This window comes from Anthonomus grandis, chromosome 3, assembly GCF_022605725.1.
Source record: "Anthonomus grandis grandis chromosome 3, icAntGran1.3, whole genome shotgun sequence".
NCBI lineage: Eukaryota > Metazoa > Arthropoda > Insecta > Coleoptera > Curculionidae > Anthonomus > Anthonomus grandis.
In genome coordinates this window covers 6,954,498-7,529,109 of record NC_065548.1, presented here as the reverse complement: position 1 = coordinate 7,529,109, position 574,612 = coordinate 6,954,498, and the positions used below count along the sequence as shown (strand labels likewise).

At 32.5% G+C, this 574,612-nt stretch overlaps 33 protein-coding genes and 4 long non-coding RNA genes across 59 annotated transcripts; 17 read left to right on the top strand and 20 right to left on the bottom strand.

Moving 5' to 3' along the window:
• Nucleotides 1–14,917: 14,917 nt before the first annotated feature.
• LOC126734032 (phosphatidylinositol 3-kinase catalytic subunit type 3) lies at nucleotides 14,918–50,879 on the bottom strand. 4 transcript variants are annotated; one of them, XM_050437545.1, is made up of 13 exons: nucleotides 50,659–50,879; nucleotides 50,386–50,574; nucleotides 50,175–50,331; nucleotides 49,701–50,084; nucleotides 36,994–37,166; nucleotides 32,512–32,792; nucleotides 32,247–32,455; nucleotides 31,992–32,195; nucleotides 31,673–31,942; nucleotides 20,880–21,177; nucleotides 20,625–20,820; nucleotides 15,840–15,983; nucleotides 14,918–15,783 (listed from the first exon to the last, which is right to left on the bottom strand). In XM_050437545.1, the coding sequence occupies exons 1-13, from the start codon at nucleotides 50,727–50,729 to the stop codon at nucleotides 15,552–15,554; spliced, it is 2,808 nt and encodes a 935-aa protein (XP_050293502.1). In that variant the 5' UTR covers nucleotides 50,730–50,879; the 3' UTR covers nucleotides 14,918–15,551. The 4 variants fall into 4 exon arrangements, with proteins under 4 accessions (XP_050293502.1, XP_050293505.1, XP_050293504.1 ...); XM_050437548.1 differs by lacking the exons at nucleotides 49,701–50,084; nucleotides 50,175–50,331; nucleotides 50,386–50,574; nucleotides 50,659–50,879 and adding exons at nucleotides 45,485–45,962; nucleotides 49,328–49,344; XM_050437547.1 differs by lacking the exons at nucleotides 49,701–50,084; nucleotides 50,175–50,331; nucleotides 50,386–50,574; nucleotides 50,659–50,879 and adding exons at nucleotides 45,485–45,962; nucleotides 49,035–49,191.
• On the bottom strand, nucleotides 24,677–25,461 carry LOC126734045 (uncharacterized). Its single transcript, XR_007659933.1, has 3 exons — nucleotides 25,308–25,461; nucleotides 25,048–25,108; nucleotides 24,677–24,992 (listed from the first exon to the last, which is right to left on the bottom strand). It is a non-coding gene; the product is annotated as an uncharacterized LOC126734045 (long non-coding RNA).
• Nucleotides 50,880–51,357: 478 nt separating the features above from the next.
• LOC126734036 (putative methyltransferase C9orf114) lies at nucleotides 51,358–57,704 on the top strand. The gene is made up of 4 exons (XM_050437554.1): nucleotides 51,358–51,932; nucleotides 53,895–54,424; nucleotides 57,216–57,408; nucleotides 57,466–57,704. Exons 1-4 carry the CDS (start codon nucleotides 51,642–51,644, stop codon nucleotides 57,667–57,669), a joined length of 1,218 nt encoding a protein of 405 aa, XP_050293511.1. The 5' UTR covers nucleotides 51,358–51,641; the 3' UTR covers nucleotides 57,670–57,704.
• A 7,713-nt stretch (nucleotides 57,705–65,417) lies between these two features.
• On the bottom strand, nucleotides 65,418–68,604 carry LOC126734042 (ribulose-phosphate 3-epimerase). Its single transcript, XM_050437561.1, has 4 exons — nucleotides 68,298–68,604; nucleotides 66,406–66,610; nucleotides 65,681–65,808; nucleotides 65,418–65,577 (listed from the first exon to the last, which is right to left on the bottom strand). The coding sequence occupies exons 1-4, from the start codon at nucleotides 68,535–68,537 to the stop codon at nucleotides 65,461–65,463; spliced, it is 690 nt and encodes a 229-aa protein (XP_050293518.1). The 5' UTR covers nucleotides 68,538–68,604; the 3' UTR covers nucleotides 65,418–65,460.
• Nucleotides 68,605–68,643: 39 nt separating this feature from the next.
• On the top strand, nucleotides 68,644–73,765 carry LOC126734037 (vacuolar protein sorting-associated protein 72 homolog). Its single transcript, XM_050437555.1, has 6 exons — nucleotides 68,644–68,921; nucleotides 68,984–69,113; nucleotides 72,679–72,775; nucleotides 72,836–73,151; nucleotides 73,205–73,363; nucleotides 73,416–73,765. The coding sequence occupies exons 1-6, from the start codon at nucleotides 68,788–68,790 to the stop codon at nucleotides 73,630–73,632; spliced, it is 1,053 nt and encodes a 350-aa protein (XP_050293512.1). The 5' UTR covers nucleotides 68,644–68,787; the 3' UTR covers nucleotides 73,633–73,765.
• A 20,010-nt stretch (nucleotides 73,766–93,775) lies between these two features.
• LOC126734038 (follistatin) lies at nucleotides 93,776–141,718 on the top strand. 2 transcript variants are annotated; one of them, XM_050437556.1, is made up of 7 exons: nucleotides 93,776–94,022; nucleotides 109,016–109,189; nucleotides 133,795–133,992; nucleotides 135,200–135,424; nucleotides 135,485–135,709; nucleotides 141,113–141,351; nucleotides 141,410–141,718. In XM_050437556.1, the coding sequence occupies exons 2-7, from the start codon at nucleotides 109,120–109,122 to the stop codon at nucleotides 141,431–141,433; spliced, it is 981 nt and encodes a 326-aa protein (XP_050293513.1). In that variant the 5' UTR covers nucleotides 93,776–94,022; nucleotides 109,016–109,119; the 3' UTR covers nucleotides 141,434–141,718. The 2 variants fall into 2 exon arrangements, with proteins under 2 accessions (XP_050293513.1, XP_050293514.1); XM_050437557.1 differs by having other exon boundaries at nucleotides 93,778–94,022; nucleotides 141,113–141,355.
• LOC126734031 (tetratricopeptide repeat protein 37) lies at nucleotides 141,627–231,239 on the top strand. Of its 2 annotated transcripts, none has more exons than XM_050437544.1 (20): nucleotides 141,627–141,638; nucleotides 145,863–145,975; nucleotides 146,033–146,265; nucleotides 146,319–146,511; nucleotides 146,572–146,914; nucleotides 146,969–147,204; nucleotides 147,264–147,539; nucleotides 154,040–154,216; nucleotides 154,268–154,428; nucleotides 154,486–154,621; nucleotides 154,677–154,861; nucleotides 154,926–155,108; nucleotides 155,162–155,373; nucleotides 159,515–159,702; nucleotides 159,761–159,974; nucleotides 171,657–171,914; nucleotides 183,627–183,780; nucleotides 184,107–184,305; nucleotides 184,728–184,916; nucleotides 230,493–231,239. In XM_050437544.1, exons 2-20 carry the CDS (start codon nucleotides 145,895–145,897, stop codon nucleotides 230,505–230,507), a joined length of 3,633 nt encoding a protein of 1,210 aa, XP_050293501.1. In that variant the 5' UTR covers nucleotides 141,627–141,638; nucleotides 145,863–145,894; the 3' UTR covers nucleotides 230,508–231,239. The 2 variants fall into 2 exon arrangements, with proteins under 2 accessions (XP_050293501.1, XP_050293500.1); XM_050437543.1 differs by lacking the exon at nucleotides 230,493–231,239 and adding an exon at nucleotides 192,735–192,996.
• LOC126734039 (DNA-binding protein RFXANK) lies at nucleotides 141,904–145,492 on the bottom strand. Its single transcript, XM_050437558.1, has 3 exons — nucleotides 145,184–145,492; nucleotides 144,767–145,089; nucleotides 141,904–142,232 (listed from the first exon to the last, which is right to left on the bottom strand). Exons 1-3 carry the CDS (start codon nucleotides 145,392–145,394, stop codon nucleotides 141,996–141,998), a joined length of 771 nt encoding a protein of 256 aa, XP_050293515.1. The 5' UTR covers nucleotides 145,395–145,492; the 3' UTR covers nucleotides 141,904–141,995.
• Nucleotides 165,751–170,440, bottom strand: LOC126734040 (uncharacterized). Of its 2 annotated transcripts, none has more exons than XM_050437559.1 (6): nucleotides 170,322–170,440; nucleotides 166,527–166,664; nucleotides 166,344–166,469; nucleotides 166,155–166,287; nucleotides 165,962–166,093; nucleotides 165,751–165,906 (listed from the first exon to the last, which is right to left on the bottom strand). In XM_050437559.1, exons 1-6 carry the CDS (start codon nucleotides 170,422–170,424, stop codon nucleotides 165,819–165,821), a joined length of 720 nt encoding a protein of 239 aa, XP_050293516.1. In that variant the 5' UTR covers nucleotides 170,425–170,440; the 3' UTR covers nucleotides 165,751–165,818. The 2 variants fall into 2 exon arrangements, with proteins under 2 accessions (XP_050293516.1, XP_050293517.1); XM_050437560.1 differs by lacking the exon at nucleotides 170,322–170,440 and adding an exon at nucleotides 169,750–169,789.
• Nucleotides 199,997–200,523, top strand: LOC126734044 (uncharacterized). Its single transcript, XR_007659931.1, has 3 exons — nucleotides 199,997–200,240; nucleotides 200,296–200,353; nucleotides 200,433–200,523. It is a non-coding gene; the product is annotated as an uncharacterized LOC126734044 (long non-coding RNA).
• LOC126734030 (murinoglobulin-1-like) lies at nucleotides 200,387–253,513 on the bottom strand. The gene is made up of 27 exons (XM_050437542.1): nucleotides 253,349–253,513; nucleotides 250,114–250,298; nucleotides 249,812–250,059; nucleotides 249,637–249,753; nucleotides 249,349–249,579; nucleotides 242,492–242,650; nucleotides 242,182–242,433; nucleotides 241,935–242,126; nucleotides 234,725–234,994; nucleotides 234,439–234,673; nucleotides 234,275–234,387; nucleotides 234,163–234,220; nucleotides 234,079–234,105; nucleotides 233,911–234,016; nucleotides 229,143–229,365; nucleotides 228,888–229,090; nucleotides 228,640–228,838; nucleotides 228,433–228,583; nucleotides 228,026–228,258; nucleotides 227,706–227,973; nucleotides 227,487–227,644; nucleotides 220,853–221,068; nucleotides 220,572–220,803; nucleotides 212,927–213,136; nucleotides 212,723–212,869; nucleotides 212,592–212,666; nucleotides 200,387–200,573 (listed from the first exon to the last, which is right to left on the bottom strand). Exons 1-27 carry the CDS (start codon nucleotides 253,423–253,425, stop codon nucleotides 200,515–200,517), a joined length of 4,644 nt encoding a protein of 1,547 aa, XP_050293499.1. The 5' UTR covers nucleotides 253,426–253,513; the 3' UTR covers nucleotides 200,387–200,514.
• Nucleotides 253,514–255,073: 1,560 nt separating this feature from the next.
• LOC126734729 (GPI ethanolamine phosphate transferase 3) lies at nucleotides 255,074–272,801 on the bottom strand. Its single transcript, XM_050438447.1, has 6 exons — nucleotides 272,055–272,801; nucleotides 271,719–271,999; nucleotides 267,026–267,096; nucleotides 265,273–266,973; nucleotides 259,576–259,970; nucleotides 255,074–255,372 (listed from the first exon to the last, which is right to left on the bottom strand). The coding sequence occupies exons 1-6, from the start codon at nucleotides 272,544–272,546 to the stop codon at nucleotides 255,178–255,180; spliced, it is 3,135 nt and encodes a 1,044-aa protein (XP_050294404.1). The 5' UTR covers nucleotides 272,547–272,801; the 3' UTR covers nucleotides 255,074–255,177.
• A 620-nt stretch (nucleotides 272,802–273,421) lies between these two features.
• Nucleotides 273,422–280,789, top strand: LOC126734731 (DNA methyltransferase 1-associated protein 1). Its single transcript, XM_050438453.1, has 8 exons — nucleotides 273,422–273,777; nucleotides 273,829–273,995; nucleotides 274,047–274,265; nucleotides 274,316–274,411; nucleotides 274,517–274,714; nucleotides 274,864–275,017; nucleotides 275,072–275,226; nucleotides 280,457–280,789. The coding sequence occupies exons 1-8, from the start codon at nucleotides 273,570–273,572 to the stop codon at nucleotides 280,565–280,567; spliced, it is 1,308 nt and encodes a 435-aa protein (XP_050294410.1). The 5' UTR covers nucleotides 273,422–273,569; the 3' UTR covers nucleotides 280,568–280,789.
• On the bottom strand, nucleotides 280,718–314,476 carry LOC126734730 (optineurin-like). 5 transcript variants are annotated; one of them, XM_050438451.1, is made up of 10 exons: nucleotides 312,876–313,024; nucleotides 306,732–306,919; nucleotides 303,964–304,256; nucleotides 303,668–303,907; nucleotides 300,988–301,275; nucleotides 297,923–298,207; nucleotides 287,149–287,448; nucleotides 284,082–284,282; nucleotides 281,115–281,266; nucleotides 280,718–281,003 (listed from the first exon to the last, which is right to left on the bottom strand). In XM_050438451.1, exons 2-9 carry the CDS (start codon nucleotides 306,904–306,906, stop codon nucleotides 281,159–281,161), a joined length of 1,890 nt encoding a protein of 629 aa, XP_050294408.1. In that variant the 5' UTR covers nucleotides 306,907–306,919; nucleotides 312,876–313,024; the 3' UTR covers nucleotides 280,718–281,003; nucleotides 281,115–281,158. The 5 variants fall into 5 exon arrangements, with proteins under 5 accessions (XP_050294408.1, XP_050294409.1, XP_050294406.1 ...); XM_050438452.1 differs by having other exon boundaries at nucleotides 281,163–281,266; XM_050438449.1 differs by lacking the exons at nucleotides 281,115–281,266; nucleotides 312,876–313,024 and adding an exon at nucleotides 314,311–314,476.
• Nucleotides 309,254–314,296, top strand: LOC126734733 (adenosine kinase-like). Of its 3 annotated transcripts, none has more exons than XM_050438456.1 (4): nucleotides 309,254–309,315; nucleotides 312,601–312,822; nucleotides 312,889–313,053; nucleotides 313,569–314,296. In XM_050438456.1, the coding sequence occupies exons 2-4, from the start codon at nucleotides 312,656–312,658 to the stop codon at nucleotides 314,257–314,259; spliced, it is 1,023 nt and encodes a 340-aa protein (XP_050294413.1). In that variant the 5' UTR covers nucleotides 309,254–309,315; nucleotides 312,601–312,655; the 3' UTR covers nucleotides 314,260–314,296. The 3 variants fall into 3 exon arrangements, with proteins under 3 accessions (XP_050294413.1, XP_050294412.1, XP_050294411.1); XM_050438455.1 differs by lacking the exon at nucleotides 309,254–309,315 and adding an exon at nucleotides 311,373–311,434; XM_050438454.1 differs by lacking the exon at nucleotides 309,254–309,315 and adding an exon at nucleotides 312,465–312,538.
• A 10,046-nt stretch (nucleotides 314,477–324,522) lies between the features above and the next one.
• Nucleotides 324,523–343,634, bottom strand: LOC126734260 (WD repeat and HMG-box DNA-binding protein 1). Its single transcript, XM_050437801.1, has 13 exons — nucleotides 343,459–343,634; nucleotides 343,160–343,403; nucleotides 342,862–343,108; nucleotides 342,244–342,804; nucleotides 341,863–342,148; nucleotides 333,399–333,688; nucleotides 333,169–333,341; nucleotides 330,141–330,398; nucleotides 325,333–325,542; nucleotides 325,194–325,274; nucleotides 325,067–325,132; nucleotides 324,794–325,009; nucleotides 324,523–324,732 (listed from the first exon to the last, which is right to left on the bottom strand). Exons 1-13 carry the CDS (start codon nucleotides 343,533–343,535, stop codon nucleotides 324,640–324,642), a joined length of 2,802 nt encoding a protein of 933 aa, XP_050293758.1. The 5' UTR covers nucleotides 343,536–343,634; the 3' UTR covers nucleotides 324,523–324,639.
• Nucleotides 340,877–341,834, top strand: LOC126734261 (putative hydroxypyruvate isomerase). The gene has a single exon (XM_050437802.1). It carries the CDS (start codon nucleotides 340,926–340,928, stop codon nucleotides 341,793–341,795), a length of 870 nt encoding a protein of 289 aa, XP_050293759.1. The 5' UTR covers nucleotides 340,877–340,925; the 3' UTR covers nucleotides 341,796–341,834.
• A 713-nt stretch (nucleotides 343,635–344,347) lies between the features above and the next one.
• LOC126734068 (maspardin-like) lies at nucleotides 344,348–345,749 on the top strand. Its single transcript, XM_050437576.1, has 5 exons — nucleotides 344,348–344,639; nucleotides 344,723–344,892; nucleotides 344,958–345,261; nucleotides 345,313–345,561; nucleotides 345,611–345,749. The coding sequence occupies exons 1-5, from the start codon at nucleotides 344,541–344,543 to the stop codon at nucleotides 345,689–345,691; spliced, it is 903 nt and encodes a 300-aa protein (XP_050293533.1). The 5' UTR covers nucleotides 344,348–344,540; the 3' UTR covers nucleotides 345,692–345,749.
• Nucleotides 345,750–350,056: 4,307 nt separating this feature from the next.
• On the bottom strand, nucleotides 350,057–356,600 carry LOC126734066 (coiled-coil domain-containing protein 112-like). The gene is made up of 8 exons (XM_050437574.1): nucleotides 356,186–356,600; nucleotides 356,022–356,125; nucleotides 355,735–355,964; nucleotides 355,528–355,675; nucleotides 354,965–355,173; nucleotides 350,614–350,816; nucleotides 350,317–350,556; nucleotides 350,057–350,259 (listed from the first exon to the last, which is right to left on the bottom strand). The coding sequence occupies exons 1-8, from the start codon at nucleotides 356,338–356,340 to the stop codon at nucleotides 350,226–350,228; spliced, it is 1,323 nt and encodes a 440-aa protein (XP_050293531.1). The 5' UTR covers nucleotides 356,341–356,600; the 3' UTR covers nucleotides 350,057–350,225.
• A 36-nt stretch (nucleotides 356,601–356,636) lies between these two features.
• On the top strand, nucleotides 356,637–361,449 carry LOC126734067 (stomatin-like protein 2, mitochondrial). Its single transcript, XM_050437575.1, has 7 exons — nucleotides 356,637–356,794; nucleotides 356,851–356,946; nucleotides 360,239–360,496; nucleotides 360,552–360,737; nucleotides 360,792–360,989; nucleotides 361,041–361,196; nucleotides 361,255–361,449. Exons 1-7 carry the CDS (start codon nucleotides 356,759–356,761, stop codon nucleotides 361,432–361,434), a joined length of 1,110 nt encoding a protein of 369 aa, XP_050293532.1. The 5' UTR covers nucleotides 356,637–356,758; the 3' UTR covers nucleotides 361,435–361,449.
• Nucleotides 361,450–363,686: 2,237 nt separating this feature from the next.
• LOC126733879 (peroxiredoxin-4) lies at nucleotides 363,687–364,981 on the bottom strand. Its single transcript, XM_050437309.1, has 5 exons — nucleotides 364,680–364,981; nucleotides 364,492–364,609; nucleotides 364,202–364,441; nucleotides 363,988–364,153; nucleotides 363,687–363,928 (listed from the first exon to the last, which is right to left on the bottom strand). Exons 1-5 carry the CDS (start codon nucleotides 364,837–364,839, stop codon nucleotides 363,881–363,883), a joined length of 732 nt encoding a protein of 243 aa, XP_050293266.1. The 5' UTR covers nucleotides 364,840–364,981; the 3' UTR covers nucleotides 363,687–363,880.
• A 652-nt stretch (nucleotides 364,982–365,633) lies between these two features.
• On the top strand, nucleotides 365,634–372,231 carry LOC126733824 (GPI mannosyltransferase 3). Its single transcript, XM_050437230.1, has 8 exons — nucleotides 365,634–366,096; nucleotides 366,158–366,368; nucleotides 366,427–366,577; nucleotides 366,809–367,090; nucleotides 367,142–367,243; nucleotides 367,294–367,479; nucleotides 367,542–367,748; nucleotides 371,927–372,231. Exons 1-8 carry the CDS (start codon nucleotides 365,836–365,838, stop codon nucleotides 372,036–372,038), a joined length of 1,512 nt encoding a protein of 503 aa, XP_050293187.1. The 5' UTR covers nucleotides 365,634–365,835; the 3' UTR covers nucleotides 372,039–372,231.
• A 415-nt stretch (nucleotides 372,232–372,646) lies between these two features.
• Nucleotides 372,647–432,996, top strand: LOC126733826 (antichymotrypsin-2-like). Of its 9 annotated transcripts, none has more exons than XM_050437239.1 (10): nucleotides 372,647–372,809; nucleotides 378,768–378,926; nucleotides 411,881–412,041; nucleotides 412,103–412,259; nucleotides 412,309–412,441; nucleotides 412,500–412,605; nucleotides 412,661–412,889; nucleotides 412,942–413,080; nucleotides 419,676–419,818; nucleotides 422,802–423,002. In XM_050437239.1, exons 2-9 carry the CDS (start codon nucleotides 378,777–378,779, stop codon nucleotides 419,792–419,794), a joined length of 1,194 nt encoding a protein of 397 aa, XP_050293196.1. In that variant the 5' UTR covers nucleotides 372,647–372,809; nucleotides 378,768–378,776; the 3' UTR covers nucleotides 419,795–419,818; nucleotides 422,802–423,002. The 9 variants fall into 9 exon arrangements, with proteins under 9 accessions (XP_050293196.1, XP_050293195.1, XP_050293197.1 ...); XM_050437238.1 differs by lacking the exon at nucleotides 419,676–419,818 and adding an exon at nucleotides 419,297–419,425; XM_050437240.1 differs by lacking the exons at nucleotides 419,676–419,818; nucleotides 422,802–423,002 and adding exons at nucleotides 416,077–416,093; nucleotides 416,124–416,327.
• On the bottom strand, nucleotides 383,448–399,045 carry LOC126733825 (protein yellow-like). The gene is made up of 8 exons (XM_050437231.1): nucleotides 398,893–399,045; nucleotides 391,861–392,094; nucleotides 391,668–391,810; nucleotides 386,918–387,033; nucleotides 386,322–386,515; nucleotides 384,175–384,384; nucleotides 383,952–384,121; nucleotides 383,448–383,888 (listed from the first exon to the last, which is right to left on the bottom strand). The coding sequence occupies exons 2-8, from the start codon at nucleotides 392,087–392,089 to the stop codon at nucleotides 383,565–383,567; spliced, it is 1,386 nt and encodes a 461-aa protein (XP_050293188.1). The 5' UTR covers nucleotides 392,090–392,094; nucleotides 398,893–399,045; the 3' UTR covers nucleotides 383,448–383,564.
• LOC126733828 (uncharacterized) lies at nucleotides 432,955–439,150 on the bottom strand. Its single transcript, XM_050437241.1, has 4 exons — nucleotides 438,904–439,150; nucleotides 437,910–438,059; nucleotides 437,741–437,861; nucleotides 432,955–433,196 (listed from the first exon to the last, which is right to left on the bottom strand). The coding sequence occupies exons 1-4, from the start codon at nucleotides 438,970–438,972 to the stop codon at nucleotides 433,105–433,107; spliced, it is 432 nt and encodes a 143-aa protein (XP_050293198.1). The 5' UTR covers nucleotides 438,973–439,150; the 3' UTR covers nucleotides 432,955–433,104.
• A 7,243-nt stretch (nucleotides 439,151–446,393) lies between these two features.
• LOC126734213 (beta-galactosidase-1-like protein 2) lies at nucleotides 446,394–450,101 on the top strand. Its single transcript, XM_050437748.1, has 11 exons — nucleotides 446,394–446,722; nucleotides 446,774–446,914; nucleotides 446,967–447,181; nucleotides 447,234–447,420; nucleotides 447,475–447,673; nucleotides 447,723–447,873; nucleotides 447,927–448,032; nucleotides 449,209–449,371; nucleotides 449,430–449,560; nucleotides 449,612–449,754; nucleotides 449,809–450,101. Exons 1-11 carry the CDS (start codon nucleotides 446,413–446,415, stop codon nucleotides 450,061–450,063), a joined length of 2,001 nt encoding a protein of 666 aa, XP_050293705.1. The 5' UTR covers nucleotides 446,394–446,412; the 3' UTR covers nucleotides 450,064–450,101.
• A 3,039-nt stretch (nucleotides 450,102–453,140) lies between these two features.
• Nucleotides 453,141–459,597, bottom strand: LOC126734077 (beta-galactosidase-1-like protein 2). Its single transcript, XM_050437586.1, has 11 exons — nucleotides 459,219–459,597; nucleotides 459,027–459,167; nucleotides 455,896–456,110; nucleotides 455,640–455,829; nucleotides 455,383–455,587; nucleotides 455,180–455,330; nucleotides 454,079–454,187; nucleotides 453,862–454,024; nucleotides 453,683–453,813; nucleotides 453,483–453,625; nucleotides 453,141–453,425 (listed from the first exon to the last, which is right to left on the bottom strand). Exons 1-11 carry the CDS (start codon nucleotides 459,499–459,501, stop codon nucleotides 453,168–453,170), a joined length of 1,989 nt encoding a protein of 662 aa, XP_050293543.1. The 5' UTR covers nucleotides 459,502–459,597; the 3' UTR covers nucleotides 453,141–453,167.
• Nucleotides 459,598–459,793: 196 nt separating this feature from the next.
• Nucleotides 459,794–470,476, top strand: LOC126734079 (leucine-rich repeat and guanylate kinase domain-containing protein-like). 2 transcript variants are annotated; one of them, XM_050437588.1, is made up of 5 exons: nucleotides 459,794–459,932; nucleotides 469,365–469,585; nucleotides 469,641–469,785; nucleotides 469,838–470,098; nucleotides 470,171–470,476. In XM_050437588.1, exons 2-5 carry the CDS (start codon nucleotides 469,450–469,452, stop codon nucleotides 470,397–470,399), a joined length of 771 nt encoding a protein of 256 aa, XP_050293545.1. In that variant the 5' UTR covers nucleotides 459,794–459,932; nucleotides 469,365–469,449; the 3' UTR covers nucleotides 470,400–470,476. The 2 variants fall into 2 exon arrangements, with proteins under 2 accessions (XP_050293545.1, XP_050293544.1); XM_050437587.1 differs by lacking the exon at nucleotides 459,794–459,932 and adding an exon at nucleotides 460,093–460,265.
• LOC126734080 (uncharacterized) lies at nucleotides 470,451–472,205 on the bottom strand. The gene is made up of 4 exons (XM_050437589.1): nucleotides 472,038–472,205; nucleotides 470,894–471,016; nucleotides 470,768–470,838; nucleotides 470,451–470,575 (listed from the first exon to the last, which is right to left on the bottom strand). Exons 1-4 carry the CDS (start codon nucleotides 472,114–472,116, stop codon nucleotides 470,531–470,533), a joined length of 318 nt encoding a protein of 105 aa, XP_050293546.1. The 5' UTR covers nucleotides 472,117–472,205; the 3' UTR covers nucleotides 470,451–470,530.
• A 9,665-nt stretch (nucleotides 472,206–481,870) lies between these two features.
• LOC126734218 (piggyBac transposable element-derived protein 4-like) lies at nucleotides 481,871–482,878 on the bottom strand. Its single transcript, XM_050437754.1, has one exon. The coding sequence runs from the start codon at nucleotides 482,876–482,878 to the stop codon at nucleotides 481,871–481,873; it is 1,008 nt and encodes a 335-aa protein (XP_050293711.1).
• Nucleotides 482,879–487,616: 4,738 nt separating this feature from the next.
• Nucleotides 487,617–488,296, top strand: LOC126734012 (uncharacterized). Its single transcript, XM_050437522.1, has 2 exons — nucleotides 487,617–487,960; nucleotides 488,045–488,296. The coding sequence occupies exons 1-2, from the start codon at nucleotides 487,719–487,721 to the stop codon at nucleotides 488,193–488,195; spliced, it is 393 nt and encodes a 130-aa protein (XP_050293479.1). The 5' UTR covers nucleotides 487,617–487,718; the 3' UTR covers nucleotides 488,196–488,296.
• A 976-nt stretch (nucleotides 488,297–489,272) lies between these two features.
• On the top strand, nucleotides 489,273–504,037 carry LOC126734185 (chromatin assembly factor 1 subunit B). Its single transcript, XM_050437726.1, has 7 exons — nucleotides 489,273–489,534; nucleotides 489,635–489,821; nucleotides 489,882–490,075; nucleotides 490,131–490,254; nucleotides 490,311–490,503; nucleotides 495,964–496,640; nucleotides 503,605–504,037. Exons 1-7 carry the CDS (start codon nucleotides 489,412–489,414, stop codon nucleotides 503,814–503,816), a joined length of 1,710 nt encoding a protein of 569 aa, XP_050293683.1. The 5' UTR covers nucleotides 489,273–489,411; the 3' UTR covers nucleotides 503,817–504,037.
• LOC126734186 (uncharacterized) lies at nucleotides 499,009–501,905 on the bottom strand. Its single transcript, XR_007660005.1, has 2 exons — nucleotides 501,359–501,905; nucleotides 499,009–501,293 (listed from the first exon to the last, which is right to left on the bottom strand). It is a non-coding gene; the product is annotated as an uncharacterized LOC126734186 (long non-coding RNA).
• A 4,089-nt stretch (nucleotides 504,038–508,126) lies between the features above and the next one.
• Nucleotides 508,127–510,121, bottom strand: LOC126733943 (nucleoporin NDC1). The gene has a single exon (XM_050437432.1). It carries the CDS (start codon nucleotides 509,925–509,927, stop codon nucleotides 508,221–508,223), a length of 1,707 nt encoding a protein of 568 aa, XP_050293389.1. The 5' UTR covers nucleotides 509,928–510,121; the 3' UTR covers nucleotides 508,127–508,220.
• A 925-nt stretch (nucleotides 510,122–511,046) lies between these two features.
• On the top strand, nucleotides 511,047–558,424 carry LOC126733751 (zinc finger matrin-type protein CG9776-like). 2 transcript variants are annotated; one of them, XM_050437138.1, is made up of 16 exons: nucleotides 511,047–511,167; nucleotides 511,379–511,441; nucleotides 511,494–511,574; nucleotides 511,634–511,757; nucleotides 512,781–512,962; nucleotides 515,556–515,818; nucleotides 519,986–520,203; nucleotides 523,920–524,038; nucleotides 526,743–526,897; nucleotides 532,593–532,758; nucleotides 533,113–533,300; nucleotides 533,360–533,560; nucleotides 545,771–545,908; nucleotides 545,984–546,202; nucleotides 552,878–553,115; nucleotides 558,072–558,424. In XM_050437138.1, the coding sequence occupies exons 2-16, from the start codon at nucleotides 511,430–511,432 to the stop codon at nucleotides 558,249–558,251; spliced, it is 2,484 nt and encodes an 827-aa protein (XP_050293095.1). In that variant the 5' UTR covers nucleotides 511,047–511,167; nucleotides 511,379–511,429; the 3' UTR covers nucleotides 558,252–558,424. The 2 variants fall into 2 exon arrangements, with proteins under 2 accessions (XP_050293095.1, XP_050293096.1); XM_050437139.1 differs by lacking the exons at nucleotides 511,047–511,167; nucleotides 511,379–511,441; nucleotides 511,494–511,574 and adding an exon at nucleotides 512,621–512,722.
• On the bottom strand, nucleotides 523,083–523,822 carry LOC126733753 (uncharacterized). The gene is made up of 2 exons (XR_007659852.1): nucleotides 523,451–523,822; nucleotides 523,083–523,241 (listed from the first exon to the last, which is right to left on the bottom strand). It is a non-coding gene; the product is annotated as an uncharacterized LOC126733753 (long non-coding RNA).
• LOC126733752 (uncharacterized) lies at nucleotides 558,403–573,241 on the bottom strand. The gene is made up of 8 exons (XM_050437140.1): nucleotides 573,075–573,241; nucleotides 568,068–568,272; nucleotides 567,752–568,012; nucleotides 567,509–567,697; nucleotides 567,341–567,451; nucleotides 566,853–567,144; nucleotides 566,605–566,792; nucleotides 558,403–558,757 (listed from the first exon to the last, which is right to left on the bottom strand). Exons 2-8 carry the CDS (start codon nucleotides 568,264–568,266, stop codon nucleotides 558,498–558,500), a joined length of 1,500 nt encoding a protein of 499 aa, XP_050293097.1. The 5' UTR covers nucleotides 568,267–568,272; nucleotides 573,075–573,241; the 3' UTR covers nucleotides 558,403–558,497.
• Between the last annotated feature and the right edge of the window lie 1,371 nt (nucleotides 573,242–574,612).

Here is a 574,612-nt window from a genome sequence, read left to right as displayed (position 1 = left end):
CAAACATGCAGCTCTCAGCTAGTTTTTCATAAAAACTACCCAAAACTCACCACGTGGATGAATGGTGCAACATGGAGGTGGCTGCATCTCGAGTTCCACCCTACCCTCCCAACCTTAGAATAAATTTTTTCTGTTCTAGAACTGCTAAGAATTGTTTTTTAGTATCAAATTGCGGCAATATTTGTCTTGATTCAATACGAGCTCTAATAAATCCGTCTCGTGCTTCAGGGTCATAAACCGCCATAGAGGCTTCAGTAACTAATTTAACTGCTTGTTCAACTGCCTGTGAATGACAAGGGAATTTTAATAACCCTATTTCATCAGGAACCAAAGAAGTCATGTTAGTTAGTTCTTCGTTCGAAATTTCCATTGTTAATGGGGGCTCGCTTATAACAACATTTTGCCAGTCAATTAAGTCGACATAATCTTGACAATCAAAATTCAATTTATTCACGCGAAATATTCTAACGCATCCTCGGTTTTTGCGGTTGATCTGCATTTTAAAATCCTTCTTAAAGCTAACTCTCGAATATGTTTTCTATCATCTCCTAACATGGCTAATAAAATATTTTCTGGGTGCGCAAAAAATGAATTTCTCTCAATTACGGGATCAATACCTTTTTTATTTCTTCAGGGAGGTAACGAGATTTATTCATAATGCTAAACAAGTGCCTAGCACCATCCTTACGAGACCAATGGCATTTAATTTGAAACCAGCATACGGCATACGCTTTTACTATAAACTCTGTTAACATTTTAAGGTTTTGAGAGGGCTCATTGGTAGCAACGTATAACCTTATGACTCTATTGGCTGTGGTAAGCCATCTAGAGTGTGACATTTTCCCTGGCGCTTTTAGAGCCCAATCGTCTTTTAAAACTCCAGTAGAGATTCCTTGACACATCTCATATAAATACTTTGCATCGCTACTTACGGTTTCTAGATCAACTAATGGTAAAATTGTTTCAATTTTCTCAAACTGTACGACTGGTAAATTTTCACACGATTCAAGGGTCTTACCAATGGCTTCCTCTGATAATTAAAGATAGATGGGATTCTATCTTTAATTATCGAAATTTTGAGAAGGTTTCGGCAGCCGAAGATATTGTTTTTGGACGTTTAGTTTTTTTTGGCTCACTTGAGAGTACAATAGGCATCTTTTAAACATACAGGGTGGTTAAATTTTAAGAAATAAAAAATTCGCTAAATTACTAAAAAACATAATAATTTCCGAAATTTTAAGGCACTTTCGGCAGCCGAAGAAGTTTTCTGACGTTAAGTTTTTTTTGGCTTACTAACGACTACAATAGGCACCTATTAAGCATACAGGGTAATTAAAATTCCAGAAATCGAAAATTCGCTTCACCCTAGTTTATATATGTCTATAAGGAAATTAGTTCTAATTTCTAATTTAGGCAGTTTAAATCCATTTAAGTAAGGCTGTGGTACCTCAGAATTAGGTGTTTACTTAATAGGATCGTCATGTTATTTTATGCTGCTATATTTGGCTGAACATGTTCCAACTGTAAATTTGCCAGTGATTTTCCAATTTCATTATTTTTTCAGACATATTCTTACATATTTGCCTTATTTTTTTTTATTAAAAAAGAAGGGAAATCTAAGTTAATATTATTGATTTTTTTTTAATTGATAATTTTTTCATTCAGGTAAGTAATTGGTCCCAAGCTATGTGGGAAGTAATATGAATGAATGACTTTTTTTAATAAAAAATATAATTACAATAACTGTACAATAAAGCCTACAATATACCCCAAGTTTAAGCATAGTCAAACTAATGGGGAAAAAAATTATTTATTTTCTTAATAAGTTACCAAAAATCTAACACTACCTAATTATAAAATATTAAGTAATAAATTGACTGTGAGATATTGTGTTTAGTAAAATAGGGATAAAATATTGTGACCTAATTGATAACATATACGTTTAAAAAGAATTGTTTTGTAAAATAGCGTTTTAGAAGTAATAAATTAATTACAAAACATTGTACTTAGTAAAATAGAGGCAAAATATTGTAATTATTGATGACCTAAGCATTAATTTTTTTTTGTATAAAACGCTAAGACTAACACATAAATGGGAATAAGTATAATTAGTAGTAGCTCTTCTAGGGTAGGGCTTAGTTTGCAGGCTATGTACCCCAGTCAAAATGATATATAGACTTATGTGAAGCAATATTCTTATTAGAGAGCAGACTGTTTATTTCATCTGGTAAGCAATTAAAAAGTCACAACTTCATTTTTGTATCCTGAATATGGATTGGTAAATTCAAATTCAAATAGTTTATTGTCCAACAGGAAAATTCCCAATTACAAGACAATCGAAATAATTAAAATTAAAACAGTACAAGTTATAAGCACCTTAAATAAGTAGTACAAAAAAAATAATATAAAAAAATAATATAAGATCCAATATAGAGTGATAACAAAATTTAAAATTTAAAACAATAGCATAATTGTAAGAATATAAGACACACTAACCAAATGATAACAATCACAGAAAAATAATCAGGTATCATTCAAATTAAGAGAGGAACACATCCTTTTTTTAAAAACATATTCAGTGCTGCTAAAGATGTCGACATCTATAGCATTCATCTGATTATACCATGTACAAGCACGGCACAGTGGAGCTTTGCTGGACAGATTTGTTAAGTTAAGAGAGGGATAAAATATATGGTGCCTCCTTGTATTGGCAGGAGGAACAAATAGAGGTAGCCTCTCTAAGAGCTCAGAACATTCAATTTTATTATTGCAAAGTTTATATAAAAATATCTGACTAGAGAGAATAGTATTTTGCTTTAGTGACAAATAGTTGAATCTATTCAGCAGGTACGCCTGTTCCACACCTCTTACTGGATATACTCCATCCAACTTAACAGAAAGTAACTTTAAGAATCTGCGCTGTACATACTCCAGTCTGTTAACATGAACATCATAGATGGGGAACCACAACATAGAGCCATACATTAATTTAGACTTTACTAATGAATTGTACAATACAGTCAAGCTGGATATATTCCTAAATTGAGAAGTGGACCTTACTATAAACCCGAGGGATTTTAAGGCTGAACCAGTGACCTGTGCTACATGCTGGTTGAATGTGAGCCTCTTATCTACTTCAATGCCCAAATCCTTCACTGAAGAACAGTCTAGCAACTGAGAACCACTCAATATATATGGGTAGAAAATCTCTTCATGAAGAATGGAAATTGTCATTTTTTTACATTTGTCACAGTTTAGGGGTAGTTTATTTCTTTCACACCATTCAAAGACCCTATTCATGTCCTCTTGCAGCTTCAGGCAGTCCAGCACAGTACGAATGATACGAAACAACTTCAGATCATCAGCGAATAAAAGACAGAAACTCTCCATACAATCAACTAAATCATTAATAAATAGATCGAACAGCATTGGGGGTGAGGTTACTGCCTTGGGGCGCACCACTCGAAGCCACGTAATACTCAGACCCAAAACCATTAAATTCAACATACAGAAGCCTGCCAGTCAGATATGAGATGAAGAATTCCACCAGACAAGGATGAAATCCAGCCAAAGCCAGCTTCCGTGATCCAGCCGATCAAAAGCCTTCGAGCAATCCAACTGGCTTTTCTGATTTATAGCTAGATATGCTGTTTCCAAAAAACAAGCCATATTAGTGACAGTAGATCTTTTCTGAAAGAAACCATGCTGCTTTTCTGTAATTATGTGCGTAAATAAAATCGTTGAACCATAATGTTAAAGAAATAGAGTCTAGTCAAATCAATACTTGCCTCTGCTATAATTCGTCTAAAAATGCCAACTCTTTACAACAAAGAGTTTGTCTAAATTCTTTGCAAGCAATATAAACTGGAATTTTTTTAAATTGTGAGAGTTTCTCAACTGAAGAAAGGACGAAGTTGTTCATATATTTTCTGCAAAACGGTATGAATGCTTCCTTTCCTGTTGTTGAAATTAAAAATAATACCAGTTTAAACCTTCATTGGTTGCGTTTGGTAGTTTTATTTAGTACCTAATTGCTGTATTTTCCCTTTTAATTGGTTTATTTTATTATATAGTTGCTGGATAACTTTCACTATTGCAATACTTACTTTCTTTCTTTTTGGCACGAATATGTAAATAAATAAAAACAGCAGCAAACAGATTTTTTCTTTAAACACTATTTATGTACATGTTAAATTTCTGGCATGAAACACACTAGCGAAGATTAGTAATAATCTATAATATACAGGATGATTGATGAGGCTTAAAATTAAAAAAAAAGTGCATTAAAATTTCAAACAAATTGGTTTTATTAGTCCATATTTATAAAAAAAAGTTTTACCTTTTGCTTTCAAAAAAATAAGCAATTCCTTCAAAGTATATGCATACAATAAAAGCGAAGGAAAAGGTTGAAGAAAACCACCTATTTTTAAATTATATGCGTAGTATTTTATATTCGTTTGGATTTGGGATTCAGCATGTCGTGTCGCCTTTTGTCGAAAATTTTTTTTTTAATTTTTTTGATTGTATAACGACAGCCCTATTCATGCGCCGAGGGTTGTTTGTGTTAGCATTTCTGGGCGTTGCTTTCCGGAGATGTTTTCGGTCGCGCGACTAGGGAACGGCAGAAAGTAAAACCCAGCCATCGAAGGTACTACTTAAAAAAAAATTATTGAATCGTATTTAATTTGTGTTGAAGTAGTTTTCTGAAGATTTTCTATAGGTTAGTAAATTTAAAACTTATTAGTTTGTTTTTTTTATTGGCAATGTGTATATATATATTTTTATTAATGTTTATAAATTTAATATTTTGCGTGAATAGGAGGAAATAACTTATGCATGTATTTATCTAAAATTGTTTCATGCTGAAGAGAAAATTAATATTTAAAGTGATCAACTGAGATAATTTATTTACTGAATTTTAGGTATATTTTCGAAATTAGTTTTTTTTTAAAATTATTTGTGTGTTTCAAAAGTAAGCTAGAGCCTTGTTGAATCTAACTAACATTTCGACCCTGACTGGGTGAATATTCAGACGTAAATCATATCACAGATAAATAAAAATATGTTTCGCGAATTTGTCCGTTTATCTGTGATAATACCTAGAATATTGACTCAACTATTCAACTCATAGCTGGGTAGCCTCCCGTATGGGACCTCAGTACCTTCTAGTGATGGCTGGATAACTAACCCAACTCTCTTCAGTTTTAAATGGATAGTATGTATGAGGAATTAGAAAGGAACAGTAAATAAATTATCTTTATTTTTTTTTGTTGTAACCGAAGGAAGAGCTTATTACTCAGCATGATTCGATTTTTAGGGAATTGAGATCGAGGGTTTCTCTGCCGTGCTCTTTCCCCTCGTGAATTCCAGGCTGAGTAGGGCATTATTTTTTTTACGTAAATAAACTAAGTAGGTGTATTATCAAGACTGCATTTTCTTTAATACCATCCTAATAATTCAAATTTCCCTAATTTTGTCTTGTCAAGCGCATCCGAGATAAGTAAAAGAGAGAGTGATTCTGTTACAAAACACAACGTAGGGAGGGTATTGGTTTCTTATTTATTTATTTTTTTCTCGTTCGATCTTTTTCTTATTTATTAAAAAAAAAACTTATCTCATCCATTCTTTATGGACGAACCTGGGTTTGTTATACTACAAGGTCTCGCTTCTGCAAAGTAAAAGGTGTTAACTTTTTATTTTCTTATTTATAAAAAGAAGCATTTGCTTAAAAACTAAAGGATTTGCTTCTAAAAAAAGGTAAAATCTAGGTTACAGCAACTTTTCTCATTTTATCATTAGTTGTCCCGGCATCTTAGAGCCTGCATCTTAAAATTTGTGCATTTCATTTAATAAAATCTATTTGTAAGGGCTTGTTTAGGTGATCTTTGGTTGATTAGTCGCAGTATTGTGTTAGTTATGGCTAATGTGGTGCATTTACGTTCAAGAAAATCTACAAACCAAGACGTACGCCTCGTGAGTCAGATTTCAAGACGTTGTTTAGATTTGAGGAGGAAAATGTGGTGTGGTTGGCAAATTACTTTCTTGGCGTGGATTTCGAATCTCGTGGAGCAGCCCAGTCACTGTGCAGAAAATGGAAATATTTCTGCGGTATTGTGCGAACCCTGGATTTCAGAGCGGAATAGCTAAAGAATTGGGATGTTCGCAACCCACAGTGTCCAGAATATTTCATGACGTGCTAGAGCGAATTGTACAACAAGCAAATTTATCAGGTTTGATGGAAAAGCAGTCCAATTTGGAGACGAATATGTAAATCGAAAAGGTTTTGCCAGTATTAATGTACAGGTTACATGCGACCAGAATTCTGTTATAACTAGTATAGATGCAAGTTGGCCTGGATCAGTCCATGATGCTCGTATATGAAAAAATTCGGCAGTGTGTGAAATCATGAAAAAGTCAAGACAACACTATTCTTCTGGGAGACAGTGGGTATGGTATAATGTCATGTCTTATGACTCCTTACACCGACCCCCACGAGGAATATCAGAGAGTCTTTAACAGGCTGCTTACATCAGAGCGAGTTGTGATTGAGCATACATTTGGGCAAGTAAAGCGGCGATTTCCTATCCTGATGTATGGATGCAGATTAAAACTGACCAGTATTCCAAAAGTTATATTTGCGTGTGCTGTGTTGCACAATATAGCTAAGCAATTAAGAGATGAAGATTTTCAAGAAAATTACGAAGAAGAACAGGATTTGCCATTTATAGAGAATGAAAATGTAGATGCTATTCGCGCACAAGGACAAAGGCGGCGAGAGCAATTAGCTCGTCTTATTACCAATAACAATATAGCTGTATAATTAGGATTAAAACTATCATGTAATGCTATGTATATGTTGTTTACTTCAAACGTACAAATATGTATTTACTTAAACTAAAAATAAACTTACACGTTTTAACTGGAAAAAAACGTTTTTTTTTTGTTATAAATGATACATATTACATATACGTCTATTTTTACAAGTTTTGGTAAATATTATCTCCAACAACAAAAACATACTCTTGCGGGGCTTTTTCGTTTGATGCTTCGTTTAAATTTTTTAGCTTGACAGAGTAATATTGTTGTTGGAGACGAGCAACTTTCAGTTGTTCAACTAAAACTAATCGTTGAAGCTGGGTTGTCGTTAACTGCCTCGTCTCGTCAGACTCTTGTTTGCCCGAAGCAAAGGTAGGCTTCGGAGGATTTTTTTTTGCAGCAACTTCTTCAACCGATGTGTAGGATCGCTTTTTGTTAGCTACTACTTGAGGCATAATCATCTGATGAGCATCGTTTTCCACCATAATGTCATCCTTTGAAGTAGGTAAAGAAGGTTGATTTGCCACGCCAATTGCAAGAGCTCCTAATAAAAATATACATGCATGATAAGTATTTACAAGGTAATAATAAAGACCTGAATCTATTTCTCACCTGGTACCCGACTTAGTACAGGATTTATGTCCGCATCCATAGCATTTAACATAACTTTCTCCCAGGACAAAAGACGAATGGGCTTGTTCCCTGTTTTATTTTTGTCAGTTTTATTTTTCAGTCGCGTTTTCATATTGTTCACTTTTTTCATAAAAGCTTTAATATCCATCTCCTTGCCAAATAAAGTAACGTATTCCTTAACGATATCAGTTAATGCAGCAGTTTTCTTTTTTTTCATCGCTGGAACTTAAGATTTCTCGAGAATCTCCGGAAATGCTTGGACTTTTTCAGCGATAAACAGCTACTCGTTAGGAGCATCTTCGGTAACTTCCTGTTCACTATCGGTGTCAGACATTTTAAATATTTTATTCACTTTAAAATAGCTGCACAAATAAGTTAGATGGATCTTCTTTACATCAATTTGACGTGCGAACTGCTTTTGATTATGAAACAAATAAGATCAACCCCATCAGTTACAGACCACATACGCGTTGACTGCACGCTGCAAGTCATGTCTTGTCGAAATCGATAATCTCTGTACCTTTTACTTTATTTTCCCGAAGCCCGAAGCATTTGCTTGCAAGGAAGAGGTAGAGATTATGAATACGAATTAGAGCAAAACCTTTTACTTCTACCTTTTGCTTGTACCTTTTACTTCAGAGTAAATGCTTCAGTTTTATAAATACGGGCTATTGAATAAATATGAAATATTTTTTTAATAAATAATAATATTATTTGTGTCGAAAATAAGATAGTAGAATATGTTTTATTTTAACATGGAAACTCAATACTTAACCTAAAACAGTCTTAAATCTTAATAAACTAGAATATTTATTACTACATAGGGTCGCCACGTTTTTTTATAGTAGGACTGTACTAGGTTATAGAAAAACAAAAAAGTCTATATAAATTATAGAAAGGGTGACGATTCCTCCCAAAATAAGTTACCCTTGTTCGTGACGATAGAGATCACCTCTCCTTGATTGACCTTGACGTCAATTTTGTTCAGGATGAATCGAGGGGGTCAGAAGCCAAGGGGTCCAAGTCGAGTTTTTTTTCAATATCGAGTTAAGTGCAGAAATCAAAACTTAATATATACATTTACTTAGTGGCAAAGAGATCCAAGCATAAAACAAGTCTTAATGGCTCCATCTATCAATAAGAAAATGTACTACTTACCATATCTTAACAGTTGTTTAGAGCTAAACGGGTCCAAGTATACTTGGATCCATTTGCAGCCAAGGAAACTGTTATATTCTGTTGATAACTAACGATTTTGTCAGTGTCAGTTGTCGTACTAAAATCGTGAAAAATAGTGATCGAAGTGCATTTTTAATTTCAAAATGCTTACATCAGACGATGAAAGAGGTAAGCAGTTATTATAGCAAGAAAAAATTCTATTTAAAATAAAAATTAAGGTACATATTTTATGATTTCAATTTTTTAAGGTTATGGTAATACAAATCGAGTTTTCTTTTCATTATAGCGTAACAAATTCATATAGAAATAAGAACATAATCATAATAATTGCATTTTTTTCGTTATTATTTAAATACCTACAACAGATTTTAATAAAATGACTCTTTTTCATTCTCCGACAACTCTGATATAGATGGAGATATGTTCCAAGTAGCAGTGGTGGCGATGATGCTGAAGTGCAAAACTTGAATGAAGCTGGGAATGGAAGTCCGGAAAAAGGGTTCGTAAAACTACGACATGGAAAAGAAATTGTTCAAAAATTCGAAGAAACAGTGGCCAGGAATACGTTGGTCGCAAGGGTGAACTACATCATGCAAAATCTGTTAAGGCTTATGACCATACATGCAGATACGCAGAAACACAATTTTTACTGATTATTGGAATCTTGGAAACAAAACTAATGGATGGGATCTACAGAGCACCTTTATTGCATCATGCATACAAAATAATGCTCCAAAAATGCACCGTCTAAAAATCACCAGACAAAAGAGTATTAGCACTGTGATAAAACTTCAAAATAAACGTGTATGCAAAGAGTTTTTTCTGAGAACTCTAGATATTAGCCGCAAACGGTTTTATAACGTCCCAAAGAAAAAGAAGGAGTCTGGAGTCGTCCAAACGGATCAAAGGGGAAGACATGTCCCTAGCAATAAAATAGACGATGAGTCTTTAAACTTAGCAAAACAGCATATAAACTCAATCCCAAAATTTGTGAGTCATTATACTAGAAAAGACAATCCGAATCGCAAGTATTTGTCTCCCGAGTTAAATGTAACAAAAATGTACAAGCTATACAAAGAATTTTGTCACGAAAAAGAAGCCCGACCATTAAAGCTGAGCAAATACCGCGACATTTTTAATACCCATTTCAAGTTAGCTTTTCACCGACCATATTCAGACACATGTACAAAGTGTGACACGTTCATTACTCAGAAAAATTCTTGTGATCCAGAATCTGAAGAGGGCTCCCGCGTTGCCAGAGAACATGATCGTCATCTACGTCAAGCTGAAGCAGCCAAAAATTTAAAAAACGCCGCCAAGGAATCAGCAAGACAGTGTCCAGAAAAACGTGCTATTTGTTTTGATCTACAAAAAAACCTTACCCACTCCGCATTTGACATGCAGCAAAAAAAAAAGGTTTGTTTTTATACGGAACCAACTTTTTTTGATATCCCGAAATAAGCTAATAAATTTAATAGATCAAAAACGAAAATTATTATCTCATCGTCCTGGGAATCTATTCAAATAGGAGTGATTTCGAGGGTAATTTATAATTTTATATTAAATTTTTTATTTAGAAAAATAGCTGAAAATTACATATCTTAAGTTTAATTTATCGATAGATATGTAAAAAAGTTATAAAACTTACCTATATTTTTTAACAAAGAAAAATATACATGTTATTGGGTCTATCAAAATAAAAAATGTTTTTGTTTTATTTTTAAAGTAAAATCAAAAAAAATAAAAAAATAAAGTTTTTTTTTTGAGGTAGTATTTTTTAAATCCAAGCAATATAGTTTTTTTTTTAGATAATAAATAAATTTAATACAGTACCATACCCTAAAAAAAGTATTAATGGGTTTAAAGGTTTCTTAAAAACGGTAGTCGAATGTAGTATAGATTGGCGATATTTTGAATTTTAAATTTAATATCTGACTCACTACTGCACCAGTTGAGGATTAAGGGGAGTGGCCCTATTAAAAAATGTTTATTAAAATAATATTTAGTCCAAAACGCACCGTGAGCCAACCCACTACCTATTTACCGCATTATTTGTATCCATCTAGTATATTTTTATATCTGTATTATTATTATTGTATTTATTATTATACTTGTGAATGGGTTTTTTATGCCAAATTTAAGCTTTACCTCGTTAATTATATTTATTCGATTTAGTAATATGATACATATCTATATGCATTTTACGATATTAGACTGAGCATTGACATAAGTGAGCTTTGACATAGGTAATTTACGAAAAAGAAGAGAAGAATTCTATCGCCTGCTATTATTATAATTTAAAATAATTTTGTCTCTTCGCGCCGGTTGTTATTTTTAAATATGAAGGTTTTATAAAAGTCATAGCAAACATTTTAATCTGAAATATTTTCACTTTGAAAACTTTGTCAATATTTTCGCTTTATTTGCTTTTCACCATATATTAAAAAAAGTTGTCATAGAAATATATTTTGACGTAACGCTCTGAATGTAAAATTATATTATTGTTAAGAGACGCTGTTATTGCTTTTTTAGTACCTACTTTATTAACTTATTGTTAATAATAAAATATTTACTGCTATTTTTTATCTATACCTATACATATAGGCCACCCCTTTGCTAAACTGTTGTCACTAAACTAATAGTATAATAGATATCTATTTAATTAATTAATACTAATTACTGCATTTGCTTTTAAACAGGTCAAACAAGTTAGACGCTGCATCCAACGTCAAGAAGCAGAAGGGCATGTAGAAACCAGACAACATCCTGGAAGGAAACCTGTATTAACCGAAAATATGAGAGAAGCTATTGTTACCCAAGTAAGAAATAACCCTTTCACAAATAGCCGGGTGGTCAAAGAAACCATGAACTTGGATGTTAGTATGCAAACAATTAGGAATACTCTTCGTTCAGCTGGAATAAATTGAAGACGACCAGCCAAAAAGGCCAAATTAACGGTCGACAACGCAGAGCGAAGGCTTAGGTTTGCTCAAGAAAATATTGACCGAGACTGGTCAAATGTGGTATTTACCGAAAAAACGTTTTCTTCGGACATAAGGTCCCATCAATTAGTGTGGAGACCTACAAGTACCAGATATGATTCCCATTATGTCCAAGAAACTGAAAAAAGCGGGAGAATAACATTGACATTGTCGGGTCGATTGACCCAAAATGGACCCGGAATGCTGGGAACCACGCCACCCCAAATGAATTCCGCGGACTACGTGGACATTTTCAACAAATTCTTTTCTGCCTTCATACAGAATATTATATCCGGCTGGACCAATATCCTTTATGCACGATAATTGTACAATTCATACCTCCCGTATGGCGAGAACATGGTTTGAGGAATATCCGGAATTTAATTTAATTCCATGGCCATCCAGAAGCCCCGACTTAAACCCTATCGAAAATTTGTGGGCTGAAATAGTGAATTCTTGGGATACTTTTAATCAAGGCCAAATTAGATCGAAGGAAACGTTACTAGCCCACGCTCAAAGAATTTGGGAATCTTTCAGAGGGAGACCCGATTTTAGTAATTAGGCGGGATTAATGCGGAAAAGGCTGCAACAATGCATTAACGCAAATGGTTTTTATACCAAATATTAATTAAGAAGCCATACCAATACCAAATGCACCCTGTGATATTAAATAATTATTATTTTAAAAAAAGGTGTAAGTTTCGAAAAAAACACAATACGTAGGCTATTTAAAAGTTTAAATAAAAAAGTATTTTTATTGTAGATTTAAATTGTAATTATACTTACTAAAGCTTGTTAGGAGTAGTGTTGAATGTTATTAATTGTTATTAAGATGTTATACTTTATAAGTATAACATACTTATTAAATTATACTTATTAAAAGAACTGTCATTTGTCATTAAATAGGAAATAAAATTTTCGCTTTGAAACTGACCTTTGATCCATTACTTATACGTTTTATAAGGTTTAAAAAAAAGTAAATAAAAAAAGATACGGGACTACTAGAAATAAAGTTTAGTAATTAAAGTTAACTTCGCTTCAATAAAAAAATATAAAAAATAGTTTTTTATTTAAGAAGAAATCACGAGAGTGCCTTATTTACAAACGGAAATATTACTTTATTCATCACTTCAGTAAAAAATTGTGCTTTACTCATGAGAACCACATAGATTTTTTTCTACCTCTTACCAAAATATAGACATAAACAATTTAAAATATGGATTTGCCGAACAACATTTTGGGTTAATCGAACAAGTGGGGACAATTTTGAACAGTTTTTGTAAAAACAATGTCCACTTAACTTGATAATGAGTAAAAAAAATTTCAATAACGCAAACTAATTTTCTTAATATGCAACTTTTACTATACGACTATAGGCAATTTTTGGTATATCAACCAACTTTTTTTGACGAGTTCTACACCCTGTATTTTTATATTGGTATACTTATAAATAAAATGTGAGGAAAAAGAAACAAAAATCTTAATTTTTTTTCCTATATTATGGTAGTACTTAGTACAAGTACATAGTTTTACAGCGCTAGACGTTTGGGTAGTATCTCAGCTCGTATTACGTTATTAATGCTAGGAGGCGGGCTAACCATAGCGCGCTATTTTTTATGAAACCTTTAATGCCTTAAACAGGTTTGAGTTCGCGTTTTTCATTTCCTAGACACAGGATGAAAGAGAAAAATCTCAACATATACCTATCGTTTCTGCTGTAGCACTTAAAGTTTCTATTATTATAATGTTTCCTTTTTTTATGATTACCTATATTTTGGTTTACACTTACTGGTTGCTGCCAATTAAAAAAACTATTATTTTATCATAGAATTACATCTGTTTGTTTACTTATTTTTAAATACACACCATATATTTAAAAATAAAAAAAACAAATAGGTATTTTTTTTAATTATATTATTTTATACAATAATGCACACTTTAAAAGTAAAAACAATTTAAAATTTGGATTGGTATTTTTATTTAAGTTGCATTTTATTTTTCAAATGTTGGGTGAGTAATATAAAGTAATACTTTGATAAAAAAAATTCAAAGAAAACATCGATTAGGATTTTTATGTAATGCATAAAAAAGTAAAAACGATTTTTTTCTATTTATTTTGACAACAAGCAGCATTTGACAACAAAAATATAGGTTGTGAAAGATCAGGCAAAAAAATAATAATTTGGAGTTGAGAAATATAGTGTCCCAATAAAAAAATAACTGAAGGTAATTTCTCAAAAATGATGAACCAAACAGAATTTTGAAGAGCGCATTTAGCCAACGTATAAAACACTATAGCGCATTGTCCTAAAAACTTTACATAAGGAAGAAAAACAAACTGATTGATTTTTTTTAATATCAGCTTGCACAACCACAAAAATATTCGAAACGTCCCATTGCAAAAACCCCATCTACTGAAAAATGAGTTCCGTCACCCCTGCCTATTTATACACGACTAAACTCGATCGATACTCTACACCCTAGCGCCCGCCGTACGCTACCCCTTTCAGTCAAAAGCCATGTTGCCAAATTGTAAGGCAACAAAGTCCGAGAGCAGATCCGCGAGGGACATTTTCAAATTTGCCGACTGTACATGTGGCATGAAGGTGAAGGGTCGAAAGGTTCTCAAGAAGTCATGTCATGTTTGCTGAAGTATATTGAAAGTTTGCCAAAAACAGTGACCCACATCGATGCATTCAGTGATAACTGTGGTGGTCAAAACAAGAACAAGAACATAATAAAATTTTGGATGTATATTGTGCAATTTACACATATCGAAAGTGTTGACCAACGTTTTTTGGTTTCGGGACATTCCTTTATGGAATGCGATCAAGATTTTGCCATTATTGAAAAAGCAAAGAGACGGCTAACTCACGTTTTTACTCCCGATGATTAAGTTAATTTTATAGCAGGAGTCAGTAGAAAATTTATTGTAGTAAAAATGCAGCCTGAGGATTTAAAATCTATATCTCCCATGGACAACATCATGAAATCAAATCTTACAGGAATAAGTAAAATGCAATGGCTACATTTTAAAAAAAAGTATCCAATGAAACTTTTTTATAAAGAAGTTTATAATAGTGATTTTCCTTTTGAAGAAATTGATCTAAAAAAACTGCCTTGCGTGGTAGACCTTCAAAAATTCTTGCAGCTTCTACCATATGTACCACCAATACACCATGATTTCTATAAGTCGTTAAATCCAGGACAGACGTTGAATGCAGGCCATCAAACAAACGGGCGAAACGATGAAGGTTATACTCTCGGTGACATGGTTGAATCGGATGATGATTAATATTTATACAAAACCTTCTGTAACAATTTTTTATTAAAGTCTATTCTATTATTTGAGAATTTTTATTACCTATCTACAAAAATAAATGATTATGTGGCATTTTTTCAAAATTGTTACAACACCCGTGTACCATAGTACGGCCCTGTGAATAAAATAAAGCCCAAACATTTTCAAAATCCATCCTAAATTATAAGTATAAGCAAAATAAAAAATTTGCAATACATAACTCATGCATTTTAGGGTTCTAGATTTTTTAATAAGTAAAAATATTTAAAATTGAAATTTCTCAATATTTACGTTTTGGTACTTGGACCCCTTGGCTTCTGACCCCCTCAATTAATCCTTGACCTATGCATAAACTTGACATTTGAGAACTGTATCAATGTAAAGTGTACTTATATTAGTACTAAAAATATCTCGAAAATCTAAAGGAATTGCCTCTTAGGCACTTCTCTAGAACTTGTCAAGGTCGCCAGAAAAAACACCAATTTTACACAGGTAAAATTTTCCACTACTTCTAATAACCTTGCCCTTCGAAATTGATTCCAAGACCGTCATGAACAACTCGAGCCCCAACATGCATCCTTAAAATAGTCCAGCTATAAAAAAATGTGGCCACAGCCTGAATTATTATTATTATCACAATGTTATTTCCTCATATACTGAGTGATCTTATGCAACTGTTCGACTATGGCGGCCATGACGGCCGTCACAGAGGCGTCAATTAAATTCTGAATGTAATGCACCGCCTCCTCCTCTCCCAAATCCAACATTAGTTTATCTTGAACCTTTTTCACCGCCTTGTCTGGCTCCAGAGCGATATCCGGTACACTGGCGTCGACCATAAGAGAAAATAGATTGAGCATTAAGTTGGCGTGTCTAAAAAAAGCCATAAGTTGATTTTCACGGTTTTTGACAGATTTATTGGAGCCGACCTTCTTAAGTGCAAGAATGCCGTATAGCAGAGTTTCCTAAACTCTTGATAATGTTCCGAGTTTACTCCTCCCATTGCCTCGACCATTTCTTTCGTCAGTTTCATTGGAGGAGGTAAGGGTTTAGGGTCTCTGCCTAAAATGTATCTGAAAATTTTTGGATGGATATATTTGTTTATTAATGGAATACATTTATGAGAATCATAATAATATATATTCAGCAGTTTATACATTATAACATTACAAAATAACAACTGCTTAACCGCTAAGAATACCCAATGCACAATGGTATTTTAAAAATACTGTGTGTGCATTTCCTGTCTATCCAAATTAATTAATTAAAATAAAAACAATTTTTAAGAAAATAATATATAAACAAAAGTGATTCAAAAAATAAAATTAAATTAAATTAGGAGAAAGAAAGGGGAAAATAAACATGTGTATCATACTAACCAAGTGACGTTATCATCTTATATCCAGTAGTGGATTCTACTTTTAATTTTGGTATAGGGTTTATTTCTGAGTTCTACGGGAAGTTGATTATAGATTTTTGCTGAGGTATATGTTGAAGTTTTTTGACATTTAGTTTTTGTGATCTTTGGGATAGTTACATTCTTATTTAAAGCTTGTCTAGTGTTCTGATTGTGAGATATGAAATGCAAGTAGTATGGATTCTTACACAGAAGCCTAACCACTGCTTTCAAGTAAATTTGATTTACTTGCAACAATCTAGCTGCTCTAAATAAAATATCCGAGGAATACAATCCGAGGAATACCAAACTTAATACGCTAAAATAAGGGAATACGGAACGAAAACTTCCGCCCGTATTAATCTACGGAGAATACTTTTCCCCTAGGTTAATATTTTGTGAATAATAGCGTTGATTGAGAATATGATATAAATATTCAATCAACCACCCAACCAACCAAATATTCAATCGACGTTAATAGTTTTCTAAGGCGCGCCTAATATAGGCGATCGCAAAAAGGGGTAGTGGAGTGGGAGTGGGTGACATCGATAGAGCAGCGACAGTGGGCAATCCGGCAATCCGCAATAACATTTATCGCGTGCATCGTGCATTGTTTAAGTATATGTTATTTTCATAATTAATGCGTGAATTTTGACGTATTATTTGAGATTCAAGTTTAAAGAGTTTGATAGTGAACTTTTTGGCGGCATTTTTCCTCAAGGTAAGTAGTACCAATGCTTTAAACTAAGAGGAGTGCTTAATCAGCTTTAATAAGCCTGTCAATATTTTTTTTTCTGTATTTTCGGCTTCCTTGCATGGGCATAATACAGAGCTTTTAGTAGTTTTTATTTAGTCAAAATTTACACAATTAAAATGTTCTGTAACTTGAACAGGCAGCGGCCGCGGCCGTCATCAAGTATCTATATTATACGGCCGCCTTGACTTTGGAAGTTAATAAGGTGCTATTTACAACAATGCATAAGAGTCAAATTGATGTTTTTTTTATATTACAACGGTACAAGACTGACTTTGATAGCATTCTAAATTCTAATATAGTCAGTTATTATTGTAGGATTATAATTTAGAAAATCAAAAAATTTAATATTAAGGTCAGGTCAGGGGCTTCCTAAGGGATATTTTTTGCGCTTGTGCGGCTTGTGCTGCCTTGGACCAACTTATTTATTTTTTTTTTCAGAAACTGATAATGAGTAAACGGAAGCCCAGTGACTGGGAGTATCACATACGGCGACTAGAACAAGAAGCGAAGAATTCGAAACTCCCCAAAATTAGTCATTATTTTAAACCTGCGCCAGTAATTGTTGAAAAAATTTCTTCATTACCGTTATCAACGTCTGAACAACTTCAATCTTCCAGTAATTCCTCAATTGCTCCAGTTTCTGCAGAGTTCTTGGCGCCTAGCGTATCTGGCGTATACCATACATTATCAAATAACGAACAAAGTGGTGAATCTCAAACTTCTTTACAAAGCCAACCTTCTGCTGCTTTAAAAATTTATACCCATTCTTGTTTTGACTTCCCTTCATTTGGCTTTACATCAACCTTTACCAATGTTTCACAAGAAAATAACAGAGCACAACTCCTTTACTTAGAACTTCTAGAAACTATTCCCGAAGACAGTAGTGTAAATAACGTGTTAAAAAATGTTTTGGGAAAAACATATCCTACCGATATTGCATATTATTCAAAAATCTATGGCATAGGTCAGCCCCCAAGTTTCATTAAAAAAATTATTATTAAATACGGATCTTGTAAACCAACTGAATCTTTTCCTCGAAATGACGGGGGTAGGTGTTTTTCGGCAACTTATTATTTCTCGAAATTAAAAAGTGGGTTGGAAGTGCCTAGGCAGTGGTTGTGCTATTCCTTGGAACAAAACGTTTGTTACTGTGATCCTTGTTGGTTATTTGGTGATAGATCAAAACCATATTTCAAAATTAACTGGGTACAAGGAATATCCAATTGGAACATGTTAACCAGAAAAATTAATAAGCATGAAAATGCCAATTTTCATATCGAATCATGTGTTATTTATGATGCCTGGAAGGCAAATAAATGTATAGATTCTCAGATGGAAGAATTCTCCGAAAGAAAGCCAATTTTTGGAGGCAAGTTTTACGTCGAATTGTAGATGTCACATTAACTCTGGCAATACGCAATCTCCCATTTAGAGAACACCGGGTTTCAAAACATGAAGTTGAAGGGACTCTAGTAGGTGGAAATTTTTTATCAATTATAAATTTACTAGCAAGATACGACCCAATTCTACAACAATTACTAGAGAAACCAAGTGGATCAGTTAGATATTTAAGTCCTACGGTACAGAATGAGCTTATCAATCTAGTGGCGGGACAGCTAGAAACTGAGTTATTTATTGAAATCAGAGATGCATTGTTAAAATTATCAAGGACGAAAACAGTCAAATGCCAAAAGATATTCAGATTAAGGAGATTTTTACAGGATTTTTTGCTGTTACTGATCATACTGCCACAGGATTATTACAGTTTGTGAACGATGTGTTTACGAAGAAAGATATCGAGATTTCCAAATGTCGTGGTCAGGGGTATCATGGCGCTAGTGTCATGAGTGGATGCTACAATGGTTTGCAAGCGAAAATAATTGATATGGAAAAACATGCTCACTATGTGCATTGCGCAGCCCATAATTTAAATTTGGTTATCAATGATGCTGTTAACGGAATATCCGAAGTTTCTAATTTCTTCGATCATGTGGGTGCTTTGTATGTATTTTTTTCAAGCAGTGTAAAAAGGTGGAACTTGTTAAAACAGTCTCCTGTTAGAAGCATCACATTAAAAAAACCAGGTCCTACTCGTTGGGCTTCGAGGTACGATGCTTTGGTTGCCTTAAGGGCTAATTACAAAGAAGTTTTGCATGCTTTGACAGATATAATTTTAAGAAGTAAACCGAATGAAAGAAGCGAAGCAGCAGGTCTAAAAAAATATATCGAAAAGATGATTTTATTTTACTTATTGTGCTATTTTCGAAAATATTGCAAAGTCTAAATATTGCCTCACAATACTTACAATCCAAAGATTGTGATATGATGGAGGCTACAGCTTATTTAGAAAGTGCCTATACAGCAATGATAAACTGTTGAGAAAATTTTGATGAACTTAAAAGTGAAGAAATAATTTTAGCAGATAGCTGGGGCGTAAACACTGAGTTTTTAGAAAAACGAGCAAAAACAGTTAAAAAGTATTTTGAAGAACTTCTGAGTGATTATATGTTTTCCGATGTCGAAAAGAAGTTTAAAATCTTAGTATTTAATGCTACTCTAGATATTGTAATCAACCAGTTAAAAAATCGATTATCAGGTTTTCACAATGTTTCTTCAAAATTTAACTTTTTATTCCCAAAATTTCTTATTGAGTTAAGTGATGATGAACTTAGGAAAAGGGCGGTATTGTTATTTGAACAATATAATGATGATTTACAATATGAAATTGGGGTCAAAACACTAAACTTTAGGTCTACTTTTCGAACTGAAATTGTTAAATGTAGTAATGAGAAAGATGTCGCCAAACTTTTGATATGTGATCAACTTACTGCCACGGCTAGTTTTAAAAATTTATATGCAGCGTTTTTATTATTTTTAACAATTCCAGTGACTACTGCTTCTGCAGAGAGATCTTTTTCGAAATTAAAAAGAATAAAAAATTATTTAAGAAGTACTATGGAGACTTAGAAACTTGGCTCTTTTGAGCATCGAAAATGAAAGAGCTCAAGGTTTGAATCTTGAGTGTTTAGTAGATCTCTTTGCAGAAAGCAAATGTCGAAAAAAAGAGTTTTCATAATGGGTAGACGGCAGAAAGGTTTATAATAATATAATATTTTGTTAAAAAAATTATCGAGTTTTTATTTTTTTGCCCCCCTCCCCCTCTTCAGAAATGGCATGAGCGCGACTGGGCTCTGATGCCCGGCGCCACTAAACGAAACTACGCCACTGGTGAAATTCATAAATAATTCAAAATCTTGTCCCTTCAGGCTTTAACTATGTGGATGTTGTTTACTGACCACATTGTTTAGATAGTTCCTGGGCTCTATTTCCAGTGATATACTTGCTGAAAGCAAGAAAATTGAACAAAGACATTATTTTTGCCCCTCAGGTAATTTCTAATTCTCCGAAATTTTCTTGCTCTATTGGAGAAATTATTAATTCTGTTTTGTTATTTTGTTTTTTTCTAAACCTATGTTTATACCTATTAATGTACTGTCATTACCTATGTGCTGGTTTGAAAAACTTTAATTTTATAATTTTTTAAGGAATTTAAATACTTACCCAAAGTCAATGTGAAACAACCTTCCGTCCTCTGTGAGCAACAAATTGTCTAAATGCCGATCGCCCACACCCAATAAATAAGTTATGACGCAATAACCGGCGCAAGAGCGCACATAAGCGTCCATTATATCCGGCTGGATGCCGTAAGGGGCGTTCTCTTGAGGATGGTGCTTTTTAAAGTAGTTCTGTATGCTCCCTAAAAAGACAAATATAAAAACGCGTTATTTTAATTAACGTTAATGTTTGACATTAAACCTTCTAGGGCGAGCACTTCTGCAATAGTGGTACTCTCGATAAATTGCACGAACCCATGTTTCGTACTGGTAGCCAAAACTCTATAAGGGGTCAATTTTAAATCCAAATTTTCTTTGTTTAGTAATTTATCCATTAAAGTGATCATTTGTAATATAAGCTGGTCCTGTCTGAGATCGTCTCCCAGTTTAAATATGGCGACGTATTCTTCACCCTCTGCGGTCAGAAAATTCAATTTGGCCGGCATCATTGCCGATTTAAAGAGCATCGCTTTGTCTGGCAGGATTCCCGTTATGATTATCTGCAAGTATTAATTATTATATCGCTTACATATGTTTTGAATTCACTATTAAGTTCCAAGAAAGTAATTGTATACCATATAATATTGTAATGTACAATGCGAGTCTGTAACTTGGAATAAATTCGATAATAAATAAATGGAAGCATGTTCGGAAAAACGTTTGGACATGTCACTTGGATTGTAAGTTGCGCATTTTTTACAATAATTTTTTTTATACAGGATGTGCCATGTAGGCAAGGCTAATACCAACTTTCTTATTTTAAATAGGACACCCTATATGTTATTAAATTTTTGGATTCTGCATAAAATTCCAAACATTTTGATGTATCACATGCCATACCTTATTATTCATCTGTTTTTAAGCTTAGATTTTTTATTTTAACAATGTTTTAAATTCAAAAAATTAATATACGTTTCAGTAAACAGTTTTTTTCTTAATGTATTTTATGAATGTCCTATAAAAATATGGCGTTCTTATAATTTTGACATTGCTACAAGACGTGTCTTTACTGTCGGATAATCAGATTTAAGTTTTTTACGAAATGGGCTATTTAAGTAAAAAGCACAAGATTGAAATCTTAATGATGATTGGGTACGGAGATACGAAGTTTTGCATTTATTTAGACAGAAGTATCCTGATTTACCAACGATACAGTTAAAAAAGTTTATAAACAACCGGTGACATCAACAGGCGGCAAAATCCGCGCATCTCGTTATTCTATCGATCGGGTCAGATGACTATGTCGAGGTCTGAAGACAGTGGAGGCGGCACACTTGTTGAAATTATTAATATTTATTTGTACCAGAGTTTAAATAGCCCTAGATTTTTAGTAGGTATAGCTAGCGATATTATAAGTGCGTTTGATTTAGTTGAAATACCAACTAAGAATGCATATATTTGAATTTAATTGCTCCGAGATTCGTTTAAAAAAATGTAGATAAATTAAAATTATATTTTTTAGCATTGTGATGTGCCCATAAAAAATCTAATAAAAAATTGTTTTACTTACAGGAGGATGCAGTTCGCTAATTATTTTTAAAACAGGACTTATATATTTATCCACTCATCATTCGAAATTTCCGCAAATTTCTGCCTTGTCAAAGTTTCGACATCCGCCAATTTAAAAGTGGAATTTCTGTTTGCTACCCAATTCTAACCAGTTGCCCAAATTTTTTCTATCGGATTAAGCTCTGGGTGGTATAAGGAGGCAAACGTAACACAATATGTCCATGCTTTTCCATTAGGTCGTCCAACTTGGTTTTTACAGTACAGTTACATACTTTTTTTATTTTCAGACACTATTTCATATAACTCTGTCTTGGTAAGTTTTGCATCAAATGTAAAATTACGTTCCTTGAGCCAGTCAACTATTTCCTGCTTTTTACTTCCAGATGTAACATTCTTGACTACAGGCACATTGTGATAAGTTGCATTGTCTAATACTAGGACGGAATTAGGTAGTAAATTTGGAACTAACTGAAATAATCTCTCTCCCTTGGCTGTGAATTATTTGTCCCTGTTTGCCTACTTTCTTAGGTGACATCTAAAATAAAATTAGAAAGTAAAAAAATTACACGGAAAAGCACACTCTAGGCTGTACATATATACCTACAAGTTAAATACCTATTATTTTGTCACTTAAAATCAAAGTATATTTTAAATAATATAATTTTTAACAGTAATTAATTTTCATTTATTTTTTTAAATTATTAGACAATTGAATAATTTAAACCAATTTTACTTACCTTTTACAATAAAAATCGGATAGTCTAACAAAAAAAAACTATAGTCTATTTCACTATTATACTTTAAAAAAAATACACAACAGATTTTAAATGCCTTATAACACGATTAACTCACTTTCCGTACGAGACGACACTGAGTAGGCCTTCAGGCTACGTCATAGGCTTTAAATTCCCGGCAGGTACAAAGAAACGAAGTACGGCGGCTGCTTTGTTCTTGCGGTTTCTTTAATAAGAAGCGAGAGAAAATATATTGCGGTCGTATTTTCTCTCTGCCACCGGATTTTCTATCGATTTTGTGTTGAAAAATGCGTTTGTGCGCATATTGAGCAGCCGGTTCTTTATAAACTTTTCTACCTGTATCTTAAAGTACTATAAGCAAGATTGAAAAACGGGAAAATGGTCACGTAAGAACAATAACTAGTTCTCGTCGATCTGCGCTTAATAAAGACACCAAAATTAATGTGTTATTAGCCATTGAAGAAAATCCTAATATTCCCACTAGGCAGGTAGCGCGCGAATTGGAGGTGAGCGAGTCTTCAGTAGTAAGGAAGGAAAGAAGCAAAAAAATTTCATCCCTATAAACTAACATTTCTCCAGAAACCCAATGAGGAGGATGAAGATAGAAGAATTGAATTTTGTGAACAATTTAGGGAATTAATGCAGAATAATAATCTTATTACAGAAAACATTCTCTTTTCCGATGTGTCGACATTTATGCTGAACCGAGAAGTAAATCGTTAAAATTGTCGTTATTGGGCACAAGAAAATCTTTTAATAATAAAATGACCACAGTTCTCCTATAAAAACGTTAATATTGATAACTGATTAGTGTTATAATAGTGTTAAAAGTAATTAGTGATTGAAGTGGAGGTTACTTTGAAAATAAACATGCAGTTCGAATGTGATGACAGTGAAAATTTTTTACAACGGTTAAAAAAAATTCCGTTTGGCTCCAGTTCATTTAATAACAAGCACGACATTATAACATATACGCACGACATATAACAATAAGTTTTAGGAAAATGGCTTACAGGTTGCAAACATATTAATAAGTTGTTTTGTTGGGCATGTCTATTATTTTCAAAAGAAAAGAATGTGTACACTGAAAAAAATATTTTGTGAATTTACAATAAATCTACTGCTTTTAGTGTGACCATTATATTTGTTGTAAAATCGCAAAATATTTGTAATCAATAATTATTCACAAAATATTTGTAATTTGGATTTCCCTTTTAATTGTGAATTTACTTAATCTTTGTGACTAAGAAATACATATTTTTGTGAAATTACAATTTAATATTTTAAATTTTTATTAATTTTTATTTGTGAAATAAATTTTTTTTTGTAATACCACGTTGTAAATGTAAAAAATGCTCTGGTAAAATTACATTGGAATAATTGTATTTTTTTACTACCTACAGTTTTTTGTTTAGTATTTTAGATAAATTAAATAAAAGACTAAAGTGGCAACTTAAAAAAATACAAAGGATTTATTTTTTTTAAACTTAATGGAAATTCAATAAACTCAGTAGGAACATAAGAAAACTACATGGTAAGTTTTCAAAAAAAAAAAGGAAAATAAAAAGTATATTTGAAACTTAAACTCTTCAATATACAAACAAACATAAACTCTTAAAACTCTTGAAGTAGCCAACAACTTTGACATAGTCTATATACATTTTGGGGCCCAATATAATATCAAATATGTTAATATAAGTACCTACTTACAAGCTAAATCTCACAAAAAAAACCCTTTAAGGTTGGAACAAATTCATTTAACATTTATGGGCTCAAAAAAAGAAATAATATAATAATTTATAAATAATTATTTAATAAAATAATAACTTTTCTTTTCGAAAGATTTTGTTTTTTCGATTTGGTTCCTGCTTCGGGGTGTATATTTGAAATATATCTTTGAAGGAACTCCAAAATGCAGGATGCTTCTTTGGGATATTCCAAATTAAAGACAAAATAAAGAGCAATTAAGCAATGCAATGCCCCTCCAAATGAGTCACATTTTTCCGTAACAGGTTCTTGTTCTAGGTATATTTTTATAGTATTGTTAAAGCCTACAAATAAAAAAAATACTTATAATCTTTTTTCAAAAAAAAAAATTTTACTTACCACCACATAATACAATGCATGGTTCCATACCAAGCTCAAGAGAAGATTCATCGGTAATGTCCTGGAATAAAATAAGTACATATAATATTTAACCTTATGACAAAAGTTTATTTATATTATTTAGTTTATTTTTTGTTATTAAAATTATAGTTATTTTGCTCCAAATGGCATTAAAAATAATTCCGTTTAAGAAGCTTATTATATAAAATGAATATTGGTAAATATAAATATAAATCATTAACATTATTAGTTTATATAACCTTTACTTGCTGAAAATCTATACTAAATGAATACTAATAGGTAATAAAACATTTTCATAAAGGACCACGCACAGATTATATGGAAATTGGCAACCTGACCAGTCAGGCAATTTGACAAGTAATCATTGTTAACAGGTATTAATGTAAATATTTAACTTACCTGATACTTATAGGCATGAAGAAACAGTAAAGATAAACAGAAGGACTAGCACAAAATTCTTTATTACCTGTCGTAAGTCGAAAATAATAACTGAGTCGTCATTTACGTTGAAAATTTCGGAATCGCTTGGGGACGCGTAAACACGCACTCGCATTGGCCGCGGTTTACATAGCCAAGGTAAATTTAAGAATTAAGGTATAAATTTACAAAAAACTTGTAATTTTACATTATAATAGTAAAAATAATTACAAATATTATGTGATTTTATAATATGAATGTGATTTTGCAACTTTCTTCGGTAATTTTACAAATCTAATGTAATATTGCTTATAAGTTTCACAAAGTGATTTAAATTTACACAAGTTTTTTAGAAATTTTAGTAAATACTTGGTTTATTATAAAATATTTTAATTTTACTGAATAATTATTGTAACACTACTGAAATTTCTGTAAACTTAAAAAGTAAATTTACAATCATTTTTTCAGTGTAGACTAATGCCGGTTACGCAGACCTGAATAATTTCTCAAATGCTGCAAAAAGACATGATCAATCCGAAAATCATCTAAAATCTGCCTTTTGTTTATGTAACTTTGGACAAAATAGGATAGAAGTGAGCCTTTCTCGTCAATTTAAAGAAGAAATAGAGCGGCATAATTCTAAAGTGGATAGAAATCGTAACCTAATGCGTAGACTTATTGACATAACTTGCTTTTTGGGAAAGCAGGAACTGCCATTCCGCGGACATACAGAAAATACTGAATCGTCCAACAGGGGCAACTTTATAGAATGCATACAACTTCTAGCTAAATATGATGGATTCTTGAAGATCATTTACATGCATGCAATGAAAGTGAAAAGAGAAATGTTTTTTCAGGATTTTCTAATCGAATACAAAACGATTTAATCTCTTCAATAGCTTTTGTACTCAAGGAAAAAATACGACATGAGTTGAACCAAACAGAGGTCGTGACTATTATGATTGATGAGACACCAGATAGGCAAAGAACAACTTTGTGTAATTTTTAGATATTTTACAGACTCAAATGACATAATTGATTGATTTATGGGATTTATCGACGTAAGTGAAAATCGAACTGCAGAAGCGCTAACCAAAATAATTACGGATATCTTGAATGACTATAAATGTACTGATAAACTAGTAGCTCAAACTTACGATGGAGCCGCTGTTTTATCGTCTAGTAAAAATGGGGTTCAGCAAAAAGTGCGGGAAATTTGTCCTGACGCGATATACGTATGGTGCAGTGCTCATATTTTAAATTTAGTTTTGTCGAAATCCTGCGAGAAAGTAGTGAAAACCAAACACTTTTTTGGAACAATTAAAAATGTGGGCACATTTTTCCACACGAGTACCAAACGTTTTAATTTTTATAATTGATTTTGTTCTAAAAAATTACCACGTTTAGTACAGAGTCGATGGGCCTATAATTCCAGAACTGTAAACGTAATTTTCGGTGAACTTTTTAATTTGAAAAACCTATTTAATGATATGCTTGAAAATCAATCAAACTGGGATGGAGAGAATCTTTCGGCAGCTAGAATGTGTTTATTTACACTAGAAGATTTTGAATTCAATTATTTTTTGGAAATTTTCAATGAAATATTTGTTCAGACGGATGTACTGTATAATACAATACAGTCGAAACTATCTGATATTGGCTTTTGTATTAAAAAAATTGAGAGTTGCAAAGCATTTTTGGAAAATTCCTTCATAGAATTCGAAAAAATATATAGTAAATGTACGAATGCTTATGGCGAACCTCGAAGAAAACGAAATATGGATGGTGAAAACGCATTACAGGCGAATTTTCAGCGAAATAGTTGACAACATCAAAAGCGAAATTGATGGTCGCTACAGGGAAATTAGACTATTAGATTTTTTCCGTCTTTTGGATTCTGATTGTTTCGAAACTTGTAGAAATAAATTTCCAGATGAAATATTCAATGGATTAAAATTGAAATACGGACAAAAGTTTGATTTTGAGAGATTGAAAAATGAGCTTAATTGTTTGTATTCATCATCAGAATTCAAAGACATGAATGCTTATGAAGTCATACGTTTTTGCCAGGAAAAAAAAATGTGCGAAGTGTTCCCTCAAATAATCAAATTAGCAAAATTAATCGTAATAATACCCGCTAGCTCGGCATCTACAGAATGTTCAGTCTCTGGATTAAAACGCATCCACACGTATTTACCAGTGGCGGCTCGTGGTTAGATTCATAGGGAGGTCAAAAAAATTGAGTCGGCAGTTTTTTTATAAAGCTTTTGAAAGTAGCATACGCTCTTTTAAAATATGAAAATTAAGCCTTTCTAATAGAAGTAATAGACATACGTTTATTTTATTATACAGTTTTATATTTTAAATCAATCCTTCGGTCTTTAACATTGGCAAAATGGTTTATTACACGTTCATTAAAATTATTAATACTATTTATAAATGATTTTTCTATGCTTAACATGGCTAAGACTGATAGCCGTTCTTGTCCCATAGTATTACGTAAAAATGTCTTTACTCTTTTTAACGTTGAAAAACATCGCTCGCTTTCTACAGTTGTCATTGGTAACGTACACAGTATCAACAATAATTTAACTGTTTCCGAAAAAGTTGCTCTGAGATTGTTATTTATAAATAATTGAAGCATTGGTACAGCCCCAGAACAATTACCAAAATCATCCCGTTCATAAATAACTTTCAGTTCAGTTTTAAGTTTTAAATAATTTACAGTCGGAAAATTTTGTTTTACCAATTTTAACATATCTTCGGGAAAGTTACTTGCATACTGCTTAAATTGGTCACTGAAAAATAATTGTGCAATTACTAAATGGTCACTAAAACTAAACCGGTGTTTAATTTCAGAAGTTATAATATCACAAACTTCTAAAGCTGCTTGCCGATTACAATCTTCATTTCTTCTTGGTCTTTTGGCACTTGGGCCACTAGGCGTGGAAGATTCATTTTGCATTTCATTTATTATTTTATCTCGTACATTTTGAATAGAAGTTTTAAATGAGTCTATGTAACTTTTTACTAATATAACATCAATACCGCGTTTTTGGAGTTGATTAAATAGAATTTCACAATGCGGCATTATTAAGTGAAAAAAGTTTAACCAATACAGAAAATTTACACTTTGCAAAAATGTCTTTAATCCAATTGCCTGATTTATTGTATTATAATCTTGTTCAATCTCAATTATCTTCTCTAGGGCATCCAGAATATCAACCTGGTATAAAAATACCGTTTCCACATAACGCGTGTTAAAATACCACCCTGTCGGCACCGCTCTAGGTAAACGAACTTTAACAAATTCGTCAAGAACTGCTGTACGCTTCGGGGATCGACTAAAAAACGTGGAAAACCCTTGTAAATTAGCAAAAAAGATTTTAACATTTTTATTCTGACTAGAAGCTTTTTGCAATATTAAGTTTAGTTGGTGGGCATAGCAATGAATAAAATTAGCAGCAGGATAACGTTCTTTTATTTTTTTCTGCACGCCACCCAATGGTCCACTCATAGTAGATGCTCCGTCGTAACTTTGTGCAATTAATTTTTCCGGTGTTTTATTTATTTCTAAAGTTTCTAACTCTTTAAAAATTACCTCTGCCAAATGTTCAGCTGTGGTTCCTGGAGGCACAATAAATTTTAAAAACCTTTCGTGAACAACGCCAGATAATATATAACGCAATATAAAAGTCATTTGCGTTTTATTGGAGCTATCAGTGGTTTCATCCACTTGAACTGCAATATATTTAGCTGACCGAATTTCCATTTTAATTTGTTCTTGAGCCACCGATAACATTGAATCAAGTAATTCATTTTGCACAGTCTTAGATGTACCTTTAAAAACCGTCGCCTTGTCTACGTATTCTTTAAATATAGGATCCAGCTCTGATACGAAGTTTATTAGTCCACGAAATATTCCTGGATTATCAGACGATTCTGTCTCGTCGTGTCCTCTTAAAGCCAGCTCAAATGCCCCACAAAACTTGACACAGTCTATTATTTTATTTAAAATATATCGATTTTTTGATACATTTTCGTTAAAAACTCTTACGGATTGTCGGTAAGCACTGTCTAACTGAGACCGAATATCAACACTACCGATTGTAGCATAATCTACGGCACTTTTCATGTGGTCTGCGGATAAAACATGTTTTTTAATTTTCTCTTTTAGATGCTTTAAGTCTTGAACACCGTTTTTACACCATAAAAAGTCATTCGAAAAAATAAGGCATACAAAACAGTAAAATGCATTACTTATTTCGCACCCACAAATCCAGTCAGCCAAATCATACATAGACCGGCGAAAATTGCGATGAACCTCTTTATCTTTATCCTTGCTAGTCTGCTTAATTTTTAGATCTGGTAATGGGCGACCCATTTCTTTTAACTCTAAACGTTTGTCGAAATTTAGTTCATTTTTAATTTTAAGTTCTTTAATTCTTTGCACCGCGGACATACTGCCTCACTTGGTAAAAAATAATTAAAATTAAACTCAAAAAAAACACTGTCAAAACAAAAAATACACGATAAAAACAAACAAAAAGAAAAATTACTAAATAATACTCTTAAATTGCGAAAATATTGCACAAATTGAACCGTCAATATCGCCGTTAAACGATTAATAAACCGAGCTCCGCGGCTTGGCTGTTGACCCAGCGCGTGAGATCTTCGGCCGACTTCGGGCTACACTTGCCGGCATGGCCCGAGTTCAGCTGAAACGTATGCATTTAACATATTGGGGTCATCGATGGGCATCAGCCCGATTTGGAATTTAGCGTTGCAGGTCCGCGGTGAGTATTTGGGCGTCGCGCGAGGTGCGTTTACTCGGCACGCATAAAAAGGTTAAAAGCACGCTTAATAAATGATTGTAAGACGTGCAATTATGTGAGTTCTAATTTAATTTTAATTGTTTTATTTTTTTTATTTTCTTTATTTTTTTATTTTTTATTGGGGGGGTCATTGACCCAATGACCTAACGGAGCAGCCGCCACTGGTATTTACGTAATACTCAATGACAAGAACGGCTTAGCAGTTTATTAATAATTTCCTTGGAGAAACAACTCTTGCTAGATTTAAAACGTAAGTCGACTTTTTATGGTGATGTTATCAATGCATTTTTGGTGAAAAATCATCGTATTGAACTAATTTATACAAAATTATTGTTTCTGTTTCTCAGTTAGTCAGACATTTTTAAATAAATTTGTGTAAATAAAGACAATGTTCCACTTCATCAAGAAAACGATTCTTCTCGACGATTTTCTAATGGTAAGTACATTAAAAAAAATTATGCTACCTTATTGCCTAGTGTCTACCCTACTCTTAATGCCACTGCACGCCACTGGTCATAGGCCCAATTTTTTTTTAAGAAAATTTAAATGGAGCAAGGTACTTACAGTTTTTACAAGAAGAACTAGTTCCAAATCTAGCTGCTCTATTCCCTGATCCAATAGATGCTGATATGACCTGTTCGAAACTATCTAGATACTATTTTTCCAGGCAGATGGATTGGCAGGAGAGGACCTTTTGGTGGCCACTAAGCCACCAAGATCGCCCGATTTGACTCCGCTGGATTTTTTCCTATGGGGATATTTGAAATCCAAAGTTTATGTGACCAAGCCGGCAAATAAAAGAGGAGTTGAAAACTAGAATGAGGCAATAGTGTCGAAACATTTCTCCAGAATGCATAAGAAACATGCAAAATGATTTTGTGGTACGTTTAGGGCGTTGCCAAATAGGAAACGGTTTACATTTTGAACACTTGTTAGAGAAAAAGATTTGAAAGAACCCTCTTTAAGTTTATGAAATACGTTTTCTTTAACGCCCTGTATCTTAAAAACAACCGAATAAAGGTATGGCATGTGATACATCAAAATGTTTTGAATTTTGTGGAGAATCCAAAAATATAATAACATATAGGGTGTCTCATTTAAAATAAGAAAGTTGGTATTAGCCCCGCCTACATGGCACACCCTGTATAAAAACTTTTTATTGTAAAAAAACCGCAACTTACAATCTCAATTGACATGTCCGAGCGTTTTTCCGAACACGCCCCCATTTATTTATTATCGAATTTATTCCAAGTTACAGACTCGCACTGTATAATTTGAAATAACATTAAATTGTGATGAACCTCTGATCTTGTAGTTTACATACATATTATAATTAGTAAAAAGATGCCTACCTCTGGATCCAAGGGAAACGGTATCGGTTCAAACTTGGCAAAATTATATTTAAAAGCATCCGGATCCGAGAGTAACTCTTTTAACTTTTGAACCTTTTTGACCCTGTAAGCGTTCTCCTTGGATACCGCTTTTATTAGCTGCACCAGTTTAGCGATGAATTTTTCCTGTTTGCTTAAAATCGTCCGTTTTTTCTGCATGGAATCTGTACCCTTTGCTAAAGCTTGTAAAAACGTTCGCATTACTGTCAGGTACATATTTCTTACTTCTTCCTAAAAAAAAACCGTTAAGGACAAATATAATAAACAATCCTACACTTACATCTTGTTTTATTGTTCCTTCTTGGTCCTCACACTCCAGCAAGAGATACCAGTAAAAATAATTGGCCAAAGTGAAATTCTTACAGGCCCTGTAAATGAGAAAAGAGGCCAAATCGCTTATTTCCTCCTCCTCACACATATTACTCTGTAAAGTATCGGTATTACCAGATTCTGTACATTGGGTAAGAGCCGGCAAACTAGAAGGCTAAAAAGAGCGATAAACAAAAACAAAAATGCTCGAATAAACGAAACAAACCTGTGAACCCCTCGTATCCACCTCAACGACACTATTTACAATCGAAGAAGCCAAATGGTCGGCCTGGTTATAACTGGACGACCTTTGCAGTGGCGATTCGCAAGTTATAGTGGAGTTACTATCTTTAGAGTCTTTCTTTTCCAAAAAGTGGCCGGTGGTATCTTCCATCAGAGGAAAAACCTCGTGACCCGAAATCAATCGTTCATAAGCTACAAAAAACGACGGGTTTAAACTAGTCATTCTTCTACTGTAACTTCCTCTATACCTTCTTGAATCGCGGAAAAATTCTCATATTTCAACGCTTGCACCAACTGCAAAAGGTACAGTAGAATTTCATCGTCTGGCGCCTGTTGTAGTCTTATTATCGCATATCTACGCACTGCCGGGTGATTGAAATTTGGACTCAGAAGCTCCAAGGCATCTTCCACGTCCATGGGCACCCAAATGTCCATCAGGTGTAAAGCCTGACGCACCTCATTGTGGTGTTTCCAGTTAACACACTTTAAAAATTTCGTTAAGGCTTTCTTTTGGGTACTCAAGTAAAACCTGAAAGTATATTTGAGTTTTCTGGATCGGTGAATACAGTTTAAGAGCTTGGTCTGTTTATGTGGATAGATATATTATGGCCTAAATTGAATATGGGTAATTGGAAACTATAGGAGATTATTAGGACAACTTTTTAACAACAATGCATCCCTGCATTCCGTTTTTATTTTTGACGTTTTGATTGTGAGATACTATGATCATCTTTTTTTCTTATGTTGGCCCTTTGAAATGAGGTATGAGACTTTATAAAAATATTTTATTTTTATGTCAAAAAATGGGAAAGTGCATTTTTCGCTGAGTTGGCCATGACTACGAATGCTAACCATTACATAATGCTATAACGTCATTTTGCTGATATATATGCAAAATATTAATATACAGGGTGTCCAAGATAAGAATCCTAAGCATGGGGATCTCGGTACCTGTTGGAGATACAGCTTCGGTTAAATTAGGAAAAAGTTGTGCACTTTGAAGCGTATTTACATGCCGTTGAGAAACTTCAAAAATTTCAATGGTCTGCTGAGATATTTGGAAAAAACGGAAATTTGCCAATATCGATTTTATTTTTTCCTGGCTTTATTTTAAAAGATATCAAAAAACTATTGACACTTTCTCATTGACATTTTTGAAGTAGTACGTGATGGCGCTTTTAAATTTTATATCCGACGTTTCGTCAGAGAAAAACAAACCACCGAGAAGCGACAAAACCCGCATTTACCGTTGATTTTCTGGGGTCCAATTTTGGTGCCCTTGAGCGGGCTTAAATGACTAGCGCTACATATAAAGTAACGGAGAAAAATCGTTTTGGCAATTTAATAGTTCCGTACACGGAGAGAAATACGACAATTAATAGATTAAAAATTTTATTGGGAATTTGAAATGAAAACTATTACATTATTTTACTGTTGGTATAGTGAAGTTACCTAAACTATACCGGGTGACACAGGAAAAAGGGAACACGCAACAACTTTTTTATTTTTCAAGATAAACAAATGTATGAAAAAATATACTGGGTGTCCCATTTAAAATAAGAAAGTTCTTGTCATTTTCGGTTCAACCGGAAGTGATAAAAAAACAATTGAATACGTCAAAATATGCCTTTATAACCATTCTATTAACATACCAAATTTCATTTGTTTATCTTGAAAAATAAAAAAGTTATTGCGTGTTCCCTTTTTCCTGTGTCACCCGGTATAGTGCCAACTATAAAAATTACTAAATAACAAAAAATCTTCTAAAAAAACTTTCATTTTTTGAGGAAATAATATTGGCTCATTGTATAATGAAACACAAAAATACATTGGCAATAATTAAATTAAACCTAGGTACATTTATACATTCCGCAAAATTTTTAGTTTTCAAACATTTTTATCTTTATTTGTTTTTAAGACCCTATTATTATATTTAATGGTGTAAAATATTTTCAATATTTTCAACCTATTTTCAACCATAAAAAATTTTAAGATAAAGGTTTTTGGAAAATGTGCACAAAGGTATTCATAATTAATAGTTTTCATTATGTTAAATAAATTGTTAGTTATTCCCTGGTTTATGCACATTTTCTCAAAATTACAATTGAATATTTCCTTTAATTTAAATATATATTATGAAATAAACCCTTCTGGCGGAGATTGTAAGCCACCAAAATTACATATACTGGAATTATAAGCCTTAAAATGAAGAAATAATCTATTTATATCAATTTCATCACACATTTTGCCGAAATTGGTGCAGGTATCACAGTTAATATGAACTTCAAGTGCTCTTTTCATAATATAGCCACAAACATACCGAAAGGCATTTTCTGTGGGAATATGGTCGGCCTTATAACCAGAGAAAAACAAACCACCTGAACCACCAAAAAAAACCACCACACGTGGTTTGTTTTTCTCTGGTTTCGTTTCCGTGGTTTCTCCATCAACTTTATTTTTTTATATGGCGCGAAAAGAAAGTACACCCTGTATCCGATTCCATTTTTTATTACAAATTCAACGATGTATTATTACATGTCACATTTTTTTTGTTAGTTAAAAGGAAAAATATAATTTTTCTTTTTTTTTAAACATATTATTAAGTAGGCTTTGGAAACAAATGCTTTGACACTTTGACGTAAATACCTTTTACCCTGTCACATATTTTTTATTAAATATTAATTGCCGTTGTTGTTACCGTGATTGTCGAGGTGTTGTTTGTTGAGTAATTATTGTTATTATTATTTACTGTTGTCGTTATTATTGCTAAAATTGAGTTATTATCTTCAAATATGCCTGGTGATCATTATAGTCATGAAGAGAAGTTTGACATGCTGTCGTGCTACATTTTGTGCGACAAAAATACTGTAAATACAGCAGCAAAGTATCTTAATAAATTTCCAGATAGAAAGCAACCATGTAAATCCATTTTCTTAGAGTTGGCTCGAAATTTAAAAGAATATGGTTCGTTTAAAAAGCCTGTTTTATGTCGAAAAAAGGAATCTCTTGAAGAAACTCAAAATAATGTTTTACAAGCAGTTATTGAAAACCCCGAGATATCAACCAGGCAAATTGAAAAAAATGTAGGAGTGGCCAAATCTACAGCTCAGTTTATTTTACGTAAAAACAGATATCACCCCTACAAATTTAGAATTTGCCAAGGACTTAAACCTGGGGATTTCGAACAACGTCGGCATTTTTGTGAGTGGTATACACGTGCCTGTGAAGAGGATTTTAATTTTCCATCAAAAATAATATGGTCCGACCAAAGTATGGTCACTAATAATGGTATCTTTAACCGCCAATAGTCATTACTGGGTCCAACAAAATCCGCGTGTTAAGAAAATATCTAGACATCAACAACGTTTTGGGTTTAATATGCGGTGTATAATTTTAGGAACCAAAATACTAGGTCCATTTATTTACTATTATTCATTAACAGCAGAAAGATATCTTAATTTATTGCAAAATGATTTAGAAGACTGCTTAGATGATTTACCTCTGGCACAAGTCAATAGCTGTTGGTTTCAACAAGACGGGGCTCCTGCACATAATTCTGGGCAAGTTCGACAGTACCTTTCGCAGCGTTTTCCTGAAAAGTGGATTGGAACCTCCAGTGAAGTGTCTTGGCCAGCGCGATCTCCGGACTTAACCCCTTTGGACTTCTTCCTTTGGGGATTTATTAAAAACCGAGTATCAACATTCTTTTGGAACTGAGCAGGAGTTACGAGAATGTGTGACGGCCGCTTTTCAAAGTATTACGCCAGAGATATTGCGTGATGTTTTAACAGCTACTGTAAGAAGATCATACTTATGTCTAAAAAATAACGGAAACCTGTTTGAACACCTGTTTTAAATTAAATTTATAAAATGCGTTAATTTATTTGCTTTTTTCGTTATTTTTAAAATGTATTCATTATTTGTTGCATATCGTTAGAAAAATCATAAAACATTTGTCTATTACTGGTTACATTTTTTTATTTATAAGTAGTACAATGTACAATGCAAATCAATGCTTCATTTAGCTTCATCACTCTCTAAATAGATATTAAGAAAAATGTGACAGACTCGGTAACAGGTATTTACATACGTCAAAGCATTTGTTTCCAAAACTTACTTAAAAAATATGCTAAAAAAATAGAAAATTTGCATTTTTCCTTTCAACTAACAAAAAAAATGTGACATGTGATACATCATTGAATTTATAATAGAAAATGGAATCAGATACAGGGTGTACTTTCTTTTCGCGCCACATAAAAAAATAAAGTTGATGATGGTTTCTCGAAAACGAAACGTCGGATATAAAATTTAAAAGCGCCATCACGTACTACATCAAAAGTGTCAATGAGAAAGTGTAAAAAAATAGTTTTTTGATATCTTTTAAAATAAAGCTAGGAAAAAATAAAATCGATATTGGCAAATTTCCGTTTTTTCCAAATATCTCAGCAGGCCATGGAGATTTTTGAAGTTTCTCAACGGCATGTAAATACGCTTCAAAGTGCACAACTTTTTCCTAATTTAACCGAAGCTGTATCTCCAACAGGTACCGAGATCCCCATGCTTAGGATCCTTATCTTGGACACCCTGTATACATATGATTTTACTTTTTATCTTGTTATGATATTTAGTAGTTATTGTTTGTAATTAGTAGTTTTTCTTAAGCAGTATCAGTTACATATAAATACTTGAAAAGATTAATATAGGGATAAAACACTCTATTAAATTCTTACCTAAATTTCCACACGTAATCCTGTTCTTCGTTCGACAATTGTTGGGTGGGCGGGTAAGAAACGATCTTATTTAAAATGTCCCGTACGGCAGCGTTCGGTTTGGCATCCTTGTCGTTATGTCCGCTCCGCAACGATCTGGCCAGCATATGATGTTTCCGCTCCACCAGATTTTCCTGAGGTAAAGTAGGACGTGAGAAACGTCGCGTTTATAAAAGAAAATAAGTTGCAAAAGCACATTTTTTTGGAATAGTTTGTACACCCTTAACTCTTTACAGAAGGGTTTGTTATGATCTATAAGGTGCAAGAGGGATGCGAGAAGCCGTAGCTGTGTAAGTAGATTATTGGATTTGGCTGTGAGAGCCTTGAATAACGTTATTGGATGATTATTGCTTAAGGTAATCTAGTTTTAATTTGAATGTTACAGATATTTGGTGGTTTATTGTACTAAAAGAGGAATTTTTTATGGCAATTTTTCCCTATTAAAATCTTCATATAAAACGGCTCTAATTATCCAAATCCTTTACCCAGAATTACGTTTGTACTGATACAGATTTATTTATAGTAATAAAATTTAGAAGAATTCCTGTCACCACGTCAATAAATGTTAAAGTAGATACCAAGCCTAGAATATTCAAATTCAAAATTCAAATTCAAAAGACTTTTATTACCACTTAAACATTGTACATAGAAAATTACATTTTTTTATTACAAGAATTTACACAATGCTAAGAGTAATGCGGACTGAACTGCGATTATAAAAACAACCGATAACACATACACGAGCTAGCGCGCATGTGCTGCTCAGACCGTTAAAACATACTAACCTAATTACAACTAAAAGAAGAATAAAGACTTTCCCAATTATAATTATTAAGAAAATAAGTCATTAAACCCTAAAAACATATAAAAGCTAAAAACAAAAAAAAATATAGTGTAATAATTTACTATATCATATACATTAATATAGGTACCATCTGTGCAATAGACAGAGAGGAGGAAGGGCGGCAAAAAACAAGAGCCGAGGCTGGAAAACCAGGGCAACACGACGCAAAAATGAATAGATATTCCAAAATGAACCATTTAAAATTTTATTTTTATGCCTGCAAGATCAACAAGACCAGTGTTGATTTAAAAAGTAAGAACTCAAAAATAATATGGTTGCAATTAAATAAAAATAATTAAATTATATTTTTAATAAAAATTTGGTGGTGTGAATTTGTTAAAATGCCTATGTTAGTTGAGAATTAAGAAGGATTTCTTTAACATATGCAATAAATTTCTTTGGTGAACTATTTTTAATGTAATCCGGTAACTTGTTCCACATATGAATGCCTACATACTGGAATGATTTTTTAAAACCTGATGTTCGATGAAATGGAATTCTAATTAAGTTTGGATTTCTTATATTGTGTATATAATCATGGTGAAAAAATAAGTCTCTTAAATATGGCGGCTGACCTGATTTAATTATTTTGTAAATTAAATTATACATATGACACTTTCTTCTATTTCTCATATTTAATATAAAATGTGAATTTAGATAAGGAGTAATGTGGTCTCTATACGATATATTAAAGGAAAAACGCATACAACTATTTTGCAGTTTCTGCACCGTCCTTGACAGAGATACGGTCAGTGAGTCGCCATACACAATGTCCGCATAATCCACCAAAGACAGTACAAGCGAATTGCAAAGCAAATATTTGGTGTTTGATGGTAACTGATTTTTGTATTGATATAAGTTTTTTAAACGACCGTAAGCAATTTTAATTTTGTTCTTAATGTGGGAGGCAAAGCTGAGATTTGAATCGAATATAACCCCTAGATTACGTTTTTCCGCAACGGTTGGTATAGCTGTTCCATTAATATTAATTTTAAAATTTTCCATGCAATCTAGAAGATGACTTTTATTATGTGAAAAAAACATTGCACATGACTTTGAAGCATTTATTTTGAGGCTATGGTTTTCAGCAAACAAAGCAATCTGATTTAAGTCGGCGTTAGTTTTATTCTGTGCCACCTGAACGTCTGATATTTTAAAAGAATTATAAATTTGGGAGTCGTCAGCAAATTGGTGCAGCTTAGAATTTTCGATGCACTGATTCATATCAGCAACATATAAAGAGAAAAGTAAGGGGCCTAATATGGAACCCTGAGGCACTCCTTTTTTAAATGACAAAAATCTTGAAAATTTAAATTCACCATCATTCACCGTTCGGACACAATGTAACCGATCTTTAAGATAAGAGCTAAAAAAATTTATGGCATTTGCCGAAAAACCATAATAGTGCAGTTTTGCCAAAAGCATTTGGTGATCTATGGTATCGAATGCTTTACTTAGATCTAAAAGAGTTAGGCAAGTTATTTCCTTTGAATCCTCTTTAAACCTGATATCATTAACAATACTGATAAGACTTGTTATAGTACTATAAGATTTACGAAATCCTGACTGGCAATCAGGAATAATTTTTAAATTATAAACATAGTCAGCTATTTCGTTATATACGTGACGTTCTAAGATTTTTGAAATGACAGGCAGAATACTTATTGGCCTAATGTCTTTGTAATCTGTTGGACAAGGTATTTTTGGTAAGGGAATGAGTATCGCTTTTTTCCAATCATCGGGGAATTGGTTTTCTAAGATGCAGGAATTTAAAATATTGACCAATGGCTTAAGACAAAAAGGAAGACATAGTTTAAGATCTCTAATGGAAATTCCATCACCATCTATTGCATTTGACCCTATTTTATTTATAATATCGACAGTTTTATTTTCAGTTATAAGACTTATATTAAATTCCGTCTCAAAGTGACTAAATGTATTTGAATTATAAAAGTTAAGTTTTTCTATTGATGTTGAATTAGTAGGGCCCACGGTGTTCGAAAAAAAATTATTTAAGTCCTCGGGTAAATTGAGATTTTCAGGAATAGGGTCAATCTTTTTTTTTTAGTAAAATTAAGTTTTTTTGCTTTGTTCCAAAATTCTTTACCCTTTTCTATAGACATTTGCTTGAAAAAAGTAATTTTTTCGCGATTAATTGCGTGTTTAGTATAATTCTTTAATTGCCTGTAATATGACAAATTCACGAGAGTTTTTTGTCGAGTATATTTTTTCCGAGCTTTGTCTCTTAATTTAATTAGATGTTTAATATTACTCGTGATCCACGGCGTAAATGGTCTATCCTTATATAGTCTTGTTTTAAACGGAGCGTATTTATTTATTAAATAGGAAATATTATTGCTAAGTAATGACACTTTTTGATTAATGTCACAAATATAATAAATATTATGCCACTGTAGCTGCTGGGCCTCCTCCCCAAATGAAGTCATGTTAATACTATTGTAGTCCCTGGACCTAACAACTTTTTTACATAATTTAGATTTTGGTAAGTTTAAAATCGCTTGAACTAGATTATGATCAGATATGGACTCCGATATACAGGTAGATTGAGAGCTAAGACACTCGATGTTACTGCTAGCTACAATGACGTCAATAAGGGTATTAGACCGATTGTTGATTCTAGTAGGGTTATTAATCAGTTGCCGAAGATCGAATACTTCCAAAAGATACTTAAAGTTTTGAGTTGCTGCAGTTGGTCTAAGTAAATCTATATTTAAGTCCCCCATAAAAATTATACTATCATAGCATGGAACAGATATAGTAAAAATTTCTTCAACAAGTTCAAGAAATGTAGGCATGCTCGAAGAGGGTGGCCTATACATATTTACTAATAAAATATTTCTTTTATTTGCAATAAACCTTATACTTAAATACTCAAACTCATCAGTTATATGGGGAAATGTTACTAAAGAGAACTTAATGACTTTCTTTGCATAAATACCAACCCCGCCACCCCGCCCATTCCGATATTTCCTTATAAAATTATAATTAGGTATGTTAAAAATCAAGCTATCATCATCTGGTGTAAGCCAAGTCTCTGTAACTCCCAAAATATCAAAGTCATATTCACTGGCATAATTTAGAAATTCATCGAAACCGGTTTTTATGGAGCGAAGATTTAAATGAGCAACACTGAATTTGGCCTCAGATTGCCGATCCTGCAGGATTTCATTAGAATATAAATGTAAAAATAGAGATGCAAAACATACAGTTAAACACTACACACAATACAGTTAAAGGAAGATTGAGTCGACATTACAGTGCCACACCTCTACCATAATTTTAAAAACTATTAGCACAGGTATTCTTTAAAACTATAGAAAGTATTTATCAATAAATATTTTTTATACAGTTGCCAAATGGGTTTTTCACTCATATCTCTCGCTTTACTAAGTAGTTTATTAAAAAATTTTGGTTTACATTGATACAAAATGGTTTACGTTGATACATGACCTGTTTAATCTTACATAGCTTAACCTGATGTCATTTTAAAGTCAAGTGTTATAATTATGATATTCACTTTAAGTATGGTATTGATTCAAGTTTATATGTGTATATAATCTATTAAACACCGTAATATATAAAGTGAAAGCAGTGTCAGTATATTGAGACCCATAAAAATCAGCCCTAAAATGTAGACCCGTTAAGGGGTTTTAAAATTCTTCTTGCTTGAGGAATATGTCCCCAAGCAAGTATTGAAGAGTCACAATGCGAAACAGTCAACAAGAAGCTCTAATCACATAATACTCCTTAAGAAGTATATGGTATTTGGTCCAAATATACATCAAATACTAATGTTCTTATTAAAATACACCACCAAAAGTCCTGCAGACTATGCACTGAACTCACTTGCTCCATATTCCACATTAATCTCTTTTAAACTAAAACCATTTTCTCAGTTTTACTTATTTATCTTTATTTTTCTAACAGGCCAGAGCCCGATTATAGGAAAATGGAAAATACTAAAAAATAACAAAAAAAAAATAAAACTAAACTCTATATTAAATTATTTAAGAGGGCCAGAGTTGAAACCAAATTACAAAATGTAACACAAAGTAAAATAAAATTCGGAGCAATATTTTTAAAAAAAGGAACATACAAAACAGAAGGAGATAAGTGGAAGCAAACTTGTTGTTTTTGTACATGATAAAAATAGGATCTTGATCTTTAATGTTAGTTTTGGGACGATCAAGAGCAAAATTAACGTTTGTTCTGGAGAAAGGGCGCGGTACCTGTAAAGAAATGTGACCAGGAAGAGTTGGAGAGTCTATATGACCGTTGAACAATTTCCACAAGAATGCTACAGAGTGAGTCTCTCTCCTCAAAACTAGAGCTTCTAGATTGAACCGGGAGAACGGATGATTGTGATTAGAATCTCTGAATGGATAAGCACCACGCTCTCTAAAAATAAGATATTTCAAAAAGCGCCTTTGAGTGTATTTAAGGGAGCATTCATAAGATGGATACCAAACCAGAGGACCCATATTCGAGCTAGGATCGAACCAAAGAAAAATAGAGCATTATCAAAGAAAATGAATTGCCTAAAACCCTGCAGTTCCGAATAATAAACCCCAATAGTCTTAAGGAAACGGCCACTATATGAGGGACGAATGTAAGCCTATCGTCAAAAAGTTTTACTAGTATTCAAACCCAATTTAATCATGTTGAACCACAAGTAAATTTGAGACAATTCATCAATTCGTTAGCTAGAAATGTCAACCCCAATGGAACCCCATGTTTGACTGTTAACAGCATAGATTTATTGCCTCCAGAGAAAGTTTGTTGAGCCCCTTAAATCTAGAGTACCTTAACTGAAAGTAAAATTTGACGGGATATAAAATCGAAGGCCTTGGAGAGGTCACACAGGATTGTACCTATAAAGTCACCATCTAAAGTCACATCATCAAGTGCTGTAACTCTCCATTTTCAGGAACTTCTAATTCCCAATATAAAGAAAATGTTAATATATATCGAGGTAGAAATCGGTTGTCTAGTCTTCTTACTTCTTTACAAAATATGAATTATTAAACTTTGCACCTAACATAAAAGTCATATCTTATGCAAATATCTGGATTGAAGGTAAGCACTTGGAGACAATTGTAGCATTGACTGAAACAGTGTATAATAGCATAATTTTATGGTCTGAAAAAAACAAGTTATTCCTCAATAAGGATAAAACTCGTTTTATTGCTTTTTCAGGAAGTAGGCAGGCAGTAAATTCTGTTATTTCATTTAAAGATACACAAACGGAGTTACTTTCATCAAGCAGTTCTAAACTATTGGGCATTACTTTTGACCATGATCTACAATGGAATTCTCACGTAGATATTCTTTGCAATAAATTAAAAACCTGTTGGTATGCATGCATTAAAATTTCTTTCACAGCATTGTGGTATAAAGCAGCTCTTTTAACTTTATATTATGCCAATTTCCATTCCTTCATGCGATATGGGATTCTGAACTGGGGACTGAGTCCTCTAGGTTCAAGGGTATTTCTTATTCAGATATGCCATCAGGATCCTTAGAAATATTAAATTTAGAGATTCATGCAGGGCGGACTTTAAAGAGAATAAAATCCTTACATTGATTGGAGTTAACATTGTTGAAATAAGTACATATGTATATAAAAATAAACCAATTTTTTAAGCAAATAGATCTGTCCAGGTGACTTTTTAAGGATGTTACTTGGACTCTTGTAAGAACGAAACTCATAAATGGCATGAGGAAGGTAAAGATCTGGTTTAACAAGTATAAATTGTCCCTAAATATCTAACAGATGCAAATCGGCCAAATTTTAAGGAAATAGTTATTGATGAACAACAAAACTTTATTATAAAAGAAGTAGAAAACACTAAACATCTAGGTATAATAATAGACAAAAAATTAAAATGGACACCACACATTCAAAACTTAACATCTAAACTCAAAATCTTAATTCATAAATTTTTCCTTATTAGAAATATATTGGATAAAAAAACTTTAATAATGTTGTACCAATCATTTGTGGAATCTCTGATATGCTATGGTTTAGTGACCTGGGGTGGACTCTACAATAATGCTCTTGAATCCTTAAAAACTGCTCAAAATTATATTATCAAAATAATCTATAAAAAAGACAGGTTGTACCCCACCTCGCTCTTGTATGATACCAAAATACTTAATATCAGATCCTTATATCTATACTCCAGTTGTGTATTCTGGTATAAAATTAAAGATAAAAACTACATAAGTCACTAACATGAAACCAGACAACTAACTGAAAGACATCTTAATGTACCATTTCGCAGATTCGATGGAAGCCAAAGATGTAATTCTGTAATAGGACCAAAAATTTTCAATAAGTTACCACGGACAATTTGGGAGATTACAAATTTTCAGAACTTTGTAAAAGATTTATCTATGAAAATTATGATGCCTTACTTGACCTTCTATAAATAACTATTAACGTTTTCCTCTTCTTCTGAAATTTTTAATATTTGTGTCTTATAGTTATTTTACCTGTATTTTAAATGCACTACCCTCAGGTTTATGTAAATTAGTGGTATGGGGCCCCTAGTAAATATAATTATGTTGAATAGTAATATAATTAATTTTAAGTTATACACATACAGGTGCTTGCACCTAGGTGTACTTTATTGTATTGGTACTACAGATTAATTTTGTTTACATCTATCCTGTATTAAGCATGTATTTCTTATGTTGAATAAATAAATAAATAAAAAAATATATAATACTCGGAGGCCAGACCTTTTATTGCCAGATGTTCACCAAACAGCATTTTATCAGAAAAATATTATTTACAATGCCTGTAAGATTTATAATTACTTGCATCATAAAGAGAGAAAAGCTTCTACTCTCTCGATGAGTTTTTTGACTAAAATTTTCAGCAGCAAATGTTTGTAAAGTGGAAAGTCTAAATAATTTATATAATCAACAAAAATGCCCAAAAATTTAGTGTCTGGTTTACTTATGGCTTCTCCACTTAGTGACATATTGCTTCTCACGATATATTGCTACTGAAACTTAAACTTAACAATGTGGATTTGAAGATATAAGTCAGGAGTTTATTTACAGTTATTTATCAGGTATAGAATGCAACAAACTTTCTCAAAGCATGCCTGGTGTCTTAAACATAAAACATGGAATTCCCCAGGGATCGATCCAGGACCTCTCCTTTTTCTAATTTATCATCTATTGACTTGTGCTTTTTACTGATTACATAACAGCCCTTTTAAAATCTCAATAATTTGTGTTTAAGTATTTAAGTTAATAGCATAATAAGTGAGAAGTGTAAGGATGATTCTTTTGTAAAAACACATGACTATTTTTATTAGTTTTCATATTAGATTTTCACATTTTCTTCAGTTGAGGAACTGTATTTTTGTATGTGTAATTTGTACTGAGGAAATATAAGAATTATTATTATTTTATTTTAAATTGCTCTTTAAGTTATACTAAAAAAAAAGTCTCCCTTGGACCTCGGTTGATAAAACTAACTCTAACTCTCAAAGTTTCTAAGTTACAAGAGTCGTTCTTATACGAAATCATTGGAAATTTAACAAACACCCTCGCCTAAAACCCTCAACTTACATCACCGCTCATAAACTGTTCAATTTTCTCCCTTTGCAAACAGTTCACCAAATCCTGCTCGCTAATCAGTTTAGTCAAAACGGCCACCTGCTGCTTTAAACTCTCGTTCTCCCGTTTGACTAAACTCAATTCGAACTTCGCGGGACACAAGTTGGCACAGTCCCTGCACTGCCAATTATTATCGCTCACCCCGAATAACATACACGCCCGTTCCAAACACTTTTTATGCAAATACCGGTGACAGTTCGAACATTTGATCGCGCTCGCTTTAATCGCGTGCTCGCACAACTGACAGGTCTTCGGTTTGGTCAGTTCTTTGGTTTTTTGCGAGGCCAGTTTCATGGTCACTGTGTCCCATAAAGAGGTTTTGGACATGGCAAGTCTTATGCTCTTTAATTTTGATAAAACAGTAAAGAAACTCGGAAAGTTAAGTACATTTAGTCAGCTTTTGTGAGATAAACAGAGCACCAACCCCTAGCTATGGATTAGAGAGAATTTATTAGATAAAATTGCCTGAATGCACTTAAGCAACTTTCAGGGGGTGTACGGAGAAAAAGATTCTATATTGCCTGGGAGTAAGTTTTTAGTTAATCTAGGAAGTTAAGTAGATCTGACCAGGTTTTATGGTATAAACAGAGCATCTGTTTCCAACCCAACTGTCTGGAGAAAAGTCACTAGTTCTTCCAAGTAGTTTAGTGCACTTAAGCAGCTTTCGGACAAACAGGCTCTACCTCAACTGCCTGGAAGTAATTTTTTATTTATTCTAGGAAGTTAAGTATATCTGACCAGCTTTTATAGGATAAGCAAAGCATCTGTCTCCAATCCAATTGCCTGGAAGACAGTCACTAATTTTTCCAAGCAGTTTAGTGCACTTAAGCAGGTTTCGGAGGGTGTTCGCACAAACAGGCTCTACCTCAATTGCCTGGAAGTAATTTTTGGAAAGTAACATTTGACCAACTTTTATAGGATAGACACACCTCCAGTACACAGTTCCTAATATAGTCAGGGAGGCCTTACTTTGTAGTTATGATTAGGTTAACTTAAAGTATTAGAATAGCTTAAAGTAGTCCCAATAATTATTGAATGGACACTTAAATTTATTAATTTTAATGAAGTTGAAATATTGGGCATTACTTTACCTAGTTTTAAGAGGCAAATTAAAAGTTTAACCTAATTTCAGCAGTGGCGTATCCAGGATTCATTCCTGGGGGGGGGGGGCAACATGGTTTATCACCATTTAATATACAATATACTTATGTATGTATGTGTATGTTAGTTAATTTTTTTGGCCTATTATCGGAGATATGGTATTATTCATCAGGAAGGGAGAAATAATTACCATGTTTTTGAAATGCTTTTATTAATTTAAAAGCTACAAAAATAAAGAAAAATAAAAGATACTAATATAATATATGGATAGTAAAACAGGCACAAAGGGAGGGTAAAGGGACAGGTAAAGTACAAAAAATCTTTAACAGTATAAATATATTCGAAAATATATCCTGATCACACATTACTAGGGCATCGAGAGCGGAGCTCGGATATTTTTCTGGTGCACAGGCTTCAAATTTTCTATACCAAAGTTTGAGTTCCGCAGAAACCATAGTAAATGAACAATTTTATCATTTGCATTGAAATCATTTTTATAAAAATTTACCAAATACTTAAGACTTTGAAGTTGATTATCAAGTTTCTTATTTACTGATGGAATCAGATAGTTAAATGATTGTAATATATCTTTATGTTTAACAAATCTCTCTTCTAATTGTAATAAGACGTAATCTAAAAACGGAATAAATATTGATATTCTGAAATATTCTTCAGTTGTGTTAGTTTCAACATTTGCCCTATTTTTTTGTCTGCGTGGTTTTGTTATTTCTAAACCAAATAATTTGTTTATATTTTTTTTTGCCTCTGCAAAAATAGTTGCAAAACTATTACCTGCGTTATAACGTAAATCTTTAAGCTGTTTTAAGCAATCTTCAGCCAGTAATATTGCTTTGCCTAAATCAATATTAACTGATTGCAGCAACTTTAATAACGGAGTGGTAAATGCAAAAACATGTTCAATTACATAAAGAGTAATAAGGAATTCTGATGTAAGGTGTTTAGTAACAACTTGCTACAAGTAGACGTTTCTTTGTCTGGCCACTCAGCTATTTCTTCTAAAGCCAATACCACAGAATTTAAAAGCTCTCTCATTACGCTTACTGAATCTTGTCTTTGAACCCATCTAGTAGCACAAAGTTGTTTTAATGTCTCGTCTTGATCTCTCATTATCCGGCATTTCATTTACTTTTTTAGTTAAAATATTTTGACGTTTGGGAGTATTAAAAAAATTGTAAGCATTTTCAATAACACCATGTAATTTCGTACAGCCTGGACAGAACATGCATCGGATATAGCAAGGTTAAGGGAGTGTGAGACGCAATGAACATATAAAGCTGTAGGATATTCCTTTTTTATAATAGCCTGTACCCCAGAAAACTGACCACTCATTGCTGCTGCCCCATCGTAACCCTGGCCTTTAAAATTATTTAAATCTAAACCCCAGTTTGTCAAATTTTCGATAATTGTTTTTGCTAAATTATGCCCAGTGGTTGAAGTTACCGGAATAAATTAAAGAAAGGACTCTTCAATAGATAAATTATCGCATACGTACCGAACGCAAAGAACAAACTGCTCTATTTTGGCAATATCAGTTGTCTCATCTGCCAAGATTGCTATTTTGCAGATTTTACTTCTGCTATTATTTTTCGTAAAATATTTGTGTTACATGCATTTATTATTTCGTTTTGTATTGTACTACTTAAATATGTTGCGTTATTAGCAGAACTCAATATATGTTTTTTCTCCCTAGCTTTTCTGGGGGGGGCAATTGCCCCTTTGCCTCCCCCCCCCCTGGATACGCCACTGAATTTCAGTGTTCAAAGATCTATTAGTGTCATCGGGTAATATTATTATTATTATTATTACTATTTTTTTGTTATTTCCATAACCTGGTTGTTATAATGTGGATTAGTGAATTGCTATTGATTAATTAATGTTGGATCTTAATTAAGTAAATGATTTGATATATTTTTATTTATTGTTAATTTTATTCAAATATTGGGCTAATATGGATTGTTATTTGATATTGTTTTAATAGCTTATATTACCTGTTGGAATGTAGCAACATATCATATTGACTGTATTATTTTTGTTATGGAATGTTAAATTGGGTGTTAGGCTAAAATATTATTTTGTATTTGAATTTCTTTGTTGTATTGTAATGGGGTTAATCCCGTAAATAAAGAATTTATAGTGCCCAATTACAGGAAATTGATATACAGTATATAATATTACAGAACATAGAGAAAAAATAAAATTATGATAGATAACATATTATTTATTTAATGGGAGGGTTGTGAACACTAGAAACAACTGTTCACAAGGAAATTGGGTACTTTGAAATAAACTGTTTAAACTATACCATAAAAAGCCAACTGAAGCGAAAAGAAGAAGAGAAGTTATGCAAGTTCTTGAAACAGAAACAAATTTTGTAACCAACAATAAAAAAAATCCATGCCCAGCTGTAGAAAATATATAAAAACTGTTCTGTATCACAAAAGAATCACAACACTGACACCTATCACATAACAACACATTCTGAAAATATTATCAAAACCAGTCACTTAAAAAAATTAATTATAACTTCCACCGAAATCCTCCTTATCATAATGATAAACCAACAAATGACACTTATCTTGAAATTTCAATATGATTTACACAAGAGTAAATAAACCTAAATGATGCTGGGCTACCACTGTATTAGAACAGTTGTTCTGTTTTTTTTTATATAACCTTCAATATTGCACATTGTTGATTGTAAACTTAAAAACTCATTGTTGACCCAGTTTAAAAGAATGTTTTAGTTATTTTGCTCACTACATTTCGTTTATATTATGTTGCCATCTGTTCACTTTAATGCTATTACATCATTAATTTTAGAAGGGAAATGACATAACCATAGTGAGAGAAATTCTATTTATGCAGATTTAGTTGTTATGGATCTTTTATAGAACCTTGGTTAGTTGTTTGTTTATAATATATGAGGATTTGTAATTTTAGTTAAAAAATTTATATAAGTATATAATTATGTATGAGTATTATAGTTTTTTTCACAAAAATAATTTCTTGTCAAGAAAATCCACCCAAATAAATAGAAAATTCTTACCTTGGATATTTCAGAATCAGGAACAAATACCAAATCTGCATTACTCTTAAAGGTATGAATCTCCTCTCCATTTTGTTCAAAGTAAACCACATGGTAAGGAGTAGAAAACATATCGGAAAAGACTTTTTGGAATTCTACAGTTAGATACATGTAGTTTGAGGACCTTTTTTCTTTTTCATTAATAACTTCTAGTTCCCGAAAGGTTAATCTATCCAACCAATCAACTTTTGGTATATGTCCATTTCTATGTTTCTTCGCTAATTTAGCCAACTTCCACATCTGATCTGTGGAATTTTGTTTCCCGTCATGGCCTTTACCTGGAGTCGATGTTGGCCTCTTTCCATCTGCTACTACATTAGGCCAAACTCTCAAGTCTAACATACCCTACAATTTAAAATTCACTCACTCATAAGCCTCTAATAAATTATATCATTACATAAACATCAACAATTAAAAACAAAACATTAAACATACCTCCCTAAAGACTCCATGTTTACTAAACAGAGATACAGTGGTGCCCCCCACTGGCATTAATTTGTTAGGACCCGCACAATCATAAATAGTGATTGCAAGCTGAGCTGACCGGGGCAGATCACAAAATTCTAAAGGCATATGAAGCCATTCATTCCAACTGAAATAAATAGGAACTTACTATCAATATGTCTTAAATTGCTTGCTTACAGACTTCCATCTATTAGTGAATGCCTTATATTCAGTGCCGACTGGTAGGCACAAAGGCTCATTGTTGTCCCAAATCTGACATTCCACCATTAGGTCTGAACAACCGTCTTGACATAATCCTGAAAATTTGAGATGAGGGTCTTTTAGCAGCTCTTCATACGTTGGTTTTATTCGTTTTCCTTCTAGTGTGCCACTGAAATGGTTATTAAAAGTTAAGAAAGGGGGCTGTAGATGTAAATATTGAAAGAATACTGAAAGTTGAAGGGCAACTGTTTACATTTTAATCTGGATTCTTGCTGGAACATCTGAACTATATAAATAGTGAAATTTGTCACTCAATTCATCCATTATGTTGAATTTCTAACAGGATCTATGCGTTATGTCTCTGGCAAAACAAAAATATAAGATGTTTTCATTTATTTACTGTTTTTATTTTGAGAAATGCCATTTACTAAGATTACACGTGACGTTAATGCGAATTGGAGCAAAAACGCTTTGACAAGTGTTGACACAATAGTTTTAACGCTGTTTTTTGTTGCCAACCTAAATAATTTATTAATAAATTACTTAGGCTGAGGAGTAAAAATATACCTAATAAATGAATATATAATTAGATAGATAAGGCAGACCACAACAAAATCAAAGAGACAATTTTTTCTCACTGTCTCGTTTTCAAATTTTTGTTAGTTGGCAGCACTGAAAATTACTGAATTTGGATCTTCTCCCGTATACACGAACCTTAATGCGAATTACAGTGAGATCATTTACATATTTAAAACGTTTTAAAATAATAAGGATTAGGAAGGCTAAAACGGTTTACGGATGTACACGTGCGTTTTATCTTAATTCGCATTAGCAGTTTCATGTATCCATCGTAATTGACAGCTGTCAGATTTGACACCAGTGTCAAGGCTTACATTCACAGCCGCTAAGAGATGGCGCCCTTTGTTAAAAAAAATTAATCTTTTGAACTTTTGGGTGTTTTAATCCATTGTCATGTAAACATTAGCAAAAATTGTTATTGCTATTATTAATTATATAAAAACTAAAGAAGAATTTATTAAAACTGGTTGACCCAATGGACAACGCTAGCGTTTAGTCAAGCACTGACAGCTATCTATTTGTGTTCTGTGACTGACAGGTTCCCATGCCATAACCTTAAAATGCAACTAGTTTATGTTTATTTCCTCACGTTTTAATTTTACGATAATTTTTCTCCGTAATTTCTCCTCTTAAAGTTCCTAACAATTTAAATGATAAATGGAAGTCCAAAAAGCCGATCAAACTAAAAAGCGTACGTGGAGCGAGGTGAATAAAGCCAAGAAAGATGAACGAAGGAAATGGAAGGAGATCAACCTAGAGAAAAAGCTCCAGAAAAAGAAACTTAAGACGGAAATAGCGTCTAATGATGTCGAAGCCTCTGCCTTGACCCCACAGCCTGTTTCTACCTTATCTATAGCAGTGCCAGGCTCGATATTGGAGAACGCACAAACACCCGAGTTAAGGAGTTATTTGGCAGGACAAATTGCTCGTGCTGCTTGTATTTTTCAGGTAGAGAGAATCATTTTTTAGTTTCAATTTTTCTAACATGACAGATGCAATATGAAGGTAGTTTATCTTTGAATAATAATAATAAACTTCTTTGGAACTGTAATTGCAAAGACCTAGATGTCTAGTGTCATGTTGTAAAAAAGGCTTAGTAATAATATACAGTACAATAGTGTAGTAATAATAATACCCAGCAAACCTTAAACATTGCTGTACCTCAGGGTTTAGTTCTTGACCCAATTTTATTTTGTTTTATGAGTCTAAAAACTTCGGGGATGTTTACTTTGTTCACAGATGATGCTGTGGAGTAATATGGATGAGCACATCCTGGTAAAAAGTGTTAATGACCTGCCTCTAATTAAAACTCTAATAAAAATGAACTTTGTTGTAATATCTCAAAAACCAACATTATCTCATTTAAATGTGACTTGGGATCAGTTTACCCAAAACCAATTATTAAGCACTACATCAGATACTAAATGCTTAGGGATTCAAATAGATAATAAATTAAAATTTCAAAATCATATTAAACAACTGGGTAAAAAACTTGCATTAAACTGCTTTACAATTAGGATAATCTTAATATCCAATGAGTTAGATAAAGGTATGACTAAACAGGCATATTTTGCATTAATTGAATCCCATTTATGTTTGGGTTTCTATGTTTTTGGGCTTCTTGTTCTAAACACTTAATGCATACATTACTTGTGTTCCAAAAAAGGGCAATTAGGTACATGAATAAAGCCAAAGCTACAGATTCATGTAAGACTCTCTTTGTTGTGGACAAAATTTTAACATTGCCCTGTATCTTTATTAGTGAAACAGTATCTTTAATACACCAGAAATATGGTGGCAGTTTGAGTCAGGATTTGTCTTTTTTACTCCACAAGGCTATAATTATTCTTCCTTCCTTTCTATAATTATTCCATTGATTTTCTTGACATTTAAAAACTCTTTAAAGTTTGTTTATAAAACCATGGAGTTGGTGAGCTGTACCATTGGTTAATTATAATATAAAAATTAAAAAAAAAAAACCTTAAAACATTGAAAGGCCTTTCAATGTTCTAAGAAAAAAACACAATGAAACCTTTTTTCACAGCTTTTGTTTTCAGAGAAATATTGAGTTTGATAAACTATCAATAAACATATCAATGTGCTTGTTAAATCTTAAGTTCGGATCAAAATATATTCCCAAGAAGTTTCATTCAGTTGTACTAAACCATTTCCATAAGATATTCATACTAAAACCAGAGCCTATTAAGATTCTCTTAAATACAATCTCTGCAAGTGATGAATGGTAGGTATTGTCATTATCAAATAATCAAAGTTTATGTCAATAAATATCATAAATCTCTAAGTCAACTCTGTTTCATCAAAGGTTATTTTATTAAAAGTAGTCAACTGCTTTTGGTCTTATGAAGTAACTGCTGATCAACTGCACTCCTGCCTCCCTAATTTCAAAAGCCCCTTAAGGAGAATTTAGTGGTACAGACAAAGAGGGTGATTCACAGATTGGCCCTGTTGCATTTAATAGTCGTCAACTTTTTAATCATTTGCCTATCAGAAAAAGACAGATTTCTCAGGGTCATAGATTTTAAAAAAGAACTCAGGAAATTGCTTGTTGTAAGACCCTATTATGATATAGAAGAATATTATAATGATATCTTTTAATGTATTTAGTTCCTACTGGTATAAGTTTGATCATGTTTTTTTAGCTTTAGGTTTTATCAGCACTTCATGTAATTTTAATTTCATTTGTGTATATATTTCATTTTTTTTTTGTTGTTTGTTCTCACCTACTTTTTTTTTTGTTTTATACAACTTTGTTTACAACAACAAATGTTTAGCATATTTTGAAATAGAAAAAGTATTAAAAATATACCTTTGTTATTTAATACAAACATGTTAATTTTACATCTATGGCAAGGAGCATCAATATACCAAACCTTTCTTATTCTATTTTAGGCAAATGAAGTAATTGTATTTGATGATTACTGTGACGAAGTAAATGCAAAAAAAGGCACCTTGCTGGATGGCACCAATGAAGAAAAAGTCTCCAGACAAAGTTGTATACAACTAGGCCGAATTCTACAGTACCTTGAGTGCCCCCAGTACCTCCGTAAGAGCTTTTTCCCCATTCACAACGATTTAAAATACTGTGGGCTGTTAAATCCACTTAATGCTCCACACCATTTGGGGCTATATGATGACTTTTTGTTTAGGGAAGGGGTGGTTCTAAACACCCCGGTTAAGCCTGGCAAGGGTTCAATAGTGAATGTGGGGCTTTTAAAGCAGGTGCAAGTGGATAAGGTGCTGCTGCCAGGTATTCGATGTACTGTGAAGCTGAGACCTCAAGAGCCTCACGTAAAGAAGCTGAAAGGGATCGTGGTTTCTCCTAAGTTGCCTAGGAGTGAAACGGGGGTTTATTGGGGCTATAGTGTACGAATTGCTAACTCCCTATCCAAGGTTTTTTCACAATGTCCTTATAAAAATGGGTAAGTTAATCAGTGGTGGTAATATTTATTTATTTATTCCATAGACATAAAAATACATGTATTGGAATTGTCAATATGAGTAAAGTAATTTGAAAATAATTATTAGTGAAAAAAACCGGTATACTAACGTAATTATAAAACAGTACAATCAAAAAACTCACCAAGAGAATAAAATGGATTCATAGCCAGTACAATCTTCAGTTTTATCACAAAAAAGTTTGACATTTTGGATATCCTAAGTTGGAGGGCAAATGGTTAAAATTTTTTAAAGATCTTATACTAGGTCCTTCTTGAGCTGGTGTTAACCTGGCTGCTGGTATGTATATATTATTATTGTCTGATGTTCTTGTTGAGTATTTATTTACACACCACACTTTCCAACTTTATTCAAATTTTTAAAAACAGGCACAGTATGATATATAGAGATGTACAACTGTCTTTCAGAGCTAAAAATATTACGGCAATTTTCCCCAAAAGACAAAGAAAACATTGTCCTGAGAATTCTTTTTGGCATACAAGAACTGCACCGATATTATTGAAGTTTCCCTAAGCCAATAATCCATATGTTAATAGTGTAATTTTAATGTTTCCTTATCAACATATTGCCGCCTAAGGTACAATGGCAAAATTTCTACTACTCAATTTAGAGCATACACTTTGAATGTGGTTGTTCCAAGATAAGTGCTGATCAATTGTAATTCCCAAGAATTTGGTAGAATCTTGTTGTTTAACGCTTGTTTGTTTATCCTTAGGAAGTAAGCTAAAATCCTGCACAATTCTAATTGGTCTAAAAACTTAAAAGTTGGTTTTTGTGCTATTGAGAGAAGACCATTTCTATTACACCAATCACCTATATCCCTCACACACTGATTTGCCTATGTACACAGTAATCCATAATCATGCTCCCTTACAATAGTAGAGGTATCATCAGCAAAAAGTGTTATATAATTTCTGCTTGTAGTCAGGGGTAAATTATTTATACAAAATAAAAAAAGAATAGGCCCAAACACACTACCTTGTAAATGTTCAGTCTGAAAAAGTAATACCATTGCTACCAGTTATTTTCATAGCCAGGAACCTCCCAGCTAAATAACTCTTTAACCATTCATAGGCCAAACCACAAATTCCATAGTAGTGGGCAAGTTTGATGATTTATTGTATCGAAAGCCTTTGAAAGGTCAAAAATTATACCCAGTGGTTGCAATTTTTTGTTAAAGCTTTCAAGAATATGTAGATAAAAGGATATTATGCCATGTTCAGTTCATTCTAAATCCAAATTGTCTATCAGTTAAAATTTTATTAAGTTCTAGAAAATTAATCAGTTTTTCGGAATGATCTCTCAAATATCTTAAACTGACTCTTAAGAGAAAACTGACAATAAGGACCTTTGGTTTTCAATAAGGCTTGAATTCCCTTTTTTGTGTAAAAGTTCAGTTGGAAAATATCCATGTTCCAATTACAGTTTATCAAGTAGGTAAGTGGAGTGAGCACCTCATCAACTCCACAAGACCTCTTGCTAGTTACTGATTTCAAAATATTAATTTTGAATCCAGTAATTTAGTGAATAAGTTTAGTGTTGCAGCAAATACTTATAAAGAAACCTCTCTCTGAGCTATGAGAGTGACACTATAATGGAGGTGGATAATTTTAATGTGATTTAATACTCATTGAAAGGCAGTGTAAAAGTTCTAATTTTTTTTTGGACTAAATTGAGGGGTAAAACAAATTACACTTCTTTCGTGGCCACTTTTTCAACTTTTTGCACTGATGAATTGAAATTAATGATACGTTTAGCGTCCATCCAATAAAAAAATCCTTTAAATCCTATTTGCAAATGTTTTTATAAATCATATGGATGGATCGGGACTTAAATTTTAAAGGTCATGCACTTGAGGTCATTACGAAGATTTTATATAAAGTTTATTATTTATCTAGATGTTCACCTTACTTAAGCTTATGGACAAAAAAAACTATTTAATTACTTATCCTGCCTCACTTTAATTATTGTTCTAGTGTATTATTTTTATTAAAACAAAATGAGTTGTCCCGACTTCAAAAGTTGCAAAATAGGGCCATGCGCATAATACTAGGTAAACCAAGATTGACCCCAATAAAAGACATGTTACAGGCTTTAGAATGGTTACCAGTCAGAGAGCATCTTCTACTCAATAAACTGGCATGTGTCCATAAGATTAAAATTGGTCATTCTTCACAGTATCTGTTGAGTAAAGTCACCTTCTCTGCCGAAATAGATGATCATAACACGCGATCGAGAAGTAATTTTTATGTACCTAGTTTCTCAAGAACGTGCTCAAAATGCATTATTTTGTAATAGTCTAAACAAATACAGTATGTTGCAAATAGAAATCAAAACAATCGAAATTATAAAGTTTTTTAAAAGGGCTTGTAAACATCATTCAATCATAAATTTAGTATAATAAACCACTTATTTCTAAAATATTGTCATGTTCGTTTGTCTGGTTTGTGTCTCGTTTTTGTTTGTATAATATATATATATGTTTGTGGTAATTGTATAGTATTTATTAGTTATTCAATTTTTTTTCTAAAATGTAATATGGTAATTATTGAGTAACCTCGTTGTATTAGTTTTTGACTAAATAAACGATATGTTCTGTCTTTCTCATGGGGTACTTTTATAAGGCATCAATGAAAAGGAGAAAGATGAATAGAGAATTTACATTCCCTTGTATGAGTAGGAAGTTCTATAGACATTAGTTTTTATTTCTCATTTCTTGCATTAGGTACCTAGATCTCTGAAATTCGATTTTAGGTATGATTTAACCATAGGAACCTCAGACAAGGGCACCTCAGTTGACGATTTTGAATGTCCCAAATTCAAACATTTACTGATAATGTTTGGGGGTGTAAAAGGTCTCGAGGCAGCCCTGGAAAATGATGGTGTCCTAGACGCGGACGATCCCAGTTTGTTATTCGATAGCTATTTAAATACTTTACCTGAACAGGTACTTAAAATTTAATATACCTCAAATAATGTCTAAATAAAATATATTTTTCTTTAGGGTTCAAAAACCATCAGGACTGAAGAAGCAATTTTAATCAGTTTAGCAGCCCTAAGGCCGAAATTAAACCCGGAATATCGCAGTAGAAATTTCGACGAGAACAATCCTGATTTTCAGCTAAAGTTAGACTTCAAAGGCGGCAAAAAAGTAAACGCAAAAGAGAGTGGTAGTGACAAGGACGTGGATAGGTTCGATTCGGATTAATAGTTGTTAAATAAATAAAAAGCGATTTTAAAGTATGACCTTCCTTATATTTATTATTGCAAATATATTAAAATTTAAGTTAACCACGTAACAAATCTAAAAACCAACATATAAAAATAGAATGTAGAAGAGTATAGTCAACATAACATCTGAAAACCTTGTATAAATTCAGTATAAGTTGATAACACATCGTCTATTTTCTCCTAGTCCCCCTTTTGTGACTTAAAACTTAATAGGAATAATTATATTCGCTTCTTTAAAACTGAACCTACTTCCGGCATACAATATACATATAATCGATATAAGTTAAAAAATAAATGCGTAATGAACACATTTCCAAATATGTAGACGATAATGAAAGAGAATTTTTTACAAATTTTCTACCTAATAGTTAAAAGAGTTTGCAACACCATGTCGCCCCCACAGTTGATATATTTGTACAGAGGATAAAAAGCCGTTAAAAAACAATCACCCTGTATTATAATAATTACGTTTTGTGTTCTTATAATATGTTTCAACCGTAGATGCGACACCCACAACCGGTTAATTATTTTTTTGTTTATCTTGTCCTTTTTTTTAATGCAAAAAAAGTTTTCTTTAGGTTACCCTGTACTAGTAAAAGTGGGAGCCCTCCGATTACCAGCGAGCATTAAGGTTAATGTATAGGATATTTTGTATTAGTTCAGTAAAATCATCAATTTCCAGACCTAAATTGAACACTTTCACCTATGGGCTTTTGCTATTAGACCAATTAACCCGCGGTCTTAATTGGGTTATTATTGAAGCTCAGATAACGCCGAAAACCCCCCAAAAAAATTTGCCACTGTCCTTTTAAAATAAATCTTCTACAGCACAACTTGGGGTTAGTCACTAGTTCAGATCGGGAATGTATTTTTAGTTATCTGCATTGACGTTTTTCTGATCGACTGTTAATTCGTAAACAAATGTTTGTTTTTGAGTTTGTGCCAAAATGCAAAGAAATAAGAACTGGTACAGGTAGGGTTGCCAAGTGCCCTCCTTTCGGGGGGACAGTCCTCCTTTCTTGCTGTGAGCTCTCCTTTCTCCTTTTCTACCCAAATGTCCTCCTTTTGAACTGCTTTTACACTAAATCCTGCTTTTAATTTTTAAGTCAATTTAGCGGCTATTTAGCGACTATCTTTATTTTACTATATTTATCGCTATTATTTTCTTTTATTTAAGAGTTTCTTACGCTAACATTTCATATAGCAGTCGATAGATGTCTCGCCCTTCGCCCGTATAGTTGTTTTATTTTTGTAGCGTAGGTACCGTACGGCGGACGGCGGTATTTTGTAACCAATAACCATAGACGTATAAACAAGGATATGTCCTTGGTTATACGTCTATGTTTGTAACAGACGGCGGCGGCGGTGTAGGTCCGGCTGATTTTTTTGGTGATTTTAGATTTTAGTGTTGTCTTGTCTCTGTTTTAATAATATCTATCAGCAGTGTGGCCAGATTGAGCGATTTATCGCAATTTAAGCTACTACAGGCCCTATATATTGAATTATGGATCAATCATTATATTCGACTCCAAAAAGTAAGAAAGTGAAGCGTTCCAGCTATTTCAATGACGCCTGGCTTAAAGAGTTTTCCTGGGTGAACAAATATCCTTTTAATATAGAAGAAAATAAAAAAACAACTCAGGCATATTGTGTAATATGTAGATCGCATTTTAGTGTAGAATATAAGGGATATACAGCTCTTTCTAACCACGAAAAAACTGCCAGTCATCGTTCAATGAGTGAAGCTGCTTCAACGAGCAAATCAATAACAAATTTTTATGTTAAATCAAACACTGATGAGGAATTAACAGTCATTGCTGTAGAAGTTGCCAATATTTACCATTGTGTGAAACATAGCATGTCATACAATTTAATGGACTGCGGTTTAAAACTAGACTCAGAAACGTTTTCAGATTCTAAAATAGCAAAAAAAATATCTTGTGGAAGAACAAAAGCTACTGCTATAGTTCAAAATGTTTTATACTCTATTTCATAAGTGTATAGAGCAATAAACTGGGGAATTCCGTTCTGTTTGGCTACATTTCGTGGTAGTTCATAGGCGCAGGTACTTATAATATTTATGAATTTAATTTTCACGGATTAAATGCCTTTATTTTGAAAGAGATTAAATACTAAATAAATACTTTTAATCCTTTTGTATAGGTACCTATCTTTTAACGCTTTGTACCTATCTTTTAACGCTTTGTAGCAAAAATGGGGTCAGGTAATATATACAGACTATAAATACTTTTAAATCATATTTTAAACGTTAGTAGTCACTGCTACGCTGTAGTGTAATCACAATATTATTATCCCAATATTTAAAAAATGGAAGTATTCAGTCCAACGAAAAGATGTACTAAAAATTCTCCACTATCGCTGAGTGAAAAAGTTATTATTTTAAATGTACATGATTGCATAAAACACGATTACCCTAGTTTTACTGTGCAAGAAATTGTTGAAAAATGTTCTCGAATGAGTGGAATTGGAAAGTCCACCATTTTCAAATTGTTGCGGGAAAGAAAAGTAGCAGGTCAAGTGGAATCTCCCAAGCAAAAGCCAGGACGACCTACAAAAGTCCTTGATGAAAATGCTAAATGTATAATTCGAAGAAAAGTTCACTCTTTTTATTTTAAAAAGGAAATACCCACCCTAGACAAAATTTTAATGGAGCTTGGCCGAGATGACAGTATTCCGTTGATAAGTAGAAAACTTTTATGGAAAACTTTAAAAAATATGGATTTTGCCTGGGAAAAGCATAACCGCAAAGCACTTTTACTGGAGAGCGACGAAATTGTTTGTTGGAGACGACAATACTTGAGAAGTATCAAGCAGTACCGCAGGGAGCAAAAGAAAGTTTTTTATCTTGATGAGACGTGGATTAACGAAGGTTATATAGTCCAAAAAATGTGGCAAGACAAAAATATAACCAGTGCTCGCCAAGCTTTCATAGAAGGCCTGTCTACGGGTATTAAAGTACCTTCGGGAAAAGGAAAAAGACTTATAATCACACATATTGGAAGCGAAGAGGGATTTTTAAAAGAAGGTCTGCTAACCTTTGAGTCGACTCGCACAGGAGATTACCATGAAGACATGAACTCAGACGTTTTCGAGGACTATTTTGGTGAAATGATAAAATTTCTTCCAGCTAATTCGGTGGTGGTTATGGATAACGCAAGCTATCATTCACGGCGAATAGAGAAGACGCCAACTTCAAGTTGGAGAAAGCAAGAAATTATCGATTGGCTGACTGCAAAAGGTATTGCGTTTGAAGCAAATTTGATAAAAAAAGAACTGCTGGCAATAGCAAACTTACACAAAACTCGTTTCATGAAATACGCCGTGGAAGATATAGCCGAAAAATATAATATAACTGTACTGCGCTTACCGCCATATCATTGCGAACTAAATCCTATAGAACTGATATGGGCGCAGGTAAAAGGATTTGTAGCAAGACAAAACACGACTTTTAAAATGAAAGATGTTAAGCTACTGTTTGATCAAGCCATTACGGAAGCGACACCAGAGAATTGGCGAAAAGCAGTCCAGCATGTAATTAAGCAAGAGGACAAAATGTGGGATCTTGACAACCTCATCGATCAGACAGTCGATCCTTTAATTATAATGATGACAGTTCGTCAGATGACGAAGAAGACTACAATCTATTATAATTTAAAATTGTTATACACTGTTCAAAAAGTGCAGATCCAAAAGTGACATTTTCAACTGTTTTACTCTACATATTATGTTCAATAAATTTGTGAAAAAAATATATTATTCCATTTAAACAAAAGTAACTTTCTAAAATAAAATAGCATTTAATTACATTAATTATAAGGTAAAAAACAAGTCCCAGTTGCACGCCTTTGGCGAACCGTTTTCAATGTTTATCAGTGGGTAACAATGGGCAAAACTCATAAATTGACCCAAAACCGGGTGGCACTACCTGCAATCAACGAAAAGAAAGAATTTTACATTGAAACTAATACCCAACTAAGGTAGTGGCATAAAATATTGGTGGATCATCAGGTACCACTTTTGCATACCTAATGAGGTTTTATTGCTCTACACACTTCTGAAATAGAGTATAGCACCTTTTATTTTGGAAAATATTGTTTCTAATTTAAAGTCACAAGATATTTTTTTTTGCTATACAGACCGACGCATCAAATAAAAAAAATAGAAAGTTTTTTCCAATTTGTATACAATATTTTGATAAAAGCGGTATTCAAAACGTAGTTCTAGATTTTGTTGAGAATAATGATGAAAGTAGCGAGAGTATGTTTAAAATGCTAGAAACCTCATTAAAAAAACTACTCTTAGATTTTACCCATATTACAGCCTTTAACGCGGATAATACAAATTCCAACTATGGAAAACACAATTCTTTATACAAATTAATATGTGACAAAAATAAGAATGTTTTTAAAGCTAACTGTCATGCTCATTTAATCCATAACAGTTTAAAAAAATCTTTGGGAAATTTAAATCTAGATGTGGAGAATATCATTCTAAAAATGTATGCTCACTTTTCCAACACGGCAAAAAGAAGAGATAAATTCAGTGAATTTTGCGATTTTACTGATACAGAATTTAAAGAAATTTTACGTCATGTAACAACCCGATGGCTATCAATGGCACCGGCTATTGATAGAGTTGTGTTGTTATGGGATGCTCTAAAATCTTATTTTCTATCGGCAGAAGATTTACCAAAGGTAGTTAAATCAGCCTTGTTAATCTCTACTGATAATGAAATTCCAGACAAGGTTTTAATATATTTAAACTTTTTATCCTACATTCTAAAAATTTTTCAAGACACGGTATTAAAACTAGAATCAAATGACACAACAGTTTTAAACATCTTTCAAATAATAGAGACATTTTTAACTAAATTATCTGATAGGGTCAATAAGAAATTTTTTGGATTTAAGGTTATGGAGCTTTTGAAAAAAATACCTGAAAGCGAAAAGAAAAGTATTGAGGCAGATTTTGCTTCATTTCTAGAGATTGCCATAAAATATTGTAAAGATAGATGTGAACTGGACCAAAATTCAACTTCACATTTATTAAGCAAAATATCACTAAGTGAAAAATGCTTTAATTATGATGACATTATTAATGTTATTACGCGGTTGCGTTTGCAGGACATAATAGGATTAGACTGTAATAAATTATTTGACGAGTGCCAGGTATTTAAAAAGGTAGGTAGGTAAGGTAGTTTTTGATAGGCTGAAAACAGTAGATCCTAATTTTATAAATTGTGATACGGTAGCCAAATATGTAAACATTTTTAATGCAATCGAAATTCCCAATATTATTAATATTTTTAGAGTGATATCATATATTTTAAGCATGCCAGCTAGTTCCGCTTTTCCCGAAAGGGTTTTCTCTGTTATGAACACGAAGTGGCGAGATGAAAGAAACAAAGCTTCAAAAGAGCTAATTAAAAGCGAAATTATAATTTTTTTTAATCAGCCCGAAAAGTGAGTTGATTTTTACAAAAAAATAAAATCAAATAATTCTTTATTATCTGCCGCAAAATCTGAGCAGAAATATAAATTTTTGTTTCCCTAAGAGCTGATAATTATTATTGTATGTCGTTTTATCAGTATCTGTTTAATTTCTGTCAAGTTTTTCTTAAGTTTCGTTTTTTATTTGTATTGCCACAATAGGCACTTCTTTTAGACTGATTCGTTTTGCGTTATTAGATTAAGTTTGCATATAATATTTTCCTTTTTTTTTGTGTTGTTAATTTTTATTATTTGTTCGTTAGAATTTATTTATTTTCGTTACAAAATTTATTTACGTTATGTTTGCAAATTGCAATATAAGAAATATAATTTATGTTTGCATGGAATTATACATTTATTAAATTTTATTACATCATGCTTCCCGCCCTACGAAAACCTCTCGTTCTTCCATGCAGGCATGCACACCCCCTCCCCCCCTCTTTCCAGAAAAGTCCTCCTTTGGCTTGTGGAAAACTTGGCAACCCTAGGTACAGGTAAGTTGTATGATAAAGTAATTCTATATAATATTCTGGGTGTTCCTGAGAAGTCCAAATCTCAATACCTGAGGAAACATTTTTCTGGCCACTACAGTCAATTTTGGAAGTGTAAGACAGATAGATGTAAGTTTCACACTGTAAATTATTGTACTCTTAACAGGTCTACAGCGTATTGGCAAATTGATATTAAACATTACAAAAGGAAGTATACTCAACTCACGAACTTACGAAACCCAAAAATGGCCACTGCCTGGTGGTCGCCATTTTTATAGTGGTTGTGTCCTTTTAATGTTGGTCACTCTGAACATTTTCAGTGTTGCCAACAAAAAATATATTAAATAACGGTAATGAAGTTGACGACGCTGACATGTTTTTAAACTTGAGGACTGTGACTTTCTGATTTCTAAATGGGAAAGACTGGGCGACTTTGATGTGACTGATTATACCACCTATTTTGAGAACGGTTCTCTGGTATAAAATAAGCACTCTTACCCAACATCTTCAATACCTTTGATTTTATGTAATAGAACGGATTTAATAAGGGTGAATTTAATTTAATTTAAAAAATGTGCGAATCTATAAGCGAGTTCTATGAAACATATCGATCTTAAAAAAAAAACAGGAAAAGGTAAAATAGAAAAATCTTTACTATTTGACAAATTCACGAAATTTTGGGAGCGAAACGTGAATATAGTCAATCCACTGATATTAATTGACAGCTTTAACAATGAGAATGTTGTAGCAAATAATCACGAACTGACACCTGAAAAAAATTAATTTTGAAAGTGTAGTGAAAAGTAAATATTGTAATCAGTAAAACCAAGTATTGAGTCCGATGATAATCACACTCGAAAGAAGATTTCTCTTGCTCTGCAATTGTGTTTTACCTGTAAAGTATAAATTTAATTAAAATGAATAAATATTTAGCTATCGGCAGGTATCACTTTTAAAATGACAGTGGCAATATCTGGGTTAATACGTCGGTCTTATTAAGGAAAATCTTTTATACCTACTTTATAAAATCGTAATTTTACTGAACTATATACATTGGGCGAGATGATCAGCAGAGCTGTCATTAATCTTTTTGGCAAGCGTCCCATTTTAAATAAAAAATCTATGTAACACCAGTGATACATAATTATTTTACTGTGTAATAAGTAAATTACACCCAGTACTTTTTGCACTCAGATTGGATACTTCAAGCACTGGACAGTACGTACGTAAAGTGAGAACTTTAGACACAGTAGTAAAGAAAAAATCTATTTCAACAATCAGAAAAATCTTAACATAACTTTTTGTATATGTTGTTCCTAAAATTTGAATTTGTTTCTCGAAAAGTGACAGCTCTGGGAGATATTGACAAACTGTTTTTAGGCGTTGGTGCTCGTGGGCTCCAAAATTGAACCGTTTATTTTCGTTTTTCAGTATACATATCGACAAAACCCAAAAGTGTAAATAACAATGTCTAACTCGTTTAATATATTCTTAATATGATTGTTAACAATTTTTTTTTACCTAAGTTTCGATAGGATTTGTTTTTTTTATACGTACGTGGTGTAGTACATTTAACTGTGTCGAGTTAACAATTTTTATACGTTTTTTTTTTAAAGAAATTGACAGAACGGGTATTTCTTAAGACATCGAATGTTCCTCAACGCTTATATTGAACCGGACAAAAGAGTTCACTCTGTCAGTTTCTCATAAAAAAAAAACTTAAGTGTTTCCCTATTTTTATTTGTATTATCACATATGCGTACAGACTTAAACATTGCATTTATGAATTGAGCTTTCTACTGTCTCTCGCAAACTCGCGATCACCGATCGTTGATCGCAGGCGCCGATTACCGCGGTACCCGCTACGATCATGTTAGCACCAGCCTGAAAAAATCAGTTTTTCCTTCACACTTTTGTAATTATTCCCTTCCAACACCCAGTATACTATTAAATTATTTTATAGTATTAAAATATTAAAAGGTCTTACCTCAGCACAGGCATTAATGGTATTTAATCCTACACCACCGTCAACTTCGATATCTAGTAAAGGATAGTTGTGTCGCAACCATTGCACCTTAGGCATCATGTCTGACATAAATTTTTGTCCCCCAAAACCTGCAGGAAGAATTCGAGGTTTACATTTTTATTTATTAATGAGTATCAGAAGTGGGGTGCAAATGAAAATTGGTTAGAAAAAGTTGGTTTGGGAATTATAGACTGAAGAGTTAAGTTGGCAGAAAAATTTAGATTGTTTTACCATGCAAATTTCCGATCTACTTAAATAGAGATTTGCATAAAATTTTTCTAATTAATTATTAAGCTTAGGTTGACTGAGCAACAATATGATGGCTGATGAAATGTTCAATCAACAGCTGCATTATGGCATGCATCTTATGAAGTGAACCAAATATATATGTCTGTTGGTTTTATCCTAATAACCAAAGATTATTGCATGAGAATTTCCACATGCTCTTTTTAAATTTATCAGTTACAAGGCATTTGTGCCCTTATGTACACATGCAAAACACAGAAAAAGATGTTGAATAGCCAAACGGGATAGAGTTGATTGTGTTCACATAAAACAACCTTTAAGAAGTACAGAAATATAGTCATTACCTACTCTTCCCAAGTTCTTATTCCTATTTTGTAGTAATCCGACTGAGGCATAAATAATCAATTAAGATATTAATAGAAAAGCCTTATTTAACCTACCTGGTTCAACTGTCATAATTAAAATCATATCAGCGTGATCGATGTATTGTCTAACAGCTTCTATTCCAGTACCGGGTTTCAATGCTAGCCCCACTTTCATTCCAGCCTCTCTCACCTTACGACATATTGGAAGCACATCTTTTATCACTGGTTCTATATGGAATGTGTATTGGCTTACACCCGCGTCTGACATAGGCTCGATCCACTATAGACATTTATACCATTAACTGAATTGTATAAATGATATTAATTTAACTGTTAGATAAGTGAATTTTATGTCCACAAAGATGAAATGACAAAATCTACTAAAGTTATATATAAGTGTTTTGTAGTATAATTTAATAATTTGCTGTCATTATAATTTACACGAGGACAGCATGGAGAGGGTCCAACTAAAAATGTTTAGGTGCATACAATGCAAGGAAACCAATTCATATTAAACATGACACACAAGCACATTTTAGGAAACATATACATCTAAATAGTAGCAGTTGGAAGGTTTCTCTTTCCAATGTTAAATAGTAATGAAATAAACTCAGGTCACAGGTCTCAAATATATTAAATTAAAGTCAGAGGATTACATGTGTTTCGCCCATACTAGGCATCATCAAATCCACTTGTGTTATGACTAATAAAAAGAACAAAAAAAAGTAGAGAACAACACTACATGATACAAATCAAGGTTAGAAATTAAGTTCAAATTGGTAAAATCAGATAGAGACTAGTTACTCTTTCCAATGTGTTGAAAATATGAACAATTCCCTATTCTTATCAATCTTCAATAATTCTCTAATCAATTCTTCTATCAGCAAAAAGTCTTTTTTTATAAACATAAATGCAATTTAAAAATTGTGAACAAATATTTTACGAAAATCACACAACAGATTGACTTTTGGGTATGAGAATAAAATAAATAGTCTTCGTTAGTGGTTTTATGATTTTTTTGTAACAAATTTCCTTTACTGGTACCGAGGATATATACTAATCATGGTGTGTAACTTTAACCAAACTAAAATGTGATATAATATATAAGAAAAAGTAAAACCACTTAAATCTTCACATTCACGATTTAAGTAAGCTTGATAAGCTGGATTATGTAAACCTACATTAGTCCTAATATTTTTATTCCAGTAGATGTCCTCTTGAGTCTTCAGAGAGAGCTGAGTATAATGTTCATGAATATTTTCAGAGAGACCACTCTTATATCCACAACGTTCATAGGTATAATCAATTTTAAGTAATACCTTCAATAACATATTGTGCAACATCTGCATTTTATTTAAATAAACTTTTTTAGATACATGCATTATGTGTTCTTTCCAATTCAAGTTTTCATCTATAATAAGCTCCAAATATTTAGTGTGCTACTTTTTCAATATTGAAAATTTATTTTTTGTTTAAAAAATAAGAAAGTTTTTTTAAAATATGAATTTTTAGTTCGTGCAATGAACTACTAAGTAACCATTTAGATTACCTTTCAACATTTGTATTAACAACACACTCCAGGCTCTCAAGCTCACTATACACTAAAACTATGTCATCTGCAAATACAGAATATCAACAAGTCAAACTAGAGCACATAAAGTGAGTACAATAGTGGCCCAAGAACCCTATGAAACTCCACACTTGCTCACCTCAATGCTACTGATTATTTGAGTGTCACACCAAAAGTTCCAAACATAGGACTAAGAATATTATTGTTTTTAAGCTGTTTCCTACATGAGTATATTATGTATCTAATAATAAAGTATAATCTAATGGCATACTTTAGAATGATAAACATCCAAATTGTGGTTGCTATAACCTTAACCCTTGCCCTATGACTTCACTATCTAAAAAACCCTTATAAATTATATCAGCCCATAAAACGACTATTAGTATATAAAGGGTACCTTTTGGGGTTCCTGTACCATCATGTGGGTCTCAAAAAAGGTGTTGGGAATCTTTTTCCTAAGGCATTTGACTACGGGGTGGCCGAAGGTGAGGTTAGGAACAAAATGACCGTCCATAACATCCAAATGGAGGTAATCCGCCCCATTGTCAAGTAACCGCCTTGATTCCGCGTAGAGCTGCGATAAGTCCGCGTTCAGTACCGAGGGTCCTATCCTGCATTTCACTGTGTTATTTTGCATTATTTTGCTAAATAAACGAAAAAAGGCGAACCTAAAACTAACCTATATTTGACATTGACATTTCGGAGTTTGGACGGGGCGGGATTATTGCCACGTTGCCGAATTGTCCGATGACACGGCAACGCTGTTGAAGTCGCATTGTTGAGGTTAGGTACTAGGTTTTTATTTTTAAATAATTTTATCAACAAAAGCTGGGAAATTTGAATAGGGTCCAGAAAGCATCAATTAATCCCTATTTTTGAACGATAAAATGGAAAGGGAGCGACGTTCTAACGCGGGCAACCGCATGGCCAAACTGCTGGACGAGGAGGAAGAGTGCCAAGACGATTTTTACAAACAAAATTATGGTGGTTTTGAAGAAACTGAATCAGACAATGAATATCAGTAAGAAACCAGCAAGACACATCCCTTATATCATATATTAAAGCACTTAACTTATGTTGCAGGGCAGAGAAGGAGGAAGAGGATATTGTGGATTCAGATTTTAGCATTGACGAGAACGATGAACCTGTGTCAGACACTGAAGATGGAGAAAGTCAAAAGAAGAAAAGGAGACTTGTGACGAAAGCCTATAAAGTGAGTCCAATTGTCTTTAGGCTATGAGTTATTAATTTGAATGCATTGCATGGTCATATATTGTAAGCTTCAGGCATTTGCTGATGATACGCAAATTTATTATTGTTTTGATTACAGCGACTATAAAGAGGCCGAATCACTCATAAATGAAGACCTGCAAGCACTAGGCTTAAACTCAAAAAATCACAATTTAAAATTAAATCCTAATAAGTCCCAGCTTATGATATTTGGTAACAAAAATCAAAGAGAGTTTTTAAAATCTAATATAAATATTAATTTCGATAATACAAGATTGGAATTTGTAAACAACGGTAAAAACTTGGGGGTTATTTTGGATGAACAATTAAGATTTAAGGAACACCTTAAAAAATTTTTCAAAGAACTTTTATGTCCCTGAAAACATTGTATAATAACCGCTATATGTTAAATGTAAAGTTAAGAAAACAATTATGTGAACCCTTGTACTGTCTCATTTTAATTATGCTGACGTAGTTTATGGGTTTTGTCTAGATTTGGAAAGTCGGGTAAGAATTCAAAGGGTCCAAAATGCTTGCGTTCGATTTGTTTATGGACTCCGAAAATTTGACCATGTATCTTATTTATAGAGATATTAGATGGCTTAAAATGGATATGCGCAGGATATTACATTTTGCAGTGTTTTTATTGAAAATAATTAATGACACATCTTTCCCTGTCTCCCTTAAAGAAAGACTAATTTTTCGGGACACTGTTCATGGTTTAAATATAAGGTTTTCTAAAAGAATTACGGTTCCACTTCATCATAGTGCCATGTTTCAGAGGTCATATTCTAATAATGCAGCAAATATTTTTAATAAAGTACCAACAAACCTAATTAATTTATCAATTCAATCTTTTAAAATAAAATTCAAGGAACATCTATTTAATTTGCAAACCAATGGAGATTTTTTTTAGTGGCTTTTGTTATTTGTGCAATTTTTCTGGCAAATTTAATGTTTGTTATGCAAGTTTCTTCTAGTTTCTTCTAATTGTAATATTTAATTAATAATTTATTGTAATTTACTAATTAATTTGCCTAAGATAATTTTTTTTTTAACTACCTAATTTATTTACTGATGGTAAAGTATAGCTTCTGGTTCAGTAGAGTAGCTCTTTAAAGCTAGACTGCGCCAGTGGTTTATGCTACTTTTTTTTTAATAATGTTTTTTTTTTCAGCTTTTTAATAATGTTTTTTTTTTCTCAGCCATGTTTATGTAATTTTAAAAATAAAAGGCATATTTATTTATTTATTTATTTATTTATATCTTATGATATATGGTAATATCATATATTGCATGGATGTGGTGACGCTATCAAATTTATATAATTCTTTTATAATTCCCTTCCATCCTATGTGCTAGGCTAGTTGTTGAGCTTTGTGTAATCCTTGTTTAATCAGTTTTTTTTATCTACTTAATGATTTGGCAATCTTTGACTAGGTGTTTTTTTTTTCTTTAATTTTGCTTTCAATTATCAGTTTTTCCATTGTAGTAACTGTCAATATGTTGAAAATACCACAAATATCTCTGTTGTTTTTATTTAAACAGTAATTTTTAGTTGTTGAAGTATTGATGCATTTCTGCAATGTTCAACCCAGGATATTCTTAACAGGCTCACCCACATCTCTTAATGTCTATTTTAATTTTATTTGCTTTCTTCACAGTGCATATTTTATATGCATCTATGGCTATGGGAAAAAATTAGTGCTTTTACCAGCCTTAATTGTGTATGTTGTGTTTTATTCAAATTTTGCCAAATTATTAACTGTTTTATCATAGTTGTTCTTGTAATAATAGAAGACTGACTAAGTCTTCTACATACCCGAGAGTATTTAAATGTATATCACAATAATTATTTATAAAAACTACATGCTTTACAGACTTCAGAAATATTGAAAAATTTTAGTTGTATGTATATAGCCGAGTATTTGCATCCTAGAACACTGAAAGAACCTTTTGAGATTTGCATTTCTTAACATTTGTAAAATAGGATTATTTTTATAATAATTTGTGAAATGATTGTATAAGGAATATAAAAAAATTATATTTTTATGCCGCTTCTTGTATATGATTTAAAAGATCGAGTGTCAACATTGAGTAATGATCTTACAACCAATAAATATTAAAAACTTGTCTCAAACATGGTCTGGTGCATCAATATTAGTTATATAATCAAAGTTCCAGATATTTAGAATACTCTGAACAAGTGCACAATACAGTTTTTTATGAGAAAATCGAAAAGTATTTTGTAGATCTAATTAGGAAACCAAATATCTTAAGAGAGTGAGAAATAATATTTGACACATGTCCTTTGAATGACAAGTTATTATCCAAGGCAATACCAAGGACTCTAATTTTACTAACAACTTTCAAATCAATTTGATCAATGAAGTAATTGAAGAAAATTGAGTACTAGGACAATCACTGGTCAATTTTTCAGTAAAGAGAGATTTATTTTCAGATTTAAATATAAGCTTAATATGGCTTTCTTTTCAGAACAATTCCCAATTACATAGACTAATTAAATTTATCATATTTGGAAGAATAGCTAAAGTGTAGGTATACACAATAATTGTTGAAAATTACATCTGGTCCATACCTAAGTTTAAAAGAAGTTAAATTTACATCTTCAATAATTTTCATAACATGAAACTGGTTAAATAATTCACATAAACAATAATTGGTATAATCATCCTTTAAACGTTCTTTATATGCATTTGAAAAAAACTCTGAAAACAAATTTATCAACTCTTGATTGTTACTAGCGTTACTGCTACTAGTATATACGTACCATTAAATTCAACCACTTGGGGCATAATAAATTTCCGTTTTTTTTTTGTTAACAAATGCCCAAATTATATATTTATATATATATAGACTGGATTATTTGTTAGTAAGTCATTTAGGGCTATTTTCATCATTATATTACAATAAATTGTCTGGTTCACTAGTAATTGTTAAATTTTATTGTTCTTTTCTATTACTATTATAACTTTGTTCAGCAACAGTATTTATGTTCTTGTTAGAATGTCAGAACTTTGTACTTGTTAAAATTTTTCCTATATTTATATGTTTTTTGTTTGTATTTAATTTTAAATTTGTGTAATGACTGGTGGTATGAAATTTTTTTTTCTTTTTAGCCTCTCAAATAATATTGAACTGTATTTTTAGCTTCTACATACACTGTTTTTCTTGGTTTTAATTTTATGACTTGTGTAAGACTGTAAGGTTAATAGCATCAATAAACTACTACTACTAGTCATATGCAGTTATATGGAAGCAAACGTATAGAAAGCTGTTCTATCCAAATATTTTATCTGACGATTAAACACAATTTCCATGTACATCTATCAAATATAAAAATCTCATCCATTATTCTCAAAGGGACACATTGACGAAAACAAAGAAAACCCAAAGTCACAATCTCACAAAACATAATCACATGTTTCGCTCTAGCAAGAGTATCATCAGGTCTTTAAAAGTCATACACAAACTTCATACAGTGAAGGTTGTGTATGGGTGTGAAGTTATAATTTTCCACATTTTAGGAACCAGTAGTTACACCCAAAGACAAACCAAAAACCAAGCCAAAATCCGCTTTTCCGAAAGTGAAATCTTTCCATGACAGCTCCATTGATTTATCTGGTAAGAGTATGACGTGTCAACTAAAACCTTCACTCCCTGTAACAAAAGGTGCCCTTTCAGAGAGGAAATCGAAAAGGAAATCGACTGCGGCAAAAAGTGCCGAGACTGCACATAGAATAAAAGTCAGAGATGAAGAATTAAAGAATAAACCGAAAAAAAGTAAGGAGGAGGAGTGGGTGCCCACTCAAGAAGAACTGTTGGAGGAAGCAAAAATAACCGAAGAAGAAAACTTAAAATCGCTGGAGAGATATCAAAAGTTGGAGAGTGAAAAAAAGACTAAGAGAATAACCAAGAAGGCTTATTCGGGGCCTTTGATTCGGTACACCTCCACTAGGATGCCTTTAATAGAGGAAATTCCTGATGAGAAAGATAACTGGTAATAAGAATACAATTTTTCCCGATTTATATATTAAAAAAACCATTTTTCAGTAAGGACATAAAAGCAGAACCAGACAAAGAAAAGCCCAATTTCTACGAGAGAACTTTCATAACAATATTAAACGACCCTCACGACGTAGTGTTTAAGAAAGTGTTCAATATAAAACCTACCCCAGTACCCCCAAAGAAACTTAAGTGTGCAGTCACCGGGTAAGAATTTACGATTAAAAATGAAAACTTTCCTTGAACATTTGGTTTTTAGCCTTCCAGCTTTATATGTTGATCCGGTCACGTGGGTTCCATATAGAAATAGCACATGCCTAAAAATCATAAGGCAATCGTACTATCAAGAATTGGAAAAACACGGAGACAAGTCGAACCCCATGGTCGCCGATTTCGTTAAGTGGTTCACAAAGAATAAGGACAGACTAAGACGAGAAATGGTTTTACACGCCCAGAAAATTAGTATTACTTCTTGATAGTTTATTTTTTTAAATTGTGAATTATTAGTTAATTATTTAATTACTGTATATGCATGAGGCATGGATTTGTAAAAGAACAATTGTTCAGTTATAAAGGTAATATAACAATTTTTTTTTAATTACAAATGAATCATAGACTTTTTTTATAGGGTGTTTTCTAAAAATTTAAACATAATTAACACCTTACACCTGAAATCAAGTCTGCCCTATTGCCCAAGCAACACACGATAGTTAAATAAATGTTTATTTTTGGTTTACACGTACATGTACATTTTTGGTTGAACTTCAACTACAAATAATATAGTTGAGTTAAGATAAAATCTCCGCGTGATATATTTTATTCACGTTTATTATAATGTTAATAATGTACAATGATTATTTCATAAAAGTTAAATCTTTAGGTACGGTATATTATATATTATTTAAAGACGTTTAATGAAATGAGATTTTTTTTTCAAATAACTTTACTACCAAAGTAGATAATTTTTTTTTATTTGCAGATGTGTTTTATGCATCAGGAGGCATTTTTCGACGTACAAAGAGTTAGTTTTAGTTTTGAATTTTTTTTATTTGGTATAATTATTGTTTCATCCACGTTAATGTATTTCCAATTTTTTTCTAGATTTATTTGTGTATGATGTTCCGCATTTACACTATAAGATATATACGTGTATGAAAAGTATATCGTTCCCTACACAGAGGCATATACGTGATATCGCGGTTATTTGATCAGATATTTGAGGTGTAGTGATCGAGTATATAGACTATCTATGTAAATCCCGAGTCGATTTTATGATGTACGTATATTCTACAGTTTAATAAATATTCCTCGACCATATACGGTTCATAAATATACCAATAGTTTTAATTTAAAAACTGTGTTTTTGAACCTAGATAATGAAAAGTTGTCTAGAACTGTTAATTGAATATTTCAATTCAATATCTGGAAAATTGTGCAGCTGTAGTGAGATCTGTATGTAAGGGGTTTTGAGTGAGGATGTTAATAGAAATAGAAAATAGGCCACATCTTAAGTTTTAAGAGACACAGGCATATTCTCAATTACCATTTGTTACAACTATACTTAAGACTATAAAAAGATAGGTACCTAGTAACAACAAAAAAAAACAAACATTTTGTGTAAAGACCCCGCGTCACGGTTTTATCAATAGAGGTGGTATAATTAAAGAAAAGTTGAGCAATATAGTTTCCTTTTATAATAAAATCCAAATACTTCCTAAATTTTGCGAAAAACTGAAATTTGGGAAAATCATTTTAATTTTTTTCTGGCGTTATTAAAAAATATAAAACAAAAGTATTTATTAAATGAATAAATTATTGTGACCAGTTTTTCTCGCCTATACGATGACACCTTTAAATTTAAAATACGACGTTCTGTCTTTAAAGAGCCATCATCAACTTTGTTTTTCTTTTTCGGCGCTATATTGACCATTTGCAGTTTTGAATAGCCCTTTTAATTACCTTTTTAATGAGGTATCTTGTATTTTGAATGAGGATTTAGGCTCACCCCTATAATATTATATAACTATCTCTTTATCGCTGTTTAAAGTTTTAAAATAAAGAGCTGTTTCATAAGAAATCATTCAAAAGCCCATAAGAAAAACCAACCATTATAACGGAAAATGTATACAGGGTGACCCCTTTGGACAGGCATATACATACATTCCTGGACAAAATTATCGCACCACTGAATATTACACTAAGGTTAAGATTTATCAGACTTTCTCATAATAGATATAGTGTCAACTATCAGGTGCCACTTTTTTTTCAGTAAAATACCTAGAAATATTTAAATGCTTGACTTGAAAAGATGTGTCCAGGTAATTAAATCTGTCCTATGCAAGAGTGGAATCTATAGGATGGAATTTTTTTTAAATGGATCTATGGTTATCCAATATACTTAATTTTGATTATTACTGGAGATTAAAATTGTATACAACCTATATCCTTTAAATTTAATTGACTTGTATAATCAAATGTACTTTGTATTAACACGTAATGTATAACCATATTTTTTGTTTCTCAACTAGTTGGATGAAGCGGAGTATACTAGCGTGTACCCTTATCCTTTTACTATAACTAGCCGCAAATCGCATTACCCAAGTCAGCGATGCAGCCGAGTCATGGCTATCGGAGTGGGACTAGTTTTCACTCCATTTAAAAAAAATAGGTCATCTTCTGATAGTCATATTTTTTGTTTCTCAACTAGTTGGATGAAGCCGAGTATACTGGCGTGTACCATTATCCTTTCACTATAACTAGCCGCAAACCGCATTGCCCAAGTCAGCGATGCAGCTGAGTTATGGCTATCAGAGTGGGACTACTTTTCACCATTTTTTCAAAGCTACAAAAATAGTTCAACTTCTGATAGCCATATTTCTGGTTTCTCAACTAGTTGGATGAATAAAATGTTGCTTAAGGCCGTGTTCATAAAATACAATTTTGTTAGATCAATATTTGTCAATTTTTGAAGTGCAGTAGAGGCCTTGGGTCCTTGAAGTGCTATAAGCGCCTTCTCATGTGGATTGAAAAACTGTATATATATTTCTGCATTGGGATTAGTAAGTTTCTTGTATCTCTCCAAGCCACAAACTATAATTTTTTGGTCTTGTTCCCTCATGGCAGCATTAGAGACAATATGGAGATGTTCATTATTTATTTTCGTAACGATTAAATCATCTAAGAGTCTTCCATTATTGTCAGTAAAAATAGTTAAGCTAGAACTATTGTCTTTAAGTCCCTTTATATCAGCGGTACAGAGCGATTCAAAAAAGTCCACACAATTCTTGCTAGGTCTTACTTGTGAATTTTGTCGACGGAAGTTCTAGTTTTAGTTTTTTTTTTCTAGTTTTAAGTTGGATGAAGCCGAGTATACTAGCGTGTACCCTTATCCTTTCACTATAACTAGCCGCAAATCGCATTGCCGAAGTCAGCGATGCAGCTGAGTTATGGCTATCAGAGTGGGACTAATTTTCACCATTTTTTCAAAGCTACAAAAATAGGTCATCTTCTGATTGCCATATTTTTTGTTTCTCAACTAGCTGGATGAAGCCAAGTGTACTGGCGTGTACCCTTATCCTTTCACTATAACTAGCCGCAAACCACATTGCCGAAGTCAGCGATGCAGCTAAGTTATGGCTATCAGAGTGGGACTAGTTTTAACCATTTAAAAAAAAAAAGTTGTGACTAAGGTCAAAAAAATTTTTTTTTCATTTGATAGGCCCATTCTTTTTGCCATTAAGGCTTACTGGGGAAGTTTATCGTCATTTCCTCGAACACGAATTGCCCATACTTTTGGAGAATGTTTTATTGCAATTAAAATTGCAAATAATGTACTTCATGCACGATGGAGCCCCACCTCATTCGTTGAATTCAAATTCAAGGAATGAGGTCAAAAAAAAATATAAGATAATTTTTTTGGAAAAAATGAATAGCATTGTCGTAATGTACGGGTCGAAATCTATAAGAAAACAAATTTTCAAAAAAATTTGATAGATTTTTTTTTCTTCCAACTTTGAAAAATTAGATTTTTCAAAAAAAATTTTTTTTTTTTATATCTTTTTGAAAATTTGTTTTCTTATAGATTTCGACCCGTACATTACGAATATGCTATTCGTTTTTTCCAAAAAAAATTATCTTATTTTTTTTTACCTCAAAGTTTCAAAGTTACAAAAATAGGTCAATTTTTGATAGCCATATTTTTTGTTTCTCAACTAGTTGGATGAAGTCAAGTATACTGGCGTGTACATTTGTCCTTTTACTATAACTAGCCGTAAACCGCATTGCCCAAGTCAGCGATGTAGTTGAGTTATAAGGCTATCAGAGTGGGACTAGTTTTCACCATTTAAAAAAAAAATGTGACTTTGAGGTCAACAAATATTTTTTTTTTCATTTGATAGACCCATTCTTTTTTGCCATTGAGGCTTACTGAAGAAGTTTATCGTCATTTCCTCGAACATGAATGGCCCATACTTTTGGGAGAATGTTCCATTGCAGATAAGATTGCAAATAATGTACTTCATGCCTCACCTCATTTCAGTTTAGTTGCACGTGAATATTTGAACACAGTGTATCCGAATCGTTGGAAAGGCCGAGGAGGAACTGAACCTTGGCCTCCCGGATCTCCAGACCTTAATTCCTTGGACCTTTTCCTCTGGGGTCACCTTAAACATTTGGTTTATACGACCCCAGTAGATACTGTGGAAGAATTACGAAATCGCATTATCGCATCCTGTGAAACGATTAAACACACACCCGGAATATTTGAACGAGTTCGCCAATCGATGCGTCGTAGAATAGAGGCCTGGATTGCACTTAGGGGTTCACATTTTTGAACAACTGTTATAACTTATGTTCCACCAAGTGGCTTTTTTAAAAGTAGATATTTGTCGTAAGCACTTAACTTGAAATATTTAAAAAAATAAAAACTGAAGTTATCCAAATGAATTGAGGCAATTTTCAACGAATTTGGATCATTTTTGAGGGAAATATGAAGGTTTTTATATTGGGTGTCCCAAAAATTGGAAAGATTTTTACCATCAACTTTGACAACCTGTAAAAAAATATTTATTAGGCATATTGATTTCGAATTTTATTGCAGTTAAAATTGCAAATAATGAACTTCATGCACGATGGAGCCCCACCTCATTTCAGTTTAGTTGCACGTGAATATTTGAACACAGTGTATCCGAATCGTTGGAGAGGCCGAGGAGGAACTGAACCTTGGCCTCCCAGATCTCCAGACCTTAATTCCTTAGACTTTTTCCTCTGGGGTCACCTTAAACATTTGGTTTATACGACCCCAGTAGAAATTGCATTATCGCATGCTGTGAAACAATTAAACACACACCCGGAGTATTTGAACGAGTTCGCCGCCAATCAATGCGTCGTAGAATAGAGGCCTGGGTTGCAGTTAGGGGTTTACATTTTTGAACAACTGTTATAACTTATGTTCCACCAAGGATCCTCAGGACACTAATGAATTTGAGAAGTATAAAATGGGATGATCATAGGAAAGCTGTGTTATGCCACTATTAACGTAAAAAAGGACGCACCTATTAACTGTCCATTTAATTTTTTTATTATTCAATGCATTATAAAATCATTTTGTAATTTTTTTCTAGCGTTATTTACAGAAATACATGAGAACTATGAACCCTCCTACAACTTGTCAAATTTAAAATGCGACGTTTCGTCCTTCAGGAACCATCATCCACTTTATTTTTAAATTTCTGTTACCTCTTGGAGCACTAAACATCGTAATAGAGAAAAACAACTTTTCTCAAACTCTTGTACTTAGTAATGGTTTGAACGTAATATGAACTTTTCGCCTTAAAATCAGTTTTTCTCTAACCTATAGAGTCCTATATAGTACAAAAAACGTGGACACTCTATGCTTGAATCCTAAAAAGCATTAAATCAAAATTCAAATTTCGCGGGCAGTTTCTGTCAAAATGCCTCCAGCGCCATCTGCGTTCATCTCTCATGGCGGCAAAAAGTATAAATAATAATTTACTATTGCCTTGCGCGTCTCGTCAAATGTCTCTCTCCATAACCTAAAATACTTAATAAAAAAAGACGTGCAAATAAACAGGACAGGACTAAAATAAGTGACCATAACTTTATCTCCTCTGTCAGAATCATTGTTGTTAGAATAAGTGCGATTGGTAACTCAAGTTTAATTGTGTATGTAATTTTAAAGAATGTTGAACACATTTTCTATACCAAATACATACAATATTACGGGAGTTATGAAGATTCAAGGATTCTCTGGTCCGGCACCTTCAGCACCACCTCGCCTATTAGTAGCTTTCGACTTTTAAAATTCTTTCGCTAATGTATAATAGTTTAATATATGTATATAGAATATGGATATAATATACCAACAGCAGGGCAAAATGTGCCGAATATATTAGAAAAGCATACTGAGTGTGTCATATACCAAGTTGTAACCTCTCAACTTCAGGATGATTAAAAGCGCTTTGCAGATTTCTACTTTATGTATCTGCTCAGTCAACCAATTTGACAGCTGACATAGGTACTGTGATAATTGTCAATAATAGTCCAGAAATAATTAAATTTACAGGAAGAAATCTCAATGAATTTTAATATTTAATTTATTCTTCATCCTGTATACGCAGACGAAACAAAACAATTTTTTTCTTTTATTCCTCGTTGATTTTTATAGGCGTCCCGGTCGTACGACCGTAACGAAACAACATATTCGGGCGGTAATAAAAAACCGTGTTTATTTTATCAATCTCCCGGGCCCAGACCGACGTTGCGTTGCCGCAATTTACCGGGGCAATAAAAACATTTTATTCCTCTTCTTCTTCTACTTCTTCGTCTTCGGATGATACGATTGGTCAATTACGGTCGCATCTGGTCCCATCTTCGACACTGCGTCTCCTTACGCCCTTATAAAAATTTATAAGGTACATAAAAGGTACCTAGTACCCACTTGCTACTTTTATATTATGTAAATTTATATTATAAGAATATACGGTTTCTTATTTATTTTTAGATTGGTATAAATGATGTTTGTCTATCTAATTTTTTTTTTATTAACATATACAGGGTGAGTTTTTTAAAGTGTTACAATGCGATATGTCAAAAACGGTTGCAAATTTTTTTTTGACATTTTGGTGACATTTCAAGTATACCGGGGGGCACTTTTTGTGATATTTTTGACATTTGTCCCTTCACCCCCTTAAGAGGGGGGGAGGGTCACTTCCTTATTTTAAATGGAATGACGTGTTTTTTATTCTTAAATACGAATCTACATAAAATATGAAGTCTGTTTACAAAAAATTTTTTAAATTGCTCTACTGGTTACGGAATTATGATCAAAAATGTTTTGATTAAATTTAAAAATAATTTGAATATTCTACTACAATAAAAACAAATTATTTCCTACTTTTTAACTATTTATCGTCTATGTATTATGCCTAAGGAGCTGTTCGAAGTGACCGCCTTCGACTTCCAAACACTTTCTTATCCTTTCTTGACATGAGTTTCGTACCCGCTGTAACATTGCTGGTGTCACTAATGAACAAGCAAAACGAATCCTGTTCTTCATGTCCTCTGAAGTTGTAGGTGCACTAGCCATTACTTTGTCTTTTATAAATCCCCATAAAAAAAAGTCAAGGGGGGTCAAATCTGGCGAACGAGCAGGCCAGTTGACAGGACCACCTCGACCAATCCACCTGTTTTCAAAAATCTCATTTAAATAAGTACGGGCCTGTATGGCATAATGGGGTGGAGCTCCGTCCTGCTGAAACCATACGTTAGAATTTAAATTTTGGTTTAGTAGACGAGGTAACTGATTTCTTAAAAAATCTGTGTAGACCTGTCCATTTAAATGACCTTGGAAAAAATGCGGACCAATAACTCTATCCTCGAAAATACCACACCATACGTTCACAGACCAGGGATGTTGATTTGGTACAGTTCTCATCCAGTGAGGATTATTTGCTGCCCAGTAATGCATGTTGTGCCTGTTTACCTTTTAGAAAAACAAACAACCAAAACTTGAATATGTTCTAATTTAAATAAGTTAAATCTTACCTGCCCGCAATTATTAAAAGAAGCCTCATCAGAAAAAATAACGTTTCTCAAAAAATGGTTATTTTCACGCATTTTTGTTGAAATCCAAGTGCAAAAATTAATGCGATTCTTAAAATCATGTCCGTAAAGCTCTTGATGAAGTGTAATGTGGTAAGGATGAAACTTGTACCGGTGCAGAATTGTTATAATTGATGATTGACTAATTCCAGCATCTAAAGCAAGCCGCCTGGTACTGATTTGAGGATCAATAACTATTGCTCCTAATACAGCAACTGCCTTATTTTCATCTGTTTGCGTTTTAATCCGGTTTCGTCGTTTACTTTTTAGACTACCAGTCATACGACTTCTGGTCTCCAGTCTCTTAAAGGCCATATGAGATTTTGGAATATCCGGAAACGCCCACACTACTGCAGCCTCCCTATAATTTTTTCTGCACTCCCCCAAAATTAACAACATATCTACTTCTACACTGAAATTCGCTTCCATTTTTTTCTTTTTAAACACAATTTACTTGTTAATAACACGTCAAAATGTTTATGTGACACTGCTTGTTATGTTGCCATGGAAATCCTACTGTTACTAGGATTTTCATTTCCATCCATACTAGTAAAATAAACAGTAGGATTTCCATGGCAACCGGCTGTTATTATGGTAAAATATTCGAATTATTTTTAAATTTAATCAAAACATTTTTGATCATAATTCCGTAACCAGCAGAGCAATTTTAAAAATTTTTTGTAAACAGACTTCATATTTTATGTAGATTCGTATTTAAGAATAAAAAACACGTCATTCCATTTAAAATAAGGAAGTGACCCTCCCCCCCTCTTAGGGGGGTGAAGGGACAAATGTCAAAAATATCACAAAAAGTGCCCCCCGGTGCCCATACTTGAAATGTCACCAAAATGTCAAAAAAAATTTGCAGCCGTTTTTAACATATTGCATTGTAACACTTTAAAAAACTCACCCTGTATGCTTTAGGTGCGTATGAAAAAGACTTTAGGAACGTTGGTTATGGCTGTCACTGTCAGTTGACAAGTTTGACAGTTGACATTTTTGAAAATGTGATTTATGTCAAATGTATATGTTATTCTACTGTATATTACAGTATATTACGCGCAAAATTATATTTTAAATTAAGAACGTTAGAGTAAATATAAATACAATAAATGTAAAATATGTCATTGTCAAAATGTTGACAGTTGATGCGAAAGAAAATTAAGCGGGCCATAATAAAATTTATATTCATATTGCGACGTGGCTAAGCCACCTATAAATTGTAATGTATCTTAATAATGTATATTAGGTTAATGTTATTGACATAATTTATGTGTCTTTCATTAAAATACGATAAATGATCTTCTAACAGGCACTTTTTTTATTTAATGCGCTTATTTTTTGCAAATAAATAAATTTGACAACTCTGACAGCTGTCACTGAAGTATTGAGGTTATGTTAAGAATTTTTAAAAATGTCTAATTTAGAATTTTTATGATTTGTTCTTGCATAATATGATTCCTGAAGGCGGAATGAGTGTCCCGCTATCAGCTTTCTTTCATGGAAGAGCAGCCGAGATGCCTACTACATGTTATTCAAATTACAGAAACCATTTAAAGTGAGGCCCCATAAAGTTGCACAACGTTAATCCGAACAGAAATTTTTCAGAAAACCAACTAGCGAGAGAGAGAGATGGAGGTTTTCCAGGCAGGTGTAACGGTCGGTAAAATTTCTCGCTTGCCGCACACCATTTACTTTTCATATAAATTTATTAATGAGTCTTAAAATCCGCCTCATTTCCTTGCCAAAACTTAGTAAAATACATAGTTGCCCTTTTTAATCGGTTTTTATTGCTATTTTTAGATGAATTTTAACGCGAGCTATTCCGAATATGCACCATGCCCAAAGTTGGACATTCTATAAACCGTTTCACGAGTGTGGGCCAAAATAATTTTAATGGTTCTACTACGCACTCGGACTTCTTGGAACACATTTTTTAGTCATGCATATTTCACTATTGTTTTTACAATACTTTCTACAAACCATCAATTTTTAGATGGCACTTAACCATATTTCAGCGTTTCATTGATCAATTTGCTATTTTTGTGAATGGTTTCTATGAATGGACGCGTGGTTTTTTTTTTAATTCTATAAATATTCATTTGTTTTATGAATGATTACGCAATAAGGTATTTTCGGACGCTTACTATATTCTGCACTATGCATGCATGTATAACGAAGCTTTTATTTTTTGTTAGTAACCAAATTACCAAGGTTAAATTGTAAAGGAATAATATGCAGAGTTGTCAAATTTATACCGCAAATAGATAAATTTTATTCGAGTTGGCAACATTGTCAGTAGTTATCGAGCGCGAATTAAAAATGGCGCTGTAAAACAGGCTCTTTTATTTTATAAAACAGCTGACGTTTTTAATTTATGTAAAACTGAAATTAATATTTAATTCAGTTGAAAATTCTGTTTCCTATTCGGCCTGAATAACGGCAACAAAACTTCTTATTTTTAGCTCCTACATATTTGTAGAATTGTATTTTAATAAAATGAAATAATACATGCAAAAGCTTTTTTTAATTGTTCAAATAAGCAGAAATTTGCCAGTTCATAATAATATGTTTAATTAATATTTTCCTAAAAAAAATGCAGGAAAAGGGCTTAATTTTGGTAGCCACTACATTATTTCACAGATATTTTGTAATTATAACCTATTAAGATAACAGCTAACTTACCTGTGTATAGTACATTTTTCCCTATGTGAAACACTATACACTTCTTTACCATTTTCCAGCAAATAGTTCCCTTAGGATGCGATTATGGTCTAACCGGTCATGGCTATTATAAACCAATTTCTTCTAACTTAACTTTTTTCGAGTTTAAGGTAAAGTTGTCTTTATTTTCTTGTGAATAAAGAAATAATTAATTAGGCATTTATCTTTAGAATTATATTAATAAAGTTTTATTGTTTCATTATCATCACAGGCTTTGATTGAGATTTGGTCTATAGTCGCGTATATTCGTTATGGTTTTCACCTAGAAATTATGAAATGAATATTTTGCTACTGGAATTAGGTTAATGTATCCGGTTATTCATACTACATATCTGAGTCAAACTCGAAATGCTTTTACTTTTTTTTTCAGAAAACTGCTCAGCTTTTTTTAATATTCTCCTGAAGATGCTAACTTCCTTAGCAAAACACATGTCGAGTATAAATTCTAGTGTCATGCCAAATGTTCCAACAATAGGGCTATTCACTGGTAAAAAACGATAGATTCATTGATGAATTCCGAATGATTATAAGTATAATTTCACTCAAATCAGCTGAATTGTGAAGAATTCTTATATATATCATGGATGTGTTGGAATATTTAGCTCTGTTCAAAGGCCTAAATCAATAGTCAGAAATTCAAACTCAAAAATGCTTTATTTTCAATATAAACATAGAAGTTGTAGACAAAGCCAATAGACTGTACATTAAAGGAATAAAAACAAGAAACTAATTTAAATTAAAATAAAATTATATAAAACTTTGAAAAATACTTAAATGCTAATCATTAAAAAATTCACTTAAACTATAGTACGCTTTACTAGCAAGAAATATTTTCGTCCTTGTACGTACGCTTTTTTCAGTCTGTTGTCTGATTCTAGTGGAAGTTTATTAAACAGCTTTCTACCTCCATATATGATAGAGCTACGGACAAGTTCAAAATGAGGAACGGGTAGCCTCAACAAATAATTTGGTCGCTTATTATAGTGGCTTCCTAAGTGGAGTTCCTGTTTATATTTTCTAAAAAGTAAGCAAACTGTTTCCAAAATAAAGATACAACACAGGGTTAAAATATTATGACTTACAAAAAGCGGGCGACATGAGTCACGAGGCTTGGCCCCACACAGATATCTAATGGCCCTTTTCTGGAGTACAAACACTGAACTAAAAAGTGAATTTGAACATGAACCCCAAAAGCAAATTCCATATCGAAGGTGCGACTCGATAATCGCGAAGTATGCAGATCTGGCGATGGAGAAATTATAAGACTGGTGGCAATAACCCTTAGGGCGTAGCAGCCTGATGAGACATTTCTACATACATTCACAATATGGTCCTCAAATTTAAGGAACTTGTCTATGGAAAGACCCAAAAACTTACTGAACGGTGGCATGGTGATGGCTTCATTATTTAAACATATATCATTTGTATTACATTTAAATAATATTAAATATATTAAGATTAAGGATATTTATTTTGGAAACATTAAATGTCAAAAAATTTGAATCACACCAGTCTTTTATTTTTAACAAATCTGCACGTATATTGGCCTCCATTTGAGAAACATCAGAGTCGTGCCAGAGGATGGTGGTATCATCGGCAAACAATGTAAATTTCCCAGTTACCTGCAGTTGTGGCAGATCGTTCACATAAATGAGAAAAAGTAAAGGACCAAGTACTGATCCTTGCGGAACACCCACATTTATATTAAGTTCCTTAGAGATACCACCATTAAATTTGACAGCCTGGACACGATTTGATAAGTAGGAACGAAACAAGTCAAGAATTGGACAAGTCACAGAATATCGCTGCTGCAACTTCACCAACATTCAGTCGGTTGTACAGGTGCTCTAGAAAGCTAAAGATAGCATCATTTGTGCTCACAAACTCACGAAAGCCAAACTGCTGAAGACTCAATAGGCCAAACCTATTTAAAAATGAAACCATCCTCACCTTAACGAGCCGTTCCACTATCTTGGCTAAAGTAGACAACATAACGCTATAGGTCTAAAGTTAAAAGGACAGTCGCGATCGCCACCCTTGTAAAGAGGAACAATCATTGCTCTTTTTAAGCACTCTGGGAAAACTCCAGACATAAATGAAAAGTTAATTGACTCGGCCAAGACTTGCAAAGCAACAAGAGGTAAAGCAGAGAATATTTGAAGAGAAAGCCCATCCCAACCTGATGAACTCTTATTCTTAATATTAACCATTAACTGTTTAAGCTCTTCTACACTTGTGGGGGCAAAAAAGAAAGATTCGGCTACTACCACATTGCTGAGATAGCTCCTGGGATCTATTTTTTGTGAGAGATTGGCTGCAAGGTTACTAGCAATATTACAGTAGAAGGAATTGAGGACATTGGAATCTAAGGTACTTGGAATAACCAAGACATTATTTTTGCCCCTTAGCTCATTTAAAATCTTCCAAGACTCTTTTGCTCGGTTGGAGGAATTATTTATCCTCTTTTGAAAGTAGGTCCACTTAGCCATTTTGATTGAGTTTCTGTAAATCTTGCGGTATCTGTTATAATAATTTAAAAATGTTGCATTGTTCATAGCGTATTTTCTAATGTAAAAAAGAGAGCGCATATTTTTCCCAGATACTCGTAAACCCTTAGTATACCAAGGTTTTCTATTTCGTTTCTTGACAACAGGAAAAGCAGTGTTAAAATTGTTTAATACTATTTGATGAAAGCTATGCAGTGGGTTAACAGTAGTCAATACATTATTCCAACTTGACATATTGCAAAGCAAGGAGAATTTGCGGAAATTAGCTCTAGTATAAAGCCTATCGCGTGCAAACTTATTCTCATCAGCTGCACTATTAAGCTTTACTAATCCCACTATTGCCTCATGGTCAGACAAACCGGCATTGACTGTTGTACACTGATTTTCGTGTTGGTTAAAATTCGTACAGAAGTAATCAGTGAGGAAGAAAATGCTGAAATCCGGGTTGGCTGATCCACGTGCTTCTTAAAATTAAATAAGTTTAAGAGATTAAAAAGCATTCGATTTGATCCATTAGATTTGTCTAAAAAATTTACATTAAGATCGCCAGTCAGAATCAACATCGCATTAACCGAAATTTCACTTAAGAGGATCTCCAACTTTTTCTAAAAACAAATCTAAATTACCAGATGGAGATCGATACAATCCTAAAATATACAAATTTAACTTACTGCAAAATATAATAGAAAACTCGCACACCTTTTCAATCAATAGATGATCAAATCTGTCAATAGTAATAAACACAAATTTAGTTAAAAAGGCTATCTCTAACAAGTACTAAGATAATAAGAGTACCACCATGTGTATATTGCTTGCGTGAAAATTTGGAAATTAGTACATAACCAGGGATATCAATAGGCTCGTCAGACCTCAACCAGTGTTTCTATTAAAAAAGAAGATCCAATAGCAAGGGTGTCTATAGATTGGTCTAGTTGAGGCGTAATCGAAGACCTATCTTCGATCAAGGGTGTATTGCTGATTATCCCACTATTGCTAATACCTAAAGATTCTAATACTAATTGGGATGACAGAAAAGTATTTTTAACATATAAAGATAAAAGTTTGCACATAGATTTGGCAAAGTGACGGTACCTAAAATTTTGCCTGACATCAGTAATTATTCTCACAAAAAAGTTACGGTTACAGATGAAAGAATTCATAAAATGAATTGTATTGTAATATCTGCTTTTTGAGCACTTAAATAAATGATTGATTATGATGATAATTATTAATTATGATAAATGATGATTAAAATCGCATTTAATACAAACAATTACATTAGTTATCCTGCCCATTGATAGCAAGGATTTTATTTGGGAAAAAGATGGCAATGTACAAGAAAAATCAAGACAAACAACAACAACACCATTCTTCGTATAGTTAACAATTAGCGCAAACGCATAATTACATAAGCTCTGGGCTGTAACATTACTAAACACATAACCACAGGTATTGTATGACGAGCTCAGAATACCTGAGAGAAGAGAATTAAAGATTAAGTACTCTTGGGACCAAAATGTGAAATCACTTATACACAAGACACATCATGGATCACTGCAATTTTATTGAAAGTTCCAAAAACCCAATGAAGTATCGTTGTCTCATGAATTTCATATTCTGGAGCAAGTTGTAAAGCGAAAATACATTCTGAGGTGATGATTATGAACCAGAAGTTCACATAAGGATCCTGATGAATTTCTAAACCATTACCCAAAGTAATCAGAGACCAAAGAACTTGGAAATGCCATTAAGTCATCTTGGTTTTACGCCTTGGAGTAGATCTAAAGACCTTGAGCTTGTCTCATCGTTCTCTGAATTAAATAAAGAGTTTTCTTACAGGATATTCAAACTTCTCGAAGGAAATCCTAAGTGTTGTCTCCGCCAAGGAATCCTATAGGTCTAGAACACTTACTCAAATTGTATTCCTTAATTCCACAAAAAATAAAATATGAACTTATATTGAATTTTTTTTTATTTAAAATTTTTGTTCTACAATGAATTACATACAGATGCACACTTATCCCATACGTACATCATAAACGTACGTCATAAACTTGGTGGCAAAATTTCATGAAACAGGATCAAATCCAATTCTAACAGAATCTGAAGAAGTTGTCCTCAACTTCATTACCGTTACTTAATATATTTTTTGTTGGCAACACTGAAAATGTTCAGAGTGACCAACATCAAAAGGACACAACCACTATAAAAATGGCGGCCACCAGGCAGTGGTCATTTTCGGGTATAGGAGCCATAATATGCATTAGCAGTCCAGGTATATTTATTAAGTTCGTGGTCTCAGCCTTTATAGTATGATTTCCTATATTGGGTTGCGTGTCAAATGTCAATAATTTGACAGGTAATTAGAAACATCAATGTTCGTAAATTAAAGGAGGCAATTTGGTAAACAATTTAAAAAAAGTCTTGTGTTTTTATTCGTTGTTTTTTTTTTATTTAATTTAGAAATAAAGTAAAAATATTTTAGATCAATATAAAAGTGATTATAAAAGTGAGCTTATAGGAAAATCGTGGTTCATATACAACATAAATTTTCGTTTTTTTTGTTAAAGAGTGGCTTTTCCAAAAATTTTTTCTTTTAACTTAATGGATTTAAGGTAAACTTCCTAAACAAACTAAAAAAAATTTAAAAACCGTAAATTACTCAATCGTACGTTTTTCTTATACGAAGAACTTTTTCCTTGAAATAAAACGATAGCGGCAACAGTTGCGGGATCTATCAAACGACCGCTGCATACAATGTAAACTTTATGTAATGAACAAATTATAGAACAGTCGTGGATAAAAAGGATTTTATGCTTCATCATCGTGATGTTCATCTTCAGATGCGTCCGACAGGTACACTACCGCTCAAAAGTATTTGCCCACCGTGTATTCTTTTTAATATTTTAAATTAGATACTAATACCTATATTTAGATTGTATCTCTTTTGTAAATTGCATATATGCTTAAACAGCATACCTAGCAACTATGGTTCGTTGAAAAACACTGAGTATTTAAAAATAGTCTTGCAAATAACAAACAATGTGGTGAAAATATGCACTTCTTCTAAAAAACTAATCTGTTTACAGCTAGTTTCCGATAACATTTAAATGTGTTTAGTCTTCAAGAATTGATTTTGTGAACATTAGTAAATAATTTCGCTTGCTTATTGACGATTGTCACCGTTTCTTTGCTGGTTTTTCAACATTCTTTAAAATGGCTAAAACAAAAGAGTTATCGGTAGAAACAAAAGGTATTATCATTGGACTTCATAAGGCTGGAAAGACTAACCGTCAAATTTCGACGGATTTGGGAATTCCAAGGCGGACTGTCGATTATAATGTTAGGAAATTCACCAGAGAGGGGACCCAAGTAACAATTTAGGTTCTAAAAAGGTTATAAATAACTCCTAGAACCTGTTTAAGAAAAATTATTGATTATGCCATTAAGCACAAACAACGTTATTTATTAGCCCGCATAACCTCCTGTAGTAAAAAAAGACCCAGTCCTAAAGAGGTTGTCGTTGCCAATAGGCCCTGGCCAATTTGAAACCAGATCGCATATCACAGAACCTATATAGCTAATAGAAATAACCTTTATCGAACCCGAAGATGCCTAAAAGTAACCTGTGTAGAACCTGAAAGCTTTTACGCCTACCTGTTTACAACCCTTTAGCAAAGTCCTTTTAGACTTTTAGGTGGTTATATAGTTTGGCCTGTTCGCCGGCTTTTGGCATTTCAGATACATATTGAAGTATTAAAATTTTGCCATTTAGTTTTAAATATGGTATTTCAGAGATACCAAAGTATAAAAATCTGACCTTTTAGTTTTAAATATGATACAGCCAGGGTAAAAATAAGACAACGCCAAAATAAAAAGCAATGGCGGCCTTTTTGAGTAAGTATGACTTTATTTTAGAAAAAAATATATTATACTGGAATAGATGACCGATTTTCATTGCGCACACCAGTTTCTTGAAAAAGTTGGGTGTAATTTAACTGTAAAACACGCGCGCCTTTGATATCTTACAAATTAAACATTATTCAGTGCCAATAAAAAAATAAAAAATTAATATATTTTTATTTCTGAGATGCTTTAGTGATAATATGTACTTAAATGCTCCAGTGTCTTATATTAGTCCATATATTATCTAAATTGTTTACATATTACATTATTTTTGCCTGTATTTGAATAGCTTATAAAAATGGAAGAATTACATTTTTTCTTCAAAATGGACGCCTAGCAGGATATGCTTTTAAGCTGCTATAATAACTTAAGTAAGTATCAAAAGCTATGTCGTAGGACAAAAGGCTTAAAAAAATGCCAGTGGGTTTTAAAAAAAGCTAAAACAGTGCTAACTAGCATCTTCCAGGACTTATAGGCCACTTTTAATAACCAATTAGCTGGCAAAGTCTGGGCGAATTTCAATAAATGGGTTTTAGGCATTTAGTAGTATCTATTGGCATTATTTATTACTACGCGGGATTTCTTGAGTCTTCTTTATTGCAATTCAGTTTGCGTTTGGTTTTGGTGGTTCCAGTTACTGTGAAAATAAAAGTGTGTTTTTTTATCGTTCAAATTGCATACAGGGCTGTATTTAGGTACATAAAAAGGTAAGTTCATTTTAGTTCATATAATAAAGATAGGCAAAGCGATTTTGATAAAGATAAATACAGATTGTTGCAATTTTAGAGGTTATGAGTACCAAATCATTTTTCTTTTAACACACTCATGCAATATTTCAATTCAAAGTATATTAGCACCACAAAAAAATTGAAGAAATTTAATCATTGTAAGATTGTATGTATTTCCAATAAATTAATACGATGTGAATCCCCGAAAATCAACACCTTGTTGTTAAAGGAACGTTTATACTTAATATTAACGCTAACGCTATGGGATCGTTTAAATTTTTGAGTAACGTTCGGATTCATGCTTATTCGTGCTGTTGAGGATAAACGTCACGAATAAGTCGTGAATATTCACAACACTAGTCATAACAAATTACATTTTTTATTTAATTTTACTTTTTTTTAATAGGTTTTGACTTTTTAAAGTTAAAAAAAAAAGCTTCAACAATAAAGGTAATTGATTCACCGATTTTCAGGATCTGGTTTTTGGACATTCTGGTTTTCAGTCTGGATTTTGGAGACTTCATATTTTTGTTTTTCTGTTAAGCCACTGGTACTGGCATCGTGAATATCTGATTCTAGAGGATTAGGTTCAATGCCAAGACCACCATCAGTTAAATTACGAGAATTATCTTCTTCCGGTGTATCTATTGCAAACTAAATTTTTTTTGGTACGGTATAATCTACCAAAGTTGTCAATATTTTATTTGTCATATTTACCTGACCAGTTGTAATTCGTTGGAAATTTCGCTTCACTTTTCTTTTAAAATTACCACTTCTTACAATTTTGTGCCAAGACATCCCTGTATTCTAAGAATAAATGACGTAGGATTTAATAGTCGCGACCGTCCACAAACTGTGTTTTATTGTGACTAGTTGGTTAAACCTTATCCCATAAAGTTATCTTATTATCCATATGACTTTTAGCAAGTCCTTTAGGTGTTAAAAAATGCTATATTTTCCGGAATAGGCCGTATAAAGTGCCAAATAGTTGGGCAATTGATTCAAGACCATATGGTTCTGAATAGGTAATTTTAATGCTAAAATCGTTCTATATTGGAATTTTGATTGCCAAATTAATGCTGAATTATAACCTCTCCAAAACCTTATTATCTAAAAACCATCAAGCCCTCGTTTATGGCCATAACAACGTTATTGTTGACACTTGACTAGAACTAATTAGATTTTTAATTTACCTAAGGTTCCTAGTTCCTATTAGCACAAAATTTAACCTAAATAGTTCCATCAAGCAAGCCAATAACTATTGCAGAACCTTGGTGCGGCTAAAAGGCAACTTTAAAAACCAACTGCTTGAGAAAATGTTACTTGGGGACTATTAGCAACAAACCTCGATCGGGAAGGCCAAAGGCAACAACTTCAAAGGAGGATTTAAATATTATAATTACAAGCAAACGCAATAGACGCCTTACCGCCCCTGAAATCACAGCAAAAATCAACAAGGAGCGTAAAAAAGCGGTCAGTGTTGCGACAGTTAAACGACGACTCTATACTGCTGGTCTTAAAGGACGTTTAGCTGTATCAAAACCGCTACTGAAGGATGTAAATAAGAAGAAAAGACTTGAGTGGGCCCAATCACACAAAGAATGGACCATTGATGACTGGAAGAAAGTTCTCTGGAGTGATGAGTCGAAATTCGAGGTTTTTGGAACGAAGAGGCGAGTTTTTGTTCGCCGTTATCCCAATGAAGGGGTCGCTGAGAACTGTACGGTGGCCTCAGTTAAACACGGTGGTGGTTCGGTGATGGTGTGGGATGGTTTCGGAGGACCTGCAGTGGGCGATCTAATTAGAATAGAGGGAATTCTTCTAAAAGAGGGTTACAAAACAATTTTAAGTGTCAATGTACTTCCTTCTGGTACTCGAATAATTGGGGAAAACTTCATCTTTCAACATGACAATGACCCCATGCACACGTCGAAATTGTGCAAGCAATATTTAGGTCAATTACAAAAGCAACATCGTGAAAGTTATGGTATGGCCCCCACAATCACCAGACCTCAATACTATCGAATTACTGTGGGATGAACTGGATAGACAAGTGCGCCACATTAAAAGAAGACTTGTGGAGGATCATATAAGAAGAGTGGCACAAGATACCTCAGAAAACTTTGGACAAATTGAAACTCTGTGAAGCTGTTATTAAAAATCGAGGCGGACATGTAGATGAATCCAAAATTTGATTTTCTTAAATTTAATTAATTGAAATATGTATTGTTTATATTATTCATTTTGTTATAAATAAACCGTTTCATAAGAATAGCTGATGGGTTTATTCTTTTTAGTTATAACTTTTAAACTGTCATATTATGTGGGCAAATACTTTTGAGCGGTAGTGTACGTCGCGACGCCCCAGAACATCCGGCTGCGGACGTGGGGCGTCGAGTCGCAGGTGCACTCACCTGTTGTCGATGATGGTTCTCCTCCTGCTGCCGCCGCTGCGCGACTCGCGCCGCATGTGCATGTGCCCCGCCATAGTCGGATTTTATTTAATTTTATGCTTTTTTTTCTTTTTTATTTTTTTTTTCTGGTAGTTTTTTTTTCCGGTGTGGTTTGTAGAGGAACCACCGTGTGCCACTCGGGAGCGCACTCACTCAGTGCCGCTCGAAAATCCGTTCTTTTGAGAGTTACGACGCTGACGACGACGACGACGACGACGCTGCTGACGGCAGCGCGGCCTCCTGCTGCAACAAGTGTGCGATTGTAAATTTGTATTTATTCGCGGTTTCGCTTCTTCCGGAGGCACGCGACTGTCGTTGGATACTCGCGTGTATACATCATAGTGGGTCTTTTTTTTCCCGATTGTTTTTTTTTTCATTTTTTTCTGGTGGCTCCATCTCGGTCGGTTTGGAAAAATTTGATTGCCAGGTAAATTTTTATTATTTTTTTTTTGAAATTATGTTTTTTTTTATGTGTGTTAGGGGTTCGATTTTCGATACTTTATCCACAAACTGTAGGTTCAATTTTGTCGACAAATAAACCATACAGGGTGTTACAAAATTCGGTGCAAATATTTTAAGAGCGTTGGAGTTAAAATAAGACTTTTTTTCCTATAAACATATACCCTAAAATGCACCCCCCTCAGAGCTACACAGCCCGCGCAAATTGCTCGAAGAAAATAGATTTTTTGGAATCGTAGCTACAATTATGCATCAATTCTTCTGAAAATATACATCTCTCCATTTTTTGGGAGCTCTTTTTATTTTCCGTCCCAAAAATGGTGTAAATCCTATTTTAGAGGAGGATTTAGGCGGGCCCACCCTTCTGATGGCCCGTATCTTAAGTTTCCTACTAGAAAAAATTAAAAATCTAACAACACCATCTAGTTGGCCATGTAAAAATATAGAATTTTTGTCTCTTGCATTTTTTCGGGAAAATCGCTGATAAACGAAAAGGGAGAGATTAATTTCTTAAATTAGAAAAAACGAAGTGCACTGTGACTGTTTTATTTTTTGTCAAATCAAATAAATTTTATCCCAGAAAGCAAAAAACGATAATTTTAGATTTCTTCATGGATAATTAGATGGTGTTCTACGTTTTCAAATTTCTTATTGGAAAGCCGTCAAAAGGGTAAGCTCACTGAATCCTTTTATAAGATTGGGTTTATACCATTTTTGGGACGGAAAATGTCAAGAGGACCCAAAACAATTAGGACTTGCAAATTTTCAAAAGATTTTACGTATAACTGTAATCAGTGTTCCAAATAATCGATTTTCTTCAAGCAATTTGCGCGGGCTGTAGCTCTGAGGGGGTGCATTTTAGGACACATGTTTATAGGAAAAAAAAAGTCGTATTTTAATTCCAATAATACTCTCTTAAAATATTTGCACCGAATTTTGTAACACCCTGTATAGTTTAGATACTTTTAATCGCGTTTTGGAAATACCGGGCTCAAAACTTTATAAAAATAATATATTGAAAATCTTGGTAGGGGTTGCATTGTTATTGTTTGACATTTACAAGAAAACAAATAATTCTATTAATATTTAATGTTTTTAAAGTTTCGAGCCTGATATTTCCAAAATGGTTTAAATAAAAGTAGTTAAACCATATACCGCGTGACTGTATACTGTATTTAATAACTTTTTTACTTTTCAAGATAAACAGATGAAATTTATATACAGGGTGTCCCATTAGTGCGATAACGAACGATAGCTCCTTATTCAGTGATACAAAAAAACAAATTTTTATACAAAGTTACTTTACTGTCTAAGGTGCATAACATAAAAATATTTTTGGATATACAGGGTGATTTATAAATGTGATATGATACACTCAAAATCACTAAAGCGAAACATTTTTGCATTAAAAATGAATTTTTCGAAAGAGGATATGGTGAAAATGATTTACTGTTTCAACTGTTTGGATGCAATTGAGGTAACTTTACTGTTTATTGGCAAGCACAGTAATATAATTCAAAAATCCACTGTTAACAGAATCACATGTTTTTATGTAGGTACCTACAGATTATGCAAGAATTATCTGATAAAGATTTTGCTAATCGTTTGAAAACTTTAAAAATAGTAAATGGAACGGATTGAAAAGCATTTTTAAATTTGGCATTTTATTAAATTACAACAAATTTAATGATACCAAAATCTACAGAAAAGAAATTTTGTTTAAAATTTACCAAATAATAAAATCTTAAAACTAATCGAAAAATCAACAAAAAAATATTCCTTAAATAAAAAAAATTAAAATTGTGAACAATAACAACAACAAATGACTAAACCAAAAAGGTATGTACATTAAACTATAAATAATGTTCTACAGGTCCACCCTGGTGTTGATCACACAAACGAATTCGTTTAACAAAAGAACTGCTTACTTTCTGTAACATTTCTCTAGTTACTTCTTGAAAAACATTCCGAATTCTTTGCTTCATGTCGTTTTTGGTGGTAACGCAGGCTTTTGATAAACCCGATTTTTCACAAACCCCCACAAGAAAAAATCGAGTTTTGTGAGGTCAGGAGATCTGGCCGGCCAAGCAACTGGTCCTCTCCTGCCAATCCATTTATTTCGAAAATGGTCATTTAGATGGGCCCTCACAACACGGCTAAAATGAGGAGGCGCTCCATCTAATCGTAGCCACATTCGTCTTACTGTTTGTAACGGTAAATCATCCAGCTCTTCTTCGAATTCATTTTGCAAAAAATGTAGAAAGTTCTGACCGTTCACTGCCCCATCAAAGAAATATGGTCCAAGAAGCTTTGTCCCAATGATACCAGCCCATACAATAAGTGACCATCTATGTTGATGATCCAGTGGTATCACATGCCTTGGATTTACATCGTTGTAATAATGGAAGTTGTGTCGGTTTACAAATTCATTTTTATGGAATGTCGCTTTATCAGTGAACAATACAAAGTCAAAAAGGTCCTGTTGCAGTTGGATTTGATGCAAAGCCCAGCGGCAAAAGTTTCGGCGATTAGCAAAACCTTGATCGCTTAATTCTTGTACAAGCTGTACGTGATATGGATGAAATTTATGTTTCCGGGTGATTCTATTAACAGTCGATTTTTTAATGTCCAACTGCCTTTCAATTTGCCTACAAGAGACATGCGGATTTTCTACTAGGGCTTGCATAACAAGCATTTCATTTTGTGGATTTGCCCCTGTTTTTTGTCTTTGTGACATTTCATAATTTAAATTTCCAGTTTTTTCAAATCTCTCCTTTAGTCTTTCAAATGCCAATCGATTTGGATGTCGTTCCGCATCCGGATATCTCTGTGCATAAACTCTACTTGCCAGTAAACAATTTTTCTCACTTGCACCCAAACAGTAAATCATTTTCACCATATCCTCTTTCGAAAAATTCATTTTTAATGCAAAAATGTTTCGCTTTAGTGATAAACTGACAACACTAAATCTTCTGTCAAAGTAATAAAGCTTGATTTTTGTGTAATTGTTATTTCCAGGGCCAACTAAGCAAACTTCTTTTAAATTAAAACGCGACTATTGTGAATTTTAAGGGTGAAATTAGGAAAAAGTGTAAAAAACTCGATAACTATTACAGATAGGTATAGGACATGCTTAACAAAAAAGAAAGCTTATCATATTGTGAACATTTTAAGATAAAAAAATATGGGTCATTCCATTTGAAAAAAATAAGATATGGTTGTTTACATTTTTTGGTTTTGGATAGAGTATTGCGAACACCCTGTAGAATATTATCAAATTCTCGATCAAAGTATGCACTAACAACCTACAAAAGATTTGGCTTGTAGGATCCCAAATGAGTGAATTATTTTTGTTTTTGTGGAGACGTGCAAACGTCGATTTTTTTATAAAATATTAAATATCTCACAAACGGGTAAGTTTTGGTATAGACGATGCTTGATAAAAGGTATGCAGAATTTTTAAAGCAATCCAAAAATGCAATAAAATATAGGGTGTTCCATTTAAATTAAAAACGTTGTGTATCATATCACATTTATGAATCACCCTGTATATCCAAAAATATTTTCATGTTATGCACCTTAGACAGTAAAGTAACTTTGTATAAAAAATGTTTTTTTTGTATCACTGTATAAGGAGCTATCGTCCGTTATCGCACTAATTGGACACCCTGTATATCGATAGAATAGTCATAAGAGCAACTTTTGACATATTTTATTATTTTTGCTTACTTCCGATTTAACATGTACTGTACAGTGAAAAAAACTGTACAGTGATTGTCGTGGTATACTTAATAGTGAGCAACATGGTTTCATAAAAAATAGATCTACCAATACAAGTCTTTTAATGTACATAAATTTTATTTTAAGCAATATGGAGCAAGGGTGCCAAGTCGACTCTGTTTATACTGACTTTTCCAAGGCCTTTGATAGAGGGGACCATAATTTCTTGGTTGCAAAGTTAAGGGCCTTGGGAATTAGCGGTAGGGTAGCTGATTGGTTAAATAGTTTTCTAACTGATAGAATGAAGAGAGTCAAATATGGTAGTTCGGTGTCTAGACCTATAATTGTTTCATCAGGGGTACCTCAAGGATCACACTGCGGTCTCCTTCTGTTCAATTTGTTCCTATTAGATTTACCTCAAAATATAAAAAATAGCTCGGTACTAATGTTTGCAGATGATGTAAAGATATTTCGGCCTATTAGAACAATGACTGATGTTAAGCTTCTTCAAGGTGTCAAGGGTGTCAAGCAAATCATATGGACCTTAACGTAAAAAAATGCTATCAAATATCATTTTCAAGAGTAAAAAGTCCTATTTCTTACAATTATTCCATCAACCATACTAACTTAAAGGTTACCGATGAAATGAAGGATCTTGGTGTTGTATTGGACAGCAAATTATCATTTGATATTCATATATATGGGGTATTATCTCTCGGGCTCATAGAATGTTAGGTTTCATCATACGGTCTAGTAAGGACTTTTCAATTTTTACGATAAAGAAACTATATTGCTCGCTAGTTAGAAGTGTTCTGGAGTATTGCTCACCTATCTGGAACCCTTGTTATGTAACACATGTAACTGCAATTGAGCGAGTGCAGAATAAGTTTGTTCGTTATATTGGTTACAGGTGTGGTTATATCAGAGATGATTATTCTTATAGTGAATTAAGATCGCTACTTAATATTAATACTTTGGAAGGGAGGAGACTAAATCTTGAAATTCGTTTACTTCACAAGATTATTAATGGTGTAATTGATTGTCCAGATCTTTTAAATCTTGTATGTCTGAATGTACCTATAAGAAGGAATCGGCATACTAATGTTTTTTATGTTCCTTACCATTCTACAAATTATGGCAAAAATAACCCTATTACAAGAATGTTAAATAATGCAAACTCTATGCAACAATCTGTAGATTTTTTTGGAACTTCAGAGGCAAGATTTAGAGGATCTTTAAGGCATATATTGTGATATATACTTTCATTTTTTTTTGTATAGCAATGTATATCTATACTGTATTTAGTAATTAGTTCTATTTATTGTAAAATGGCAAGTCCGTAAATAAATAAATAAATAAATAAATAAAAAACATGAAGTAACACTAACTTTTTTGTTTTAAATGGGACAATTGGTATATTATTACGTATTTTGACAGAAAATAATATTCTGAGAATAATGATACCGTATTTGCTACTTTTTATTTTATACTCAATACAATTTTTTAAATTTTGAAATAACGTGCCGTAAGTGCATTGAAAATTAAAGTAATCACGGAAAAATAATATTCATTGTTATTACCTAAATCAGTTTTTCAGTTATACAGTCAGTAAACATATCAAATATTAGTAAACATAAAAATACTTTCAAAAAACTGCGGCAAATTTATTTGAGTAATAATTGAACTTGACAAGATGTCATGTATTATGTCAATTAAAAAATAATTCAAGAACGCGTCAAAACGCAGCCTCCTAGTTAAGATATCAAGGCCTATCATAAGCCTTCTATGCTATTTCTATTAATTCAATGCGTCTACCATATTTATCCACCGAATTAAAAAATAATCATACCAAATTATTGGGAAAAAAACACCTTATTTCAAAAGTGGTTGTTCCTAATAACATGCTATTTAAAGAAATTAAATTATTTTAATACTAAAAAAATATGTACTTCAATGAAGTGATTTTTGAAAAATTCTTACAGATAATACGCATAAAGAGGCTTTTCAAATTTTTAAAAAATTGGACAAGTTTTGTGTGAAATTGTACCTGATATCATCACCATTTTCATTATCACAAATTACTTTAGAATAATTCTTAGTTTTGCGAGATTCTTAATAACATTTTTAATGTTAATTGTACTGTATTATGTACATACGTACTGGACCCAGTTAATAAGACAGTTGACAAGATTGTGCAACCATGGCCGCCATCTTGGAAAATGTTCACAATTTTATATGCGTCGGCCAATTTGACTTTTACGCTCGTTTTCTACAAGTATAATAACCATAATATTATATTTATAGAATAATTTATTTCCTTGAAATGTTGGTTTATAGCACCTCTATAAAACTTAAAAAAAAAAAATGTTTATGTCCAGTCGTAACGTTCACCCCACACTCATTTACACATTTAATAAATTATATTAACTCGACAAAAGTCCATACGAAGACACTGAAGACGTCGATGTGCCAAAATACACACAATAAAAATCATTCAAACGAGAGAAACGCCAAAAAAAAAACGTGAAATAAAACAAACCCAAATTCGGTTATTTCCATCAATTAGCGCCGTCGCTGCAGGTATATTATGAAGATTTTTATGTTTTTCAGTCGCGCCGGATAACGAATCACCTGCCGCGAGTCCATTTTTACTCAAATCGGGCTTCTAAACCGATTTTTCGTTGGTTATATGTACGTTATTAATGGACCCTAGACGAGAATATAACAACGACGCTGAAAGAACAAAAAAACGAACTTTTTCTCCTCTCTAATCTCTTCTTGGCGCAGATTAAAATTGCTTTCGCTAATGTCCGTTTGGCGTGCCGTAAAATGTCGGTTCTGTTCTTCTTTTTATAGTTATTTAGACAGTGATAGAAGACTTATATAACTGGTTCATTGTTTAAATCTATACAAGGCAAATGTATTAATTGTCTTTTATCAGGACATATCTCTATTTTCAAGATGGCGACAATCGGCCAGGGTTATACAATTAGCCATTACGCGAGTCTATATTGTCACTGTGACGTCTGTCAAAATTTTTTTTTGTCGTTTTCTTAACGTTGGTTATTGGCGCCATCTTCTTTTCCACATTTTGGCAATCACTCTTACTGTTGCTACGCCCAAAAGAACAATTTAAACCGCACTATAAATCCCGTTACGCAAAAGAAAAAATTGATATTTCAATCGCTAATTCAGCTTGTCTACATACAAAGCAGCGGAGCGTATTGTAATTATAAAAACCGACGTCCCATTCTAACAAAAAAATAATAAAAAAAAAAAAAACAAAGAAATAATTAGCCTAACCTATTTCAGTCAAATTATAAAGCTTTTAAAGGTAATTTAGTTTTAACTGTAGTCGTAAAATCTCTTTAAACTACGCTTTGCATCGTATACAGTTACTGAATACCTCGGATTATGCAACTTGAATGCATTCAACAGTATCAATATTTAGATTGAATGGGTATTGGTGCAAATTGGGTTGATCAATAGGTTTAACGCTAGAGCGGTTAGTTATGCGCAACCCATATGGGTCTGTTAATTTTTATCAATTACTACGTTTACCCGAGTAACACGCATATTTGTTTAAAATACAGAATTTTGAACATCTATTTTGAAACGTCAATAACGTCATTTATGAAGGCTCTGTCATAGTAACGAAAATTTAGCGGTCCGTTCTTACGCCTGTCAGTTGTCATCCGTGTATATCAGTCAAACGTCAAAAAAATTATGGCTCGACCCAAAAAAATTATTGCAATTAATAAAGAAAATTACATGAATTAATTTCTGATTACAGTTATTCTCCTTAAACCCCTCATGGTTTTTTTTTTTTTAGGGTCGGTGGAGAAATTCTTTATAAACACTGGTTAGGCGGCGCCGCCTCCAGTAGTTTGGGACTCAGTGTCGAGTCTGTTTCGTCCTGTACCCACTAAAACTCCACCGCTGGGTGGTGCCTTGTGGCTTCCTACACTGCGGTCTGCTAAGAAGCAGTCCTATTGTGTCCCATATGTTTAGTCCCACAGGTTCAATTCTGTAGCTTCAAGGAAGTCCAGGATTGTGCCCAGTGGTAGATTTCTTATACCCTCTGGTGAGGGTTTCTCTTCCCCCAGGAATGTTGCCCTGGTTTGATTAAATGCTTCACAGAAGCACAGTATGTGAAGAGTTGTTTCGTCCTCCTCATTGCATCCCCTACATAGCGAGGCAACTGATTTCCCTAGCGTATGCAGGTGTTTCCTGCTGAGCGCATGGCCTGTAAATAGCCCCGCGACCCTTCGCAGTTGTTGTCTGGAGAGGCAGTTATGTTCTCACCCTTCTTGAAGGGTGGGCTGCCTATAAGTTGTTTGGATTATTCCATCTTTGGCAGCTGTTCCCAGTAGGATTTGTTCTGGTTTGTTAGCCAGTTGCCGATTTCCCTCTTCCAGGTCTTATCGTTGACACAACATGTTGGTTCAGGGCCTACCAGGCTGTTGCTGGCTCCCTGAGTTGCAAGTTGGATAGCCCTTCTTGCAGCCTTATTGTTGCCCATATTCTCTGCTAGGATTATCTCTGGCCTATTTTGCGCTTTGGCGAGGTTCCTGAGATCCTCCCAGCAGCTTTGCACAGTCCTTGACTTAGTCTCGAACTGTTGTAGTGCAAGTATTGCAGCCTGGTCTCCTGTGAAAATTGCGAAGGTTTTGCCTCTTGGCAGCCCTTCTTTCATCAGTTGGATCATCAGATCATTATGCTTGCCTGTAAATTTGTTGTTTCCAGGCCCAGGTTTAGCATGAGTTGTCTACCCTGTTGTTCGTCCTCCACCATGCCCAGAGCTACCTCGATCTTGGATCGTTTGGTTGCCGTGTTCCATACTGAGTAACCTCTTTGCCTGAGCCTGTCCGCTTCTGCGTCCAGTGGTCCCCTTTTCTCTTTGATGACAAAAGGTTTGTCTAGGTATGTGACCTTGGTTCTGTCTGTTCTTAGGGCCAGACGCCCAAGGTCCTGTATCTTGTCAAATAAGGCATTGTGCCCATCTTTCGATAGGATTGTTGCGCCATTTGACAGCAGTCTTTTCGCCCCCGATATAGCTTCAGCCCGTACCACTAAGTGTAGCGGGCTTAGTCCTATCAGGTTCTCAAGGGCAGCAGTCGGCGTTGTTGACATCGCTTCTGTTATGCCCAGACATGCTATTCGTTGTGTTTTGTTGAGTATCTGTATTACAGTCCTCTTTTCTGCCGCATGCCACCATATAGGTGCTGCGTATGTAATGATACGCAGCATGGTTACTTACATGTTTATTAAAAAGAAATTGTTTTAATATCATCCAAAACTGGCAACACCGTAATAGATTTGTAAATTTAGCGGTTTGTCAACTGACATCGTTGGACGTCTGTTAAATGTCAAATAATATGAGGGGGGAAGGGTGAAAATATTGATAAACGTCAAACTTGAACACGACCTAGGCGGCGTAGTCCTGCTCATTTGCCGCTTTTCCGACGTCTAATCCGCTCTCGTGATTGGTCACTTTTAGCATCTTAGAAAAGTACTTAAAAAAACCGTCAGAATGTTACGGTAAATCTGAGCGGAATCGAATAAGAAACACTTTGACCAATTTTCAACTCATTCTGATGTGAGATTTTTTTTTTAAGTACTTTTCTAAGATGCTAAAAGTGACCAATCACGAGAGCGGATTAGACGTCGGAAAAGCAGCAAATGAGCAGGACTACGCCGCCTTAGTTAAGCTCATATAGAGGGAAAATTGGGTGTGTGTGTGGTAATGGCCGGTGATTGTCAACAACGAAATAAAGAAAAATCTTTGGCATAACATAGGCTCGACATAAAAAAGATTACAGGGGCGACAAAGAAGACAATAAAAATGTAGGACATAGTATGTTCGATTGCCGTAGCCAATGAGAGTCGGCGGGGATCAGGTGACGTCACTTGATCAGGCCATTGGGCAGAAATGTCATTTGTCATACGGCAACTCTGACGTCAAAAGCTTCATTCTGACTAGGCGCGGATTTTTGACAGAATGTTTCAAATCCAGATTTAAAAATATGCGCGGCGGGAAATTTTAGCTTTTCTGCGATGTGGATATAAAAAGATTATTTAGTGATGAATGCTCATTTTACTACAATTATTATTTACGAAAATATTATCATGTATTTTTTAAATTAATATGTTTCATAAAAACCGTGGATCTGGAGTCTCATCCTCAGTCTGCTGTACCTGAAAATGTTGGCCCAGGAAGCTAATTTTCACCATTTTGTTACAAATGTTACAATAAATCTACAAAACAGCAGAAATTATTATTTATGGCCTTCATAATGTACTTTATGTTACTGGGTTATCAGCATCTAGGTCTTCGTATTCCATTATTGATTATTGTTCCTGTACCTTGTTATTTACGTCATAATATAACAAGAAAAAAACTGACAATTAATGACAGCTGACAGAAAAAATTCGCAAAATAGTTGAAATCCTTTTGACTTTTTTGCGAATATCCGCTTTTTCGCGTAGACGAATTTTGCTTTTATGTGTATAGGTTAAATATGCGCATGTGCGAGATGAAAAATTGCCTGTCTAAAATCAGCGAAATTCGCCCTACTCAGAATGAAGCTTTAGGGGTTAAATTGTAAATTGAGTGACAACTGACAGTTGGTTTACTACACAAGTGTCATCTATCAGTTTTTTCTTTAGCTTTTAAGGGCTTGAAATTGCGTTAAATTGCACGAGCGGGATAATAAATATAAAAAATAAATTTAAAAAAAAATTACGTTATACTGTAATGACTCTCCCACGTAAACGAACGGTTCATCCCAATTACTTTACGTAACTGTGTTTGACATCGTCCGGACATAAACCCAATCTTCGAATGCTATTTTTAAACAATTACAATTTCTACATTCCTACAAAATAATATGTTTATACGAAAGCCGGATTTTGTTTAGGAGATCCGCCTAATGGCCCAGGTTTAAGTATCCTCGAGTGCATACATCGAACAATTCAATTATAGACCAGTCTGGAAAAGTTTTGTTTATTTGAACTGGTCACCGTATAGAAATAGAATTAGTTTTTGCCATTTACATGACTGTCGAGCACATATTGTACATTATTACATTAAAAAACCCACATGGTGACAACCCTGGGCTGTCACCACCTTCTTCTTCTTCTTACTTATCTGGCTACTCAGGTCCGAGCTGCTAACGCTATTTATTCTAGATGGCCATTTCCTTAAAATGACAGCTATCAATTGTTCTAATAAAAACTGTAAAGGACGCACACCATTTAACCCGTCACAAAGTTAATTACTAGTTACTTAAAAGCCGATTATTACGTCACAGGTTGTTTTATTACCGACTGTAATTTAAAACACAAATGTCAGGTTGCAACAAAGTAACTGCCGGGCTCGCATGCGGCAATTATATCTGCTCCTTTACTATAAAGTTGCAAATTATTATTAATGTTTGAATGTATAATATAATAAATAAAACATCAGGTTAGAAGCGAAAAGCGAAAAAAAAACCCGAGGACGACTTCATTTATTTGTATACAAGTCTTAATTAGAATGCCCATTTGAAATATTAGTGCAGCAAATGGCTTTAATGTACATTAATTTGTTTTATTTATTTTTTTAAGATATGTTCTTAAGATGAGCGCATAAAATTTACTTAATAAAAAGGATATTATGCGGATTTAATATGTATACTGTCACTGTCAGTTGACGAGTGGCGTCACACTGGTGCCCAAGAGAAAAACAAGATGGCGTCTTCATGCTTCAAATAAACCCCCTACTTAAATTAAAGGTTTTTATTACGCTTAAGAAAGGAAAATAGTGCCTCGGCGGGAACTATTATTTTTGTTAATAAAATAGCCGCGCAGTTTGTAATATGCGCCAATCAACTCCATTCATTAAACGATAAAAGATTGTTTGTTCTCTTTGAACTGACCTCACCTAATACGACATGCGTTAGAGAAACGCGCGGGATCTCTTGATAATATTTCGGTCCTTCGAGCCTGATATGTAACATCGCGATTAAGCAGAACGGTTAAAATACGTATATATATATATATTGCTTATGGGATTTCCTCTTAAATCTTCGCGTTACGGTTACGACCTTGTTTACCAAACCAAAATCAGATAATAAAAATACTTCGCAGGCAACATTCCTTAGCCGTTGTATATCAATCCGATGAATAATAGTAGAAATGTGTATTTTTAAGATGTTTTTCTGTGAAATGAATGGAATAAATACTATTTTTATTTGGCAGTGTTAAAGGGATTGTTACGTCACCGAGATGGCGGATGTGTAGTCTATAGCATCCATGCCATAAAAGGGGTTGTTTGTATGCAGCCTGTTGAACCCCGGGGTTGTCAAATGTGCAAAAATTCGTTAATGAGGTCAACAACCATAACACTCGTTTATTAAGACATCAAATTTATTATATGATGGTCGTTTGGCGCCGGGTCCAAAATGTCACGGGCCCGGTAATTATCGAGATTTCTAAGTATTTTTAACGGTTTTCGCTCGTGACACATTAAGACTCCTCGAGGATCACCAACAGGCGCCATCTATACAATCTCTTTGAACAATAATTATAAAAGTTGGGCAGTTTGTCCATAAATATATATCCAAATAGGGACTAAAAAAAAAAAAATTATTTCAGGCTTCTAATTAAATACTTTATAGTATAGGCTTTTAATTCCGAGTAGATAAAATTACCACTTAAAAGGATGGGTGCATTTTGTCCCCCTCAGAATAACTGTTTTTTTTTGTTAACGGGATTGGTGCAGTTGATCCATAAGGCCGGCCTTATAGTATAGAGCGAGCCGAACCAATTTTATTGGCTTATTGTGCTTGGGACTCTTAATTCGAAATTGTTTTTTGGGAGATCAACGTTCCCGTCGACATTTTCCAAATTCAAAAATCTATTTTTAATAAAAAAAATATATAAATATATTTTGTTGATTATGTATTAGAGAGAGAGGCGTTTGCATGTCGACTGGAAAAACAGTTTATAATAGAGTTTCGCGATTGGTGCAGTTTTTTGATGCGGTTTGAGGTTAGTTTCAAGTTTTTTTTTCATAGAATTTAAATATGTTATGGTGTTTCATTTCAATTAGCCAAGATCTACTTCCAACATTGTAAATTTTTAACGGAATCCCGCTGTATATTTTACATTGAATATATACGTCATATATGTATTATAGACCACGAACTAAATAAATATACCTGGACTGCCAATCCATTGAAAAATAAATGACCATTATTAGGTGGCCGCCATTTTGTGTGATTGTGTCTTTTCGATGTTGGTCACTCTGACAAATTTCAGTGGTGCCAGTTATAAGGAAACAAAACAATTAAAGTTTTTTGAGAGTTTATGTTTGCAAAAACGAAATAGAAAGTTGCATTTCATTAAGAATTTATGATAGTTGCAGTAGTTCTGATATTTTTCTGGTACTTGTTTCAATTAACTTAGGATAGATGCATGCACTTTAAAATATGTGTTTTATTTAAATTTTTGAAATTAAATCAAAGGTTATTGAAACCTTATATTTTGGTTTTTATTATACCCATTTTAACAACTCTAATCTCTGGCACATAATTTGTTTTAAGTTAGAATATAGCTTAAAAACAATGTCCATGAAAATGATCAGAACGACATAAAATGATGTAACTAAAAAGTATGTACATACTTTATTACGAACTTAATAAATATAACTGGACTGCCAATCCATTGAGAAATAAATGACCACTATTAGGTGGCCGCCATTTTGCGTGGTTGTGTCTTTTCGATGTTGGTCACTCTGGCAAATTTCAGTGGTGCCAATTGTAGGGAAAAAAAGCAGTTAAAGTTTTTGGTAGGTTATGTTTACAACAACGAAATAGAAAGTTGCATTTAGTTAAGAATTTACGATAGTTGCTGTTGCATTATTCAATTAATTTGGGATAGATGCCATGCACTTTAAAATATGTGTTTTATTGTTCTCATAACTTTGAATCGTTCGAATCCAAGAATCCTAATGCCATGAAAGTGACAGTCTTCAATTTTTGAAATTAAAAACAAAGAGGTTATTGAAATCCTATGATTTGGTCTTTATTGCCCATCAAAAAATTCTAGTCTCTAAAAAAATGGCTATTAAATGTCATCTGATGACATTTGACAAGTGATATTTCAATTATTTCAAGAAATAGGCTCCATGATTATATTTAAAGAAGTTCATTTATGAATCAAAGAGGTCCGATCAATGAATTTTATACCACCATTGTATGGTCCTCCGAGAAGTCCATCGTTCGATTACTATTACTAAGATAAGAAATTTAAATAATAACTAATTAAAGAAATATAATTTTATTTCATTTGTCACTTCTGAGCAGAACTGTCACTTGTCATTTAAATTCAAGGAGCTTATTGTCAAAGTGTGATCTGTGACAGTGACCATGATAATAAAAAACGTGATTAAACGTAATGTTCCAAGCATTCTTGAAAAATATAATAACTATTTTAACCTATAGTCATTTAATCACTTACTAGATTCAAATACTCCCAAAAAGAAAAGGGTAAGAAGTTGACACAAAATGTCACTTCTTATTTAGTGTTTACAGTGTTGCCAATTTTGTTTTTTCTTACTCCCTTGGCTGACTCAACAACATTCCGTCCAAATTTGGTGTATTTTTATGGGGAATATAAGCCCACGACGATATACGATTAACATACGCAAATGTAAAGAAACGTTAATAAAAGTGCAATTTAATATGCATCGCGAGAAAATTACCGCGAAGAATAAGCAGATACTATTATCAGGGGTCCGGTATGTGGGACGCACGGTTAACCGGGGTCCGGAATAAAATTATATACACCGATAATGCACGTGCCATTTCTGTCAGACTTAATGTTGTTAACTGCCACGATAAAACCGTCTCCGGGGCCAGCGAAAAAAATGCCAACTTGGGCCAATACCGATTTTGTGTTTTTTTCTTTCTTTTTTAATGCATTTTTATGGGGCGAGGTGGTAAGTATACCTTTTAACAGGTTATATACCCAAACAGACTGACCTCAGATAACACTTAAGATATTAAAATTATCGTTTTTGCAAAACCCACACTAAATTTAATAGGGCAAGCTGAATCATTCGCCCAAAAGATGGCGCCGTTTGATAAACCGTACTGTCAACTGTCAATAATATGTCACTGCTGAGTCGGAGGAGTGATACTATGACGTCACATACGCCATGTTGTTTATGATTGTGAAATGTAATTTTTTTTTCAGAAATGCCGTTAATCCATTACCAGCGCCCCAAGGCATGTGACGTCCAGGGTTAAGGGTGGGGCGCAGGCCCGTTGGAAATTTACATTAAAAGTTTCCTCACCGCAATGAATGCTGTTCTCCCGATAATTTGGCTCGTTGTGTTTTATCTGGGTTTATTTGTTAGTTTTTCCTCAGGTAAGTCATTTACGAGAAAATGTAGGTGATAATAATTGTACAAAACGGTTGGGAGTTCAGTACAATAAGTGCGATTGTTTTTGTAACAACCCTGAAAATATACGAGCGTAACGAGAAGAAGAGTGGAATAACCTCAAAAGGCCGTCGAGACTGCATAGAGCGGGTCAGACACGGAGTTATATAAGAATAAGAAGAAGCAATGCATGGTGGATTATTATGGTGGTCGCTCTGTGGTTTAATGCAATAATAAAAGGGTTTGTTGACTTTTCGAAATTATTGAAGTCAATCTTTCCGGATTTGTTCTCCTTTATCTTACACATTATTATTGACATATCTCCCACTTTTTCTAGCACGTTATCTTGTCACATTTTGGATTGTTCATATTTACGAGCGTCAAGTTGGTTTAAACCACCGTAAATGGGTACTGGGTACTTGAGTGCCATATTGTCCATACTAAATATAAGACAAAAAGGCGTAAAATGGTACTTCAGCCGGGCATTATTTGAATAGTAAACACTCCAAACGATTTCTGTGTATTAGCCACCTGTGCCATTGGTAAAAATGATTCTTTTTACAGTAAAAATGCCATAACATTTAATTATTTAGGATAAAAGTTGTTGAGTGAATTTAGTAAAGTCCAGTTCAGAGATCTATTAGAATCTTTGATGTGTCTCAGATGCCGCACTAACTAGTCCGTGCGTCTAAGTCGTATTTATTGTCGCATGATAACTTAATAAAACTAAACCGAAAAATCCCCAATAATAAAGTTTTAAATACAAATAAATTTTAAGGCCGGACCTGTGCAACTTTTCACGCTTGAGTGACTGTGATTGAGGTCAGACGTCTAACAAAATAGTACGTGGGCGCATGTAGTCAAATTTTAGGAATCAAATGTATAAATTCTTTAAAAAATGCTTAAAACATTTATTTATTTAATGGAATAATTAAATATCGCTTAGAATATTACTTTATGACTCTTTCCACATGAAATTTTGCGATTTAAACATGCATGTCATGTGACAATTCAAGCAACTCCGGCACACGGACTATTCACGGCACATCAAAGATTCTAATAGATCTTTGAACTGAACTATAACACTTAATAGCATTATGTGGGAGACAAGGAAAGCAGTATTCAGTTACAGATATAACAAACATTTTGTACAACCCTTTTTTCTGTTACGTCTGTCTTCTTCTGACTGATCACAAAGTAAAATATTGGTGTTCCCATCTCTGTCTAACACATAATCTTCAGTCATAGCAAAAAAAAACGCGGTAAAGAAGCATTCAAATATCAATGTGCAATTACAAATGCCAGATAGAGATTAATTGATTAACATTTTAATTTGCTAGAGAAAGACAGTGACCTGTAAGATATACCCGACATACTTGATATTTCATTTTGATTTCATTTATAAAAAAGGTTATAAAGTTTCATAAACATTCATAAAGTGGTATATGTCAGTATTTTTAATTTTTGAGTTATACCATTAATTATGTTTCTACTGGTCTAATATATTCAGTCGAAAACTGGTATAAGTTAAAATTTTAACTTAGCTAAGATAAGAGCTTCCTACCGTTATTCCTCTCAACATAATGGATTCGTTCGCTGGAATAGTGGTAAAAGTCAAGGCACCACGCTGTTCCGATGTCGCGCCAGGTCCTATTAAACTCGCTTTTTCTTGTTTAGTCAGGTTTTTTTAGTGTTATGGTACGTAGTGTGTAGATCAGTTACTGTAGCTAAGAAAAAATATTTGATAGAGCTTCTTCAGTGGATTCCCCCGATTCAGCATCAGTTTTTCCTGGACTTACTGACAAAAGAAGATGCTGTTGACAGTGGTCCATTATCCGATTCATGATGAAGATTAATTTGTTTAATAACTTGTTCTTACTCTCCTTACTGTAAGTTTAGTATGTAAGATAAGTAGTAGTAATGTTTTGCTCTTCAAGCTCTATATTTTTTGAACACTTTTATCAGTAATAGATATCATAGTAAACATACTACAGCTATTATTTTTCTTTGGTTTAACAGTTTTGTGAAATGTGGTTAACTTTTACGAGGAAAAGTGATATAACTCTCCAAGTTATACCACTTTTCCGCTATGTTTTTGAAAAAAACTAACTGGAAGAATGACATTGGGCGGCAAAACAACTGCCTACAATTATGATGACTCGGCTATGAACCAGGCAAAAAAAACTATGGGAGACAATCCAACCCAACCCAACCCAACCCTTTTTTTTTTTTTTGAGAGGTTTAGGAAATCTGTACGCAGACCCCCCATTGGTGTTCGGTCGCCTGGGGGAGTGTGGAGATAGGGTGGCCAATCACGGCGTAGCCCCGACCCACTAAAACCCTTTCCTCTGTTCATCCCTGATCCATCTGGAGCCGCGCAAGCATTACTTCAGATGGGGGAGAGTTTTATCTAGCCTTCTTCCGTTTCTCTCTCTTCAGTATTCTTTTGGTGTAATATTTCATACAACATGTTACTTATTTGGTCCCATTTTTCTTCTCTTTCTAGCATTTCGGTGATAATATTTTCTGCAGTAAGTCTTTTCCTGAGATTGTTGTACACTGCCTCTCTCTCTTCTCTCCATCTGGGACAGTAGAAAACCGTGTGTTCGGCTGTATCTTTTTCGCCACAGTATAGGCATTCGTCATCATCTGTTTTTCCTATCATTCTCGTAAAAACCCTGAAGCTTCCATGGTCGGTTAGAAATTGCGTCATATAAAAATTTACCTCTCCATGCTTTCGGTTTATCCATGGTTCTATCAGGGGTATTAGTCTTTTGGTCCATCTGCATGCGTCAGTATCGTTGTCATTCCATTTGTCTTGCCATTTTTGAAGTGTTTGTTCTCTAGCTTCTCTCTTCTTCTGTTTTCTTTCATTCTTATTGGTGTTATATAAGGCGTTTTTTTCTTCCACCAGAAGCTCTATAGAATGTTGGTCTGCTATTATTAGTAAGGCTTCTGTTGGAGCAGTTCGATAGGCACTGCAAATCCGTACCGCGCCTTGCCTCTGTACTCTTCTAAGGATTTCTCTATTTTTTTTATATTTTATGGCATCGCTGAGGGTATCAGCTGCGTACAGCATTATAGAGTTAGCAACGCTAGCTAGGACTTTTCGGTTGCTGGGTCGAGGGCCTCCTATATTTGGCATGAGTTTGCTTAAGGCCATGGACGTTTGACTTGCCCTGGAAGCTATCTTTTCGATATGTGTTCCAAAACTCAGTTTCCGATCTATCCATACTCCAAGGTATTTGACCGCATGTTTTGATACTATTTTTGCGTTGCAAATGTTTAATGAGGCGTCGATTTTTCGCTTCTTCTTTGTCACTATTACAAGTTCTGTTTTCTCTGTTGCAAGCTCTAATTTGTTTTTTCTTAGCCATTCATTAGTGGCTGTGAGCGCTACGTCTATTTTTGCTTGGATTTCCTCTAGGTGTCGTCCTGTGATTATACCGCAGCGACATCGTCAGCATAACCCACTAAAGTGACTCCTTCTGGAACGGGTAGTTCGAGTAGACCATCATATATTATGTTCCAAAGGGTGGGTCCCAGAACGGATCCCTGAGGGACACCGCAAGTCATCTCTATTTCCCTCGTCTGTTCTTCCGCTTCAAGAAATTGTTTTGTTAGTGAAATAGCTCTTGATTAGTTGGATTAGGTAGGGTGACAGCTTTCGACTTCTGAGTTCATTCACGACTTTGTCCCACGGTGCCGACCCAAAAGCATTTTTGATGTCAAGCGTTATTAGTGCTCCGATTTTTCGATGTCTATAGCTCTTTTTTTGGATTGCTAGTTTGAGTATCTCTATAACTGTTTTTATTGCATCTGATGTAGATCTCTCTGTTCTGAATCCGTATTGGCGCTCTGAAAGGGTTTCTTGTAGGTTTAGGTCTGTACAGATTCTATTAAGAATCAAGTGCTCCAGTAGTTTTCCAAAGGTGTTTAGAAGGCAAATAGGTCTGTACTTTGTTTGGTCCGCAGGGTTTTATGTAACTCTCCAAGTTATACCACTTTTCCGCTATGTTTTTGAAAAAAAACTTACTGGAAGAATGACATTGGGCGGCAAAAATGTAATTAATGGGCGCAATCAGTAAAAATGTTTACCATATGAAATTTTAGTACAGGGTTATTATAAATATGTACAAAAAAGTAAAGAATATGTTACTGTGATTTTTTAATTCATCCAGATGCAAAATATCAATTTTCTAAATTTCTACTTTAAGGGAGTTAGACCACTTTTCCGCTGAACGGCTCATATATAAATATATTACTAAAGAAATACGTCAATCTTTACAACGTTTGGATTCCAGTTCTTTCTCAAAGTTCTTTAAATGAATAATTTAAGTAGTCAAAGAATACACTACATATACGTCGACTTATATTTTTTGAGTAATAAAATTACTCTAATAATGGCCTATTAAAATTTTCACGAATATAATTTTTGACCTTCCGATTGAACACTTGATGTGTTATATGCTTAATATCAAAGGGGATTAAGTTATAAAATTTTGCTCCTAAATAATCTATAAAATGAAGGTTAATTTACTTATAATTCTGTGGCAAAATAAGATTGTTATGCATATTACTCCTGGTACCTTATAGGAATGCGTGATTTGCTTTTTTGAAAATATACTTTTTCTATATAAAGATGATTTATATCGCTAATATTAGAGTTGTATAGTAACTCAGTTAAGTAAAGTCTATTTTTCTTACAAATTACTTTAAGAATGTAATTCTGGACAACTTTTAACGGTTGAAGATTAGACTTGTAAGTACCACCCCATACTTTTATGCAATAAAAGAGGAGAGGCTTCACTAAAGATTTATAAACAAGTAAACACAATTTACTGCCCATTATTTCTCGAAGAACGTAAAATTTTTGAATTAGGTTTCGGACTTTACCACAAAGATAATAGATACGATCATTCCATTTTAAGTATTATAATTCCAAGATATTTGGTTTTGTTTGTTCTGTGATTACTTCCTTTCTTGTAGTGTTGAGAATGATGCTAGTAAATGTGATCTGCTCTTATTACATAAGGCAAAAGCTATATAATTTGTTTTTTCCCATATTAATCGTGAGTTTCTGGGTACATAACCAATCTCTTACCTGCCCAAAGCCCACACGCAAGGTATTTTTTACTTTTTCCCATGTATTGCCTCTAAATATTAAGGTCATGTCATCTGCAAAGCTAACTATTTAGCTAGATATTCTTAATTTAAGCAAAGAGTTTATATATATGACAAACATAATTGGTTCCAATGCTATACCTTGTGGCACACCTATGTTTATTATCTCTGGATCGCTGAGGGTATCATTTAGTTTGAGGTATTGTTCTCTCTCTTCAAAGTAAGTTTTTTGCTAGACCTCTAACCCCATAGTGCTCTAACGTATCTAAAAGGATCGGTATATCCTTACGCATTTTTATGGGCATGATCTCTCTTGACGCATTATATCTTAACGAAATAAAAGTTACTGTTATTTTTGCCAAACTGGTGAACGAAATCTGGCAATTAATTTATTCCCGGGACCCAAATACCTGGAAAATGTCTAATTTTAAAACCATTTATTTTCCCGAATCATATTTACGCGGCGTTCAGGACTTCCGCTGAAAATAGTGCGTGACATAATTTAATTTGTTCGATATTTTGTGTCATCGCCTCCTCCGTTTTTAATGCGGATCAAAGTGCCGCCGTCACCCACATTTTACGGGTTTTTTTTTTAATAAAGAATTATTGATTCCTTTAGTAATATTAAGCAATAATTATATTTTTGGTTTAACGTTTTTGTTACTAGTAGTCTTTTGATGTCAATGATATGAATAACATTCGAAGTAGTGACCATAATTGTTGTGTCAATGCAGTAGTCGTGATCTGAAGAAGCCTACTAGGTTTAAGGAGTCAGAAAAATACGAAAAAACGATGGAGGCAACCAGGTGTTGTGGTGAAATAGCCTAAGTATGTAAGATGCCTAAAAAGTGTAATCCTTTTTTAGTAGTAATTAAAGTATTTTAAGCGGCGTCTTATGTGTTTAATTAAGACGCCAGTTTTCCAATAAATCTCTACATCTTTTCCACTGAATCTGAGTATGTAGCTCTTGTTACCGCTGAGCAGAAGCTTGTCAATTAATAAAAATAATATGCGATTTTTCTTTTATTTTAAATCAATCATTAAGGATAACCGGTCAGCTATTATCAAATAATTATAAAAATCATTGGCGAATAAAACACTTAGACATTAAACACTACAACTGCAAAATTCAAATCTAAATGACCCATTAGATCCCACGGTACCTTTTAGTCAAAAAAATAAAAAAAATACACGTCATTGTCATAATATCTATATTCTTAACAAAACGATATATAAAACCTATATTCTAATTCTAAAGATAACTTAGATATAGATATGTACTCAAATGAGTACAATAGTAACTTGGCAGACAAAACAACTTTTTTATTTTACAAAAGAAAACTTATTTTAATGAGAGTGATACGTTATAAAACAGGTTCGTTCCAAACAAAGTGTTGCTTAAAATTTTATGCAAGCCCATCTAGCTCTTTGATGACACACAGTGTACCTTAACTGCTTTTCCAGTTTGCGTGGGAAGTGACCACCTTCGTGTTGTCTAATCGTTTGAAGAACTTGAGCAGCAGGTCTCTGTTTCACAAACCGTGATTTGCCAAAGCAATTCAAGTAATGCAACACAATTTGTCTTTGGAATCCAAGCAAATCCATTTTCTCTGCTGAGGCTAATTAATGTAATCTCCATGAATTTACAACTGACATATTCACCATAAATGGGTAAACAGGCACCACCCCACCTTTTTACCGCGAATATTGATTCGGTAATTGCTGACTGCTTGGTCGTGTAGCTCGACGCCTCCCATATGTTGGTTGTAAGTTTGAAATAAAAATGGCTGAGGAACATCAATTTTTTCTTTTGCAGTAGTTGACCAACGTTTGACTCTTGACAAAGATTCAAATTTGCCATAACTTGTTGCTAAAGTTACAACGCTATTATCCTTCCACCTTACAAATAAAACATGAGAATCACTATCATACCTATATTCATAAGAACCACGTTCCTTTTTCTGAAATAGTTTGTGGTTCGTCAGTGGACATTTTTTGGTCCTATTTTCCCTAACAGTGCCTCTAAGTGTTTTTGGAAGGTCAAAACTAGTAAAGTAGTTGTCAAAGAACACAGTATGGTCCGAAGGAACTGCAATGTTTTCTAAGAGGTCTAATACTACCGTTGATCCTAAGGGTAATTTTGAAGCTTAAGCGGGATTTGACGATTTGGCACCGCAATACGTATCAAAGGAATAACAATATCCTGTGGAGGTGGTCAACCAAAAAGGGGTAGGCTTGCCTTTTATAAATTGTTTTGAGGGATGGTGCCCAAAATATTTCACCATAGCTTCATCTATTGAGAGCTCCTCGTGAAAGATGCCCCATTGCAAAAAATTTCGATTTAGAAGATCTACCAAAGGGCGCAATTTTGCTAGTTTGTCATTCCCGTCCAAATTATTATTATTGGCCAAATGAATATATCTTGAAAACGATTTCTAGACATGGAATTTGCTATAAAGGGCACGCCAACGTCTTCATCAAGGCTCCAATAGAGACGCTCACGGGAAAGCTTGTGATATCCAGTAAATAACAAAATTGCAAGGAACAATTTTATGTCGGCTCTAGAAACGAAAAAGCCATGATTATTTTTTTGAGAGGAATATAAGTTTGTTTCATGTACAATATGGTTTACAATCTTGTCATCACATATTTCTTCAATTGGAGTACAATCCTGTAAGTCGCTTTTGACTATTTCTAACCGATCAGCGGCCTCAGGCGTTGATAGTAAAGATATATCAATAATATTTTCAGTCCATCTGGGTTCACTGGATTTTTCTTTTTTTCGCAACGATTGACCAGCATCTTCTAGTTTGATAGCTGCAGAGCCTTTTAGTAGATTTTGGCGCAAAACAGATAACGGCATATCCATTTCTTCATCACTAGTATCTTCATTCTCATCCACATAGTGTACCTCAATTTGACCTGGGATATCCCTAGGAAACTGGCTTACTTCATTCTCTTCAATCAAATCATCATCTATATCCTCTTCGTCAGTCTGACTGTCAGGATCAGGTGGTTTTATAATGATATCAGCTGGAACGTTCTTATTTGTGGAACAGATATCTTCTAGGGTAGCTCCAAGCCTTTGATACCTTTTACCATAAAAATTTTAGGTGGGAATTGGCACATAGGCGTCGTCATCAAAATCCATTTTTTGTTATCAGTTCTTTATAAAAATTAGGACCCAAAACATAGACACTGAGTGCCCACTGTACTCAAATAAGTACAGTAAGGTTCGGGGGGGCCATTTTGTGACAACAGAATTGTAATATTACTGGCTTACAAAAACAAATGCGTTTTATGATCCCCTAAGACCATTATAATCAACAATGAAACCTAGTGATTTATCAAATGGTAACAAAAAACAATAACTTACGTTGGGCAGTCACAGGATTTTAACACTAGTTGGACACTGACTGTCGAAATCAACAACAACAAAATTCTGCATCGCGATAACCACATTTTTAAACGTCTACATGAAATTATACTTGTTTACAGATCCCTATTTCAAAATTCAAAAATAGATGTCAGCACTAGGTCTTTTTGTTCACTGTTTCATATGAGTAGAATGGGAACGAATGGGTTAATTTAAAGGTTGTATTATTTCGTGGGGAGATATTTGTAGTTACAAAAATGTTTTTTACAGTTTTTTAAAAGTATTTTAGTAATTCAACCTTTAAATCGTATCTAAAGTGTTTTCCATAAGCCCTAAATATCACACTGCGCAGTACTTCAAATTTGTACCTCTAAGGATAACAGCGTCGGAATATTTTGTGATCTTGACGGTTGTGACAGTCACTATTGTCATTTCAGTGCATTAATTGCCTGTCCAAGCGTTAGTATGGTAAGGACCAACGGTTACTGTCAAAAATGTCAAATGACGTCACGGTTAAGGCTATCGCTAGATGTTTCAATATTGCGGTTGATCGGTTATTTGTTTACATGCATATTCTGTGGCGCTGTATTGTGTATATGGATTTATTCTTAAAAGTACATTATTCTTTTAGATTGAGTTTGAAAAAAACCCACTTGTGGTTTTACAGTTCTTAAAAAATATTGGACCTAATACATTTTTGTATATTTTGGCTAATATATATAATATTATAGTAGTTTTTGTTTGTTTATACGAATCCGTTTTCGAATTTTTTTATTTGTCAGCTGTCAACAGCTAAAACTTTCCTCCTAAGCAGGGTTACTTTTGGTCTTAACCACCCCTCGCTTGGACAGGCTATAAAAGTGAGGTTAAGCGGTTACAAGTACAATTCTGTCACCCACGTATCGACGCGAAGCCTAATAGATGGCGCTGCCTTAAAATCGTTTTTTTTTACCGTAAAAGACGATGATTTCACTCAATTTGTTGCCATCCTTGTGGAATCATCAGTTTGCTCTTGCAGAACGTAGAAATGGAATAAACAGAACGTAAAATGAGTTATATATATATGTAAAAGAAGCAGACAGGAAGAATTGAATAAATCACGGTGATCATTAGTTGGTGGCGACAGACGGCAGACAAACTGCCGCCCGTCGGTTGTACAGGATCAACCGGATAAGCAGCGATCCGCTTAAATCGTTTAATTGTACTAATGTTTGTACATTTTGAATGAACGTGCAGATGAACAAGAAACAAACAACAAGTTTCATTTCTAACAATAACAGTTTTAATTGTCAAAGAAGCTGTCAATTGTTTGGATTTCTGGGACCCGAATAAACCCTACTGTCTATAAATTAAATATTGACGTCCGCGGCGGTTTTTTTTTTTTTTTAATTATGCCATTCATCGCCTTGATAAATCACCATTAGCATTTTCGCTGTTTCGCAGGTCATCCATCATTTTACTATTATAATAAATTATTAATTATTGGCAAGAGCGGCCTTGCCGAATATACAACAATTTAAAATGTAATCATCGCTCAAGAATCTTAAACTGTCTAGACGAGCAACATTTTCTAATGTGGGCAGTACCGCCGTCGTACCTGTTAATGCGACTGTGCATTATTTAATAAATTATTTTATTATTATTACTAATTAATTAATAAACCCATACATTTTTTGCGCGTGTGTTTTTTTTTTACGCAATAAGATGTCTAAAATACGAGCGGGATTCTAAATCTCCTGGTTCTTAAGTACTGTTAACATATTATAATTTCTTTTTTTTTTCGAACCCGGCTTCCGTCTGGTCTCCGTAACGTTCTACGCATTATAATTACCGCCATTTCTCGTAAGAACTGTTAAATAGAGACTGCTAATGACTGTTGTAATTATGAAGATATTAAAAGCAATTTTCCTTTATGTCCTGGAATATTAATTCAACAGTAATCATGTGATCGAAACAACGTATAAAAAAACCGCAAATAAAACGAGCTTTAATATGCGTTACGTGAGGACGCTCTTTAATAGACTTTGACAGCTGACGCGAATATTAACAACAGTGTTAGGCTGGGGAAATATCTTGGGGGTTAACCTTGGGGGTTTAAAGGCAAAAGTGAATGACAGATAAATTTCCTTCAATGGCAGCTATAAAACGTCAGTTTAGCCTTTGACAGTTAAGTTAAACAAATAAGCAGTGTTGCCAACCCGGTGTATTGTTCACCAAAAACGGAGAGGTTTAGTGTTCCAAGGACAATTCTAAGATGAATATGAGAAGTATCTCTTAGTTGGTGTAAATTTGATTTTATTTGGAGAAAATCTAGTTAAATTAAATATTTGCCTCTTTCTCCTGAACTAAGAGAGCGATCAATTATCAAGCAAGGTTCATTTAATAAATATTTGTTTTTATTAAGTCGTTTTGTATCAATTTATCTTTGTTTCTTTACTAAAAACAAACTTTGTTTTAATTAGGCAATCCAAAATCCGTTGAGCACCTATGTAGAGCAGATCCATCTCCTTAATATCGAACAAAACCAAAAAATAACGACCACATCTGTAGAAATCAAATTTCAGAGTAATATTTGGTGTTACTGAGAGCTGGCTGTCTGGTGATGTTCTTGATTATGTAGTTTATATTAAAGGATATCAATTGTTAGCTTTGTTTTGGTTCCGATTTTGGGATGATTCTAGAACTGCGCAGAACTCGTTGCGCCGTAAAGTAAAATCCGAAATCGCTCCCGTTTCAATTCTGCATGGTATGGAACCCAAACGCTTGACGCGCTGACAGTAAACAGCTGATTCTGAGTGTTTATTTACTAAACACAACTTGTTTTGAAATTTTGAATATTGCTTATTGCTTTGGTTTTAGACCTTTATATTTTTTTGAAACATTAGGACTGGAATAAAAATTTCAATAGATTAAAAAAAAATCAATAGATAATTCTTAGGTTAAGTGAAATCTATCTACAAGAAAAACAATAAACATTAACAAGCATAAAAAATAACTTATTTACTTCTTCTTCTTTTTCTTCTCAAATTTGGTGAAGTCGAGTAAAATTGTAAGGATATATTTTTTGCGCATGTGCGAAATGCCTGATTCTGAATTGATCCCTATTCTCGAGCAGGGATTTTTGGACGATTCTAGGACAATTCTGAACCGGTCCAAAAAAAAACCAAAACACCAAACTTTCAATTCGGAATCAATTCTAATTGAACCAAAACGCATAAAACAATCTGCGCATGTGCAAAACAATTCTAGGACGATTCTAACAGGAACCAAAACAAAGCTGTTGAGACTTGATAGACAGACACGGGGAGGCGGAGTAGCTCTTTATATTAAAAATGGGCCTTCATTTTTCGGTCTGTAAAAGCGAGAGTCTAGGATATATTGAACACCTATGGATTAGCCTGCCTATTAATGACCCCTCTTATCTTGGGTGTAATTTATAGGCCTCCTAATACTAATTGTAATGAATTTTTATCCTGCTTTGAAGACGCTTTGTTGCACTTTTACACAACTTATAATAAACTATTGTGCCTGGGTGATTTTAATATTAATTTTTTAAATGAATACTCTACTAATACTGTGGCCTTTAATAACATCTTGGAAACACTTAATCTTACTCAGTATATCTCTAGAATTAGTGTTGAGGTGAAAGATATTAGTATTTCTGATCATTATCTTACAACATGTACATTGCTTGATCAGGATCTGATTACAACAGACAGTATTAATGTAACTTTTAGAAATTTCAAAAGGATTAATATGAATCAATTTCAGCAGGACCTGGAAGCAATTGAGTGGAATGCTATTTATATTTTGGATACAGTGGATGAAAAAGTTAATTTTATTTCCACTAAATTAACGACCTTAATTAATAAACATGCACCTCTTAAAATAATAAAACAAGTTGGTTCTAAACCATACTGTCCGTGGTTTACTGATAATCTAAAATTACTAAAGACTAAGAAATGATGCACTAAATCGATTTCGCCTTACACGTTTGCCTCAACATTGGGAATATTACAAACAGCTTCGTAATACTTAAGTTGTGACTCTAGACAAAAGTGGGCTGAATTAAAAAAAATTAATGTTGTGAATAGAAAAATAAATTCACTTCCGACTCATTTAAAAAAACCTAAAACGAGATCAATTCACATTTTGTTAGCACAACAAATTCAAACTTTGCTCCTAACAAAGACCTTTTAGAATTTTAAAAGAATAATAAAAAAGTCAATCAGGAATTCTGTTTCACTGAGGTAACAGAGGATACAATTTCCAATTTGTGCTTGGGATGAAATTTAAGGCTTCTGGAAGCGATGATATTAACAGTACTATTTTAATATTGTGCTGCCCCTTTATCATTCCTTATATTAAACATTTAATTAATTATTGTTTACGATTATCAACATTTCCGAGTGCTTGGAAGTCGGCCATTGCTATTCCTTTTTTAAAAGTAAATCAGCCCAATGACTATGGACAGCTAAGATCTATTTCTATCCTACCAGCTATGTCCAAAATTTTAGAGAAAGTTATGGCAATGCAAATTTCTGTCTTTATTTCAAGTAATAATATTTTGCCAGAAAAGCAGTCAGGATTTCGACGTGGACATAGTTGTACAACTGCGTTGGCTGAGATTACAGACCGTATTAATGGGGAATTGGATAACAGCAAAGCTAGCGTTCTGGTACTTCTAGACTATTCACGAGCTTTTGACTTATTAAATCATGATGTTTTGTTGAGTATTTTGGTTTATATTGGTTTTCAGTTTAATGCCCAATCTATGATTCAATCTTTTCTAAGTAACAAGACGCAGAGGGTATTAGTTGATGGGAAGTACTCTGAGGTAATGACTTTACGCTCAGGTGTCCCACAGGGAAGTGTCTTGGGCCCCCTTCTTTTTACAATTTACACGTCTAATTTTATTAACTCTATTCGCCATTGTGATTATCATTTATATGCCGACGGAACTCAAATTTTATACTCTTTTAAGTCAGAAAATGCGACAGAGGCTAACCTTAGAATAAATATGGATCTTCGGGCGCTTTGTGAGGTGTCCGAGGGTCACATGCTGAGGTTGAAGCCCTTGAAATCGGTGGCTTTATTATTTTGTAATGATAAACTACGTGAAAATATCTTGAGTCAGTTGGATCTAAGTATCGGAAACGCTAATATTTCTTTTAAAAATTCCACTAAAAAGCTGGGTTTAATTTGTGACACTAAACTTAAATTTACCGAACACATAACAGCTTGTTTTAAAAAATCTTACTGCGGCCTTAAATCTCTTTTTCCTCATAGGCATTACTTAGAAAAGAAAACCAAAATTGAACTATGTGACGCTCTCGTACTATCACACTTTAACTTCGCGGATAGTGTTTATGGTCCTTTTCTGGATACAAGACAGGCCTGGAGAGTGCAGAAGGTTCAAAACTCATGCATAGGTTTTATATGTGGCATAAGACGTGGACAACACGTATCACGTAAGCTTAAAGAACTTGGCTGGTTGTCAATGTTCAATAGGCGTGTACTACACTCGGCTTGTCTGTTTTATAACATCATTAAATTTCAGTGTCCTATCTATCTCAGTAGGAAAATTGTTTACAGAACTGATGTTCATAATATAAATATACGTAGAAAGTACTTTTTAAAAGAGGATTCTCTTATAACATAGCGTCAACCGTAAATAAATTCCAAGTTACTCATTTTAACACATTTTTATCCTGTTTCAAAAGAAGGATCAGACAGCGGCTTCTCAGTGAATGAGTTTTTATGGGCGTTTCAGAGAAAATAAGATATTATATACATACAATTTTCTTTTATTTTTTTCTGACCAGAGCTTAATAGTTTTCCCATGTACTATCTCTGTACCGCTTAACAAAATGGACCGAGTCATCTAACTTCATTAATGTATTGGGTTTTATTAGGCTTAGGTTAGGTAACTAAATGTAAGTACGGCTTAAAATTTTTCTACGGCTTTAACAGCCTCTCCTTTTGGAGAGAAGCTGACTATCAAGGCCATTTGTTTCATTTATATATTTGTTTTGTATTTGCAAAATTGTTATAATTAATTGGAACAATAAAATAAATCATTATTATTATGATTTATTTATTATAAATAGAATTCCAAAGCTGATCCAGAGGAAGTTATTAAATTATGTCGCAGTTGTTATTTTATGAATTGCTTTACGATTATTTTGATCTCCTTATTAGTCATGTAGGTGCAAAACAATTTTAAAGTCGCACCTTAATAGACATTGACAGCTGACGCAAATGTTGCCAACAGTGTTAGGCTGGGGAAATATCAGTCACTTGTCAAACATTTCTGGAAGCTTTTTATGAAAGGTGTGATTCAGTAAATTTAACTTAGTTGAAAAGTTTAAAGGCCAAAGTGAATGTCAGATAAATTTGATTATATGGCAGCTATTAAACGTCACTTTAGCCTTTGACAGTTAAGTTAAACAAATAAGCAGTGTTGCCAATCCGGTTTATTTTTCACCAAGGGGTTTAGTGTTCCAAGGAGAATTTTAAGATGAATTGGAGAGTTTAAGTGACTCTAAGCTGGTGTATATTTGATCTTAACTGGAAAATATCTAATGAGATTAAATATTTGCCTCTCTCTTTATCTGAACAAAGTGAGAGCGATCAATATATCAAAAAAGATTCAATATAAAAAAACTGTATAAAAAATCCGTTGATAAAACGTGCGTCCTTAATCTGCGTTATATGAGGACACACCTTAATAGCTGACACGAATATTACCAACAGTATTAGTCTGGGAAACTATCACTCATTTGTCACCAAATTCTGGTGCCTTTTTATGAAGGGTATGATTCAGTAAATTTAACTTAGTTGAAAAGTGAATGACAGATAAATTTCATTATATGACAGCTATGAAACGTTTGTTTAACCTTTGACAGTTGATTAAAGAAAAAAGCAGTGTTTCCGACTCGGTATATTTTTCTTTACAAGTCTTTAATTTATTCAATTAGTCAATTTATACAAGTCTGCTTTGTTTTTTACAAAATTATCTTGTAGGAACAGTTTCTTCGAATCCGATCTACAATAATGGGAAGGCAACTTCGGTAGTTGCTCTAACCAGGCCTCCAAAAATTTTTTTCTCTCACTTATCTTAGGAACTCTGTTTTCATTCCGCTTTGAAAGAACTTCTTCTCTTGCTTTGACCATTTCATGATTCCCTAATCTACACCATTCTCTTACGCTCCACTCTCCAATACATAATGTATTTAGGAACATTTTTTTGAACACGCGGTATTTTTTATTTTCAAATCAAAGAAAATAAAAAATGGTTTGTGACTTCTGCGTTTCTTTATTTTCCGTTTTCCTTCTTTTTGGCTCGGTCTTTTCGATGTTATTAATTATACATATTTTCTTCTGGTCCCACGATAAGTTTTTCCAGAATTTGTTGAAAATCTGCATTCTCTCATCTTCTGTGATTTTGTCACATTCATAGATTTTACTCTTACCATGTTTTCCGGTACACCTTTTTTTAACCTGTCTTTTATCGCGCATTTTATCATTTTTGCAATTCTTATTTTTCCTTGTAATTCCTAAGTAATTTTCCCCCTTCATGCGTTTGATTTTATTCTTGTTTCGTTTCAACTCATTTCGATCTACACATTTTCTTTTAGACCTCGTCCTTTTCTCATTATGTTCTTCATGCAAATTGACTTCTATAACTTAACTCTTTTTTAACAGGAAATTCATCCATATTTTCTTTCTATTCTGCATCCATACTTTGTTCCTCCTCTTCATCCATGATTTCTTTCTCTTCTTCATCCATATTTTCTTCATCCTCTTCTGCAGTTTCTTCACTTTCAACTTGGAAATTTGGGTCGCGAGGCTCTAACCTAAATCTAATATCTTACTTAATTGAATTTAGGGACGTGAAAAAATATCAATTGGATAAATGGAGGTAATATTTAATACTAAAAATTTATGGCAATACCTCATAGGTAACTCAGAACAATGTGACTAAACTTGTTTTGAGAGTTGCAATAACACGTATGTACAATGTAATTTAAACATGACATTTTATTTAAAAAAAAAACAGAAAAACGATAATTTACTTATTGATTTTATCTCCAGGTACCTACTAGATATAAATGAACTAAAATTCCACAAAAAAATAATAAACTTACCTTGATTTTAGCTTGAAAGACGGCACACAAACTGAATTACCGGCACTATGTACGAATTCTTATCTAAAAATGTACTTACGAGTTATTGCACGTAACATTTGCGCGTTTTGATATTGCCACGCTTCCGGCCCGGGGTTTCTATTGGGTCTGATCCGTTCAAGATCTACCCAATAACGCAGAAGTATTAAAAAAGCGATATGGCGCGAAAACCTCGATTTTTAAAAATAAAATAAAAATTTGTTACTTACGAGGTATTGCACCTAGGCCATCGATATGACGAATTGTCCTCTAATTGTTTCACTTTTGACAGCTGTCAATAAGAGAAGCGGATACCATTTTGAAAAAAATCACCAACAAAGACACTTTGTCTCGGTAATTGTTTATATGAAGCCATTTTGTCACGGTAATTGCTAATGAGGAGCGCGTAATTCATCAAAAAAATTCTTTATATTCAATTTAAAAAAATACTTTATAAAACCGCGACAAAATAACAACCGAATGATTGACTTTCGACAGCTGTCAATAAGAGAAAAATGGACGCCAACAAAAGACATCCTGTTAGTTTGACAGCAATGGCTGCAGCGGCGTCCATTTAATTTTCTAGCACCCCAGGTATAACATGCATGCATCATCTTGGACGGTGCATTACATAATGGACCATTAACGGAGAGTCAAAGCAGTAAACTTGAACGACCTTGCCAAGTGCACCTGCGGCTCATATAAAATACAATTTGCATCGTGCAACAATGCCAATATAATAATTACTATATCCCCATTAAAATGTATACTTTTTGCACGTGGATATTCCGATTAGTTTTTTTTTCGTCGTTTCATTCTCCTCTTGATTTTATTTCCATTCATTATGACGCCGTAGTGGGACTTTTTCATTAAGAAAACATCCATTGGTGCAGCCCGTCCGCTCCACAAACCCTCATTAGAACAATCTTATCATTATGGCAGATCCTCGTCGACGATAAGCGTATGCAACGAAATATGGTAAAATGTTGCAGGAGTGGCACATAATAAAACTCTAAATTATTTATGTATGTGATCGTTTATAAGCATAAAACGTTTCACCAAAACTGGCCATAATAAATGCAATTTGTTATGTGGGAACCGTCATTATTTCGTATGTAGTAGTTGCATCAGGATTATTTAGAGAGGGTCTAAAAGGTTAACGAGGATCTTTAGGATAAGGAGTGAATGTCACGGATTATGGGAATTTATGAACAATAACATTCCTACACGTGAGTATACATAAATATTGCAACATAAGAAATCCATATAAACGCGGATTATATAGTTACGGTTGTAACCACTCTGGATTCGCTAAGTTAATAGGCGAAAATGCGCTTTTGATGGACAACCTATTAGTCCAACACCAGTGGCAATCCGATCAATTCAACTACACGAATCTGGATTAAAACAACGTTTTTAAACCGTTCCTTGGTAACTTCCGCGTATTATAATACATACACCTTGTGACCCATTTCTCGGGACCATTAAAGAACTGCACGTGAGCCGCCATAGTTGACTAATAGTCCCATAAACTTCTCTAGACGTATCCGTTTTAATATTACAAAGATAAATGAAGCGAAGAACTTTAACTGCGGCTCCACGCTTTTTACGGTCCTTTTATTATGGTAATCAAGATCTAGACATTAATGGACGAATAATGAGGTTGTAATTATCCCCCACCCGGATTGCTGCTGCAAGAATGCTCGTATCGCCCGCAAATCGTCTTACATAAGATTTTTTATAAACATTTTTAAAATGCTAATTTAATCGGGCTATAAACATTTCTAAATAAAAATAAATAAATACTAATAATAATTATTGTGTAGTAGGAAACGTATTAAATAGACGTGTGCAAGGTTATTGCGTAAAGGCAGAAATTATAAAGCGGAATATGTCTTTTGCGAATCGAGACGAAAAAATCCGTGTAAAGGTAGCAACGGTTGTAGTAATTAAATCATTTAATGTATAAAGTGAATGGACGTATTAAAAATTTAACATTTATCACTTTGTAGAGAATTTTACAAAAATCCTCGTATGATATCAGTAGTGTTCGTTGTTCGTGCGCAATTTTTAATTGAATTTTCTTGTTAAAAAATGGTACGCTAATGCTTTTTCCGAAAAATAAAGTTATTTATCAAATCCTCATTTAGTTTGGAGCAAATTTTATTTCCTACGGTTTATTGCGGACAATGCAAGGCTTTCGAGTAAATAAGAACCATGTCCTGTAAGTTCTATGTCAGTTTACATGAAAATTCTTTTCTTGCAGAAAATTCACACATTTCATTATGCGATTTTGATTTGGTATTTTGCTGATGCTCAATATAGTTTTTATTATTTTGTTTATAGGTATAGCAACATCATGTTATAATATATATTGCTCTTACATTTAGAACATCATCTGTAAATAATAAATGGGTTGGATAACGTTTGTTCTTTTTTTTTTGAGTTTTCTTGAGATATCCCAATGAATATTAATATAATTCTACTGAAGCACACCGAATTCGAATTAAGGGAGTCAGTTATAAACTATCTACTGATAACTAACAATATATGTGCAACTTTAAGTGGGTATAGTGTGAAAACTTATTAACTGCTGATTGGACTCCTATTTCAGACTATAATGACATTGCAGCGACAATATTAGCGGTATTGGATTGTACTATTAACGAAAATGTCGTGCAAAATAATGAACATGCTATAAATGAAATACAGGTAACAGCAGGTGGTTTACTAAGAGGATGAACTAGTAAGGCAGGAGACTACGATAAGACCACCTAAACTAGAATTACTTAAATATTACTGGAAGTTATATAATAACACTATAACGATCCAAAGTCATTTTAGTCTTTAGGAATATCGTCAGATAAAAATGGATTGATGGATTTATTTTAGCGTCTTGATTTTAATAAACATATTTTAGAAAAAAAACAGACACGTCAATGCCTCTATATCAACCAAGCATTCTAACGATCCTGATATTTCGTATATTGATCATATTACCCCAAACTCTTTAATTTTTTGAAAGTGGAAATAGAATCTGTAGAGCAGGTTCAAAATATTGCTTGAAATACTACCAATAGGCTAAAAAATATAAAAGTATTAAAAAGTTAAATAGCAGCAGGTTTATTTATCTCAGTAGAAGAAAAATGTCTAATAAATCTAGTAGATAAATTTCGACACGGACCAATACAAACTCTGGCAACAATAACGTATAACGCAAATGAAATAAATGAAAATTCTACGTCAACAACTCTATTAGCCAATGAAATATTAGGGTAGTATAAGTAACATTTATTTGCCGATTGCAACGGCATTTATTGTTAGTGCTAATAAGGACTAGTAAGAATAATTTTAGATAGTTGCAGTCAAATAACACTATAGTTGCTAAAAATTTAGATTTGGAAATAATAGGACCCTCGTGGTACCAACCAAGTCTTGTATAGACATAATAGATGCGTATCCTTTTATGTTAAATATTTATTTTATGTTAGAATTTCTTGAGGTAAGTTTTGATTCCCTTTACCCTCCACGTATCCAACTATTACAAATTTTGTCGGGAATTTTAAGATGGCAGATACTAACAATTTTCAAAACAAAATCCGACTAATTACAAGGTATTTGCGACATTTTAAGGCAATCGTTTTACATGGATGAGTTGGTTTTATCATGCAACTCAATACAACAAGCGAATCAAATATATATCCATTCACGTGATACAATGTGAAAATATGGATGAATGAAGAAATGAATCTAAGAAAATGGTATAGCAACAATAATAGAAAATTATTTAATAATGAAAATTATTTATTAGTTAGAATGAAAAAAATATTGGGAATTCAGTGGTTGAGAATAACCGATGAATTATCTATTGATATTCAACCTCTTTTATTTGATTTATCAAATAAACCATTAACTAACTAAGCGCAGGGTGCTGAGCTGTATGTCTACAATTTATGATCCACTTTCTATGTTCGGATATTTGGGTCCCTTTATGGTGAGGTCAGAACTGCTATTGCAGTGTATATGGAAGGACAAACCAATAACACCTCTACAAACTGTCTTTGAGTGGGTGTTGGACAAACTCGACTAGAACAAAATGGACCTAAGAATTGCCACTTCTTTCGGAATTCAAGTTCAATTTCAACAAGTATACTAAAATATAGTTACGACGAATTCTAACTGCATATATTTGGTCATGCTAGTACTAAGTATAACTTATTCAAAAATAGCATAAAATTGGATACGTGAAAAAACCTTCCAGATGGAGTGGCGGTACTGCCCTGAAAATGATAATCCCGCGGATTTTTTCAATATCACAAAAACATGATTGGCGTCTAACTTATAAAAAACAAGGTTTAAATGAAATAAAACTTTATAGAACCGTTTATTGAAAATTGAAGATAATAAGTAGTCTTGAACGACTAATGACTAGAAATCCGAGCTATAGAAAATAATAGTCCTGTTCATACAACTTAAAAAATATTGGCCCTGGTACCGCATCTAGACTGTGATGGAATCTTAAAAGTTGGACGTGTTTGCACATCGCGTCCGTCAGTAGCCTTAAATCAGCATTATCAAATTACCAGACATCCAGTATTACTACTTGAAAAAAAAGCCACTTTACAGATTTGATAATAGGAAATTGCCATGCTTCTACAGCGCATTCTGGTGTGGTAACATTACGATGTTTAAAATAGAACAAAGAAAGGAATATATGCAAAAAACTGAAGAGAAAAGTAGGAAGACAGCAATTCATATTAACGTGGCAAATCCATTTAAAGTTACTTGTGGTAAGCAACAAGAGTAGCAAAAGTATATGTATATAATGTTTTGTATATGTGCAGTTGTTCAAACAGTACATTTGGAACTACTAGCAGATCTATCACCTGTATTCGAGCATTAAGAAGATTTTTTTGCCAGACGAGGACTTCCCAATATTACCCAGAAAATGCAAAATCATTTAAACGTGCTCAAGGAACTTCAAACTCCTTCTACTTTTCTATGTAGTTATTTCGACTTTCAATACTATGGTTGCATGCTTATTGGCATAATCCTGTGACTTCCGATAACCCCACAACCACAAGTCTAAAGGCGTTAAATCAAAAAAGCGTGGAGGCTAATTCTGGTCACCAAATCGAGAAATGATACGACCACGAGCAAATTGGTGCAAGATCGTCAATGTTTCACGGGTGATATGATATATGGCACCGTCCTGCTAAAACCACATATCCTTAAGATCAATAGCTTCTAAATGAGGCTCAAAAAACTGTGATATCGTTGCACGAAAACGTTTTACATTCACCGTTACTGTATTACCTTCTTCGTTGAAGAAAAATGGTTCAATAACTCCTCCAAGCCATACAGTGGCATGTTGTGGATGCATTGCATTCTGATGAATTATTTGTAGATTATCTAAGTCTCAAACGAAGCTATCGAGGTAAAAATGGGCCTCTTTACTGAAAATCACTTTGTTTGCCAAATCAGCAGGTTGCTGAAGGATCCATTAGCGAATTCTCTTCGCTGTTTATAGTCTGCTGAAAGAAGCTGTTGAGTCAGATGGATTTTTCAAGCATGCAGCTGCCGTGATGTTTTGTTCTAAACGACCTGTATGAGATCGTATCGTGTATCATAATTAACCACTACTTTCGATTTTTTGATTATTCTTTTCACAGTAAATGAATTGAGGATATTATTTCGACCGAACTTGGACGCACTTTACGAAAAGTGGTTTAAATTAGACAATCAAGACGCGTTGCTCTACCGTGTGTACTAACTCTTATCTGTCAACTCTCGATCTGTCACGTCATATGACATTTATGTGACATTAGGACTTTCAAGCAAGGCTAATAATTCAAATCTTGCGTTCTTATTGAAACACCTTTTATGCAAGTGTAATGTTCACCGTATATTACCACTAGCTTAAAAATTTAAATTTAGTTTATTGTACAAATGTCCCTCGTATATATGACAACAAACTGATGAGGCGACCATTGTTGCCATGGTAACAGCCATACCAACAGACCTCCTTTAATGTTAAAGTCGCATTGTTTTTTCAAGATGGCGCCTAAGCTCTTTGACATTTAACAGTCACTTTTACGTCAAAAAATATGACAGTCACAAAAAGTCGGCGGGAAGGCTAATAGCGTCATCACTGCATACAGAGATTCCAATTTTATGGCATAATTTTATCGAGATATTAAATAAAACTATAATTGGCATAGCGATGCGACGATGACTGCGGGATCCCGTTATATCAAATTATTTATATTTATAAATAACCGTAAGTTTTCGCCAAACTATCGACAGGTTTAACATATGAATATATACATATATATATGCGGCACTAAAAATAACCCGTAGCTATTTTTAGCCGCCATGTTAAGTGCATTTATATCGGCGGCCGTTTTTACCGTAAAATCGCAAATTTAAGTTGCGGCGACAAACTCCATATTACACGCGACGGGCGGGCGGCGATTCGCATTTAAATGTAACCACCTCTTCATCCTTTTACGTTTCAAGCGGACCTGCTTAATTATTATAGTCATTTGTCGACACCCGTCATGCCTCTCCGATTTTGTAGAAAGTAAAATAAGAAGAGGAGTTAACCAGATGGAATCAGGTTTAGGACGCGACTACAGCGCACCCTTTGGAACTATTTTGAAAATGAATTTGAATAATCGATATTGCAGGTAGCTACAGCACCGACTGAGTGGTGTTAAGAAAAACGCGGGATTTTCGAATTTAGTATAAGGGGAAGATTTAAATTTCAGGCGTGCAGGTAGTCATAGAGATTTTAATATATAAATTTTATAAAAAAGAAAACAAAAACCAAACTGTCTGCAGCTGATTAAATGAAATGATTGTGGGAAAAACTCAATAAAAATTACCGATTTATTTCGAAATATAGTTGATAAAGTCTATAAATAATGTACATAAATATTTAAGATGTACTTACCTGGAGATTTTTTAAAGAACCCAAAACTAGACAAACAACATTGACAATCGGTTAATATCAGTTGGTAATATCAAGTGCCAGTGCCTGAAACTACTAACTGTCAAGTGTCAAAAATAAGGTGTCGTGAAAAAGAAACGTGCATTTGACGTCTCTCTTTTTTTATTTTCTTTATGTCATATGTCTAATAATTACCCCCTTAAGTAGTATCGACCATAATAAAATCACGTGTCTTTTATGCGAAACAACGTTCTCTGATTGGATGCTACGGGCGCCATGTTGCTTAGAATTCCACATAGTTACAGAGGACATTTAAAAATATAATTAACCGTATTTTTTAAATAATTCCCGGCTGCGTTTAATTCATGCCGATGAAAAATAGTTCCATCTAAAATATATTCATTAAAAAGACACATGTTTCGCACTCTTACACAGCATCCTCACATTTATATAAAACATCTTAAAACAGCCACTAACACAACCGGAAACAGGTATGCACATTATATCAAACATTTACAGCAAAAAATAATTCATACTTAAATTAAGCATCTTTAAGTATTATGGACGATTTGTGTAAATGAAAACTATTTAAATAACCCCTGTAGATGAATTATAATAAGATCACATGACATGTGTGTGGAACAATGCCCTCTGATTGGTTGCTATACGCGCCATCTTGCTTTAGACTTCTTGTAGTTACAAGGGACGTTCGTAAATAACTAAAAATCTGTGGGCATTGGCATAAAGAGTATTAAAATTTATAATTAAACTTTCCACGGCTCTTTCAAGACAATTCCCGGTCGCATCAAGTGAAACTAAAATGCATTATTTACGGACGGTAAACTCGCTTATACGGCCGATTCTAATTCATTCTAATGGGGTTTTAATGAGCGCCCGTTAAGATTTCACCATTTAAGGTCTATGAACCTTTAGGAAAAATTAAAAGCGACGGTTTCTTATTATACATTTCAGGCGGTACGTGTTGGTCCACAATGGTAAAAAAGAAGAACGGAAGATGCACCGAATTGCTTCACGAGAAAATAACGAAGGAGGAGTGTTGCGCGAGCAGCAACTCGGTGTCGACCGCCTGGTCGCCGGAGGAACACGATCCTAGCACCTTGTTTTTCTGGAGAATGTTGGGCGGAGGTGTCCAGTGCCAATCGTGTAGAGGTAAATGGAAAAATTATCTTTTTATTGCAGTTTAATTTATTAAAATCGGTCAAGCGGTTTAGGAATTATTTGAAATGTTAATGCAAAATAATTTTCACACTACTTCCGTAACCATGTGACCGTTGAAAAAGCAAATGCTTGAAGCCACCATTAAACTTACCTCATTTGACATTTTTGACAGTAACCGTTTGTTCTTACCAGACTAACGCATGATAGACGGGCCACAAGTTACCCTTATGCAAGAAAATGTCAGTTTTATAAACGTCCCATTTCTTCTTCTTCGTCTTTGAGACGTTATTAGGACCATGTTCTGAAGATTAATTTTTCGTGTTTTTATTTTGACTTGACTTGGCCGTAGATACTATTAGAAAGAAAGCCTCTACAAGCTAAAGTAATATGAAAAATGGCGACATTTTATAGATACTAATGATCCTATAGATTTATTAGATCCTAAACCATTAAACTCGTTTACTACCCTTATTAAATAGAGGCTAAATTTGTTGAAGTTGCAGGTTTACTTTGTCTTTTATTTCTAAGGTTAAGAGTAATTTATTTCTGTGAAATTTTTTAATTTTTGTTTCATGAATAATGTCACTTATTTAAAAAATAAACAAAAGAGCAATAGTCAGCTGTATTTTGTACGTACCAAGTTTAAATGGTAGTAGTTCAGGATTCTGGTTGAGGTTGTGAAAGCGGTTGTTAGTTCCGCAGCAAAAATTTCCATTTGATAGCTTAGCCAAGCCTCTCCTATTGTGTATTCTTAGAACCTTAGGGTATAAATGTTTTCAGTGATCGGTGCTGGATGGTAGTTGCTGGAGTTCGGATCGTTGCATGTACTCTTTGATGGTTCTTTACTAAGGTTTCTGCAGATCTATTTTTCAGCTTTCAAGGATTGTAGCGGTCTTCAAACCGTAGAAACCACTCCAAAATGGTGATTCTTGTCCTTATTTAAACACCAAACTACCGACTGCAACAGTTAACTGGTAACTCCGGGCATTTGCTTTTTAAAAAAATAAATTAATTTAGGAACGGTTACAATTATTAACCTAACTTAACTAAAGTCTTAAAAAATAATAAAATGTATAAGGTATATTTGCTGACAAAGGCTTATGATACAATATTCAGGGGCGGCATCCGTGCCATCACTGAAAGGCGTTTAAAGAACTGTGATTTACAAGGCCGGTAAAAAAGTACTCTTTCATTTCAGATTCTTGTACAAATGTAGAGTGTGAGACTGATAAAAGTTGCGTATTAAGAAAAGGAATTCCGAAATGCGTGTGCTCGTCAATATGCAAAGACGGCAAGAAGAAACCCAAAGGGCCGCTGTGCGGTACCGACGGACGCACCTACCGGAACTGGTGCCGTATGCGCAAGAAATCGTGCAAACAAAAATTGCGCAACTTGTCCGTCGCTTATTATGGCGTATGCCAAAGTAAGCCACGCTCGTTTACCTTTAAAACTGTACTTGTTAACCCCCTTGTTTTGCATTTAGGTTCCTGTGATAAAATCCGATGTGCGGACAATAAAACTTGCCTGCTTGATCAAAACTTGAGCCCGCACTGTGTCCACTGTGCGAAGAAGAAATGCCCGGCCATGACGAAGCATCGGCAAGTGTGCGGCACCAACGGGCACACCTATAAGAGTACCTGTCATTTGAGAAATGCCGCATGCGCAGCCGGAAGGGCCGTACCGATAGCTTATAGGGGACCCTGCAAAGGTAGGTAAGCAATTTCTTTCGGTTTTTACCATTAGATACCCTTGCATCCATTTCTCTCCTTATTCTTTCTCATAGCAAAGCAATCTACCCAAGCAATTTACCCAATCTCTCTTTTTCTGTCGAATGTGTATTCTACCCTCTATAATATGTCTTTCTTAGTTACTTTTTCTCTTCTATATCTCTTTCACTGCTGTGTAACAGTTTACCTTTTATTCACGTTTTTTGTCTACTTTTAACTTAATTTACTAGTTGAGCACCTTAGGCAATTTTCAGCGTGGAATAATTCTTACCTCTTGTAAGTACTTAGCAATGCGCTTTTGCGATTTAAAAGCAAGTGAGGGAAATGTGACCTCACGGGTTGGCTGAAAAAACTTATTAACATGAAACATCAATTAGCTTCAAACTATTAAGGGGAAGACGTGGTAGTTGAGCTTGAGGACCTGAAAACTCCTATAAAAGCACAACATTTTTTTCGGAAAAAAAGAGTACCTAACTCAAGCTCTAGAAAATCCAAATATTCGACATCATTTTCTAGTAAAACAGAAGAAAAAAACAACATCAACTCTTTAATTTTTAATAACCAATCCATTCCAGCGACTGTTTGCTTAGATCATAATTTTTAAGTAAGAGAAGAATACGTCATACTTACTTGTCAAAGTTGTCAAGCAAAAGAGTAACCGCGACCAATTTTAATAGTTTATTATTAATGCAATCATGTTTGGACTACTTTGCACCATTCATCGGAATTTCTTTTACATTCTAATAATATTATATGCCTTAAATTACCCCACCTCCACGAGAACAGTTTGGGTTTACGTTTATACCGAGTATGTGTTGAGGAGTCAAATAATGTCTCATGGTTCTCTCTTTTATGGCAGCATTTATGTAATGCTTGCCTTTGTTATCTTCTATGTCACTTTCCACATTTTCCAGTGTCTCTTCTCTTAGGTATTATATCCTGTTTGTTTTAATTTATTGTATTTGGTTTATATTATCTGATGGTTCTATAGGAATCTATATGATAGATTCAATCAAACAATGCCTTTCTGGTACACAAACGAAATTATAAAAAATTTCTGATTTCTTTAAGAATGTTTACGAGGATTCGTCACATCTAGCTCCTACACATCTTGGCCTAGACTCCTACTCCCTTAACACATTTATAAGCCCTTTAACTGAAAATAAAGTTAAAACTAATATGATCATGATCATAAAACTAATATATGATGAAATAGTTAATATGATCTCTTCTCTCGGACGCAATGTAGCCAAGAATTACTATAAAATAAATTTTTTGATACCTTGTTGAATAAATTGCAATAGAAAAATACAATTTTAGAATGATACCGAATATATTGAAGTACTGAGACAGTCATATATCCGAAAAAGGCGAGATTTTGGCTCTCTTAAGACCTACATCTTCGTGACCGTTCACAATATTTTACAGCTCCTCTGCTTCTCATATTTAATCTTGCTATAAGTACTTCCAGTTTTCCAGATATTTGGAAAATTATAGGTGCCGTGCAACAAAAAATATTCTAAATTATAGATCTATCTCACCTGGTGCTTTTTCCTTGGTGATTTTATGCACTCGAAAGCAACTCCAAACTCCTCATTTTATCCTGTTTTTATTTGCCTTGCTTAATGGACGTTTTTGGGCTGTGTTGATTATTCGATCAATGTGTTTGTTAACCTTTATAGATTTCTCGTAATAATAACCCTCTAGACCTTTCTACTCTCCCAGCCACGGTATTGCCTGTCCATTATAGTATATTTTATCTCTAGGATATACTTGTTTTCTACGTGTAAAATATAGAGCTGCCGATTTGTCTTTGTCACATTCTAAGTTGAACTGTTTAGTCTCAACTGACAATGACAGTTCACTCATGGAGCTTATAAAGAGCACAATGTATAGTTCAGTTCAGAGGTCTATTAGAATCTTTGATGTGCCGCGAATAGTCCGTGTGCCGGTGTTGCTTGTATTGTCACATGACATGCATGTTTAAATCGCAAAATTTTATGTGGAAACGGTCATAAAGTAATATTCTAAGCGATATTTAATCATTCCATTAAATAAATAAATGTTTTAAGCATTTTTTAAAGAATTTATACATTTGATTCGTAAAATTTGACTACATGCGCCCACGTACTATTTTGTTAGACGTCTGACCTCAATCACAACCACTCAAGCGTGAAAAGTTGCACAGGTCCGGCCTTAAAATTTATTTGTATTTAAAACTTTATTATTCGGGATTTTTGGGTTTAGTATTATTAAGTTAGAAATTCAGGATAGTTGATAGCAAGATAATATTTAATTTAAATATGAGATTTAAGTACGTAAAATGAGTTTAACCAAAAATTTTAATTTAATAAGTTTAGTTTTTAGTGCCATCAGTGGGGTGTTCATAACAAGTGATGAGAGAATAGGTGGTACGAATTACTTAGGCCCCATTTATTCTGTGGATTAAGGCATTAAATATTTACTTTTTGACACAAAAGGGTACAACGTTTTGGTTTGTTTTCAAATTTTATATATATATTTTATATTATAGGTATTGAGACTTATTTTTACTTGGTGGTGATTATTAATGGGGATTTTGGCTGTTTTTTGCAAACCACTAAAATCATTTGTGAACTGAGGATCATTCCTTAGATTGTTATAGACATTTAGATAAATTTGTTTGGCGTCTGTACCTAAACAATTACGGGTTAAAACTGCTTGACTTTCCCCTGTAGGTTCTACTTCCCTTGCTTCTTTTTGCTTCCTCAACACTAGAACATGAACTATCAGAACTATGTAAGTCTATATCACTGTCCAGATCACTCTTATTGTTTTCATTACAAATGTTATTGTCTTTCTTGTGCACCCACGGTCTTCATAAGCCCGCATAAACACTTTCCTCTTCATTTGCCATATTTTCCCAGGGTCGATACATTTTAAGGTCTTTACCAGGTATAATACCAAAACAAATCCACAAACACAAATAAAAAAAAAACACACTTCCTCACAGTTAAAACTGCAAAAAATTTAGACGAATGCAGGCCAAATTCTAAATTCACCACTTTCATAAAGGTGTAAAAAGCAAAACCGGCAAAACCTATCAAATTATCAAATAATAATCACCTCACATAGCTCCCCTCCAACTATTAAAGGTGATAGACCCATCCAACGACTATTTTAAAGGCGATAGACCCATCCTTAAAGATCTCTTAAAAAACACGTTGAAAGTAATACAAAAACAGCCCAAAAATTTATTTGGGTACAGTCCCGTAATTCTCAAAATCAGATAGAGAGAGATACACAATAACTTGCACAGCTTAAAGTAGGAATCGTCAGGACGCAGGTGTTTTATCTTTGTTTAATAGACTGGCTAAAAAGAGGTGACAAGTCTGTGAGTGCTGGCAGTGTTTAAAATATTTTGTAAGATGCTTGGATTTTAGTCCGCGGTCAATTTTTTCATATTATTTTCTTTCTAAAAATTGACATTTTCGAAAGAAAAATAAAAAATAATATAAGACATGGAGTTTTACGTATATCTAAAATGATTTCATAGATAAACAATATAAAATTTTGCCATTTAAACATGTATATCGTGCGACAATAAATACGACATAGGCGCACGGACTAGTTAATGCGGCATCTGCGACACATCAAAGATTCTAATAGATCTCTGAACTGGACTTTACACTGAAATCTTTCGTTAGTGCTTTTGCACATGTACACCTTTCAAATTAACTATTATAAAGGTGTTAAAGCTGAAGCTTGTTGATTGAATCCACCGTGTACACGTAGATAAACAGTAGACAATAATAAAATGCGAGAAGAGATTTGTATAACGTGTATATATTTTTCATGCACTAGTAAAGCGCTTTCGGCTAACAAATAGTCACCATCAGTGGCTCCCTAAAGGGTGTAAAGAATATAACTTCAGAACTTCATATATTACTTTATTTATTTACCATCATTTCCTATAGATTAAGAAAAACAACAATTTCAAATAATGAATACCATTCATATTATAAGAGCAATAAATAAAATCATATTTTTTACTGGAATTCTGAAATTACTGAAAATTAATTAAAACGTTACTCTTGATATTGAAAGAGACTTTTTCAATATCATAATACAAACCCAAACAGCGAACGCTTAAGACATATGAGGATGTTGCATCAGTCAATGTCAAAGTCATTTCTATCACCTTCAAAATTGTCGGTGGTCGCCATTTTGCGTAATTGTGTCCTTTCAATGTTGGTCACTCTTTCAGTTGTGCCAATTGTAGGGAAACAAAACTATTAAAGTTTTTGGGAGCTTTGTTTACAAAAACAAAATAGAAACTTACATTTAGTTAAGAATATAAGATAGTTGCGTTAGATCTGAGATTTTTCTTGTACTTGTTTAAGAATTTCGTTAAAATTTATGAAAGAAAGTAATCTTCACCTAAAATGAGACAAAGTTTCAATTAACTTCGGATAGATGCATGCACTTTAAAATATGTGTTTTATAATTCTCATAAACATGAATCTTATAAATCATAATACGATGAAAATTATGATCTTCATTTAAATTTTTGCTTGTGTTTACTTAACAAATTTACTTAAAAACAAAGGTTATTGAAACCTTATCATTTGGTTTTTATTATACCCATTCCAACAATTTAATGAAAATAAATTTAGTTCATGACAGATCACACGTCAAACGTCAGCGTCGTCAATTTCATTACCGTTATTTAACATATTTTTTGTTGGCAACACTGAAAATGTCCACTGTGACCAACATCAAAAAAACACAACCACTAAAAAATGGCGGCCACCAGGCATTTTTGGTTATGGTGGCCAGATATATTTATTAAATTTGTGATTTATTCTAATACTGACAATGACAGATGACTCATGAAGCTTATTATAAAGAGCACAGAAATCTTTCATTAGCGCTTGTGATTTTCACCGCCGGAGGTCGTCCTCATCATTTTTGCAATCCCACTATAAAAGCTCCATTGCGGCTGTCCCCTTGTCCCCTTAATATCGCCACCGTAACAACAAAATATGAATTTTAAAATATGTATATCCCCGAAATGGCAAAATGAAAGCTTGTCTAGTCTAGACATAGTCGAATTAAATTTTATATGCGCATCTATCAGACTATAAGGGATTAACGAGCGCGGCCGGGCTTTTAGTTTTCACCGCGGCGAGAGAAAAGAGGATTTTGAAATATTAACATACAAAAAGGATTTTTAATTGATGGATTAATATTTGCGTCCCGCGGTAAAAGTTTTTTCTACTTTATTAAACGGAAGCCAATTATATCTGGTAATTCATAAACGGCCCCCGTACATGCAATCAGAGCGTTGCAAAACAAGATGGCGGACGAGCTGGGTTTGTTAATTAGTTTTTGTTTTCTCGTAGCCAACGCGACGTGTAGCAACGTCCAATGCCACGAGCGGCAACATTGTCTCATCGACCATATGGCAACGCCGGGCGCGAGCAAACCCCGATGCGTGACATGCGCATTGACTTGCATACCGAAGTACTTAAAAGGACCAATTTGTGGATCGAACAACAACACTTACCCCACGTGGTGTCACATGATGAAGGATTCTTGTAATAAGGGTTACGTCATCGATACCAAATATTCGGGAAAATGTGTAGGTTTGTTAAAACGCCAGCTGTCATTTGTCAAGGTTTTTCAATATTCATTTTCAGGTGGAATCAATTAAGGAATCTTGAATGCCCTTAACGAAACCTGCTTGTAAAAAAATCAATTTAAACCAAAGAAGTGACGTAAGCATGATGATACTCTCCACTAATTTTAATTAACGATTCCATATAAATGTTAACGACCCGTAGGCAAATTTTACTTAACTAGAATTAACTGAATGTGTTATAAATATGATTCTAATATATAAATTATGTGTATGTAATTTAATATTAATTATTTATATGTGTATGTATGTGTGTATCAAAAAAAAATTATAATAATGATTAATGTATTTAATAAAACGTTACGACACGTCCAAGAACTTTTTATTTACCCCCGGTAATTCAGGCTTAGGAGCGCATAACCATAGCAACCAATCAAACAATGCATTTAAATTTCAAGCATTCCTTGCATTTGGGAGGTACCAGGGCAGATCAAAAGGTAAGAAAAATTAATCTTTCTGGCCTTGCCATACATTGCCTCTAAAAAAAATCATAAAGCTAATTTAGAACTTTATTAGAAAAAACAACATAATTACAATTAAAAACCTAATTTAGATCACAGATATGCTTAATTAAAGCCCTTTAACCGCTACAACCCATAATTCACACTTTCCTTCTCTTCTTTCTTAGTGTGGCTCTCCATAAAAGAAATTATATAATTCTCTATAACGACTTGTGCGGCCGTACTATTATTTTCTGTAGCGATAGTCAGGGCTGTGTCATCCTCGAGATTAACCAAGCCAAAGTTAGCACCCTGAAGTAACAACTCGAGACAAGTATGGGGATGATTTCCTTTGGCCGCATACATTAATGCAGTGTTGCACAACTAAAAAGGAAATCGTTACACTATTTAGCAGACACATAAGGACACATATGAATGTTCTTTTAAGCTTTCTGTACCAGTTAGTAAGAGAACAGAAACTATGGCTAAGTGGAATCATCATTAACCATTTCCTGAATTTGTAGTCATACCTATCAGCTCTAGGCGTGACCACATACAGTTTCTCACAGAAAATATCTCTTTCAGTGGTGACTAATTTGTTCTGTTTGTTGATTGGTAATGTTCAGTGTCTTATATTTTTATTAAGCTTAGTTAAAAAAAAAATTTACATGTTAAGAAGTGCAAACTGCTTAGTATATTTTAACTTTTTTTAGTATTAAATGCTTAATTGTATATATTAAGGACAGTAGCTGACTGATCTTTTTCTTTTGACTTGCGTAAACTTTTTTGGTATCCAACATAAATAAATGATTTGATTTTGAATTGTTCTTGTTTTTGTTGCATTTGAATGTACATATATATTGGCGTCTATAATTGGCCCCCAGGCTGTTAATACTTAATAAATAAATAAAATTGTGTGTCACTGAGCATATTAAGAGGATATCTTAAAATAAAAAATAAAATAAAATAAATTTTATTGTATGACATAAAATAAGAATACCATACAAAGGTGGAAAGTACCGCTACGCGTATTTTAATAACCACCGTGCTTAAATATCTAAACCTAAAACTAAGACTGCTAATATTCCTACCTATTTATTCATACATATGTATATATTCAGTAAGATAATTATGTGTCACAATAAATTATTTGATATATTGCTCTCCCTTATATAGTCCTTAACTTTATGCTTAAAAGTAGTGTGACTTACTTCCTTAAAACTCACAGGCAAGATATTATAAGTATAGATCCCTGTGTAGGCAAAACAAGATTTAAAAATGAAACAAATTAAAAAATTCAGTGCGATGCTGAGGAATAGAAAAAATATTTTTATGGCGAATATCTACTGAATGAGCATCTCCACGGCCCATCAAAAACTCCGACAAATAAGCAGGCTCTTTGGGATTTTTTACTTTATATACTAGACTCCTAAGATTTGCAAATCTTCTCTCTGCCATATTTAAAGTATAAATTTCTGAAATATGCTGACTAACATGATCCCTGCGTGAAAGATCTTTAGTAAACCGCACACATGAAATTTGTATTTTTTGAATTTTATATTTGTTAATTTCAGTTAGGAATGGACCGTATACAATATTAAGGTAGGCAGGTATACTAAGTACTAGGCTTTCAGTAAGAATTTTTTTACTAATTAGGGGTAAGACATTTTTGAATTCATACAGAATTTTGAGTTTGTGATATGATTTTTGACAAACATGAGTTACATGAGCATGAAATTGCAACCTGCAATCCATGTGCAAACCAAGGTTTTTTACTTGATTAGTCCAATTAATTTCAGAATCGTTAATTTTAAGTTTTACAGCTGTGGCAGTTTCTAAGTTTATCTCATTTTTAGAAAACAATATAGCCTGTGTTTTTTTAGAATTAATAAATAAGGAGTTTTGACTAGCCCAAAGGGAGATATGCTCCAAGTCATCATTAATGAAGGTTAAAGCAGTGGACAACTCATTAGCCGGGGTTGAACTATAGATTTGTAAATTGTCTGCATACATATGGTATTTACAGTGTTTTATGTGTTGAATCAAATCTGATGTAAAAAGCGTAAATAAAAGTGGCCCCAGGATAGAGCCCTGAGGCACACCCCTGCCCACAACCCTCCAGCTTGAGATGCTCACTGCTCCCTCAGCATCTGTAATTCTTACTGCCTGTTCCCTATTTCCCAGATAGCTACCAAACCATCCATTAGCCTTTAGGTTATAATGATTTAATTTAGCTACTAAAAGATCAGTGTTTAAAGTATAAAAAGCTTTGGTCATGTCAATGAGCACTGTTGGGCAACAGTGACCATTATCAAAGGACCTTACGATATCACTAGTTATTTTCAACAAGGCCGTGGCACAACTGTGGTTAGCCCTAAATCCCGACTGATATTTAGGTATTATACATTTAGGAAGAAGATAATCTAGTATTTGGGTTTTTACAATTTTTTCCATTATTTCGGATGGAGTTGGCAGTATACTATTGGCCGTAATTCACCCACAGAAGTTGGGCTGGATACTTTCGGAACAGGCATTATGAGAGCCCTTTTCCAGAACCGAAAGAGGTTCCAGAACCCTTTTTCTTGGCCTTTTTCACTTTAGATTTTCATATGCTATTCTTGCATGGGGCATTCTACACAATCAGAAAGAATTTTCAGGCTTCAGAGAAAGGTAGTCAGCATGATTTGTTTGCCCTATTGTCATATTAAACCATGTCATTAAAAAAATTATAAATTACTGACAAAAAATTCATTACATAAATTTTTATACAAATATGGAAGAAGTTTTATTGTAAATAATTGTATTGTCTAAGTGAATTTCCTTGTGTTTTTATTTTATACATGACCTGTATAAACACAATTAATTGTGTATTAACATTAATAAAAATATTTACTAAATTAAATAAAAAACAAACTTACATGATCCTCATGATTGACGTTGGCTCCATTACTAAGCAATAATTTGATGACCTCATGATGACCCCCGTTGGCAGCTAAAATAAGAGGAGTCTCTTCATCGGGTCCCAACTTATTTACGTCAGCGCCACACTTGAGCAGCATCTCAACTGCATTCAACTGGCCATAAGCGGAGCCCCAGTGCAAGGCTGTGAGCCCATTGGAGTCCAAGATATCAACATTGGGTTCTTTAAGGATGTCCTCTCCGTTTAGTTCACCTTGGCCAGCTTTCATGTGAAAAGTTAGTTTTTCTGCTTGCGGTGTAAAGGTTTCCGCTTGGGTGTTGCCTGGGGGGATACATTAGTATTCATTTACTAAAACATCAGTCTCAAACATTAATTTTTGTTCTAATTCTTTTTTAATGTGTCAAGTTGCCTATACCTCTCTGTAAGTTAGTGAGCACCGTTGTAGAGGTGGGACACTGTTTGTAAGGCTGGAAAGCGCTCTTTCTATTTTTATCAGTCAAAGACTCCGGAGACCATTTGGGGCCATTAGATAAGACCAAAGATTGAATTTCGTGTTGGGGCAACGTAACGTCACTAGAGTTTGAAACGGCTTCGTTACTCGAGTCTAGGGATATTTCTACGTCCATGGCGCCCAAATATTTTAGATAATTATGGTTTTCTTTTATGATATACGTAAAATTGAATTTTCAAAAACTAAACAAAAAATATTAGGTTAGGTCACAGGTGTCAGATGAACACACATGTTGCCAGGTGATAAATATTAATTTCTTTAGACGTCAAAATTTCTAAAGGCTCAGATTTTTTCCAAGGACATTTTTTTTTGGTAATAGCAACCTGTTAATTTAAAATTTAAAAATTTATATAAGGATAAACATAATATTTAGAAATACTTTTTATTTTAGAGCCTTTTACCCAATCCTTAAAAAAAAATCTCGAATCTAGAGACATTTTTCTAGATCCGGCAACGCTGAACCAATTTAGGCATTGTTCATAACTGTCAGTAACGTCATTTCTGTCAACTGTCAAACAGCTGTTTTTTGTTTATGTTTGACTTGCCTCTATTAAAAACACAAAATTTTTAATAGAGTCTTTTTGAGTCTTTTTGTGTTTTTTATATTAATCCAAGATGGATATAAAGACCCTCTTAAAAGACGCACGGGCTGCGATAAAAAATAAAGACTTTCAAACAGCCATGAAACTTTCTAAGGTAATATGTCCCCACAGGAAACTTCACCTATTAACTATTTTTTATTTACCCTTCTAGTCTATAATAAAACAAGACAAAAACAATTATATGGCCTTAGTACTGCTAGGAATGTCTCTTCAAGAGATTGGCCCCATTGAACATACACCCAAAGCGTTCCAGAAGGCTATAGACTTAAATCAAGAGAATCCGTTGGCCTGGCAAGGCCTGATCAGTTATTATGAGAAAGTTGATAATGATGAGCTTAAAGGCGAGCTTGTGAAGGCCTATTTGGCCTATTTAAAATTGGAGGTGTAAGTGCTGCCTATTAACACTTTTAAAAATTATATGTGCAAGATGTTTTTAGTCAGGAGCATAAACTCGTTGACTATTCAAAAAAACTTGTTAAACTGAATGGTTATGGTGACTTAAGAGAAATATATGATACATTAATGGCTGTGGAAAAAAAATGTGTTGAGAATAGTAGCAAAAGTGAAATATTGAGTTTATTAAGAGAGACTTTAGAATTGTTTCCTGAGGACAGGACATCTTTGGATTTAGTAAGTTATATAAAAAAAAAATGGTTATTCAAATTTGACATGTTTCTGTATTTTTTTCAGTATGAATCATTTTATGAGTTATTTCCAGAAAATTTTCCAGAGAAAGCTTACTCAACTTATTTAAACCTTTTAAATAAATCAGGGCAAATAAGTGAAGTGCTAAAACATGCTTTAAAAATGCATGAATTATATCCCTCTAACCCCCTAGCATTAGGGTGGATCTGCAAGGCTTATAACCAAAAAGAAATTGATGAAAATCTCAACATTTCCATTGATAATATCTCTGAATATGTGGATAAATGTTTGAAAATTGACCCTAAAAATGCTATGGCCCTTGTTTCTAAGGCCATACTTTTATGTGAGCAGGGACAAATCAGTTCTGCTAAGGATATACTTAAAGAAGGTAAGTAAGGGGATCATTATACAGTTAGAAGTAAAAAAAAAATGGATTTTTAAGTGACTACCCAAAGGCCTGCTCTTGTGTATGCCTGGATAATATTAACTGACATCTTAACCGAGCTGAATTCCTTTAAAGAAGCTTTAATTTCACTAAATAAAAGTCAAAAATTGGTAAAAGCTTTGAGCAATCCTGAACCGTTTATTGCCAAAGTGAACATTCAAGAAATTGGGGTTTTAGTACTGTCTGAATGTCATGAGGACTGGAAAAGAGCTCTAGAATTATATGTGGATTTGGTATAGCTCCAAAGAAATTTAAATTTGTGCAATTTTTCTTGTAAACTGTTATATTTTAGGGAGCAGGCAAGTCAAAATGCCTTACAACTATTTTAAACTTGCACTTAAAGCAAGGAAACTATTTTGAAGTAGAATCAAATATTTCTAAGCTGAATGACCCCAATTTGGCTCTAGTGTATAAACTTCGATTGTATAAATGCCAAAAGAAGTACTTGGAAGCTGAAAAAATTATAGCCGAAGCCAATTTAAGTGGTTTCATGGATTGGTGGATTGAAGTCGGGTTGGTTTATTGGGAAATGGGACAGTACAAGAAGTCCCTTGAGCCATATTTAAAGGTTTGCAATTTAGTTAACCCTTAATCGGGCAAGTTTTTATTTTTAATTAAAAAAATATGTTCGCATATGAAGACCACAGGGAAAAAACGTGCAAAGTCACTATTAATTGAATTTGAGAAAATAAAATTTTAAATACGCTATAAATTTTTTTAAAATTTTGATTTTGGAAACAATTATTATACCGTATACTAGCTTTTTAAATTATGTAATGAAATTAAAAAATATCAATTAGTTTTTTAAATTTTATTACAAAACCAACCAAAGTACAAAAAAAAACAGGAAAAAAACGTGCAAAGTCACTTTGTTTTAAATGTTACCGTATTTACTATATTGGTGTTTAGCGCTTATTTTTTGTTGTTTTAACGGGCTTTTCTCTTCTGTTCATTTTAGGGATTTTCTTTGCGGGTAGTACAGGAAGATTGTCGTAAAAGGAAATCGTGCTCTCGTCACAAAATTTTTTCAGTTGCTGTAGATCTTTGTATTTTTCTCTTGAAATAGGAATTTTACCTAAAAAAATATTTTATTAACAAAAACACTATTATTTAAAGGAATTACAAAACAAACTTACCATTATAAGCTCGTGGTGGATAGTGAAACTCCTTTTCAGATAAAGGTGGGCCTCGTATGAGTTTGGAGACTGGTTTAGTTATGATGGAAGTAGTCCAAGATCCATTATAGGTTTCACGATGAAGAATCATTCTTGGATGATTCACAGTGACTTCCAACTCTCTTATTGGTCGACTCAAAAACGGACACTTCTTTACATACAAAGGAGACAAAAATGCACTCCAGTCTCTTATAAGGCTGTCGTTAACTTCTTCTATTTTATAAGGTGTTGGTTTAACTCTAGCTTCCTTGAAAACCCGAACCCAGTCTGAAGGTAGTTCGGTCTTGGATTTGCAGTTAATTATACCCATATTCTTGTCACACTCCATAAATGAGTGGCCCCTAATCGGAAATACAACTTTGATAGTTTGAAACCTCTTTTTTTGGTGGACCAGGTAGTGCAAATAGCGAACCACTGTAAAGTTCTTATTTTGTCCTCCACAAGAGTCGCAAAAAATTATTAAAATCTTAACGCTACTAGGAAGATTATGAGTAACATAATCTTCTAAAAAAGAACATACCTCATTAGAACCCTTCTTAGCTACTTCTTCTGAATAGGTATAAAATACTGAATCAGCATCCGAAAGTCTATGGATGTTAAAAGAATAAAAAGATAATTGACGCTTATAATAGACGTCATTAGTCGTTATGTTCGGGACTGGTAAGTTTTTTTGGTAGTCCATGGCCACCGCTTCTATCTCTATTGATTTCCTACTTTGAAGTCGAGCTTGTCTCTTCCTAGCATAAAAGGCTTCTGTTTTTTTCTTATGAAGTTCTTTCTCTAATGTAAGCTTTCTTATTTTGCGATTTAGGAACTCTTTTATTTCCAAAGTGATGTTTTGGGTAAGCCTTAAATTTAGCGACTTTAATCTAGCATTGAATTCATCGCACTTGGAACAGGTGTCAGAGCGGGGATATCCAAAACTGATATTAAAATCAGTCGAAAAAATAGTTCTGTAAGTTTCGTAAGACACAGATTTATCTGGATGTTTTAATTTATACATTGAGTGCATTTTGCGAATGTTCAAATCTTCAGGTAAGTAAATTTTCTTTGACTTTTTATTGCTATAATGACTAGACCTACCCTTAAACGAACGAATATGAGAAATAACACAGTTTTTTATATCTTCTTTAAGTGCACGATGTTTATAGGATTGTTTCCCCCTGTTGTCCTTAGGAGCAACTCCTTTGACTAGAAGTGAAGTGTGAATAGTCTGAACTCTTCTTCGTGTAATTCCATGAAGTGAACAAAATGCTTTAAGGCATACTGGAACGTCGACTGTTCCTTCATTACGTAGCACTCTTACCTTATAAAAGTAACTAGCCTGCCGGAAGTGACTTTCTTCTTCTGGGCGACGATTTCTTCGTTGGAAAACAGGACTTAGAAGAATAAGGCCACACAGATAGGCACTTTGTTCGTCCCAAGAACCTAACTCATTAAAATGTTTAATAATTTTAGCCCGTTCATTAGGTAAAACTTTTTCAAAGCACTGAAATCCCTTACAATGACAGACTGGCCCTACTTCATGACTCTGTAAGCGTATTTTTTTTGAAACATCGGACATACGACCAGTTATTTTACGTTTTTTAGATAGTCCACATATTTTTTTATCTAATTCGTCACCACTAGTGTCACTCGCCATGTTCACTCAGTTAAAATAATCGGCAGACTGACCTACGAGCTTAAAAAAACAATATAATTTTCTCAACCCAACACGTTTTTTCCTGACTTAACACGTTTTTATCTAGTATCGCGATGACATTGCACGTTCTTTCCCTGCATAGTTATTTAAAAACTGCAAATATCCAGCGACACAGTGCGTTTCTTGCCGGTATTAATTGCTTATATGAAAATATTCTTTGAAAGGAAACACATAAACGTATTATCTTAATTTTTATAAAATACTGACTTTGCACGTTTTTTCCCTGTACTCTTCATATTTTTTCTCTATTTATATCATAAAGGCTTCAAAAAATTCAATTTTTTTAAATTTTTCATGCCTAGGTACAGAGAAAAATTATGTATCCTATAGGACACATTGACCCCTCCAATATCTTTAACATGATATATTAAAAAACAATTGCGCGGATTCTTTCCTTGCACAAAACATAATCTTAGACTACACTTTTGACAGAAAACCGTGGTTTGTCCATTGGTACATAGTCTGCATCTTCTTTTCTGTGTAAAATTTCCAATTTGGTCATATCGGATATCGACAGTTGGTCTTGCAGTTACTGGACTTTGATCTTTTTTGATGGCTGATCATTTGCAAAATCAGCTTTTTGAAATTTCATCTTCTGCTCGGATTTTACTAGCGATAAAGCCAAACTTACTCGGAATTCTTTCAAATGGTCATATGTCAAACGTCCAAGAGCTTCACTGTCTCTTTTATGCAACAACCAAGTATTATTTACACAAATGTTATTTATTTTATTTATTTATTTATTTATTTATTCATGCCAAAAAGTATAAAGTTTTTACACAAGTCAGTCAAAACTATAACTCCAAATAAAAGTATTAAACTGTAAAATTCATTTTACCTAAGAACAAAAATAAAACACATATAAGCCTAAAAAGTAATGCTTAAAAACACTTAACACTAAAAGTCAAGAGACCCAGCCTATGCAATAGCACTGAAATTTGAGCTCAGGAATTCCTCAAATGAATAAAAAGCATTGGTGACTAAAAAATGTTTTACCTTTGTCTTATAAGCATTAAGAGGCAAATCCTTAACGGAGACCGGCAGGACATTAAAGAACTTAATTCCATAATAAGACACGCCATTACGGGTACGCTCGAGTCTCCTAAATGGTGCCACCAAGGAGCCGCTATTTCTGGTGTCATGACTGTGAGTGCTAGCATGAGTCGCAAACCTGGGTAGGTTTTCCCTAATGAATACAAGGCACAGAAGTATGAAGGCGCTTGGTAAGGTGAGAACTCTCAAAAGCCTGAAGTGGACCCTACAACAATCCCTGTATCCAATCTGCGCAATCACTCGCAGACATCGACGTTGCAATGCAAAAATCCTGGGCATATGCGCTGAATGACCCCAGTTTAGTAAGTTATACGTCATTAGAGAGTGAAAATATCCAAAGTAAGCTGTCCTGAGAGTACCTGCGGAGACAGACCCAGACAAATTGCGAATCAGGAAAGCACACCTTGATAATTTGGTTGACAATTCATCTATGTGACCTTGCCACGTCAAACCACTATCCAATCTAACACCCAGAAAATCCACAGACACACCTAAAGATTGTTGCTGGGAATCAACGTCCCGAAGGGAAAAAATTATATTTTGAGTTTTGGACTCATTTAAGCACAATCTATTGGAAACGGCCCAGTCTCTAAACTAAGAACAAGATTCTTGAGCCTTGAGCGAAATGTTTGCGCAACTCCTATTAGTACTACTACAACTCCTAGTAGATGTAGTATCATCAGCATACAAATAGAAAGTGCAATCAGGGTGACAAGTTGGTAGGTCATTAACAAATATAAGAAACAGGATAGGCCCAAGAACGGATCCCTGAGGCACTCCATGCTCAATCGACAAACTCTGAGACCTACATCTCCCAAAACAAACAAACTGACTTCGGTCACTCAAGTAGGACTGTAGCAGTGACAGACTTCTCGAACAAAATTTGTAGTGGTTGAGCTTTTGAAGAAGAATATTATGCTCCACACAATCAAAAGCCCTAGAAAAATCGTAAAATGAGGCTTGGGAGTACAGAGCACTTTCAAATCCGTCAAGCACCACGTCACACAGGTTCTGGACCGCACCAGTGGTGGAGTGTTTCTTTCTAAACCCATGTTGGTTCACATAAAATAAAGAGTTTTGTTCAAAATACTCCTCTATTTGAGTCTTGAGTAAAAACTCAAAAATCTTTCCAATGATAGGCACCAGAGAAATGGGACGGTAGTTTTCAACATCCACTTTTGAACCCTTTTTTGTGAATAGGAATGACCTTAGCAACTTTAAGACAGGATGGAAATGTGCCCTCAAAGATAGCCAGGTTGATTAGTTTGGTCAGGGGAACAATAATTAAATTCTTAATAGTCTTTATGAGTCTGATATTCAAATCATATGGATCATTGCTTGCACTATTCTTCATGCCATCAATCACCTGACGGACCTGGATGAAAGTAACTTCGGCAAAGGAAAAGCCGGGTCCGCAAGGGCCAGTCAAATAAGCTAAAGGATTTTTGGGAGGCAGAGGAAGAGTCTCTTTTAGTTTGGCAGGAACATTCACGAAAGATTCATTAAAATGGCTGGCATTAATATCACTCAGCTCCGATTCCTTTACGCTAGGGTTCGGAGCTGTAATTACCCTCCACATTGCCCGGACAGGGTTACTTGACTGGCTAATGAAGTTGTCATTGACCTTTCTCCTCCTTGTCTGAATTTCAAGCCGGTATTTGATACGGTAGGTGCGGATAGTATCACTTGATATCAAATTGGGGTATTGTTGACTAGCCCGTCTTAAGAAACAGAGCCGTTCTCTCATCTCCCTGAGAGACTCATCAAACCACTTAGAAGCAGCTGAGCGGTATTCGCTGATTTTGACTTCAGTGGAAAACACATTAAATAAGCCTCGCTCAGAGATTTAACAAAAGAATTAAAAGAGAAATCAACATCACTAGTATTGCCTATGAAGTCCCAATCAAAGTTCTCCACCGCATTATAAAAATTTAACAACCCCCAATCTGTTATAGGGCGGTAACATATACGAACAGCGTCACCTCGAACGGAGATGCTCTGTTTAAATTGAAACACAATTCATTAAAATTGGAACTGGAGACAGTTGTAAAAATATTATCCAGACAATTCGAACCCCTCGTAGCACCTCTAGCAACTGGATAAAGCCCAAAGCAAGAAAACAAATCAACAACCCTCCTAGACTGTGTCTGGTTTAGATTAAACTTAACATTAAAGTCACCAGTGATGACATATTTTTTGTTAATTGTTAATAAGTTTTTCCGAATATCCCAAGGTACTAACGCCGAGACTTATAAGGTGTTTTATAAGGAGTCAGCTATTAGCATGTCAGCTAAGTCTACACCACCCATGTTGGAATTGTATTGTTTTATAATTTGTGGACATTCCACGTCAAATTTCTTTTTCTTCTCTTTGCTGTATCGTTTTATTTGAAAAGTAGGAGTCTGTGATACATACAAGCTGGCCAAGGTAACGCACTTTGCCTCAGCCCATTTTACAACGGCAATGCCTGCATTATTATTGACTTTATAATCAGAAACATAACAGTCTTTGAGTGGTATTAGCATAACATATTCCACTTCCCTGTTTCTTTGGTTATTGAGACTGCTCAAAAACTGAAAAAAATTAATCTTGTAAATGTATTACCTCTTTTTACTAAACAGCATCTGTAAAAGACTTTGCCAATAATGAGATTATAAGATCAGCGCACCCTCAAACTACACGAATAAATAAAAAAATAACTAACATTATTTGTGTTCGCGAAAGACTTAGGTACCTCTAATGGGCAATGTATATTTTCAGATACAAATAAACAAACCTAAGGTCAAAATTGAAAAAAAAATAGATATTTCGCAATAAAAGATCACAGTTAGCTTCTGGAAGCATTAACTTTATATCGCAAGATACAGAACAATAAAAAATTCAATATTAACGAAGTTTCAAAAAAAAATCACCTCGTCAACATCTTTTCCGGCCGCCATTGCACAAGACGCTGAAATGTTACACGTTGTGCTCCAATCGTTTCCACCACCGGATTTGCTTTAGATGCTTTTGTATCTTTCAGTACACACTGCCCGTTTTCACGATATTATTACGATGATTTTTAAAAAACGTTTCAAAGGTTCTGTGTCTTGGGAGATTCATTAGTCGGACCCCAAAATAAATAAATAAATATTTCAGGCGGCCAAATGTGAACCAAACAATTATAAACCGTTCGTCCATTTAGGGCATTATTACTCTAGAGATGGTCAGTTGGACAAGGCGAGGCGCTGTTATGAAAAAGCCTTTAAAATCAACTCTTCATGCTCAGTAGCTGGAAGTGAATTAAGTAAAATATATAGAAAGCAAAAGAATTGGGTAAAATTACTTTATAAGCCTTAAATTAGTTAAAAAAATTGCCAATTTTAGGAGTCAAACTTATCATTACTAACCAGTTTGACTCAAGGTTACGCGGATAAATCGACAATCTGGGCCTGGCTTCAGTTAGGTTTGACTTATTTGGAACAAGGCGACCCGGTAAAAGCCCTGGAATATTTAAGGATGGTGTTGAGAATTGAGCCGGAAAACGTGTAAGAATTTTTTTTTTTATTAATAAACGATTACGGGAGTTCTACAATTTTTTATAGCCACTGTTGGGAATCTTTAGCTGACGCGTATTTCGCCAAAGGAGCCTTTACGTCCGCGCTAAAATGCTACCAAAAATCTACGGATTTGTCGCAATACTCTCTCTATGCGGCCCTACAGGTGGCCTACATAAAAAAGGTGCTTTTCAGGTGAAATTATCTTTAAAATTCGTTTAATTTATACATTTTTAAAGATATTAGGTGAATACCCGGATGCCCAAAAAGACTTTGAAAATATTTTAACAGAACATCCGAATTATGTTCCTGCCCTAAAAGGGTTGAGCGAGACGAGTTTGTGTCAAGCCAAGGACTGTTTGAGGGACCAAAGACTGGGCACTGCAAGGGATTATGCTCAGTCTGCTGTGAATAAAGTTACTCAGTAAGCATCCTGAGTTACATCTTAAAGTTTCAAGAAAAAATATGGTGTTTTTTGATTGTTTTAGGGCAGTCTTGCAACGTAGCGAACTCTCCTGTCTGTGGAAACTATTGGCGGACAGCATCCTCCTAGTTGCCAAGTTGCCGGAAAAATACTCATTCTTACGGATATCGCGGTCCTTACTTACCCCAGACCTCTCGACCGGTGACGTCATTTTAGAACAAGAGGAATTATTCGAGTTCGTTGTAAAGTAAGTGCATTATGATTCACCTTAATTCTATTAAATTATTTGTGTTTTCATAGGTGCTATTGTAAATCTGTGAGTCTGAACAAGGAAAATTCCTATTTGTGGCACGACTTGGCAACGTGCTACTTACAGTTTGGCGTACACATAAAGAAAAACGATAAGAGTCGATTGTTAGAGTGTGCCCTGTCTGCTGCTCACCACTGTACCACTCTAAATCCGGAAAATTGGCTACACTGGAATCTTTTGGGCAACGTTGCCATGTTAAAAGGTTAGCTAGAAAATTCTCTTATGCACACATTTTTAAGGAAATAATTGGAATATTTTTAAAAGGGTTTTTGTCCAAGAAAGAGCTTTTCTTTCCCAATAATTTTATGTAAGAACCTTAGTTGTACCTTAAAAACTTTCTGAGTTAGAGGCCGGTTTGTCAGTCAGGATTCCAGAGCCACCAATTTGATAAATTTTTGGTTTATGGTACAAATAAATTAATTACAGTATAATTCCTCTTAACCGGCTTCGCATTAACCGGTCGACGGATTAACCGGCCTGTTTACAACAGCCGAACGCAACGCAATATTTTCCAAGAAATTCACCGGCGAGGCGATTCGGCTGGGATTTCCCCGTTATTACGGGGAGACAGTGGCGGCTCCTGACAGTTCAGGGAGGTAGGGCCAAACCTTGATCTAATTTTATCATGACCGAACGAGTGATCGAAATTATTACATTTTATTATCAAAATTATAACGCAATAAGTTTTCTATTTTTTTTTGTAGATAAAAATATACATTTTAAAAATTTTGAAATTTAACGAAATGAACTTACAAAAACTACGTGGAAATGTCAATACTTCAGGTCACAGGCAACATACAGTTTTCCATATTTACAGTAAGGTACACAAATAAGTAATTTTATTGTTTTTAATAACTCAAAAAAAATTTTCTATATTTAAATCGGGCAACGGTCGCCCTAACTCCTTTATTTCTACTTTTTGTTCCAATGATAAAGTGGAAAATGGATTTGCTTTTAAAAAACTAATTTTATTCATTGTTTTTAATATTCAATAAAAATAAAAAACGCCAACAAAGCCGAAAACGCCAGCCAAATAAAATAAAACATCTCTACGGAATCGCGAACGCCCGATGAATAATCAAAACAAACAATATCACGCACGTTTTGCTAGAAAAGATTCTATTGGTTTAGAGCCCGGCCCAAAATTATTTAATTTGCCGTAGCTTTACCACATTGTTTCAAGGACATTTGCTGTGATTATTCGATGTAACACGCATCGATATGGGGCCTGGCGCGACAACTACGTCTTCGATTTCGCATTAGCGAAATTTGCGGAATCTTGCACTGGCTGCGTTCCAGTGTTTTAATTGTATAATTGGTATTAAATATTAATATACAGATATTTTTTTGGACTGAAGTAAAATTTAAAAAATAAATAATTTTTTTTATTTTCAACGTTTATTAGGTAGAGCCATGGCACTGTGGCTCTACCCCAAAAGCCGCCACTGCGGGGGAGATCCCTGTGAACTGAACTATAAACGATGTTGGATAGGATTATTTTGTCGTGTTGATCAGTTTGATTTGTTCTTGCTATGGGTACGTACAAAACATAACTATTTCCTTATTCCTTAATAATGAGTGTAAAGCGCAAAAGAATTGTGGTTTCGATGGATACACGTTTAAAAGTGCTAAAGCGGATTGATAATGGTAAATCTGTGGCGAAAATCTGTGCAGAATTTAATGTTGGAAAAGCACTGTAAATGACTGGCGAAGAGATAGGCATTCGATTGAGGAGTTTTGTTCGAAAATGGAATCTGAAAAGAATCTGGGCAGCCGTTGTACGAGAAAAAAACCGATTTGCGAGGTCGTCGATGAAGCTTTGTGGATCTGGTTTCTTCAGGAACGTCGAAGAGGTACACCGATTGGCGGCCCAATTTTGAAAGAAAAAGCTCTGGCTGTCTGGCTATGGAGGCGAATTTGTGGCAAGTGATGGTTGGCTTAATCGATGGAAAAAGCGACACGGCATTCATTTCGCACATGTAAGTGGAGAAAAACTGTCTGCTGATACTTCAGGTGCGACAGAATTGAAGACTAAGTTTGGTGAAATGGTTAAAACAGAGGAATTATCTCCAGAACAAGTTTATAGTATGGACGAGATCGGACTAAACATTAAAATGTTACCAGAAAAAACTTTTCTAGGCAGTCATGAACAGTCTGCCTCTGACTTTAAAAATAACAAAGAACGTATTACAGTAGCTGTTTGTTCGAATTCAGAGGGAACTCATAAAATTCCTCTTTTCGTTATTGACAAGTCTGTTAAACCACGGGCATTCAAAAACTTGAATCCATCGTCCCTTCCGGTCTATTATAAGTCACAAAAATCAGCGTGGATGAAGAGTGGTTTAATTTAGAGTTTGTTCCAAGAGTTAAAAAACATTTAAAAAGTGTTAACTTGCCTATCAAAGCAGTTCTAGTGTTAGATAATGCTCTAACCCATCCTCATGACTGCGATGTAGATGACATAAAATTAGTTTATCTTCCTCCTAATGTGACAAGCTTAGTGCAACCAATGGGCCAAGGAGTGATCGAAAGCTTAAAAAGACGATACAGGCGTAACTTGTTTCTGAAATTCTGCAACACTTGGAGAGTGAAGACAAAGGTCTTTTAGAAGTCATCAAAAAGATCAATATCAAGGACGTAATCTATATGTTAGCTACAGCATTTCAAGAAATGCCCTCTTCAACGTTTATTAAATCTTGGAGAAAACTTTGGCCAGATGTTGAGAATCTAATTGCGATCTCGAATATTGCAGGGACTGAAGAAGAAGAAAACAAATCCACTTTACAAGACCTTCAAAAGTTAACGGGTAACGAAGCATTGCAACCAGAAGATGTGGAAAATTGGATGATAAGTTGTGACGATCACCTTGAAAATTAATTTTTGAATGATGAAGAAATCATAGATTTAGCAACCAAAGAACCAGAGGAATATGATGAGAGTAGTGACATTGAGAGGAAAAAACGATTTCTCGTAAAGAAGCCAAAAATGTAATGGAACTTGCATTAAAATACCTTGAGCAGCAACATGAGTCAACAGCATTAGACGTTTTGGTGATTAGAAAATGGAGGGATATCGCATTCAGAAATTCACTGAAGGTTAAAAAACAGAAGAAAAAATGTAATTTATAACGGCATAATAATTTTGCTACATTTTGACTACTTTGGATCACTGCTTTATTTCACAAATTGTAGTACATATGAACCAAAAATAAATATGTTAAAATCTTTAAATTGGCTGGATATAGAACAAAGTTTTATATATCAACTTCTTTTATTTATTTATGAAATAGGGCGTAGTCTTCTCTCCGTATTTGTAGGATTTCATGAAAAGAAATAATGAGATTCATAGTTCTCAGACAAGGCAATAGCACAACTTTTTTGTAAACACTATAAGAATGTCTTCAACCCTTTTTGGTCTATTCGACAAGGGTCTGTCGTTGTACAACTTGCTGCCAAATAACTTAAAATAAGGATCTTTTAAAAAACAACAAACACGCTCATTTACAATTCAAATCTATATGGATTTTTGATGGTGCTATGATGATTAAGATTCTGTAGTTCCTGTGTGTAGTTTATTATTACCTATTAAAATTAACTCAAACTTTTTATGATCTAAAATTGATATTCTTTTAAATCCTTACTGTATAACAATTCATCTAGCCCTTATTATATTAAAATTAAAATTGATTTGGGGTAGTAACCTTTAGGTATTTTCTTGTAAATGACTTAAACTTAAGATTTTTCTTGTCATCACACTCTGTATGAATATTATTTTTTCAGTAATAACTATTACAGTGATACAAAAGGCTTCCTGAGGATGCATTTGAGAGTAAAAACGTAATTTTGTGTTACGAGCTTGGGTATTTATGACAGTTTTGGTTGTGCGCTTATTTTCTCAGTAAGTTTTTACTACTTACTATTAGAATATTCACTCTCACAAAATAATAGGAATAGACCTTCTAAGTTAGAGGCAATTTTGTCAGGCAAGGTCCAAGAGGCCAAAATGCAAATTGCCACATCAAGATTTCTATTTATCATCAGCTGACATTTTTGGCCATAACTTATAGGACCCAACTAAAATATTTTCATATTTCTTTTACATAAATATAGAAGTGTTCCTAAGAATGGATTTAAGAGCAAAAAATTGGGACCGAGTTAAGCATTCTTATTACTAAGGCCAGTTTATGTTATGATACTTTTTAAGTTTAAAATCAACAAAGAAATGGTTCCAGGATTGCTTTTCTTCACCAAAAATTCTTATACTATTTACAGACATTCGGTACATGTTCCTCCTAAAATATATTAATCTATTCAGGTGTTTTACGAAACATTTTTCAATTTTAGACCCTCCAAACTACGCTTTGGCCCAGCACAGTTTCATAAAAGCGGTTATAGCGGAGAGTAACAGTGCAATAGCGTGGACTAACTTGGGCGTTCTTTACTTACTAAAGGATGATTTAATATTGGCCAATAAGGCGTTCGGTGAGGGACAAAGGGCCGATCCTAACTACGTCAACAGCTGGATAGGACAGGTTTATAACATGGTTTCTTATACAATATACAATAAATTAATTATTAATTGATTTGTAGGCTTTAATAGCTGAACTAATGGACCACTCTGATGCCATGGATTTATTTAGGCACAGCACCCAATTGGGGCAGCACCAGCAGGGCAGTATTGGCTACGCCCATTGGGTGTGTCACACGTTAATCAATTGCCCTTTGAACAATGAAAATGTTAAGTATAACATTTATAATATGCATGCTGTGCCTGTTGCTTACGACGCCATCACTTGGTATACAGGTAAGCACGGTTCTTTGAATTTAAATTCTAATATCTCTAAAAGTTTAGCTTAAATCCATTTATGTTTTACCTATCTATTATTGATTTATAATACCTTAGAAACGGAATATGTTATGGTAGCAATAATACCTGCTATCACACCTAGTGCATTATAAGCGGGCATTATGATAATGCCCGGAAATTTTATTGCTTATCCAATTTTATTTCTCTCATAATAAAGAATAAACATCCATTTTATACAAAAATAATTTTAATGGACAATTTACAAACTATACAAAATAGCGTTAGTGCTGCCACCTTTACCATCACAAAAAACACCGACCATTCTATAGTGGAATCAGCTACATTTTCCGGGACATTTCAAAATTGTAATTTTTATTTTGGAAATAAAGTTTTTTATTAAATTTAAAGCGCCTAAATCTTCTTTAATGATAGTAAAACGTTTTGAAGTTGAAGTTTTAGTTTCTGGTACCTTTATAACCAAGACCGTTCCTCTATCTTCAATATCATCAATGGTCATTTTGACCAACTCATCTCGTCTTACACCTCCAAAAACACCCATTACCAATATGACTTTGTGTACCAAGTAGATATCATCAGGAGCCTTCTTAATACATTTTATTTGTTCTCCTTCCAAAACTTCGGGACATATCCTTTCGACTTATCTTTTAAAAAAGATATGAGACGATGGTATTGCGAGATGTCTATATTTTTATAGACCATTAACGTAGACCTTAGGGTAGAATACTTGGTCCAGAGAGAGTTCGAACTGTATTTTTCCGACTAAAAATATTAAAATTTGTGAAACATATGTACCTATTAAAATAAAATCAATAACTTACCAGTTCCTGAAAATATGCCATTAGAACGGTTTCGGTTATTTGAAAAATTGCGTTGGCATCTTTCCAAATACCAAATATTCCATACCCCCGATCATACTGTTGCCTTAACTGGCAAAAGATTTTCGGTCGCTTTTATGGCATTTTTTCTTATATTTGGTGGAATTTCTTCCATTTTAAGCAAATATTTAAACAAAAAATGCCAACTGACTAACTGACAGAAACATCAAAGTCAAACTTAAATAATCACTGCAAGTCACTTGATAAATTTCTGTAGGTAGGTATGTACGTATACCTACCTGTACAGGTAGACCCTATTTTTTAATTAATATTAAAATTATTTTCGTTCATAAAAATCAATTTTTAAAACATAAAGCATTGTATGCACCACAGACATTGTTAGACTCTAATGCCCATCAGGCGGGAACCTAGCCCTCGGGCTACTATTTCCACCTTCCGGGAATTATCGTCCTTACAATGCCCTTGATACATAAATAGCTATTCGATCCAGCACAATATTCGTAAAGAATACTATTTTAAATATTACGCTTTTTGTTTCACTAAACTACCTCCCATAGTTTTTGAGATATTCGGTCTTAAAGTGTGTGGTCACATTAGCAGTCATGAATCCCGGTTATTACTGGACAAAAAGCTGGATAGTTCGAAAACCGTACCTTGTCCAGAAAAAGACCCAAGAGCTAAGGTGTAATTTTCTATTATTTAATGGTATTTTTCCATTAGAGGTGAATTTTTAGAATATTATAGGTCTGGGCGCATTAAGTTAATTCGCAGCCAGTAATTTTTTTTAAAACACATTGTCTATCAAAACCTAAAGATTATCTTGATTGAAATTGAAGTGTAAAAAGCGTCTGTTTACGAGGTTTATACAGATATGATCATTCTAACTTCGCCTATAGGAATTATATATCGCGGTAGGTCTGGCAACGTTGTGACATCATATTCGAAGCAGCGGACCCCGCCGAAGCCCGAAACCTTTCAGATTAGGGATGTGCGATACTGAGGAAAGTACCGGTATTTCGGATCGTATCGTATCGTTTTAAAAGTACCGGTTGGTTACAATATCGACAAGTTCAGTACCGATATTCCAAGTACCGGTACGATGGATTTAACTAAATATATATATATTTTTTTAAATGTTAAATTAGCGCGGACTAATATGGTCAATACTGATAATTTTAGTATTATTTATTAAAATATTATTTATTAACAGCATTTATTTCGAAATAACTACAAGTGAAAATTTGACATTTGTCGTCACTTAAATTAAAACCGAACAATAGAAAACATTAAAACGTAAGACAAAAATAATTATTCTAGAAATTGAAAAATAATTACAAATTCCAGTAACTTAATTCTAACGAATTTAAAAATAATAGCCTTGACAGTCTATCTCCAAGAAGTCTGTTACGGCATTCATCCATTATCCAGTGGCGAAGCGTACGAGTAGACAAGGTAGACACTGTCTACCCAAAATTATCCAGTTATTTTTCACTAATTTATTACGTAATTATTTCATGTAATTGTTGAATTAAAATTAAAAAAAAATTAACACAGGAGGTAGTCGCTCTCCTTACTATTATTATATAGTATCTAAACATGATTAATCCGAAGGCGCGCCCCGCCTGCCGCACCGATGAAAGTAAAAATGCAGGGCTGACACTAAATTAATGTATACGAGTCCCAGGAAGACACATTGATATTTGTCTTTCGAAATTCGGAGTATCTAATCGAACCAAAAACGCATCAAGCAGGCGACAGAGGTCCGGCCGCATCAGATTCGGCCTATTACGTCTGCGAAATTTACTCGCGGGAAAGACATTCGAGCTTTTGTCTATCGAAGTCGACCAGCTATTTTATTATGCTATTAAAAGTTATTGTTTACGGACACGCTTAATCTGGTCGGCTACAATACATCTTCAGTTTTGTTTTGTTGAATCTGAAATGAAAAATTTTGATGAAACTGAATTTTGATGAATGCCAAATGCAGCATTTGGTGGGGGCGCGTACTATTATAATTTAATAATAAGTAGTATTTTTATTTTTGGGTGTATAGAAATTTAGAAAAGAGTTTTTTTAGTGGATATTTTAGTGGTTATTATATGAACGACTGTTCGATATTAGCAATTGTATTTTAGTTGTGTATTTTGTAAGTAGTATTTTTATGCTATCTATTATTATTTTTTTTTTCTTTTTTATAGCACTGCATAATTTTTTTCTCTGAATTAATATTTCATGCGCTTTCTTTCCCTATTTCATTAAAGTGAATAATATTAAATAAACAATTTTTTCTAATTAACGATTTTTATTGTTTGTCTTCCCGAAAAAAAAATTCACGCTTCGCCACTGCCATTATCGCATCAGCCTTTGAAACTAGGCGTTTAGAAAATGGGTTGCATCTGCCAACACTACGGATAAACAGAAAGACAGAAGGAAACAGGAGTAAATCCGTGCTTCACTGCTTCATTCATATTAATTTATGTGGTATCTTTTTGATTAAATTAAATTTATTTCATAGCATTCTTCGATACGGGATACGATAGGTACTGCACAAAACTCAAACGGATCGGACCGTATCGTACGTTAAAGTACCGGTACAAAATATCGAGTATCGGAAGAAAAAATACCGGTACTCGAGAAAATCGTATCGTATCGCACATCCTTATTTCAGATTCAGTATTCTTAAGGCGTTCAAGCGGGGATGCACTGCTCTGTGGCAAATAAAAAAAAAAAAAATTGTTTCGTTTGAATCTTTGCTGCTGCCTGTCCTAACAGCAAAAAATAAACTAAAAACTGACTGCAATAATGTGTAATATAAATTAAAATCAGGGTCAAAAAGGCCACCCTGTTTAGCAGTGCAGTACGTCAATCGATCATAAAACGACCTTCTCGTGTTCGACAACATTTCAATGGAGATACTATTAAATGCTTGCCTAATTTTAACACAAAGCTCTTCTAAATTAGTAGCCCGTTCATTATCGTGCCTATAAATTTGTTTTTTTAGGTATCCCCAAAGAAAAAAATCATTGGGGGCTAAATCGGGGCTTCTGGTGGGCCATTTAATAGTACCGTTTCCACTGATTGTTCGATCAGGGAAAGACGTTTCGAGAAATTGACGTACCACTAATGTGTTATGAGCGGGACAACCATCCTGTTGAAACCAAACTTGTTCTAAATTGATATTGAGCCCTCGAATAGCAGGAAGAACGTTCAACACTCAAAAGATTAAGGTATTTGTTGGCATTAAGGTTTCCATCGATAAAAAAAGGGCCCATAATTGAATCACCTAAAATGCCAGCCGATACATTAACCTTTTGAGGGTATTGTTGTACGTGTTGGTATGCTTATGTGCTTATTTTCTTTCGAATAACCCACTGTAATGGACGGATTATGTTTACCACAAATAGAGAAAGAGGACTCATCTGAAAACAATCGTCCCGATTTGCCCTTTCCAATACTTCATGGCAAAATTCCATCCGTCTCTCATGGTCCTGTGGGAAAATTTCTTGGGTTTTTTGCAACTTATAGCACTTGTACTTATTTCTTTTTAAAATTCTTCTAACCCTTAAAGGCTCAATACCCGTTTCTTTGGCAATGGTTGTACTATTGCAAGGAAAGTTCATTTCAGCAACAGCACAAACATTAACCTCTCGAAGCTCCCTTTCTTTGTCTAGCGATCTAACAACAGGTAGTTGCTCATTTGCGTAGCATTGTCTGCAATTTTGCAAGCACCCAAAGGTCTCAAACCTATGGATAATTTGAAAAATTTTGCTGCGTACGGGAATGGGCCGACTTTCGAATGTGACTGCAATTCTGCCTGATATTTCATCGACGGAGCTGCCGGCATAATACCACTTAATCATTTGCTTTTTTTCCTCAAGAGAACACATTTTAACCAGAAAATAGCAAGCGATTTTAAATTTAATCTTTGCTGTTTAAGCAGGAAGCTAGGAATAAAAATAACGTTAAACGTTTAAAATGCAATTTCATATTGGCGGTGCAGTGTGGTGGGGATAAGAATTGTCTCGTTTTTCGATGAACGAGCGGAGAGCCGTGCGGCAGAAATATCAATGTTGCCAAACGTATTAATTTGTAGCGTATTGGAAACGGCATGTATTGTGCTCTCTGTCTGTCTCATGCGGACTCCATATGTCCCCTCTCGCTTACGCTCAGACTATTTCCTATAGGCGAGGTTTGAATGATTATATCTGTATACACATTTACTAACGGTTTTAATTCACAGTTTCTTCGTTGTGCTCATACTGAATGTAACTTTGTTTTAGTATTTTTTTTCCTAAAATTCTATCTTGACCTTGCAAATAATAAAGAACTTAATAACGATTTAATATTTTTTTATTAAGGGAAGAGAAGTATATTAAGGGGTTATATAAAGGTGAGATCCAAGGGCAGATTTTGGAGCTAAAATATTTAAAATAAAAAGTATCTCTTTAAGGGGCTTAATTATGCGTTTATTAACGGTTTTCCTCCCAAGTTCTCATGCGTTTCTTTAATTTCTTTATTGTCTTTATACTGTATTTAGTTACATATTTTTAGCTGCATTAATAGAAAATGAGAAAAATAAATCAAAATGTCAGTTTTTCCTCAAAGGTTTCAGAATTTTAAATGTATTTTTTTTACATAACCTTTGACTACATAGAAACATTAACCTTGTTTTCTGTATTGAGAATAAGCTGATTCCTAGAATATCATTACATGTATCTTACTGTAATTAATTAAATTATTTTGAAAGAAAAAAGTAGCCAAAAGAAATGCTCCAATTAAAACTACCTAAAATCACGTTTCTAGCTTCGTATACATCCTCGGGACATAGACATAGTATATTGAAAATAAAAAAAAATCTCTTTTATAAGATACGCCCAATAAAATGGCCGATCGTACTGGGAAAAAAAATCTGTTGCTTAGGACACAATTTTTTATTTACTAAAATAAATAAATAATTTATAAATAACATAACAAAAGCAGTCTTTTAAGTGGCACACTTAGGATACAAGGAATTACAGTCGTCTTCAGACCTTACCGGAGCTTGCGCTTTATATTTTCCATAAGAATCATCCCTAAAAAACAAACTTAATTAGTTTTCTAAATTCATTAAATTTCGAATTTAATTACCTGAGTATATCGAATCCGATGCGAAGCACGACATCTTTAGCCGCATTTAAATCCGCCTTGCAGACGAACTTCCTTCTGCATTCCTCCTCCGGAATGCCCATCTCTTTAAAAGCCATATCAGTGATGTTCATCCTAGAATTTATTTAAAAAAAAATTAGTGATTTAAAGTAGTGAAAGTCTCGGTTTTATTTACTGTCTGAGTCGCTTTGCAATGCCCATGAATTCTCCATAAAACCCGGTACTGCTCCTGCCTGAACTAGGGGCAGGACCTCCTCCGTACGGCTCTGTATCGTGGTAGTCTACTGGGGGATGATCAGCTGAAAAATCTTTTAAAAAAAATTAGAAGATTCTCACCATGTAATTTATTATCTTATAACTTTACCTGGGGGGTAAGATCCATAGGCTTTACTGCTAATATAATCCGAAGGCCCGGGGTAACCCCCAAAATCGTGATGGTGTTCATAAGGGTTTGAGTACACGATTTTCTCTTCGTGGAGATGGTGTTGATCTAAAAAAGATGAATTAGCGTTTTTTTTTTTAAATAACGCTTTAAAATCCAACTTACGTTTCATGTATTCGGTCAATTTGATAATACCGATAATTTTGGCGGCCACCAGGCTTATAGTGAATATTGTCCCCAAAAAGAACACAATTTTCAGTTTAACCGCCAGGAATGTTAGGTAGGACAAGAAGTGGAGGTGATCTAAAAAAAGTTAATCTTCTCACTATATTAAGTACATGATATACAGGGTGTTTCAAATTCGACACTCAACATGGAGATCTCGGAATTAGATCAACAGATGGTTAAATTGGGGCAAAGATGAGTATTTTTGGGCTTAACAGGATGTAATTTAAAAAAATTCCGAATGGTTCCGCAGATATTTGAAAAAATTCGAAACTTTGAAAAATCGATTTTATTTTACAGTGTGAATGTGTGCTTGGCTTTAAAAGGCCTGATGAAGCTCTAGCTATAAAGAGCGAAACACGTGTAGCCTTTAATTATATATTGTGAGACCGTGACTTTGTGTTTTCTTTGTTTTCGTCAATTATTTTTTTCTGAGTTTATTTCTTATCCGATTTTAAAATAATTTGCACATCTGCGTTGTCACTTTTCTCGTGCTACATGATGGTGTTTTTAGATTTTCAATACGACGTTGCGTCTTTTGCCAACCATCATCAACTTTGTTTTTTCTTATAGGCGCTATAGGTTTTTGCATTTTTAAAATTTTTCCAAGATTTCTTCTTAATGATGTATCACAATTGATATTTTTTATTTTTAAAAACTTGAATTTTTGAAAAAAACTAAATTTGTTGCAGTAGGCTTTGCTTAAACTGACAAGATAATATTTAAACTGTCAGTAAATATTACATGTTAGACAAAAATACTAGCAATGCAATACTGTAGTAGTGCAGACACATTACCCTTATTATTTGAAGTCATTTTCCATTTTATTTTACAGAATGACATTAAATACCTGAAAGACAGAAAATTAAGCAAAATTCTTGGAAAATATAAAAAAATGATGAAGATGAAAATTAATTCAGTTTTCTAAAAAACTTATAGAATTATGGTCTGGAAGTCATCAGAAATCACTCCAAGCCTCTGGAAAATAGAGAAATTGGTTCTAAAAGCCTGAAATACAATAAAACTTTAATTTAAATGCCTGAAATAATTGAAAAATTACTCTATTAAACTGGAAAACTAGAAGAAAATCCAACATGCCAATTTCCCAAATTGTAAAGACACAATAGCGTTAAATTAAATAAAAACATTAAATTGCAATATTATACATATCTGCAAGATATGGAAAAATTAGCTCAAAATCTTGGAATAAAACAAAATATGATTACAAATTAATGCTTGAAGTATTTAATACAAATACTCAAAAGCTCTGGAAACTTTTAAAAGTTATTTCAAAAATTCTGAAATTACAAATCGAAAACCAAAACTTATTTTAAAATATTAAAATTAAAAGAAAAGTGATTTGAAATACCTGCAAGACGTGGAAAATGATTCCAATGGGCTGGAATAAAACTAGATTTTATTTCAAATGCCTGGAATATCATAAAAATACTCAAAAAATCTGGAAAATGTTTAAACTTCCAAAAATTGCAAAATTTAAAAGAAAAAATTATTTTAGAAGATTAAAATTAAAAGCTAAATTATTTGAAATACTTGGAAGACGTGGAAAATAACCCTAAGATCTAGGAATAAAATTACATTTTAATCCAAATGCCTGGAATATTGTAAGGATGTTCGAAAAAAATATGTAAAATTCCGAAAAAAAAAATTAATTTCAAAATTTGTGGAATTAGAAATTGGAAACAAAAACCTATTTTAAAATATTAAAATTAAAAGAAAAATGATTTGAAATACCTGCAAGACGTGGAAAATGATTCCAATGGGCTGGAATAAAACTAGATTTTATTTCAAATGCCTGGAATATCATAAAAATACTCAAAAAATCTGGAAAATGTTTAAACTTCCAAAAATTGCAAAATTTAAAAGAAAAAATTATTTTAGAAGATTAAAATTAAAAGCTAAATTATTTGAAATACTTGGAAGACGTGGAAAATAACCCTAAGATCTAGGAATAAAATTACATTTTAATCCAAATGCCTGGAATATTGTAAGGATGTTCGAAAAAAATATGTAAAATTCCGAAAAAAAAAATTAATTTCAAAATTTGTGGAATTAGAAATTGGAAACAAAAACCTATTTTAAAATATTAAAATTAAAAGAAAAATGATTTGAAATACCTGCAAGACGTGGAAAATAATTCCAATGGGCTGGAATAAAACTAGATTTTATTCCAAATGCCTGGAATATCATAAAAATACTCAAAAAATCTGGAAAATGTTTAAAGTTCCAAATTAAAAATTGAAAGCAAAAAATGATTTTAGAAGATTAAAATTAAAAGATAAATGATTTAAAATACTTGGAAGACGTGGAAAATAACGCTAAGGTTTAGGAATAAAATTATATTTTAATCTAAATGCCTGGAATATTGTAAGGATGTTCGAAAAAAATATGGAAAATTCCGAGAAAAAAAATTAATTTCAAAATTTGTGGAATTAGAAATTGGAAACAAAACCCTATTTTAAAATATTAAAATTAAAAGAAAAATGATTTGAAATACCTGCAAGACGTGGAAAAGTGATTCCAATGTCCTGGAATAAAATTATATTTTAATCCAAATGCGTGGAATATTGTAAAAATATTCGAAAAAAATCTGGAAAATTCCGAAAAAAAAATTTAAATTTTAAAATTTGTGGGATTAAAAATTGGAAACAAAAACGTATCCTAAAACCTAAAAATTAAAAGAAAAATTATTTGAAATACTTGAAACACGTCGAAAATTACCCTAAAGTCCAGGAATAAAAAACTTAAAAAGACTTTATTCCAAATGCCTGAAATCATATAAGAATGCTCGAAATATCCGGAAAATGTTTATTTATTATATTAGATATGTTTGTGTATGATATATGTATTATATTTGTTTATTTATTAATTTTTTTAAAACATTAAAATTAAAATATCAATTTTTCGAAATAATAACAATAATAATTTCCCGAAACTGTCGGGGATTATTTTGACTCCAAATGCGTTTATTATTTCTATTAAAAAAGTCACATTTGTAAATGTACATTCATTGGTCCATATTACATTTAGTAAATGTAATATGGACATAATAAATTTTAATCATATCTTGCTTTTCTTCATTCGTAAAACCATAATTGCTTAAATTATTAGTAAAATAACTATCAGCTTGTACTAGAATACTTATAAAACATACAAACATTTAAAACTTGTGATATTTATGACTTTTCTTGACTTGTGATTTTTATCACAGCCAACTGTGGCAAATTTAGTTTTTTTCCAAAAATTCGGGTCCTACAAAAAATAAATAGAACGTGTGATAACGTTGCACAGATTTTAAAACTGTAAAAATCCAAAATAGCGTTCTAACGTTCTAAGAAAAAACAGAGTTGATGCTGATTGGCAAAAGGTAAAACGACGTATTAAAATTTAAAAACACCATCATGTATAGGACGAAAAAGTGGAAATGCAAGAGTGCAAATTATTTTAAAATCGCATAAGAATCGCATAAGCTCAGAAAAAAATAAAATCAATTTTATTAAAAATTATAATTCTCAACTTTGTCGCACTTTAACCATCTTCGTATCTTTTATAAATTCCGAGATTTCTGTGTTGAGGGTCGAATTTGAAACACCTTGTATCTAAGGAAAGATGTTTCACCAGTTTATCAGATAAGAAAATACTTTTTGATTTAAAATTGTGAAAATGGCTAAATATACAGAGTGTGTTCGTTAGACTAACAAATATTTTAATGCTTACGTAATCCATGGTGGTGATGCTTCTTCTTGTATTTCTTAACATGTTGCGCCTGACACAAGGCAATAAGGGCCAAAATAATTATCACGGTTCTCAACAGGCCCATTTTATTACTTTCTCTATAAATTCTTTTGAATAATAGTGATTCACTATTGAAAATCATCCATTTATAGTCTATTTTGCACTCTTGTTTACCGTTGAACTTAGCGAGGTGGCTTTGTTAATTGGAGGACCGGAAAGTGAGAGCGAACTATTGACTTTTTACTTTCGTCGGTGTGAAATTGTTAATAGAAAGTGAAATTTTCAGTTTTAGAAAAGCGTTGGTGGTTATCGGAAAAAGACGTAAAAAAGGATAATTTTAACACGTAATTTTAGGTGAGAGCAGGATTTTTGTCTCCATGTCACTAAATAGAAAAATACTTCAATTTTGGTTTGAGTGTAAGATGTTTTGTTTAGGTGCCAACTACTATTGACGCTCTTTTACATTTTATGTAAAATACACATTTCTTCGTCGATCACACACCCCCTCAGTCTTGACTGAGCCGTTTACAAAATATTGGATGCGTTGAACCCTTGGTGACAAAAATTGCCTCTAATTGAGACAGTTTTTGAGGTACCAACATTGTTCCGACATAAAACTAATGAGACATAAACGCTCATTTTTGCACTAAAGGATATTCTTACTAATTCTTGAAAACATTCTCAAGAATAGTGATCAATCTCTGTAATATTTGGAGCTTTATTATTATTATTCTTATTTCCCAAGAAAATTAGCCCAAAAAATGCCGTAACCAATACAGTCCCAACTGCCTTAATTCTTGACCCAAAATCACGTTTCTATACACAAATCAATCCTATACTCTTGGACTTTCATAGGCAAAATTGGCTTCCAGTTAGAAACATTTCCTGAAAATTGTGGAATATTTATTTCAGATAATTTAACATTTTGAGTTATCGGTGTCGTTAATTAATGTTCTTGAACAGGTTTGGAACATTGTTTAATTTCTGCTAGGGCTTCAAAATATTTATCTTCAAATTCGAGTCTATTTTCTGTTTCAATTTTTCAGCAACACCTAATTGTTCTATTTTATCTTGACTCCTTGAGTAGAAATTAAAAATCTTGTATAAAAGTTCCTCCCTAGCCTTAAATAAATTAATATCAGATACACAGTCGTGATTTTTTGATAACCAAGTCAAAGCTGCCTTAGCAGTCTTTCGAGAAGCTTTTAATTCTTTCCCAGATTGTTTATGAGTTAAAAAAATCATTAATATATAAATCTGTTGGGAAAGAATTGCCCTTTATTGATATAAAATTTTTCATGAGATGGTTATTTTCAGAAAAAAACCCAGACAATAGCTGCGCCTGGAACATGCTAGGAATCCTCTCCGAAAGAATGGGACTACTGAAAACGTCAAAAAACGCCTTTAAACAGGCCTTTGCACTATCGGCCAAAAGCCATAAAGACATCGCGAGAGTTAACTACGGTAGACTGTTGTACCGCACCGAAAACTACCGAGAGGCGATCGAGATGTTCGGTGGGGTCCAAGAAGCGACTTTTAGCAGCGGGGCTGGGTTAGCTTTAGCATTATTCCGCAGTAAGTTAATTTATATTAAAAAAAAGCTGTTCAAAAGTCGTAGCTTTTCGATAGCCGAGATATGGCATTTTTGGCCTCAAAAACGGACGTCGAAAACGACTTTTTCACGATTTTCAAAGGGCTCTCATTCCCTTAGTTCTGCTCGGATTCTGTTATAACCCGGTGTTTTCGTAATCTAGGTGACCCAAATAAGACGCTGGTATACTTAGTTTGATTTCGAAAAAAATCAATTTTTGGTGAAAAAATTCGATACGGGGGGTATACCCGAAAAATGAAAAATTCCAAACTTTGAAGGTCGACATCTCGACTTCTATTGGAGCTATCGGGAAAATTCCAACGGTTTTGTCTTAGTTTCGTCGTTCCGAATCCAACGAGACCATCCGCAAGGTCGTAGCTCTTCTAATAGCTGAGATATGGCATTTTTGATGCCTATTTTTGGCCTCAAAAACGGACGTCGAAAACGATTTTTTCAGGATTTTCAAAGTGCTCTCATTCCCTTAGTTCTGCTCGGATCCTGTTATAACCCGGTGTTTTCGTAATCTAGGTGACCCAAATAAGACGCTGGCATACTTAGTTTGATTTCGAAAAAAATCAATTTTTGTTGAAAAAATTCGATACGGGGGGGTATACCCGAAAAATCAAAAATTCCAAACTTTGAAGGTCGATATCTCGACTTCTATTGGAGGTATCGGGAAAATTCCAACGGTTTTGTCTTAGTTTCGTCGTTCCGAATCCAACGAGACCATCCGCAAAGTCGTAGCTTTTACGATAGCTGAGATATGGCATTTTTGATGCCCATTTTTGGCCTCAAAAACGGACGTCGAAAACGACTTGTTCACGATTTTCAAAGTGCTCTCATTCCCTTAGTTCTGCTCGGATCCTGTTATAACCCGGTGTTTTCGTAATCTAGGTGACCCAAATAAGACGCTGGTATACTTAGTTTGATTTCGAAAAAAATCAATTTTTGGTGAAAAAATTCGATACGGGGGGGTATACCCGAAAAATGAAAAATTCCAAACTTTGAAGGTCGATATCTCGGCTTCTATGGGAGCTATCGGGAAAATTCCAACGGTTTTGTCTTAGTTTCATCGTTCTGAATCCAACGAGACCATCCGCAAAGTCGTAGCTTTTACGATAGCCGAAATATGGCATTTTTGATGCCCATTTTTGGCCTCAAAAACGGACGTCGTAAACGACTTTTTCAGGATTTTCAAAGTGCTCTCATTCCCTTAGTTCTGCTCGGATCCTGTTATAACCTGGTGTTTTCGTAATCTAGGTGACCCAAATAAGACGCTGGTATACTTAGTTTGATTTCGAAAAAAATCAATTTTTGGTGAAAAAATTCGATACGGGGGGGTATACCCGAAAAATGAAAAATTCCAAACTTTGAAGGTCGATATCTCGGCTTCTATGGGAGCTATTGGAAAAATTGCAACGGTTTTGTCTTAGTTTCGTCGTTCTGAATCCAACGAGACCATCCGCAAGGTCGTAGCTCTTCTAATAGCTGAGATATGGCATTTTTGATGCCCATTTTTGGCCTCAAAAACGGACGTCGAAAACGACTTTTTCAGGATTTTCAAAGTGCTCTCATTCCCTTAGTTCTGCTCGGATCCTGTCATAACCCGGTGTTTTCGTAATCTAGGTGACCCAAATAAGACGCTGGTATACTTAGTTTGATTTCGAAAAAAATCAATTTTTGGTGAAAAAATTCGATACGGGAGGGTATACCCGAAAAATGAAATATTCCAAACTTTGAAGATCGATATCTCGGCTTCTATTGGAGCTATCGGGGAAATTCCAACGGTTTTGTCTTAGTTTCGTCGTTCTGAATCCAACGAGACCATCCGCAAGGTCGTAGCTCTTCTAATAGCTGAGATATGGCATTTTTGATGCCCATTTTTGGCCTCAAAAACGGACGTCGAAAACGACTTTTTCACGATTTTCAAAGTGCTCTCGTTCCCTTAGTTCTGCTCAGATCCTGTTATAACCCGGTGTTTTCGTAATCTAGGTGACCCAAATAAGACGCTGGTATACTTAGTTTGATTTCGAAAAAAATCAATTTTTGGTGAAAAAATTCGATACGGGGGGGTATACCCGAAAAATGAAAAATTCCAAACTTTGAAGGTCGATATCTCGGCTTCTATTGGAGCTATCGGGGAAATTCCAACGGTTTTGTCTTAGTTTCGTCGTTCTGAATCCAACGAGACCATCCGCAAGGTCGTATCTCTTCTAATAGCCGAGATATGGCATTTTTGATGCCCATTTTTGGCCTCAAAAACGGACGTCGAAAACAACTTTTTCAGGATTTTCAAAGTGCTCTCATTCCCTTAGTTCTGCTCGGATCCTGTTATAACCCGGTGTTTTCGTAATCTAGGTGACCCAAATAAGACGCTGGTATACTTACTTGGTTTCGAAAAAAATCAATTTTTGGTGAAAAAATTCAATACGGGGGGTATACCCGAAAAATGAAAAAATTCCAAACTTTGAAGGTCGATATCTCGGCTTCTATTGGAGCTATCGGAAAAATTGCAACGGTTTTGTCTTAGTTTCGTCGTTCTGAATCCAACGAGATCATCCGCAAGGTCGTAGCTCCTCTAATAGCTGAGATATGGCATTTTTGATGCCCATTTTTGGCCTCAAAAACGGACGTCGAAAACGACTTTTTCAGGATTTTCAATGTGCTCTCATTCCCTTAGTTCTGCTCGGATCCTGTTATAACCCGGTGTTTTCGTAATCTAGGTGACCCAAATAAGACGCTGGTACACTTAGTTTAATTTCGAAAAAAATCAATTTTTGGTGAAAAAATTCGATACGGAGGGGTATACCCGAAAAATGAAAAATTCCAAACTTTGAAGGTCGATATCTCGGCTTCTATTGGAGCTATCGGGGAAATTCCAACGGTTTTGTCTTAGTTTCGTCGTTCTGAATCCAACGAGACCATCCGCAAGGTCGTATCTCTTCTAATAGCCGAGATATGGCATTTTTGATGCCCATTTTTGGCCTCAAAAACGGACGTCGAAAACAACTTTTTCAGGATTTTCAAAGTGCTCTCATTCCCTTAGTTCTGCTCGGATCCTGTTATAACCCGGTGTTTTCGTAATCTAGGTGACCCAAATAAGACGCTGGTATACTTACTTGGTTTCGAAAAAAATCAATTTTTGGTGAAAAAATTCAATACGGGGGGTATACCCGAAAAATGAAAAATTCCAAACTTTGAAGGTCGATATCTCGGCTTCTATTGGAGCTATCGGAAAAATTGCAACGGTTTTGTCTTAGTTTCGTCGTTCTGAATCCAACGAGATCATCCGCAAGGTCGTAGCTCCTCTAATAGCTGAGATATGGCATTTTTGATGCCCATTTTTGGCCTCAAAAACGGACGTCGAAAACGACTTTTTCAGGATTTTCAATGTGCTCTCATTCCCTTAGTTCTGCTCGGATCCTGTTATAACCCGGTGTTTTCGTAATCTAGGTGACCCAAATAAGACGCTGGTATACTTAGTTTGATTTCGAAAAAAATCAATTTTTGGTGAAAAAATTCGATACGGAGGGGTATACCCGAAAAATGAAAAATTCCAAACTTTGAAGGTCGATATCTCTGCTTCTATTGGAGCTATCGGGGAAATTCCAACGGTTTTGTCTTAGTTTCGTCGTTCTGAATCCAACGAGACCATCCGCAAGGCCGTAGCTCCTCTAATAGCTGAGATATGGCATTTTTGATGCCCATTTTTGGCCTCAAAAACGGACGTCGAAAACGATTTTTTTACGATTTTCAAAGTCCTCTCATTCCCTTAGTTCTGCTCGGATCCTGTTATAACCCGGTGTTTTCGTAATCTAGGTGACCCAAAAGGGACGCTGGTATACTTAGTTTGATTTCGAAAAAAATCAATTTTTGGTGAAAAAATTCGATACGGGGGGTATACCCGAAAAATGAAAAATTCCAAACTTTGAAGGTCGATATCTCGGCTTCTATTGGAGCTATCGGGAAAATTCCACCGGTTTTGTCTTAGTTTTGTCGCTCTGAATCCAACGAGACCATCCGCAAGGTCGTAGCTCTTCTAATAGCTGAGATATGCCATTTTTGATGCCCATTTTTGGCCTCAAAAACGGACGTCGAAAGCGACTTTTTCACGATTTTCAAAGTGCTCTCGTTCCCTTAGTTCTGCTCGGATCCTGTTATAACCCGGTGTTCTCGTAATCTAGGTGACCCAAATAAGACGCTGGTATACTTAGTTTGATTTCGAAAAAAATCAATTTTTGGTGAAAAAATTCGATACGGGGGGGTATACCCGCAAAATGAAAAATTCTAAACTTTGAAGGTCGATATCTCGGCTTCTATGGGAGATATCGGAAAAGTTGCAACGGTTTTGTCTTAGTTTCGTCGTTCTGAAGCCAACGAGACCATCCGCAAGGTCGTAGCTCTTCTAATAGCTGAGATATGGCATTTTTGATGCCCATTTTTGGCCTCAAAAACAGACGTCAAAAACGACTTTTTCAGGATTTTCAAAGTGCTCTCGTTCCCTTAGTTCTGCTCGGATCATGTTATAACCCGGTGTTTTCGTAATCTAGGTGACCCAAATAAGGCGCTGGTATACTTAGTTTGATTTCGAAAAAAATCAATTTTTGGTGAAAAAATTCGATACGGGGGGGTATACCCGAAAAATTAAAAATTCTAAACTTTGAAGGTCGATATCTCGGCTTCTATAGGAGATATCGGAAAAGTTGCAACGGTTTTGTCTTAGTTTCGTCGTTCTGAAGCCAAAGGGAGCATCCGCAAGGTCGTAGCTCTTCTAATAGCTGAGATACGGCATTTTTGATGCCCATTGTTGGTCTCAAAAACGGACGTCGAAAACGACTTTTTCACGATTTTCAAAGTGCTCTCATTCCCTTAGTTCTGCTCGGATCCTGTTATAACCCGGTGTTTTCGTAATCTAGGTGACCCAAATAAGACGCTGGTATACTTAGTTTGATTTCGAAAAAAATCAATTTTTGGTGAAAAAATTCGATACGGGGGGGTATACCCGAAAAATTAAAAATTCTAAACTTTGAAGGTCGATATCTCGGCTTCTATGGGAGATATCGGAAAAGTTGCAACGGTTTTGTCTTAGTTTCGTCGTTCTGAAGCCAACGAGACCATCCGCAAGGTCGTAGCTCTTCTAATAGCTGAGATATGGCGTTTTTGATGCCCATTTTTGGCCTCAAAAACGGACGTCGAAAACGACTTTTTCACGATTTTCAAAGTGCTCTCGTTCCCTTAGTTCTGCTCGGATCCTGTTATAACCCGGTGTTCTCGTAATCTAGGTGACCCAAATAAGACGCTGGTATACTTAGTTTGATTTCGAAAAAAATCAATTTTTGGTGAAAAAATTCGATACGGGGGGGGTATACCCGCAAAATGAAAAATTCTAAACTTTGAAGGTCGATATCTCGGCTTCTATGGGAGATATCGGAAAAGTTGCAACGGTTTTGTCTTAGTTTCGTCGTTCTGAAGCCAACGAGACCATCCGCAAGGTCGTAGCTCTTCTAATAGCTGAGATATGGCATTTTTGATGCCCATTTTTGGCCTCAAAAACAGACGTCAAAAACGACTTTTTCAGGATTTTCAAAGTGCTCTCGTTCCCTTAGTTCTGCTCGGATCATGTTATAACCCGGTGTTTTCGTAATCTAGGTGACCCAAATAAGGCGCTGGTATACTTAGTTTGATTTCGAAAAAAATCAATTTTTGGTGAAAAAATTCGATACGGGGGGGTATACCCGAAAAATTAAAAATTCTAAACTTTGAAGGTCGATATCTCGGCTTCTATAGGAGATATCGGAAAAGTTGCAACGGTTTTGTCTTAGTTTCGTCGTTCTGAAGCCAAAGGGAGCATCCGCAAGGTCGTAGCTCTTCTAATAGCTGAGATACGGCATTTTTGATGCCCATTGTTGGTCTCAAAAACGGACGTCGAAAACGACTTTTTCACGATTTTCAAAGTGCTCTCATTCCCTTAGTTCTGCTCGGATCCTGTTATAACCCGGTGTTTTCGTAATCTAGGTGACCCAAATAAGACGCTGGTATACTTAGTTTGATTTCGAAAAAAATCAATTTTTGGTGAAAAAATTCGATACGGGGGGGTATACCCGAAAAATTAAAAATTCTAAACTTTGAAGGTCGATATCTCGGCTTCTATGGGAGATATCGGAAAAGTTGCAACGGTTTTGTCTTAGTTTCGTCGTTCTGAAGCCAACGAGACCATCCGCAAGGTCGTAGCTCTTCTAATAGCTGAGATATGGCGTTTTTGATGCCCATTTTTGGCCTCAAAAACGGGCGTCGAAAACGACTTTTTCACGATTTTCAAAGTGCTCTTATTCCCTTAGTTCTGCTCGGATCCTGTTATAACCCGGTGTTTTCGTAATCTAAGTGACCCAAATAAGACGCTGGTATACTTAGTTTGATTTCGAAAAAAATCAATTTTTGGTGAAAAAATTCGATACGGGGGTTTCATTCAGCCCTGTTCGGGTTGTTGTTAAGTAAAGTTATAAAAGTGCAGCTCAAATTTTATTATTGTTTTTTAATAGTATACTGTGAGTTGAAATTCTCAACTTTTGTGGTGAAGTTAAGGCTCAGTTTCCCGGGCGCATATTTGTAAATGACGGACGCGTCCGCTGAAAGATGTACCCCGAACTAAATTTGTATGTAACAGACGAGTCGGCCCTACGCGTCTGCTGTTTATCAGGCATTTTACTATAATTTATATAAATTTTGAAGATTTGCAATGGTGTAAAATTTTAGAATAAGAGAGTTTTATCTTAAAAATTCTATTGATTTAGGCAAAAAAAACCATTTTTAAACATTACGTATATTTACTTTAATAGGTAGTAGTATAGCAAAAAATATAAGTAATAACGTAAAGTTTATTAGGTAATAAAAATATATATGAGATATTGTTCAAAATTTAACATTTACATAACCTAAAAGTATATTTATTTTTTAAATTTATTTGCGCCTAGTGCAATATTTTGACTAACGCAGAGTTCCAATGAATGAGGTGCTTTTTGCCGTTTTTTGACATCAGCTGGTAACTTCCCCGACTTAGCCTTTTTGCTGCCACATGAAACTCTTCTACGTCTCACCGATGTTGGTTGTACAGGAATATTTTTTCTCCTGCGGCGACATTTATTGATGTTTCCTTTTACGTTGCTTTTCCTTGCAATTCCTTTATATTTAAAGGCTGTATGAAGCCCAGACAGAAGAGATGTTTTGGAAGAAGCAAATTTTTTAATTATACTCAAATATGTTTCTATGGCTGAGCAGAAATTTTCAGGGTCTTCCTCAATATTTTTGATAATAAAATTAGTATAGTGCTCTGTCCACTTTGTTTTCATAATTTCGGTCGAATATTGCTTTTTTCAATACTTGTATCAGACTCCAATAGTTCTGACTGTTTTAAGCTATGTTCTTCCTTACAAATTTTTACTCACAATTTCGTCTTTTTCTTTTTGTAGAGGTAAGAAAATATCTTTATTCGCTTCTTTTCCTGTTGCGACTTTATATAGTTGTGGTAATTTAGTGGCATAGGAAAGTGTATTTATTGCGCTTAAAAATTTGTATTTTTCCAAAATGGCACTATCAGAGTGCCAATGTTGCAATGTTTACCATTAAAACCAATTGGGCATGTACACATACAAGTTTGAAGATCTACAAAATAAGTTACATTATTATTATTTTTGCTTGTCACTGAAAATTCCAACGAATCCACGCTAATAGGCTCAACAACCATTGCACCATCAGTCACTCTACGCTGCCGGTAATAATTTTCAAAACTTGTAATAATATAGTCAAATTGAGTTAAGTTAAATGCCTTGGCTCTCTCTAAAGGAATGTCTTTTTACGACCTAAACTTGACCTCAGTGTAATTGTTTGTATCACTTCCCCTTAACTTTAACTCTCTTCTATATAACAAGCACCAAATTTCTTGACGAGTCAACAGGTTACTTATATACTTCTTAAGATTTTCATTCATAACGTTTTGCATCATTTAGCTCATTTTCTGTTTTAGAGTGTAAAATGTTCTTAAATAATTTATAATGCTGTTGAGCTAAATCCCGTGATACCTCATTCTTTGCCATTAAAATCCATGTCCAAACTGCTTTTTTTACATGAAATATGCACAATAGTAGTTTGGCTTCTGGCCAGTGTTTCTTTAGCACTTTCCTTTCGCCTAAATCGTCATCTGTCAAGATAACTGTCGGACGAATTTTTGTAGGCATTATGTCAAGCAGTCCTTTAACTGCTACATCAAATAAGTCCGTTTTTTGACAATTAGCTAAAACGCATCCAACTGGTAATCCTCCGGTCGCACTTTGTATCACAAAAAATATATTTTGTGATCATAAACATCCCAATTACCGGATGCATCAACAAACATTACCTCATTTGTTTGTGGTATCTCTATCGCACATTGCATAAGAGATGTACAAATAGCTACAGCATAATTATCTTGTAGGGTTATTATTTCATGACATAGTCCAGTTTTATCTTTATGACAAGACAATATGTCCTCTAATTTAAGCAGCATATTAGAACCAGTACGATCACAAAAGTCTTCTTTAAATTTCTTTTTCCACAAATTAGATACATCCGTTTTTGTTGGCATATGGTATCTGTCGTATAAAACATGATCATACCCTTCCCCCAGTTCTTCCATTTTATCCATACAATAAGTATGGTAAGCTGTGGCTGCAGAATGTCCCCTGTTAAAAAGATTGAATATCTTTTGTTTGGCCTCTGATCCTAAACGTCTCTTACGAAGCGGTTCAATAACATTCAACCTATGACTATGTGTAGATCTAAATTCTATCAAACAAGGCCATTCTTCTGAAGTCAAAAATGTTTTCACTGATTTAGGTATTTAAAAAAATGTCTTTATAGTTATGAAAAGTTTCGCTGAGCAATTAATATTTTTTGATTTTCTTTGTTTTGTGCCAGTCGATTTAACTTTGGTAGCTGTATTCAAATGGCATTTATAAATGCGTTTAAAAATATTTCTTGGTGCTGTGGTCGGAACTTTAAATGTTTTCTCGATTGTCCAGGTTTCTCTAGTTACTGCTTCAAGGTTAGATACCCATCTCTATAAGGAAAAAGTTTGAATTACTTCAAAAAATCAAAAAAGAAAAAAATATTAGTTGCCACCGAATCTAATTTTAATTTTTAGTTTTTTTTTATCAATCAGTCACGTTGAGAACATAAGACCGACGGACAAAAGTTGTTATTTTTTGTTAGTTAAATTAATTTTCAGTACTACCTATATATGTATATAGAATGTTTCATCGGGAACTGCATTGATCGATTATGGGAAACTATCCATAAGAAAATTTGGAAAATTTGGCAACGTGGCAGACTAAACATTTACTTCCGGTATAACCGGAAATGTGACAGCTGTCAAATTTTCAAAATTTTCGTTTGGTTAGTTTTCTCATAATCGATCGATGCAGTCCTCGGTGAAACACCCGGTAAACCTTTTATACAATAAAGTAAGTTTCCTGTTTAGAAAGATATGTACATACAAATCTCAGAGGTTTAATATCCACACAGGTTTAATAATTATTGTTTTTATAATTGAACCTTTAGCATTCAATTCAACACCTTATATATTAAATTCTCAAAAAATATATTTGTTATTTTTAAAGAGCATGAAAGGGTCATTCCATTCATGTTTTACAAAAATGCCACAATTACAATCGAATCTTAAAAAAACATGAGTGTTGATTTATAAATCTGTCGGAAAATACTTTAAACAAGCAATATCTAAAATAAAGAAAATTGGTAGTCTATTCAAATTGTTCATTTTGGCTAGAAATATATAATATCTACTACTTATTGAATGAAAATGATATAGGTCATTGATATGATAAAGCATCAACAAAATGATTTACCCCCTGTGTATGCTGAACTCAAACAAAAGCAGCCTAAGTTTATTCTAAAGTATTCAATGTTCTAAGTCGATATTTATTAACTTTACTCTTTAAAATCATAAAATCCTTCACAGTATTCCCTAATTTTAGGTTTTTTTTTTCATAAAAATAAACAAACAATGAGGTTATGTAAGTTATGTTACAGTTTTTTTAGTCGTGTTCGTAATATAGATAGAAATATCTACTTACCTCTTACCTCTACATATTCTTTATTTGCTAGTTTGGAAAGAAACATGTTAGTTTCTTTAGTTTTTTTATATTCATAATTTTCTGGTAATTCCCGCATTTTGTTCACCTCGAAAGACAAACGATGTAAACGATGTTACCAACAATCAATCGTCACATGTGAATATAAAATAAAAAAATACTACTTGCAATACTTCTACTATAGCCCTGATTGTAAATAGCAGACGTATTAGGCAGATACGTCTCCTATTTAAAAATGATTTTGCCGAAGGTTTCCGAAGAATTCTTCAATTAAATATTGGCATATTTCATGGCAATTTAAGACATAATAGTAGACCTCACATCATATTTTGAAATAGTTTTACGCATCCAACAAACCTTTTTCATGATTTTGCAAAAAAAATATGATTTCCAAATCCTTCCAAGTGCATTTTTAATTACCAAAGATCCGGCAGATAATTTCACTCTTTACTATAACTTGTAATTAATAACGTACCGTTTTAGTATGAGAGTTTTCAGGGCGTATTTTATTTTCTTCAAATGAAGCATTTTGGTGAGGTCGAAGAATTTCAATTTAAATATAAAATTACTGTTTAACAAAAATAATTTTTCGTATGATTATAAGGCATTTTACTAATGCGTATTTGAGCGGCGTTCTTTTAATTTCAAAATACATTATAGTTATTTCGTAATTTTGTATTGACCTACTCGTATATTTATAGTCTTAGTTTATTTTTCCATTAATGAAGTTGTGAACTTAATAGCAAAGATATGGCTAAAGTGTGAAGTGGCATAGCAGCGTTTACACATTACTTATTTTTCTAATGTAGCGAAGGTTTTAGACCAGTATTTTATTTAATTTAAATAATGCACTTTTTAGTTGAATTTCTTAAGTAGAAATATGTATAACAATACCACTGAAATCAGGCATGAAGTGTATTTAGCAGAAAAAGTTCATATATTCAAGTGCTCTGGCAGATATGTTTTAGAATTTTTTAATTTATTTTTGTTTGATTTAATTCTTCTTAGTGCCTATATATTTTGATGTTGTCTATTTAAGTAACTGTCTAAGTAAATATCTATTTAACATAACTAAAATATATTAAAAACATAATAAAAGAAAATATGTTAATCATAACGAATAAATTTATGTTAAGGTAAAATGAAAAACATGCAGTTTCCCTCCACTTGTCCAACATGTTTCGGACAAAGCAGTGTCCGTCATAAGAGAGAAACTAGACTCCATATGAAGCCATGTTAGTTCTAGAAAATCTTATTCAACGTTTTTTCATGTGTTTAATATTATTATAGGTAAATTAACATAGATTGGGTTGTTCATGATCAAGATTTTTCAATGTGTCTATGGATTGAAGAAATCCGAAAATGGCATTTAAAAATAATTTTTTCCTGTGCTTAAATATTGCAATACTATAATGTAGAGATTGTGTAAAGATTAGACTATTGTAAAGAGACTATGTACAAATAGAATTCTGATACGAGGTATACCGATTTTTCCAAAACTATATATTAATTAGAACTAATAAACGTCTAATATTAAAAAACTGTCGATTTCAGATGGGGATTATGAGAACTCTTATGCGGCCTACGAACAGGCCTTACATTGGCTTACGGACGAACAAACTTCCCAATCCGATCTTCTGGTCGCGTTGGCTTCTATGGCTTATAAGTTTCAAGGACCTGATGCAGCTAAAACTCTTTTGTTTCAAAGGTGAATAATATATTCTATACTATAGTAATAATAATATATTAACCATAAATTGTTGAAAAGAAAGGGGTGCGTAAGATTGGATATGAGAGCTCGGGCATTTTTCTCGGAGCCTTCCTTCACTTATATGTACTTAAATTAAGTATCCGACGTATTTCGACTCTTTGTATGTTCATATTCAGCGGTTTAAAAAGAACTTAGTAGTAGATATACTACATACTAAGTAATTAAACATGAAATGTTGGATTCTACTAGTTCCAAATAGAACAAAAGTGCCATTATCTAAAGAGTCGATCTTCTTAAAAATTTCAACGTAATTATTTTTTCAGTATCAATTTAAAACCGCCTTCGCCCTGGAGCCTTTACGCCACCTTCTCGTTATCGTTGCTGCATAACGATATGAAACTGGCCCAACTGGTACTGAAGGAACTGGTGAGCTACGAGAACCACGTGAAACTAAGCGAGGAGGATTTTACGGAATATATTTATCATTATTCCACCCTTCTGGCTTATGTTTACCTTTTACAGGTAAATTGACTAAATAACTAAATAATCCAGCTTTATTTAGAATCCTAAAAATTTGAACTCTTTTTTCACCATTTTCTCAAAAGTCTGTATAACTTGTAATTTTCTGGATGAAATATTCTGGACCCGGACATCAATTGTAAAGTGACTTTTAATTAATAAATATTTTTTTTGTTTTGTGCACTTAAGTTTCTTCAGTGCTTCTTATAAATAAAGCGCTTTTAATCCTTTTTGGTGTGAAATATCAAAATATTCATAATAATCCATCTTCAAGGCATTTTTCCATTACTATTCCAGTCTGATTAACCCTAATATCATCATATTTTCTCCTGAAGATGATTTAATATAACTGGGACGTCCACACATAACTAAACACGTTACGACTTCATTTTTTTAACTCCAACCAACTTTACGTTTATTTTTAGGACAACAAAAGGGATGCAGTGTGTGACTTAAGTAAACTCCTCCATAAACACCCGAATATCGGTTCGGTTTGGATAGTGCTGTCCCGTTTGATGCTCAGGATGGAGAAGGACAAAAACCGGTTGCAAGCCGGTGCGAAATGTGCCCGTAGCGGCTTGAAGTTGGGACAGAAAAATATGAACGTGTCGAAGGTATGAACTTTATATGTGGATGTATAGTTCAGTCAAAGATATACCGTTGACTTCTATTACCATAAATCAATTGGAGCATTAATTATTTTTAAAGGGGAGGTGATAAAGGGAACAGAGTCGACTTAAAATTAATAATTCTAAATGAAACTTACCAATTACAAAAAAATACACAAATTTATACATTATTATTTTAATAATATTACTTATTTTCTTCTCTAAGGTAAGGCAAAACTGCTGAAACGATATAGTTAAATAATATTTATTTATAAAAATATATAAGAGTAATTAATAATAAAATAGGAGCATAATACAGAATACAAAATACAACTATTTCTTACAAATTAAAACAGTTTCTTACTATTCTACCTTACTCTAAATTGAATTCTGCTGCACTGTCAGTATCATTCTCTAAACTTATTGTTCAATGCTGAACTTTGGTATTTATCCGCACATAAGAATTTTCTACCTTTAAAACATGTTGTATGGAGTTTTTCCAACTATCGGTTGTAATACTAGCTACTACACTTCTGATTAATTCCACTACAGAAGCATTTAATGTTGGGGACTTATTATTTCTTTGAATATTCAATTTTAATTGATGCTTCAATGGGACTAAAAACACAATAATATGGAGGTGGACTCAACACTGTATGCCCTTTTTTCATTGAGAGTTTATCGCACACACACTCTTTATTTATTTTAAAAGTTGTGAATACTTATAAAAGTTCTCGTTTTTTATACGTCTCTTCAAAATATATGAAGACTACAGGCGAAAAAGGATGAGGGTCACAAATCCAAAGTTTTGTGCAAAACAGATTTTAAATTTAAAAACCTTGTATTTTCTTATAGCTTAACTGTTTTTGGAAGATTTTTTTTTAAAAGATAGGCTTATGTATATGTTTTTACTAAAAGAGTTTAAAACTACTAATTTTTTAACATAAGCATCTAGAAAAAAATTTCATTATGTTTATGTACATAAAATCAGGAAAAAAAAGATGAAGGTCCAAAAATTTTGTATTCAGTTACATTTAAATTTTCAAAGTAAAGTTGAGCTTCGACACTACAAAAACGTTTTAAATCCTGCAGGTTTTGGTATTTCTTGGCATTGATGGGAATCCTGTTTTCATATTTGAAATTTGGAAGTTCAAATTGTCCTGAAGGTAGATCTTATATACCAACTATATTGTCTGCATTGTTTAATTTGCCTTTGGCTGCTTTTCCTTTTTTGGTAATTCCCAGTTTTTTTTTTGTAGGCACTACGACGCTTGAAATAAAGCCTCCATTGTACGAATCACGATGATCGATCATTCTGAGCTCTTCTTTTTTTATGAGCGGGTTCCAAGGGGACATTTTGTTACATAATAGTTTGTTAAATGATCAGTCCAGCTTCGAAAAATCTCTTGATCTTCACAGCTAACTACTTTAAAGGGACTTGGTTTAACGCGGGCATTTCAAATGTGATCATTCCAACCGAAAGGAAGTTCGACAAAAGCTTTGGAATTGATTAAGCCCATATTACGATCACATTCCATGTAGCTATGTCCTCTAATTGGAAAAACCATTTTTATACACTGAAGTCGGCCTACTTTTATGTACAATATAATGAAGCATTCGAAACAAAGTATAATTTTTATTCTGTCCACAACACGAATCACAAAAAATCACAAGTTCTTAAACTTCGGGATTCAAGTAATTGAGTATGCAATTAAACAGCATAGAAGCAACTTCGTCTCCTCCTTTTTTTGCGGCGGTTTCTGTGTACCTATAAAAAAATGCCTCACCACTGACTAAAACGTGAATATTAAATAAGTAGACCGATAACTGTCGTTTGTAGTATACGTCATTAGTGCGAATGTTTGGCAGTGGCAAGTTTTTTTGATAATCCATAGCAATAGCTTCAATATGGCGGTGTTGTTGAGCTCTTTTGCGGTCGGATTGTTTTCTTTGATAAAAAGCCTCTGCCTTCTTAAGGTGAAGTTGATTTGTCACATGTAATGTAGCAAGGTTTGAAGCCTGTCAAGGATCTGCAATTTTTGCTTTATATTCATCGCAACTGCTGCATGTGTCACTGCGCGGGTAACCGAAACTAATATTAAATTTGTTTACAAAGATAGAACGATATGACTCATATGAAATTGATCTAGTCGGATGTAATTCCTTAAACATTTGGAACATTTTCTTAACGTTTAACTTCTCTGGTAGGTAGGTTTTTTTCGACTTGTGAAGGGTATAGTGTGACTGTCTACCTTTAAATGATCGAATATGAGCAAAGACAGCATTAGTGGTTTCTTGGTGTAACTTGTTTGATCGATTGGACTGTCGCCCACGACCATCTTCACCAACATGTCCGTTTTTAACAAGCTTTAGCTGGATGTTTTAAATGCGCTTCGCTGATATTCCATGTAACGACAGCATTGCCTTGTAGCAAACAGGAATCTCTTTGGCTCCATTATCTCGCATTACTGGAACCTTGAAAGAAATTACTGTAAAACAAGTAATGAGCTAGAACAATAATACAACTTACCTTATATTTGTAGGAGAATGAGTGATAAACTACATCTTCATCGTTTAGCTTTTCTTTGGCGCCGTCTTTTAACTGGCTCATGCGAAATGAGACCTGCCAAGTATAAGGTCTGCTCATTATAGGATTTTATTTCATTAAAGTTTTTAATAATCGCCAAACGGTCTTGATCACCAATTACTTCAAAACATTTTAACCTTGAACAATTACAACTGCTACCAGTTTCATGTGTTTGCAATCTTAGTTTTTTTGACGAGTCAAAAACGCGACCTAATTTTGGCCTTTTTTTAGTAACGCTTGAAGATTCACACTCAGTCATCTTAAAAATTCCGTGAAAAACACGTGAAGCAGACAAAAACTCGCGAGTCACATTACCGCACTTAAAAGCAAAAGCAAACTGCTTCCTGTTGACGCGCGAAAATTTTTGGACTCTCATCCGTTTTGTATAAATCGAGTGGACCATCATCTTTTTTCCCCTGTATGGCATATACCAAAACGCACTTTATATGGTCATCTCATTTGTTTTCCTCGGTACGGTATAATAGACGTAAAATACTTGATTTTTTCCGCGATTTGGCGTGTCTATCTCAATTTTTCGTTTTTTGGAGCCTCATCCTTTTTCCCCTGTGGTCTTCATATGTTTTTGTCTATCATAAAATTTTGAATTTCTACTTTAGTATTAGTAGAACAACATAATTTGACTACTTAACGACTGTGGTGACTGACATTAACTATAACAATAACACTATTTTTTTGAATATTTTTAAAAAGCCGATATGCACACTAATTTTCAAAAAGTTGAGTCTTAGAGTGAATCCAGGGAAGAATCTGCATGTATTATTGTTATCCTCTTCCCTTTATTTGAGGGTGCTTTGGTATTACATTAACAGTAGGTATAATAATTACAGACCTAACATCGCAAGTTTTAATTCCAATATTTACATTTTTTGCCATTAGTCGTACCTAAGGTAGAGGGGAGTAAAATGATCCCTGCGGGTTGAAATGATCCCGCAATTTAAAAGTTCCAATTTTATGCAAAATAAGCGTAATATTGGCAACAATGTTCTAGGCGAAGAGGTTATAAATAGACCATTGCGATTCAGTTCGAATCCAACAATTGCTACGTGAACTTGTGTTTTTTACGTTTATAATATAAGGTAAGGTATTTGTTTTGTTTTATTTATTTTTTTAACAATGTGACTGATACATCTTCTTCTTACGTTGTTTTGTTGAGGAAGGGATGCTGAGTTGATTTGTGGTTTTTGTTTTCAATTAATATATGTCAATTAATTTTCATTTAACAAATGGTACTGCATGTCACTTTGGGGTAAAACGATCCTCTAAGCGTGGGGCAAAACGATCCCGCTTTAAAAAGGGGATCATTTTACCCCCTAGCTCTTACCAAATTGTTGTAAATCGTAATTTTTATTTACAAACTCATTTTACGTCGTATTGTTACAGGATGCCACGAACATATAAGCGAATAACCAATAGGCAAACTTGGGATGCTGAGCACATGAAAAATGCCATAGCAGAAGTTAAGCAAGGAATGCCTGTGAAAACCGCTGCCCGACGTACCAAGAATGTCGCTTAAACGGCGTGTAATGGACAAAAATAAGGTAGCAAAGCTAGAGATCAAGTCACTTGGGAGCTGCCACCCTGTATTTTCGCCGGAACAAGAGCAAGAGTTAGTAACTCATATCCTAGATTTTGAAAGCAGGATGTATGGACTCACAACTCGTGATTTGCGACAACTTGCTGAAAAGAACAAAATTCCCCACAAGTTTTCTCAGGTAGAAAAAGCTGCTGGTAAAGATTGGTTAAGCGGTTTTAGAAGAAGACATCCAGAGATTTCCTTGAGGTGTCCTGAAGCGACGTCAGCTGCTAGGGCAAGAGCCTTTAATAAACCAGTTGTGACAAAGTTCTTCAATTTGTTGAAAGAGATTTACTCTAGAAATACTAATAATTATGCGCCTCACCGAATTTTTAACGTAGGCGAGACTTCGATTTCTACTGTTCCTGGGCGAAACTCAAGAATATTGGTACGAAAAGGTTCCAAACAAGTGGCAAGGGTAAAATCAGCGGAGCGTGGGGTTTCGACAACCAGGGCCGTATCTGGACCAAAATTTTGGGGGGGGGTTAGGCCAGTGACATTTGAGATATTAGGGATAAAAAAAACTTTAATTTATAAATAGGTTTTACTAAAAGAAGATACCAGTTTAAACTAAAAAACACATTTAACAGCGTTAAAATTTTAAAAATAGTAATTATAATAACAACTGAATATTTCTTTGCTTTTCCCTCGCAAAACGATTTAAGACCTCTGCGGTATCAATTATAATATTTCTATGCACGCTTAAAAGGGCAAGTCCTGTTAGCCGCTCCTCGACCAGTTGAATTACGCAAATAGTCTTTTAAACGCCTTAGCGATGAAAATGATCGTTCTGATGAGGCTGTAGATACAGGTAACGTAGCCAGAATTTGCAACAGAGTATGAATATTGGGAAACAAAGATGGATTACATGCTGATAATGCATCAAGAGCATTTTTTGGCCTTTCTGCTTGAGGCAGCTTAATCCATTTTTGTTTCCACAACTGTAGTTCTGCAGATAACGTATCTAGGTCCAAAAATTCCTCATATGGTAACAAGTCTTCCATTTTTACTATGTGTGCTTCGCACATATTTGGTACTAGAAAATATTACAATGAAAGTGATTTTTCGTGATTTGCAAATCTTGCAGATTTTCATCAGTTCTTTTATAAATTGATCAAAAAAAGGAATTGCAACTGTGATTCGAAAATACTCCTCTGCAGTAGCTACCATGGCATTAGAACGATTCTGCTGTCGTGAAACTATTCTAGGTATTTTTATGCATTCTTCATCATCTATAGACTTTATAATAGCTTCAGATTTTTTACAAATATTTTTGAATTCTTGATCTATATTCAGTCTCATATTCCTGACCTGACTAATAACAGTATTCACATGCTCAACAGCGCTAAATAGATCAAAATCCACAGTCTGGAGAATTCTGCATAACGGTAGAGTAAAAGCAAATAAAGTGGACTTACATGTGGATTAACATACTGATAATAAACTCACTGGTCATAGGTCGAAGGAACTGCAAGGCTTTTGAAGAAGTTTCGATGTCTCTTACTTGTTTTAGTTCTTCTAATGTTTCAATAATGGGTTTAAAAACTTCAGTAAACCTAATTAGTCCATCATGATTTTCCACCCACCGAGTTTCACACATGGATGTTAACTTACTCCATTTACTATTTGGAACATGTTCTTTAATTTTATTTTTTAATATCTCAGTGTGCATAGCTGATTTTTATAAAATTTGCAATAGATTTTATTGTTCCAATACAATTTCTGATATTCTGAACCTTACAGGAATGGGCAAGAGCTAAATTTAAAGAATGAGCACTACAGTGCACATATATTGCTGCTGGATATTTTTCTCTAATTATAGCCTGGACACCTTTAAAACTTTAAAAAGTAAATTAAAAAAAAAAGAGTTATAGTTACCAGTCGTTTCAATGTTATTTTACGTTATAAGATTTTCGGGGAGGGTTTGAACCCCCAAAACCCCCCCTAGATACGGCCCTGTCGACAACAGCGGTGGTTTGTGTATCAGCTGCTGGAAGTTTTGTCCCACCGATGCTTATTTTTAGTAGAAAGCGAATGAAGGCCGAACTAACAGATGGAGCTCCTCCGGGTACCATTTTTGCGTGTAATGAAAGTGGTTGGATGCGTACGGATGTTTTTAAGCAGTGGTTTACTCACTTCGTATCTTTCGTCAATCCGAGTAAGGATGCGCCAGTGTTACTTATATTAGATGGACATTTATCGCACACAAGAAATCTCGATGTTATTTTAAGTGCCAGAGAAAACTTTGTAACCATCTTGTGTTTACCTCCACACTGTACTCACAAGCTGCAGCCGTTGGACGTTGCTGTTACGGGTCCCCTTAGTGTTTATTTAGACCAAGCATTGGAAAAATGTTTAAACCATCATCCTGGTAGAACCGTGACGGTGTTTCAAATAAGTCAAATATTTTGCGAAGGCTACTTAAAGGCTTGCATACCATCAAATGAGATAAACGGGTTTCGTAAAACTGGCATATTTCCATTTGACTCGGAGGTTTTTTCAGATGTTGACTTTTTGGCCGCTGAAGTAACCGATCAAATACCTAGTGAGACTGATGAAACTGTAGAAGATGTGGCATCAGGTTCCAATCCACCCATTGACAGATATTATATCCAATATAGCTTCTGATAATGATGCTAGTGATTCAAACGATCCGTACTTGAATCCTGAGCCTGGGCCCAGCTCAAAACGAGATGAACAAATAAATTCATCTTTTTCAGTGACACCACAAGAATGTCAACCATTTCCAAAAATTCAAGGCAAGAGAAACACAAGAAAGAGAACGTCTTGTGGAAGTGCAGTCTTGACCAGCACGCCATACAAAACTGCGCTTGAAGAAAGTATCAAGAAAAAGGAAGTAAAAGAAAACACAATTAAAAGAAAAAAGAGAAATGACAAGAAGACACTAAAGCAGAAGACGCCGAAAAATGGAAATAAAATAAAAGAAAGCCTTTCCAACTCTTCGGATTCGGAAGACGAGACAAATCCAACTTGTCTTTACTGCTGTGAAGAATATTTTACATCAGTTGATGGTTGGATTCAATGCAAAAAGTGTTTAGAATGGGCTCACGAATTGTGTGCGGGTGTTGAAGAAGATGAGGATGAATTTATTTGCGAACATTGCTCCGATGTTCCTTTAGCACTAGCAAAAGTTCAGAGAAAGCTTAGGTTTTAAATACAGTTTATCTCGGTATTATACTGTCAGAGTATTTTTTTTTAAGTTTTCTGTAGAAGGGATCGTTTTACCCCCAATACGCGGGTAAAATGATCCCTTTGCGACTTTTATGATTTTGTTAAATTTTTAAAAAGTAAATAATTTTTTTTTGTTAAAAGTGTGGTTTTATTAAGAGAAATTACTCTTTTATAGGCCTATTCTATCAAACTGAAGTTTAAAGAAAATATTTTCCCATTTTAAAGTATTTTTTTCTTAGGGGGATCATTTTACCCCCCTCTCCCCTACTTAATATTTTGCAAAGGTTTAAAAAAATTATAAATATAAATTTTTTAATCCGGTTTCGTCCACAAATGTGATAACTTTGGGTCTTCTTATAACCCAACAGATAATTAGAGGCTTTATTGCGGTCAAAAAATCAACGATATATCTTTGAGTGAACTATCCATTTTTAAAAAAAAAATATTTTAGGTTATGTGTTTGGCGGCGTTGGCCACCCAAAGGGCGGGAGATTTAAAACAAGCCGCGAAGTTTGCCCAAAAGGCCATTCATTACTCTCCTCACTTATCTGATGGTTGGGTTACGTTAATACCTCTGCTGATTGACTGCGAAAGGGTCCCAAGTGATTTCGTTAAAGGTCTTTTAGGTTATTTTGTTAAGATTAATTGTCCGGCAAGTGTTTTAAGTTGGGCAAAGAGTATCATAGGAGCATAATTAAAAAGCTGTGAAGAGAGTTAAACATTTATTTTTTCCCTATTTCCTTTATCCCATTCATAACCAAGAGGATAGAAATATGATAAGAAATGTATAGAATGGATATCTCAAATGCAGGTCTGCCCTCTTGGTGGTGAATGGACTGAAAAGCCAAGACTGCCTCTCATTATCGTGTGAAAGAAGTTACATGTAACTTAGTTGAAAACAAGGCTTGTTTAAGTTTTTATTTTATGGTTCAAAACGTAGATACTAACTCGCTTATTTACATATTAGTTTTAAGCACATGAATGCTTAACAACTACCTTCCAAGTCAACTGAAAGGGAGTTTAAATGCCTGGAAGTTGTGTTTAATAAACTTAAGAGATTTAGATGTTACTTCCAGCTACTTTAATATTTAAAAATTGCCTCTGCCAATTGTTGCCAAAAAAAGTTGCCATTGTGAAATTACTTAAGTGCCTCACTGTCTTAAACACCTGAAAGCAGTTTTGCAGTTTTCCAAAAAGATTGTTTGAATGCTTCTGAGTAGTCTTTAACTAACTTAAGAGCTACATTGCCTTAAATGCAAGAAACATTTTTTTCTGGCTTAAGCATTTTTTATAGATTGTCTTTGGTGTAAAGTTGTTAAAATTAATGCAAGCATTTTGAAAGTAATCGCTTATTCCAGGATTTTGAGGTAATTTATATTACTTCCAGATTCCACAAACTTAATTGCTTAGAAATAGCCCCTCAGGTCACTTAAGCAATAACTGTCTCATTATCTTAAACACCTAAAAGACTTCAATATCTTGTATTTGATTAACTTATGAGCCAGGCACTCAAATGCTTAAAAACTGCTCTTCAAATTACTTAGGATCCAGGAATAAGTAAGTAATAGCAGATATCAGAAACTCGCTAAGGTGTTTTTTTTGTGTAGTAAATTAGTTATTTTTAACTCGAGTATGAAATTTCTTAATTGTTTGGCCAAACGGATTGCTTGACAGGCTCGAATTTCATAATATTTTCGCTAAATAAGAAAAATTGTTAAATATTCCACATAAGGTGCCAAAACGCCATTGGCGGCTCGTATGCATTCAATCAATTTTATTGACTCTATGACTGAGCTATGAATTGATATTTAGAAAATGATCACTAAACATTCGTTCAGGAAGTCAGGTTTCGGAATCCTTGTTTGTTTTCCAACTACTCGGAATCATTTATAATCTTCCATGGGCTTTATTCAAAATACTGTAAAAATTATTCAAAGTACTCGATGTCATTTTTCCAAGCGTTGAAAGTCATGTGGTTACCAGGAAATCGGAATAAAATTTTCATTTTATTGTTTGTTTTTTGGGTATATTAGTCTTTTATGTTTTCCAGCTTACAGGAACATTAAATGAGTTGTTCAATTTATTTAAGTTTTTTTTTGAATAATTTGTTATATTTTTCAGACTTTTGAAGTAGTTTTTTGTTTTCCAGGCATTGGTGGACATTTTAATTTCTTGTTTAGGATTTCGACAAATTTTCCATTTTAATCCAGATATTCGACATTATTTTGTTTGTGTTCCAGGTATTTAGATATGAGCTTTTTGTCCCAAAAATAATGTTCAACTTCCAAGGCAAATTTCTTAATTTTTTATATTTTTTTTAGGATAATAGGTATTCAATGATTTTACTTTAGATCAAAAGAATCTATGATTCAATTTTCAAGTCTCGTATCTCTCTTGGTTGTCGAGATATGAGCCTTTTGTCCATAAGATATCCATCTTTTTGGGCAAAAAGCAAAGGTCAAATTCCAAGGCAAATTTTTTTCATCCTTAATTTTTTTCCGAAAAAATCCTGATATAGGTATTCAATGATTTTACGAGAAGAATCTGTGTTGCGTTTTCCAAGTCTCTATCTTTCTTGATTGCTGAAATATGAGCATTTTGTCCCTAAAATATCGATCTTTTTTTAAAAAGATTGCTCAACTTCCAAGGCAAATTTCTTAACTTTTTGTTTTTTTTTTAATAATCCTAAAATAGGTATTCAATGATTTTACGAGAAGAATCTATGGTTCAATTTTTAAGTTTTTATCTCTCTTGGTTGCAAGGATATGAGCATTTGGTCCCTAAGATCTCAATTTTTTTCCAAAAAAAAAAATGCTCAACTTCCAAGGCAAATTTTTAATTTTTTTTTTTGGGAAAATACTAAAATATGTATTCAATGATTTTACTTTAAATCAGAAGAATCTATGATTCAATTTTCAAGTCTCTATCTTTCTTGGTGGCTGAAATATGAGCATTTTGTCTCTAAAATATCGATCTTTAAAAAACAAAAATACACAACTTCGGAGGCAAATTTCTTCATTTTCATTTTTTTTTCCGAAAAAATCCTGAAATAGGTATCCAATAATTTTACGAGAAGAAGCTATGGTCCAATTTTCGAGTCTCCATCTATCATATCTGCAAGGATATGAGCATTTTGTCCCAAAGAACTCAAATTTAAAAAAAAACTTCCAAGATAAATTTCTTCAATTTTTATTTTCTTTTGGAAAAATCCTAAAATAGGTAACCACTGATTTTACGAGAAGAACCTATAGTTCAATTTTCAAGTCTCTGTCTCTCTTAATTGGCGAAATATGAGCATTTTGTCTTTAGGTTATTGATCTTTTTCGATGAAAAATGATCAACTTCCAAGGCAAATTTCTTAATTTTTAATTTTTTTTCGGAAAAATCCTAAAATAGGTATCCAATAATTTTACGAGAAGAACCTATAGTTCAATTTTCAAGTCTCTGTCTCTCTTAGTTTCCGAGATATGAGCATTTTGTCCTTAAGATATCGATCTTTTTCGAAAAAAAAAATGCTCAACTTTGCAGGCAAATTTCTTTATTTTCAAGTTTTTTTCTGCAGAAATCCTGAAATAGGTATCCAATGGTTTTACAAGAAGAATCTATGGTTCATTTTTCAAGTCTCTGTCTCTCTTGGTTGCCGAGATATGAGCATTTTGCCCCTAAGATATCGATCTCTTTCGAAAAAAAAATTATCAACTTCCAAGGCAAATTTCGTCATTTTCATTTTATTTTCTGAAAAAATCCTGAATCAGGTAGGGGAGACCGAGGATACATGGGGACAAATTTGATTAAATGATCTCTAACTTTTTTTCGAAGAAATCTCTATCCATAAGGTTTTATTAATGTAATAAACAAACTTTTGTCATAATATATTACTACATAGCCTTATCCAAATAAATTTAAAAATATTTTTAAACCGGGATCAAAAATTTTTGGTCATTTGTCCAATGTATCCCCTGCTTTGGGGTAATAATGGACGTGATATGGGGATATTTTGGACATTCATTTACTAATAAAGACAAAAAGTCTTAGAGTAAATATTTATTTAGGAAGCAACAAATTTTCAACTTTTATTTAAGTTAAACTAAATTCTGTCAAATCTGCGTTGAAATAAATCGAATCTTTGAAACGAGGACGCCTGTCTTCAATACCTTTTGGAAGCACAGCTATTACTTCTCCGAATGTTACAAAAGAAGATTCTTCTTCTGTAATTTTGAAGCGATTTGATGGAATCATTCTTTTAAAAAATCGAACCTGAAATCCGTCGAAAAGTTTTCGTTCTACCCGAGCAACATAATTTCTGCCAGAAAATGGAGTTTTTCCCGGAACTTTGACAACAATGAAACCGCCTTTTTCTACATCGTGGGTATCCTGAACTGTCTCTTCTTCTTCCTCCCACTCTGAGGAGGAATTTTTTTGTTAGTTCTTCATTTATCTCTTCATCACTACAGTCACTTTCTACTAGAACTTTTCTCTTAATCTCCTTAACCTTTTTTGGAGGAGGCTTCTTTCTTGCCAATAATTCTTCTTTTTCTGGAGTGTCAGTAACTATCATACATTTTTCTCGTTTTCTTCCTTTTCTCATAGGTTTTCGGGGTTTCGCCTCTGGATAAGGACTTATTTTGTCTGGTGTAATAAAGTTAGATATATTTAAAGGACTTTTAGCAGTCCCAGAAACGCTAGTGCTAGGAATTGAGGTTTCATCGGCAGCGCGATTTCCGTCAGTGGCTGGAATTAGGTTTTCTGTTTCGGCGAAAATACAGCTTCTACCAGATTGATTGGTAATGACATCTGGAGCAGGTCGATCTGAAACTGACGAACACAAAAACTCGTGTTCTTGAAATATGTCCCGATCAAAAGGAAAAATTCCACTTTTACGAAAACCAGACTTTATATTTTCTGGTGTAGCAGCACGATTCCAGGCCTTTGAGCATAGCTCCGCAAGTGAGTAAATAGAAAGAGTTTCATTTGGATGAGTCATCATCCAAGAATTGGCAGCTTCGGAAAAATATGTCTTGAAAGTATCTTTAAAATGGGATTCATGGTCATCCAATATCAGTAACACGGGGTTATTTTTACTACATCTGATATTTCGTTGGAAAAACTGAAGAACTTTAATAACATTATCTGTTGTCATCCAGCCAGATTTATTCACAAGACCCATAGATCCTTGCATAGCTCCAGACATCATGCGGTGCTCGTCAAAACGTATTCTGGGAAAAATCCATACTGGTGGTAATGCATTTCCATTTGCACAAATTATTCCAACTTGGGTTACTAGCTCACCGCGTTCTCTAGATTTTACTTGCCCTATTTGCTTTTCTCCCTTTTTTCCTACAATTTTTTCAACAGGCGGTACTGTAGTAACCCCTGTTTCGTCTAAATTAAAAATTTGGCTTGCCTCATAGTTAGGCCGGCTGTAAACAGTTTTGAGCTTGCCAAAGAATTCCCCAACAACTGTTTTGTTAAACGCCGTCATACGAGCAAGAGATGTTGCTTCCTGTTTTCGAATTGAGAGTTCTGGATTTCTCCTCAAAAAACCGGCAATCCACTCCTCGCCAGCCATTGCTTGTGTTGCCCAAGAATCCGGGATTAAAAGCTTATTTCGAGACGCAAACTGAAATGCTAGTTGTCTAGTTTTTTTTGGAGTTAATCCATAGAACATAGATGAACATTTGAGTAAATATTCAGCTAATGCTTGTTCGATTTCTGGAGAAAAAATTTGACGATGTTTAAAATTTGGTTTTAAAGATATATTTTCTATCCCCTGTTCTCTAGGCCTTTTCACATAAATAGCTAAACGAGACTTAGTAACATTATACCTCTCCGAAACTTTTCGCAAGCTACCAATATTATTTAAGACATCCTCTACAGCTCTTCTTAGATCTCCTTCAGGGTATTCCCTGTCGGTTTTTTTTTATATTCTCTCACCATCTGAAATAAAAAAAAAATAAAAAAAATAAAAACATTCTGGGGATACAATGGACAATAGGGGATACTATGGACATCCGTCCATTGTATCCCCCATTGACCCTATAGTAAAATTATTCTTTTTCCTAGAAAACTAAACAAGCAATTTCAATTATTTATTTCTTATAACCATATTCTATAATGCACATCACCACTAAAATAATTAGATATTAAAAAGTGTTGCATAGAAAATAATAAATGGTTACATTACTTACCGTAAAAGTTACAAACAGACTGGCTGAAACAGGAAAATATCGATAAAAATAACCACACTCAATGCTTGCTACCTTGCGAATGCCAAACGATTGTTCGGTAGTTATTGCATTAATTTACCATATGAGGGCGCTTCAAATACATATTAAGCGGGAGTTTTAAACATGTCCATTCTATCCTGGTGTCCATTGTATCCTCGGTCTCCCCTACCTATCCAATGAATTTAGGAGAAGAGCCTATGGTTCAATTTTCAAGTCTCTGTCTCGCTTGGTTGCCGAGATATGAGCATTCTGCCCCTAAGATATCGATCTCTTTTGAAAAAAACAATTATCAACTTCCAAGGCAAATTTCTTTATTATTATTTTTTTTTTGAAAAATCTTGAAATAGGTATTCAATGATTTTCCGGAATGAACCTATGGTTTAATTTTTGAACCTTTTTTTTTTGGTTGTAGAGATATGAGCATTTTGTGAATTAATGAATGCATGCTCAACTTCCAAGGCAAATTTCTTCATTTTGAATTTTTTTTTGGTCAAATCCTGAAATAGGTATCCAATGATTTTACGAGAAAAATCTATGATTCAATTTTTATATCTCGATCTCTCTTGCTTGCATAGATATGAGCATTTCATCTTCCAGGAATTCCAAATAATTTTTCACAACCAATTTTATTTAATTCCAGTTAATACCATTAATTCCATTTAATACCATTCCAGGTTTCTGAAATAAATCTTTCTTCTAGAATTTTAAATAATTTTTCTTTTATTCCGGATATTCTAAGTTATATTTCGTGTTCTTCAGGGATTTATAAAAAAATATTAATTCCCGATATTCGACGTCTTTTTTATGTCTTCATATTTGAAATAATTTTTTGTACTTTCCAGGGTTTTCAAATAATTTTCTATTTTATTCCATATATTCGAAGTCATTTTGTAGGTCTTCCAGGCATCTGGAATATTCTTTTACTTTATGCTAAGATTTCGGAACAATTATTTACCTTACAGTAAATAATGTTTTATGATTCCAGGCCCTTGGAATATTCTCTTGTCTTTTAGCCAATTGACGGAATTTTTAATGTTTTTTAGGAATTTCAAAAAAAAAATTATTCCAGGATTTTAAGGTCAATATATTTCTGCCAGAAACTTCAACAAAGCTCCTTTCATTTCACGCAATCTGCGTTCTTTTTCATGTTCTCTGAAGATTTAAAAAAAAATTATTTCGGTTAGTTGGACGCCTTTTTTATGTCTTTCAATATTTTCAAATGATTTTCCATTTTATTTCAGATATTCGGAGCCATTTTGTACGTTCCTTGACATAATTTAATTAGCCATTTCAGGTTTTTGGAATAAATCTACTTAAAAAAAAGGATTGATTTCCTTAAAAAAAAAACATGTAAATTCATCAAAAAGTGAAAAATTTACGTAAGAATTTCTTGAATTCAAATAACGCATTTCGGCTGGTTAGACACCATCAGGTTCAAAGATCCAAAAAACGATGAAGAATTTCAAATGGAATATGGTGCGCCTATGGGTAGGCAGGCGTTTATCCAAGTTAACTTTTGTCGTGTGACTGTTATATACTTAAAATAAACAAAAACTAAAAACTTTATTAGTATCGCGACGACTTAAGTCAATACACTTAACATTCAAGGTCCGTCAGTCCTCTAAAGTATTCGCCCGGTGAAAACAATGTTATTTAAACTATTAATAAACAGTTTATTAATATTTTCTTCTTTTGTGGCGTCGCAGGATTGTATTACCTACGGATTAACAGTAACTAAATAAATAAATAATTCAATTTTGTTTTTGTTAAATATCAATTTTCTAGTGTTCCCTTGAAATTCCCTGCTGCGGTGGCTGTTGCCTCAACGGACGATGCAAGGACAGTAAGTAATTCTTCACGAAATCAAACTCGGATCTTCGCATAAACAAGAATTTATTTGTTGCAATTTAAATACATTTCAGCTTATCTGGATTGCAAACAGCCGCTGGCGGAAGACCCCTGTAGGAACCGATTTTGCCCCCAGGGTCAGGTGTGCGCATCCTATCAACCCCCGGGTTGTAAGGGGTGCGGCCCCCTAACTGAATGCCGTGCCCTCTCGGTGCCTGAGGAGTTAAAAAAGAACGAAACTTTCACGCACGTGCATTTGTTTAGCTCGTCTGGGGATCGGGTTACGGTAGGGTGGTTTTTGGTAGGTGTTGGGTTGGTATGGGGTGTTATGAATAGAGTTTAGGATCTTAAATTGAATATAAACATATTATTTAAAAAAAAATATGTTTTACTTATTAAAACTAGGCAAGTTGGATATTTATAATTCTAGGCGGCTGAACATTTTTTGTGAATTTTAGGCAGTTGGGTGCTTTTAATATTTTCTAGGCACTAACTCTTTATATTTTTTCAACAAATTCCTGTCAATTTCGTGTTTTATGATAATTGGCAACTGAAAATTTATTTATAGGCAGAGAACAAAAATACAAAACGTAAATCATGCCCATTTATTTAAAATTTTCGTAACTTAATTGTTAAAATTTAATATATCGACACAAATTATGTAAAAAGGTTTGTCATGTTCAAGTTATATATAAAAAATATTCATAAAGTCCAGTTCAGAGATCTATTTAGGCCAGTAAAACTAAGGTGTTTACATGGGGTAACCCGGAACAAATTTGAGACAAGCTGAAACTTTCAGGATATCTTCTTTAGATGGTCGACAGTGTTTCCTTAAAAATCGCACTAAATCGCATGGGTCGTACTCGCCCAATCGGACTTTAAACTAAAAAATCGTATTTTTTTTAATTTCTTTGAAAATATCTCAAAAATTATAAACTATTTAAAAATTTTATGAGAGAGGAAATTTGTTGCCAATAAGAATAGCTACAAAACCGCTTTTTGTTTTTCAAAATCGCCTTAAAAACAAAGAACTTATGGGCCTTTAAATATTAGGCCATTACGGCTTGAGCTGCAATTATATCTAAAAATTATAGTATGAACTCTCTCATTATCCTAGCAGTATTTTTGACGAGGTTTCTATGAGGAAAAATACCAAATCTTCACTAAATTCCTATTTTGAGAGCAAAGCCAATCCAATTACTAAATTTCAGAGGGGCAAAAGATCTTTGTTATTGACGGTGGATTTTTACTAAGAAAAGTTATCTGGGATTCGAATGTATTGTACAAGGACATTTTGGACCAATATGTCAAATACGTTAAGTACCATTATACATGTGAGGGTAAAAATAGATGTATAATATTATTAGATGGATATTCTAGTGATCCTCTAAACACTAAATATACTGAACATCAGCGCAGATCTAAAAATATCGGACACGAAATTATGTTTAATCCTGAAAATACGGTAAACACAAGTCAGGCAAATTTCTTAGCTGTATCGTCAAATAAGGAAAAACTTGTAAATTATTTAAAACTTCTATTTGCAAACAATCAGAATCAGATGCAAATTATATGATTGCCGTGATCGCAGCAACACAGGCCGAGCAAAGTCAATCTAATGTTTTTGTTGTTGGACAAGACACAGATTTATTTGTCTTGCTCATGGAACATTGCAAAACACAAAGTCTGTATTTTTTTAGACCAGGTTTTGCAGGCAAAATGGACAAAATAACAAATATACATACTTACATTAAAATCGAATTTAGATCCTGCAATAGTTAAAAACATATTATTTGTTCATGCAATGTCGGGTTGCGATACCACATCGGCATTCTTTAAAAAGGGCAAAAAAAGTGCTTTAATTGTTTTGTCTAAAAATAAAAAACTTTCCGAAGATTTACTTCAATTTAAAGGGGTATTCAGTGATATTGCCACTTTATTAAAATTAGGTGAAAATTTTATTCTAAAATGGTACGGCAGTAGGAGAAGCCAAAATTTAAACTCATTTAGGTATGTAAAATACAATCAGGTAATTGCACGCCAAAAACTGTGTAGTAACTTTGAGCTAGCTTCTTTACCCCCGACAACTGAAGCTGTTCAATTACATCTTAAAAGGGTTTACCTTCAGGTGCAGTCATGGTTGGGAAATAATTTAGATCCAAGAGAGTGGGGTTGGGTGGAAAAGGACGGTTACTTAGACCCACAAAGAAACAGTAAGGACATCGCTCCCGATTTTATTATAAAATTATTATTTTGTGGATGCAAGTCAGTATGCTCCAAAACGTGTACCTGCAAAAAGGTAGGAATTAAATGTTCATCAAGCTGTACAATTTGCATTGGACCGTATTGTGACAATGCAACAAATGTGTCTTTTGTTAAAAATTATGAATGTATAGAATAATTTCTTTTTCTTTTATTAAAATTTGTTTTAATAAAGTAAGTATACTTTTTGTTTATGACTGTATGACACGATTACTGTGTTTGGTATCAAATTTAATAATAAATACAACTGGCCTAACTCTTTAAAAAGTATCATTTAGGTACCATGCCATACAGACTTTAGTTTTATAGTATGTTTCTGTTTTTTTTTAAATATTATTTGAGATTATTATTAAACAAGTAAGTAGCAGCACATTTTAGCATAGTATTATCAAAGTTTACTGAATAAAATACTTTACTATTTTATTCAGTAAACTTTGGTATTATTTACATATTTTTGCGTTTAACGCTTTACCTAAAATATTAAATCATACCTAGTGATTTGTATACAATTTTCCACACTGGTTTTTTATGACAACTACCATATTTTTGTTATAAAAAACATCCAATTAATTTGCGTCAGCGTTAATAAAGTCGAATTTACCAAAAGCAGTTTAATAGAATCCAAGCCCAATCGGCCCAATTTTTATAAGCCCATAACTTTTTTGTTTTTAGGTCAATTTTAAAAAACAAAAAAACCATTTTGTAGGTATCTTTATTGGCAATAATTTTGTTTTCTTGTAGATTTTTAAAAAAGATAATAGTTTTTTAGATATTTTTGAAAAATAATAAAAAAGCACGTTTTTTAAGTTTAAAGCCTTATTGGGCGAGTACGGCCCATGCGATTTAGTGCGATTTCTCAGGAAACATTGCCGACAACCTACAGAAGGTATCCTGACAACTTCAGCTTGTCCCAAATTTGTTCCGGGTTGGACCCATAGTTTTACTGGCCTATAAAATATGTTGGTATTCTCCGATTTTAAATTTTATTTGTCAGTGCTAAGCAGGTCATCTCGTGAGAGTTATTACTAATTTATAAGGTAATTTTAACTAATTTTAAACTTTGATTTTGTTTTAGTGTAGGGTTTTATTATAATTACGTGTATTTTTCCGTTTATTGTAGGTCTGAATATATCCTTAATTCCAAGCAGTTGAATAATAATTGGTTTTTAATTTTAGACCCTTGGAGGCTTTTAATACTTTCTATTCGGTAACTTTACCTATCTTTTAACAATTGCAGTTACGTGTTTCATCATAATTGCCAATGACTAAAAAAACTGTATTTATCACAAGAGAATAAAAAATATGTTAATCATGTCCATTTAAATTATGCCCATATATTTAAATTATCCTTTTGTAGGGCATTTTGGGTAAATCTCTCAGACAATTAAAACACTATGAACTATAGTGAAATACAGAGAACAACTAAACTCAATCTTTCCAATTAAAACGGTCGAGACGGTCTTCTCTCAAAGCTCAGCCGGGATGTTGACGCCTTGGCATTTTCCGCGAACACCGATAAGCACATAACCATAACTCTAAGAAAAACATTCAGACTTCATAATTTAAATCGTTATGTTGCCAAATTGCCTACACTTTATATATTTTACATAATAATTTATAACATATTCCTCATTATAACCCTTACGCTATCCGATGTCACAATTGTGATTTATTTATAAGTGTTATAAAGATCAAAAAATGTTTAATCTGGGTGGAGAACCGTGCGACATGATTGTGAATAGTGCATTTTATAGGTGTGCACGCGCAAATCGTTTATTTTGCCGGGATTACATTCTTGTCATAACCTGAAAAGTTTCAGATTATCAACAATGGCTCGTGCAGGTAAGTTATTATTTATTTATAGAATTTAGGGGAAAATAAAAGTGCTTAATATTAAATAGGTATAATAAACTTCAATTAAGTGTATTGTTTTTAGAGATTGAAAATATCTTTAAAATTGTTGATTCCAAGAATGGTTTTGTTATGTATATCACAATTGTGAGCCACGGGAGTTAACGTGGTTTGGTTTTAGTTTTTTTATTTCCAGACTCTCCAGTGGAAGCATGGAAACTTTAGAAGCAAGGATTTTCCTGTAAAAGAGGACTATACTCCATCCATCGTAAAAACTCCAAACGAATATTTTGCTAAATATTTGAATGAACATTTTTTTGAGTCAGCCGCAAATTTCACTTCCCATTATTTCTTGCAACAAAATGCAAAAGAAAACAACCTTACCTCTCAAGAAATAAAAAAAAATTTCGGAATGAATGCTTTGATGGGATGTATTCATCTTCCAAGGATACATATGTATTGGAATAGAAAATATAAGTTCCCATTAATTAATAGGGGTACCCTACATGACCCGACAAAGGTTTTACATGATACGTGTAAATTTACATGTCGTTGACAATCTTAGCGTATCAGAAGAGGAACAAAAAAAGAATAGATTGTGGAGAATACAGCCGTTAATTAATTTGGTTCGCAATAGATGTAAAGCCATTGAAAGAAAAGACAGCTTTTTCTATTGACGAACAAATGATTCCTTTTTTTGGGAAGATGTCCAGTTCGACGATTTGTTAAAAATAAACCAAGACCAGTGGGACTGAAGAATTTCGTTCTTACGACATCCGACGGACTGGTATTGGATTTTGAATTACTTCTACCAGGGCAATACTACCCCACTAAAAGATAGGGATCTAGGCTTGGGACCCTCAATAATATTGCGTCTAGCAGAAACATTACCTCAAAATAGTTACCTGTATTTTGACAGATACTCTTCAACTATTGCTTTGATGAACAAATTGACGAGTTTGAATATAGATGCAACTGCTACAATTATGTCCAACAGAGTGAAAGGGTTTGATTTTAAAAAAGACAGTTTAATGAATAGGGGAGAGTCAGAAGAAGTTGCATGAACCGATAATAAACTTTGCATTACAAAGTGGAAAGATAATAAATCTGTTTTAATGATATCCATAGCTTTTGGAAGACAGCCGGAAACTGAGGTGCAAAGATGGAATAAAACAGAAAAAAAACGTTCAGGCATAGCATGCCCAGCTGTTGTTAAATCATACAACGAAAACATGGGTGGTGTAGATGTTTGCGACCAAATGATGGAATACTATCGATCTTTCTTTCGAACCCGGAAATGGACTCTTAAAGCCATCCTACATTTGTTCGACTTAGCAATAGTAAACAGCTGGATGGAGTATCGAAGGGATTGTTATAGTCAAAACCTTCGAAGCAAAGATATTATGGATCTTTTGGAATTTAGACTTAATCTTGGGGAATGCCTTCCAGTTTGCCCTGTGCAGACAAACGCTTTGATGGTTTTGAACACTGGCCAAAGAATGAAGAAATAAAGAACCCAGTTAAATGCAGGTTAGAAGGGTGCAAAAGTCGGTCCAGAATGCGTTGCCTAAAATGTAATGTTTTTCTTTGTTTAACCAAAGATAAAAACTGTTTTATTTCATTCCATACAAAGTAATAATTTTTGTTTCACAATTGTGCTTTTCTAATGCTGGCTCCCTAGACACACAATTGTGTACTCCCTAAAACCCTCCCTTAACCCTTTCGAATATTTTTTAAAATAATTTTCCGTACCTTTTGACCCAACTTTATCGGCGTAAAATAAATATAAACCCCAAACTCAATTTTTTTTATCTCGGTACTGTAAGGGATAATATATCCTTAATTCCAGGCAGTTGAATAATAATTGTTTTTTAATTTTAGACCCTTAGAGGCTTTTAACACTTTCTATTCGGTAATTTTACCTATTTTTTAACAATTGCAGTTACGTGCTTCATCATAATTGCCTAAGACTAAAAAAAAATTATTTATCATAAGAGAACAAATATTTAAATCATGTTCATTTAAATTAAGCCCATCGATTTAAAATTTTCGTAACTTAATTGTTAAAATTGCTAAACTTTATTATATTAACACAAATTATGTAAAAATGTTTGTCGTGTTTATTTAAATTATACTTATATATAAAAAATATTGATCATAGTATTTAAAAACCAATTTTTTAACCAATAAGACTGTAGAATTTGGATTTTTTTCATTCCAGGCAGTTGAGGAATCATTTTGTGTTTTAGAATAACGGGAAATGACTAAAAATGAATTCTCCTAAAAAAATAAAAATAATGATTGTGTCTATTTAACTTATGCCTATATATTCAAATTATCCTTTATATATTTTACATTATAATTTATAAAATATTCTTAATTATAATATATCCTTAATTCCAGGCAGTTAAATAATAATCGTTTTTTTAATTTTAGACCATTGGAGGCTTTTAATATTTTTTATTCGGTAGCATTACCTAATTTTTAACAGTATCACGCAGTTACGTGTTTCATCATAATTGCCAATGACAATGATGAAAAAAAAAATGAATTTATCCCAAGACAATAAAAAAAACATGTGAATCATGTCCATTTGAGTTATGCCCATAGATTCAAAGTATCGGTAATATAATTGCGAAATTTAATTTTAATGACCCAAGTTATATAAAAATCTCCATCGTGTTTATATAATTTATTCTCATATTTACAAAATATTCATAATATACTTTAGAAAAAAATAGCAATTAAAACTATAGGAAATGTGTATCTTTTGATTCCAGAGAGTTGGGTGTTTTTAATATTTTCCAGGCGTTAACTCTACTTATTTCTTCCAAGCAATTAGGTACTTTATGATAATTGACAATAATGATTATGTCCATATATTCAAAATATGATTCTCCTTCAGGGTGATACCTATGGTTCTAGCCCGTCACTATTGTTTTTGCAAGGGTACAGAATTGGTTAATTGAAAGCATATTGACAATTAATATGGATAAAAAAAGCTTAAATATTTTGGTATTCTCGGCTCTCATTAATACCAAGGTAATAAAATTAAAATATACTTAAATCAATGTCTACCGAACCAGGCAATATGTGGATGTGCCCATTGTCTTAGTAAAGTGGATCATATCAAATATTTGGGCGATTTGTTTGATCAGAATATCAACTGGAATAAACGAAAGCAGAAATGTGAACCTTTGTAAACTCATCTATAAGTTTTATTAAATTAGCAACAGTTTGCCAACTGATAAATGAACTAAAAATGCGGTATATCTCACTAGCTAAATCTATAATTAGATATGGCCTGTCAACTTAGAACATTGAAAGGCCTTTCAATGTTCTAAGCCTGTCAATATGAAGGGGAACATTTAAGACAACATTGAATATTTTCAATAATAATAATAATTGAATATCTTCTTAAAGTAATTTTTAAAAAAGAACCTATGCAGGACTTAACGCTGCAACAATTGTATGTAAAATCGCTATTACTAATGGCTTATAAAAGCTGTCCAAATTAAAATAACTTCTTGATACTCTTTAGCAAACATATTGACTTAATGTGAATAAATCAAAAGAGAGAGATTTGAGCTATTTATTCTAGTTACTATTATAATAATAGTTTTATTTTCTTTAGATCTATTTGTTTTTGTTCCAGATTCTAATATGCTAGTAGGTTCGTTTGGTATTTGATTATTGTACATAATTTGGTTTTTTGTAGGCATTTAAAGTCTCTTCCAGGTATTTTCTGTACCAGGCTGCTGAGGTCATTTTTTTTTAAAAAGAGTTTTAATCCAAGAATAGTTTTTTTCTCAATTATTTTGAAATCAGAACTTTTTATCCCATACTTTTGGAATATTTTTCTTTATTTTTCAGACTTTTGGACTAATTGTCGGTTTTAGTCTAGGCATTTAAACTAATATTTGTTCAAAATAATCATCCATTACTCTCAAAGAGAGTTAAGTATATGAACAAAGGAGGGAGAAAGTAAACTCAAAGTCCAAGTCTCATAAATTTTAGGTTACGCTTTTCGCCGTATTAGGGCATCATCAGACCTAAATAAAATTATTAAAATTGAATGATACCGGCAGAACGGCAATTAACAGAAAAGACATACCTATCTAAATACAAAAGCCACACACTAACATCAATAAATCATTTTATTTTATATTTTTTTATTGATGTTAGTGTGATGTTAGTGTGTGGCTTTTGTATTTAGATAGGTATGTCTTTTCTGTTAATTGGCGTTCTGTCCTGTATCATTTTATTTAGGTCTGATGATGCTCTAATACGGCGAAACGCGTAACCTAAAATAGATGCTTGATTTATGAGACTTAGACTTTGAGTTTACTTTCTCCTTACTTTGTTAATATTTGTTCTATTAGACTTCTAGAGAAAATTATTATTTTATTCCAGGCATTCGAAATATTTTTGTAGGTTTTTCGGTGATTTGATTTTTTTGAATTTTTTAAAATTCCTCAAGTATTTGACATATTTTATGGTATTCAAAAAATAGTTTACCATACATTGGCCATAATTTCTCACTTGATTTCAGGCTTTTTGGACTAATTCTCAAATTTAATTCAGGCATTTGAAGTCTCTTCCACTTACTTAAATTAATTTTTCTTCCCTTTTCATTTTATTTATTCCATTTTATACAATATTCACTTTATTTCAGGCTTTTTGACACAACTTTCAGTTTTAAAGACATTTAAAAGTCTCTTCCAGGTGTTTTTTGTACCAGGCTTCTGAGGTCACTTTTTTTAATATCTTTCAGGAATTTAAATAATTGAAATATTTTTAAAAGGGTTTTAGTCCAGGAATTTGAAGGAAGAACATTGTATCCCATATTTTTGGAATATTTTTCAGACTTTTGGACTAATTGTCAGTTTTAGTCCAGGCATTTAAACTAATATTTGTTCCATTAGACTTCTAGAGAAAATTATTATTTTATTACAGGCATTCGAAATATTTTTGTAGGTTTTTCGGTGATTTGATTTTTTTGAATTTTTTAAAATTCCTCAAGTATTTGACATATTTTATGGTATTCAAAAAATAGTTTACCATACATTGGCCATAATTTCTCACTTGATTTCAGGCTTTTTGGACTAATTCTCAAATTTAATTCAGGCATTTGAAGTCTCTTCCACTTACTTAAATTAATTTTTCTTCCCTTTTCATTTTATTTATTCCATTTTATACAATATTCACTTTATTTCAGGCTTTTTGACACAACTTTCAGTTTTAAAGACATTTAAAAGTCTCTTCCAGGTGTTTTTTGTACCAGGCTTCTGAGGTCACTTTTTTTAATATCTTTCAGGAATTTAAATAATTGAAATATTTTTAAAAGGGTTTTAGTCCAGGAATTTGAAGGAAGAACATTGTATCCCATATTTTTGGAATATTTTTCAGACTTTTGGACTAATTGTCAGTTTTAGTCCAGGCATTTAAACTAATATTTGTTCCATTAGACTTCTAGAGAAAATTATTATTTTATTACAGGCATTCGAAATATTTTTGTAGGTTTTTCGGTGATTTGATTTTTTTGAATTTTTTAAAATTCCTCAAGTATTTGACATATTTTATGGTATTCAAAAAATAGTTTACCATACATTGGCCATAATTTCTCACTTGATTTCAGGCTTTTTGGACTAATTCTCAAATTTAATTCAGGCATTTGAAGTCTCTTCCACTTACTTAAATTAATTTTTCTTCCCTTTTCATTTTATTTATTCCATTTTATACAATATTCACTTTATTTCAGGCTTTTTGACACAACTTTCAGTTTTAAAGACATTTAAAAGTCTCTTCCAGGTGTTTTTTGTACCAGGCTTCTGAGGTCACTTTTTTTAATATCTTTCAGGAATTTAAATAATTGAAATATTTTTAAAAGGGTTTTAGTCCAGGAATTTGAAGGAAGAACATTGTATCCCATATTTTTGGAATATTTTTCAGACTTTTGGACTAATTGTCAGTTTTAGTCCAGGCATTTAAACTAATATTTGTTCCATTAGACTTCTAGAGAAAATTATTATTTTATTACAGGCATTCGAAATATTTTTGTAGGTTTTTCGGTGATTTGATTTTTTTGAATTTTTTAAAATTCCTCAAGTATTTGACATATTTTATGGTATTCAAAAAATAGTTTACCATACATTGGCCATAATTTCTCACTTGATTTCAGGCTTTTTGGACTAATTCTCAAATTTAATTCAGGCATTTGAAGTCTCTTCCACTTACTTAAATTAATTTTTCTTCCCTTTTCATTTTATTTATTCCATTTTATACAATATTCACTTTATTTCAGGCTTTTTGACACAACTTTCAGTTTTAAAGACATTTAAAAGTCTCTTCCAGGTGTTTTTTGTACCAGGCTTCTGAGGTCACTTTTTTTAATATCTTTCAGGAATTTAAATAATTGAAATATTTTTAAAAGGGTTTTAGTCCAGGAATTTGAAGGAAGAACATTGTATCCCATATTTTTGGAATATTTTTCAGACTTTTGGACTAATTGTCAGTTTTAGTCCAGGCATTTAAACTAATATTTGTTCCATTAGACTTCTAGAGAAAATTATTATTTTATTACAGGCATTCGAAATATTTTTGTAGGTTTTTCGGTGATTTGATTTTTTTGAATTTTTTAAAATTCCTCAAGTATTTGACATATTTTATGGTATTCAAAAAATAGTTTACCATACATTGGCCATAATTTCTCACTTGATTTCAGGCTTTTTGGACTAATTCTCAAATTTAATTCAGGCATTTGAAGTCTCTTCCACTTACTTAAATTAATTTTTCTTCCCTTTTCATTTTATTTATTCCATTTTATACAATATTCACTTTATTTCAGGCTTTTTGACACAACTTTCAGTTTTAAAGACATTTAAAAGTCTCTTCCAGGTGTTTTTTGTACCAGGCTTCTGAGGTCACTTTTTTTAATATCTTTCAGGAATTTAAATAATTGAAATATTTTTAAAAGGGTTTTAGTCCAGGAATTTGAAGGAAGAACATTGTATCCCATATTTTTGGAATATTTTTCAGACTTTTGGACTAATTGTCAGTTTTAGTCCAGGCATTTAAACTAATATTTGTTCCATTAGACTTCTAGAGAAAATTATTATTTTATTACAGGCATTCGAAATATTTTTATAAGTTTTCCGAAGATTTGATTAAATTATTTTAATTATTTTTAAAATTATTTAATTTTTTAAAATTCCCCAAGTATTTGACTTATTTTATGGTATTCAGAAAATAGTTTACCACACATTTGCTATAATGTCTCATTTTATTTCAGGCTTTGGACTAACTCTCAGTTTTAGTCCAGGCATTCGAAGTCTCTTCCACTTAAATTAATTTTGGTTCCATGTTTTTAGAGACAATCTTTGTTTTATTCCATGATATCCAAAATATTTATAGTTTTTTTAAACTTTTAGAGTCATTTATTCCACATATTTCATACAATCGTTCGCTTTATTCAAGGCTTTTTGAAGCAATTTTCACTTTTAATCCAGGTATTTAAAGTCTCTTGCAAGCATTTAAATAAATGTTTGTTCCAGACTTCTAAAGACAATTTTTGTTTTATTCCAGTAATTCAAATTAATTTTGTAGGTGTTTTTTATGTTCCCTATTTGAAATAATTTTTTTGTTTTATTCCAGGCATTTGATATAATTTTTCGCTTTATTCCAGGCTTTGAGACTAGTTTTTAGTTTTCGTTCAGGCATTTTAAGTTTCTTCCAGACATTTAAACTAATTTTTGTTACATCGGGATTCTGGAGAGGGTATTTATGTTATTCCAGGCATTCGAAATGATTTTGCAGGTTTTTCAGACTTTTGGCATAATTTTTTATGTCTTTCGGGTATATTAAGTCATTTTATTCTACATATTTGGACTAATTTCCATTTTATTAATACATCAAAAAATAATTTTTCTATCTCAGGATTTTTAACTAGTTTGCAATTTTAGTCCAGGTATTTCAAGTCGTTTTTCATTTTATTTCAGGAACTCGAAATAATTTTGCAGGTTTTCTACGGATTTGACGTAATTTTTTATGTATTCCAAACTATTTCCCCTATGTGAAGGTTCATAATTGGTATATAATATTCATGAATTAACATATTTTACCTGTGGCAAATTGTATAGATTGGTTTTTCTCTTGCTCCATTACTGGTGGCAGTACATAAAAAGGTACATAACTACCTAAAGTGTAAAGAAAAAGTGTTAAAATTGCAATATTGAAAAAAAAATTAACTTACAATAAGGAGATTCCATATCAACATCTAAATCGACAAAATCCTTATTTAAATTGTCGTTTGTAGAGTTTATTTTGGTACGCCGACACCCTCCGCTCCTTCTCGAACGATTTAATGTTCTTTCGGGTTTAATTTGATGAAAAAGGTGACCTAAAATCGACCGAATCACCTTAAAATTGTCCTTGGATCAAATTCAAAATAGTTTACCATCGTCCGTGCTACAGTTATTAATGATTTTATAAAACTGCAGTAGGCTCCTTTCCGGTCTGTAGTAGTCGTACAGTTTCACTAGGCTGTCCCTCCTGTCTTCTATAGGTAAGTTTTCATAAACATTAAACGAGAAACAGAGTTGGTTCGCTCCCAAGTTGGTGAAATAAAAGTTCACCTGGGTGTCCTTTTCCTCGAATTTTTTTATATCTGAAAAAACCCATGAAGGAATTATATTATAATTACAGGCACTTTAGTGCCATATTGCTAAAGTTTTGTTTAAAATTAAATTTGAATGTTTTGCATTAACATCTAAATTTTTATTCCCAGATAGCACCCTATATCCGTGGAATATGCCATCTATATCTCATTTGAGAACACATATTGCAATATGCCTGGCATATCTCACAAATATGCCAAATTTAGTATATATAAAAGCACCTACATAATATGTTTAAAAGATATGCAGAGAATATTCAATTTCCACATGGTAGTATCTACATTTTCTCGAATATATCTTTACTTAATATGCGATTTAAAAATGTTGGATGACTTCACCCCTTGATAATAATATGTTTTCAGTTTTCCCAACCTCTTTGACTAGGTATTATTCCGTACCACATTTTTCCAACTGATCAAAGACTTTGCTCATATTTTGCATGATATTCACATTGAAATGGATTCTCGGTATAAATAATTAGGTATGTCAGGATGTATTTTAAAAAATGAAAAAAAAATTGCAGACATAGGAATTAAGTGAAATGGAATATTAATATATTAATTAGATATCCTGGGGATATCTATTCAATGTGTTGCAAATGTAATTTTAAACTTCTGGAGAATTTAACAAAATAATGTCAAATATGAGCAAAAATATCCAAAATTACCTAAAGTTCCTTAAAGTAAAAAAAACAAATGCTTGGAATAAAAATATTATTTTTTAAATTGTCTGAACAACATGGATTTATTTTAGTTTACTTTATTTCTAGTTGGATTTTGATTTGATTTAATTGAAAGCGTTATATTTTGCTTTAATACAGTCGCACTTAACCTATGGACTTAGTGGATGGGGTGGGATAAGAATGAGGGATCATATGTGTCCCCTTGAAGTTGTCCAGAACTGGATAATAAAAATTATATATGGTAAAAATACACGTTTTCCTTCTAATCAGTTTTTTACTATTACTGGCAAATTTGATTTGCGGTAATTATATGGGCAGAAATTTCTAATGAATATGCAGCATATGCATAAAGTAGTCATCTCTGATGAAATTGTAGGTCATTCCTATGCAATTCGAGCTCAGCATCAGAATGCCTTAGTACCCCAAAGTACACAAATATTAGAGATAAATTAAATAATAACAATTTTAAAATGTATGTTGGAAATTATATACAGCAGATGGGCAGATAAATATAATTTAATAAATCATACATAAACTAAGGTTGACTAAACTAAAGAATTGTAGATTCCAAAAAGTAATTTATTAATAAAAACAAATTAATAACAAAAAATAGTGAACAGAATATGATCTACATTCCGAAAAGAGACATTAAATACTGAATTCTTCAAAATCTGAATTATCTGTAGACGACTCAAGCAAGAAAAAAACAATTGTTATTATTATTGTGTATTTTTATCTACGTTTATTATTATTATTATTATGTATAGGCATAAGTTAATTATCACATACAAATAGTATACTACTTCTGTGGTTATTATTTATTTACTGGTAAATGAATTAATCATTTTGTAATATTTTTCCATTCTTGTAAATAAACTGATTTATTATTATTATTTTTCCTGGTAATTTTGGATTTTTGGAAACTCTAGAAAGTGCAAAATCTTTTTTTTCTTCCAGGAATTATTATTTATTCTAGTCATATCAAGAAATATGCCTAGCATAAGCCAAGAAGCTATAAGATATTCTTGGGCGATATAAATGTGCTTATTAGATATCCGGAGCATATGCATGCAATGTGTTCTGAGCATAATTTAGCAGCCACTTAAATATATTTTTAAAATTTTTCTACACTAATATAGAGGGATTCCTGAGGATTGATTTGAGAGCAGAAAATATGATTTTAGGTAAAGAATTTGGAGAGTTACGGTTGTTTTGGTTGGGTTAATTGTTTTTTCTAATTTTCTAAAGCAAATTCTCCCTATTTTTGAGAATATTTGTACGAAATAATCGGCATATTCTTAAAAGGTTTTCGGCCCAACGTAGAGCATTTTTGTCCCAATAATTTAATATGAAAACATATCTTATACATCAAAAACTCCTGAGTTAGACTCAATTTTGTCTAGGAAGATCCAAGAGCCACCAAATTTGAGGCCCATATCAAGATTCTTATACCTTAGCGGACTTTTTGGGGCATAACTTAGAAACCACTCAAAATATTTTCATAATTCTTTCACATCAAAATAGAGAGATTCCTAGTGGTGGATTTGGTGCCAAAAACGTGTTTCTACATTAAGGATGCGGATATTTGAGGGATTGTGAGATTTTTGAGCCATGACATCCTTTATATGCCAATTAATTTTGACAACTGACTTAAAAAAAGGAAATAGGCTCGACGTATCTGTCAAATCTGAAGATCTGACAGATATGTCGTGGTATTCGGGGTTAAAAATAAATTTCTACTTAAAGAACTACCTGAAAGAGAGAGAGAGATGATATGGTAGTTCCGCTTCAACTGCCTGGACTAGATTATATTTTTGCTTTGAATTGCTTTACAACATTTCTTCTAAAAAAAATAGAAAAATAATCAACTGTCTGGAAAACACGTAAAGCATTCTTTATATGTAAACGTCGACCATTTTTGATAAATGATGAAACATCAATAATGAGAAATGCCAAACTAGGCTGTCAAGCGATTTGGAATTAAGAACAAATGTCAGACGGAAAGGGAACAATTAATTATTTAAAAAAAAACTCCTTGGGAGAGAATCAAATGATTTGAATTTAGTTCAACTGCCTGGAATACGCAAATTGTTGACTTCCAGGCAGTTGAGATAATCGCTTTTTAGCCAGTTTTTGTGGAAAAATAGATCCTGGTGAAAACGAGACTCTCAGTTAAATATTTGGATAGTTAGGGCAGTTTTGGTTGGAGTCACGATTATAGTAGAGTATTTCTTTTCCAATCATTTCATGTAAGAGTGCTTCTTGTACCGCAAAACCTTCCCCATTTAGAGGCAATTTTGTGAAAAATTGAGGTCCAAGAGCAGACATTCTTGGACATATCTCAAGACCGGCATAAAACATTGTAATACGTTTTAATACCCAAAGAGAGTGAGAATTCTTGAGAATCAATTTGAGATTAAAAACGTGGTTCTGCCTAAAAACAATAGCTTTAAAACGTATGCCTAAAAAACAAAAGCTAGAAAACAAAGCTACAAAAATAATCGAATAATTTAATTTTTGTTGTTCCTGGGGATGAGGCCTACAATAAATTTTCAAAGTGTTCACTACGAGCTCTTATTATGCAAGTTCTGCATCTTTTTACAAAATGTCTTTTTAATCGACGCGGAGTTCCTACTCGATTAATTTCTGATGCCGCCTCAAATATTCTTTCTCTTAGTTCCTTTCTTGTATTAACCGGTCTTAAATAAAAAATCTGTTTTAACCAACCCAATAAAAAAAAAATCCAAAGGATTCAAATCTGGGGAACGTGATGGCCAAAGAATAGGACCTAAGCGCCCTATCCATCTTTTAGGGAACGTATTATCCAAATGTTGTCGAACCAATGCAGCATAATGAGCAGGACAACCGTCATTCTGAAACCACATTCGCCCTCTCACCTTTAAAGGTACATCCTCTAGCAGAAATCGCAGTTGACCTTTAAGGATACTATTTGTTTTGCTCTTACAGTATACTTAATTAATAAATTAAATTAAGTGAAAATCCTGGTACTCCCTGTATTATTTCCACTATAAAGAAGAACTTTGAAAAAGTGATCACTGTCCTAAGGCACTTCATGGTTGGACAAAATTGTAAAGTTATTAAAGTTAGACAGATTGGCGTAGTTTAGATTTTTTGAAAAAATTTGGTCAGAACCTTTGAAATTGACATATTTCGATAGCCGATAGGAAGGCCTAACTCCAGCTAAACGGTTTTACAAGTTCAACGGGAAACCCTGTATATGCAATGTGCTTGTGTTGTCATACAGCATAATTTAGCAGCCACTTAAAACATTTTTAAATTGTTTCTACATTAATGTAGAGGGATTCCTGAAGATTGATTTGAGAGCAAAAAATGTGAGTTTAGGTAAAGCATTTGGAGAGTTACGGTAGTTTTGGTTGAGGTAATTGTTTTTGCTAATTTTCTTCTTCCCATTTTTGAGAATATTTTCACGAAATAATAGGCATATTCTTAAAAGGTTTTTGGTCCAACGTAGAGCATTTTTGTCCCAATAATTTAATATGAAAACCTCTCTTATACATCAAAAACTGTTGAGACTCAATTTTGTCTAGGAAGATCCAAGAGCAACCAAATTTGAGACCCATATCAAGATTTTTATACTTAAGCGGACATTTTGGGGCATAACTTAGGAACCACTCAGAATATTTTCATAATTCTTTCACATCAAAATAAAGGGATTCCTAGTGGTGGATTTGGTGCCAAAAACGTGTTTCTCTATTAAGGATTTGGATATTTGAGGGATTGTAAGATTTTTGAGCCATGACATCCTTTATATGCCAATTAATTTTGACAACTGACTTAAAAATAGGAAATAGGCTCGACGTATCTGTCAAATCTGAAGATCTGACAGATATGTCGTGGTATTCGGGGTTAAAAATAAATGTCTACTTAAAGAACTACCTGAAAGAGAGAGAGAGATGACATGGTAGTTCCGCTTCAACTGCCTGGACTAAATAATTTTTTTGCTTTGAATCGCTTTACAAAATTTCTTCTAAAAAAATAGAAAAATAATCAACTGTCTGGAAATAACACGTAAAGCATTCTTTATATGTAAACGTCGACCATTTTTGATAAATGATGAAACATCAATAATGAGAAATGCCAAACTAGGCTGTCAAGCGATTTGGAATTAAGAACAAATGTCAGACGGAAAGGGAACAATTAATTATTAAAAAAAAAACTCCTTGGGAGAGAATCAAATGATTTGAATTTAGTTCAACTGCCTGGAATACGCAAATTGTTGACTTCCAGGCAGTTGAGATAATCGCTTTTTAGCCAGTTTTTGTGGAAAAATAGTTCCTGGTGAAAACGAGACTCTCAGTTAAATATTTGGATAGTTAGGGCAGTTTTGGTTGGAGTCACGATTATAGTAGAGTATTTCTTTTCCAATCATTTCATGTAAGAGTGCTTCTTGTACCGCAAAACCTTCCCCATTTAGAGGCAATTTTGTGAAAAATTGAGGTCCAAGAGCAGACATTCTTGAACATATCTCAAGACCGGCATAAAACATTGTAATACGTTTTAATACCCAAAGAGAGTGAGAATTCTTGAGAATCAATTTGAGATTAAAAACGTGGTTCTGCCTAAAAACAATAGCTTTAAAACGTATGCCTAAAAAACAAAAGCTAGAAAACAAAGCTACAAAAATAACCGAATAATTTAATTTTTGTTGTTCCTGGGGATGAGGCCTACAATAAATTTTCAAAGTGTTCACTACGAGCTCTTATTATGCAAGTTCTGCATCTTTTTACAAAATGTCTTTTTAATCGACGCGGAGTTCCTACTTGATTAATTTCTGATGCCGCCTCAAGTATTCTTTCTCTTAGTTCCTTTCTTATATTAACCGGTCTTAAATAAAAAATCTGTTTTAACCAACCCCAATAAAAAAAATCCAAAGGATTCAAATCTGGGGAACGTGGTGGCCAAAGAATAGGACCTAAGCGCCCTCTTTTAGGGAACGTATTATCCAAATGTTGTCGAACCAATGCAGCATAATGAGCAGGACAACCGTCATTCTGGAACCACATTCGCCCTCTCACCTCTAAAGGTACATCTTCTAGCAGAAATCGCAGTTGACCTTTAAGGATACTATTTGTTTTGCTCTGTGATTAAGTGAAAATCCTGGTACTCCCTGTATTATTTCCACAATAAAGAACAACTTTGAAAAAGTGATCACTGTCCTAAGGCATTTCATGATTGGATAATATTATAAAGTTATTAAAGTTAGACAGATTAGAAAACCGTAAACATTTGACTAAGGTAATATTGACATATTTCGATAGTCCATAGGAAACCCTATCCCCAGTTAAACGGTTTTACAAGTTCAACGGGAAACCCTGTATATGCAATGTGCTTGTGTTGTCACACAGCATAATTTAGCAGCCACTTAAAACTTTTTTTAAATTTTTTCTACATTAATATAGAGGGATTCCTGAAGATTGATTTGAGAGCAAAAAATTTGATTTTAGGTAAAGAATTTGAAGAGTTACGGTTGTTTTGGTTGAAGTCATTGTTTTTGCTAATTTCCTTAAGCAAATACTTTCCATTTTTGAGAATATTTTCACGAAATAATAGGCATATTGTTAAAAGGTTTTCGGTCCAACGTATGTTGTCTCAATAATTTAATATGAAAACCTCTCCTATACATCATCCTGAGTTAGACTCAATTTTGTATTTTGGAAGATCCAAGAACCACCAAATTTGAGACCCATATCAAGATTTTTATTTGACATTTTGGGGCATAACTTAGGAACCACTCAGAATATTTTCATAATTCTTTCACATCAAAATAAATGGATTCCTAGTGGTGGATTTGGTGCCAAAAACGTGTTTCTATATTAAGGATTTGGATATTTGAGGGATTGTGAGATTTTTGAGACATGACATCCTTTATATACCAACTAATTTTGACAGCTGACCTAAAAATAGGAAATAGACTCGACAACTAATCTTCAGATTTGACAGATACGTCGTGGCATTCGGGGTTAAAAATAAATTTCTACTTAAAGAACTACCTGAAAGAGAGAGAGAGATGACATGGTAGTTCCGCTTCAACTGCCTGGACTAAATAATTTTTTTGCTTTGAAGCGCTTTACAAAATTTCTTCTAAAAAAATAGAAAAAGAATTAACTGCCTGGAAATAAAACTTCTTAAAACATTCTTTATATGTCAACGTCGACCATTTTTGATAAATGATGAAAAATCAATAATGAGAAATGCCAAACTAGGCTGGGATCAAGGGATTTGGAATTAAGAACAAATGTCAGATGGAAAAGGAATAATGAAATTATTTAAGTAACTGTCTGGGAGAGGTTAAAAGAACTCGAATTTGGTACTAACTACCTGCAACATGCAAATTTTTGACTTCCAGACCCGGTGAAAACGTGGTTCTAAGTTAAATATTTGGTTAGTTAGAGCAGTTTGGATTAGAGTAATTTTTTTTAAATTTCCTAGCAAATGTTCGCTTTTTTGACAATATTTTCACGCAATACTTCGAATATTCTTAAAAGGAATATAGTCAATTTCTTTCCCATTAATTTCATATCAGATATCTGCTTGTACCTTAAAATTTTTCCCAGTTAAGGGTAATTTTGTGAACCAAGATCCAAAAGCAGACATACTTGGATATAACTCAAGACCACCATAATTTTGAATCGAATTTGAGATAAAAACGTAGTCCTAAGTTAAGAATTTATTATACCGAATATTTAATGGCATTTTCTTACTTTCCATCGATTCAACCAACTGATACAGAGAAGCCCTATCAGCCCTAAACCCAGATGGAATCTCCACTTCCATAACGGCCATATTAGAAAACTTATCCGAACCCTTGTACGCTATACATGGTGATATGCTTTTGATAGAGCAAGTGTCCACGTTGGACACTGGCGACACCTCCAGTGCCAATCTGAAAGCTTCACTCTCCGGAATATTGGTGGTGTAGTAAGATGTCGTTGACTAAAAAAGGAAATTAATTTTTTTATAGATCAGGAAAGTGTTTACTCACCTGAATAAAAGCACATCCGCTACCCGATAAATGGACTTTTAACTCGTTACTATCCAGGCTACTAAGTGGAATTTGCCTCGCCATCAGTCTGTCCCTGTCGCTCAAAGAAAACTCGTGAGTTTCTGTGTGAGTTTGCAAATGCACGTGCAAGTTTACATTTGACGTTTTAATGTAGTTTGCGTATTTTGTTAAGGCGTCCAGTGCGACTACTGTATCCTAAAACATTTTATGAAAAAATAACACTTAGGTATTATATTGAATTTGTCTATGCAGTGGATCAAAGATGGTTTAATTATTGCTTATAGTTTTGTTGTAAAGTTAGTACTGTGATGGTAAAATTTCCCTGTTAAACTGTTATATCGATGGATCAAACCAATGACAATTCAAAAAACTCTTGACGTTTTGAAAACTAGACAAAGCTTGCCTGTAATCGCTAAAGCTTCTATTTTCCGTTTTAAATTTAGTAAGTATATCGATAGTTTTTGGATAGTAAAGTAACTTACTTAACCTCTTAACGGGTAGAGGGTGCTTTTTCAATATTTTTTACAGCAGTATTTATGGAATTTTGTAAGACTGATGACTTACATGATTTGACTTACTTTGATGACTCTTAAGCATACATTTTTTAAAATTGTCCTCTAGAACTTCATTACGTCGATGGAACAAATCAATGGGAATAGAGTAATTGTCATTGATTTATTTCCTCGATATTCTGAAAGATAAACAATGACTGCCTGTGATTGCTGAAACTAGTTTTCATATTTTAACGTTAGTTCATCGATGGTTTCTAAGTGTAAAGAGAGCGATGGTTACTCGATGGATGATATTTTGATGATGCTTTTCGAAAAGATTTAGAGCCAACCATCGACATACTGAAAAATAAAGAACTACTTACTTTATCGATGTTTTCTGGGTATTAATATAATCATCATCAATTTCTTAACATCTAAAGTATACTTTTTCAATATTAAGTCATTACAATTTTTTGAGGCATTTTCTTAAAGAAATTGACTGTTTGAATTTTTGTAAAATTGCTCTCTAGAAACTCTTACATCGATGAATCAAACTAATGACAATTGAGAAAATCCTCGATGTTCTGAAAACTGGATAAAGTTTGCCTGTGATGTGATTGCTGAAACTTTTATTATATGTTAAAGTTAGTACATCGACGGTTTCTAAGTAGTAACCATCGATCTCTTGACATATAGAGTGTGCATTCTCAATGTATTTTAAGGCCCTTTCTAATAGTTATTACATCGATGATCGTTTTCAAAAATTTTAGGGCCAACTGTCATCTGAACATTTAAAATATAGACAACGGCTGACGAGCAATCAATTATCATACTTTTTTTGAAATTATCCTCTATATGTCGATTGAATAACTGTCTATTAATTCGTATAACTAACTATTAATATAAATAACGTATAAATAATAACTAACTATTATGTCGATTGAATAACTGTCTGATTGCAAATGCTACTTTATATCAGTTCTAAAATCTAAAAACGTCGGTCGATGGTATTAGTGTAGAAAAAATAACCATCGATGTCTTAACGTGTAGAGTGTGCATTTTTAATATTTTTTATAAACTTTTACAGAGATTTGCTATGTGAATGATTCTTTTCAAAAATATTTAGAGCCAACCATCGACATTCTGAAAATAAAGAACCACTTACTTTATCGATGGTTTCTGGGTATTAATGTAATCAACAATTTCTTAACATCTAAAGTATACTTTTTCAATATTATTATTAAGTCTTTTTTCAGTTTTTTGAGGCATTTTCTTAAGGATTGACTGTTTGAATTTTTGTAAAATTGCCCTCTAGAAATTCTTACATCGATGGATCAAACTAATGACAACTGAGAAAATCCTCGATTCTGAAAACTGAATAAAGTTTGCCTGGGATGTGATTGCTGAAACTTTTTTTATATATGTTAAAGTTAGTACATTGATGGTTTCTAAGTAGTAACCATCGATCTCTTTACATATAGTGTGTGCATTCTCAATGTATTTTAAGGCCCTTTCTAATAGTTATTACATCGATGATCGTGTTCAAAAATTTTAGGGCCAACTGTCATCTGAACATTTAAAACGTAGACTGACTGAATGGCTGACAACCAATCAATTATCATACTTTTTTGAAATTATCGTCTAGAAACTATTATCTCGATGGAATAACTGTCTGATTGCAAATGCTGCTTTATATCAGTTCTAAAGTCTAAAAACGTCGGTCGAGGTTTTAGTGTAGAAAAACTAACCATCGATGTTTTAACGTGTAGAGTGTACATTTTTAATATTTTTTATAAACTTTTACGGGGATTTACTATGTTGATGATCTTTTTTAAAAATATTTAGAGTAAAACTATCGACATTCTGAAAAATAGACAACTACTGTGCATGATTGCTAAAAATCCTTTTTTCACTTTTAAAATTCGATGTTATCGATGGTTCTTGGGTATTAAGGTCAATTTCTTAAAATTATGGGTATACTTTTAAGGTGATTTTCTTTCAATATTTTTATAAACCTTTAGAAAGTTATTTAAAGCACTTAAAAGACTGTTAAGCAAGTAACTATTGTTTTATAAATTTCTGAAAGATCCCGTGAATACCGTTTTGCCCTATGTTGAGTAGTTTCCGCTAGTGAACGGAAACCTCTGAAAGTGAACAAAAACACGATGTCTAATAAATTTAATTCTGCAATCCCCATGCAAATTTTGAAAAATTTTACTGTTTTGGTTATCGAGTTACGACCATGTTGAGTGGATTTCCTTGGAGAAAAAATTTGCCAAAAAAACTTTGGTTTGGCCAACTGCCTATAATAATAAATATTTTTTTATTTGCAAAAATACAATACATAAAATATCTATAAGTGAAAGTAAAAGGCCGACAAGTTCAAATTTCTGCAGTGCAGATTGTGGTCTTCAACACTATGACCCGAAAAAAAAGGAACATTTATAAAATATATAGTTCAACAAGAATAATATTTAAAACTAACGACCTGAGTACTAACACCCATATACTAAAAATAATTTAAAGCCAAAACATGCCAGAGCCACACACAATGATAAAATAAAATCGATACATAAAATATTACTATACCTAAAATAAATATTCTATGGAGCTGATGGAATATCATCAAAATTACTACTCCTTTTGCCTGACTCAACATTGAGTGCCTTAGCTTCTGCCATAAACAATTCTTTTCATAATGGCATCTTTCCAGCATGTTTGAAAGAGGCAGTGGTTATCCCTCTTTATAAAGGTGGAGATTTGAGTGAGCCTTGTAATTTCCGTCCAAGATAGTTGAAAAACTTGCAAAAATCAGAATTTTGTCTTTTTTGCAACATAATTGCATTTTATCTGCAAATCAGTTTGAATTTCAAACGGGAACGGGTCATGAGTCCCTTGACCCTGTTTTCGGCTTTTTGGAGAGTGTCTATGTGTCCTTAAATTCTGGAGAGTCCGCGGCGGCAGGTTTATCCAAGGCATTTGATTGCGTAGATCATGGAATACTGCTGTCTAATGCTGCTCAATAATTATGGCTTTAGAGGTGAAGCATTGCAATGGCTGGAATCCTATCTGTCTAATCGTACCCAAAGAGTTACAGTATCTGGATGTTTATCCGATTCCAGATCCCTTAAAACTGGAATACCTCAGTGTTCAGTGTTAGGACCACTATTATTTTTGCTGTATGTAAATGATTTGGGTTCATTAAAACTGCAGGGCAAAGTGGTTCAGTTTGCTGATGATACCACCATTTTATGGAATCATAGAGATTCTGATAATGTTAGAGCCCAGGTTTTTAAGGATCTTAAGATTTTATCGGAGTGGTGTGCTGCAAACAGGCTTGTATTTAATGTGGGCAAAACCTTTATTATGGGATTTAAGTGTGACGTTCAGGGCGTTATGTTTAGTGAAAACTCCCCCTTGCAATACAAAGAAAGCTTTGATGGTCGCCTTCGCTTCGAAGATCATATCCTAAATCTTGCATCAAAATTATCCTCTGGATGCTTTGCAATAAGAATGGCGGGGCATGAGCTGGGAAGGGTAGTTGCACGTTCAGTGTACTTTTCTCTTATTGAGTCCCATCTTCGTTATGGCTTGCCTTTTTGGGGTTTAAGCAACAAGGAATTATTAAACATAATTTTTGTGATTCAAAAAAAGGCAGTTAGATACCTATGTTTCGCTGGGTTAAGAGATTCTTCTAAACCTCTCTTTATATCTCAAAAAATCCTAACTCTTTTTTCTCTTAGAAACAGCTACTCTTATTCATAAATGTCCTAAACCTCCCTCTAACACTGGTCATATGACTCGCCAGGTTAACGATTTTCCCTTACCAATCCCTACATCCTCCCTCACCAAGAACTCACTTATATACCTTAGCAAAAAAAATTACAACCATGTTCCTCTATGTATCAGACAAATTTTAGAAGTTAAGAACTTCAAAAAGAAATTAAAATCACTTTTATTATCCAGGGCATATTAGAGCCTTGACGATTTTTTTAATGATACCTTTTGACCTGTGCTCTGACATAATTTTAGTGTTTTAGTTTTGTTTCCTATTAAATATTTTAATTTACTTCCTCTAAATTCTGTTTTATTGACAGCTTTACTTATTTTTTTAATCAAATTTATCAAAAAGATGTTTTTTTTAGTTTTTTCAATCTGTTTTGTTATAATTAGTTTTGGTAATGTGTGTAAATTTTATGGTAAAATGTTTTAGATGTTATGTTTGTTTGAAATTTGAAATTTAAAGTGAATTTGGAGTTTTTTAGTTTTTAGGATGCTTGTACACAAGTTTTGTTTTGTCTTATGTAATATAGCACATTTTCTTTCTTTCTCTATGACTCATTAGAATTGACGTCATTCTTTCAAGACAAATAAAGTCCTAAAGTTTTTGTACTCTATTTTTATCATTGCAATCCAAATATAAACCATAAACTGTATCACGTTAATTACATTGTGAAAGCACCAATAAGATCTCACACAGTAGTTTTTTTTTAATCTTGGGGTAGACAAAGCCTGTGTAGATATATTAATTTAAGAGCAAAATATGCTTTCTTAAGAACATTAGACAGGTAGCACCTGAAACGCATCTCAATATCAATAAACAGACTCAAACTCTTGCATTGACCCACAACAGGAATGTTGGACATGTCCTATTTTGATTATCTTTTAAATTTCTCATGTTCCTAAATTACACAACGTTAAAATATGTTCAATAAATATTATACAAAGAATCATTATTTATTTTAGTCTTTGCAGTTTTAAACTGTTCAGGGAAGAAAGAAAAATACAACTGGGTGTCATCTGCATATAGATGATAAAGGCAATTTTATTTTAATTTTATGGTGAAAAATAATGGACACAATACACTAACCTGAGGCACGCAATTTTGATTTATTAAAAGATCAGAAATTCTAGTATCTGTTTTAACGCGGTGTGAGAGATTATTTAAGTAGGAGTTAATTAAATCAATGGTAGCATTAGAAAACCATACAAACTGAAAAATTGACTTAAAAATCCAACAAGCGAATGTCGTAATTCTATTGTTATCAGGCGCTCTTAAAATGTCATCAATTACATCAGAAATTGCAGAGACACAACAACTATAATTCGTTCTAAACCTTGATTGTTAGGGTAGTAAAATTATTAATCATTCTTATTGAGAAATTTTCGTATTTGAGAGTCAAAAATACGTACAAGAATTTTGAAAAGGTTGGCAAAATCTAGTACATAAATAAACTCTCCAAAACTACAACTTGTAATTGGATTTTCAAATTTAGGTAACGGCAGCACAAGTGCTTCCTTCCAATTTTTAGGGAAATAGTTTTTAGTTATGCACTAATTAACTATATGCTAAATATAAGTTATATAAGGACAACACAGATTAACTAAGTTATATGAAGATTATCTTACCCCAAAAGCCTTTGATCTAATATTTAATAGAATTTTGGAAATATCGCTATAATTAACAGTATTAAAAGAAAATGTATTTAATATAGGTAGAGGAGGATTATTATTATAAAAACTAATTATTTATTTTGAAACGACTTTACTATAAATATTTAACCCATCAACATTCTTTAAGGCTTCTAGTGTTTATTTTGCTTGGAATTTCTCATTTTGCCTTGCATGTACATTTTTCAAATTTATTCCTGTAAAAAGGCTCTGTTTCTGCTCTACTTACCACAGTACTATAGTTTCTTAATTGCTTATAATATATTTATCAAAAAAAAAAAAAAACAAAACAGCCGTCCAATCAATTTAATTTAGCAATTTAAGACGATTTTTTTAAATACAAAAATGCACTTTTATCAACTCCTGAAAGATCACTATACATTTTTTGAAACACCAATCAATAATTGAATAAACCATCGACATTCTGCATTGCTTTATATCAGCTTTAAAATTAGTGGGTCGATGGGAATTTTCCAAAATGCTAAAAAATTGACTATTTTAAAATTCATTTCTAAAACAAACCAGTGACGTTCTTAAAAAGAACTAACGTCGACGTCATTGCCAAAAATTCATTTTGTGTTTAGTAAATCGAATTTTCAGGGTGGTAAAGACTAACTATCAACCTTTTAAAATATGTTTCAATAAATACTTTTTAATGAAAACCTACTCACCTGGGTGGATTTAAACGCGCCAGTAGGCCCGATTTTCGAAACCAACCAGTGCACTATAGAATGCGCATAAGCCATATATTCCGCCGAAGGTTCCTCCATCAAAGCCAACAAGGCGTAACTGGTTATCTCGATGTCAGAGGCGTAGGACTCTTCTGAACCTAAAAACCCGAATATCTCCCATATAAACCTACGAATATAAACTTAAAATCCGGGTCTTACTTGTGACACTCCACCACATTAAATTATCCTCGATATTGGCCACCGCAATCGTTTTTTGCAAAAACCGTTTTGCCTCGTCCAACCAACGGATCTTAAATAGGGCGTAGCTGCTAATAACCAGCGAATATTTATCGGGATTCCTTTGGGCCCTTATACAGAATTTTGTATTCTGTTGCACCCCCTCCGGTATATTCAATTTGGCATCGAAAAGACTCGCGATAACATAAGACGTCAATCCCGCGGTGCTGTTCTCGATGTTGGTACCGCCCTGTGAAGTGGAATTTAATAACCAGACCCACGGAAACCATACGATTGATTACCATATCTTGGAACACGTGGTGCATGGTGTCGAAACAGCCGTTTTCCAGTTGATGGGCGAAAATCCAATCCAGAGCGCGATCCAGCACCCTCTGGTCCACATAAATGAATTCGCGGGATTCTTGCAGGATTTTCACCACGAATGCGGTTAGAAATGTCGAACCTGACGGGTCGTAATAGCCGAAGGCCGAGAACGAACCGTCTGGGTGTAAATAGTTTAGGATTTTTTGGTAACCTGTAAAGCAAATCATGATTCAACCATCTTCAATTATAATAAAAATTACTTCAAATGCTTGACAAAGATGAGTATCTATAACGTCGATAACAGCGAAACTAATACCTTAAGCCAATCATCGACGTTCTGAAAATTAGACAACGATTGCCGGCGATTTCTTCACCGTTTACTTACCAATTTTTAAATTTCGAATAATTTGTTGCTTTCTTGCCGCAGTTAAAAGTCCATTAGCCTGAAGATATCGTAGCACATAAAGGTTTGGAGCCATAGAAGCGATTATTTGCTCCCCACAGCCGGTAGGGATCGTTATCAAGTGATCGAGGTTCTAAAATCGACAATAAATTGTACTTTGAACATAAACAGGCAACTTTTAATGGTTACCTCGATAGTTTGCCCCAATAAATCTCCATTAATAGAAACGACAACTTTATCAGTCCCAGGGACAATGTCCCTCGGGACGCTCAGGTTCCAAGAGACCGTATTGATAAAATGTCCATGAGAGGCGCACAATAAGGCCGATCTGGTGGTCGAAATAAAATCACCTTCGGGGATCACTTTGAAGCTTTTGGCCACCACATCTCTGGAATTTATTTTAAATAAAAATGCTCAATTTTATTTCGGTTTATTACCGTTTTGAAACGATAATTTCCGGTCCGCAACTGAACGGATACTGACTCTCGTTTTCCACCAAAACCGTCACGTTAGCAACCCCAATGTCGACCCCCCTGATCGGGTAATTGTGAGTTTGTGTACTATTAGGTTTCAGGCAATAGGTGGCGCTCATTTTATGGGTTAGTTCGATATTGTTCGACATTCTTATAGATATTCTTATCTGTAAATGCAAAGTAATTATTGAGAACTTTAGATTAACGCTTACCTCTTACTGGAAATGAATAATTGACGTAATTGGAGACGTGCACCAGCAAATGGAAACTTTCGCCCTTCTTAATCGAGTACGGAGTTAAAACTTCCATAAAAAACGATTGGAAACTGATCAGTTCGAGTTCTCTTGCAAAACCGACGCCTTGGCTCTCAGAAACACAGAAAACGTTCGTAATCCAGGTCGTTATCGAGTGGGGCACTGTCCGTTGGAATTGGATGTGATTGCTAAAATTCAGTTTTAAGGTTAGTAAGTCGACGGTCATTGGGATTTGGGGGTGTAAGCAATGTATTTGGGATAGTTGCATTCCTCTTGTATCTGGAATCCAAAATTTCACAGTTGCGCAATGGCGAGCGGGCAGTAAATAAGTCGTATGTCAAAAGCTTGGTTGATCGCTTTCTTCAATATATTATTTCGCTTTCCCAAATATATTATTTCTTGACCTTATAGTTATGTGTTCTTAACAATTTAATATATTTTTGCTTTGATTTTTGAAAATGTAGGAATACTTCATACAAAAAATGGCTACACGTTTAATACGAATACGCAAAGGATTTCTCAATTCGTTGTTACTTAAGAACTTATGTTAAACACTTGGGTTTTATACATGTTATATTTTTAAAACTTTTAGATACTTAGTCTTGAAAATCTCAGATAGGACATTAAAAAGCATCCTGATGTTATTCTAGTACCTATGCATGGATGTTTTCTATAACTCTATACTTTTATTTAAAAGAAAAGTTATTTTCACTAATTAAACAATTTAGAAGATCTAGCACCAGTAGAAAGGAAAATTTATAAATTTAATGGGTGTGAACCATAATGTCGAATATAGAAGCAATTTGTGAAACATTATTGCCAAATTATTCAAATATTCTTTATAAAAGGGCTTCAACAGATACTATTATTATTATTATTATTAACTATAAACAAAATCATTGCTTGGAAATTAGTTAGGAAACTTAAAATATTTGATTCATTTGATTTATTTTTTAATTCTATTAGATTATTATTTTTTGTAATCTATATATTAGTCTATGATAATCAGTGAATGTCAAAGCTTAAAAAGCAACTAATTATTTATAATTTCGAATAATTGAATTTAGTAGTAATTTCCAAATTTTATTTCCTCATGAGTTATTGTATCATACATACATATTTGTATTTAATTTATTTTTATAAACATATTTTATCTCTAAGTTATTAGAATATTATAATATAATAGTTATGTATACCATATTACTTAAAAATGCGTAAAGTTGGTACATCATACATACCTTTTTTTGAAAGGTTACTTAATTCTCATTATTATTATTATGAAATTCTTATTGTAATTAATATTTATTTATTTCAGATTTTCGAAACCTGAAAAGGAAGCCAAAAGTCTTGCTTAAATTGTGCAAGTTACGGGTGCTAAATTAAAAGTTGTAGTCCAGCTAAAATGATGTTTTTCAAAAACGGTAAATCTGAAATGCAGTTTTACAAAATTCATGTTGGTCATAGCCAGGAGAGATCTTGGACATCTGTGTTTAATTAAGAGATAAAGAATAAGTATTTGCTTCAAAGATGGGTATAATATATAGCAAAAATACCCTTGCAGTTTATCGATTATTTGTAGAGATAAGATACTGAGTTTCCAATTTATTGACAAAGAAAGACTTACATCAAACATCATAAATTTATTTAATTTAAAAGGCTCCCCTGTATGATATCCAAATGACGTGTAGAGGTATTGGCTTAATAAGCTGAGAGATAGTGCCTCTTTTTATAAGCCCTAGCATAGACTTAATTTTGAGGATTTTTTATTAATACTTATGATACAGGCCAAGAAGATTTGATTGAAGTGATTTTGAGGAAGACTAACATAATGTATGAACGGTACACATGGTAGAAATTGTCAAAGTTGTCTATTTTCCTAATTTGGTTATATGTAATTTAAAATAGGCACATTCAAGTGTTTTTACATCACAAAAATTTACAATAGTCAGTATGATAAATTTGTGGTAATTTTTTGTAATATTTCATGTGCCAATTGTCATTCACCTGAGGAGTATTGTAGTCATTATATCTGGTGATGTAAAATAAAAAAGTTGGATTATTACTATAGTTACAATATTAATTTGTATTTTGGTAATAGGTATTGGGATATTTTATGAGGTGTAAGAAAGTAACCTTTTCAGAATGTTCTGCCCAGAAGTTTGGTGTAATTTTTATAAAGTTCTGTTTTTTAAATATTACTTTGGTGATGAGAAAATTTAATTATAATTTTAAACCATCCTCCTACAAACAGCATTATAAAAGAAAGCAACTACTTATTTTAAAAATGGTTTATGGCTGCTTAGAGGCATTTGCATAAAGTTAACATAATTTGTCTTTAATTCTGAGTGTGATTAGGATGATTAAAAATCAATAAAACAAAACCCTATGAAGAACAAGTACAATGGAAGTTATAATAGAAGCAGCGCCGTAGCTACAATGGTTCCACGGGTTCGGTGGAACCAGGCCCGCCACTCTCAAGGGCCCGTAGCCAGCTAATAAACATAATAATAAATAAATAAATAAACAAAAAATGTAAATTTAAACTAAAACTAAATAATATATTGTGAACTTATATAATCTAACAAACCACATAAAAATCAGCTAAACAACTCAGCTAAAATTCTTACATCGATGTGTCTATCCGCAGCCGAAGCAAATCTTTTCTAGCCTTTAGCACATATTTAAATGCATCAAAACTTTTACAAAATGAGCAGCAAGATATACAAAGATCGGGTAAACTCCTAAAAAACGTTACAAATTACATATCTAATCTTCGAAATGAGTTTCTAAATGTAAAAGAAGAAGCTCAAGCCACGGCGAGTAAATGGGGTATAAGTCCAGAGTTTGGCCAAAAACGAATTTCTAAACGTAGACGTTTTTTTGATGAATTTGCAAATGACTTTGTTTTTCAAACTGCGGAAGATATCTTTAGAGTTGAAGTTTTTTATAAAACGCTGGACATTATTATTAGTCAGTTACAATGTAGAACAGTTAGTTTACAACAAATATCTACTAACTTCAATATTTTGGATACAGAGGTTCTATTAAATTCTAGTGACACAGTAACATACCAAATAGCTGAAAATATTCGTGAAATATATCAAGATGATATATCAGATATACTTTATAATCAATTATTAGCATTTCGAACATGTTTTTCTGAAGAATGATCGTTCTCAAAATTAAAAACATATCAAAATCGATTATCTTCTTTGGCAATGCTGTCCATTGAAAATAAAGTTGCTCGCTCTATAGATTTAAAGGAAATTATTAAATCATTTGCGACTGCTAAATCTCGAAAAGTAACTTTTTAATGGGTGTATTTCTTCTATATTAACTTTGTATTTGTATCCTTTTGTAAATGTTTTTTATAATTATGTACATATGTTTTTAATATTGTTATATTTTTCCGTAATTAGTATTATAATACTAATAACGTAAATATCCTGTTATTAGTATTTTTGTCTTAATATTAATTTCATAAAAGTTTAGTTAACATGTAATAGCCTTTTAATTTTTTCTTTCCTTAAGCCGTCGACTTAGGGAGAGACGAAGGTTAGTATCTCTTTAGGGGCCCGCGGATACAGTCTCGAACCTAGGCCCGTTATGTTGTTGCTACGGCGCTGAATAGAAGCTCTAACTAGATAGACTTGTGTTGGATCTTTTTTATTTATTTATTCAGTCTTAAAACAGAAAATCACTTGTAATTACACTAAAATATTGCTTACCAATACAACATTAACCTAACATCTAGCCGTGTCTAGTACATAATGTTTAAAAGTTAATTTAGTCTATATATATCACATTATTCTTTCGCAAAATTATAATCTTTTAATATTTTGTTTATTTATTAACAATCAGTTTTCTTCGTGAAAAATAAGTCATACCTTAGGAACAAGTTTTTCAAGCAAACCAGTCTCCCATAAAGAATCTTGCTGTATATAAGATGAATCTTTTGGTTGCCTAAGAACAGGATCACTAAGTAGACGCAATTTAAACCGATGGTTCAAAGGCCTTTGACAGGGTCAATTTTAACATTCTCCTCCTAGCTAAAATGAGCATTTTTGGTTATTGCAGAGAGCCATCTGGTTTGGTTAGAGAACTTTCTTATCGATAGGATTCTCTATGGATCTGAATTGTCGTTTTATTAGCTTTTATCGCAGTAAACAAAGAATACCTTCTCGATACATCTCGATTGTTATTAAACTGGACAATTATGGATAAAAATAGTCCATTTGTTGAGTTTGTACCGCATTTCACTCTCCACTTATATATTAGATCACCTTAAAACTTAATTTTCTTATGAAATTCTGATCATTATATACGACGATCATCATTTTATAGTAATCGTTGACGATCGATGATACTCAGAGGAAGATTTATGACGAAAAATGTATGACATATTAGAGTTTCAATCGCGGTTCACTCCTCACTGTCCTTTTTTTAAGAGATTAAAATGACAAAATCAGTTCTCGATAATGTTCTTTAAAAAAAAATAATTTCTTTAAAAATGTCAGTTATACGTCGATGGTTTCTGGGTGTATACAGATATACGAGTATTTTAAAATTCATTTTAGGAGCTACTAATTGGATTATCGTGCTAATTTGAAATAGTTCTCTAGAAGTTGCTACCATCGATGTAATAGAAAACAGAGCAAATAATTGCCTATAAATGCCGTTACTTTACGAACATTGATGTTCTAACAATAGATTTACATACTTTCTGCACTTACCCGACTGGAATCAACTCCCATAACCAGTTTTCTGGAAAAAAGGAACGTATGGTGACTGATGATGTGTCCTCTTGCGAAACGTCGTAATGGTCAGTCAGTGATTGCACTAAAATGCTGATAATTAGAATGAGACTAGCGGGAAACGGTAAAGTTGTTTGTGTTTCTTACCTTGGTTGGGTTCAGTGATCAATGGGCCTAAAATAACAGAAGAAAAATGAGATTACAGGACTGGATTTTTTCTTTAAAACTTACCGTTGTAACAAGGCTTTGTTACAATTTGCAGGTTTGTAATGGTTACAACACCGAACCTCTAAAAGAAGAAAAATTGTATGTTATTTTAGGTTTAAAATGTTAATACTCTTACTGAGAAGACATCGTAGGCGTCAAAATCTTCAGAAAATGAGTACACGTGTCGCTTCCTCCTGCTAGTCGCCAAATGCTCGGTAAAATTCAGCATATTTTCAGCTTTTGAAGGCCCTTCAAAACACAATCATTCACAAAAAAGCACTTTAAAGCCCAAAATGGTACCTAAACTCTTCTTATTGCTGCCAATACAACTGTTCCGGCCAGACTTCGGTGGCTCCCTCTCGGAGGAAAACACTTTAATCACATGATCCAGAGACAAACTAAAATGGTTTGCTGACATAAACTTGCTGGCCTTATCCGTAGCTGAGACAGCGCATAGTGCTGGGGTAGCTGACTTTATGTTTAAAGTCGCTATGCTTCCTGGAAGGAGCTGATTTTCTTTCCAATAAGAGCTGATCTAAAATGTATGTTTCTAATAAATAACTTTAACGTGGAATATTATGAGTACCTGTAAGGAACATGGTTCTATATCACTAGTAATGGTGGCGGCAACAGTTTCACCCTCTCTGTTTACGGTGTAAACTAGCAGTTCATATTTGGAAATAAATCGTTTCGTTATCTCGAAATTTAAAGTGAATCTGTCGATGTTTGTGCCCATTTTGACGAACTTATGCTCGTTTCCTAAATAGAGGTTTTTATCTTCTGCTGGTACGGAGGATAATTTTTGCACCTGGTGCACGTAGCTGCCTGTTTGGAAGATTTCTGTTGCAGACTTCACCTGTAAGATATTAGTGCTTTAAGACCAAAATATTCTAGTGATAGTGTAACATGGGAATAAGAATATTAAAGAAGAAAATCAAGAAAGTTTAATGATTTTTTTTCAAAAAGAACAATGAATCTAAAAATATTGCGAGCTAGTTGACACATTGAATGGAATTTAATTTTTTCTAACTTTTACGATTCGTATATTAAACGTGCTTTAGGTTTTAGCACTAATCCTCCTGACTATGAATTAGTGAAGTCTACGGACCGAAGTTGACTTTATCTGAGCTTGTAGATAGGATTGACTTTCTGACAAATACACCATAATTTATTGAGTCTCTTACTTAAAGAATATACGTCGATGGTTTCTGGATATATTCAATACATTTTTTTGAAATTTACTATACTATAATTTTGGTTTTTAGTAGTAATTATTATCGATCTGACTATCCAAAGTAAACAGGTCCTAAAGTTAATATACCTTTGGTGTCTGATTGTTTTAATAGCTTTATTTTAACTTAATAATACTTTTAATAATAGGATGCGTTAACTTAATGCTGTTGAAAAATAATCAACTTTTTTTTAAAGTTAGTACGTCGAAGGTTTCTTGTTGATTCACTAGGAATTGAGTTTCTTTCTTAATGGTGTTTTTTTAGGTTTTTAGGTTAGTGCGTCGATAGTGATTAAAATGTGGGTAGCAATCATCCATTACCAAAGAAATGTTATTTTAATATATTTTTTTTTAACTTAGTACAATGGCTACTGGATAATAAAGCAATTATGATGATATTTGAACTTATTTCTTAAGTAAATACTTCTATGACTTATAATATCGATAATACCCCTTAAAAAATATCAAGCATCGACGTTCTAAAAAATAGACAACACATAGACCATTGTATAAAAATCCTTTCCGCTTAAAAGCATTTTGCACGTTTAATACGTTGATGGAAAAGCTATAATTATCGACATTCTACAAAATAGACAGAGATTTCTGAGCAACCAACCAATTAAATACCACGTAAAGTTCTAATCATGTAAAATGACAACAATCTAAAGATATTGGGAGCCGGTCATACCCGTCAATGTTGTTTGAATAGTGTTGGGTTCTTTATAAATTTGAATTTTTAATCTTAAACAATGGCTTTAATCAGTCTAATATTACATGTTACTTGTTAGTAATTAGTCTGTTTTCCGTGAAAAACTTGCGAAAATTTTAAGAAAACAATGTACAGGTAAGTACGTCTTAAATGTTTGTAAACACATGTTTATTAATTTTAGATTTTTAAGTTTATTACCTGTAAAAAACAAAGAAAACTATTTCAAGAGACAAAAGTAATTTTTTAATGAGTTTATTTTTTTTTATAATAATAATTAAATGTTTTGGGTTGACATGCAAAATCATTGCCAAAAAGAAATATATTAGACATTATGGCAAAACCAGGAATTATTAACTGTTACCAAGTTTATAGGAGCAATTAAACTACTTTAGCGCGTTTAGAGATAATTAAGGAAGGGAGTCCACCCTAAGATTAAACAGCTATGCCAACCTGGGATTTTAAAAAAATTGGTTGAGTTGACTAGTTAGTTTATTACTTGAAACAAGTGAGAATAAAATGATTTGGCAGAAAAATTAACATCTGACCTAAAAATATCTGTTTATTTATTTTTTTTAAGCATTTGCACATTTGTGTTGGTAGTACTGGGAGTTAAATCGGTTGAGTGGTGACAGGTGTATACACGGTAGTTTAAAGCCGGATCATCAACTTATTTAAAACCATATTCACTTTTTTTATTCTGTCTGTTTGAGTGTATCGAAAAAAGTTATTTGAAAAAAATGTATATTTTACCGAGTTCTATACACAGTTAAAAAAAAGTATCAACTTAAAAATCACCCTTTATAAAGGATGTTTTGAGACCGACACTTGGAGTTTTTATTTATTTTTTCTCTACTTGCGTAGGTCTCTTTGAGTTATTGGACAAGTTCTTTCAATAGGATAAACGTGACTATGTTTTCGGTTTTTCTTAGTACGTCTGTGGTTTCTAGGTGTATATTCCTCATGTATTTTCTAATTATTTACAGACCATTTTTGTAAAAATATCTATTTTTCTATAGGTTTGTAAGTAGGTTTTAAAGTTAGTGCGTCGATAGTGGTTAGAATGTGGGCAGCAATCATCGATTACGAAAGAAATTTGATTTTAATATTCATTTTTTTTTTAAATTTAGTACATCAATGGCTTTTCTATGTAATACAGTAATTATTCACTTATTTCAATATTCTAGGAAATAGTTTGGGAGTTCTCCTAAAAATATCAACTATCGACGTTGTAAAAAATAGACAATGCACAGACCATTGTATAAAAAACCCTCTCCGCTTAAAAACTTTACTCACGTTGATGGAAAAGCTATAATTATTGACATTCTACAAAATAGACAGAGATTTCTGAGCATCCAATTAAATACCACGTAGTTGTCGTTAAGATTTGTATAAATTATTAAAAGTCCCTCCGGGAACTTTTACATTAAAACAAGAACCAACCATCGAGGTTCTAATAAATAGACAGCGATTTGTGACCAACTAATATAAACTTTATCAAAGAATTGCTGATTAAAACAATGTTCTAGCTTCTTTCTTGGATATTATTAAATCAGCACTATTGACATTTTAGAATATAGAAAAAGCTTATTGAAATTTAGTTAAAAGTTAAGTTAAAGTTAGACAACTGGAAACTTTTTAATTCCAAAGATCTTATTGCAAGTCTCAAAAGGGAGAATCAGCAATTTGTAAATTAACCATTGACGTTCTGAACAATAGAACGCGAATCCAAAATCTACAAATTATTTGGAAGAGAATCTTGTGCAATTGAGATTGAGAACCCCCGATATTCTGACACATTTTTAATTAGTCTGAGGGACCATTAAGAAGCTAAGAAACAGCTATTGTTCGAAATTCTAACTTCTTTCTTGGGTAATATTAAAGCGGCATTCTAAAATGTCGACATTCTAAAATGTAGAAAACATTTTTTGAAATTAATCAGTCAAGAGTTCTATCCAACATCTTAAAACATCGACATTCTGAAAAATAGACTGGCATTTCTAAGATTGCTAACTAAATTGAGGAACTATCGACGTTCTGAACCTTGGACAACACTTTTAGAAAGTCTACTAAAAGCACGTTTTTACTCAAAAAATCTATTGAATAAATTCGAGAAACAATAATTTATAAAATAAACGTCGACATTCCGGAAAATAGATAGCGAACGAAAAATCTACAAATTATTTGAAAGAAACTTTTCTGAAATAGGTTCGTTCAGTTAAATTTCCATAAACAAGTTTATTCACCTTTTTATGAAGTATTACCTACACATACCACATAAAAAAAATTTCAGCTTGATTGAATAAAAATTAAAAAAGTTTCACGTTTTTAAATATCAAAATATTTCCCGCGTCGGAAATTTACCGCTGTGACGTCATAGCATCTCTCGAGTTGAGACTGGCCAAGCAGCGCAGAGGCAGGCATGCATACGTTTAGATTCATAATAATTTTATCTGCAGCATTGCGTAAATTAGTGTAGTAAATTAGTGCTGTGCCGTTTTGTGTTATTTTATAGAGTAGAATTTTCTTTTATAATTAAATGTGGAAAAATTTCGGCCAAGCTTCCCTACAGTATAATGTATTAAATATAGCATTATACATTTTATAATGTAATATTAAATTTCTGTTGATCGTGTCCAGGTTATTTCCTTCTATTTTTAAAATGTAATAAAATAAACGCAAATCTTATTATATTCGATGGATTTTTCTTTTAGTTTTTTTATAAGATTCTGGAAGAAATTTTTAAGGAGTTAATAATATAATTATTCTATGCGAGTGTAGTTTTAATAAGGTTTATTTTATGCATGCCTATTACTAAAATTAAAATAAAAAATACAACATTTTCCCCATTTGCATAGTCTTTTGTATTGTTTTAGGTCTGCCCGTCAACATTATAGAGACAATGCTGTGGGTTATGTTCAACTTAAACGTACTAATAATAAATGCTATTTAAAAGCCAAGGTTACCCCAGAACATAAAATAAAGGCGAAAAACTATAATGTATCTTGTGTAATCGATGAATTGCAAAAAACAGTTGTTGAGGTAAATTGTCATGATTGTCCGGCATCGGAGGGAGGTTTCAAACATGCAGTGGCATTTTTAATGTGTGTACACCGTAGGAGTGAAGAGCAGGCTCCAACTGACAAAGTTTTTTATTGGAAGAGATCAATTTTAGCTGCAACTTCAAGTACAAAAAAATTTATAACCACCGAAGAGTTTGGCGCCAAAAAATCTAAATCTTCAAATAATAATTTTTTAAACGATTACATTCTTTAAGCAAAAAAAAGGAAAATTGAAAATAGCACTATAAGGTACCATCTGTCTCAAAGTTACGATTGTGTTTCCCTTTATCAACTAAAAATTTGTTTTATGTCTACTAATAATGTCAACGACGCAAACATATTTTTGAATTATTGCAAACAACAAATGGACGAAGATTTGTTGAAACAAATCGAAATTAAAACTAGGAACCAGTCCAGATGTAGGGTATGGTCTAAGCTTAGATACGCACGGATAACTGCATCGAAAGCATATGAAGCTGCACACTGTACTACCTTGGATGGAACACTAGTAAAATATTTTAGGTGCCAAAATTTTTCAAAAAGAAGCCATGAAAAGGGGCCTTGAATTAGAAGAAGCTGTCTTGAAGGTACTTTCCAAGGAAACTTCCCAAACCTTTCAAAAATCTCGACTCTTTCTTTCAAAAGAGTGTCCCCTGATTGGTGCGAGTCCAGATGCCTTAAATGAAGACTACGTTGTAGAAATCAAATGCCCTTCTTTAGATAAAACGTTTAATAACTTTATAGATGTTGATAGCAAAAAATAAAAAGTAAATATTACCATCAAGTACAAATGCAAATGCACTTTACAAACAAAAAAAAAGCATTTATGATGTAGCAAGCCCTGATTTTAAGAAAAACAACAAAATCACTTACAAATACTGTGATTATGATGAAAAAATTTGTTGATAACATGTTAAATAAATTAACACATTTTTGGATTAATGCTATTTACAATAAAATTTAAATAACTTATATATCTTGTTTTACTTTAGTAAATAATCCTGTATATTTATTAAAGCACTTGCTATTATTACAATGTTATCTGAATAAAGGAAGTAAAACATCGACATTCTGAAAAATAGACTGGCATTTCTAAGATTTTTGACTAAATTGAGGGACCATCGACGTTCTGAACCTTAGACAACAGTTTTAGAAAGTCTACTAAAAGGGCGTTTTGATTAAAAAAATCTATTGAAAAAATTCGAGAAACAATAATTTACAAAATATCCATCGACATTCCGGAAAATAGATAGCGAACGAAAACTCTACAAATTATTTGAAAGAAACTTTTATGAAATGAATGAAATTGAGATTGAATCCCCGATATTAGCCAATTAGAAAGTTATGAATACTAAATAAATTGAGGAATCATCGAGCTTCTAAAAAGCAGATACATTTTTGTAAGAATCCAGTAAGGACGGACTTTTTAATTTCAAAGATCTAATTGCAATTTTTTTGAAGTATCAAAAGGGAGAAACGGCAATTTGTAAATAAACCATCGACGTTCTAAAACGTAAACAGCGAATCAAAAATCTACAAATTTTTGGAAGAGAATCTTGTGGAATTGAGATTGAGAATCCCCGATATTCTGACAATTAGATAGCGATTTATAAGATTTTTAATTAATCTGAGGGACCATTAAGAAGCTAAGAAACAGCTATTTTTCGAAATTCTAACTTCTTTCTTGGCTAATATTAAAGCGGCACTGTCGACATTCTAAAATATAGAAAAAAAACTGAAATTTATCAATCAAGAGTAACCATCGACGCTTTGCAATTTAGACAAGTCTTGAAGCAAAGTAACAGATTTTTTACTACAAAAATCTATTAAAAAAACCGCAATTTTCAAATAAAACATCGACATTCTGAACCTTAGACAATAGTTTTAGAAAGTCTACTAAAAGGGCTCTTTTACTCCAAATATCTATTGAATTAATTCGAAAAACAATAATTTATAAAATAACCATCGACATTCCGGAAAATAGATAGCGAACGAAAAATCTTCAAATTATTTGAAAGAAACTTTTGTGAAATTGAGATTGAATCCCCGATATTAGCCAATAATTAGAAAGTTATGAATACTAAATAAATTGAGGAATCATCGAGCTTCTAAAAGGTAGACACATTTTTGTAAGAATCCAGTAAGGACTTTTTCATTTCAAAGATCTAATTGCAATTTTTTTTGAAGCATCAAAAGCAAGAGACGGCAATTTGTAAATAAACCATCAACGTTCTGAAAAGTAGACAGCGAATCAAAAATCTACAACTAATTGGGAAGAGAATCTTGTGGAATTGAGATTGAGAATCCCCAATATTCTGACAATTAGATAGCGATTTATAAGATTTTTAATAAATATGAGGGACCATATAAGGAAGGTAAGAAAGAGCTTTTTTTTCCAAAAATCTAATTATTAAATTTTGTAAAAGTTCCTATGAAATAAAAGAATCACAAATTTGTAAATAAATCATTGACATTCTGAAAAATAGGCAACAAATAAAAAATCTATGATAATCGGTAAAAATTATCAGAAGAAACCATAAATTGAGCGAGTCTTTTACTCTAAAATGTTTAATTTAGAAATCACAAATTAAGAATCACAAATTTGTAAATAAATCATTGACGTTCTGAAAAATAGACAAAAATAAACTAAGCAATAAACTATTGCTTTTAAATTATTTCAAATTTCTCCCTGAAACCTGTTAAATTGCACTATCAATTAATAAAAAAAAAACCCTTAAAGAATCACTACTTAATATTAAATAACCAATGACGTTCTAACACTGAAACAACCACTTACTGTATAATAAAACGTGACATTATCTCCATGCTTCAAATGACTTGTAGAATACAAAACTGTATACTGATGCTGAGCGTTACAGGGTTGCTCTTGAAAAACCCCTTTTTCCAACTGGATAAAACTGGAACTCGGAGAGTACAGCCTAACCAATAAATACTTATCAGTTATATGAGGGTGCTTTATTGACTTGACCTAAAAAAAATTAATAAACATCAATGGTTTCCTAACATAAATAAGCCTCACTTACATGTATATTTACGTGAATAACGCTGTTCTTTAAGGGCCATAACTGGAAATTCACTACACCCTCATTAGAAACGTTATAAGCTTGGCACTCCTCACTGTTAAAATAATTCCAACTCTTCTTTATGGCCAAATTGTAGCAAAGCTCTAAAGATTCCTCTTCTAATCTAGTGTAGTTGTGAATAAGGGCAATTTGGCCTTTGTAAGGGAGACCAGGGATGAACACTGAAGGGCTCTGTAATTTTAGACTGTAAGGCTGAAAAATTGAGTTCAATTAAAAGTGTTATAAAACTAAGGTCAGTAAAACAGGTTACTTTAGACATAATTTTGATTTTTCCAGTAGTAACGTCCATTTTATTGGTGCCATACTCGGTTATCGTGGCGGTTATATGAAGAAATCCTCGCCTATCATGGACCGATTTTATATTTATTTCGGTTCGGTTGAGTGTGAATTGGGAACAGCCGTTTATCATCTGAAAATGACTGATCTGTTTATAATGGGGCCTGGAAAGCCTTGTATTACTCAGATTATAATTTTTGAAAAGATCTCTGGATGTTATTATGTCGATGGAATAGTAATATTAATCATAACTATCGATTTTCTGACTCACAAGTCGACATTTAAATGGAACAATTCCCTTAATAAAAGTTTGTAGGTCCATAGAACAGTAGATATGGAATATAAGAAAAATAACCAGATACGTTCTAAAAAATAGATAAGTTTTTAAAAGGAGCTCTATGATTTCAAAAATCAAATTATTTATATAAGGAAAAAATAATTTTTAAAACAAATATCGACTTTCTAAAAAATGGCAAACAGTTTATAGTTTATGAATTATTTAAAAAAAAAACTGATCAGCAAGACATTCTGACAAATAGAGAACGAATAAATCACTCCTGAAAAATCCCCCCTAGAAGCAGTTACCTTTATAAGTTGTTAAAGAAATTACCATCGACATTCTAAAGAATAGAAAACGGATTTTTTTAAACCTCAAATCAAAGTGATATTTCAGTAATGATTAACGTTAAAAAAAAACGTTATTATTTTTTTTTTTAAATATTGAATTAAAAAAAAATAGAGAGCTAGAATTCATTATTTCTATCGAAAACCGATAAATAATTTATCAATTACAAGGGCAAAATTCCCCTAGAAGTTCCATTATTATGTATTTATTATATCCATGGAATAGTCATAAAAACCACCGGCATTCTGAGAAATAGATAATCAAAAAAATATTACAATTATGGAACAACTTTAAAATTTATGTAGTCCATGGAATAATCCTTATACAAAATAACCATCGACGTTCTAAAAAATAGAAAACTAATATAATAATTGTGAATTATTTAAACATAATTCCCATGAAAGTTATTTCCATGGAATAGTAGTAATGAAAGATAAACCATCGACGTTCTAAAAAATAGATAACATAAAAGAAAATTTGAAACGATAATACGGACACGAACCATCGATCTTCTGAAAGATAGACAACCAAATAAAACAGTTGATATTAACAATAACCATTGACGTTCCAAAAGATAGACAAGGTTGTAAAAGAAGTAAAAAAAAGATCCTACACCCTAAAAAATTTTATTAACATTTTTTAAATAATAAATAAAAGAAAAAAACGGATTTTAGAACTACAGGGCGTTCTAAAAAATAGACAATCAATAAAATATTTGGAAATATTTCCTCTGAAAGATTTATTGCCAAAATAATGAACCGTCGACGTTCTAAAAATAGACAAAATAACAAATTGTAGAAGAAAAACTCTCCTGGAAATTATTCTCGCCTTGCAGTGTTAAAAAGAAGAACCATCGACATTCTGAGAAATAGAGAGCAAAGGAAAAAATTTAAAACAAAAAAAAATACGTTAGTCGACTATCGACCAATCATCGAACATTAAAACCATCGACGTTCTTAAAAATAGATAACATAAAAGAAAATTTGAAACGATATTATAACGGACACGAACCATCGACATTCTGAAAGATAGACAACAAACAAAAAAGTATTTCAATAGTTATTATGTCCATAAAAGAGTCAACAATAACCATCGACGTTCTAAAAAACAGAGAAGGTTTTTATTCTTTTAAATTTCTCTAAAATTTCTCTTTTTTTAAATTCCTCTGAAAGATTTATTTCGAAAACAATGAACCGTCGACGTTCTAAAAATAGACAAAATAAACTGTTAAGGAAAAAACTCTCCTGGAAATTATTCTCGCCTTGCAGTGTTAAAAAGAAGAACCATCGATATTCTGAGAAATAGAGAGCAAAGGAAAAAATTTAAAACAAAAAAAATACGTTAGTCGACTATCGACCAATCATCGAACATTAAAACCATCGACGTTCTTAAAAATAGACAACATAAACGAGAATTTGAAACGATATAACGGACACGATCCATCGACATTCTGAAAGATAGACAACCAAAAAAAATAAAAAATTTCAATAGTTATTATGTCCAAAAAACAGACAAGGTTTTTAACCATCGACATTCTAAAAAATAGATAACATAAAAGAAAATTTGAAACGTTATAACGGACACGAACCATCGACCTTCTGAAAGATAGACAACCAAAAAAAAATTATTCCAATAGTTATTATGTCCAAAAAACAGACAAGGTTTTTAACCATCGACATTCTAAAAAATAGATAACATAAAAGAAAATTTGAAACGTTATAACGGACACAAACCATCGACCTTCTGAAAGATAGACAACCAAAAAAAAATATTTCAATAGTTATTATGTCAAAAAACAGACAAGATTTTTTAACCATCGACATTCTAAAAAATAGATAACATAAAAGAAAATATGAAACGATATAACGGACACGAACCATCGACATTCTGAAAGATAGACAACCAAAAAAAAAATTATTTCAATAGTCAAGGTTTTTAACCGTCGACATTCTAAAAAATAGATAACATAAAAGAAAATTTGAAACGATATTATAACGAACACGAACCATCAACCTTCTGAAAGATAGACAACCAAAAAAATTACTATTTCAATAGTTATTATGTCCAAAAAACAGACAAGGCTTTTAATCATCGACATTCTGGAAAATAGATAACATAAAAGAAAATTTGAAACGATATAACGGACACGAACCATCGACGTTCTAAAAATAAAACTAAATAACATATTGTTAAGAAAAATGGAAATGGAACCTATTCTCGCCATGAAGTATTAAAAAGAAGAACCATCGACATTCTGAGAAATAGACAGCAAAGGAAAATATTTAAAACAAGAAAAATACGAAAATGAACCATCGACGTTCTAAAAAACTAACAACATAAAAGAAAATTTCAAACGATAATACGAAAATAAATCATCGACTTCTGAAAACTGGACAACCAAACAAACGTATTTCAATAGTTATTATGTCCAAAAAACAGACAAGGTTTTTAACCATCGACATTCTAAAAAATAGATAACATAAAAGAAAATTTGAAACGATATTATAACGGACACGAACCATCGACCTTCTGAAAGATAAACAACCAAAAAAAAAAATTATTCCAATAGTTATTATGTCCAAAAAACAGACAAGGTTTTTAACCATCGACATTCTAAAAAATAAATAACATAAAAGAAAATTTGAAACGATATTATAACGGACACGAACCATCGACCTTCTGAAAGATAGACAACCAAAAAAAAATTATTCCAATAGTTATTATGTCCAAAAAACAGACAAGGTTTTTAACCATCGACATTCTAAAAAATAGATAACATAAAAGAAAATTTGAAACGATATTATAACGGACACGAACCATCGACCTTCTGAAAGATAGACAACCAAAAAAAAATTATTCCAATAGTTATTATGTCCAAAAAACAGACAAGGTTTTTAACCATCGACATTCTAAAAAATAGATAACATAAAAGAAAATTTGAAACGATATTATAACGGAGACGAACCATCGACCTTCTGAAAGATAAACAACCAAAAAAAAAAATATTTCAATAGTTATTATGTCCAAAAAACAGACAAGGTTTTTAACCATCGACATTCTAAAAAATAGATAACATAAAAGAAAATTTGAAACGATATTATAACGGACACGAACCATCGACCTTCTGAAAGATAGACAACCAAAAAAAAATATTTCAATAGTTATTATGTCAAAAAACAGACAAGATTTTTTAACCATCGACATTCTAAAAAATAGATAACATAAAAGAAAATATGAAACGATATAACGGACACGAACCATCGACATTCTGAAAGATAGACAACCAAAAAAAAAATTATTTCAATAGTCAAGGTTTTTAACCGTCGACATTCTAAAAAATAGATAACATAAAAGAAAATTTGAAACGATATTATAACGAACACGAACCATCAACCTTCTGAAAGATAGACAACCAAAAAAATTACTATTTCAATAGTTATTATGTCCAAAAAACAGACAAGGCTTTTAATCATCGACATTCTGGAAAATAGATAACATAAAAGAAAATTTGAAACGATATAACGGACACGAACCATCGACGTTCTAAAAATAAAACTAAATAACATATTGTTAAGAAAAATGGAAATGGAACCTATTCTCGCCATGAAGTATTAAAAAGAAGAACCATCGACATTCTGAGAAATAGACAGCAAAGGAAAATATTTAAAACAAGAAAAATACGAAAATGAACCATCGACGTTCTAAAAAACTAACAACATAAAAGAAAATTTCAAACGATAATACGAAAATAAATCATCGACTTCTGAAAACTGGACAACCAAACAAACGTATTTCAATAGTTATTATGTCCAAAAAACAGACAAGGTTTTTAACCATCGACATTCTAAAAAATAGATAACATAAAAGAAAATTTGAAACGATATTATAACGGACACGAACCATCGACCTTCTGAAAGATAAACAACCAAAAAAAAAAATTATTCCAATAGTTATTATGTCCAAAAAACAGACAAGGTTTTTAACCATCGACATTCTAAAAAATAAATAACATAAAAGAAAATTTAAAACGATATTATAACGGACACGAACCATCGACCTTCTGAAAGATAGACAACCAAAAAAAAATTATTCCAATAGTTATTATGTCCAAAAAACAGACAAGGTTTTTAACCATCGACATTCTAAAAAATAGATAACATAAAAGAAAATTTGAAACGATATTATAACGGACACGAACCATCGACCTTCTAAAAGATAGACAACCAAAAAAAAAATTTCAATAGTTATTATGTCCAAAAAACAGACAAGGTTTTTAACCATCGACATTCTAAAAAATAGATAACATAAAAGAAAATGAAACGATAATACGGAAACAAATCATCGACCTTCTGAAAGATAGACAACCAAAAAAAAATTATTCCAATAGTTATTAGGTCCAACAAACAGACAAGGCTTTTAATCATCGACATTCTGGAAATTAGATAACATAAAAGAAAATTTGAAACGATATAACGGACACGAACCATCAACCTTCTGAAAGATAGACAACCAAAAAAAAAGTGTTTCAATAGTTATTATGTCCATAAAAGAGTCGATGCCAACAATAACCATCGACGTTCTAAATAGCAGATTAAAGAAAAACAGATTTTAGAATAACCGTTGATATACTAAAAAATATACAACTAATAAAACATTTGAGAATAATTCCTCCGAACGATTTATTTCTAAAACAATGAACCGTCGACGTTCTAAAAATAGACAAAATAACAAATTGTCATGGAAAAACTCTCTTGGAAATTATTCTCGCCCTGAAGTGTTAAAAAGAAGAACCATCGACATTCTGAGAAATAAACAGCAAAGACGAAAACTTAAAACAAGAAAAATACGAAAACGAACCATCGACGTGCTGCAAAATAGATAACCAAATAAAATATTTTAATTATTAAACCACCCTAAAATTTATACAGTCCATATCAAGAATATCAATCGACGTTCCAACAAATAGATAATTAATAAAATATTTCTGAATCTTTTAAAAATAACTCTTCTGGAAGTTATTATTTTTTTCATAGAAAATTAATAAAAAATAAACCGTGGGCCTTCTAAAAAATTGGAAACCAAAGAAAACATTTTATTAATACAAAAAGAATCTGATTATTTATTAATTTTTACAAATTGAATTAAAAGAAAAAGCCTTTTTTAAAAAGCCCTTGACATTCTGAGAAATAGACAACGAATACGAGGCCTGGAATTTATTATTTCCATCGACATTCTGAAAGATAGAAAGACTAATTATTTGATTTTTTTGTCAAAGAGAAGTGTTATTTTCTTTATATAATAATAAAAAATAAACCAGCTATATTATTAAAAAACAATTATACTGAAAATTAATTATATAAGACAACAATTTATAAGTTGGTGGCAAAAACTGACACAGGACCTTTGGTACAATAGGATTATGGACTGGAAGCATACACAACTTGTAAAATCTATGAAAGAACCAACAGTCAACGTGCAAAATACAAAAACCATAAAAAATTTCTGTTTTAATGTAAAAAACATAAGGTAATACCTAACCATATATCAAGATTAATAAATTGTTTATAATATTTATTTACTGAAGATACTCCATTTAAAGAAAGGCGTTAAAATTTATTCAAAAATTTTCAACATAGATTAGTTAGTGTAGAAATTGATTATGTACATTTGACAAATAATAATGTGGAAAATATCCTTAAAAAGTGTATAGAAACTTTGCGAACGTTGCCATTAATTAACAAATTTGTTTTTACAATTACAAAAAAAATGTTAAATTATATAATTCTATAAAACTCAAACAAATACCATGAAGAATCATGTTCTAAATGCACCACTTGCTGCAGTGATATAATATTAGGAGGGTTCACCTGTCTTAGACCTGTTTAGCTAATTCCTGTTTTTTATATAAAAAGTATTCATGCCTACACTTTACCTATTAAGTTTGCTTAGGCTATAATGTACACATACTTCATATTTAATTTTTTATATTTCCTCTTTAAAGTTGTAGAATACATGCGCTGAGTCTTATGGGTTTTAAAAAATCGCAGTAAACTCCGATTACCAGAAAAGTATATTCGTGATAGTCGTTAATTATTATTCATTCTTTAAAAGCATACTATTAAATGGTAATAAAACTGTTTTGATTAAGTCATAGATAACCCAATAAAAATATCGAAAATACAAAAAAACAACACGTCAATCCTCACCTCGTTCAACTTATTAACGGAATTACCATTGACCGAATCCGAAATTTTAACGAAAGCGATCCCAGAAACCGGTTTATTGTACGAGTATCGTCCGCACACGACCACATTGACCACATCGGTTTCGTAATAGACCAATTTCGGATATTTCAAGTCGATCTTGAACCGTGGCACGTTGTATTTGGCTACTTCAAAAGGTCTCGATTGATTCTGGACTTGCAACTTCCATTTGCCCTTAAAAAAAAGTAGAAATTAAATCAATACAAAAATACATTTTTTAATCTATTTTACTGTTAAAGCTTCATCGACTAGTTGGTACTCCAACTTAACTAATCCGTGGTCCGGCACTTCATCATCCCAAGCCATAACGGTTATCCCCAAAGGGTTTTTTATTTTAATATCGCTTACCTGCAAAAAAAACATGCTTGATTGACTTATATAGATTTAAAGTTTTTTTCTTCGTTACATTTGTGCCAATTGGGAGCGTTTTATGGTCCAGCTGTAGAATGACAAATTTCACTACATCCCCCGGCCTATAAACGCCCCGATCAGTTTCTATCAGAAATTTGTTTTTCTGATTGGGGTAAATCACTATGGGGTCTTGATTGTGGCCGGAGTAAATTTCACCGTTGATTTGAGCCTGGATTTTCACCCCTACGAATTGCGGATCCGGGTATTTTCTTTGGGGAATGCTCAATTCGAAGCAAGATGACTCTATATTTGAAGCAAAAAAATAATATTTAGTTTGAAGATCCTTACGATTCTTACCTAAATCCAGAGCTTTTAGGGTTTTGTATCTTCGCTCTTTCCATTTCAGTTCGAGCAGCATGTGTACTGGTAATTTTCCTCCGTGTATTGAGGCGCACACTGTGGCATTTTCCCCGGAAACGAGGGCGTTTGGCAAGGATACTAGGAACCCGATAGATTTTTTACGGATGTTTGTGGCATTTTCACTAGAAAAATTAATCATCAATTAATGGTTTCGTCAACTATAGCGTAATGTCCGGATTATATGGCGCGGCTTGAGTACTAACAAACTGTGATTCTGCTACAGTTTAATTTTTCTTTAATGAAAAAAGCCTACGTAAAAAGTCCAAACTAGCAATTTGTTGTAATTTTAACTAGTCCTATGGTTGGGACCTTTGGTGTGATGCTCAAATTACGAGACAGTTTTGCCACTTACCAAAACTCTTTATTTGTACTCTCGACACGATGTTAGCATCTTCGGGAGAAGATTAAAACTTTAATTTTTAAGGGGATTGTGGTTGAATCAATTTTTCCCTAATTACTATTCTTGGGAATATTTTCATGAAATAATTGGAATCTTCTTAAAAAGGTTTTAACCCCAGAAAGGGAATTTCTTTGCCATTCATTTAATATATGAACGATTCTCGTACATCAAAAACTCTCCGAGGAGGCGATTTTCTCAATCAAAGTCCAAGACCCTAACTCTCTTAAATAATTCAAAGTACTCATCAGAGATACTCTTCTAGAATACAACTTTTATTCTGTTGATGAGTTTATAACCACGTCTCTGAATGAATGACAAATGTGCTCAGATCTTGATTGATTTTTAGTTAAATTTTACTGTACTTTTTTATTTCTATTATAACTTTGTTTAGCAACAGTATTTATGTTCTTATTAAGATGTCATAACTTTGTACTTGTTTATATTTTTGCCTATATTTATACGTTTTTGTTTGTATTTGATTTTAATTTTTTTTATCTCTCAATCATTATTGAACTGTATTTTTAACTTCTGCATACACTGTTTTTCTTGGTTTTAATTTTATGACTTGTGTAAGACTGTAAGGTTACTAGCATCAATAAACTACTACTAAGTATTTGAAAAAATGTTGCATTTTCAAGACTTTTAATCCTAAAGCCGGCAGCACACCTTAGTTAAAAAGGTGGCGCCACATTTGTCTTTCGACATAATTTCGTTCAACATTTTGTACATTTGCCACAAATGCGGTACAAGCACGCACATGAGGGCTTAGTTGTAGTTCTGTTCCGCATTTATACCCATGCCGTCTTCTGATGACGATGATTTTATGATGTCGCAATTATTAAGTCAAAACCGAAGAAAACATCGTTACTGGGTTCATCCCTATAATAATGGTTGTTCCAAAAAGGAAAATTTTGAAGTATCAAAGCAATTATTAAATGATGATGAGAAATTTCAAGCTTACTATAGAATGTTACCTGCAAAGTGTGGTCATACAATATTTCTCTACTTCTTGAATAAATAAAATGGTTTGTGTAATATGGTCCTTCTTTTTTATTTCAAAACTTGACACGACACGCCGCAACAAATATCGGGACAGGCTGATTATCCGGCGAGTAAACACAAATGCCGTGTGGCTTCAAATGCCGTTTGATAGCAAATGCATCTTAGGTGTGTGGATCTAAATTAAATAACACGCGCGCGTTAAATACTGCCCGATACATTTGTGGAAAAGCATTTGTGGCGCAACATTTGTATCGGTGGTGTGTAATTTGCTGACCAAGAATAAAAGCGTGCTACCAAAGCTATTTACAGACAGAAACTGTTCAAACTTAATATCTAATAGCAGTATATGTATGACAGCCTGCTAGCAAAAAATAATTGAAATAGCACCCCTCTAAGGGGTAGTTTGTATTTGTCAATGTCTAATATGTCAATGTGTGCGGCCTGCTTAAGTAGACATTTTTGATCATAACTTAGGAACCGTTCAATGTATTTTAATAATTTTTTCACATTAATGTAGGAGAGTATAAATTTAAGGGTAAAAACATCATTTTGGGTTAAAAATTTTGCTAGCTAAGGCGGTTCTGGTTGGGGCATTTTTTTTAACTAATTTTCTTCGCAAATATTTATTCTTTTTAGGAATATTTTAATAAAATATTCTTTAGAAAATTATATCCAACGAAAACGCATTTCTTTGTCATTAATTTCATATATAAACGGTTCTTGTACCTCAAAAACGCTCTGAGTTAGAAACAGTTTTGTCAACCAAGGTTCAAAAATAAGTACAAAAGGTACAAAATTTGAACAGCATTGAAAAACATTGCAGGATCAAGATTTGTATTTCTGGTCATAACTTGGGAACCGTTGAATATATTTTCATAATTTTTTCATACTAATAAAGGAGATATTCTGAGGATGGATTCAAGGGTAACATTATACTGAGTTAAAGACTTTGTAACCTAAGGCGGTTTTGCTTGACCCAATTTTTTGACTAATTTTCTTAGCAAAAATTTACTCTTCTTGGGAATTTTTTTACAAAATAATTAGAATATTCTTAAAAGAGTTTTATCCAAGGAAAAGGCCTCTCTTTGCGATTAATTAAATATATAAACGATTCTTGTACCTCAACAACTCTCCGAGTTAAATGTAGTTTTGTCAGCCAAGGTCCAAAACATGCCATGTTTGAACTATTGAAAAACATTGTAATATCGTGATTTTTATTCCTTCACGGACATTTTTGGTCATAACTTAGCAACCGTTAAATATATTTTCACATTAATGTATGAGAGTTCCTAAGGACGGTGTTAAGGGTAAAAACATGATTCTGAATTAACTATTTTGCTTGCCAAGACGGTTTTAGTTGCGGCAATTTATAGGCTAATTTTCTTCATTAAATATTTACTCTTCTTCGAAAAATGTTCATGAAATAATTAGAATATTCTTAAAAGAGTTTTATCCAAGGAAGAGGCCTTTCTTTGTGACTAATTGAATATATGAAAGATTCTTGCACCTTTAAAATTCTCTGAGTTAGAGGTAGTTTTGTCAGCCAAGGTCCAAGACTCACCAAATTTGAACTTTTGAAAAACATATTGGAATATCAAGATTTTTATTCTATAGCACACTTTTTGGGTCATAACTTAGGGACTGTTTTTAACCGGAAAACTTAAATTCTTCTGAGTTAATGATTTTGGTTGGGACATTTTTATAAAACATACCTTGCTATTATACTCGTATTTAAAGGGTGAACCCTATATAATATAAAATCTCACCTACCTTCTCACATTATTAACACACTCGGATAAAACGAAATTAATTAAAACACACGCACATAATAACTCTCTTCGAAACATCGTCGACTTATCTAAACGATAAATTCATTTCATCGCGACGTTTTCGCGGTAATCGTCCTTAAAGAAATAAAACTTGATGACCGCATGAATTATTCATTTTAATTTGCTACAGGGTGACGCCAGTCCAGATGCCCGTATTTAATTGTCAAAGAATTCGGTGTTTTTAAATGAAAACCTATATGAAACAATATATAAGGAAAATCTTGCTAATTATTAATAATGTCGTTTAACCTCTTACATAAGAGGATGAGGAGATCATGTGATCATCTGTAATCGAAAAAATAATATTATATCATTTATTTTGAATCTTCTCTAATGTGTGTCAAAATTACTCCTCTACCTAGAACTAAGAATAATAATTCCAGTATTGTGAAAATTGCATGTTCCAGACTTTGAGTTATTTTATTGCAGGTATTTAATTTACAGGATTTCAAGCAATATCTTATGTTTCTGGGTCATTTTTTGCATCCATGCACTTTCAAGGTAATTTTTTATATGTTCCATATTTTTTAGTGAACTTTAGGCATTTGAAATAACGTTAAAATTTATCCCAGGCATTTGGAGTTAATTCAAGTTTTTTCCACACACATTTGATAGATCCAATCAAATATAGAGTCAGAAGCAACAAAATGTTGAAAATTAAAAATATATAAGTTTTGTTATACTTGGCTTCACTATATGTAGAGCCTTTGTGCTAGATTTTAGATGGTTTTTGAAGAAATATTTAAATCCCAATTACATGCTTATCAAGGAATGTTAAATTTTATTTCAGACTTTAATACGTAAAGGATACTGTACCTAATATTTTCTTGGATCAAGGCGAAATTTTGGAGTGATATATATTTTAGGATTTCAGGGGTTACCTACAGTTGAACCCCCTGTACCTGCCTTAATATGGGCTCGATTTCAAGTTTGTTTTTTTTTTATACCAAAATTCATTGACTACTTAAAAATTCATTAAATTTGCTTCATTCTTTACTCCAGGTATCTAGATAGTAAGGATAGTTTCTTTATTATTTTAAAATGATCAGACACTTCTTGTATCTTGTTTCAATTAATTTTCAATTTTATTCCAAGAATTTCAAGTCATTCAAAGTGTCTTTGATTGACTTTGATGATTTTTAAATCTATTTCTAATCGGTTTGTCGACGGCCCTAAAGTAATCCCCTTTTGCACTCATTATCCGTTTTATTCCAGGCATTTTAGACAATCTTTTGATCATATAAGATAATCATATTTTTCAGACCCTCTATAAAACCCATTCAAATATGTAAATTAATTATTTGATTATATTTCATGCCGTTAAACTTGGTCATTCTTCTTGACTTTTAGTACTGGCATATTATATTGACCTATATATCTGGAGGAACTGAGAGGTATCTAAAATCTCATTAAAACCTGTTTCACTCTATAAAGAATCATTTTTTTTATTTCCTTTGAACTCTGACACACGATCGCGCTGTTATCTTTGTTAAATTAATGATGACACAGATGCATTGTGCTGCATCCTTCAAAATTTTTACCGTAAAAACAAAGATAAACACATTTGCTTAATAGGAATTTATAGTGGTCTCGGTTGGGATCTTTAGGAATGGATATTAGAAGCCTGAGACACAATTGTGCCCCAATCTTAAAGAATGACCGACCATTTTAACACTAATATTTATTTAATAAACGAATCTTTACAATGACAACCTGACAAGAGTACTTTGGCAGTAATACTTACAAATTAACAGTCTTCTGTATAAAAAATTAACCCAATTTGTTAAGTTTGGTTATTAACTTATCAACTTGGAAGTTCACCCTCGTGAATATTAAATATCCAACTAAAACCGATAAAATGGTGAAAAAGAGCGCTAGGGCCTCGAAAATAAACTTGGGGGCGAACACGTTCCACACCATCAGATGGCGACAGTGGATCGTTGCTGCTAACATACAAGCAAAAACCTAAAAAAGTTTTTTGAAAATAAACGTCACCACTTGAGGCAAAAGTTGAATCATAGAGAAAGTAAAATAAGAGAGGCGGCACGTTTCCGACACCTTATTTTTGACACTTGACAGTAAGTAGTTCTAATGGCTAGAAAGGGCGACGCCACAGACACTGAGGCTTCATGTTAACATATTGACATTGTCGTAATTGACAGTCATGCCTGTCAATGTTGTCGCTTTTCTGCTCGAACTTTTCTCATGACCATTTTACACTTGCATTTTACTTGTCAGTAACTTAATTAGTCAACATGTAGTAGTCTGTTTTCCGTAAAAAACTGGAGAAAAATCTACTGTTAAGTTAAATGTTTTTATATACATTTATACTAATTTTAAATTTTTAAGTTTAGCACCTGTAATTATGAAAAGCACAGAAAATCAATTTCAAGAGGCAAATATATTTATATAATTATTAATAACTAAATGTTTAATTATTAGTAGCACAATGTGCATGTCCAAAGAAAGTTCCCAACAAGAACATTAGTACAATAAGTTGCATAGGCGCACTCTCGCACTAATACTTCTTAAACATTCCTTTTTTAGTAGAATTAATGAGGCTATATTGCAAACCATTATTTTCAAATATGTAATTCACCCATATTCAAACGCAAACAGAATAAGCTAAAAGAATAAAAGGAATTTTAGCAGAAATAAATGAAATTGTCAATCTTAGTTCACGAAACTAAGCTAAAAAACAACATGTGCAAAAGCAAAAACAAGTTTTAAATTTTCTGCTATTAACTAGCTGCTTAAATGATATTGAAAAGTGCATAGATCCAACTGTAGCAATAATTTTTACACAATTCATTTATAAATTCAAAAGCAAAAAGGCCAATATAGGACAAGTATGAGGTTTGGTCCTCAATAGAGGACCAAAATCATGCAAATTTTTAAAAAAATTCAGAACTTTCCTTAAGAAGTGTGCTTTATATCTTTTGATGCCGGTCTAGACTATGAACTTTTGAAAAAACTGGCTTTACAAGTACAGAAGATGGAACCTATTGATAGGTTTTGCTCATAAATTTCCTAAGTAGAAAAAATTAATTTACCGATCATGCTAGTCTTTATAATGGTCTTCATAAAATGTGGAACCTGCCAATAGCTTTTTTTGCCCATAAAAAAAACCAAACTATATATTTTATGATTATGAAGCTAATTTATTATACAGGGTGTTACTTAAAGGTATGTCATAATTTAAAAGGGACATTCCTTGACCGATTTTAAGTCAAAAAGTTCATATAAACATGGGTCCTAAAATGCTTGGTTTTTAAGATACAGGGTGTTAAAGTTTTATTTTTTTTTTCGTTCGCCTCTTAGATTCGCCTAACTCAGATATTTCTATGTTTCTTCCAGGCAGTTGAAGATATTTTTCAGGCAATTTAAGTTTATTCGTATTTAAAGTACTAGTCACATTTTTTAAATGTACCATATCTACCTATTGATTTTAATGGCCTACAAGTGACTTCAACTGCTTGGAAAAATTGTCAAATTTTAAAAGATTAATTTTGAATTTCTTCCAGGCAGTCGAAGCAATTTTGAATGTATTTATCAGGAAATTAAAGTAACTTTTGACGGTTAGTACTAGTCATCTTTTTGTTTAATTTTTAAGGCAGTTGGAGCCACATTTCCAAGCAATTAAAGTCTATTCATAGTTGAAATACTGGTCATCTTTTTTAAATGTACTATATCTGCCTATTGATTTTAGTGGTCTATAAGTGATTTCAACTGCTTGGAAAAGAAATTTTCCAAGAAATTTTGAATTTCTTCCGGGCAGTTCAAGCAATTTTGAATGTATTAATCAGGAAATTAAAGTAACTTTTAGGTCATTTTTTCGACCTAAGGGCACTTAAAATTATTTATTCTGCTTAGAAGAAAGATAAATTGACTCTAATGACTTAAAGGTGTAGGTGTCTTTGACTGCCTATAAGAGTAAATTAATGTTGATTTCTTTCGGGCAATTAAAGCTATATTTTTCGATTAATTGAATTCTATTCATAAGTCAAATACTAGTCATCTTTTTGAAACGTACTATATCTGCCTATTGACTTCAACACAGGAATTTTTAATTTCTTCCAGGCAAATCGAGGCCATTTTATGACACTTGACAGACAATTGAAGTTACTCTTGATTAATTTTTAGGGCAGTTGGAGCCATATTTCCAGTTGTTGAAGTACTAGTCATCTTTTTTAAATGTACTATATCTGTCTATTGATTTTAATGGCCTATAAGTGACTTCAACTGCTTGGAAAAATTGTCAAATTTTAAAAGAGGAATTTTGAATTTCTTTTAGGCAGTTGAAGCAATTTTGAATGTATTTATAAGGAAATTAAAGTAACTTTTGGGTCATTTTTTCGACCTAAGGGCAGTTAAAAATTATTTGTTAAGTTGACTCTAATGACTTAAAGGTTTAGGTGTCTTTGACTGCCTATAAGAGTAAATTAACTTTGATTTCTTCCGGGCAATTAAAGCTATATTTTTCAATGAACTTAATTCTATTCATAGTTAAAATACTAGTTATCTTTTTGAAACGTACTATATCTGCCTATTGACTTCAACACAGGAATTTTTAATTTCTTCCAGGCAAATCGAGGCCATTTTATGACACTTGACAGACATTTGAAGTCACTTTTGATTCATTTTTAGGGCAGTTGGAGCCATATTTCCAGGCAATTAAGTCTATTCATAGTTGAAGTACTAGTCATCTTTTTTAAATGTACTATATCTGCCTATTGATTTTAATGGCCTATAAGTGACTTCAACTGCTTGGAAAAATTGTCAAATTTTAAAAGAGGAATTTTGAATTTCTTCCAGGCAGTTGAAGCAATTTTGAATGTATTAATCAGGAAATTAAAGTAACTTTTAGGTCATTTTTTCGACCCAAGGGCTAAAAAATTATTTATTCTTAAAATTATTTATTCTGCTTGGAGGAAAGATAATTTCACTCTAATGGCTTAAAAGTATAGGTGCTTTTGACTGCCTATAAGAGTAAATTAATTTTAATTTCTTCCGGGCAATTAAAGCTATATTTTTCATTGAATTGAACTATAGTCATCTTTTTGAAACGTATTATATGTGCCTATTGACTTTAACAGAGGAATTTTTAATTTCTTCCAGGCATTTCATGACAGGCCATTTTATGACACTTGATAGACAATTTAAGTCACTTTTGATTAATTTTTAAGGCAGTTGGAGCCACATTTGCAGGCAATTCAAGTCTATTCATAGTTGAAGTACTAGTCATCTTTTTTAAATGTACTATATCTGCCTGTTGAAAGGATAATTACCATGCAATATATAGAGAAGTAGGCTTTGTTAAGGTATTAGAAAAAGACTGGAGACTTTACGATGTTAAAGAACATCAAAAAGTTAGATAAAATAAGTGATAAATTAGATAAAAGGGTATTTTTGATAAAGATTGACAAAAACATATGAATAGAAACTTATCCAATTTTTAAAATTAATATTGGAAGTTCCAAACAAAATTTAATTAAAAGAGGAAAAACTTAGCAAAATTATGAAAAAAGTAAATATTAGAATTCTACTTCCTACTCATTTTGGAGAAAATTGGGTAGAAGATGTTCTTAGATTAGTACAAGAATTTACTGGAAAATTCTCATGCTAATAACAAGGGTGAAGAGCTAGAATCAGATACTGAATTTGACTGCCTTGATGATGAACAAACACTAAATGGTATTTAGTCTTGTTATGTCCTAATTTGTTCTAAATAAAGTTAATTTTGTACCATTCAGTATATTTGTCTTACTTTCTTTACCGACAAATATTAAATTAGTTAGATTTTTTATTATTTTATTAATAGAAAATAAATTTGCTTTAAAATTGATATAACCTCTATGCGAATTATTCCGTTCCTGTAAAATGTAGTGCAAGTTTTGGGGACAAGCTACTGATATTTTCTATAAATATAACCTTGTCCTTATCCCTAATATTTTACGAAATATTGGGCATGCCTCGTCATCACACCTGCTTTCATATATCCCGCGTTTTTCTTGACCGTCGGTATAGTAACTACCTGCAATATCGACTATTCATATTTATTCCACAAATAGCTCCAATGGCTGCTGTGTGTGCGCTGTAGTCGCGTCGTAAACATGCTGCCATGTGATTAAATCCTCTTATTTTACTCTCCCTATGACCTGAACTTACTCTTAAAGTATGCCCCGCGATATATTTACAACTGACAGCAAACAATCCGCATAAAGTAAGTCTATCTCTCTCGTACAGGATGAGTTCTCCCTTTTGCACTTCAGCGTAAAACTCCTTCTGTTTGCCGCATACAGAGGGCGCCATCGTCAGTACCGTGAACGGTGCTATGACCAACAAAGGTAGCAACAGTCCGGTCCATATGAACGAGCCGAAAGTGTTGAGTAACACCAACGTTCCCAATATAATTTGATTGCTGGTTAAGCCGGATGTACCCACAAAGGCCGATTCCCATGCGATATTGGAGAATGCCGGCTGATGCCCAGTGGCGTAGAAGAAGTATTGGGATATTAAGGCCCAGCCGAGGATGGTGACGGTCGGCACGTTCAGAAGATCATCTGGAATTGTAAATAGGGAGTTTTATGCGTAATTAATAATCTGAAACCGCAAAGGGCTTTGATTTAACTTTGATCAAACCGTCAAGGCGTACAGGAAAGGTGGGCTTGGAAAAATATACTCTGTAAGTGGTTAAAAGCACTTTCTTAATTTGAGGATAAAAGTTGAGCAATTGAATCCAGAGTCTGTTGACTTAATGGAGCGATTTAATTTTTCTAGGTAGTCAGAGTCAGTTTGTTTTAGCTCTTTCTTTGGGTTATTCTGTGTATCTTCTTAAAAAAAATTACTTTAATGGTCTGCAAAAAACACAAAATGACTTCAACAATCTGGAAGAGTAAAAATATTACTTAAGACTATTTAGCCAAACATAACTGCCTGGAATATGACCCCGAATACTTCGGAAAATATATTTGTTGTAAATTAGAACAAAAATATTGTGCCTCATATGCCATCTAGCGGGAGACACTGAACAAGTGTTGACCGGCGTCTGATTATATAACCCAGTTTTTTGTGAGGTTAAATTATATTAGTCTTAATCATCCACACCTCACATTTTAAGAATATTTAATTGCCTGGAAAACAGAGAACATAACTCAAAAAATTCAGGAGCATAAAGTGCTTATTTTTCCAGGCAGTTGCAGTCAGTTTAGTTTATCTTTTCTATCTAAAAACTGACTCTGGAGCCCTGCAAAAAGCACATGACTTGAATTGAATTGAATCCAGGGATTATTGACACACTAAAGTCATTTATTTCTCCCAGATATTAGGGTCATTTTTGTTTATCTCTTGTTAGGCACGGTTGGCAAAAACCTGGATTTTGGGAGGGTTTTTATATTTTTAGACAATGACATTTTACATAATCACAAATTCAGAACAAAATATAATTATTTATAAGTTTGCTACTTGGTTAGCCAAGAATAACTTTGCTATTGATAATTAATTATTTGGTCATAAAACACTAAATAAATACCAATTATAAGAATTGCAAGGTAAGTAAAATCATATTGGTATTAGTCTAAAGATTCCTATTTTCATCTGCTTAGGCTAGTGATTCATGTTAATTTTTTTATTTTAGGAAAGCCTTATGATAAATAATGGCAGAGCTTGGTAGTACTAGTATTAATTGCCCTAAGTGTATTGTAATATAAGAGGTTCCCTACAAAAAAGACGAAGATGGATTCTGTGAATGGAAAATCATTGACCCAATAACTGAAATTGATAATAAATGATTGAAAATATTCTGGGACTGAGGACAACGACAAGAGTGGACAACATCTGACTGGAAGTGAAAAAGAAAATACCACTGGAGATGAGCTTGAGTACTTACCTGACACTGAAACCTATACCAGTGATGATGATTTGCGTAGTATACCGTTAAAAGTCAAGGCAAAAGGTCTACAGTGATAATAAATCAAATTGAGCTACAGGAGGGCTGAAATATTTTGGTCGAGGATGAAGCAAAGGTTCTGCATGTTGTTCTACTCCCAAAAACTAAGATACGATGCACATTTTGCAACTATCAATTCAGTTGTAAAGTGGAAAGAACTAGGCATCACATTGAAAAGTGTAACAAGTTTAAAAAGTGTAGCTCCGAGCATATTGAGATAGAAGAAATTAGTTCAGCAAGACCAGGAAAGGAAAAATAATTAATAAAAACTACTCCTACGCATCATGATAGAGATCTGAAAGTAGCAGAGTTTTTTACTCGTGTAACATTCCATTTGATACTATTGAAGACATATTTGCTATTGTGACACTAGGAGTCATTATGGTCTATCACTTCCATGACATTTTGACCTATTTTTTTATGTAAAAAGTGACTCTGAGGGCCTAGAAGACGCACATGACTTTAATTGCTTTGGAAGAAAAAAGAGTTTTAATTCAGTACAGCAATTGAATTTAAGGACTGTCTGAGCTGCAGCATTTTAACTGGCGTTTCTATACAATTAATTTAAGATATTTTAAAAACAGTGCCTTAAATCATAATTTTGCAAGAGTAAGTTTTTTTTTTTCAAATTAAATGCAGAATCTAACAGTTGACTTCTTATAAAAAAATATTTTATCACCTCGCAGATTTGAGACACAAAAGGACCAAGTCCCTCCGTACCGTTACGCCACTGGCATTTTTTTTTAAACTTGGCTTACTCAGTAATTGAAAATTTACTACAATAACCTGCATGCGAAATTTAGTTGAAATTGAGCTGGTACTTTAAAAGTTAACAAATAATTATTCTTAACTTTAACATTCTGTATCGTTGTTATTAAACATTTCTGAGAAAAATTTTATAATGAAAGTCTATTCCTTTTTATATTCTCTATCATCTATTAAAATTAATGACGTTTAAACTGTTCCACCCTGTATACATATGAAGAGCACAGGGGAAAAACGTGTTAAGTCAAGAAATTTGTGAAATCGAACTAATCAGAAAAAATGATAGGTTAAAAGGTATACACGGCCATACAGGGGAATAACGTGACCAGTCACCAGTTTTAACAAGAATAAATATTGGTGTACTAGGAAAGAACGTGTTAAGTCCACGCGGTACAATGAAAAAACGTGTTAAGTCACTTTTGTCGTTATCTTGCGCGTATATAAATTAGTCGTTTGGCAGTCGTTGTTTATATCTTCGACAAGTAAGGTTAACGATACCCGCGTAAAAAAGGTTTTGTTTGTTATTGCTGTTAGTGAAAAACAATACAATGGGCAATAATAATTTGAGTGATTGTGAAGATCATGAGACCAAGCCAGTAAGCACAAAAAAGAGAAAATGTACGGGTCGGGTAAGAGATGCTACCAAGTTAATGAGGCTTCAGTTACATGTAACTGGTGATGCCTGTCAATGCCGACGATACAGATGTTTTGAAAAGATAACTGCAGATGAAAGGATGGACATTGTACGAAAGTTTAATCTAATAAAAAGTTGGAATGATCAAACAGCCTATTTAACAGGTCTAATTTCTCTTTGTCCAGTGGCTCAGCGCCGACCTCGATTACCGGAAGATGAGTGTCCTGAGAACTTCAACGTTTTATTACAAGGTGCGTATAGTTCGTGACAATGTAGCAGTTGAAGAGCGAGTTTGCAAGAATGCGTTTGTTTCTCTACATGGTTTAACAAGACGTAGAATAGAAACCATACAAAAGAGTCTCCAGATGAGTGGAACTGCACCTATTGATAAACGCGACAGACATTTGAATAGAAAACACAAACTAAGCGTTGAAACTAAAAACAAAATTTTAGAACACATTAAAAGTTTCAAGGCTAGATCAAGCCACTACAGTCTTAATAAAACTAAGAGAATTTATTTATCTGCCGAGTTAAATGTGAAAAAAATGTATGATATGTTTAAAGAAAAATTTCCTCAAGTTAAGGCTAGTTATGAAACTTACTATATCCTTTAATATATCCTTTGTATATCCCCGTAGTGATACTTGTAGCTTCTGCGACCAATTAAAAGTACAGACTGATGCATGCCAAGCGAAAAAAGGCATTAAAGATTTGATGTTTCAACAAAAACTACATCTAGCGAAAGCCGAGGTATTCTACGCACGTAAAAAGCAGGCCAGGTTGAGGAGTCGAACAAAGGCAGACACAGAAGCAATATGCATGGATTTCGGAAGAAATTTGCCCATGCCGAATTTACCCACGAATAATGTGTACTACAGCCGGCAGTCATCATTATTTTCATTTATTGTACACAAACTCTCAAATTCTGAAGTATTCTTCTATGCTTATCCTGAGACAGTAGGAAAAAAGGGCGCGAACGAAGTCTGCTCATTTTTATTTGATTATATTACCTTGAAGTTACCTGCTAAAGTTAAAAATTTACAGATATTCTGTGATTCGTGCTCCGGACAGAATAAGAACTTTCCAGTGTTCAAATTTTTACATTACTTAGTCCATCATCGTTCCAAGCTTGAGTCCATTGAAGTCACATTGGACTTCAATGGACTCAAGATATGGGGATCTTAAACGGAAAGTTTCGGGCGGAAGTACCGGATGACTGGTGTAAACACATAGAAACCGGTCGTTTAAAGCCCGCACCATTTCTTGTTGAAAAAGTTGATCGTTATATGATTAGAAATTCGACAGATTTTCTATCTGCAATGTATGTGAAAAAATGTCCTTTCGCCACACGTCCAATCCGGCAATTAAAAATTACCAAGGAACATCCTCGCTTAGTTTTTCATCGAGATACTTACAATGGTCTTTGGAACTCGTCAGTTATTGTACCTCCAAGAAAAAAGAGAATCACTGGTCCGCCGCTACCCGACGGTCAGTTTTACCACCCACCAGTCGCAACTTTTGGTTAGTAGGCTCGTTTTGACATTTGCAACAATTTAATTATCAGTGATTTTTTTTATACAGATGATACACCTATCCTTTTGGAAAAATACAAGGACCTGCAGAAGTTAAAAAAATTTTGCACCCCAGAGAGTCAGCTTTTTTATTCTAATCTAAAACACAAGTAGAGACAACTCCTTGGCTTGGTGAGTTATGGTTGATTGTCACTAAATTACATGCCTAATTAATACTTTGTTTTTTACAGCTTTTCTCAGTTCATCCCATAAGAACCGAACCCAGAAGAGAAGTTTTACTTTTTTCTATTATAACAACCATTCTTTTATAAATACCTACATATAAATAAAATAATACATTATACTTTATGTTTGGTAAATAAATAACAGAGTATAAATAATTATTTAAGCAAAATTTAAATATAAATTAATCAATCGCCACTAACTTAGCAGTTTGTTTCTTTCATTGTATAAGTATATACGATGAAAGAACGTGCTAAGTCAGTGACATAACACCTTTTTCCCCGGTATTCGAAGTTGTTTGAAACTTCGACACATTGTGGTGATGTACCAGTTTGATATTATATTACAAAATGTCATTGAGGACATAGAGCAAGGTCATAGCTTCAATAGGATGGCAAATAAATAACCATTTTGCAAGCTGTGTAATTATCGTAGCGTTTCTAACCTTAAAATTCGTTTCCTGTCAAAAAATAGAAAAATGACTTGGCATGTTTTTCCCCTGTGGTCTTCATATATTAAAGAGGAGGATCTACAACATATGTAAGTGTATTGTAATTGTGACCAGTTTTATAACCACTTGTTCAAAATAATTTTATTAAATGTGATTTTAATTGTATAAAATCGGCTCAATGATTTTATTTATATATTGAGATCGAAAGGTCGACAAATATATAATTTATTGTCAAAAGCCGCTTTTTTGATCTACATCCAACAAAAGCAAAAATGAAGCAAATAATTTACAAAATAAACATAAGTTGACTTACCGACAGTTTCAGCCCTTTTAATCCTCAAAACGCTAGTGACAAACAGGAAAAACGTCGCCACCGCCACCATACCCACTATAGAAAATGCAAAAACGTCCCCCAATACCAACCCTAACAAAAGTGTCACGTACGTGCCCAAAATAACGTAGACAGTACTATAAGAGGTCCCTAATCCACAAATAACCGGTACACTACCCCCATCCCCTTGCCTATTTAAATTGCGCTTAATCTGATTGAAAATATCCGAAATAATGCTGTCGCTAGCAAAAGCGGAAAACTCTCTATTATTGAATATAATACAGACACAAACGGGCTTCGCTAGTAATATTATAATGGAAATAATAGCTAAAATATACACCGATAGGGCCAAGTAGTTGCTAGTTCTCGTTACAGCAGTATTGGATTTTACCAGGCGCTGTAGCACCCAATAACCCGCAATACAGACCACCATGACCTTAGGGATCAATTTCGTAGTGAATTCTGTTAAGGAAAAGCTGGTTAAATTGCCACATTTTTGCAGCCAAGTTTTCACTAAAATTGTCATTGCAGTCAAGGCGATCACGCTAAAGCACCACTGCAACTTTGACGACTCACTTTTCAACTTAATCGTGTTAAATAGTTCATGGGAAGAGTCGAAGCACCACGTCTGCTCAACGCGGCACCTCCAAAAGAACATTGTGGCCCTAAGCACCGCCAGGACAAAAAACGCCCCTAAGAGAAGCTTCATGAAGGTTTTCCCCTGCAAGAAATCAATTTTTTGCTTAAAATTTAAATCCGTTTTCAAATAAGTTCCCAAAGTGAGTAAGGTTAACATTAACACGCCGACCAACAGAAATAAAGTGACGCTAGCGTCCTCGTTGATAAAACTATTGGAAAACGTTCCGGATATGCTAAATATCAATATGAATCTACAGATTAGGTTTACGATGTCGTAACTTTGACTACGCAGGTGCCAACTGATGCTTATTACGCCCCAGTTTTGAAAAATCGGCAACAGAAACAGCACGTTCGATATCGTGTTTGTAATGAAAACGCTGCTGTACCAAACGTCCTGTACTATACGGGAAAAACCTAAAGTTGCAACAAGTATAATGCTAAAGCATAAACCTATAACGGACACGGTCACAAAAGAACCCTCGATGGCATAAGGTAAATGCTTCAACGGAATTCCATCGCTGATGATAAACATAAAAAATATCGATAAAAATGTGAAAGTTAAACCGTTGCTTATCAAAAGCGGGTCAAACTGGATCCAAACTTCTTCGCATAAAAGACGGATTTTCTGCATAAATTGCTCGCATCTCTCGGCGAATTTCACGTATTTCTCCACGTTATCGACCCCCTTCAGGGCCCCACTTAACTCTTCCACCTCCTCATAATACAAATCCAAATATTTATCGTCGAATGTATGAGTGTTCGCCTCATAAGTCCTAATGTACCTCACCACTTGCAATAAGTTCCCCCACAAGGAAAATAACGGCATTTGCCAAGCATTTGACTGGTTCAAACCAATCGGTAGCACATCCCGGATTAAAATTCCTAAATTTTGAAAGGGAATAGGGATTCCCAGGATGGCGGCCAAAGTGGGAACGAGATCCACTTGTTTGACGCTAGTTTTGCGGCTTAGGGTCTGTAGGGGACGTTTGGAGTGCACGAACATCGCCGCTTCTATTTCGTCCAGGCTTTCCCCACCATGATCACCTGGAAATGAAACATTAGGAGCACATTTTTGGTTAAAAAATTAATTTTTTACCGGTAACTGTCATTCCGTGGTCCCCAATGACAAAGAGGATCGAGTTGTCGTCCATAGTCTCAATTACTTGCCTAAAAATAATAGTAGATGTGTGACAAAATTCAAGTAAAGATCTATTTCTCAAATACAGAGTCTCCGAGAGCGGATACCAGCAGTAATTTTCAAAAAAATGTTTACAATAAATAGCCCCTATACTGGAGATTTTAATAAATGAATCTTCATTTTCCCAGATTGTTTGAAGCTTGCTGAGGTGCAAAAACAAGGGGAAAAACAAGAAATAAGTAATTACAGACCTATCTTACTAATTTCAGTAATGTCAAAACTAGTGGAGAAATGTTTTCTTAAAAGTTTTGAAAAATTTATGGAAAACAACATATTAAGTAAAAGTCAGCTTGACAAAAAGGATCGAGTTGTCGTCCATAGTCTCAATTACTTGCCTAAAAATAATAGTAGGTAGATGTGTGAAAAAATTCGAGTAAAGACAGAATTTTCAAAAAAAAAGTTATTACAATCAATAGCTCCTATACTGGAGATTTTAATAAATGAATCTTCATTTTCCTAGATTGTTTGAAGCTTGCTGAGGTAGTACCTCTGCAAAAACGAGGGGAAAAACAAGAAATAAATAATTACAGACCTATCTCACTAATTTCAGTAATGGCAAAACTAGTGGAAAAATGTTTTCTTAAAAGATTTGATAAATTTATGGAAAACAACATATTAAGTAAAAGTCAGCTTGGCTTTACAAAGAATAAATCTTCATCTATTGCAGTTGAAAAAGTAATATATGACATCAGTTGAACAAAACGAAATCACTTATGGACTATTATGTGATTTCAGAAAAGCTTCTTATCTCTATTCCTCCTATACAACTGTTTACCTACAAAAGCCCTTTTTAAGCAGATCAAACTCTTAACTGTACCTGCATTATATATACTGGAATATATAATGTTCATATATAAAAACAGAGACCACTTTATATTTATGAACTCCTCCACCAGGTAAAGATAGAATTAAATTAATCGTTTGTTGAGTTAAGTTTATAATTGTAGTATAAAACATAAAACAAATATGATAATATTATAGATGCCTTATTATTTAGTTTTAGTTTTAACTGTATTTATTTTCTGGTTTGCACACACAGATTTTTAAAATCAATTGTGCAGCCAATTTATTGTAAAACTATTGTTATTGAAATAATATAAATAGAAATATATTATTATTATTATTATTATGGAATTTTATATTGTAGGCGTCATTCTTCCATCAAAGAACCTTAAATCATATCAGGAAAACTTTTTAGTCATTTATCAAATAACTATAAAAATTGAAGCATCAGATAATTCAAAAATGTAATGAAGGCCCTATTGATAGAAAAGTGGTTGACATTAAATTAATATGACACTTTTAACAGTCTTTACAATTCCTACATTTTGTAACATATAACAGGTAATTATTCTGACAGTCGTCATTTATAATTTTTTTTATAGTATAAGTATAGTGTTCTGTTATTTGCTACAAATAATGAATGATTGAATTGTGGAAATAAATTAAAAAATATAAAATTGAAAATTAAAGATACTGCAGCAGATATTTATATAAATAACAATCTTCTAACTGACCTCTTATCAATATTCAAATATATTTTACTTTAATTAAACCAAGTGCATACTGCAATTAAGCCAGACTGAACCTGATTTATTATCTGGAACTTTATTTTATACATACATTATAGATTTGGGTTTCTCAAACAAAATTCCTTTAAAAAAATCAAAAATTTTAGAATTTTAGAATTGATTCAGGGTATTTGGGTTTACGGTAAGGACATCCTAAAAAAAAAATCTGCAAAAAAATTGGATGAGTTGGAAATCCAGATTGAAAACAAGAATTTTGATATAATATGTCTATCAGAACATTGGCTTCCTCAACAAGCAGTAGAAAGTTACTCTCTGCCTGGATACCATCTATCCAACAGTTTCAGCCGTACTGAAGCATGAGGAGGTGGAGTCCTTATCTACACCAGAGAACCGTTTCTTGTAAAGAAGATCCCAACTATAGACAACATGTCAATAGAGACACACTTTGAAGTCGTTGCGACTGTGATTGAAGCCTTGCAAGTTGTAGTTTTGAGTGTCTATAGATCTCCATCAGGTAAATTAGACGTGTTCTTTCAGAGTCTTGATACAGTTCTAAATTTCTTATTCCATAGACGCAAATGTACCTTTATTTATGGTGATTTTAATATAGATCTTCTAGAGGATAACCTCACTTCAGCCGAGTTCACCCAACTTGTCAGCACATATGACTTTAAATTCCTGGTAAATAGCGCAACTAGAATCTCAAAAACCACAAAAAGCAGTTGCCTTGATAACTGCATAACAAATTGTGGTTACACACAGTTTACACAAGTTAAAAGTATGGTTTGCTGACAATAATTTATGCTTGAATCTAAATAAAACAGAGGTGGTTAATTTCTCTTTAAGGGAAAGACATCAGAGAATAGACGCGATCAAATTTCTGGGTGTTTATCTAGATAATAAATTATCATGGAGGAACCATATAATAGATCTGGCAAAAAAACTCTCGTCGGTTCTTTTTCTATTGCGCAGAATTGTTCAATTGGCGCCTCCAGTAGTATGTAGAACGGCGTATATGGGACTTTTTCAATCAAAGTTGTCATATGGACTGTTATTTTGGGGTAACTCGGCTGACTGGCAGAGAGCATTTAAGTTGCAAAAATCGGCACTCTAGAAAACAAAAAAACCAACAGATAGTTGTAGACCTTTATTCAAAAATTTAAAAATCATGACAATGCCTGGCCTATACATTCACCAATGTCTGATGTTTGCCAGAACATACTCTTTTAGATTTAGCACAGTAAATAGTAGGCACTTATATGACACCAGACATGGGGGAAATCTTTTACTTCCACAACACAGGCTTAGTCTGACCCATAAGGGCTATATGACTAATGCCATAAAACTTTTTAATGCAATACCCGAAAGCACAAAACAACTACATTTAAATAGATTTAAGCAAGTAACAAAAAACCTGATTTTGGAGATCTGTCCATACTCATTGGACGAATTCTACAATAGTCTTGAACCTAGTCTATCAAAATTTATCGAATACTATACTTTTGTACCTGTATAACAAATGTTTCATACATACTTGTGAGCATTTCTGATGCGAACCAAAATTGTATTTTGTTTAATCTTTTTTTTTTTTTTATTTGCTATGTTATGTAGGTAAAACTCTGATAGATTAATGTCTCCCTTTGTGCACTGTATTATTGGCGTTTGACAGTCTATACCTTTTGACGATGCTAAGCTGTTGGATGTATTTGAGCAAATAAAGAAGTATTATTATTAATATTATTAAATATAACCATTAAAGTTGATCATATACTTCATAACAAATTGAAGTAGATTATATATACATATTTAGATTTATTGTTAATTGCCTTAAATATATTTCCTGTTTGATATTCACTGATGACTTGAAGGATGAAACATGAAGGATGTTCAAGGTAATTGAAATTGATTGTTTGAAAAATGATTGTTACTTATTGCATCTAGATCTAAATGATGTGTGGAGTTGGTTTGAGGAAAATAAAATGTTGCTCAATTTTGATAAGTGTTCTCTTATGAATACATGAAAGAAAAATTAAACATAAACTTAATTAAACCAAAAAGTAAAAGTATAAATATCTTTATGGTAACTTGTGGGCAAACCTAAAGTTAATTATACATTACAATGTAATAACAAATAAAGCTTATAAGATTTTGAAAGAAAAATTTGTATAGATATTTAAAAGATACCAAAAATTCTGTTAGAAAGCAAAATGCATATCCATACTTAAATAAGATATATACAATTATCATTATTTAAGTATAAGTATAATACTTAGCCTAGCTTACTATTAGCTAGCCTTATTGATTGTTAATTTAGTTTTAAGATAAATAAACCACTTCATTGAAAACACTGTGATAAATTTCTGCATAATTTCTAAAACTAATATAATAGTAAGAATAGGAATACTTAAGGGTATACATACAAAGATTCCCGTTCATAAAATTTACATTATGTAGGGAGTAAATATTATGTGTCATAATAAAAATATTAAGTGTCTTACAGAAAAATAATCGACAGTTTTGAATTTAATGCTGCAGAGACTCATACAATTTGTTATAAGTGGGATAAAATGCAAAAGTATTCCATTGATAAATTTTCTTAAGTTCTTGTTTCTAAGATCAATTTAAACTTAAATTACAGAGGATTATTTTTGATCAGTGATCTACTCTAATAAACAATATGACTGCAATCTAATTTTGATTAATAATAATGTTCACCTTGTTGGTATTGGAATTTGGGAGATTAGACCATGCCTTATGTTGTGTTTATTTTTTAGAACCAGATTTATAAGTGTATTTTATTCCTTGTTACTTGCCATTTTTTGTTCCTTTAATTACCTTTATATCCTATATAAAAAATGTTTGTTGAAAATAAATAAATTCTTAATTATATTTTTGAAAAAAAAAACATGAAATGTAGACATGAAAAATTAGTGAGTTACACATGAAAGTATATATTTAGTTATCCACAGAAACAAACAGATCACCCAATTCACCTATAACACATAACTACACATGATTTAAACTGATAAACTCAAAAGACTTATATTATTAAGGATTACCTAATTGCTTCATTAATTTCACCCAACTTCCTGGCCATTTCTGGATGATTTGGTCCATATCGATGTCCACAATGGTCCACCCCCAAAAAATGACCAATCAACAAGTCCCAATCTGTATTACTTAGTTCTGGAAATAGCTTAGCTCTAACTCCATCATCCACAGTATCCAAGTCCCATACATCAAATGAGGGATAAGAATGGTTACGGAGGAACTTGTTTGGGTAAAGAGATACCCATGTGTCATCACCCATAAAAACTGCTGTTTTACCATTTTTTACCAGCTATAAAGCAACTGGACTAAATAAAAAAATGATTAAATAGATTAAAATATTCTACCTGATCAATAAGATTATCTTCAGTTATCTCTGAGGAAGCAAAATTTGAACCAGCATCAATAAATGTGGGTAAACTGCCAGTCGTAAGTGCCTTCAGCCTCTGCATAGTGGTCGTAGGTGGATCAGCAATAAATTTATACAAACGAGTATGCTCGGGCTTCTCCGCCAAAATGTCTTTGATAATTGGCAACTTGTTTTCGAAAGGCATTGCCTCTTTTGTATTCATATTATCATTAAACACTGTAAAGTCATATCTGAGTGCATCGACAATAAGTAAAATCACTTTGGTCTTCATTTTCATACAGACATTATGTGCCTCATCGTACTTCGATTGTAAACCGTCATAAGGGACGTCCAAGGTAATGGAACAGTTAGAAAAATCCGTCTGGACCTCTCGAGTTAATAAAAAACCCTTTTTAAACAGCAGGATCGAGGATATGATCAGGTAGGTGAACCACAGTAAAGTTAGGAAATATTTCAACTTGCGCTTCATAGTTATTTACTTTCAGGATGCAAATATAGTAAGGCTTTGGATAAATTTATTCATTAAAGCTTTAATGGATACTATTAAACTGTTTTATTTACTTTAATGTATTTTTTATGCCCAGGGGATGTGTTTTTGTTTTGATAAGTTAGGTTACGTGAGGTATGGGCGCTTCACAGAATTCACCGGGTTGCACCGGCAGTAACCGAGGCGTTTCAGAATTAACCCGGTAGAAAAAACCCTACGTTTCAAAATTAACCGGTGAAATCAGCTAGTTGCGACCGACGACGTATCGGATTAACCGATATTAACCGGTGGAATGTCGGTCAAATAGATTCTTCCTAGGATTCCTAACCTAGTTTTGTATTTTTTGCGCCTTAGTTTTTGTGTAAATTTGTTGCGGCTCAATATTCATTTTAATTTTTTGTGGATATTTTAAGTTTATTTTGATAGTCGAGTGAGAATAGTAGAAGGGTAACAGAAAACATTAATACAATTTTTTTTAAACTTTGTTCGTTTACAGGTACCGACGACAAAAGCCACAAACTCAGACACTTATAATGAATGAAACAACAGGTCGTTTTTGTTCGGTGTGGCAGACAGTGGCTTTCAATATTTTCATGGAAAATGCCACCATAGTACATTGTTTGGTTTGCTTTGAAAAATTTAAAAATATAATAAATCAACTTATTATAATAATCAGTAATATCAACTTATGAATAAAGAAAACTTGGTTGAAGAATGTTTTCTTTATTCAAAGAAGTAACCAAACGGCGACCTGAGATCTACCGAATGTTTTTTTGATTAACCGGTTAATTCAACCGGTGAATTCTGAAAAGTGCCCTATTTCGTCAATGTCAACGTCATCTGTCAATACGATATGACAGTGACAGCAGAGGTATTAACCCATGCAGTGACAGTTCGTTTGATTTTTATCTTATTTTTTGTTTATAAAAAAATAAGATCCTCCAAAAACTAACTTTTAGTTCAGAAGTATTAATACATCCTTTTAGTCTTCAATAGGACTTAACCATGGCTGATGTAAGAGACATAATGGAAATTGAAAGGGCCGCCACCCCGGAGCTGACCCGAGAGGCAATTTTAGGCACAGATAAGCCCAGGAAAAAACTCTCTGCAGGCCCCAAACCTTCCAAAAGACCGGAGGGTATGCACAGGGAAGTTTTTGCTTTATTGTACAATGACAATAAGGATGTGCCCCCCTTATTTCCATCTGACACAGGTCAGTTTTTATTTGTGTTTTAGACAATTAATTTCAAATGAAATATCTTAGTTGGAAATGGGTATAAGCAAGTGAAAATCAAGTTGGGAATGAGGAGGCCTCGAAAGTGGAAGTGGATGGCTTTCACAAACCCCGCTAGGACTGATAATGCCACTTTTTACCATTGGAAGAGGCCAAGTGATGAACCTAAGGAGTACCCCTTTGCAAAGTTTAATAAAGTACATAATTATTAAAACATTGGCATAAAAATTGTAGCAATTTAATTTTAGAAAATTGAGCTTCCGACATATACTGATGTAGAGTACCAACAGCATTTGACATGTGAGTCATGGTCCAAAGAGGAAACCGATCATCTTATGGATTTGGCTCAGAGATTTGATTTGAGGTTCATTGTCATGGCCGACCGATATGACACTGAGAAGTTTAGTAAGAGATCAGTGGAAGATTTAAAAGACAGATATTATAAAATACATGGGATCCTTGCCAAGGTAACATTAGAAGCATTTTAAAGTGTTTTATTAATTATTGACTGTCATAGTTGAATGGTGAAAAGAAAATTTACACTTATGATGCCGAACATGAGAAGAAAAGGAAGGAGCAGCTCAGGAAGTTGTATGAGAGGACACCAGCACAAGTATGTTTTTTTTTGTTTTATAATTTAAATTATTGATTTAAAATCAAAAGATTAGTAGAGTGGAAGAAACTGTGTGTACCTATTTTTGTTATGGTTTTTTTATAGATGGATGAAGAGCAGTTCCTCCTAGGTGAACTGAAGAAAATAGAAGTGCGCAAGAAGGAGAGAGAACGTAAAACCCAAGACTTACAAAAGTTGATTAGTCAGGCTGATAGCCAGAATGACACTCCAAGGAAAACTGACAAAAAAATCCAGAAAAAAAAAGTTCCTAACCCCAGTAGACCTTCCAGAGTGGACACCAATGTAAGTAGCAACATTAAGTGTGACAACTGTGATTTTTAATAAGCTGTTATTGCATTATAGTTATCTTCAGGAACTAAGGTATCTTAAAATGTCATTTTGTTTGTGTTGCTTTTAATGGCCTTTTGTTAATTTGTCTGCTTTTTTTTTAGTACATTTTACAGGCTGTTGAAAGCGCAGGCATAAAATTCCCTGATTACAAAAACAGTGGGGTCTCCCTAAGGTCCCAAAGGATGAAATTGCCTGCCAATGTGGGCCAGAAAAAGTCAAAAGGGATTGAGCAAGTGTTACAAGATTTAGGATTAGGTAGGATTTGTAATTACTGAATTGAGTTGCTTAAAAAACTTGATTTTTTTCAAGAATTAAATCCCACACCCTCAGAAGAGGTGTGCCAACATTTTAATGAACTGAGAAGCGATACAGTGCTGCTAATTGAAATCAAAGCTGCACTGGCAACATGTGACTACGAGCTGCAGTCTTTGAGGCATCAATATGAGGCCTTGGCACCTGGAAAGGTATGTAAATATTTTTTATGAAATTTAGGGTGACCATATATTTAAGTTTATTACAGTTAAGGTACAGTACATATTAGCGAAAAATGAATACTTGGTTGTTAATTATTAGATTAATTAAGTCTATAGATATTCCAAGAAAAATTCTCTCTGAAGTCAAAAAATTACCTTCTGTCTTAAAAAAAGATGCTAGAGGCCTGAAAGAAATCAAAAAGTTCCTAGATGTCTAAAAATTTGAAAAATTACCTTTTTTGCCTAAAAATTTATTCATTTATTTAGAAAACAGCACAAAATTAAATAATAGGCATGTTACAATATTGCATGAAATAATAATTAATCTAAAGTACTGTCACAGTATAAGTATTTATGTGTTTATTTGTTACAAGTATCAACAGCTTTAAGGCCATTTACAGATACTAACTTAACATAACATAAAAAGTACTGTAATAAATAATAAAAGGAAATACAAAAATGAGCAAATACATAATGCGTATAATAACGTAGAAATTACACTAATAAAATAAAATAAATATATAGAAAGAGGTATATTTTATTTATTGTTTTGCTTTTGAGGGCTATTTTTATTTTTGTTTGTTTGATTAATAAACAATTATTATTAACTAACCTCAATTAATTAAGATGCTAACTTTAATGTTTAAAGGTGCACACACAGTTTTTTTAATACCATTGTGCATTGAGTAGTATTGATATTAAAATGAATGTTGAACCAATTACTGATCAAGTATTTACATAAGTATAATGATACAATTCAGTAGGAGTTTTGGACTTGTGATTGTTTGATTATTTGTGAATATGTTTATTTAAGCTATGGGTATATGTTAGTATGATTATAAACAATTGTAATGCTATTTATTGTCAATAAATTTATTATTATTATATAAATAATAATTATTATATAATTTTAAAAATTACCTAACTAAATTGTATAGCAAATAATTACAAAGGCACAGTATATAAATATTCATAAAAAATCTTTAACTTTTCAAGTGAATCTTAAATAAGGTCAACTCAGATCAATTTGAAATTGCCACCTTATTGAATATTCCAGAGACTCCATATATTGGTGACACTCAAATCAAAATAGATGAATATTTATTTGAAATAATAAATACTTATGTATGGGAAAAGGGTATCATATTAAAGGATTATGAATTTTTTTGAGGACCAAGACAAGATATTGATAGAAAACATTCAGGCTTTATTAAATCAATGTTTAGAGCATAAAATACAAAATTTTAAATCTAGATATACTACTCAGTAAATATCAACCTAAACTGTTAAGTATCAGCGAACATTGGTGTAGGCATCCAGGCAGGATCAACTTAAATAATTTTACATAGAATAATTAATCGACTCGTAAGTAAATCAATAAGTAATAAATTGAACAGAATGTTTAAATTTTATATGCATTTTTTGTTACTTGGTTTTTCATCACAGTTGGATCGAAAAGCTATCAGATGTAGCAAGATGTGATGTAAATTCTCTCTATAAAAGTAACGTGACAAATATTTTAATGAAATTACCCAACTCCCATTTAAATCCAAGATTGATGATCATCTGAATCTAACGTTTTTACTAGCATCACTAGGGTTTTCCAAGGCTCCAATTTGGGACCTCTGATGCTCTGTAGGGACTGTAGGTATTCAAAGACCTTATGTTTTGCTAATGACTTTAAAATGTGCATGGAAATAACTTCAGTGGATGATTGTCATAGTTTACAAGGAAATTCAGAAAAGAGTTGAAAGCTGGTGTAATTTGAATCATTTTAGATTTAATGAAAAAATGTGTTGCTTTGTGTTTTTAACTCTTAAAATATAAAAATTTAATCAAATATACTTATAGTATTAATGTACAATTACAGAACTGTAATCATGAGAAAAACGTGTGCGCATAGTAAACAGTAAAGTAGCATATACAGATAACATTATTGAGTTGGTTAATAAGGCATATAAAAAATGGGGCTTATTGTCAGATCCACAAAGCCTTTGATTGATGACTGTTGTCTTAAGATTGTTTGACAGTCTGGTGTTGAAGTTTGGTTGCATTTTATGATATATGGACTAAAACTATACACGGTGTACAACGTGAATTTCTACAAATATTAGTTTTTCAAATAAAAGGTATAATATTATAAGAATCGAGGCTATAATCACTTATTATTGCAGGAGTTTAATAGATAAATCAAGATTTGTCTTGTACAAGATTTTACCCAATAAAATTAATTCTCCAGAAATACTTGCAATGCTTCCACTCTTTGTCAATACTGGTAGCATGGATTTTCCCAGAACAAACATTTTTAAGGATTCACCAATCCATAAAATATGCAACTGAGCTGCAAGTCACTACTTATACTTGAATTTAATTAGCTCGAGTAGATTCACAAAACTTGTAAATGACAGATTGTTTGATTCTCAGATGCAATCTTTGGAGTTCTAGTTGGCATTTTTTTTTTTGTTAACTTTTAAGGGTTAAGTTGGATAAGGGGTTAATTAAAATGCCAGCTTTTCAAAACTTTTTTGCTTTTATTGCCAACGTTTCGGCCTATTTTAGGCCTTCTTAAGGGCTTCATTTTTTTTTGTTACATACAGTAGAGTCTCGATAACGTGAACTAATTAGAGATGACTGTGTTCATATTTTCGAGGAGTTCATGTTGCTGGATAAAGTTAATCGCATGATAAACTAACACGTATATGTACTTTGAATATATATTTTATTGGAAAATCAAACAAAAACATGTTATACAGTTAGTAATACATAATTGAAAATGTATATGTATATGTTTATACATGGTATAAAGAAAAAAATATTTATTATATAGGTAAGTATATGTATATATTTAATCCGTTGTTTTTAGAAAAAAGTGATCTAACTTTGTTTGACGGATACGTTGTTTGATTGAAAGAATAGTTGCACATTCACGTAATTTGTGTAAAGACTGAATATCCTCGAAGTCGGCATTGTTTTGCTCCGCCCATTCTAGACCTCTGTTAAATATACGAACTGCCTCAATGAGAGAGTGACTTTATCCATAGCCTGAGAAACCTCTGGATCTTGATCCTGTTCAGTTTCTGAATCATTAGACACTGCAGTACAATTCTCATCATGTTTAACGAAGTCATCTTTATTCCATTCTTCGATATCTCCACGTTCGAAGTCTTGCCCTGATCAATTTCTTCTAATAAATTGAGGTTAGTCTCTATACAATGCCATTCAGGCTTAGCAATTCTTGACGAAGAGTTGCCAAGGGTATTGTGTCTTCACGATCATCATTGCTTTGGCTTTCGAAAATATTTTTCCAACACTTTTTAGTGGTTGCTGGTTCTAATTTATTCCATGCTCGTGATAAGTTTAAAATAGCATCCCTGAGGTTGTATTGTTTGATAATGCCATTCATGTCGTTAGATTTATTAGCTACAACCATTGCCAAAAACATGGAGCCATAATGCAGTTTAGTCAACCTAATAACGTTTTGGTCCATAGGTCACATTGGGAGGCATATACATAACTTGAATTAGTCCATCATCAGATAAAAGTTCCTCTACTGGTGGATGACTGGGGGCATTATCCAATAAAAGAAGTGCTTTCTCTGGAAGACCTTGTTTCTTAAGAAACTTTCTCACATAAAATTAAAACAAACTTTTAATTTTGAAATGTATAGCTATGGCAGGAAATTTGCCTCAGGAACAAAAATTTCTTTGAACCATTCCTTAAAAATTCCGGCTGTCATCCATGCAGATTGTGAGTTTTTGCAGTGTACAGGAATGTAAGAGTTCTTAAAACTTCGTGGTTTTTTTAGCTTTCCCTATTACCAAAGGAGTCAATTTAAGTAGTCCAGTCGCATTTGTACATGCTAGAAACGTTATTCTTTCTTTGGCTGTTTTTCTTCCGGGGGCAGTTTTTTCTTCACTGGATACGTGAGTCTTTCTGGGTAAAAGCTTCCAGTACAAGCCGGTTTCATCGGCGTTGTACACTTGGTTATAGTCTAAGTTTAGGTCCTTGATTTTTTCTTCAAGTTTACGTAAGAATGGTGAAACCAGCTCGGGCCGAGAAGATATAACTGGTTTTTCACCAGTTATTGTTAGGAAGCGTATGCCAAATCTTTTATTGAACTTTTGCAACCACCCCGAGCTCGCAGAAAAAGTGAAATTTTTGTCGTACAGTTTTTCGTGAAAATATTTGGCTTTCTCTTTTAAAATTAAACCACTTATTGGTGCATTCCTCTCTCGTTGTACCACTTATACAAAGTTTTTTCCATTAATGGATATTCACAAGGTCTAAGAGATTTTCGTTTATCTGGTCCAGAAAAAGTCAAGGCAACTGTTGAAGTAATTTGGTCTTTTTTCTTCTTAATTCCGTGGATTTGGCTATTCCATATCCTCATTTTTTGCTAAAAAGGTAACTCCGCAACCTCTACTAACATCGGACAAGAATTGGCCTTTTTTTTCCAGAGTTAAATAATTTACTTTTTAGTAGACATCGTGCTTGTTTCGTATTGATCGGCGAACAAACACTGAATAAGACGCAAATTTCATATCTCTTCCAAACATGTACGATATACAATTTGGCGGCGATATGCAAAAGCACTAAGTTAGTACAAAAAGTACTAAAGTTGCCGACAAAGGGAATATAGGAAATGCCGCTTAATGCCTACGGGTAAAACGGTAAAACGATATAAATATTTTTTTGTTCACGTTACAGAGGCGAGATATTTTTGGCGTTTACGTTTTAGAATAGGCTGAATACCAATTAGGCTGTTCACGTTTAGGGATGTTCACGTTATCGACTCTACTGTAATTGGGTCGTCTTGGCTGTATAGATAAATGATTTGTTTTCAATAGTATTTAATTCTACTTAAAATTGTAATAGAAGTTTATTTGTAATGGGCATTATGTTGATGTATTATAAATAAATAAATAGAAAATTATATATTGTCTAACTTGAGGTCGAGTTGCTTTGTATCCTAAATCAGAAGTTGAAGCTAAGCGGATAAGCTTTGACGTGGCATGTACTGAACACATTTTTGAAGTATGCCAGTTTAAGGTTACAAATAATAAAGCTATTTATTTGTCAATATATCGTTCGCCTCAAAACAACTTATGTAAAGAAACGTCTTGATGGATTTTAATTCTTTTAACTTTCATTCAAATATCCGCTCTATGGTCACCTTGATGTAATTAAAAAAAAAATGTTTTAATTGATTTTTGAATTTTAGACTTTGATCATTCCTCCCCAACTAACCAACGGGGAAACCGACCTGAATAAGACAAACCCGGGGGAAATCATTGATGTAGTCGGCTCGCCGGGGACTCCATTGAATACCTAGCTAACAGTTTTACGAATTAGGATATAATTGTGGTAGTTTTTAAAAATGCATTCTCATGTTTAGGTATATGTGTATTATATAGATGTAATAAATGGACTTCCTTCATGTTGTTATTAAGGACAGAAAATAGGAAATTAAAAAAAAAACATATTGGGTTATATGTATTTATTAAACTGTAACCATAATACAGATATTCAATATTAAAGTAATTCACCTTAAAAATACTAATTCTTACTTAAAAATTACTCACTATTCATAATCACATCCGGCTTAACTAATTCCTGTCAATTCTAACATGGCCAGGACCGTAACTACGTACAATTATTTACGGAAGTACTTCGTCTAACTCGATACAACGTAGAACGTGATTTTCGATGGCGTTTGGGGTGCTAAAACCGAAATTGCACTTGGGACAGTAGTACGTTTGACCGGATCTCTGAAAAACGATTATGTATGATTATCTAACCTGTATATGATAATCAAAGATTCGCTAGATTTACATTAGGGATTAGATACAGTCAACCACACTACAAATTTCTGAACACACCTTAAAACGTTAGAAAAGCGTCAAATGAAGGCTGTAAAAAAGTCCTACCAGGGGGCGTGACATACGCACGTGTCGAGATGGTCTTGGACCATTTTCACCGACCTGAATTGCACTTGGCATATGGGGCACGGATACCTTTGTAGTATCGGTGACTGTATGAAAAGAATTTTTTATTAATTAGGTAAGTTAGGTATTTTTTAAATAAATTAATTAATTTGTGCATGAATAGTACGAAGTTAAATTTCCAATCCTATATCAGAGTGACATCTCAAAGGGTAGGGCAGTAAAATTATGTTTTTTCTTTGATATTTGATAAACTACACCATAAAAACACATTTTCTAGAAAATCCAGACAGTAATTTAGCACCGAAATGATTTTCATACTCATATCCTTATCTCAGTCTAATATATCAAAATGGAGGGTAAAAAAATGATGTTTTCTCTTTCACACGAGTAAACTATAAACGAAAAAAACATTTTTCAAAAGATCCAGACAATAATTAAACAATGAAATGATGTTAAAGAAAATACTGGTTAAATTCAATTTTCATTCTTACACCCCCATCTCAGTCTAACATATCAAAAAGGAGGGTCAAGAAAATGATGTTTTCTCTTTCATATTTAATAAAATGAAAAAAAAAAACATATTTTTCAGAAGATCGAAGCAGGAATTTAGAAATTAAATGATGTTATAGAAAAAATTGGCGAAATTCGATTTTTATGAAAATCGTTTGACTGGTGCTCGGTATTTAGAATTTTTGCGCAACAATTTACCAGTGCTCCTTGAAAATGTGAATCTCAACGTTAGGCAGAACATGTGGTTTCTTCATGATGGTACTCCACCACATTTTTCACGACAAGTGCGACAACATTTAGATCGTGTGTTTCCCGGACGATGGATAGGCCGTGATGGTCCAGTTGGGTGGCCCCCTCGCTCGCCTGACCTTAATCCATTAGACTTTTATTTGTGGGGTCATATGAAAACAATGGTATATGTAAACGAAGTTGATACTGAGCAAGAGCTACGACATCGCATAAACGCTGCCAGTGACGCAATTCGCCTACAGCCTGGTTTGGCCCGTGCATGTACGTCTTCATGGATTCGACGAGCTCAAGTCTGTATCGAAACTAATGGAAACAACTTCGAACAGTTGCTTTAAATTAGTTTAAATTAAACGCGTTAAAAAATATACGTTTTTTATTTTAAAAAATACGGATATCTCCAAAAACTAAAACATATTTTACTAAATTTTTTTTTCATTATTACTCATCAACTATCATTTCCCAAGTTCATGCGCATAGGTTGAAAATCACCCTGTATCCACTACATCTAAGTGTCTTGCATGAAAATTGACCCAGTTTCATCATATTAGAAGGCTACATAAGAAAAAATTAAAGGAAACTTCCATGATCACTGGATAGGAGCATATGGCCCCATCCAATGGCCTCCCAGATGGCCAGATCTGAACCCAAAGAAAAGATAATCCATAGATGGTAGAACCATACTTAAGACAGTTCGAGCAGTTGAAAAACGTGCCCAAAAATATATTGACGAACAAGGTGAAAAATTTGTTATTTTAAGATTATAAGTTGATGTTAAAAATAAAGTTTGTTGATACAATTTAATTGTTTTCGCTTGTGTGTCATAACTTCCTTAATTTGTAACCTAGGAGAAAAGCCATTATAAACTTTTATGTTTTAACAGAAAAAAATTAAATATACAGGAGTTTCCATTAAAAAAAAAAAAACGTTATTTCCCTCAATTATAACTTTGTATTTTCACTTATAACAAAGTTACCAATGGTGGAACCTCATTTGGATAACCCTGCAGTATGTATGGTTAAACATCGAGTAGATATTAAAATTTCAGATAATAGGTCTTATCATTTTTATCATGTAGTTACAAATATTTATTAAAATTACAAAAAACATGTTTGTCAAATCTTTTTTGTATAAACAGTGAAAGTTTCAATATTAAAATAGATTTTTTTGACTCTGTTCTATCTATTTTTTGTTTCACAATTATTTGTTATTGCAGTTACCATTTTTTGGACACTCTGTATTATATGGTTTTACTCAGTGGTGCTATAGCCGACTTCATTTGTGACATTTGTCGTTCATCTTATGGACAATTAATGGATGTCCATTGGATCTTTATATTTCAAAAAAGAGGGAACCTTTGGATGTCAATAGGACACATCCGCGCTGTCTGGGATTTGATTAACTAAACAAGAGAAACACATTTTCCAGAGGAACCAGGCAGTAATTCAAAAATGATATTATAGAAGACTGGTAAAATTTAACTTTTCATTCTTATACCTCCATCTCAGTCTAACTTATCAAAGAGCAGGGTCAGAAAATGATGTTTTCCCTTTCATATTTGATAAAATATACAAGAAAAACGCATTTTCCAGATGCTATACAGAAATAATATCAAAATTGTAGAAGATAATCCTTTATACAATAAGGGTCCAGACTAATAAGTAGTTTTGAACTTCGGCATTAAATTTTTTTAAATTACTTTATTAGTTCATTTGGAAGCTTATTGAATATTGAAATACACACATATGCAGGATTTCGTTAAGTTGGAGAGAGTCTATGTATAGGAAAGTTTAAAATTTGTGTTCGTGTATCATAAGTAAAGTTTGTATTATTTCTGTAAATAAGTTTTTATACAGGGTACGGCACTGGAACGTGCCGCAACACTGATTGTTATGTGCCTGAGGAAACTGGAATTAAACCGGCGAAACGTCGCACTAAACTAATAGAGTTTTAATCCTACTCCTAAGTTCCGACGAATCTTGCCATTTGCAAAGAAAATGTTTAATCACTATAGTGTAGCGAAAAAAGTCACATTCCACTGCCGTACCCTGTATTTATTGATTTTTGAATATTGAACATTCTAACAAAAAATAAAGACCTCCATATTTGAAAAATAAAAAAAAACTATGAAAAATTAGTTCTTACCGCTTGAGGTTCCTCCCTAGCAGAATGCCTGGGCCTCCCGCCGTGTTGCCTCACCTGCTCCCTAAGCAATTCGATCTCTTCCTGCATTTGCTGATTGCGCCGGTGCAAATGTTGCAGATCCTCCGTTAATTTGTCCTTCTCTTGCTTCGTGCTCTCTTTCGCTTCCCGTTCCGCCTCGAAGTCGGCTTTGTAAATATCCAACTAAAAAAAAAGTGTCATACTTGTTTCATGAACCGTTCAGTCCTCCAGCCGTCAAAATTTGCGTGCAAGACAGAAAGAACCTCGTAACCACTTTTGGGACACACTGTAGAAGAGCCTTATGGGATTCAGATTGGGTGAAAAAAAAACAGAAAATAAAATCATACATTAACTGTCTACGCAGCGGAAAATGTAACAAATCTTTAACTCTCTAGCATAAATTTAGACAATAAAGTAATATCTTATTTTATTCCAAGCAGTTGAAGATATTTATTTGTTTTTTCTTCAACTGTCTGGAAAGTAACAATAAAATTATGTACGAGGGCGGGTCAATAAGTCCGTGACTTTTTGGATAAAAGACAGGTTTTTATATAAAAAGTTATTTTATTTTTCAACATAGTCTCCTTTGAGTTCTATACACTTAGTCCAACGTTTCTCCAATTTTTTTATCCCTTCGGAAAAATATGATTTGTTGAGGTCATCAAAATAGGCATTTTTTTGAGAGATGATTTCGTCGTTGGAGTCAAATCTCTTTTCGCCGAGCCATTTCTTTAAGTTTGGGAAAAGGAAATAGTCACTGGGGGCTAAATCTGGAGAATAGGGCGGATGAGGAAGTAATTCGTAACCTAATTCATGGATTTTTGCCATGGAAACTGCACATGTGTGGACCCTTGCATTGTCCTGGTGGGAAAGAACTTTTTTTTTGGCCAAATGTGGTATTTTTTTCTTTGAGTTCCTCATTGAATATATCCAATAAGTTGGTATAATATTCTCCATTGATTGTTTTCCCTTTTTGAAGATAGTCAATGTGGATTATACCGCGTGCATCCCAAAAAACGGTCGCCATGACTTTATTGGCTGACAAACCCACCTTTGCCTTCTTGGGCGCCGATTCACCCCGAGAAATCCACTGTTTTGACTGCTGTTTGGTCTCCGGCGTGTTGTGGTGGATTCACGTTTCGTCCACGGTGACGAAACGACGCAAAAATTCGTCCATATTGCGGTTGAATAACGCCAAACACTCCTGGGAAATTGTCACACGGTTGCGTTTGTGGTCGATTGTGAGCAAACGCGGCACCCATCTTGCGGAAAGCTTTCTCATACCCAAATGATCATTCAAAATTGAAACTACTGAACCATGTGAGATGCCTATGGCTTCCACAATCTCTCTCACTTTCGGTTAAAACCAATCTCCGATCGGCTAAAACCATATCGTGAATTTTTTCGATTGTTTTGGATGTAGAGACCTCGACTGGGCGTCCAGAACGTTCGGCATCTTCCGTGCTTGTACGGCCACATCGAAATTCAGTAAACCACTTCTTTACCATGGAAATGGATGGTGCAGAGTCCTCATAATATTTATCAAGCTTAGCCTTGGTTTGAGTGATGGTTTTTTTCCGTAAAAAATAATGCTTATTGAGCACACGAAATTCACTTTTTTCCATGTTCTTCTCAAAACGAGTGGTAGTCTGCTATCAACAGCTGTCAAACACACACTAAATGACGCAGCTTGTTCAAATTTTGACAGGCGTCAACTGATAGTTCTCTGTTGACAGGAGCAGAGTTGCCATTTCCACTAAAGGGCGGGAAATTCAAAAAGTCACGGACTTATTGACCCGCCCTCGTATCAATTGTCTAGATATAATATGAAATATTGTTGATTAATTGTGTATTTCTTCCAGGCAATTAAAGAAGTAATAAGTCCTCAATTAATTGTAATAAATTAAGGATCATCAACTGTTAAAAAAAACATTTTTTTTTCCAGGCGGTTAAAAACATTAATTTGTCTTTTAGTCAACTGCCTGGAAGATATAAATAAAATCATATATCAACTGTCTAGATAAAATATAAAAAAGTACTCAACTGCCTGAACTCCTGAAGGATCATCAACTAGTTATAAAAAAACTATGCCTTTATTTTTTATTATTATTTATCCAGGTAGTTGAAATTATTCAAATGCCTTTCCTTCAACTGCCTGAAAGATATAAATGAAATCGTATATCAACTATATAAATAAAATTTAAGACGTTGTTCATTAATTTTGTTTTTCTCTCAGGCAGTTGAAAAAGGTATAAGTCCTCAACTGATTAATATAAATTAAGACTAATCAACTGTTTAAAATAAGTACACTATGATATTAATATTTTTTCCAGGCGGTTGAAAACATTAAGTAGCGCTTTCTGCAACTGCTTGAAAGATATAGATGAAATCATATATTAACGTTCTAAATAAAACATGATGTTATTGTTGATTAACTTTGTATTTCTTCTAGGCGTTGAAAAAATAGAACGGCCTCAACTGCCAATAAATTAAAGAGTATCTATCAATATGTTAAAAAAAAACTAAGCTGATATTTAAATTTTTTTACAGGAAATTAAATACATTCATTTGTCTTATCTTTGACTGCCTGGGAGAAATAAATAAAATCAACTGTCTATATAAAATATGAAATTTTGTTGTATAATTTTGCGCTTCTTCCAAACAGTTGAAAAAAAGTCTTAAATTTGCATCAACTGGTTGAAAAAAAAAAAGTTGTTTTATCTTTTTAATTAATTATTAATTTTTTTTTGTTTTTTCTTCAACTGCCAGGAAAAAATAAATAGTGACAATAAAGTCGTTTCTTGTTTTTTACGAATATTTCAAGAATAATTAAAAACAAACCTGATCGCCTGTATTAACTAATAAATGCTTGGAAAAACATTACACAATATTGTACGGTAATTTTATAATGCACTCAGACAGTTAAAGATAAAATAAAATCATAGATTAAAGGTCTAGACAAAATAAGTAAAAAAGTTAATTAATTTTGTGTAAAATCAAAATTCCCATTGCCTGTTTTAAAGTAAATTGTCCGACTCGGCTAATTTACCTGTGTCCTTAATGCGAACTCGTTATCCTCCGCGCTTCTACGGTTCGTCTCCAATTGTCTCTGTAAATCGGCAAGGTGACCGCTCAACTTGGCAACCATCGATTGGGCCACTGTCTTATTTTGCTCGCAATCGGTTAAAGCCTTTTGGGACTGCCGTAACTGTTGATGGGCATAGGCCAGTTCGGACGCGTCGTTTTCCGGATTACGATGGTTCGTTTCCTGTTGGGTATTCCTTAAATATTGATTCGCGTGTTCTAGTTCGGCGTATTTGTGTCTCGCTTGCCAAGCCGCTATATTTGCCTATAAGATAGAAAAGGATAACCACTCTAAATCAAATCAAATATCCTTATTGCCTCATATTTGTTTGAAATAAAGTCGCTTGCTACCGGAGCGGATCAAATAAATCTTGATATGTTGCTATTGTGTGTGGATACGATTTTGCCGTACATAGTGCATATTGTCAATTCTTGTATTTTAGAACATTGTTTTCCTGATGTTTGGAAGGTGTCAAAGATTTATCCACTTAAAAAAAAAAACAAAACTTTAATGATTACAATGATCTTAGGCCCATAGGTATATTGCCAATTTTATCCAAGGTTATGAAGAAGATAATGAATGCTCAGATAAGGGAGTATCTTGATTCCCACAAAATCTTACCAGAATATCAGTCAGGGTTTAGATCGGGGTTTGGCTGTACAACAGCACTTCTGAAAATTACAGATGATATAATTGAAGCCACTGATCGTGGAAAATCTACTGCACTAGTGCTATTAGACTATAGCAAGGCATTTGATCGAATCAATCACAAACTGCTTTATGCGATTTTGAGCTATGTGGGGTTGACTATAATGCACTTTCTCTCATTAAAAATTATTTAACAAACCGGAAACTCCGAAAAATCCGAAGGTACACTGGTGTGTGGGGTACCACAAGGCTCTATCCTGGGGCCGATTTTGTTTTGCATTTATACTTGTAACCTTACTAGTTGCCTAAAACATTGCAAAGCTCATTTGTATGCTGATGATACACAACTATATTTTTCATTTTTTTCCTGAGCAAAAACAAAGTGCTACCAGCAAAATTAATAACGATCTAGAACGATTGTTTATTTGTATTAGTATTTCTATCAAACACAATTTAGTAATAAATGCATCAAAATCAAACTTTTTAATTTTTGGTAAGGATCGGAGAGCACTTAAATAATAATAATAATAATAAGACGTTTATTAGCCACCAATACAAAAAAAAGCATAATTACAGAAGGTAATATGATTATATACATGGAATTGAATATTAGAATATTAAACAAAGAGAGCATATTAAAAACAATAGGTTATATAAAAAGCCATGCATTCAGACTTCCAGAAAAGAAGGAAACAACTTCCTGGATTCTGTTAAGGCTTATAATAGAAGAAGTGAGAGAAAAAAAAACAATTTATATAGACAAACTAAAAAAAAAAACACAAATAGGTAGGCATATACTTATGAGGGGAAAAAGCAGTAGGGGGAAAAATGGATGAAACGGAATGAAAAAATTCTTCTTTTTTCTTCTTTTTTTTTTTTAAACAGTTAATTTTTGAATAATAAATGTTAATAGAATATTTTACGTTGCATTCAGTTAGTTAGCATGTGCGTAGTATTTTAATAAAGAAAGGCATTCAAGAAAAATTAAGTTTGATTTAAAAGAAGAAGTTTGGTTTTTAATTTAAAAGTTTTTTCACTGACAGTCAAATTAATTATTTTGAACTTATTAATCAAATTTGGTACGACATAAGAAAAGGATCGCTTAAAGAGTTCTTTGCTATGGCTCGGAATTGTTAAAAGATTTTTACGTCTTATATTAAGATTATGCACATCAGTACGATAGGTAAGCTTTTCAAGTAAATAAGGCGGAGTTTTTGATTTAAGAATTTTGTAAGAAAAACATAAAATATGTAATATTCGTCTATTGTGCATATTTAGCCAACCTGCTTCTTTTAATTTATAAGAAATATGTTGCCGTCTTCTTATACCAAATATAAGTCTTAAGCAAGAGTTTTGAAGTTTTTGAATTCTACCTGAATTGGAGTTATCGAGACATGGTCCATAAATTGTGTCGCAAAAATTTAACGGTGATAGTACTAAAGTATCACAGAGCAGTTTTTTGATACTTGAGCTTAAAAAATGTCTTTGACGATATATTGTTTTTAAGGCAGAATATCCATTTTTTAGTTTAAGGGTAACATGTTCTTTGAATCTAAGTTTATAGTCCATTACTAGTCCAAGATTTTTTGCAGAGTTTTTAAAACTTATTATATTGTTATTAAGGTGTACATTTAAATTATTTAAAATATTAGTTCGATGATTGTCACTACAAAAAAGAATAGCTGCTGATTTGGTGGGGTTAATCTTTAGAAGTAATTTTTGAGTTTCTATATTTAAGGTATTTAAATCCTCATTTATATATTGATTAGCTTGGACAACATTAGTGTGATGAAATGAATAAAATAGCTGGGTGTCATCTGCATAGCAATGGTGCTTACAGTGTAAAATTTTTTTAGTAATTTGTGAAGTATAAAGAGTATAAAACAAAGGACCAAGAATGCTACCTTGGGGTACCCCAGAGGTAACATCCAGTGCGTTTGATTTATTGTTATTAAGCACTACTCTTTGTTTTCGATTAAACAAGAAAGAAGACACCAATGCCAACGCAGACTCAGCAAAACCCATATATTCTAATATAGCCAGTAATATTCTGTGATTTACCATGTCAAAGGCTTTAGAAAAATCTAAGAGAATCAACACCGTAGCTTTATTTTTATCAAGTTCCTTAAAAATATCATCAGTCACTTTAGATAAAGCGGTTGCACAACTATACCCCTTACGAAACCGAATTTGAGGCTTAGGTATATCAAAGTTTATGTTGCAGTAAATTAGCATATGATCCGATATTTCAATATCCCTTATTCCACAATTCTCCACCGACTCTAAATTTGAGAAAAGTAAATCAATTAAAACATAGTGGTATTAGATATTAAAGAAGATCTAATTTTAATGGCTTCTGCGGAACAACTTCCGCATTCTGATTGTTCTCGTAATTTGGGGCTTTATATTGACACCAACCTTCGATACAAACAGCATGTAAGTAAATGTATTCAATTAGGCTATGCAAATTTAAAAAGGTTGTTTCCATCTAGGCAATTTTCAATATTCAATTCAATTCAATTAACTTTCAATGTCACAAAAAATAAAGTTATGTGATGCACTAGTGCTGAGTCATTTTAATTTTGCTGACGTAGTGTATGGGCCATGCTTGGATCAAACAGATAAAGACAGACGAATACGGTATTCGTCGCCGGGAACCGGTATGCTACAAACGTGAAACTAAATGACTCTCTATGGAATGTCGAAGGAAGTTACATGCTGCAAGTTTATTTTATTCGGTAATTCATTCTAATTGTCCCTTGTATTTGACAAACAAGATTCGATTCCGAACGAATGTCCATTCCTTAAATTTAAGGCATAGAGGATTAATCTCTCCGCCGCTGCACAGAACATCTTTTTACGAACGATCTTTTTCATTTAACATACATATCGTATATAACCAAATTCCTGAAAGATTCAAAAAATTATCATTAGGCGGATTTAAGTTTTTTTATAAGAAATTTTTACGAGAATAGAATGATTCCCTGTTAAATTTTTATCGCATTCTTTTCTTTTTGAGTTTTGTAATTTACTTTACACAGGGGGTTAAACCTGTATCTTTTCAAAATTGTTTTTTAACCTCCTTTTTGCCATTTTTGCAAATAGATATAATTAGAGATGTTAAATAAATCCGTTAAATAGTATCACGTAAACAGTGGCAAATAAAAGACTTATTATTATGATTATTATTATTGGTTTTCAAGGTTGTGTTAGAAACAAAGCAAAAAATTTATAAATACAGAAAAAAAATATAATATTACAACTAAGAAGAAAATTTCACGGATACAGTAAAAAGAAACAAAAGTTGCTGAATAAAAAAAGGTAAAAATACAAGTACAAATACTCAAGACTTACAAAACTTTTCTAGACAATAATATGCTTTTTTAATTAATAAACCTTCTAGCCTAACTAGCCATGACCTTGCATTCCAGGGGCAATACATTTTAATAATATATAATTGAGTATGTTGTAAGGATACTCTTTGGGGTGCATAAATGGAGATTGGTAGTATTAAAGCTTGTTGAATACGTGCTGGATTTATGTATTTTTCATGAATGATTTCTACCGTCATCAGTATGAAAATATAAGTTAATGTGAGTATTCCCTCTCTAACAAACAGCGGCCTGCAGTAATTTCTAAAGCCTACTGCACACAAATATCTCACAGCACACTTCTACAAGACAAAAAGTGACTGATCAAGACCCCGCCCACCGAAGCCCCAAAATTAAATTCCATTATCTTAAGTGGGACTCTACTAAGGCAAAGTACACACTTCTAGCTGCCTCTATATCAACCTCAATGCGGACAACTTTAACAGCATAACAAGCAGACGCAATCATTCCCTTCAAAGCAACAATGTGGGTCTTAAATTTCAATTTTGAGTCAATAAAAACTCCTAGAAATTTGGAGCCTTCTCTATTGATTATAGGCTCCCCATTTAATAAAGGATTTGTAGAAATACCCTTAAATATCACTATATTCGTTTTGGCAATATTAAAAGGAAGCTTGTTTGCGTCACATCAATTTTAAATAAGTTTAATATCGTTTCTGGTAATAAGTAAATCTTTAACTTTTAAACTTTTTTGAATATAGTGAAGAAATAGTCCATACTTGCAGTGGAGTCGTAGGTTAAGGTAAAATGAAAATCCTGCAGTCTCCCTCCACTTATTTATTACATGTTTCGGACACAGTGGTGTCCATCATCAGGGCGTAAAAGGTTTAAAATTGGTATTAGATATACGCCCCAGGGTTTGATTCCATATCAAAAAAACCCTCTATTTATTATTATTGTTTTTTTTTTAATTTTATTTATGTCAACAACAGAATGTAAATAAATAAAATAAAAAAATAAAATGAAAAAAACAATAATAATAAATAGAGGGTTTGATTCCATATATCCTGGGGCGTATATCTAATACCAATTTTAAACCTTTTACCCCCTGATGATGGAAACCACTGTGTCTGAAACATGTAGGGAATTTTAAACAACTAAATGTTAAATAAATAAGTGGAGGGAGACTGCAGGATTTTCATTTTTTTGAATAGTATAGAAACCTTCTTAATTAGTGTTTACTTCATATGACTACGTAATCTTAATAGGTGATTTGAATATAAACTTTTTTTGTAAAATCAGTTGAGAGTGATTATATGGCATCATTGCTTGAGATTTTTAACTTAAAACAAGTTGTCTCTGATCCCACAAGGATTAGTAGAATTAGTTCAACTTTAATTGATATAATATGTATTCATAGGCAAGTAAATGTCATTAAATAAGCTACTTTAGATATGCTCAATTTAACGGATCGGAGACTTGTGTACTCAGTAATTGATATTAATGTTTCTAAAATAAGTAATAATGGCCTAGAAATTTAAAAAACTTCGATAATAATGCCGCAACCATTTTTAAATGATAAAGTGACTCTTTTCAGTAATAATCTTAATGAAATCTTCAATAAGTATGGTCCCCTAAAACACTTACTAATTAAGAAAAAGTACAAGCCTTATATGACGATACAATAAAGCAAATCATTAAATTAAATTTAAAAAAACTAGTCAAGCTGAACATAAATACTTCTACCTAGACATAAAGAACTATCTGTCTGTTGCTATTCGTAGTGAAACAAACATGTCATTTAAATTTCACAAACATAAAAGGGATATCAATAAATTTGGCATAAATTAAAAGATTGGAATACAAGGGATAATAAAAACTGTGAAGAATCTACTCATCTGAAAGATGTGAAAGAAATAAGTGACGCTTTTGCAGATGTATACCGCTTGGCCACTCCGATAGATAATTTGCTACTGAATATCGATCGGGATGCAAGGCTGGGAAAGCTTAATTATGTTGAAATTATTATTAAAAACATCTCAGAATATGAGATATACAAGTCATTTAAAAGAATTTAAAAAAAGTATGGGTATGGGTCAAATAAGTTATAATCTTGTTCTTTTTGGCATTGACCTTATTGCTGCATTTCTGAAAAAGCTGTTTAATTTATCTTTACGTAAAGGGGAATTTCCACAAATGTAAAAACTTCTATTATCAACCCCTTACAAAAGCAAAATAAGAAATTGAAAATCTTTCAGAGCTAAGATCAATTTCTCTTTTACCAATATTTGCCAAAATGTTTGGAGTAATATTATTGGATATGTTGCTTGGATTGCTAAATATGGATGATGATTACCTATACCCTCAGTACAGTCCGATTTTCGGAAAAATCATGGAACAGCCCTGACAAAAGTAGCTTCCGAGATATCAACCAATATGGACTCACTGCAAGTGTTTGCAAATGGTTTCAAAATTATCTTCAGCTAAGGACACCTATTGTGGAACTGGATGGAGCAAGATCTGAACCTGTTGTTACTGATTATGAAGTTCCCCAGCGTACTATCCTCTATACTTATACTATCCTCTATTCTTAAGCAGCTACACTAGCGACCTTCCAGAGCAGATTCGGTTTTGTTTCGTAAATCTTTATGGCAGATAACACAGAGCTGTTATCCTGCTTTCTTTTTCATAATGCATGACAATGTATGCAGAAAATTAATGAGGACTTAAACTCAATATTTAAATGGTCAAGACAGCATGGGATGATTTTGAACAAGAGCACATAGTTACTCATAGGTTCAAATACAATAAACAAACAATTTCTTCAATTTAATTTTACTACTTTGCATATAAATAACGTTGTTCTTCCTTATTCAGCATCAGCAAAAAATCTTGGTGTAATTTTTGATGAGGTCTTAAACTTTCAGGTACACGTATGCTTTACTTAAAAGTTTGTATCAATTTAAATATAACTTGCCCAAAAATATCAAAATCAAATGAACGCTTGTAGTGGCTCTTGGACACAGCTAGATTACTGCAATACTGTTTTTTACAATTACCTCACTCTTGAAATAAAGAATAAAATTCAGTTAGCTTAAAATGCTTCTATAAGATTTGTTTTCAACATACAAAAATTTGACCACATAACACCAACATCTGTTGAAAATAAAACACAAACATATGAACAGAAAGTAGCTTTACATTTTTGTCAGTTTGTTTATAGAATTTACAAGTCGAGGTACCCTAAATATCATTCAGATTATTTTACACCAAGACAAGATTTACATAGTCACAGTCTAAGAAATATTATAAAATTTCAAATACCGCTGCATAGTTTTAAAAACTCATTTGCCTATGAGGGTGTATTTTTATTAAACTATGACGTATACAATTTAATAAGCTCATGCTCACTTTTCACTTTCAAGAAGCAATACAAGCCTTTGCTGTTAGATTCACATAAGGGTGACAATTTCAAGAGTAGCCATGGCTTATAATTTTTAAACCGTAAAAGATATAAAAAAATGCTTAAAACCGTTTCTATAGTAACAAGGGGGAACCAAAATGATGATTTTTTTAGGGATATACTATCATCCCCCTAACCCCCAGAGCCACCCCCTTAAAAATTTTAAATTAGAAGGGTAGTCGAGTGATACCTTGTTTGAAAGGTCTATTAATTCCCTATATTTTGCCGTCTTACTCATTAAAATCAATGCAACCATTTCCGAGATATGTATGTCCTTTTAAATGTTAGTCAATTCATTTTACTCTCAGAATAAAAATATTTATTCTGATACTAAAATGAATTGTTAAAAGCCAAAACAAAACTCCAATAAATAGTACACTTATACTGAAATTATTGAATTGTCGGAATGGTATTTGGCGATGTAAAAAAAAAGGAAAATTTTCGATGCCTGCCATTCTCGAAATATTTGTTGTTTTTTGTTTATTTAAATTTTGCCTTAAAATGTTCAATTTTTGGTTTGGTTAGTAATATCGTGGTTCTTTTTGTGATTTAAAGTTCTCTCACTGCTCTAGTTTTATTTTTACAATGGTTTATACGATCGCCGAAAGAGTTGAAATGATATTTATTTATGGTTCTCAAAATCGCTGTTTTCGTAGAAGTGCCACAATATTTAATGAGAGGCACCCAGATAAGCAGGTTGGGCATTATTACATCCAGAAGAAAATTTGAAGAAACTGGGTTTGTAGGTGATATAAAGAAAAATCAGCCAAGAATACTGGATGAAGCAACTCAGATTGAGGTTCTTGGGCATTTTGCTATGGATCCTGGTATGTCGACTCGTCAAGCAGCAGCTGCCACAGGAGTGTCTCGTGAATCAGTACGAAAGATATTAAAAATTAATAAATTCCATCCTTACAAGCTACAGATTGTTCAAGAACTTGGTGATGACGATCCAGACAGGCGGATCGAATTTTGTGAATTAATGACCCAAAAAATAATAAATGAGCCACGTTTTATAAAAAACATTTGTTTCAGTGACGAGTGCACTTTTTATTTAAACGGTAACGTTAATAAGCAAAACTGCCGTTACTGGAGTGATGAGAATCCCCATATTTTTAGGGAAGGGCACACCCAATATCCCAAAAAAATAAATGTGTGGGCCGGAATTCTAGGGAATAATATAATTGGGCCATTGTTTATTGGTGATAATCTAAATGGAGAAATTTATGCTGAAATGTTAGAAACAACTGTTGAGCCTTTAGTAATAACGGAATTGGAAAACCAAAGGGATGAAAATGGAGATCTTGTTCTTGATGAAAATTTATTGCATTTTCAACAAGATGGGGCCCCACCACATTATGTATTGCCTGTTAGAGAGTGGCTAGATAATCATTATCCAGACCAATGGATTGGTAGAAGAGGACCTATTGAGTGGCCGCCAAGATCGCCAGATCTCACCCCTCTCGATTTTTTTCTTTGGGGTCACCTAAAATCGGTCGTTTTCAAAACGCAGCCTGCCACCATTGAGGAGCTAAAACAAAGAATTACACAAGAGTGCCGATTATTAACAACTGAAGTTTTTAGAAATGTTCGTCAAGAGTTTGAAAACAGATTGTACTTTTGCTTGCAAAATAATGGAAGCCACTTTGAGCATTTAATAAAATAATTAAGTTCAATGCAGATTTTTATTGTTTTAAAAATAGAATAAACGCAATATTGCAGAGTGTTTTCCTAGTTCTTAACCATTTGTACTAATGTTCAAATGTTAAATATTTTATGACATTTTCAAAATATGTTAATTTTATAAGAAATTAAAAAACACTTAAATAACCTTTAATAAAATATTAAAATTGGCATAACTCTAAAATAAATGCATTGATTATTATAAGTAGAGTCGCATAATATAGGGAATTAATAGACCTTTCAAACAAGGTATCACTCGACTACCCTTCCAATTTAAAATTTTTAAGGGGGTGGCTCTGGGGGTTAGGGGGATGATAGTATATCCCTAAAAAAATCATCATTTTGGTTCCCCCTTGTTACTATAGAAACGGTTTTAAGCATTTTTTTATATCTTTTACGGTTTAAAAATTATAAGCCATGGCTACTCTTGAAATTGTCACCCTGTATATCTTTATTGTAATGTTAAGTAATTTTAAGAGTTTAGCATAAAGTAGTATTGTATCGAAACTGACCACTAATACTATATTTTTCAGGTCGCATGGAAGAACACATTATGTGACTGCTACCTTTTATGTAATATTTCGCTGTTGCATAATAATCGTTTATTTATTTAAGTATTGTTATTTGTTCCTAGCCACAGAATAGTAGTGTCATCAGCAAATAACGTAAGGATCTATTAATACTAATATAGGCTAGGGTATAGTATAGTATATCTAAATGAGAAACAATAAAGGACCAAGATGAAGTACTGCGTTGGCCACCACCAGTCTTCTATTTGCTATGCAATTCATTTCTTAATTTTAAAAAAACTTGATTTGTTATATATCCTTCCCTTTCTTACTTATAATTAATGTATAATTATTAGTAAAATAATTCAGGAAAGACCATTTACACCATGTTTAACATGAGACTCCGTTTTATCTTGGTATCTTGGTTGTCTTTGAGTTTAGGACTAGAAAAATTTAACTTAGCCTCATTTTTTTTAATATAAAAGGAATCTGCTGTTTACCATTATTTATGGGGTATATAGAATTTTTAAAACCAAAAAGCCACCTTATTTATATCAACTATTTATATCCAGGGATCATCCTTGACAAACTCGCCATGTTAAGAACTATTTAATAACCTCAATATCGTTCAACAAATTTCTAAAAGTCGTTCAGTTTTATTGCCACAAAAATGTGAAACAATATTTCCAACGAAGCAATATCTTTATTATTACCACGGTTCTCAAGTTCTCAGAATATATTAAACATAAGATGTTATAAGAACAAAGTAGTGACTGATATAATATATAATAAAACAGAAAACAATCTCTTTTATTTTTTAAGGTTTTTTTTATATATTTTATTGATTGATTATTTAAACTTTACTTAATTTATGAAATTAAGTGGTTGGTTAATGTTATCGCCTTTGATTATTAGTAGAATTACATTAAGTATTTAATTTGGGCTGCTCTACATAAGAATCGGTTCTATTATAATCGCGGAGTTGTCCTTTATTTTTCACATTTACTGCAAATCGATCTGTATTATTTTAAAATGTATACCTAGTTTTTACAAATTATGATGAATAAAAATGTTTTTGAATAAAATGGATTATCGTATGTATACCTGCTCCTCCTTTTCCTTAATAAATTCCACGTTCGCTTCCAGTTCCTTCGTCTTATTAAGGGCGGCCTCCAGGTCCCCTTCTAGTTTTATTATGCGATTTTGGGCGAACATTATCGAGGAATTTCTGGACTCCAGCTCGGCCTCTAACCTTTTTAATGCCAATTGTAGCTTCGAAGTCTCGTCGGTCATTTGGACGGTTTGGGCCAATTGGTTGCGCAAAGAGAGGATTTCTTTGTTGGCCCGCTCGTTCGACATCTCCGATAATAACAGTTTTTCCTCGATTAACTACGAAGAAAAAACGTGAAAATTGTGCACACTTCTTGGGTCAAACTAAAAGGACATTAAGAATTTTCAAATTTCGAAATGTTACTCTGTTTTATAAAAAGTGGTTCGAGGACTCTTTTGTGGGCGCTTTTACCAAGTCATAAAAAAGGTGAAATTGGGTTTAAGAGAAGTTTAATTCAATACCCAGACAGCACCTTATATCCGTGGAATATGTCACCTATATCTTGTTTAACGAAATATATAGGGTGTTATTTAAGTACGTGGCCAAACTCCAGGAGGTGTTCCTATGAGTACTTTCAAGATAAAAAGTTCACATAAACATACAGTTGTGGTCACATAAATAGCACACTTAGCCTTTTCATATATTACTTACAAAAAACAAATTCCTGACTGATAAGAAAATATTTAAGCAGTTAATCTCCTCCTAATATGCAAGACTTTATGTTTATTTTAAAAATATATGCACATACAGAATTTCATTCCAATATTTACGTTTTAAGGCTGGACACATAAATAGTACACCTTTCATTCTTATTAAATATATCGAGTGTTAATTAGTAAGTATTATTTTAACTTTTAAATTTTTGAATATTGTCAAGAGTAGTTTTGTTTTTAGTGGGTAGAAAGAAACATTGTGGACCAGAGAGGAGAGCTCTTATTATAGAAAAGAAAAATCAAGGCTTTTCTATTTCTGCTATAGCAAAAGATTTAAATTGCTCTAGGAAAAAACCACTTGTTTCAAAAAGAAATATTAAAAAAAGATTGGCATTTGCTAAACAACATATAAATAAGGACATTAATTTTTGGAAAACCATATTATGGAGCGATGAAACCAAGATTAATAGATTTGGAAATGATGGAAAATGCTATGTTAGACGTCCTCCCAATCGTGCCTTAAACCCTAGGTACACAATTAAAACTGTTAAGCATGGAGGAGGATCAATTATGATATAGGGAGCAATGTCATGGCATGGTGTTGGACCTATTCATCGTATAGAGGGAATAATGGACCAATACAAGTATAGGGAGATTTTGCAGAATGTTATGGAACCATACATGGAGCATTTTATGCCAATTACATGTAAGTTCATGCACGATAATGATCCAAAACATTCTGCAAAATCAATAAAACGATGGTTTACTAAAAATGTGGTAGATGTTTTGGAATGGCCGCCACAAAGCCCAGACCTAAACCCTCTGGAAAATTTGTGGGATCACGTTAAAACCAAAATTAAGGTATTAAATCCCTCAAATCTGGATGAACTATGGCAAAACTTCCAAGAGGCTTGGAACAGTATTCCGGCAAGCGTGTGTGCAAAATTGGTGGAGTCAATACCCAAGCGATTAAGTGAAGTTATAAAAAATAAAGGATACCCAACAAAATATTAAATTGGTTTTGGTGAAAGTAAATATTTTTTAAGTGTGCTATTTAAATGGCCAGCATTTCTTTAGTTTTTTTGTTATGTTTCTTATATATTTAAAATACTCTTTTAATTTTAATTAAATACAACTCTTTGTAGAACATCTAAGCTAAATATATTATAAAAAAAATAGAAAATGGTATTTAATATTTTTTATCGCAATTTAGAAAAGTGTGCTATTTATATGACCATAACTGTAGTTCCAGAAATGGTTTATTTTCAAGAGACAGGGTGTCAGCCTTTTTTAAAAAAATCGGTTTTCCTAAATATCTTAATAAGCTTTCAGTCGATTTTGTTCAAATGAACGACAGTGTTCTACTTCAGTGTTTTTTTTAATTATATCTTTCAGGTTTTTGGAGGAATTCTGTAAGTGTTTTTTTTTACGTTTTTCATGATTTTGAAGTTAGTTTATAACTTCTGGGTATTTGAAATAAATTTAATTTTTATGCATGCCTTCCTGGAATTTAAAATATTGATTCATTCTCTCCAGGAATTTGAAATAATGTTTTACGATGTTGAAATAATTTTTTAAACTTCCAGGGATTTAAAATAGTCTCTCGTTTCTACCAGTTACAGAGATTTGTTAAGTACAGAAATTTCCACCAATTTATTATGTTTTCAATATTTTCGGCGTCGGTTTAATTCTGACAGGATTTTGAAGTGGTTTTTACGTATTTCCAGGAAATGTCTTTTATTTTCCGGAAAATTGAATTAACGATTCTTTCCTTTCAGGATTTCTAAATGATTTTGGAGTAATTTTTATATCTTATCTTTTATATTTATTCTACCAGTTTGAAAGAGTCTTTCATATTTTCCATAATTTGGGTCAGAAAATTATAATTTACTTTTTTTTTAAATTTGGAATGATTTTCCACATTTTCATGCATTTCGGAAATTTTAAATAATTTTTCATGTTTTCATAAATCTGAAATAATATTTCATACTTCCAGGAATTTGAGAGCATTTTCCACGTTTTCGTTTAATCTGGAGGAAATTTTCCAGGAATTTGAAATAATTCTTCAGGTCTTTTATTATGTCTACGTTTATCCTGGAATTTAAATTAGATTTTCATGTTTTTCTTAAATACAACTAATAAAAATGATCTTTAAAATTCCAACACAATTTAGAGTGACTTCTATTAAATATTTTGTAAAAATTACCCAACGGGCATAAAAATAATTTTTTTTCGATAAAAATCAACCTTATCGTATACCAATCCAGGTATTAAAACTACGTTAAAAAACAAATGTTCTTCAAATTTGAACATGGGTCTTAAACTTTTCGTAAATTCATCCTTAAAACTTATCTGCTTCCTCTAAAACATCCTGTAATGAAAATAAATTAAAAAAGAAACTGTACCTTCAAACGTTCAGAATCAACATCGCTGTGCTCCTCCATACTTTTTTCCAAACCCCTTATTTTCTTATAAGCATTTTCCAGCTCCTTTTCGTACCGTTCCAGTTTTTCCCGCAACATTTCCACTTCTCTGGCTCCTTCTGCCAAACATTCGTCCTTCTGCAGGGACAATTTCTCCAAAGACTCTTCTAAGTCCATGATTTTCTTATTGGCACTTTCCAATTGTGCGGTTTTAATTTCCTTTTGGGACGTTTCTATTTGTTGCTTAAGTGCGTTATTTTCTTCTTTGAGCTAAAAGAAATTGATGTTTTTAATAGCACCAGGTCACCTATTTCAGTGGTTTTCCAAAAAACTTTCAAAATCAAGGATATTAGTCTTGGAATTTGAAAGTCATTAAAAAGAATTGGGACACCTATTTCAGGGTTTCCTTCAAAAACTTTTAAAAGCAGAGATATTAGTCTTGGAATTTAAAAATCATTCAAAATATTGGGATTCCAATGGACAAAGTGCTCATATCTCTGTAACCAAAAGAGTGAGAGATGTGAAATTTGAAACACAGCTTCTTCTAATAAATTCATTAGACACCTATTTCAGAGTTTTCTCCAAAAACTTTTAAAAGTAGAGATATTAGTCTTGGAATTTGAAAATCATTAAAAAAATTGGAATTCCACAGGACAAAGTGCTCATATCTCTGTAACCAAAAGAGTGAGAGATGTGAAATTTGAAACACAGCTTCTTCTAATAAATTCATTAGACACCTATTTCAGAGTTTTCTCCAAAAACTTTTAAAAGTAGAGATATTAGTCTTGGAATTTGAAAATCATTAAAAAAATTGGAATTCCACAGGACAAAGTGCTCATATCTCTGTAACCAAAAGAGTGAGAGATGTGAAATTTGAAACACAGCTTCTTCTAATAAATTCATTAGACACCTATTTCAGGGTTTTCTCCAAAAACTTTTAAAAGTAGAGATATTGGTCTTGGAATTTGAAAATCATTAAAAAAATTGGGATTCCACAGGACAAAGTGCTCATATCTCTGTAACCAAAAGAGTGAGAGATGTGAAATTTGAAACACAGCTTCTTCTAATAAATTCATTAGACACCTATTTCAGGGTTTTCTCCAAAAACTTTTAAAAGTAGAGATATTAGTCTTGGAATTTGAAAATCATTAAAAAAATTGGGATTCCACAGGACAAAGTGCTCATATCTCTGCAACCAAAAGAGTGAGAGATGTGAAATTTGAAACACAGCTTCTTCTAATAAATTCATTAGACACCTATTTCAGGGTTTCCCCCAAAAACTTTTAAAAGCAGAGATATTGGTCTTGGAATTTGAAAATCATTAAAAAAATTGGGATTCCACAGGACAAAGTGCTCATATCTCTGTAACCAAAAGAGTGAGAGATGTGAAATTTGAAACACAGCTTCTTCTAATAAATTCATTAGACACCTATTTCAGGGTTTTCTCCAAAAACTTTTAAAAGTAGAGATATTAGTCTTGGAATTTGAAAATCATTAAAAAAATTGGGATTCCACAGGACAAAGTGCTCATATCTCTGTAACCAAAAGAGTGAGAGATGTGAAATTTGAAACACAGCTTCTTCTAATAAATTCATTAGACACCTATTTCAGGGTTTTCCCAAAAAACTTTTAAAAGCAGAGATATTTGTCTTGGAATTTGAAAATCATTACAAAAATTGGGATTCTAAAGGACAAAGTGCTCATATCTTTGTAATAAAGACAGTGAGAGATGTGAAATTTGAAACACAGCTTCTTCTAATAAATTCATTAGACACCTATTTCAGGATTTCCCCCAAAAACTTTTAAAAGCAGAGATATTTGTCTTGGAATTTGGAAATCATTAAAAAAAATTGGGATTCCAAAGGACAAAGTGCTCATATCTCTGTAACCAAAAGAGTGAGAGATGTGAAATTTGAAACACAGCTTCTTCTAATAAATTCATTAGACACCTATTTCAGGGTTTTCTCCAAAAACTTTTAAAAGTAGAGATATTAGTCTTGGAATTTGAAAATCATTAAAAAAATTGGGATTCCACAGGACAAAGTGCTCATATCTCTGTAACCAAAAGAGTGAGAGATGTGAAATTTGAAACACAGCTTCTTCTAATAAATTCATTAGACACCTATTTCAGGGTTTTCTCCAAAAACTTTTAAAAGTAGAGATATTAGTCTTGGAATTTGAAAATCATTAAAAAAATTGGGATTCCACAGGACAAAGTGCTCATATCTCTGTAACCAAAAGAGTGAGAGATGTGAAATTTGAAACACAGCTTCTTCTAATAAATTCATTAGACACCTATTTCAGGGTTTCCCTCAAAAACTTTTAAAAGCTGAGATATTAGTCTTGGAATTTGGAAATCATTAAAAAAATTGGGACTCCAAAGGACAAAGTGCTCATATCTCTGTAACAAAAGGAGTGAGAGATGTAAAATTTGGAATACGGCTTCTTTTAATAAATTCCTAAATAAAAGATACCTATTTCTTCCTTTCAGCAATAAATATCTCTTCTAAAAATACAACCTTCCTTAAACTATTTTTATTGGGTATCTTGTTAAATATTATTACATATTATGTTCTATTAATTGTAATTACCCTAGTTGGTGTTTGTAAGAAGTACAATAAATAAATAAAATTTTACTTATAAAACCTTAATAAAAACGTACCGTTTCAATACACTTCTTGGCTTCCTTGAACTTCTCCTTGTGCCCCTCGTGTACTCTCTCCACGTCCCTTTGCCAGAGAATGATTCGTTCGTAATGAGATTTCAAACTCTGGTTGTTCTGTATTAAAGTGTCCTTTAAATGAGTGTTTTCGTCGATTAATTGGGTGATTTTTGCCTGCAGGATCTCTTCGGAACCGAAATCGCTTGGGGCGAAACTTAGGATGCTTATGGCCTTCGAGTCCTTTAATAAACGACAACATAAAACAAGTCAAGTTATCAATTTTCAGGTATTCTTACATCTTTGTCAGGTTCTAGGTTAGGTTTGGGCATAGCAGGCAAATTACTGGTACACATATCATAAGAATTGGAGCCGCTTTTTTGCTGATTTTCTGAAGGTAGTGAATTGTTGACGCTTTTAAATGAGGCGACACTTTCAGATGTATTTTCGGTTTTTTCAAGGACGCATGCTTCGGGCCCTTTGGGGCTGTCTGGGGTGTTTTGTGATGGTTGTTGATCAGCTTTTAAGGCCGCCTCGATTTCCGCCAACTCGTCCATAAGGATTCTTTTGTTCTCTTGAATCAAACTTACGTCTAAAAGAAACGTCAGTATACATATTATGTAAATAGTAAGAATTCACAGTATAACATTAGTGCAACAGGGTTTCCCATAAATAATGGTAAATAAGTTAGCAGCAGTATCATTTTCCAGACTTGAACCCACTAGATTTTTGCCTATTTGCATAATTGTTCATGAAAACGCAATAAACACAAGAGAGCAGTTGATGATAAAAATGTTAAGTGATGCTGAATCGGCGATCTCTTAGTAGCAAATTTTTAAAATGTACGTTCGATAAAAATGCCTTAATTTAAGGGTGTAAGCTTTCCATTAAAAAAATTTTGACTTTAATATATTTCTATAACACATTTCTTGACATTAAAGTTTGTATTTCTTACATTTTCTACACATAGCTTAAGAACTCCTTTTTCTTATAGAAAGATAAGTAAACTATTATTTGGAAATCTGCAGATAATCATTTTGAAAGATACTTTTACTAGGTATATCAAGTATACGTCAGTAAGTCATTATTGGAAGGACTAAGTTTAGTCGATTAAGGGAATTATATTCTTTCTTTCAGATGTGGATACCATGATAAAAAATACGCAATCATTAAAGTAACATAAAAATGTTCTTGAATTAAGGACCTTAGTATTCAACATTATTACTCAAAAAATTTAATTTAAAATAAGTACCTATTTATGTTCTTCGGTTAACTATTATTTAGGTTTTAAAAGGATATTATATTTAATTCCTCTAATAAAGAATAATTTTATTGCAGAATGACGTTTTTACCCTTAAATCCATCCTCAGGAATCCCACAATAATGACTTTAAAAAAATATAAGAATATCTTAAATAGTTTCCAAGTTATGACCAAAAATGTCTGTTAATGGATAAAAATCTTGTAATTGCAAATTGGTTCAAATTAGGTGGTTCTGGGACCTTGATGGACAAAATTCCCTCTAACTCGAGAAGTTGTAGAGGTACAAGAAACGTTCTCATATAAAATTGTTTGGTAAGAAATGGACTTTCTTGGACTAAAACTCCTTTAAGAATATTTCAATTACTTCCTAAAATATTCTCAAGCAAAGTTAAAAGTTGTTAAGAACAGTAGGAAAAAAAACTGTCTCAACCAAAACAGCCCTAGCTACCACAATTTTTAACCCAAAATAACGTTTTTACCCTTAAATCCATCCTCAGGAATCCTCCTATAATGATCTAAAAAAAATTTGAAAATATCTTAAGTAGTTTCCAAATTATGACTATGCTAATAAATAATAAAAAAAAAATTCTATACTCTTCATTATTCCATTTATATTCCAAGTGACTTGCTCGATATTTAGAGACATTCTGTACTATTTATTTGATACAACTTACACACTTATTAAAATTACTTTGACACACCTTAATGTCATGTTCTTCACTACACATGCAATTATAATGGAAAGAAAATAAGCAAACATAATGTCAATTGCCTAAAAGAGTTAAATAAATAAGTACTAGTAAACTCTCTATAGCATCCATGGAAAATAATATTTTTTCACTTTTCCAGGCAATTGCGAAGAAAAAGAAACATGTAACAATTATTGAAATTGCCTGTTATAGTTAAATAAATATCTCAATATTGCCTATAAATAATCAAAATAGTTTTATCGATATGCTCCAAGAAAATGGCGGTTTTATTTTACTTTCCTCCCTGACTGTAAGACCCTAACTGTCTGGAAAAATTAAATGAAAATTAAATACCATTACCTTCTGATAACAATGACCTCAACTGCATGGAAACAAATATTTCTCTCAAAATTTATAAATTCTAGATGTAGTTGGAAAACAAAAATTATTATAATCTGAATTACTTTAAAAAATTACATTAATTTTCCAGAAATACTGAATCCGTCATTAAATTAATATAATTAAAAAAAATATTCCAGTAGTTCAAAAAGGGACATAAAATAAAAAATTAAATTATGCATGTGTAAAAAAGCTATGGAATAAAAAAAAATCAAAATGTTGCTGGTGGTGCCCTCTACATTAAAAAAAAGGTTAATTTTCAGATTTGCCATATAAGAAAAAAACACCTTCCAAATTTTGTTAAAAACGAACAATAAACGTTAAATTTATGGCCAAAATTCTAAAAAATTACATTAAGTTTATCAGCATGTATATGACTTTCAAATTAGAAAAATTTAACTTTTCGAAAAAGGAATTAGCCGTTAAATTATTTAGCATTACTTATGGGACGCTCTCTATATTTATATAAACACTTTTTGTACAGGTGACCAAAAAAACACCCCTATAGGCCCTACAATAACAACAAAATTACTGTTACGTTTCTTTCAGACTGACCCCCGTATATATAAACGGGCGACCCACGTGACCGGACCACTAAAACAAACGCATCTGATTGGCCGGACCAAGACTCCGGTGGCGGCCATCTTGGTTAACACGTCAAATACCGGGGGCGTTCGTAAAATAAACGTTAAATTTTTTTTTTAAGGTGGTACTCACCGGTAAAACTGCAATCTTCGTCCAGACCGCTCAGTTCGTCGGCCGTTTTAATTATAACAAACGATTCCCCGCTTTCGGGGCTGGGCGGGAGCGGTATCGGTCCGGGATCCCGCAGTCCCAACGCGGCGTATTCCGGCTTAAATAGATTATTCGGGTTGGTACTAGAATCTTCCATGTTTTATTTAAAACTGAAAAAAAGTTTTTTGTAATATTTGACATGCAACTGACCGAGGAGGCCAGAGAGGACGTCTCTTACGGCTATCAAGTCTTAAATATCAGTGACAAAACCATTAAAAAATATTTGCTCAATTTAGGAAACTACTTTAAATTGCACAGTCAGCTGGTGTTCCCTTGGTTAAGATAGATTTGTATAATATGGGAAATTTGTTTATTTTTCTTTAAATTTATGTTATAGTTTTTGCAACATAAAAAATATAAAAAGGAAATTGAAGATCGAGTATTGATAACAATCTGTTTTAATCGAGTGGAGTACCCGCAAGTTGTGACATTTAGTAGTTTTCTAAGTTGGGCCCGTCCTAGAATTCGAATTTCCCGCGTTTTATTGAATTCAAATTTGGTGTCGGATTAGACCACTGATTGGTTAGATGGTTACCAATGGCTTACAAATGTCAAAATTAATTCCATTTATTGCACCTTCAGTAGAAAAAAAAATTAAACCGAAAAAAGTTTTCTGTAATATTTGACTATGCAACTGACCGAGGAGGTTTGATATGGCTAGCAAGTCTTAAATGTCAAAAAGACAAAGGCCCAAAATATATTTAGGTAAGTTTGAGACACATGTATGAAGCTTGTATGTTGAAAATCCGAATCGTAAGTCGACCATCTTGATTTGACAGGAACTGACAGAAATGACGTTGACTGAATTTGTTTTTTATGAAAATCAAACTCATTTGGTTTCAATCAATATGTTTCACTTTTCAAAAATTTCATTTTTAAGACTTTGAACTAGGCTAGAATTTGTTCTGATCAGTTCTCTTGCAACAAATTTTAATTGCTGATACTGCTGGCTTCACACTACAATACATATTTATTTAATAATTTGTTTTGTCATTATTTTTCATATGACTCATTTAGAGAATTCATCTATAAGGTTTGCACTGTCTATTTTTTATTTTATTTCATGCTCCTATCATACCACTTCCTTTGTTCAATGAGACGAGATATAGGTATAGAGACTAAGCACCTAGAATGGATCAGAGTAAAAGTTTTTGTTATATCTCTGGCATGCGTATGATACCGACTTTTTGAGAATAGCCATGTTACTTAATATGAGTGGTTCAGGGCAAATTTACTATCATTAAATCCAGAGAAGACCAAACTAATTTGTTTTACAAATAACCGTAGTCTTGATAATATTCTTATTGCTAACTGCCCTGTCCCGCCTTATTCTAACAATAAATTTTTGGGTCTGGTGATTGACAAGGAGCTTAAGTTTGAGAACCATATACGGAGTCTCAGCAATAGGGTTTCTGCGGGTTGTTTTGCTGTTAGGGTGGCCTGTCGGGAGCTTGGCATGGGGATTGGGAGAGCCGTGTACTTTTCCCTGATTGAGTCCCATCTCAGGTATGGTGTCTGCTTTTGGGGTAGTGCAAGCAACTATCTTCTACAGATGTTGTTTGTTCTACAGAAACGTGCTGTGCGTTATATATGCGGGATATCACCTAGCGAATCATGCCGACCATATTTTATCAGGGAGGGCATTCTTACAATCTACTGCCTATACATACAGGAGGTGGCATGCCTTATTTTCTCCCATAAATACAGGTTTGTCCTACAGAATCCACGAATATGTCACCCGCCAGCGGAATAATTTGCGGCTTCCCATTCCAACATCTGCCTTGGTAAAGAGATCAATTTTTTATGAAGGTATAAAAATCTTTAACCACCTACCAGAGGACATTAGAGGGGCAAAATCTCTCATCAAATTTAACTTTCTCTTGAGGAGATTTCTGAGTGGTCGAGCTTATTACTCTGTGGCTGAATATTTCAACGACAATCAGATTTTAATTAATTAAGGGAGACCTTCCCTAACCTGTTTGTTTTAAATGTTTTTCTTTTTTTTTATCCCTAAATGTTGAACTGTACTTAGTTAAGAAAAGTTAGATATAGTTGATTTTATTGATTCAAGAAAGGAAAAGAAGGGAAGAACAAAAAAAGGAAGGAAAGGGGGGAGAAAGAAAAAAAAAAGAAAAAAGAAATGTAAATTTTAACTGTTTAACTTTGATTTGTCATTGTAACTTGTATTTTTAAATATAATTTTAACCCTGTAACTCTGTCTCTTTAGGATTAGGTGAAGCTTTGTTTATAACAATATTTTGTTTAAACAATAAAGCATATTTGAGTTTGAATTTGAATAACTTTTCTTTGAATATTGTCATTAAAGAATAAAATTATGAGATTTCTTATTAAATAAAATTTGAATTTTCCCACCTTAATTTGGCCACGCCTTTGTACCTTTTTGATTGGTACGTCAAACTGTCAAGTTAGTTACAATAGTTTCCGTCGCCAAGCGATAGGACGCTAGCAGATTTGTCAGAACTGTCAGGAGAATTTCGATCAGTTTGTATGCAACCACCACTTTTCTATATACTTGTATTTTGTGAATTTATATATTTGTGGTTTAAGAGTTGAGACGATTGGTTTTTATAATCTGCGGGGATTCACACAAAAACCGAACAAAATGGCCGATTTTAAAACAGTTTTGGCCTTCGGAAACCCGTTACTAGACGTCACGGTCACTTGCACCAAGGAATCAAGTTTTCTGGAAAAAAGTTTTCTGTAATATTTGACTATGCAACTGACCGAGGAGGTTTGATATGGCTAGCAAGTCTTAAATGTCAAAAAGACAAAGGCCCAAAATATATTTAGGTAAGTTTGAGACACATGTATGAAGCTTGTATGTTGAAAATCCGAATCGTAAGTCGACCATCTTGATTTGACAGGAACTGACAGAAATGACGTTGACTGAATTTGTTTTTTATGAAAATCAAACTCATTTGGTTTCAATCAATATGTTTCACTTTTCAAAAATTTCATTTTTAAGACTTTGAACTAGGCTAGAATTTGTTCTGATCAGTTCTCTTGCAACAAATTTTAATTGCTGATACTGCTGGCTTCACACTACAATACATATTTATTTAATAATTTGTTTTGTCATTATTTTTCATATGACTCATTTAGAGAATTCATATATAAGGTTTGCACTGTCTATTTTTTATTTTATTTCATGCTCCTATCATACCACTTCCTTTGTTCAATGAGACGAGATATAGGTATAGAGACTAAGCACCTAGAATGGATCAGAGTAAAAGTTTTTGTTATATCTCTGGCATGCGTATGATACCGACTTTTTGAGAATAGCCATGTTGGCTGATCTTCAACTTATATATGAGTGGTTCAGGGCAAATTTACTATCATTAAATCCAGAGAAGACCAAACTAATTTGTTTTACAAATAACCGTAGTCTTGATAATATTCTTATTGCTAACTGCCCTGTCCCGCCTTATTCTAACAATAAATTTTTGGGTCTGGTGATTGACAAGGAGCTTAAGTTTGAGAACCATATACGGAGTCTCAGCAATAGGGTTTCTGCGGGTTGTTTTGCTGTTAGGGTGGCCTGTCGGGAGCTTGGCATGGGGATTGGGAGAGCCGTGTACTTTTCCCTGATTGAGTCCCATCTCAGGTATGGTGTCTGCTTTTGGGGTAGTGCAAGCAACTATCTTCTACAGATGTTGTTTGTTCTACAGAAACGTGCTGTGCGTTATATATGCGGGATATCACCTAGCGAATCATGCCGACCATATTTTATCAGGGAGGGCATTCTTACAATCTACTGCCTATACATACAGGAGGTGGCATGCCTTATTTTCTCCCATAAATACAGGTTTGTCCTACAGAATCCACGAATATGTCACCCGCCAGCGGAATAATTTGCGGCTTCCCATTCCAACATCTGCCTTGGTAAAGAGATCAATTTTTTATGAAGGTATAAAAATCTTTAACCACCTACCAGAGGACATTAGAGGGGCAAAATCTCTCATCAAATTTAACTTTCTCTTGAGGAGATTTCTGAGTGGTCGAGCTTATTACTCTGTGGCTGAATATTTCAACGACAATCAGATTTTAATTAATTAAGGGAGACCTTCCCTAACCTGTTTGTTTTAAATGTTTTTCTTTTTTTTTATCCCTAAATGTTGAACTGTACTTAGTTAAGAAAAGTTAGATATAGTTGATTTTATTGATTCAAGAAAGGAAAAGAAGGGAAGAACAAAAAAAGGAAGGAAAGGGGGGAGAAAGAAAAAAAAAAGAAAAAAGAAATGTAAATTTTAACTGTTTAACTTTGATTTGTCATTGTAACTTGTATTTTTAAATATAATTTTAACCCTGTAACTCTGTCTCTTTAGGATTAGGTGAAGCTTTGTTTATAACAATATTTTGTTTAAACAATAAAGCATATTTGAGTTTGAATTTGAATAACTTTTCTTTGAATATTGTCATTAAAGAATAAAATTATGAGATTTCTTATTAAATAAAATTTGAATTTTCCCACCTTAATTTGGCCACGCCTTTGTACCTTTTTGATTGGTACGTCAAACTGTCAAGTTAGTTACAATAGTTTCCGTCGCCAAGCGATAGGACGCTAGCAGATTTGTCAGAACTGTCAGGAGAATTTCGATCAGTTTGTATGCAACCACCACTTTTCTATATACTTGTATTTTGTGAATTTATATATTTGTGGTTTAAGAGTTGAGACGATTGGTTTTTATAATCTGCGGGGATTCACACAAAAACCGAACAAAATGGCCGATTTTAAAACAGTTTTGGCCTTCGGAAACCCGTTACTAGACGTCACGGTCACTTGCACCAAGGAATCAAGTTTTCTGGAAAAAAGTTTTCTGTAATATTTGACTATGCAACTGACCGAGGAGGTTTGATATGGCTAGCAAGTCTTAAATGTCAAAAAGACAAAGGCCCAAAATATATTTAGGTAAGTTTGAGACACATGTATGAAGCTTGTATGTTGAAAATCCGAATCGTAAGTCGACCATCTTGATTTGACAGGAACTGACAGAAATGACGTTGACTGAATTTGTTTTTTATGAAAATCAAACTCATTTGGTTTCAATCAATATGTTTCACTTTTCAAACATTTCATTTTTAAGACTTTGAACTAGGCTAGAATTTGTTCTGATCAGTTCTCTTGCAACAAATTTTAATTGCTGATACTGCTGGCTTCACACTACAATACATATTTATTTAATAATTTGTTTTGTCATTATTTTTCATATGACTCATTTAGAGAATTCATCTATAAGGTTTGCACTGTCTATTTTTTATTTTATTTCATGCTCCTATCATACCACTTCCTTTGTTCAATGAGACGAGATATAGGTATAGAGACTAAGCACCTAGAATGGATCAGAGTAAAAGTTTTTGTTATATCTCTGGCATGCGTATGATACCGACTTTTTGAGAATAGCCATGTTGGCTGATCTTCAACTTATATATGAGTGGTTCAGGGCAAATTTACTATCATTAAATCCAGAGAAGACCAAACTAATTTGTTTTACAAATAACCGTAGTCTTGATAATATTCTATAATTATATCTAAAATTATGAGATTTCTTATTAAATAAAATTTGAATTTTCCCACCTTAATTTGGCCACGCCTTTGTACCTTTTTGATTGGTACGTCAAACTGTCAAGTTAGTTACAATAGTTTCCGTCGCCAAGCGATAGGACGCTAGCAGATTTGTCAGAACTGTCAGGAGAATTTCGATCAGTTTGTATGCAACCACCACTTTTCTATATACTTGTATTTTGTGAATTTATATATTTGTGGTTTAAGAGTTGAGACGATTGGTTTTTATAATCTGCGGGGATTCACACAAAAACCGAACAAAATGGCCGATTTTAAAACAGTTTTGGCCTTCGGAAACCCGTTACTAGACGTCACGGTCACTTGCACCAAGGAATCGGTGAACCTCATCCGTAAATATAACCTCAAAGAGGACGGACAAGCGGAAATTTCCAGGGATAAAATGCGTCTACTTACCGAAGACATTGACGGGTAAGACCCGTTTGAGAAACAAAACAACCTGATAAAAATCCATAAAAACTTACCGGGGAATTTCAGCTTGGAACAATACAAGTCTGCCGGAGGATGCAGTCAAAATTCCTTAAGGGTTTTACGGTGGACGTTAAGGGGGAAATGTCGCGCGGAAGTTTTTGGTTCCGTGGGAAACGACACTGAGGCGAAAATTTTGACGACAATACTTAAATCGGACGGAGTCGAACCCAGGTAAGACAACAACAAAATTTGCGCGCAATAAATACCACACACAGCTGATTTGGCTAACCGTTGTTGCCAAATTAGTCTGCACTCCATGCAATAATGATAAGAATTTTTCGTGAGAGCATGAATAATTTTTATTATTAAACTAGTGAGATAACTTGCCTATTTATACAAGTGATTATCTTATGACTCATTTTGAAAGATAACAGTAAACAATAATAATAAATCCTTAATAATTACTTACTTTCTCAAAAGTTTCTTATAACCAAACCAACTATTTTTAAGCTGAACAGGCAAAAGAACAAAGGATGTGAACATTAAGATTGAATAACAAAACAAATATTGGGGGAACCCCCTAAATAAAAAAGTAAATATGAGGACACAATCCAATGGTGTGGGGACAGTGTTGCCACATGTATTAGATAATTTTTTCTTTGTCGTTAAGGCTGAAAAGTCACACCTTTACTATTATAAAGGCAATGCATATATATGAATTTTTCTTTTCTCACTCTTTTTTCTAGATATTTAATTCAAGAAGAGCTCCCAACTGGCAAATCCATTGCTTTAATAAATGGCTTAAAAAGGTGCCTGGTGGCACACATAGGGGCTGCAGAAGTCCTCCCATTAAAATCTCTTCTATCCTATAAAGATTTCCCAAACATTTTCAACAAAAGTGATATTATACTTATAGAAGCCTACTTTTTAACCAACAGATTTTCAACGGCTAAACATATTGTCGATATGTGCAAGCAAACCGATAAAAGCCTGGTCTTCAATTTGTGTGGAGAGTATATATTTAAAATCGTCCCAGAACCTATAAAGTACTTGGTAAAACGTGCTGACATTATATTTGGTAATAAGGCAGAATTTGATGCTCTAGCCTCACTTCTTTCGAAAGATTCTATAGAAGATTTAGCAATGGATTTGACGAGGGAGGGCAGCAAGACGTTGGTGATTACTGATGGGCCAAACCCAGTGCAATGCTTTACGCAAACTGATAATTTTTATGTGAAGGTTCCGCCCCTGAGTTCGACTGAGATAAAGGACACAACAGGGGCAGGAGATGCTTTTGTGGGGGGCTTTTTGGCTGGCATAACACTTTCTAGGAAATTAAAAAGCTGCATTGATATAGGGATTTATGCCGCTTCGAATATTATCAAACAAACTGGATGCACTTTACCTAAATATGAATCTGGGATTCTGTTACATTGATATTGGGTTCTGTTATAAGAGTAAATTGAATAAAGTTTGTGTTGCACTTACCAAAATGCGCCTTATTTCACAATATTACGGGAATTACAAGAATTTGATCAGTCAACAATGGTATTTTTTGTAAATAAAAATAAAAACATTTAGGAATATCGAATTTGACAGCTGACGTTGACAGTTGATAAGCCCGTCATCCTTTTCTTTTGCATAATAAACTAGAGACATTAACAAAATGATGGATTTCAAACCTAACCTAATCAGTTAATGATTAAAAACAGTGCAAAGCTGAGTAAATATATTCTTCAATGTATTTGATTAGAAGAATAAATAAAATTCAGTGTTTAGGGTTTTCGTAATTACATTTCTGCTTTCTGAAAAGTAAGTACAATGAGTTGTTGCCAAGTGTCAACAAAATCAGCTGTTCTTTGACAGTTCTGAATTTGTTGACAATGAAGCTGCATTCCACAGAACACAAATATAGAGAAATGCGTGTTGCCTAATGAAGAGACAGAAATTCTGTTGACAGCTGTATTGACGTTGTTGACAGAGACGGGGGCAACCATCTTAGGTGGCATCTGGCGGGAAACTTAAGCCTGATTTATTGCCTGATATTTAAATTTCAAGTAATTTGCAGAATTACAAGAGTTGATGCGTTAACTGACGAGTGATGAGATATATTTAAATAGAATTTTATTAAAAAAAAAAACAATATGCTTATCAATTTAGAAATACCCACATTTAATTAAAATAAAAATATTGCATCTCAGACATCCCTCATCACTTTACTCACTACCAAGAATTATAAATTGGCACGATAGATATGGGACCAAATTTTAAATAAAAAAAACAAAACTAAATTGTCTTTTAAATATTTCATTTTAAGATGAAATAAAATAAATTTAACAAAGGGTTTTAAAATGCATAAAAAAGTTACAATATATTCTAAATTAAATACTGCAAACTGTAAATATGGTATTAATAAGATCTTTTTATGTGAAAAATAGAATTGTTGCAGGTATAAAGCATATTTTAACTGAAAATCCTAATTTCTGGATTTTCAAAAAAAATTATCTGCTTTTTTTGTTTCCATAAGTATAAGTGTATAAAACATTATAAGAAACATGTAACACACATACCTAAATAAAAAATTAAACATATATATTTTTTAACCATCTATACAATAGTAACAAAATAATATATATCCACATATTATGGAAAACAAAATATAAACTCTTATAAAGACCGAAACTGAACCTATCTCTTGAAATAAATCTGGCTTTTCATTGTAAATAGTTAATTAATACGACTAGATATAATACAAATACACATGTACAAGTTAATATGGATGTTTTTTTCCATTTTAATTTTTTAGTATAAGAAAATAAAAACAAAATATGACTTTTAATTTTTGGTTAGTCACAATTGGGTAAAGATGTCACAAGTCAGTGGGGTTGTCTCCAGTAAGTATGGAACATGAAACATAAGAAAACATATTAAGACAGTATATTGTGTATACAATATTATATTTTAATTGGGTTCAAATTAAATCTCCTAATAAGTATTTCATCCTAATGATCCAAAATACATAAGTCTTTCTTATTAGTAAGTATTAATTATCACATTAGTTACAATTACACATTAAGGTTCTAAATAATACCAAAGTTTACAGAATAGAATACTATTATATTGTATTCTATTCTGTAAACTTTGATAATACTTTAAATAATTTTTATAACATGATTTTACTTATGAGTCAGTAAATAAAATAAAACTGTAAAGAGCATAGCATTTACTATCAAAATATCTCAGGTAATTTGGGTATTTTAAAAAATAAGATATTACATACTAAAATCTTAGTATCATTAGCTAAAAAGTTAAAAAATAAAATTATTCTGATTGTGTATCATGAGTATTAAATGAGGATATTCAAGATCAAATTTTGAAGGCATTTTAGATTGTCAAAACTTTCTGTTTTCTAGAATGACCAACACTTAAAGATTGTTGTTGTGGTTTTGAAGTTGGCTTTTGATTTTATCCTTTAAATATTTATAAACCAACCAAAACTTTTTCTCTAAATTGACTAAATGACCACGGCTATTCAGAAATGTGCATAGCTTAAGGTGGATTAAGTCGATTAGGGAAATCAGTTTTTGAGAAGGATATGTCAATCTGGATGTGTCATTATTTTCTTTAAATTGAACAAATAGGTGTTTCTACTCCATGTGAATATCATTTCTACCCAAGAACCAGAAAAAGTGTTTGGAGCAAACTCGATAATTGGTGACATTTTTAGTAGGACTTACATGACAGACAAGATTAATGTTAATAACATAACATGAAGTGCGGATCTTAATTGCCCTCCCCTCTTATCTTTCGAATGCGTTTATATAAAAATTTGAAATTTGGCACACATCAGTAGCAAGCTAAATACTACTTTTTGGTCCCTTAGCTTATTTTGCAAAACTTAAAAAATATAATTAAATAGAAAGGGGGATCATGCGATGCATGATACATCGTTTGAAAGCTCCCACTGAATGCTTTATGGTCCTAGAATATTAATTAATCTACATTATTTCTACCCATAGCAAAATCGCAGCCTTTCAAAATCTTATTTTCCGCATTTTTATTTTCATCGCTACACCTGTTCAGGTGTAATTGTTTGTAGGTGTATCACTGTTTGTAGAGTTTTTTTATTATTTTTTTCTTTGTTGACATTGACAAAAAATAAAAATACACTTCTATCTGGCGATCCAAACACTATTTTGAAAATGAAACGATGATATAGAAAAAGGTGGAAAAATCAAATTCTCATTTATATATCCCTATCTCAGTCTAAAAATTAATGGGGATGAGATGATGTTTTTCGGGTATAATTAGACACATTACGGGAAAAAAACACTAATTCCAGGCGCTCCAAACACTATTTAAAAAATTAAACGATGATATAGAAAAAGGTGGAAAATCGATTTCCCATTTATATATAATAATAATAATAATAATAATTTCTTTATTGCTTTCAAGATCTAATTAAAATAGACAATAGCAACGTTACAAAACAAACAAAATTAAAATTTGATAACATCTACACAGTACATCCTTCTAATAAAAATAGTAAGAACAAAAAGATAATGTTGGACATAATAATGGTTGCATTACCTTACCACTTGTATCTCAAGTATGATACATTATGAAGATAAATAAATTAGTAAACAAACCCTTAATATTAATCATAATGCACATTTAAAATTGTAAATCGAAACTATAGATACACTTGCCCAACAGATACCTTGCACTGTCTTTCCTAAACTTCATGATATTTTTCTCTTGCCTTAGGGCGAGAGGTAATCCATTATATGTTTTAATAGCAGCAAAGGCAGGAGATCTTTGAAAAAAGGCAGAGTGATGAATTGGGACACTCAGTTCAGGTCTCCCCCTTGTCACAATAGACATACCCTCAGCATAATGATCTTCATTAGTTTGAAAAAGATGCAGGTGTTTCTTTGCAAAAATAGCTAACATAAGAATGTACAGAGCTGGAACAGTGAGTAGACCAAGCTTAGTAAAATAAGTCCTACAAGACGTTTGTGGTGTGAGTCTGAGCATGCATCTTATGATGCGTTTTTGTGCTATAAAGACTGACACGGCGTCAGTTGAAGATCCCCAAAACATCACACTATAAGTGATTAGAGATTGGACCGATGCATAGTAAAGTTGCTTCAGACAATTTAGGGAAAGCTCTTCTCGTAGACGCCTTATTAACGCGCAGAAACTATTTAGTTTATTGCCAAGAGTGTCTATGTGTGGGACCCATGTGAGACAGGAGTCAATTTGTATACCAACGAATTTTAAGGAAGCTACCTCTCGAAGAGACTTTTTTTCAAACTTTACTAGTAGGGAATTTCGAGGTAAAGTTTTGGAGAATGTCAGTAGCCCGGTTTTATAAGCATTTAGCTTCAGAGCATGATAGTCACACCACTCCTGCATCCTCTCTACCACTTGAGAAGCTCTGACAGATAGTTCTTCAATCAGATGTTCTGACAAGATTATGGAAGTGTCATCAGCATATTGGTTGATAAAACACCCTGGAAAACACTCACTGAGACCATTTACATATAATATGAATAGTACTGGGCCTAGAATTGAACCCTGAGGCACTCCCTGTACCACCAAGGATGACGCTGAGTAAACATATGTAACATTACCAGAGCCAAGGCAAACTGTTTGTTCCCTCTGATCTAAATAAGAGGCTATAAGTCTGGCACAGTTTCCCCTCAGTCCATAATTTTCAAGGATTGACAGCAGTAGACCATGGTTGATTGTGTCGAATGCTTTCGATAAATCGAAAAAGAGTGCGGCAACTTTTTCTTTTTTGTCAACATTTTCAATCGCAAAGGATATAAGGTTTAAAACTGCCAACTGGGTTGAATGATTGGGCCTAAAACCAGACTGGCTATCTGAAAGAATAGTTTGCCTTTTTAAAAAGTTCATAATACGGATATAAATGACTCGCTCAAAGATTTTTGATATTGAAGAAAGGAGAGATATTGGTCGATAGTTTTCTACATCCTGCTCATCACCCTTATTTTTAAAAATTGGAAGAACTTTCGCCTTTTTTAGTTTAGATGGAAAGATTCCCATGTGCAGACAGGCATTTATTATGTGAGCTAGAGGCACATTTATATGGTGACTAGCTTTTTTGAGTATGTTTATTGGTATTTCATCAAGACCAGCAGAGTATTTATTTGGCAAGGCCGATAGAATATGCTGAACTTCCTTTGAATCTGTGGAAAAGAGGAAAATAGTGGGGATGTGACTTCCTTTAGGCAATTGACCAGAAAATGAAGGAGTAAGAGATGAAGCATTAAATTTCTTCAAAAATATGTTGGCTATCTCATCCAAATTTTCAATAATTTCATTATTGCTAGAATTTAGGGTGACAGGTTTAGATGACTTTGACTTATTTGAGCATTGATTGAAAATAGTCCAAGCAGTTTTAGTTTTATTATTTGAACAGATAATCTTGTTTTCATTTAAAGAAGTTTTATAGTTAGAAATAAATTTTTTATATTCTTTTTTTTTCTTTTTTATATTGATTATAAGCTGCCTCATTATTTGTTTCCTTGTACTATACATACAGATCTTTAATATGACTAGAATAATTTTTAATTTCAGAGTTTACCCATTTTTTATCAGGATCCTTTATTCTGTGGCTACTTAGAGGAAATGTTACATTAAAATATTCAGATAATATTATAAAAGCAATCATATTTTAGATCGACTTCAGTGCAGTTATATACATCTTCCCAGGATTCATGTGTTAAAAGATCATTAAACTTCTTAATGTTGTTTTCTGTGTATGAACGTTTCTTTATAAATACTGGCTTTTTACTCTCTTTAGGTATTTCTATATGGAGTTTCTGACCATAATGATCTGATATATCTGAGAATAATGTATTACTTGTTACCTGACATTTAGCCAAATTGCTGAAAATATTATCAATTTGAGAGCCAAATTGTCCGACCACCCTAGTTTTACCCTTTATGTGTGGTGCTAAACCATAGCTAGCTAATAATTGTTTGGTAAGAGAGGAGTTCTGATCGTTTCCTAAAAAGTTAAAAATTTCCACAGACTACCAGATACCTGTTGACCATGTATATAGTGTGTAGCAACTCATCTAAAATGGACAAGAAAGTATTAACATTACCCGAGGGTGATCTGTACAGACAAATAAAATAATAAGACCTATTTAAAATAAGACACTGACAAACGCAAAATTCACACTGTCTTTCAACACAAGCTGTTTTAACAATTAAAGGATGGAAAACTGTATTTGTTTTTGCAAGGATGGCAGTTCCTCCTCCTCTAAACTCCGTTCGAGATGAATAACAAATTAGTCGATATATATCCCTATCTAAAATTACAATAGGATGAGAATGAAATTATATTTTTCGGGTATAATTAGACACATTACGGGAGAAAAACACTATTTCTTACCTATCCAAAGACTATTTAGAAAATGAAACGATGATATAGAAAAAGGTGGAAAAATCGAATTCTCATTCATATATCCCTATCTCCGTCTAAAAATTAGAAGAGAATGGGAATGAGATGATGTTTTTCGGGTATAATTAGAAAAACACTAATTTCAGCCGATCCAAATACAGAATCAAAACCAAATTTCCTTTCAATAACTATAGAGTGATCAAATTTATCAAAATCTTTGGTGCAGTCGATAAAAATAACATCCAGTTAAGTTTAACTATGGCTGCAAAACTTGAAAAACAGTTTTGCAGAACACACAAATTTGACGCAGTGGACTTCCCTGGAAAAAGATTGCATAAAGCACATTTCCAAATATTTTAGCAACTGAATTGATGACAGATAGCCCAATAGATTTCAGCATTACTAGAAATAACCGATTTAAATACCTATAGGTGTTGTAACTGCATGCTTTCACTGCATGCTTTTTGAAACAAATTAAAAATTAGTGTGAAAGGCACCGAAATATTGTCTTTACCTATAGCTTTTTTTGGTTTCAATTTTTTAATGCTTAAGTGAACACTAAATTGTTAGTTTTGAATAATAAGAACCCTCTTGATTTAGTGTAGTATTAAAACTATTTGATCTGAGAAACAGAGCCAAAGTATTCTGCAAAACCCGGACACCCATTATATACGATTTTCTTAAAAAATCAAAAGCTTTAGATTGTGTGAGTCAGTGTTCTAATAAAATTCTGCTTTTGTGTTTTGTGCTTTGAAGTTGCACTTTTATGGTAGGAAGGAAGTTTGCTCTATTCAGATTATTGATGATATCTAGTCTAACAAAAAACCAATGAGCTTGGAAACGACAATTCGATTATTTTTTAGTAAAAAAGAGCAGGCTCCAACTTAAATTTAGCAATTTATTTCAGTTCTCTAGCATTTATAGTTACTTCACAATTAATTTTCGAAGTTCGAATAAATACGCCATGTTTAATTTTTTCCTTGTACCAGCGCGGCCGGGATGATACGTCACAGGCGCCCAAGTGGACGCGACGACCGACGCTAGCATGTCGACCGCGCACGTTGCTTTGTTAATATTATTATGCATGTTTTTGCTGTTGTTTATGTTTTTCAAAATGTCTGCTCCACATACCTGCTGTAAATATTGTATTGTATTTTAATAAGTTCATATGTACATATGTTCTATGTCGAAAAACGCCTTAGACAAGGAAAATGGTTGGACCGGTATTAGCCTATATTTACAATGTTAACGAAGTGAGCCGAATTTTTCTCGCATTATGCATACGCACGACATGCTTACTTGTTTTTGAGTGTATTTTAAAAGATTCTTGGTTTTTTTAAGTAAAATTTTTGGTTAAATCTATACTTTTTGGATATTACATCAAAGTGGGATGTTCAGTGTTTTGATTTAAACTTCGTAGGAAAAATAATTGCCAGATGACATTTTTGCAGATTTGGTGGCAAGCAGCTGGTTTCAGGTGCGTGATTACAGGTCCATTTATTTTCCTTGTCTAAGAAAAATGCTTAGTAAAACAGGGTGTCAAAGTAAAAGTCTATTTTTAATTATTTTTTAAAAGAATTTATAGTTTTAAAATATTTACATTTATATAATGGGTACCTAAGTTGTCTGACTGACCACGAACAAATCCCTGCTCCATTGTAATTAGTCAACAAGCAAAATACGTCAATAATCAAAGACCAACACAGAACCAAACAGAAAAAACTAGGGATGTACGATCCAAATCGATTTTATTCAAAGATCGATCTATTCCCCCAAAAAATCGATTAAAATCGATCGATTTCTTTCCAGGCGATCTTTTCGAGAATCGATCTAGTCTTTCAATTCTCTCAAAAAATCGAAGATCGATTCCTAAATTATCTTACAAGTTTATTAGTAAAAATAACAGAAACACAGTCATAGAAAAATAAAGGAAAGGAAGCTTCAACTAACCGTGCATAATTTAGTTTTAATCTTACTATCCACCGCTGATGACGCTTTCAATTTTAAAGGAATTGGAAGCGGGGAATTTTTGCCTGGGAGACACAAAATTGCAAATCTGCTTGAAGACAAGTATACTGCTTTGTCCAATATCATTAAAAATGAACTTAAAAATGTGGAATTTCTATGTATGATATGCGATGTTTGGACCGAGACTATGTCAACAACTAGCTTCTTGGGAGTCACTGTTCATTATTTAGATAAAGAAAATAGTAAGTCTATTGGTATTGGTGTAAAAGAACTTAGTTCTAATCATACTGCACAATATTTAAGCGAATGTTTGCAATCTGTTTGTCTAGAGTGGGAAATTGACTTGTCAAAAGTAAGTGCTATTATCACTGATAATGGGGCGAATATTACCAAATGTGTTACTGATACTTTTGGTAAAAATAAACACTTACCCTGCTTTGCACATACAGTAAATTTAGTTGCAACAAAAATCACAGAAGATCCTGCTATAAAACAAATTATTGACAAAATAAAGTCTATAGTTACTTATTTTAAACAAAGTGTATCTGCTGCAGATCAACTAAGAGCAGCACAAAACTTATGACATATAACAAAAAATAATGCTCAGTATATGTTCTATATGTTCAGCTGCAGAAATACAAGTATGTAGAGAACTTCTTTTTATTTTAAAGCCTATTGAACAGGTATCCAAAGAAATTAGCAGAGAAAAATATTTAACATGCAGCAAAATTATCTCAATTGTAAACTGTTTAAAAAATAATATTTTAAATTTAGACCTTCTAACTCCAGAGACTGAAAAGTTAAAACGAACTGTGCTAGCAGAGCTTTCGAAACGTTTTGGTGCTATTGAAGAAAACAGCATTTTAAGTCTATCCACCCTTTTAAATCCAAGGTTTAAGAAAATCCACTTTGGTAATCCAAATGCTTGTGCAAAAGCAATAAATTTAGTAGATAAATTTATTGCTCTTGCACAAGCATTTGGATTGGACAAGGGGTGGATTCTCAAAAGCATGTTACTGTCCCTGCCAATAATAAAAACTCTAATAGTTCTTATCTCTATGGTCTTATCACAAAAAATTGGTCACTTCCGAAAAAAGTTATTTAGTAACTAATCAAAATTAAATGTCAGTTGACCTTAAAGCATATTTAAACCTTCTAACAATACCATTGGAAAATAATCCAATTAGCTTTTGGTTAAATCATAATTCGAGTGAATTAGCTAGTCTTGGAAAAAAATATATATCCATTGTTGGGTCTTCGGTACCATCAGAAAGGGTTTTTTCCCAAGCAGGAAATATTCTAACTCAGACTAGGAATAGGTTAAGTGGAATACATTTATCTCAACTGCTCTTTCTTCATTCCTTAGATAGTTCCTACTGGTAAGACTCTAAATTAGATTAAGGATTGACTTTGCTTGTGATTTTTTTTTGCATATTTTATTACTGTGTTAATCCTATAACCTATTATTATCATAGTTTTTAGGAATATAACGTTTATTTTTGTTATGACTATATGTATATTATATGTTTTTTGTATTTGTATTTTCTTTTTTTTAATTGTTTTGGTTAATATACTTTATATAATTATACATGTATTTTTATTTTTAAAAAAGTGCACATAAACAATTATCAGAATCAAATATCGATTTTTAATGAGATCGATCTTTTGTTGCCGATTTATTTCTGGATCAATCTTGATATGTACGATCTTGAATCGATTCAAAATATCGATTTATTTTGTTTTTCGGACATCCCTAGAAAAAACCACCCTGTCAAAATAACGCCTGGGCATTAGGCTGTGGCTGGCTGGCTAGCGAGCGCTCTATAATACACCGTCGCGTCGCGTCGGCGTCAATGACGTAGCGCGTAATTGGAACGAAATCTCGGAAGGTATAAAAAACCACAGACTAGCAGCCTTATAACTTTGCAAATACTTACCCTAACAACTTGAAATAAACGTCATTGTTCTTATAAACTTATGTTGTATTTATTTTTAGGAAAATATATATATATATTTTTAAATTTTCCAAGGCCATTGAGATCATTAGAATGGTTAGGACTGTTTGCTATCGATTTCAGCTTGTTGTATAATTTCAATAATAGATAGTAAAGTTTTAGATCTCAAAAGAAAACGTAGACTTTTAGTTGTTTGTTCCTAAGAGCATTTAGTTGATCTATGGTTTATCTCTTTAAATTTTCTAGGCTGATTTGTTCCTGAAAATTCATTTCCTCGAAAAAACAATTTCTTGACGTAATTTCAAAAAGACACCTTAACTCATAATATCAATAAACTAATTTAAATTAAAATAACTCTCTTTATTTCTCTAAAAGATATTATTCTATAAAACAAAAACAGTACTTGTATATCTTAAATGTATAAAAATAAATAAAACAACGGGAAATATACACGTCTTAAGGCATTTTCGAGAAGAACGTTTCCAATTTTCGCTGCTTACCAGTGGGTTTTTCTGAATCAGAGTCGGACAGTTTTCTTTTCTCTCCCACCTAGGCATAATTAAAAAAATATTAAAAAAAAAATTGACAGTTTTTGCGTAAAACTATTAACCTCATTGCCTTTTTGTTTATTCTTCTCGGGGGGCTCGTAGTGGACTCCCGCATATTTGTCGGTCAAACTTAAAGGACTCGGCTGATTACTTTTCGATTTTTTTAAAAATGGATTTACCGAACTGGGTGTACCGGATAAAGTATTCTCCGCTTCAGGCTTTTTGACGAACGGGTTTCTTGGAGGTTCTTCTATATTTGATTCGGAAAACAATGACTCCTAAAAATTAAGTAATTCACGCAAAAAAGTTCATCAGAACTTTTAAAAATAACACACCTGTGTATTTGTTATATTGTTTTCACCGGTGCCGTTAATTTGAGTTTCATCGATCATCTGAGAATCCTAAAAGTATAAACTCTTCTAGTAAATATTAGTAAAATAATGAAAGCAAATATATCCTTGCCTTCTTGGGCTTTTTGTTTCTAGGGGTCAGTCTTGATATGCCCGCTTTCGGTTTCACTACAACTTCTTCATCTTTTATTTCCTAAAAAAAAAAGAACTATATGGGATGCATTCAGATTGTTTTGTTGTTGTTAATTTACCGGTACCACCGGTGTACTATGGAACGTTTTTGTCGGCGCCTCATCTTGATCTTCCTCTTGTAACCGCTCGGCCAGTTCCGTTAATTTCTCCGCTAAACGTCGTTTTTTCAGTTTCGAGGCGTATTTCAGTCCTAAACTTAAAATTTGCTGATGATTGATCAGCTGCATAAACTCAAACGCTCTCTGGTCCAAATCGTTTTTGCACGCGAGCTGAAATTAATCAAAATGTACATACTATTCAATTAGATTGAATATATCTGGCAGTCATATATCACATGGGATATTCGATTTTGCAGATTAAAATTGTAGGTGAAACAATAGTCTAATATCAGGCTAAAATTACTAACCAAAACTCTTTATTTTACTCTCGACACGTGTTTCGCCAACGATGTTGGCATCTTCGGAAGAAGACTAAAACTAAGTAAAACTGTCTCGTAATTTGAGTGTTACACCAAAGGTTCCAACCACAGGACTAATATCAGGCATTTTAGAATTAATTTTATACTTAGTGAATTTATATTGAACAAATCTGCATTAAATTAAAAATTAACAAACTTATCTTTTTGGTTGCATCTAAAGGCTCCTATAAAACGGTGGAATTTTTATCTCTGTTTGACAATGTGCTTACCTCTCTTACCCCAATATGTGCTAATATCTGTTGTACAGGGGATTTAAGGTATCATTATAAATCATTTTTTACACCTGCAGAGGAGTCCACCGAACCCTGGAGGACTCGTGCACAACTCCCGACAGAAGCAGGAACATTTTTAACAATCATACATCAAAATGTATGCTCAATTAGAAACAAAATTGAAGAACTGGAAGTGTTCCTTTTGGAAACTCAAGAAAAGGTGGACTGTGTCTGCCTTACAGAGCACTTCCTTTCTGAAAATGAGCTTGAGTCTTTCTATATCGAGGGGTATAAGCAGGTGTCAAGTTATACAAGGAAAACCTATAAGCATGGAGGTGCATTGATCCTAACCAAAACATCTATAGGCGCAATGAAAAGAAAAGACTTGGTTGAACTATCCGTGGAGAGGAGCTGCGAGATTGCTGCCATTGAAATAAGAAGCAGAAGTATGGTTATAGTGGCCCTGTACCGCCCACCAGCAGGTGATCTTAATGTGTTTTTAAATGTAGTGTTTTTAAAACTAGCCTTCTTGAAATTTTAACTGTGAACAATAATTTTATCTGTATTACTGGAGATTTTAATATCAATTTTAATACTTTATCAGGAACTACAACATATTTTCTCGATATTTTAAAATCATGGGTTTTCACAGGAAATTTTTAGAAAACGAGGCATTTGAATTGCATTGATAATATTTTTGTTAACTTTAGAGATACTCTTGCGTCTTCAGTAAGTGTTCTTGCGGCTGTTCTATCAGATCATAAAGCCGTTCAAATTAAAGTTCATTTTCTGAACATGCAGGGTACAACTCACGCAAAGCAAATTTTTCATAGACCAATAACACAGAGGGGTATCCAAAACATGTTCAGAATTTTGGAAAGCGTTGACTGGGGTTTTTTATGCTTCCCTGATACTGTAAATGAAATAGCATCATTTTTTATTGGTTTGTTAGTGAATGCAATGGATGCATCATTCTCAGTAAAAAAGAAGAGTGTGGTGGGAAATTGTCAGGTCTCTTGGTTTAATGATCATTTAAAGCAAATGCGCGAAACCTTGCATTTTTTAAACTCCTTGTATAGCAATAATAAATGTCTAGAACTTGCAGAACAGGTCAAAATCTTTAGAAAAAGGTATAGGGAAGAAATTATATCTGCAAAAAGGGTGGCAAACTCTCAATATATACTACAGGCTGATAATAGAACGAAAGCTGCTTGGCAGATTGTAAATGGCCAAAGAAAGAATGTGAATAGTGAGCAGCCCGTGGGTCTTACTGCGTCCCAGTTCAATAAAAAATTTTCAGGTATAGCTGAGGAAACTCTCAAGAAGATTCCACTGGCCACGGTCACTGCTGAATCATTTATGGATCAGGCCTGCCTGTCGGGTGTCCCTGTGGGGGGTTTTTCTTTTAGTGAAGTGACGTATAAATAAACATTCTAGAGGCATATATGGAATGAATGTCCCTCTTCTAAAACAATTGAAAAAGCATTTAATATATCCTTTAACAAAGCTTTTAAATTTATGTATAAGGGAAGGCATCTACCCAAGTGGCTTTAAAATTTTTAAAAAAGGGAGTAGAGATGATTTAAATAATTACCGTCCAGTATCTTTGATTCCAATAATATCGAAGGTTTTTGAGCTACTTTTAAAAAATCAACTTTATATCTATTTTGAACAAAATGAAATCCTCAAAAATTTTCAGTATGGGTTTAGGAAAAAACAATCGACTGTTAAGGCTATACTGGATCTTTTGGTGTATGTGGTTGAGGGCTTTGAAATGGGGGTCCCATGTTGGGGCAATTTTCTGTGACCTTTCAAAGGCCTTCGACTGCATATTCCATAGGATCCTTCTGAGCAAGCTTAAACTTTATGGTCTGATCCTCTGAGTTTATCACTTCTTGAAACTTATCTTGTTGGACGTGTACAGAAAACCTGTTCGGATGGAGCTTTATCAGAAGAAAGCAAAATAACTCATGGTGTGCCACAGGGTTCTATTTTGAGGCCACTCCTCTTTATTATTTATGTCAATGATATCGATAGGTCAATTGAGTCTAGGCTGCTGCTGTTTGTTGACGACACTACTGCTCTTTGCAGGAGTACTAGTTTGCAAGAACTGGAGCTGATGCTGGTGGGGGTGAAGTCAGATTTGGGCAAGTGGTTCAGTGCAAATAGACTTAGCCTAAATGTCAACAAAACGAAGGAAGTCCTATTCTCTTTGAGAAATACAGACGGTACCAATGTTGAGAGTTCGGATGAGGTGAGCTTCTTGGGTGTTCACTTAGATCCTACTATGATATTTGATAAGCATGTCGAGTTCATTGCAAATAAATTGGCAAAACAAATATTTCTTTTAAAACGCTTAAAAGGCACAGTAAATAAGGAGGTTTTGTTAATAGTTTACCATGCGCATATATACAGGTCTCTTGGCTTGGGGTCATGCACCTCAAGCTAGGAGAATCTTTAAACTGCAGAGAAGAGCTCTGAGGGTTGTCGAGGGTCTGGGTTTCAGGGACGATGTGAGACTCTTTCAAAAAACTTAAAATTCTTACACTTCCATCACGGTATATCTTTCAATGTCTAATATATACAAAGAATAATTTACATAAATATACCCAGAGATCAGAAATTCATACTCACAGCACTCGACAAGTAGATTTCCTGGAAATGCATTTTCTAAGACTCAATAAATCTCGTATCTCAACTACTTATTATGCCCCAAGCTTTTTTAATAAACTTCCTAATAATATTAAAGCTCTAAATGAAAAACTTTTTGCTGCCTCAGTAAAAAAATTACTTGCTGATAGAGCCTTCTATAGCTTTGATGAGTATCTACAAGCTCAACTGTGAAAATTGGTGAAAATGAAACAAAAATGGGTTTTAGGAAGTTGAAATTGATATTGGGGTCTCCAAAATTTTAACTGTTTGTGGATTGTGCTTATTTTGTTTAGTATTTGTGAAATTGTATCTTGGGTGTTATTTTTTTAATATTTTAGATAATGATTTTGATCTGCAATGTAAAACTTTAATAATTTGTAAGCGAAATAATTTTTTAATATGTATTTATCTACGTGACGATTGTAAGAAAAATTTTTTTTCTTAAGCATGAATAAACTTTACTTTACTTTACTTTACTTAATTTGAACTATAGTGATATATTTGCTAAAGATGTTAATGAGTTTAACTTGTTGTTGGATAATGCTCTGATCATGAATTCATAATTTTTGATTTATCAATACCCCATTATAAAAATCAAATTAAGTTTATTGAATACAGAGATATTAAAAGCATCGATATTACCCAGTTTCAGTACGATTTACAGTCTATACCGTGGCGAAATATCTACGATATTCAAGGCATTGACAATAAAGTAAGCTTTTTTACAGATAATAACATCCGAGCGCTAATGGACTTACATAGTCCCTTAAAAAAAGTTCGTATAAGAAAAAAATCAACCATGGCTCGAAAATGTGAAAGTCCTAATGTTACTACGTGACAAAGCTCTTCAAATATATAAAATAAGTAAAACAGGGGCTAATAGGGAATACTATACAAGAGAAAAAAATTAGTCTCAGTCTCAAAATATCTTTTTAATTAATCAGGTAACATGTTTCGCTAATAAAGCATCATCAGACCGTATAGCTGCTAAGTACTTAGCAGGTCATCTAGCTTCAAACAAACATGTTACCTGATTAATTAAAAAGATATTTTGAGACTGAGACTTAGAGTTTTGCATTTTTTCTCTAGTTACGTAAGTCTCTTTGAGATAATGGACAAGTTCTTTCAATACTATACAAGGTTGTGTAATTTGACAACTCTGACTTTTGACTGTCGTGAATTTTTACAAAAGTAATTTTAGGGACAACTCATCCCAGTCTCAAAAATGGAAAAAGTCCAAAGCGATAGGATCTGATGAATGGATAATAATAAATGGGAAAGGACGCAAGGCGTAGGTCATATAAGCTATATGAAAATCTAATGTATTCATTAATTAGAAGTGTTAATGTTGCGGTTTAAAGTTATAATTCATTCATCAAGTTTCTGTAAAGAACAGAAACCTACAATATGACTTACGCGGAATTTTTTTTACCGTAAGTTCATTTGTTCTTACAAATCAATTTTATCGATTGCCTAGCTGCAATTCACAAACTTTTCATGTTTTAATATCATTAGATTTACTTACCGCGAAGAGTTTTAAAGCGGACTCCTTATATTTCCGTTCCGTATCGGAAACATTTAGGCTGCTCCAAGTAAACAGGCTGCCCTCCATTTGGGTTTTTTCGGTGGCGTTTTCGGCAAACGGCGGCTCTATTGGCACCTCGCATACTGTCGGCCTCGGAATGAAACCGGGATAGACGGTTCCTTTGCATTTTATTCCCGCTATCGCTTGGTACGATTCGAAAATGGCCGTGATGAAAAACATATCACCGGCGCCTTTACGCTAAAATCAAATCAAAAATGCTTTATTGTATACAGAGCTGAAAGCTCTTATGTATAAAGCTTAAAATAATAATAAAAAGTATATATATGTAAATAAAGGAAACAAATACATTGTTACAAACAGGTAGATTACAAATTTCTAAAATGTTTAATATAAATTAATTTAATTAAAATACTCATCATAGATACGTTACACAGCACTAAAAGTGCTTACAGATTAAATAAAGCCGGATAAAAAGACGATAACTCTAAACTTAACAGAAATTAAAAATATGAGGTACATTAGTGTGAGTCTTAACTATAAAACATTATTATCGGTATAAAATTCATCTAAGCAGTAGGATGCTTTGGTCAATAACATTTTTTAACGCTACGTGTAAATTGCCTATTGTTCTTTATAGGCAAGCAATTATATTAATTAAAAATTGTTGCTCAGAGCCAAATTCCGACTATTGAACCTAGTTCTATAATCATTGTGACTATGATCATAAAGTCCCTTGTATTTCTTGTGAACATCCCAAACTTAATTGTGACGATTTTTGATTAATAACCATGACACAGAGCCTAAATGATTTTGGAAAAACTGCATATGTATGGACGATTCACATTGTAAGAATTGTCAAAGTTGTCCTAATTTAATTCTATGTAATTTGGAATGAGGACATTCTAATATAATAAAATTCAAATTTCTTTTTATTTAAATTTCATGTGCCAATTATCATTCGCCTGAGGGGTGTTATATATAGCACCTTGTCATTATATTTGATGTTGTAAAATAAAAAAGTGTTTCTGAATATCTAGCTTTATCTAAAGAATCCTCCAATAGTAATTTATATTTTGGTAGTAGGTATTTGGATATTTTAAGTGTAAGAAAATAAGCTTCCCAGGACTCCCTGTCCAGAAGTTTGCTGAAAAAATAAATACTAAGACTTCAATTTTTAAATTATTATTTCAAGGTTTAAACATTACTTTAATTTGTTGGCCTCCTACAAACAGACAATTATAAAAAAATATAACTGTGTACTGTTATAGTAACTATTTATTTTGAAAATTGTTTATAAGTGCTTAGAGGCATTAACATAATTTGTCTTAACTCTGAGTGCAATTATGTAATTTAAAGATAATTAAACATATATAAAATAAAATCATATGAAAAGTAACTACACTGCAGAAATGACTGGGACCACTTTCTCATCAAATGTCTTATAACAGCAAAATAGCTTTAACTGGATAGACTTGGGTTGGATCTTTTTATTTATTTATTCTGCCTTAAAACAGAAAATCATTTGTGATTACACTAAATTATTGCTTACCAATACAACCTTCACCTAATATCTAGCAATATCTATTCCAGAATATACCTACAATTAAATAACCTAAAAGTGAATTTGCTTCAGAGAAATTAAAAAAAGTCGATATCACATTATTTGTTTACAATATTACAATATTCTAACATTAATTTCGTTTATTGGCCAACAATCAGTTTTAATGGTGAAAACTAAGTCAGTTCACCTTAGGAACAACTTTTATTGTATTGTTATGAAAATGTAAATACGTTAATAATTATTCTCACTGTTTTGCTCGTATTTTGTAGTTTAAATTGATGAGTCAAGTATAGTATATTTTTTTAATTTTACTTACATTTAGTTTGTTATTTTCACCTATAATGTCCAGTTTTTAAGTAGTTCATCTTGTCTGACACATTTGGGCCCCAATTTAAGTTATATTATTGTAAATTCTTGTATTTTACATTTTGTAGAATTTCTTGCTTGAATTGAATGTACAAAATTCGAAACAATTCTAAATTGGTCCATGGCTCTTTAAAAGGGACCGCGTTTCGTGACATTGCAATCAGTTTAATGAGTTTTGTCGTTTACCTTGGAAGCAATTAAACGATAGTCAACGCGAGTCAGGTTAGAGTTCTTGACGTTGCCAATAAAAATGTGAATAAGTGTTCCTGAATTTCGTTACACCATTTTGTAACAAATTGACCACAAAAACATGTGTTATTTGTGTTTTAAAACTCAAATTAAGAATATAAAACCGACAAATTGCTTTAACATGCGTTTCCTTATATTTACTAATAAAATAATAGTTAAAATTACAAAAATTCGACAGACTGCCCGTTTGCCACTGCGCAACCGCGAAATTTTGAATTCAATACAAAAAAATTGCAGCTACGCTTGTCAATAATCCTTTATGTTACAGAATTATTATCAATAAAACCGTTTATGACTGTTTAAAATATTTATGACTAAAATGTACTTTAAACCATACTTATAAGAGTAAAGGGGACATTAAGATGTAGATATTATGTAATTAGGCAGTTTCTTTATTTAATTTCCAGGCAGTTGGGCCCATGCCTTATGCCGTTTAAAGTACCTCATACAAGAAGCCAATTTTTTGTTGTCTTCTCCAGACGGTTAAGGCAATTTCCCTTTAAATCTTATATCAAAATTAAAACAGTTTTTTTCCTTTAAGGTAAGGCAGTACTGAAATATATGCATATTCTAGTTTAAAATAAATATGTATCTAGGAATGTTTTTATTACTAAAACATTAATATAAGCAATAATGCAAAGGAGTTTCTTGTATGTCCATGTACTACAAGAAACATGGTGCCAAGTACCTTCCAAGAGTATAGATATGATACTATCAGTTATAGTCCTATTGAGCTTAAGAAAAGATTCCTAAACTGCACTTATATTACTACGTTTTGTTTATTTATTTGGGTACTTTAGTTTAACATGTGCTAATGCTTAAAGTACTCACATGTTTGGTGGTATCACAAAACGGTATCCAACTATTACACTTGGGAGGAAACAAACTTAACATGCCCAGGGAGTCCATCATAGCGGGGGTTCCCTGATCCGAAAATCCTAACCAATAAAGGGTTGATTCCGGACCAAGGGCCGAACCCAAGTCGTGGCTTTCCATACTAAAACCTAAAAACCATTAAATTAAAAACAAGTTAAACGGTCATAATTTGCTATAGAGCCTACCATCAAACTTGTAAAGTTTGATATTAATGCATTGATCGCCGTTCCGAACCGGTCCGGAATGGTAAGCGACTAGCAAAACATTCTTGAAGGCAGCGATAGAGACAAAAGGTCCGGGTATAGAAACGATTCCTATTTGGGTACCGAATATAGAGCACACTCGCACTAAGTAGTTTGATGTGGCGAAACAAATTATATTTTCTGACGCGGCCACTAGAAGAATATCTTCGTATTCTTCGGCTTTTAGAGTCCACTCTTTGTTACTAACTGCCAAGGGTATCACCATAATTTGACTAAAAGAATAATAAGCAAGCTATAAGAGCATCAGATAGTTCTGTAACTGTTCTAAATCTTAATAATTTTAATGTAGAAAAGTGTATTGGGGTATATTCAATGGTCAAGTCTGTGGTTCTGTCTCAAATTATATGTTCTTATGACTGACTGTGCGAAGGCATTTGACAGGGTTGATCATGGGTTATTAATTTATAAATTATGTGCAATTGGCTTTTCTGAATTGGCATTTGGCTTTATGCAGTCTTATTTTCAGAATAGAAATGAAGCGGTAAAATTAGGAAAATAAGTTGCTACATCGGGAGTGCCTCAGGGTAGTAATCTTGGCCCTTTACTGTTTGGAATTTTCATTAACAATCTATCCGAGTGTGTCTAATTTATCCAAAGCCTAATTTTTGCTGATGATGATAAATATTTAAACAATTAGTTCTCTTAATGATTCTAAAAGTTAAAAAGATTTGTAGTAGTTGTACCATTTCATCTTAAAGATACCGTATATGACATTAAATTTTGGCCTCGCAATGTAGGAATTAAGCGCTTTATATTTGATAAACACAGAGAATTTTTAAATAAAGAATCGTTTTTTTAAGTAATAACATAACGGGGCAACAAAATCAGAATGTGGGTGGAATGAGGACAAAACTTTTCGATTTCTCCCAGGCTTCATTATCATGTACCTATGATATTATAATGTTGAATGAAACTTGGTTGAATAAGGACTTTGAGGATGCTGAAATTGGACCATTAAACTTTAACATATACAGAGTTGATATATATTAAAGTTTAACGTGGAGGCGGCGTCTTAATTGCGGTAGCAAAAAACTTGCAATCACAATTAATAGAAATTATTGAAAATAATGTTAAACAGGTTTTTGTTGAAGTAAAAATTAATAAGACAATAATTATTTTAGGCTGTGTATATATACCTCCCCAATCTAAATTAGAAGTTTATCAATCTCATTGCAATACAATGGATAGTTTATTTAGTAAATATTTTGATATTGATAATTGTAGGATTGTTGTGACAGGAGATTACAACATTCCTGAAGTTTCATGGAGAAATGAAGTAACAGGTATTAGTGTACAGTGCAATGCTACTTCACCAGCAAATAGTTTATCTAACTAATTTAATTTTCTTAACATGTATCTACTTAACTTTGTAGTAAACAGTAGGAATACTCTTTTAGATTTAGTTTTTTCGGATATAAAAGATATAGATGTGTCGGAAGCTATTGACACATTACTGCCAAATAGTATTCATCATACTGCCATAACTTTTGGAGTTCCTATTAACTGTGATAATATATCCAGTAACTATGAAGAGTATTTTTATGACTATAATAATTGTAACTATTTTCCATTAAATGATTTTTTTGCAGGGATTGATTGGCAAACTTATTTTGCAAACTTGAATGTAAATGATTATGTGTCATTATTTTACGACATTTTATTTCAGTGTATTCAGCATTTTGTACCTTTTAAAAAATTTGGGAATTTAGGAATAACATGTTACTTTTTAAAGAAATGTGTTTACACTTTGGCTATTCCTCTAGCAATGATTTTTAACAAATCAATGGAATCAGGAATTTTTCCAGATTTCTGGAAGGTGAGCAATATAAAACCCATATTTAAATCAGGGAATAGATCGGCTGTTGATAATTATAGAGGAGTCTGCATTCAGAGTGAAATACCTAAACTGTTTGACTCCCTTGTTGCTAAAAAACTGTACAGTGATTGTCGTGGTATACTTAATAGTGAGCAACATGGTTTCATAAAAAATAGATCTACCAATACAAATCTTCTAATGTACATAAATTTTATTTTAAGCAATATGGAGCAAGGGTGTCAAGTCGACTCTGTTTATACTGACTTTTCCAAGGCCTTTGATAGAGTGGACCATAATTTCTTGGTTGCAAAGTTAAGGGCCTTGGGAATTAGCGGTAGGGTAGCTGATTGGTTAAATAGTTTTCTAACTGATAGATTGCAGAGAGTCAAATATGGTAGTTCGGTGTCTAGACCTATAATTGTTTCATCAGGGGTACCTCAAGGGTCACACTGCGGTCCCCTTCTGTTCAATTTGTTCCTATTAGATTTACCTCAAAATATAAAAAATAGCTCGGTACTAATGTTTGCAGATGACGTTTCGGCCTATTAGAACAATGACTGATGTTAAGCTTCTTCAGGAAGACATTGATAATTTTTATGGCTGGTGTCAAGCAAATCATATGGACCTTAACGTAAAAAAATGCTATCAAATATCATTTTCAAGAGTAAAAAGTCCTATTTCTTACAATTATTCCATCTACCATACTAACTTAAAGGTTTCCGATGAAATGAAGGGTCTTGGTGTTGTATTGGACAGCAAATAATCATTTGATATTCATATATCGGATATTATCTCTCGGGCTCATAGAATGTTAGGTTTCATTTCATCATACGGTCTAGTAAGGACTTTTCAATTTTTATGATAAAGAAACTATATTGCTCGCTAGTTAGAAGTGTTCTGGAGTATTGCTCACATAGCTGGATTATGATATTGATACTTTGGAAGGGAGGAGACTAAATCTTGAAACTCGTTTACTTCACAAGATTATTAATGGTGTAATTGATTGTCCAGATCTTTTAAATCTAGTATGTCTGAATGTACCTATAAAAAGAAATCGGCATACTAATGTTTATTATGTTCCTTACCATTATTACAAATTATGGCAAAAATAACCCTATTACAAGAATGTTAAATAATGCAAACTCTATGCAACAATCTGTAGATTTTTTTGGAACTTCAGAGGCAAGATTTAGAGGATCTTTAAGGCATATATTGTGATATATACTTTCATTTTTTTTTTGCAATACACATATATTACATAGCAATGTATATCTATACTGTATTTAGTAATTAGTTCTATTTATTGTAAAATGGCAAGTCCGTAAATAAAATAAATAAATATAAATAAAGATTTACAGAAGGATTTACATAATTAATGATTACTTAATATCAGCAAGTGTCATATAATCAGCTTTACCTAAAAAAAAAAACCCTATATTATATGACAATAAATTAAATAATATTTTAATTAGTAGAAAGACTATGAATGCCAGGACTTGGGGGTTTATTTGCAATCAAACCTAAAATTTAATAAGCACCAGGACATTATTATTAAAAAAGCATATAGGGCACTGAGTTTTGTTATTAGAAACTCAAAATGGTTTAAAATAGATACTGTAATTAGACTGTTCAATGCAATAGTTCGACCTCACCTTGAGTATGCAGTTATAATATGGTCACCTCAAGAAAAGGTTCATTGTAACAACATTGAAAAAATTCAGAAGCAATTTTTAAAGTATGTTTATGTAAAACAATATAATATTTATTTATTTATTTATTAACGGAATCCATTTACAAAAGTGTTACATAGCATACCCATACAAACATATATATTCAGATACAAAACTATCTATAAATCAGTGAAAGGTGTAGATGAGTTAATTAATTAAAGCCCCTATGAAATAATATTCTTTAACTGCCCCTTAAAAGATGTTATCCTAGAGTCAAAAAAGTTTATCTGTCCTGACAGACCATTAGCACTTCGAGCCATTCGTGTAATTGGCTCATTAATGCCATAATTGGTATGGTGGAATGGGACTGAAAATATTTCTGATTATCTATTCAATCTGGAAGGCACCCTAAGTTTAAAAAGAGACAATAACTCGGGACAATCTATAGTAGCATTTAAAACCTTATGCATAAAACATAAGTCGAGTAATGTTCTTCGTGACTCTAATGTGGGTAAGTTCAGGTTATCCCTGACCCACTGATAGTAATACTCCTGTCTCCTGTAACCACATCTAAAAGCCGCCACCCTTAAAAATTTATTTTGAGTTTTTTCAATCTGCTCAATGTAGCAGTTATATGACGGGGACCACACAATTAAGCCATACTCCAAGATGGGCCTAACAAGAGAGCAATAAAGTAATCTAAAAGTAAACAAAGACAAATCAGTTGTAGACCGTTGGATAAAACCCAGCATTTTCATTGCCCTACCAGTCACTTTTAAAAGACAACCTGGAGTCAATGAAATTCCTAAGTCAGAAACCTCTGTTTTGACACCAATTGCTACATTATTTATTTTATAAAGAAAAGCAATAGGGTTTCTTTGCTTAGAAAAAGTAATCTTATGGCACTTATTGATATTAAGAGACATTCTATTCAAGTGGCACCAATCCAAGAACAAATTGAGGTCTTTTTGCAGGAGCACAGCATCAGAAAGGGATGTGATAAGCCTAAATAGCCTCACATCATCAGCAAACATTAGCACACGACAATTTTCAAGTTTCCAAACTAAATCAATTTAAAAGAGGCAAAACAAAACAGGGCCCGAGTGAGAGCCCTGTGGCACCCCAGATGGCACCAAAATTTCAGAGGAACATGTACCTCCAAGATTAACAATCTGGGTTCTACCTCTGATGAATCCCGAGATCCACTGAAGAAGAGGCCCCACAATACCTAAAGTCCTAAGCTTCTACAAGAGTACCCCATGGTTAACCCGATCAAAAGCTTTGGAAAAATCTGTATATATTGAGTCAACCTGAAGTCCCTTCTCCAAGCAGCGGTAGAGTTGACATACAGCACCAAATTAGCATCAGTAGATCTGCCTTTTATAAATCTAAATTGCTCAGGATTAAATAAAGATTTAAAACTCCAGGCAATCCTATGACTGACCAGGTAGTCAAGCAGCTTTGGCAACTCAGATTGGTTACATACAGCCCGATAATTGGAAATTTCATTTCTACTACCAGATTTAAAATGGGTTTTAGAAAACTTCTCTTCCGGAGAGTGGGATAAGAACCAGTACCTAGAGATTTGTTAAAAATGAACAGTATTGGTTTCGTAAGAACACAAACACATTTCTTTCATCTGGGCCAGCGCAGAGCTTATTCTTAGAGGAAGTAATAACCTCATAAACATCCTGCGTTGACAGAGTTAAAGTGCTCAGACAAATTGATTTATCAAAATTAAAAGATGGTATGTCATTGACTTGCTCATCCGAATAGACGGATGAAAAGTATTCTGCAAACATATCCGCAGTATCCGAGATATTCATACTAATCCTGTTATTGTATGTCATTCTGGAGGGAAGACTAAAACCAGTTCTTTTATTTTGAATATATGACCAGAAGTACCTTGGATTGCCAGCGAGATTCATTTCCATCTTATTAATGTATTGTTGATAGCACAACTCTCTTAAGTACTTACATTGTTGTCTCAACAATACAAATTCATCATAATCCTGCTGTCGACCACTAATTTTAAACTTTTTGTGAATTTGTTTCTTTCTTATGATCAGACTGCGAAGCTCTGAAGAAAACCAAGATGGAAAAGAAGAACTTTTGTACCTCTTTAGAGGAATAAACTTTTCCATTGAGGAGTAGATCACATTATAGAAAATTGAAACTATGACATCAATAGATGTCTCTCCCAGAAACAATTGATTCCAGTCTATCCCAGCAAGACAATCGTTAATTGCTATGTAATCTCCCTTACCAAAATCATAAAAATATTCCTCATATATCATATCATCAGAATTTTCTGCTCAACAAAGGTCAAAACTAATTGCTGTATAGTGTAAGCTATTCTCAAAAATTTTGTCTATTGCACGTTCAACACTAATTAAATCTGAGCTACTAAATACGAGATCCAAGGCAACCCCGATGGTATTTAAAACCCCATTTACCTGGAAAAAGTTATAGAAGCTAAAGCAGTTGGCCAGAGAAAGCACAGACACTCTGTCATTCTCCAGACAACCACCAACCACCAAACCAAGATCATCATTCTCCCATCTAGCATGTGGTAAATTGAAGTCACCTGCCAAGAAAAACAAACTACTTGAATATCTACTATATACATATTCAACAGATTCACAATGGCTTAAATAGGCTTGAAGTGGAGATAGAGATGGTATATAAATGCAACCAACAACAAAGCTTTGATTGTCTATTGTAAAAGTCAAATAGATCTGATAAATATCCATATCAACAAGTGGGATACCAATTCTAGGTGTACATAAACTCTTTTTAGCCGCAATCAATACACCACCTCCATGAGCCTTGGTAGTATTTGTACCCATTTGACGATCATATCTATATAAATCATAGTTTGATACACCAATTTCAGCATCTGAATATTCAGATGTTAACCAAGTCTCTGCAATCATAACAATATCATAGCAGCAGCAACTAAGTGCCTGCTAAAAATCTTTTATTTTAGTTCTCATACCACCTGTATTAGCATAATACAAAAACGCAAACACCTGAACCAGAAGGGCCATCCCGCACTAAACTATGGTCTGATTCATTTGATTTTAATGAAAATTTATCTTGCGTTTATTATTTAACCAAAATTTTCGCAAGATAACCCCTCTAGGCCAGTTATCCGGCCTTAAAAAATCATCCCTACAATCGCCGTTGATGCTTATCTTAAAAGAAATAGTCTCACCCTGTAATATGTATCCATATATGACGTCTTACGGAAGTATGTTGACTAATTTCAACATAGTATCTTTAAGTCAAAGGAGAGATGCTCAATCTATTATTTTTATATAAATAAAATAGTGAAGAACAAAAATAGAGTAATCTAAATTTAATTTTAATAGAATAGATTTTAATGTCCTCAAGGTAGACACTAAGTTATTTAATGTGAATTTGGCTAGTCTATCACCCCTTAAAATCATGCTAACTAAGTGTAATAAAGTGATCCAACTCTGTGATATGTGAGATATTTTTAATATAAATGTTTAAACTCTTAAAGAAAAACTACTCAGTGTGGAATTAAATTAATTTTATAATCCACTGTTCTAGTCCTTATTATTATACTCAGTCTTATTTTATTTTGGTATGTATGTTAGTACTGCCTTTATTGACCTGTAACTTTTCCCTATAGTTTAATTTTATTATTTCTTTTTTATTAGATTAGTTTGGTTTTGTTTAATTAGTTGGTAGGCACTCCCTCACTGTAATTACATTATTTTTTTGATTGGAGTTTAAATAAATAAAAAAAATGATTATGCCAGTAATATAAGCCGTATTAAACCTGATTTTCAATATTAAATTTGTCCTTCATTTCACTGATAAAAAAAACAAGGTCAATAGCCAATCACAACTTTTGTTATGTTTTTGTAATCTCTAACATAACCTTAATAAAATCATAAAAACAAACACACAACTTTAAGTAAGTCATTGTAAATGTACCTAAGAAACATTCTGTTATCACTTTTATCAGTGAGTAGTTATTCAATACCAGGATCAACCTTATTAACCAAAAAGATGCCAAAGTTTTGTGCAAATTTATCATTTTTATTCAAAGAAAAACCCTTTTTAGAGCGTTATGCTTTGGCAAAACGAGCCGGTTTCTCAGTGGTGGAAAGTGGTTTTCCATACGGTTTTTCCAAGGAGGAAGTGGTTCAAGCTCAAAAATCGGCCGGAGTAGAGCAGGTGCTTGTTAACATCTTAACCGGTGATGTCACTAAGGGTGAATTGGGTTTTGCGGCGGTTCCCGGGAAAGAAAAGGAGTTTCAGGAGACTTTCAACACCACTATAGATTATGCTAAGGCACTTGGAGCCAAGAAGATTCATATCATGTCTGGTCGAGTGGAAGGACCCTGTTCTGAAGCCAATGATGCGGCTTACATAAACAATTTAAAATATGCGGCCAAGATATTGGAAAAAGAGAACATTATCGGACTAATAGAGCCAATTAATAAGTACTCTGTGCCCAACTATTATATGAACTCATATGAAAAAGCCATCAATGTTATCAAAACCATTAACAGCCCTTTTATAAAATTGCAACTAGACATATTTCATTTGCAACTTATAAAAGGTCAAATCACCCATACTGCCAGGGAAGTAAAACCTTATGTGGGGCATGTACAGATTGCACAAGCTCCACACAGACACGAGCCAGATGTTCCTGGAGAAATTAACTATGAATATGTGTTTGATGTTATAAGGGATGAGGTGGGCTATAGTGATTACATAGGACTTGAGTATACACCTAAAGGGGATACTGAAGAGGGCCTCAAGTGGGTTAAAAATATGGGATTAGTTTTGTAATATTTTCAGTTTTAATGGAATATAATATTTATTACTAAATGGGTCAGTAAATTGTTTTTGCACTTACCTAGAATTGGCTACAACCAATGCTCCTTTACCAATTGATCCCATGGTATATTCTTGAAAGTTTTGCAACATCATACTGTTATGAAAAGTTGAATCATGAAATTCTACTTCTATGGTCTTAGAACTTAGTTCATCCTCAGAATTGGTGCCATAGCTTTTTACGATTCCCACTTCATTCCAGCACAAATATCTTGGATCTAAATGATCCGGGGTTGATGTGGGCATAAATGGTGGTTGTAAAGGCACTTCTGGAGTTCTCGGTCTAGGTGTGCTTGAGCGAGAAGAGGCTACAAAACCAGTTCTCATAAGTCAAATAAATCCAAAGAAAATGGAATAAAAACATGTCATAAGAAACAAATAAATTAATGCTATTTTAATTTACCTGCTTCACTAGCATTAGTGGAGAGCTTAGGATGGGGACTTGACTGTACATCATCAAAATCTTTAAAAATCTCTTCTGTATTAATCTCATTATCTCGGTCAGCATTCTCATTTTCAGTTTCATCCATGAACTCTCCAAAATCCACTTCATTCTCTGTAAAACCTAAATCATCAACTGTTTCTGATGTTTTATCCTCCTTTGCTTTGTTGCTTATACTAGAACAGTTGGACATAATGCTCAGTTGTCCTTCTATGTCAGTGTAAACAATTTGGCCATTTCCTTTTGGATTCCACATGAGCCCACACACTGCCTTGGAGCTCTCGTGCTTTGACACTTTGAGTACTTTATTGGAACATGTTTCCCATATAACAAAATCCCCCTCAACTGTGGCCGCTGCAAGATATTTGCCACAAGAGGAATATTGAACAATAGAAAAATCAGCTGATATATTTTCACAGCTTAAAGTCTCATCATTCCAAGTAACAGTGTTTAAAAGTTTTATAGTATTGTTTAATGGATAAGCCAAAAATGTACCATTATTTGGCTCAAAGTCCAGGCGACCTAAACAGGATTAAAATGCATAAAAAATAACACTGAATAATATATTTTAATGCTTACATAAGTTCTTGGCATTAGCAAAACTGTTAACTTTAGGAAAACAAGTTATTTCTTTAAGCAAATCCCCCGAGTCAACATCCCAGACTTTTAAGTTCCCATCCCCCAATGAGGCAGCTAATTTCTTCCCATGGGGACATAGGGCCACACTTAGACAGGGAGCTCCCAAATCTTTAAAAGAATTTTTTATACAGCATGTATCTAAGTCCATTACAAGGATTTCCATGCCTTCCCCAGCAAGAGCTGCAATCTTCAAAACCCATTATAGACCCCAGTAATCTGACAGAACAGTAAAACTTACATTTTTATTTTTACACAGGACAATCTGATTAAAGGGATCAGTGGCCCTGGTAAGGACCCCATCCCTTTCTCCCTCTGGATGTGTTAAAATCTGTATTTCATTACTACCTGTCGCCACATAGATTTTATCATTTTTCTGTTTCACACTGAGGGCCCATTCCCCGATACAAGTGTGGTTTGGGTCTTCTCCCTCGTCGACCGACCATATTCGGATATCGCCGTCAGCCCCACATGTTATAAAGTGACTGAAAATGGTTTGGGTAGTACCAGTAATAAAATATAACAGTTTTTCAAACCTACTTGCCATCAGCTGAATAACAGACATCCGTGTGTCCCTCGTCATGAGCATAACGGAGCGGCTCATGCTCTATTTTCATCGTTTATAACTAACTTGTTATGTTAAATGAAGTCTAAAATTATTAAAACAAAAAATTAAACATATAATAAACTAACAAAACATACTACTTTAAAAGCCCGCCTAAAATTGACAATAACAATATTGACATATGTCAAAGTTTTGACAGATCGGATATGAGGAGGAAAAACCATTTATAGCGTGTTCCATTTGTAATGAAAGGGCAGCACCCAGTTATTTTTTTGTGCTGTTAAAATTGTGCACCAGTATGTCGTACTTTTTTTTGGTTAAGTTTGAATTCATTTGGCAATTAATTTATTGGTAAAAGATTTGCCTTCATAAATATATACATTGCAAATCTATTGGTATGCAGGCAAAAGTAGTTCCTGTTTATAATTGAATTTGGTAATAACATCGTTAAAATTTTCTAGGGAGACGTTCAATCCTAACCAACTCATCTTCAGAATCTGATTCGCTATTGCTTAATATTATAGAAATAGCAGCTAGATCATTTTTGTTTGTTTTTGCCGCCACATTTTATATTTAATAGTTGTACTGAACTAACACGATCTCCCAGCGATAGTGCCTAAAAAAAATTAATATTACATGCATTCGTTTTCAAATGGAATGGAAAAACTTGAAAGGTTCAATTAAATGGAATACGAAAACTGCGTTTAGTGCGCACCAGTGCATCAAATTAAAAACCCTCCACTAGACTTTCTTAGGAATATTTTTAAAACAATTTAAATTTTTATTTAAAATATTTCATTGCATAAATTTCAGTTCGAATTATGACAATAATGATTTAATCCCCATCCATTAAATTCCTTTCTTCAAACCAGTCATGAACGCAAGTCTAGTATAAAGTCAAATCAATGCTAATTTAAAAAGAAAAACAACATATTTATTTTTAGGTTATGTTTTTGTTGTTTTCGTTTTATAAAGTTTTATTTTGCAGCAATTTTCCTTATTTGTTTTAAATTAAGTGTTTTTATGATTCCTATAATTGTTTATTATTTCAAACACAATGAGCACCATTAGCGAGTGGTCTCAGTCAGCCGAATATTTAAGTTTTCGAAGCAGTGTTCCCTTAAGAAGAATTGTAGTTGATTCTGATGACTCAAAAGTAAGTAATAACTTTATCATCCAATGGTCTATTTATCACTAGTATTGGTTAAATTCACGTAACCATATCTGATGATATTAAAGGGCTGGAGAGTATATGACTGTGGCCCCAAAACTGTGCAAAGCCCTTTAATATGTCTTCCACCAGTTTCTGGCACCGCTGATGTTTTCTTTAGACAAGCTTTAGCTCTATCAGCTAGAGGTATCCGGGTCATATTAGCAGAGGCGCCTCCTTATTGGTCAGTTAAAGAATGGTAAATAAATTAAACTTAGTTGGAATTATTTGTTAGTCATCTTACTAATGTATTTGGATGGTTAGGTGTGATGGTTTTAGGCGACTAATAGACTACCTTAATCTTACTAGAGTTCACTTATTTGGAGCCTCACTTGGTGGCTATTTGGCTCAAAAGTTTGCCGAGTACACCTCCCTCGATCCTAGAGTAGCTTCTCTAGTTTTATGTAATACATTTTCTGACACTAGCATATTCAAAGGCTACGAGAGTGCTTCTCTTTACTGGATGCTACCGGCTTTGGTCCTCAAAAAGATGCTAATGTCCAATTTCGAACCTGAACCTGCCAAAGACCCTGATATGGTCAAAACTATTGATTTTATGGTTGAAAAAGTAAAAATGTGTCTTTTTTCTTAACATGTTAGAAAGAAAAGTTGTTTTCAGTTGGACAGTCTTACCCAAAGTGAGCTGGCTAGTAGACTTACTTTAAACTGCACCAGAGGCTATGTAGAGGCTCACAAACTGACTGATCTTCCAGTAACAATAATCGATGTTTTCGACGGGGCTCCTCTAAGTACTCCAGTGAAAGAAGAATTGTATAAATGCTACCCACAAGCCAAGTTGGCCCATATAAAGACTGGCGGTTACTTTCCTTTTTTAAGTAGAAGTGCTGAGGTCAACTTACACCTTTTGGTAAGCAAGAAATTGACGTGAAGTATAAAATATATTTATCATTTTCCAGATACACTTGAGGCAATTTGATAATGGACCTCTGGCGTCATCTGATCGGTCTCTTATTAGTAATAGTCAGTCAGAATCTTAAAGGGATATTTTTATATTGCAGGGGAATATAATAAACAGGGTTAGAGCCATATGATACATATATTCTGTTATTTTTTTACTAAGAATATCTTTATTAAAATATGTAAAAAAAATGTATGAAAAACCAGGACTAAAAGTTTACTTCAAAGAAGAAAGCTGGTTTAATTTTAGATATCTTAATATCGTCACTGTCCAGGCAAAATATCTTATGCGCCATTTTAGTAATTTTAAAGGAAACGCAAAAAACTTTCATTTTTCATTATTTTTAATACATTTTTATTCTGTTGTGAAGGATGTATGGGGAAGAGGTATTGTTTTATTATTTTAAAGCCAATTTCCAAAAACTATTAATATTATGTTAAATAAAGGTCGCTTATGATATTTTAAAAATGCGTTTTGGGAATTCCATGGAGCTTAAGATATTTTTAATGTTGCTTGTATCAAAATAACTTGAGAATTATTTTTATAATATCGTAAGCACCAAATTAAAATAATTAGGTTTTATTACAGTCATGGTATCTTTATTTAAAAAAAAACGACAGTAACAGTAGCAACATTAAACAAAACATTTCAAAAAATAATAATAAATTAAACGCCTTCGTCCTCTTCATCTTCTTTATCTGTGTCCGGTAATACGTCTATAATGTCCTGCGAATGTGGCAGACTAATGAATTCGGTATGATAGTCCTTTGGAATAGCTGACTGCAAACATAATTTGCTGAGATCTTTGTATTTAGACGCCGATATCGGCAGTAGGGAAGTGTAGCATTTATTAAGGGGCTTTCCGTCATTTTTAACAGTAAAGTGCCGTTCATTGGCTAACCCTTGCAAATAACTATACTGAACTGTCATGTATTTTGGATTTTCTGCTTCCATTTTTATTACCCGAATTTTGGAAATTTGAAGGGGCTTACCTTTGACTAATTTAGGTTTTTTGCTTCTAGTTTTAGTTGGTTTTTTCTTTAAAATTGATTCAGGTTGTTCAGTAGTTTCTGTGTCTTCAACATACTGGGAAAAATTAGAAACCCCTTTTGCAATGGTTGAATAGTTCAGAAAATTGTCATAGTTTAATAAATTGACGAAATATGGTCCGGGTGTGTGCCTTGCAAGACTTATAGCAGATTTCCACATTGAAGGTGCGTAAATGGTTTTTTTTTGATATAAATGATTCTATAGTGGAATGCATAGAATCAACAGGCATGTATGTATGGCCGGCAATTAGATAGTTTAATGTGATTTTTTTTATGTGAATAGATGTTTTAAGAAATGTGTTAATCATTGCCAAAACTTGTTTGTTTTTATTTTGTCCACTGCAATTATCGCAGTACAGGGAAAGTTCGGATATTTCAGGAGAAATACGTTGATCCAAAAGTTCATGGTATTTTTGTAGGGCAGTGCAAACTTCGTTTGAACCTTTTTTATACTTTCATATACCGTGAAATTGTAAACAGCTAATTTACGAGCATAATATAAAAGTATACTGTTTCCGTGTGGCGTAGTTAACACCTTCTGTAGATCAAAAGATGCACACATGAAATTTGGGTCGCAATTTTCTTGATCTTTTTTAAATTTATCAAGACTGTTTTTTATCTCTTCTCTATGACGCAGATAGTTTTCTAAATCTGCTGCCTCTACATTTTTTTCGCCTGTACTTAGGACCCTTTCACAAAGACTACATTTATCTCTTTTTTTTTACATAAATGCCTAGATTGTAACCTTTAAAAATCCTTAAAAACGTTGCTCTGCTCACTGGATCCATTTTTTGCATTTTACAATCTTCCTTATTCTTTTTACTATTCTTATCCTTTTTTGTTTTCTGCATAGGTCTCGAGTTCATAATAGGCATTAAATATTTGCTTTCTGTCAGTTTCACTTACTGATTTACAATTATTCTGACATTTTTTCCCAGCACATGGATTCGGCTTTACTGCTTTATTTACACCAGAACTCTTTAGTTTCTTTTTTTCTAGTCTTTTATTTGGTTTTTTGATTTTATGTTTGGACAAACCAGTGCTAGCCCGATCACTGCTTTGATCTTCTGAATTAATATCATTATCTTCTCTGTCAATATTCATAGCCATTGCTTGTTTATCATCTGTGGATTTATTGTTCTGAAGAGTTGTCACTGTTTGCTAAAAGAAAAATGTCCTGATTGTAGTTTAGTATTGATTAGGAAATAATTTATTAGTGTTCATCTTAGCAAAGAATGTGTGTACCAGAAGAAGTTACCTTAGACTGGGGATCATAACTTTCTATACTTGAACTATTATTATCGAATGGAAACGTCATAATTTCAGCACTTATTGTTTCATTGCAAGATGGTTCCAGAACACTTTCGTTCATCAGGAAGTCAAGGTCTGATACACCAGTAAGATTGAGGTCAGCTGAAATTTAATAATAATAAAGCAATTATTAAAAGAAACACACATAACGTGTTTGATGTATCTAGCTTTATCCTTACCTACCGCAGCACTGAATGAATTCATGGCAATATTATTTTCTACATTAGAAACAACTGTTCCATTTGGTTATATAATAATAATAGGATTGTTGTCTTTATCAAGGTCGGTAGTTTCAGCGGCTCCTCCTGCTAATGGTTCATTGATAATAACTTCTTGATCACCTTTGTGTTGCAGAGATAACTCTGGCTTTTGCTAAAAAATGGTCAATGTTTGTTGGATTTTGCATACGTCCTGTTAGAGTGGAGTTCTCACAGTTACCTCAGAAATAACACTGTCAATAACATTTTCGAGAATAGTGTAGGTCATAATTGTTTCTGGATCATTTTTAGGTTCGTCTCCGTTTGTTTGTAAATGTGCCGTAGCTTCATGTCCCGCTAATTTATTAACAATAATTTCTTGATCAGGCTTGGGTTGAAAGGATAATTCTGGATTTTGCTAAAAAAATCAAATTTTGTTTTCCGTTTTTTCTGCTTTATAAGATTGTGCATACGACGTATTATGGTTGGAGTTTTCAGTTGCTTACCTCAAAAAAAACATTGCCAAGAATAGTCATGGGGTCTGGAGCATCTTTAGATTCGTCTCCCTTTGTTTGTGGTAGTACCGCCAACGTCTAAAAATTTATAATTATTTACAATAATAAAATGGCACCGTTTGTTAATCGAACAACATTAATTTAGTTAATTAATTTTTCTAATTTATCATTATTACGCGAATTTAATTTAAAAATAACGTACCTTTTGAAACATTGTTGTTCCTTCGGAAAACTCTTCGTTTGTGAGTCGCAATTTCAGGGTTTCAACAGCTTCTTTACTTTTAATACACAAATTCAGACACCGTAAGCCCATAGACATTTTTAGGATAAATAAATAACAGTATAACAACAAAACACACTAAAAACACGTCCGCTTTCCACGAGGAGGGTTAAAAAACTGATTTAGTTTGGTCGTTACGATTATTTAACATCCGACGAGAACCAACGTGTCTGATATACCACGATTTCCAATATATCGTAAGCGACAGGCGGATACGTTTATTTCTACAAATATTTGGGCGGTTGCGATATTTCATATAATAACTTATTTATATATTTAATACAATATTTATGCTGAATCTTTTGGTAATTGTTTTAAGAGTTTCGCTATCGAATAAAATTTAAGCGACACAAGCTTACGATATTTTAAATTATTTGGTGGATAATAAGTTTACTCTGATTGATAATAATCTAGCTTGCGATATTTTACATATTGAAGGCGCATTTAAATTTACGATCGTAAATTTAAAAAATGAAATTATGACGTTCTGTGACCTTTGGCGCTAACGATGTTTTTCTAAGTCGATGCAGCTCACCTAGACAATTCCGGAAACACCAATATCGCAATTTTGCAAAAAATGTCGCTTACGATACTTTGCCTGGACACTGACGATATGGTAATAAAACTATTTCATTTTTAATATAACTAGTCTTGGGGTCAATATTTTGTAATTTTTAAGTAAGGGAACCTAAATGAGAAAATAATTTATTGCCACTTAAGCCTAAAAGTAAACAACCTATTTATCAACTTGAGTCAAAGTTGATCCTTGACTGAAACATTAACAAATTAGACCTTTATGGTCCTGACTTTGACTGAAACAAAAATATCTTAAAAAGGTAAAAAATATCATTAATTTATGGACTGATATAAGTGATTTTAAATTTTTAAAGATCCTTGTGCAATAATTTCTGTGTTATAAGGATTCCTGCATTGAATATTAGATTATAAGGAGACAGAGGTGTAAAGGTGTTTTAGAATTCATGTGATATTATAATGCTAGGATTCCAAATTGAATTTTAAAACACCTTAATGAGTTTAGATAATATTGGTCCCATTTATTAGTATACTTAGGGTCTTTTTACTTTAAACAGCTTAAAGCAAATAAGGTTTTATTATTAAATTTTTTTATATAAACTTTACTTAGTCCTAAACCTACTTTGTGATATATGTGTGTAAATTGGATTTCAAAAAAATATATAATATATAAATATTTAAGTGGGAATTATCATAGTTTTAATTCTATTTCTGGTTTTTTAAGGGCTTAATTGATGCTTTTCCTCCATTCCGGGATAGCCCTAAAATATTAATACAATATAAATGTGTGTAATAGATCATTACTTTGATACTCATACAATTTTGGTGTGGCAAAAATGGGTAAAGGTCCACATAACGGTTCCCTAGCAGCTTGAACTCTATGGGCCCACTGTATGGTGGGCTTTAATACCCTTTTAGGATCTCTAAATACAGGAGGCCCCGACTGAATTCGTTTCTTGGGTTCATCGGTGATTTTTTTATGAATCTGTCGCATTTTCAAGATGTATAATTCGTCCATCGTTTGAAATTCCTTAATGAGTTTGTTGGCGTTCGTGGCCCTTATTAATGTTAATTTTAAATGGTTATAATAATATTAGGATTGTTTTGAAACTTACCTTCTGCGTTTCTCAATGTCCTCGTATATTCTTTGCTGTTGCCTTTTGGTCTGTTCAAACGTTTTCTTGGCTTCCCTCCATTCGTTGACGATTTTTTTGCGTTCGATTTGTTTTTGTCTCTTCAGTCTCTCGTTTTCGATTTGGCACAGGATTTTTTGTTTTTCCATTTCTTGTTCTGTTAGTAGTTTTTCCTCTCTTTCCATCTAAAATTACATAAAAAGTGTATTAATAGGAAGCAATCTTTGTAATTCCGATGATTTGAACAAGGTGTGTCTATTTATGTAAGTCTTTAGGACACAAACAAATAAAATCCAAATAAAGTAATAATTTAAACTTACTTATAAATTAACCAAAAATTTTCAAGTAATATTTAACTAAATACTTAATCAAATTTAATTTTAAACCGCATTGGGTTACAGTGTTACGAAACAGTTACCTAAGACTTATCTAGTTCTAGAAAGTTAAGTTTCAGTCTATTTTTAAATAGTAACAAATTCATCACAAGGAAATTCAGGTTAAAATCATTACAATGCAAAGTACATTCTCACCAAATGGCAGTTCTGGTAATAATTTGTTCTACAGTATGGAATAAAAAAGAGGTAGGTAATAATTTATAAGTATACGTGCATTAAACATTATTTTAGAACAAATATTTGGAGAGTTTGAGAAGCTGTTACCTAATAATCTTAAATAATGCTAAAATGTGAGTTTTGTCACGTTCTGGAATGTTAAAATGAGATCGGGTTAATATGCATGCAGTTATGGTCCATAATTTGGAAACGAGTTTTATAACAAAAACCATGTGCCTTTTTATTTCAAATAAATTGCTAAAATTTTTGACTATTTTTAGGAATGTAATTTTTGATGTTTAAATATGAATGGTAGTTATTATAAATGCACCTTTTTGTTTGTGAAGGTAATTTTTTAACAGTATTGTAGTAATTTGTATTTTTGTTAATTTTCCATGTTTTGTATGTTTTTTGTTTACAATTAATTTGAGTCTCTGGAAAAAATTGTGAAAAAACTGTTATTTACACTTTTGAGAGGTACACTATTTGGTATAACTGTATTTATTATATTGTAGAATAAATTAACATTATCATTTACATTGTTGCAGGTAAGAATAGAAGTCCAGTCAAATGAAGAGTTCATTATTAATATAAGCTTGTTTGTTTAAAATTCCTACATTGTTTAATTTTGCTTCTCTCTAAGTTTGGGCAGTCAAATAAGAAGGATGGGTGGTTAATGTTTTATGGTAACAGCGGGTAGTTAGATTGGATTAAATGGTTATTATAAAATTTATTATGAAAAACTTAATCCAGTAGTCTATTCTTTGCATTATATGTGGTCTTTATCTATGTCTCATACTAAACTTATCCGTGGTTAGCTGCAGTGTCCAGAATGATTCCGTACTAAATTTATCTAAGAACAAAATTCGTTATTTGCGACTGACACAATATTTGTTCCTGCTCTCGCAAATTCACGGGGATCATCAGACTTAGGACAAGTATTATAACTCATCTTTCTCGTAATTATATTATAAATAATATTAATATTGCAAATTTTACACGAAAAAGAGGTGCATCTATTTAAAATGGCACTTCATATAATCAGAAAGTACTAAAATTCTCCTTGCTTTATTCCATTTAATTAATACTTTCGCTGTCTAATTATATAGGATGTCTAAGCGATCATATTATTTTAATCGAGTAAATAATTCAGCGTCCCCAGATTCAGAACTTATACCAGAAGTATCCCCCGATAAACTAAATAAATTTTTTTGTTATATAGCCTAATAATAGATCTTCAAAGGGATTTAAATTAAAGCCTCTACTAGATCCAACGAGTTAGACATAAATTTGTCGATCAAGGATTCAATTTTCATTTTTTCAACCAGTAAAAAAAACTTTACTTAACTTATTGAAAACAAAAACTCTTTTGCAGAGTCGATGGCTTATAGGTACCTGATAAGACCCTACTGTCAGTCCTGCTATAATCGATCAATTCATCTTAAATATTGTGTGCATTTCCAAATTGTCTAAAATTAGCGAAAGTAATTCCGATCCGTAAAGGTGGAAACTCTGAGGAGCCTGTCAACTTTACACCTATTTGCCTGTTGTCTGCTTTATCCAAATTGTTGCAGAAATCGGTCTCGCTTGATGACTGAGATTAAACAACATCCTCAGTATACCTCAATTTCGTTTTCAAGTTTTCAAGAAAAACAAAGAAGAGAAGATCCCATTTACAACTTTATTATCCAACTGTATAGCTAGATTAACGGTGGTAAGCGTTTTGGTGTTTATCTAAAGAGATTCTGAAGTTCTAATAGCTTGGACTTAAAAAGTGGTTTTAAAACTGTAACCTCTAAATACCGCCTGAAGGATGTAGCAAATAAAGACTTTACAATCGCACAACATGGTACCTACCATCAAATTTCTCATATAATAAACAAGAATCTTAAATTTGAACAATAAATTATAAGTTTGGCAAGAAAGGATTCTTCATTTCTTCTTTGAGAAAGATTTGGTAAGACCGTCTACTTTGCCCTAAGCCTTCTGAGGTAATATTATTTATAGCTACTGTCTTACCGAACAAATTTTATTCTACAAAAATGTGTCCTTCATTAAATATGTATGTGGGATCCAACGTATGTCGGACATTTATATTGTTTAACATTTCGTTGATTAATGTAACTGCATAATAAAAAAAATAAATTGATCTAAATCAAATGAAATCAATCAAAATAAATTGATACAACTACTTGCAAACTCTTATACAAAATTTCAATGGGTGTCATTAAATAAAACTTTTGAAATTTGAAAAATGTGAAATTTTGTCACACCTCAAGAATTCCACACAGGAATCAAGTATGATGGAAGATGTGATATAAAAAAAACATTGCAAATATTGAATTACCTACACAAAAGAGATAACATCACTGACGTGTTGTAGACACAACCTTAGAATGTTGTTAGTACAGAGGGCATATTATTCGCTAGCGAAACGTTATTCGCATATATTTTAATGGCCTTAAATTGTATTTTTAAGTCGTAAACGTTGTTGTAACATTCATATACATCTGTTTGTAGAATACAAAAATCGCATTCATGATTCTCAAAGAGACCAACATACGAAATTGACGGAAACAAGGAAAACACAAAGTCACGGTCTCACAGCATATTATAATCACAGGCTACACGGGTTTCGCTCTAGCCAGAGCATCATCAGGCCTAAAATTAAAGATATTAGACATAATAAAACTAAACACTAGTATAAAGTGTGAGTAAGAAACCCCAGTGTAGTGTGAAGTTTGTGTAAGCCATAGACAAAAGTGGTTTTAAAGTTTTTTTTTGTTTTGTCTAATATCTTTGATTTTAGGCGTGATGATGCCCTAGCTAGAGCGAAACACGTGTAGCATGTGATTATATACCGGGTGGTGCGTCGCCGAGCGGAACATAGGAAAACCCATGTAAATTTTAAGGGGGTCAATTATTGGCTTCCCTGTACATTTTATAGAAAAAATGTAGGATAACTTTTTGAAGAGACCAATCTGGCAAACCTTTGTGCAAAGTTTCAAAAAATTTTAATAAGCGAATCTTGAATTATTCAATTAAATGTAATTGCAGAATTAGCAAATTTTCGGTTCAGGTAAAACCAAACGGGCACCAGTAAAATGAATATTGTCACTGACGTGAGGAAAAGTGTCAATAAATCAGTGACAGTCGATATTTGAAAACAAGTATGAATTATTCAATCGACGAAAAAATAGATATAAATCGTTCTTCATCGTTATATTAAATAAAAGTTTAGATAAAAAAGTAATGTTAACGTGTCTTACTTTGAATGTATGGTTGTGAGATTGATAAAACGAAAAAAAAAAAAACAATTCTTGTATTCGGCTGTACGTCAGATTTGACAAAGCCTTATAACAAATTGTTTGCTGGTGGCTGGTGTCTGGTCTTACCTGAACCGAAAATTTGGTATTTTTGCAATTACATTTAATTGAATAATTCAAGATTCGCTTATTAAAATTTTTTGAAACTTTGCACGAGGGTTTGCCAGAGTGGTCTCTTCAAAAAGTTATCCTACATTTTTTCTATAAAATGTACAGGGAAGCCAATAATTGACCCCCTTAAAATTTACATGGGATTTCCTATGTTCCGCTCGGCGATGCACCACCCGGTATGTTGTGAGACCGTGACTTTGTGTTTTCTTTGTTTTTGTCAATCTGTTTATAGAGTTATTAAATGTATATTTGTAGCGTTACTTTTATTATATGTGCCTATTTATTTTTAAGCTTTGTTAATAACAATTCCTTTTGCTTAAACAAATAAACAATATTTTGACTTACCTTCCACTGCAACAATTTATCCTTTAAGTTTTCTTCTTGCACCACTTTTTTGCCACCACGTTCAGTCTCATTGACTATAACATTATTGGTAAGTTTTTCGATAGTTTTGCTCTGTTTCCATTTGTTAATAGCTGCTTTCTTTTTGGTTTGTAAGTTTAGGTATTTTTTGTACCATTCTTCATGGGACTTCACTTCCTCAATTGAGATATCTACCAATAATTAAGAGATTATTCAAGGAACATACCACCAAAGTTTTACTGACAATGTTTAAATGTTCTGAACCTCAATGGAATGTTTATTTAAAAAATATTCATATATAATAAATGGAATGTTCGGAATTATCCTAAATATATCAGCAATATTTTAATTTTCTGCTGTTTGAATTGCTTATGTTTTGTAAATAGCCCTGAAATTCTTATCTATAGAAACTTGGCCAGGACAGTTTTCAAGGTAAATAAAGAAATATGGTCTATGATTTCAACTTTCAAGTATTCCTGGAATGTACAAATATTTCAGAACATTCGTTTGGTGAATTCCTGTGAACCATTGTGGGTCCTTTTTACCTGGTAAAGTTTCATGTATCTGAGTTGCCACCTCATCCACTCTCTTACATTTGCCTCTTAATTTTAAAAATAACTGATGATCTTCCTTTCTCCAGCCATTTTCGTGGCCACCAGATTGATGCACGAAATCAAAGAATTGCTTAACTTCCTACAAAATCAGTACGTTTAAGCCATTACAATCTTACTCTCGAGCAATAATTTTATTACTTTACTTTGTGCTCCAGTACTGGCCTTCACTTTTGACGGAACAAACTCAAAATTACAGAAGCTGATTTCCTGATTCCACTCAGGCAACTTGGCGTTGTAATATAAGTTTAGTTCGTCTTCTAATTCGGTTTCTATAGCCTTCAGTTGGCTTAGTGCAGACTTATTTGATTTTTTTATTTCGAAAATGTTTTCTTGGATTTGTACCATTTCATGTTTAAACGCCGAGAAATCTGTTAAAGAAAGACTATATAGACTGATGTTATGTATGAGTGAAACTATATAAGCACCAGTAATTTGAGTAATTTTTTTGTGCTTTAAAAGGTCAATTTTTGATTTTAAAGCTGAGACCACGTGCCGAATAGCGTTAGCCGCATGACCAATTTCAATTTCCCTAAAAAATCAACGCGTTTAACTTATTTTTTCTCTAATTAAATATTGATTTACCATTTACCTGGTAGTTTCGCTACCCTCATAGAAATGTAAAATTTCACTCTCAAATTGCTCAATACTCCTTCCGCACTTTTGAGCTATAGTTCTAACATTTTTATCTAATATCTGCTGGACGTGGTCGAGTTTATTTAATTCATAATTGCCCAGGATTAACATTTTATGTTGGTTTACTTCGACGTTCGGGTATTGATCAAACAAGGTGCATCTTTTTAAAAATGCCCGCCACTTGTCACTCAAACGTCATGGCATGCGCATTTCCGGAAGATTTATGAAAGTTGTATTCATATTTTAATAGGATAAATAATAATTTCTTTGTACAATATGACTAAGAAACAATATATATTCATTATTTATACATATAAATATTTGTTAATCGAACTGACAATTTTTTTTACATTGAAAAGATCTACATTTGAGTACCTGCCTAGCAGTAGTTCAAATGCACCACGCGCGTAATTTGACAAGTGACACCTCATCCAAAATTGAGGTTAGAAAAATTATTTTGGACTCGATGTTCGGCGAAAAACATAAAATAATTTTTACGAAAAACTAGGAAATAACACAGAATTTAATCATGTTATCTAGAAACTTGGCCAGGACAGTTTTTAAGGTAAATAAAAGTACAAATGGCTGATTTAGGAAATAAAATATTTCATAATATTGTAGAGCAAACAGATCTGCAATACATGGAACCAAATCTCTATAAGGCAGAAGTCCTATACACCCCTGAATACTGTTGTTATGTTTGTGCCTCAACAAGAAGTAAGTTTTAATTTTCCTTAAATTATTACAGTTCATTAGGTGCTTATTTGAACAACCACATACCAGGTTACTACCTAATGCATTTGTTATTCCACAAATCAAATACCTCGATTGTTGTATTTGGTACTGCAAAATGGTATTACAGTTCAATCTATATTGACTTCCAAACAGACTTTTCGTGCCCTTTAAATCAATTGAAAACGAGAAATGAAAAATCTCAATAATCCGAACTTACCTTATACAGATCTATCATAACCTCTTATTTCCCTGGTCTACTATATCAACATTTTTAATAATTTACTTGTTAATTTGTTTAACCTTAGGCATTTAAAATCCAATTAATTGACATAAAATTTAAAAAAATTAATTGACATTGATGAAGCCCTTATGCATATAATTAACAATTTCAGTAATTACCATTATCAAGAATTTTCTCTGGTTGTCTGAAGGTGGAAAAGATCATACCTCTTTATAAAGGTGATGAGCTAGAGGATCCATCTTATTTTAGGCAAATTTCACTATTATTTAGTCACTCTATTAATTAAATAATTAAATAAACTATGGTGTTCTCTTGGATTCCAACCAAACTGCATCACAAATAATGCAATTTTTAGGTTGTTGAGGAGCTAATATTTGGTTATTAATAATAGAAAGACTACCGCAGCAGCTTTCTGTGAGCTTTTAAAGGCATTTAGTTGTATAAATCATGAAATTCTGCTTCCGAAACTTTCTCATAACAGGTTTAAGGGTATAGCCTTAGAATGGCATATTTATCAAACCAGAGGCAAAGGTTTCTGTTATTAATTCAACTGAATCTGATGTCTTAGTAAATTCCTGCAGAGTTCTTCAGGGCTCTGTTCTGGGACCCTTGTTGTTTTTTTTTTCATAAATTATTTGGCCTCCTTAGACATCACATTAATTACTACCTGAAATTTATAGGAAAAAAGGAGACTCAACTGCCTCGAATATACAAATTATTCAGCTGCCTTTAATAAGAAATTAATACTTAACTTTACTGTCTGATATTTAAGAAACAAACTTAACTCTTAGGAGAACTTAAGTGCCTTTAATAAAAAAATAATTATTCACTTTTGTGCCTGAGACTTTAAGAATAAGTAGGACTTACCTGCCTGGAATACTAAAATCACTAAAATTAGGTCATTTTACATTGTTTGCTTATATTTTGACAATCAGACTATGATCGCATGAAGATGACATCTTGATGTGCAATGTGAGTCCTTTTGTACTCAACTTTACCAAAATTAATATTGTAATCTTTAGATCAGACTAGCCTTTCGTTATTTTTTTTTTACTTTATTACTATCTTCATCGAAATTTTTAGATTTAATTTTTGAGGGTGATTCTTCTGGTTTTTATGTAACCAGAGTTACTCGACAGCTGGGAAAGTTCATGAGAAAAAAATGTGTATTATGCTCCTACTGGAATTTAGGATGAGATAAAGAATTTGCTTCTCGGGACTTTGTGGCCAGTATCTTTAGTAATCCTATATTTTTAATTCAAAAATTTTCTGTTATGTGAGGCTAATACTATACGTTTTGCGTTTTTCTTGTAGAAACATCATTACTTATTCACAAAAATCCTGAAAAATTATTGATACTACAAGAACAACCTCTTAAGATAAACTTACCTCTTCCAATTCCCCATTCATCTCTAATTCAGACCTCTATGATCCATAAGAGTATAAAGGATACAATCACATTCCAAATAGTTTAAAGACCTTTCATTTAAAACATTTTAAAAGAAAAGTTTAGGCACTGCTAGTTGGTAAGCCTTATTATATACTTAACCCAGTTACAGTTTTATTCTTTACAGTGATATATTTTAATTCATTTATTCATTTATCTCAATATACGGCAGAGCCAGTTTACAAAAACAAAGTAGATAATACAAAATACTAGACAATATAGCAATATAAATACCTACAATACTAGAATTACAAAAAAAATATATACCAAGATAAAACCTCTGAAAAAACAGTCAACAGGGCTAAAAACTTAGCACTATCCAAGGAACGTAGGTTAAAGTGTAAGATTATTTATTTTTGATTTGAATGACCGTAAGCCGCCGGAAAATGGATCCAAACTATTTTCATTAAAGAAACGCAAAGTCCTAGTCAGTGGAGAAAAAAACCCATAGTTGGCCGAATGAAAGGGTAAAAGAAACATAGAAGAGTTGATCCTTCTTTGACAGGTGTTAAAAGGAATTGCTTCCAAGATGGTAGGACAATGATATAAACCATTTAAGATCTTATAAAACGTTAAAGCATCAGAATAATGCCGTCTGACTTCAAGATTAGGGATATTGAATTGGACACTGATAGCATTATAGTCAATGTAATAATTACGAAAAATATTAACTTCAGCTCTATAAGCAAGCGATCTTAAGAATCTTCTTTGTACAGCCTCAAGGTGTTCAATATGAGAATCATAATAAGGGGACCAAATTACAGACGCATACTCAAGCAAGGAACGTACCAAAGAGTAATAAAGTAATTTGAAACAATAAGGTGAAAGATGTACACTATTTCTAGTGATAAAACCAAGACTATGCATACTCCTGTTAATAATATCCAAAATGTGCGGCAAAAAAGTTAGCTTGGTATCAAAAAGAACACCTAAATCTTTAACTGTATTAACTGACTTGAGTTCGTTATTGTTGATTGTGTATTGATAATTAATAATTTTATTAGAACGACCAAACGAAATACATACACACTTCTTTACATTCAGTTCCAGACTATTGCTTTTACACCACTCAGCAACACTATTTAAATCCAATTGAAGTAGCTCAGCATCAAGATATGACTCAATGGCTTTATACAGTTTAAAATCATCAGCAAAAGCAAGATGTTTTGAATGAACAATTACATCACTCAAATTCCTCGACTTATGATATCACTATTATATATTATATTATATCACTCAATTCCTTGACTTAGTGTTTATTGTTTTTTATTGACAATTTACTACTTCTTATAAATGTTTGCTTGTTACAAAATATTCTGTTTCCAATTTTTATTTACACCTTTTTTATATTTTATATCATAGATTTTTATGTGAGCATTTCTGTGTAATATATTCTTATTGATTATTGGTATTTTGCTTTATTGACGAAATTTATATCCTTTGATAATAAAGGATATTTCAACACTGAACTCTTTTGAGAATATTTTAGAATGTTAGAGGGCTTTACTTGAAGGAACTATGAACATCCCATTTTCTTCTACATTTTTTCATTAGCTTTACTTCCATTGATAAATGTCAATTTTTAGGCATGGGTTGTTGAACGAATGGGCAAATTTCACAGAATCCTAGAGCCAGGCCTAAATGTACTAATTCCTATTGCGGACAGAGTAAAATATGTGCAAAGTCTGAAAGAAATAGCAGTAGACATACCGAAACAAAGTGCCATTACTGCTGACAATGTTACATTAAGTATTGATGGAGTCTTGTATTTAAGAATAATTGACGCTTATTTAGCTAGTTATGGAGTGGAAGATCCTGAATTTGCTATTACACAGTTAGCACAAGTAGGTCAATTTGCAATAAGTTAGAAACCATTTTTAAGCGTAATATGCATTTTAGACTACCATGAGGTCTGAACTAGGTAAAATCTCACTGGACAAAGTATTTAGGGAAAGAGAAAGTTTAAACGTATCAATTGTTGAATCAATAAATAAGGCCAGTGAGGCATGGGGCATGACTTGCCTTAGGTACGAAATTAGGGATATAAAGTTGCCTCAAAGAGTGCAAGAAGCCATGCAGATGCAGGTATGAGTAATCAAAGGTAAACTAACTTTACTTATATCTTTGTCTTGATCTTAGGTTGAAGCAGAAAGGAAGAAAAGAGCAGCAGTTTTAGAGTCTGAGGGTATAAGAGCAGCCGAAATCAATGTAGCAGAAGGTAAGAGACAGTCAAGGATTTTAGCATCAGAAGCTGAGAGACAAGAGCAAATTAATAAAGCTATCGGTGAGGCTTCAGCTATTAAAGCAGTTGCTGAAGCTAGAGCAATAGGTTTAAGGGTAAGTGGAAAATAAACTAAATTTGCAGGAGTTATTATTTTAATTTTTCAGATGGTAGCAGAGGCTCTTCAGAACGATAAAGGTTCTAATGCGGCTGCTTTGACAATAGCAGAACAGTATGTGCATGCATTTGATAATTTAGCTAGGACTAATAATACTTTGATATTGCCCGCTAATGCTGGAGATGTATCGAGTATAGTGACACAGGTAATTTATAAGGAAAATGCGTAATTATCACATATTAAGCCAATTTTTTTTTTTGAAGGCAATGTCGGTTTATTCGGCTGTAACGAAGCAGCAATCTCATCAAAGAAAACCCGCATTTAAGAGGATCTTTCCTTTAAAGCCACAGGATAATTTGCAAGAGTATTTTAGTGATGAGGAGGATTTAAATAAGCATAAAGAGAAACTAGAGTTGGAAGATAAAAAATTGCCTCCTAAATAAAATGTTTCTTTCTTATTATGTGTTTTTTTTTTACACTAAAAGTGAATTTCAACAAATTGTATTTATTTATTCATGACCTTTCATATTCAAGTTTTGCCAAAATTACTAAAATTTGTATTAATATAGAAAAAGCTAGCTCTAAGACCAAAATCTTGGGAAATATTGTGTTAACAAATTTTATATATTTAAATAAATTTATTTTATGAACATCTGTGGAACATTCCATTCCACAGATGTTCTGTGGAATGGAATGTTAAAGGTTACATTATGGCGCAACCCGTGATGAGGAACATTAAATCGTATGCAACCCAACAGAGCAGGGCAATCAATAAGCCTATTAACGATCTTATATATAAAACTAGCACCAGAAATATTACGGCGTTGCTACCGTGTCGGAATAGATAATTGACTTTCAATATAAGAATAGTCATAGGTTCTCAATAACAGTTAAAGTTCTATGAGCACAATATCTCAGGAATTTATGTTGAACTCTTTCTAAAGCATCGATATGAATCTGGTAGTATGGAGACCAAACTACAGAGCAGTACTCCAATATAGTTCTTACTAGGGAGCAATAAACCCTTCTTGTTGAAGAGACTGAGAAATATGAACAGTTTCTCGTAACAAACCCTAGCAATTTTGATGCTTTTACAGAAATTGAATTAATATGATCAATAAATGTGAGTTTCTCATCAAAAATAACTCCCAAATCCCTAATAGATGCAATGCAATTCAGTGGCTCATTATTAATGAAGTAATTGGATTAAAACCGGTTGATCCTGCGAGTGAAACTAATAACACAACATTTCTTAACATTTAAATGAAGATTGTTTTGTTCACACCAATTATTTAAGCGATCCATATCTGCTTGTAGTAATTCTTGATCCACAATACTACCAACCACCCTCCAAAATTTTAAGTCGTCTGCAAACACTGACTATACAGGAAACAGTTAACTATATCATTAATAAATAAATTAAATAATAAGGGTGATGTATGCCCTCCCTGAGGGAGACCTGATGTTACGCTGATAGGATCAGAAAGATGTCCACCTACCCTGACCCTTTGAATACGGCCAGATAAAGAATTTTTAATCCAACTCACAAAATCAACATGAAACCCTACGGAGATCAGTTTTGACAAAAGAATTTGATGATCAATACGATCAAACGCCTTACTAAAATCGGTGTATATAGAATCAATTTGTTTATGATCCTCTAATTTACTCATAAGATCAGATTGGTAACAGATCAAGTTAGTGGCAGTAGACTTATTCTTGCAAAACCCATGCTGTGAATCTGATATTAAGCCTTTGCATAACCAAGAAAGTTGATTAGCTATAAGGCTATCAAAAAGTTTAGGTATTGAAGATTAAATGCAAATACTTCTATAATTATCTATGACATCCCGACGGCCAGTTTTAAACAATGGCACAATAAAACTTTCCCTCCAGGCAATTGGAAATGTGGATGTTTCTAAGGAAGCATTAAATAACAAAGATAAAGGAATGGCAAGAGTACATACACATTTCCTCAAGAGAAAATTCGGAATCACATCTGGGCCTGCATTAATCTTGTTAGGGAGTGAGCTAATACCTTCAAATATATTATGTTAAGATCTTAGTAATGTTTAAATTTAAACCATTAGCGGGATCATTTTGCAGCTGATTATTATCAATACCAGGAGAATAAACAGTTTGGAAAAATTCTTTAAACATGTTTGCAATATCCAAACCACTGGATGCTTGCTTGTCACCATAAAGGAGGGTATTGGGAAGGGTATAATTGGACCTCTTATCATTGATATATTTCCAAAATGATTTAGGGTCATTCTGTAAGCCGGAATCTATCCCTTCAATATATTGCCGGAAGCACAAATCAGACATACGTTTGCATTCAGATCTAAGGCGAGAAAATTTTATATAGTTTTCGTCTGTATTATCTCTCATATATAATGAATGAGCACTCCTTTTGTTCCTAGTTAACTTTCTAAGTTCAGGGGAGAACCACTTAGGAAATGAGGAAGTTCTATATTTCTTTAAAGGAATTCTTTATAAGACTTCCATTTTTAAACAGTTCTTTCTGAGCAATTTCAGCCTTAGACAAAATTTTAATTATTTACTTACCAGACAATACTGTACAATACAAAAATCAGTTAATTTTAAAAGTCTGAATTCTCTATTTAGAATTGCAGTTCTTTGGCATATATATGCTCAAAAGACTACTGCTATAAAACATAATAAAAGCCAAGGAGAAATTACAAAAATATATTTTGAGCCTTAAACAAATTTTTATTACAAAATTGTTATTAATTTTTATCAAGTAAAAAAGAAACTAATTTCTAAAATAACAGTCTATAACAGACTAGAGGAGCAATAACAGGCATTAAATTAACATTTAAAAAAATATCATTCTGTGATGTTATGATTGGGTCCAACATAGAAACCCTAGTGTTTCTGGAAATACTTTTGCTTTTCAACCGGATCAGGGATAATCTAAAATCAATGAAAGGACTTATTATTAGAAACAATATTAAGAAAATGCATCAACTCACAGTATCTTGTCCAGGCTTCCAGCCAGCTGGACAAACTTCTCCATGCTTGTCAGTATATTGGAAAGCTTGAACTAACCTTAAAGTTTCATCAACACTTCTACCAACCGGGAGATCATTCATGGTTATTTGCCTTACAATACCCTTAAGATCGATTATGAAAAGCCCCCTTAAAAATATCATTTAATATTATATTAAAACCAATTGGTATAGCCACCTCAAGGTGTGTCCAGCATCTTCTAAATAAACTCCATAGTCCTTAGAAATACTGTGGCTTAAATCGGAGAGAAGAGGAATCTTAATGCTACCCAATCCACCCTCTTTCCTGGGGGTATTGATCCAGGCTAAATGAGTGAAATGAGAGTCAACCGAACAGGCAACCACTTCAGTATTAATTTTTTTAAATTCATCCAATCTGTCGCTGAATGCAAGGATTTCTGTTGGGCATACAAATGTGCTAAAATAGGATTGTTTTATATGAAATAAGTCTGCTTTTAAGTGACTTACAAGTCTAAAGGATAAAAGAAGAATACCAAATATTTTCCTAGAAAATCTGTGGATTTCAAAGGGATGAATTCTCCATTTAGCACTGCAGTGCTTTCCCAGAATGGAGCTGGTTTTGAAACTAAAAGTTAAAAATTATTGAGTGTAAATTGTAGCAGCAAATACACAATTTATATGTTATTAGTACTTACTGACGGCCTTAGTGAATTGCAAATTATGCTGGGATTCCTTAATAGAGTCAGTGTGTGGATAAACAGTACCGCCGGCATATTTTACACAAGACTCTTCTTCCGATTGCTTACAAAAACATGAATGAAAGCTTAACACAGCTACGAAAATAAGGAGCTTCATAATTGGGCCTCCAGACGGGTTTATTATTTATGTAACTGAACACGTTCCGTTACTCCTAAATATTCACATAAAAAAATGATAAAACTGATAAAATATCGGATTTTGATTTTTTGTATACGTGTTGACGTCAAATTTGTTTATATTTTGCATGACAGAAAAATGACATTATGAAGCTAGGCGTCCGATCGATGTTCAGCAACCAAAATCGAGAACGCAGCATATGTACAACCTATTTATAGACCGCGCTCGCTGTTATTTAATCAATATAATGCCCGTATCTCCTGAAATTCAAATTAAGTATTAAAAAAAAAGAAAAAGGCTAGAGTCTTTTATATTTCTAGCCGTTTATATTTTTTAACATCTAACTATTCAATAACTTTTATGAAAAAAGTTTCGTTTGTAGAGATTTGCAACCACTTGAAATCGGTTAATATATTTAATATTTTTTTTATAAAATGTTTTACTCAAATCCTGGGCTAATTTTGGGAGGCATTTTCAATTCTTTAACATTTGACTTTTTAGCTAATTTTCATAACAAAACCTTAGTTTGTAGAGGTTTTGGACCACCATAATTCGATTAAGATATTCGTGGTTAATATCTGGACAAAAAATTATTAAAATCCCTTGGGAATTTCAGGAGATACGGGCATTAAATTGATTAAATAACAGCAAGCGCGGACTATAAATAGGTCGCTGGCAACCGACATATGCTGCGTTCTCGATTTGGTTGCTGGATATCGATCGGACGCTAGCTTCACACACATAGGTTTGGCAACGAGGGACAATATTATGTAACATAACCCCACTTTTCAGTTTACCAAACTTTGTTTAAAATGCAGTTTGTTTAATTTTTAAAAGCTTTTTTCCCATTTTTTTAGGGTTTACCGTTAACATGATCTAATGTGGCGGTAAAAAACGATCGAATTTCACATTTAATCCAGGAATTTCGGCCACTTTGTTTGACAAATACTGTTATTTCGAAGAAATAGTCTCAGCATGAGAGCCCAAACATTTAAAAACCTGGATGTTTTCTTGATACTTGTAGGGGTGAAGCTTTTGTCTGTTGTTGTAGTGCAAACATACTTCGTGCCCGATGAGTATTATCAATCTTTGGAAGTGGCACACAAGTTTGCTTTCGGATATGGACATCTCACTTGGGAATGGCACCAAGGTATCCGAAGCTATGCCTACCCATTAATCTTTAGCGCTTTTTATAAAATTATGAAGGTTCTTCGATTGGATACACCAGTAGCAGTGGTAAGTCAATTTATAATTAAGCCAGGAAAATGTGTGAAATGAAATAAGTAATTTATTTTAGATATTTGTACCGAGAGTAGCTCAAGCTTTACTAAGTGCTTACGCTGATCTATGCTTCTATAAATGGTCGGGAACTAAAAAGTGGGCTGTGTTCATAATATCTACGTCCTGGTTTTGGTTCTACACCAGCTCCAGGACCCTTATTAACACTTTCGAGACTTGCCTCACTGTTATAGCCCTTTCAAAATTTCCTTGGATTGGTTCAAAAGAAGGTAATAAAAATCACACTGGAAAGTCAGTCAAAATGTCGGGTTATTCATCATTTTATAGAACCTTCCAGTAGTTTCATATGGCTAGTGTCAACATTGTTCTTTATAAGGCCTACTAGTGCAATAATGTGGTTCCCATTGTGTTTATATCATATTGCTATATCTGAAAAAAGTGGAGTGAGGCTACTGATCTCAAGATATATTCCTATTAGGTAGAGTATATGAAATTATTATTCAAGTGATCAAGCTAATATATTTAACAGTTTACCCATAAAGTTTATTCTAAAGTTTCTTGATTTCCTAATAATGAAACCTAGTGTAGCCAATAAGCAGTGATATTTATTTACTTCTTTCAAAAATTACTTTGTCTTGACCTTTGTCTTAAATTAGTGTGTATTGTACAAGAAAATTGATGATTTATAGTGAACTGTTTACTATTGTAGCCTAATTGTTCTGGTATTATCAACACTGCTGGACAGTCTTGCCCATGGTTCTTTTATAGTAACAACATTTAATTTTATGAAGGCAAATATATGGCAAAACGTAGGGACACACTATGGGACAATGCCGTGGCATTGGTACCTTTCAATAGGGCTCCCCGCAGTCCTAGGAGTATTAATTTTGCCATTTTTAATGGCAGTTTTGGTAATTTTAAAGCAGAGAAGCAACCATCCTAATGAGCTAGCCATGCTTGGAACAATTGTGTTTTCCATTCTTATTCTTAGGTTTGTATTATATTCAATGAACTAACTTAATTTCAATTAGGTAAATTTTAGTTTTTTGGCACACAAAGAGTTCCGGTTCGTTTTACCACTGTTGCCGATCATCGCGTTTATTGCCTCCAGGTTTCTATCTGCTTGGAGTAGAAAGGCCAGCATGTAAATCCTAAACATTTCAAAAAGGTTCTGAATTAAAATATGTTTTACAGGTGGAGAATTTGGATGGTTTCAATTATAATTTTTGTTAGCAATGCCTTCCCTGCTTACTATATGGGAGTTAACCATCAGAGGGGCACCATTGATGTCATGCAAGGACTTAGGGAAATAGCAGTGAAGGATCCTGAAAATGTTAGTTTTCTGTTTTTAATGCCTTGCCACTCTACGCCCCTTTACAGGTAAAGAATAGCCCTAGGACGTATTTAGAATAAATATATGTCATAGCTTTTATTCTTTACAGCCATCTCCACATGAACGTTTCCACCAGGTTTTTAACGTGCAATCCGAACTTAAATAAAATCTCAAACTACAAAGATGAAGCCGATCATTTTTATATGAATCCTAATAATTGGTTAAGGCAACATTATCCTCCTAATAAGCCGTTGCCTTCTCATATAATTTGCTTTGATAATTTGGTGCCAGTGATTGGGAATGATATATTAACCAGGTAAGCAAAGTTTGGAAATTTCAAAGTTTGGATTGTGATTGTTTAATAGGTTTTGATTCAAAAGTGTATTTTAATAGAGAGATATAGGGACAGGATGTTTCGTTGATTATGTTACAAACTTCTAGGGTAGATAGAAAATGTAAAAAAAAAAAGAAAAGTTCATATGAACATGGTAATATATGTCTTCAACAATTCATGTCTCAAAATTGGTTGCGGTAGCTAAAGTAGTTCTGAAACTATAAAACGAAAACTATAGTTCTTAAAGGTTATCTTCAAAGAGATCTAGCTCTCTGAGGAAGCATTCCTGGGCCCATGTTCATATGAACTTTTCTTTTTTCTTTATGTTTTCTATCTACCCTAAAAGTTGGTAACATGATCAACGATACACTGATATGTATAGTACTGATTGACCATTCAAGTGTAAAAGAAGTATGATTTTTATGATGAGTATTTTCCTGGCTATTTTCCTGAAAACTGTCAAACATCACACTCTTTCATAAAAATGGAGAGAGAAACAAGGTCAGAAACTATAGGCCCATAAATATTCACTCAGCAATTCCAAAGGTTTTTGTGCAGTGTTGGTTTTGTCAGTCTATTTTTGAGAAAAAATATTGCCTTAGGAACATGGTTTTACGCTTTACTTGAATAAACATATTCTAGATAACAGGATACCCGTTAAGTTCATCAGTCTAGTAACTTTCTAGTTTGATGATGGCAAAAACTTGCCAAATGCATCACTCCTGATATTGGAATTGACGTTTTATTTGTGGCGAAAAAGGCTTCCCCTATTCAACTTTTCTATATCCCAGTTATATTTTATGGAAATCAGGAATAAATATTACGAATGAATTGACAGTTTCTTATCTGGGATTAAAATTCACTAAGTGACGAAGTGTGATTTGCATACAACCCAATACAATCTCTTGCATGTTTACTTACTGTAGAGCATCTTATTTAGGTTATTGCATACTCAATAGAAGCTCTTCCACTGTTAACAATTATGGTTGATTGAATAAATTCAGATAAGCAGTTAAAAAAATTGTACTTTTCTAGATTTAAATTTATTATTATTGTAACTTGGATCTAAGCTCGACTCTGTAAAATGTATTTTACGTTAATTAGTTAATAAATAAATAAATGAATTGCCTGATAAGATGACCAAATTACAGTGGCATATTCAATGATAGAGATCTTAATTAACAAAAATCCAGTGACTCAAGGGCGTCGCCAGCCGGTAAGCTAGGGAGGGGCAGCATGAAAGAACTAAAGACAAAAAACAAAAATTTTAATTAAAAAAAAATAAAAACCGAACACAATATTTACATGAAAATTAATTGAAACATAATCTTCTAGGGTTCTTTGCGAATTCGTTAGTCACTTTGTTAACAAAATCGTCCAAGTTTTTAAAAATGTGTTGCCTGTGTACACTCATCATAGCGAGGCCATTGAGTCGAGTTTCAGCCATGGTGCTCCTCAACCAGATTTTGATTCTCCTAAGGCTACTAAATGACCTTTCAACTGTACAAGTCGTACAAGGTAATGCAACAAGGATCTGTAAAGCCTTCTTAATTTCAGGAAAGAAATCATCAGTTTCCTTGAGAATGTCCACAACACTCATTTTGACCGATTCTGGTTTTTCCTCCCATATTTTTTTCCAAAGCTCTATCTCATTTTGGATATTTGTAACACCGTAAACATTTTTAAATTCCTCGCAAGCCTCTTCAAGTTCTTCCAAAGAAATGTTTTTCATTTGCGCAGGATGTAGTTTTGACAAAGTAAATGATGGTCTATTTTCTCCAGAAAACCTTATTTCTAGGGAATTTATAATTGAGTCCAAATAAGGAATTGTTATGGACCTGCGCCAAAATTCTGAGGGTCTTTTTGATGGGTGGTTGCTACGGTGTTGTTGTCTTTCAGCAGTACGCGGTATTGATTGCATATCCAATCCAATTTTTTCCGCAATAACAGAAGCATCTTTGAAAATTTCTTCTGTTATTTTTTCGGGATTCTCACGGTGGTTTTTGATCAGTTTTAAAATACGACCAATATGCTGTGATGCCTGAACTGCATCCAAGGAGACTGATTGGAGCACGTTTACTGTCGGTTCTAAAAGAGCGGAATATTTGGCTATCAATCCAAGGCCAAAAATAAACGAAACTTTGAAAGCTGCAGCATGGAGCTGATATGCATGTTTCCTTGTCGCAATATTGCCATCTCGAGGCAGGGTTTCTAGTGCCTCCATTATATCACAAAAATTCTCTTTAAAAACTCTGATGCTCTTGTATTTCTCGCTCCACCTTGTTTCGCACAGCTTGGGAATATTGGGTATTATTTTCTTCTTAGAACCGATTCACGAAAAAATGTAGTTATATCTTTGATGGCCCCAACTGTATTTCGGATCTCCGGCAGAGCATTCAGATCATTGATAACCAGGTTGAGTTTATGTGACGAGCAATGAAAAAATAGTGCTTTCTTGTATTTTTTACGCAAAATAGCCGGAACGCAACCTTCTTTTCCAGACATCGTGGAACAACCATCGAATCCCAAACCAACGCATTTATCTGCATCGAGATCCTCTTTCGTCAGGAATTCGTTTATTGCCGTGGCAATCGATTCAAGGCTGTAAGCTTAGCAAATCCGAGGAATACTTCTTCAATGTTGCTGGTTTCCTCATCAAAATATCTTATGCCAACTGAGAGCTGTTCAATTAGCCGGATGACTGGTTTAGCGTTAACCTCTAGGCCTCTCTAATATCTGCCCCTCTCTGGCGACGCCCTTGCAGTGACTTTAATGAGGCCCTATTGGCTACCATATTTATTTATTTGTTCAAATCCTTGACTGTAGAGACTAATTGTAAGAAAACACCTTCTACTGATGTCAATTTCTGATGATTTGAGTAAACCTAAACACTTGGAAATATTAAGAATAAGAGCATTCATCTGCAACCAACTACTTCACAGTTAATAAAGCCTCACTAAAACGTTAAGAATTTAGGTTTTAAAGGTTTTTGAAGGTAATAATTATACCTGCAAAGATTAAATGTTGATTAGGTCAAAGTACAAATACTGATAAGAAAAAATTATCATGTTTGGCTTAATTGTAAAGACTTTGCAGTTAAGTATGAAGCAGTGTGAAAATTGATAGGGGTCAATTTATAAAATATGTAAGCATTTTGCTAGGTAAAAACCTAAATTGGAAAATACATGTAGACATGACTGTATAATAGCATAATAATATGAAACTGTGCAATTAAAACAACAATTGCTAATTTCTTCGTTGCTCAAAAGTAGTAATAATCAATATTATAGAAAAAAAAATTCACAATTATAGCAAGCATATTTTTCCTAGACACTTTCCAACCCAAAGGCATATTAGTTAAACGGATCCTACTGTTTATAATGTTTTGTCTGACTTAATTACAAATAAGTCATTTAAAAAGGATCTATACAAGATAACCCAGTCGTTACTAGAAAATAACTTTTTCTTGAATTTTTAAATGAATTTACCGAATAATGACAATAATTGTCTATGCTGTTTGTCCTGTGTATATATGCATGTTTTTCTCTCTTACATTTTTCATAGTTAGGAACAAAAACTTAATATCAATATAAAAGATAAGACATAACCCTATAAAATAAGGTTAATCAAAATAGGTAAATACCAGTGCATACACATTTTTAAAATTATGCGTGCTCGTTAAATCTTGATATACAAGTATGACTAGAATATGACAGGGTTATAAACTGTATGAGTTGTAATTTGTCTTATTATTTACTAACAAATTGAAATATAAATTCCTTAAGTCTTAAGATATAAAATGCACAATTTTTACTCTCATTAAAGTAACTTCTAAGATCAAAATCAGTGGTCAACTCGGTTAAATGCCTTAGAGAAGTCCATGTAGATAAAATCCACTTGAGCCTTTTTTTAAACATCTTGATATTATTTTTTTATTATGGTTTGTATCAAAGCAATATGAGAAAAAGATCATTTCCTATCTTATACTATATAAGGATAATACTGTATGTATTGGTTTAATAGGTATGCACTCTGTTCCAAGTCCTCTTGAAGTATTGTGATGCGCTAGTTAGCAGCTAGTTTATTAATAAATTGGTACTGAATATAGTACATCTTCAATAAAGTCAACAGTTTTTTGTTATAATAATTATTTTTTTCAGGTATGAAAGAGTAAAGCAGTACTTCCACTGTGACATATCTGTCAGTCCAAGGATCGGCAATTACGTTTTAATACACGAACGTAGCGATTTTGATATAGAGTGGACGACTTAAAAAGAATACATTAATTTGCTTTTTTTGGTTAATTTTTGACTGACACATGGTTTGTTCATTAAGTAATTTTTAGTATTTTATTTATTAATATTTAATTGTACGGTGTGGTGTGTTTAGTTTTATTATGGTACAAACTATTTGGTAGTATTACCAAAAATGCTCAATAAATGTTGTCCATTTTCATATATTATAATCTCAGTGTGTGCTGCCAGTAATTTTTTTTTAATAAAATGTTTTAATATTAATATTCATAAGTGTGAATTACCATAATATTTTAATAAAGGTGTTTTTCCATATTATGCTCCAATTTATTTTCTTCTTAACCAACCTGAACCCAGGTGTCCACAGCGGTTATATTCACGTTTCACCGGTAAAGCCAGATGCTTAAAATATTGGTAAACACGTTTGGCATCTTCATTGGTTCGAAAAAGAATAACACAATGGACTGGGTTATAAACATCCATGAACTTAGACTATTGAAGTGGCCAGAAAGCCACGAAAAAACCTCGGTCTATAAACAAAAACTTAAGCATGCATCTCCTCGTTTGATATTTCTACGTGGTTTAATATACCGGTTTGTTTTTCAAAGAAGCATAACTATATTGTTAACCTTCACCTCTAATTGACGATAAAGAAGTTATTTAAGTGTTGTTTTATACCGGACGAGTTTAGGAATTCCACTTTGTTGGTTGTGATATCGACCGCTGCAGTCAGGTTTGTTCTTTGTTGAACGTTTGTGGTTTTTAGAATTGCTCCGATTGCCCCAGGAAGGTAAGTTAGCTAAGACTAATATGGGATTTATCTTAGTGGGTTACATCAGTAGTATCACCAATGCTAGAGCATACATTTTTAAGAATATTAAAAACGAAAAAAACGTTCAGAATGAGACCTTTAGAGCTAAAATATTAAATTCAATAAATTATAATTCTTTGATTCCCTAAAAGCATATTTCCAAAAAATGTTTTGAATACTTCTTTTTTTTTTAAGAGAAAAATCAAAAATAATTTTGGACATGTCTTGTTTTGAATGAACTAAATGTTTATGTCCCATTTTGTTTGAACTTTAAATTATTAATTTAGGTTTTTACGTGCTTACAAAGTATAAATAAATTTTAGGCACTGTTTTTATTCATAAACTTTTATTTAAATGAAAAATACAACATATTTTTTCAAATATGTATGTCATTGTCAGGTTCTAAGCAGTCGCACTCTTCTGCTTCATTTTCACCTTCTTCAGCTGCTGCGTCCTCGGTTGCACATTCTTCAAGAATTAAAAAAAAATAATTTAACTCAGGTATAGTTTGCCACTTCAGTTCTTCATTATTAAATTGTTTTTCAAGAAGCGCCTTCACATAAAGTTTTTTTTCGTTTGAAACTGAATTTTCTAATTTTTTTCCTTTTAGTTTTGTGATTCTTCCCGTCTGTGTTTTTTTCAACAAGGTCCTGTAAGAATTCGACATGTCCTCGTATCTAAAAAATGAATATCCTTTGTATTTTATTGTAAATTGGTTGTTTCTTAATGGAAACTTCTTGATTGAAATCTTTTTAAAATCTTTTATCCCCGGCACTTTGTTGTATGTCCCCTGAAGTTCCTTGATATCATACAACTTCGAGTCAACTCCTATTTTTTTCACTTCACCCACCTCGGAATATACTGATATGTATTCATCGGGATTGGTGATGGTAAATTTTTTAAATTTTCTTTTAACGCGACGAAACACTCGGTCCGCTGGCAGGTAAGAATGGCCTCTCAGGGGGAAATGCATAATCAATTCCTTCACTTCATTAGGAGACTCATTCTGAAGCCAATAGGCCAAAATATGAACAACATGGGCATTTTTGTTTTGGCCCCCGCAACCATCACAAAACAGCCTCACGACTTCCACGTCTTCCAGGTTCATAGACCTTAGATGATTAAGTAAGGCTGAACCAATTTCCACTGACCTGCGTGCTGCTTGATTCTCTGTCCAGGTATAGAATTTAGGGTGATTTGATTTTACATCAACGCAACAAAAGGCGTAAAAACTTATTTGCCTTAAGTAGAACGCATCCTGGATTGGGGTCTTTGGAAGGGGAGGCACCTGTTGCAAATCAAAACAAAATGTTACACTCTTTTCGGGAGTTTCATTTAGCAGTTTGTAGAATTCATTAGCTCTCATTTTATGGATTCTAAGATCTGTCATTAACTTTGCTTTGTTTTCAGGTTTTTGTTTTATGGCATTTTTCAAATTTAGGCAAGTCCCACAGACATCGGATGCCGGCGACGAAAATCCAATGTTAAATTCAAAATAGAAAATTCTTTTAAACATTGATTTTGTCACACGGAAATTGGTATGTTTATCGTTGAACATTTTCCATAGCTTGTTCAAGTTTGGTTCACAAGACAGGTAAACACGACAGGACTTACTGCGGTTGTAATGGCTTTCAGTGGCTGGCAAATTATTTAAAAAATCACGAATTTTTTGCTTCTTGTCCAAATTTTTGTTGCCATAACGGTCACCACCCCGATTCTCTTTAGGAACGTTTCCGTCTTGTACGGTTTTTATTAAAGTCTGTATTCGGTTCTTTGAAACACTAAAGGCTAAAGCAGAAAACTGCCTACAAACGGGCACCATCAAAAATTGCTCTCCTTGTCGAATTCGAAACGAATAAGAAGCAATCATACTTTTGGCCTTTCTTTTTTCTTCGTTTACACCATCCCTAGGTCTCTTCCTTTTCGGCGGGCAAACAGACAGAAGATGACATCATTTCTGATCTTGTAATATTTTATTTGGTGTCTGAAAAAACTTTTGTCTTGCTCTCAAAATATCAGATTTTTTCACTAAGGCACATTTCAAGGAATTGGTGTTATGTTCATACGGTCTTACAAAATTTCTTAAGGTAGGATTTGGATCAGAATACCTAGAATAAAAGAAAAAGATAGGTACAATAAGTCTTATCAGGTTGCGGTAGCACAGTCTACGTTATAATGCACGTACGAGTAAGAAACAAAATATTACCTCTGTCGTTTTAAAATATCCACTTTTGGAACTTTAGACTTCCTTTTTTTACTGCCAACATTAATATTTTCCACTCTGACCTCCATATTAACTACCGAAACTTTTCAAAACGCCCACAACAAACTTAAAATTTTTTTAAACGCCGATAAACAAACGCCACACGGCTAAAAACTACAGCGAAACAATTAAACAACTAAAGCAAACAACGATTAAAAGTTGGTGTAATTGGATCGTCATAACAGAAATAGTAGAAAGCGGGCAGAAAATGGACATGTCTGATTTTGGATAAAATCGGTGTTTGTCCATAAGAAATAATAGTGGACTTGTCGGATTTTGAATAAAACAGATTTAACTTTCATGTAAGGCGGACATGTCTAGTTTTGATCGAACACAACACCTTCATATGGGAATTGAACGGGGACATGTATTTTTTTGAAACGATTTGAAGGGGTTAGTCGATAGGAATGATAGAAAAGATAGAAAAATCAGTATAAAACGCATTTTTAACTTTTGTGGACATGTCCCTTTTTGAAATAACACTCCTCATTTGGTGGTCCTAAGACCTTGCTGCTTGCCAAAATTGGCCCTAATTCTTGTGTAAGAAATTTCATGTCTTGCCCTAAATTAGTTTAAGGAAGATTCTTATGAATTCAAACAGATCTTAAGAATAGTGAACATTTGCTAAGGAAAATACCACAAAATATCAATTTCTCATAGCTTGAAGAGAGACCTGGAATTTTCTTGATATTGGTAGAACATTAGTGGTCAAATCAAATTTAGAAAATAGAAAATACAATAAGCAGGGAAAATATTCCTTATTCGTGCAAAGAATATTTATAAAATTATTGGTTAAATCTTGCGAAAAAATTGATGATCATTCTATTCAATCTAAGAATATTTTGACAAAAAGATTGAAATTTTATAAAAAAATATTTATACAAAATATCTTGTTCTATGGATGGATGTGCATATGTAAATATGCCAGGATTTCTATGAAAAATGATGGTCAGATAGTCCCCTTTAGGCCATTTTTAAAATACCTATCCCTAGTAACATCAAAATATTAGATAAGTATTAAAAATCAACATTTTTGATAAATATCTTTTTAAAATTAACTAAATTTTTAAATTCAATATATAATAAATATTAAAGAGATATTTAAAGAACATATTACTTTTAAATATTCTAGAGTTGTTTTGAATTTAATAAGGAAATTACAAGGAAAATTAAAAAATAAATATAATTTCAAAACAGAAATTATATTTGCAACTAGATTACCTCAAATTTAAAAATACATATTTTGTTCAAAAACACCGTGCAAATACAATGTTCGTAATATAACAAGTTGCGAGTAAAAAAGGATAGGACAATTCTTAAAAAAAATTTATTTAACCTAATGCTATAAAATAAAGTAGTTATGAGTTATTTATAGATTAATATTAATTAATTGTTTATGTCCAACTATTCGTAAATAAAGATGCATGTATATAATCTTTAATACATATTTAAAGAGTAATATTTATTTTGAATATTCATAGAATATTTGCCTAGACTCTCAAATATTAAGAAAATATATAAATAAATAATAGTACTAGGGATGGACCATATTGTCCATTGATGGTCCATGACCATTGATGGAATATTCTTAATTCTGTTAAACATTCTTTTAGAATTTATTATTGATGTATTGTATTCAAAATATTCCTTAAGAATTTCTTTTTATTTTAAAATATTCTGAGTAAAATTCTTTTTTGACGTCTTCTGACCTTCAATATTTGATGGCTAGAATATTTACTCTTATCTGCTTTTTTCGAATATTCCTTAAAAATGTAATTTTCTTAAGAATATTCGGAGTGATAATATTTTCGCATTAGTTTTGAAATATTGAATATTTCAAAAATTCCTAATGGCCAGAATATTATTTAGAGAACATTAATCCTCATATAAGTTTTTCTTGCAGGTTGTCATAATAAAATTATCATGCCTCAATGCCTTGAACATCTTCAGTTTTTCCAAGAATATTCTGAGTCAAAATAATAAGTTTTAAAAATCTGATATATTTATGGAATACTTCAAAATTTCAGAATATTCCATTAATATAATAACCCTGCTCTCGGATTTTTTTTATCACCTATCCATAATGGCATATTCTTAATTCGGTGAGAAGTTCTTTAAGAATTTATGATTGATTGAATCTGTTCAAAATATTCCTTGAACAACTTAATTTTTTCAAGTACCTAGGTAGAATAGTTCTTGGACGTATGAATTGTTTTAAGCATATTCATTTCATCTTTTAAAAAAAATTCGTATGTCTAGGTATGCCTGGAATAAAACATTTAATTTAAAAACAAGTGTTAAAACAAATTAATTAACAAATTAAAACAAATGACACACCCTGTATTAAAATTAAAAAAAAAAGATTGATTCGGATATACATTATGAACCAGCTGTAGACAGTGGTCAGTAGATTAATAAAATAACCGTAAAACATACAGTAAAAATTAATAAAACCACCCTAGTAGATTACTGGTGTTGTACAAGTTCACTTGTTCACAAGTTGATCCATTGTGTAGGAAAAAAAATTATAAAATTAAAAAACAGCAAGTGATTTATGTAAAGTATATTTTTCTGTATACAGGATTGCGCAAAAAGTATTATAAGGTTTGATTTAATATGAGTATCCGAGTTATTGATAGGAGTCATGTAATACGAGATGAGCAGATATGCCAAGAATATATTTTTTTATATAAAAGAGAATCGTTTTTCATTTCTTTATAATGGGACACCATATACATATAGATTAAAACACAGTCAGGTGTCCCTGGAATATGCTATTTAATTTTAAAAAGAAATGTTTTTCTCCTTTAATAGAAAGTTCTGTATTAATATTTAAGACTAATTATGCTGATGCTTCTTTTTAACATGAATTAGATATACAGAGTGGCCAGTAAAAACTAATAAAAATACTCTTGTAAATACTGGTGTTGTATAGGGTTAATTGGTTACCCCGGTTCACTTAGAGTTGGTCCACTGTGTAGGAAAAAATGGTAAAATCGAAAAATTACAAGTAATTAGTGCCAAGTACATTTACTGTATACAGGAGTGAGCAAAACGTATTAAAAAGTGTGATTATTTTTATACGAGTCGTTATATATTACAACATGGGCTGGTATGCCTGGAATATAATATATTTATTTAACAAATAGTACGCTAGATAGTAGATTAGTAAAATAGCTCCGGGCTATCAAAAATTAACCGTAACAAAAACCCTGAGGTCAATACAACGATTTCCTCGAAACACAAAAAAAAAAACAAACGGTATTTTATAATAAATATACAGAAAACGCTACATATAAAAAAATCTCTTGGGCATGTGGACACACCGTCGCGGTCAGTGACACTGGCCATGAATATTCTAATTTAAACCCGCTTATTGCACGGGTTTCCCCAACCAGTTTTCGATTTTTATTTTTTATTATTATTATATTCCCTCATCCTGCGGCACCGAATTAACAATAAACATTCTTCGGATAGTCGTGCGTTTTTGTTGGCTCGGTCTGTATTGTGTGCGATATTAAACATTGAATTACGTTTAATTTACGTCAAAACTGGTACGTCTAATTAAATTAAAATCGTAATCAATTTGTTTAGAACAGATTAATATAATATCTGCGATTCACGTATAGTAGCAGATGATCCAAGAAAGTGGCAAATTGAATATTTTTTTTTAGATTTCCAAAATGAGGTTGGCAGCCCTAATTTCCGTTATGGTCGTGACCACACTGGCTTACTCCACTGATTTTTCAACCACTGAGACCGTAATAACTGAGGAAGGAGCTCTTGAGAACTTCGTGAAGGGCAATTTGCAGTTTACGGCCAAGCTGTATAATGTAAGTAGTGAGTTATTGGGTTTTTTTTTAAATTGTATTCTTACGAATAGCTTCAGAGTCACATACTCTATTATAAGACCATAACTTTACATGTATTAGAATATGATTTATTTAATACGCTTTATATAAATTATTAAATGGCGGAGTTAATATTTGAAAACGGCAATAACATTTCTTCTTATGGTCCTTTATATACCGTAAACCGGGGTTACTTTGTCACCTTTTGAACACACTTTTACTTGTAACTCCGGTATCCTTCGGAATTTGGGTGGCCAAGAATTATCAGTATACCGACGAAATCATCCTCTACAACTACAACTATGCTAATTTTTTTTATAAAAAGCGATTCAGCTAAAAAAAATATATTGATGGTGACAAAGTAACCCCGTGGTTAGGCTACTTTGTCACAAAGTTTTACTCACGTTTAAAACACCTTAAACGACGTTATACTGACAAAGAAACTCCAGATATGGGGCTAAAATATATTGGCGTGTGTCATATAGGTAGGTACCTAATTTTTTTTTAACATCCAAATGGTGAAAAATACGAAAAATAAACAACTTGCTTATACAAAAGTTGAAAAATATTTATTTCTAGTAAACAAACCAGAAAACAAAACAAGAAAATAGCAAACAAACCTATACATACATTTTGGTATCGGTAGGTAATAGGCAATTAATGCCTAAATAAACAGGAACTTTGATACACAACCTTAATGCTGTAGTAAACGAGGTTAATCAATACGGCGCTAAACGTTAAGGCACTAGACTTTAGTTAGGCACATATTCGTCTGTATGATAGGGATCTTCATCCGAACTATCTTCACATCTATCACAAATGAAATAGGGATCCCTACTATCATTATTACAGATGCCACAAATCCATTTTTGGCATTTGCAGCATTTTATCTATTCAACTCGATATTTGTAGTTTTCCCACAAACACTTACAGATGCCACATTTGTTTGAATCATCTATTTTTCGTGTCGATTTTCTTAATGGGAGATTTTTTTCTTTACCAACACCCAACTTTGATTCATTTGTTGCGCTCTTCGAATTTCCTTTAGAGGTGGATGGTTCTGCATCATCATCGACAATATTCATGGCGCTCTCGCCTACTTCTGAGGAGGTGATGGACGAAACATTTTGCCCTGGTTCTATTTTTTTTCCTCGTTTTCTTTTCTTCTCGGGATTTTGAACTCCCCTATGTTCTTTTAACAACTCAACTAAACTTTCGTCTAATGTTCTCCCAATTTCTTTTTCCTGAACAGCAGTATCGGGAAGTTTACGTAGAACCTCTTGCGCATTACATGGATATAAGGTGCGAAATCCTGATATTAAATTTAGCGACACTGTGTCACTAATGGCCACCCAAAGTCTGTTCAGTAAAATGGGAAATTGTTCTTTTGGAATTGACCCAGGATATCGACTTTCTCTTCGCCAGCTTTCGAGAATATCACGCCATCTCTTCTTCATTGGTCCGAATACCGCCACATCTAATGGTTGCATTAGATGTGTGGCATTGGGAGGAAACGGGCTCATATATATATATATCATGTTCTTGTGCTGCCTGTATGACACTTGGAGCAAAATGGCTGGCCAAGTTGTCTCCTACAAGGATCACTCTTTTTCTAGGTTCTCTTATTCTTAGAACATGTGGAAGTAAAATTTCCTTAAACCATAGCTCGAATAAGTTGGCGTCAAACCAGCCACTTGGACTATTTTTGTAAACTGTTCCTGGTGGGCCGCCTTTACACCAGTTTTCATAAATATTATTGGCTTTATATACCACCATGGGCGGCAACGAGAATTCACTGGCGCTACCGCAGACCATTATGCTAATGGCTGTCCTGGAATGATTTTGGACACGGTCGACCCTTTTCGAGTTTCGTGGAACAATGACTTTTCTAGCACCGGGGTCATCAGTGACGTTTGTTTCGTCATAGTTATATATATGATCCCCAGTAGAGTCTAATAATGCAGGTGTAATATTTGCAAAAAACTTCAAAACATCCTCTTGGTCCACTGAGGATCGTGATCTTTTGATATTCGAGGCTATTCGAACAGATAAATTGTTTCGTTTGGTGAAAGCACTAACCATATCATCCCCAGGGGTGTTGTCTTTTATTACAGGTATAACAATAGCCTTTTTGTCAAGGTATTTTTTAATAACAGCCTTTATATCTGCCTTTGTTAGTGGAAATCCCCATTCTGCCACGACTCCCAAGGATCTTGATATTAACCCTTCTTCTTCCTTACTGAGGACTGTCGGATGTCCGGTGACTTCCAAGGCATTTATAGAAGAGAGTCATGCGTGGGATCCTATAGGTTTGGGCCGGTAGTTTTTTACTCATACCACTTCGAACGCCCTCCACTGCTTTTTCTAAATTTTCTTCGCTATAGTTGGCATATGGCCGGCTGCCAGGGTTTTTTTCGTAGGTCCTCATGGTTTAATTAGTTACTTGGATTTGTAACAAAAGAACTATCATTATGTTTTAAATTGCAGCCGCACATTTTTCCCTTCATAAAAAAAACAATGGCGCGCTACTGGACGTGACAACCCCGGTTTACGGTATATCCTTATATATTTTTTAATTAATATCATAGTGCTAAATACGTCAGAAGAATTTAATCTAAAAGGGACTTTTTTAACTATAAAATGGTAAATTTCTTCGTTAAAAATGCCGAATAAATTGTTGATTGATTTTTTAATAGAGGAATCCGTGTTCCAATTTTTTCAACCCTCTATCATTCTTATTTTCAGAGATATGAGCATTTTGTGCCTAGTTCCAAATCCAACGTTCCATAAATCAATTTGTTTCTATGCAATTTTTTTTTCTTTCAAAGATTTCGATATATTAAAAAAAATTTGTCAAAAAACAGGTGACCAGTAATTGTATTAGAGGAATTTGTGTTTCAATATTTAATTCTCTAACTTCTTTAGTTTCAGAGCTACGATTTCCCTATTTTCAAAATTTTTGGAGAAAAACGCTGAAACAGGCCTTTAATGATTTTTTTAAAGGAATCCCTATGCTAATTTTCAACCTTCTCACTTTTTTATTTTCAAAGATATGAGCATCAATTTCTTTTTTGAAAAATAATTTTTTTTCTTTTTAATTTTCAAGGATTTCTATGTTTTAAAAAAATCTGAGAAAAACACCGAAATAGATATGCGATGATTTTATTAGAGGAATTTGTGTTTCGGTTTTTAATTATCTAACTTCTTTAGTCTCAGGGCTATAGGCAAAGTCTATACTTAAGTATATTTTTACAAAAAGTAGTTGAAATATATAGACTGTGTTATAGGCATTTTATTCCTGAAAAATATAATTTCTTGTGTCTAAATTTTCAACTCTTCTATAGTTTCAGAGTTATGGACATTTTGTTTTTAGAAAATTAGATATTTTTGCATGCATCTTTTTTTAATTTTCAAGGATTTCACTATTTTAAAAATGTTTGAAAGAAAACGCTGAAATAGGTATCGAATAATTTTGTTAAAAGAATCCGTGTGCCAATTTTGAATTCTCTCACTTTCTTATTTTCAGGGATATGGACATTTTGTTCCTAGGAAATTCAATAGTTTTCCAAGCAATGTTTTTTCATCTTCTAGAATCTAGAAAAACACTAAAACACGTGTCGAATGATTTTATTAAAGGACTCTGTATACCAATTTTCATCTCTCTCACTTTTTTTATTTTCAGAGATATGAGAATTGTATTTCTAGAAAATTAAACAGTTTTTCAAGCATTTTTTTAACTCATTTTCAAGAATTTTTCCATTTTAAAATTTTTTGAACAAAAACGCTGAAATGGGAGCTTAATAATTTTATTACAGGAATTTGTGTTTCAATTTTTTTTTCTGTTTTTATTACTTAGGTATATGATACTCTTACTGATGAAAATATGATATTGAATTAGGTGTATAGACAATTATTGTTATATGTATTTTGTTTTATTGATTTTTGAATAAATTGTTGGATTTTGTATGTAGATATTTATGCTAAATAAAGATTATTATTATTTCCAAGAATTTCTAAATTTTAATTTTTTTTTTTAAAACAACGCTGAAATAGGTGTCGACCAAATTGGCTAGAAGAATCCATATAACAATTTTTAACCCTTTATTTTTTATTTTCGGATGCGCATTTTATTAGTAAAAAATTAGATTTTTTCCAATAAATTCTTTTTATTTTTCGAGAATTTTTTAATTATCAAACCTTTTCGTAAAAAACGCTGCAACCAAAGTTTACAGAATAGAATATTATTTTATTCTATTGTATTCTATTCTGTAAACTTTGCTGCAACTGGTGTCCAATGATTATATTAGAAAGAATTTGTGTTTCAATTTTCAACTTTCAAATTTCTTTTATTATCAGATATATGAGCATTTTCTTTCTAGAGAATTATTTTTTTTTCAATTTCCAAACATTTATATATTAAAAAAAAAACAATAAAATTTGTTTTGGGTCTCAAATTTTTGGAAGACAAATACTAAGACAGCAGACAATAATAAAAAACCAAGCTTCACTTAAAAAAAAACTTATATTAAAAATACTTCCTTGAATCCTGACAATTAACTCACATAAGAAGAGAATCAATTAATAACATAATAATTCAATAAACCTATTACAAACCATGTATCATATCGAATACCTCTTGTTACTATTTAAATAATCGTTCAAAAAATACTGTTCGCCGTTATTCTGCCAAACGTATTCGCCCTCCTTAAGACTTCGGTCAGTATAAACGTTTTTATACAAAGGGTTACTGAAACCCCCGTTAACGTAATACAGAGCGTTAATGTCTTGGGGTACAGGTTTACTCTCTTCACACACGGTATTTTTTATGAGTACGTCCACCGGAGCGAAAAACACCCTAAAGTTCGGCTCAGAATAATCCAGAGACGAGATAAGGAACTTTGGCATGCGATCCTGTATAACCCAAAGGTAATTGTTCTTGTCAACCTGAAACAAAAAAAAAACAGTCTTATAGAGTGGTTTTTATATAATAAATAAGGGTCGATTTACTTTGACATCAGCAGGGAATATAAGTTCGTCGTTTTTGTCAGCCACTGCGATGTTTTGCTGCCCGTAAGGTTTCTTGGAGTTCCAACAACCGATGGCATTTTGATCGATCAGGTTGAAAAATTGAATTCCCTCGTTCGTCATTACTCGGGCGGTCGTATGTGTATTTGGCCCTAATAACAAAAAAAAAACATTAGTGAATGATTAAATGAATAAATAGACTTGCCTCTTTCATCTAAATAATAAAAATCGTGATAACTGTCCTCGGTTTTCGAAGAGTTTTTCAAAATCTCTGTAGAAACGGCGAATTCCCGGTGGCTGGCCAACGGGCTGAAGTGTAAAATTCGGAAACCGGTTTTTCCCTCGGGGGTTAGGCTCATGCCGAAGATACCCTCCTCGCCCCACTGGAAGTTCAGGTTGTCGTTGTAAAAATCACCTAAAATTTAATTAATTTTTTGTTTTCATTTTTGAAATGACGAGACAGTTTTACCACTAACCAAAACAAACTAAACCAAAGAGTTTTGGTTAGTGGTAAAACTGTCTCGTCATTTAAGTGTCACACCAATAGGACTACTAAGATGTGCCGTCCTAGTGAAAAAAACCGTATCTGACATTTCTATCCATATTGAGTATTTTATGTTTTTAAATTCTGCGTTTTCCCGTTTACGTATGTATGTAAAAAAAATAGTTTTTTAAAATTTTAGTATAGAAAAAAAATCAATCAACAGTCATTTTGCAGGTTTTTTAATTTAGGTTCTTTAATCATAAAAATTTATTAATAATAGAGTATGCTCTGAATATAAATAATATTACCGTACTTCATTGGAGTAAAAGTACCTATCCAATAAAAAGCATTTTTATTTTCATTACTATGTAAAAATACCGTATTTAGTAAATTCAATAGTATAAACACCGTATTTCTTTAAATAATTTCAATTTTACTTGACACAAAGATTGTATTCATAAAAGATACGGTGTTTATATAATAATAATAATTAAACACAAATATTATTAAAACATCATACATCAACATACATATAAATTCTTTAAAGATCCAATTTACAAATACAACAAATTATCTAAGTCTAGAAAATTATCCACCAATGTAAACATTTCCTATTGGAAATTTTAGGAAAAAAAACTCATCGAGAGAGTAGCAGCTTTTCTCGACCAGGAAATTTTTGAGCCTTTTATTAAAAATAAATATATTTGGGGGATTTGTTATATTATGGTGCAAGTGATTGTAAATCTTACAAACATTGTAAATAATATTTTTCTGATAAAATGCTGTTTGGTGAGCATCTGGGAATAAATGTCTCCCCTACCAGGATTATACCTGTACAGATCTATTTGCTTCGAAAATTGGTTTATTTATATATACGTAAGTACTTATTTCAAGAATTTAAATGTTTTGTATTCTTTTTAAAGTGTGCCGTGTATGAATCTCCAAATTTAATATTATTAATGATCTTTATGGCATACATCTGAATAAAAAATATCCTTGAAGCTAGAGGCCTTAATCCCTAGTTGAGAATCCCATATCGCATAAAGGAACGAAAATTGGCACAATATAAACATAAAAGAGCTGCTTTATCACAATGTTGTGAACGAAATTTTAATGAATAGCAACAATTTTTTTAATTTAATGCCTCACTGGTGGTGACTTTAAGAAACAGGTGCTTCTGTTGTGTCTCTGGATAATTATTTTATTAGAGCTTCTATTCTGGGATCCAAATGCAAAAGGATAGTATTAGAAGCTATGGAAAATAATCGACTATCAGAACAAGAAACTAGAAATAGTTTAAATGATGCCAGTTTGATAATAATTGAAAATATGATTATTTTGGAACTAAAATTTACAGCCTTTAATTACTGACAGCTTTGTAAAAGAAAATGTTCAGCAGTTGAATAACAACCACATGTGTCAAATTTTAGATATACAGGGTGTCCCAAAAGTCAACGATAAGCCGAAAAAGGGCAATAGACCAGGTGCTCAGGGATTCAAAAAAAATACTAAAAAAAATCTATCTTGAGTACTTTTAAAATTATATGCATTCATAGAAAACCCGAAAAAAATTGACATCCTCTGTTGATCTTTTTAGTACTGTTGCTACAAATTTTTGAATTTCATAACAATGTTTATTTTAATGTGACCCTGAATAACCTGCGATAAATTACAAAACTAAATTCAAGCAAAACTGTTCACATTTTTACGAAATTATCAGATTTTTGCGCAACTTGTGTTGAAAATTGTGTCTTTTGACCACTATTTCCCAAATTTAACTAACTGTTCTGGGGAAAAGAAAATTACTTCATTGTTTGGCAATTGATTTCAAAAGTTACATTTTTTAACTCCAAATAATTGTAACATACCTTTCAACGGATCCGGCATAAAGAAACTATGCTCAAACCTCCAACTCTTATTCTCCCTTAGCGAGTAAACGATGAGCCCATAACCCAACTCGTCACTGAAATACGCGTGCGCATCGTCGCAAGATTTTCCCAGGTCAACCGCAATGTTAGCTATAAAGGTTCTACTATTGGTGTCCTCTTTACGAAATTCATATCTAAAAAAAAACGAAAATTTAAATATGGTACTGTCGCATTATAATTTGTTTATTTTGTGATAGCGACAGGGTCGTCGTAGTATGATAATTTATTCACTTCTGTGTGCTTACCTGCCTTGAAGAGAAAACCCCGAAGGTTGCCATTGTATTTGCTCATAATTTATTAACGTCCATAATTAGAGTAAAAGTAAATAAATAAATAAATAAATAAAACAACAAGGCGTTAAATAAAACAATAACAATTTCAATTCCTTCTTTCACCACCATATTTAATGACCCTTTGCGTGCTCACATGTAAAATCGAAACTGCTTCTTTGTTTGCCGGGTAATTATTATATGGCGATTAACGGGTAAATAATAATTAATATATAAAGTACATAATTGGCCAATTAATTACATTACCTGTGTATCCTGGAATCCGTTTTCAGATCATAAATGTTGATGGCGTAAGGGCACGGGTTTTGAGTGGTGTTTCCTATGCCGAAAGTACCGGTATCCAGTACCCATAATCTGTCACACTAAAGACATCAAAACAGAATTTTAAGTTAGTAATTTTTGTGTCATGTGGCAACAACGGTTCACTTGACAGGCAACGTTGTTGTCATTAGGAGGGAAAAGGGAAATTAAGTATCAGCAAAATCAGCTAAACTGTCGAGTGAAAAGGTCAAAAACAAATATGTAAAAGAGAGAAAAAATACTAAAATTCATGTGAGAGAAAGAGAAGTGTGTGCATTTTTGAGAATCTTAGAAAAATCGAATATGAATAATTAGTACAAACCTAATTTTAAACAAAATTGCAGTAAACTGAGCAACATAAAAAGTAGACTGATTTTAGATACTCAGAAATCCTTAGAGGAGTATCTTGAGAAAATAGTTTTATTATATTAACCTGACAAAAAATTGCATCAATAATTTTAATTATTAATTCTTGATATTCAACAATTTTTGAAGCATTATTAATTATTTTTTCAACAATTACAGGGAGAATTTAAGGGTTTAATCAAATTTATTTACGAAAAATGATCAAGCCTCTTTATCAATGAATCATATCGGTTAAATGCTAGCAACATTATTTTTCAGTTATTCTATTTTTTAATTTACAGTCTTATTAACGTAAATATTTCAATCAAATTAATAGAACTTTTCATTTAATTTTAAAAAACATTTATTTGTATAATAAATTTGCAATAAATCACTTGCAGGATTAGAGAAAAAGTGAGAAATCACAAATTAAATTAAAAACATTTAATTAAAAAAATCTGTCTATTAATACCTAAAATGGTGTCAAAAATGCAACCAACAATACAATAAATATTGCTACATAGAACGTTAAAAGTATGTATGAGATAGAAAGATTAAATGATCTATTTCTCAGGAAATGAAGACTATAGCATCACAGATATGGGGTAACAGTTGTCGTTTCTGACATTAATTTTTAACCAGGGTCAAATAGAATTCTACTCTTATAACTGCAAACAAAAACCACAAAACTATCCAGATACTGCTGCAGAAACATCAGGTGAGGAATTGAGCAGTTTTTGAAGAAATCAATTAAGTTCTAAAGTCTGTAAAGCTAACAGACGTCACACTCATCCTTGCAAACTTCAGCTCCAAAATTGGGAAAGCGGAGAATATGTCATTGGGTCAAGAACCGACGTACGAGAATGTTACAATTGTTGAAACTGTACACATAAATTCCCTCAACACAATCATCACAAATTGAAAGAACTCGTCCATAATCTCAAAGAGACCTACGTAAGTAGAGAAAAAAAAAACCCACCTCTCAATTTTTTTTTACATATAAAAAAAAATATTTTGAGACCGAGACTTAGGGTTTTTTTATTTTTTCTCTACAATCATCACAATACAGTTACGAATCAGATAGACTATATCTTAGTAAACCAGCGTTACAGTAACTATAGAATCAGTCAAGGCTTATCCGGGATAGATAGCCTCTTACAAGATCGAAAAATCAAAGAAGATCTGAAATGACACATAAAGAGCATGAAGATAAAGAGCACGCCATAATGAGAGTTTGCTTACAAGAGAATAAGAAAAAGAGAAAAGAGCGGGAACAATTCTTGGCACTGATGAAAGTGTGACAGGTCAAAATATAATAAAGTACACAAATAAATCAATCAAACGGAATAAGGATATCTAAGGAATGTTGCTATGAAAGAAATTAAAGAATTGCAATTAAAACATGAATCTTTAGACTTGCATAAAAAGATAAAGGAATTAACATTAACAGAAACGAAATCATCCTAATTTATTAAGCAAGGTAACTGGAAAAATAATAACCAATTTATAATACAAGCTTATGACTTGGAAGACATGTGCCAAAGATGTTTAGTATAACAAAGTATTCAGGATCGTCTAATGAGACTGTTGGTAAAAATAAGATTGGATAAAAGGAACATCAGGATTATTTTTAATATTTACTATAGTAAAAAGGCGAATAAAGCAAAAGACAACGGAGATTAAAAAAAGGTTAAGCCAGGGATGTATACTATTGTATACTCTCACTAATCTTATTCAACCTATACTCAGAAGACATCATAAACGAAGAACTTTCAGAGCAAGTTATACATAAGTGGTCAAATAAATTCTATCCCAATAAACTTCTCTCAAATAAACAACTTAAATTATGACGACAACACGGTTATATTGCAGAAACTCCAGAAGATCTTCACATCACTTAACATCAGCAAAATATAAATCAGGGTAGAACATAAATCACCATAAAACATGAAGGATGATAGGTCTAGATCAGAGTAGGAACAATTACAGAAAGGTGGAAAGATCGATACCAAGAGAATAGAAGCGTTTGACATGTGGATGTACCGTAGGATACTGAGAATATCGTAGACAAAGAAAGTTACTAATGTGAAGGTTTTGCAAATAATGCAAAAGGTGAATGAGTTCATTAGGATGCACCTCACACAGCATTGTGAGGAAGAAAGTGTGGGGAGTAAGGAATTCAGCAACGTCATAATAAGCCCTTGTATGTATTCGAAGGCTCAATGACTAAAGGAAATGGTTAAAGGCTTTCTTAGCAAAGTAAACAGAATACTTTTTCACCGAAGTGCCCACAGGAAATATTAATCGAATATTATTCACTTGCCTTGCAACATATGGTCGAGTAGATGCAAGTAAATTGGAATCCTTCTTATAGATTAGGTAAACACTTTTAAGCATATACAAGCATGTTAAAGTTAAGATGTTTTGTGAGATAAAAGTTAGTTTACAAGATTGCCTAAAAGATATTTTAAAGATGAACTTTAGAGCCCGTTCAAAATAAATATTGAGGAAAAACTAGTGGTACTACAACCTCAGAATGCAAAATCGTTAATGTAAATTAAAACCAGAAAGGGGCCAAGAACAAAGCCTTGAGACACTCCACAACTGTTCTGACATGGAGATTTTTCTTTCAAGTCAGACTTGAAACCTACACTTATAAACCTGAAATTTTTGGAGCAATATATCGAATGCTTTCGATAAGTCACAAAAGTTACTGCTAAAAGTTTTCATTTGTACTTAAATAAATATCTTCTAGAAGAGAGAAAATAGCATCGGATGTTGCTTTTGGGAACTGGAAAGGATTTGAAGTGTAAAATGTAAGAACTCTCTTCTTGACTGGCTTATCTTGGGAAGAAAGAAGAGAAATTGGGTGAAAGTTTGCTACCACAAAATAGGTACAACATGCTGGGATATTATCCAAGGAAAAATAATGTGCAAAAGATCCATAGCACAAAGAGGGAATTCATGTTAATTTCTACAGTACCAAAAATACTCATAGCTTTGATGATAGCCAAACTTTGGATCGGAGACGACACCTAGATAAGAATAAAAATAAACATGAAGAAAAAAGGGGAGAGAAATGGGAATAAGTAGAAAGAAGACAGAAATAGTCATAGTAGTAGCATAAAAGGTCAAAGAGAGAGAACATTATAAAAATATGTGTAAAACATTTAACTAATTTTCACATTTTTTCCAAATTAAATTAAAACAATAATAAAAATAAATAAAAAAATTAATAATTATTAATAAGTTTAACGTCCTTAGTGTGAAATGGAAAGGAAGTGTCGCAGGCTTAGGACTTAAAATAGAACTGATTTAATTTCAGAAGAATTGCCAATGTTTCGGCCTTTATTTAGGCCATCTTCAGGGCTGAAAATAACTATTTGTTTATTTAATTGTAATCTGTAACGTGTCATTTTCGGCCCTGCCGATGGCCTAAATAAAGACTGAAACGTCGACAATTCTTAAGAAATAAAATCTGTTTTATTTGAAGTCCTTAGCCTGCGACACTTTCTTTCCAAAATTAAGAATGAATAAAAAAACTATAAATATGATAAAAAATAAAGTGTACATAAAATAAAAATAACCAATATATAACATGATCCAGGGAAAAAATATATTCAGAAAAAATAGAAATAAAGGGAACAACCTAAATTGTAAATGTTAAAAAGAATTCAATGGGATAGCTGTCACAAAAAAGAGAAAACAAATGTTAAAATTAATGGAAGAGAAAGAGTTTGGTAAATTAAATTTAATTGAAATATTGGGAAAACTGTATAAACAAAATATTTACTGCACAATGTTTATTTCTAATTAAAGTCCATCTGGATACAAGGCAAGTTAAAATGGAAAAAAATCAATGAAAGAAAAACTGAGGGATGTAAAATATAAGAAGAATGCATAAAAGATGAAAATATTATTAATAAAAAAAATGAGGCAGTTAAAAGTGAAGCCAGAAAAAATAAGATAATTTTTGAATTTAATTATTTTTCTTTAATAATTAAAAAGAGAATAAAATGACAGGGAAATGACAAGAAAAAACAAATAATTCTAAGATCACCACACACCCATTTGTTCTATTTTCATTAATTATGACAAATCGCGCCTCGTTAACCAAATAAGAACTTTTTTATCGCTTCAATTGCAACAAAATGTCGCATTCGTACTTTCGATAAAATATCTTTCTCGTAAATTGATTCAATCATAAGAGAATTGACCATTACTGATCAGAAATATGCATTCGTTTATTATTCGATTGGGTAATAAAAATTGCTCATTGTTTTCTAATAAGCAATCTGACAGGGAGCGACTAACCTCAAATTTTTGCTTATTAAATTAAAAATCATCTTACCTGATCCACGTGGATTCTGTAGACTGTAGACAACCCTCTTTCACAATTCCCAAGTTCATTGGATGCCAAATCCGGATAAGGCATCAACGGTGGGTTCTTCAGGGGCGACAAGATTGGTACGTAATTTAACGTCGATGGAATACCTGCATATCATAATTAAAAAAAATAAAAATGCTTATTTGTTTCGATTTACCTTCTTTCCATCTGGGGACCGTAATAAACATTTTGTCATGCCAAAATTCGATTCCCACAGGTAAAGCGTTTTCCAGCTTGATCCTGCCTCTGGCCATGTCGTTTAATTTCGTCGGATATTCGAAATCCAGGATGTTCCATTCGAAGTATTTTTGAAGTTTCGAACATTCGGATGTGGCAAAGGAGAGGGTCCAGATGACCAGTAACTTCTTGAGAATTTTCATTGACATTTATTCTAAGAGTTAAATAATTAGGCCTCTTAATTGAATTTGTATTTTAATGAAAATTGATAAAAAGTTAGGATAGAAAGCAGTTTTTTAGTGCAAAGGGTACTTAAGTAATTAAATAAATTGATTAAAGTTCAAAGAAAAAATATAGTTGAGGGCATAGATATATGTATTTTGGTTAGAAATAAAAAAAATATTAAAAAATAAATGAAAATCGATCACAATTTGTCAAATAAAAAAAAACGGTGATTTTTACCTAATTTATTGCTACTTTTTTAATTCATAGAAAACTCTTTTTAATATTAAGAAAATTATAATTAAAAAACAAAAATTTACTTTTATTTTAAATTTTAAAAATCCAGATATTTAATTTATTCTATTTGTTTTTAGGTAGTTTAAACAACAAATTTAGGTAGCTCATGATTTTTTTTTTAACTGTTTAAAAAACAACTTTAAATTTTTTCTAATATATTAAAAGAAATACATCTTTTTATTATTAAAATGGAGTAAAAGAAAATTTGAATTCTTTGATAGAAACAAAAATAATTTTTTATTTTTGGTTAATTTACAAAAAAAAAACACAAAAACTACTTTTTTTCCCTTTCGTGTAATTTAAGATTTTTTATTTTCTTTAAATTTAACTGCAAACAAGTTAAGAAAAAAATATAAAAAAAATCTACCCCACATCCAACTTAACCCTTAAGACTCAAAAGAATTCAACTGGGTCACTAAAATAATGTACTAAATAAAAGAAAATAATTCAAAAAGCCATGGGATAAACTTTTAAAAAAATAGTGAATTTGTATTTAATTTTTCGAAAACTTTTGTTATTTTTAGAAAAATATTTTTTATTGTTTTATTCATTAATTTTTGTATGAGCCATTTTTTTAAATTCTTCAAAAAGGGCAACGAATAGAATAGTAGCTAGTTTTAATAAAGTATTAAAAAAAATAAACAAAAACTTATTGTTTTTCAATTTAGTTTGAGGCACAAAACATTGAAATTTAATAAAAACAATGAATTTTAGTACTTTTATTTGCCCATTGTTTTTTATTTAAATATAATAAATACATATTTAATTTTTTTTTATATATTTATATAATTTATTTATTGTTTCCTTTATCAGGTAGATAAATATGATAAAAAAAAAGAATGCCTGGAAGTTCTTGAATTTATTTTTACGAAAACGTTATAAAATTTATTAGTTAAATTAAAAATTAAATAAATAAATTATATTATTGTAGAAAAAAATGTGTAGTGACAAACCTACTAAATTAATTATAAAAATATATAAAAAAAACGCACAGAATACGCATAAATACATACTATAAAAGTTTTCACAATAAAATATAAAAAATAATTACAGTACCTACTCGTAGTATACGTAAAAGAGAGTTTTAATTAACAAAAAAAAATTAATTTCATAACTTTAATTTTATTTTAAATGACTAAAAGAAACAACAACAAGAAAATTACAGTACAAAACTCATTAATTAATTTAAGGAAATTAATTGAGATGTGTGATCCACTTTTACAAAACCCAAAGAAATTTAGACACGTACTATATCGGTCCATCAACGGTAATTAAAATACGAGAATGCCAATTCGAGTGAATTCGTCGAACGACCAATAAGGAAACGTCGTACTCTACCTAAATGGTGGCGAACTAATTAAAAACATGCAAAAGAAGACTTACCTTAACCGTAAACATGTGGAAAAAACGAGAAAACCCGTCGAAGAAAAAATACTTAAACGTATGTAATATTATAGCAAAAACGTCGAACTACTTTCAAATTAGACCCATAATTAATCGGCTGATTTATTCAAAGATTTATACATATACACATCAAAATGGTCTAAGGAACACTTAGAAAAATAGTTTTTTTCGCCTTATAAATGTTTATATATTTATATTTTCATACGGAATTGATACTACCTTTAATATTAAGATACCAACGAAGTAAAATAAATATTTGGGTAGAAAAAATCATGCCAGAACAGCGTTTTTTGCTACTTACTTGCACATTTTGTCGAAATAACGCAGATTATAATTTTTAAATTCTAACGCAATATCGCATTTTCTGTGGTTCCAACCGAACAATTGTAATTTAGTTTTTATTCAATAAAAATGGAAAGACGACATTTAACTCGAGAAGAAATGCTAAGAGCAGTCGGAATGCTTGAGGCAGGAACAAGTCAAAGAGACGTTGCAAGAGCTTTGGATACATCTCCCGGTGTAATTAACCGTTTGTGGACAAGATATAGAGAGACAAATGATGTTAGAGAACGGCATCAAGGCCCGTCGCGAGTTCCACACCTGCCCAAAACCGTTTTATAACTTTGCAAGCTCAAAGAAATCCCACGGTAACAGCCTCTGTTTTGGTTCAGCAGCTCTCACGAGTGCATAACGTCGAGGTTTCAGGTCAAACTATTAGAAACCGTTTGCATGAGAGAGGACTTCATGCTAGAAGACCCCTAAGGGTTCCTCGGTTAACTTTAGGAAATCGACGTGCAAGATTAACGTGGTGCCAAGAACATGTTAATTGGAATCAAGAAAGATGGGCCACAGTTCTTTTTACGGATGAGTCTCGATTTTCATTTTATCCTGATTCTGGTAGAATTCGTGTCTGGAGAGAGGAAGGAAATGAAAGTCGTTTGCGTCATGCCCGGGAAGTAGTAAGGCAATGTGGTGGATCACTAATGCTTTGGGGTGGCATTAGACTTGACGGAAAAACGAACCTCATTTTTGTGGAAAATACAATAACTGGAATAAGTTATAGGGTTAATATACTACTGCCTGTAATTGTTCCATATTTACGCGAAATCGTTGTTGCAACAAGATAATGCCCCACCACATCGAGCACGGCTTGTACGAATCGCTATTGAGGAAAATCAAATCAATCTTCTACCGTGGCCCTCTACCTCACCGGACCTTAATCCAATTGAGCATGTTTAGGATTGGTTAAAAAGGCAACCTCTTCAACGATTTGACTTTTTTCAAAGCGCTCTGGAGCTTCGTCTTGCTGTGACACATGTTTGGGAGGAGTTGCCCCAAGAATTAATTAATAATTTAATTTTAAGTATGCCTAGGCGATGCCAAAGTGTTATTAACGTGGTGGACCATCTGGCTACTAGTTTAATTTGTATTTAGTAAATGTTTATTTTTATAATTTTTTTTAATAAACGGTAATAAATGGGATTTTGTTCTTTATTTTTATTTGGGCCCTAAATTATGAGTAAATTATAATCTACAAAAAAAGTTAATAATTATATTGTTATTTTATTCGAATAATGAATAAAAAAATTACAATAATTAACTTTTTTCCAATCTTCTCAAAAATATTAACATATTTGTATGTGTTCCCTAGACCATTTTGATGTGTATATGTAACAGCTTGCATATTCATATACAATTCTTGCATATAGTTTTTGTAAATGTTATAATCCCCTATTTTATGCTTATTTATATGCGAACTTGTTGATTCTTATAGAGGTGTAATTATTCTAAGCAAAATTTTGTATAGAAATTTAAATTTTTATCGCAAATGTCCATGTGTTAAATTTGGCGAAGTACCTGGTCTGGAACACTTTTTCATTCGATTAATACTTAAAAAAGAATATATTCTTATTGGTGTTTTATACAATTCGCCCAAAACCATTTTAACAAATTGCATAGAGCACTTTGATATCTTGCTTTCCTATTAAGTGTATGTCATTCTGACAATAACTTTTTAATTGATTGCTTTGCTGGTTATTATTTTACTCAGTTGGTAACTGAACCAACAAGAATTTCAAATACTTGTGAAAAAAATCTTAATATCATATATTATAGTCAACCGTCAATGGTTAAAACGGTTGTATTGCCTTACATGTATCACATCATAGAGCTGTAAAAAAATATGAAATTATCATTAGGATTTTTAATAATTTAATAGAGATTTTCGTAATGTCAATAACATTTGACAGGGATGTTAGAACAATAAATTGGCTCTAACAAAAATTACATTTTTAAATAAAAATATTTTACAAAAAAATGATATATACTGTTGTAAACGCTATATGTATTAAAAGAAAATCGTTTTTGAATTTTTGACTCATCATCGTAAAAATGATAACAAAAAACTATGGAAAGCAATAAATAACTTAGATTTAAAAAATAAAAATAATCCAGAAGTGTTTTCTAATTTTCTGGAAAACTGTGGGATTGCAAAATTATTTTTTTTCCATCCAATAGTTTTCCAGAAAAAAAAAAACAAAATTATGAACATTTTCCCATCCATGACTTTTTTTTGGTAAAATTGAAATTAACTTTTTTCTTAAAAATTTTTCAAAAAAGTTTTTTAAAGCTTTTTGGGCAATTTATTAATTTAAAAAAAAATTCAATTTTTTTAAAAAAATTTGATTTCAATTTTTCACTCAAAAATTTTTCAAAAATCTTCAATAACTCATTTATTTTTTAATTTACGGCTAAATATTATTCTTTTTGACTTGTTCTATTTTTCATTAGGATTCTAATCCTAAAAGAAAACTTTCCATATTCTTAATAGTTCTTGAGAAAATGAGAAAAACTGTTAAGAGGTTTTTGCCAATTTTCTGGAAAACTATTGCACTATATAGATATTTTTCTATTGCATCTGATGCACATTGATATTCTAAACAATTTTTGTTCAAGCAATTTTTTTCTACAAACAATTGGTTTCCGGTGAAAAAATAAAAACTAGCATTATGAACATTTTCCCCTGAGTATCCCTTACGATTTTTTGACGAAGACTTCTTGGAAAAATTGGATATATTTTTTTTCTGATAAATTGTTCAAAAAATATTTTTTTAGGCAGTTTATTATTTTCCAAAAAAAATCAAATTTTTGACTCAAAAATTTCTCAAAAATCTTCCGTAACTCTTTTATTTTTCGATTTACGGCTAAATGTTATTCTTTATTATTTGTTCTATTTTTGATTGGAATTTCAGCACTAAAAGAACATTTTTATATTTCGAATGATTTTTGAGAAAATGAGGAAAAACTGTTGGAAGGTTTTTTTCAATTTTCTAGAAAACTATTGAATTTAAAAAATATTTTTTTATTGCCTCTGATGCGTATTGATATTTCAAGTAACTTTTATTAAAGAATTTTTTTTTACCCAATAGTTATCCAGAAAAAAAAATAAAAAACAAAATTATGAACATTTTCTTATGGTAACCCTTTGGATTTTTTGAGGCAGCCTTTTTAGGGAAAATTGAGTATAACTTTTATTTGATAATTTCAAAAAAATTATAGGACTTGTTTGAAGCTTTTTAGGCAATTTATCATTTTATAAGGTAAAAACACAATTTTCTCAAAAAAATTGTACCTTATAAATGTTTAAAAAAGATCCGAGATAAAGTATATAATATATAGTATATAACGTAAAACTTTTGAATAGGTTAAGCACTCCTCGGTATTATTTAACATATTTCAGGCGTAGTTTTTCGTACAATACTATTATTATTTACAATAAGATTCTTGAAGATATTTGACGTAAAAAACGCAGGCAATTTTATTTTAATAATCAATTAAATGTATGAGTAAACTGGTAGTGTTTCTATTTATTTTTTTATTTTTCTTATGATTATTTTAGCGTATATTTAGGTTTGCTTTTAAAGGCTCTCTTTTTCTTCTTTTTTTTTCGTTCTCATTTTTTTAGGTCATAAGTTCAGCTTCTAGGTCTATACATATATATATTTTTTTGTATTTTAGCTTAAGTAGAGTAACCTTTGACTAGGCATAGCCTTAGTAGGCTTATTTGATACTAATGGAGTCATTTAATATTATTATTCTTAAACATACAACCAAACACTAAATTAATTTTAGGTAATTTAAGGGTAAAAATTATATTTTGTTAAACAATTGACTCATACAAAGTAAATAAATGATTAAAACAAAAAATTAATTTTACTTTATATAAGGGAAACATAGTTTTTTTTTGTCTTTCTGGAACAACAGGGATTTTTTTAGTAAATCACTGTCTTGATACAAAGCTCTATCTTTCTAAAATAAAAAATATTTTCTTAATGAAATCTAAATAAAAAAAAAATTTCTACTAATCATAAGCGTAATAAATAATTTATTGTATTCAAGCTTTTTAAATTACAACCGTGACAAATATTTTGTGGCACTTTTTATGGCATCCTTAGTTGAAATACAGAAACTGAAGATGTCCTAAAGACGACACACGTGTGAACAAAGAGTTAAAAATAAATATTTTTGAATCTATATGAAAACCTCGTAAAGTATTGTTGTTCTGTTACATTTCTGTAAAATTGGAAATTAAATGTTGACGATGCCTTCAAGTAGAAACACGTGTTATTATTTACAAAAAAAAAAGAGTTTTCAAGTCTTATTTTTGTATATAATAATTTGAGTAAACTCTTGAAATAAAAGGCTGATGACACCTTCAGAGCGAAACCTGTGTCAATATTTTTTTTTAATTTTTTAGCAAGACAAAAATTCTAAAATTAAAGCTTGATGATACCTTAAAAGCGAAACGCGCGTAATGATTTCCCAATTTCAAGCTTATAAAGGAATAAATCTTATTCTGAATATCAAATTTTAAAATTAGGGGCTGATGATGTATTAAGGCCGAAATGCGCATACGCAATTTGTTACCAATCATTTTTTTTTTATTTGAGACTAATTATAGGCAAAAGTTTGATGTTTTACTTCTCCCCTTCATAGGGCTGAAAAAGTGTTTTCTAGTTTAATGCTCTAAGCATTACATCCCCTTGACTAAATATTCCCTAATTCTAATCCGAAAATTTAATTTAAATACCAGAAATGTGTGGCAAACACTTTATCCAAATGACACCTAGACACAAACGACCACAAAACACTATAACAACAACAATCAGTCTCTAAATCAAGAATAAAACTGGCCACCGTATTTTTCCTTCTTTTATAAAATGGAGAAAGTGTATGGGCTCACTAACGGTCACCCGCGCAAAATATGTTGAGGAAAATCTCATTATTAAAGAGGGAGATGCAAGGAGGAGGGATCAACGGTTTTTCATTTTTTTCTTACTAAATTATCGCAGGCTTATGAAGCAATAATTGTTCTAGTTCTAATTGGGCAATTTGAGTTTTTTTTTTGTTCTACTTTATTGGACTATTAAGTGGTTTAGTTTTATGGTTTGAAAATGTAACAATGAGTTTTTATTTAGGAAAAAAAAAGAGGAAATTTCATATTATTTAAAAATTGGTTTTAAGGGTTGTAAAGTCCATATTTGATTACCTATAAAATGTTTGGTTCTTAAGGAAGAGCTTTTTAAAAAGGGGTAAAAAATTTTATGAATAACTCTTTTAAATGTTTACATTAAAAAAAATAAGATTGTTAATATAAGCATTTGATGGGTTGGCAACTTAACATCTTCAACAAAATCTTCAACAAAAAAGCAAAACCTATTAAACATACAACTTAATGCATGATTCAAATTCATATTAATTAATATCGTATACAGGTTGGGGAATCAATCATTACGCATAGAGAGGTGCTTAATTAAGCGCATGCGTGCATTTCACGAGCTCCGCTACTCGCTTGCAACAACATTGTTTTTTAGTACGATTTAAGTAATCATCTGACTTTGATCGGTAATTTGACTGCATTACTTGCAATAAAATTTCGCTTAATGTTATGCGAAAGTTCAGGCATATTTCATTATTGCTTACTTATTATCATCCTTCAAGGGGGCCATTTTCAACATTTAATTAAAATTGTTTATTAAAACTTTGTATCTTTTAATCTGTTGAAGTTAGGTATAGCATATATTTCATGAATTTGTGTTAACATTTTGCAGAGAATCGAAAAATGCATAAAAAATATACCATTCTAATTAAAAAAAGGTACATTTGGTCTCTACTACTGTGGTGAAGTACTACTTCTATATAGTCAGAATCATCTTCCTAATGTAGATCTGAAAGAGATTGGGACCCTCTTTGATAAAAGGGCTGTTTTAACACGGTTTAAGGAACAAAGTTAACATTTTATATTTAAAAAACGTAAGTAGCAGGACTCACGATATCCTATTCTAGAAGGAAAACGAATTGCTCTTTTTTGGAGTTTAAATAGTCAGTCGAATTCATGAGGACATGAGCCCCAAAACATATGTCATAGCTAAGGTGAGACTCCATAAGAATCTCTTAAAAATTGCTTTAAAAGCATAACAACCACAAGAAATCTTATTACATATCTTGGTAATATGATCCTGAAATTTAAGTCCGTCATCAATTTTTAGAATGGTGTCTTAGAATATGCTCGTTATTCAATACAACAAGACTTAAAACCCAACAAATTTGTTTTCGAAGAATTAGAACGAAGATTATTTGCATCACACCACTCCTTAATAATTTCAAGTTGGTCATTTTGAATTCCTCTCATGGCATAAAATGGTGGTTTCATCACCAAACACTGTCACCTTGACTTTTATTGATAGAAGTGGCAAGTCATTAATATATAATAGGACTCTGTAGAACTCCAGTGGAAACTTGCATTTCATGTGAAGAACAATTGCCAAAATTGATCTGACAAATAGGATCTGCCATTTTAAGGTTGAGCCTAGAAAGATATATTTAGTTTTGATAGTAGTATTCTGTGATCCATACGATAACATGCTTTAGGTACATTACAGCAGCCACGTCATATATTTTGTTCATAAGTTCTTCAGGTATATTTACTATAAGGCTATATGAGTTTAATTCTGATTCATTTCTTAGGTTTATTAATACGGACCCTAAAATGTACACTTTTAGAAAGTAAAATAGTGTTTATATAAATTCTTCTATAATTATTGAAATACCTTAGAAAAGCTTCATTATTCAATGAAAATTTCCTAATATAATGCAGGCAGGTCATATTTTCCCCTGATATTTTTAACACTTTTGTGTACCACGGTCTTCTTGTTTTTACATTGACTATTGGAAATTAATTATTAAAAATCATACCCTATCAAACTGGTATCTAAACCTAGCATTTTTTGTGTGTAAAATCTACAACGTATTATTTTTGAGGGTTCTTGAGTCTGAAATCTCCACATATCTAAAATTTTCTTCTAAAAGCAGTCTGTAGATTACCAACCTGCTTGGCACCTACATCTTTACTTTTCTGCATTAGTTGCATTTGATATTTCCTTAATTAAAGAAACTATTGGAATGGAATCTAAAGACGTTTAAAGTTTGGTTATCTTAAAGGTTTGCACAGTTTAAAGAAAACTAGAAATTTCATCACTGTAACATTTATTATCTGTTTAGAATATATAAATCGTGGAAACCATGTTTTTCTTAGTGTCCAATAAATCCCCGATTTTTTTTTAAAGATCAGTGATTTATTTTGATTGGCTTATAAATTACCCTCAAGTGCATCATTTAACTGCTGCTTATGTCCTGTAACAGTTCTTTCGTTTTAGTTTTTAAAGAGTCAAACAATTTTTTTCAATCGCTATTTTTCCAGTAAAAACTCGTAGTTTTGCAAGTTTCAATTTATCATCATCTTTAGTAGCAAAGAGCTCATTGATTTTTACGTATTTTTCAACGTTATCATATTCTTCAATTTTACTATTAAAATCAAACTTTGACTCATGTATTATCTGTTTTAATTTTTCTAATTCATGTAAAACAACTTTCCTCCTATTTATAGAGGCTTCATTGTCAAATACTGAATAATTTCTTGAAGAAATAACCTTTGTAGAAGATTGTTACACCCAATACAATTACGTCTAAATTTAAATTTATTATTTAACAAGACAAATTAATTTAAAATAAATACATACGAAGTTTGTCAACTACAACCGTAATTGACAACTGACAAAAAATTGTCTTAATTTAATTAATATTTTGCTTTTTTATTTTACAACCCTTCCTGTCCTTGTTGAGTCTCTTTTACATTTTAATAATACAATTATATGTGAGCAATTTTTAAGAGAAGTAAATTTTTATAATTAATTACCTTAATAATACATACCTTGAACATGCATCGAGATTCAATGTTGAAACGTTTGAAGGTAAATTAATTAAATTAACTGAATGTAAATGATAATATGGTTCTTCAAGAACTGAATATCGTACTAGTTTTAAAATATATGAATATTAGTCCGAGTTTTTAAAAATAAATGGTTTGCTGGGAAAAAATCAGATTAATTGCGACGAACTTTATATATTGTTGTCACTGGAAGAGTGATAATATAATAATCATTTTAATTTTACATGCCTTCATATAAATGGAGGAATTATTTCACCAGGTCTGCAGGTCTGGAAGAGATTGACCTCTATATATTATCTTAAACTAAAATTCCTATACCTCTTCAAATGTATACTTTCCAACACATTAAATATTTATTGGCTAAGATAAAGTTTATTTGGCATATTGGAAAGTTTGATCACATTACTCTTATATACAGGGTGTTTCAGAACTATGGGATCAAACTTCTAGGGGTTGTTCAGTGCAACAGTAGAATCCATTTGAGTATAGGAACTTAGTCTAGCTCTGATTCTACTGGAGTTTCGTAGACTAAAGGCTTTACATGTCACCACAAGAAAAAATAGAGCGACGTTAAATCGAGTGACCTAAGAGGCCAAGAAACTGCTTCACCTCTGGCAATCCAACGGTGCCCAAACCGCTAATACTCCATCATGCTGAAACCACATTTGCTGTCTAACGTTTAGTGAAACATTTTCAAGGAGTTCTGGGAGAACTTCCTCCAAGAAACGCAGATAAATAGGTATCACCCAATTAAATAATCATCAACAATGCCTGGCCATACGTTGTCAGACCAACGATTCTGATGTTTTCTTGGAGAAATTGCATAAGGATTTTCTTCGTCCCAAACATGGCTATTCCTACTATTAAAAATACCATCTCTTGTGAGAGAGGCTTTATCGGTCCATAAAACATATCGTAAAAAATTTGGTTGTGCAATGATGTGATCCAGAAGCCATCGACAAAATTGAACTCTAGGATGATAATCGGCTGCAGTCATACCTTGAACTTTCTGGAAGTGGTAAGGATGGAGTTGTTGCTCGTGTAGTACCCGCCAGACAGAAGCGTTACTCATATTCATATTCTTAGGGACGTCACTTGTGCTATTTTATAGTTCATCGGCAACTCGCTGAAGCACCTCTTCTTCAATTTCGACCGTTCTTACGGTTCGAGCAACACCAGTATCATGCATCTTAGTCTTAAACATGCCATGGTAAAAATAAATGAAGCAGATCCTATTTAGGTAATTAATGTTTTTTATAAATTTTAACGCCTCTTAGGGCCGTAGTGGCGTAGTGACGCATTTCCGGACATGGGTTCCTATACTCAAATGGATTCTTCTGTTGCACTGAACAACCCCCAGAAACATCCTATATGTAACACATAAAGGCGTGCTCCAATTATCAGGAAAAAATTAAAATTACGTTTTTGAGAAGATTAAAAAAGGCAATTGACAATTGAATTTCTCGTTTTTTTTTCGGAATAGTAGAAGTGATTTTTGATTCCTAAGTTAAGTTCAAAGCGCTGCAATTGTCTGGTAAAAAATTCAAAATTCAATGATTTCTTAATTTTTTTTAAGACCAAGACGTAATTATTAAGGTTGTTAAAAGTTTAAATATTTTTCCTTTAGTTAAAGTCAGTTATAGAATAATTAAAATATAGGTAAATGCGTACATAATATTGGTTCTCCTTTATCCTTTCGTCTATATCACTTTTAGCATAAAAACTGAAATATGTCAAAGACGATTAGATTTAGATATAAGACATTACACCCAAAAGTATTGAAATTTTAATATAGAATCCACAAATACCTTAATATGTATAAAAATGAAATTTTCAGTTTTTTTTAATTATAGTTTTCCGTCAATCCATTGATACAAATTTTGCAATGCGAAAAAGGAATATAAATCCAAAATTTTAGTGCCAATGTAAGCAACTTTTACAAAAATTTAAATAAATAATCAATCGATTAGCAACGAAGGCCTTAAAGGCGTCCAATAAAAATTTTTAATTGAATTCGACCAATTAAACTGCCACTAAATTATATAACCTCTATATTTTAACTGAAATAAGATATCATGTTACCAATGCACTTTTTTTTCCTGCTTATTTCCTAATAATAATCGTACGTAGTAGTTGTTTACTATTTACTCTTATTTACTTATTCGAAACCCGTTTTTGCTTTAATTATTTTAACCTGTACGAATAATACTTTCACTTTGAAATATTTAGATAATCTTCGATTGCTATTTAACCGAGAACTTAGCATTTACTTAAAAAAAAAAGTTTGACAAAATGGCGTTTATTTTAAAAGTTCTTACGAAAATCAGCGAGGAAAAGTTTTATGGTTAAGGGGCGAAATTAAATTCAATAATTTTTTGCCATAATATCGATGTATCGTCGGCAAACAAGATTGTTTGCCGCCTCGCCATAGTCGTCAGTTAGTGAAGTGGGAATATTAGCGCGAAATTTAAATAGTTGTAAATACATACAGTGATCGTGTTAAATAACTTAGTTGACTATTTTCAATTGTTTTAATTCATACCTAACTATATATTTTTTCATTCTTAGACATTAATAGTCTGTGGTTCACTGCATCAAAAGCTTTAGATTGATCAAAGAAAATCGCTGCCGATAGCCTTGGTCCACATTAAAGTAAGCGTTCTCCAGAAAGTCGTATATAGCATCATGAGTACTCTTCGATGCCTTAAAGCCAATAACGGTTGTAAAAAATTTCAGTAAAAGTGATTTTCTTAGAGGAATTGAATCAGTAAAAATAAAGAAAACATTAAATTACAACTACTTCATTTAGGCATTTCTTGTTCTTGTTTTAGTCTCAAGAAAAGGCAATCAATAAATGTTGATTTGCATGCACATAATATAATCATGGCTTAATCCGCTCTTGTATTAAGGCAATAATGTTTAATTATGCATAAAATATCAACTAAAATAAAACCAATTTTAAAATTTATTAAAAAAAAAATCATTTTTAGAGCGTGATCGAACAAGATTTTATCAAACTTATGGCCAATTTCCAAATGCGTAAAATCAGTTTATCAAAAGTTATGATTGCGGGATCCGTGCGACCTGGTGCGGTATACGTTTCGAAAAAACAGAAAAAAAAACCACTATGTGCTAAATACCGCGAAAACATACCACTATTGCTCAATTTCCTATAAAATATGTATTTTTAATAAATTTTTGCACATTAAATCGCGGTTCATTAGTAAGCTGGTATATGCGGAGTGGGTGGGTATACTCGAGGGTTTTTCGAACAAAAAAAACTGCAATTATTTATCAATTACTAATTTTGTGGACGTTTGGATTAACTTAATAATTACTGATGTTTGAAGGTTAGGTTGCAAAAGAAAATGAAAGGCTTTTAAGGTTAAGTCGAGCATGTTTCTAGGGTGTGTAGGGCCCGTTTAATGAGACCTAGGAAAATAGGAAGTCGACTTTTTATTAGGTATAATTAGAATTCATAAATTTATGAATTCGTTTAATGATATGGTCGTAAACAGAAAAAACTTTTTTAGCTCAAATCACAAATTAGTTTTACCACTGATTTGAGTGTCACACCAAATCAGTGGTAAAATTGTTCCTGTTTCCAATTTTTTTTGTTCAATTTATCTATGTAGCTTTTGCTAAATAACCATTGACAGGTACAATTTAGGAAAAAGTGGAGTTGTGTTGGCAACACTCTGAAGGAAAGACTGTCTTATCATTTCTTTTTAGGTTGAAACGCTGCTTTAGGAATGTCTAATGTAACCTTAAAACATGTTTGCAATCCATATTTATTTTTTCTGTTGCAAATTAAGAAAAATGTTTCTTTATTTTACAGTGATTCTTTCTTACAGTGATACCAACATGTTTTATTAATTCCCAGGATAGTGTTATGAGTTGAAAACAAATGATTTTTTTACAGTTTGAGAAACTGAAACAAAAAATAGTATTTTTTTACAATATTGCCAAGCTGTTTTAAGTTTTTTTTAATTAATTGAATTTAGTCAATTCTTGGAGTAGGGTAACCAACTAAAAAAACTGTTAAAACAGTTTATTATTTACAGCGTTGCAGCCTGCACAAATTTAATAACTAGTTCTTTTCTTTCACAGTGTTACTAACATAATTTAAATTTTTTGTATTGCACTAAAAAAATCAAAATGTGTTTTTTTTTTCAGTTTCTGCAAAAAAATGCAAATTTTCCAATTTGAAAATTCAGAAAAATCCAGTTTGTAAACCCCAAAAATTTGATTCATGTTGGCAATACTGTGTGAGAGAATATATGATTATATTTCTAAGACATTGGTAGCACCGTTGACTATTTTATTAATTTTTAGGTTGTATCACTGCTCCGACCATTGACAGATACAATTTTGAAGAAAGTGGAAAGATATTGGCAACACTGTGAAAAAAAAACCTTTTATCATTTTTTTCAGGTTGGAACGTTACTTCGGCAATGACATATATGATATATCATAATATAATAGTTAACTTCGATGACAATATTATTTATGAATTTAAAAAAAAACGATAAAATAAACCTTTTCTTGACAGTGTTGCAAACTAAAAAAAAGTCTTTTTACAATCTTGCCAACCTGTTGTTAATTTTTTTTTGGTTTAAGTTATTCACTTCCTGCAGTAGCGTTACAAACAAAAAAAAATATAAGACTGAAATTAATTTCTACAGGGTTGCCAACATAAGTTCATTGTTAATGTTTCAAACAAAAAAAAAATTGTTCTTTTTTCACAGTGATGCTAACATGATTTACATTTTTTTGTTTTAAAATGAGTCTATTACCAGGACATAGTTACAAGTTAAAAACTGAAGTACTGTCACAAATTAAAAAAAAATACAAGACTCTGAGATTTATTTCAACAGTATTGCCAACATAATTTCATTGTTGTTTTTTTGTGACCCAAATATCTTTTATGCTTCTTGCTAATTGAGTTGGATCTGAGGTCAAATAAAACTCAGGTTTTTGATTTTAATACTGCCGACGTTTCGATCTATATTAGACCATCCTCAGGGCGATAGAAAGTGAAAACCTTTGGTCCATAAATATTATACTTTAGTCATAACAATAGTGAACCTCAATAATGCTTACAACATGCAATGGTCTTTTTGATTTAGTCCAAAAAAAAGTAGAATTGACTAATGACCCAATTATAATGATTGGTTTAAAAAATTAAAAGATTTTGTACGTGTAGTTATAAATTAAACAAATATTTTTCAATTAAATGGGTAGCACAAGAGGTAAATCAAATGACGAAATTTTTGAGCTATTACAGCAAACGAGACAGGATGTATTAACTCTAAAACAAGATCTCGCAGGATATAAGGAAGAAATCGATACCCTAAAAAATGCCGTGGAAGTCTTGGAATCTGAGAATCGAGTGCTTAGGGAAAAAGTTTTAAAAAACGAAGAATTCGCTAAAAGAAAAAATATTTTAATATTTGGAATTGTAGAATCTGCAGCTAGATCCTTGGAGGAAGTTGTGTTAGACATTTTCAATGATAAGTTACGCCTAAAAATAGGAAAAAATTAATTAGACTGCACCTTTAGGATTGGGAACGACCGAAATGGAAAACCGAGGCCTATACTAGTGAAACTTGTTAGAGAAAGTACCCTGAGTGAAATTTTAAAGAACTGTAATAAATTAAAGAAAACTGGAATTTTTATTGGGAGATGTTTGACTAAAGAAAAGAGATCTGAAAGTAAAATTCTCTACGATTTTTGTAAAATAGCATGAGAAAAACAGTTCTCTTCAAAAATTGTAAAATCGAAGCTTATTATTGGAAACGACGAATATACAGTCGAAACACTAAAAAGGTTGGACAAAACTGCATTTTTGGAACCTTTAGTGGATAAGAGTGTCTTATTTTCAAACACAAGTGCGCCACCAACTCCAGCACCAAGGAGTTACCAGATTGAAGACACGAGCGAAGACGCATCTACCCCTTCCTCTCCAAAATCTCTCCCAAAGGAGGAAAATAAAAAGAAAACCGAGGAAGCTGAAATAACATCAAAACAAGACCTTAACGACCAAACGAGTAGTAGGCCGAAAATAAAAAACCAAATTCTACCTAACCAAACACCAAAAAACCGAAGAACTAGGGCTGGATCATCCAGCAATATGCTAAAAAATCGGCCAACTAGAAGTAAGCAGTTTTAATTAAAAAAAACTAAAAAAATTGCGTGTAAGCATTGGTAAGTTTTTTCTATTGTTGAGGCATTTTTATTTTAAATCCATTGTAACCTTGCGCATCTAATTTTAATATTTTTTTGCAATGTTTATTTTACTGTACCTGCCCTTTAGAAATTAATATTTTAGGATCTTCTTCATTATGATTTTAAAACTCTAATTTTATTTTATTTAGATATATGTATAGTAGCGCAGAATTAATTTCCTTGAACAATATTAGTGTAAGTATCTATTATAGACAACTATATTCAACATTTCCCAAATGAAATACATGATACCTGTGAAGTAAAAAGCACTAAAATTTTTAATAAGAAATATTCAGGGCAAACAAGGGATCTAAAAATCTTCCATCTTAATATATCTAGTTTAAGCCAAAACTTTAACCAACTTTGCGTATTTTTAAATAGTTTAACTATACATTTTTTTTCAAATAATAATACAACAATATACAAATCTCCGCAAATAGAAAAAGAATGATTTAATAACAGTTTGCTCATATACTTGGACAAATGTAAAAAATACAAAACAGACCTTCGAATAGGAGACATTAACATTAATTTATTTAACAGAACAGATCAAAATATTGAGAACTACAAAAATATTTTAGCGCAATTTCAGTTTAAATCGTTCATAAACAAAATCACACGATCTAGATCTAGTACTTGTCTTGATCATATCTTCTTTAAAGGTCAAAGTACATTACTAGAAAATTCCAAATCATAATGGGACAATATAAGAAGTGAATGCCTAAAACAAATATCGACAGAAATTTCACCGATTTTGACGTGGCTAATAAATAAGTCATTTGATACAGGGTGCTTTCCGGACTGTCTTAAAATCGGAACTATTAAACCCTTATATAAAAATGGCGACAAAACAGAAATATCAAATTACAGACCTGTCTCACTTTTGTCAATATTTTCAAAAGTTTTTGAACGATTAATTAAAAAAAGAATGACAAATTTCTTAACAAAATTTAATGTATTATCAGACTTGCAATTTGGTTTTAGGGAGGGAAGATCTACGCAGGATGCAATTAAACTTTTAACATCACAAATATCTGATGCACTAGGTAATAGTGAAGCTTGCTTATGCCTGTTCGTGGATCTTTCTAAGGCTTTTGATACTGTCTGTCATGAGATACTCTTAAAAAAACTACACAGCTGTGGACTCTGAGGCAAAGTTTTCGATTTGCTTAAAAGCTACCTTACAAATAGAACGCAGCGTGTTGACTTTAATGGAACCATAAGCAGTGGAAGAGATGTTAGGTATGGAGTACCCCAGGGAACTGTGTTGAGTCCTTTACTTTTTACGGTTTATGTAAACGACATGCTTAAGCTTAAACTAAATGGAACGCTGGTTAGTTTTGCAGATGACACCGTTTTACTCTGTAGATCAAAGTCTTGGAAAATTATAACAACCCAAATTAAAAAAGACTTTGTGGAACTAAAAAACTGGTTTCAACACAATAAATTAACTTTAAATATACAAAAAACTAACTACATGTCTTTTGCAACTTACAGAAGTTCCCTTCAAAAGCTTGGCAACATTAAGATTGGGAATTGTAAAATACCCGAAGCAAAATCTTTTAAATATCTCGGTATTAAAATTGATAATTTGTTGAAATGGGACCTTCTTGTCGATGAAATGGTTCAGAAGTTAAGGGGACTTCTCTCAAAATTTATGTACCTTCGAGATTTTTTGACTACCGAACATCTAAAAATTGTATATATGTCTTTTGTACAAAGCCATTTAGTTTATGGTATTTTGGGATGGGGAAGCGTTTCTGAAACACATATACAAAAATTAAAATCAATTCAAAAATGGTTTTTAAAAATCATTTTTGGCAGAGACAGAACATATCCCACTGATAACCTTTTTTCTGAAAGTAAGATATTAGATTTGCATCAACTCTATTGTTTAGAAATCCTTAAATATATAAATAAAAACAAGATAGAGTTAAATATCAATCAAAATTCATCTACTAGACAAAACAACTTGGCATATCCAACCACGACTCGTAAAACTCATGAACAGAGGAGCTTAAAATATTTTGCTCCGAGATTGTATAACATGCTCCCAAACGATATAAGGATGGTTGAAGGCTTTAACTCTTTTAAACGCAAAGCCAAAAACTAGATATTTTTGAAGGATAGAGAAGTTTTTAATGATTTAATAAATCTTAAATACATCCAATAGATTCTTATTGTTTCAGGGTGTTTTGAAATATCAACTTACAGGTTTATATTGTTCTGAGTGTACCCTGAAACGAACTTTCTAACCCGGTTATAGTCTGTTTACCCAATAGACATAATTACCTAAATTTGACATTTACCCGATTATCTAACGACAAATCACGCACAAGTGCTTATATTGTGCTTCAGTGATATTTCTAAACATTTATATTTTTTTTTATTTATTGTATTGTTTAATAAGTGTATTATGTATAATGTTTAATAAACGTTATTATTATTATTATTATTATTATTATTAATCAGTCAATCCCAGGATAGTGTTACATGTTAAAAACAAATAATAAAACGATTCTTTTCACAGTGATACCAACATGTTTTAATGGTTTTTTGTTTAATTCAGGAGAGTGTTACAAACTAAAAAAATAATGGTCTTATTATTTAACAATGTTGCCAACCTGTTTTAATTTTTTTTTTGGTTAAAACCAGCCAATTTTCAGAACAGTATCATAAATTACAAAACAAACTATAAGACAAAACACAAAAATCCAGTTTGTAAATAAAAAAAATGTTAGTAATTTTGGTATATTTTATGTAAAAGAATATAGTGATTTAGTTTCAATTTTTACCACAATCAAATGGTAATTGTTAAACCATCTTATAGTTTTTTTTTGAAGTTTGTCACACTGCTCTGGAAATTGGCTGGTTTAAACCAAATAGGTTGGCGACATTGTAGAAAAAATACTATTTTTAATTTTTTATCGGTTGGCCACACTGTGAAAAAAACCGTTTTATTGCATTGAATTTGTTTGCAACCCGTAACGCTATCCTGCGAATTGACTGATACAAGTTGAAAACACAATTTTTCTAATTTTTGTCAGTTTGCAACACATGAAATGAAATTATGTTGACAACACTGTGAATAGTTCTTTTCTTTCACAATGTTGCCAACATAATTTTATTTTTGTGCTGCGAGCTAAATTTTTTTTTAAATGTGTTTTTTTGTTTAGTTCAGTCAATTTCAAGGACAGTGTTACAAATTAAAAACTACTGTTAAAGCAGGTGTTTCTTTACAGTGTTGCAAACTAAAAAAATTGCCTTTTGTTCAGTGATGCCAACTTGTCTTACTTTTTTTTTGCTAATATAGGACAACTCACTAGTATCACTAACATAATTTAATTTTTTGTGTTGCAAACTGAAAAAAAATGTTTTTTTTGGCCTAAATCAGTCATATGTTAAAGCATTATTACAAACTAAAAAAAAATTGATAATTAAGTGAAAAATTACTTCAATTGCCGGGAATATGACGGTTCTTTACCTTTTTAAGAACTCAGACCATTCGTTGTTTTCTTAGAGACAATCGAATCCATTTTTGAATCCCATCAATTTTTTTCAGGAAGTCTTAAGAGAAAACCCAAACAAAAACTTCATCTTCAGCCCATTCTCGATCGAAGTCATCTTAGCCCTCACAAGGGCCGGCGCCAAGGGCTTGACAGCCAACGAATTCTCTTCGGCCCTTAACTTCCCCAGCGAAAAAGAAACAGAAATGGCTCTAAAGTAAATTTTGCCACTCATTCAAATTCTAATAATAATTATATTTAATTGTTTTTCTTTCAAGAAAATATTTACCAACCCTTAAATCAACCGATGAGGGTGTAAAGCTGCTTTCGGCCAACAAATTGTATTTAGGAAAGCAGTTTAAGATCTTGGATTCATTTAAGAGTCTCGCAGTGAACACTTTTAATGCTGATATTGAGAATGTTGATTTCGCTCAGGTATGGTAAGAAATATATTATTGTGAGTTTGTAATAATGGCATTACTAGGGGGCTGAGGCAGCTGAAAAGATCAATAATTGGGTAGAGAACCAGACCAATAATAAAATCAAAGATCTCATTTCACCTGATGCCATAAATGTACTCACTAGGCTGATATTGGTGAACGCATTGTACTTTAGTGGTAAAATGGGTCAAAAACGATTAATATAATTATTTTTCGTTAATAATAAACTTTCTAGGTAAGTGGGCCTTCCCCTTTGAAAAGGACACCCGCAAAGAAAAGTTTTACTTATCCAACACCAAGTCCAAGGAAGTCGATATGATGTATATTGAAGAATCTTTTAGGTGAGCAGCACGTGTTTCGCGCACGATATTATCTTCAATCCAAACATTATTTTAGGTACCATGAAAACCGTAAACTGAACGCAAAATTCTTAGAATTGCCTTATGAAGCCGAAAATGTGTCGATGATTGTGGTGTTGCCCAACGAGAGGGAAGGTCTGGCTTCCCTAGAGGCGAACCTCGAAGAGGTTTTGAGGCCTCAGCCCTTGGACTGGCAACGGGTTTACGTGAAAATGCCCAGCTTCTTGGTGGAGAGCGAGTTAAAGTTAAAACCGATTTTGCAAAGAGTAGGTTGTAAATATTTTCTCGTAATTGTTGTCCTTAATTTCCTTTTTACAGTTGGGTGTGAGAACTGCCTTCTCGGATTACGCCGATCTGAGCGGCATATCAGCCGAAGCCCTTAAGATCGACGACGTTTTTCAAAAGGCGTTTATAAACGTCACGACGGCGGGAACGGAAGCAGCAGCGGCTACTTTCGGTAAGTTTTTTTTTTAATTGGGATCTTAACATTGAAAGGCTAGATTTAGCATTGAAGTATGCTCGCAATGATGCCAAATGCTTATGTAACAAAAAACAGTTTATAATATCATACAAATTTGTCACTTAATTTGACAGGAACAAAACAATACTACGGTTTCTCTTTAATAAAATATGATGAACTTTTTTTAAATAAAATATGATAAGATACTCTATAAAGAAGTCAATATTGCAGTTATTAATGAATATTTATTATGTAAATATTTTTTGACGACGTCACTGGTAAAGATTCCTTGTGTCGGTAGGACCACCAATGCGATATCTGCACATGTAGTGCAGATAAGGTGTATGATCGCATTAGCTACGTTTACAACGCATGTACCAAATATTTAATACTTGGATCAAATGACATCAGGACTATTTTTTCGGTGTAAATGGCAGCGCACTAAAATTTGATACGTGAATTTGATGCGTCCCAAACAGGGTAGATTAAATTTATTTTTTTTCGGTGTAAGCACCTAGGACATATTTTGAAGTACCGAAATGACAAGTTTGACATTTTATTGGATGTTAGCCTAGGAGGGTTTTATTTTTGTACACAAAAATAAAGAACGAGAGGAAAAGAAGAACAAGCGTAAGCCTTTAAAAAAATTGATAAGTTTATTTTTATTATTTTTAAACAGCAATAACACTTTTAAAAATTTAGAGGTTATGTGCTATAATTCATCCTCTAAACTCCATTCAACTGATATTTTAATCCTAGAGATAATCCTGCACTAATTTAACCCTCAAAATCAATCCTTGTAAACAGGGCTGTACTTAATAAAAATAGTCTATCATTTGATCCATTGACCTAATAGATCCGCGCGTTGTAAACGTAGCTATTGTTGATGCTACCGACATAAGGAATCTTTACCAGTGACGTCGTCAAAAAATATTTACATGATAAATATTCATTAATAACTGTATTTATCACGTGTCATTTTTGCGGCGCTGATTAATGGGAGTAAGTTCCTTTATTTACTAACCAATAGGAAATATGGGTTCACGTATAAACGTGAAATTCTTAAAATTTTTAATGGTTCTAGTCAACTCTATGTATCTCCGATTATATGTGATCTTCCTTGGACCATTGTAAGCAAAAAAAAATTGGAGGATGCATAATATTTTCTTTAATAAAATAATAGAAAAAAAAATTATGACAATGTGTACCTATGTACGATATAAACTCGTTTTCGAAAATTTCATGGCTTAATGGAAATTCTTTATACAATATTCAAAAAATTGTTTTCATCTTTTCTTGTAACTAACTTCGTTATTTTGGTGTACAAAAGGTACCTAAGACACCCATAATATAATATTTCTTATATTGGTAATTTTTAAATTTAGGTCCGAATTAAAAAGAATATGAAATATGGAATATTTTATTTAAAATTTACTCTAAATAATTTTTTTTTCATATAAATAACAAAAACAAAATTCCCTTCCATCTTCCTGTTATTATTCTTTGTTATTGACGTATGACATAACGCCGCAAGGTGACAACGTTGCCATACATATTCCTTGATTAAAGAATTTTTTATTCCTTCCATATGAATTTTTATCATTTTGGCATATAGATTTAGACGTCTTCCATGTTTTCTCTTCTTATAGGATACACTTTTTAGACGTGTTTGTTTCTTATTACTTACATTGAGCTTTAGAGTACTAATAAAATTATATTGCGATATGTCCATATGTCAACAATTTAACAATGTAATCATCAATAACAAAGAGTTTCGATCATCAAATAAACTAGAGTAGACCCATATTTTAAAGGAATTAAATATTATTATTTAGCGTCCTTTGTGAGTAATCCACAAATTTGTTTCTCTTTCTACACAAATTTTAAAATATTGCAAAATCGGAGATACTTAAAGTCAACAAGACCCATTTTTAACATCTTAATATGCCATTTTTTGACAAGACAACAAAAAAATAAAATCAGTTCTGTTAATAAAACCATGGACAAAACACGGGTTTCTATTCCTTATAGCCCATTAAAAAATAAGTATTTTTTCAAAAATATTTGCATTTAAAAATATATAGATTCTTGTGATTCACATTACACATTCAAGTTATTTAGGTTTATCTATCTTTTTATTTAAGTCTATGATCCCTATTCTACGTTTATGATGATGGTTCTCCCTTTATATGATGTTATGACAGTATCGGTGTTTATTTGTGAAAAGAGTTCACACATGTGTTAAACTATAGCTAAAAATTTGCTCTTTGGAAAGTATATATAAACTTGACAACAGAAAATCGGTAAATATGTTTGTAAACAAAGCACCCCCTTGCCCCTGATCACATGTTGAAATGAAACAAAGTTGCTGTTAACTGATTCTAGCCTTTCAATGTTCTTAGATTGGTAGAGATAGAGGACACTCTGTATATAATCATTGGTGCATACATATGTAGTTTTATGTTATATATTTGTGCATGGCTTTTTAGTTAGAGCATCCTGTAGTTAAAAAATATGAAATTTGTGTATGGATGATCCCCATAATTAAAAGAAGTTATTTTTCTTTTGGAAAATGTTAATTCACCTTGTATAAATAGCAAACGAATTATTTTAAAGTCCAAAAACAAGACCCATATTTGTCTTCAAATTTAAGAAAAACTATTTTTCGGCGTGGTTTTTTACTATAGTACGTTCGGTATTTTTACATACCATTGAACATTAAAAAAAAATAATCGTTTGAGATTTACCGAATTTAGAACTGACCTAATATTGAACAAGAAAATTTCCAAGTTTAAATGTTTATAGTTTAGGCGTGGTTTTTGCGATTTTTTTTACATATTAATTACATATCATTAAAATGAATAAATAAAAGGTGAATAACTTTGTCATTGGTAGATTATGAAATAACTAAAAGCAACCAAACTAAATGCAAATCTAATTTGAAAAGTAAAAAATCAACGTGTAACTTGATATTGTAAACACTATGAATCTAGCTGAGTCTTCGTCATTCCGAAATGGCAGAAGTGGTATACCGCGCGACGTCTCGAAGGTTAGCGAGAATCTTCCGGAACATCGTTCTGCCGAGTATATAAGGAGCTGCATCACCGATAGTAGTCAGTTGTCACTTCAGTGAAGTAAAATTCGGAATATTGGCGCGAGATTTAAATAGTTGTAAATAAATTTAAAAAAGTGATCGTGTTTTGTAGTATTGTGTGTAAATATATTAGTTTATTTATTTATTTAATTGAACAGTTATACATTCATTTACAGAGTAGGTAAACCTTAACTAACACTCAAAACAATTTTGTAAACTAACACACAATTGGGAAAGAAAAGAATACAATGCAATTCAGTGCTTATTATGTGCTGGTAATTTTAGATTTACAGATACATTTTATTAAATTTTTCAAAACTTAGAGACCTATCTTAAGCCTGGCTGCGGCTCGACATCCCACAAATCACCATGCGATCGAATTTAATTATATAATTTGCACATAACAATTAGTGGGGAATTTTTATAATAATTGGTACGAATACTGACCATATAAAAACGCTCGTGTTATATACCTAGGTGCACACAAATTAATTTAGCAGAGTAAACCAGGAGCATTTATAAAATTATTTATATAAAAACAATATTGCAAGACTATTTCTCCGACTTTCTGAAGTTCTTAAGGTTGTGCAAATTCATAATCTCTAACCTAAGTATATGCATTTCATATAATTTGTTCTGAAGTACTATTCCTGCAAACACGGTACTACATTCTTGCAAAAAAAACTTCCGTGATGTCGTGAAATGGCGGGAAAGACTTTCTTACATTGTTGTGGAAAATTAGGATTTTTTTTTAGGATTAAAAGTTTTTCACTTGAAAACAATTTTGCATTCATAAAATCTCTAATATAGATACATATCAATCATGCTCAAAATACTTAACTAATAGATCTAGAAACTAATACAATTTTAAGATAAGCTCAAACAAAAAATAAAACCACAATAAGACAAGGGCAATAAAACACAGTCAAAGCAATATTATTATTTAAGCGAAAATTGCGAATAAAATCGAAATTAAAACAACATCAAGTCAAGAGGAGTAAAAATTAAAATCAAGATTAAATTCTAAAAATAATTTTAACATAATAATTTAATTACCTATTAAGATTAATTACCTACTTATGCTTATTTGGCTTATTTTCCCTTGTCTGTGTATTACTGCTTATAGACCCAGAACTAGTTTTTCTACTAGTTGGCGATTTTTGCTTTGACCATTAATTCTTTATTAAAATTTTCTTATATATATATTTTTTTACTCTTTTGTTGCAGTTTTTCTATGTTTATAATTTGGGAAATAAAGAACTTTTATGAACAATTGGCTCTAAGAATGAAGTTTTATCCAGGTTTTTTATTTTCTAAAAATGTGTATTCATGGCATTGAATATATTGGGCGAAACTTGCGTCTACAAAATAGTTTATTTAAGTTTTTATAAAATTTTAAAAATTATGGAAAAATTTACCCAACAGGAATTAAATTTTTCAAAATAACGGATCGTCTTTGAAAGATCGAGTTTTTTCAAATTTTTGTACAGTAAATTAATTTTTTTACAATTTACATTATTTTGAGAATTCTAAAGAACGCCGAAAAATTAAAAGAAAATATTTGAAATTAAATGGCAGTTTGAGCTTCAAGATGGCGGAATTTTGAAAATTCTCAAAGAAACTTTCAATTTTTCAAATTTACCAGAGTTGAAATTTACCTAATAATAAGCGTTGTAACATTCAAAATAGCGCTTTCTTGACAAAAAAAAAACAAAATGTTTTCAATTTCAAAAATTAATAATTTAATATCAAAAATTTTGTATTTTGAATTTTTAAATTATTTATTTTTACAATTTACAGAATTTTGAATATTTTTATGAAATTTACCAGCAGTTTTTAAGATATCGGATAAGCGCCATCTTGCGGGATTTTTTTTTTAAATTGAGTTTTTCAAAACTTTTGATAGTAAATTTATTATTTTTACAGTTTAAATATTAAATTTTGAGTTGCAACTTGTCACAAGGTTTGTTCGTGGTTTCTGCAATAGGTCAATTATTTTCCGATAATTTAAACCAAAAATCTACCCACAAATCATGAGAATTTTAACATTTTGGACGCCATCTTGAACAAAAAAAATTTGGGCATTGTTTTTACATTAATTATTTAATTTTTTACTAATAATGACAGTTATAACAACTGTTAAAATGGCGTCCCTTGGAAAAAATCTCTTCGAACTTTAAGAAATTAAGGCGCGATTTTTACCAGTAGGTAAACTAACGTTCTACATATTAACGACAGTTCGTATTTTGAAAATTGCGCCATTTTGGTAAAAAGAAATTCAAAAATATTTCGAAATTTACAGTATGTGGGCGTAGCTTTTAACAGAATATGTTAAGTATTGTTTTACCTAATTGAGACACTTTTTATATAAAAGAATCAACATTTTAAAAGTCAGTATCATAGGGATCGAAAACTCATGGATACGATAAAAACGTGTATTAGAGTGCTTTTTTTAAAATGACGAATTCGTTGCCAGTTTCACTCTGAAGTGGCAACATTGAACGGATAAAATATTAGCAAAGTTGCCAACTTTCAAATTTATCAGTGGCGCTGTACCTCATGTCTAAGCGGATCATAACTGGAGCTTTTTTATAAATGCTCATTCATAATCATTAATTTCACAATGAGCATTCTAAGGGGCTATAGGACACACAGTTTTCTTTGCATTTAGCACCGGTTTGCACCAAAAATATTGCACATTTGCACCCACATGGTAAGTATAGCATTTACTCACTTACATATATATATAATTTTTTTCTTGCAAATTCTGATCTGAAACATTATTTTTATTTTAGTGAGGGTGATCGAGAAATCCTTGATTATTAAAGAGCCAAGTATATTGGAAGTGCGTTTCAGTGCAGACCATCCATTCCTCTACTGCTTAAGAGTGAACGGGATTATTGGATTTGTTGGAAGAGTCTCTCAAGCATGAAACATTGACAAAAATTCGTTGTAAAAAAAATTATAAAAAATAAACGATTTAAAAAACACTCTTGAAATTGTTATGGGTGTTGGCTATTTAAGGAGTCTAATTTGCACAACCATATGCCATTTTGCACCAATTTAACTTGATAAATGTAGATTTTTGATAAATTTACTTTTTAATTTGACATTTTTAGTAAAAGCTATACCTATATCCTTGCCACTGCCAGCCTTCATCCACTTTCATGTGGATCACGAGTTTCTCTATTATATTAGGGCATATGGAGTTACGTTATTTGTAGGAAGGGTCATTTTTTAATTAATTTGTAAGTACTTAATTTAAGATTTGAAATAAATGTTTTACTGAGCATGCGTTGTTTCTTTTACCCATGTACATATCAGACGAGCATGCTTAGTTTTATATATTAATTACTGCCGTTGATTGCACAAAAAGTAACACGTAATTAGGGAACCTGGTGTTAGGAAAAAGTGTACATAACTAGTGACCCAGTGTGTCAATTTCCCACTATTAGTTAACTTCTCATAATTTGTTTTTAAATTTATTTATTCTTTTAGTAATAACAACCGATAGGATTTCAACGGAAATACCCGAAAACTTTCACGCGGATCATCCATTTTACTTTTTCATTAAGGCTCACGATTCCGTAGTTTTCATTGGACGATTTTCTCAGTAGATTTACAATGTGGAATCATCTTAGGTGCGTTCTATTTATTAATTATATCATTTCTTTCAGTAGTTTAGTTTTACCGAAATTATCGATATATTAGTTGCTCAATACATCATTCAGGGATAAAATCGGTTAATTTTGAAATAATTTAAATTCAAATTTCCCGCCACATCTTGAAACATTACAAATAACTGTCTGTTATTTTTTTATACATGTATTTTCTAGTTTATTAGGTTGCTCTCCCGTAAGATTATATAGTTGCCGTGACACAATGATGGTACACACTTTTAAAATAGAATTCAGACGTGTGACACGTCTACGGGTCCGGCGGCCTGGTGAAACAATCTCTGTGGCCTATGAGTGACTAAAATTTACATGTTTTTTGATTTTTTCAACACAGTTTTTGATTTTAAAATAAAAATTACCTATTTGAGTATTTTTCAATTTTGACCAAAAATTTTATTAATTATTCAAAAAAAAATTAAACTAAAATAAGAAAATGAATTATTTATTGCTTTTTTGTAAGTAACGCAGTGTGGCGAATTTGGTCCACCGTACCCAGAAATCTCACCAGGCCATGCATTTTACTCTTGGGTAAGAGTATATAGTTGCCGTTACTCAGGAACGGTACACACTTTTAAAACGGCATTTTGAGGTGTGACAGGGATACGAGTCAAGTCTTGGTAAAAAATTCTCTAATTTGAAATTCTTTAAATTCAAAAATCGCTTTATTTTTATAAACCTAAAAGTAGTTAACAAAGCTGTAAAAAATAGAAAAGAGTGTAGAAATATTTATTTAATAAAATAAAATAAGGAAACATTATAATTAAAGGTTTTAAAACTTTAAAATACATGTATCAAAACTAGTCACTGAATAACAACTACAAATAAAAGAAAATAATATGACTAAAAGACATGCGTGACTGAATCTTACATGTTTTCTTAATTTTTCCAAAAAGGTTTCTAAATTGAAGCTCTATTTTTTGTTATTTTAAGATTAAAAAATAATTGAGATGTTTGAGTATTTTTCATTTGGACCAAAATTTTATGCATTTTTAAAAAAATTATTAAAACTGAACTAAAAGAGAAAAATGATTTATTTTTACGTAACGAAGCTGCGAATTTTGACCTTAAAAAGTTTACCAGGCCATGCATCTTATTCTCCCGTAAGATAATATAGCTACCATGACGCAAGGACGGTACACATTTTTGAAACGGAATTTCAAGGTGTGACACCTATACAGGTCACAGGGCCTGGTAAAACATTCTCTGTGACCCATGCTTCACTAAAAATTACATTAGTTTTTTTTTATTTTTTGAAAAGAGTTTTTGATTTGAAAATTAAAAATAATTATTTAAATATTTTAATATTTTCAATTTTATGAATTTTTCAAAAAATATGTTTTTTTTTAATGGGTGGCGAATTTGATTGAAAGTACCTAAAAACACACCAGGCCATGCATTTTAATCTCCGGGAAGATTAGGTATTGTGTAGTGGCCGTGACACAGTAACGGTGCACGCATTTAAAACGGAATTTCGAGGTGTGACGCATGAAACAAATTTTGGAATTAAAAAATTTTTATTGATTTAATCCAAAATGAAAAAAAAATTGGAATTTCGCTTTTATATTATTTTAAAATTAATTATTTTAGTATTAAAAAAATGGAGTATGGGAGTTTTAAAGAAGTTAACATAATTCAGGTGCATTTTTTAACAAAAGATTTATAAATTAAAAAAAATATTGAAAGTAATAAAAATATACTAAAAAACAAATTTCCTTTATTAAGTAACACAGTGCAGAATTTTAGTATCTACGATAAAATATTGAATATGTTTTGATTTTTCTAAAAGTTCTTTCGAATTAAAGCTGTCTTTTTAGATTTTAAATGAAACATTAATTATTTAGATATTTTTTTTTAATGTGAGAGTTTTAAAGGGTTGACTTAATCCACATATATTTTCTACCAAAAGTTTCCCATTCGAGAATGACCATTGATGACTGGAAGCAAAGTTACGTAATTTAATATTTATTAAAATGCCTTTCGACAATTTAAAAAAAATCTAAAATTTCCGGAAAAAAACCGAAAATCCAAAAAATCTCTCTTTATTTGAATTTTCTCACCCTGCATCAAAAATTGATTATACGTTATACGGCTTTTCCTCTTTTAATAATTCTTAATTTGGTATATAATTCAAACAAGTTGATGATGGTCACTAGAAGAAGAAACGTCATATTACCAAGTCATTTATTTTGGTCTACGGCTTTAAATAACATGAGAAACAAATATATTTTTTTTAATTTTCAGATATTTCTCGAAGTAATCGGATTTCTAAAAATATTCAAGGGGCATTTTAATTGGGATCAAATACCGGTTTTTATTAACTGAAAAAAATTAAATTTTGTCTCAATTTAACTGACACTGCAGCTCAAAGTTTGGTTTCCCAGATCCCAGTGAGTTTTTAAATTAGAATTGGGTTTTGAAATATCTAGCAGAAACTGGCGAAAACATTTTTATTTTACAATAAATCGATGGTATATTCTGATGAAAAACTAAACTTTATCAAAATCAATTAAATCGAATGTAAATGAGATTAAAAAAAACCCTGTGGTTCAAAACATTTAAGACTAATTAGGCCAATTTTCTTCAATCCAACTTACTTAAAAAACACCCCAAACATAATATGAAAGATTTCAATCCTTCTTTATTTGGCGGTAAAATTAAATTTGAAAATCAATCTCCAACTTAACCAATTTTATATATTCCTATACAGGGTGTCTGAATTACATAGATCAATTGCTTACTTTCATATACGTTACTTCGGACCCACTGTATATGTACGTATTTTAGCAACTAATATGCCCTATATAAGTAGAATACGCCTACAGTAGATTGTTTTCATGCTATTGTGCTTTATTGTCTCCTTCTTGGCTGCCAATTTTCCCTCCGATAAAAAGTGAGTATGTTTTTAAAACCCAATTTTTTTGAAAATTTTTTGCAATTTTTTTTCTAGTTCATATTGTGCCGGAGTCTCTTCCACTGCCCAGCGAGTATTTGTTCGAGGCAAACCATCCCTTTTTCTACTACATCACGTTTAATAATGTCGTCATATTGGCTGGACGGACTTCGGCAGAATAAGGGAATAAGAATAGTTATTCATAATTTTACATTTTTCTTAATGTGCATTTTAATAAAATAAACAAGTATTTTAGAATGTATTTGTTTCATTTTAAAGAAAACCTCCCTTGTTCGTCTCAAGTGTCAGTCACACAAATTGCTGCATGCATGACGATTGACTGAACACATTGAGTCAATGGGGCACTGTACTTACAATACCTGAATGACATTTGTAATTAAATAAATTACGATCCTACTTTTATTAGTATACATATCTACTTAAAATTAGTTATTAGTCTTAATTGATATAAACTTAAGAATCATTGAAGTAAATTGTGATCTTATTTAAACACTATCAAAATATAATTAAAATAACATGAAATGACTGAATTATGTTGGTTTTAATTAATGGCTAGGTTAAATGCAATGAAAGGTCCGATTCATTACAAATAGGTATAATCTTAACCAATAATTAGGTGTAAACTACATTAATATGAACTTTTTTAAAATAAATAATTTTTTTTTTGTAATAAAAATTATTATTGTTTATCTTAAAGTAGAGTCTTACTAAAACAACTTTAACCCACAGTCGGTTTAATTTGATGCAGTATTTATTGTCATAAAGTACTATAACTGCTTAAATACAAGTGTTTTATTGACTGAATATTAATTTAAAAACTATTTGAATAATATTTGGGCTTGGATTTTTGAATTCATTCAAATATCGTCGTATGGAAATGAAATAAAAAATTACATAAAAATTTGCGATTTTTGAAGAAAAAAATTATTTACTCGTAAAATACGGATCGTTAATTTTATGCGTCAAGTCCAAGTCAGAATTGAAGGGCAGGATTTTTTTTTAAATAATTAAAACAAAAATATATTAAATTATCTTTTTTATTATAGGTTTTAAACATAAATAACAATTAAAAAAATATTTTTCTACTACCGTGCGTAAAGTGCTCACTTTACACACTTACACCAGGGTGTGTAAAGTTTTACTTTTTACGCACTAGTGCTTAAAAAAGTCGTAATTTGACATGTATTTGAGTGCAAAAAGTAATTTGACGTATAATTTATAACTTATCAACAAATGTTTTGACGTTTTTTTTACCGTAAGTGCGTAAAGTAATTTGATATTTTTGATTTTTTTAATGTTTTCTTCGGTAGTACAAAAAATATTTTGCATCTTACACGCGTGTAAAATCCCCTTTTTTTATTCATGAGAATTGTCGCATGAGCCGTAGGTGAATGTTTCCCATTCATCAAAAAAAGGCTCATTTTACACACTTGTTACTATAAACTTGTTAATAACTATTAATAAATAACTATTCTGTACATAATAACCCAGTATAACTGTCAAACATAATTTTTTCTGAATATAAAAGAAATAAGAAGTAAAAGTAAATTCGAATTACCCATTTACTTTGTTATCTTATTGACAATAAACTCAAAGAACATTTTCACAACAATATTATTTCACCGTACGAAACTTTTAATTTAATTGACATTCCACATTTCTTCCAGGCATTTAAAGGTCTTTCCAGGCAGTTGTAAATAAACAAATGAATGATATCATTGAAAAATATTGGTTTATTGAATTTTTCCAGAAAAAAATGCAAATTTGTCCGAATCTTTTAAACACTTGAACGGATTTTTCAAGCTGTTGAAGCATTTCATCTTCAGAAAATAATAACAATAATCAGCTTTTATTGAAATAAGAAAGAAATTATAAAAAACTTTTACAAATAGGCGATATTTAGCTGTATAGAATCTTACATATAACCTACCTGCAAAGAGATTAATTTTAAGGAAAATTACATATAAGGAAAAAAAAACAAAACAATGGTAAAATAAATAGTCTGAATTTCTTGGAATCGTTTTATTTTAAATTTAATTTTTCAGTTCTTCCAGGCATTTAAAGATTCTTCCAGACCAGGCAGTTATAAAAATAACTAATAATTTTAACTGCATGGAAAAAATCATTATTTTTCAAAGATTTTTGTATTACGATAAATGATTTTTTTATTTAATTTAATGTTCACAGTTCTTCTAAGCACTTGACAGTCTTTCTCCAAGAGGTTATATGTTAAAAAAAGGAGCTTAATTGCATAAACAACTTAAGAAAAAATTATATTCCAGGCAGATCTTTAAATGCTAGGAAAAATTTGTGAATTGTATAATTTTTTCATATTTTCATACTCCCGAATAACGTCAGTTTTTAAAATGACATTTTCCTTTTAGACATTTAAAGGGGTTTTCCAGGCAATTTTAAGACAAAAAAATACCTTTACTGCATGGAAAAATTAGAAGGAAACCCTTATTACCTTGAAATAATAAAAATCTTTTGTAAATTGTTTTTTTTTTTAATTCTTCCAGGCACTTGAAACAGAAGTTAAAAATTAATTTTTACAATTCTTCCAGGCATTTGAAGGATTTTTTAAATTTCATCCAGACAGTAGAATGGAACAAAAAAATTACCTCAACTGTCTGACAACTTGAATAAATTTGAACAAAACCTGTATTGCCCTGAACTTGAAAAAAAAACTTATAAAAAATCTTTAAAAATTATTTTTTTAATTTAATTGAAAAGGTATTTGAAGGTTTTTCCAGGCAGTTATAAGAAAATGAATGCATGAAAAAATTTAAAGAAATCGCTGTTTCTCAAGAAAGATTAAAGACTTTTACAAAATGATAAATGTTTATTTCTTGATAGGAAAATAACCTCAACTACCTGCAAAAGTTAGAAGAATACCTTAATTAACTGGCTTTCAAAGAAGGAATTGAAAGAAAAATGAACAAAAATAGATTTAAATGCCTGAAAACAAAACTTTTTTATTTAAATTCAATTTTTACAGTTTTATCGGTTTAAGGAATTTCATGAATGGGCTTAACTATATAAAAGAAACAAGAAAAATTATTAATTTATTTTTTCCAAAAATTTATAAAAACTTTGTAAAATTAATTTTTTTTTACTCTGTCAGACATTTTCAGAATTAATAGAAATTTAGAAATTAATTTTTAGAATCTTTCCAGGCATTTCAAAGGATATTTTGGATTCTTCCAGGCAGTTAAAGGAAATAAAAAAGTACTTACAACGAACAATGAAACTTACAACAATGAAAATTGTCTTGGTATAAACAAACATTGATAATTTAAAAATTATTAATTTCATCAAAATTTTTATAAGGAGCTTTATTGTTCCCTTTAATAAAAAAAATATAAAAATCGGGTTAAAATTGCCATATTTATGGCCATTTTTTCAGGAAACTTGTGAATTGTTGAAGAAAAGCGTTGACTTGGAATAAATTCATTCAAACACTATTAATTTTGTCAACATTTTCACAGAGAACTTTTTTTCCAATTAAAAACTGTTTAATTTAAAATAAATTTCATCGAAATGGGGCCAAACTGGGCTTAATTATGGCCATTCTTTTCGGAAAGTTAGCGCACCTAGACTTGGAAGAAACAAACGTTGTCCATTTAAAAACTACGAATTTTATCAGCATTTTTATAAGGAACTTTCTTATTCCGAATTAAAAAATTTTTTGGTATATTGGCCAACTTTGACTTAAAACAAATTCATTCAAAAACTCATAATTTTATTAATTTTTTCATTCAAAAACCAATAGTTTTACCAAAATTTTTATAAGAACTTTTTTTGTTCTCCATTAAAAACCCTTTAATTTAAACTAAGTCTCATCGAAATCGGCCCAAAATTGGCACATTGATGGCCCTTTTTTAGGAAAATTGGTCAACCTCGGCTTAGAACAAATTTATTTAAGAACTATTAAATTTATCAAAATCTCCATGGGAACAAAAAAAATATTTTTTTTCTGAATATAAAAGGAACAAAAACTAAAAGTAAGTAGGTACATATATATTTTCACAGTAATGTTATTTCACCGTAGGACACGTCTTTTGATATAACCTAACTTTACACACAATAATGCCTCTTATTTTCAAAGAAGTACAGATTTTCCTTAGTTTTAAATATATAGAATCATTTGCATAATAACAAGATTTTCATTTAATACTATTTTGATATGGTCCGAATATAATACTTGTAATAGCATCAATTATTTCTCCTTAATTGTCTCAAACATAATTAATTAAATAATCTATAATTTTAATTGGATAAATGTAAAAACAAACAATCACAGCCTAATTATTGATTATATTAGAGTGTTTTTTCTGTGTAGGTTTCCTTCCCAGATATAATCTGAAAAATAAGTTTTTATAACTTTTTACTCCATCCGCTTTTTTTTATATTTAATTTTACCAATGTTTGTGTATATTTTAATTTTTTACAATTCATTCATAAAATTATAATAAAGCTTATAATGAAAAAAAATAAGTTTTCTTTAACTCTTACTAAGCCCTATTACAACATTTCGATAATTTAATTTAAATTTTGTTTTTTTTTAGTTCAATTCATCCTTGTGTCCGGATCAACATACCGGAGCCCACAAATAAGAATGATCCTAGATCGGCCATTTCTATATTATATCAAGCATAATGGCCTTTGTCATTTTGCTGGACATTTTGGACATCCTTAACTCCAATTTGGTCAATAAAATATGATTTGAAATGAAAGGTTTTTTTTTACTTAATACGTAAGAAAGCTTCCCGGTAAAATTTAGTTTTTAATAGAAACTATTGATCAGAAATTAAATTTTTTTAGGAACGTACTAATTGAAATTTTGGAAAAAGAAAAACGATGGAATTTTTGGCAAACCTGGCCTGACAATTTGCATTAAAGGCCTTCTAAACTAAAAATATCTCAATTTTTCATAAAAGAAAATAAGAAAATAAATCTCTTATAAAAAGGCCCATATTGAAATTTGTGAAAAATGTTGCAGGACAAACCAAAAAAAAAGCATTTTTGCCAAAAATGTTAATTTTTCCAATAAATGTCCATTTTTGATTTTAAGAACTGTGATCAAAATCTTGAACAAAGAATACATTTTTAGCAAGAGCTGAGGTGAAAAATTGTTTTATTTTAGTGTCCAAAAATCATGTATCATACAATTGGTATATGACTACCAATGTGATAATTATAAAACGGTGCTATAACACAGTCCCAAGTAAGGTCTGTTATGGAAATCTTGATTAGGAATGAAATTTTCAATTTGTTTGCTATTTACTTTGCTAAAATGTATAGCAAGCAAACTAAAATCAAAATTTTACTTTAACAATCCGAACATCTCCAATTTAAACTTATCTATTTCAGACGTCTATTCTGAGCGGTCTGAATACTAAAACTGGAGTTTTTCCTGAATTTGGAAATATAGTTTTATCACACCGATTCTAAAATCTGGCAATACTACTCAGGTTAAGAATAAGTCAGCGTTGTTTCCGAGAACCACTGAGCCCAATTTTGTTGATTTTGTTACACAGGCTGTTGAAGCGAGAGACGCACCTGACGCACGCAACATATACTGATTTCTCAAAAGCTTATAATTTACATGATCAAAAGCTTTTAAGAATTCAGTATAATCTGCGTGCACCTGACCTCTCGCTCCAAGAAGCTGTATTCATGTTTTTTTTGTTAAATATAAATTATCTGAGCTTGATAGTCGATTCTTATACAATTAAAAAAGCTACTAAACTAGTCGTAACTCTACTGAGATCTCAGTCCTTTTGGCGTCCTTCGTTTTTACTCTCCACATTTATGAAATTTCCGTATATTTATATTATTTGCAGATGATCTCTGGTTCTATCGATCCGCTTGTTGCATGATGTAACATTAACTGTATAGACCTAAATATCAAGAAACAAGTCGAAGTATGACTATAAAGAAGTGAAGGTACCTCTTTGGAAGTTGTCACTAATGTAGAGGATCTAGGTATTACATTAGATTAATTTTTCCTATCATGTCATGTCAGCTGTGGGTAGATTATTCCTTTTTCTATAACGTTCTCTACTTTAATAATTCATCTTCGTTTATTTTTTGCATATTCGACCTCATGGTCCTAGTAGATACCAGGTAGAGACCAGACAAGTAGTTTCCTTTCATGGACCCTCTCATAAATATGGATGTAGTTCTTTTGTTGCTAGTGTCAATAGTGATGTAAATGAAGGAACGTTCCCTTCGTGCTATGGCGAATATTCGCGCACGTTCGCGCCCGATAAATCGTTCGTGCGCGCAAGATAGATCGTTCTCTCGTGCGCAAACGTTCGTCAGAGAATTGTCAGCACGATTCCGTATTCCGCCTGCTTTATTTACAAAAACTACTGTCGGCGTCGGCAACAGCATCAATCACAAAGACAAAGCGGCGCTGGCGTCGACAGCGGCGGTTCCCCGAATATTACGGCCGGTCTCTTTTGTAGCAATGCCGACTGTAGTTTTTGCATGTTATTTATGCATTTTTTGTTCATTTTGTGTTGCGTTTAACCACAGATTTATCTACCTAACGCAACGTTACTACTAACGCTTAACTAACGCTTGCGTTAGCTAGTTAAATCTGTGGTTTAACAAAACTTAAGATGTTTTATTTTTGATATTTAATTTAGTCAACACCTTGGATTTTTGGGAAAGGGTCAGTCAGTGTTTGTGTCAGGTGTCTATCCTATTAAATTATTGTTCCTTCCGAAAAAGTTATTTCATTATGCCTAGAAGAAAATGCGAATCATTTGATTTCTTTTCGCATAAAAAACGAGATGGTAAAGATGTTTATGCATGCAAGTTTTGTGATGGCGAATACAGCCGCCACGCGACACGAATGACAAATTATTTGAAAAAGTTTCTAAAATGTCCAGATAATGTAAGGGTTCATTTGCTGAAAGGCAGTGAAATTGTGAAAAGTGAGTATCTGTCTATACCTTCGCCTTATAAATAATATATAACATTTTAATTAAATTTAATTTTTACAAAATTATAAAATCTGAATCTCTGAAAAATTTTGAAAATCAATGCAAACAAATTGTTAAAGAAGTAACAAATTCACCTGTTGTACTTGCTACGTTTAATAAATTACAAGTAGAGAAAACTGGTAAGGCAGTAGCTTTAAAATTACTTGTGGTAACTCGGTGGGGATCTATCTTAAAGTGTATGAAAAGCCTATGGAGCACCAGACAAATATTAAAAATGCTAGCCATTTCGGAAGACATCAGTGACAAGTTAAGCACAGCAGTGAAAAAAAAATTGTCTCGATGATGACATATATTGGATCAAGGTTGAGAAGGTAATGAGAGTTTTGTCACCTATTGTTAAATGGATAACAAGGCTGGAAGGAGATAGAAGGAGAAGAGAAGCCTTTTATGAACTCCATGATGTGTTTCTAAAAGAGGTACCTGGGCTACCAGTCACCAAAAAAAGAGGAAGAAACGCTAATCAAAAACCTAAGTGATCGAAAGAGCAAAGTCGTTTGCAGAGTGCATTTAGCTACTAATATTTCAAGCCCGAAATATCAAGGAATACAATTGTCACCTGAGGAACACTCCGATGGTAAGACGTTTGCAACTACTAACACGGTATCTATTTTTATATTAGGGATACAATTTATTAATACACCGGCCGGCACTACTGAAAATTTTCGTCTTCAAGAAAGCGCAATCGCCGTTGAATTAGCTCAATACATAGCACATACCGAAACATTTGCGAAGCCCTATTTATGAGGCATTGTTGGCAAAATAGATCCTGTAACGTGGTGGCAGGGTTATTGCTCGAAAACAGCTATCAAGGAGTTAGCAGTAAGCATTATGACGCTTCCGCCTTCGTCAGCCGCGACTGAGCGAATATTTAGTAGGTATTCGTTAGTCCATACTAAACGTCGAAATCGTTTGACGGTGAAGGAGAGCGGGAATGCTAACCCATATTGCCTGTAACCTTAATCTGATAGTCAAAGAGTCCCAAAGACAAGGTGAATCAACGTCAATGGAGGTAAACCAACCTCAGTCCTTGGATCCTTCCACGTCTACACAGACAGCTCCTCCTCTGGGTGATCAGGTCCATGATTTATTATTAGCATTAGAATCTGAGAATTCAGTGTGCACAATTTCGATTCCAATAGTAGCATTGTGCCAGAAAGTTTCGATGGGCTTGACTACTCTTGATCTGATCGGTAACATAAATTCTTGTATATTCTTTAAAAACCCCTTTAAATATAATATTTGGTTATTTATGATGAATATTCTTATTCTATCCGGATTTATGAATATTATGATGTTAAGGTTTTTATAAAGTTAGAACAATAATTCAGTGTCGGTATTTTACAAAGCATTAGGAGCATATTGAGCATTTTTCTAGGCATTTTGAGAATTTTGAGCATATAAAAAAAAATCATGAAAAATAAGTTTTTGAATACTTTACCACATCCCAAACATAAATTCTCAGGTTTTTTTCGTTTATGCTTGTTTATTCTCGTTCATGCTCGTTCATGCTCAGGGAGCATTCTTTTAAATTACGTGCTCGAGAATTTTACATCACTAAGTGTCAAGAAACTAGCTAACCATTACTCAGCCTATAGATACTGCTTTATCGGTGGATATCAGTTAAATAATAGTTCGATATAGAGCTCCTTTTAAGCACGAACAGTGAATTAAAATGTTACACATAACATTTACACACCCTGTGCTACTATTGTTATAAAATTATTATTCTTTATTGTTATTTCTTTTTTTTTTATTCTTGACTAAGAAGTGTTTGGCATGCAAAAGTTTCACTTCAGATGTTGCGCAACAAAAACTTTAGTTATTTTATATGCGTTGGATGCAAAAACCTTTTACACCAGAGTTATTTGGAAAGGGATTTTAAAACATATATTAAACTTGAAGATCGGAAAAGTACCAATGTTTGCAGATGACACTTTTATTATACGGCATGTTAAGGAACTAATCGTAGAATCTGATTTTATTGTGCATTTTTATTTCTGAATGTATTGTGCTTTAAATGTCAGATAGATAATGTGAGCATCAATGACGATAGGGTTCTGAGACAAATGAGATCAAACAAGTTTTTGGGTATAACAATTGCAGGAACATATTAATAGGTTGTAATAAGGTTTTCTGAGGGATTGTTTATTTCTATATGCATATTTTTATAGACCTAACTACTAGTCAGCCTTATTGACACATTCACTTTGTAATATATCTTTAGTTTAGAATGGCTTTGTCAAAAACCTTGTTAATGATATTAAAGCAACTTTTGAATTTGAATATGTATTTTATATATTTTGTCCTAATAAAACAAAGAAAACATATATTGGAATTCGCGGTAAAAATAAGACTGATCAAAAATTGTTTTTTTTTAAAAAGGCAATAATTTACATTGAAAAAAAGTAAATAAATAAAAGTGCCATTAATTTTTTTTTATTAATACAGCATAAATAAATAGTGAAAAACATAATTCCAAGTTCATTTCCTAAAGTGCAGTGATTAAAAATTAAACGAATAAAATTCTCCGTACTAAAAGACTCCGTGCCAAAAAATGTATAAGAAAACATCAAAGGAAAAAAAATTACTCATTCCTATGCAAAAATGTCAATGAAAAAATTTTGAGAAGAAAAACAAAAACAAATTATTTTATTTTCTGTACAGCGAATGTCACTAGAGGACCGTCCCATCAGAACCAGTACTAAACCAGTGGAAGATCTTCTACAATCAATTTTTTTATATTAACTTTTATTGGTCAGAAATTTCAAGAGTATTAATTGAGCATGAATTTCAAATATAAAAAAAAATCTGATTTGTTTTTGTTTAATCCGGATTTTTCCATTAATATTCTCTAATCAAGTTATGTAAGTTTATTTTATAAGAAAAACAATATTAGTAAAAGTTATGTCATATTGAGTTATTGCCAGTCGTTATATCAGAGTGTCCTTTTCTCATTATTTCTCCTATTGCTTTAACAGTTTTTTATAATTTTTAGTAAGAAAACCAATCAAGCCAATTAATTTCCTAGAACCGGAGGCAGTAGTATTCATGGACCATCCGTTTATTTATTACATAAGGACGAGGAGTAATGTTACGCTGCTTGCAGGAAGTGTCAGACATTTTAAGGACTATTACGACTATTTTTATAAAAATCCTTTAAAAAAATAACGAAATTTACTATATAAAAAATTTTATTACATAACGTTACAATTGTGCTACGGTATTTTATTTACTTCTAAGTAGAGTGGTGAAGGCTGTTTATTATTTTAAAAATACGTGAGTATATATATTTAAATGAGGTGATAAAGCATTACAATAAATAACTAAACAACAACCACTTCGGTTACTCGAGTGTTTTCCTTTAGCCAAATTTGATAAAATCCGTAGACGCAGAACCATGCGAAGCATAGGGCAGCTAAAATAGAAAAATGGTTAAAGTATTAAAGCGTGCGTCGGGTCTTATTAGATTATGCATATTTGTTTTATGATTGATTAATATTTTCTCTTTAGTTTATAGAATATATGAAACCTTTTGAATCGTTAGGTACTACTAGAAAATTCGTACCATTATTGGATTTTCTAGCTATGTCCCATTACAATTTTAGTTTTTTATAAGAAAGTTTCAATGTTTAAAATAGAATTTGAATTTTACTTTTTCCTATTTTTGTGGATTCTCTGGCAAAGTATTTAAGAAGTTCTCTTTTAAGTAACTTGAATTTTCTGAAAACAATTCGACCCAATGAATGGACAGTTTCGATTTTCTTCCTGGGACTTTCGAATAATCTGGAACGATCTGAGTTGTTTGGTAACACTGGAAAAGCTATACAACTAATTATTTAACAAAAGTCATATTAAATAAAAATATCGCTACTAAACTAACTCAAGAATACGAAATAGAAAAATTTATATAAAAATTTTAATAAGACGTCCGTCATAGCTTATTAAATTATGCATATTTGCCTTATTATATTTTGAAAATGGTCAAGTTCGGAGTAATTTTCTGAAAAAACTATAAACTTTCAAATGGTTTTTCTTGAATTTCTAGAATTTATGAGACCTTCCGAATCGTTTCGTGCTACTGGGAATGTCGTACCCCTTATATTTACTGAAATATAAATACAGTTAAAGTTTTTTGGACAAAAAAAAGATTTTCGTTTTTGTAGACTCTCTAGTACCAAGTTGTTTAAGAAGTTTTCTTAAGATTTTAGAAACACTGCATTTTCTGGAAAAGTCGACCCAATCACTTACTTTGCATGCATTTTTTCCTGGGACGATAAAACTGTCTGAACCCTTTTAAATTATTAGGTACTACTGGAATAGTATATTTGTAGAAAGAATTATAAAAAAAATTGTGAATAATTTTTGATAAAAATTTTAATGAAACGTGCGTCATACCTCATTGAATTATGCATATTTGTATCTTAGTCCAATAAATTTAGACTTTTGAGGCAAAAGACATATTCGCATTAATAATTTTTTGGGCAAATTCAACTCAGAAAATATGAATTTTTATACAATAATGTTTTATAAAAAAACGTGCCTCGGCCTGTATTAAATTATGCATATTTGTCTTTTAATTCAAAAATGGTGAATTTTGGAATAATTTTCTGGAAAAACTATTGAATTTTAGTCTTAATTTGACAATTAAGACGAAAAAAATGGGATTTTTACATGAAATTTTAATTTTTTTGTAATAAAATTTTAATTTCAGTTTTTTCCAATTCTGTGATTAGTATTTAAGAGGTTTTTCTAATATGCAAGAACTTGAATTTTCTAGAAATATTCAACCCAATAGCCAAGTTTGAATTTTCTTCCTAGGACTTTTAAACAATCTGAATCATTTTATGGGAATCTAAACCATGGGATCAATGGGAAAGCCATACGACTAATTATTAAAAAAAATCATATTAAATATGAATGCTAAAAAATTGTAAAAAATATAATACAAGAAAATTTTGTATAAAAACTTAAATAAAACGTGCGTCATAACTTATTAAATTATGCGTATTTGACTTATATTTCGAAAAGGGTAAACTTTGGAATAATTTCCTGGAAAAACTATAGAAATTCAATATCCCTTCTTTGTTTTTCTAATACGTTTATAATTTTTGGGAAATACGTACGCAAAACACCAACCTTAGCGTATACCTAAGATTAAGATAGCCATATAGGTTTAAGAAAGCGAAAAATGTTTATAAATTTTCAGAAGAAAGTCAATAGTTTCTCTTTTATGGATTTTATTGGACTTTCTAAATTGTTTGGTACTACTGGAAAAGTTATACCGCTTCTTATAATTGTTAAGATCTATATATACTATTAAAATTATTGGGACAAAAAAAAGGTTTTTACATAAAAAATTACATTTTCTAATATAGTTTTTCTCATTTTTGTAGATTCCCCGGCAAAGTGTTTAAGAAGTTTTCTGGAATTTGAAATTGCTTTGAGTATTTCCAGAAATCTCAAGAAACAACTTGAATTTTTTGGAAAAACTCGACCCATTGGCCAACTTAGGATTTATTTTCCCAAGACCATTAAACTGTATTATTTTATAAAAAAAAATAATAAAACGTGCGTCATAGCTTATTGAATTATGCATATTTGTATTTTAGTCCAATAAATTGACACTTTTGAGGCAAAAGACATATCCGCATTAATCATTTTTTGGGCAAATTCAACTCAGAAAATATGAATTTTTATACAATAATGTTTTGTAAAAAACGTGCCTCGGCTTGTATTAAATTATGCATATTTGTCTTTTAATCCGAAAATGGTCAATTTTGGAACAATTTTCTGGAAAAGCTATTGATTTCCAAAAGTTTTATCTAACTTTTCTGGAATATTTGCAACCTTCTATATGGTATTCCTTGTTTGGTACTAATGGGAAAAAGTGGTAATCCCTAAAGATTTCGAGGTACAGACAATTAATGTTCTTGGGACAAAAATAATTAAGACTCAAAAAAGTTAGGATTTTCACATGAAATTTTTAATGAATTTCTGTTTTTCCTAATTCTCTGAATAGTAATGTGTTTTTTTAATATTCTAAAACTTGAATTTTCGAAAAATATTCGACCCAGTGGATTTTCTTCCTGGGACTTTCAAACAATCGGGAACATTTGGTATCAATGGGAAAGCCATACAACTAATTATTTAAAAGAATCATATTAAATATTAATGACAAAAAATTATAAAAAATATAAAACTGTAGAAAATGTTGCATATAAATTTCAATAAAACGTGCGTCGTAACCCATTAAATTATGCATATTTGACTTATACTCCGAAACCATGCCATGCCACACCAATTTTTGGACAAAAAAAGAGTTTTTACATGAAACTTTACATTTTCTAATACACTTTTTCTTGAACTTGAAATTTCTTCGAGTATTTCCAGAAATTTAAAAAAACTTGAATTTTTTAGAAAATTCGACCAATATAACATTGTATTTATTTTCCTAAGACCATTACTGTCTGGATCCTTTTGAATTGTTTGGTATCACTGAAAAATCCGTAGAACTATTTATTTTTATAAAAATAAGGAATTGTGGATATTCTTTTATAACAATTTTAATAAAACGTGCTTCATAGCTAATTGAATTATGCATATTTGTATCTTAATCCAATAATTTGACATTTCAGAATATTATCGAATAATAATGACTTGTGATGTTACTTACTTCGAAACACCCGCTTCTTACAATTTTTGTAGTCATTCTCTTTTAATTATTTTTCACTTTATTATTTTTTATGTTCTTATTTAAATTGGCTATTTTACATTGCATTGCTTAAATGTACAGATTTTTATATTAAAAACTTTTAAATTTATCTTTACGTCCATTGCTTTTAGCTTTATTAGTATCGTGTTTAAAATTTGTCATTTTTATAAATTTTTCTCATTGTTTTTTTAAATATACTTTTACTTTATACTTTATTTGACCAGCCTCATGTCCATAATATACATAAAATGTATAAATAAATTATCTTATAGTCAGAAAATGGTCAACTTTGAGGCAATGTACTAGAAAAAGTATTAATTCTCAAAGGTTTTCTCTAACTTTTCTGAAATATTCAGAGCCTTCTGAATCATTTGGACAGTGCTACCCTTTATAATTTCCGAGATATGTACTATTAAACTCTCTGAGGCAAAAAAATTATAAGAAATTTCTAGCCCTGAATTTTCATGGAAAACTGCACCACATTTTCTTTTTAGAAAACTATTGAATATTGAAAATATTTTCTTCAACATTTTAAGAATATTTGAATTGTTTGGTTCCACTGGCAAAGTCCTATGGCAAATTATTTTAACAAAACATATAAAATAATAAGGCCAAAAATATGAATGAAAATACAAAAATCTGTATAAAAATATTAATAAAACGTAATTATAAATTAGTACAATAAATTCGCAATTGAAGATGGTATTTTTTGAGAAAATTTAATATTATAGACTCTTGAAAACGTTATAAATAAATAGCAAAATAGGCTATTTAATGGGCATGTAATATGAATATTTATTAATTGATTGCTAAGTAATAATTAATTATAAAAATTTGATATTGCATGAAATCGTAAAGTAAAAATTCTAATTGTCAAACAGTATTTTTTAATAAAAAAAAAATTTAAAAAAAAAACTAAATCCAGTGGAAGAAACTCATTGTTTTTCTCGTATATTCATATATACGAGATATTTAATTATTTAAGTAAAGTTTTTCCAGTTTCGTGTTTGTGACCCAATATCTTCAATATTGCGGAGGGTTGTTGGGTGGGGTCAGAAATAACACAGAAACCTGTTTACTTAAATGTCGATGTTTCGACTTATATTAAGTCATTAGTGTCCTGAGGATGACTTAATATAAGTCGAAACATCGACATTTAAGTAAACAGGTTTCTGTTTTATTTCTGACCCCACCCAACAACCCTCCGCAAAGTTTTTCCTGTTAAAAAAAATTTAATAAATACTCACCAAATACAATAAAAATCACTAAAAAAGTAAAATTCCTATGGGTGTTGCTAATGTGTATAGTAGCGGCAAATAGACTCAGAAACACCAGTAGGGCATAGAAGAAGGCATATTTCTGATCCCTCTGAAAATCCACCATTAAAAATAAATTACGTACATTTACAAAAAATACCTTTAGTACTGCGACCAGTAGTAGAACGCTCAAAATCAAATTGCAAATAGCAAATCCCATGGAAAACTTGAAAAATCCCATTTGGAAATCGTCGCTGTCCATGTGTCTTAGTTTTAGGCTGCATACTATGATTCCTATCACACCAAATAACTGAAAATTCATCAGAATTAGACTAGGAAATGATTAATATTTAAAAATGTAATTTATGACAAAATTGAGAATATTTTGATGAAACTTTAAGGCACATTTTAACAGAAAAATGCATGATCAATATGGGAACATAACTTGAGCTGGAAATTATATCAATTTAACTGGAGCCAGGAATATTCCATTTAATATTTATTTACTGTAAATTGAAATATTTTCATATGAAATATTCTTATAAATTCCTTAATTAATTGAGAAATTTTATCACATGAATACTCGAGTATAAATAATTAAAAACTGACTTTCCAAAAAAAAATACAATTTAAAAATTGTAATGGGGCTTCCAAGGTAAATTGGCCTGTTTGAAATTGAATATTTTTAAGCACTCTATTACTATATAGAGTGTTTATTTGATCTTTATGATTACCCTAGACTATAATTGATTAAAAAATGCTTTTTTCGAAAAAGAAATTTAAATGTTTTTTCATTTCATTTGGACTATTCTTAAAAATTCTTTAATTAATTGAAAATTTTCAACAAATAAACAGTCGACTATAATTAATTAAAAAATGCCTTTTTCCAAAAAAGAAATAAATCGCAAAATTACTCTAAACCAAAAAGACTTTTCAATATTAGATTTTCATTAAAATAAAAATGTAAACTTTGACATTTCAAATTTACTTCGCGTTCAAAAGTTTTCCACATTTAATCGCATGACAGCCTCATTTGCGTTTTCCATTTTTAATATGTCAACGTCAGCTTAGCAGCCACTACTATATATAAATCCTCGATTGTATTTAATCCCATAATTTTTTTATAGCAAAAATTTAAAAAAAAATGAACTTACGAAGTTGGCCAGCATAATAATGAACCAACTGACCGTCAGCCTTTTATTATACACCTTTTCCTCTTGCATTTTGGCAAAACTTGTATCGACTGTTTTTCTTTGTAATTCACATCACTACGTGTCCGCCAGACTGCGTATCAATTATTTCCGAAAAATTAACTTTCTAAGAAGTCGTTTCTTTGAGCTTACATAGATTTTCTAACTTCGAACACTATTTTCCTCCACTTATTTTTCGTCTAGGGGCGATACCATATAACTTCAAAATAATTCAACGCAAACCATCTTATTTTCTCTAAATAGTCACAGATTTAATAAAGAAAAAGACACAATTGCAATGGTTATGACTATAGAATTATTGATAAGCTAATTAAAACACATAAGTTTAAAGTTAAAAACTCGATCACATTTCAAAAAAATTAAAATAAGCAGACTTTGATCCTATCTTGACTAAAGGCATTGATAGGATTTTTAAAGAAAAGGGATCAAATAGATAGGAAAGAAATAGGATCAAAGTTCGACCAAGTTAAGAAATCTTTTAGGAAAACCTAAAGAAAAAATGAAGACCAATAAAAGGTCTGGCATCTATGAGATAAATTGTAACGATTGTTATAAGAAGTTGTACGTACGTCAGATTTAAAGCACATGTAGCTTATGTAAAATATTGATTGATATTATGTAATAAATTGATTGATTTACTCTTTAGTTTTAGGCATGTGTCCATATTAATAATTAGTAATAAGATACACAAATTAGTAAACAATTATATACGAGCACGACTGTCAATGTATCGTTGGCATATTTGTATTACAATTGTGCAGAAAACATCACACATTAATTAATCGGAAATAAATAGATTTATTTTAGTCAACTATGTTGGCCCAGTTATTCCGGATATATGAAATATAACACATTTCTACGTTGTAAAATTAATTATACTAATGAATTCTCAAAAAAATTTATTTCGGTAATAACTCGAAAAGTTAAAAAGATTGCGGTTTCCAGTTTACTAAAAACTTTCTGTTATGCGTACTTTTTATTATGTAATTTGTAATGCATGTCTTTTTTCTAGATAGGGCACACATTTGAAATTTACCAAGTATCTGGAATAGAGTCAGCGCATTTAAAGGCAAAGATTAAAGACATATTTGACAGGATTCACAAGAACGTAAGTGGAATCCTTTATTAGGAACGGAGGTTTTAATTCTGGACTCATTTGTTAGTTTTCTTTAAGAGACTTTAACGATTTGAGCATCTCTGCTTCTAGGTCATCATGGTCGGTCATAGCTGCTCAGTTTCATTTACGTAATTCTCATGTGCAGTAACATGTCACACTTAATTTTAATTCGTAGTGTGGAAAATTCTTGATATGTCACATTATCTTTTTTTTTTTTTTGTAATTCCTGTGGAGTTTATTTCCTTTACATTTGAACTGCATACTAAGGTAAATACATGGTCTTGCGTTTGGGAGCATGTTTTGGAACAAAGGTATTCAGAGTTGAGTAAAGAGACTTATCACAGGCACTATTTAAGTCTGATATTTCATAAAAAGGTGACCAGTCTTTGTGGAGAAGTTATACAAGAAAGGTTTTATGGCTTTGAGGTGTTTATTTGTATGAGAAATTGAATTGTTATGAGTTACGTTATTAACCAGAGGTGGGTGAGGCAGTAATTTAGCGGTAATAAGACCAATAGCTCTCTCAATGGTACAGTTGGGTTTGTTATACAAGACAAGTTCAAGCAAGATATTATTTTCATTCCTTATCCTGTTGTCAAGATATGTGTGCAAAAAAGGTCTGCTTATCCTGTAAAATTAAAATCTCCAGGAATCGAAATATCGTTATCATAATATTCCTATGATAAGAAAAAATCGTGCAAAGATTCCGATAGAAGTCTATAAGGGAAATTGGCGTAGGCCACAAATATCGTCGCCTTGCATACAAAGGGGCGTAACTCATAATTTGAATTTTTTTGGATTTCGCCCGGAGGTTGACAAATTTGGTGTTTTCTAGCTGCTCTCAAAAGGACGTAACTCAATATAATTTATTGCCTGGGTTATGCACGCAAACTGTTTAGGTGTATCTCATCAAGTCATTTTAAAACAGCAGACAAAAAGGCCTATCTTAGATACGCCTTTTTATTTGCTGTTTCCCGCCAAAGTTCATCTAGGGAATATCTTCACCCGAACCTAACAATCCCTCTCACACACAACATGCAACAAAGAAGAAGAAGGTAGTATTGACACATATCATCGTATATTTAAAGAGATGAATCTCTCAATCCATCGGTCAAAAAAAGACTTGTGTAGTCTATCTACTACATATCGTGAAGGAAATGCTTCTGAGAAAATGAAACTAGAAAAAAGATACCAATTACACATTAAGAACAAAGAAAAAATTAGAAAAATAAAACAAGAAAGTAAAGATAAATCTATTGATGATAATTCATTTTTAAGTGCAGTGTTTGATTTACAACAAGTCATTTATTTGCCAAAAACAAACGAAAGTGTCGTGTTTTATAAGAGACGTCTAGCAGCTTACAACTTTACATTATACAATTTCGCATCTAAGGAATGTTTTTGCTATACATGGAGTGAAATTGACAGCAAAAGAGGCTCATCGGAAATATCAACATGTATCTACAAATTTTTGATGCATTACGATGAAAAAGAGGTTAAATCTGCCGATTTATTTGCCGATGGCTGTAGCGGCCAAAATAAAAATTCCATAGTCGCTATAATGTTACTATATTTTGTAAGAAGCAGCAAGAACATTAGGCAAATTCGTCTTCGATTTTTTGAGCCCTTTCATGGTCAAAGTGAAGGGGACTCAGTCCATAGTGCCATAAGTACTGCCATTTCGCGTTCAGGAAACATATTTGTTCCATCTCAGTTGATTCCGATTTTTAGACTAGCTAGGGCTAAAAATCCCTATAATGTAATTCTAATGAATTATTCTGATTTCATAGATTTTAAAGGCTTGTCGAAAGATTTAAGAGTTTTAAGCATACGCCAAGATGATGGCAGAAACCAAATCAACTGGACAGAAATCTTTGAAATTAAAGTTGAAAAGGAAAGTCCAGATAATATTTTTTTTAAAGTGTCTCACTGTGATGAACATTATAGAAGCCTCACATTGAAGAGAACAAACATAGATCATTTTTCCCTCGGACAACTTAACAATGAAGGACCAAAGATAACATGTATAAAATATCAGGACCTAATTTCTTTGTGCAGTGGAGAAACTCCTGTAATTCAATCTCAGGAGCATGTATCATTTTACAGATCTCTTCCACATGAATAAGTCCCTATTTTTATCGTTTTATGTTATAAACAGTTTAGTTTTTTTCGTTAGAGTTTTTTACTTTTGGTTTATTATGATATATTTTTTAAATTAAAAAATTAACAAAAATGTTTACTTATTCTTATAAAGCTGATAGTGTTAAGGGCGTTAAGGAACCTACGTTTATTTTTTTACGATAAGAATTTTTTTTAAGGCCAGGCCAGGATTTCCACTTTTCATTTCTTTGAAGTACTAGGTTAATTTGAAACTTAATAAATGTTTAATTTTTCGAATAAAAGTTTGATTACCATGGGTTGTTGTTATTTTGCAAAGGGCGTAACTTTTTTAAAACAATTCGACACAGCACACAAAAAGGCGTATCTCAATCTTTTTTTTGATTTTTGGAAAAACTGGAAAACTTATCTAAAATTTCATAATAGCAAATTGTTCTAATCATAGATGCCCACAAGACCACAAAATTTAAGCCGCAAATTCCAAACCGTTTTCTCACAGCGAGAGTTTCTCTTGAGCCAACATCTTAAAATGCTTTTCCTGTAAAATACAAATATTTCAGATACGCCCCTATGTGTGCCAGGCGACGATATGTGAAGATTCTTATTTTGAATAAGAAGCTTGATGCCTATAATGTCCATTTTGTCTGGGACAGTGGGTCTTAGTAAATAGTTTTAATGCAAAGGATTTCAAGTTAGGATAACACCTCCTCCTTTTGAAAAAAACTCTGGCATTTTGAGCTCTATAATATCTATAAAAATCAAAAAGATAAATGTATTTGTGGAGACTGGTCGACTAAGTCGAGTTTACTTTTCCCATATGAAGAAACACTTATGAGAACTAATGATTTGGAACTAATGCTTGTCACTAATATTCTCGTCAATCGGTGTGACTAGTGCCATAATTTCCCAAGAGTGCCATTAGTAACTCCATGAAAATAATGTAAAATTCATATCTATTTTATTAACCAAAAGCATGTCGTATTATAAGCATTCGAAATTCGCGATTTAAAATCTTATATAAACGCAGCTTTTAGTTTCTCAATTTCTTGTTTAACTCACTTTATCTTAATCATATACAGTCATGAGTGCAAAAGCAAAACAACATATTTATCAGCGTTGCATACATTGACATAAGCTACTACTCAACCATATACAAGTGGCCGATGAAATTTAGATGCGCGGTGGCAAAATCCTTTGACAAAGACTGTAGAGACCTATTAGTTTACATCGGAGTCTTATAGCCGAGTGTTATAATCGAGATCAATTGAATGATAGTGACAGTAAAATAAAATGTAAATTATTAATCGATCAAAGTCGTAAAATAATTAGCAATTTATTAAGTTTTATGGAAACTGAAGGAGTGATCAGAGAAGTCAATATTCATCTCGACGCATATCTAAGTTGGAAATCGAATACGACAAGTGGCGACTATCAACATGACATGAACTACGAAAATTATAAAAAGTGAGTCACTGAGAATCTGATTTCAAATTTAAGACCAATAACTGTGGTTGTAATCGATAACGCCCCATACCACAATAAACCACTAGAAAAAGTACAATTTTGTCAAGGAATGGTCAAGGAAATACAAGAATAGAGGAATTGCATGTTATGATAAATACATGTTAAAAAACCAACAATATATTTTGGAATAAAGTTTACGTAAACATTACGAAATATAAAAACTCTTTAATGCAAAAGGTTAGGATGTGTATTGAGTTAACAAAAACGTTTTGAGTTAATCAATTGAGTTAGTTTGGGCTGAATTAAAAGGATATGTGACAAACAAAAACGTAAACATTAAGAATTTCAGTGAAAATAATGAAGAAGAAAAAAGAAAGGAATTACATGAGGAGGTCTATGGATTACTAAACTTAACCGTCCAAGAGGACAAAACCTATCTTAATTTGTAAATTTGACTATAAAATATTATCTGGATTTGTAACTATTATTTTATATCTCTATATATTATAGAGTAAACTGCAACAATATAAGGACTTATAATACATGTCTTGTATCTATTGCTTTATTATAACCGCTTTAATTGCTTTTTTTTTCAAATAAGAAAAAATAAATTTTTCCTGCCGCCTAGAAAAATCAAGGTTTTCAAAGAGCAATCTTTAATTTTAATTTACTATAATAGATACTATATTTATTTTAAAATATTCCTAAAAATTAGGCAAATTTGCAAATTTAATGGCTTAAATGTACCCAAAGTAAACTCAGTAAACTCAACAACTCAGTATCATGGGAATGTACAATTTTGTATTAACTTTATCGTTTTCTGTCTCTGTTGCATACTCTTTCGTCTACGCATCTCATCGGCCACTTCGATACGTTTAAGTTGTACTTGTGCCAGCATTATTATTTTGCAGTTTATTTATTGAGTACCAAATTAGTGAGCAATTATATACGAGTACCACTCCCAATGTGTGCTTGGCATATTTGTAATGCAAATGTGCAGAAAACTTGACATATCACGTAATTGAATAGACTCAATAGTACACCTAGCAGACCCAATAGTGCACGCCTTTATAGAGCACTTAATTCCAATTGTACAATGAACAGTTCACATTTAACAGATGATTATTGAACCACTACTGAGTGTCCGATAGTAATACTCTATCAGTATCTTTCATCAGTTTACATAAGTGATTTTCGTACGAGCTTATGTTGCTATAATATTAAAAGAAGGTCTGTTTTAAGTTTGGACGAATGTTGTTGGTGAGTGATTTACAGAGTTGGGAGGATTTTATAGTTCAGCTTGATTCTGAACATTCTTGAAGAAGTGGATCTTGGGTTGATGCTTTTATTTTCTGTAATTCTGCTACATAACACCCAGTGGGCCAAAAGTCCTTACTCATCTTTCAAAAATTCAGGAATATCCAATCTAAATGCAGCACTTCTTGGTCTCTGGAAATTTGATCTAAGTTTAGACATATGTGAAGGAATACCAGTGAAGGTGCCTGTGATTTTTATTGTTGTATCATCGGTTTTTCAGTAATTGATGGAAGGTTGCTGTTTTTTTATATGCGCATGCTTATTGTCGATCATAATAACAGAATGGTCATTATTGACGGATGATCGCATATTCTGTTCTTCCGGATTTCTAGGATCAATCTCTAAAGCTCAGAATTCACATGAGAACTTGGCTAAGAACTGTCAAGCCATTTCTAAATTGTGCTACAGATCTTTAAAGGGACTGCATTTCATTACATCTTAATCAGTTTTGTTGTTTACCTTAGAAACAATTAAATAACAACCAACAAGAATGTGGTAAAAGTTTTGACGATGTGGATAAAAACACTGTTTTTTTAACATACATTTATTAGTTTAAATTTTTTATTTGTTTAAATAAAAATGCAGGACTAAATCCGAGTGAAATAGTACTAATATATTTCTTAATATTTAATTAGTAAACGTATATAGAAAGTTCGCTTACGTGTCACCGTCCAATTCGCGCATCTCCCTCGGATACGAAACGAGATGAAAGAGGTTGGTCGACTGGATGGCGCCAGAACTATGGATATTTCAAATCTGTGCTGCCTGGAAATTCTATGAGATGCCTGCCAAATGGCGTTCGTATATATGGGCTTATATTAATAATGGCTTTGGGGCCTTTGAGTAGATATTGGGTTGACGTTCATAAAATTCATTGAAGAGTAATATTGAGTTCACTGTTTATTGTAAATTGAATTAATGGAATGCTGTATATTATCTTAAGAGTTTTATATTAAATATTTGAATTTATTCTAAAATTGAAATTGGGATGATTTCCCAGGAAAATAAATAATTACACTGGAAAAGCCGTATATTTTCAATAGATTTATAAACTGATAAATGATAATGCTTGGATTTTTCATCGTCTTGTAAAACCCTCTATCAACATAGAAAATATAAGGAAAAACATCTTAATTTTGCCTGAACAGCTTAAGTTGGAGTTGACGTAGTTGGTTTTTCCCACTCTCTCCCAACTATGTTGTGTTCCTAATTATTGCGAATATTTAGAATATTATTCTAGATTAAATCAATAACATTCATTCCTATTTTTCGTGTTCACGCAGCAAACACAAAAACAATTATCAAGTACCATACTTACAAAGTTTTTTTAACAGCTGATAAAAATATATTTAAAAAACATATTGAAGTACTGATACGTACATGAAGTACCTATATAAAAACCAGCGCTGATTACTCAATTGTCACAGTTATCCAAGATGGGTAAAGCTTCGATCCTATTATTGGCTCTGGCCACCTTATTGTTGAAAACTGACTCAGCAACATTACCTGCGGATGATTTACCCACCAATTACGAATATTACGCTGGCGACGGAGTATCCAGTGGTCTAAATGCGGATCAGAAATATTTTCTACTTAATGGCAAGAACATCACGATCTTCAGTGGGGCTTTCCATTACTTCAGAGTGCACCCGTCCCAATGGAGAGATAGGCTGAGGAAAATGAGAGCAGCCGGACTGAACACCGTTGAAACATACGTGTCTTGGAACCTCCATGAGTATCAGTCAGGTTTGTAAAGATTTTTTAGTGATTTTAATGATTCACCTGATTCACTTTTAGGGCAGTTTGATTTCGGTCATGGAGGTTCAGACTTTGAAGAATTCCTGGATATCGTCCAGTTTATTCAGATCGCTTATGAGGAGGATCTTTTCGTGTTGGTCAGGTCTGGACCGTATATTTGTTCAGAGTTCGAGTTTGGAGGTACCGTGTGAATAAATTTGTTGGAAATAAAATGATTAAAGTGCCATTTTAGGTCTTCCAAGTTGGCTGCTACGCAGTGAGGGCATCAAAATCCGCACCAACGATGAAGTGTTCGTCAATTTCGTTGCCAGGTTTTGGAAAGAGCTGTTTGGTTTATTAAGTCCTTTGCAGTTTACGAAAGGGGGTCCGATAATTGGTTTCCAAGTGGAAAACGAGTATGGAAATACTGGAAATTCTGATCCTGATTATTTAAGGGCACTTGTTAAGGTGTGTATCTGTTTGCATTACGTTGAGCCATTTTCTGAGTTTTCCCTTTTAGATCTACCGGGATAATGGCATCACTGAACTTTTATATACCTCAGATCCTCCAAGTGTGGGTACTAGAGGAGCCCTCCCGAATGAGCTGTTAATGACTGCCAACTTCAACAAAAATCCTTCAGGAAACCTCAATGCCCTTGACAAATTACAGGATAACAAACCTACTATGACTATGGAGTATTGGTCCGGTAAGTTTTGATTAGGCAAAATGGAGTTAATAGCTACATTGAGATTTCTTTCAGGTTGGTTCGATCATGTTACGGAAGATCACCATACAGTTTCCACGGAAACTTACAGTAAAATTTATGAACAAATCATCACTCATCCGGCTTCGGTTAACATTTACATGTTTGTCGGTAGTACCAATTTTGGGTTTACTAATGGGGCTAGTTCGTTACATGCCGGTTTGGATAACTCTGGATTGCAGCCAGATACTACCAGGTGAGCTTATGAGTTTTTATTGAAAGTTGCCTCATATGGGAATTTTCAGTTATGACTACGATGCTCCGATTTCTGAAGCTGGTGAAATAACTGAGAAATTTACTGCTACAGCTAAGTTGGTGGCCCAGTACAATCCTGTTAAGACCAAATTGCCCGATGTACCGTCAACGCCTGCAAGGGTGGTTTTTGATGATATCAAGGTGAGGTGTTTGATCGCAGTTTAAAGTGTTTTTTTTTTATAAGAATTTTGTAGATCAATGAGCAAATTTTGTTGAGTGAAATCATTGACTCATTTCCTGATAAAATTGCCAGTGAGAATGTTGTCTCTATGGAGCAGCTGCCTATTAATAATAATTCTGGTAAGTATTTTCTTTTTTTAATAATAGGCCTAAATTAATATTTATATTACGACAACTGGTGTTTTCACAGATATATATGTCCCTAAAAATTTAATTTTCTTTAAGAGAATTATTCCAATTTTTGTTTTTAAAATATCAATGAAACCTAAAATGGCGGGAAGATATTCACAACGCCTGGAACAAATTTTAAAAAATGACTACAAAAATCTGGAATATATAAGAAATTAGTTCCTGGAAAATATAACAACGTATATCCTCAAAATAAATAGAAAATTACTTCAAATGCCTGGAATAAAATTAAAAATCAGTCCAAGAACCTGGAATCTAGACCTTGAATACCTGCAACAATATTTCAAAATAGTCCAAATGATTGGCAGAAAATTTGAAAAATGTTTATTTAGCCTGGAACATATGAAATGATTTTTTTCAAAATCTGAAGGAAATAAATTAAAACATAACAAAACTAATTTGGAGATTCTCTTACGAATATCACAAATTACAGAAACCTAAAATATACAAAATATGACTTAATAAAATATACAAATTGTATTTGGCGGAAAATAAAATTAACAATTATTCCAAAAGCCTGGAATACATAAAAACTAAGACTACTATTAGTCAGAGAGTCAAGGAGTCAATAAATTAATCAAATACTTAGAATAAACAGCGGTCGTGGTATTAACAGTTAAAAATCCATTTTTTTTAAATAAAAATCGCTATTTTGAGCTACATGCTTTTATGCAATTCTCAAATTATATGATTCAATGAATTGATTTTCTTAGAATTTCACTAAGAACCTAAAAATGTCATAGTATACAGGGTATCCCATAGATCATAATCAATTCTGAGAAAGTTAATAAAGCTTGAAAATCAGTATGAAAATGATCGTCATAGCTTGGTATAGTTGAAATATGACTTCAGTTTCCTGGAAGAAATTTAAAATGGTTTCAAATGCCTGAAATTAATTGACAATCAATCCAAAACCCTGAAATACATGAAAACATAAAAAAATTCTCCAAAAAGAGAGCAGCAGACAAAACACAATTTTTTTTAAAATTCTTTTACGAATATGGCAAGTGATTTTGCTAATTTTGACCACCTTTATGAAGCAACCCATGACCCACCACTGTTATAACAATAAACAAACGATAAAAATTAATTAAATTCAATGTTTAGGGCAAAGCTTTGGGTATGTCGTATACAGGAAAACCAACCTGAACCTAAACGCTAACGACGTCTTAAAAATCACCGGATACGTAAGGGATCACGTTTTAGTACTTTTAAATGGCAAACTGCTGACTCCAGTGCTTTCCAGTAAAAGTGATTTAGACAAATTTGGGTAAATATTAGAAAAAATTCAAAATTTTCAGAACTATTTAAAATCATTTCTACTATAGTTACTGGAGAGTAAAAGACTCCACAATCACTTTGACCAGTGAGGCACTAACAGACGCCACTTTGGACTTAGTGGTCGAAAACAATGCCAGAAATAACTATGGAAGCCTGAATCAGTTTCAGCAGTTCAAAGGTAATCCACCTAATTAATTAATCATACCATAAATAATTTAATTAATCACAGGTTTAATCGATGACGTCCTAATTAACGATGAAGTTATCAACAATTGGCAAATTATACCTTTGGAGTTCAAGAGATCTTGGAATAAGCAACTTACTGGTTGGCATAGTATAGAGACCAGTGAGGGCACGCCCGCTCTGTATAGGGTAAAAAAAGGACTTTATAAGTGCTTTCAGTGATTTACTGTGGATATTTTTTAGGTGACTTTTAATGCCACATCACCCTTAAGTGACACTTATGTTAATGTGCAAGAATGGAGGAAAGGAATTGTGATAATAAACGGATTTGTTTTGGGGAGAATTTTCGCAGTGGGGCCTCAGCAAGCGCTTTATTTGCCTGCCGGACTGTTACAGGAAGGGGAGAACGAGATTATTGTTTTTGAGCATTTTAGTGCTCCTGAGTACGTAAAGTTTTCTGCTGACCCTATTTGGGGTGTAGGTACTCACATAAATTGATTTAATAATGCTTTTATAATAAATACGATAAACGTTTATATTTTTTGCGTAAATGTTTATTTCTTCCATCTTGCTTTAAATTCAAGTCCAGTCCAAAGCGTGCAGAAATGTAATGTAACAGTTGAAAAATACCGAAGGACGAAGGATTAAGGACTAAACTGCCTTATCACTGACATTGTTGTCTTTACAGAGATATGACTTCATTGTGGTATTTATGATGCAGAACTTTTTCGGTTTCTTAGAATACAATATTTATCGTAATGATCTAATGACTAGTTCATACCAGCATTTTTAAAAGATGAGAGGTAGGCAGTTTTGATATTCAGCTTCCTTATAACAGCTTTTGTTTCCTTTCGATCGAAGAACTTTATATTAGAAGCAGCTAGTGTTTATCCCTCCTGTAATTCCTTCAGTCTAATATATTAATTTTTACTCTGCTCTTCATATTGTTGAGTATTTTAACTTAGCTGCGCTAGTGTTCGGTACCTGGGCTTAATATGCTCTTCAGTATCAGCTGAACAATAGATGTAGCTTGTGCCTAAGTGATGTCCAACATATGAAATTTTCACAACTAATTTTGATTAAACGCTTGTGTGACATCACATGGCGGCCTTTTGAATATCGTCCTGACACAAGAGTTTTCTACTGAAGTTAAGCCAGCAGACCATTTTTTGGTGCCTCCAGTAGTCCATCCACCTGATACCAACAATGATCTCCCATATTATTTATTTTACGGGATTTCAGGTCAGAACTGTCGTCAAATTAATCAGTTTTTGGGTCTATTGATATGGGCAAATCATCGCCAATATGTTCATTGCATTGAAATAGCTATTCGGTCCAATATAAAAAGGTTTGTTCGGGTTCTATGCATTTAGTTCTTCGGGTTGTTATGCATTTAAATAAATACCACTGTTTCTTTATCAAGACTTATTTTATAAAACTACAAGAAGCCGCCAAATCACAAGATATAAGACGCGACACGAGATATTAAGGTACGTTTACGTTGCGTACGATGCTCGTTACGGTGTTAAGGTAAATTCACAACATTTCCCCCTATTTTAATTAAAGATCATCGGTTTTATAACCTCAACTTTAAGACCTTAGATTTAAACCTTCTAAGACCTTAGGTTTGAACCAACAACAGATGGCGAATATTTGCTAACATCGATGATGCAGAAGTAGAAGGTAAAGGCGCGTACAAACGTGGACCAAAACTTCGTTTCTTTTGAAATTTTTTTGTTACGCATCAACTTCGGTGTTCTGATAAATTATCGTGTAACAACTCATTGTCGTATAACCTATAGCAGAACATTCTGCCGTTCCATCTTTTTCCATTACCATTTCAATTTGTTCAAAGTAGTTGAGTAGTATCGAAGCAAACAATAACGAAAATTGCTGCAGCAGTATATATTTATATAAATAAAGTGACTTCTTGCGTCTGTAAGCTGGACTGAAAAAACTTGTACTAACTAGGTAATTGATGACTATATGGTTTGGTTGTTTTTCTTGAGAAAAACATGCCACTGTTTGTATAATACTAGTGACTGACTGTACACCGCACCCACCTAGATTCTTCACAACTCGTCGGCAGATTCTATTATGTATTTAAATAAATACGACTGCTTCTTTGTCAAGACTTTTATCTTATAAAACTACAAGAAGCCGCCAAAGCACAATATATAAGATAGGAGCGAAACAACCTAATTGTTGATTTAATCTTAAGGTAGATTTGTATTTCATATGAAATGCTCGATGGTGTTATGGTGTTATTCACAAGACGGGTGAGGAAATCGCTAATACAACCAACAACAAATTTAAGGCCTTTCAAGTTGTTGTTGGTTGTAATGTGATCTGTGTAGGTGTATATATAGGCCTGATGATGCTCCGATAGAAGTGAAACACGTGTAGCTTTTTAAGGATTTTAAAAATTATATATATGTATGATGAGACCCCGACTTGGAGTTTTTACTTCTGTTTTACTTGTTGGATGTTCTCTTAGAGAAAGAATGGATGATATGTTTGTATTACTATTTTCTCTTGAAACCAACAAAGGACCATCTTTAATCTCTCTTTTAAAACAGGAGTGTTTTCGGACTTTTGAGCTTTATAAAATTTATATTTAAATATTGGATTAGAATGACAGAGCCTCTAGTAAAAATTATCGTCCCATTTACATACTCAGTATAATTTCTACGATTTTTCAAAATTTTAGTCTGCGACTTTCTGTTCCCACTATTGAATACATTATTATTGCGAAAACAATTTGGACTTAGAGCTTTCCCGTTGGATGTCCCATTGGAGGGTTTGAATTGAAGCTGGATCAATATACACCAACTTCCCCAAGGCATTTGATTGAGTCCCACACAACATGCTGCTTCATAAGTCTTAGCTGCGGTTGTCTTGGTTCGGGTGCTACTTATCTAGTATAAGGCTTATTGCTCCAATTGGGGGTTTTCCGTCTAGGATAATTTGGGTCCCATCTGGTACTCTACAGGGCTTATACCCTGGATCACTCCTTTTCAATGAATCACTCCAATTCCAAGACTGTGAAAAATTACAAACTAATCTGGATAACTTATTTGACTGGAGTTGGTACGTTACTAAATTCCTCTAAATGTAAAACTATGATTTATTATTCAATTACAAGATTAATCAATACAGTCTCGAAAGAGGCTCTGTTACCAGAAGCCTTAGTGTTTCACTAAACGAGAACCTCCAGTTATAGCTGCTAGGAAGAAGAAGTACTCGAAAATATATAAAAATCCTCTACTGTCTTCTTGTGCATTCTCACCTCGAGTACGGGATCTTCTATGTGGTCCCCCTAGTATGGAATTTTGTATTAACAGCCTCAAATTGGTTGGGCGCGAGTTCTTAAATAACTCGTAACATAGAAGCTGAATCATTATGAAGATTGTCAAATACTGGAATTGCTAAATATAGCTCCCATTACGTCATCAAAGAGACCTCTTACGTCTTTATAAAATTGTTTATAGTAGGTGTCAGCTACTGCATATAATATTATGTATTTTGTAATTAGCGTTGTCCGTTAAAAAAGGAATCAAATGATAAACAAAAACCTCATTCAAAAACCGCTTTTTATTTCCTTAAGCCTGAATGTTACTTCCGTATCCCCAAATGTGTTCCTTAGAAAACTTCAGGTACTCCGGTGCCATAAAATGCTCAAAAATAATAATCTCATTGACTCCTTCCTCTAAGAGACCTGCAGGTAAATAAAGAGCTTGCTGGGGCCCAACTGAGAAAATCCTCCCCAAAACAAACCCATTTATTATGGCAATACCCATGTTCCAATCTTGGACGTTAATGTAGGTATCTCTTAAGGGACTTGATGCATTAAAACTCACCTAAAACAAACAACAACAAAAAATATGAGACTCTTAAAATGCTTATTTAAAGTTTACTCGATATAATGCTGGTCCAAAAGAGGAATCTTTAACATTATGCCAGCCGGTAAGGTTTTTATTCCAGGATTTTTTGAATTCCAACGGTATGATTTCCCAGTTGTATACGGTATTGTTGTCAATGTAGACATCATCTATAAGGCCTAAAAATTATAAAGTTTTCGGTGGATTTATTTATTGTGAAAATCCACGAAACCCACCCTTAAACTGTTGGAATTGATTGATCAGTCCGAAGTTGTTGCGAGACATATTTTCCACTATAAGGTCCAAAGTTGCATTGATCAAGGGTTCTTTGGTAAGAGTTATCGTCGAGTCCAATAATCTCCAGTAGCTAAAAATCAAGTTTTGCAATTTGTTTCACAATTAAATGAACTATTACCCGAATCCATCTAGATCATTTAGTTTGGTCAGCATGGAGTTTACGAGTTTTCCATTAAGCAGCACCAACACGTGATCCCTAACATAACCGTTTATTTTCAATAAGGCATTCGGAAGCAAATTCAAGTGGGTTTTTCTGTAAACAATATAACCGAAATTCTGACCTAAAAATACTAATTAATTGATTTTTTAGTAAAAGAGGTTTTCAGTAAGCTTACCGGAATTGTTGGGGTTGATGCTTAACTGCTCCATTGGCATCACACTGGGGCTTTTTATTTTATTTGGGAAAGAATCGATTATTTCGGATAGAAGTATTTGTTCCTGGATCTGAAAAAATCGGTATTCTATATCAAATATCCAGTCGGGAAGTTATGACTGACTGAACTTTTTTTTTGAATATTCAAGAAGTACTGGAAATGTGATATGTAGAAGAATGTCTTTTTGTTTTTGTAATTGTAATTATTAGAACAATAAACATTGGGCTGGATTTTTTTTAATTAGTCGGTACATTAGGCATGAATAAATAATGAAAAAATATCAAATGTTTCTATTTTCCATAGTGAAGCAAAAAAATTAAAGGAGTATAAATGTTGTTGTGATTTATTAAATAAGAAGAGAAAAAAATAAACAACTTTTTTCTGTCGGGAAAATATGAAGATTTTCAAAGTTTTCTTTAGGAATCATTTATAAAAAATGGCCTAAAAAATAGGAAAATAAAAAAAAATCAGAAAATCGTAGAATTTTTTTGAAAATCACGTTTTTTATATACCTAGGAAAGGTAGAATGGAAAAAATTGGTATTTTTGTTTAATATATTCCGGGAATTGCCTACCTACATACAATAGTAGAAAAAAATTGGAAACTTTTAATAATTTCATATTAATAAACGACAAAATTGTAGGAATGCCACTTTAATATTTGTAACGATATTACAAACTCCAAGAAACCAGCACATTCGCCATTATTCCGGAATGACACAAGTGCTACCCCCTCACGACATCTCGAAGGTTAAGCAGTAATCTTCCGGAACAGCGTTCTATCGAGTATATAATGAGCCACATGGCCGATAGTTGTCAATTGTCAATTCAGTGCAGTAAAGTTCGGAATATTGGCGCGAGATTTAAATAGTTATACAGTAAAAACAAATATCTCTAGTGGTCGTAGAGATTTTTCATTTTTCTGACTTTCCTCTGGATGATGGGGTTTTTTGACAATTTATCTCAAATTTTCAAAAAATCGACTTTAATTTGAATTTTTCATCAGGTTTTCGCAAAACATAAAACATTTCTAACTTTTATTCTAAGCATTTTAAAAACTCACTTTTACGTCATCATAAACTACAGCCTCAGGAGTCTCGGGTACCTCTGGCAATCTCGTTTTCACAGTCACATATTTACTTATCAGCTCCACAGTTGCATTATATTTAGCTGTCAGTTGTCCTTGTTCAGTGACAGGACCATCATAGTCATAACTAATTAAAAAAAAACCATTACTAATAAGCTTTTTATGAATAACAGTTTAACCTGGTGACACTTGGAGATAACCCCGAATTATTTAGTCCGTAAGTGCCATCTCCAGCGCCATTAGTAAAGCCCCAGTTGGTACTGCCTATGAACATATAAATGTTAACAGAGGCAGGATATTTCAGGATATCTTCAAGTACTGACTTGTATCTTTCCACTGGCACCAAATTGTCGGTATGGTTTTCGGTTATGTGGTCAAACCAACCTAAAAAAGAAAACATTTATCTATGTAGTTTAAATAATTTCCTCACTTTTACCTGACCAATACTCCATAGCCATTGAAGATTTATTGCTCTGCAGCTCGTTCAGCTTATTCAAGTTGCCACTAGCGTTCTTATTAAAATTCGCGGTAATCAAGAGTTCTCCTGGCAAGGCTCCCTGATCACCCACATCCAGTAAAGGATCAGACGTATAAAGCAGCTCGTTAATGTCATTATTTCTAAAAATCTACAAAACAACAACCATTAAGTCCCATGCTTTTTCAAATCAGATCTTATTTGATCTTCATCTTACTTGCACCAAAGACCTCAAATAATCCGGGTCGTGATTCCACGTGTTGCCATACTCGTTTTCTACTTGAAACGCGATAATCGGTCCGCCATTTGTAAATTGCAACGGAGCAATTATAGTAAATAGAGCATGGAAGTACTGGGCAACGTGTTTAAGGTAGACGACATCATTGGTGCGAAGCTTCAAATTGGGAATACCCAGAAGCCAGGATGGTAAGCCTAAAAAAGGAATTACAGTTTTATGTGTCAATTAAAACACTTCGAATAAGTGAGCCACTGGCAGCCAGATCGCACCAATCATAAAAGGAATCAAATCCAACGTTGCCAAGTAGCAAATCTTACTGACGTAAAAATCTGGTGTATACATCAATAACGCAGCTACAGATGCCTAATGTTAAACTTAATTTTCCCTAATTATATGAATATTCTGTTATATGAATAAATACACGATCATAAGATCGTCCTAAAATTAGGTAAATGTTGAGAGAATATTATGACGATAATGTAAACAAAAAAAAAAGTGACGATAAGCTTCTCCGTCATCCCGGAATGACACAAGCGGCACAAAGCACGACATCTCGAAGATCAGCGAGAATCTTCCGGACCAGCGTTCTGTCGAGTTCGAAATATTGCGATGAGACTTAAATAGTTGTAAATAAATACAGTAAAAATTAATATTTCGTGTAAGTGATCGTGTTTTCATAGTGAAGTGTGTAAATAAATAAGATGACAACGATGATAACGAACAGGAAAAACGCTACAATATATATTACTCCTGGGTTTAAAGCCTGAACTAAATAATTTCTTTTTCAGTTCCAGGCAGTTGAAGTAAAAAATAATTTTTTAAGTTCTCTCTAACTTCTCCTCTTAAATGCCTTTAATAAATAAGACAAATTGTCTTAGAATTTCCATGCAAGCATTTGAAGTACCAATTCCCATAAGGTCTCTCTTAATTTTATTTTCAACTGCCTGGACTAAGCATTTTTTTAATTCCAGGCAATTAAAGCGGAAATTAATTTTAAAGTCCTCTCTTACTTCTCTCTTCAATAAATAAAACATTATCTGAGAACTTTCAGGCAAGCAATTAAGAGGGCAATTGCCCTAAAGTCAGTCATTTGTAAATTGCAACGGAGCAATGGTGACAAACAGATGCTCGAAGTATTTGGAACGTGTTTAAGGTATGGTAATATCGTTGGTGTAGAGTTTTGAATGGGAAATATCCTGAAGTCAAGATTGTAAACTTCAGAAATGCATATTAACGCCACCTTGTTTGGCTAAAGCATTAAGTCAGTGAATAATTGAAAATATTCCAATATTCCACCAATAGGAATAGTTACACGGTCATAAGCTGTTTATAAAATCAGCCAAATGTTTGACTATTAGTATTTCACTTCAAAATATATATGATTCCTAAGAACTGCAAAAGACCACTTTTCCAAGCAGGTGAAGGATATCAAAATATAAGTACTCCAAAATCTTAATTAAAAAAATATTTTTAATTCCAGGCAGTTGAAGTAGAAATTCATATTATAATCATTTCTAGCTTTTCTCTTTAACTATATCTAATAAATAAAACATTATCTTAGGATTGCCATACAAGCAGTTAAAGCAGCAATTCCCTTAAGGTGTATTTAATATATTATTTTCATATTTAACGTATTTTCTAGTTAACCCAGTATAAGAGGCCGAAAATTTTCACCTGCAGAAGAAGAGAAGATGGAACCGCCAGCATCATAACCTCACTTCAGAGTCGGTGAATCACAAAGTCAAACAGGAAAACGAAAATGTGCGAAAAAGAATTGATTTTCTGAAAAGAAAAAGGGAAAAAGGAAGATTGAGACCAATGAGGAGTATGGGCGTTTTGAGACTTCCTAACAAGATTAAAAATATATAGCTATTTATGCCAAAGCTAAAAAGTACTGTAAACGAAGATGTTGTCATCAACTACAAAGCTAAATAAAACAATTCAAACCCAGACGATATAGAGATAAAACAGTGTAAGTCGAAAATCGATTACGCCAGATTAAACTGTTTCACAGTTGGAGTCAATCATTATCTGAAGGATATGGTTTATGATTATATGAGTCATTCTGGTGAGCAGGAGTGGATTTTCAGCGTTTCGATTTTTTGAACTCAAATTAGAACCTTAAGTGTAATATCTCCACTATTTCTGCCACAGATCCTCAATCTACAGTTGCAGTAACAGTAGCTAATAAAGTATTAAAAGTGGAAAACACATCTAAATAATCAATTAATCAAAATATATATACACAATAAGATAATGAGCATTCATGTAGTGTGTTTCAAAAATTGACTACATTTTAAAATCATAAAAAACAAGAAATTGATTGCAAACACCTCTCTAACTTCTTTCTTCAAAAAAATAAAGTATTACCTTACATGAAAGAAAACTATAAAGTAATTCGATTGCTATGCAATATTATGATATTCTAATTACTACATTATATCAAAATTTTATATACTAAATTTGATATTTTATATAAATTATTATATATGCTAAAGAACTGAAGGGTGACTTGAAAAACAAGAATGTTGGAAGAAGTTTCAAAAATATACAAGAAACAAAGAATAGGACTATTGAATGTTTTGATAAGACACAACAAGATCACCTAAAAACTATTTTACAAGAAAATCAGGTAAAAAATAAACGCAATGTTCATATTAACTGGAATAAACAAGAGTTTTCTGAAGGAAGAGTTCTGTGAAAAATTGCTAAATACAAACAGCGATATATCTGAAGAACTAGGTTATGACAGATCATACATTTCACGACAGAAACATGCACCCTAAATGAAGCTATCTTATGCTAAAACTTTAAGTTTATCTACTGTTTTCCAATGTTCCGTTATGCACAACGCTAGAATTTAGCTGATCGTTTAGCACATTTCCGAACTGTTGGACATTTTGGTGTATTACACTCATATATCATTTTATAAATATTATCTTGACATGACAGACAAGAAGTTCCCTTAAGGTTCCAATTTTTTTGTTCAATGTTCAGGTTGCACTTAAGCCTTTAATTCAAAGTCTCATCAATTTCAAGTCAAGTATCCTATAGAATATTCTTTGAACATAGTTCTTAAAAAAATTCCACCTTCAAATTTAAGTACTTACCGCCAAACTCCCACTCCGAACATATATACGGGCCAGGCCTTAAAAGCACAAATAAATCCTCCTCTTGGGCCATTTTGACGAACTTGGCCACGTCCAAGAATTCCTCAAAATCCGACCCTCCGCTACCAAAGTCGTACACCCCTAAAAATAATCACATGAATTGAACTCTTCTTCCTTATAACTTCTTGTTACCATAATATGGTTCGTGCAGATTCCACGGTACGTAAGTTTCGACGGTGTTCAACCCGGCTGCCCTAATTTTCCTCAAACGATCCCTCCAGTACATCGGATGCACCCGAAAATAGTGAAAAGCCCCACTAATAATGGTGATATTTTTTCCATTGAGTTGGAAATATGGTTGGTCAGCGCTTAACCCTGTTAATATACCACCTGACGTGTAATACTCGTAGTTGGTTGGTAAGTCGTCTGCAAAAACCACCACCAAGCAGGTAACAAAAATTAAGAGTTTTGACATTTTTTCAGTCCTTAACGTGTTATTCAAATGTTTTTATAGATACTGATGTAAAAAAAGAATAATAAGTAATTGAGTATCTGACCCTCTTGAGAAAAACCTATCAAGTGGTTACATCATTCAACGAATTTAGTATCCAAGGCGTATTTTGACGTTCAATTTAAAACTGAACGTTGGTACAGGTGTCGTCAGACATCATCATCATCATCTGGATATTGTGATTTGTTAGCACAGCATGACTATGAAAATTGAACTTTCTTTAACGTAATAATGTTATCGTTCGCATGCGAAAGTTCTCTATCTAATCCGTATCGATTGTCACAGGTGCAAATAATATTATCACCATTAGTTGATATCATGTTTAGCTGGTATCAGGTAAAAATATTTTACACTGATGTAGTTGTGTTAAGTTTTAGTTAAAATTAACTATAACGGTAAGTAAATATAAGCCAGCATGTATATAGATAATAAAATGCCACTATTACCATGTGAATTGTCAATAATATCTTTATTATTGTTAATATATTATTTTTTGTACTTGGTTTGTTATCAGTAATATAAGTATTTCTTAAGTGATAACGGTTATTCAAGGAGCTCTAGTCTGAAAATCACTGTTTACCAAATGCAAGTTTTATAAGATAACAGAATAGTTTTATTATTTAATATTTTATTAAGATATATGCGGCTTTTTAATACTGCTGTTGGTGAAATTTATTAGTTTATTGGTGTGTTTTCAAAGTGAAAATGGTTGAAGATTTAAGTAATAAGTAAGTGTCATTGCAAAGTGCTTTTATTTTTAGGTTAAGACCATTTTTTGGTCAAATGGCAATATATGACATTACAAATTACAAATTCTTGAGGAGAAGTAAAAAAATCTGTTAAAATTTTTTTTTCAAAAATTGCGCCTATATTAAAAGCCGAACCTGTCAGAAATTAAGTTATTACTGTCAATGCGGTTGACATGACTTAATCTCAATAAACGTCAATATGGCATATTCAAACCACTTTTTAGGGCATTGTAGCTTAAATGCACATCTATGCTGCTGCATCCTATTTCGTCTATTAATTTTATTTTATGCCACTTTTTAACGAATCTCTTAACCCTATTTCCGAATAACTTTATTCGTATTATAAAGATTAATAATCAAACTTTGAAAGTCGATTTAATCATAACCCGGTATATTTGTGATGTAGGTGATGGGAATTAGCCGTTGGTATAGTTAATTCGATTTCGAAAAAATCTATTTTTGGTAGGGTCGCTTAACCAGTGAATGAACAGCACCCAATAAATGAACAGTGACTTTAATTTCTTGAAAAATAAGAATATTCGATGGAAAAGCTCTATTATCTCTTTCTAACACGTTGTGCACACATCTTCTTTATAGCGTTCGTTCACTAGCCTCCATTAGGCATTGGCAAAACAGTTTCACAAAATATTAACCCAGGGGAAAAAGAACTCCGTAGGTTAATATTTTGTGAACAGTTTAAAACAAGCGACTGAAGTGTGACTGTGTCACCGCGTGACCATTTTGTGTCTCTATTTTATAATATTAAGGTAAGCAAATGTTTTTTTTTCTAGGCTTCATAGCTATTATATTTTATGAAATAAGTATAAGAAATACACTTTATAGGTTAATACACGCATAATTGTTTTCTTTAAAATAAGTTTATACCTAATACTTTTCTGTTATTGAATAATTCCTGCATGTTCAATTACTGGTTTAATTTTTTTTTTAAATATAGTAAACGAACAGTGTGTTCATTTACTGGATTTTACTTAAAATAATTTTTTATGCGAAGTTCAACCTTAAACATATCTTACATAGAACTGAACTAACTTGAATAATAGCATTTATACCCAAATGCAGTCAAACCAGTATAAACGTTTTCTATTAACGTTCATTTACTGGTGTTCATTTATTGGACGACAATTATTTTTTCAGATGGCTCCAAAATATTCACGTTTTAAATACACGGAGGAAGCTTTGGATGCAGCAATTATTAGTGAAATTCAAGCTGCAACTATTTCATTAAGTAAAGCTTCTTCTAAATGGTGGAAAGGTGCCACATATTCGAAAAATGGGCCCCTCTACAGTCTTGAGCGCTCATGAGGAAACTAGATTAGTTAATTGGATTTTGTCAAAAGCCAAAACATGATGTCTGATCCAGCCCGCATTTTCAATGCGGATGAAACCGGTATAAGAACGTGTATTAAGTCAGGTTTAGTTCTAGGGCCCTCCAAAAAGTTTAAAAACCTTTACGAGATTGCAGGCGGAAACGAAAAAGAGTCAATTACAGTGCTGTGCAACTATGCTGCTAATGGTGTGGCAGTCCCACCAATGATTGTTTTCCCATACAAAAGAATTCCTAAAGAGCTAGCTCTTTCGGTGCCAAAAGGTTGGGCCATTGGAAGGTCCGATTCTGGGTGGATGACCAGTGCAACGTTTTTTGAATATATTGCGAATATATTTTATCCCTGGCTTTTGGAAAATAGCGTTATATTTCCAGTAATTCTTTTCATAGATGGACATAAGTCCCACTATAATTTGGACCTGTATGAATTCTGTGTGGAACACAGAATCATCCTCTAAATATACTGACATCATCTCTGTGATGTCAGTATATTTAGACCCCTAAAAGTTGAATGGAAATCTATGTGCCGACTTCATAAACAAAAGAGTTGTACACCAATTACTCGGCACAACTTTAGCATCCTCTTTAAAGAAGCTTTTGATAAGGCTTCTAAACCAGAAACCATTATAAATGGATTCAGAATTTGTGGCTTTTATCCATTAAGCCCTGACTCAGTTGATTATTCAAAGTGTATTTCGACCCGGCGTAATGAAATCTCTGAGAAAAGACCCAGTACCGAATTATCAATAGAAGACTATAAATGTTCCTTGAAAGTATTGGACCATTATTTACAGGTCACTAATATCACAAATTTGTCCAACAGTGTAGTAGATTCTTTTAAAAAATTTTGCGAAAAAAACGCAGGTGACTCAACAAGTTTTAATGACAGTAGCGATAATGTTGACCAGTTATTTAGCGAGTCTGAAATAAATGACATGTTAGTGAATATATAGAGCGATATATTTACAGATTCCTTTTTAAACGACTTGCTCCTTAAAATTGACGGAGTTTTATATGAGCCTCCAACTTATCAGACATCACCATTGCCAGAAATTGATGTAATTACACCTATTTTATTACCTGGTGTGCATTTCAATTCCCAAATAAAATCATACTGTTTAGAAATTCTTGACACGATATCGACAATGCATTTATTATTATAGAAGACAGAGAATTCCAATCTGAGTATATGGCTATTCTAGCCTAAACTCTCCCTTGCAGCGAATGGAAGATTAAAATATTATCCAATATTGTCATTAATCCAAGAAATAAAAGTTTGGGAAAATCATCTTCACTGGCCAAAGCAAGAGGGTGTATCAAAAAAGAGTGTTCAAATGCCCTACGCAATAACATCCGAGAAGTGGGTGAAACATCATTCTGAACAAGAAAAAAAAAGAATAGATAAAGAGAATAAAATAAAGAAAAGAAAACTGGAAACAGCTTTAAAAAATACGTCAGCTGAAACTAAGAAATTAGCTAAGAAGCTTAAAAGGGTTGTTAAAGAAGGGGGACCAGAAAAAACAGAAGATTCAAAAAAGTTGATAAACGGAGTTCGAGAAAATCAAGGTAATTTTAACTATACCTAATAAGAATTTAGAATAAAATGAAATTTAATGTATTATGCTTTTAGTTAAAGAAAAACAAAATGATGTGGAAGCGACCAAGATCCAGGATGTTGATGATGAAAATAAAACGTTAGCCGGAAAACAGAACAAGAAGTTAAAATTGGCTGTTAAAGAAGGGGAATCAGAAAAGTTTATTAATGGAGTTCAAGAAAATAAAGGTGAGTTTAGTAATTATAAAAAAATGGATTAAAGAAATTATAATGTTGATATTTATGTGCTTTTAGTTTTTAAAAAAGAAATGTCTGTAAAAAAAAAGCCTGACAAAACAAGCAGTAAAAGTAAGTAAATAAATAATGTGTCTGGTCTTATATCATATAGATACATGGAAAATATATTTTAATCATATAATGTATTCACATTTGCAGCTTTTAATATTGGAGACTTCGTGGTTATAAGTTACCAAAAGAAGAGGTATCCAGGTTTAATAAAAAATATAGATCAGGGTGCCCAAGAATATGAGATCAGCGTTATGGAAAAGATAAAACCAAATTTTTGGTATAAAAGAAAATTTGTTTTAGAAAAAATTTCAGAGCCAATATCATCCAAAGGCAGTATATATAATTTAAATATTTGATAATTAAAAAAACCTTATTAAAAATAAACCTTATGTTCATTTACTAGTCGTATAGTTTTCATTTATTGGAGGAGTTCGTTCATTTACTGGGATTTTGGGCATTTGTTATAAAAATCGGCAAAATTTTAAAAAATATAAAGGGTAACGTATCTCTTGTTGTTCATAATAAGAGAAAATTGTCGAGACTTTTGTCTTTAAAAATGTTATAGTACTTAAGTAAATATATAACTGATTTACAGGTCCTCTAACTCAAAACTTTTCTTATTTGTTCATTTACTGGTCTAGTGACCCTAAATAAATTCTATACGAGGGGGTATACCCTAAAAATAAATAATTTCTAACTTTGGAGGTCGATATCTCGGCTTCTATAGGTACTATCGGGAAAATTCCAATGGTTATAACTTAGTTTCGTTTTTCTAAATCCGACAAGACAATAAGCAACGTCGTAGCTCTCATATTAGCCGAGATCTCGCATTTTTAGGGCTGAAAAAGAAGGTCGAAAAATAACTTTTACCGAATTTTCAAAGTGCCCTTAGTGTACGGCCAGACTGAATTGCGGGCGGGCGATAAGCGAGCGAGCGATTTTTTCAAAAGCTAATGCACAGATGCAAATAGCCACACCGACGCTTAGCGGGCGGGCGAAAATTGAGCGTGCAGCGTGCGATAAAAGAGTAATTAAACTTGAGCGTGTTTGGATTTTTGCATAGTTTGCTGCTGTGTTTCTCGTAAAACAGATGTAAATAAAAAGAAATAAAATGTGTAGCAATAATAAACATGAACAGAAGGAGCCTGAAGTTCATACCAGAAGATCTTTGTGGCAAGATAGTCACCCTTTATATAAAAGTAAAAATGCTGTTGATAAATTATGGCAAGAAGTGGCCGAAGCATGTAATTGTAATGGTAAGGAAACACTTTTTTTGAACACAGGTCTATATTATACTTATCAATATGAACGTATATAATTATTTAATTACACACACAATCACATAATTATTTAATACATAGTAGATGTGTAATTAAGTTGGCAAGTGGAACAAGTAGTCAGCAAGTTGTTCTCGAATTTCAATTGCTCTTGAACTCCCTCGATTATTCCTTCTTCCATTAAAGGCAGGTTGATTATTTTCCTGATATTGCTCCGATATGTGACGATAGTGGAGATCACTGTCGCCATCTTTGTCTCTTACTAAAATATGCAGGATGCAAGCACACTTAATAAGTATGCAAGCTTTGTCAGGCAGTGTTTCTATGTCTTTATTTAAAAAACGCCATTTGGCACACAGTATTCCAAAAGCACACTCGATACATTTTCTAGCAGTGGAGAGGCATTTGTTAAAGTATTCTTTTTTGGGATTAAGTCCGCGTCTCGGATAAGGCCTCGTTTAATATGATTTTAGAGGGTGCGCTTCGACACCTATTAAAAAATGTGGCAATTCTATATTTGTGTTCAGTAAATTAGTAGGACGAGAGACATTAAACAAATTACTTTCTAACAAATTGAATATCATTGATCCTGCAAATGTTCCACCGTCACTTTGTTTACCACGGCCTCCAATTTCAATGGATAAAATTTTTTTGTCCGCATCTACTACAGCTTGTAGCACGACAGAGAAATAGTGTAGATAATTAAAATAATGAGATCCAGAATTTGGTGGGCATCTTATTTGACAGTGTTTTCCATCTATCGAACCGAAACAATTTGGAAATTTCCATCGATTAAAGTAGTCAGCTATAACTTTCTTTAAAGAGTTCTCAGTTAGAATTGGCATAAATTCTTCCACTAGTTCTTCCCAAATAATTTGACAGGTTTCGAAAACTAAGTTGCTTACTGTAGATCTTCCTATTCGAAAAGCAAATGCTAACGATCTGAACGATAAACCCGTTGCTAAATACCTAAAAAAATCTATAAATAAGTATAAATATCACCTAAAGTTTTGTAAATATAAAAATCATAAATTAGCTATAATAGTGTATTATATTATATTTTTTTTTTATTTACGGATGCCAAAAACAGGTGGAAAATTTTAAAAGATTAGTTCAGAAAGGAGGTGAAAAAAATACCCATTCCCAGATCGGGAGCCAGTGCACCACCTGTAAGACCAAAGTGGCAGTATTTTGAACCAATGTATTTTTTAAAAGATTTTGTTACTCCTGCCCCTACACAGGGAAATTTGTTTTCTTGCAATGAAGATTCAAATGAAATCGAAGAACTTCATTCCGTTGAAAATAATGAAAACAATGAAGCCAGCGATCTACATTCACAACCTTCTTCACCCTCATCAATGCCACTACGAACACCATCTAGAAGCAGCTCAATTTCTTAAGTACGTAAAAGGACCAAAAAAACATCCAAGAAGAGTTTTTAAGTTTAGAAACTAAAAAAATTGAAATGTGGCAAAACGAAGCGAAAGACAATGATAACGCCGATTTACTGTTCTTTAAAAGTCTTATTGCCCCATATGGCTGATTTCACAGAATTTGAAAAACTAGAAATTAAGTCGGATATCATATCATTAATTTTGAAGAAAAAGGAAAAAAGCTGCCAGAGCAGCAGCAGCAGATTTTACAACTTCCGCTTTTGGAAACTGGTAACTTGGAAAACCAAGCAGGCCGCAGTAACGACCCAGGTTCATATTTAACGTATAATACATGGTGTCCATTTATAACCTGACACATTTTAACTGCTTATAAGTCGAGAACGAAAAATGACAACAATGTGCGGTTTTCACAGAACTTCATCAATATTTTTAAAGTTTTTTTTGACAGTGTTGCCAAGTTTCAAAATTTACCTGAAATAGGAGGAAAAAATTGAAGATTTTCAAAGGCCGATTTCTCAAAAATTTTAAATGTAACACCCTGTACTTTTTAATTTCACATAAAAGCCTATTAAATTCCCTTTCCGAATATGTATAAATTGTCTTAAATTCATTATTTTTTTTTACAGAGCTAATTTTAGTAAATGACACCTTTTTAAAAATTTTCCTAGAATACATATTCGGTGATTGTCGATTGATGAACATTTTCTGGTAATTGCCTATGTATCGCTTTAGCATGATCATAATTAAATAATTTGCGCTATTGCCATGTCTATAAAAAGTATTTATTCTATGTATTAAATTACAACAATTTTAACAACAAACAATTGAAGAAATTTATTTTAATTTATAACTAATAAATTAGCTGCTGAATATGATCCCCATTTTGCTCGGAACACAAATGTAGACGGAGAAATAAGTTGCCGAAGGCGTTTTGTAGCATTCGCGGTGTAATTTGGTTGAAAACGTTTACTATGTTGTTGCGCAGTTCATCCAAATTTCTTGGGGTTGGATTGTAGCAACGTCTTTTACATATCCCCATATACAAGAATCTGGAACGGTTAGATCGGGAGAATAAGGTGCCCACTCGATTGGACCTGCTCGCCCTATCCATCTGTTTCCAAAAGTAATATCTAAGGAATCCCTTGCGACCCGGGAGAAGTGTGGTGGTGCACCGTCTTGCTGGAAGTAGACCGTGGCTAAAATTCCATCCTGCTGAAGTAGAGGATAAAAAAATGTTTCTAACATATCAGTGTAATTGTTTCCATTCACTGTTGCTTCTTGAAAGAAAATGACCCATAAATTTTAAATTTCGATACTGCACACCAAACGTTCAGCTTAGGAGAATCTCTTTCAAATTTGTTATACACTCGAGGATTTTCATTTCCCCAAATTCGGCAGTTATGCTTATTTACTCGACCACTGATGTGAAATGTTGCCTCATCAGACATTATTAAATTGGTATCCGGCTCATTTCTAAAAAGATCTAGTAGTGTTTTGCACATTAAATATCTTTTTTCAAGGGCGCGATTTTCTATTTTTTGGAAAGTTTGAATTTTGTAGGGTTTAAACTTAATTATAAAAAAAAAATAATGAATTTAAGACAATTTATACATTTTCGAAAAGGGGATTTAACAGGCTTTAATGTGAAATTAAAAAGTACAGGGTGTTACATTTAAAATTTTTGAGAAATCGGCCTTTGAAAATCATCATTTTTTTCCTCCTATTTCAGGTAAACTTTGAAACTTGGCAACACTGTCAAAAAAAACTTTAAAAATATTGATGAAGTTCTGTGAAAACCGCACAATGTTGTCATTTTTCGTTCTCGACTTATAAGCAGTTAAAATGTGTCAGTTTATAAATGAACACCCTGTATTATATAATGTAGTTTTTGTTAGAAAATTTGGTTAATTAGCCTGTTATAATAAAATTAAATAAAAACTTTTATTTCTATAACTAGCATTTCATTATTATATATAAAAAGAATATATTCTAATCTTAATGTTACTACCAGTCTTTCTTCTGCTGATATAGGAGATCGATAATTTGTCGTAATTTTCGTAAGCCTCCTATTAACCTTACTTAATAAAAAATCATATGTGCTTATGGACATTCTTAAGTATTCAAAGAATTTTTCCGGGTATTCTCTTAATTCGACGTATAGGTGGTGAAATTCTCCAAATTTTTTTCTCCTTTTATTAATAGGGTTTATTCCATATCTACGAGACTTCTCCAAAAATAATTTCCACTTCATATAGGGGTTACTGTCTATTAAAATATTTCTTTTTAGTTTTGATAAGGGCGCCATGTTTACTGGCGACAGAACACAACACAGAACACAAATATACACAACTTATCTGCGATTTTCTATTTTTAGTACGGCCAAAAAACCGCTCGCTCGCTTATCGCCCGCTTCACGCCCGCCCGCAATTCAGTCTGACCGTACACTTAGTTCTGCTAGAATCTCATTTCAACCCGGTATATTCGTGATGTAGACGATGTGAATTATCTACTGGTTCAGTTAGTTCGATTTCGAAAAAAAATCAATTTTTGGTAAAAAAATTTGATATGGGGAGGGGTACCTAATAATTTACTTTTATGCGACTTTTTAACGAGTTTCTAACTCTATTTCTGAAATAACTTTGTTCGTATTATGATGTTTAATAGTCCAAGATAACGGTATTCTTCTGGACATATGACGGTTATTTAGGGAGAGTAATAAAAAATTAACCTAAAAATAGACCAGTTTTGTGAATTCATTCAACTTCATAGATTTTTCTTAGAACTTTCAATGAAATTCTAAAATGTTTAGTGGACATAATATGTTAAGAAAAATACGGTAACAGTTATCCACACCAAGCAATAAAAATATTATTAAGTTCTGAGGTGTGGATGATTTTTTACTTTATTTATTCTAAGGTAACAAATAAAATTTACAAGAAATAATACAAATTAATAAGATCTTTAACTATTTCATAGAAAAAAGACCAAAAAATTAAACTTAACCTCAAGCAAAAAAAACTAGATTATAATTATAACCAACATGCATGACAGCACAACAGGAGAGGAGAGTAACAACTCTCATTAGTTCAGTGTCTCCCGGTAGATGACATCTGATGCCACAGTACTTTGAATTTATTTTACAACAAATATAACCGCAAAATAAGGCAGTTTAAATGATTTTTTATTAATTGATTACCTTTCATTGGATTTTTCTCGTAGAAATGACAATGACATTCTAAAATCAAACCCTAACGAAGATTTGCCGGCATTCCAAAATATTTTCGAGTTATGGAGGGATCCGCCAATGGAAGAAGATCCAGTTATCGTACCGGATATTGCGGAACTCGTGACCCAACAAACCTTACCGGGCATTTTAAATGATCTTTTTTACGCCGAAATGAGAACTGCCGAGATGACGAATTTAGGAAACATATTATTAGGTACATTATGTTCGGTTACTATGAACTATGGTTCGACAAATGTTTTATTTTGTAGGTTATAATACTGAGTCCACACAAGACGATTCACAAATCGGACGTTTGTCACTGGCCCACGAGAAGTTGACGCATATGCCGAAAATCGTGTGTGACGAATTCGGACCGCACATTAAAATTTTAGACATAACAAACAATAGATTCAAGTAAATTTTCTGAAATTTTAAATTTCCCTGAAAGATATAATTTTTTTTTTAGAAATTTGGACTTTTTAGAACATTTCCCGAAGCTCACCACCCTTATAGCGGACAGAAACCCCATAAACTCAACAGACACAAACATACCGTGGCTACCAAAACTCGAATTGCTCTATTTAAACCACTGTAAAATTGACGAGTTGTATTGGGTCGAAACTTTACGATACAACTGTCCCAATTTAAAGTATTTGTCCCTTATGGGAAACCCCGTAGTTCCATCATTTATGACTAGGGCCAACATGTATCAATATTTGCAATATAGGTGAGACAAATCAGTCATTGCAATGGCAATGGTTCATTGACTTGGGTTAAACAGACTTTAATTTATTTTTAGATTTTATGTGATATCCGTAATACCAAATCTCATACACCTTGACGATAAGAAAATAACAGAGGACGAGCGCATTCAAGCGAAAAATATGTACCCCACACAGTTTGTTCAAAATCTCTTTAAAGCTACCAGAGCGAGGTTTCCACACTACTTAAGGAGACTCACCGGTAGAATGAACAATTACTTTTCTATTGTCCCCGGTAAGAAGATCCAAAGGAACGTTGTTATTTAGAAATATTTGTGTGTATTATTTCTTTAATACTGAATCTATAGGATGTGCTAATTTTTAAATAAAACATGTTTTTTAAATGCTGGTTTATTATAATTCATCAAGAAACATTATTTATAATGAACACGCTAAATTCACTCTTGCTCGATTAGGTCTTTTTTATCTAAAAACTGGGAAACCTAAAACAGAATTAAAATATTCGTCTTATCAGTTTTGTATTAAAAGATCCACGCCACTGGACATGAGTCGATCTATAGCGTGGGCGGAGTTTCCTTGCGCGTTAGTGGGCAAAGCTTTGCTGCGCATCAAGGCTCCGCCCACCAAATGCTTTCTTGTCCAGTGGCGGAGATTTTCACCCATTTTATGATTACCTCTTTATATTGTTCAGGGGTCGCTTGTATATACCTAATCGGCTTGGAAATTCGAAACCCAGAATGAAAACCTATTTTTAAAAAAATTATATTTAATTTTTTTTTATTTAATTTAATAATACAAACCTGGAATAAACAGGGCAGGGCTGTTGCTCTCTGGAACATTGGTCTCCAGGCTTTCTCCACTTGACATGTCTGCCCTTTTGCCGATACCCCCGTAGCAGGAATGGCCGAAAAGGGCACAACCACCTGAAAAAAAAAACAAAATAGATGTAATAAGGGATTGAAAGCGTTAATAATAATTGTTTTGGGTTTCCGGAATTCATTTTTTCTTCATATTTTTAAAGCTTCTGGATCTTTTAAGTAATTTCTAACTCTATTGCCAAGGATTTCAAATAATGTTTCGTTTTATTCCAGGCGTCTGGGCATGAAAATCAGTAATCTGAAATATTTTTTTATCTTATTCATGACTTTTGGATTCATTTTTTGCCCGATTTAGTACTTGGAGAATAAAATTTTTTTTATTATTTCAGATTTTTGAGAGCGAGTTTTTAGTGTATTTCAGGTCCTATTAAAAATATTTCAAACCCCTGAAATAAGATTTAAAAATTTTAAATGCCTTTACAATTCCATATAAAAAGAGGGGTTATTTGTTTGGAATAGACACCTTAAACATTGAGAATTAATTATCTCAAATGCCTGAAAGGGATAAAATTTTATTTAAAATACCGGAAATCACAGAAAAATGTTACCAAAACACTGGAAAAACATGGAATTTTTCCAGGCATTTAGGGTCATTTTTTTTTTCCAGGCATTTAAAAAAAATTGTCTCTTGACTTTTTAAAATAATTTATCAAATATTTGAAATAAAATTGGTCATACATGTAAAATCCCTTAGAAAATATGGAAAAAACTATTTGAAAGGCCTGGAAAAACAACTATAAGTAATTCCAGGCTCTTATATTGATTTTTTTTATTCCAGGTATTTATTTAGCCAGTATTATTTCTAATTCCTGCAATTACCAGGAATAAAATTATAAAACGACTCCAAATTATTGCCAGCTTCTATAATCATGTTTCAAGTTTCATTTCAGGTATTTCAAATGTTATTTTAAGTGCCTGAAGCACAAAAAAATTATTGAAAATTCCTGGAATAAAGTGCAAAAATGCCTGGAACAAGGCATGGAACATTCACTATAGGCAGTCGTGGAATAGGTTTGAAAACTGGTGAAATATTTAAAAAAAAAGGGGTCAAATTATTCGTACTTACTTTTTGCATTTGTTTTATCGCAGAAAAGGGCAAAAACCAAAAAAGAAATACAAATGGTAGCAAACTTCAAATGGTACATTTTGAGCTAAAATAGCGCACAATATCTTGATCTGCCACAGAGACTGAAAGTGATTCCTTGGTAGGTCTATGGAACTTTTATATAAAACCCTTTATCAACCCCCTTTTGTAAGATAATTGTTATTATGTTTAACATGTGTATAAACAAACATACTTCACATAGGTAAACTAATATTTCCTGAACTAGGGCCAATTATTGTTTGATTAATTCTTCAGTGAAAACCTTTTATTAGTTGAAGTGCCTATAAGTGAATATTTATACCGGTAGGTAAATAAGTTTAGCTTTATGTATATTAGATATTAACTCAATAAAATTAAAACATTACATTACATTATCTTACGCTAAAGTACAAATTATTTTACTAATAATTGATAGTAAGGAGGCACTTAAGTATTTAGTATTATCCTAGATATTAACACAATTTACAATAATAGTACTTTAAGTTTTCAATAGATATTTTTCAGCTGATGATGTAAATGATCCAGTTTCTTTCTTTCCAGATTAAACATTAATATAATATATGTATTTTATCGCCTCAAATATTACTATAACTATAGTCTATTTTATTTTTTAATGCTTTCACAAGATATTGAGATGAAGGATAAGACTGACATAGGGGATCAGTAGACATACATAATATATGTTTTGTGGTGTAATTTAGTTTATATTCATTATTTGTACTCAGCACAAACTTTACAAACCACTCCCTATTTTTAGGATTAAAGTCTTGGCATTTAAAGAATATCGTAATTGATATATTTTAATAAGCAATTAGGAGTTTTTTAAAAATATTATTGAAGTATCATTATATTTTAGTTTTGTAAAAAAAGTAATTTTTAGCTTATCATTGTCTTCAATTAATTTATTTGGTCTCTCAAGATTTCCTTGGTAGTTTTTAATTTTTACTCTTTTACTCTCTACACCTTTACTCTATGACTCTTTATTACTGATGGTTTCCAATAAAACACAATGCAATTTTAGTAAATAGTATTTAATAGGAATAAAAAGCAGATTAATAATTAAAGGAACTTCAGAATTTAAACACTAAAAATAATCCTTTGAAAACGGTAAAAAAATAAATGGTGTTTTATATTTTATCTCAGGTAATAACTTAATTATTTTTTTATGTAAATACAAGTGTTCGACTTCAAGTCATTACGTTATATAAATTTTAAAAAAATTGCGGGTGGTACTGTATAAGTATCCACATTTTGTATGTATAGATTTGTGTCTAGTTAATTAGTGTACTAGGTTATAATTACCCCTCTAAAATAAATATTCTGTAGGTAATAAAATGTGTAATCTGTGTAACTATATGTTACATCATACAGTTCACAACAGATTTACCACAGATTACAGTTTTTCTTTTTACAGTCTTTCTCCGTCATGACCTTAACTGCCTGGAAAGGATTATAGAGTATACTGTTAAAAGGAATTTGTGCATTTTATTATACAATTATTCTTACTTTTCTTCTGCTTCTTTAAGTACCTGAAAGAAAATATTGATAAGAATTATTGATTCTTTCACATACAGCTTATTATTTTTATCTTGCATTTCTTACTCTTCTGGTTTTCCTTTTTCTTTAACCACATGAAGGATATTCACGACTTTTTTATCGGCAGTTATATTACTATAGACCTTAGCTCTTCTTGTATTTTTTTCCTCAGGACCTCAACTTCCTAGAGAAAATTTTTCTTTTACATTTTCTTTTCTTTCTTTAAATGGAATTTGTTCTTCATCTGATGTTTTAAAAAATTTAATTCAAAATCATGTTGATACAAACATTTTAGTGATGACAAGCCCTTATACTTATTTAAACCATAATGTTATCTATAATAGTAATAAGGCCCTTTATCGTACTCTTCATGCAAATAATATTAATCTGTATGGGATTTTAGAGTCTAATCACGCCAGTAACTTTGGTTCAGACTTGGCATCATTATTACACGCACATATTTTCAAATATTTTAAAATTAATATTTCATCGAATAAATTGTCTTTGAATCATCAAATTAATGAGTCTGAACTGATTACTGATCGTGAATTGAATTATTTTTTTTTATAGACACGTCCACGAAGGTTGAATCTCATTCATGTTCATATTCTACTAGTTAGCTCTTCGAAAAGCTTAAGTATCTTTATTCTTAATATACAATCCCTAAGAAACAAGATGGATGAGCTTCATCTTTTGCTGGACACATGTAATTTTCCTGATGTTGTACTTCTGACTGAGCACTGGTTGAGGCCTAGTGAATGTTTTTTAATATCTGATTATGTTCCTATTTCAAATTTTTGTCGTCAACAATCTATACATGGAGGAACCATGATCTTGGCTAGGCAAACAATTGAAACGATTTTTTGCAATATTGATAAGTATGATAATCTTCTGTTAGAGAATGTTTTTGAATTCTCTCTTTCTTTTTGTAAGCGTTTTAATTTATATATTTTTCGTGTTTATAGGCCACCTACAGGAGATATTGCTATGTTTTTGGACAAACTTGATTCTCTTTTATCCCAGTTGTCCCTACACTCTAAGGTTATATTGGCTGGTGACTTTAATATCAACTACACTGATGAAACCTTGCCACGTACTTCTCTTTTAAGTATTTTAAATTGTTACGACTTAAAAATGCACGTTCTTTCTCCCACACGAATAATTTCTTCATCTGCAACTCCAATTGAGTATTTCTGTACAAATTTTGATGACGTTTTATGCACAGTACTCCCATCTGGTATTTCCGACCATGAAGCTATTCTTGCTAAAATGCCATATAATACTGTATTATCTTCATCTCATTATATGGGAAGAATTTTCAGCAGGAGACATTTCAATGCTTTTTCTGCTGCTACAGCTTCGGTAAATTGGAATGCACTTGAAACGGCTTCTGACCCACTTACTTTATTTTTTCAAGTTCTGTGTGATAAGATCAATCAGTGCTTTCCTAAAATGAGGCTTCAAACTAAGAAACGAAAACCATGGGTTACAAGAGGCCTTAGAATTTCAGCTAAAAACTTCCGTTTTTTGACTAAATTGTGCAAATATACAACAAATGAAAATATCCTTGTATATCATAAGAAATACCGTAGTCTGTACAGAAAGACAATTAAAGCAGCAAAATCTAATTATTATAGGGATGGCTTAAATATGTCATCAAATAGGCAAAGAGAGTGTTGGTCGATTATTAATGATTTTAGACATTGCCACAGAAAAGTATCTGAACCGGAGTTAAGACCTGACATTTTAAACGACTATTATTGTGATATACCTAATATCATGCTCAAGGGCATTCGTAGTAACATTGATCCCTTACACTATCTTCAACAAGTGTCCGTTGAGCATTCATTTTTCTTTCATCCTGTCGATCTTACCGAAGTAAAAAATAACAAACGCCTAAAAAACCATAAATCATCTGGAGCTGATGGGATATCTTCGAGGTTGTTACTCTTTTTGCCTGATTCAGCCTTAAATGCTTTAGTTTCTGCCATAAACAATTCTTTACATATTGGCATTTTTCCTTCATGTTTAAAAGAGGCAGTAGTTATCCCTCTTCATAAGGGTGGAGATTTGGATCAGCCTTGTAATTTCCGTCCTATTTTTATTTTGTCTAGGCTTTCTAAGATAGTTGAAAAACTTACAAAAAGCAGAATTTTGTCCTTTTTACATCATAATGGCATTTTGTTTGCAAATCAGTTTGGATTTCAAGCCGGTAAAGGGACTCATGATGCTGTTTTTAGCTTTTTGGAGAGCGTCTATGTGTCCTTGAATTCTGGAGAGTCATCGGCGGCAGTGTTTTGTGATCTATCCAAAGCATTTGACTGTGTGGATCATGGAATACTGTTGTCTAAGCTCGATAAATATGATTTTAGGGGCGTAGCGTTGCGATGGCTTGAGTCCTATCTATCAAATCGTACTCAGAAGGTTACAGTGTCTGGGCGTTTCTCTGCTTCTAGATCGCTAAAATGCGGCGTTCCCCAGGGTTCAGTGTTGGGACCACTGTTATTTTTACTGTATGTGAATGACTTGAGTTCATTGAAACTGCAGGGCAAGGTGGTTCAGTTTGCTGATGATACCACCATACTATGGAGCCATAAAAATTCTGATTATATTAAGACTTGTATCCTTGAAGACCTTCAGATTTTATCAGGGTGGTGTGCTTCCAACAGGCTCGTGTTTAATATAAGAGAGACGTCTATTATGGGGTTTAAGTGCGATGTTCAGGGTCTGATGTTTGACGAAAATTCCCTCTTGCAGAATAAAGAGTGCTGCAAGTTCCTAGGAATTACCATTGATGGTCGCCTTCGGTTTGAAGATCATATTTTACATTTAGCTGGGAAATTATCTTCTGGATGTTTTGCAGTAAGAATGGCAAAACAAGAGCTGGGAGGGGTGGTTGCACGTTCAGTGTACTTTTCACTTATTGAATCTCATATTCGGTATGGCTTGCCTTTTTGGGGTTTAACCAATAAGGGGCTACCTAACATTGTCTTTATTATTCAAAAAAAAAGCAGTTAGATACCTGTGTTCTGCTAAGTTAAGAGATTCTTGCAAACCCCTCTTCATTTCTGAAAAAATCCTAACTCTTTTTTCACTCTTTATCTTAGAAACAGCTGCTCTTATTCACAAAATTCCCAAACTACCCTCTGACACTGGCCATTTGACTCGTCGTGTAAATGATGTTCCCCTACCTATTCCTACGTCTTCCCTTACTAAAAACTCATTAATTTACATAAGTAAAAAAATTTACAATCATGTTCCTCTATGTGTTAGACATATATCGGATGTTAAGAAATTTAAAAGGGAATTAAAAACGCTTTTATTGGCTAAGGCATATTATAACCTGGATGACTTTTTTAATGATAGGTTTTAACCTTGGACATGTTGGAAAGTTTTTTTTTCCTTTTTTCTTCTCTAGTTTTGTCAACAAGTTTACCTTTATTTAGTAATTGATTGTTTTATTTAGTTATCTTTAATTCAAGTATATTCAATAAGTTTTGTCTTCTTGTGTTTAATTTTGTTCATTGTTTTGTCAATTTTTGAAATTGTATTTTCGTTTTGTTTTTTTTTAGCTTGTCGGATGCTTGTACACAAGATTATTTCTTTCTTTCTTCTTTTCTCCTTCTATTGTTTAAGTCTTAAAGGCAATTAGATTTAATTTCTTCCAGGCAGTTAAGTTTTACAGGCCTTAGTCCTTCTTATCTTTTTCCTTCTTAATGTCAACTGCCTGAAAAAAATGATTGAGAATTCTTTTACAGGCAGTTCATTAACTTATTGCTCACTTCTTCTTTTTCTTCTTCTGCTTCTTCTTCGTGTTCCTCTTCTGCTTCTAGTTTCCAAGACAGAGGGCGCAACATAAGTTATCGTTAATTATGAAGTTATGCCTCTAAAAAATTTGCTGTCCGCTAAAATAGGTTTTAACTCGCAAAGCTACAATTCAGTGTGTTGCCACCACTAAAAAACAAAACGTGACTTTCGACAACATATTCTTATTGTTAGAGATAGCGCCTTCTGGTGTGTGCCTATCATAAACGTTACAAATTTCCTTTTATAAACTCAAACTTTACAGTTTTCTTTAATCTTCTTTTCTTATCTTTCACAGGAGTCAGTGAGGATATGTTGTTGATAAACGTGCTTAGTATTCCCTGTGATTACTTAATTTGAACAGAAAATAAAGTGATATAATAATTTGTTATAATTAGCGGAAACTGCAAACTGCTGAAACAAGTAAATTTTGTCCGAAAGTGTTCTCTAGATAAAGATACTTGGCAACTGCGCTTGTTGCTTATGTTTAGGTGTGTCACTTTCGTTTTGTATTACTATTAAAAGGATATTTTGAACGATTTCAGTGCGTTGTTTTAATTAGTAATGAAATTTAAAACTTCCTTTTTGCGGTATATTGTCATAAGATGGAAAATTTTTCGCTTATTCGAACCAGTAAACACCGCAAAAATAAAATGTATGAAGTCAGTTTTTTTTTTTATGGTATACACAAGCACAAGAGGAAAGTCCTATGTCACTCTTGAAGTGGTGCTTGCGCGAAGATATTTGTGGGCATTTATCTTGAATCGCTGTAGGTTGTATGCGTCGGGAAATATGTGAGGTGGAAGCCCGTTCCACAAAGAAGATGTTCTCCAGATGAATGAATCCCGATACAGCGACGTCCTTGGGGTAGGCAGGTGGACTCGATGTTGATGAGCCGCAACTGCTAGACGCGTCCTTCTTGCCGGAACAGCCCTGGGTGGAATCAGGCCTGCTAGCTCAGAGGGGCACTTACCGTGATAATAACGGTAGAATAAACAGAGATCGGCCACCTTTCTCCTGTGCTCCAGACTCTTTGTCAGTTCTGGTTTGTCTATAAGACGAATAGCTCTCTTCTGTATAGAATCCAGCAGGTTTAAACTATGCTTGGGTGCAGAGCTCCAGACATGCGAGCAATACTCGAGGGAAGGGCGTATTTGAGCCTTATAAAGAGTCAGCAGCTGTTCTGGTGTATACAGTTTTTTCGTTTTGAAAAGCACTGCGAGTTTTTTGGAAGCCGCCCTGGCGACCTCGGCAACGTGGTCATGCCAGGATACACTGTTGGTGACCTCGACTCCTAGAAGATGCCATAACCAGCTCCGGGCCACCAAGGTTAGTCTTCATCGTAAATACTGCAGCCTGCGTTTTTTTAGCGTTAAAATTGACCAAATTGTTATCGTCCCACTCCAAGATTGCTCTAATATCGTTGTTGGTTGAAGCTACTTGTTGCTGCCTAAGATTCTGAGAACTTGCGGCTGTCGTTGGTTTGGCGGACTTAAATGTGGAAATAAGTGTGCTATGGTCCGCAAAGCTGTAGATTGGATTGACAGTGGTTCCTAGCAAATCGTTGATATATACCAAGAAAAGGGTGGGGGATAGAATGCATCCTTGAGGGACTCCAGCGTTAATGTTAAATTTGTCGGAGAGGTATCCATCGACGGCTACTTGGATTGTTCGTTGTTCAAGAAAACTTTTGGTCCAATTCAATAATGAGTTTTGTATGCCGATTAAGGAGAGCTTGGTGAGAAGTCCCTCATGCCACACTCTGTCAAATGCCTTGGAAATGTCAAGAGCGACTGAGCGGGACTCGCCGTGCTTCTCCATGGCCTCCGTCCATAAGTGTGTGACGTAGGCCAGAAGATCGCCGGTGGATCTAAGCTTTCGGAAGCCGTATTGATGATCGCTGATTAGTTCAGTTGATTCCAGATATCTTAACAGTTGTTGGTTGACTGCTTTCTCCATAATCTTCGATATTACTGGAACTAGTGCAATCGGGCGGTAATTAGAGGGCATCGTCTTCTTACCTTTTTAGGGTACAGCTTGCACTCGAGCAGTTTTCCAGCTTGTTGGAAATTGGCCCTGCCTATACGATGCCGTGAACAGTCTACATAAGGGAGGAGTCAATTCGTCTGCACAACGTTTTAGTATTAGGGCTGGAATTCCATCGGGTCCAGAAGCTAGGTTTGTGTCTACGCTTTTAAGAATTTTATTTATAATTCGTTGGGGAAACGAAATTTCTCCCATCGATGAATTCACCCTTGGCAAATATGGCGGTGTTTTGCCTTGCGAGTACAGAGTAGAATTGGACGCGAAGAGTTTACCCAGTAAGTTGGCTTTTTCCCTTGCTGTTACCGCGATAGAACCATCATCTGCTGTTAGGGGTGGCAATGCCGACTTAGCAAATCCTTGACTAACGGCTTTCGATACCGACCAGAAAGATCTTGTTCCATTTGGGCAGTTTAGCAGTTTGTTTTTGATCCTGTTGTTGTGACTCTCTTTGCATTCATCAATAATTCGCTTGCAGCTATTTCTGGAGGCTAAAAAGTTTTCCTCCGATTTTCGATAGAAGGATGTTGACGCCATTTGCGATATGCTGCGTTTTTAGTGTTTACTGCCTTTTTGCAATTCAGGTTGAACCATTGCTTGTTGTTTGATCCGCATTTAGTAGAAAAAGGGATATAAGCTTCCATTCCTGCCAAGATCGTCTCTGCAATTTGGTTTGCACATTCTGAGATGTTATTGGTTCTGAAGCAGACTTCTTTCCAAGGGAATAAGCGATAAAATTCCCGAAGATGGTTCCACTCTGCTGATTTATAGTGCCATACCTTTCGCGGCATCGGAGGATCCTGCGTTTTAACCTCCAACTGGCAAGAGACTGTTATCAATTTGTGGTCCGATGTTCCTAAGGGGGCATGTACTGATACTGTGTACGAGTCAAGGTCTGAGGAGACTCGCGAACTCGCCGTCTCGATCGGGGATTCTGGTAGGTTCCTCCACAAGCTGCGTAAGCCCGCATATGGTGGCAAATAGCTCAGCTTCTCGTCCTTCGTCGTCGTTCTTGTTGCAGAAGCGCAGCCAGTTGATATTGTGAACGTTAAAATCACCCATGACGATGATTTCTGCGCTTGGGTAGTCAATTTGCAGATGGTTAATGCAATCAACCAGGTTCAAAAAGAGCCGTTTATATTGGGTGTCGCTTGATAGATACAGCAGATAAATTTCGTGGCACCACTGGTCATTATTTTGAACCACATGACGTCAAAGTCCACAGGTTCAAGCGTTTCCTCCCGCTGGCAACTCAAATCGTTCTTGACAAATACTGCCAATCCAAAGTTTAGTCGAAATCGGGTGTGTAGATCGTATCGTGTGTAGTGTTCGGTCGATATACAGCAACCCATTTATAGTCCGCGCCCGCCTTGTTTAATCGATATAATGCCCGTATCTTCTGGATTTCCTAAGGAATTTTAATAATTTTTTCTCCAGATATTAACAATGAATAAGAAATAAATTGATTTATGGCGATAACAAACCTTTACAAACTAAGTGAAAATTAATTATGAAGACGCATGTTAAAGAAATGGAAAAGGCACCCAAAATGCTCAAAGGATTTAAATAAATATTTTTTTTATCACATATAATAAATATGTAAACGGATTTGAGATGGTTGCAAACCTATCAAAACTTTTTCTTTGAGTTATAGCCTAGATATCGATCTGACGCAACTTAACTTAGAAAAAAAAATACAAAGTGGCAACAATGGATATATGTATTGTAAACCTATGAAGTTTTCTATGTTGCCAAGCTGCTTTATTTCATTAACTTTTTCGTTAAGAATATTTTCTTATTCTAAAAAGTTTGTTAACCCTTTCGGTACGGCTTCTATTTCAGACGATTTTTTCTCACGGACGACGTAATTTTAGTACTCGACAGACGAGTGACGTATATACCCGTCAGATGCTAAAATAGGTAAAATGAAATTCGAATTTATGTTTGAATACATCTATAGCAAATGCAAATCTATTCAAAAAATATAAAATATTTCAAAGAAATGAACATTAAAAGACAAACAAATTCTAAAAGGTAACATAAGTTCTAAAACTAAGGTTAAAAATTTAAAAGTTAGCTTGGGTGTGGTAAATTTGAAAGCAAGGTACAATGCAAAGTCCAATATTGCAGTCCTTGCACATATACCTAGTGTCTTTCCTTTTTCTTTCTCGTTTTTTCGTATGGGAACAAACCAGACATCGTCTGGAAGGATTCTTGTTCTTTTCTGTACCTGGAATGCATATCGGAAAGTGCCTATCGGTTTATCGTGCAGAATTAAGGTTCAGATCAGGCCTTGTTACTGGATTATTTGTGGAAAACCTATAAATAATTTCTATTTATGTATCTAGGTCATAAAGGAAGCGTTTAACGCCCGCGGCGTGGAAATGAAAACACGAGCCGTTAGGAAAGGGTTAGACGATTACTAACCTCTCAAATAACTGACGAATGATCTCTAACTGAAATGCCGCTAATGGAATTTTTCTAGCATCCGTGGTCAAAAACATGGCGTGGGCATTAGGTAAACAAACATCCATAACATGAAAATACAACTTCTTATACCATTTTATGCTTTTACGCATACTGTCAATACTAGAAATCATCATGTCAGTACGGTCTACTGCTCCCATTTTATTATTATACTCCACTACACATGTGGGCTTCCGTACGTTTTCTTTAGTGATCCTGTCTACTTTTGGAAGAACTTCAATTTCGTTTGCATGCATAGTGGTTATCATATGAACATCTCGACGATCTTTCCATTTTATTACCAATAGATTAGCACCGGAATACCATTCAACATCTCCTTTATTTAGTTTGCCAGTGAATTTTGGCATATGTTTTCTATGTGGCCGGACAGTTCCACAAGAGTTAGTGTTACTTTTAAAAAGAAAAGTTGACAAGGCAGGACTACTGTAGTAGTTATCTGTAAATAGCGAGTGTCCTTTGTTAAGATATTGATCCATGAGCTTCGTTACAACAGCTCCGGATATACCCAGGTCTTCATTGGGTCCCAAATTTTCACTTGTAGCTTTTCCCAAATATACTATGAAGTCCAAAACTATTCCTGTTTCGCAGTCGCATAAAACAAATAGCTTAACTCCAAAACGGTGTCTTTTACTTTTTATAAACTGCTTAAAGCTTAATCTGCCTTTAAAAAGTATTAAGCTTTCATCGATAGAAAGGTCCTGAAATGGCCGAAATTGTGTTTGAAACCTCTCCTTTATTCGCAATAGAATATGGTCGACTTTATAGAGACGATTATTAGGGGAAGCATTCTCATTGTCGCAAAAGTGTAAATACCTTTGAATTTGCAGGTATCTATCCGTTGACATTTTTTTTCCGAAAATAGGGGAATGTAGCAGCTCGTCCCTGGACCAAAACTCCTTGATAGTAAGTTTTTTGTTTCTTGTCATCAGCATCGTTATACCAATAAACACGAAAAATTCGTTCAAGTCAATAGCTGTCCATTGTGGTGCATTGTTTCCTCAATAATGGTAGTAGCAATATCTTCGGTAAAAAGTTGTAAAAAGAAGTCTATCTCCCTTTTTCCATGTAAAGACTTATCGGTTATTCCGCTATTGCTACTGTCGAATTCATGAACTACTGGTATAAAATCATGTTTTGTCCACAAAATCTATAAATCTTCGTGACCGACTACAACCTCGGGTGTTGGAATCTTACCTTGGGGTGCTTCAGTCTCGTTTGTGATACTCACTTCCTGGTCAGATTCTGGACCTTCTTCAAAAGACTCACTTTCATCCGGTTGGTCCAACCAATCCCAGCCGCCCACCCAGTGTATAAATACAACCAACGCTTCCTCATCCTATTCAGTCTTTCCCCGCGTTCCGAGCCATCAAAAGCTAGAGCACCTCGATGCGACCAAGAAAGAAAAGATAGGCGCCAAAAAACATCAACAACAAAGTAAATCAGGAAACTGGCAAGAGCTTCGAAGCTAGACCGGAGTAAATCAGTGCAAGACATCACTTTCATCCGAAGAGCTCGGTTTATACTCGCTATCACTACCAGGAAACGGCTCTTTTTCACTATCAGAAGAAAAATACACATTGTTTATAGTACAAATGCTATGCACTTCGCTTTCGGATAAACCACAATATGAATCTAACCTCGCGACTTTTGCTCTGGGGCGACTGCCAGACGGTGCGGCGTCCTTCTTTCGTGACATTCTATGCTAAACTCATAGAGAAATGAATATTAAATACTTTTAATTACTCTATGTTTCCGGCGGTGACTGATATAACCGACACTCGTCCACCTGGAAAGATTTTTTGTGACTGATCATAGAGTAATTTAAAGCAGCGCCTCCTACGATCCAGGGCCACCAAGGGGAAAATCACTGCAAGCAATTCAGGTATGGGAGATTCAGCAACACCGATTTATATAGAAGGGGAGCTCACAAAAGAAACTTATCTACTTCTTAAGAGGACCAAGCAGCATTTAAAGGACTCGTAAATATATTTGGCACAGAAATGGCAACATTTTAGTTCGAAAAGCTGATGGTGAAAGGTACTTAGTAATTAGGAATGATATGGACTTAGATGAAACTACTGCTTAATACTTCTTGTTATCATATTTTGAGTATATACTTTTTTGTTTATTTATTTTTAATTTACCTATTATAAAATCATTTAAAGAATATGACGGACAAACTAAAAATAGGTCAAATTAATATTCGTTCCTTGTTGCCAAAGTTTATTAATTTTAAATCTTATGTATTAGATAATAATGTAGATATAGTAGGGTTATCTGAAACCTGGTTAACTAATTACACGACGGATGAGTTTCTTCGAATTCCAGGCTATAATTTAGTTAGGCAAGATCGCTCTACTGGTCGAGGAGGGGGGGTAATGTTTTATGTAAAGAGTTTTATTAATTTTCAAATAATTAATTGTTTAACTGGGAATTATGCAGAACAATTATGGTTAAAAATCAAAATTGAAAACAAGATATTTATAGTAGGATGTTATTATAGGCCGCCCAATAGTAATATTAATAATTTTTATGATGAATTTGAGGTAAATGTTTCCACTTTACTAACAGAATGTGACCTTTTCTTGTGTATGGGCGACTTTAATGTAAATATGTCTAATCTGCAATCTAATGTTGTTGAACTCTTCTTATCCATTCTAGAGTCTTTAAGTTTAAAGCAAATGGTGGATGAACCTACTCATCAAGGACTCTCAGGTGAAACACTTTTGGATTTATTTATTTGCTCGCATGAAGAATTTATTAGTTCGGTAAATATAGATTTAAATTCTAACTTTTCAGATCACTATTTTCTAACATGTGACTTAATCTTAAAAGTAGCAAAGCCGGAGGCTTTTTTTCATACTTATAGAGATTTTAAAAATTTTAACAAGGAGGATTTCACTAGGCAACTAGAGACCATTCCATTTGATGTAATTTTTTATTTGACAAATTTAAACGCTAAGATCGATGCATTTACCAACTGTTTAATAGAACTTTTTGATATTTACGCTCCAAAAAGAACTGTACGCATTACTAAGAAAAAAATTCCTTGGATAACACCTAATTTAAAATATTTAATGTCACTTAGAAATAAAGCTCTAACTAAGTATAAGAGGAGTAAGTTGCGTGATGACTGGGAATCTTATAAAGAGTTAAGAAATTATGTAAGTGCAACTTTTAAGAGGGAACAGAGGGGGTATTTTGAAAATCAAATCAGAATTAACGGATCTAGAGAAAATTGGAAATTGATGCGTGACTTAGATATTTATGGGTCATCAAGGAATAGTGCGATTCCGGGGCGTTGGTCTGCAGAGGATATTAACAACTATTTTGTTAATATACCACAAGTTAATCCTGATGCGGATTTGTTAAATTTTTACCTTAATAATACATTATCAAAGGCCAATGTTTTTCATTTCAGATTAGCTACGGATCAAGAAGTTAAAGATGCTCTTTTTCAAATTAAATCAAAAGCCATTGGAGATGATGATATTGGTATTGATATGTTGCTACTTTGCTGTCCTATAATTCTCCCTGTAATAACACATTTAGTAAACTATAGTATAGAAAGATCATCTTTTCCTGATAAATGGAAATGCTCTTTGGTAACACCTCTTCCTAAAGTAAATAATCCTGTAGAATTGAAGGACTTACGCCCGGTTAGTATACTTCCTACTCTTTCTAAGGTCTTAGAAAGAATTCTTAATATCCAGATAAGGGAATATGTACAAAAATATAATTTACTACCGGAAGTACAGTCTGGATTTCGACCAGGATACAGTTGCTCGACGGCGCTTTTGAAGGTCACAGATGATATTATTCAAGCTATCGAAAATGACGAACTAACTGTCTTTATTCTTCTAGACTATTCAAAAGCGTTTGACAGGATAAATCACACTCTTCTTTTGGCAATTTTAAAATATCTGGGTTTTAATATACATTCATGCACCTTAATTGCTAGTTATTTGCAAGGTAGAAGTCAAAGGGTAAAATTGAATAGTAAATTGTCCAATGCAAAACAGCTTTTATTTGGTGTTCCACAGGGATCCATTTTGGGACCTCTTCTGTTTACATTGTATACTTCACAGATGGCCAAATACATTACATTTGCACTTCTTCATTTTTACGCAGATGATACACAAATGTATAAATCCTGTAAGTTACACCAATTGCTACAAACCATAAATCAATTAAATGAAGATTTAAGTACGCTTCTATCAATCTCACAGAAACATTGTTTAGAGCTCAATCCTTCTAAATCTCAAGTCTTACTTTTTGGTAGAAACAGGGCACAAAATTCACAATTACCTAATATTAAATTAACGTTAAATGCCGAAAGTCTTATTGTCACCGATTTTGCTAAGAATTTGGGCCTAATTTTAGATAGCAGTTTAAGGTTCACTCAACACATTAATATGTGTATAAAGAAAGCCTTTATCAATTTAAAACTTATATTTAAGCAAAGACACTTATTAACAACTGCAATGAAAAGGATGCTCTGTGACTCTTTAGTGCTTTCTTATTTTAATTTTGCAGATGTAGTATATGGACCATGTTTGCTAGAAAGAGATAAATACCGTATCCAACTAATACAGAATCATTGCGTAAGGTTAATTGGGGGTCTGCGGGGCAGGGAACAGGGAGTATCGGCTAAATTAAGAGAGTTGAACTGGCTTAGAATGGATGAGAGGCGTATTTATCACTCAATAGTTTTAGTTTATAAAATAATAGCAAGGAAATGTCCAGAATATTTATACAAAAAAATTAAGTTTCGCACTGAAATACATAACTTAGATCTTCACGACAAAGGCTCTATAACCATACCACGTCACTCCACGTCTATCTTTGAGAGATCTTTTATTTATAATATAGCGAAGCTTTACAACAGGATTCCAAATAATTTGAAACATTTGCCGGAAGTATCTTTTAAAAGAAAAATTAGGTCTTACATTAAATATTTGATGTAGTATATTATGATGTTTTATAGTGGCTAATCTGATTGCAATAATGTTTAGGGTGTAGTACTTATTGATATGAAATACTAAACTCACGAATTTACATATAACTTGCTTTTTTTTATATAAATTATAGTACCTATGTAAATTGTTATGTAGTTAGTTTTAGCTTAAGGTATAGGGTTCAGTAGAGTAGCTATAAGCTAGACTGCGCCGTAATAGACCTTAGCAATAAGTTTATATCTTTGTATTATATGGGAAAATAAAAGTCATTATTATTATTATTATTATTATTATTTAATATTCATTTCTCTATGTGACTGATAAATAAGTCAGTCGTCTGTACGCAAGCATGAATTTTCATTAGCGACGGATATAACAGGCAGTAGTCTGGTAAGCAATTTGAACCGCGGCCGGTTATATCCGTCATTCGTCTGTGTGGCTCTTTTTTTGTGCCTGATTTATCCGTCATTCGTACCGAAAGGGTTAATTAGTCTCAAAGTATAAATTTAAAAAAATATATATTGTATGAAAAATCGATTTGACATCTCCATGTCATTGAAGACTCCCTTCGAAGAACAATCAGAAAAAAATGGTATATTCTTGTCTTCTTCTATTCTACGGGTTCACACATTTTGCTCCCTATTAATAAGGTAATAATGAGACCACCGGTTAATTTGCCTTTATCGAACATGCCTCTGTCAACAATTACCCGGACAACCGATAAAAAAAACACAAACGAAAATGACGTCCTAATTGATAGCCAGAATCAGTCAAAAATTTTTCGTTTTCCCCAATCAAAATTATCGTGTAAACAATGCTAAGACGCGGAAACCAGAAGAACAATGGCAAACCGAACTCGGCAATCACCCGACCCGTTGCCAGAATCATCTTTTCCACCCTTAAAAAAATCGGCAACTCTCGCGGGGTCACACTGAAGAAGATTTACGATTATATTAAAACGGAATACCCGAATTCGTCGTCGAACATTATCAAGTTGAGTAACATCATGAAGAAGGCGTTAGCGTTTGGGGCCGTCAATAAGAAACACGGCAATAAGTGAGTACGGCGTTCGAAATATCAAAATGCGCTCTATTTTACAAGGATAGTCATTTTTAAATTGAAATTTTCTTCAATCCGTAGATACGTCCTTGGGTCCATCATAAAAACTATGGAGAGGAGCCCAAAGAAGGGATTTAGCATTGTTGAAGCCAGAAGGAGAAGGAGAAAGAGACGAGGAAAAAAAAGGAGGAGGAGCAGTATGCGGGAATGCGCAAATAAAAACGCTGTTTAAGAACCATTGTGTGCAGAAATCAGTCTCTGAGAGGGACTGTTATCGTCAACCAATTGTAATGATTAGTTCGTTTTTATTATTAAAAATGTGATGTCTTATAATTTTTTTGTGTTTTCATGTTCCGTCCAAGGAGACTAGAACTATGTAAGTTTTTTCATATTTTACTCTAACCTGTGAACGCTACTTAAGAAAAGTGACAGCTGACCTGTCAAAGTAACGGGAGCTGTCATTAGAAGTAACGTAATTATGCACTGTTGTCGGATCTTTATCATTCGATTGGTTACAGAATTTATGCGCTGAAAGCTTCGTTCGAAGAGCTACTGTAGTATATCGCTTCTAGATACTTTCTGCAACGCACATTTAAAGAAGCTAAATCCGTCCCTGTTGTAGTCTGTTGCTACATAGGGCAGGCCATCCGACCATGTGTACTTGCAGTATTGCCAAGTATTATTAATTCCTACGCGCCATTTTTGACTGTAAAATGTGCGACCTAAAGGCCACCTTTTAAATTTGCGCAAAAATATTAGTAAAGTAATAAGGAGGGCATAAATTAAAGAATCCGTACTTCTGTTCGGCCAGTAGTACAGTCAACCTACAAGCCCAGGAACGAACCTAGGAACATAGTAGCATCAAAAAGGGCCAAAATTGGAAAAAAATTATTCTTCTTCTCCGACTCGTTTTTGAGAAACGGCACTCAGAAATTCTAAATTGGTTTCACAGAAGTTATAGGACAAAAAATGAGGAGAAATAAATTCTCTACAATTTTGGTATCATGTAACAAAGCTGTAAAAGAGGGCGCCAATATCACCAAAACGCAATTTTTTTCGTCACTTTTCACGAGGAAATAAATTCTTTTTTAGTAGTAGTGTAGGTTTTTTTAATGTTTTTTAGTTTAAAAAAACTTGCGACAGTAAAAAAGAATTTATTTCCCTCTGATCTTTTGTTGTCGATTTACTTCTGAATCGATCTTGCCATGCACGATCTTGAATCGATTCAAAATATCGATTTATTTTATTTCTAATCTACTAGTAACTACCATCAAAACTGTCAAGAAAATCAGCTGATGTTGACGTTTCATGACGTTTCCACACGTTTTCCCGCGCAATTTCGGGTAAACCAACCAGGTACTCATCAACAAACTATTTACATCGTAGCAATAAATGTTTAGTTACTTTTTACATGTTTCTACTCTAATTTTTTTATAATAAACATTAAAATGAAGTGCACAATACCCGAAATATCATGGCATAACAAAGAACCGGTCCTTAGCGTCGATATTTACCCGGATACCGGAGATTTTTATAGGTTAGCATCAGGCGGAGGCGATTGTCATGTTTTGGTAAGCAAAAACACAGCAATTATTAACAGAAAATGATCGTTTAAACTTCACCCCTGTACCTAACTAAATCCGATTTGTAACACTCGAGCTATATTTTCAGATATGGCAGCTCACTATAGCGGAAAACGGTGCCGTTAATCAAGAACTTATATCAGATCTAACAAGACATCAAAGAGCTGTAAACTGTGTCCGATGGTCTCCTTCAGGGAAGTATTTAGCATCTGGTGACGACGATGCAAACATTATTATATGGCATCTAAAGACTGACAATATTCCTTTGCTGGAAGGTACAAGATATTAACAGTTTTATTAATTTGTTATTATAACTTTAAATTTTCAATAAACAGGCGATACAGGTGATAAAGAGATTTGGTTGGTTCATAAAATACTTAGGGGACACAAGGAGGATGTATATGACATTTGTTGGTCAATAGATGAATCTAAAATTCTTTCAGGCAGTGTGGATAATACTGCCATATTATGGGACACAAATAAAGGGAAAATTGATCATATTTTAAGTGATCATAAAGGATTTGTTCAGGTGAGTTTTGGTAACTTAGTTATTACTTTTAATTAGTTTTTTATGCATCTTTCAGGGAGTAGCTTGGGATCCTAAAAATAGACTTATATCTACTATAAGCACGGATAGGGTGTGCCGAATATTTGACCCACTAGGCAAACAAGTTAAAGCTCGGATACAAAAAGGGAAAATCACTTCAGGTAATTCATGAGATTTACAAACAACAAATCAAATTTTGATGTATCCTTTTTATTAGTTCCAGACTCACATTTCCTAAAAGATAAAGACTGTAAGTATTTCCATGATGACACATTTAAGTCATTCTTTAGAAGGTTGCAATTCTCCCCTGACGGTTCGCTGCTTATAGTGCCATCTGGGCAACTTGAAACTGATAATTGCAAGAATAATATTAATGCCACATTGGTGTTTACTATGGATAATTTTTACTGGTAAGTAAATATCAATAAATTTGCAAAGTAGGCATATAATATTTATTGCTTTTTTTGATTGATAATCTAGGTGCAACAGTGTTTTTCAAAACTGCTTTGATCTGTTTGTACTTAAGCAAAGTAACAGTGGTGAAGATTGAGGGGGGCCTTGAAGTGCTCAATGGCCCCAAATGATTTATTTAGTTAGCTTAAAACAACAAAAAGCAGTAATTATTTGTAAAGTACCAGGAACAATAATAAGGAATTTATTTACTCTAATGAGAATATAAAATTTAAAACACTTAAACATAAAGTAATCTACACAATATAACACAAAATATCCATTTCTCATAGATTCCTCATGCCTGTAAGTGATATGCCTCAATCGAGGCCTCAATGCAACACTTCAACTCTTTCTGTTTTGAAAAAAATTAATCAGCGGACTGTAAACTATTAAGTAAAGTTTTGTGTTACAGATGACTAACATAGTATTTATTCAGTATAAGCTATAAGCATTAACTAAAAAAATTTTATTAGTTAAAATTCATTAATCATCAATACCCTAAAGTTGATGAAATTAATCAGATTGTTTTAATTATTTGAGTAATTTATTACATGGTAAATGTACATTATAGCTTGTGTCTCTTTTTTCACTTAACCTAAATTTAAAGGATTCAAGTATTGACCTGTTATATGCATTGTTCTTTTGTTCATATAGATATTTTGGAAATCTTTTTTCAATTTTTTCGATAAAATCTATGGTGGAAACAGCAACAATATAGAATATATCATAATCTACATATGGTCTCAGAAGCACATCATATAGTTTTATTATTGTGTTGGAAAATTCTTACATGAGAGTTATGACCTTATTGAACTTCAAATTCTCTTGAAAGTGAACATCAAAATCCTTCCTTTTTAAGAAAATTACCATCCAGAATATAATCTTGAATTAAATAATTTCTTTTTCAAGTAAAACTTACTATCATACACTTTCCAATATTTAGTGACATATTATTGTCATTAAACCATTTAAAAACAGGTTTAAGATCTCCCTGTAGCTGAATATCGACTGTTTACTACCAATACCTCCTATCTTCAATTCTGGTTTTCGCATACAGGAGGTATTGGTAGTAAACAGTCGATATAGTGTCTGATGTAACACTTGCCTAAATAATATACTTAGAAACATGGATAATACAAACGTAGTTTTAATAGGACCTTCTCTGTTTAAAAATAGGCCCATACTTAATTCATTTATAACGTCACAACATCGCGAAATCTCAAAATGCATTGAATTTCCTAAATGGAACTATGCTTGTACCCATTGTTGGCGATTACATAAATAAGGAGCGCATGGTACATTAGTGATTTCTGTCAATTAAATAATATTAAATTGAATTTTCACCAAGACTGTCAACATCTCAGTCCAATGTAACATTTGGGAATAGTAAACTTTCTACTGTTGACATACAAGCTAGTAACAATCATGTAAATGTAAAACACATTAAATCTAATGTTTTATCTAGCCCACTAACTCTAATGTTGTTAAATATTCAATCTCTGCGACATAAAACTAGTGAACTTGCACTTTTTTTGCATGACTTAAACTATCCTAGTATTTTATTACTTACTGAGCACTGGCTTAAACCAGGTGAGCTTATTGATCTACCAAATTATGTTATTTTGTCTAGTTTTTGTCGGATTTTGTCTTCTCATGGTGGATGTATGACATTATTATGTAAAAACTTTTTAGAACACAACTCTTTTCAACAGGTAGATAAATTTAACCATCTCCTAAAGGAAATGACTTGAATTTACTGTAATTTACTCCAAATCCATAAACTTATATGTAATTTGTATTTATAGATCTCCTCTAGGAGACTGCAGTGAATTCTTTTTAAAATTAGAGGCACTTTTATTTGAAATTCCATCGGCGGCTTACGTAGTTCTTACAGGAGACTTTAATATCAATGTACAATCCTTAACCGCCTCAGTGGCGCCAGCGGCTTATTTGTAGTTTTATTAAATGGACAAAATATCAATTTCATGCAACTCGTAAAAACCTTCAGACTTTCCGCAGCCAGATCAGCATTTTTGTGTGGTATCAGCCTTTTTTCGAACAACCAAATTGGCTCGTGTGTGAAAATTATTATATTCGTATTAAGATTATCGAGAGTAGCGCACTCATTTTCATCGTCATCGTTTTACCGTTTAAAACTTTTTTACTTTATTTTTAACTTTTCCATTTTATTTGTAATCAAGTAGTTAGTTGTGTTTTTTAATATATCCAGTATTTTTTAAAACAATTCTTGCCGGAGTTTTCTTTAATAAAAAGAAGCTATAGCGCACAATCAACTTTAATGATAGAAACTCTGTCTTTACTCTGCGCCTCGATCATCTAATGGGGGCATTTAATATACATATGCATGTAAAAGATTCTACTCGTATAACACAGTCAACAAGCTCCACTATTGACTATGTTTGTTCTAATTTTCCATATGACTCCGTGGAGTGTACAGTCGCAAATTCTGCTTTATCAGACAAATTTAGCAAATATACAAAAGGAATGTAGTGTATCTGCACAGCGATATGGTCGAATTTTTGGTATTAATAACTTTAATAAGTTTCGTCAACTTTCAGCTCTTGAGTCCTGGAATTCTATTTTCGATTTATCTTCCTTTTAGACAAAAATTGTTAAGCTCTTTGATGCTTCCTTCCCAATGATTAAAATCAAACCTATAAAATCTTGGTTCACGAGGGGTTTGAAAGTATCTTCAAGAAATCTGAGATCTCTTCACACAATAAGAAAGTTCACTGACTCTCCAGTTTTTCATAACTATTTCAATTCTTACCGAGCCTTGTATCGTCGTCTGATAAGAATCTCTAAGCAAACTTACTACTCCAACCGTTTAAGTGGTTCATCTAACAAATATAAGGAGAGTTGGAAAATTATTAATGATATTCGTCACAATTGTGGTCAAGGCAATGCCCTGAAGTCTCTCCCAATGAATTTAAAAATTTTTTTTCTAATATTGCTTTACAACTTCAGCAAAATTTGAACCCTTCTGTGGATCCTCTTTCCTTTATGCCAGCCATTCATGTTCCAAATTCCTTCTTCTTTATACCTACAAAACTAAACGAACTCAAGGATGTTCTGTATACTGGAAAAAATTCAACTGGAGAAGACAACCTTTCAGCTAAGATTTTTCTCAACCATCCAGAAACGGCGCTAAAGGCACTAGTTGACGCAATTAACCTTTCTTGGAGCAAGGGGATATTTCCATCTTGCCTAAAATCAGCTAAAGTTATCCCAATTCACAAGGGTGGAGCTCTTGATAATCCTTCCAACTTTCGTCCCATCTCTCTTTTGTCTATCTTGGTTAAGTTTAGTGGTAGTAATTTGAAGGTAGCTTTGTTTAGAACAATTTTTCTTTGGTAATAACAATAAAGCATGTTTTTTTTTTTTTTTTTAATTTAGAATCATCAGCATAAAGCAAGCACTTGCAACTCTTTACAACAGTAGGTAAATCATTCTGAATCAAAAATTGAGAAATTGATAGGCCACTAATAATATTTCAATGTACACAAAGTTAAAAAAAAAGAACAGTAAATAGGTATTGGTTACCATATCATTATTTTAAACACAAGAATGAAATTCTTGATGTACAACATTGAAGAAAATACAAATAGAAAAGTTGTAAAGGGTCTTAAGAACCACCAAGTTTTTAGTGAATCTGTAAATGTTGACAATGTCAATATTCTAAGCAAATAATAGCAGAGCAAAGGAAATATGCTAGGAGCATCCACAACAATAACACATGGATCTATAAAAACTCTGGAAAGTACAAGAAATTAAAAACCGTCAATCAATAAATTATATAAAGATATTATGAAAATAATATTATTCTATAGTGGAGGATAATCCATGAGAAAAAATCTGTTTTAACTAATTTGAATCAATATCCAGTAATGTCGACTATAAGGTCATGCTGAAAAAGAAGATATTTGTTCATGTACAGGAAAAAGGTTTAATAAAATAAAACAATTCTGGTTAATCTATGGATTGTATTGTCAAATGAAAACAAATCAAATCAAAAATTGCTTAATTGTATAAATTAAGTTGTCATTTACAAAGCTGCGGATAAAAACATATTCAACTAATAGTTGAAAATACAATAAAATATGAGTATAGAAATATAATACAGCCAGATTCAATACACAGAAAGTGTGATAGTAAAACTGATATAAATAAAACAACAGACAGATAAGTGACAAATTAGCTAATATAAGGTTGAAATTCATCCCAAATTACACCATATGTACATCACAACCTATCACAATACATTTCTTCAAGAGAGTAATATGGTGTAATTTTTTATCTTGCTTATTGAAGTACTTACCACTCTCTAAGTTTTTGATTTCCCAAGGCAAGTGGTTAAACATTTTTATTCCTTCATATATAATGGAATTTTTTGTTAAGGCACTTCTTGGAATGGGCAATCCCAAGTTATTACTATTAAATCTTTTAATTCTTGCTGCATTATCTACTGTCATAAGAATAAAATTACAGGTAACAGTAAGTAAGATTCTCTCCCAAATGAACAGGGGCCTACAATGTTCTCTAGAACCGACCCCACACAAATATCGAAAAAACAGATTTATTTTAATTTTTGGATCTTATAGGAAGTGGAACTTTCATACTACAATATAGAAAATTATATATATATTGACAAATATTCCTTAATCACGGAGCTACATGTAATAAAAAGCGGCATGTCAGTGAAACTGATAAGTTTTCAAACTTAAATTCTATTGTGATAAAAGGCACATTTCCCAACACATTCAGGCTTCTTCAGGTACCATTGATACTTCCCATTGGTTCTTCTGTCAAAGATCGAAAATAGGTTTAGTAATATTTCACTTCTAAATATTAATAGTGATGTTGCCAAAAATATTGAATATAAAGAACTGAAAAAGGTTTTTAAAATCAGATAAATCAAAAATTAGCACTCTCTTAATGTACCTATGTTTACTATATATGTAAGGTGCTTGTATCTTGTATGATACTTATTACGTATGTATTTACATTAAAAATATTTCTGTTAAAATTACTCTCATAAATTCACACTATTGCAATTATTCCCAATCATTTTTGTGCAGCCTGGGTCTTGAATATACTTGTCTTAAACACTAGCCAATTTATTTTCGTTTCGGTCACAAACACTATTGCAATGCAATGCAATTCACTAATGCAATGAAACTTAAATCAAGGTAATTGGTAAATCATTCTACATTTACAGTCTGATTTACCAATGAACTATCATTTATTTATATGAAAAAAATTGCTCATAAAAGATACAGACAATTCAGTAACATATTTAACTATAATGAGTATATAAAATATGTATTTCAATAATTGAATAAACAAAATATAGTTAAAAACATTCTGCTTCTAATTAATTAAATATTAATTTCTAGCCCATCAATAATCCTTCCAATTCCGAAACAAAGCAGCACAGTAGTGAGATGTTGCCCCATTTTATATGAACTAAGGGAGCAAGGCCCCGATCCCATAATTAAACTACCATACAGGATGGTATTTGCCGTTGGTACAGATCATGACATTATCCTGTATGACACCCAACAGACTTTGCCATTTGCCAGATTTCAAGATATTCACTATACAAGACTAACGGACTTAACGTGGTCCCAGGACGGTCTGTTACTTATCGCCTCGTCAACGGACGGCTTCTGTAGCTTAATAACTTTCGAATTACATGAATTGGGCGTTCCCTGGATAGAAACCGAAAATGAACTGGCGGAGTTTTCGTTGAATATCAGCGGATGCGAGGAGCTCGATAAAGATGAAAATGTCGATATGATGAATAGCAGTAAAAGTGTTAAAAAGGAAGAACCGATCGCCGTTAAGGAGGAACCAAAAAAGAGGCAGAGTTTCTTAGTGCAATGGGCCCTTAATACTCCGAAAAAGAAGAAAATCGAGGATAAGAAGGAGATTTCGGAGAGTAGCACCGCGAATGACAATGTGATTGAAATTTTGGATTCACCAGAGAAAAAAGTAGAGAAGATGGAGGATAAGGATGATGTTGCTGTTGTGAAGACTCCAAGAAAAATTAAACCTATTAGGGTTGGAGATGGTAGGTTTTACGCATTTATTTTTCTCTTGGATTATTTAAGATAACATATTTTTTTGGTCAGAAAAATACCATTTTATAAAATATTTAAAACCAAGGTTGAAATAAACACAACTTAATTTTCAAGATGCATAGTGTCAAACATTAAAAAAAAATCAATTTTCATCAGAAAATATACAACAATCTACATTTTAAATTAGTAAGAGTAGAAACAAACAAATAGTATAATGTAAATTAACTTAATTACCCATACTTAAAAGCTATAACAAGAAATTGACATGAAAAAAACTAAAACAGGTTATGAACTAAGCAGTCAATGTGTATAAGAAAAACAGTTAATGAGTTACCTCACACGCTCAAACATTGAAAAGAAGAAAATAGACTTATTGACGTACAGTAATGTATGGATAATCCGAACAGACAGTTGGTAGACCCTGTTCGGTTTACCAAAACTTTCGGATTATAGGATTCATAATAAATTATTTCTATAATCCGAACACGTTCGGTTTATAGATAACTTTCTTCGCCATATAAATGCACTCTCACCATAAAACATATTTGTGGACATAATGGATTTAAAAACCTTTATTTATGCCCATACATAAATGCATATTTCAAAATAAAAATAAACTTAACAGGAAATCAAACAAAAGATTCAGTAAAAATGTATCTAACAAGAAAAATAATTACGATTTTTAAAGAAACCAGTTAACTGCATACATAATATGAAAATGCTTCATTGCCTCTTAATATTTTCTTTAAACAAAATTGTCCAGAGTTCTTTGAACAGATTTTTTGATGCTTAGAGCGACAGCCTTCTGTCGAATTCTTCTTAGAAGGATCACTTCATGCGGTGGCAATTCATTTTCTTTCGTCCAACGTAGACACTTATCAAATAAGATCACCGCTTCTTTGCTGGACATTTTCTGTATAAGTTTATCTGCGTCATCAGGTTTATGATTTTCTTTTGCGACATTAGCAATGATCTCATCATCTTCTAAGATCTCTATATCCAAATTTTCCTCGTCATCACCTCTTGCCCATTTTCACGATTTGCACGATTCACTTTGTTCACTGACTCCACTAGATCAGGTCCTTCATCTGACAAAGTAGAATCACATATTTCTCCTTGTAAAGCATGCAGGCGTATCAAATCTTCTTCATCCATGTCCTTGGCGGAAAGAAGTTAACAACACGATTTTCTTACCAGTTTTTCAGGCACTTGTCTCCAAGATTCGGCTAATGCAAACACAGCATCATTTAGCGACACATTCTTTAAGCATCTTGTACAAGTACCTCTTACAGCGGCCTTTTTCGATATGTGACTTTTATATTTTGCATCACATTCTGGTCCATCGGCTGAACCAGGGCAGTGCAGTTAGGTGGAAGAAACATGACTTGAATATTACCATTATGGCTGGCTAGTTCTTAGCCTGATCTGTGAGCTGAAGCATTGTCCAGTATTAAAAGGGCTTTCTCTTCAAAATTATTGATTCGAAGATACTTTTTTTATGCTTGGTATGAAATCATTGTGGAACTATTCTTCGAAGATAACTCGATCAACCCAAGCACTTTTTTGGTTTTGGTAACAGGTAAAAGTAGGTTGCTGTTTTTGAATGGTCATGGATTTTTTGATTTACCGATCACAAGCAACCTCAACTTATGTCGGCCACTTGCATTTGCGCAAGGCATAAATGTAAATCGGTCTTTACTGATTTTACGACCCGGGGCACCCTTTTCGTCTGCGTGTACTAATGTCTTTTCAGGAAGGCAGCGCCAGTATAATCCAGATTCGTCCGCGTTATAGATTTGCTCTGAAGAAAGACCGAGTTGCTCAAATTTTTGTTCGAAAGGGTTCCACAGCATTTTCGTCACTCGACAGCTTTTCCCCGGTAACTTTCAACGAGTGAATTCCAAATCAGTGTTTGAAGCCTTGACTCCTTCGTGATTTTTCATTTCTGTGAAAAATTGACGAGCCTTTTAAAGTATGATTGCTTCGAAAATTGATGCCTATCGTGCTTTCTGTTAACGTTCTGAGTACGCATTACTGCAAATCTCTAACGGCTATTTTCTGGGCACACTTTTACAATATTAGGTGGTAAAGAGGATCTTAAACAAAAGCATTTGCTACATTTTTATGCATTGTATTTGGGTGATGAAATAAAATTAATACATAATTGAGGACTTTGCTGCAAGAAGGAGGCAGTTCCATTTTCTCTAGTTTTTGGAAAATTAAAAAAAAAAAAATTTATTTTGATAAATATTATGTTTTTAACTAATGGAAAAAAAAATTATCGAAAGGTTTGGTCAATATTTATGACTATTTTGAAGTCGATATTTGTTGATTGAATAAGTAAAAAAACGAAATAAAAATAGTTACAAAAACCCTTAATAATTTATTTATTATTTTAAAATAACTGGTTCTATAACATTAAGTATGACACCTTGTTTAAAGTATAGATATAGATACAGAAAAATTGAGAACTGATGCAACAAATTAATGGATTTTTGCGTTTGGTTTATTTTCCTTAATATTTTTGGATAAATTATGAGTTCTTTTAGTTTGTCGGGCTTCTTTCGATTTCTTCTCCATATTTGTCGGTCGACCTGCTTGAATTCTATTGCTGGTCTTTGGTAAACCTCGGTTCTTACGTCTGGCTATAGATGTTGGTTGAACTCGAATCTTTCGGAACCGAGTAAATGCATTTACTGCAAAATTTAATGCCTGAGTTGGGGTATGAACATTTTTTAATAACGCGTTTAATTTTATTAAAACAGCAGTGGCATCTGGTGAACAATTTTCTTCAAAAATATTACCAATTCTGTTGAATTCTTCACGAAGTTCCTCGACAACTTTTTGGTGGTAAGAGGGATCATCCACCAAATTGTGAATAGGAATTGTGATACTTTCTTGGATGCGTGATGTCGTGGCAGTTTCTTCAGATGATTTATCAGAGGTTCTCAAGGGATGATCAGCTTCCATATTTTTGAAGAAATCTATAGGAGCGTCAGCCCTACAGCTATTTTAGCTAACTTCACTCTGTCTTCATAAAATAAGGCTGGAGAATTTTTGAAAAGAAATCCACATTGCTGCTCTAAAACACAAAGATGCTTACAGAATGCTCCACTTTTGCCCTGAGGGCAGTCACAAAATGCAATACTTGTATTAACAGTATAATGTAATAACTCGTCTGTCGCCGATGCTACATGGTATAAGTTTTCTTCAATTTTTAAAATGTTTTCAGTGTGTTTTGCTTTCACACAAAAATTTTTGTAATCTATTTGATGTTTGGTTCGTCGTGAGTTTGCAAATTCTAGTAATCTTCGTTTATAGTAGTTTTCAAACGTGGTACCAATAAAATCTACCAGTGCACAACTATTGAAAGCCTTGCAACGTTCTAAAATGACGTCCTTGAAGATACGAATAGACGCTTCCGTATAATTGTTCGTATTATTTCCTCTGGTAAGTAATTTGCTTCTGTAGGTAATACACCATTCTAATTTTCTTTCCCATAACTTTGTAAAGTGTTCTTTTACCAAATTATTATTAGCTATTTTCTCACTTGACATTAAAGCACAGAAATTGACTTCAGTTTCTTCCGGTGTAGTAGAATATAATACATCTCTGAACATCTGCATAATAATGCGCCTGTTTTCTTTGGGAACATTATGATTACTTTGCCATAGCCATCTCCACTGGGCTTGACATATATGAAATGTACAAAGTAATAGATTAGAAGTTGGAAATGTAGCTTTTAATGCATTTCGCTATTGTCCGTCATGATAACTTGGGGACAAAACGCCTTTCCGCTTAATTCCAGTGTTTTTTTAGCTGCAGAAAACGCCAATGCGTAGTTTGATTCTGTTTGAGCTGTGTGTAGTAACAGGCAACAGGTAATGCCGCAATTTTACTGGCTGTAAACATAAATGTGACACGTATTTGGTCACATGACCCGCTGGAATCTATAAAAACAATTTCATTGGAAAATTCTTCAGCCACAGTTCGTTGCATCATTAGGGTAACAATAACTATTAAAAGAGGATTTTCTTGTAAAACTACTTTACTACCAGCTTTCTCAAATTCTGAAATTTTTGAATGCAGTACCTGTATAAAACTAGTCTCTTCACGACTACCATATTCAGATGTTCGCCATTTATCGTAAAGATAATTTACTTGTCTTTGCATTGGATTCATTTGCGTATTGGCTAACATGGAAAAAATATCGCCTTCCTCGTTTTCAAGTATTTTTATACCATGATATTTGTATCCCGACTTTACTAATTGTATCCCGACTTATTTTTTTTAATTTAAGATCAATAGGTGCGCCACATTTCTTGTTTCTGTTTCTAGAATCTACCCTTCGCCGCACAACTACCTTATTTACATCTGAATGCTGGCATGAATATATTTTTCGAAATATGTATCGTGTAGGATTTGCAAAACGTCTTTTAGTAATCCAGTTGCTATGAGTCAGATCAGAAAATTTTGATACCCAATTGTCAGACTGCTCCTCAGAATTTTCTCCATCTACTAGTTTACATTGCAAAGCGACTGTAAATTGCTCATTAGTTACAACTTTTATCATTTTTATATGCAAGTCTATGCATAATTTCTTTAGAATGTCCGTTGTATTTTTTTCAGCCATTTGGTGAACTCTGAATGGAAATAAAATAACGAAAACATAACAGGTGAAAAATTAATTTTGTTACGATTTACTTACCAAAGAACTCACGAAAACACAGTAGAAAAATAATAAAGATCCTACTCTTCATTCTTCAAGCGCATTCCTCAACTAATTATGGCGTGATTTATGACAACGTTGCCGCGCGCCGAGGTTGGTGTTGTACCACACAGGGATTTGTCTCGGCGCAATGTCTAATTACCTTCTCTATTCTCCTAACCGATACAACTCGCGTCTATGGTTGTGCTGTACGGGACAATAGATTTACGCTTCCTGGCCTTTTTCCAGTACGCGACACATAATTGATATCGTTGACTTCCCGACATTAAAGCGTGTCGCCAAGGACGTGAATGAACATCCGGAATCCAGCAGACGTAAAATTTCAGCCTTTTGTTTAAGACTTAATGTGACATGCTTACGTTTAGAATCCATGGTTTAAATCGAATATGCGATACATATACATATATGCAGCGTGCAACTCACAACACCACTAAATAACTCTACTCCTTCTATAAAACACGCCAAAACAACTATAAAACCACGCAACGTCTTGCTGCAAGAACAAACTTACAATTATTATTTACTAGTCACATAAATTAAACGTTGCATCATCTTTTCGCACTAGACGCCCACACTCGCGTACGTACCGACAGTTCGGATTAACGGAATTCACGGTGTTCAGATTATGGAATCAATTTTACGCAATTGGGGCGTTTGAATTATAGAGTAGTGCGGATTATACCGGGTTCGGACTATTCATACATTACTGTATTTAAAAGAAATATGAACTTAAATCTTTAATGACACCTTTCGTTATACTTAATTTAATTTAATACTTAAGTTCATAAGTTTTAAATACAATAATTTACTAATAGATTTTTTTATATACAGGGTGGTCCAGTTTAAACGTCATTAATTTTAATACGTGATAGAGAATTTAAAAAGAAATAGACCTTCATCATAAAATTTTTCTCAGAAATGTTTAATAACAAAGATACAGGGTGTTAAAGTTAAGAATAATTAATGGTTTATTTATCATAACTTTTAAACTACCTGCTCAATTTTAATTAAATTTCGCATGCAGGTTATTATAGTTAATTATCAATTACTGATGAAGCCAACATTTTAGCAGAGCTGAACAATTAAAGTAAGATATTTTAAAAACAGTGCGTTAAAACATAATTTTGCAAGAGTAACTTTTCTTTTCAAATTAAATGAAGAAGCTAACAGTTGACTTCTTATAAAAAAGTATTATATACAATCACCTCGCAGATTTGAAACAAAAAAGGACCAAGTACCTCCAAATGTTACGTCACTGGCAATTTTTTTAAAAATTGACTTCATTAGTAATTGAAAATTCACTACAATAACCTGCATGCGAAATGTAATTAAAATTGAGCCGGTAGTTTAAAAGTTATGATAAATAAACTAATAATTATTCTTAACTTTTACACCTTGTATCTTTGTTATTAAATATTTCTGAGAAAAATGTTAAACTGAACGTCTATTTCCTTTTCAATTCTCTATATATTAAAATTAATGACGTTTGAACTGAACCACCCTCTATACCTAAGAGCTGAGGTTTATTCTATTAATCTCTGAGCTTATATCCTATCTAACTTTGTTATGAATATTTTAATTGAAAACGATAAAAACAAGGAAATGTCAAATTTTTGACATTTTACTTGACGTTTCATTTTCATTCATTATTTCCTTAAAATTTTCTAGCTTTTATACTAATTAAAATTAAAAAACTTGAATTATGTTAATTTAGTAGATACCTAAATCAATTATCAAATTAAGGCAACTAAGGCAATTATCTTACAACGAGAAATTCTATTCTTTATCTGAAAAATGAGCATCTAAAACTTGTCACCGATAATTGCTTGGCTACTTGGTATACACATCACTTTCTAAAATCACTACTGCATACCTAAAGCTAAGAAGGTGTCAGAGAGCTCTGGGGCACTAGAGAGTAAAATGCTGTCTTGCCAGATGTCTAATGAAAAAGTAATAATTTTATAGATAAAAATAAATAGTAATCCATTTTATTCAATTGAAGAATTTAAAATAATAAACTTAGGTTCCTATATGTGTTAAATGCTTTGCAAATTTGCACGAGTCTGAAAAATGAATGCAGTGGAATACTAGGGGCTCCAGAAGTCCTAAAACCACTTTTTCAAATGTGCTAGATAATAGTCAATCATCAAATCTGTTAAATAATAAATATAGAGCTCTTAGAACTTACTACTGTACTTATAATTAGAATTTTTATTTTTTTTTAGTTACTAAGTCAAAACCAGCTAGTACTACAACAAAACCAGAAAGTATGACACAGCAGAAAATCAACATTCTAATTCCAAAAAGGATCCCAAAACCGGAAAACAACACTCAAGAAAGTCAGCCAGTTAATGTTTCCATCCATAAAAGGATCACACCAATAACCTTGGCATCCCCTAAGTCTAAAAGAACATTAAAAGAACCGGATGAAGTTTAGCTAGATCTTCTTTTGTGATAATCGAAATTCCGACTACGAATAAATTTTACGGATTGGTTGAAAAAACATGAGCCAAACTGAAGAAAAGCTGTAAGGAAGTCAGGACGTGAAAGATCTTTTTATATAATTGTTGGATATCGGCAGTTTTATTAATAATACTTGTGTGTACTGTTGTTACTATGTAAATATTTATTTTATTATTAAAGAGGAATAGTCGCTTTTTCGATTTTTTATTTACATAGAGGGCAGCTTACAACTGGTGAGGCTCCTACTACTTTCTTTCTGCTTTAAACTGAGATTATTGAAAGCTTTTTTGCATCGTTTGTCATCGAGCTGTTATGCTCTATATAATAAATCATTCTTTTAATATTTTCTTTTAGCTCTTCATTCACTCTTTGTTTTTAAATATTTGTACCATAGCCTCTTGATAGGGTGAGCTCCGGTATTCACTGGCAACTTTTTAATGGTACTATATAGGTGCAGGGATATCTGACCATTAGGTTATTTTAGCGTATTTGTCATTAGTTAAGTCTCATGGTTTACATGTCTAAACTTCTCTCAATTGCAGCAGCAGCATCATATTTAGTTAAAGACATCTGTTTTTTATTATTCAAAGCATTGTGAACAAATTGACAAAATGTAATCAAATTAGTTAATGTTTATTTATTAGGCAAAAATCCATATTGGTATTCGGATATATTATGACTGACTTCAGCATATAATCTATGAAATAAGGTTATCTCAAATACTTTAGAAACCGCATTCAGAATGGTAACAGATCTACAGTTTATCACCTCATGCTTAGCCCCTTGTGCAATGGAATTACTTTACTGATAGGCCACTCATCAGGATAAGTTGCTGTCTGTAGGTTAAAAAAGGTGGTACCAAAAAATCACCACAGCCCTTTATTATATAACCATCAGGACTAATAGATCGGTTCCCTTTAAGTTTTTTAATGGAATCCCTAACTCCTTCTGCAAAAAATTTCCTTCTACAAACGTATGCTTTAGAAGGAACTTTACACTGATGCAAAGGCAATTCATTTACAAAAACTGAACCAAAATATGTTGCAAAGATATTAGCAATATTTTTTGTGCTAGATATGGACATATCCTTATCTCAGGTCTCCTTGAGATGGAAAATCAGACTCTTTTTTCATTACGAACATGGGACCAGAAAAACCTGGGATCCCTAAATAAACCCGCTTCTACACTACTTAAATGATCATCATGTAAATGTTTTATTTTATTTTAATTTTTTGCCTTATTTCTCTGTACTTATCTCACCAAAAGCTTATTTTTGATTTACTAAATTTGTTTTAAAACCTCTCTTTGGTTTTGATCATTTTAATGATCTCGCCATTGTATCATACAGGAAAGGTCTTTCCCACTTGGGTTGACTTAGGAACACACTCTTCGAAAATTTCATTCATTATATGAAATAAAATTCCTTCACAGCATTTATATACATTATCCCAATTTCTGTTTTTAAACAATGTGTACATAAGTTCAAAATTCCCTTTTTTTAAATTAAATTTTGTATTGTTGACTTGTTTGCTAAATTTCTATAAAAATTTTTATGACTTTTTAAACATTGTATTAATGTTTTTAACTGTTTTTGTTACTTTTTTTTTGGTTTTTTTATTTTACTTTCTTGTTACTATTTTTATTTACTTTCCTATTTTCTTACTTTTTACATTTAGTATAAGAAATTTGACCCAGGTACATTTACGTCTTTTGTACCTAGTTTTGTATATATTTATTTAGTACTTGTACTTTGGTTTCTATATTTGCGTGTTTTGCTTTTTATCTATAGCTTTGTCAACAAAATTTTTTTAATTTTTTGACTGATTTGATTGATTGTTTACGTTCTTCAAAATTATTATTGATTGATATTTACTTCAATTGAAAGAACTGGATGATGCTTATCAATAGGCAACAATGGGTCATTACTAAAGAGCTCTGTAAATAGGAGCTTATAATAAGGAGCTTAAAATTACAGCAACAATCTAGTAGTACATTATAAATATTACGTACCTTATTAATTTGTGTAAAATTAGTAAAAGATAAAACACTCTTAAAATCACATATAGAGTTATACAATTACATAATTAATATTACTAATTTTTTATATGTATTTAAACCATAATGTTATTTATAATAGTAATAGCTTTATATAAAGCTTTTCATGCAAAAAATGATCTATACAGGATTTTAAAATCTAATTGTGCAAGTACTCCATCAAGTGATTTAGCTAGAGGCAAAAAAGTAATCCAACTGAACTTGTAGATAATACTGACTGTCATAGGGATTCTTTTTTATAGATAAATCCACAGAATTTGAAGCTTATTCGTCTACTAATAACATTGAAAATTACCATTCAAAGAGTTTCTAAATATGTTCTTATATCAATTTTTTGTCGTGAATACTACATTTATGGTGGAACTGTTATTTTAGTTAAAAAACTCTTGAAACTTTCTGTAAAATGATAGTTTTTGTTGGGAGAAAGTTTTTGAATTCTCCCTTTTTTTTATAGACGTCTTAATTTATGAATGAATAAACTTTATTCTGGAAAAAATACAACAATTGTACAATATAGTTGAGATAAAATCATACAATTTAATGTTGTCAATCATAAGAAGAAAAATTATTACCTACAAAAATAATAAGTAACATTATTAGATCTAAAAAGACATACACACACACAAAAGCGTTCAACTTCTGAAATCTACACTATAAAACTCGCCATAAAACCTATATTCCACAATTACAAACTATGCAACCTTTTAAAAAGATAAAATCCACTTTTTAAACTTTTAACTACACCAGGCAAGAAGTAATATAGTACCCAACTCTAAGAACTCATGGGCCTCATAGGAACTTATTTGATGCAATAGTTTTTTAATTGTAGATTTAAACTTGTTAGATGTTATAGAGTCTTTACCTTCTCTGGAAGACAATTAAACAACTTAATAAATAAACTTTCAAGTTTTTTTTTTGGGTTAAAGATAGTCTATGTTGCTGTATAATTAATTGATTTTTATTTCTTGTATCATAAGAGTAAACTGATTAATGTGTCAAGACCATTCAAGTTCTCTCTAGCATACATAAGAGCCTGTTGCAAATATATTGCAGGGAGGAATAGTACCTTTGTGTTCTTAAAGTGAGGACGACAAGACTCACATTAGTTTATTCTAAATAGTATCCTTATTGGTTTCTTTTGTTGTTTAAAAACAGTTTATGCCTCTATGGTGTTGCCCCATGCTAAGATACCATATACATTATAAGGTTTGGAAACATACCCATATAAGCAATTCTTCCAATATCTGCATTATTCTTCTGAGTAGAAAGTTTATGCTGACCAGTTGGTTACATAAGTTTAAAAGAGATTTCTTTGTCTAGTATTCTACCCAAGAATTTAGTTTCCATTTGGCTAATATCTTTTGATTGTTTCTTTAAGCTGAATTCAATATTTACAGTTTTATTTAAATTTAGAGATAGAGAATTTGAGTCAAACAAGCTCCCTGCTAAAATGCTTGACTCAAGGTTCTCAGTTTAAGCATGTTCTAAGTTCTTATGTGAGTTGTAATAAGTTGTGTCATCATTTGTGTTCGCTTTCTGTCTAAAATAGGATATCGTGAGTCGTGCTGTCCACTTTTTGTAAAACATAAAACTTTGTTCTTTATATTTCGTACAGACTGCAAGACTACATCAAAAATTATAAAAACGAAATTGTGAGACACTTCTTATGGTAGTGGGCATTTGTTTATATGGGTAAAAAAATCTTTAACACCTTCTTTTTGAAATTATGTAGATCAATACACTGTCCTGTTAGATTTAAGTTTTAACAAAAATGTTAGTATCAAAGCTAGCTACATCCTGGACGAATATTCTAATGTAACTAGCTTGAATTAATAATTTACTTCTCTCTTACATAATTGTCTTCTTACTGAATAGTTTTATTTTTTGAGTATTTTAATGTTGTTTTCAATGTCTCATATACTCACCATTTTTATACTCCAGCATTTTATTCCGTACTCTGATATTTGTATTTTATTACCATTATTTCAGATACTTTTCAAATTTGAATTAAATATTTCAGAATTGTCATATAAAGAGGAATATGTTGAAATTAGTTATTTCAATATCAGGTTTTCACATGTATGCCACATTACAAGTAACAACTCATATATTACATTAGGCACAGAAACAAAACCAAATATATTTTCAAAACTGTTAAAATCTTTTTATGGAACCTTTAGTTTAGAGGGTATTTACACTCAGGTAACATCTGGAAATAAAACAGCAATGAAAATTTTTAAAAATCACTTTTATTTACATAAACAAACCCATCATGCACTCATACAAAAAGAATATATTAAAAAAAGAACTAATAATAAAAATGTTAACTCTTACAAATAATATGTACCTGAAGGTACTGAGATATTTCTTTGCTAAGTGGTATATCATTCATATAATCTCCGAACTTGATACATATTTTAAACAGACTCCGTTTTACGGCGGCAGTGACTGCCGCTTTCATTTTATAATTAAAATCGTCATACCCCACCATTTTTCTTGTAAGCGCTGGTATTTTATTTAGTTTGTCGAGGCTTTGCTTTAAATTGACAAGGCCAGATATGATAATGGGAAGATCCTTCTGGACAATTCCATATTTGTCTTCTTCTAATGAGGCTGCTGTTATATCGGCAATTCCTTGAGAAGCCCAAATGATCAGGTTTCCATTTGCTAAACATTTACGTACATTAGCTTGGGGTAACTCCCCAAACAAAAAATTTATTCCTAATATTAATTTTATAAAATTCCACAGTTTGGTGAGTTTTTCTGTCAGGAAATCTGATAAGTTATTGTGTAAATTGAACTCTACAGCAGGGTTTTTTTGAACATTCACATAATTGTAACAGTCATCTCTATCGACAAGAGCCATGTTTCTTAGATTTCTAAAGCGATCAGGTCCCTGGATACTAGGTGCTTGTACAATCTGTTTAGGCTTTACAGGTTCAGGCAAATCAATGGTTTTATTTAGCAGCTCAGTGTATTCATTCAACAACTTTAGCACATTTTCCACAAGTGAGTTCCAGTTGTGTGGGTGTTGTCCAGGATTTGACAAAGTATAAAAAACTTGTCTCCTATCAGGCTGCCATTGCGCTAACAAATACAGATCCAAACAAGCTAAATTCTGCACAATTGGGTAGTCATAGTTGTTAATGCTTTCCTGCAATTGTAAATTTCCCATTTGGTTTTTGAATAGGGGAAACTGTACAGGTTCTGTGAGGAACAAGTTGAAGTAGAACCTCATCAAATTCATGTTAAAATAGTACAAAGCAGTAAAGAACCAGAGATGAAAATAGATAAAAAATGTCGGGTCAACTTCATGTTGTATCAGGCCGAACATATTGCTAAATCCAACTCTAAAAGTTTCTCCATAAAAATAATATATAACACTAAAGTAGAATGAAGGCCAAAACGATTGCCTAACAGATTTGTTTATTATTGATCCTAATTGAGATTTAAAGTGTAAAAATTTCCTTTGAAACACTACTGGAAATGACAGATTTTTTTCTGCAATATACACCTTAACAAAATAATAAAATCCTGTCCAAAATCCACTTAAAATCAAAAAGTATGTTCCCTCATTCAAGCAATACACTTGACCTTTACATACTTCAGTCAAATTCTGGTATTGGCCCCCAGACACAGATAAGAAGAGCCATATAAGTGTCGCACCAACAGTAACATGCAAGAAGGTCAAAACCAAATTGTGTGCAGAGAAAGTGGCCACAAATTTTTGAAATCTGGTAGAGCAATACGACGATTTAAGTACATAGGCTTTGGCACATATCAACGTTTGCCCAAAAATAATTATCAGAAATGGTATCATATAAATCCATGTGCTGAAAGATGTCATGGTCGCTAGAGTGGCTAAGCACCATTGTAATGGATGTAACGGGTCGGCTTTGATCAGGAACACGTAGAAAACCAGGATGAACAACTGTGAGGCGACGCTGGAGAAAACTACGTAGTTTAATTTCCATAAAAGCAAGTCCTTATAGGTGAAACTTTGTTGTTGTGGTCTTAGGTTAGGATTCATTTTTGGTAGTTTTTTAGTCTTACAGCATAATGAAAATTTATTAGTAATTTCGTGGATCCAGTTGATGTAGCTTCTTGTGATTTTAGCACTTTTTAGAAACTTATAATTTACAGATTTTTGCTGGGTTTTAATATAGGTGTTTTGCCGGGAACCGTTAAAAATTTTGATTTGACATTTAACGGCTGTCAAATTGATGTCAGCTGATAATGACGTTTTAATTGTCAAAAACTCTTATGACTGTGAAGTTTTCGTCCGATCCAGGGAGTGGGCACGCAGCATATGTCGTTTTTTTAGGAACCCATTTATAGTCCGAGTCCGCTGTTATGTAATCGAAATGATGGCCGTATCTCCTGAAATTCCTAAGGGATCTTATTATTATTTTGTTCAGATATCAACAATGAATAACTAAATCGATTTATGGTGGCTACAAAATTACTTTAAGACCTTATTGTTAGAATTTGTAACCTTTATAAATCGATTTAGTTATTCATTGTTAATATCTGAAAAAAAATATTAAAATTCCTTAGGAATTTCAGCTGATACGCTAGCTTCACACACATTTATTCCCAGAAGCGCTTTTTACGCACTAGTGCGTAAAAAATAATTTGACGTTTATTTGAAATGTAATTTATAATGTGTCAAAAATTTCGTATTTTTGATTTTTTCTTGTTTTACACTTGGTGTAAAATCCCCTTTTTTATTCATAAGAATTGTCGCCTAATGATTATAACGAACTGATTTAATAAACTCTATACAGAAAGAATTATTTTAAAAATTTGGAGAGAACAATGTATGTATGTGTAGATCGAACACATGGTTTAGATTCTTATGTCTCTTCTTATACTCAAGTTTATTATACGAAGGCTTGATAAAACACTGCATGCACTTCAAAAATTTGTTACAGATAAGGGGGTGAGTAGATTAATAAAATTCATATATGTCGCAGTCATATAGTAAAGCCCCTTATTTGATAAATTATTACACTACCAAAACCAGCTCAACGAAATTCAAATTTCCCGCCAACATCTGACAACATTGGATCAGGTCCTTCTTTCATTGCCAAGGTCCTAACTGTTGACATTGACAAGCGTCAAGTCAATGTCAAATGTCAAAATATTTTCGGACTCCTATGCCATTACCCGATAAAATATTTTATCCTATGGCGAGGTGTTTGGTTTGCATTTTTATTCCTTTAAGTGGTTTATTTTAGGACTTTAAGATTTTTTTCATTAATTCGTTGGTAAGTATTATTATTTTCTACCGAGTGCCGGGCATAAACCTCATTGAAGCCTCTATAAAGTTTGCCTTTATTTACAACAAGCACTTCCTCATCCCAACTATTTGAAATAACCTGCAAAGGCTATTATTAGTGTAAATTATTTAATATAATTTAACTTCAGTTATATATTTTAATCCCTTAATTAGTCAATTTTGATCTATGATCTTTCCAGAATTGCTCCCAAGGGATTAACCTCAAGGACCAATTTTAAACTTCACCTACAATGTATAACAATGTAAGTTTTGCCATAACCCCTTGCCCCAATATTAACAATAATTTTTTTTTAGACGGGATACCAGGGATATGATCCATATCAATATTCCTATGCAGCAGCAGCAGCTTCATATTATGCTGGTTATGGTTATCAGGTATAGCAAGATTTTACCAAAAGTCTTATTTTCTAATTATGTTTTTTTCTGTGTAATAGCCTGTTCCTCCAGGGGGAGAGGCTTACCAGCAGCAAGGGTGGAATCAGGTAGGAAGTACTGAGTATATCCAACCACCACCACCCACCAGTAATACTTCCACCACAGAACAGCAAAAAACTGAAGGTAAGTTCTGATTATTAACTGTGCCAATTATTTTATTATGGATTTATGTGATTTTTTTTTTGTTGATGGTTGTGAGTGAGCAAAGTTTGTCGGAATTTGATAATTTTTTTTGTGCATCATAGTCATCTCTAATTTTCAGTTGTATGAAGGGAAAATTGTGTTTTTAAGATGATTGTTTCCTGTGCGTTGGTAGATGAGAAACTCATTATGTTATTTATTTACAACATTTGCTCATTAAACTATAAATTATTTAAAAGTGACCTTTTTTTATTTATAATACTTAAATCATTTATGAGTCTTCACTATTGACCATAAGCATTCTTAAAATAGAATCTTTTTTGTATTGTACTTCTTGATTCTTAATTCCTAACTCCAACAGAGGAAATTTAGGTCTTCCTGCTAATAAAATTAACCAGAAACTCAATTTCTTTAGTAAGCTGTCTATCATCAGCAAACTGCAATACCATGAAACAAGCTCCAGGGATTTACAAGGGTTTCTTGTCGCCTTTTTTTCTCTCTAGTATTCTCTTATATAGATTAGATGTTGTACTTAAATTAACAGTTCAGAATATAAATTGAATCATGTATAAAGTGATAGCATTAAGTTCTATAGAAAAAAAAAACATAATATGTGTAATAAATTGAAAACTCGGAGTGTTACAAAAAATCATTATTTCTACAAAATTGACCATAAGTTTTTATTAAAAAATGTGTATCCACTGCTGCCACAACGATGTACTGGACTAATGAAGAAAAACTAAAAAAAAAAAACAAATTACCAAAAGAAATGGTTTGTATTTCAAGATATTTGAATATGTAGATACCTAGTGAAGTTTCATCATTTTAATATGATCTTTTCGTAGGAATATGACATGGATAAATGTGCAGCCTAAAAAAAAAGGAAGGACGATAGATAATACCCGATAAAATTTAAAAATACTGGAGTAACGATACAAAATGATAATGTTGTGATAGTTTGATATTTGATTAGGACTGTAAGTTGACTGCGGGTCTTTTTTTTAGTGGTGCACGAGATACAGCAGCAAAAGGCGACTTTAACCAAACAGCGGGAAGATTACGTGAAAAAGGCGGTCGTATTGCGACGTGAACTGGACCAACTGAAACAACAAAAACAGGATTTGAATGGAGACGAACGGGCGGAGAAAGAATTGAGATCTGTATTAAGAGAAAATGAAAAATTACAGGTAAACATTTTCTTTTATTTATTTATTTATTTATAATACACGGGATCAACCCCATTACAAAAAATATATATATTTCTGAAAAAAAAATAAAAACTATACTACCTAACCAATAATTAAACCGTTTTACAAATAGTAACAATATTCTCTCAAAATCAGAACAATTAACAATGCAAAATTAGCTAAGAAAAAACAAAATATATTATTATCAATGACAATGATCAAATGTATTTCAAATTATTAATCATGGAGCAAAATTAATTCAAAAAACAAAATCCTACAAACTCTTAATAAGACTCCTAAAATGCAATAAGGAAATTCCCAAAACTTCAATTCCAGTAGAGTTTACCAGCCTCAAGGTCCTTTCGACAGGCGAGTGCATAGCATAGTTGGTATGATGATAAGGCAAAGAAAACAATCGATTTACCCTCAGATTACGGTGTGGAATATTAAATGAAATTCTATTAAGTAATTCGGGACAAATCACAAGGCCATTCAAAAGTTTATAAATAAACACCAAATTATTCTCAGTGCTTCTGTTAAGTAAACTCTGCATATTCAGCAAGTTTATTGCTTCATCATAACAATGGTCATTAGGAACTGGAATGTGAAGTTTATAAAGGCAGAACCGTAGAAATTTATTTTGAACCCTCTCCAGTGCCATACAATTATTCATGTACAGAGGAGACCAAATTATTGATCCATACTCCAACAAAGAGACAACAAGTGATATGTACAACCTTTTGCAAGTTTCAACTGACAGATCCTTACAATTGCGCAGGACAAAACCAAGGACCTTAGATGCTTTAGTTATAATAGTATTTACATGGGTATTAAAATTCAATTGTTCATCAAAAAAGATACCAAGGTCCTTTACTACTTCAGTGTACCTAAGATTAACATTATCAATAGTATAGGAGGAAGTTACCCGTTTGTTTCTTTTGTAGAAACTAATGTAACTGCATTTACCCACATTCAGAGCCAAACTATTACCAACACACCATTCACACAATCTATTCAGATCATCTTGCAAGAGAACCATGTCTTGTTCTGAACTGATCACCCTATAAATCATCTGCAAAAAGTCTCAATTTTTCTAGTAATAAGCTATGATTGACACTGTCAAATGCCTTGGAAAAGTCTGTATATATTACATCCACTTGTTCACCCCTCTCCAAAGCATTTAACAGAGCACCCTGATACTAGGGATGTGCGATACTGAGGAAAGTACCGGTATTTCGGATCGTATCGTATCGTTTTAAAAGTACCGGTTGGTTACAATATCGACAAGTTCAGTACCGATATTCCAAGTATCGTACGATGGATTTAACTAAATATATATATATTTTTTTAAATGTTAAATTAGCGCGGACTGGTATGGTCAATACTGATAATTTTAGTATTATTTATTGAAATATTATTTATTAACAGCATTTATTTCGAAATAACTACAAGTGAAAATTTGACATTTGTCGTCACTTAAATTAAAACCGAACAATATAAAACATTAAAACGTAAGACAAAAATAATTATTCTAGAAATTGAAAAATAATTACAAATTCCAGTAACTTAATTCTAACGAATTTAAAAATAATAGCCTTGAAAGTCTCCAAGAAGTCTGTTTTTGAAGGTAGACAATGGTACAGTGAAAACATCTTCTCGAACTTGCATTGTCTTATTTATTTAATGTAACACGACGTTTCGGTTGGTAAGTATCTCCAACCGTTATCAAGTGTAAACTGTTTTAAACTGGTCCAGTTTACAGTTGATAACGGTTGGAGATACTTACCAACCGAAACGTCGTGTTACATTAAATAAATAAGACAATGCAAGTTCGACCAGATGTTTCCAAGAAGTCTGTTACGGCATTCATCCATTATCGCATCAGCCTTTGAAAATAGGCGTTCAGAAAATGGGTTGCATCTGCCAACACTACGGATAAACAGAAAGACAGAACGAAACAGGAGTAAATCCGTGCTTCACTGCTTCATTCATATTAATTTATGTGGTATCTTTTTGATTAAATTAAATTTATTTCATAGCATTCTTCGATACGAGATATGATAGGTACTGCACAAAACTCAAACGGATCGGACCGTATCGTACGTTAAAGTAACGGTACAAAATATCGAGTATCGGAAGAAAAAATACCGGTACTCGAGAAAATCGTATCGTATCGCACATCCTTACCTGATACAGCAACAAGTTTGTAATAGCAGACTTGCCACGACTGAAGCCATGCTGTTCACTTAACAGAAGTTGCAATAAAAATTAATTTGGTCATAAATATGACTGTCTAGAAGTTTTGGGATGGCAGACTGTACACACACACTCCTGTAATTGATCATTTCATTAGTAGCCTCACATTTAAATATAGGCGTAATAAAACTGAGTTTCCACTGGGATGAAAAAACTGTCAGGTCTAAAGACCTACTGAATAAAATAAAGAGGGGATAATAGAGGGCACATACACATTTTCTCAAAAAATAATTGGGTATACCATCAGGGCCAGCACTAAGTTTAAGTAAATTTTACTTCTTTATAACTAATGAATAGATTAATTATGTCAGTAATTAAATAAAATAATTCATTTTAGGATGAAATTCAAGGAAAGCTTAAGGCAATACTAAACGTAATAGAGATGCTTTCAAGTATAATAAAAGATGGCAAAAAAGCGTCTGATCTGGAAGCGGAATTGAGTAGAGAGGAGATTGAGGAGTCCCATACACCTAAAAGAGATCCTCCTAATAAGGAAAACAGCAAAGGAATGGAGAGATCTCGGTCGGGTAGTCGAACCAGATTAGATAGAGAGAAATCCGTACACTCTGAGAAAATTACTGATATGATTGGTAACGAGAAGTAAGTATCAATAAGTGTTGGCTATTACATGATATATACTTTTTAATATCTCAATATTATACAGTTTAAACATCCTTATTCGAAGATTTTGTGCATAATACTTTTTTTTGTAATGAGATTTCTAGTTAAGGCTGATGGCTTTACTATAATTCCTAGTACAGAACAGAAGGTATATTTTTTATTTATTCAATTTCTATATGAGTTCAAAAGAGTACGTATGTATTCATATATGCACATATTTATTGTAAAATTGTTAATATTAACTGTTAACAGTTTTACAATAAATATAATATATGGTACTTACAGTAATATATTTTTTTAAATATAAATATATAAGTTATGTATATAAATCGATAAATCAATGTTAAAATATGGCGAATCAATGTTATGGCGATTATGAAAAAGTTGCTTAATATTTCTTGCTTCCACTACAGTCTTTGGTAGTTATTTCTGCTATATATGCAGCCTTTGAGTATTTATTTCTAAAGTTATTGTTGGATCTTAGATTGTGCTTATGGTACATCTTAATAAAATTGTTTTGAGTTCTTTGAATTACCTAATCAGTATCCTGGAAGGTTTTCCCAGCATGGAATTAAGGATCTGATATATGGAAGGATAAAACTATATTCCAATTTAGATGTTAGATTAGTCGTAATTGGGCTTAAGTATCTGCAGTCTTAAGTATTATCTATCAGTTATTGTTTGGTTATTTACATTTGTGGTTGGTGTTTTTGATTGTTAACTTGTCACAATTTGTTGACATCAAATAATTTTGAGTGAATTTAGTTTGATTTAGATGCCTAAGCAAAGTTTTGCTTGTGTTAAGTTTATCAAAAAATGGTACGTCTTAGTGAGCGAGAGCGAATAGAGATTTTGATGATGATTGGTTATGGAAACAGGATGCGCACTCAGATGGAAGTCTGTGAAATTTATCATGCCAAGTATCCTGATAGGCCACGTATATCTCAAAGTACTGTCAGTAAAATAGAACAGAAATATCGGGATTTGGGTCATGTCAGGGATAATTATACGAAAGGTCGGTCAAGTATATCAGAAGAGAAGCAACTAAATGTTTTGCTGGCAGTTGAAGAAGATTGCCATAAAACGACTCGCAATATTGCGTTAGAAAATCAGATATCCCAGACATCCGTCGTTAAGTATTTAGGTATAAATAAATGGCACCCTTACAAAGTTCAATTGGTTCATGAACTAAATGAAGATGACCCAGATAGGCGTTTAGAATTTTGTGAGAGACTTATGGACTTGTACAATTTTCAAAAAAAATTGTATTTTCTGATGAGGCAACGTTTTGTCTTCATGGTAGTGTAAACCGGCAAAACTGCCGATATTGGGCTACTGAAAATCTGCACTGGATGATGGAGTGCCACAGCCAAGTCCCTCAAAAAGTAAATGTTTGGGCGGGGGTGATTAAAAACAGGGTTATAGGGCCCTTTTTCTTTGAAGGATACTTGAATGGTGAGAGGTATTTAGAGTTTTTAGAAAATGACTTGGTTCCATGCCTTGCCACTTTATACCCCGATCCAGAAGACCCGGATATATTAGATAATTCCTTATGGTATCAGCAAGATGGAGCTCCAGCCCATTACACTCGTCCCGTGCGCCAGTACCTGGATACCGTTTTCCCTGGACGTTGGATTGGTCGGAGGGGTGCAATTGAATGGCCGGCCAGATCGCCGGATCTGACTCCTTTAGATTTTTTTTTGTGGGGGTATCTTAAGTCCAAAGTTTATGTTAATCGGCCAAACAACATTGAAGACTTAAAAATTAGAATAACGGAAGAAATAAGATTGATAGAACCTTCTGTTATCGATAACGTTTTACAAGAATTTCAGCATCGACTGGGATATTGCCAAGAGGTTCGTGGCAGCCATTTTCAACACTTAATAAATTAATTAAAATATTTTTATGTATTCTTGCTTGATATAAATAACTCTTCCAAAAATAGCCTTTTATTGTGTTCAATCGTCAACGGTCGAGTTTAGGTATAGGACATGGTACATAAAATGTACTTAGAATTTGATGTAGAACCTAAATCTAAAATAAAAAATAAATGTTTACATTTAAAAAAATTACGTTGATGACCGTAACTTATTTTTGGGCCACCCTGTATACATAAAATTATAGTAAGAAAACCCGCAGTTAAAAATAAAAATCGACATGTCCGAGCGTTTTTTTTTTGAACATACCCCTGAATTTTAAATGAATTTATTCCAACCTTTACGTTCGCACTGTATATAATATATATATATATATATTCTTTCCTTATTAATTATTTACTTCATTCTTAAGTTTTTTCAAGTTTCTCTGTCTCCTCATTTTTAATAAATTTTCATCTTTTGTATAGATTGTTTCTTTCTTTCACTTTTTTCATGTCCTCCAATCAATAATTATTATAAATTTGTATGTTACATTCTTTCTTGCAAAAACTCTTTGATTATATAATTAACTCTGCTAGTTCACTAAATGATGTAATGCCATCTCATAATTTTTGAAATTTTTTTCTCATTTTGTTCTTACTCTTTTATATACATGATTTAATGATCTGGTATAAAGTAATTTATAAGAGTAATAGGTTTTTAGAAAAATAGTTATTAGTAAAAATATGATCAAAATCTAGAAGTTCTTTCAGTTTCCCTCATTGCATATTCAGGAATAACTATATTTTGAATAATAAAAGCACTCATTTTGATTATATTTGTATATACCTTAATTGCTTTTGATTCATTTATTTAAATTGAAGTCTGTCTAAGGGGTGTATAAAAATCATTGTATCATTTCTAGATTGCATGATTCACACTTATATGCAGATATACAGTTACCAAATTGCAATTACTTTCTTCTATTTCTTTAAAAGTGCCTTTATTTCATGTTCTAAATAATTCTTAATAAACAAACTTGCACCACCACCTCTCAAGTTTCTGCAATAATGTACACGTATAGTTTGGCAGGTTAAAATATAGAGCTTCATCTTGTTCACTTTTATTTATAATGTATACAAGGTCATCAACTTCTAATATTTATATGCAGTATATTAAGTTCTTACTCCATTTTAAAATCTTAATGCCCTTTTTTTGCAATTTTGGAACTTTTTTTATTTTTGCACTCAAAAAAGGTTTGCTGTTTATTGTTGTTCCTCCTTTGGTATTGTTTTTGTTACTATTAATAGTATTTAATTAAAAATAATTTGAGAAACGTAAAAACTATATGAATTAAACACTAATTATTTATAGCAGGTTGGGAAAGGCGGGAAGACTTTTTTCCACAAATAAAAATGCCAATCTTTTTCAAGAGTCAGGCATTTGGATGAGTTACTCATCATCATTAGAGTCTTACACTACATCGCTGTGATGTTTACAATAAACAGATATTATATATTTTATTTATTAATGAAAGGTCTGACAACATAAGAACCTATTTTAAAAATGAATTAAATAACAGTATTTTATAGATGCATAAAAACAAAGGGATTCACCTACAATGACATTTAATGTATGGCATATAAGTATTTGGTTTAACGGAACATAAATCTACTTATAATAAGGAAAAGTTTAATAGATGTGATGGTATTCTGGTATATGTCAGATAAGATATTAAAGTAGAGCCATCTTTTGAGTTTATTGATGAAATTAAATGTATCCAACTTCGACTAGGGTCAAATCAAAACAAATGAAGTTAGGAAAAGGCAGAACAGGTGATATACTAATTTCAACTTACGTAATTATTTAGGACCAATAAAACATATATAAACAAATTATTAATCAAATAAAAATATAGAGGCTGTCTTGATCACTTTTCTGTTAAGAACGAAAACGAAATTAATGTCCGCTGTCCTTTTTCTGTAATAATGACATTATTGAAACTAAGAGTAATACATTCTTAGGAATGGCATTAAAAAAATTTATATAAACTATAAAAAATTAAGAACCGATTTAAATACATGAATCAACGTTTACCAAACCCAGAGTCTTGACGCCGCAACGTCAAATTTTATTAATACATTGTAATTCATTACTAGAACTGCACAAATAATTAAACAAAGTAATACAAGAAATGGGTAATATAAAAATGAGTGCGTAACGAAAAGTTTATTTCAACAAATTAAATAGATAACAGAAACTAGATATAAAATTTCAATTTCTCTTCTAGATATTGTTACGTATATTACGACACCGGCCTCCATTGGTGTCGCGCCTGTGATAAATTCCCAGAAACCGCAAAAGAGTTTTTGCAGCATCTGCACAGCGATCAGCACCAAGAAAGGGCCAAAGAAAACGAAGTTGACACCACTCCGTGGCATAAGTTGCCCGTAGAGCCTCTTCTGCCTAGTTATGACGATGCCCCTAAAAAAAGGATACCAATTAAAGGTAAAAGATAAGGAATTTAATTTTAAGATCTAAGCTTAGTTGAATTTAACACCAGATAAATTAATTCTTTAAGAGTTCATATCACATATGATATATGTCATATGATAAGTCATATGATAACTCACCAGTAAATAACTATGCAAGATTAAAGAGAGAGGCAAACTATACACTAAATGGAAAAGAAGTGGAATCCAATATGCTGAAAGAGAAAATAGGTTCATAAAAGTAAGGGGAAGCTATAAAAACTTGGAGTGTAATGAATGAAATTTGTGAACAGAATTATAGAAAATAGGAAACAAAATATAGAGAATTATAGGTTATAATGCAGAAACTCTACTAATCTAATATTTATTTTTCGTAAATTAACAAATTGGAACAATAAATAGTAGTATACCTAACTTCAATGAGCAAAGAAGTCAAAAAACAATTTTCTTGCAGCCTATAGACTTTTAGACGAAATCAAAGAAATAATAAGTGATTAAAAAAATGATTATTCACCAGTAGTTATTTATTACCTTATTACAAAAAAATGAAGCGATGGAATTATTAGAAATCATTGGAAACTGTATGGTAAAACTAATCAATAACATACTAGAAAAGGGAGTATTCCTTAAAGAGTTGAAAATTGGCAAGATAACACTTATTTATAAAAAAGAAAGTAGATCAGAGGTGAATTACTAAAGGCCCATTACACTTCTAAACAATTTCTCAAAAATCTTGGCAAAGGTCATTAATTTGTAATTTCATTGATGCAAGTTTGGATTTGTCATCAACCAGTATAAATTTTAAAATTAAAGCACTGTACTGCTTGTATTGGAGTGACAGTTGATCTTTTAGAATATATATGAAAGTAATTAAATAAAAATAAGTTCGTCTTTATGGTCTTCATAGATCTTCAAAAAGCCTTTGATACTGTGAACCTATATTTAATGTTAGATTAATTGATAAACATGGAGTTCAGCTATACGTACCTGCCATGAACTGCTGAAATCATATTCTACAAATCACAAGGCTTTGTCCTGGAACCATTTAAGTACTTACCATATGTGCATAGTTTACAATTTACCGGACTTGCGTCAAAATAATAATAATAATAATAATCATCATCTTTATTTAGCATAAATAGCTACATACAAAAACAAAAAATACTTACTTATGTTCATCGAAGAAACGGAATATATTAGAGGAAAGCATATATAGCTATTTTAAAACGTATGTATAAGTTGGCTGAAAACAAGGTATGTATTTGTTACAAAAAGGTTTATAAGTAAAAGAAAAAGATAAGCAAAACATCTTACACTTAAGTTAAACAATACCGATTCAAGAGAAGTGGCTCAGTAGAAATACTTTGGTCTCACAATAGTAAACGATCTGGCTTATTGAACAAATGGAAAACATATATATATTTTTTAATGACTTTGTGTCGAGCACATTTAGTAACAAGTTCCTAGCGGAACACGGTATTTATGTTGTATGATTGGCTCTTATCTCACCAGTGGCGGATTTGCCAGTGAGGCAAGGGAGGCGACGCCTCACTTTGCATATAGAAAAAAAATACGGTATTAAATTTTGTAGCATTTGTTAAAAAAATAAAAATCAATCATAATATAAAATCTTTTAAAAATTAATTTCGATAAGATAGTAGTATGTTAATCCGGTTGAAGCAACAACGGATGCAACCGTAAAATCTATAACTAACGTCTAAATCCTATAGTCAGTGGTACCTTCCCGTTGCCTCATAATTTACAACTTTATGACGGTGCTTTCTGAGCTTTACCCGTCCATACAATTACAAAATAGAAAATAACTGTTGATTGAATATTTGGGGAAAATTGGGTTGAAAGAGGTGGACCAATTCAATGGCCACCTCGCTCCCCTGACTTAAATCCAATAGATAGGGACACCTTAAAAGTGGGGTTTATGCTAGTCCCATACAAATAATAGAAGAGTTTAGAAATAAAATTGTAAATACTTGCGAAGAAGTGAGAAAAAGACCTCGAATTTTAGCTCGAGTGCGTCGTTGAATGATTCGTCGAGTAAGAAGGTGTACAGAAATGTTTTCCAAAGCACCTGTGATTTTTTTACCAAAAATTAATAAATCAATTTTGTCCAGTGGCATGCAATAAAACGATATTTTTTTTTTCTCAAAAACGAAGTGAGATATGAAAAAAATACTAGAGGAGAGAAAGTTGTATTTTTAAATGCTTAATCAAACAACAAATATTATTTGACAAAAAGGCAGTGGCGTACATTTTTTTCCAATAATATTTGCTAAGATATCTCCCGGGACCCCACTGGACCTTAATTGCAATTTTAATCTAATTAGGGCTAAATTAGCCTCTTAATAAAGTAAATATTTTTTTTAATATTAATAAAAAAAATTTTATTAAAAAAATAAAATTATCACCTTTTATCTTAAAAACTGTGCATTTCCGGACCCATGTTTAGAGAAACTTTTTCTCATGTTTTTTTACAAGGAATCACCCATTCAAAAATCTCCGTCTATTTTTCGAACACCCTGTATAGGTCTGGTATAGAGGTTAATTTCTTCTTTGTTTTTGCATGTATTATTTACATTATAATAATAAATAACCGTTATACAAGTTATTTTATTCAGAACTTTAATTCTTTAAAATGCTTTGTTTCAAATTAAATCAAGGTAAATAGCGCATAGTGTTTGTTTTTGCCAAAAAACTAATAAATTTATAATAAAAGTTTTGTTGGAATTACATTATCTAAAAATAGCGGTTTAATACGGCATTATTTTGCAATAACGACTTAAAATATTCAAATAATTAGAATTAAATTGAAGGCTTAATATGTTCGGTCGTTTTATAATACCTGTTAGGGCCCATTTTTTTTAAGTAATAGAACTGAAACATATATTATAATTTTATTGAAGTTGAAGAAGTAGTCCATATTATAATTCCATAAGAAAGTATATTAGAAAGTCCATAAGAAAGTATATTATAATTACTTTCTGGGTTTCGCCTCACGTACCAAAACCCTCCAGATCCTCCACTGTATCTCACAGCCACCTATAAAAATATCAAACAAATTAGAAAAACTCATTGGTTCACTTAATTATCTAAAAACTTATATCTAACTCTCTATAATATAACAAATGGAAAATATAATTAATATCCTTGCCCCAACGATTGGCAATATAAAGCGTTGTGCACATCAATTAAATGAAAAATCACGTTACTTATTATATAATAGTCTGATTGCGCCACATTTGCGGTACCTATAATCCAGTTGGGGAAAATACGAGTTACTATGTATGGAGTAGGTCGCAAACGTGTCAAAATAAAGCTGTAAAAAGTATATTCTCTCTCTAAACTATTACAACCTAGCAGAAGACTTGTACATAAAATACCCATTTTTAAATGTGCGGCAACTAAACGGATTTGTACAGTGCCAATTGGCAATTGAAAAGTGCCAAGACTCCGATTTTAGATGCGTGCACAGACATTCAATGAGATTCTCGTAAAAATGACGAACCATAATAATAAATAACCTTTAATCTTAAGAAATATATTAAACAATAAAATTAATAACAAGTTGCAAAAATTGTTACATGACTTTTCAATATATTTAAATTATATTAACCGTATTGTCTATTTGTCATTAATAGCTATTTCTCTAGTCTAAATTTTTATTTAAATCCAACCCGGATTCCTCTGGATATTCCTTTATAGTTTTTTTTATTTCAGGTTTACAATTTTTTATATCCGCTCCATCTTGGTATTGTAAGCTGTGCGACGTCTGGATTGGCGATTTGCATTGCGCTTCGCACCATTTAAAGTCGCAGGCCCATTTTCAAAATTACGAGGTGAGTAACAGTAAATTTTATAAAGTTGAAGAATAAGTTCAGTGTTGCAGTGGAGTTAATCGTTTAATGGGTAACTGAAAGTATTCCGGTCGCTAAATTTATTTAAAACCATCCATCCAACATGTTTCTCGGACAAGGTTAAATGGTTAAAACGAATAAAAATAAACAAAAATTACATATTAAAATACATGTGAATGGGACAAAACTTGGGTTTACTAAAACTTAAAGCTATATAATGAATAGATTATTGACCTATTGTTTTAATTTTTGTTTATTTTTATTCGTTTTAACCATTTTAGCTTGTTTGAGGCACTAGACGTATAACTTTGACAGAACCCCTTAATTGTTATCCCTGATGATGGACATGTTCTATGTCCGAAATATAGATTGATGGTTTTAAATAAATTTATTGACCGGAATACTGTCAGTTACCTTTTAGTAAATTTTATGTTCTATATGAAGAAAATATCATTTTTTACTAACGCTTTTACGTCTTTAGTATCATCGAAGTGTTTCAATTTGATGTTAGTAGCAATTAAATAGGAAAAAATCGAATGACTGGAAGGTATCAAGAGGGTGTATGTAACTCGTGAGAAATGAGTTTTGTATACTCGTGTTATGTTTGCTTTTGAGGGATCAGAATCAATTATTAATGTGAAATGCATCTCTACACTTGATATTTCAGGACATTTAAAGTGTTTTTTTAAGAAAAAATCATCCAGAAAGTTTGCCCAGGCAATTAAGAAATATGACTTCAAATGCTTTAAGAAGTTTTTATGTTTCTACACTTCCAGGTAGTTGAAAATCACTATTATCAATGTGTCCTTAAGTAATAGAAAGAAATGTACTATTACAGGAATAAATTTGGAAAATTTCTATCCTTAAGAATATTTTCCAGAAGCGTTAGGATAGCTCTTATTCCATAGTCATTAAAAAGGAATGAACTTTCCATGATTGTACGCAGTGTTTATAAATAGGTGTGATAATAGTAATTTAGAAATCATCAGGTAGCTTCTCTATATAATTTATTTAGCAGAAAAAAACAACAATATTTATATATAAACATTTCCATTCCAAAAAATAATAGATTACATATAAAAATATAAATTAAACCAAGATTTTCACTATGGCATTTAAAAAACTGTGTGTGTATTATATTATTTCCACCATCCATAATGTCTAGCCCATAAAATAAAAAACCTTTAGAAATTATAAATAATTATAACTGTAATAATAAATTATGGATAACATTAAGAAAAAAAAAACATTATATAATATTAATTTTAATAAGATCACACAAGTGATAAGGCCTAAAAATCTACAAAATGTAAAATATGCCTATTATGCCCAAAACTCTTAAATTTTTTTCCCCAGTGAATTCCATAACTATAATCCTACTTATATAAACAAGACATGCATTATTAACTAGGAAATTACTATCTTTTATTACTTATTTGCATCAATTATATGCTTGTTTTCTAATATCTATTGGCAGATATACATGAGTATATCCTGTGCACTATGATTCCTTTCATTTGTCTAAGTGCCTCCTCTTTTTTATATCTGTACTCCTAACTTATCCAAAATTGGGCCGTCTTCACTCTGTCCCAGTCTTACAATTTCCAGGATGTGTGCTGCCTTGTCCCTCCCTAACCTCCGAATCTTCAAATTTAACTTTCAACTTAACAATCTACCTTTTCAGGGTATCATTTTCCTTCTGGACAGTACTGTACAGTTTTTCCAGAAAACTTGAAACATTTCTTTATTATCCCTTTTAGTTTTTTGTCGTTTATTTTTGCTACCGATGCATTTTTTTAACACTTAAAATAATCAAGAAAGTTCGTCCAGGCAATTGAAAAATATTACTTGAAATGCCTTAAAATAATGTTTTTCTTTCCATAATTCCAAGTGGTTAATCACTATTATCATTGATTAAATGATTTAACTGTCTGGAATTTTTTTTTTATTATTTAAGATTTTGTCATCAATAGTATCTATAACTGCTTTAAGAAAAAAATAGAAATAAATTTATTATTAAAGCAGGAGAATTTTTTTTTAAACTTTCTATTCTGACACTGAATAAATGATTTTGGAGAAGATGGTTAGCACTACATGTAAGAGGGAAGGGAATGAATTTTTCCATAATTTTACAGTTTATACAAATAGGTGTGATGATAGCATGCATTTTTGGTCAAGATCCAAGCTTCAAAGCCCATAAAATAGTTAAATAATTTGAGTAAAGAGTAGGAAACAACTAAAATAATTCCATGGAATTTATTATTGTTTTAGGACATTCAGTGTAAGTTTAGGAGAATTGGAAAAATCTGGTATGTTATTTGATGTAAATTTTGGTTTATATTCAAGTGTACTTGAGCTGCATCAATGGGTTGAAAGCTGTAATGACATTGTTTATCATTAGCATACCATGTACAGAACATGAATTTAACTTAGAGAACAAATTTTATTGAGCTATGTGGTATAACAGTATAAAAAGGGAAAGCGGTTGAGTGAGAAAAACTATAACTTTCAAAAAATCTAATTGGAATGTCACTCAATGCAATACATTTTAATTAAATCTTCCTTTAGTGTCACTTCTTTAGTTTCTTAAGCTATTCTACTTCTTTTAAATCATTTCCTCATCCGATATTTTATTTTATTAACATTTTATTAACATAAAAGCTAATTTTCAAACAAATTTTTGCAGAATTTCGTACACCAGAATCCCCACTGGGAGACGGAATGGCTAAAAGACAGAGACACGGCCATGTCCCGGAATGGCAAAAAACAGGAAAAAGATTCCAGCGATTCCGATAGCGACGATAAGCAGAAACATCACAAGCGTAAACGCTCACACGAAAGGTAAACATTTTTCCAGAAAATTGTTAAAAAAATCATATAGATTTTTTTAAAATTTATATCATATATTTCGCCTAGTTAGACATCATCAAACAAAACAGCTTTGTTTCTAAATGTATTGCTGATTGTTGTTTTAGGTCTTATGGGGTCTACATAGGCGATTCGTGTTATTTGATAGTGATATTTTATAAACATTAAATATTACATTAATTTTATAAAGTATTAGATTGTATATGGTATTAAATCTACAGAGTTCAAGATATAGACAAAGGGTTCTGAAATCAACTGGGGCTCGCTGAGATTCTATTGAGCAAAAATTGTGCATAATTTTCAAGGATATGAATATCTAATTTAAATATAACTGTAAATTCCAGGAATAATCGTAAAATGGCTTTAAAAGCCCGAAGAAAGTAACTTTTTTTTTATTACCCTTTCTGAGCTCAAATGAATAAAATTGATATTAAAAGGCCTGAAATAAAATCAATGGAAAATTACTTGAAAAGCCTGGATCATATAAGAAATTGTATCATAAACGCCTGGAAGAAATAAACCTGAAATAGCGTTGAAGGAATTACCTCAGATTCAAACAGACTGGAATCAAAGTAAATATGAAATATACGAAGAATATACTCGAAAATGTGTCTGAAATAAAATTGTTTCTTGAACTTTGACAGCTTGGAAAACATTGCAAAAGTTGTAAAATTGACCAAAACATTAGAGGGTTAGAATGAGGTCTTCAGAGCAGTTTGAAATAAACTGAGGTTCGGTGGGATGCTATCGAGAAGAACAGCGATTTTTTATGAATTTGTGTTGAATAAATTACAGTTTTTTATATGATAATCCACAAAAAAGATTTAACATTTTTTAACGTCAAATATGTCGCTCTTGTGACAGTATAGATATCACTTCATACAGACATTGATTAGGGTTAATATTAATTGTCTTAAATACTTTTATTTTTGCTATTAGATTGTACATCCACTGCAAAATTATATTTTTTTAATTTCCCATAGGTTTTGAGAAAATAGGCTTTTCTTGAAAAAGGGTTTTTAAGTTTTTGGCTCACTGTATGGTAAATATAGGAATAATTTTTTTTGTGGACATTTTTGGGAAAAACGTATAAAGTGTTTTCAATTTTAAACTTAAAAAAAGGCACCTATTGCAAAAATTAATTTTTTTTTCATAGTTTTTGAGAAAATTGAGTTTTTTTTGAACGAGGTTTTTTAGGATATTCTTCCATTGTATGGAGAATAAAATGAAAATTTTGATTTCTAAATAAATATCTTGTTATTGCAAACAACTTTTTTATAATCAATTTTTTTTATAAAATCCAGGTGTTCCGTAAATGATGATTTTTTATACAAAGGAGATACATTTTTGAGAAAAATAATTAATTTGGATTTTAATTTTTCCCGACTTTTCTATGGAAAATAGGGTTTTTTGTTATAGGGCTTTTTTGTTTCTTTTTTTATGGCCAACATGCAGCAACCATTTTTTTTAAATTCTGATAACTTTTAAAAATTTGCAAATTTCCAGATCAGTTTTACCCAAAAACCAAAAAAAAAATGTAATAACTTCTTTCAGGTTCGTTTTTGGAAAAATATGTAAAATACTTTTATTTTAGTTTTAGATTTCACATCCATTGCAATACTCATTTTTTTTTAAATTTCCCATAGGTTTCAAGAAAATTGACTTTTTAAAAATGAGCTTTTTCAAGTCTTCTCCCACTGTATGGGAAATAAAAACAATATTTTTATTTCTTAATAAAGGCCTTTTTATTCTAAACAATTTTTGTATAAAGTAATTTTTAATCAAGCCCTTACATTTTATGTAAAAAAATTAAATGTGATTCTTGGCTCATCAGCTTGGACCAAAAATCCAAAAAAAACGTCCATAACATCCTTCTAATCCATTTTTGCTAAAAATCTATAAGACACTTTTAATTTCACCTTTGATTAAAGCATCCATAGCAAAACCATCAAAATCCCAAAAATCAATTTGATCCTAATGATGGATCCGTGAATAATTTTTTTTTCGGTACCCACAAAGGGAGCGGGTTAAAGTCAAAAATTCGTAAAAAAAAGTGTGAAATTCCTTTCTCCGGCGAGAAATTTAAATCCTTTAAACGACTTGAAATTTTTAGGACATAAGAACTGAATACTTTTTGGGCCGAATCCGTATACAGGGGTGAGCAAATATAAGCGAGTAAAAGCGAGCGAACTAAGCGAGTAAATTTTTTTAAATTGATATCCTAAAAAACGATTCACATGAATTTTCCAATGATTAATTAATTGTCTTCTTTAATATTGTAATAAATAATAATATTAATAATAATAATGTATTGACGGACTTACCATTTTACAAGACCTATATAATATATATAAATAAGTATTATAAATAATAACATAATATATTAACAGTTCCTCACATATTATTAAATAATATAAAATATAGAAAGCAACAACACTAGGCACATACTAAGTAAAACTATCAAAAAAACAGCTGGATATGTTATTAATAAAAGAAGGAAACAAAATTATTAAATGACCACCCTTTGGCATGCCTGATTTAACATGTACTTCGTCAGATAAACCGCCCTTTATTTTAATTGACTGCCTACATGGATTTCCTACGCCAAGTTTATTTAGTTAAAAGTTTTACATTAAAACGATCGAATGCTTTGAGGAAGTAATTATAGACTACATCCACTTATATAACTCTTCTCCAAAAGCATTCAATATATATTTTTCCAGGTTCACTGAATTCGTAACTGTGGACCTACCTGATACAAAACCATGTTGCTCTGGAATATTTCTTATGGGAAAATATATTTTATCTGAAACAACTGACTCAAAGATCCTTGAGAAAATCGACGTTGCCATTTTTTAAGACAGATGTTATTATAATTAAAAATTTAGTGCAAAACAGGACATAAAACATTGCGACAACTTTTAAGAAAAAAGCTGAAATATCATTTGGACCGCACTTCAGTTTTACATCTAATTTCTCTATTTTATTTAAAAGTACTGTAATTCTAATATCATCGATATCAATGATTTAAGTATAATTCTAATTTAAGTTTGAGGTGCCACAATTCCAATCAGCATAAGATCTGCAAAAATGTTGCTTCAATAAATCGAAAATTATTTGAGGATCATCTGATTTAATATTATTTTATGTCATGCTATTCATCATAATGCTTATATTTACTGTGAACATAACTCCAGAATTATCTAAAGCTGGTCATAGAGTTTTCTAAGTTGCTAATGTGATCTTTGTTACATTTTTCAGCTAAGATTTTACAGTTATTTCTTATTTCTAAAAATGCGTTATAGTCGGAGATACTCTTTGACTGTCTAAACTTCTTGGGAGCCATTTTTTTCCACAAAATAGTATTTTCAATTCAACTAAAAAATATATAGGAACTTTACTATTCTTACACCTTCTTTTTGGAACAAAATAATCTATATATTGATATAAAATTCCATAAAAATTGGTAAGTGCTTGATTTACATCTGATATCTCAAGCAAAAAATCCCAATCTATATTTCCTAGCTATTGATTTATTAAAATATATTTCGCATTAACATAATCCTTATAAAAATAGTCAAACTTCATAAAGTCTTCTGTATTGTTAGAGTCTATACAAAAAAGACAGAACCAGGTATTTTTTATTAATATTCAAAAGCCACAGTCAATATTCAAAATATTATTACCCAAAATTAAATCAAGGTTTAGAGTCCCCTATAGTAAGGCAACAAAGTTTAAACTACATGCAACAGTTTCAGTAATTATACCAGTTGGTCTGGATCTAAAACAATCATAATCCAGTTGATATTTTGCAAATTAAACTCTCCAATAATAAGCGTCACATTATAGATACCTACAGGTGAACATGGAGGAATATAAATTTTTGCAAACAGAATTTTTTTATTTAAAAATGAGACCTTAACGGACACACATTCAAGATTGGTTATCTAAATTGTTATGAGAGAAAACACCAAACACTTTTTAAATGCTATCAGTGCCCTACCCAGACGTCTAGCTATGCTTGTTATTTAAAATAAAAATAAAATAAAATATCTTTTAGTAACAAAAATGTCAAAAGCTAATATATCCGCAGATTTATAGATCCGCGGTTTTTAACAATTACCAATAAAGATTTAGCCATTAGGCAATAACAAATAAAATATCCACTTTTAAATATATACTGACAAATTTTAAAATACATGACATTATTTGAGCACAGTATAACAATAAAAAAAAAATTACATATCATAAAATTACTACAGAATGACTCATCACAGCTTTACCACTCCTGATCAAATCTTTTAGTTTCTTTTTAAATCAGGTACATCTTAATGTTTTAAGATTCTCAGGTATTTTGTTATATAAACTAGCTGCCTGATATATGAAACATGACCCTAAAAACTCTGTATTATGCCTGGGAATATTCAAACTATTTTTTCCCCTGATATTTACTTCATGGCATTCACCACGAAGCTTAAAAAATTCTGCTAAATAACTTGGTATAACTGAGATAGTGTAGTATAATTTTATGCACTATGGAACCCATATTCACTAATTGCCGTTGGTTTTGAAAAGCTCCACAACATGCTGACTAACATGCTCTCTAAGAGGTACACATCTAACATATCTGTCACAGCTGTTTTGAATTTTTTGTAATAAAAATTTTTGATTGTAATAATATTTGATTATATAAATAAAATTAAATAAATTGATTATATTCTGTGATTTATGGTCCATAGACAGTGTCTAGGTAATTAGGAATTGAAAGAATTAGAGATTCTGTCGTTTTTTGGTTTCTTCAGGGAGGATGTATTTGTATTCGTGAATTGATTTTAATTGAAAATAGGCCTGTCTACATACATTATTAATATGAAAATCAAATTTCAATGGTTGGTCGATGTATAACCCAAGATTTTTTGCTTTTTCCTGCCAGTCAACCACACTTCCACTAACATGTATAATAAGATTATCAGCTTCTATATTGATTTTAGAAAATAAAATTGCTTTTTTTTTGTGAGGGTTAATCAACAAAGAGTTATGCTCCGCCCAATCAGAAATGTTGCTCAAGTCGTCATTGATTTTTGTAATTGCTCTGAACAGATCTTCAGGGTTCTTAGGTTTACTTAAAGGGAGATGCTGATCTGAATATCATCAGCATACATATGGTACAGGCAATTATTTATAACATTTTCAATATCAGAGGTGAAAACTGAAAACAAAAGAGATCCAAGAATGGAGCCCTGAGGCACCCCTGTCTCCACCAGCTGAATTTGAATTCTGTAACCTCTATAGACATGCTAATTTGAAATTATTGAACTCATTATCATGTGAATCGCTGTATATCACTCATTTAGGGAAGTCTTCGTCAATAAAAGAACATCATAGTCACTGGCAGTAACTGCTACTGAAAAATCATTCAACTCGGTACGAAGACGTTTACTACTTAAGACTTTTTACTACTTAATTATTGGCTGAATCTTCATGATGTAATAATAAGTTTCTCGTTTATATTTATTTAAAATTCCATTTTTTTTTTGCCAACCTGCTATTTATATTATAGTTCTACCATTATTCGATGAATTGCCTGGATAAATTTTTCTTACTTAATCGTGCTATTGACAGAAGTATTGACAATCTCTTTGAATTTATTGAGTTTTTTTCTCTTTAGCTCGAAAGACAAGAAAAAGAAAAAGCGTTCAAAAAAGAAGAAAAAAGCAGATTCCAGCGATTCGTCGAGCAGCAGCTCCAGCAGTTCGGAGAGTAGCTCCGAAGACGAGGAAACCAAAGGGGATAAGGCGAAAAGTATTCGGGTGGCCATGAGAAACATGCAACAGGTATACATAATTTTTAATAATCTATTTACATTTCTCATATAAAACATTTGTTATTCTCTGAAGATGACTCGCGCGGAACGGCCGAAACGCAGCCAAATTGATAAATTTTCTTATTTTCTTTTTCAGCTCGAGCAGTGTTATTGTTATGTTATGTTTTGTGCCCTAACTTTAAGATTATACTATAGTAGATATTATTCCAAATTGTTACTTAGATAGTATTGTTATAAACATTTATGCCAAATAAACATTCCAAGCACTTGCCTTTTTTGTATTTGGAACATTTTCTGTTGATCCCAAGAATTTTTTTTTTGTACTGATTTTTTGCTGAGATTTTATTGTTTGTTTGTTTTGTAGGTAAAATCCATAATGGACGAGGATATGTCCAAATGGTCCGTACTGGAAAAACTAATGGAAGATGTGCGTAAAAAGGAATCTAAAAAAGAGGACAATAAGCAAGAAGACGAGCTGATTAACCAGTGGATGAGTGTGGCGAATCCTGTGGGCGAAAAGGAGAAAAATATGCTGGAAACCCTGAAAGATAGGTAGGAATTATATTTTTAAATATTTACTCTATATATAGAATTTTAACCTGTTTTTTTAGAATGAAAGCAAAACACGATGTTGAAAAAGCGAAAATTGCCGAACAAGAGAAACGCCGCAGAGACAAGGAGCTCGAGGAGAAGGAAATGTACGAGAGGAAACTGAGACAGGCTCGAGAGGAGACCGAAAGGGCGGAGAGAGAGCTGAAACGTAAAGAAATGGAGTACAATAAGGTGCTAGACAAGGATAGGGGACACGTCAAGTAAGTTCTAGCATCCATAGTAATGTGTCATAGTGATCAAGAATTCTAAGTGTCATTATGAACATAGTATTTGTATGTTGCTGTATTAGGTGTAGCCTATTTAGTGTTTCTATAATCTAAAGTTTCTATATTTCCTACTAGTTTCTATAATCAAAGTCCTAATTAATCGATCCAAAAAACAACTAAAACCATAGTGTTAACAAAGAAAAATGGACAGTCCATTCCATAACCATCCTTTTCTTGGCTCTTTTTATAGATATACCATACCGTTGATGCGTAATTAAAATATTTCAGTGTCAATGCTAAATGAACTAAATATTATTTGTGTGAAATGTAAACAGGATTGTGTTGACGTAAATTTATACAAAATGTGCCAAGATAACGCCCTCTGAAGTTAACTGTATTCGACTTTAAAAGAGGGCAATACTATTTTCATGTGGAGATTGAGTAATAATTGCGCGAATGTCCTACATGATTAGATTGCTATACTCTATTTCAGAAGTGTATAGAGCAATAAACTGGAATTCCGTTCTGTTTGGCTACATTTCGTGGTAGTTCATAGGCGCAGGTACTTATAATATTTATGAATTTAATTTTCACGGATTAAATGCCTTTATTTTGAAAGAGATTAAATACTAAATAAATACTTTTAATCCTTTTGTATAGGTACCTATCTTTTAACGCTTTGTAACATGCAAAAATGGGGTCAGGTAATATATACAGACTATAAATACTTTTAAATCATATTTTAAACGTTAGTAGTCACTGCTACGCTGTAGTGTAATCACAATATTATTATCCCAATATTTAAAAAATGGAGGTATTCAGTCCAACGAAAAGATGTACTAAAAATTCTCCACTATCGCTGAGTGAAAAAGTTATTATTTTAAATGTACATGATTGCATAAAACACGATTACCCTAGTTTTACTGTGCAAGAAATTGTTGAAAAATGTTCTCGAATGAGTGGAATTGGAAAGTCCACCATTTTCAAATTGTTGCGGGAAAGAAAAGTAGCAGGTCAAGTGGAATCTCCCAAGCAAAAGCCAGGACGACCTACAAAAGTCCTTGATGAAAATGCTAAATGTATAATTCGAAGAAAAGTTCACTCTTTTTATTTTAAAAAGGAAATACCCACCCTAGACAAAATTTTAATGGAGCTTGGCCGAGATGACAGTATTCCGTTGATAAGTAGAAAACTTTTATGGAAAACTTTAAAAAATATGGATTTTGCCTGGGAAAAGCATAACCGCAAAGCACTTTTACTGGAGAGCGACGAAATTGTTTGTTGGAGACGACAATACTTGAGAAGTATCAAGCAGAACCGCAGGGAGCAAAAGAAAGTTTTTTATCTTGATGAGACGTGGATTAACGAAGGTTATATAGTCCAAAAAATGTGGCAAGACAAAAATATAACCAGTGCTCGCCAAGCCTTCATAGAAGGCCTGTCTACGGGTATTAAAGTACCTTCGGGAAAAGGAAAAAGACTTATAATCACACATATTGGAAGCGAAGAGGGATTTTTAAAAGAAGGTCTACTAACCTTTGAGTCGACTCGCACAGGAGATTACCATGAAGACATGAACTCAGACGTTTTCGAGGACTATTTTGGTGAAATGATAAAATTTCTTCCGGCTAATTCGGTGGTGGTTATGGATAACGCAAGCTATCATTCACGGCGAATAGAGAAGACGCCAACTTCAAGTTGGAGAAAGCAAGAAATTATCGATTGGCTGACTGCAAAAGGTATTGCGTTTGAAGCAAATTTGATAAAAAAAGAACTGCTGGCAATAGCAAACTTACACAAAACTCGTTTCATGAAATACGCCGTGGAAGATATAGCCGAAAAATATAATATAACTGTACTGCGCTTACCGCCATATCATTGCGAACTAAATCCTATAGAACTGATATGGGCGCAGGTAAAAGGATTTGTAGCAAGACAAAACACGACTTTTAAAATGAAAGATGTTAAGCTACTGTTTGATCAAGCCATTACGGAAGCGACACCAGAGAATTGGCGAAAAGCAGTCCAGCATGTAATTAAGCAAGAGGACAAAATGTGGGATCTTGACAACCTCATCGATCAGACAGTCGATCCTTTAATTATAATGTCAAGAGGTGATGACAGTTCGTCAGATGACGAAGAAGACTACAATCTATTATAATTTAAAATTGTTATACACTGTTCAAAAAGTGCCAGATCCAAAAGTGACATTTTCAACTGTTTTACTCTACATATTATGTTCAATAAATTTGTGAAAAAAATATATTATTCCATTTAAACAAAAGTAACTTTCTAAAATAAAATAGCATTTAAGTACATTAATTATAAGGTCAAAAACAAGTCCCAGTTGCACGCCTTTGGCGAACCGTTTTCAATGTTTATCAGTGGGTAACAATGGGCAAAACTCATAAATTGACCCAAAACCGGGTGGCACTACCTGTACTCGACGAAAAGAAAGAATTTTACATTGAAACTAATACCCAACTAAGGTAGTGGCATAAAATATTGGTGGATCACCAGGTACCACTTTTGCATACCTAATGAGGTTTTATTGCTCTACACACTTCTGAAATAGAGTATAGAGGAAATAAAGAATTCTTAGAATATAAAGAAAATAGATGTCCTTCAAAGTTGTAACGAGGTTACAAGATTTTGTCTTTATTTTATAGTAATAAGGGTAGGCCCAGGCAGTCTTTTAAAAGACAACTTAGATAATTTTGCTTCATTAACATTTTAACCTCCAATTTTATTTTTTACATAACAAAAAGATACATTTTAAGCTTTACCTGTGAGTCATGAGGGGTTTATAATTGTAAACATACATAAAGAAACCAACTTAAAGAGGTTTCTAGCCTGATAGTATCCTGGGGCCGTATTTTTGAAACCATTCGACTTTGATTCGCATACGAAATTAGAGGATTTCGCACCAAAAATCGATATTCGTATTTTCGACCGCTTCGTATGCGAACATTTTCGCATGCGGTGTCTCGAATGGGTATATACCATTCGAATTTCAAAGTTCGTGTGCGATTCTGCCGCTTGTCTTGTTTTGATTTTAAACTAGCTTTGTTTTTTTTCTTAATTTGTGAGTTGGTTAAGTTTTTTGTAGTGTTTTCTTGTTGTTTATTGAAAAAAAAATAAGAATATTCAAATAGCAAGATTAAACAATATTGTGCAAAGAAAAGTCGTCGATGCACTGGAAGAGACTAAAACTCTGGCAGATAGAAGGAATAGGATGTACTCTTCATTTCTTGACCCATTTGAAATGTATTCAGATTCTCAATTTAATAATATAGATTAAACAAGCCTATTACGATAGAATGATTAAGCCTATTACGATGATGTGCTCTTTATGTGCTCCAGAGACTGTGTAAGTGTGTAATCTGTCCGCTAGTTTTATCCACAAGGCTTGTGCAGTTTTAGCCGAAAAATTTTGGGTGAATTTGCCCGAATTCCGGGTGCTCTTCCATAAATGAAATTAGTTCTTTCTTTCGCTCGCTCGACACAAAACCGCAATATTTTTTATTTTTTGAATTCATTTAAAAAAAAAAGTCAATTCGCAAAAACCCAAGAAACGCCATGAAAAAACCTCAAAATTCCCTGATGTTTTTAAACTTAAATTTTAGGTTAGGTTAAATCTTTATTGTCTTCATCCCGGTTGACACGGCCTCCAATAGCACTCGACTTTGCTACGTTGCCACTACATTTCATGTCCGCATGCGAATGAAATTTCGAGTGCTGTTCAAAAATGCACTTTTTAATTCGTGTGCGAATTTTGCCGCTCGACTTTGTTCGCATTCGAAGATTCTCGCATGGTTTCGAAAATACGGCCCCTGGAAAGGTTTGATTTCTTGTAGGTTATATATACTTAGTTCTCTGTTGACTATGTTGTAGTCTCTGGCCTTCATTGTTTTCAGCCTTGGTTATTCTTAGGCTAATAAAGAACCACAAATGCCTAAAACTGAGAGGGTTTTCATCACTATGCTTTCAGTTTTCCGGTTATTTTCATGAAATTTTTCTTTCATGCTGTTGCATTGTTTACATGTTCTATTTTGCAAGTTTCAAGGTTTACCTACCTGGGGAAGCCCTGGTAAATGAAGGGGCATGCCTGGTGTGGCAAAATATAATATAAATTATATTTCCGTTTCCCGCGGTTTTCCTGAAAAGTCGTTTTTCTTGTACACATGTGGCCAGCTTTTGTCCCGCTGTTTTCACCTAGAAATACCCGGTTTTGAGAGCTGAAACTAAGTTTGTTTACCATATAAGGTCATAGCCTATAAATCTGTACCGTTTTCATGAGGAAAAACTCTCATTAAATTTTCCCAATTGCATTTTTATCCCACGATTGGTTCCGAGGATGTTCGTGAATCGTCGGCATCCAAATTCTGCGATCGGTACAAAAAGGTTCCAGCTCCACCAAGGTGATACATTCGTCGCAGTAAGGTCGTACCATACCTTTCGAGCAAAGTACCAGTAATTTTTCCATATTTCAATACCGTTAAATTTTCAATATTTATTTACTTGCTTGCTAGGTTATTGGCTCTGCTACTAGGCAATCTGCCAGCACGATTTGGAAATTCGGGAAAACCGTCGGGTATGTACCCTGTTTCCCGAATCGATAACTTTCACAAAATTTAATTCTTAAATGCACGTTATAGAAAACGGCAAGGGGTAAGAAAGCGTCCAGGAAAGGAATCTGAGGGATAGGAAAGGAAAATGAACCACCTGTTGACAATTGACTATTGGTCGCTTTCAAGCTCGCGTATTAAGATCTTTATCGAATCCGTTGCTATTGACACAGCATAAAGAAACCAGCAGTCGCACTTCAATAAAAATACATTGGCTTGAATAAGCGAGTTTGGTGCATGTGTACTAACGCATGCGAGGCATTTTTGCTTATAGTAGGGATGCCGCTGACACTCGCTACGGTCCACGCGGCTTTTGCCTTGGCTAGAGCCGGACTTAAACATTTTTTTAGATGTTATTATCTTGTAAAATAAAAATACCTACATAGTACAAATATTGATTTTTTAATATAAATAAAGTTCATACATTAACAAAATATTTAAACAAAAATAAACATCGCATTTCTACATCTAACAACGACGATATAGAAGAATACGTGCAGGAAGTTAATTAGGTATGTACCATAAATTTAAGAGACCATTCTTTGAGTAATTTTAAAACAAAAAGTTCATATAAACATATGTCCAGAAATTCTTCGTTCTCAATATACAGGGTGTTAAAATTTAACAACAACTAAAATATATGCCACTGACTTTTGTGCAATTTTTATTATGTTCTGTGGATTATACAAATAAAACTTTTCTGTCTCTTGAATTTTTTTCGTATCTTGCTTAGTTAATAATAAATTCCAAATGAAACTTTTCCCCAAATTGCTTGTGTGATCCAGGGATATGCAACTAAGTCGACTTTTTTTTTCTCGAAAAATAAGCGAGATACGAAAAAGTTGTATTTGTATTTGAGTAAATCAAATAACATATTAAAAATGGCACAAAATTCAGGTGCCCTAATTTTTTTGCCACAAATATTTCTTCAGGTCTCGTTCGAGATTACACTGAACCTAATAAATTTAATCATATTAGGGGTAAATTAGCTCCTTAATGTTATAAATAACACCGCCAGAGAACTTGCGGACCTATGTTCATATGAACTTTTTGTCTTAAAATTACTCAAACGATCGCCTGTTAAATAATTTATGGTACATACTTAATTAACACCCTGTATAGTAACGCTTTTAGATTAACATCTGACTACATAGTAGTTTAAGGATAACTAATTATACAAATAAAGTAATATTTCAAATAGAAACTCTTAGGCCAATAAATAAAGACAAATAGTTCAAAACAATTCTAACATCTGCGAATTTTTGTTATATTATTAAGTACCAACTAAAGTAAAAGTATACAATTTTGCAACTCTTTTAAATATGGCAACACTGTTAAAATGGCAGAAATATAAATAATGTCCTTAAAAATCAAAAAAAAAAATTACATTGCTGCAACTTTAATTGATGCTTAATTATGTTATTTAAGCCATACAGCCAAATTTGCAGCTATTAAAAACTTTGGCAAAGTCAATTATTTTGCTTCATTAATAATTTTTGATATACCCCTCTTTTAATACAAAAGTTTTTATAAAAAACGCTATGCTTTGTAAAAATGCTATTAAAATAGTCACTAAGTACGGCGCTGAACTAGGCGATACACCTATGAACACAGTTCGATAAACAGTGAGCTCGGCATCCGGAGAACATGGCTGCGGCATGGCTAAGGATGCTATTAGTTCGCTTACATTTTCGAGCGGAGTGAGACTGCTGGTTTCTTTATGCTGTGCTATTGATATCGTTCCGTCCCGTTTCGTTTTATTTAATTTTAAAACTGTTGTTTGGGCCCATCTTTCTTCGTGTTTTGTGGGGCAAGCAACAGCCGCGATTGATAACTGGTGCCTGCACACTATCTTTCTTCGTGTTTTGTAGGGCAGGCAGTAGCCGCGTTTATTAAGTATTACTTGTCTTCTCAAAGTGGTGAAAGACAAGTAATAACCGAGTCCGTGATAATATAATTACTATCCGTATATTAACAGAGCAGGGGTAAATGTTGACCGATTGATTGAGATTGCTTCGCTTGATTGGTGTTGAGTTTCCGACTTTGCTTCACGAATGTCATTCGTAACCGCTGCAAGTCCCTTAAATCCATACTATTTTGCGTCATTAATAGAGTGCCGAATTTTCCGGTACATTTTCCCAAATAACTGCCTGTGCTTAATCATAGAAATTGCTAATAGGTGATTGTTTGATTTTAAGGACACTTTTGTTCATTTAGTTTTAAGCAACCAAACCTGTTACTTACTTATTAGTATTTGTAATAAAAAAGATTAAGAGCAATAAGAACTCAGTATAACCGGACAGTCTACTTTCAATCTTTACCTGGTTTCTCCACTGTCTAAAGGCTTACCCGAGAGGCTAGAGGGGACTCTAAGCTCCTTTAATTACTTGGAGTGGCGCCCGAGGCATTTTGTCAACTTTTTCTCCTATAACTGTACAAAGAAATAGTGAGGGGAGGTTGACGGATACCCTGCGACGTCAAAGGTTAGAGGAGTCGACATACGGCAAGTACTTAAGAACCCCCGCTACATAGTTAACCTATTCAAACCTGGGATGTCACCATTAACCTATCTATAACTACCCACAATCATTATTAATCCTAAAGAAGTACAAAGTACAATACAGTGCGGCAATAGAGCCATCGGATTTAAAATTTAGTATAAGAGAATTTAAGGAAACAAAACAAGGAACTATAGTTGTGAACTGTGGAACTACGCAGTATTAAAATAAATTTAAACTAGGAGCTATGGTCAAATTTAAAGATAAAATATACATTAGATGAAGGAATAAAAAGTTAAAAATTTTTTACAAAAAGTTAAAATTGCTGGATATACTGGAGAGTTACTTGAAAATAAGAGGACTCTTGAGATGAAACTCTGAAGTCAGAATAAATGAATCAGTGAAGGAGAAACTTTAAAATAACTACCTAAGGCAAACAATAAATAAACAAAATGGGACTGGAACAATATATGCTTAATGTTCAGAAAGCCTTTATATAAAAATGTTAAATCAAGAAAAATTATACATCGACTGGGAAGGTTTACCAGCTGTTATCAGTGCCAGGGTTATCAGTATCAGTTTACCAGTAATAGATGTAAAAAACAACAAAATTGTGAAAACTGTGCAGAAAGTCACGTAATGAAGCATTGTGATAGTCAAGCAAAAAAAAAAAAAAAGAAGTAACTGCAATGATGCCAATAAAAAAACACAAATTGCAACTCAATACTAAGCATACAGCTTTAGATTCAGACTGCCCGATACTCAAGTTCTACTCGGAACAACTTTTGAGTTCCAAAATGCTTATTAATTCTCAAAATATGATACTGGAACAGCTGTGTAAAGGTAAGAGTCTTCAAAATGCAGCAGATGTTTTAGTATTTTAGCACGAGCAACATTTTCAAAATTCCATATCCAACACTCTTCTAGGAGATACCATCCAGGTGCAAACATTAAACTGAAACAAATACAGCAGAGATTACCAGTTTGACAAACACAGGCATACTATTTAAACTTCGTGACTAGAGTTTAAACATTAAACTTAGTAGAGGTTTAAAGAGATTGTGCTAATACCTTAATATTAACACGACACTACGAAAGGACTGACATAAGGCTAGTAAATAAAATTTCCATCAAATTTTCTCCTAAATATCTTATATTAAATATAAAAACGTTAATTTTCTTTAAACAACTAAAAACTTAAAACTTATTACTAAGTAAACACACTCATTCCAGCAAGCACTCGAATAAAAATAAATTTTAAATTTAAATAAACACCAAGACAAAAGTAATTAACCAAATTAAACCCTTTGGCCTTAATACAAATAGCGTAATAATAATTATTATTGTTTAAAATAAAACACACAAGTTAAAATTACAAAGGTACCTTGTTTCTATGTGAAGACACAGAAAAACAAAATCCAATACACTGCTGCTTCCACAAAATGTTCAATAGTCTTGTCATCGGTTCAGTAACAGCCTCCTCACTAGTTATTAAAAATGTTCAAGGAAAATGTCATAAATTTTGACTTTTCTGTTCACAACTTTATATTCTTACGAATCGCCCGCAAAATAATATGCTTTAAACTAAAAGGCAATTTAATAGCTAGTTTACAACGATTTTAACTGCAACGCTCAATTTTGCAACATAAATTTGCTTTTTATTTAAATTATTTAATACAGGAAACAGATCTTTCCGATTTAAAGATATGGACGGGAAATAGACCTTATTCTTAGACAGTACAACTAAATTCAAACATCATCATATATACAGATGGGTCTAAAACGGAAAACAGGGTAGGATCATCTTATTACAGCACTTTGAAAAAAACCTTCTCACTGACTAAATCGACATAGAGACATAATCGAGATTCCTACAGCAGAATTATTCGCAATACATAAAGCAAAAAAACATCTGTTTACTTTAAAAAACCCAAATTGGTTAAAAGTCACTAATTCCATGGGTACATTACAATGTATTGAAATATATCTCCCAAAACACGCGCTTGCTCTTGAAATTAAGCACCAATTAGAAAACGCATATTCGCGTAAATATAACATAATGTTCATCTGGGTCCCCAGTCATATTGGAATAAAGGGAAATGAAACAGCCGACTTACTTGCTAAAGAACAACTTAATACAATTTCCATACATAAACATTACTTACCCCTTAATACAATGAATTAATTAACTCCTTTCTAAAAGAAACAAAAATATACTCAACGATTTGAAAACAAATTAAAGAAGACACATTTTTTATTATTCAGATCATTGATATATATACAAATATTGTACATAGACATTTTATAGATGTTTTTCATTTGCTTATTTATATAACTATTAAAAATTCTGATAGACGCCAAAAGGTCTAAGTTACTGGTGCATCTATAATAAATAACTCTCTCTCTCTCTCTCTCTCTCTCTTAGTATTTTAGTATTTTATTATTTATATTTTAGAAACATAGATATCATAATGTAAAACTATAATTCCTGGATACCAACTTTATTATAATGAAAAAAAAAGAACTTATTTTAAAATTACTTTTTAATCCGAATCTCCAAAACTATCTAGAAGTTCATTTTCAATATATTGAAATTTTTATGGAGGATATCAATATTAATTTATTGGCCCTTAATGTTACAATGTTAAAAATCAACCTAATTAACTTATTCATAAGCAAAAAAAATTACTTATAGAAAACATAATAGGAATGGTTTAAAAGCTCTCTAAAAAATAATAAAAGATGCAACCTATAGTGTGAAACATACTACTAAATAAAATAACATAAAAAATGATACTGGTCCAATAATTTGTTTGCTATGGCTAATTTCAATAAAAATCATTGTATAAACATAGGTCTTAAAATGGAAAATGCACAAGAAAAATACCTCATTGACCTCTCAGTTCAAAATTCATTATATGTATTTCTATTCTCTTATAAAAAATTAATTTAATATATTACCATTTAAAAAAATAATGGTATCCCTGGTTACGATGGCATAAATGCACATTTTAAGTAGATTAAGAGAAGCATTCCTAAAAATATATGAACATTTTTAATCTAATAAAATTGTACAAAATGGTGTCATACCTGATCAGTTTAAAATAACAATAGTTTCACTTATACTTAGGTCAGATATAAAAAGTGATATTAATATAACGGGTGGTTCAGAAAGTTGTTCATTTTTTGACGCTTTGTATAAAATTTGGTAGGGGGGCTAAAATCGTGCGCGCGTGCTCAATCGATAGCTTGGTTCAGGGAAATTTAGTCACCAGGCAGCGCTATACGGGAGAGCAACGCTCGTTTTGTGTACTAGAGTATTTCCGTAACAACAATTCGGCCACCATTGTGCGCCGTAGATATCGGGCACATTTTGATTTGCATGACATTAACCAGTGCCCAAGCCCACAGCTGATCGTAAAATGGGTACGTAAGTTTAACGACACCGGTTCGACGTTAAATAAACGAAGGAGAGTTCCCGAAACGCTTGCTAATTAAAGGAAAATGACCCTCCTGCAAGACTTTTGTTCGCCAACGAAGTAATGAATCGATTTCAGCGATTCAACAACATTTTTTTCTCCGATAAGGTTTTCTCCGATAAGGCTCATTTTCACCTAAATGGCCATGTGAACACCCAAAATTGTCGCTACTGGTGTGCAACAAACCCGCAGCAAAAACATCAAAGGCTACTGCATAGCCCAAAGGTCACGGTTTGGGCTGCAATGTCGGGATCAGGAATAATCGGTCCCTATTTTTTCGAAGACGCTCGAGGCAACGCAATTACCGTAAATTCGCAGCGTTACATAGACATGATTCAAACATTTTTTGCTCCCGCCCTTCAGGAGTTTGAGGGATACAATCGAAACACTTGGTTTCAGCAGGACGGTGCCACCTGCCACACCTCCAACCTGTCTTTGCCTGTCGTTCAGGCGCTTTTTCCCAATAAATTAATTTCCCGAAGAGGGGACATTCAGTGGCCCGCCCGAAGCCCGGACCTGACTCCCTGCGATTTTTTTTTGTGGGGATACCTTAAGAGTAAGGTGTACAGCAACCGACCCGCCACCCTGAATGATCTAAAGGCCAATATCCAGCAAGAAATTGAAGCGATAACTCCAGAAACTTGCCAACGCGTTATTGAAAATTTTAGGACTTGGCTTGAGGAGTGCCAGGAAAGAAATGGGGCACATTTGGACAACGTAATTTTTAAGACATAAATTTCCCAAGTTTTTTGTAAATTTTAAGAATAAATTTGTTACAATTGATCAACGGTACAACAAGTTTTAGTTACAACAAGTAATATTGCAAAGCTTCTAAAAAAATGCATCGAGAACATTAAATTTTTTAAATCAACTTAAAATTATGTCAAAAAAATCAATTGGTTTTCTGTAGTACAGTATACACTTTAATAATTAATGTAGTCATTTACTTTTTAATGAATTTAAACAAAAAGTGTTTTACAATATTTTTATAAGGCCTTCTTGTAACATTACAAAACTATTGGGACAGTTTATAAATCAATAGTTGAATCTGTATTTTGATTTAGAGTGGATTCTTTGGCAATGCTTTATATAAGTTAAATATAATGAAATAAATATAATACTTTATACAATTATATAGAAAAAAGATAGATTGTTTCCAATAGAAGTTCTTTTCGAAGTAAATATTAGAAATGTAAGTTCCATGTATGTGTTTACCATATGTGATCACAGCAAAAGAATCCCCTTTCTCTTAGTAATAATCATTTGAGCTTGTTAATTATAGAAATCAGAGGCTATAAAAACATTGATCAATTTAAAAAAAACATTGGAGGTAAATAATTTAAAAAAAATAGAATCAGCTTGAGAAATTATTCTTGCAATAAATTTCCCTTGTTAAAACTATCTTTTTTCTCTTGCTTTTTTGACCCGTAAAATAATAGAAACATAGTTTACTGTGACTCTATATAATGTTTAGGTTAGTTTTAGAGAACACTTATTAAACACCTCATAAATCTAGATGTTTTATAAATAAATCTAAAAATACTTGCATTCTTGTTTCAATTTTGGCAATTTTTAGTTAACTTTGAATTTCTCCTATAGGTTTAAGCCTTCAAGGGACAATTTTAGGAGACATAGATCTTCTAGTATCGAAGAGGATGAAAGAGCGTCTAGACAATCTAGGGAGAGAGATAGTCGAAGTCGTCCTAGAGAGAGCAGAGATAGGTCGCCTCAATTTAGGCGAGTTTCTCATAATTTTTAGCATATATTAGTTTATAAGTTTTACGCTTTTTCTTTATAAGTCGTATTTTTTAGGCCAAGAAGGCCGACGGATAATCACCGGGATCGAAGTCCGGACGTATTAAATAAGGATCAGGATGACGCGAAGAGGAGACCGCCGGGTCCCCCTAGTTATAAAAAGTTGCCGTTCATAGGCAGGATGCCACTATTTAAGAATAAAAAGGGCCAGAAACCGGTGGAGAAAGTGAGAAAAGAGGTCGCCAAGCAGGATTATGAACCTACTAGGAAGACTAGGTAAATTTATAATCCTTTTATTTTATTTTGTTTGCTTTAAAAATATTATTAATCCAAAATATGTATAATCGAGTGAGCGTTCTCCCCTTTATGATGTCCATATTTAACAAGAATTTCTACTTTTTTGTTCTGTTTAATTCAATTTTTTTGTTTTATTGTAATATATTTAAGGTAGTTTCTTCTTCAATGTAGCTACGGCTCTTTTGTTCCATTTTCCAGGATTTTTTAAATACTACCACTCACTAGGCTTTTTTAAACTATTCCTTTTGAGAGCTGTGCCAATTTTTTGTTTCTCTTAGGTATTCCAGGACTAATTTCCTCTTAATTAATTTTTTTACTCCAAGGCATCTGAACTATTCCATCGTTAACTACAGGCAGTTAAAATTAATTTTCGAATTCCTTCTTAATCAGTTCATTCTGCCAAACAGTTGAAGCCTCTTCTTGATTCTTGCAGATGTGACGTAATTAAAGGTTATGTAACCTTTGATTACGTCAAAAGTTGCAAAACTTAAAAGCCAACATTTCCAGCAGAAACTTTAAGACAAACTCAAAGCATCTAATGTGCTTTCCTTTGTTTGAGAAATTTTGTTAATAAAAGAAGTTCAAAAAATGGAGACGGCAAAAATAAATAGACCAATCGGCCCTTTAGGTCAAAAAGCTAGCAAAACGTATTTTCTTCAAGTATTATCTATAGTAACATGGCACCTTTAGACAATTAATTGACTAACTTTTTTCTAATAGGAATGAAACTTTGTGAAAACAAGGTTAATTAAAACAAATACAGTAATTCCAATTGAATACAATAAATCTATAATAAAAACTGCCTGGCACAATTGCCAAGCTTCCTAATAAGTTCACATGCAATGACTACCCTAGACAAGATATAAATATAAATATGGAGACATTTAGACAGAAATTTCGAAGCACGGGTAACCAAAAATTTTGCAAATTTAAAAAAGAAAAACCGTGTTTAATTACAGGTAAAAAAAATAATGAATAATATTGACAATCATACATGAGACCAATATAAATGCTGAAGATTACCAAGTAAGTTCTTAAAGTAAATGCAATCAAGGTAATACATCATATGGAAATAATAAAATTATTAAATCAATTCTTAAATATATAACAAATTATATAGTTCACTTAAAAATCAAAAGTTATAATCTAGTAAGTGAACACGTTAAACACTAAGTGTAGATGGTTGCCTAAAACCGCTTTTAACGTTGCCAATGTCAGCTATGCACAATATACAGGGTGTCCCAAAAGTAGACGTCCAAACGAAAGGAGGCGATAGAGGAGGTCAGTAGCAATAGACAAAAACCCATATACTATTATTCGATTGTTGATGGTTTAAAAGTTATTATCGTTTTTCTGTTTTTTATAAAAATAGTGTCATGAATTCTGTAAAAAACTCATAGCAAGAATATCCTCACGTATTTGCGTGGTATTTGTTACGAATGTTGCCTTAAATGGTGTACTTTTTCATAAGTAATAATTGCATGCAAAACAATTGCTTCTGTCACTACTTAGAAAATTATAATTTCCCAATGTGTTTAAGTTTTACATACACATTTTTGCGTTTGAATTGATGCTGCTACAAAGCACGTGTTCGACCAAAAATAAACAGCTATCAGAAAAAGTTGCTTTATTTATGCAGATTCTTTACGGTCAAATATTTATGATAAGAAAACTAAACATTCTTTTTCAAATAATTTCTAACATCAACATACCGTTTCCCTGTCGCGAATGTAGTTAGTTTCTTTCTGGTTTTTCAACAAATTAGGCTTTATTTCTTATACTTAGACTGTTCGTGGTTTCTATTTTCGGAGTTTTTCATGTTTTAACGCCCAATACTATTACAAGTAAACGGCTTATAGTTCCTACGAATATGCAGAAATGCACTATGTTTATAGGCTTTGTGATGGAAATGCTCGAGCTGCTGCCCGAGAATATGAAAGACGCTTTCCCGGTCGAAATCGCTATCCTGACCATAGAGTTTTCATAAATGTGCATCAGAGTTACTTGGAAGGCATCATTCCTGGTCAGCCACGGAGAGTAGGAAGACCTAGAAATGATAACGATGAAGATGATATTATGGAATTTGCAACAGAGAATCCAACAACAAGTGTTCGTTGCATAGCAAGACGTTCGGGACTTCCCAAATCCACAATTCATCGAGTCTTACAAAGAAATCTGTTATATCCTTATCATGTGCAACGTGTTCAAGCACTTCTGCCCACTGATTATGAAAAAAGGATTCAGTTTTGTCGGGAAATGCTGCAGCGTAATAGAGAAGACTCTAATTTTTTTTAAAACATTTTGTGGAGTGACGAAAGCAGTTTTAAAAAAACAGGGATATTTAATATACATAATTTCCATTATTGGGACTATGTTAATCCTAATATAGTGAGAAATGGTCGTTTTCAGCATCCAGAAGCTACCAGGAAGACTTAACGGCGAAAATTATTTACATTTCTTGCAACATAACTTGAACGATTTACTTGAAGACGTATCTGCAGCAACACGGCGAGATATGTGGCTGCAACACGACGGAGCTCCTGCTCACTCTGCCCGAATCGTAAAGCGACATCTTGATACTACTTTTAATAATCGATGGATTGGAAGGGGAGGAACCATCCAATGGCCGCCGCGTTCGCCTGACCTGAACCCCTTAGACTTTTTTTTATGGGGATATTTCAAAGAACTTGATTTTATCAATGAAAGCCTGTCATCAATGAAACTGAAGTAGAACTGCGAAGAAAAATAAGACAAGCGTCCAATGTTATTACCAACAATGACAGAGTCTTTCGGCGCATAAAAAGTAATTTCATCCACAGTTGCCGAATGGTATATTAGGGCAGGTGGTTCGCATTTTGAACATTTATTATGATGTTTAATAGCAATAAATATATTTTTTTCATTATTTAGAATTAGATTATTTAGTGTAATACTATAACTATAGTATTACAGTAATACTATAATATAACTGTAAATTTAACTAAATATTTTGATTTTTGTCCAAAAACGATTAGTTTAATAAAAATGTAGATCAAAAAAGGCTCGTATCACTTATCTGAAAGTATTTCACCATAAGAGAATCTTCATTAAATAAGTAACTTTTCCTGATAATTTTTAACTTTTTGTAGTAAATTTGTTTCTGCCAGGTTCACTTAAAAGGCAAATAATTTTTAAACAAAAATTAAACAACAGTAAAAATATTAAAATATGCTTTTGTAAAACATAATTTTATTTTGCAATTTAATAGATTTATATTAATTGCTCATTTAATATAGCTGGGACCATTTTTTACATAAATTCCAGACAGTTTTCCATAATTTTGTTAGAATTCTTCCAGGAATAATGTCCTCCTAATTAATTACATTTTTGCTCTAAGGCATCTTAATTATTCCCTCGTTAATTACAAGCAGTTGAAATTAATTTTCTGATTTCTTATTTGATTTAAAAAGATGGTAGTTTGTTGAGGTGCAGCATCACAATTTATCCAGTACCGCTCTCTCAATTGTTCAAAATAATATGTAATGATTGTAATGAAGATAATGCTATCCAAACCAAAAGATTTCCCACAGAACATCTTGTCAATAAATCTGGATTCTTTACTGTTAGGCCGCTTTTCTCCTATAGATTGACCATTTTGGTTATAAAAAATAAAATCAGTCATCAGTTAATCATTATATATAATAACTGGAGCTGTGAGCCGTCTCGAAATTATGTGGGTCCAATACTTATTAACTTAATTACAAAAAATTAGTACTCTAGAAAGATTAAGTAAAAAAAATGGATAAGGGATAATTTCTGTAAAATTACTATTAGAATTTCATGGCTATAACTTATCGGTGTAGTGCATTTTTCTATATCTAGTTACTTGGAAATGCCTACTTATGTAGCATCGTTTCGAATAGAAATGACATGTCTAGAGGTGATGATTCTCTCTAGACAGTAATGATTCTTTCACGAATAATTTTCTCCTAATTAATTAAGTTTTGAGGTATCTAAATCTTTGTCAATTGTAGGAAGTTAAGGTTAATTTTCTCACTTCGTCTTATTTAAAACATTACTAGAATTTATTACTAATTAAATAGCTGAGGCCATTTTTTTCCGATTTTCCAGTACATTTATTAGTTTTTTTTTGTATATAAATACTTCAAAGTAGCTGGATTTTTTCTTCTGACAGTATTTATAAAAAAAATTCAAAATTTCCAGAATATTCATTTAAATTTTTACAAACAGTTGAATTTTTTTTAAACGTGTCTTTTGACAGCTGTGCCGATTTGTTATTTGTTCCAGGACATTTTTAAATTTTTCCGGCAATGATTTCCCTCTAATTAATCAAATTTTACCCTTTAAGCATCTGTACTATTCCTTCTTTAATTACAGTAGCGGCCAAATGTAGAGAAACTTTTAATTTTTTAAAAAATTAATTAATAGGTTAAATAAAAAGTTTTAATTTCATCACTAAATCATTGGGTACCTTAAGTTACTTATAATGATATAAAAATAAACACATTCTTTAACACATGACGAAAATACCAAAATATTTTTCATTTTTTTGCGGCCATAAGTAGAGAAACTTTTTTTCCGATCATTCCTAAACAAACAGTTTTTGAATAAAGAGAATAATATTTTAGTCGTGTGTTAGTATTAGTCGAGTAAGATGCCACGAGGTATTCATTTGTCAGTTCAGTTAAAAGAACTAATTATAAAAAAATATCAAGATGGATTGAAACAAAATCAAATTGCAATTGATTTAAAGCTTAATAAAAGTGTTATATCTAAACAAATCAAGATGTACAAAGAACGTGGAGGTTCTTTAATTAAACCTAAGACCGGAAGGCCGCGAAAGACTACTCCTTCAGATGATAAAGTAATAAGAAGATGTTCCCAAAAAAATCCTTTCTTTACTGCCGTGGATATTAAGAAAGGAAACCCTTCCATTTTACTATCCATCCGTTCCATAAGAAGACGCTTAGGCGAAGGAAACCTCCAAGCCAGACGACCGGCAAAGAAACCATTCATTTCCAAGAAAAATCGGCATGCTCGTTTAAAATTTGCTAGAGAACATTCCACTTGGACTTATAACCAATGGAAAAACATACTTTGGTCCGATGAAAGTAAATTTAATTTATTTGGGTCGGATGGAATAAAGTATGTAAGGCGTCCCCCACATCAAAGATTCAATCCTAAATACACTAGGCCAACCATAAAACATGGTGGAGGTAATGTCATGGTATGGGGTTCTTTTTCTGGGCATGGACTAGGTCCGCTAATAAAAGTTGAGGGTATTATGGACAGATATCAAAATTTACAGATCCTCAAGAATCATATGATACCTTACGCCGAAGAAAACCTTCCACTAATTTGGAAATTTCAACAGGATAATGATCCTAAACATACAGCTAAAATTGTTAAAGATTTTTTTGCGGAGGAACAGCTCAACGTTTTAGCCTGGCCTCCACAAAGCCCCGACTTAAATCCCATTGAAAACCTATGGGAACAATTGGAGTTAGATGTTAGGCGTAAATATCCCGAAAAATTTAAAAACAAAGAAGAACTGTTTTGCGCATTATCGCAGGCCTGGCAGGAAATACCAGAAGAAAAAATTGTAAAATTGTTGGAGTCGATGCCCAGAAGATGTGCAGAAGTTATTAAAAACAAAGGTTTTGCTACCAAATATTAGGTTTATTTTAAGTATTTGTAATATTTTGCTTAAGTTTCTCTACTTTTGACCGCTTAAAAAATAAAAAAAAAATTTTTTGTGGGTTTATAAATAATTTTCTTATACACTAGTTATTTATTTTTTATGTTGTATTTGTGTTCCACCTAAAACAATAAAATATATTTTTAAAAAGTAATCTATCAATATTTTTTTAAAAATAATCAAAAGTTTCTCTACTTTTGGCCGCTACTGTACATTCAGTTTTAATTCGCAAAAGTTATAGGTAAAATTGACATTAAAAATTATTAGTATGGCATTAATATGAGGAATTCTCTATGATTCGATTAGCTTTAAAGGCCGTGGTTTTTGCTACATTTTAACTTTAATATCTTACAGAATTTGTCAGTAATTAAATTACTACTGTCTAACAGGAGTATTTTAAAACCATCTTTTTAATTATTTTCCGAACAGTTGAGACATTTCTCGGATCCTTGAACTTTTTAACATCGTTTCTTTTATATACCATGCCTTTTAAATAGTTTCTAATTTTCCAGACAGTTGCAAGTTATTTCTTCTGAATTAAATAAAATAAATATGAAATACCTTATTATTCTTATAAGTCCAGATTTTTTAAAAACTTTTGTCAGCAAATTAATTTTTGTTTTTACATAAAGTATTAAAATGCTTCAGCGCCATTGATAAACAAAAATTGCATACTGGGATATTGGTGTATTGGAAATGAGTTTCGGATGAGAGCTCCTATATACCAGTTTAGCTAAACATTAACTAATGCAAAGTAATTCGCTTTAATGTTACAATATTTTATTTCAGTTTGTGTCTTCTGAAACGCGGCTTTTACAATATTTAATTGTGACTTTTAGGGTTTTTATGGCAAAAAATCATTAATTTATTTGTCAATTTTTGTGATACAAAAATCCAATAAATGTGTGCCTTACTAACATTAAATTGGACTTTCAAATAAATTCTCTTCTTTTTAGGTTCGAAAGTGGAAACTTAACGAGAGCTTTTATTCCGCGGCCGGACGTCGTATGTTTCCCGGTGTTGACCACGTTGCCGCCCATTTCGGCACCGCCCGAACCGACCGCGGTCGAGCAAGTCGTCTCCAGGACGCCCCAAATTGATTACGTACCGAAAGTGACGAAGCCGCCCGAGCCCCCAAAACTCGCGGCACCGAGCCCTCCTCCACCGCCGCCCATCGAGGAAGAGGTTTATTATGTAAGTTCTACAAGGAAATCGTCTTTAATAAATCAATTCAAAACATGCTTTTTATCATAAAATAGAAAAGTATTTGAAGATGAAGAAGCTTTCTGCTACATAAAACATTTTGCACATAAAGAGTTATAAATAAATAATAAATAAAAAAGTACCCAAGTCTAAATAGTAATCATTAGTAGCAAATAGGAAAAAAATACTAAAAGGAGAAGTTATTAAAGCTGGCAAAATGTAATGTTTTCGATAAAAAAGGTAAATATCAAAAATATATAACAACAGTATCACCAAAAACAGAATTAAAAATTGAAAAGAAAAAATAACAAACCAAGATTAAATGCTCGCCCATATGGTTTATTTCAAGTCATGATCAAAATATTCGATAAAACAATAAAATGCTTTACTTTTAAGGAGTAAAAAAATATCACTACAAAAAAATAGCACAACCTTTAAATTCCTTTGGTGGCAGATACTTTAGACTTTTCTAAAGCTTTTGACACTTTAAATTAGGACCGACTCTTATTTGTTATGGCTTGCGCGGGTGTTATTAATTCAGCAATTACGTTTTTAATAATTATTGAAAAATATATTGATGTGAAGCTGGAAGTGCCGCAATGTGAAGTATTGCGTCCAAATTTATATTCTGTTTATAGGTTTTTATCTCCAAATTTACTTAAGAAATGCATAGTTCAACAGTATGCAGATAATACCCAGGTATATTAGTAGGCTTTTTTGCCATAGTCTTTATAATAAAATTAAGATCTTGATATAATAGACCAATTATCTAGGATAATTGGTCGATTCTATTGGCATATAGTAGTGGATTGTGTTCAACGAATGAAATCGGAAAATCCCCGACTTGTGCTGGTAAATTAACACTCGGGGGATTGACCGATACCTGTCAACAAATCATTGCCATTCGGAGACAAACATGATTAATAAACTCGAATGTCATTTTACATTTCCTTTTAAACAGAATTTAGTTTACACATATCTAATTCAAAATTTGTATATTTTTGATACATCAATGTACCATCGTGCCAAAAAAAAACTGGGACATTAAAATTTAAGTAGGGAGTTGTCTCCTAGTCTATTATAGTAAATCGCATTCCTTGGGTATGGTATGCATATTTACGCATTATGAATTTTTGGAGTCTTAATAATTACATATTTAAATAATAATATTGATACAAAACTTTTATTTTTCGAGATTTATTTTTATTTGGAACACATTTTATAAATAAACCAAAACTAACTAATATCTTTTTTGATTATATGGAGTAAAAAATTATTAATACTTATAGTAAGAGCACCGTCGTTATTAATTACAGCTTGCAAACGTCGTGGCATACTTAAAATTAAGTTTCTGGTATATTCTTCGGTTATTTGGTCTCATGCGTCATCTATCTTTAGGCGTAATTCATTTTGATTTCTTGGCCTTAAGTTATCTTTATACATATATTTTGCCATTTTACCCCAAACGTTTTCAATTGGGTTGATATCAGGGCTTTTCGAGGACCACGGTAAAACTTGAATTTGTCTTTCTTCTAAATAGTTTTGAACTATACGGGCTGTATGTATAGGAGCAACATGTTGGAAGATAAAATCTTGCCCATAGACTACACCAACCGATGGCGTCATAACATTGTTCAGGATATTGCAATATCCTAAGGCATTAAGCCTTCCCTGCACTATTTGACAAACGCCTGGTCCTCTAAAACTAATCCAGGTCCAAACGTTTATACTAAAACGTCCACTTTGATTAGTCTTATGTGTATATCTTTCATCATATCTGGTATTAGAAGGCCTGTAAACGCGGATTTTGCCATTATTGCACGATTGAAAGGGTTTTTCATCCGAAAATATTACAGTTTCCCATATGTTGTTTTGATGTGCATATTGATGGGCAAATTCTAATCTTCTCTGTTTGTTTGCTTCAGTCAAAAATATTTTATTTGTTGCACAGCAACTTTTAATTTCCGAATTTCTTATCCTACTACGAGCTGTATTAGAACGCAGAAAACTGTAGCAGAACCAGGAAAATGCGTGTCTTTTTTCACCTTTATTGCTGTTTCAAACGGATTCTTTCTTAGAAAGCCAACTAACTCTATCTTGAATGTCGTTTGAAATTTTTGGTCGACCAGAACTTGGATTTCTTAATTTTTGCCTTAGCTAAGGAAACGGTATTTTTACTAATGCCCAATTCTTCTGCGATTCTTCTTATAGGAACTCCATCCATCAGACGACTGTATTTTATTGCTTTTTATTGAGGAGATAATGCAGGCATTTTGAAAGAACGATTTTGTTGATGCGGCTGTCACAAAATTAAATTAACTTTGACAACATCGAAATATATTATTCTAATAGACCAAGAGATTTAGAAGATTTTGCTGTCCCAGTTTTTTTTCGGCACGATAGTATCATCTCTACTTTGGAGAAATCACAGGAGACTTTTACGGCTGCATCACCAGTATTGTCAACTTAGCGGAATTTAATTTGACTTAGCGGAAAAAAAATTGTAATTGCGGTTAGCGAATTCTTTAGCGGAAAACACGACTTTAATTGGAAAAAAAACTGCCTCTTCACAATACAATAACACTTTATTTAAAACATTTTATTCGCCATTAATACTCCTATTTTGTTATGCTATGCGCTGTACTTTATCGCTGTTTAATTGGTTTTTTTAAAACTTTCATTGCTTGTCACATTGTAACAGAAATTATAATTGCTGCAGGTATTCAGGTTAGAGTTATACTGTGTAAGTGCTGTTATAGTGTTAATAAAAACCTTCAGCACACCTTACAAACTTTTAAGCTTCACCTAAATAATCTTGTCACTAGTGAAAGCGCCCGGTATCAATGGCAATATCTAAACTCATTAAAACTAAAAGTTCTAAATGTGATGATGTAAATAAGATGTGTCTTTAGTAAGCTGTTTCTCACAGGGCTTAGCTACTATTATCAAGAAACTAGAATTCAAGATTTTTGAGACGTGCAACTGGTGCAGTTAAATCAGCAAACCGTCAAAATAATCACAAACATGGTATATAATTACAAAAAAATGGTTGAGAAACAGAATTGAATTGAATCAAAAACACATTGGGAAATAACACGTTTTTCTAAAAAATGATATAGCTGTGAGCTAGTGTAAAAATCAAATATTAAATTAGGAATATATTTTATTCTTAAAACTTGTACTATGTTAGTTACAAAAAAATAATAATAAAATAATGTTGATCCGAGTTTAATATAATTTTTTTTATCTCATTCGGCGCCCATTAAAATTCATTTTTCAGCGACATATCACAAGTTTATTGACAAGTGACATTTAAAAATTATTTTAATGTAAATCATCTAAATGGCTTTGTACATTGCGTTAGCAATTCTTTTAGCAAAGTGTGCTGGTATTTAGAAATTGTGTAATTATACTTAAAATACATAGGAGTATTTAAGTATAGTTTTTTGTTATTGTCAGTAACCATGAATTATTTTTTCTTGAATGTTATTTTTTTGTAAATAAATAAATTCAGTAGCATTTTATACACATATCAAAAATTAAAAAAGAAAAAATTCAAAACCCAAAAAAATGCGAGCTTGTTACATAATTGTGTCACCCAATATAGTAATAAACTCGGATCAATATTATTGACTTCTACTCTAGCTCAAAGGTATAGCATTTTCAGGAAAACGTGTTATTTCCAAATTTAAAAAATTATTACAACAAAAAATTCTTCTAAGAAAGTGGAATAAGAGAAAGACGTCATTAAACATTAAAAAAAAATCATTATTTTGTACCTAAAACATTTTAAAGCAAAATAAAGACATTCAGGCATTGATTTATTTGTCAAAAAGATTAAAATACTTGATAATTAAATTAAATATAAATTTTAATAAATGGAAAAATATAACCTATTCCACGAAATGTTAGACACAAGTTGAAAGTATCGCGATGCAAGTGCGAAACTTTGCTGCGAATTTGTATTGGAAATTACATAGTTCTGCCTTTATCTAAATCATATAACGCAGTAATTTTTAGTTTATTATATATCGTTAAACACAAATATTTTCTGTAAGATATGGGTTAGGTTGCACCACTGTCGTAATAATTATGATGAACCTTCTGATATCGTCAATAAAATAGAAACAAAGAAGTTTTATGACTTTGATTCGAGCACTATATTTAATATTTACGTATTTGAATAAGTAACATTTTTGATGGTAATTACATAAAAAAACTATTTTCTCGATCTCGATAATCTTTGTAATCTGTGTCAATGTTATTAAGGGTCTTTTGACCAACATTAAAATATGTTTATAAAGCTAGTAATTTAGTCATATTTTATTTATTACAGGTTTAGTAAGTTATTCTTAGAATCCTTATTGATGAAAATCTGACCACAAAAACCACGTATGTATAACATGATGTGACATAACCCCAATGTATGTCACCGAAAAATAAGAAAATTAATTTATAATTTTTATGAACAAAAAATATTCTGGACATTACTATATTAAGAAAGGTATATAGACCAGTAAAACTATGGGTCCAACCCGGAACAAATTTGGGACAAGCTGAAATTGTCAGGATACCTTCTGTAGGTTGTCGACAATGTTTCCTAAGAAATCGCACTAAATCGCATGGGCCGTACTCGCTCAATGGGGCTTTAAACTAAAAAAAACGTGCTTTTTTATTATTTTTCAAAAATATCTAAAAAACTATTATCTTTTTTAAAAAAATTACAAGAAAACAAAATTATTGCCAATAAAAATACCTACAAAATGGGTTATAAATTTGGTTCAAATAAATTTAAATAAAAATTTTCCCGAACAACTTTGCATTTTACCAGTGGATTTTTTATTTTAACAGTTGGTAACGCCGTGCATCTTTTTTTTCACCGCGAAACTTTGTGTTTTCATCAAATAATTCGAACTTACAAGCATTTTTTTTAAACGAATTTCACAGGGTGCCGAACCGGCCCCGCCGCCCCCTGAAGGTCCCGAATACTACGACGTCTATCAACAGGAGAATTCTTATGAAGATAGTCTGCCGCCCCCGCCGCTCGAACCGCCCCCGTTGCCCCCGGACGACGATCTCGCCATGTTGGGGATATGCGCCGACGATATGGCCGCCCAGACTTTTTAATTTGTTTTTCCTTCGATAATTTTTTTTTTTGTAATGAAATAAGATTCACTTTTATAGTTTTTGCTGTTTTGTCACGTATTTCTTATGTAATAGATTAATATTAGTTATTTTAGTGGTGGTGTAAATTTTACGATAAACTAAAAGATATAAATAAATGGTTCTGTTCATGACAATTTACGTTTTATTATGCATAACCAATACGAAGGATACCTATTAATAATAATAATAAATCAAATTGACGAAGGTTTAAGACTGACTTTTTTCAGTGCTTTTCTGTAGAGATTCGCACTGTTTGACGTACTGACGAAATGGTACCAACCCATTTAACGTCGCGATCATCAGACTTTTCGCTGAAACTTTGGGGTTAATGTGCGCGTTATGGAGTTCTGCGATTTGGGTGGAACTGGCCGCCGCGGGGTCTCCGCTGCCGTCCAGGGACCCCCGCCAAAATTCGTTTCCTGGTAAAGCGTTACCGTCCCAGGCGTAAGAGACAACAAGCAGTTTTCCTACAAAAATAGAAAAAAAAATTGTCTAGTTTCGTTAATAATTAAGTTAACAATATAAACAATTTAAAAGTTTATATTGAAGTAATATACACATAAAAAAATTGTTCAATCAGCGCACACAGGCGAATTCTAGGAAAATCCTGGCCAAAATACAAAAATACCAAGTTGGGTTTTTCTTGGAAATTTTATCACTAATCAACTTTTAAGGAATGTCAAAAGTCCTAATACCCATTTTAGTGCAGGTAGTTTTGACAAATACCTGGGAAAATTAGTTTGAATTTAATGTTTGTTGGGAGCAGTTGGTATTTTTATAAAGTGCTATTTAAAATTCCAGTATCTTTGTGCCCTATTTACAGACAATTGAAGTGTTAAATTTTTTTAGTGAAATATGGAGGCAACTACTAGTGGTAAGTAGATAATTTTATTCTTGTAAACATGGTTATAAATCATTAGAGAAATTACATATACCAGGTGCACCCCAAAAAACTACTAAATAAATATAAATATTTATTTCACAAAAAATTAGGACGGAATGTCTTTGCACCTAAAAACAATGGTAGATTATTATAGATCAAAGTGTGTAAATTCTTGCCCAGTTAACAAACATTTGCCACTATTTGCCCCTTTTTAAAAAAATAATTTTTTATATTTTATAACACTCTTAAAAATTAATAAAACCACATATTGTCCGGTGTGCTATTTTTTACACTATTCTTTTGTTAATAAATATTTCTAATTTTTGTGTAAGATAGAGGACAAGGACACTTACAAAAACAATTGGGAATAATTAGCGATTTGTTAGGAATAATTTTTTCAGGTATATTGTATACAGAGTGTCACAAAAAAATGAAAAAATAATTTTAAAACATTGCAAAAGCAATAAAACATGGCAAAAGCGAATAGAATAAATAAAAAAGCAATATTTTTTTACTTATCAATTTTTTTTCGTTGCAGGGTCTCAGACAAATGAATGTATCTAACAATACAAGTACCCTACTTGATGTCATTATTATAAATAAGCATTTCCCAATAAATGGTGTCGGTTCGTTGTCTTTGCCACAAACCATTAGTGATCACAACTTAGTATTCTGTTGTCTTGAGTTTCCTAAAAGTAAAGAGGGACATTTTAAAATGAAATGTAGGAACTATAGTGTTATTAATACGGATTTATTTGAGCATGACGCTTTAAGACTTAATTGGGATAGTATATATTACCTAAATTCCGTTAACGATAAACTTGTGGCTTTTAACAACAATATACTTTGTTTAGTTGATAAACATGCGCCAATTAAGACTAAAAATATTAAAAATAAACCATTTACTCCTTGGATAACAGACAATATTAAATTGCTTATGAAGCTCCGATATAAAGCACTGCGAAAATATAAAAAAAATAAAACTGAGCTAAATTTAAACTATTATAGGCAATTACGAAACTATACAAAACATGCTATTCAGCGGGAAAAAATATCATATTTTAACACACTTTCTACAAAAAAAAACCGTGATTTTTGGATAAATGCTAATAAACTACATCTAACTAAATCAAAGAATACCGATCTGCCTTGTAATTTTAGTAATCCAGAAGCCCTAAATAATTATTTTTCTCAATGCGTTAACCAAATTAACAATAATATATCACAAACCAAATTAAATTTTTACAATGAAAATAAATGGAATAATAGTATTCAAGAATTATATTTAAGTCTTCTTGATGAAGAAAGGGTTAACAGTATAATTAAGACCATAAAATCAAATGCTATAGGAGCTGACGGACTTTGTATAAATGATATCAAGCTTTGCCTACCTTTTTGTAAAAAACCACTTCTAAACATTTTAAATACTTGCATTCTTACAAATATATATCCTGATATCTGGAAAAAAGCACTTATAAGACCTATTTCAAAAATCTCTAATCCAAAAGAACTAAAAGACATAAGGCCTATAAGTATTTTATCAGTAGTTTCTAAAATTCTAGAAAAGCATATTCACCAACAACTTTATAATTTTGTTAACTCATTTGGTATACTTCCAAATACGCAATCGGGATTTAGGAGGAATTATAGTACAACTACTAGTCTGGTGGGAATGTTAGATAATATAAGACTTAACGAAGAACATAAACAAAGTACTTGCATGGCGGTGCTTGATTTTAGCAAAGCATTTGATACTATAAATCACTCAATGCTCCTTGCAAAGTTGGGATATTTTGGTTGTTCCGAATCTACAGTTTCTTTTTTTGATTCCTATCTTAAAAATAGATCACATTCGGTGTTGTTAAAAACCAACAATGGAAGTTTGGAGCAATCAAGGTATCTTGACTTGGAAGTTGGTGTTCCTCAGGGCTCCATATTGGGACCTCTTTTATTTTCGATTTATGTTGCGGATATGCCTAACTGTATTGAACATTGTAAATTACAACAATATGCTGATGATTCTCAAATATACATGCCTTTAAATTTTAATATTTCTGAGCAAAAAATTAAATCGGATATACTAAACATAGTTAATTTTTCCAATGAGCATAACTTAAAAATTAACCCTGCTAAATCTAACATCATTTTATATGGCTGTAAGTCAGGAATTCTGAGACACTTATATGAAAGTATAAATATTGAGATTAATGGAGAAAAAATTCCAGTTGTCAATGAAGTGAAAATATTAGGATTGACTTTAGATTCTAACCTTTCTTTTGAGACACACATTAAGAACAAATTAAATATAGGCTATATGCGTCTTAGAAATTTGTACAGATTTAAAAATGTCTTCAAAAGTAAAACCAAATATTATCTCTGCAATAGCCTCATTCTCTCCTTACTCGACTACGGTGATATCGTATATTCTAATTCTATAACATCTGAGCTTTCTAGATCTATACAAAAATTGCAAAATAGCTGTATAAGATTTTCTTATAGCGCTGCCTATCGGGAGCATATCACACCTTATTTAAACATAAATTCTATTTTAAATATGGAAAGGAGAAGAAAATTACACATATATGCCTTCATATATAAAATAATAAAGCCGGGTCAACCCCCTTATTTAAATAAGTTATTTACTACTCTCTCGCATTTACATAATACTCGTAATGTTGGAAATTTTAGGATACCTCAACATAGAACAAGTAACTTCCACAAGTCATTCTCGGTTGTCGGAGTTACAATGTGGAATAACTTGCCAAATAATATTAAAGATTTGTCATTTAATAAATTTTACACCAAGGTTAAGCAAATTCTTCTCGACTCCCAACGAGATGCCTAATAGTATGACTAGTAGTAGATACATAGTAGTATAAACTGCAAAATCAACTAAGACCAAAGAAAAGCTGGCCTGTCCAATCTTTCTTTTGTGGTTCTTTTTTGTCAATTCTTGTTACCTTCCGTCGCATGCCAGCCAAATTGCTCTGCCATTTTTTGTTTCTACCCTTTTTTAGTTTTAGTTTTGTTCTTTTTTAGGTTAATTAAGATTTTTTTTTAGGAATTTTGTGTTTATTTATAATGTTTTCAAGGCCTGTTTCACGCAAATTGCGCTATCGGTTTTATATAATCGCGAAGCAGTTCCTTTTACCAAAAATTGTCAATTTTATTTTCTCATGTAGCTAATTATATTTATAACTATTTTTTTGGTAATAAACTTTTTTGACTTTGACTTTGACTTTGACAAAAGTTAAATCTTTAACAAGGAGGCAGCGGTTGACTTCATTCAAAGTGGTCCCTTGCGCGATATTAAGATAAGATATGAATGACTCTTTACGTCAGCAAGTGAAAATGGCAATTGGATGCGAGTCATTATCAGCAGAGGATGTAGACACGATAGATAATTTTATCAAAGTCTATAAAGTAAAATAGGAAAATGCGCACCGATATATGTCCAGATTTGAGAAACAAAATGAAAACTGGCTAACAGGAAGCATCAATTTTTCTTCCAAGGCAGAAATATCGACAGCAGCGACACCTAGTACTTGTGGAAGAAAAAACGTTGACTTTGCAGCCTCAAAAAGAAGAAAGACCGAAACTTTACGAAGCACCTTTACGGCACAAGAGTTGAGTTTTGCTGCTCCAATGCAACATCGAGCAAAAGGATAATTGGATGTCTCAAACGTCATTAAAGAAGTGGTTTTTTAAACACCGGCTCGTGCTAAAAAATATAAGAAAGAAAGCCTATAAAGAAAGCCTATTATTCTAAAGAAAAACCTATTCCGCTTTCTTCTGACGAGGCATTGTCACTTGTGGTTGAAGCACGATTAACTAGGTTTCAGTATAATACAATTAGAAACTCGTCAAAAGAGCATAGTGCTAATATCTACCCAAATTATGAAGCAGTAACCCAAGCAATAAAGCGGTGTTATCCTTCGGATTTAAATATTACTGAAAGTTTGGCTGAAGTTCCGTTGCAGAATTTGCTTGACTACAAAATCACTCGTTTGAGTGAAAAGAAGTGTTGCAAGCATGCAACCATTTAGATAATCTTTGTTTCATTTCAAAATGGGGTTGTGATGGAAGTTCAGGTCTAAGTGAATACAAGCAAAGATTTACCGATCCTACGGTATCCGATGCAAGTATTTTTCTTTCATCGTTGGTGCCCATTCAGCTAATATCAGGAGATCCAGACAGTGATGATCAAGTAGTTATAATAATATAATAATAAATAAATTTGTCAAAGAGACTACTGAACTTACCAAGCAGGAAGTTTCCCATATTGAAAATCAAATTGCTTCACTAGCTGCAAGTAAAATCGACGTAAATGAGAATGAACTTTGTGTCAAACATAAAATGCTTTTTACAATGATTGACGGCAAAATCTGTAATTCAGTAAGTGAAAATTCTTCCTCGCAAAAATGTTATTTATGTTGGTTTATCCTCTAAGAATTTTAATAACATTGATCTGGCTTCAACTAAAGATATTCACAAATCTAAATTGCGTTTCGGATTGTCGTCACTTCATGCCTGGATAAGGTTTTTTAAAAGTCGAAAACATGGAAGACGTTTTCCATAATTTACTAATTTTATCTGATCCGTACATTAGCAGTTTTAGAAAAAACGAAACAAAGAAACTCACGATTTTTCCCCAGGAGGTAATTATATTTTTTTAAGAGCCCCACTTGCCGATTAAGGAAGTAGAAGAAGAAAGAAAGGAAGAAAAAACAGATTCAGAAAGTGACAGTGACTGAATGTATTCTTGAGTGTACTTTTGAGACTTTTATTGTATTATAAGTATGTATATATTGTTTTTGTATTAAACCCTGTATATTAAAAAAAAAAGGTGAAATTACAAGAAATACTAGAACTCAAATATTTGTATAATTTTTCCTTTAATTAAAAAAATCAATAATTTTTTAATTTATTTTTAATTTTTAGAGACTAGAATATAATTTTGTAAAATTTTGGGTATTTAAATAAGATACCAAAATCTCTGGAATTAGTTATAATTAATTAAAATTAATGTTTTTTGCGTTTATAGTTTTATGGTTATTAAGGGAACAGTTTTTTTGGTACACCCTGTATATTTTAACAAAATTCATCTGTTTAATAAATTTTTTATTTTTTGTCAAGGTTATAAACATTTTAAAGCTATTTTCGCCCCAAAAAATCTCATAATACATTTTGGCCAGGAATTTGCTGAAATTCGCCTGTGTGAGCGGTCCTCTGAGTCGCGTTCGCATATTTCTACACGTTCGTTTTTCTGATTTGGGCCATTTTAATTTTTTTTAACTGCTTGGAAGAAATTAGTGTTTTTGTGCGTGTTGATTGGCGATTTCCACGATTGTGATGTACTTTTTGAGTGACTAATATTAATTTCCATGTTTTTTCGGAAATTTTAAATTATTTTTCAGACTTTCCAGAATTATCAAAACATTTTTCATGTTTTCCAGGCAATTGAAGCAATTTTAAAAAAATTCCAGTGATTTTAATTTAATTTTCAAATTTTCCAAAACTTTGAAATTTTTACGTTTTCCAGTTTTTTGGAATCATATTTTTTTGCTTTTCGTAATCAGGCATTTGACGCATTTTTTAAATTTGTTGAGTGATTAATTTTTCATTTAATTCCAGGTATTTGAGGTAATTTTTTAAATCTTTAAATTTAAATTTTTTTAATTTTAATTTCTCATGTACGTTTTCCAAACTTTTGAAGCCATATGTTTCTGCTTTCAAATATTTGATGTAATTTTTCATTTATTCCAGGCAATTGATGTAATTTGTATGTATTTCAAGCATTTCAACTTAATTTTCAAACTATTTTATTTTATTTCTAGCATTTGACAAAACTTTCAAAATATTTCCTGTGATTTTAAATTATTTTTGAAATTCTCCAAAACTCTGAAATTCCAAAATTTTGAAAATTTGATTTTCAATTTCTTCCAGTCAGTTAAGAACGTAATTTTTAAAATTTTACAGAAATTTCAAATTTTCCAGCATTTAAAGTTTTCATTTTTTGTGCTATTCTGCTAGCATTCAAATTCTTTTGTCTTTCAAATATTTGACGTAATTTTGAAAACTTTTAAGTGATCTTAAAATATTTATGAAATTTTCCAAAATATTGAAACTTTTATTTTTCATTTAATTCCAAGTAATTGAGTTAATCTTTTATTTCTTTTAGTAATTTAAGATTACTTTTCCAAAATTTTTATTTTTCACGGTTTGCAGTCTTTTAGAGCCTTATTCCTGCCTTCCAGGCATGAAGTAATTTTTAAAATTTTCTTACAACTTGGATTTAATTTTCAAAGTTTTTCTTTCCATTATTTTATACTTTATTCTGTTTTCAAACTAACAGGTCTTGACTACGATTATGAGTTCATTACTACCTTGAATATTTTTGTAATTTTATTTGTTAATATATTTATTATTATTTTTTGTAAGTAAAAGGCAATTTTGTCAACCAAGGTCCAAGAACCACCAAACTTAAAGTTCAGATTTATTAGCGGATCTTTTTAGGCATAACTTTAAACCCAATTAATTCATAGTTATTTTTTGAGAACATTTTTCTGAAATATCTAGAATATTGTTAAAACAGGTCACAAAAATAATTTCGTATAAGAACAATATAAATCATTATTTAATGTTCACATTTCAAAAAATTCGTTGGTATTAAGTACACTTAAATAACATATTTCTTAGTCAATTATCAATGTATATCTAGGGAAAGTTTCGACCCACAGGAAGTCATCGTCAGGACCCTGAACGCGTTTCCATCAATATTTATTTGCAGGATGTTAGTTAAATACTAGGCAAATTTTTAAAGGGGAATTCTTTCAGTCATTTTAAGACACAGAATGCCTTTTTTGTCTCTCAGCGAGAAATTTACTTAAACTTTTGATTTTACCTAAACTTATCTTATTAATAAATGACACTTGGAAAATATAAAAATTAACTTTAAAATCCTGGACGGACTCTGAACCCTTACTTACCCAAAATCAAAGGATTAGAATTAGTAGATTTACTTGCATAGGATTCCAATTTCCAGACGGGATAAACGAAACAGAAAATGGGACACATTATTTTGCTTGGATGCACCTTCTTAGATTCAGTGACTTTAATTAATACTTTAATGACTAGTATTAAAGTAAAAGTAACTGAATGGCGCCACAGGTATTAACACCGAAACAGGAGCGACAACATATATTTCGTGACACGGAAAATACAGAAAATCCGTTAGGACATTCAATATACAACAAAGAACGTTCTGTACTATTCGGTTTTCCTGGAAGTTTGATTAGATTTGCATTTTTTCAACACGGTACTCTCAATTTTCCCCACGATGACGAAAATAAAACAATTTGATGAAATTAGATTAATTTGATCCTAAAAAATTATAAATATATCAACATACTTATTACAAGGTATACACACCTTGGTGTTCCTCAATCAACTTCTCATGCGGATGTTGCCCATTAATATGAATCTTAATCCCACCACAGGGATGTCCCTCTAACATCACAACATCCTGATCTTTATATGGACCACAACTGGTGACCCCACCATGGTTTGCGATACGTATATCGCTCACGTGGTTGAGGTTATTAGTTTTCCCAAGATATCTAAGAAAAAAAATAACAGTTATATTTTATGGTTATTTGATGACATTTTAGGTATTTTACTGAATCCTTTTGGCGAAAGCTTCTCGGAAAACTACCCCTTGATGAGTAGATATTCGCCATACGCCTAGACCTATGCCTACTACGTGAACGAATGCCATTTTTCCAGCTTCTTTTGCCCTAAAGTTCGCTTCCAGGAGCAGAGTGTCTATTGATAAGCTCATTCTTCGCTCGTAGATCTCGTTGTCAAAATATACGGTCTCTGAGAGTTTAGTGTATTTTTTCTTATTGTTGAAGTTGGGTTTCAGTTGTTCGTATGTTAGGCACGGTTCGCCGTAAAAGTTTGTAAAAATACCTTAAAAAATTCTAGTGTTTAGTATAATTTTTAAGCCAATAAAAGTGAATTGTGTTTTACTGTAGACTTTTCTCCTGAAAGAATGGTGAAAGATGACTATTATTCGCCATTTAGTCAGGTGTTTTAATAGCAAAGAAGATGGAAATAGAAAATTTAAGAGACGGAACAAGAAATATAACCTTAGGAAGTCAATTACTTTGCAAAGTTGGAATAAACGTATTTCCATATCCGTTTTCTTGTGTATTTTGCTCCTTGGAAACTACAACGTCCTGATATTCCATTACCATAGGCTTTTCAAGCCTTGCACCTGCGATTTAACCATTTTAAATTATTTGCAAAAATCAACCCTTATAACATATATTACCTATGAGTCCAATAATAATTCCGGAATCTTCAATTTTACTCCTATTGGCACAATATTTCCCTTCATTATACCTGTTACCGTCATTAATAAAATATGTGTAAGAAGAAACAGATAGTAGGGCTGAAAGTTTAATTTCGTCATAAGATAAACAGTCTTCCAAAGTTTCTGGGGAGGACACGTCATCTTTCCCTATAAAGAATTTTAAAATATTCACCAATTTTTGTTTTTGGCACAAAATATTACCGATTTTCTCCCAATTATGTGCTCCATCCCGCCCGTTTATCAAAAGGTATAAATCAGATTTTCCTAGAAAGTATACAGCTTGTTTAACTAACAATCTTTCCACCAGTTGTTCTACTGTAAACTCTTTATACAAATTCCTCTCTATTTTGCTTCCGAATCGTTTTTTGTGGCTTAAGAATTGTACGTAGAGCGACAGAGCGGTTTCATGTAGCACCGGGTAAACCGAATTGATGTTAAATTCCAGGGTAGCCTCAGGTATTTCTTTAATAAATAATTGTGGGTTTAATAAAAAATACTAGGAGATTAAGTTTCTTACTTTTTTGTCGGAGAAACTGACATCGCACGGTCTCTATGGGGAATTTTATTGGAAACCGTTCGCTATTTTCGATTATTTCCTCGAGTTTTACTGGGGGAGAGTGCGGTTCTTCGATGGGGTGGTTTGCTAATAGGAGCAGTTGGTTTTCGTTGAAAATTGGCGATTCTGATGGCCAATTTTCTTGTTTTAGGTCTTCCATGGGGAACTATGTGACGAATGTGTGAAAAATCAGTGGAATTTTGGGTATGAAATCAAGAATATGACTTTTAGTTTTTAAGCAAATTTGTAGTGTTTTTTAGTTTTTTTGAGCTTTATCGTCCATTTACTTTGACATTTTCTAATACTTTTGACACTCGCTAAATTTTACTCTATAGGCTGAAACGTGGTGAAGAAAAAGATGATCATTAAAATATTGAAAATTATGATGTACAGTCTGGAATAGCAAAATGGAAGAAGGAATTTGGAATTAAATTAATTTTAAAAACCTGGAACAATAAAAAGCTGGTGCCAGATGCCTGGAAGAAGAAATACATTTATTAAGAAAAAAATAAATTTTACTGTCAGAAGAAAATCAACATTATTCTAAAAGCCCGAGAGAATAAAGAATTAATTTGAACTGCCTGGAATAAAAAATTAATTCGGAATAAAATAGAAAATGTTCCTAAGGGAAAAAATTGGAATTATTCCAAGAACCTGGAATAATAAAAGGATGGCGTCAGATGTCTGAAAGGTGGAATTAAATTCAGAAGAAATGAGAAAATAATTCAGTTGCTATAAAAACCCATTTCCATAGAGTCAAGGAAGCATGTAAGCAATAATAAATTAATTAAAAACAAATTAAAAATTAATTCTAGTTGTTAGAGTTAAAAAAAATAATTCGAACCTGGAGTAATTAGAAAATTACAGAAGCCAGAAGCCTGGAAGTCCTAATTGCTTAAATAGCAAAAAATCATAAATTAATTCAGCTGCTATAAATAAAAATACAAAACTGGAAAAAAAATTAAAAATCCAGAAGAAATTAGAAATTAATTCAGCTACTAAGTATGGCTACTGATTTAGATGCCTGGAATAAAGAATTAATTAAGAAAAAATTAAAAATAAATTTAGCTAATAGAGAAACATTTTTTTAAAAAATCCAAAAAATAATAAAAACCTTATTCCAGCTGCTTGGAAGATGCAATTTATTAGTTAAGAAAAAAAAACATTTTATTTCATGTCAAAAGAAACTTGAAAATTATTCCAAAAACCTGGAAGAATTAAGAATCAGGTTCTTTAAATAAATAAAAAAATAGTTAGGAGAAGAATACAATTTATTTGTAAAAGAAAAAATTATTTCAAGAATGTAGAATAATAAAAACATGCCTGGAATAAGGAATTAATTAAAAAATAAATAATAATTAAGATAATAAAGAATTAAGAAAAAATTTAAAAAAATTCAGCTAATAGATAAAAAAATATAAAAAATTCCAAAAATCTAATATAATAAAAACCTTACTCCAGCTGCTTGGAAGAAGCAATTTATTAGCTAAGAAAAAAAAAATTATTCCAAAAACCTGAAAGAAGAAAGAATTAGGTTTCTTAAACAAATAAATGAATAGTTCGGAGAAGAATACAATTTATTGTCGGGAGACATACATTAATTAAAAAAATAATTCAGCTGCTATACGAAAAAATCAAAACTAGTCCAACAATCTAAAACAGTAAAAACACAGCTCTAGCTGCCTGGAATAAGGAATTAATTAAAAAATAAATAAAAAATTGATTCAGCTGTTAAAGGAAAAAAATAAAAAATATTTCGAAAATCCTAGAATAATAGGAAAATTACTCTAGAAGGCCAGAAGTTATAAATCAAAAATTAATTCAGGTACTATAGACAAAAACCTGGCTGCAGAGTCCTGGAAGAAGGAATTTATTCGTTAGAAAAAAAGGGTTAAGGGAAAAATTCAATTGAAAACATTTCTATAGGAAAAAAATTAAATTATTCCAAATGCCTGGAAAAAGGAATTTATTAATTACGAACCAAAATTTTTGGTGTCAGAGAAAGTTCAAAAGTCTGAAAGATAATAAAAATTGGTTTCAACAGCCTGGAATAAAAAAGGTATTAATAAAAAAAAAGAAATTAATGTCAGGTAAAATAATCAAAATTATTGCAAAAACCTGGATAATAAAAAAAATCAATCCAGATGCCTGGACGTGCAAATAATTAAAAAATAAAATCAAAATTATTCCAAGATTGTAGAATAATAAAAACATGGCTTTAGATGCCTGAAAAATGAAATTAAAAAATCCAGAAGAAATTATAAATTAATTCAGCTGCTATAAAAAAAAACAAAATTAAACCATACACTTATAAGCATGGCTACTGATTTAGATGCCTGGAATAAAGAATTAATTAAGAAAAAATTCAAAATGAATTCAGCTAATAGAGAAAAAAAAGTCCAAAAATCTAATATAATAAAAACCTTACTTCAGCTGCTTGGAAGAAGCTATTTATTAGTTAAGAAAAAAAAATCATTTTAGTGTCAAAAGAAAATTGAAAATTATTCCAGAAACCTGGAAGAATAAAGAATTAGTTTCCTTCTCAGTTTTTCTGCCTGAAATAAAAAAATAATTAGGAGAAGAATAGAAATTATTCGTAAAAGAAACATTCAAAATTATTCCAAGAATGTAGAATAATAAAAACATGGTTTTAGATGCCTGTAGGGAAACATTAATTCAGAAAATAATTCAGCTGCTATACAAAAAAAATGAAAATTAGTCCAACAATCTAAAACAGTAAAAACAGAGCTCTAGCTGCCTGGAATAAGGAATTAATTAAAAAATAAATAAAAAATTCATTCAGCTGTCAGAGAAAAAAAGTAAAAAATAGTTCGGAAATTCTAGAATAATAGGAAAACTACTCTAGAAGGCCAAAAGTAATAAATCAAAAATTAATTCTGCTGCTATAGAAAAAAATCTGGCTGCAGATGCCTGGAAGAAGGAATTTATTCGTTAGAAAAAAAGGGTTTTCTATAGGAAAAAAATTAAATTATTCCAAATGCCTGGAAAAGGAATTTATTAATTACGAACCAAAATTTTTGGTGCCAAAAGAAAGTTCAAAATTATTTCAAAAGCCTGAAAGGTAATAATAAAGTAATTAGTAAAAAATATAAATTAATGCAAGGTAAAAAAATAATCAAAATTATTGCAAAAACTTGAATAATAAAAAAAATAATCCAGAAGCCTAGACGTGCAAATAATTAAAAAAGAAAAAATCAAAAAAAATTTTTAGCTAATATAAATAGAACAGACTTGAAAATCTGCAATAATAAAAATCTGAAACTAAGAAGAAAATATGTATTTTGCTACCAAAAATCAAATTCAAAATTATGCCGAAAGCCTAAAAGAATAATGGTTTAACAACGACTCTTTATTCCTCACATGATAGAAGTGAAAAAATATTTTGCGTGTTTTTGGAGCTGACTAAGACATTTGATACCATTAACAAATTGTGGTCATCCTGAATTGCCTTGGAACTATTTCCAACTTAATTGTCTGAAAGGTACCGTCAGGTGGATATTGGAGGCACTGTCAGCTCAAGTAGGCAAGTAAATATTGAAGTACCTCAAGGGACTCTTTTGAAGCCTATTATATTTAACCTCTATGTAAATAGTATTTCACGAATGTCTCTCCTATAAATATATTAAAGTGACTCCTGGGATAGTTTCAAAAATAAATCAGAATCTGATTTGATCAAGATATTCAAATAGTTTAATAATCAAAAACTAACAATTAATTTTGGGAAAATGTACTTTATACCATTTGGATGATATACGGATTCAGCGTCTATTTTTAATGTTTCTTTTACAGACAAACAAATCAAAATTGAATCTATTGGAAAAATCAAATATTTAGAAGTTTCTCGATCCACATTTAGAATGGAACAACCATATTTATTGGCGATATTAAGGAATTACAAAAATATTTAGATTTTTCATATTTAAAATTATTGTATATCTTCATGGAACTAGTACAGTCACATCGAATAAATGGCATTTTAGTATGAGGGGTACTGTCAAGACTCGACAATTAGTTGCCAAGAATAATTTCTAATAAAAACAGCTATTTTTCTTCCAATTTCACTCGACAATTTAGGAGGCTAGGTACACAAAGCAGTATTTCTCATTCATTAAATAACGTGTTTAAAAGATGTAACCGCGGTTGCTTACCGCAAGTCAAAACCTCCTTGAAGCAATGATATATTACCTACATATTAGTTCCAAGGCTTATTCAGAACCATTAATATTTACCGACTTATATTCAATATTTAAAAATAAAGTACAAAAAAAAATGGAAAATTGCTCAGAAACTTGCATAGAAGACATAACTAATTCCAAAAATATGTACATTGGGCTTTAAACTCAGAATGTGACAAACATGTTCCAGTAAAACTTTATCGATTTCACGACGATCAGTAAGATAAATTGGATCAATTAATAGAACTCTTAGATATTATAGATTTATTTTACATTTTATTATATAATTAATATACAATTCTGTTTGCTTTGAAACACCTATTATTAAGGTCTACGTTTACTTATATTTATGTCTTGTATTTTTTGTTAACGGACCTATTTTTAAAAGTAATTTAGAATACAGTTTTTAACCACTGACAAGGTGAATTCTTTGTTTATTTCATTTATAAAAAATAAACAGCTTCAAGTAAAAATATTTCAAAAATCTCGAATATTAAAGGACTGTCGGGAAGAATGAATGATTAAATTAAAAAATTAATTGCTTATTTTGTCATTAGCTAATAAAATTAAAATTAGCACAGTTATTATAAATTTTCACTTGCCTTGACTGTATGTTCTCCGCATACAAACAAAAATTACTAATTTATCAAATAAAGATTTATTCCCATAAATAACCTACTTAATAACCTTGACCAGAAGTGGTTTATACGTATATCGTGTATATAGTAATGATTAAACCAAGGACTAAAGTGTATTAAACCATAATATTTACCTTTTTATTCCAAAAAACCACTCAAAAACAACAACTTAATAACTTCTCTTTCTATAACCTGCATATGTTCTCGATTACTGACAATCTGATAATAAAACGTTGCGTCATGTTGCGAAAACTTGGAATTCCCTTATGTTTATATGGACTTGATTCGGTGAAGTCGCATAATAATATATGTAATGATAAGTATAAATATTATTTAGTTAACTTAACATATATATAGGGTTAAATGCTTAATTGGCGGCATATTTTCTTAGCAAGTTAATTTTTTTTTTAGTAATTTTGAAAAAGTTGAATAAGAATTGTTAAAAAAAATGCAATGTTACGACGACTTTTAAATGGAGGAATAAATAATTAATTAAAATAATAAAAGTTATATATATTTCATAATTAATTAAAAGAAGAACACCCCTTTTTCGTCGTTAATAAAAATTAAAATATTATTTTCCCGGCACCCGAAACCCAAGAAATTATAACCTTCATTAATTTCGACGGCTTTTGTTAGCATTTTTTGCCGAGACCTTTACCGGCTTTACCCGCAGATAAAAGAACATTCATTAATTTTAAAAAAGTGCAAAATTAAAATTAAAAAAGGCATAAAGCATCGAGGTTTAAAATTGAACTTGCAAACAATTTCTCAGCAAAAACATCCCTTCTCTAAGGCATAAATTAAAAAAAAAAACATGTAAATATTGCATAAAATATATTTCCCGATTACCTAATGATTATCATGTTTATAAGAGTATGTATATCAAGTTATTTTATGGGTTCGGCGTCTGGGTGTTGATGGGTATTGTCATCAGCTGCCACGCCCATGCCCATGCCAATTCTGCCCCCCATACGCCCTCTTTGGGCAAATGTGGGAGCGAAAAGGGCAAGAGCCATTAGGGTAAAAACCTATATAAAGTGAGATATTGGTTAATTATTGAATGTATGTTCGAAAAACATAAATATTTTAATAAATATTAATTCATGTTAAACTTACCAAAAGCAAATTAATAAACCTCATTCTGGTATGATTGAATTCTCGTTATTAATAATTAATATTTTCGTCCTGATTTATCATTTATATATACACAGAATTAACCGGATTTCAAAAATGGATATAGTAATAATTAATATGGAAAAGTTCCACGTTGTATGGTTAATAATATATTTACTATTATTGTAAACTAAAGCACTATTATTTTATATAATGCTTTATAGGGAAAAATTTCATATTATTATTTGTGCATGTTTCTCATTAGATTAACAATAATTATATAGAGGGTGAACAATTCCTTTTTTTAATTATTCATTTCTGTAATGACTGCATACTTTGGTTTTTTTCCAAGATGGCTCTTATCCGCCATTTTAACAATGTCAACTTTTTTTCAAAATTATTAATAAAAAACAATTAAAATATTAAGATCAATAATAAAAACTAGATTGAATGAGGTTATTTTATTCATTTTAAATAAACTTGGTCAACTTTAATGTCAAAGGGTAATAAGCCATGACAACATTTAGATTTTGAATAGTAGGAAAGTATTAATAAA

Coding starts and splice junctions, on each gene's coding strand:
- LOC126734037 (XM_050437555.1), top strand. CDS start 68,788: ATGGAAAGGGAGCGACGTTCTAACGCGGGCAACCGCATGGCCAAACTG. Junction 68,922..68,983: donor GAATCAGACAATGAATATCA/GTAAGAAACCAG, acceptor CTTATGTTGCAG/GGCAGAGAAGGAGGAAGAGG. Junction 73,152..73,204: donor CCTGATGAGAAAGATAACTG/GTAATAAGAATA, acceptor ACCATTTTTCAG/TAAGGACATAAAAGCAGAAC.
- LOC126734012 (XM_050437522.1), top strand. CDS start 487,719: ATGCTAAGACGCGGAAACCAGAAGAACAATGGCAAACCGAACTCGGCA. Junction 487,961..488,044: donor AATAAGAAACACGGCAATAA/GTGAGTACGGCG, acceptor TTCAATCCGTAG/ATACGTCCTTGGGTCCATCA.
- LOC126733824 (XM_050437230.1), top strand. CDS start 365,836: ATGAGAGCCCAAACATTTAAAAACCTGGATGTTTTCTTGATACTTGTA. Junction 366,578..366,808: donor TCAAGATATATTCCTATTAG/GTAGAGTATATG, acceptor TTACTATTGTAG/CCTAATTGTTCTGGTATTAT. Junction 367,749..371,926: donor GGGAATGATATATTAACCAG/GTAAGCAAAGTT, acceptor TATTTTTTTCAG/GTATGAAAGAGTAAAGCAGT.
- LOC126734038 (XM_050437556.1), top strand. CDS start 109,120: ATGAATGCTGTTCTCCCGATAATTTGGCTCGTTGTGTTTTATCTGGGT. Junction 135,710..141,112: donor TTATAGGGGACCCTGCAAAG/GTAGGTAAGCAA, acceptor GTTTTCTCGTAG/CCAACGCGACGTGTAGCAAC. Junction 141,352..141,409: donor CCAAATATTCGGGAAAATGT/GTAGGTTTGTTA, acceptor ATTCATTTTCAG/GTGGAATCAATTAAGGAATC.
- LOC126734042 (XM_050437561.1), bottom strand. CDS start 68,537: ATGCAAAATAACACAGTGAAATGCAGGATAGGACCCTCGGTACTGAAC. Junction 66,611..68,297: donor TGGTACAGGAACCCCAAAAG/GTACCCTTTATA, acceptor AAATGTCTATAG/TGGATCGAGCCTATGTCAGA. Junction 65,809..66,405: donor AATTATGACAGTTGAACCAG/GTAGGTTAAATA, acceptor TTCTTCCTGCAG/GTTTTGGGGGACAAAAATTT.
- LOC126734729 (XM_050438447.1), bottom strand. CDS start 272,546: ATGAAGCGCAAGTTGAAATATTTCCTAACTTTACTGTGGTTCACCTAC. Junction 272,000..272,054: donor AAGATAATCTTATTGATCAG/GTAGAATATTTT, acceptor GTTGCTTTATAG/CTGGTAAAAAATGGTAAAAC. Junction 266,974..267,025: donor CCACGGAATGACAGTTACCG/GTAAAAAATTAA, acceptor TTTCATTTCCAG/GTGATCATGGTGGGGAAAGC.
- LOC126734218 (XM_050437754.1), bottom strand. CDS start 482,878: ATGCTGATGACAAGAAACAAAAAACTTACTATCAAGGAGTTTTGGTCC.
- LOC126734733 (XM_050438456.1), top strand. CDS start 312,656: ATGGCCGATTTTAAAACAGTTTTGGCCTTCGGAAACCCGTTACTAGAC. Junction 312,823..312,888: donor CTTACCGAAGACATTGACGG/GTAAGACCCGTT, acceptor GGGGAATTTCAG/CTTGGAACAATACAAGTCTG. Junction 313,054..313,568: donor TCGGACGGAGTCGAACCCAG/GTAAGACAACAA, acceptor TCTTTTTTCTAG/ATATTTAATTCAAGAAGAGC.
- LOC126734066 (XM_050437574.1), bottom strand. CDS start 356,340: ATGTTAATCCTGGGCAATTATGAATTAAATAAACTCGACCACGTCCAG. Junction 355,174..355,527: donor GATACATGAAACTTTACCAG/GTAAAAAGGACC, acceptor AATTATTGGTAG/ATATCTCAATTGAGGAAGTG. Junction 350,260..350,316: donor ATTTTTGCCACACCAAAATT/GTATGAGTATCA, acceptor TTAATATTTTAG/GGCTATCCCGGAATGGAGGA.
- LOC126734730 (XM_050438449.1), bottom strand. CDS start 306,906: ATGGAAGATTCTAGTACCAACCCGAATAATCTATTTAAGCCGGAATAC. Junction 304,257..306,731: donor CGAAGATTGCAGTTTTACCG/GTGAGTACCACC, acceptor CGTTTCTTTTAG/ACGTAAGTTTGATTCAAGAG. Junction 303,908..303,963: donor ACCTAGAACCTGACAAAGAT/GTAAGAATACCT, acceptor CGTTTATTAAAG/GACTCGAAGGCCATAAGCAT.
- LOC126733825 (XM_050437231.1), bottom strand. CDS start 392,089: ATGTCAATGAAAATTCTCAAGAAGTTACTGGTCATCTGGACCCTCTCC. Junction 391,811..391,860: donor GGTCCCCAGATGGAAAGAAG/GTAAATCGAAAC, acceptor TATGATATGCAG/GTATTCCATCGACGTTAAAT. Junction 384,385..386,321: donor TATGCCGGATCCGTTGAAAG/GTATGTTACAAT, acceptor ATTAAATTTTAG/GTGATTTTTACAACGACAAC.
- LOC126733879 (XM_050437309.1), bottom strand. CDS start 364,839: ATGAAGCTCCTTATTTTCGTAGCTGTGTTAAGCTTTCATTCATGTTTT. Junction 364,442..364,491: donor TTCTTTTATCCTTTAGACTT/GTAAGTCACTTA, acceptor ATCCTATTTTAG/CACATTTGTATGCCCAACAG. Junction 364,154..364,201: donor GATGCTGGACACACCTTGAG/GTGGCTATACCA, acceptor GATATTTTTAAG/GGGGCTTTTCATAATCGATC.
- LOC126734079 (XM_050437587.1), top strand. CDS start 460,243: ATGGTTGAAGATTTAAGTAATAA. Junction 469,586..469,640: donor TTTAGGAAACATATTATTAG/GTACATTATGTT, acceptor TTTATTTTGTAG/GTTATAATACTGAGTCCACA. Junction 470,099..470,170: donor TATCAATATTTGCAATATAG/GTGAGACAAATC, acceptor ATTTATTTTTAG/ATTTTATGTGATATCCGTAA.
- LOC126734260 (XM_050437801.1), bottom strand. CDS start 343,535: ATGAAAATAGAGCATGAGCCGCTCCGTTATGCTCATGACGAGGGACAC. Junction 333,342..333,398: donor CAAACTTTACAAGTTTGATG/GTAGGCTCTATA, acceptor AATGGTTTTTAG/GTTTTAGTATGGAAAGCCAC. Junction 325,543..330,140: donor CCGCTTTAAAACTCTTCGCG/GTAAGTAAATCT, acceptor GATTAATTTCAG/CTCGCGTGCAAAAACGATTT.
- LOC126733943 (XM_050437432.1), bottom strand. CDS start 509,927: ATGAATCCTAACCTAAGACCACAACAACAAAGTTTCACCTATAAGGAC.
- LOC126734039 (XM_050437558.1), bottom strand. CDS start 145,394: ATGGACGTAGAAATATCCCTAGACTCGAGTAACGAAGCCGTTTCAAAC. Junction 145,090..145,183: donor GCTCACTAACTTACAGAGAG/GTATAGGCAACT, acceptor GTATCCCCCCAG/GCAACACCCAAGCGGAAACC. Junction 142,233..144,766: donor ACGTCAATCATGAGGATCAT/GTAAGTTTGTTT, acceptor TTTCCTTTTTAG/TTGTGCAACACTGCATTAAT.
- LOC126733828 (XM_050437241.1), bottom strand. CDS start 438,972: ATGCAAGAGGAAAAGGTGTATAATAAAAGGCTGACGGTCAGTTGGTTC. Junction 437,862..437,909: donor TACTGGTCGCAGTACTAAAG/GTATTTTTTGTA, acceptor GTGGATTTTCAG/AGGGATCAGAAATATGCCTT. Junction 433,197..437,740: donor AGTGATTTTTATTGTATTTG/GTGAGTATTTAT, acceptor TTTCTATTTTAG/CTGCCCTATGCTTCGCATGG.
- LOC126734261 (XM_050437802.1), top strand. CDS start 340,926: ATGTACCTAAGAAACATTCTGTTATCACTTTTATCAGTGAGTAGTTAT.
- LOC126734036 (XM_050437554.1), top strand. CDS start 51,642: ATGGAAGTCCAAAAAGCCGATCAAACTAAAAAGCGTACGTGGAGCGAG. Junction 51,933..53,894: donor GTGCTGCTTGTATTTTTCAG/GTAGAGAGAATC, acceptor ATTCTATTTTAG/GCAAATGAAGTAATTGTATT. Junction 57,409..57,465: donor TAAATACTTTACCTGAACAG/GTACTTAAAATT, acceptor ATTTTTCTTTAG/GGTTCAAAAACCATCAGGAC.
- LOC126734030 (XM_050437542.1), bottom strand. CDS start 253,425: ATGTTTCGAAGAGAGTTATTATGTGCGTGTGTTTTAATTAATTTCGTT. Junction 250,060..250,113: donor CCTAAAAGCTCTGGATTTAG/GTAAGAATCGTA, acceptor CTTCAAATATAG/AGTCATCTTGCTTCGAATTG. Junction 220,804..220,852: donor GCGGATGTGCTTTTATTCAG/GTGAGTAAACAC, acceptor TTCCTTTTTTAG/TCAACGACATCTTACTACAC.
- LOC126734040 (XM_050437559.1), bottom strand. CDS start 170,424: ATGGGCCTGTTGAGAACCGTGATAATTATTTTGGCCCTTATTGCCTTG. Junction 166,665..170,321: donor GCATCACCACCATGGATTAC/GTAAGCATTAAA, acceptor AACTTTTTTTAG/ATCACCTCCACTTCTTGTCC. Junction 166,094..166,154: donor ATTGCAAAGCGACTCAGACA/GTAAATAAAACC, acceptor AATAAATTCTAG/GATGAACATCACTGATATGG.
- LOC126733826 (XM_050437232.1), top strand. CDS start 378,777: ATGAGGTTGGCAGCCCTAATTTCCGTTATGGTCGTGACCACACTGGCT. Junction 378,927..411,880: donor TTACGGCCAAGCTGTATAAT/GTAAGTAGTGAG, acceptor AATTTTTTTCAG/GAAGTCTTAAGAGAAAACCC. Junction 412,260..412,308: donor AGAATGTTGATTTCGCTCAG/GTATGGTAAGAA, acceptor TGGCATTACTAG/GGGGCTGAGGCAGCTGAAAA.
- LOC126734185 (XM_050437726.1), top strand. CDS start 489,412: ATGAAGTGCACAATACCCGAAATATCATGGCATAACAAAGAACCGGTC. Junction 489,822..489,881: donor CAATATTCCTTTGCTGGAAG/GTACAAGATATT, acceptor TTCAATAAACAG/GCGATACAGGTGATAAAGAG. Junction 490,504..495,963: donor ACTATGGATAATTTTTACTG/GTAAGTAAATAT, acceptor ATTAATTTCTAG/CCCATCAATAATCCTTCCAA.
- LOC126733751 (XM_050437138.1), top strand. Junction 511,575..511,633: donor ATGCTGGTTATGGTTATCAG/GTATAGCAAGAT, acceptor TCTGTGTAATAG/CCTGTTCCTCCAGGGGGAGA. Junction 533,301..533,359: donor CTGGAAACCCTGAAAGATAG/GTAGGAATTATA, acceptor CTGTTTTTTTAG/AATGAAAGCAAAACACGATG.
- LOC126734067 (XM_050437575.1), top strand. CDS start 356,759: ATGTTATCTAGAAACTTGGCCAGGACAGTTTTTAAG. Junction 360,497..360,551: donor CTATTACACAGTTAGCACAA/GTAGGTCAATTT, acceptor TATGCATTTTAG/ACTACCATGAGGTCTGAACT. Junction 361,197..361,254: donor TATCGAGTATAGTGACACAG/GTAATTTATAAG, acceptor TTTTTTTTGAAG/GCAATGTCGGTTTATTCGGC.
- LOC126733752 (XM_050437140.1), bottom strand. CDS start 568,266: ATGGAAGACCTAAAACAAGAAAATTGGCCATCAGAATCGCCAATTTTC. Junction 568,013..568,067: donor TCAGTTTCTCCGACAAAAAA/GTAAGAAACTTA, acceptor TATTTATTAAAG/AAATACCTGAGGCTACCCTG. Junction 558,758..566,604: donor GTTGATTGAGGAACACCAAG/GTGTGTATACCT, acceptor CTATTTTTGTAG/GAAAACTGCTTGTTGTCTCT.
- LOC126734077 (XM_050437586.1), bottom strand. CDS start 459,501: ATGTCAAAACTCTTAATTTTTGTTACCTGCTTGGTGGTGGTTTTTGCA. Junction 459,168..459,218: donor TCTGCACGAACCATATTATG/GTAACAAGAAGT, acceptor GATTATTTTTAG/GGGTGTACGACTTTGGTAGC. Junction 453,426..453,482: donor TTGGACCAGCATTATATCGA/GTAAACTTTAAA, acceptor TGTTTGTTTTAG/GTGAGTTTTAATGCATCAAG.
- LOC126734080 (XM_050437589.1), bottom strand. CDS start 472,116: ATGTACCATTTGAAGTTTGCTACCATTTGTATTTCTTTTTTGGTTTTT. Junction 471,017..472,037: donor CGATAAAACAAATGCAAAAA/GTAAGTACGAAT, acceptor TTTTTTTTTCAG/GTGGTTGTGCCCTTTTCGGC. Junction 470,839..470,893: donor CCCTGCCCTGTTTATTCCAG/GTTTGTATTATT, acceptor TTTTAAAAATAG/GTTTTCATTCTGGGTTTCGA.
- LOC126734032 (XM_050437545.1), bottom strand. CDS start 50,729: ATGGATGAATTGAGTGACAAATTTCACTATTTATATAGTTCAGATGTT. Junction 37,167..49,700: donor CTGATTCTGAAATATCCAAG/GTAAGAATTTTC, acceptor ACTTTACCTCAG/GAAAATCTGGTGGAGCGGAA. Junction 15,784..15,839: donor GCATTCTTGCACTTAAGAAG/GTCGGCTCCAAT, acceptor GGCTTTTTTTAG/ACACGCCAACTTAATGCTCA.
- LOC126734213 (XM_050437748.1), top strand. CDS start 446,413: ATGGGTAAAGCTTCGATCCTATTATTGGCTCTGGCCACCTTATTGTTG. Junction 447,182..447,233: donor ATTTAAGGGCACTTGTTAAG/GTGTGTATCTGT, acceptor TTTCCCTTTTAG/ATCTACCGGGATAATGGCAT. Junction 447,874..447,926: donor TGGTTTTTGATGATATCAAG/GTGAGGTGTTTG, acceptor AGAATTTTGTAG/ATCAATGAGCAAATTTTGTT.
- LOC126734068 (XM_050437576.1), top strand. CDS start 344,541: ATGAGCACCATTAGCGAGTGGTCTCAGTCAGCCGAATATTTAAGTTTT. Junction 345,262..345,312: donor TTGATTTTATGGTTGAAAAA/GTAAAAATGTGT, acceptor AGTTGTTTTCAG/TTGGACAGTCTTACCCAAAG. Junction 345,562..345,610: donor AGGTCAACTTACACCTTTTG/GTAAGCAAGAAA, acceptor ATCATTTTCCAG/ATACACTTGAGGCAATTTGA.
- LOC126734031 (XM_050437543.1), top strand. CDS start 145,895: ATGGATATAAAGACCCTCTTAAAAGACGCACGGGCTGCGATAAAAAAT. Junction 154,622..154,676: donor AGGTGGCCTACATAAAAAAG/GTGCTTTTCAGG, acceptor ACATTTTTAAAG/ATATTAGGTGAATACCCGGA. Junction 184,306..184,727: donor CTTATGTTTACCTTTTACAG/GTAAATTGACTA, acceptor GTTTATTTTTAG/GACAACAAAAGGGATGCAGT.
- LOC126734731 (XM_050438453.1), top strand. CDS start 273,570: ATGGCTGATGTAAGAGACATAATGGAAATTGAAAGGGCCGCCACCCCG. Junction 273,778..273,828: donor CTTATTTCCATCTGACACAG/GTCAGTTTTTAT, acceptor GAAATATCTTAG/TTGGAAATGGGTATAAGCAA. Junction 275,227..280,456: donor AGGCCTTGGCACCTGGAAAG/GTATGTAAATAT, acceptor TTTGAATTTTAG/ACTTTGATCATTCCTCCCCA.